This window comes from Oryctolagus cuniculus, chromosome 4 (assembly GCF_051225735.1).
Source record: "Oryctolagus cuniculus isolate XC-2025 breed Fujian yellow rabbit chromosome 4, ASM5122573v1, whole genome shotgun sequence".
NCBI classification, from domain to species: Eukaryota; Metazoa; Chordata; class Mammalia; order Lagomorpha; family Leporidae; genus Oryctolagus; species Oryctolagus cuniculus.
The window spans coordinates 38821641-39398356 of NC_142870.1; the positions used below are offsets into that span (position 1 = coordinate 38821641).

A 576716-nucleotide genomic window follows, 5' to 3' on the forward strand; every position below is an offset into this window, starting at 1 on the left:
CACACATTCATTTCAGGTATGCCCATATCTATAGCTCACGTACCAAAAAAATTATGAATATTAAAGTGAATTGGCTGACATACTGCCAAATAAGATTTTCTCTAGCAGCTACAAACACACAAATGGATTAATGCAAATTAATTGCTTTGAAAATGCTTTATTGCATTGATGAAAATTACATTTCACTTGAAGTGAAACAGAGGAGAAATGTAACTATTAAAGGCCACCAGCAAAGTAGAATAAAATATGTTTGAAATAATTGTAATGGAAAGAATTAAACATCTGTCCACATTCCTCAACTTTAGCTTATAAACTGGTATTTTCCATATTTTTTTTTCACTAGATTTTTTTTTTTTTTTTTTGAGAGGCAGAGTGGACAGTGAGAGAGACAGAGAGAAAGGTCTTCCTTTGCCGTTGGTTCACCCTCCAATGGCCGCTGCCGGATTGCTGCGGCTGGCGCATCGTGCTGATCTGAAACCAGGAGCTAGGTGCTTCTCCTGGCCTCCCATGCGGGCGCAGGGCCCAAGAACTTGGGCCATCCTCCACTGCACTCCCGGGCCACAGCAGAGAGCTGGCCTGGAAGAGGGGCAACCGGGACAGAATCCGGCTCCCCGATTGGGACTAGAACCCGGAATGCGGGCTCCGCAGGCAGAGGTTTAGCCTATTGAGCCGTGGTGCCAGCCTTCACTTGATTTTTTTAAATAATTTATTTTTTGGAAGGCAGAATTGCAAAGAGAGAGAGAGAGACAGAGACAGAGACAGAGAGAGAAAGAGAAATCTTCCATCTGCTAGTTCACTCTCCAAATGGCCCCAACAGCCAGAGTTGAGCCAATCCAGAGCCAGGAGCCAGGAGCTTCATCTAGGTCTCCCATGTGGGTGCAGGGGCCCAAGTACTTGGGCCATGTTCCACTGTTTTCCCAGGCCCATTATCAGTGAGCGGCATTGGAAATGGAGCAGCTGGGACTCAAACCGGCATCCATGCGGGATACTACAACTGCAGGTGGCAGCTTTACCTGCTAAGCCACAATAGAGGCCCCTTTTATTTGAATTTTTAAATTTTTTATCTTCTCAAGCTTCATTTATATTCTTCAACAAAGAATGAAGTACACATAAATGCCTGAATATCCTGATATAATTTATTTCAACAGTTGACTTAAATTTTTAAGTGATTACATTTTGGGTTCCTATCTGTTCATTAACTTTTTAAATATGATAATAATCAAATCTGCATTATCTATTTTTTCTTCTCATGAATTTTTATGAAGTTATAAGATTTCAAAATTTAATTCTAGTTATTTGTTTATCTATTTGCTTCTAAGGTGCTTGTCACCGGGATGATTAAACATGCAAACATTAATTCACAAAAATGTAGATAGCTAAATAGATAAATGTGTGAATGTCTATATGTATAATTCTGTTGTTTAAAAAACTTTATTTTAGTTGAAAGGCAAAACTTACAGAAAGAGAAGGCGAAACAGAAACAGAGACAAAGATATCCATTTGCTGATTCACTCCTCCAAATGGCAGCAAGAGCCCATTCCGGATCAGGCAGAAGCAGGAGCCAAGAACTCTATCCTGATCTTCCATGTGGGTGGCAAGGGCCCTAGTACTCACGGCATTTTCTGCTGCCTCCCAGGCACATGGCAAGAAGTTGGATCAGAAGCAAAGTAGCCAGGATTCAAACCAAGACTGTGATATGGGATGCTGACATTAATTTGCTGTGCTACAACACCAGCCTCTATAAAATGTCTTGTATAATACATATTATGTATAGTAATGACAATAATTATAATACATGCAAATATTACTTTATTTATATACCTACCTGTTTGGTGGAGTCTATAGATGTGAGAAATGAAACCCATACATTATTAAGTTTCTATATGTTTTTCTGATCATTCATGTGAAAATGTCACAGAGGTTTGAATATAATAAAATTAATATAAATAATCACCGGCGCCGCAGCTCACTAGGCTAATCTTCTACCTGTGGCACCGGCACCCCGGGCTCTAGTCCCAGTCAGGGAGCCAGATTCTGTCCTGGTTGTTTCTCTTCCAGTCCAGCTCTCTGCTGTGGCCCGGGAGTGCAGTAGAGGATGGCCCAAGAGCTTGGGCCCTGAACCCACATGGGAGACCAGGAGGAAGCACCTGGCTCCAGGCTTTGGATTGGCGAAGCACGCCGGCCGCAACACACCAGCCGTAGCAGCCACTTGTGGGGTGAACCAACGGCAAAAGGAAGACCTTTCTCTCTGTCTCTCTCTCTGACTAACTCTGCCTGTCAAAAAAATATATATATATATAATCAAATGGAGTTCAGGTTGAAAAATTTTAGAAAGCATCCTCTGATAAATACATTTCTAAATCACTTAGTTGTAAACAATTGTCTATAATATTAAATATATTATAATACATCACCATCTTAAATTCCCTTAAAGATTCAAGTTTTATTCCCCATTTGAAGTTTTAGACTTGTATCAGCTCCAATTTTATTTATTTTACACAAAAATCACTTTCCAACTGGTTATTTCTTTATCTTTTAAATATGTGTCATTAAATAAATAAATTTCAAAGAAAGGCAAGAAACGAACAGAGCAACTGAATTATAATGATTTAAGTATATAAAACGTATAAAAAATCACCAAGAGACATGTGTACACTTCTGAAGTCTTATATATTACATACACACTACCAAATAGTGGTGATGTCCTTCCTTCTCTGACATTTAGGTAAACACTTTACCATTATCAAGGAAGAAAATCAAGTTTACTTCATGATGCTTCTGACAAAATCAGAAATGTAAATATGGTAACCTACATCTGCGTCCCAGAAGAAAGCTTACATAATTAAATGGCTCCTTTCCTTCTATTGCCAGTGTCCTGTCCCTCATCCACTTGACTACCTCCAGATCTCTCATCATCACTACTCATAGTGTTCAGTGTAAAATCTATGAAAAACTATTTTTCATAAGAGAAGAGCCCTTGGAAATCAATTTCTGGCTGCTCTTATGTATTTCTACTTTATAGAATGATAAACAGGCAAGATTTAGAAAAGTTCAAGGCATTTTAGTTCTCAACCTTGCCCCAGGCTTTCAACATTCTGGAAGCAACATGACAGAATGCTTAAATCTATTTTTCAGCATATTCCAACTCCAGTTACATCACAGGAAAATAAATCGATTCTCTTAAAATTGGCATTAGTTACATGAAAATTATTTCAACTGCTGGCCTTTGTCAAAGCTTTTAAGATGCCACTTTGGGGTGGGGGGAGCAGGGAACAAAGCTGTGGCTTGGCTGGTAAAGCTACTGCCTGCAGTGCCGGCATCCCATATGGACACTGGTTCAAGTTCTGGCTGCTGATTCAGATCTCTGCTTTGGCCTGCAAAGCAGTGGAAGATGGCCAAGTGCTTGAGCCCCTGCACCTGCATGGGAGACCTGGATGAAGCTCTTGGCTCCTGGCTTCCGATAGGCGCAGCTCCTGCCATTGCAGCCAATTGGGGAATGAACCAGTGGGAAGATTCTCTCTCTCTCTCTCTCTCTCTCTCTCTCTCTCTCTCTGTCTCTCTCTCTGCCTCTGCTTCTCTCTCTCTGTAACTTTCAAATAAATAAATTAATCTTTTTTTTAAATGCCACTTGGGATGCTTTCATGCATGTCAGAGTGCCAGGGCTGGAGCTACAGCTTTGCTTTCAATTCCGCTTTCCTGACAATGCACTCTAGGAAGCATCAGGTGATGGTTCAAGTACTTGAGTCCCCTCTTTTCACATGGGAGAGCCAGATTGGTTTCCTAGGTCCTGGCTTCAACTCCATCTCCGGCTATGATACGCATTGGGAGTGTGAACCAGTGGTTTGGAGAACTCTTTCTCTCTCTTCGGCCTTTCATAAATGGATTTTAAAAATAGTTCAGGGAATGAAGTTGTGGCACAATGGGTTAAGCCACCACTTGCCATGCCAGCATCCCATATTGAAGTGATGATTCACATCCTGTTTCTGATCATGTTTTTTGCCGATGCACCTGGAAAAGCAGTGAAAGATGTGAAAGATGGGCCAAGTGCTTGGATCCCTACCACCTATATAGGAAGACCCAGATCGAGTTCCTGGCTCTTGATTCCAGGCTCTAAATATATCAATATAACTCTAAATATACAGGCCAGACATATAATATTCTAGATGCTACTAAGTACTACAAAGAGACAATAAAGCAGAGTGCATAAGAAATGGGAGAAACTGGAAGATGGGAGTGTCAGAGTTTAATTTAAATAGTCAAGGAATTACTCTCAATAAATTTGTCAGGTTGCAAAATTCTGAAGGAGATAAGAGAGAAGAAATCATCTATGGACAAAGAATTTCTGGTATCTTGCTTGTTCCAGGAGTAGTAAGCCAGTAAGCCTGGCTACAATCAAGCCATCCTAGAGATGAAAGAGAGATAAGAGTACGTAGAAGGTGGGGGAGGGGGGGAATGGAAGGAGGGGAGTTGTAGTACAGTATTCTGTAAACCTTATAAATTTCTAGTACCCAAAAGATCATTGTAGACAATTCTAAGGATTTTGGCTTTTAATCTGAGTGAAGTGGGAAGCCATTGAAATGTTTTTAGCACGTTTCATATGATCTGACACGTTTTAACTGGGTGAGAATGAGAAGACCAATTGGAATGTTTTGTCAGTTATCTGAGTAAGAGAAGAACGTTAACTTTTATTATTATTCCACCAAGACTATAGCAGCAGAGGTGGTGAAGAAGAATGGTTAGATTTTGAAGGTGCAGTCTATAGGCCTTATGGATAACTAGATTTGATGTGTGACAGAAAGAAAAGAACCAAGGATGACCCCAAGATTTTTTACCTGAGCCAAGGGAAGGATGGAGTTGACATTAGCTGAGAAAGTGAATCATGAAGGAACTGATTTTGGAGAAAGACAGAGTTCTGTATGGACATAAAAGTTTTAAGATGGCTTTCAGACATCTATGATATCTAAGGATATAAAATGAATATGGATATCTGGAACTCCAGGGAGACCTCCAACTTCGGTCAAGACCTACATTTGGACATCAGGATATTTTAAATCATGAGAATAGGTAAGTATGACAGTCACATTTAAGTACCCATTAGGGACTTGCTAATTAGAGTATCTCAGATACTTATACTGGATATAACAAAAAGTTAAGTCTTTAATAATTGTTGGCTATTATTATTTAGGATTTTTCTCTATATATAGCTTTTTATTCCCAAGAATGAAGTTAGTACTACAAGAAACCATAGTGTCACTACTAATAAAAATATATGAGGTCTTTAGAAATTTATGGACACCTCAGATTACAAAAAAAAAAAAACTATGCATGGGTTTTAAATTTTTTTACAGCAAAGTAAACTCATTTTTAGCTTCATTTTCCACAAATATTTTGAAGTGCTCATGTACAACTACCCATATAAATGAGATTTTATGTCACAGGTTATACAAGTTTCAAGAATGCAGACATAAATAAAAGTGACATTTCTGGGGCAACATGAAAAGGAAACACCATACAGATTCAGTGATTTCATGGACACTAGGCCATGGAGGATTTTCTTCTGATAAGAATAAGCAATGAGCAAATTGGTCAGCAGGTAAAGCTGCTGAAAAGTTAAACGTGAGCACATTCCAGAGGTGGGGATTGATGCAGCAGTTAAGACACCACTTGGGACACCCACACAGCTGACCAGAGTGCCTCTTTCGAGTCCTGGCTCCTCCATGTCAGATCCAGTTGTCTGCTAATGCTCATCCTGGGAGGCAGCAGATAATCGCTAAAGTACTTGGTTCCCCAACACCAACCTGGGAGATCAGAGTTCCAGGTTCCTGTCACGTTACAACCATTTGGGGAGTAATTAAGTAGATGGAAGAACTCTCTCTCTCTCTCTCTCTGCCAATCAAATCAAATTAAATAAATAAATTAAAATTAAGGAAAAAAAAACTTGACCACAATTTAAAAAGTAATGGAATATAAAGGCTAATAGATTATAAAGAAATTGTACTCAGGTTTTGCTCTCAGATACTCTGCTTGTGCTTCTCAGTTGTGGAATTCTTCCATTTTAATTGACTAAGATAAGACACCAAAATTTTTCAGTTGTTTCAAAAAATTGAATTTTAGATTCCTTTTAATCATAACCTTATTGATCTATAATTAAGAACAACAGATGATAATAAAGAGCAACGTGTGTCCCCACAAGCACATTATACTTATCTTAAAGAGTGGATTTTATGAATACTCTTAAAGAGATCACAAATTATTTAAGCTCCACCTCCAAGGAAACGCTGATATAATCTGTGGTAATATTTAATTGTCTTTTCACAGTTTTGCCTTTTTTTCCCCAAAATCTTTGGAAAACAGATTATTCTTATTCAAAAATGCATTTTAAATCAATATGAGTTGTGCTTTTTCTTATATTATTTGTCATTTGAATCACTGTTAAATTACAGAGCAAAAATGAAAATTGGTATTTTCTTGGTCTATCATGATGTTTCTATCCAAGTTCCATGACGTAAAATATAAACACTGAGCAATTATGAATAAACCCTCATAGGCCATAGCTTTGTCAGCACATTTTCACATAAAGTCCCATTAACAAGCACAGAGTAAGGATCAAATATTACAAAATATCTTATATAGACACCTGCAACTTAACAGTCATTGAAAAGCTGCATCTATTATGTCACCTAGTGGATAAAAAGAAAATAGCAAGACTACGCCCAATGTACTTGGGCACATTCATGTCAGATTTTGTTCCTTGAATTTATAGTACTTGGATAGAAAAGTTATAGAAACAATTGGACAGTGATTACAGGGACTTTTTGTTATCAGAAGAAGGAGGTCGTAATTCAAACATGAAGCTAACTCCAGAGGTAAGGTAGAGAGAAGTTGAGAATCAAGTGGCTAGACTTTAGCAGGCTTTTCGTTTCCATAAAAGCCAATCCAAGTCCTATCCAAAGAGCAATGCGTTAGAAATACTAAAAGAATGTATGCAATCGACTTCTAATTTTTATCTCTATCTGATTTCATGTAGTTTGTGAGTGCATCAGCATTACTTTTACATGTAATGTTTATCATTTCCTTTCAAAATGAGGAAGTAAAGCCAAATCTTAATATAATAAAGTTACACACAGACATGCCTCTTGAGGAGTATCATAACCACCTTGTAAGCCAATCCACAAGTTATTCAAAAATCTAATTTTTCCCAGAAATAAAGGCAACTGAACTTTTTACTGTAAGAAATATGAAGGTACTTAACATCAAACATAAATTTAACTGATGGTTATAATTTAAACCCCAAATCTTAACTTTTGGTTAAGGATTTCTGTTCATACTGAGCCCATTTTAATGACATGTGACTCTAGAAGCTCTGACTGAACGTTATGCTTTCCTAACATAAGTATGTGACCCAGATATGTAGCTTACAACTTGCATAGCATAAGCCTCAGAACTGACAGCTACATCATGCAGTTTTATTTTTCCTTTTAAACAAAAAAAGATTAGCAGTTGTTGCAAAGTTTAACTAACTGGAGAAACAACCATCAAATTAAAAAAAAAAGAAAAGAAAAGATACTGAATCAAAAGAAGAAAGAGGTGCATAATCTAGTCTATTTGCATGGCTTCTTTCTGCGCTCTACTGATGAGTAGTCATGCAGCTGAAGAGCAGGCATGGCTGTCAACAATTTTAACATGATTAGTTAAGGAGAACTGCTGCTAGTTCCTCTTAGTGCTGATCTGAAGCATTAATATAGTTAGCTTGGGCAAGCTTGTCAACTGGGTCATCTGCCTTAGGCATGAATCTAGCATACAGCATTTCTGATAATTCGTTACTAGATTCCAGCTGTCAAGGAACTCTAATGCTATTTTTCATAGGTGTCAGTGTAATTGCCTCTGACTGAGAAGTGACTTAGTTTCTTGGTGTTCCATAGATCTGTCGTTTCTTGCCCAAGGGATTTGTCCTAGGCTTCACACGTGTCGTGTACCATTAGCTATGGTGAACCAACAGCAGACATAAAGAATCTGAAAATTCTTTTCTAAAAATGGAAAAATGTTAGAAAATTGAATTTCCAATTACTCATATAGGTTTCTCAAGTGTCTAAGCGATGTGTTTAAGGGCCCTTGGGAAGGCACACACCTGTGAGCACTTCTTTCCCTCAATCTTCAGTGCTGAAAACAGGCAAAAGATTGTGATAAACACTTTAATGTTATTATGACCCCATGAGTCCCCAATGGGCCAGGAGTAATGTGCATTTTGATTTTTCAATATTTAATAAAACCTCAGAATATTACTATAAGTATGAATCAAAAATTAACATCAATAATAATCTCTGCAATATTACATTTACTAAATCATTATGAGTTTTTGGTAATAGTAAGAAATTGAAAAGAATTTTATTTAAAATAAGTGAAAGATCTAAACTCATTTTAACAGAAAAATTTTGTACTATAGTTGAAATACAATTACATAAAACACACATAATATGATTTTTTAGAGGAGGAAGAGTAAATAGTAATAAGTGGACATGTAAACAGAAAATTTCTTAAAAGTTGTACTCAAAAGTGTTAAGTGTAATAATTCCTTTATGAAAAGGATTTCTGGTAAAGTTTTATTTCTTCTTTATTACCTGTTGTATTGACAAATTATGGTATATCCATATAACAAAATACTACTCAGCAGTAAAAAGGGAATCTTTAATACAAATTCTTCTCAGATTAATTATCCTGACCATTTTGCTTGTCAACTTGATTTATCAATCAACAGATTGGTAGGCAAAGGTAACCAAAAGGTGAGTCACCTTAAAGTTTCAGTGAAAATGATAAATAATTTCATTTCTCACCTCAACAAACAAGCCATCTAAGTGCAAATTTTTTTCCATGAAAGTGGAATGTGTGTAAGTACTTCTGAGTGGAATTAGGAGAATCTGAAATAAGACTGCATTCGACAGTCAGAATTCATGGTACTATTATCTGAGGATTTCCTAGTTCTTTTCAAAATTTTATATGCTATGATTCAAGACTAAGCAATATACTGGCAAGAAAAAATAGTAGAATTTATGGAATTCTGTTTATTTTTCTCCTGTCAAAACAACAATTTATTCATTTCCTCTAAGATTGTATTTGGAAATTACTAATATGTGATGATCACTAATAATGTGATGATTTAATTATGATTCTTTCCATTGAACACAACATGCATGAAGTAAAAATATTATTATATAATTCATTTCTTGGTTTTGATACTTGTATTTTGGTATGAACTTGTTAAGGGAAAAATAAAGATTTTATTAATTTATTTGAGAAGCAGAGTTACAGACAGTGAGAGGAAGAGACACAGAGAACGGTCTTCCATCCATGGGTTCACTCACCAAATGGCCACAATGATGGGAGCTGAGCTGATCTGAAACCAAGAGCCAGGAGCTTCTTCCAGTCCTTCCATGCGGGTTCAGGGGCCCAAGCACTTGGGCCATCTGCCACTGCTTTCCCGGGCCATAGTAGAGAGCTGGAACCTAAGGGGAGCAACCAGGATTAGAACCGGGGCCCATATGTGACGCTGGCACTGCAGGTGGAGGATTAACCTACTGCGCCACAGCACTAGGCCCTCACAACGTTTTTCCAAGTCCCAAATTAATTCAGATAAAAGGTTTAAAACATTGTAATTATGTTGGATGAAAGAAGGCAGAAAAAAAACAGTCTCTACAGTATTTCATTTATTCGAAGCTTCTAGAAAACAAAAATCTATAACAACAGAAACTCAAGCTGGCTGAGACAGGGATTGGCAGCAAGGGGCAATAAAGGACTTCTTAGAGGTGATAAAATGCTTTAAAGCAGAATTCTGAGACCATTTTATGGCTATCTACGTTAATAAAATACGTTGGCCGGCGCCGCGGCTCACTAGGCTAATCCTCCGCCTTGAGCGCCGGCACACCGGGTTCTAGTCCCTGTCGGGGTGCCGGATTCTGTCCCGGTTGCCCCTCTTCCAGGTCAGCTCTCTGCTGTGGCCAGGGACTGCAGTGGAGGATGGCCCAAGTGCTTGGGCCCTGCACCCCATGGGAGACCAGGAGAAGTACCTGGCTCCTGCCATCGGATCAGCGCGGTGCGCCAGCCACGGCGGCCATTGGAGGGTGAACCAACAGCAAAGGAAGACCTTTCTCTCTGTCTCTCTCCTTCTCACTGTCCACTCTGCCTGTCAAAATAAATAAATAAAATAAAATACGTTAATAAACTCCATTAAACTACCCTTGGAATTGATGCATACTATGGAATGTATATTATATTCAATAAAGATTAAGAAATGTGTATAGATTATTCATATCTGTATGAAGTTGTATATAAAAGGAATCTCATTGTAGAATTGATCCTAAGGAAATAAAAACAAAGAAAAACCCTTGGAAATAACAAAATACCCAAAAGCAGCAATTCAATAAATTATATTTCAATTATACAATTGCACAGTGCACAGCTGTTACAAAACTAAAAAGATCACACACATGTGCTGATATAGACATGTTTCTAAGATACCCAAAGTAACAAAGCATAGTACAGTAATGTATGTAAAGTATACTCCTTAAAAAAGGAGGAAATACTATAACATATTTTTTCAAATATGAAATGTCTGAAAAGTACATAAAAATTTACAATGGGAATAAAGAATTAAAGAAGAAAATAAAACTTATGTCTTTATTTTAAACACTTCTCTTCAAATTTAAATCACACATATGTAGATAAATGATAAATAGATGGTTCTACATCAGATATCCATATATGCAGACACATATGAAGCTGATCATTATCCGCAGGTATTTATTTATTTATTTATTTATTTTATTTATTTATTTTCTCCCCCTATTCCTGCAATTCTGTCTAATCTAGTGAGGCTCATGGCAGCCCAGGTAAGTACTACTTTTCCCTACCTTTGTTGCAGGTACGTAAAGTGATGCAACTAAAGTTTTGTAATGAAACATGAGCAGAAAAGTGTATGCATTTGTATAAAAACTCAATTATTTAATTGTGTATAATTGTATGATAATACAATATAATAAAATCACTTGTCTCTTACTTTCAGGTCTTTTCCTTTCCAACAGGCTATAAGAGAGAAGTCAGCCAGCTTTTGCCATGAGGATGATGTCACCAATTAGGTGATAGTGCGTCTGCTTTTTATTTCCCTCTTCCCTTGGAAGCAGTCCCTGAGAGGGAGTTAAATACTTGCCTTTTATGGGCACATACACTTTAAGAAATTGTTATAAAACTTGACCTATGCCTAAACAAAGACAGCAGGTATACTCTATTTTAAACAGTGCTAGTTTTTAAAATTCAGAATCAACGAAACTAGTTAATTACAGTGTATTCCAATACTAATTCATCAAATGTATAATTTCAGTGATATTTCCAACTCTATTTTAGTATAGTTTGGTAACCACTACTATCTTTAACTCTTATACCTTCAAATTTTCTCAACATATTGTATGTATCTGAAAAAAAAAACTGACCCATTGCTATTTCCAAAGGAAAAGGCTAGCTCTTTTCATCTTGTTTGAGATTTTTTTTTATATTCACTCTTCTTCATTTTCCCAGACAACCCTCTCACAGGTCTATAATTCATTTTGACAGCTATGATATTGTCACCTGTTTACTTCTCATCAGATAATGGACTTTGGTATCTGATTAGCTTTACTTTATTCTTGAAAGAAAAATGTCATCCTCAGGCTAACGTATTTTACTGATAGCTGTCATAAAATAACCATTAGCATCTTGCCAAAACCACTCTAACAATTTCCACAAAACATTCTGCAAACAAGGTTAGCTGGATTTAAAAATTGACATTCATAATTTGAAAAAAGGATACCGATAATTACAGTCTACAAATATATAAAATTCATAACTTGTAAGAAACTTACAAGGCTTATCAATCACTTTCATGAACAGGTACTCATAGATATTGTCACTATCAAAATGATTGGTGTGATGTGATTTATTTTCATCTATTCTTTTTAAAAAAGGAAATATTTTCTTGAAACATTTATGTACAGTGACTTCAATATGAGCATTTAGAAACAAATGATTAACCATTTCTGATACTCAATTGTCTCTAACCATATACACCTTTTCTAATAAAGGGTTTCAGGAAATGCTGCCTCAAAATACTTTCTACATTTGAGTCCACAGAAGAAGCAGAAAGGTTAATCTCACCTTCTCCTGCCCTTCTCCCTCGAAGGAAGCTATAAAAGAAAGCTCTGATCGTGCTATGAGGACAATTTTTATTCCAGCAGTACCCTCCCTATACCTGGAGCAAAGGAAGATGCTTTTCCGTGAAGACGGAGATGCCCAGAAGAATCTCCGCAAACAGCCCTGACTAGCTCCCCACGCCCTTGTGTCACCATCAGCTCATAACTAGTTAGTCTAATCATTTCTCTACAATTTGTCCACTCTTCATCAAACCTAATCATGAAAACTCTTCATTTCTGAAGATCACAGTATCATATAAAATTTATAATTAAATAAATGTATGCTCTTCTTTTCTCAATATCTCTTTTGTTATAAGGGCTTTAGTTATGGATCTCAAAAGGAAAGCTGATTTTTTCCCCTTCGATTAATCTCATCTTTGTCATGTGCTTGTTTATGTAATATTCTATATCTAAAAGAAATTTTGTTCCTAAGACTATTATGTTATTTTCCACTTATTTTACCATCAGTTGTACCATAAAATTACATAATTGTGAAAACTTTTCTGTTTCTTTGTAAAAAATGAAACAAGGTGTTTTATCCTAAAGAATGATTGGTATTAGGAGTTGGGTCCCTGTATGCTTGAGTGAACCTGCCCTGTCTCCACACAATTCTGGTTTTGCAGTGTTGACCTTATTATTATATGAGTTTTACTGGTTTTGAGTTTGTCCTGGAACCCTCATAAATAATTTTTTTTAAAAATCTCTCAGTGAAAAGAAGCCCTCCAAACAAAGACAAGTCCTGATATGTTCTGTAATGAAGAAAAATAGAGGAAGCTCTCGCATAAGGTTAGGTTTAAGATGATATCCAGATTCAGTGTATGGGCAATGAAGACAGAAAGGATGGAGCAGATATGAGTTACGCTGGACATAGAAGCATACAAATGGAAACTTACTTGATATGGCTAATGAGAATAAAAGAGGTCCAAAAGGCTGTGAAGCCTGAAGTTTGGGAGACTTAGTGATGAGGAAAATGTGAAATAAATATCCGATGAATGAAAGTGTAAGTCATGTCTACCAGAGTTCAAGGTAAAATGGAAAAGCACAGGATCTTTGCAGTGATACAGTGACTATTGGAATATTTTCAATCATAGTAGATATTCAAGCTGTTATGTTGGTTTATTTAGAACACAGACTTATTCTTATAGAAGGCAACTCAGTTTCCTACTTTGAGGTACACCTCCTGTCTTTATTTGTATTAACTGCTGTATATAGGAGAAAGAGAAAAAATAGGGAATTTTATCTCATCTTAAAATTATAATTCAGCAAATATTCACTTGAAGATTTAGCGCTGACATTTGGGCTAGAGTTTCCCTCAAGGAGAAATTAAAGTTGTTCAAGAACTGTAAAACAATACGGATTAAGTAAATTCTTATAAGAAAATAAGAACCTGGAACCATGGCTTTCAAATAAAGTTATTTCACCTTTATTGAGAAATATACAGAAAAGGAGCCACCACTGTGGCATAACAAGTAAAGCTGCCACCTGTGATGCTGGCATGCCATATGGGTGCCGGATCAAGTCCTAGCTGCCCAACTTCTAATTCAGTTCCCTGCTCATGGTCTGGTAAAAGCAGTAGAAGATGGCCCAAGTGTTTAGGTCCATGCCACCCACATGAACAAACTGGAAGAAGATCCTGGCTCCTGGCTTCTGCCTGATTCAGCCCTGGCTGTGTGGGCATCTGGAAAATGAACAAGTGGGTGAAAGATACCTTTGTTTGTCTGTCTGTCTGTCTTTTTTTTCTCTCTCTCTCTCTCTTTCTCTTTCTTTCTCCCCATGCCCATAACGATTTCAAAGAAAAAAAAACTATCCCAAAAATATTGTTGGAGAAAATGACATTTGTGAGGAAAATTATGCTCTGCTGATTACCCACCTAAGTCCACTGCCTTGAGTCAGTTAAAATGTGTGTCCCAGCATGGGAAAACATAAGTACAAAGATTCCAAAGGCTTAGGAAATTTTATGGTGAAGTGAAAAATGTGCTTTGGATAGAATAATAATGTTAGGATTGCATATAAGTTGTTTAATAGATATTTCATACACATAGAAATTTATTACTTTATTTTTCACTGTTGTAATATGACCAAATAGGAACTTTAAAAAAAATCTGCTCCTTCATCACCAAGAGCTGTAGAAGCACTGTGTTACAGGATGACGAACAGTCTACATAAGCGTGGAGGGCATCCCAAGGGTCTTGCAAAGCACTGCACAGATCTGCATAGACCTGGAAGGGACTCAAAGGTTTTTGCAAATGTACAACTTTTCCTTAGCAAATGTACTGAAAACCAGTATGATCTCCTTGAAGTAAAATGTGTATTAAGTTTAAAAATAAAGAAGATTGTTTAGATTATTAGTGAAGCATCCCAGAGAATTTACCCTAACCTTTAGGTAAGAAAAGTTTATCACCGAAAATGAAACCATAGTGTGTTCTTCTGTAATTATGACAAATATACTAACATCAAATATTAACAGGGGAAATGGGGTGAGGAGAATACAGGAATTCCTTGTATTAGTGCCACACAGTTTTTGCTTTGTAAGTTTAAAACTATTCTGGAATTTTTTTAATTGAGAGCATAATATAGCTAATAGACTAGCTCTGTAAAATTCTGGTAGAGATAGAACACTAAATAGTGAGCCTCCCTTGTTCCTACTTTACTTTCTTATTGATTATCAATCTACAGCCAGAAGGGAAAACCAATGTCAAATAATATGTCATATTTCCTTTTATAACCAATGATTTGAAAAATCGATTGCAAAAATTAAAACACAAATAAGAAAGGAAGGAGGGGGGAGGGTGGGAGTAAAAGAAAAGGGGAGGGTAGGATGGGAAGTATCATTAAGTTTTAAAACTGTAGATATGAAATACATGAGGTGTGTTCCCTTTATGTAAATTTTAAAAAATTACAACAAAAAGTGATATCCAAGTTTTATCAAACATCTTAGAAAATAATGTTTTTGAATAGTTACCCATCAGATATTTGATTGTGAATAAAGCCATCCCATTTCTTTTTCATATCAGAGGAACATTCATTCACATTCCTCTTTTTTATTCTTGAATGTTATCACATTTGAAAAAAGCTGGTGGTGGGGAAGGGGAGAGATGGAGAGAAAGAGCTCATAATTTTATCCTAGGAGGATTTATTCTGGTTTATTATGGTATATTTGATTTCTAGGGGGAGGGGTGAACGCTGAGAATACTAACGAGAGTAAAGGACCAAGGTTAGGAAGCCTTCGGCAGAAATCTCATCCAAATGAATGCCTTGGTATGATATCGACTTCAAATATGTGATCTATGATGCATTAGTCGAACTCAGCCTTCTCTTGGCTCTTGGTCAAAAACATGTAAGCTGCAATGAAGCAGACATATTCAAAGTGTCAAGTCAATGATCTCCTAAATTCACTTGTCTTTCTTTTGTTCCAACTACGACAACACTCATTACAGTGAAGTTGATTCAAAAGATACAAATGGAAGAGTTGATTAGCAGCAATCAGGGAGTTTCCTGTCTAAGCCAATCCTTACATGCTGAAGAACTGAGGGGAAAGCAATCTGCTCCTCTATCTTTTCTACTCAATGGTTTTAATCTTCATCTCCAAAACCATGCTCTCAACCTAAAATGAATTTTAAAGAGATTCAGCACAGATACTACTTTAAGCCAGAATAAAAAAAGAACAAAAAAGAGCCCTGAACCTATGTCAACTAAAGAATATGCATTTTTAAGAGTTAATATCATAATGCCCTTTGAAATATAAAATGAGTATGTGTCAAATATTTAATTTAACTCACTAATTAATGAGGGCACCAATAAGATGTTGCCACTGGTTCAAAGGAGAATGCAAACTATTCACTTGGACATAGACAATCAAGAATGCTGAAATACATTTGCAAATAGAAGTAAACTCCATGAACATGCACATGACAATAGTTACATTATGCTGAACAAAATTAATTATCATTTTTATGGATGAATTATTCTCATTATTAAATAGCTCAAAGAAGATGAAAGGTACAGGACCAAATAGAATCTGATCACCAAGAAAGGTGTCCAACATGGGACAGTCCACAATCGTTTTGTTTTTCTCATTGCAATGCCCTTCACAATTTATTCCCATAATTCTATCAACTAGGATGTACTGGTTTTGTATATTGTCCTTCTTCTTATTATTCTTTTCCAAATTTCTCCCAAAGTAACAAGAGATAGACAGACAAATGAAGTGGGGTTTCAAAACAAACTGCTTTTCAAAGACTCCAAAGCAGAAGATTTCTGAAAAAGATGGATTAGGTCGCCAAGGTCTCTGTACCTAGCATCTTTGGAGACGCAAGTAGCTCTGTGTTCCATCTTTGTATTTGTTTCAATTCCCCATAGAGGTCATTTATTTGTTCTTCATCTGCCATCATTTATTGGTACATGAAAGATCTTTTTGTTTTAGGAAATCTGCTGCACGGGCTGTGGTGTAGACAAAAACTTCCTAAGCACATTGCTATCGCATGGCAGTACAGGGCAGAGTGAAAGCGCACTGCCTCTCGGGTGAGAAAACTGCAGTGTCAGCAAGCAGTGGGCTGTTTAACCAGCAAATGGCTTCTGTGGAGGAGGCCCGTATCTTACTGTGGCTACTCTACCTTACAGTGTCAATTTAAAGCTCTGTCTGAACACAGCTTAGGGTTGATTGGTGCCCTCTGAATAGGAGCTGGTCGCTTTCAGAAAGGCCCTATTAGGCAGGCATCAATGCTTCCTGGAAACTTGAAAGGGCTATCACAAGCCTTGGGGGGACTTTCTAGCTTACTCCTCTGAGCCTTGTTGGTTGATTAAGTTTGAGGTTCTTGTGTGAAGTGCTTTGGGGGAGTCCACACTGTGAGGCTAGCAACACAATACTTCTCTTTGTGATTAACTTCCCCGGGGCTCTCAACTCAAAACCTTGCACTTGCACTCACTTCACTTAAAATTTTACAAAAGCCAGAACCCCTGAGGTCTCATTGGCTTCCACTGAATTTTGTCTTTTCTACCAAAAATTTATTTCCTTTAACAGAGGCCTATATCCTACTACCCATCCTCCCTTTGGGAAATCGTCCAGCTGTGGATCAGACCTCATATGCTATCCTTCTGATATCCAAGATAAATCTGACTTTGTGCGTACAATCATTCTGATTCAAATAATTACATGCTTGGCTTAGTAGTGGGTGCCAGCCACAAATGTGATAATTTCTTCTTCCTGCAGCCTCACACAAAGAGGCAATTTGTTCCATGCCCCCAGCAACAGGTGAATGGCACAAAACATGAGCAATGTGTGCATGGAGAGAAAGCCTCATTTTATGGATAAAATGGGTGACGGAGAAATGATCCATGTGCACAATTACTAAATTTGCATTAATCATTTTGGGATGGATGCTCTCATTGTATGAGTCTTGGGAAATTTGGCAGAGGAAAGCTGTTGCCTAGAGAATAAAAATAGCTTTATTCTTGCCATCAGAAGCCTCAGCACTGGGGATTCAAATCCCTTGCCAGCTTTTTGAAACTCCAGCCCAAGGCACTGGAGTGTCACTTACAGCCCTCCACTTCTTAATCAAATTCCAAATCTTTCTCTTTCCAATACTTGTGCTTTATTTGCTCTCAAACAACAGTGTCAAATAAACTTGGTTTCCTATTTATTTTTATGTATTTCTCTTATACTGGTATCAGAAAAATCAAAAGTCATACCATAGATAAATATACAAAAGTAAAATATAGCTATTAGTGCTAAGATAAGGGGAAAAGCATTTAGACTTCTTGCAAGCTATGAATTCCAGTTCATAAATTATCAGGAAGAAATAGTTACTCAGTTGAATGCCAAAGAAACCAAAGCACAAGCCACAGGTAAGATGGAAGCAAATCTATGTTAGTGTGTTTGAATGAAGAAAGCTTGCATCTGCATTTACCCTAGGACTATAGGTAAATATTGAACTGCTAGTAGGAAAGCAAATTAAAGCATTTTGGATGGTGAATTAGGGAACCAATCAGTACTCATATATTCATATGAATGGAGGTTATGATAGTCATTAATTATATCTATATTCTAGATCTTCATTTACCAGGAAAATAATCCCTCTCATGCCCGCAAGCTCACATTGCCACTCTGGAACAGCTTCCTGCCTTGCACTCAAACAATTACTCAGGGTATCTTCATGTTCCTAGTCATGTCCCCTCTCCTCCCTACACACATACTTAAGATTTCTCTAGCCTCACTTCTTGTATTGACTTTCTCTATCTGCTTAAGATTAATCTTCTCTTTTGAATCCAGTTCTTCATCCATGGGCATGCTGCTGAAAAAAATAAATAAAGTAACTTTGTTATTTCTAAGGCTACTCTCACTTGTAAACGGACTTTGGTTTCTTGTAGTTCCACTGTAGATGTGCAAAACACTCACAGTGTCTATTACTCCTTTCAACTCCAGTGTGTTCCTTAATCCATATCATTCCCATACGTCAAAGGTTTGCTTTTTTTCTTTTTTATTCTTCCATGAAGCCTGGAAAGGCTTCTATCTTGGAAGGAGAAGAGATAGGGAAAACACCAATATTAAAGGAAACTTGGGACTTCTGCAGTGGTAGACAAAATAATGGTTTCAAATTAACCTGGTTGTCGGATCTGAGATTCACAGTTAAGGTGACCCAGCTGAAATCTGTGCAGCTATCTGTTCAAGCAGAGGATACAGGTGAGTGAGAGGGCCCAGTCGAAAAGAGAAGAACCACAGAACCACTCAGCTAATCTCACCCGAGTTGCCAAACTACAAATTATGAGGTAACGAAATGCTTGTTGTTGAACATTTTTATGCTGAGTATATAGATTCCAATTCACATTTTCTCACTTATACTACCACAGAAGAAGAAACTGAAGAATGGATTAGTAACAATAAAAATAAACAAGAAATAATAGAAAGGAGTGTTTGAATTACCAAGGAGCCCCCTTAACAACATCTAACTAAAATATACAGTATTCTCTGTTTCTAAGTAACAGAGACTTGGTAGCTTTGTTTCAGTAGTGGGGAAGTAAGGAGCTGCTGTATGCTTTATAAAATAAAGTTCATCCCCACATCTAAATTAAATGTTTGCTTTATTTTAAATGTTAGACAAACATGGGGCAGGCTTTTGTAGCATGGATTAAGGTGGCACATAGGGCAACCACCTCCCATACTAGAGCACATGAATTCTAGCCCCAGCTCTGCTTCCAATTCCAGCTTCCTGTTAATGTGCACCTGAGAAGCATCAGATGATGTTTCATGAAGCTAGGTCCCTGCCACCCACGTGGAAGACATGGATTGAGTTCTGGGCTCCTAATTTCTGCCTGGGTCAGTACCAGCTACTGTAGGCATTTGTAGAGTGAAATAGCAGATGGAAGATCTCTCTCTCTCTCTCTCTCTCTCTCTCTCTCCCCCTCTCCCTCTCCCTCTCTCTCACTCTGTCTTAATGTGTGTGTGTGTGCCTTTCAAATGTGTGTGTGTGTGTAAAGGTAAGGCAAACTGTGTATGTTATCAATTTATTCCTCACAGTTCCAAACCTACACTTCTTCACTCTTATTTTGTGACATTGTCCCAGCTGGCACAGTGTTGGACTGTGTCAAGAGAGGGTGCTAGAAGGATACTGAAAGACCAACCCAGAAAAACAAGGAGGGAGTTTCTATTGTTGGTTCCCAATTTTCGTGTGGTACAACTCGCAGTCATTCTCTGGGTGACTGCTAGCCCAACTGGAGCAGCTCACTCCACTGACACTCTAAACCACATTTCTCTGTTCCCAGCTGACTGCTTTGTGTGGACTCCAGCTTAGTGTTGGCATTAACTAGGGTCCATTATAAACAAGTGCAATATTGTCATTTTGATCCTGTTTGTCTAGCAATTTTGATATAAAAACATAATGATTTAAGAAAATATGAAAGTTAATAATTCATAAATATTTTCTAAAGCTTCAGAAATAAGATTTTCTAATACAAAATGGACAGCACACACTGTCAAATAATAAGCAAATTAAGAGAGCTGCTTTCAAGCTGACATTTCTGCAAGAGAATGTAAGTTCTTTGATTACAGTAAGAAGGAAGCGGAATTGTTCTTAGTTTGAATACTATCAGTCATGGTTTTAGGAAAGCACAGTCTATGATAAATGAATAGAATACAAAATTCCACTAAAGAAAACTAAGTCCACTCAAGAAACTTAACTGTGAACATGGGCTGGAAAAAGTGATTTGGCTTATATTTTGTCCCCATAAGTGGAAACTAGAACATGATTCTTTTGCTCATAATTAAGGAAGTACTCCCCCAAAAGATTACTGAGGAGGAAATACCTGCAAGATTAGAAGGAACACCTCACAGAGGAGAGGAAGCTAACACAGGAGTCAGCTACAGACAGGATGACAGATAGGCATTCTCAACCTGCTGCTGCAGGACTCTGGCATAGTATTTATGAGTTAGGTTGGGTTGCCATAATCGCATAAGATCAGTCATTGGCTAATGGTCATGCAGAAGGAAAGTCCCCTTCCAGACATTTCCAGCTCTCTGTCCATATGAACAGAGAAGCTCCAATAGACTGAGGGCAGTTCTCCACGGAAGAATGAAATGTAGACCAGAGCTGAGAGAATCTGAAGGCATTTGAGCAGAACAACAGTGTGTGCTGCTTAGCAAAACAAAACACTTCTGTCCTTTATGTTTTCGGATGATTGTCAGGCCATTCCAAACAACAAGCAACAAAGGAAAGATCCAGAATCCAGTAACTGCTCAAAACATCAGGCCTTGTGTAAAACAGTGATAACCAGGGATGGCTTTGGTAGTCCCATGGTATTAAGAGTTCTCTCTTGCAAAATAAGCACCTATGTTCTATGGAAATGGAGTGAATCATATGAAATTCAAAGATCATATTAAGTTCTGTGTATGTATAATAACCAGAGACTATAAAGGTAGAGAAATTCTTGAAAAGCTTCTAAGACCTTGCTTCTTCTTAACAAGGTCCCCTGATGTATTCCTTTAGGATGCCAGGCTGAATCCAAATATTTAGGTATGCTTTTCAATTTTGCATCAGAATATTGCCTTTTGGGTCAGTGCAACCTGAATTTCTTAGACTTGTTAACTTTGCTTCAGTAGTGGGAAAATAATTAAGATGCAATAGTATGCTTTACAAAATAGAGTTAATCCCCACACCTAAATTAAATGTTTGCTTTATTTTAAATGTTAGACAAACATGGGGCAGGCATTTGTTGCAGGGATTAAGACGCCACAAAGGACAACCACCTCCCATACTGGAGTGCCTGGATTGTAGTCCCAACTCTGCTTCCACATCCAGCTTGCTGCTGATGTGCACCTGGGAGGCAGCATTGAATGTGTCAACAATGGTGGTGAAACAGTGGAAGATGAACTGCTGAACTGCATAGTGAGAGAATACCAGCATACCCAGAAAGCAAGTGGAAATATGGAATTAAAAGGATGCGGTTCTTTTTGTTTGTTTGTTTGTTCTTAAAATACTGTTTTTAGAACACTTGAAAAATGTGTGTTGTAAAAATACTGCGTTTGCATTTCAAAAATAATTTTTACCAAAATAAATCCATTCTCTACATTTAATTTTGCTACAGACCTTTGGAAGTACTCTTATTAAAAGTGCAAGGAATCAGAGGCTTTATAAAGGCTGAAACTAAAAAGAAATTTGGCGACTGATAGAATTATAATATGAAAAATCTGAATTCTACTCTCTCATGAAAGAAATTTAAGGACAAACAGGATTGCTACAGCACAGCTTAATAGGAGGAAGAAGGGAGGGTTAAGGATTAGAGAGCACCAGGATCTGTATTTATGGCAGGTAATGAAACATCACTCAATCCAGAAAGTGCATTCACCTGAAAATAAATCTCAGTTAGTTTAAAATGACATTCTAAGAAGGCAGAATACACAGTGAATGCCAAGCATGATGTGTTATAGTGTCAAATTATTTTGTTTCTGGAAGATTTCACCTTACATAAGGTAAATAACATATATACAGAGTTCAATACTTGGCAAAGGATGAAAATATAAATCAGATTCACTCCTTTTCAAAAGAATTCAGGAAATAACAAGATTGATTGGAAAAATCTGAGTAATCAAGAAAATTCATTCTCAAGTTCACAAACATAAAACTAATGAAAACACAGTGTCCTAGGAAACAAGAGGAAGGTTAAAATAAGGAGAGATAAGAAGAGCAAATACAATCTTGGCCACTGAAAGTAAGTGTCTGTTTTTTTGTCTCCTCCTTTTTTTCTCTCCCTCTCTTTTTCCTAATAAAAGTGAACTAACAAACTGAAGTGTGCTAAGTGTACTCAGCTTCAAAACACAGCTCAGTGATTGCATTTTACACACACACGTGCACACATGCATGCACACATGCACATACATGCACCATATAGATCATTTCTAGCATTCAAACGCCCAAAATAATCCCCCAAAGTTGACAATTTTTCTAATCTTTATCACTTACGTATTTTTTTCTATTTTTTAACTACTTGCAAAAGGAAATATATGGTATGTATTTTGGAATAAGGCTTTTTTAAATTAAATTTTATGTATTTGAAATCATCCATTGCGATCTGTCTGTATCAGAAAGGTTACTGTGTATATGCTATTGTGTGACTATACTACCACCTAACTGCTCATTACTAATGAAGAAATTATAAATGGTTTCTCTTTGGGGAGTTATTATGAATACTGCTGGAATTATGCTTATTGGAACACTGCTTATTGTGTAAAAAAATCATATTAGTATGGTAAATGCCCAGGCATGGAATTACCATGTCAGAGTACATAATGTTTGATATTCCAACTTCCACAGATCATTCCATGTAGATGTTCCATAGATTGGGACTGTTCCAATCTATGTTCCCAACACTAAAGTATCAAGGTCCCAAAATGTTTCACATTCTTTCTAGCACTGGATTTCTCTTCATTTAATGTAACCATTCTAGTGGCCTTGAATGGTATAAGTTTTTGCTTATAGTTTTCAGTTCCATAATAACTAGCATTATATACCTGGTCATGTTTATTTCATATATATCTCCTCTATGAAATATCTATTTGTAAACTTTCCTCATTTTTAATTGAAAATATCTCTTTCTGTGACTGATTGGGATACTCAGACAGAAGCAGAAGTGTTATTTCTAGGTGTGTCTATAAGGATGTTTCCAGGGAGACTAACATTTGAAGTGGTGCCATGAATAAAGCATATGGTCTTCTCCCCTGGATACAGGCATCATCCAGTCAATAGAGGGTCCAACTAAAGGCCTGTGGAAGGGCGAATTCCCCATTTCTTCTTGAACTCAAACTTCTACCTCCTCATGCCCTTAGATATTGGAACTCCTGATCCTTGGGCTTTTGAATTCACATTGGGACTCACACCACTGTCCCCTGATTCTCAAGCCTTCATATGCTAAGTTATGACTAAGACAAGCTTTGCAGCTAGGAATACATGGGACTTCCTGGCTCTGTATCCATGCGAGCCAATTCTGGTTTTCTGGTTCACTATTCCAATAGTTTCTCTGGAAGAATATAAGCTCTTAAATTTAATAGAAGTTCCTAATTTTCATTTATTGATAGTAACATTATTTTAGAAAGATTTATTGTGACTTGAGAGGCAGAGTTACAGAGAAAAAGGGAGAGAAAGAGATCTTCCATCTGCTGATTCACTCCAAATGTCTGCAACAGTTGCATCTAGAACAGGTCAAAGCCAGGAGCCTGGAACTGCATCCGGGTCTCCCACATGGGTAGCAGGGTGCCAAGCACTTGAGCCATTATTCTACATTCTGAGGTGCATTCTCTTGGAACTGGATAAGAACTGGAGCAGCTGGGACTCAAACCAACGCTCATATAATATGCCTGTATAGCAGGTGGCAGCTTAACCCACTGGGCCACAACTCTGGCTCCAGTAGTAATAATATTGACCTGTTTAAGACAGCATTCTTTATTAAAGGGTCACTATACCTTTATTATTTCTAAAAGCTTTGTGGTTTCTTTTTTGTTAAAGAATTATTTTATTTATTTGAAAGACGGAGTTAGAGAGAGAGGTAGAACCAGAGAGAGAGAGGTCTTCCATTCCACTGGTTCACTCCCCAAATGACCGCAACGGCCAGAGCTGAGCTGATCCGAAGCCAGGAGCCAGGCTCTTCTTCCAGGTCTCCCACACCGGTGCAGGGGCCCAAGAAGTTGGGCCATCTTCTACCGCTTTCCCAGGGCATAGCAGAGAGCTGGATTGGAAGTGGAGCAGCCGGGACTCAAACTGGTGTCCATATGGGATGCTGGCACTGCAGGCTGGGACTTTAACCCACTGTTGCATAGCACCAGTCCTGCTTTGTGGTTTCTCTTTCACATTTAGATCTATAATCCATCTAGAATTATTTTTGTCTATTCTTCGTATTTTTCTTGATGTACATTTAATTGCTGAGGAACTACTTAACTGAAAAAGGATAGGATTCCACCGATTGTGTTAGCAAGTTTGTCATAACTCAAAAGATATTTACAAGCATATTGTGGAATCTAATCTGTTCTGTTCACATGTTCGTCTGTTCTTGCTCTAGTACCATACCACCTGAATTACTACAGTTTTGTCATAAAGATTTGATATTCTGGGGCTTAATTCCTTAGGTTTCTCCTTGAATAATGTATTATCTAGTCTAGATCCTTTGCATTTAAACATTCATTTCAAAATAAACTTGTCAAGTTTGACAAAATCATACTGGTATTTTCTTTACTTTAATATATAATGTATTAAATCTCAAGTTAAATTTATAGATAAATGTCTTCATAATGTCCACGCTTCTGAATCATGGACTTGGTATCATTTTCCATTTGTTTGGTTCTTGAATTTATTTTAGCAATGATTTTATTTAGATTGTATATATCCTTTATCAGATTCTCTCTTAGTTATTTTGAGTTTTGCTTTAAAAAATTGTATTTATTTATTTGAAAGGCATAGTTACAGAAAGAGGGAGAGACATAGAGAGAAAAAGAGGAGGGTCTTCCTTTTGCTGATTCACTCTCCCAGTGACTGTAGTGCCAGGGGCTGGGAAAGCAGAAGCCAGGAGCCAGAAGACCCCCAACCAGGTCTTCCACAAAGGTAGCAGGGACTCAGGTATTTGAGCCATCTTCTGCTGCTTTCCCAAGTGCATTATCAGGGAAATGGATTAGAGGTTGACTATCTGGGACTTGAACTACCTTCATATGGGAATGCAGTATTGCACAAGAGAGCAATGCCAAAACATTGGGCTCTGTTTTGTGCTTTTTGCTGCCACTAGAGATGGGATGTGTTTTTTTCTTATTATTATTTGTTTATATTATAACTTACGTGTTAATACAACTGATCCCTATTAAGTTCATATTTAGTAATATTGCTAAATTTACTCTAATTCAATTTTCCTCTTTTCCTCAATCTTCATTTCTCTTTTTTTTAATGTAGAGAACTTTTATTTTAAAGAAGAATGTATGTTGAAGTGTTGTTCAGTGACACCCAGATATTTATTATAGTACTTTCCCCACAGTTCTATGATTCTGACCAATAGTTGTATTAATGACTAAAATAAGATGTGTTATTTGGAATATTTTCACTTAAATGAGAAATTAATTCTTAAAAATAAGGGAGAGTAAAAAATATTCTAAAAATGTTGTCATACTATATACATAAGAGAGGTAATAATAAAATTTTATGGCAAGGTAGCAGAAACAAATTAGTATCCATACATATGCCAAGAAGCGGATTGAGATAAATCTGATGATTTATATAATGATGAAATTTCATTATTTTTCTTCTCCTTTGTATGTGGACCAAATATTCTATTGAAGACCACACATGCACATAAATATAGTAATTAATTTTATTATTTCATTGAAAAAAAGTATTTATTAGGTATCTACTAAGTACTGAATATATGGAATAGATCTTTGTTTCTGTCCAGTGAGAGACGTGGAACTAGTGAGGCAATTAAAATTTGGTGATTTGTCCTGCAATCAGAGGAAAAGGAGATTGTTTCTCATTCTTGGAAGTACACTTGAGAAAAAGCTTGAAGTAAGGTGGGAATGTTGTCTGAGACCTAAAAAAAAATGTAACTTTATCAAGGCAAAGAGAGGAAACTTGGTGCTTAGAAAAATGATGAATTTGAGCCGGCGCCGTGGCTCAGTAGGCTAATCCTCCACCTTGCGGCGCCGGCACACCGGGTTCTAGTCCCGGTCGGGGCGCCGGATTCTGTCCCGGTTGCCCCTCTTCCAGGCCAGCTCTCTGCTATGGCCAGGGAGTGCAGTGGAGGATGGCCCAGGTGCTTGGGCCCTGCACCCCATGGGAGACCAGGAAAAGCACCTGGATCCTGGCTCCTGCCATCGGATCAGCGCGGTGCGCCGGCTGCAGCGGCGGCCATTGGAGGGTGAACCAACGGCAAAAGGAAGACCTTTCTCTCTCTGTCTCTCTCTCTCACTGTCCACTCTGCCTGTCAAAAATAAAAAAAAAAAAAAAAAAAAAAATGATGAATTTGTGGAATTGATAAATAATTGCATAAAATATTAGGTTTCTATGAGGACTATCTCTTGATAGTCTTTTAAATGTGCTTGTTTGTTTTTTCTTTATGAGTTTACGGTGTCTTCCTCTATCACCCATATCTACTATAAAACATGTTAGAGGATTACTCTGTGATATTTCTCAGTTGAGGAGATGTGTGGCCTAAAGACCCTTAATATCATGGTATCAGGGATAAAAGTTCCATTGCCATTTTATCAGAAGAATAGTTATTTATGGTATAGAATGAACATGGGATTAAGGTACAAAATTGAATTTCTCTCCCCTTTCTTTGTTCTTGTTCTCTTTTAGCTTTTCACTTGACAGTGTACTGTGAAGGTGAAAACTTTCATTTTACATTCAATATATAGTAAGCTTTATGTAATAAGCTGTGTTTCTATGGTTCAGAAAATTCTTAAAGCACCTAAGAAACTTGTGCAGACATTTTAATATTTAAATTCCTAAGATTTAGTATTTCATGTTACTTTGACATAACCCTAATACCTAGTTTCGCTTTTGTTGCCTATTCATTTGGGATCTTACCCAAAATAGTCACGGTCTATGCTAATGTTTTAATATGTAATTCTACTGCTTTTTTCTACTCTTTTTTCTACTAGTTTAACAGTTTCAGATTGTGCATTTAGGTCTTTGAAACAGTTTGAGTTGATTGTCGTTTAGGATCAGAGGTGGAGGTCAAGTTTTAATCTTGCACATAAAAATAGTCAGTTTTCCCACAATGTTTTTTTGAAGAGACTGTACTTTCTCTGGTGCACAATTTCAACATTTTTTGGAGAACCACTAAGATGTTGATGCTTGTATTCGTTTCTGAGGTTTCTTTCCTGTTCCACTGATGTATGTACAGTGCTGTTTTGTTACCATATCTCTGTAGTATGTCTTGAAATCTGGTATTGGATTCCCTCCAGTTTTATTCTGTTTATACATTTCTCTGGGTATTTAGAAAGTTTTGTGCTTCCATACGAAATTTAGGGATTTTTTTCTGGTTCTGTGAGGAATGTCATTAGTATTCTGATGGGGATTTCATGTACAACAAAGGAAACAACCAACAGAATAAAGAGACATCTGACAGAGTTGGAAAAATATTTGCAAACTATACGTTTGGTAAAGGAATAATTTCAAGGATTTATAAGAAGCTCAAAAAAACTCAACAACAACAACAAAATCCAGTTCAAAAATAGGGATCTGAATAGATATTTCTCAAAAGAAGAAATACAAATGGCCAAAAAATACTGAAAAATGCTCAATGTCACTGGCCATCAGGGAAGTGCAAATCAAAATCACAATGAAATATCGTCTAACTCCAGTTGCAATGGCTATTATCAAAAAGACAAAAAGCAACATATGATGGTGAAAATATGGAGAAAGTGGACCATCATACTCTATTAGTGGGAATGCATATTAATATAGCCATTATGTAAAACAGTGTGAGGGGTCCTCAGGGAAACACTAATAGATCTACCATACAACCCAGGTATCTCAATTCTGTATTGATGTTGTTTGGATAATAGCTTGGGTGCCTTCCAAAGGCTCATGGGTTTAAAAATTTGTTCCCCAATGTTCTATGTTAATGGTTAATAGACCAATTATTTTTTAAAGGTTTATTTTATTTATTTGGAAGAGTTACAGAGATAGATAGCGACAGAGAGAGGTATTCCATCCACTGGTTCACTCTCCAAATGGTTGCAACGGCCAGAGCTAAGCCAATCTGAACCCAAGAGCCACGAGCTTATTCCAGGTCTCCCACATGGGTGCAGGGACCCAAGAACTTGGACTATCTTCCACTGCTTTCCCAGGCACATTAGCAGGGAGCTGGATCAGAAGTAAAGCAGCCAGGACTCGAATTGGTACCATATGGGATGCCAGCACTACAGGCTGGGATTTTAACCCTCTGTGCCACAGTGCCAGCCCCAATTGATTAATTATTATGATTTCTAGGTTAAGGGTAGACTTAACCTAGAATTGTGCCATCTAAGTGGTTAACCCAAAGGGAAGTCTTTAGACCACTGGGATATGCCCTTGAAACACAGTTCTTTTGAAAAGATTTGGTTATAAAGGCCAAGTTGGACATGCTAATTTCTTCTTTGTTTGCCAGTTGATCCTCCTTCCACACACATTCCACCATCTATTGCCCTCAATAAACACTAGACCGTTTGGACATTCTTCGACTGTGAACCTCCAAAACTGTGAATTTTTCTTCAGAAGTATGTTTCTCTCAGGTGTTCTAATCAAGTTAAAGAAAAGCCAACCAATAGAGAAAACTGCCTCAAGAGAAATGAGGTCATTACTATAATTTATACCTGCAGTGAAGAAGCCTTTGGGATTAGTACACCAGAAAACATGGGAAGAGTTTGGAAAAGTAGATAGAGAAAACCTAAAATATTGTGAAGAGAGCATTATGGGAAATTCAGGAGGAGTTTAGAAGACCAGAATGCTAATCGGCGTATGGGAAGTAAAGGCTATGTTGATGAGATTTCCGATGGAAATGACGATTCAGTTAGTATTCAGACTAAAGGCCATACTTGTTATGTCATGGCAAGACCCCGGCATAATTGTTTCCATACTCTAAAACTTTGTGTGTGGCTGAACCTAAAAAGGTTGGCAGAGGGCACTTCAATGTAGTCAAGCACTCAGGCTTCAGTGAGGATTTTATTGTGTGCTGTTAATAAGTTTTAGAGTGTAAATCAGGAGCAAAAACTTAAAACAAATCCGAAAGATCTGGAAAAATGTACAACCTGGCCAGGGAAGAAGGAAGAAAATTCTTGTTTGGGAGAGTACGTGGAGGTGGGGAAACTGCTTTCTAAAGAGATTAGTACAAGTAAAAAGAAGTCTTGTACTAAAAAAGTGAGGGAGAAAGAAAATGAGGGAGAAAGAACCCCAGGACATTTCAGAGATCTTACAGGCTACCACTTGCATCACAGTCCCATCAGAGGCCCAGAAGTACAAATTTATTTCAAAGATCTTCCAAGCCCTAATCCACTCAGGAATGAGACCTGAGAATCCGTTATCCCAGGACCAACTCCAGATTCTAGATTATCAGCAAGGAGCTCTGAGGTTGTTGCAGTCAGCATTCAAGCAGGTCCAGGTATGGCTTCTGCTGTCATTGTACAAAGCATGCTGTTTTTGCTGACATGTGGTGGGGATCATGGTGGCTTTCCCTGAGATTTCACAGAAAATCCTGGAAGGCCAGGAATGCTTGTTCCACAGGATTGGGATACCTCCATGGAGCCTCTGAAGAAGTGACTTGTAGTGAAGCAGTGAGAGTCAAACCACGTAAAGGCAGAGGCACTAGTCATGTGAGACACCTGCTGAGAAAAGCAGCAAATGCTTTGCCAAGTAAGCCTGTGAAAGTTGCAGATACCAGCATGTAGCCTCGGAGAGGAATCATTGGTGTAGACACCAATAGAGCATGGAGGCACCTTCACCTAGATTTCAGAGAATGTTTTGGACAAACTTGAAGCCTGGACAGACTGTTCATGGGAGCAGTCATTGCAGAAAACCGCCAAGGGGGTAATGTCAAGTGGAACGTATAGTCAGAATTGCCTCAGAGAGTCTTTTCTAGGACAGCCAATTAGAGCAGCAGAGATGAAACTCCAGCCTTGAAGAACTGATGTGTGAACCGTAACCAACAAAGCATAGGGGTGAGTCTTCCCAAGCTGTTTTTGGGACCTGATCCCTTGCAACAATGTGCCCCAGATCTTGGACACAGAGCTTCAGGATTGATGTTTCTCATGCTGGATTTTGGTCTTGCTTTGGCCAGGTTTTTCCTTTCTATTTCTCTGTCTCCCCTTTCTGAAATGGAATTTTATTCCCTGTGCTCTGTCCTATTATTGTGTCTTGGAAGAATATAACTTAGTTTTAATCTTACACGTTCACAGCATAGGGAGTTTGCCTTGGGCCGCCGATGAAATTTGAACTGTGGTCTTTTAGGCAAAGCTGGGATTTGGGGGTTTGAATGAATGCATTGTGCACTGTGAGTCAGGCATGAATTTTGGGGGGCAAGAAGCCGAATATTATGGTTTGAATAATAGTTTGAATTTCTCCAAAAGGCCCATGTTTTAACAACTTGGACCCCATAATCACATGTTAATGATTAATCAATTAATATTAATAGTTAATGGATTAAATGAGACAATTTAATTATGAGGTCTGAGGATGGGGTCTTTGAGAAATGATTAATTTGGATTAAATTTTGAGGGTGGGTCTGCATGATCAAATTGTTGGGAAGATAAAGTGAGACACCTGCATGCAGAGGATGAGCCTGCTACCTGTCTCATTTCTTCCTGGTTCACCATGTGATTCGCTCTCTGCATGCATTCTGCCATTACAGCCCTCCTCAGATGCCAGGCTAATTGGGCTGCCTAGTCTTGGTTTGTAAACCATCAAAACCGTGAGTGAAAAAGAAACCTTTTACTTTATAAGAAAGTTTCTCTCAGGTATTTTAGCTAATGAAATGGAAACCTTGGGCCAGCACTCTGGCACAGCAAGTTAACACCCTGGCTTGAAGCACCGGCATCCTATGTGGGTGCTGGTTTGAGACCCGGCTGCTCCACTTCTGATCCAGCTCTCTGCTATGGCCTGGGAAAGCAGTAGAAGACAGCCCAAGTCCTTCGGCCCCTACACCCACAAGGGAGACCCGGAAGAAGCTCCGGCCATTGTGGTTAATTTGGGAATGAACCATTGGATAGAAGACCTCTCTCTCTCTCCCTCTCCCCCCCTTCCTCCCTCCCTCCCCTCTTTCTATGTAACTCTGACTTTCAAATAAATAAATAAATCTTTTTAGAAAAAATGAAAACCTAATGCATGAGTATTTATGAAATAAATTAAATTAGTAGTCAGAAGAAATACCTGCACCCCCATGTTCATTGCAGCAGTATTCACAATAGCCCAGATCTGACATGACAGTGTCCACCAATAGATGAATCGATAAAGAAAATCTGGTTTAGATACATAATGGAATATTATTCAGCTATAGAAAGAGATTACCATTCTGACAATTGCTGAAAAACTGATGGAACTGCAGAGCAATATGTAAGCAAAGTAAGTCAGACAAAGAAAGAGAAATAGCACATGCTTTCACTTATACTTGGGAATTTTTTTAAGTAGATTTGAACTAGATTAGTGGTTGCAGGAAGCTAGGAAGGGTGGGGAGAAGAGGTTAGAAAGGAAATTGAGTAATGCGGATCAAAACAGTTATCTAGAAGTAGGTTCTAGTTGAAAGACAACAGTGGGCAACTGTAGATCACAATAATGTATTATACGCTGTATAAAGAACTGGAGGAGAAGAGCTAGTAGGCTCCAAACATGGAGGAAGTTTGGGGAGGTGGTGATGCCAATTACTTTATTTAATCAGATCTATGCATCTGTTGCAAGATTGTGTCAAGCCCCCTAAAGTTGTGCAAGTTGGGGTAGCATCTGTGGCCCAGCAGGTTAAACCACTGTTTGGGGTGCCCACATCCACTAACAGTGCGCCAGTTTCAGTACCAGTTCCTCTACTTCTGATCTAGCTTCCTGCTGATGCATCCTGACAGGCAGTAGATGATGCTTCAAGTGTTTGGGCACCTGCCTCCCACAGAGGAGATCCAGATGAAGTTCCAGGATCCGGACTTTGGCCTGGCCCTGCAAGAATTTGGGGAATGAACCTATACTTAGAATATCTCTGTCTGTACCTCTCTCTGCCTCTGTCATTATTTCATGTAGATATAAGCAAACATTTTAAAAGTTGTGCAAGCATTAATGTTCCTTAAAGTACTTAGAGTTATTGTTGAAACATAAAATTCTAATAATTAATGTATCTAAATTATGCATATTACCATCAAGAGGAACAATACCACTATTCTTTACTCTTATATTTGTTCTTTTGGGCATCTGAAAAACAAACCATTAAATACCCAAATACAATAGAAATTGTGGACCTCAGTCTAATAATTATAGAAACAACAGTAATATATTGAGATAAAAGGCTTATATAACCCAGTCAAATAGAATTCTAGAATATAATAATAAACAGTTACTAAAAATAATGGTTTTTAATAGTCATTAAAATAAGAAGTTTAAAAATCTAAAGTCTATTGAAAACTAAACACACACCAGTATTTCACATATTAATTCATTTATTTTTCTTAAAAACCTTATGGTTTATATCCAATTATTATGTCATTTTTGTGAAATGGAAAATTCAGTCACAAAGAAATAAGATGTAGAAAATCACATAACCAGCTAACTTAAAACATGTATATGAATAAGCAAGAATGTCTTTATGCCCATATTCTTAACTATCATGCTATATCATCACTAATTTTGTTGCCACCTTGTATCTATTATTTTTATCCAGTGAATACATAAATAATATGAGCAGAAAATAGCTCCTGTTTGATGGCTTCATAAAGGAAAGAAAATTTACAAAAAGATTATTTATGTATGAGTATGTGTATGTATGTGTTATAACAATAACCTGATCCTTATATACTGGGTTTATAAAATCAAACATTGAACTCGACTTAGAGATTTAGGAGACTATTCTTCATCTTTTTAAGCTTGGGGGGAAAAAAAACTTTATTTTCTCTTTCCTTTACAGAGGTGAGAGGTGGCCTTTTTACTAATCTCCAAGAGTGCTGATGAATTAATTCAAGCCTGGTAAAACCTTTCACTTGAAAGAACAGAGGGCGTTCTGTGATGGGACCTCTGTTAAAGAACCCAAGGCTTTGAAGGCAGTGCCCTGTCTTCACAAGTTATTTATTCTCAGGAAGAGAACATCAAAACTGCTCCAATTCTTTGCACGAAAAAAAAAATGCTTCTTTTATGTGTTTTATTTGGAAATCAATCTGCCAAAATTACTTTAATCTTTTGATTCACGCTTAAAAACTTTAAAGATTTAAATTCTTAAATATTCTCTTTGAAAAAAATGAGGATGGGGTGGTAATTTGGTGGGCTATCAAGGGAACCTCCTTAAGGGTAGTCAGGGAGACAAATGAGAAATATTGTACAATTAAAACTTCATTAACCAGTTAAAAAAAATTGGCATTTTTTTAACCTTTGCATAAATCTACTAACTCTAAATTTTAAAATGAGTATTACCAAAGAGTTCAAATGAGATTTTAAAAAATGCAGTCAGTTGACACTTCTACATAAAGAAAATTCCCAGACTTTAGGGTACCTACTTTTCAGTATGAATTATTTATTTTATTTGCTCTCTGAATGACACAAAAATCTCCACATGTCTAGCTTGAAACATGAATGCTTCTGCTTTATGCTAAATACAACAAAAAGATAACAACTTTTTTTTAATATTGGATTTTTTTTTTTGGTTATATCAAGAGTTTTCAGCAATGAATTTGTTCTCCTTCCAAAGCAGAAAAGTAGTAGTAGCATCTCCTGAGTATTCATGAAAAATGCATAAATGATTAGCATGTTAGTTGTAACAACTCTTAATACGTTCAATTCAAACTTAGTAATTCTTCCTCTGGGAGCTCTTATCCCAGTGAGCAAAGTAGGCAAGTTTTAAACCTGTGTTGAGACTTCTCCAACTTTTTCAATCAGCCCATAAAGTTAAGTGAAATGATTCCACAAGTTTCAACTAAACAAACACTTCCAAGCAAATCAGAGTTTAAAAGGATCATTTTTAATCCTAAGACATTTTCAGGTCATGTAAAAATTGTTTGTCAAATATAATTGTTCTCTGTCCCTTTTTAAACATCATGATGTTTGGCTTTGAAATGTATTTGACTATACTAAAATTGACAGTACACAGCAATTTATATGTAGATTTCAAAACGGTGAGTACAAAGAGCCAAAACCTCAAAGAGAGCCTGAAAAATATAATTATAAACTGGAATACAAAGTATCCTTGGTTCCTGCAATCCACCTGGAGATATTACAAGCGGGAATGTAATGCAAAATATTGTGAGTATTCCAATAACTACTCCTAGAAATTTTTCTATATTTCTGTTTCTTTTTCCCACTGGGAAAGAAGTCATTATTCTAAAAGCATATATTACTTATATAAACATAATACTTCCTTATGCTGTATGCTGTTTAAAATCTTACAAAGCACTTATATACGTATTTAAAAGTTAAATAGGTATGTATATATACATAATACATTATATACATATGTATGTAAAATTTAGAACTTGGAACAAAATATAATTTTCCTAGAAACATAATTAATACATGGTAGTCCTAGACCTACATACAAAGTTATCCTTTAGAGTTGAAGTTATACCAACTTTCTAGTATTCTAAAGAAGGAAAATAAACAATAATTATTATTTTAAATGACATATTGAGGCAAAGATGAAATTAATTGAGATTCCTATCATAGAGACTATATACAGAACACAAAAATGAAATTCTTAGGGTTTCCTACTGTTGAAATGTCGCTGTGAGTGCCATTCTTCTTCATATCCTTACCAATGCAGTACACAGTGATTACAAAGAAAAGAAAACGAGGTCAATCAATTCTTAAAACAAATCACCAGGTGAAACTGCTGAAGTGACTATTTTAAAAGGTTAATTATCTCTCCTGGGAAAACACTACAATCCTAAAGGAATGTGGACACCCTAATATATCATGGAGTAAGCTCATACCTTCTGAATTACACTGATTTTCTTCACCCAAAGATAAGCAAGAAGAATGCCAAAGGAAACAAAATAGAGTAGATTTACCAGGGGATTGTTTGTTTGTTTGTTTGTTTTAACGAAAGGACTTACTCTAGGAACTTTTTACTAAGTCATCCCCCAGTGAAGAATGGAAAGCTTCTAAGTGCTGCAGGGGGATCCTTGCAAAGAATTCCACGGCCTGGTTGCAAGACATACCATAAATTTCACATTATTTATCATCTTTGCTGTCAGAGTTGAGTTCGATTTGGTCATTAGTTTGGTCATCCTTCAGTTATTATTCACTTCAGACCTCACAAGTATCTTTTCCACCTGGCCAAAAAAAAAAAAAAAAAAGCTCTGAAAGATGTGGTGAAAAAAGAATGCAGGAGAGGGGGCCAACAACGTGGCTCACTTGGCTAATCCTCTGCCTGCAGCACCGGCATCCCATATGGGCGCCGGATTCTAGTCAAGGTTGCTCCTCTTCCAGTCTAGCTCTCTGCTGTGGCCTGGGAGTGCAGTGGAGGAATGGCCCAAGTGCTTGGGCCCCTGCACCTGCATGGGAAACCAGGAGGAAGCACCTGGTTCCTGGCTTCGTATCGGCACAGCGCCGGCCTTAGCGGCCATTTGGGGGGTGAACCAATAGAAGGAAGACCTTTCTCTCTGTCTCTCTCTCTCACTAACACTTTCTGTCAAATTAAATAAATAAATAATAAAAAAATGCAGGAGAAGCCATGTGTTTGAAAATGTATCAAAGTTATGTGAAAGGATTCTGGTCTTCGCCCAGATGAACTACATTCACTATTGTCTATAGTTTGTAAGGACAATAAGTAAACTCTGGACAGAATACAAAGATATATGAAAAAATAAATGCTAACAGATTTGGGGAGAAGAAAGTTGAAATCTGAAGAAAGTTCAGCATGATTATGAGTCAATAGAATTTTTTCTACCTTTATCTTTCACATTTGATCTGGGAATAAGCTGCGCCTCAGAACTGTGCACTGGGTGTGGACAGAAAAAATCTCCCAAAGAAATTACTACAGAGCAAGTGGACTGGGCTAAAGGAAACTCTCTAGTTAAAGAGTGCTGAAGAAAGATGGTGGGATTGTTGGTTGTTTCTCTCTCTCTCTCTCTCTCTCTCTCTCTCTCTAGTTGTTTTTGCTTTTAATTGGCGTTGTGTCTTTCCTGGATTTTCTTTTTGCTGGACAGCTCCAGTTGATCTGTTACAGCAGTGGAGACTCCTAAAATTTGAAATGGATCACTCAAACACTGTTGGCAGGAATGCACAATGCTGCAACCACTTTGGAAAGTAGTATAAAACATTTCTTACAAAACTAAAAATGCACTTACCATACAAGTCATCATTTTTACTCTTGGATAATTACACCAAAGAAAAGGGAAATTATGTGAGTAAAAACCAGACACTGTATGAATCTATTATATAACATTACTTGGATGATGAATCATAGAAAAGGAACAGAGATTAGTGATTGGTGGAAACTAGGAAGTAGGACAAGAAGTTTAAAGAATCTATATGGTAAAAGGGATAGATAGCTATGAATTTTCTTCTGAGCACACTGCATTTGCTACATCCTGTAAGTTTGGGTAGCCATATTTCCCTTTTTAATCACCTCTGAGCATTTTCTAATTTCCTTTGTGATTTTTTTTATTTTCACTGTTAGACATTTAAGAGCGTGATAATTTCGTCATGTTTGCAAATCTTCTGTTTTTCCTTCTATTATTGCTTTCCAGCTTCCTTCCATTGCAATTGGAAAAAATAATTTGAATGACTTCAATCATTTTAAATACATTGAGACTTGTTTTGTATCTTTATATTTAATCTACCTTTAACAGTTTACTTGAAATTGCTTTCTTGCAACAGCATATATTTTATGCAATATAAAATATTGGGTATATTTTGGAAATTTTACGTGTTTTACAAGCCAGTTCTTATTTTCATGTAGAATTTCAAGAGTGCTATATAGTTTACACATTCTGATTTCAAAACTTAATACAAAGCTACAACAATCAAAACAATGTTATACTACAACAAGCACAGAAAACCAATGGAAGAGAATTGATATTCTAGAAATACATTTATACATCTATGACTAGTTGATTTTGACAAAATTGTCAAGTTCATTTAACTAAAAAAGAAAATGTACTTTTTATTTCTAGAAGCTCATTTTAATTTTAAAATTTAATAATTTTTGATACTTTGCTATGAGCACTTCACATGTACCTATTATATGCATATACATATGCACTATTCTTTAATGGGTTGTGCTGAGACACTGAATTTTTACATGCAAAAGTATGGCACTTGGACCTCACATTAACTAAATTGACTAAAAATTTATCAATAACTTAAGCATGGAAATTAAAATTAAAGAATTCTTAGAAGAAAATGGGAATAAATTCTCATGGCCTTGGATATAGAAATGGATTCTTAGATACGTCACCAAGGGTACAAGGGAGAAAAGTAAAAAAAAAAGATAACTTGGACTTCATCAAAAGTAAGCTTTAAAGACAATGTATACACGCACATAATATGATAGCCTATAAATATGTCTAATTATTATTCTATTATTATTCTTTAATTTTTAAAAAATAAACTTGCATAAATCATATATCAAGAAATTAAAAAGGCTACCTAAAGATATCTGATAAGGATTTAATATTAAATTATGAAGATCAGAAAGCTCACAGAAAATGGAATTAGAAGGTAAGCTCATTTGGGTGGAAAAAAATTTTAAATGTATGTGTAGTCTTTGAACTTTTTGAGGATTCCTCACCAATAGGAACTATATAACTCAACGACAAAGAAACAAAAGAATCCAACTAAAATATGGGCAAATAACTCTAGTAACTATTTCTACAAAGAAGATATACAAACAGCTAATAAGCACATGGAAAGATTTTCAATATCATTAGTCATTAGGGAGATACAAATCAAGAAATATGAGTTACTACTGCATAAATACTAGGAAAGCTATAATGAAGAACAAACAGAAAATAGGAATTGATGAGAAGATAGAAAAATTGGAAACTTGTACATCATTACACTTACAATTTGTTAAGAATAGGTATTATGTTAATTGTTCCACCCACAATTAAAAACAATAAAACAAAGAATGTATAATGTGGCCTATTTGTAGAACAGTTTGCTAGTCCCTCAAAAACATTTCATTATAAGCAAAACGTACACAGTGTCCATTAATAGATGAAGCAAATAGGTACATCCCCAAAATGGAATATTATTCACCCATAAAAGAATGAAGTTTTGATGGATGCTGCAATATAAATGAACCTTGAGAACATAATGAGTTAAATAGTACACACAACTAAAAGGCAAATATTATATAATTTCACTTATGTGAATTATCAAGAATAGGCAAATTCCTAGAGAAAGAAAATAAAGTTTACTAAAGGATAAGGAGAAAGAGAAATAGGAAACTATTCTTTAGTAGCTATAGAGTTTCTCCTTGGGGTAATGAAAACCTTTTGCAAATATTAGTAATAGTTGCAAAATTGTGTAAATATAATTAATGTCACTAAATTGCACACTTGAATGTTGTTAAAGGGACGGCACTGTAGAGCAGACAAATCCTTCGCCTGGGGTGGGCATCCTATATGGGTGCTAGCTCTAGTCTGGGCTGCTCTTCTTCCAATTGAGCTCTCTGCTATGGCCTGGGAAAGACAGTGGAAGATAGCCGAAGTCCTTGGGCCACTGTACCAGCATGGGAAACCTGCAGAAAGCTCTTGGCTCCTGGCTTTGGACAGCCCAGCTCTGGCTGTTGTGGACATTTGGGGAGTGAACCAGCAGATGGAAGATCTTTCTGTCTCTCCCTCTCACTGCCTGTAACTCTACCTCTCAAGTAAATAAATAAAATCTTTAAAAAAATAAGTTGTTAAGTGTGCAATGGCAAATTTGAAGTTAACATACATTTGGTAGAGTTGAATAGTCCTGTAGTTATTTAGATTAGAATATGGGAGAAAGGTTTATTACAGAGTCACCATGAGAGGCTTCTCTGAGGTGAAGGAATTGTTGCATATTTTGACTTTGTTACTGCTTTACAACTCTGTGCATTTCTCCATGCTCACAGATGTACACATAAAATCATATTAATGCCATCGTGTGTAAATTTTAAAAGTTTAATTCATCACAAAAGGATAGAAATGATTTACTAATGGTTTATAAAAATATAATACTTTATATTTATAACCAATTTATAAGTTCCAGTAACTTCCAAAGAGGTCTCCAATTGTGTGTGATTCTCTGTTAATGTACTGTTTCTATTTCTTCATAATCTGAAAATATCTAAATGATATTTTAAAAGTATATTTCATTTGTGAGGAGCTTGGCCATCAACCAGGTTATGGCCTTAGCTTACATATAGCATTCATGAAAATTGAATATGAATGTTATTATTAAGTATATCATCAAGTCAAAGGAATTTCATGAATTTCTGATTAAATGAGTTGGCTCACTCTTTAACAATTGACAGACCAAATCATCATCATATTTAAACCTTTACTTTGCCTTGGGCTCAATTCTCTTACTGCTGAAGTGCAATGGTCATTGGCCCTCTGTGTCTTGTCATTAATCATTTCTGAAGTAATGCCACTAAATTTTTAGTAATTTTCATAAGATGGAAGGAATGCTTTATATTTTTCTCTAAGATAAAACTCTAGCTATCTTCTTTATTCAGTTTCTTCCTCAAGATTCATGAACCACATTATCTGTAACTATTTCTGATTTTTCCATATTAGGAGTAATCATTTTTCTCCCAATGTATTTTTAATAAGTCCAATAGTGAGGAGTGTAACAATTTTAGTCCTTTAAAAGTGGCTGAAGTGAGTAGCAGCTAGGCCTGTCATAATTGTCTCTAAGACTTTTGAGTTCTTTACCTGACTAGGAGTTCAACTACTAGAAACTTCCAAGATTCAAACCCTTTTAAGAGAATTTTTCCACATTTTATCTTCCAGTTTTAAAAACCACCCACTATACTACAACCTCACCCATATCCCAACTTGTTCTCTGAAGCAGAAATTTCACTACAAATGCAGAATTCCTGTAACTATCATCCCCTTGTACTTCATGGTTACAAACATACTAGAATGTGTGATGGTTCAGAATCATCACAATCCATTTTTTATTAATCACGATCCTTGGTCTCCCCAAAATCAAACTTCTATAACTAATAGAATTGCATTGAAGTTAAAATTGTTCCATTCAATGCCATATGGAAACATCAATTTCATTGTTGGTCACACAATAACCATACCAAACAAAATGAGTTTTATAGCTGTAGGTGTGAGTATGGGTGATTTGTACTGAGCATTTGTATGTCATTTTTATGGAAATCTTATTGAAAAGAAAATATCTGTGTATTCCTTTCCAGTATGTAAGATCATTTTTATTTGAAACATTGTTCAATGAGCTGAAACTCTGTGAACTGTGATTTATTGTACTTCATATATGGATTTTACAGTTAGAATCTAATGGCAATAGAAAAAAAGTTATCCACATGCACTAAAAGCCCTGAAATATTTTCCTGTGTTTTCTGAAGCATAAGCTTATTACAATATTTTTACATCTTACATTTGAAAACTTTTATGTTATTCACTGCATATTTATAAGTTTTAAATCACCCACATCTGCTTAAAATGATGTGGACAAATCTTATGGCTCCTCTTAAGTCCTTAATAGAGCTTCCTCCTCCCTACAATAAGGATAAACAAATGTCCATGTGGAGAAATTATGTCTTCCTCTTAAATTCTTTCCACATTTTTCATGAGTGTGCACTTACATACACCATGGAGCTACAGGTATAAATGTAAAATAAGCCTTATTAGAGAAGTTCACAAGGATAGCACAGCGGAAAACAGGATCCCCCCATTCCCTCAGCATAGAATGAGAGACATGCTTGGGCAGAGCCCAGCTGGAGAGCCCCTGAGCTGACTTCTGGTATCTGGCTATTTTACCATTGAGCTCATTCAAAACTGCTGTGCCAGCCACAGACTGAAAGGTGACAGGAGGAGAAGGAAGCTCAACCCATCCAAACCATGTTCTCCTCAGTGTACCAAGTGGTCATTGGCGGCTCATTAAATGAGTCTTTCTGTAGTTCTCATGGATTCTGGGTCAGAATGACTTCCACAACTGTTTGGAAGTTCTCCAGCAGCTGGGATGGATAGCAAGCCATGGCTTGAACAACTGTGAAAGATCATTTTGGCCTTTTCCTTCATTCCTGAAATGGGAGATCCATACCCACTGAACACTTTCAGGAGTCATTTTCCAACCCATAATTTTTCAGACTTACCTTTTTTATGAAATTTGTAGATTTGTGGTTCAGTGAGGATGCTTTGCAGGGTCACAACTCTTTATTTGTGTTGCTGTCTTGCTAAATATCAGCATGAAATTCTCAAGTCTAAGAGCCCAGGAGTCACTGAATACATACAGAAAACACACTTTTGCCTTGTTTTTTATTTGTTTTCCAAAGGCTTTAAATGAGTATAAGATTAGTCCCAGCAATCTGGAATTTGGAGTTTGAAGTATTTGGTAGTCCAAGCATGGGACTTATTGATCTGGAAAACTTTTCAAGATTGTGTCCCACTAGTTAAACTTGGTCACTGGTCAGTTGCCTTAGGACAGAAAATTTAGTAAAATTCCCAAATATAGAAGTGATTTCCTATGATATACAATGTGATCAAACAATTGTCAGCCTTCCTTATTCCCAAAGCAAGACAGAAAGACCAATAATTTTCACTTACTAGATTGTGAAATATCTATAGGACTGCAGTCCAGGCAGTTCCCAAGGTGAGTTGAGTGTTAGGGACTTAGAGTCTATTCTCATTTAAGGTCTCATTCATATCCAGTCACTTGTGCTTAGATGCCATGAGAAGAATGTAAAGAGGAGGACATTTTCAAACGGACCCACTAGCAGAATATCCTAGAACGTTTAAACCTCAACTATTAGTCCACATCAGGCTTGGGTTTGTTCAATTCCTGATGATACTTCCCAGGGATGATTGGGAGAGTAATTAACATACTGTGTTACTTGTCAAGTAAAGACAAACTGATTTGAAGGTTTTTATGGAAAAGAAGGTATTAGCAATGGCAGAAGAAAATATCACTAATGACAGCTGTTTGTTCAGTCTTTATAATGAAATGCTGTGTTACAAGAACAATAGTTTCTTCTGTTTATGTTTCAGTAGTCCACAGTGAGTCTCCAAATGCCAGTGACTTTTAATGACTTTTCACTAGTCAGCATGCGCGATTGTTTTTATAGCACCCCTGCCCTCAATGATGACTAGATGAGGAGGGTACTTTTTTTTTCCTTCTCAAAAGAGGCAATATTGTTTCAGTGTTAGGCCATGAGCAAGCTTTAAGTTTGCAAGCAGTTCTGAACAATGTTTCCATAACAATAGTTATGATGAATGTACCTGTGCATTCAAAACATTCATATTAATCAAAAGGCAGGATAGCTCAGAAGAGCAAGCAAAGTCCAAAACCCCGCCCTTCATGGGGTACCCTGCCAACAGAATGGTTAACAACCAGCTAAACTGCTATTTACTCAAGGAGGACATTATAGTATAGCAGGCTATGCCACAGCCGACAATGCCTGGATCCCATATCAGAGTGCTGGTTCCAGTCCTGGTGGCTCCGCTTCCTATCCAGCTTCCAGTTAATGATCCTGGGAAGAAGTGGAAGATGGCTCAAGTACTTGGACCCTTGATAAGTACCTGTGGGAGATTCAGATGGATTTCCTGGCTCCTGGCTTTGGCCTGGCCCAGCCCTGGCTGTTGCAGCAATTTCAGGAGTAAACAAGTGGATGCAAGGTCTCTTTGTCTCTCCTCCTATTTCTCTATTGTTCTGCTTTTCAAAATATAAATAAGTAAATAAGTATTTTAAAAATATTATTTACTCAGATTTTGCCTAAATCTAATATACCAATGCATTAGGTTGCCCATATTTTTCACTGAAGGGGTAACAAAATATGTTCCAGTAACTGTGTCAGTATGAATTCATTTTAACTGCCCTGGCCTTGTATTACTTTGAAAGCTCCTATTTTTGTCTAGCTTCTGTAATATTAAATCTCTATCAAGCTCTCATCCTCAGAGATAGCCCCTGCCTCAGCACAGCGCCTCTCTGTAATTGCCCTCTGGCCTTTAGTCCATTGACATTGTGGGCTTATGCCCACTTTCCAGCTTACACCACCTTCTCTCCACCATCACAGCTGTCCACAGGGCTGCCTTCCCACTAGTTACCAGCAGCCTCATTCCTTTCTTTCATTTCTTTCCCAATAAATCTGTCACTCTGATATTTCAGATCATGGATTTAGCTGCCACCTCAGCCACTGCAAAGACGAGCAAATACTATGGAGAAGCTATTACATTTGTAGCTTGGAGCACCAAAGTTAGCTCACCCAGTCGCTTTTTTTTAGATCTTATTTTTATTTATTTGAGAGGTAGAACTACAGACAGAGAGAAGGAGACAAGGAGAAAGGTCTTCCCTCCACTGCTTCATTCCCCAAATGGCCGCATAGTCCAGAGATGGACCAATCAGGAGTCAGGAGCTTCTCCCGGGTCTCCCAGGTGAGTAAAAGGGCCCAAGCACTTAAGCCATCTTCTACTGTTTTCCCAGGCCATAGCAGATATCTGGATCGGAAGAGGGGCAGCCAGATCTCAAACCTGCACCCATATGGGATGTTGGCTTCCCAGGCAGAAGCTTAGCCTACTATGCCACAATGCCCTGGTCCCTGACTCTGTTTCTTTAGGATTCTCAATCACCAACTCTTCACTTTCCTTTTTTTTCGGGGGGGGGGGGGGGCGCGGGGTGTATACAGGGAACTCATATTTCCAAATACAAGAAGCCCACAATTTAGTGGTGTGGATCCCTTTATGATTTCCTGTTACTATACAAAAGAGTCATCCACCCACCCCTCCAAATGTAAGATTAAAAGATATTTAAGGAAATATGAGAACCATAACATTGGTGGAATGGAGAAATTGCATACCCTCTAAATTTCAAGGTTTACTCGAAGGCAGGATAAATTTTTCTTGTGTCTTAGTAATAGCAGGTGGCTTCACAACTCAGAACAAGGTTTATTACCTAAGGTACGTGCCACTCTCCCAGAAAACTCAGAGCTCAGAGAGAAGCAGAAAGTTCTATGATGATTACATTTCAAAGACAAGTTGCCCAGCTTCTTTCAAAATAGATAGGTGGGTGATAAAATGGGAAAGAAACCTTTAAAAGATTTATGTTGCAAAGGGGCAGATGAAAAAATCAGAATCCTAAATTGCTAAGGTAAATGTCCTGAGAAATGGGTGTTGGAGTCTAGAATTAGAAGAAGCTTGTGTACATATCAAAACATCTCATGATAACACACAAATATTATAATTGTGTCTGTTAAAAATTTTCTTTTTATAAAACATGTTTAATCAAAGCTGAGTCAAACTGATATGAACAGTAAGAAATTCTTGGTTACCAGCTGTTTTCCTAGGAAATGGTTAACAACCAGTTACAATGTTATTTACTCAAATTTCCCTTAAATGCAATAATCAAGCTTTTCATATCCATTCAATGGGTTGTCTTTATCTTTCATGGATGGGATGATCAAATACATTCCAGGGTTTTGGAGCTATGAATGAAGAGAGAACAGCTCTGGCTCTGATCTATTGAAATAAACATCTATAATTCAGAAAAATACTATTGATGTGTTACCGGAGATGAGCCAGTGACACTAAGTCTAAAACATACGGTGAGTAAAGAGAAAAGCAGTTGGGGTGTAGGGAATCCAAAAATTTCTTTCTTGTAGTAGAAAATGGAATGTGAGTCAGGCACCAGGGCCTAATAACAATATGACCTCTCCTGATTGAAGCCACTACATTCTCCTGCCAGCAATTGAATACCACATCTATAGGGCTTTTTCAAAGACTCTTATATGAAAGCAGGCCTCTTCCCGGGGACGCAGAGACCCACCCACCCAACAGCTGCCTCCTCTTTGACTTGAATGTTCTTGACCAGAAAAGCCCTTTAAAACATTCTGAAACAGATTTGTCTGATTCATCCTGACCAATGTCTTCAACTTGCTAAGCCTCACACATTTTCTACAAACATACCAAGTCCTGGAGACTGATGCTTTCCTCCTAGGATGTCAGAGTCAAGCATGAGTCAGTAGGGCAGTTGGAAAGAACAGCCAGAGTTAGCGGGAAAGCAAAAGTAGCAATCGGGCACATGAGGTCAAACAGGAAGAAGGAAAAGATGCCAACCACCATCCTTCCTTCTAGCACATTCACCACTGACAATTAAATCTGTTGATGCATTTGTCATTTTTGGCTATAAATACACTTATATTAAAAACACTTATTGTGTTGGCAGTTAAGCTGATACAAGTTAAGCTGTCCCCTGTGACTCCTCCATCCCACATGTGGTACTAGTTCCAGTCCTGGTTACCTTGCTTCCTATCCAGCTCCCTGCTAATGTACGTGGGAAGCAGCAGATGCTGGTCCAAGCATTTGAGTCCCTGCCATCCACCTGGGATACCTAGATGGAGTTCCTGGCTTGGCCCATCCCCTTCTGTTGCAGTCATTTAGGAAGTGAACTAGCAAATGGAAGATTTTCTGTCTCTCTTTCTACTCTCCATCCCCATCCTTCTCCTTCTCCTTCTCCTTCTCCTTCTCCTCCTTCTCTGTCACTCTACTTTTCAAAGGAATACATAAGCCTTTATAAACAAACAAACAAAAAACCAACTTAGGAGCCAGCACTGTGATACAGCAGGTTAAGTGCCCTGAAATGTCAGCATCTCACATGAGAGCGCTGGTAAGAGACCCAGCTGCTTTGCTTCTGATCCTGCTTCCTTCTACCATACCAGGAAAGGCAGTACAAGATAGTCCAAGTCCTTGCCTGGATAGAGATTCTTTTTTCTTGTTAGAAAAAGAATGTCAAGGAGCCAGCATTGTGACACAGCCAGTTCAACCTCCTCCAGTGATGGTAGCATCCCACACGACCACCAGTTCAGGTCATAGCTGCTTCACTTCCAATCCAGCTCCCTGACGATGCACCTGGGAAAGCAGTGGAAAGTGATCCAAGTACTTAAGACCTTACCACCCACGTAGGAGACTCAGATAGAATTCCAGGTCCCTAGCTTCCACCTTGCCTACCTCCAGTTATTGCAGTCATTTGGGGAAGGAACCAGCAGATGGAAGATCTCTCTGTGTCTATCTGTCTCTCTCAGTCTCTGTAACTCTGCCTTTCAAAGAAGTCAAACAAATCTTCAAAAAAGAAAAACTTTTGGATGTGAGACCAACAGAGGTGGAAAGCAAGACAGCAAGGCTTTAGAACTGATATACACCTCTCTAGATGAACCAGAGAGAGAGTCCAATCTATATTCAGTAGTGGTAAGTAAGGTAGCAAAGTATAATAAAGAGAATACACATGACAGGCCAGGCAGGCATCTCCGCAAAGACCTGAGAGCCAAGTCTGCACTCAGACTGGGGCTTATAAAGCCATGAGGTCCAGTTATTCTTGCTTTTTCTCCTTCAGCCTATCTTTTTATGCTGGACAAAGGGCTTCCTGGATTTTAAACTGGTGAAAATCCTGCTATGTTTTATTACTCAGTGTTGTCAGACTGCATAGCCCATTTGGCACCAGACAGAGAAAGCTTTCCTGGGGTGCTCTTCACAGGGTTAAGGCTGGTACCTCCTATAAAGACGCCAGGGGGATGGACAGGACTTTCTGGTGGAAAATGCTGGACTGTTTCCAAGGGGTGCTTCCAAGACTGCTACATTCCTTCCCATTGGTGCTTTGTTTTCCTTCAGCGCCTCTTACACATAAAGGCTAACTCCTATCTTCATACCTTACATTTGGGTCCCTGCCACCCACATCAGAGACCAGGATGAGTTCTTGGCTGCTAACCACTGGCTTCTGCCTAGTCTAGACCTGGCTGTTGTGGCTATTTGAAGAATGAATGAGCAAATATAAGATATCTTCCTCTCTTTCTCTCCCTCTCTCTTGTTCTGCCTTCACATTAATAAATAAATCTGTTAGGCCGGCGCCGCGGCTCAATAGGCTAATCCTCCGCCTTGCGGCGCCAGCACACCGGGTTCTAGTCCCGGTCGGGACACCAGATTCTGTCCCAGTTGCACCCCTTCCAGGCCAGCTCTCTGCTGTGGCCAGGGAGTGCAGTGGAGGATGGCCCAAGTGCTTGGGCCCTACACCCCATGGGAGACCAGGAGAAGCACCTGGTTCCTGTCTTCAGATCAGCACAGCCATTGGAGGGTGAACCAATGGCAAAGGAAGACCTTTCTCTCTGTCTGTCTCTCTCACTGTCCACTCTGCCTGTCGAAAAAAAGAAGTAAATGAAAAATAAAAAATAAATAAATCTGTTGAAAAACCACATATTTTCATCTTCTCTAAAATGAAATATTTTAGAGGTTTCTCATTTTTAATTCACACTGAATGCTGTCATTTAGCTTTGCAAAACAGAAATACTTCCAACCGTAGAGTAATAAAGAGGTAGAGACAGAGAAAGAGAGGTCTTCCATCCTCTGGGTCACTCCCCAAATGGCTGCAATGACACAGGCTGGGTAAGACCAAAGCCAGGAGTCAGAGCTTCTTCCTGGTCTCCCACAAAGACACAGAGTTTTCACTGTGGGGTTAGCTCTCTCATCTCATCTCCCTTGTGAAAAGAATGTGATTGCTTTGGAGATGTGCTGAATACACCTTTCTTGGCCATACTGCCCATTTTCTAGAGCCTGGCTCAGGACGGATCCTCAGTAACAGGGTACTAAATGAATAAAATTCATTGTGAATGAATGAGTGGATAAACGACTGTGAAACTAACTATTAGGATTAACTTATAGAAGTGAAATAGGGAAGAAAAATAGAAATATGTGCTCCAGGCAAATAAAGTAATTGAGTTTATCTGCCCACACCAGACTGGACCAATGAGTTAATGAACCACAGGTTTACTGTTCCAGATACACAAAAACACTGACATCATCTACATATTTGCATGGAAAAAATGGTATAATGCCAATAATTTTTTATTTTATTCATCCATTTCTTTGCAAAGCAGAAAATGCAGTTTCCAGAAGTCATTTTCCCTGAAAACTTTTTGTTTCTGTTATTGATTGATCTTCATCAGTTTTAGCCTAGAAATGATAAAACGGGTAGAATATAAACAAAGAGCTGCTTGCACAATGTTTAGGTGGAGAACATTCATCAGCGTGAACAGCTCTAACTTAAAAGCAGTAGGGAAGAGTAGTCCCCCATACCAAAGTATAGTTCTCTGCTTTAATGAAAAAAAGAGACAATTAGAACAAAGGCACTAGCTCAAGTCACAATTCATCAAGCTGTCAAATACAATAAAATGCTACATACCTAATCTTTCCTGTTAACCATAATGTAGGCAATGCAATTACATTGTTGCAGCAAATTGGTAAGAATTAGAGGGGGAATTAATGTAAAAACCTTGTGAAATTTTCTGTTCCAGTAAATGGCATCATTCATATTTTAAAATCTGGTAAAAATATTAAGTGAATTAGCAATAAATGCTTCTTATTAGACTCATTTTCTCTCTCAGCAGTTTTAGAAATACATTTTAAGTGTATAATCAAGGGAAAAATCAATTAACACCACCAAAACCCACTATTAAAATTAAAACCTTGTGGCAAATTTATGAGAATGGAAAATAGTAACACATTTTATAATACATAGAAATGAAAAAGATAGGTAAATTTAAATCCAAAAATGATCATAATTCTTTGAGGACACTTCCTCTAGAAATAGTATGTCCGTATGCTCACAGAACAGGAAATTGTAACCAACTGTGCAATTCTATGATTAAATGCAAATACTATTTTCAGAATGACCCCTGTTTGCAAAACTCAGTGTCTAGTGCTATAAGAAATACAGGAGAATAAAAACAACAGGAATCCTCCACTACAGGGACAAACCTTAACTGAGGATTTATAAAAGCCATGCCTGATGATTAAAAAGAAGAGGTGAGTTCATGTATGACCTGGAGGATCCCCAAGACCTAGGAAGATGTATAAACAAATCATTGCTATTTACACTCTACTTTAATGTATGGGTTTAAAAATAATGGTGGTCACTTATTTTCATGTTTGATCTAATGTTCCCTGAAATCTCAGACCTGGTACCAAGATGTGATGAGATTGGTAATCCAAATTTCTTTGAGGTTCTCATATCAATATATATTCATTAATTATTAAGTTCATTCTAGGTTTAACTCCCACCACTTCTGTATTTCTTGCTCCCCCTTTTAGGCTTTAAGGACCTCCCAGACTTGGAAATTCTCCCTGACCTAGCTTCTGTTCTCTGGATCTTGGCTGCTCTTGCTATGGAGACAACAAATTTTTTTTTTTATTTTTTTGACAGGCAGAGTGGACAGTGAGAGAGAGAGACAGAGAGAAAGGTCTTCCTTTTGCCGTTGGTTCACCCTCCAATGGCCGCCGCGGCCGGCGCGCTGCGGCCGGCGCACCGCGCTGATCTGATGGCAGGAGCCAGGTGCTTCTCCTGGTCTCCCGTGCAGGTGCAGGGCCCAAGCACTTGGGCCATCCTCCACTGCACTCCCAGGCCACAGCAGAGAGCTGGCCTGGAAGAGGGGCAACCGGGACAGAACCCGGTGTGCTGGCGCCGCAAGGTGGAGGATTAGCCTAGTGAGCCGTGGCACTGGCTGGAAACAGCAAATTGATCACTACCTCAGTTCTTGCTGTCATATGAGTTCTTGTGTTCTTATAGTAGCCGTGGCCATAAATATATATTGCCCTATGAGATGAAGCCACTCCCTCATTCCTATCTGCTGCAAGCTCACCATCAAGCAGTAACAGCCACCTACACCTTTCCAAATCATGGAGGAAAGTCTCTATCTGCCTCTTCCACACACACACACACACACAGCAAAACCAACCTCAGTGCGCTCTCGCTCTCTCTCTCTCTCTCTCTCTCTCTCTCTCTGTTTGCTAACATAGTATATGCATTCATTGTTCCTCTCATTAAGCCATCCTATTCATTTTGAATTCTTTTCCTAATAGAAAAGACAAAAGCAATTTTGCTTTTCTCAACAAAATACTCTCTTAGCTCCCTCTCATCTACCCCATAATTACAATATTTCTCTACAGAAAAATAAAAGCGTTCTGACACTATTATCTGCTGGTAGATATATACCATATTATATTCTTCTTAGTTGTTTCCCTAGGAGGGCAAAGCTATCCTTTAACCCTAATTATGAATAGATTTCAAGGAGAGGAAATAATTCTTTCTGGTAAGCAAAAGATAAGCAGCAATTTCTCATAAGTATTATCTCTATTACACTATAATCTTATTACAAATATGGCATAAGAGGACTATGTTAATGATGTAAATGCATAAATAAGAAAAATTAGATTAATTTAGAAGATTGCAGAACGTTTAGAAAGGACATTTGACTAAAACGCTAGGCATGTACGATATTTTCAAAAGCTTAAATGACAAATATTAAAAATAAGTATCTACTTCTAGCTACAACAAATGTGTTTATCATAGAGTCCTGTAGATACAAATATGTGTTGCTCAGAGCCATGCCTTCAAGGACTAACTTGCTGCTAGGTTATGGCATATTCAGCAAGTTCTCAGATTCCTCAGTGCTTGCCTCTGTTTCAGATGGCACACTGAGTCCTGAATGTCTGAGTCCATATTCAGCGACTGAGCAGGGTGAAGGCATAAAGTCCCAGGAATTTTGGCCTGATGCAACGCAGCCTGATGGACATTATCCTGAGTTCCATTCCTGAGCTTTTGTGGAACTACATTAGAGTTTAACAAATACTTCTGTGATTAAATATTGCCCCTTCCCTTTCCTTCACTCAGCTTGATATTTAGTAATGACTTTGCGCCTCAAGCTCTGTCTCAGAATTTTGAGAACCAAGAAATGGGGTACAAGCAAGTAGATCATAAAATCGGACTTTGGAGCGGGATTATTCAGCAATCAGAGGGCAGCAAGAACACAATCATTGGTGGCAGATGAACATTTATCCAACAAGGTGGCAGTTGATCCTTTACCACTGGTGAATTGGGAGGGTGTGCTAGGGAAGGGTAGACTAAATTAGTAAATGCAAACTTCAAGCATCAGTGGGGTAGGCTTTTGGCCCAGCACTTAGATCGTCTTGGGACAACCACATCCTATATCGCTGCAGTAGACATCAAGATGTATCACCCAGCGCCCCCTTAAAGGAAGAACCTGCTGTGAGGAGTTTGCTCAGCATATAACTTGCAGCCCTCATCCTCTTCAGGGTTTGTCATACTATAAGGAGCAGCCTAGCCCAAGATCACACCCTGCCCTGAGCAACCCACCTCTGTTTAGTGAATGAAGAGGTAGAGAACTGTTTCAGTTCAACCTGATATAAATATGCAAATAAGGAAAATTGTTCCCAAACTCACTGCTGGATGGCTCGAAGTTGTGCCACTTCTGTTCCACTATTTCCTCTATCCACGCTGACTTCTTTTAACAAGTGTTCATCTCTAATTCATTTCTTGAATTGTCTGATTTAATAATGCTTTGGAGTTTTCTATCTTTGGATCAATTTTAACACATCAGCAATTTTAACAAATCAGCAAAATATATAGATACTTGTCTGTGCCTGACTTAAGAGAGATAAAATCCATGCTTATAATGTATATAATGTGGGGCCAACATTGTGGTTCGGTAGGTTTAAAAGATTCTGCTTCCAATCCATTTCCCTGCTAATGCACCAGGGAAAGCAGCAGAAGATGGCTCTTGTGCTTGGCCACCTGTCACACATGTGGGAGACCTGTATGGAGTCCAAGGCTTTGCCCTGGCCCAGCCATAGCTGATGCAACCATTGGAGGAGTGAACCTGCAGATGGAAGATCTCTTTCTCTGTCTCTTCCTCGCTTTCTGTCATTCTGTCTGTCATTCAAATCAACTTTCAAAATAAGTATATAATAAATATGAATTGTTTGAAATACGGATTTGCTGTATGAATAGTAACTGTGCTTATCACTTCAAGGTCATTTTTTCACTTTATGTATCTTATTCAGGGTTCAATAAAGAAAGTCATAAAGTCAGATAATATCACAAAGGGAATGAATGTAGAAAGGAAAAAGAAGAGGCGTATGGATTTCCAAAATTAAACATCAGAGAAACAAAGAGGGATGGAAAGTGAGCAGCCCATGAGGAAAGGGATCATCAAGGCAGAACATTTTTTATTAACCAAATAACAAAATGCTTTACATGAAAGGAATACTCAATCATGTAACAAATTCCGAGTTGTCAGCTAAAATAAGAATTGGAATTAGGGATTATTTTTTTCACAATATAAAGATCATCAGTGACCTCGGAAAGTATTTCATAGTGTGCTGGGATTGACCTATTGAATAGAGTAGGTCAAAGAAGTTCAGTTCATGGACAATCTGTAAGCAACTCTTTTTAGAATTTTTATGACAAAGAGAACCAAGTGATAGCAAACTTGTTTAGGAAAAAATAGGGGAAAACATTTTTTTTTAAAAAAGAAAGTGATGGCCGGTGCCGCGGCTCAATAGGCTAATCCTCCGCCTTGCGGCGCAGGCACACCGGGTTCTAGTCCTGGTAGGGGTGCCAGATTCTGTCCCAGTTGCCCCACTTCCAGGCCAGCTCTCTGCTGTGGCCAGGGAGTGCAGTGGTGGATGGCCCAAGTGCTTGGGCCCTGCACCCCATGGGAGACCAGGGTAAGCACCTGGCTCCTGCCATCGGATCAGTGTGGTGCGCCAGCCACAGTGCGCCAGCCGTGGCGGCCATTGGAGGGTGAACCAATGGCAAAGGAAGACCTTTCTCTCTGTCTCTCTCTCTCACTGTCCATTCTGCCTGAAAAAAAAGAAAGAAAGAAAGAAAGAAAGAAAGAAAGAAAGAAAGAAAGAAAGAAAGAAAGAAAGAAAGAAAGTGATGTGTTTTTGTCCCTGCCTGTTAACTGAATGCCAATCTGATGGTCAAGTTATTTTTTTTTTGCCTTCGAACTTGTACTTAAAAATCCCACTACCAACACAGCAGACTCATAGAATGGTAGATGTCCTAAATAGCACTCTTGCCTCAGAATCAGCCCTTAAGGCATTCGGATATGGCTGAAGAGCGCATGAGAGTATTTTAGGCATGGAAAGCCAAAACACTCTGAAAAAAAAAAAAAAAGACCTAAATGGAAGATCTCTGCGAGTGAGATCCTAGTGGAAAGAACAGGGCCATCAAAGAAGGAGGTACCTTTCTCTGAAGGGAGGAGAGAACTTCCACTTTGACTATGACCCTGTCAGAATAAGATCGAAGTCGGCGAACTCAAAAGGCTTCCATAGCCTTGGCAACTCATGACTAGAGCCTAGGGAGATTACTGACACCATAAACAAGAGTGTCAAATTGTTAAGTCAACAACAGGAGTCACTGTGTACTTACTTCTCATGTGGGATCTGTCCTTAATGCGTTGTCCAATGTGAAGTAATGCTGTAACTAGTACTGAAACAGTATTTTACACTTTGTGTTTCTGTGTGGGTGTAAACTGACGAAATCTTTACTTAATATATACTGAATTGATCTTCTGTATATAAAGATAATTGAAAATGAATCTTGATGTGAATGGGATGGGAGAGGGAGCGGGAGTTGGGAGGGTTGTGGGTGGGAGGGAAGTTATGGGGGGGAAGCCATTGTAATCCATAAACTGTACTTCGGAAATTTATATTTACTAAATTAAAAAAAGTAAAAAAAAAAGAAAAATATTAGAAATAAAACAAAAAAATTTTGTTCAACAAAAATGTAATTATTTTTGAATTATGGTTGTTAATATTCATTGAGCATCTACTGTGAACTAAGCAATCTCCTAAATGTTTAATACATACTGTCATTTATCATTCAAAACATACTTGATTATAAATAAATGTTAACTTTTAGTTAGGACAAGACATGAGTTTAGAATCATTTCCGGTATTTAGGTGAAATGTTACTGAGTGTATTTTTCTAATAGCATTTCAAATTTTCAGCTGACAACCAGCAGGTATATCTGCACTATCCAACACAATAGCCAATAGCCACACATGGCTACTGAGCATCAGTAATAGGGCCAGTCCAAATAGAGAGGTGCTATAAGCATAAAACACATGCTGGTTTTAAAAGACTTGAGACATAAGAAAGAATGTAAAATATCACATGTAATTTTGTGTATTGGTTATATGTTAAAATAATATTTTTTGATATATTGGTCTACATATACACATTATTAAAATTAGCACCATCTGTTTCTTTTTACTCTTTTAATGTGGCTACTAGAAAATTCTGGTTAACATATGTGGCTTGCATTGGGGCTCATGTTGTACATCCATTTCATTGCACTGCTGCAGAAACTCCTATGGTTTAGTTCCTAAGCGGATTCCCTGGGAAATATGGAGGTTTTTCTTACAGTCTAAACATTTTCCAGTTTTATGTTTTCTCTTTCATATGGATTCTCTTATGACCACGTAGTATAGATTCACAGATGAGTCTTTTGTGACAGATTTCACACATGTATGGTTTCACCTCTTACGTTGTTTTGAAGGATAAATTAAAATATATGTGAAGTATCAATTGTTTTTTCAATACATATACATACAACTGTACAATAAAGATTATAACTTTCTTCCCTCATTACAAAAAAAAATCCCACTACCACCAGCCCCTTTGGGTTTTTTCCCCTCTTAGAAGCCCCCTTCCATGCAGCCCTTGCTGGAGGCCTTTGACTCTAATAAATCTATGTAAATCTCTAAAAAAAAAAAAAAAAAAGGAAGGAAGAAAAGATGTAATAAATGGACTCTAGGTTACCTTCAACCTCAAACTCAGAATAGCAATGCAAATGAACTATTCTGTTCTTTTCTGATTGCTAGGTCAAGATTTTTTATAGCGAGAGCACTTTCACAAAATACTTTAATATATAAATGTCATTTTAAAAGATTTCTGTTTTTCAGTCAAGTACTTCAAATTATGATCCACACTCTTAAACACCTGCTCATTTATAATACTGTTCAAAACAGCTCATTGTTATACACCCAAGTTAACTTACAATCTCTTAACAGGTTAAACACTAGCTCTTAACTCCTTAAGTATATTAGCTACAAATTGAACATTAAGTAAAAAGCACTCAGGGCTATTTAAGGCTCTATTGCCTTCTTATAAAGGTATGGTATTTGCAATCAGATATGGTTTCCTGAGCTACTATGGGAATAATCCACAGAAAAATATTTCTGGTTGGTATTATAAGAAAATGTTTCTTTTTCATCAAGACCTTAATGTAAGCAGAGTTTTACGCTAACGTAATTAGCTCCCTTACTCTATGGGCCCATTTGTTTTGCCCTCGTTGTTTATTTGTAGTTGTTTTACTGGGAATGAATAAGGACCATGGAACATAATTTCTATTTATATTGGTCCTCTCCTTTAGGAAACATTTGTTTTGAGAGGGAGATGAGAATGTGACCATCAACTGTACCCACTGCCAGAGTGAGCAGACATCGAACTACTTCTTTGAATCCTAGCAGTAACTATGCTACCACTTAGCTTTCCAATCCCCCACCCTGCCGCTCAAAGATGGGTTTTAAATGCCCAGGGCTCAAGGTGAAGGGATTGAAGCTAAGGCAAAGAGTTATCCCAATTTCCAGTGAATTTGTATTGTTAACAATTTAACTTTTCAAAGGATTTTGAAGTAAAGCAATCAACCCTCTGCTGGAGCTGGGCAGGACACAAGGCTGAGATTGCTGAATCAATATGTGGGAACCTGACTGACATCTCGGGTAATTTGATGCAGGATTTGGGACAACAACTGGAGATAAATTACTTAACACAGTTGGGAACCAAAATTGTGTTCAGAAAGATAGATGTATTTTCCTGAGTGGAGTGAGAAGAATTGTACTGACAGGGAACTGATGGGCACGAACAAACTCTTAGACACATTATTCCATATGCAATCATCTAAGTTCTGATGAATAACTTTGAGTTGTCTTTGTATGGAGTAGGAAAGTATTGTAAAATACATGTAAATCAAAGATACGAATGTCTCCTTTTTAAAGCCTGTAACTATAGAATGGTTATGGCTAAAGTGTAGAGAACTACGTCGTAGAAAAATGTTATATACAAAAGTCCTGTTTTTGATTCTCAGAAATGAAACAATTCTTTTAGAATTAAATTCAACTTATGAATAACCTGTGTAATATATCTCATTAAAATGAATTTATATTTTTAGCAAGCTTGTATTTTTATTCTCCTTTTTTTTTTTTTATCTAGTTGACAGGTGGAGACAGAGACAAAGAGAAAGGTCTTCCTTCCATTGGTTCACTCCCCAAATGGCCGCCACGGCCAGCGCTGCTCCTATCCGAAGCCAGGAGCCAGGTGCTTCCTCCTGGTCTCCCATGCGGGTGCAGGGGCCCAAGCACTTGGGCCATCCTCCACTGCCTTCCTGGGCCACAGCAGAGAGCTGGACTGGAAGAGGAGCAACCGGGACTGGAACCCGGCACCCATACAGGATGCTGGTGCTGCAGGCAGAAGATTAACCAAGTGAGACACAGCGCTGGCCCTTATATTTTTGTTCTCAAAGAAGACTCTCTCCAATGCCGAAGGGAGCTTCCTCCCCCTTTCACCAACACTCAGTTGTGTTTCAATATACTCAGTAGTTGTAAAACCTTCAAAAACTGCATCAGACCCCCTGGTCAAATCTAGACTATGAGAGGTGAAGAGAAGGGGAAGAAGGATGCGCAGTGGGCGGGTTCAATTACTTATTCACTTTAATAGTCACTGCGAACTAAGAGAAGGTGATCCAATTTCCTCATGTGTGAGCAAAGAAGTGTTTCTACAGGTCACCACAGTTTTGTGTGGCTTTAAGAGAGATTGTTTAGTGAAATGCTTTCCAAGCCATGGCAGGGATTTGCTTCGGGTTTTCAGATTTCATTTCCCCTTTCTAATGGAATCCTGGTATCTTTTTGAGGAATGACCTTCTCCACTCCAGTATGGTCTATTGTTGGCATAACCAAGGGATGACAGATGATCTCAGGCCATTCAGATGCCTCCTCCTGAGCCGCAGGAAAAGGAACCAGAAATTACTAGAATATGTGCCATGCTTACAGCCATAACCCACACATATTGTTATTATTCCGAGACTCTGGTTGTGCTTCTTGATTTCTAACCCATGAGACTACATAAACTGTTTGTTTCCATGACTTAAGATCATATCCAGCATCACACAAATTCTAGAATCCTCTATTATTTCCAATAAATTCCATTTTTTAATTTGTCAGAGTTGATTTCTCTTGCTTGTAATCAATGTTCCCAAACCGATACACAAGATCATAGTTACCTGGTCCCTACGTTGACAGTTTCATCACAGCTCTCCATGCGCATATGTGTGTGTGTTCGTGTGTGTGTATGTATATATATATGTATAAGAAGTCTCAATATGAGATCTCCAACTACTGTGTGACATTTTGACCACTTATTTAATGGCTTCAAATTTGTGTATTTTGGTGGCATCCTTTCTTACTGAAAATTGGCAACAAAGAAGATAACCACACATACCAAATAACTAGGAATTATCCATAAATATCCCTCCACTTCACTGTCTTTATCTACTACTTCACCAAGTGTTAATTATTACAATTCCTAAATATCTCTTGGGTCTAAATGCAGGACTCCATCTCTGCCACCATTGCTCCAGATGACAAGCATTTCTCTTCTGAGCAAGTACAAGAGTTGCCTGGCCCAGGGGCCAGCACTGTGATGGGTAAAGTGGGTAAAGCTGCCACTTGCAGCACTGGCATCCCATGTGGGTGCAGGTTCATGTACTGATCCAGCTCTCTGCTGTGGTCTGGGAAAGCAGTAGAAGATGGTCCAAGTGCCTGGGCCCCTGCTCCAGTGTGGGAGTCCCAGAAGAAGTTCTTGGCTCCTGCCTTTGGCTGGGCCCAGCTTCAGGCTATTGAGGACATTTGGGGAGCGGATCAGAGGATGGAAGACCTCTCTCTTTGTATCTCCCTCTGTCTGTAACTCTACTTCTCAAATAAATTAATTAATAAATATTAAAAAAAAGAGTTGCTTATCTGGTCTGCTCATAATTACATGTGCCCAATCTACTCTTCACCTATGGCCAGCAGAAAAGTCTTACTGAAACAGTAATTTAAATACCTCACACCTTTCTTTAAATACTTCATTAGCTTCCAGGGCCCAAAGACAATGTCCAGAGCCTAAAGTGCCTTTCAAGACACATAGTCTGAAGCTCTCTCTCAGTTACTGATTTGCCATAACATTTGCATGTTTGTAATCCATTCATATTGCCTCTGACCTCCAGAAAGGAGCTAGCCTTCCATCACAGTAGGTATTCCAGTTGTGTTAACATCTTAGGATTTTGTGATTAATAATTATTCCTTCTTATCTCCTAACATTAGAGTCTAAGCTACATTAAGACAGGGACCAAATATCTATTTTCATCATTGTTTCCCTGGAACTAAATATAAGGTCTGAAACACTTTAATTTGTTGGTAATGAATAAACAAAGTCAGTCTTCCTTAAGAAAACAAGAATTCCTTGAGGACAGAAACTACAGTGTGTAACACAGATCTCGAAACACAGTTGTTGATACATTTTCCACTTGGATTCAGAAAGGTATTTTTCACCTTGGTCATTAATGAAGCTTTTAAACATTTTTTATCACTCAAAATCATGTACATATTTTTGACAGCAATTAAATGTTCCATATTTTTTGAAAAATTGGCTATTCAGACTCAAAAAAACAGACATGCTACTCAATCATTTATCATAAACAGTTTATCATATGATAATTTTTTGACAAAACATTTCAGGAAAAATGAAATAATCAACTTCAACAATTAACTTTTTCATTAATAGACTACTTTAAATGTATGTTCATGAATTCTTAAGACGTTTAAGAAAAATCTAAAATTAAATGTACATTCTGTCCTCACATAACAAGTTCACGTGTCCTTGATTTTCTGGTGGTGACCCAGAAGTAGATACTCAGACTAAAATCCCAGCACCTAGGTACATCAGCCTTCCAAACTCCTTATGTTTATGAAGCCTTGCTTTAGCTGCTTTCAATTTTCGAAATATGCTCTGGTCCTTTGAAGCCTACTAGTGCCGGCAGTTGATTCTGAATGAAGATGAGCCACTTTCCCACACAACTGGTACGGGCTTCACCTACTGAATGGGGAATCTCTTTCTCCTTCAAAAGTCCTGTTTTTTTATTCTCAGAAATGAAACAATTCTTTTAGAATTAAATTCGACTTATGAATAACCTGTGTAATATATCTTACTAAAATGAATTTATATTTTTAGCAAGCTTGTATTTTTATTCTCTTTTTTTTTTATCTAGTTGACAGGTAGAGACAGAGACAGAGAGAAATGCCTTAAGGGCTGATTCTTAGGCCAGAGTACTGTTTAGGACATCTGCTATTCTACGAGTCTGCTGTGTATCCCGCTTCCCATGTTGGATCATTCTCTCCATTTTAATTCTATCAGTTATTATTAGCAGACACTACTCTTGTTTATGCGATCCCTTTGACTCTTACTCCTATCATTATGCACAATTATGAACTGAAACTAATCACTTGGACTAGTGAGATGGCATTGGTACATGCCACCTTGATGGGATTGAATTGGAATCCCCTGGCATGTTTCTAGCTCTACCATTAGGGGTAATTCTGAGTGAAGCTCAGAAACTTTTGCAGATCAAAGTAAATGGTTGATAGAGTGAAGAGATATCCAACAGAATGGGAAAAATATTTGCGAAACACCTCTCTGAAAAAGGATTATATGTCAGCAACATAAAAAACTCAGGCCGGCGCTGCAGCTCAATAGGCTAATCCTCTGCCTGCAGCGCCGGCACACCGGGTTCTAGTCCCGGTCAGGGCGCTGGATTCTGTCGGGTAGCCCTTCTTCCAGGGCAGCTCTCTGCTATGGCCTGGGAGTGCCATACTATAAACTATAGTTTTATAATCTGTGATTACTTCAAAATTTACTGTATATGGCTGAAATGGTCATTTTTCCATTCAATTATTATTTATAGCTTTGTCTATATTCCCAATAAACTGGGGTCTTTTTGCTTTATACTTGTTAAATATCTTATTCAGTGAAGTATTAAGTCTTTTATTGTAATGTAAATTTGAAATGTTATCTGAAAAACTAAAAAAAAAAGGGACAAGAAAGCTAAGTAGAACATTGAGGGAGGAGGTTGGGTGGGAAGGAGAAAGTGAATATTATTATATGCTTAGAATTGTGTCTACAAATCACATATAAACTGGTAAAACTAATTTAAATAAAATATACAAAGTCTTAAAAAATTCTGTGCTATAATATATGGTTAGGTTAGCATCTGAAGAACTCAGTATTATGGGCAAATTCGCTTTTGCTCATTTGCTTATATAGCACTTCTTCTATAGCCCTCCTTGCCTCATAGATTGGATGAGCTATGAAGTTTTATTTAGAAGCTACAATAAGTCAATATTTTCTTGGTGGTTCTAACTCCAGCAATTATTTGTGATTAAAATACATATGCATCAATATATTGTACATTAGTAGCTTAACACTTTACAAATAGATTCCAAAGTAGATATTTCTCATAGAGGAAATTTAATTTCAAATACAGAAACCATCAATTCATAAATATCTGAAGTGGGAAAAAAGGAAATGGATATATATCATTCTCTCTTCTACAAGGCAGCTGTTTTTCATCACTTTTAAGAAGAGGAGTGAACTGAAAAAAAAATCATGCTTACACAAAGCTGCTATGAATAAAGCTGCCATGAGTATGTAAATGTGTTTGGAATTTTTCCAAAGATTTTAACCAAATATTCAAACCATAACAAGTATTCCCTGTGGCACCATTGAAGCATGCTACATTTTCACTTTATAAATGGAAGCCGAATCACACACTTATGTAAAATGACTGGTATAGCAGAAAAACAAGTTGTGTATTTAATAAGCAATCTCAAGCTTCCAATGTAGTGAAACCTATATGTAATTTATTTTCTAGTTGTCTTTTTCTCCCCATACACACACTGTTCATTTTTAAAGCTCATTACAAGGCTTTTATAAAAATCAACTTAGTCAATATACCATCACTCCAATTTCCTTTGCCCATTTCTTTGAAAAACTGCACTCCCACTTGAGAATATTTGTTGTATCGCAATGCATGAAGTGTGGTTGTATAGCATTCTGGAAAGAAGGATTTTATTTATGAAATATGTATGTTAAAGAAGCCCTAGATGTGTGTTTATATGCTATAGAGGCAGACTTTCTGCCTTCTGCAACCTGTAGGATAGTTTACAAACAAAAACCATTCACCCGTATTTTGTCTACCAAATGAAGGCTGTTGGAGTTTTCCATATGGACATTTAAAACACCCTGATACTGATTACCTAAATGAAGTGACATTATGGGCCTTTTTCCAATTTTTTTTTTTTTTTGACAGGCAGAGTTAGTGAGAGAGAGAGAGACAGAGAAAGAATGTTATAGACAGTGAGAGAGAGACAGAGAGAAAGGTCTTCCTTCGTTGGTTCACCCCACAATGGCCGCCACGGCTGGGGCTGCGCTGATCCAAAGCCAGGAGCCGGATGCTTCCTCCTGGTCTCCCACGTGGGTGCAGGGACCCAAGCACTTGGGCCATCCTCCACTGCCCTCCCAGGCCACAGCAGAGAGCTGGACTGGAAGAGGAGCAACCGGGACAGAATCCGACATCCCAACCAGGACTAGAACCTGGGGTGCTGGCACCGCAGGCAGAGGATTAGCCAAGTGAGCCACAGCACTGACCCCTTTTTCCCAATTAAACATAAAGCTATTATTAAAACTTTAAGTACTGAACCTGGCAACGAATGTCAAAGCAGCCTAACCTGGAATCCCACCAGCAAACTGAAGCTGTCCAATCCGTGATGAATTTACCCATTGTTGCCTTCAGTAGAGCCTTTCCAAGCTGGGTTTCCTCTCCACTAAATTATCTTAGGGATTCCTATGATACTTCACTTTTCTTTTAATAGGTAATTGTTTAATTTGATTTGAGCTATTTATAATTGTGTTTTCTTGCATACAACTGCTCAGAACGTGTTCTACTGTTTAACAGGCTTCCAAAATACACTGTTCCCTCTCAAACAGGGGGAAAATGTTATATTGATAATTAATTTCCCCATGGAATCATGATTTGAGAAATTTTTCTTTAATTAACTTCGAAAACAAGCCAGTATTTTGCCAGTGAGTACATATTGGCTTAGGTTTTCAGTGCCTTTTAGATTTATTTTTAACCTTGGCTTTCTGTTTGTGCCAAAAAAGATCTTCTTCCTGAGGATTTTTCTCCTCTTTTGCTGATTAGCTATAGAATAAGGAGAAGCACCTGACGAGGCCACATTAAGAAGGATGCTAAGCGGTTTACAAGTCTCAGTAATTAATGACTATTTTTATCACAAAGAATATAGACTGGCTTCTTCCATCTATCTGAAACTCAATGTAAGCCCCTATAAGCCTCAATGCAGTATAATTGGTGCAATAGAGCTGAAAATGAGATGGAGGATATAATGCAGCTTCAGTAATCCTGCCTTTAGCTAAAATGGAACAGTAGAAGTCCCTGGCAGCCTCCAATGTGCTTTCCACTAAAATTTAAAGCCAGACAGCTATCTGTGGTGTTCCTTGGGAAGCCCACATCACTGTCTGTATCCTTAAATAGGGTTCAAATGTTTTAAATAATTATGTTTATGAGAATGATTTACTGAAGTAAACAATTTTTTCTCAGCATTTTGGCTTTAATTGGGTGTTTTTTCCAATTAGGAACAATCACAGACTGTGTACTTGTATCAGTTTTTATTCTGACCACCCTGTGCTTATAATGTGCTCTCAAACCTCTTGGGATGAACAAATGGGTTTTGCCTTCTCAGTGTTGTTACTAAAAAACCCACTCTCCTGTAAATCATAATATGCTAATAATAGGTCTGGGACTCAATTGGCAAATGAAAAAAAGTGTCACATTCATGAAGACATGCTAAGTGAGACCACAATAAGTGCTGAGGAATGTGTTTGCTTTAGATTTCTGGCCATCTTTTCAACAGTCTGGAGAGCACCGCAATGTCTAAACCAGCCATAATCACAAATAAGCTCCTGCTAGGTTTGTACAATTTGGCTGAAAAGAACAGTCAGAAACAAATGGCACACAAAAGGAGGGGAGGACAATACCTTCCAGGGGATTCTGAGACATGTCAGGGTCATTTTCAGAACCTGCTTTAATAGCATGTAAATATTTCACTCAAAGTCTCCTCACAGTTCCAGGCCCACCCACTGTAGACACAGAAGACTGGTTTCTTTGAAAGAAGGCTATGTTTGACAAGGGCTGTTTAAGTCATTGCTTCTCAAAGTGTCAATTTCACCTCTATAGGTTTTTTATATATTATTTGTTGAACTCAACATAAAGTTAAACGTATGTGTATAAAATCAATTGAAAATAGATCTCAGTAAAAAATAAGAGTAGAAATAAGAGAGGGAGAAGGAAGAGGGATTGGGACTATGGATGAGATGGTGTGTATGGTAGGAAGAATCATCACGTTCCTAAAGTTGTAATTATGAAGTATATGAAGTTTGTAACCATAAAGCTATATAGTTCTGCATACATTCCTACAGACTTACTTCGAAGGGTACAGTTTAAAAACTTGCCATGGGGCCCCAAATCCCCTTATGCTGGATGATAAAAAACACCATCTTAATGTTAAAGTGATCATCTGACTAGGATTAAGTGTCTGGTAATAATAATAATAGGTAGAATTAAAAAGGAGTGAATGCTCCAACACAGGAAGCAGTCCATGCATTAGACTCACAGATTGACAATCACTGTAAAAGCACTCTGACCTCAGAATCAGCCCTTAAGGCATTCTGGTCTGGCTGAAAGGTTCAAGAGAACATTTCAGGCCTGGAAACCAAGACACCATGGCAAAAAAATGTCCTACATGAAGAACCTCGGTGGGTGAGATCCCAATGGAAAGAAGTGGTCATCAAAAAGGAGGTATTTTTCTCTGAAGGGAGAAGAGAACTTCCACTTTGCTTATGGTCTTCTCTAAATACTGACAGAGTTTGTGGATTCAAAAAGCTCCCATAGGAAACTCATGTCAAAAGACTCGGGTGGTCACTGACATCATACATAAGAGTGTTAATTGCTAAATTAACAACAGGAGTCACTATGCACTTACTTCCCATGTAGGACCTATGTACTCAAAACATTGTATTATAATTATGTCTAAGTGCTGGCAAAAGATGTATCATTCTTGGGTCATTCTTTAAAGTTAATTAAATTTCTTAAAAAATAAAAAGAATGAAATTAACTTCAAGATGCAATGACTTTGAACAGTTTTGCTTTGTTGTGTTTTGTTTCTTGTTTTTTTTTTTTTCCATGCAAATTGTTGAACTCTTTACTTAGTTAAGAGTTGGTCTTCTGTGTATAAAGTTAATTGAAAATGTATCTTAATGGAGAATGGGACTGGGAGTGGGAGAGGAGGAGGAGGAAGGATGGGAGAGTGGATGGGAGGAGAGGTATGGTGGGAAGAATCACTATATTCCTAAAGTTATACTTAAGAAATGCATGAAATCTGTATTCCTTAAATTAAAAATTTCTTTGAGGGAAAAATAATAAAAAATAAATTAAAAAAAAAGTGCTGTTTGGAGATCCACCAGTAATACCTCCCACAAGATTTATATACCAGCTGTCTGTCACCACTTTGTGGGTATCAAAATTTAGTCGGCTTTTCTAAACACATGATTTGAATTTGCCACATATTCAGAAATTAAAAGCTCCACTAGAGAAAACAAATGTAACCCACTTAAGCAGGGCTATGATTATTGTGTTTGAGGTGTGAGGGGCCATATTTTGAGCATCAGCAAATTTTAAGATAATACAGAAGAGTATTAATTTAAAAGGATATAAACAGCCCAAATATGGATGTTCTATAAGTATTTGGTAAAACTGACTTTGGTGACCAAATATAAGTGAATGTAGGGATGAGTAATTAGGAGAGGAATAGTCAACAAGGGGCAGGGATGAGGTACCATGGAGGAAGAACATAGAAAGGATTAGAAGAACATAGGAAAGTGGATAAATGCCCGCAGGACAATAGTGTCTGTCTGCCCAGGTGCTTGATTGGAGCCACTCTACATTAGATAAGGTACATACACTAAATAGATGTGAAAACTGCTTCAGAGGAACACCATATGGCTTATATTCGTTTTTAGTTCATTACTGCTTCACAATCCTTTCATTCAGGATCCTGAAAAACTGCTAATCCACCAGTCTTTTCCAAGCAGGGAATACAGTCCTGCAATTAGCTACTGTACTAGTCCACTGTAAACACACAGGGATTCTTTTCAAAAGATTTTCAATGTTATTTAAATATTATTTTAAGAAAGTATAAGTGTACATTATGGTTGCTTCATTATTGTTTAGCTTAATCCAATGCAGTATAAATATTTTCAAAAAGACCCTGTTTATTCTGCATAAGAATATCTGTAATATGGAATATTATGTCATATGTTTGATTTATTGGTCTTTCCAAGAAATCACTTATGTCAAACAATGTGTGTGCCAGAAATATCTCCATTATTGTTTTATGTTCTTCAATGTTATGAGTTGCTTTGAAAACACTAATGTTTTTTAAAGTTCAGTTCCACTGTATCTGATTTAAAATGATTTCCTCACTGGATAACCTTGGCTAGATCTGACTCAGAGCAATTCTCCACATTTTCTATAGGATTATCATAGTATTACATGGTTCTGTTGCCACAATGCTATTGCATTAAAACAATAATGCACTCAGATAGGATTCTAGATTATAAATTTTTAAGGCAAGACAATAAAATCATTTTCTATACCATTCTGGAATTGAACATTCTCATGAATTTGTTGCTATTTGTGTTTGGAAAAACCTAAGCACCCAGTTTTAGTTTTGTTTACTTCTTCAGTCTCCTATATTTTATAGAGAGTATTTTGACTTTTGTGAATTTTTCTTATTCTTACAGAATTTGAATCAATGGGTAGGTGTTTATAAAGGCTAGTATCTGATCAATAATCGACAATAAATAAAATGAATTAAATTGCATGCATCCGTGTAATGTCATACATATGTATTATAAGATCAGGAGTTCCCTGCTATTGGAAATGCTTAGTAGGAATAACAAAGTTATTGTGAATATTGTAGTAAGGATTCCTGATTCAGACAAAGGATCTTCTGAGATTCCATCATTACAAATTATCTCACTAAAGATCTGTTTCAAGATGTAAGCAGAAAATGTTTTAAGAAAAGAAATCATAATCTTTAGCATATTTTCTACTTGACATTGTGAAATGAAGTTATTGAATCATCATATGAAGATAATAGTCATAGACTCTGGAATTCAGTGGACTTGGCTTTGATGTCAGCTCTGTTTATGTGTCAGCTCTGATGTCTATGTCATGAAGTTTATAAATCCTATTACATAGGGTTAATGTAAGGATTGAGGAAAATAACATTTTTAATGTTGATAGAATTCTCATCACAAAGTGTGTGCCCTGAACCTAGCTGTTATTATCACACATATAAATCAATAGAAATAAAAGTTTTGAACAGCCATACTACTGAGAATGTTTATTAAAATTGTAAAATAAAATTGTCTTGCATATAAATTACTTAATTATAAAATTATTAAATCTTTTTTATCAAAATGTCCCTGTATTTCAATTATGACTTCTACATCTGTCAATATTTCTTTCTTTGTTTATACATCCAACTCATTCATCTTGACATTCTCTTAAATCATTTTAAATGAATCAAACGATGTGTTTTTCTTATTTGGCAGTTTTACCTTTTTCGAGCAGCTATAAATTCAGAAGGCATTAACTTTTTGTGGCAGAACTGAATAAAGTAGGAGGCCAGAGAAGAGACATTCTTGCCAGAAGAAATCTGTTTAGTATTGACTACAGAAAAAAATCTTAGCATACAAAAAATGAAGACACTGAAGACAAAATAGCAGTGGAAAAGTAGGAAATCTGAGAACTCAACAAAAATAATAAAAAGGCACTTATTAAATATTTGATTTAGGCTGAGAATTATATCCATTTGAACATTAACTGTGTGTCCAGGCTTCTTCATATTTTGGTCACAGAATTTTAGCATGGAAAGTAGCATAAAACGTTCTGTCAACCCCTCTCAATCCATCAGTGCCAAATCCTCTCTAGAACATGATAAACTCAGGCCTCTTAAACAGGGGACTACTCAAAGCATTTGCCTTGATACTAAAATCCTTCAGGAGTTATTTATTCAGAGAAAAGCTATTAATTCCAATTTTATAAATAACCCTCATATAAGACCTAGCTTTTGTTTACTAAAGGAGTGAGCAATGAAAACTCACTGTATTTCTAATTTTTCACTGATTTTATTCATTATTATTGAAAAAGGAGAAAGTTAATGCCTTCACACAGCAAATATATAAGTGTCATCAACTATAAGAAGTAACTAATCAAATGAACACAAACTTAGATTCATGAGATTTTAAAATATTCTCCAAACCAAATTCTTACAAAACAGAAATAATTCGTTCTCCTTGATACCACATTTTATCAAGTTGCACTAGTGGTCCATTGGCAATACTCATTGTTTAACTTCATCATTTTTGGTATCAGAATCTTGCCAAATAAAAATAACAAAATGATTCCTGTTTTTCCTTTTCCTCCTCCTATCAAAGTTATATCTGGTTCTGCCTGTTTCTTCATTTCCCCTAATGCCCAGAATTCTGCACATCCAGGCAATTCTTCACATTATTGTAATGCAAAATCACCAGAAAAGTGCAAGGAAGAAATTGCACCAGAGGATGGTAGATAGGAAAGAAAGATTTCAGGAAATTCGAATGTCAAGATTTGATAATGGGTTATTAGGCACAGAAGGTAGCATAAGTCTTTCAAAGAAATCTGTATCTATACAGATTTTGGGGGTGTTAGAAGCACCTAAAATGTACTCTCAGAAAATTTCCATCATGCAATACAGTATCGTCAAAGTCCTCATGTTGTGCTTTCAATTTCTACATTTATTCATTCTATGTAATTACAGATCTGTGCCATCTGATCTACGTTTCCCCATTATCACCCCCCCTAAACTTTTCACCTACCTACGTCATTTCTATGCATTTTGCTTTCAAAATATTTCTTTATTTATTTTATTTGAAAGGCAGAAAGAGAGCAAGAGAGCAAAAGAGAGAGACAGAGTTTGTATAAACTGGTTCATTTCAGAAATGCCTGCAACAGCCAGTGCTGCGTCATGCTAAAGCCAGGAACCAAAATCTCATTCGAGGTCTCCCATATAGGCGCCAGGACCAACTACTTGAGCTTCACCTGCTGCTTCCCAGGGTCTGCTTAAGCAATAAACTAGAATAGAAAGTGGAGCTGGGGCCCACATCCTGGCTCACTTGGCTAATCCTCTGCCTGCAGCACCGGCACCCTGGGTTCTAGTCCCAGTTGGGATGCCAGGATTCTGTCCCGGTTGCTCCTCTTCCAGTCTCTGCTGTGGCCCAGGAAGGCAGTGGAGGATAGCCAAGTGCTTTGGTCCCTGCACCTGCATGGGAGACCAAGAGGAAGTACCCGGCTCCTGGCTTCAGATGGGCGCAGCGCACCGGCCATAGCAGCCATTAGGGGAGTGAACCAACGGAAGGAAGACCTTTCTCTCTGTCTCTCTCTCTCACTATCTATAACTCTACCTGTCAAATTAAAAAAAAAAAAAGTGGAGCTGGGACTCAAATGCAGGCAGGTGCCCCAAACAACATTAAACACTATATTTTTAGATTACAAATAAAAGACATCATGTGGCATTTCTCCTCTGTGACTGTTATTTCATTTAACACAAAGTCCTTCAGTTTTACCCTTGTAGTCACAAACAGCATGATATCCTCTACCAAATGTTTTTCTTTGCCCGGGACAGGACTAAAAACTGATTGCTTGAATCATGCCTGTGTTATTTATGTTTTTCTGTAACACCCACTTTTTAAAACCACTTTATTGGACATCCAATACATTTGGGGGATGGGCAGGAGGGATTAGTGGGGAGATTCCATATAAATTGTTTATATTGGAGCAACAGCTAACAGGGAACCAAAGTTGCATACAAAAAATTTGAAAATTTAATATGTAAATTCATAAGAATATCCAGTTCAGCAGTGACAATGCAAAACTTTTAGGAAAAACAATATAAAGTAAAGAGAGAAACAGTAGGACTCCGCAGTTGTTTACATCTATACAATCACTAAAGAAAGAATATCATAAACAATGCAGAAGATGAAGCATGCTAAGTAACATTTTCAGGAAGTGTTTCCCACTGCAGATTCCACCTTCACTTACTATACCCGTGGTAGCCACCTGTATGGTGGCTTCAAAATTATAATACCACTTCAAAAATTCAGTATACAGTACAGGCTGAATTGCATGATGTCTATACCAAGCCACCTCAAAGGATCAGATTTTGAAACAGGTTTAGTAGAGATTTGTGTTGTAGACAAAACTGAAAGGTCATCAGGAAAAGAGTTTAAGTATAAGAAGGCGTAATTGTATCCATAGATTCAACTGAGTTCCAGAGTCTTGCATACCATTTTCTTTGTTCACTAACTGTGCTATTAGTACCCATAATAAATCTAGAGACTGCATATCCATGAACTTTTGTGTGATGTGCTAATCATCATCTCTGCTTAGAGGAAAACTCAGGAAGGGAGACATAAAGAGCTCTCTCTCTTTTGAGGTCTTTAAAAATATCCCAGGATGAGTGGAATGGTACCAGCTTACCCTTTCTCTCACCCCAAAGGGTAGTAGAACTGAAGCAAACAGTAAGCATTACTTATATCCCAAGCTCTTCACATATAACGTTTCCTTTAACTCCTGCAACAGCCAAATGCAATAATGCTCTATGATTTATCTTTATAAACAAAGAAGGTGTGCCTTGCAGAGTTATGTGCCCCCAATCACTAGCTGAGCAATTAGTATTTGGCATAAACCAGATCTAATAGAGTGCTTTCTTCTTTTTTTCAATTCTTGTTGCTCTTCATGCTTTCCTTTCTTTAATTGCTTTGCCATCTTTAAGAATATGCCTCCTCCCAAAGCCAACAGTGTGGCACATCAGGTTAAGTTGCCACTTACAATACCAACATCCCAAATTTGAGTGCCTGTTCAAGTCCTATCTACTCCACTTACAATCCAACTTCCTTCCCGTTCGCCTGGGCAGGCTCCAGAAATTGGTCAAAGTACTCGGGCACCTGCTACCATGTGGGAGATCAGGATGGAGTTCCTGGATTCTGGCTCATGAGTTCAACTTGGCCCAGGCCCAACTATTGGAGCCATTTGGGACATTAATCAGCAGATAGAAGATTGATCTCTCTCTCATATAAACAAATAAAATCTTTAAAAAGGAGTATGCCTTCTTAGACTGTGTATTGTGTTTGCTTTTCTATCAAAGCTATTATAAAAACAATCGTAGCAGTGTCATTATTTAAATAACACACCCAGGCTAATTCAGTAAAATAATATCTAAAACCTTAGTTAATATAAAATAAATACCCTAATGATTAGGCTTATATACTAAATCCAAACAGTAAAAAACTCAAACGCAACACTTATTTTTTCCCCAGTGTTACAATGCTGTACATAGACTCTAAATTAATGTTAGTTTTCTGTCTCTGAAGCCATTGAGAACATAATAAACTATATTTAATATATATCAATGGTATGTAAACTTTATTACAACACCTGAAACAATTTCCAGTTTATTTATGATGCATATTCTTGTTTTCAGCCAATTCCCTGACTGTGACTTTTAAACAAGAGTTTAATAGAATTGTCTTGGTTCAAAGCTGTAGGGTCACTGGGCTTCCCCGTTGCTCTCCTATACCAGCATGCTCATTTTTAAAGTCCTAGAAATCACGTGCAGTGAAAGGAGAAACATTTTTTCTACCAGGGTTGCAAAGTTTTCAAATACAAATTGTGGTAGAATTTGCATACCGATTTAAATGTTCTTTGGCCTATTATTATCCCAGTATTCATAGTATGAGAGTCATCTAGGGAAGAAATCAGATTAAATTTAAATTCTCTACCAGGATAATTACCAATTGCATTTAGTTTTTAGGGTAAGTTATTAAAGAAACAAGAGTTATCTTCCTGTAGATGACAGACATTAGCTAAAATCACAGTATGACCTTCCTGTCATAGCTTTAGATTAATATCTTTCCCTGGTGGGATATGCTTGCTTTCTTGCTGCCTTAGCTAACAAGTTTCCACACTATCTACTGAGATCTGATGTCTATCTGCACGCAGATTTTTCCTGTGAAAAGTTATGTGGTTATGATTCTAAAATAATCCTGATGGGTAAATGTGGGTATACCAGTATTCGCCGGTGATGTTTTAAAGAAATTCTGAATGGGTCTGAACTCACAGGCTCTTAAAGAACTGCGAAGCTGGATCTACTCCTGGATGCTGCCTGCCAGCTCCAATTTCGTTACTTTACAGGACTAATATTCTTTTAAGGAAGGGCATTAACTTACCTAAAAGGAAATGGTGTGCTTGTAATGATAAATGAACATGACTCTTCTACTTGATAGAAGGGCACTTGTTCTGTCTAAATTGTATATTCTTTTGTAAACAGACTCTCCAGACATCTAGCTAAAGGAATCAAGGCCCTGTACAGATGGTGCCAGACCTTTACTCAGAAATGCATGCACTTGATTTATATTAAAGTTTTGATATTTAACCTTCTGTCTGAACCTTAAATCCAGGCCCCAGGGCAAAGACAAATGCCTTCATTTTTTAAATTTAAAAATTTGTTTCAAACTATGGAAGAGAAATTAAAATCCCAGAATGACTTGAGTCTGTGAACATAAAAATAGCCCTCTAGCACAGGATGCATTTATAATGAGAGTCATAATCTAAGGCTCAGTCTCTCTAAATGAGAATGAGAATCAAAAAGAATTGGAGGAAAAAAAAAGTTGTGTCTGTAGAAAGACATATGTAAAGCCCTATGAAGATAAAAACCAAGCAAACCCAATTAAAATTCAAGCTTATTTAAATACATCTTTTTACCCAGTTCTTCAACACACATACAAATATACACATAAAAAACACAATACAACCTAAAATTATGCTATCTAGAATTTTTAAAAAGTAATTACAGGACTTAACTCATATAGCAGCCAGAGAAATTATCACAGGTTGTAGCAACTGCCACCGTAAGAATTGGTTTCAATTCAGCCTTTAATGAGATCAGCATTTTCCATTCATTTTCATGGGTACCTACTTCTGTAATGAAAGGGATTAATTTGAAGCTCCTAGAAATGCATCACCTAGCCCATGTTGGAGGGTAGCTAGTCTATGGACCATAAATATAAATTCTTCAAGTGCTAGGGAGACTATTTCATTAAAACTCATGATGTTTTAGTATTTCATATGCAGAGCCAGGCAAAGGTTGTATCAAGTGGAGTTTTAATATAGAACATATTTGAGGAGGAAAAACTGTCAGAGGAAGGTGATCTTTCCCTGTTTTGAGATGTACTATTAAGGGTGGGAAATGCTTCTCTGTCAAGAAAGTGCAAAATAGTTTCTAAATCCCAGAGATTAGATCTTATTGGTAAAATAAGTCCATAAAACATAGCCTCACATCTAGCATAGACAATGTAAGGCAAGAGAAGTCCTTTGTGCACTGGCTGCTCTTCAAAGCCAAAGATAACAACTTATTCTATTTTTCTTTATTTAAAAACTATAATGGTTGGGGGGCAGCATTAGAGATGTGAAAGAAGTCAATATGTACATTTTGGATCAGGCTACTACTCAGTTGCCTTTGGGGTGGCCTCTTACTGTAAGTGACGATTTCCCATTGGTCCACTCCAACCCCTTAACCAGTGTTATTCAGAGAGACAATGTTAGCAACGGCAGCCTCCCGCCACACCACATGTGAAGGATGCTGCAAAACTGGCAGCAGGGCCATAGTTCAATTCTCTGGAAATCCAGCCATGAATGACACTCTCTGTGTAATGTAAGCTATGCACATACAATGATCAGGAAATTAATTACTTTAGTCTCTATTTGATCAATTCACTAAAGAAAAAAAGACAGCCAATTTGGTTTCACATGGAAACAAGGGCAATTGGTTTCCTGGACGTTTCATATTTTAATTAGAAGTGTTACAGGCATAGATTTTCCAGATTATTATTTTCTAATAAAAGAAGGGTTGATTAGGATTTTGGGAGTTGATCATTAAAAATTTCTAAAAAATGAAGAATTACTTGTAGAATACTGATTCTCTGATTTTTTTAAAAAAGTGGAAATCATGCAGAAAATGATTAAATGTACATTTCTTTGAAAATCATTTGCAGAAACTATTCTGAATTTTCACACAGTACTCATCATCTTGTAAGTGAATAATAACATATAATGATTCTTGGCCTTGTGGCAGAAATCCCACGCTAGGACCAATATCCCCTTTGACACCTATAAACCAAGGACAAGACAAGATCACTAGTAATGGTGTCCAGGACAGCAATCAGCCAAAATGTACTGAGCTCATCTGCAGTTTTTGTCCACTCTCCTGCACCATACGGATAAAAAGGGAAAATTGTAAATGATGTATGAATCTACTGTTGTACCTAACAGAGGCAGAGTGTTTGTCTTCCTAAATACTTGTAAGACTCCTGTCACTTAGATATATAATACTCCAGAAAGCAAAAAGGAAGCTTTTAAAAAAAAATGGTATTTTTCACTGTGCTAAGAAGTGATGGGCTGGGGTGGGAGTAGGAGGATAACGGCCATGTTTCCATAGTTCCAGGCTTGTCAGTGAATGTATTACATACAATGAAAACCACAAACTGTTTGGATGAGAAGAAACCCAAACCACTAAGCCTTTTTCACTCTCAAGTTTTCACCTGGGTCTTTTGTTAGCGTCATGTTAACAAAAGCCACTACTGACAAGATATTATGTGGAAAGCTAAAACAGGCATCTTTTCTTAAATATACAAACAAGTATAGATCTTGACTTCTAAAAAAAAAAAAACATTTATTTTCCCTGTTGCTAAGCTAAGTCCTTTTGACCACTGACAATGAAGATTTAGAGTCTAGAGAACTTCGAGGACTTGCAAAATTCATCTAATTTAATTCTGTTATTTGAAAGACTAGATCTAGAGTGTAGACATATGTATTATATAAATATAATTTCTAAAATAAATCACAATTTTGTCCATGATACACAATACAAAAAGTAAATAGTTTTTTTCATTCTTTTCCTTAAGGTCTGATTGGTCCATTTTTACACATGCTAGCAATAGCTCATTCAGAATTCATGCTCCCTTAGAATTCCAGCTTTTTAAATGAGTCAGGGCAATATGTGCACAATAAGAGCTGGGTTTAATGTTAGATCTCGGTCCCAAATACAGTGTTCCTACTTCTTTGGACTATAAACTCAGGCGATTGCTTTATCACTCTGATCCTTAGTTTCCATTCATGTAATAAGATGAATAATTCATAGTGTGGCTAAAAAGATTAAGTGAAGTAATATATGTGAAGTGGCTAGCACATTGAAAGCACTCAATAAATGTAAAATGTCATTATATTTTTATTTCTAGAGGCACAAAATATTTCAGTGAATGAATCTGTAAAAATCAACTTTTCCTTAATTTCAACTATGGAGCAACTATTGGTCACAGTTTGAAAAACATGGAACTGAATATTAGGAGAAACTATAGATCCAGATATCTGCTATTTACTATAATTTAATTTCCATTTGTGATTAAACTTCTATTTCTTAATAACTGACAACACACTAGAATAATAGGTCATACCGTTTGTTGTGGAGATTTTCACATGTAAAAAGAATGATTGTTTCTGGCTGCAAGGCACTGGAATACATAAATAAGCACTTAACAATTAGAATCCCAATATCAGTTTTTGATTTATATGTGAATCAGAAAAAGCCCAATCATACTGAGGCCCAGTATATAAATTGCATTTTTTGCTTTCCTAAATAGCATATTTTCTCATGCAGTTAGTTGTTGATTTAGCAGCAAATATGTTTTGAACACCTACTGTGTGTTAAACTCTAGTGCTAGCTGGGAATAGTAAAGTTAATGAAACAAGATAAGGGAGGTAGACGTGGTGACACAGCTGTCTGGAACATCTTCGTTCCATGTCAAAGGGCTTGTGTGAATCCTGACTAATCCATTTATTATCTCCAGCTTCCTGCTAATGCATCCTGGGAGGCAGCAGATAATGGCTCCAGGGCTTGGGTCAGTCCTGGCTGCTAAGGGTATTTGGAGAGTAAATCAAATGGGTAGAAGATTCTCTCTCTCTCTCTTTCTCTCTATCTCTTTCTCTCTCTCTCTCTCTCTTTCTCTCTCTCTCTTTCTCTCTCTCTTTCTCTCTCTCTCTCTCTTTCTCTCTCTCTCTCTCTTTCTCTCTCTCTCTCTCCTCCTCTCTCTCTCCCCTTGCCTTTCAAGTAGACCAAATTAAACATTTAAAAAAGAAATATACAGCCCACATTTGACACACACATTCACACATAAACAGTTGTAATCAATCAATCAAAAAAAAAAAACAAAGACTGATCAAATGATCACCTACAGATTCTCAAATTCAGTGGGATTTTTTGACAAATAAATATAAAGGAGAAGGAAACTGCCAGAAGAAAGAGTAGCATGGTCAATGAAATAGACCATAGAGAATGAAAATAGATCTGATATGTTCTTTTTCTCTTGCATTTGTGAATCTCATCTTTCTTTAAGGCTTATGTTAGTGTGTTTCTGTGTAGTTATAATAAAAATTTGATTCTGGGTAATGTAAAAAGAAAAAAGGTTTACTTAGCTCACAGTTCTGGAGACTCAAGTACATGTGCTGGCATTTGCTTGGATCTGGTAAGGGATTCAAGGCAGATGGCGTCACAATGGTGGGGGCAGTGCAAAAGAGGGACTCAGGGGAATGCCAGGCTTGCTTGTGAAAACGCACCCTGTGCAACTCCCAGAGTGTAGCAGTACACGCCACAAGGAAAGAATTCATCCCTCTAAGGAGCTAGCTACCATTCATCAAGGCCTGTCTTCCCCATGTTCCAGCACCTCTCAACATTGTCACACTGGAGACCAAGTTCCCAGCACATGAATCTCTGAAAGACAACTCCTAATCAAAGCAAAGCAATACCTAATACAAATCGCAAATTGAGTATTCAGTTTCCCCCATCCTTAATTGTTCTCCTTCTGTAACATCTTGCATTTTGCATTAGTTAATTCAAGAGCTTCTCCGGATCACACAAAATGACTCAGCAAGGCTTAGTTCTCCAGGACTTCCTATGCTACCTTGCATACAATAGTCACCAAAAAAGGTTCATTCTAAAGTACAGGAAGTGACAGCAAATGAGAAGTCAAGGCAAACTCACAACTGAAGTGGTAATGACTGGCTAGGGAGAGCACAAAAACTTGAAATTATTGAATAAAGAGGTAGTTTCAGTTGCTTGGGAAGAAGGGAATTTGTGGGTGATTTCAGTTCTGATGACAGCCAGCATCCAAATGAAGAAGTTTTGGCCAATGTTGGTACTTATGAGATCAGAATGGAAAATAAGACTAGGGATTTAGAAAAAGATTTGAGTGTCATGGTAACTGTGTGCAAAAAAGATGAGGAGTGATCTAATAAAGGAAGCCTGAGGAGCAACTGTGAGGGGGAAAGAAAGAAAATACGAAAAGAGAAAATTGAGAAAAATCAGAAAGAGAACCTGGAGGATTTATTCCCATGAGATTCCCAAGGATAAAATGAAAGAAAGAAGAGCAATTAAGAATAAAGAAAGAGCTGTAGGGTGAGTGGCCCTCATGTGATATACTTGGGACCAGAAGAATTGTTTCAGATATCAGAGATAAAATTTTATTAGAGAGAGAGAGAGAGAGAGAGAGAGAGAGAGAGAAAGTCTCCCAGCCACTGATTCCTTCAACAAATGCCTGCAACAAGCAGAGATTGGCCAGGCTAAAATCAGGAGGCCATATCTCCATCTGGGTATCCTACATGGGTGGCAGGGACTCAACCACCCGAGCCATCATCTGTCGTCACCTAGGGTACCCATTAGCAGGAAGCTGAAATTGGAAGCAGAGTTAAGACTCAAACCAGGCACTCTGATATGGGATGCCAGCATCCCAAGTGGCATCTTAAACTGTTGTGTCAAATGCCTGCACCAGATTTAGATGCTAGTATTTTGAAATACTTGCATAGACTTAGCCAGTTGAGCACCACTAATCTGAAAATCCAAAATCCAAACTGCTCCAAAATGCTCCACTCACAGTTTAGGACTTCAGAACATTTTCGATTCACGTGTTCCGATTAAGGATGCTCAGTTTCTGTTAGGTTTGTATCTTCTATGATGGACATCATCAAATATTATTTCATGCAATAAGAAATCAGTTTATCAGAAACATTTTTCCATGCTGCATATACTCTTGAACATCCAATCACAGAACAGAGTCCATAAAAAGTAATTTGATAAACCAATTGATTATGAAGAGTGGAAAGCGAGTATTTATTAGAAGTGATTTCAGTGTGTTATTGTGATTTGCACAGAGTGACATCATCTTCATAGTGCATTAGATGATTTTGAACTTACTTGTGACATAATTTTTAAGTCTATCATTAGTAAGATTTCTAATACTTAGAAAAATTATATCAATTATAACAATTAAATATAATGGGAAGCCATTCTTTAAAAAAACAAAGTTTTACTTACTGAAAATCAGAATTACACACAGAGAGGAGAAGACAAAAAGAGAGATCTTCCATCCACTGATTCACTCCCAAATGAATGAAGCCGGCCCAGGCTAAAGCTGGGAGCCAAGAGCATCTTCATGGTTTCCCATGGTGTAGGGGCTCAAATGGACCATCCTTCACTGCTTTCCCGGCTGCATTGGCAGGGAGCTGCATTGGAAGTGGTGCAGCCAGGTCTCAAACCAGCACCCATATGGGATGCTAGCATTGCAGGCGGAAGCTTTCCCTGTGATGCCACAATGCCAGCTGCAGGAAGTCATCTTTGATGGAAGAGTAAGAAGCCCACATACAATTCTGTAAGCATAGGCGATTACTTTTGTGAGGAAACGTGGATGTATTAAACAGTACAGTAGGAGGAGATTCAGATTAACCAAAGGTAATTTTTTTAAAAAAGGAGAGTTCAGCCCTCTTGGCCTAAAGTGGAAAGATCTCATTGCTAGCTTTTGCATTCTTTTTTCTATTTATAATTAAAGATATCTACTTGAAAAAGAGAGAGAGAAAAGAAAAAAAAAAAAAAACATCTTCCATGTCATCCTTCAAATGCCCACCCTGGCCCAGACCAGGAATTAGAAATTCAATCCAAGTATCACAGATGGGTGGCAGGAACACAGTCACTTCTATCAACACCGCCTCTGGGGTCTGCACTATCAGGAAACTACAATAAGGAGTTAGAGACAGGTATCTAACAGGTAGGGGACAAGGGCAATTGACCAAAGAGCCACCCATCACCAGGGTTGCCTGAATGTTTTACATTTTGGAAATTATTCATAGGTTTGGAGGGTAGAACTAAAAAGTGAAGAAACAAATCTAGATGTTCAGCTACCTAGAGAATCTGCCCAACTCACTGCTCAAAGTGTGAAGCGTTTATCATTTTTTAAAAGGATTTATTTTATTTATTTGAAAGGCAGAGTTAAGAAAGACAGAGAAAGAGAGGGAGAAAGAGAGAGAGAGAGAGAGAGAGAGAGAGAGATCTTCCATCTGCTGGTTATTCCCCCCAAATGGCTTCAACAACCAGGGCTGGGCCATGCCAAAGCCAGAAGCTAGGAACTTTTTCCATGTCTCTTACATGGGTTCTGGGGCCCAAGCACTTGGACAATCTTCTGCTGCTTTCCCAGACCATTATCAGGGAAAATGGGTCAGAAATGGAGCAACTGGGGCTCGATGTGATGCTAGTGTCATTGGCGGCAGTTTTACCTGCTACACCACAATGCTGGCCCCTAGATTATCACTTTTAAGCTTGATATTATTTCAGTTTTATTGAGAGTGGAAGTCAAATTACACATTGTGAGACATTTAACTGAGCTAATGTAAGACAGACCGAATAGGCAGGCACCACAGCTCACTTAGGTAATCCTCCGCTTGCGGCACCGGTACCCCAGGTTCTAGTCCCGGTCAGGGCCCCGGATTCTGTCCCGGTTGCTCCTCTTCCAGTCCAGCTCTCTGCTGTGGCCCAGGAAGGCAGTGGAAGATGGCCCAAGTGCTGGGGCCCTGAACCTGCATGGGAGACCAGGAGGAAGCACCTGGCTCCTAGCTTCGGATCAGCGCAGTGCCGGCTTTAGCAGCCATTTGGGGGTGAACCAATGGTAGGAAGACCTTTCTCTCTGTCTCTCCCTCACTGTCTATAACTCTCCCTCTGTCGCTCCCCGTCTTCGTGGAGGAACGACACAGGACCCTGTGCTGTTCTTTCGTCTGCTCGGCCCTTCCCGGGTTTGCTGCTGGTTCTTCCCGGGTTGGCTACCGTCCCTTTCACCTCCGTGGAAGGGCGGTTCCCCCTGCCACATTCCCCACTTCCGCAGGGGAGCGGCACACCGCCGGCCGGCTCTCTTGGGGGCTGCTCAGATGTTCCCCTTAGATGTTCCCCTTAGATGTTCCTGGTGCATGTTGTCTCTCTCCTCCTTTATAGTCCTCTTCCGCCAATCCCAACTCTGCTACCCACACGCCAAGTACGCTGCTCTCCTCCAACCAGGAGCAGGTCCTACAGTTTATTGGTGGAACTGGAGGCAGCTGTGTAGAAGCTGTTTCTCCCTTCTCAGCGCCATATTGTGGGAGAGCAGATGCATAGAATAAGTCTTAATTCCAGTAACTTAGTCTAGTCCGAGTTGCTCCCAGTTGCTCCCCACATTCCTCTGTGTTTCTCTCTCTCTCTTACTAACTCTGCCTGGCAAAAAAAAAAAAAAAAAAAGACAGACCGAATAAGGTCACACCAAGGATGGGCTTGAGCAGTACATTATTCCATAATGTACAAAGAAAACATCTCCTGTTCTAATCCAGAAGTGAGTATGTTTTCATGGTAGAATTAATTTACTAATCTATATCTATATCATATGAAGTCATGTAAAAGTCACTATGGTGTCTTTTTCCCCTTTGGAGTACATAGTCATTCAACCACTAATTTTACACTCAGAAAACATAATTGAGGGAGAGGACATTTAACACAGTAGTTACAATATTGTTCGGGATGCCCGAGATTTGAATCCCAGTTCTGTAGCCAATTCCAGTTTCCTAGCCACCCACATGGGATATTGGGACTGAGTTCTTTATGTCCTGGGTTTGGCCTGACTTGGTCCCACTCCAGTTGTGCAGGCATTTGAGGAGTAAGCCAGTGGATAAAAATAAAGATCTGCATTTGTGTGTGTGTGTCTATGTGTGCGCCTCTTTTATAAAAATCGTATTTTTTAAAATGCAAAACAAAACTCCATAGACTAGCCCCTAACATTTAAAATACATTAAAAATTGAATCCTTATAATATGTGAGGCACTGTGGTAGGTATTGCTCATATAATAAGAGTTATTTCTTGCCACGAAGGGCTGAAAATCTAGTAGTATTCTCTAAATACTTAAAAAAAATCTTCAACAAAAAATAACAATGAATTAAAATATCCAATATACATACCATACAACCATCATTTAAATGTCTCATCAGATTAACATTCTCTATTTGCTCTATGATATATTCTATGAGAGATCTTCAAAAATTGCATAAAATATATATTATGAATAAAGCAAACATGGATTTCCAAGTTTTTACATCAAAATAATACTTATCCTTTAATTCCACTTTTTCAAAACTGTCAGATGTGCCCTTAAATCTAATGTCCATCTATTGTACCTGAGGTCCTAAACACTTGTGGTCTTATACCCAAAACAAAATCATTCATTAACATGTAGTTATGGGTTTTAGATCAACAGAAAACTTTAATGTATACATATAGAAGATCATTCTATGATACTTCAGAGTAACCAACTGTGCATCCAGGTTTTTGCAATTCCAGCCATTGACTACAATGGCAAAACTTCATGTATTGGGCATTAAGTATTGCATACTAGCTGCATATATAGATGAATATACTTTTGTTACTTCAAAACAGAGAAACATGCTTTTGATTATCAGTTTAAAATGGGCAATGGGAGGTGATCATTCAAATTACATAAAGAAAACCCAGGAGCACCAATACAAATATGTCAACTACCCTATAGAAAGTACATTTAACATTCCGTATAATGCCTCTCAACCTCTGGGACAAAAACAAATGTGTTAAACTGAATCTGTGCTTAGGGGAATACTTCATTTTAAAGAACAGTTTTTATTGAAAAAATAAAAGGTTAGAATTTCACATCCCTAAGGCCCTGTTCTATGCCTACTTCTTGGAGGCACAATACTTCTCTCCAGTTGATGGATAAAAAGTTTACAAAGGAGAGCCATGATTAGGGTAGCATGTCCCTGGAAGGGAATGAGATATGATAGTTTGAAAATTGAGTTTTCTATCAAAAGTATTGAGTTACTTAATTCTCAGTGATTCAGGGTACTGGCAAATGTTTTTTACCTGGAATGTACGTCTGAAAGCTATTTTGTAAAAATTGTCAAAAATGGGATAGTGAAAAAGCCATTTATCTCCCATTATATGCTAATAAAGCAAAGAAAAACAAATGTGTTTATATACTTCATGCTTTACTAAACCACCTGGAGTTCAATTTTTCCCATATGAATCTTTTCTTGTTTTACTGACTTATATAGGGCTGCTGACTGGCCCCATATAACCCCCAATCACTAACAGATGTACTAATTTATCTCATTACAACATAAAAGCTAAAACATCAACAATTCATCAAAACCAGAAAAAGAAAAGTCTAAGAAAGTTTCTTCTTATGAATCTCTGCAAAATTTAGAAACTTAGTGTAGTCATTCATTTGAGCTATAAAAGATATATAATTCAAATTAATGACTTCCTTTTCCACTTTTATTCTCGTTCTCGTTTTAGCCCTGTTGCCAACCTTAATAAAACTACCATGTTATTTAGTCATCTCCTCTCCTTTAGCTCTCAAAAGCAATTGTTCATCCAATTGTGTTGATCCTCTGTTTTTAATTTCCTTCATAATTCTGAAAGTCACCACTGAAGTCAAGGCCCGCTTGATCTAACAGTTGGAAAGTCTATCAAACATTCAGTTCAACTCATGTTCCCTCTGCTGTCCATAATTCTACATTTGAATAAAGCAACAGAGAATTTCACTCAACAAACACACACATGCACACACACGTGTGCATACATGATTACAAGCACAGTGGCACTGTCACAGTGGTAAGATGAGCATCTCTAGTCAAAAAGATCCTGAACTGCATTATGATGCTTATCAACTTACTAGCAAACGGGAACTCTTCTATGATAAGCTGCACGTTTTGGCCATAGAAGAGTTGCTTTAAGTTCATGTCATGTCTTGCCTTCTGGCAACATTTCCTACTAGCTTTCCTCCTCATAAGATCTTGGTACTGTTAACAGGAAATGTTCCTTGTCATTAGCAAGCTGTGAGTGGTGCATAATGAACAAACAGCCTCTGGTAGCCATGGTTCACCACAGTTCATGTAGCCCCAAACACTGATAAGCACAGATATTGAGATATCTTTTCAACCTTATTACTGTTTTTAAGTTGATGCAAGATATGAGATCTCTGCAACGGAGAGGAGGAAGCTCACTACTGCTGGTCTAACATTTCTCGGTAAATTGCCTTGGATATTTTATCAACACAATGCACTGTGTTTCACAGGAGCTACAGTATTTAAAAAGACAAATGCTATAATTGCATTGTAATATTTAGACACTCTTTTCCTGGAGGTCAATGTAAGGACATTCAGTAATTACACCATAACAGTAGATACTTAATTAGAGAGGTGCATATTATCTCTATTAGATAAAGTCATTTTTATTATAGCAATTTATCCATTCTATGAGCCACTTTTCCCTACATTGGAATTCTGAAACCAGAATGCATTTTAACACCTTGAAATGATAGGCAACTATGTGTATTTAATGATGTACATTTACTCTTCCTCAAATATTGATTTTAATTCTAAGATGTATCTTAAACAAGAGGGTGGCATAAAATGGAGAAGTGAAATGACCTAATATTGGTATGGCATGGAGGAAATTTTAAAAATAAAGAAATGTCCTTAAGCGTTTTCCACGGTCTTAAAATTTGCATTAGCTCAGATCACATGGAATGCCTACCAGTTCCTCCTAACGAAGTCAAGCAGCAGCATGGCAATAACCAAAACATCCTGCATAACCTGCTGCCAAGTCTATGGTCCTACACCAGAATGAGAATTAAAAGTTTCCAACCATCAGCTCAATTGGTTGGAAAGTTTTTACTAGAAATAGGTTCTACTGTGGCCCCATAGCCTATATATTAACGTTCATTATCTTCCTTAGTATCACCAATAAGCTGACAACTGTAACATAATCATGAAAATACAATTGGAGTCATGATAAATTCTTCTCTACAGTAATCTACTATAGCAATGATCCGTACCCTTTTAAGTAACGAGAAATCAGCAATTCATGTTTACATAAGCACACACACATATAATATATATTTGTAAGAATGTAGTACTGGGCCTTAGAACTTAGTTTTATATTGATGCCCTTTTTCCTTTTATTATCAGAGAATTTTGCTTTCCATACTCCTGCGGTTGTTTAACATGAACAACTTGTTTTGCATCCATCAAACAGCAGCCCTCCCCAGGAATGCAAATAACCCCAAGACAGTCAGACTTGACAGTCAGGAAAATATTAATCATTCCATGCACCACGGTACATTTGCAAACCTCTATTGCACTGTTTTCCTTTTTCTCATACAGTGTGAAGAAATTTATAAACCAGATTGCCTAAAACATTTCTTATACTGTGATAATGAAAATGATTAAGTTTTAAAAAATAGGGCAGTCTGCATTCATTTAAGGTTAAAAGTCCAAAATTTAAAATTTCATGTGTAAATTCAATAATAAATAAAATGTTCTCCTTCTACTTTAGTCTTCATTTTAATTAATACATTAAAATATAAATATCAAAATGGACTTCAGATTTTAGAAAATGCATCTGAAAGTACTTTCCAAAATATACCCTTATAAACCTCTAGATGGCGAGCTTTAGTAAATTTTTATAAGTGGCTTGAATTCAACTTCTTATCAACTATGTTTAATCCACCTATTGAAATGATTTTCACTATGAAAAATTACTCAGATGGCTTTGTGCTCTAATGGAATAATGCAACCAAAAAGTAAGTTGCATTTTCTTTGTGAGTATCTAATTGTAACAAAATGGTACCCCAGTGTATTCTAGTAGTGTCTAAACCACTATTCTAGTAGTGTGCTAAATGTTTTAGAAAAAAGTTTCACAAAATAAATGACTTCAGTTAGCTTCTAAATTAATCACTCATCATAATTATAAAGATTTGTTATAGATTTTCTTATAGGAATTTGAAGTACCTTAAAGGATAACAACAAGTTCTCCTAAATTAAATATATATATATATGTATTATTTGAAATGCATAAAGACAGAGAGGAGAGAGATAGAAAGAGATAATCCACACCCTGGCACTCATTCCAAATACCTACAACAGCTGGAGCTAGACCAGGTCAAAGCCAGGTGCCTGGAACTCAATCCAGGTATTCCTTGAGTCATCCATTGCGACCCTCCAGGGTGCATATTAGCAGGAAGCTGGAATTTGTATTGGAAACTCAGGCACTCTGTTATGGCATGTGAACACCCCACTGCACCAAATATGTACCCTCAACAAATTCTTTTCAGAAATATAAATTATTACCATATGTTTGAATCTGTTATTAAAAATATCTTTGCGTCAAGCTTTCCTTCACAAAACAAATATCTAATAAAACCAATTTTCAAAGCATGACCATTTTTGTCTATCATACATATACGTTTAGTTCCATGACCACTGCTGTTTCTTTAGTCAGGCTTAAAAGTAGATAGCTGCAGTGCTAACTATATTAAAAATGTCATAAGATGAAAAATTAAATTTGTAAGAAGTTTCAAAATTGGTATATATGCAAGTGGTATTGAAATGAGCAAGTCTATTTTGTGTATGACATCATTAGTAATGATGAAGTATAAAATCCTGTGATAGCTAAGATACATATATTTAATTTTCAATGAAGACTTGAAAAATATACCAAAGTTGGCATTGATTGTGAGAAGATACATCACTTAGTGCACTGAATATCGCAAAATCCTCTTTTCTGAAAGCCAGTCCCTTTGCCACACACATGGTCACTATGAGAACAACATTTCAGAGTGGCATAATATTGGCTGCTAATCACAACTGGGCATCTTGCCCAACTGGCACAAGCATCCGACAAAAGCTGGAACTAAATTCTTTTGGAATCCCTGCTTCTGGTCACTGGGATGCTCTCCTGACCCAAAATGAACCAGTAAGTCTTTCCCTAGAGATTATAAAACTATGAAAAGAGGGAACAAGCCCCTCTGCAGTAGCTGATACTCTAATGCACTTCTAAAAGGTGTGCACTTGGACCTATCACGTGTTCCTTCTTTGAGGATTCAAACGTGGATGCTGAATGGGGCTGGGGAGGGAGAATTGAAGCAGGTATTTAGAGTTCTTAGGGAATCTCACTCCTATTCCAGTTATTTCTAAGGATGAGCTTCCTTTTCCCAGTCTATGAGACAGTCTAGAAGCCATTCTATAAGTTACCAATTTGCTTAAGTCTGCTCAAATTCAACTTTAAACACTGAAATTGAATAGAACCTTAACTAAAACTTGCCCTTTTGCAAGTGTGCTTTGAAAGAAAATTATTTTAGAGCTAAATAAATTACTAGATTTAAAAATCTTATTTATTAACTTAAATTAATAAGTCTTTGAAAAGACAAAACCACTATACACCTTCCTTTAATATCCAAACAAATAAGTTGTTATTTATGGGTGATAAATAAAACAGTACTCAGAAGTCCTATTTTAATTTAGAAGATTTCAATAGAAAGAAAACAAACAAACAAAAAATGATTGCAGAAACGTAAAGAGAACTCCAATTAATAGATATTAAAAGATTTCATTTCATTTACAAGTATAAATGAGTTCTTTTAGCTGATATACATGCATGTACTACTCAAGAAACACATCAGGATTGAGGGATTTTATAGTTCTTATGAAATATGTTGATCAGTTCATGAAATTTACTCTGACATTAGGAATAAAGGTAAAGTCCTGGCTTGAAATCTGCTCTCCTATTCATAAACTGGATGCCTCTCAAAATATCCTTATAAAAATCCTTATTAACGCAGTGTCACATTCTCTTCAAGAAATGCATTTCTTCTTTTTCAACATAAAGCCCTGAGATTTGCTCTGTAAATACTATTGAGATGTTTATGGAATTTCTCCTGATTTCAAATGGTGAAAAATGCACATGATTTCCACTAGGGGTTCCTAAAGCCCTTCGACACAGATGACACCTGCCTGAGAACAGTCAATTCAGGAGAGAAGTGGAGCAGGTGAATGAAGAGAGAGATGGTGCCTGGAGGATCTACTGAACACATGAATCCACTGACACAAAAGTCAATCCTGTCCTGCCTTTTGACTTCACATGTATGTGAGTTAATAATTTCCTGTTTTCCCCGAAACTGCTTTGTAAATGTTTTCTCTAAGAAACAAAGCAGTCTTGTAAAATTCAGTCAAACCCTACCGTTTGACACAGTCCCAAAGGGAAAATTATTCTTCACTGTCCTAAAGGGAAAAATCACATGTGGAGGATTCTCTTTTAAAAATCACTTCATATGTACACAGGAAACCTTGATGACTAGATGGAATTACACACATAAAAAAAAACAACATAAATTTCACCAAATCATATATCCAGATATTTGTGTTCAGTATGTGTTATTGATGTACATGTGGTGATTTATAGAATAAGTTTTTCAGAAATTTTGAAAGCCTAAAAGAAAAAGTGGGTCAAAACTTAAAACATGGCCGGCGCCATGGCTCACTTGGCTAATCCTCTGCCTGCGGCACCGGCAACCTGCGTTCTAGTTCCGGTTGGGGTGCCGAGTTCTGTCCCGGTTGCTCCTCTTCCAGTCCATCTCTCTGCTGTTGCTCGGGAAGGCAGTGGAGGATGGCCCAAGTGCTTGGGCCCTGCACCTGCATGGGAGACCAGGAGAAGCACCTGGCTCCTGGCTTCAGATCAGCGCAGCGCCGGCTGTAGCGGCCATTTTGGGGGTGAACCAACGAAAGGAAGACCTTTCTCTCTCTCTCTCTCTCTCTACCTCTGCCTGTCCAAAAAAAAAAAAAAAAAAAAAAAAACTTAAAACGTGAAATATCAGAGAGATTTATCTTTTTATTATTAAGAAGATTCATCAGCCCCACCTAACACATCTTTGAGTGAAAAATATAGAGGGTTTTAGATTATAGCAGAGATTTCCAGAATAACTAATGTGACTTGACTGAAGTATAAAGAAGCATAGTTTGATGATTTTCCCGTGATTTTCATTGCTCAGTAATGTGTAAAGTTCTGGGTGAATCGAATACCTGTAGGAAATTGTAATTGAAAGATTACATAAGGTATTTATCTGTGAATAAGAGCAGTGCAGGTTAAGTTAGAAAAGAGAAATTTCTGAGATAACTCATAAAAAGACATTCTGTCAGCAGACCTGAAGTTCTTGACCTATCAATGGCAAGAGATAGTGTCTCAGATAAATGGCCTGATATCTCTGAGTCTCAGTTCCCTTGTTGATAAAACTGGATTGATATAATAAGTAGTTATGTGACTGTCTTCCCAGAAGCCTTTCTGAGAAACTGGAGTGACAAGGCTACCTCCAGCTACACTTGATTGTAGCAAGTGCAGGAAGGTGACCTTGATCATTCCATCAGGCCCTTCGTGGGGATTTGTGAGCCAGAAAGAAGTCAGAGGGTCTTCAAAAGGCAAAGATGGCAGATGGCAGTTAAGAAGTTACTATTTGTTATGGTTACTGTCCAAGAAAGGCAGCCCACAATAAGAAAGAAGCTGATAAACAGAGAGAGGCCGATTAAAAATAGTGAGTCATGTTATTTTCACTCCTGAGTCATTCCGAGTACAGCCATGTCCTTCAGTACCTACTTGCTGCTTGGTTGTTCAAACTTTTCTTGAAGTCCCTAGATAGCAAGTTCCTCCTTTATAACCTCATAATTGAAATTGCTTTCTATTACTTTCTGACAAAAAAAAAAATCCTAATTTGTTTAGTTCTCCAGTTTATTTATGTATATGGGTGTGTATGTATATATATATGTATGTATGAATGTAACTATTTTGAAAACTTCAAAGTACTAGGAAATATAAGATGATGGTACTATGATTATTACTTACAACTAACTTCAAATGCTTAAGGGACTAGCATTTCTTCTAATAAGAAGAGTTTACATGACAGCATCAAAGAAAATTATTTGGTAAAATTTAGATGTAGGAAGATTTCAGTTCAGTGTATGTAATAATAAAGATTTTAAAAACTTGAGTCTCAGGGCTGGTGCTGTGGCACAGTGGGTTAATGCTCTGACCTGAAGTACCACCATCCCATATGGATGCCAGTTCTAGTCCCGGTTTCTCCTCTTCCAATCTAGCTCTCTGTTATGGCCTGGGATAGCAGTAGAAGATGGCCCAAGTCCTTGGGCCCCTGCACCCATGTAGGAGACCCAGAAGAAGCTCCTGGCTCCTGGCTTCATATCAGCGCAGCTCCGGCAGTCGTGGCAAATTGGGGAGTGAACCAGTGATGGAAGACCTCTCTCTGTCTCTACTTCTCCTCTCTATGTAATTCTGACTTTCAAATAAATAAATAAATCTTTTAAAAAAAACTCAATTCTTCTAGTTCTCTAGTGTTCAGCACTAAGATTCTATGAATTAAGTCACCATGATTCTGTTTCAAAGACTGAACCTGTTCTACAATATTTTTGTAGCTCTATTCTTCTTTAAGATAAAATTATCTTTTCGCGCTGATCCGAAGCCAGGAGCCAGGTGCTTCTCCTGGTCTCCCATGCGGGTGCAGGGCCCAAGCACTTGGGCCATCCTCCACTGCACTCCCTGGCCACAGCAGAGAGCTGGCCTGGAAGAGGCGCAACCAGGACAGAATCCGGCGCCCCGACGGGGACTAGAACCCGGTGTGCTGATGCCGCAAGGCGGAGGATTAGCCTAGTGAGCCACGGCACCGGCCTTCATTCTCCTTTGTATAATATATATACATTGGTATAGTCAATAGTTGCGGTCTTATTTCCAGGAACTACTCTTTCTAGTGGCGAGAGTAAACAATTCTGACTTGAGAGATTCATATACTTCCAGTTTTGACCATGTTTATCTGGTGGAGCTGAACCTTGGGCTGGGGTTGTTTAAGGGTAAAGGACATGATTTCTATTAAGCTCATAAGTGTAGTGAAATTGCTTAAGGAACAGACTTATAACCCAAACTGGACCAATCAGTGTAAAAATCAGAAAGTTACTATGGACCAAATAAGGGGTCATCAGGACCTTTGCTGGAAATTATGGAACAGGTGCTCTTTCTCCTATTGTAAACATTTGTTTTTGCGAGCTGCTGGCAGCTTGTGTGTGAGCATGGGAGAAACTATGGTGTTAGGGGTTAATATCTCAGAAACAAAGTAGAGGAATAAACCAACTGGGTCCTCGATGAGCAGGTTAAGTCTTTAGATAAAACTTAAGGTTAAACCTATCATGCAGATATTTTCAGTATCTAAGACATTTTGAGTTTAATTTTCATTAATTGCAACAAAAAGCATCATAAATCAGGCAAATGAGAGTTAGGGGCAAGATTGCTCCCTCCATTTTTTTTAATTTTTTTAAACTTTTATTTAATGAATATAAATTTCCAAAGTACAGCTTATGGATTACAATGGCTTCCCCCCCCAATAACGTCCCTCCCACCCGCAACCCTCCCCTTTCCCACTCCCTCTCCCCTTCCATTCACATCAAGATTCATTTTCAGTTCTCTTTATATACAGAAGATCAGTTTAGCATACATTAAGTAAAGATTTCAACAGTTTGCTTCCACACAGAAACATAAAGTGAAAAATACTGTTTGAGTACTCGTTATAGCATTAAATCTCAATGTACAGCACACTAAGGACAGAGATCCTACATGAGGAGTAAGTGCACAGCGACTCCTGTTGTTGACTTAACAAATTGACACTCTTGTTTATGGCATCAGTAATCACCCTAGGCTATTGTCATGAGCTGCCAAGGCTATGGAAGCCCCCTGAGTTCACCAACTCTGATCATATTTAGACCAGGCCATGGTCAAAGTGGAAGTTCTCTCCTCCCTCAGAGAAAGGTACCTCCTTCTTTGATGACCCATTCTTTCCACTGGGATCTCACTCCCAGAGATCTTTCATTTATTTATTTTTTTCCCCAGAGTGTCTTGGCTTTCCATGCCTGAAATACTCTCATGGGCTTTTCAGCTGGATCTGCATGCCTTAAGGGCTGATTCTGAGGCCAGAGTGCTGTTTAGGACATCTGCCATTCTATGGGTCTGCTGTGTATCTCACTTCCCATGTTGGATCATTCTCTCCCTTTTTGATTCTATCAGCTAGTATTTGCAGACACTATTCTTGTTTATGTGATCCCTTTGGTTCTTAGTCCTATCATTATGATCAATTGTGAACAGAAATTGATCACTGGGACTAGTAAGATGGCATTGGTACATGCCACCTTGATGGGATTGAATTGGAATCCCCTGGTATGTTTCTAACTCTACCGTTTGAGGTAAGTCAGCTTGAGCATGTCCCAAATTGCACATCTCTTCCCTCTCTTATTCCCACTCTTATATTTAACAGTGATCACTTTTCAGTTAAGTTTCAGCACTTAAGAAGAATTGTGTATTGATTACAGTATTCAACCAAAAGTATTAAGTAGAATAAACAAAAAAAAAATACTAAGAGGGATAACATATCAAGTTGCTCATCAACAGTCAGGGTGAGGGCTGATCAAGTCACTGTTTCTCATAGTGTTCATTTCACTTTAACAGGTTTCCTTTTTGGTGCTCAGTTAGTTGTCACCTATCAAGGAGAACAAGTGGTATTTGTCCCTTTGGGATTGACTTATTTCACTCAGCATAATGTTTACCAAATTCCTAACAGGGATCACATTTCAGTTAAAATTTAAACACCTAAGAATAATTGTGTGTTAATTACAGAGTTCAACCAATGGTACTAGAACAAAAAAAAATACTAAAATTGATAAAGTATTACATTGTACATCAACCGTCAGGACAAGAGCTGATCAAGTCACTGTTTCTCATAGTGTCCATTTCATTTCAACAAGTTTCCCCTTTGGTGCTGTTATATTTTTACAAACTTCACACAACTGTACACTCTGACATTTGATCCTAATGACAACATCCACAAAACCCATCAAAATAAGGGTTGTGGCAGCAAAATTATACAAATAAATATAAAAATTTGGGGAAAAGTATTTGCTCCCATGAACATGAACCATGAAAAACTCTGTAAAGTCCAGCACTCTGGGTAAAATGATGTAATACATAAAATTTATCTCCACAACCATTGTTCACCTCTTCCTCTGCTGCCATGCTCTCTCCTCCAAAGAAACATGTAAGAGGGTCATCAAAACATTCATGGGAAATAAAATTAAAAGATAAGCTTATTTTAGTGAAAAAATCTTGAAATCTATGCATTTTTGTTATATATTTTCCATGAATTTTTGAAGTTCTTTTGGAAACAGAATATTGATCTTTATCCATCAATGGCCAACACATATCCTGAATACTTCCTGGATTCCATCAGCTGTTTTTACTTTTAATTTTTCATTGTTAATAATTTGTTTTCATGTATTTGAAAGTCAGAGACAGGGACCTTCCATCCACTGGTTCACTCCCTAAATGCCCACAACATCCAGAATTAAGCCAGGCCAAATCCAGGAGCCCAGAACTCAGTCTAGGTCTCCTAGGCAGTTGTCAGGGACTCCAGTACTTGAGCATCTCCTGCAGCCTCCAGGGTGTGCATGTAACATCAGGCTTCCCCAGAAGTGGAGGCAGGACTCGAACCCAAGGACTCTGAAATGGGATGCATGTGTCTTAAGTGGCTTCTTTAAAAATTGTGCCAAATGCCCACCCCCAGGGTCCTTTTTTCTCTGAAGATATACTTCTGGAAAGGTCTTAGAGTGGGGAAGGGCTTTTTATTTTCCAGTTCCCAGTGTTATCTGCATTCTAAGAGTAGATACCCTGTGTAAATGAATAGGAAATGAACTCCTATACCTATTTTTTTGCCTTGTGTTCTTTTTTAATTTTATTGTACTTAAGGAAAACAAATTTTGCGTATTTCATATATACTGATTTAGGAACATAGGAAAATATTAGCAGAAACTGGTGCTAAATATAAATCATAGTTCACCAACTCAGATCCTTTTTATTAAAAAAAAAGAACATTTCTTGTTCCATTACCTAATTTCTATTTCCAATCCTTTTTATAGCCAAAAAAAAGGAAAAAAAAAAACGTTGTTTTTGCTTACTCTATGTCTTCTGCTATCATCTCAATAACAGGCGTAGGGTTTAAGAGGTTGTGGATGCTAAAGCTAATTTGAAAACTGTTACCAAGTACAAGAAAAAAGGCATCAAATGTTTTCTACCCCACTGTTTTATTAGTAAAGTGCTAAAAGTTAATTGAGGATTCTGAATTAATTAATTGCTGTATCTACTGGATCTTTATATGAACCCAACCTTGTACTTAAAGCCTCACTTTTACCAAAATAATTTTAGTATTTAGATAGACTTGGAGAGGCAACTCTTATAGCAGAATGAGTGGGTCATGTTAACATAAATCTCCAACATCAGTACCTGGAAGACAGGAAGTTGACAGTTCACCCTATAGTAATGGAATAATTCGAAAGAGGGGAAGAAAGGCAGGAGTCATTCTGAAGAGAACATCTGAGAACCATAATTTGCACACAGTGTCCAGAAAACAGCTCTGAGAAGGCGAGAAAGAAGATAATGAGCTCAGACATTTCCTTCGCTCCTGTGAGTCTGGTCAGCCTCATCAAGATCCAACATAACCTGGCCTAGCCAGAAGTCAATTGGTAAAATAAATGATCAAAGATATAATTAAGTAAGCAGAGGGGCCTGGGCAAGCTTCTTGGGCTTTTTCATATCAAAGCTTTAACGCAGGAGTTTTGGGGGTCATTCCATCAAAGTCACTAGCAAAGCCTACTTCTGGCTTGACTCTGAGCAAAGATCACTTCACAGAATCAATTAGGGCAATTACAAACTAGCTGCACACACAAAGGCACATCTGTGGTTAATTGACTAAAACATAGTTAATCAACCTATCTGAGTAGTAAGTATGTGGAAAATCAAAATCCCAGGTGTCCATCAATGCTTGTCCTAAGTCCTGAAAATCTGGCTCTTAAGAATATGAAAAGGAAAATATTTCCAGTAGGAGAGTGAATGGCTCAAGACGGTTTTTAGGCATAAGGGGGCACTAAAGGAGATCCCCTTCTTATCACCAATAAATGCTTTCCTCATTTTAGAAGGCTATTTTCTTTAGTGCCTTCATGAAAGTGCAAACATGAAAATACCAGTCAATCAAAAAAGCTACTCTGGAAGTTACATTGGTCAATAAGCTAAATACAAATCTTGATACCAAACCCTAGCTCTTAAAATTGTGTGCAAGGAAGCTGAGTTATCACTGTTCTCCCAGTGATTTATTCGGCTACTAAGTTTAAAAATACTACCAAATATTAGCTTAGCCCAGTATGCTCCTCTGTTTTCAGGATATTCCAAGAGGCAAATGTCATAGGGTATCTACTAGAGCAAGACAGCAGAAACTCACGGTGAAACCCAGCATTTTCCACACACGACATTGCTGAGTCATTCTGCAATGCTTCGGATTTTCTTGAAGACAGTTGTGTTACATAATAGCCAAAAACCGTTTGTACTGGCCCTGAGGGCGAGGAAGCCAAGAGCTCATAATGAGAGAGTTAGAGTAAACCACTGAAGTCCATCGTTTTTAACCAAGCATCAAACCTGAAGTACTTGAGAAGTGGGTCCCACGTGTCCCAGGAAAGACTACCATCTAATTTGTTATATGAAGCATCGGGCAAATAAGCAAGAACTATTTTAAAGAATCCAAACAGCTCATATTCTCCTCCTGCTGGGTACACTTCTAACAAGTTGGCATTAGCACGCACCTTCCTCTGAATGGAAGAGAACAAAGAGAAAGAACAAACGAGATATAAAACAGAAAACAGAAATGCCCTAGGGTTGTTCTGAACTCCAGCAGCTCAGTCTAGGTGAATGGTGCTTCATCAGCGCGGTGGGAAGTTCCCAGGCACACAGGTCCCGTGCCCTAGAAAATGCCTCTGATGTGCATCTCTAATCAAGCTAAACAAAGAATTTTAAAGAGAGGATGAAAAAAACTGCAGCATGTTTGTGTGGGAAGAATATTACGTTGCCTTGCCCGCTCTGGAATCAGTTCCCTGGCACCACGTAACTGTCTGGAGCTTTTTCTCCCAGCAAAACAAGACTCAGATTATTTATGTTTTCATTGTATCGCACTACATGAGGCTACAATGCATAATAATCAACAAAAAGAAGCCTCAGGTGACACAGATGGTAGTACCAATTGTTTTAAAAAAGGACTTGATCACAAGCTCTGCATTAAAACTACTCTGACAAATGAAATCATCATAAGAAGAAAATAGAACTTTGATTGAATAATAATTCTGAGTAAATGTCAACTTCCCCTATATCCAGATTCATCTCCGGCATTGAAGATGGCTTCAGAATAAAATAAGAGGACAGTGTTTCTTGTTTCACATGAATAGAGATTAAGCTCTGTAAGATCTTTTAGGAAGCAACAATTCCCACAAGGTTTACATGGGCTCAGATGTTAGAAAATGAGGTTTACATGTGTGTGCTGCCTATAAACATGTCGCTGTGCCCTTAACACACGCACTGTCTACAAGCGTTCTATTTCTCAGAAACGTGGCAGTAGGGGCCAAGAGCCAGCAGAGAAGATACGAAGCTAATTTTATAGATATTTTTCTAGCTTTTGCATGGCCTATATGGAGGTGTCAACGTGTATAAAATAAGAGATACACAGAGCATTTAAATAACCTTATCAGAAATGTGTACGGTTGTGATCTCGCGTTGAAAGTGTCATTTGTATAGCCTTAATATTTATGATGTCCCTGCAGCTCCTTACTTTCCTGCCCTTTTTATTCAACAATGACACAGATGACAGTGAGAGCATCAAATACAGCTGTCAGGCTTGATAAATAACTCAGAGTCCTTCTAAACCCAGGGTTCAGATGGATATAACCCTGTGTGCACAGCTGCAGGCTTCTCGGGCAAGCCTTATCTCAGGGCCTGGCACGGCCCTTGCACACTCAGTGTGGCCTCTCTCTTCTTCTTTCTGTCTGTCTGCTTCTAGAGAACTAAACCAAAGATTTCCCTTTGTGAGGCATTTTCGGTTTTGCTGCCTGCCGTCCTCAGCCTGTCCCCTTTCTCATGCTATCTATAAGCTATTTTGGCATCTTGCTGTCTGCCTTCTCTTGTGCGTGACTTGCCTTGTGAGGCTCACTTACAGCTGCACACTTTCCATGCTGGTTGGCAGGCTGAGCTGTAGGATTTCATTTTGAGTGCCTGTTGTGGTACTCGATGTCCCTTCTGATGTAAATAGAGCTCTGAAGTTTCCAGAACAAAACCAGAGCATTTTCTGGACAGCCTTGTGAGTAATGGTCGAAGGCTTAAAGGAGATTAATGAAGTAGTCCTACCCTGGATTTCTTCCCCAAGTGTACCCAGAGTGAAAGCTGGCATCCATGACCTGTCCTATTGCCTCATTTTTCACCACACTGAAGGGTAGTGTGGGAAAAGGGATAATGCTTAATAACCCCCATGGATTTCTAAAATATTTCAGCACCCCTCAAGCACAGGCAGGGCCTCTTTTCTTGCCTATTGTTATTAATAATCATTTGTCAGCAAGCTTTCAAGTCAGAAGGATGCACTCTGTAAGGACAGCCTTCATCCCTGCATCTCCAAAGAATTTCTTCAACATTGTGAATGGTCTTTGTGGTGCAAGGAAGTCCTATTATTTTCATCTTCCAAATGAAAACATTCCTATATTTCTCACTGATGTGTATGGCTTGCTTCATATTTCCACTGAGTTGTCAAGTATGCAGAATGGTTTCTGAGTTGTAAAGATGTCTATAATTTTTTTAAGCTAGAACAGCTTCCCCAGAGGCCAAATTTATATTCTAATAACATAATCCTCATTTCTCATCTTCCTAAGCAGGCCCTCAGGAACAGATGATCCTGGAGCCAAATCTACAAGCTATTTATATCTCTATACTATTAGTAAAGGGAAATGGCTCTAACACAACCCCTCTATTGTCACCCACAAGGCCGCATCTTCATGCAATATCTTTGGGTCATAATTAATTCTATTCACATCCGTATCTATTTAGAAGCACCTCAATTCGGGCCTGCTAATAATTGAAAATATGTTGATGCAAAGCACTGATGATGCCAAGTTCTGAGAGATGTGTTTAGACTATTCTATTATTCCTTGAATTTCTCTCCTATCAAAAGAATACTGTTCTTACAGCAGGCAGAATCTGAAAAACACTTGTTTAGCACTGCTCGGTAACTGATTGAGGGAGCTCATTGAGGGATTGTGCCAGTGCTGGAGAGAGATGAGAAAGAAGTCTCAGCAACTGCTGCCGTCAGCATTTTGGCTCTTCTCTTTGCAGATGATGAGGATGGGCCTGCTGTCTCCTGAAGCACTGCGCCAGTGCTTTCTGGGAAGAATCCTCACAGATGTCTAAGTCCTTTGCTTAAAATTCCTTGGCAACTAGGAGGTTTCAGTTGGCAACTACAGGGACAACGAAGGGCTTTTCATATTTTTTCCTTCTGCCTGCCCTGTCAACTTCCGGCAAGGTTGAGCATTATCCTTGATAGCTTCTTGGGTTTTATATGCAGTAGTGAACCTTTTGCATAAGAGTAGAGAAATTTAGGGAGATTCAAGAGTCCCTCCACACAGGCTTCTTGGTTAAAGGGTAAAACTTTTGCCCTTTCTGTCACTTGATCAGTAAGTATTCCACAGTGTCAAATTATGGGAGCCAAAAAGGTCTGAGTGAAGTCAGATGAAAGTCAGAAATTACCAAAATGCAATGTCTTAAGGTAAATCTAAGATTCTATAAGAATTGAGGGTCTATTGGGGCTAATCCATCTGTGGAGAAATATTCTCTGGGTAACTGAAAGTATTTCAAAACTGGGCACAGAAGAATCTCAACCTGAAGATTTTGGAGACAGGGTATTAGCTCAGTCATGCATAGGCTTTCCCTATTCATTGCCTACCTTTCCATATTTGATTAGAATATCTAATGTAATTATCAGAAAATCTCTGTCTTTATCACTTTATTAGTTATCTAAGTACGGTTGATTATTCCTAGTTATGAGTTCAAGAGAGACATGCTATTAAGCCAAAATAATAAAACATCAATATTTTTATGATTTTTTATGGATACACAGAACCAAATGATAAAGCTTTAAGTGAACATAGTGAAATATTTACCAAGAGATAAAATAATAAGGAAGTTCTCTTTGAACATAAGAAGAATAGCAAACATTTCTTGAGTACTCATTCCATGCCAGGTAGAATTCTAAGTAGTCTATACACATTTACACTTTTAATGTTAATAGCAAAGTATTTAGACAACTATTTCCCATATTTTTATATAAGAAAACGGAGCCATCATGTAAATCAGTAATTTGATCAAGGTCAAGTTGTCATTATATTTAGATAAGTTAAAAGCCAAGCAATCTAGCTTTACAACAGGCTATGTCAACCATTATTCTGCATTTCCTATGATCAATGCTAATAATTATATTGCTTTTACCAGAAGTATTGCTAAATTAAGGTTACTAATGATCATAGGTGTATTAGTTACATATTGTGAGAATAATGCTAATAGATCACTCAAAGCTCAGTGGCATAAACATTGAGCATAAATAAATCATGCATTCATAGGATTTGGCTGATCTATGTGAGGTTTGGCTGAACTTAGCTGAGCTCATTCATATTTCTGCAGTGGTTCTGCTTCACATGTCTCTCTGCCACTCTCTGCTTGCATCTTGCTTACCAAAATTTCATTACCAAAATAGACCACTTGGTAATGCCCAAATGCAATACATAAAAGGTATAGGACAATAGGTATAGATATGGGGAGAGGTAAAGAATTGTGTCATTTCAATCGATTGAAGTTGGATGGAAACCAAATTCTATTTTGTTCTATTTATTCTTTTTTAAAGATTTATTTATTTTACTTGAAATTCACAGTTACACAGAGAGAGGAGAGGCAGAGAGTGAGAGAGAGAGAGAGGTCTTCCATCCTCTGGTTCATTCCCCAGATGGCTGCAACAGCTGGAGCTGCACCAATCCAAAGCCAGGAGCCAGGAGCTTCTTCCGGGTCTCCCACATGGGTGCAGGGGCCCATGGACTTGGGCCATCTTCTATTGCTTTCCCAGGCCACATCAGAGAGCTGGATTGAAGTGGAGCAGCCGGGTCTTGAACCAGCATCCATATGGGATGTCGACACCGCAGGCGGTGGCTTTACCCACAATGCCACAGCGCCGGCCCCTGTTCTATTTATTCTTTCACTCGCTCATTCATCCATTCAGTCAGCTTCCTCCAGTTTTATATATAAGCACTACCTTTCTCTCTTGGTGTACCAAGAAAAAAGTCAGTTTCTCTTTCAAAAAGGCTTGCAACCTTATAGGTAAGATAGATAAATCAATATTCACCATACACCATTGTATTACCAAGAATGTTATGGAAGTCAAAAGTAGAATGCCAAAGTAGCTGGGGAAAAGTAAAAGGGTATCGGTAACTCCCCTAAGACAATGTTTGGGCTGAAGTGCAGGTGGTTCAGATAAGAAAGTGAGAAAAGCAAGTGTGCAGAAGCTCTCAATATATGCAGCAGGATGACAACAGATGAAAATATGGAAGTCAGATCATGAAGGGATTTGCCTGCCACCCTTATTAGCCCAAACTTACCATCCTCTCTTTCACTCCCCAGATGGCTGCAATGGCCAGGGCAGGATCAGGTTGAAGCCTGGAGCCAGGCACTTCATTCAGGTCGCCCACATGAATGGCAGGGTCCCAAATACTTGAATCATTTTCTGCTGCTTTTCCCAGGCCTTACAAAGGAGCTGGATTGGAAGTGGAGCAGACCGGACTTGAACCGTTGCCCACATGGGTTGCTAGTGTTGCAGACAGCTGCTTTACCCATTATCTCACAATACCAGCCCCCCTGTGTCACCTTTCTATTTATTTAAGCGTGTTGATACTTCAACAAGAAACCATCTGATCTGTCATAAATATACTGATCTACAATCTGACATTGATTCTTATCAGTTATTTCCCAGAGAGTCAATTATTTCCATCAGGGTCAACCTTCCAAGTGGGCTCCTTATTGTGACTCCTTAATAGCTAAAATAAAGTCACTAGAATGTACAGTCAATTAATTCACAAACATGTATGCACTCAAACTATATGAACTGAAAATAGATCTTTGTAAAAATTAAGAGTGGGAATGTGAGAGAGAAGAGGAGGAAGGGATAGAACGTGGGCAGGAGGAAGGGTAGGGGGTAAGTGTCACTGTGTTCCTAAATCTGTATATATGAAATACATGAAACTTGCTTGTATGACCTAAATAAAAATTTTTTAAAAAGGGGTGTGTGTGTGTGTTTGTGTGTGTGTGTATTTTTGTTATTTGACGATGGCACGCCACTGGTGAGTTTTGACCTGCAACAAAAGCATAAGCGTTTTCTCTAAGTTATTTAGATCAATATATTCATGAAAACATACACTTTATACACTGGAAATTTTAACCTCAAGCGATGCATCTTTCTAATTGTATAGTCAAGTGCAACAGATACCTCCAGGTAATCTTTGAAATAGAAAAGGAAACAATTTGTTTGTTCTCTGATTTTCCATTTTTTTCATGTTCTCTTTATTACCATGAGCAAAATATGTGAATGAAATAGGATTTTTATTTATAGATGACTGTCTTCTGTTGATGTTCAGAAACCCTCTTGTCTTATAAATAATACTTGGATAATATTATGTATATTTTCATGACAACAAATAAAGTAAAAAGAAATAAAATAAGTATTCTTCAAATTGCATACTGATATTGGGTGTCTTTGTCTTCAAGAATGTTGAATGAAGATAAGCAATTAAAATACAGCATTGCAAGCACCTATGAAATATAAATCATGTGAAAGAAAAAGTTTATATTTGTATAGAAATATTGCTACTTAAGTTTCTTTGCATATGTTTCTATTTTTGATTTGTTTTGTTTTGCTTTCCACCCAAGTTAGGATTGTAGAATATAGTATATTTACCAGCATGCTTTTGTTTGCAAGTAGTGGAAAACATAACTAATAAGTATAGTTAATAAAGATAATTTTATTGCTGTGATTGAATAGTCCTTCTGATAGTCTATTAACCATAGCCCAAAAGGTATTACCAGAATTTTAAAAATCCTTTTTGCATCTTTCAACTCCTCTCCCTGGATATTTACTTTATTAATTGAAAGTCTTTCCTTCGTGGTCCAAGAAGGATGAGAGTGTCCCAAAGAAATCATATTTTCAAATTCCCATCCAACAAGAAGACCTTTTCTATCACAACCTCAAAATAAATGTCCCTATATTCACTCTCACTGGACCAGCTAAACCACAGACCCACCTGTAAAAAAGTCCCTGTGGCCAGGAAGACGTGTGGCACCTCTGTATACGCAATCATGTCAGGTTCTTGCAACACAAGGTTGTCATGGGCACAGGGAGAAAATATTCATTAAAATGAAAGTAGTGTACCAAGAGAAAGTGATATATTTAGGAGTCAAGTAAATGACTTTTACTCAGGTTTTAATATCAGTTATATACAATAAAAATCATTGATGCCTAGAAATAAACCCACACATTTATGGTCAATTGATTTTTGACAACGATGCCAAGAACATGTATTAAAGAAAGGACAGTTTTTTCAATAAATAGTGTTGGAAAAACTGGATATCCTCATGTAAAACAATGAAATTAGATATTTTACACTATATACAAAAATCAACTTAAAATGGATTAAAGACTTAAATGTATGACCTGAGTCTGTAATACTACCAAAGGGAAACATGAGAAAGTTAGATGACATTGCCCTAGGCAATGATATTTTGGGTATGACCCCAAAAGCATAAGAAACAAAAGAAAAAAGAATGAATGAGTGAATGAATAAATAAATAAGAAAGCAAATAAGATTATAGCAAGCTAAAGTTTCTATGTTTGGGCCAGTGTTGTGATGCAGCAGGTTAAGCCACTGCTTGTGACACCAGCATCTCATGCATCCCATATTGCATCATCAGTTTGTGTTTTTTTTTTTTTTTTTTGACAGGCAGAGTGGACAGTGAGAGAGAGAGACAGAGAGAAAGGTCTTCCTTTGCCGTTGGTTCACCCTCCAATGGCCGCCGCGGCCGGCACACCGCGCTGATCCGATAGCAGGAGCCAGGAGCCAGGTGCTTTTCCTGGTCTCCCATGGGGTGCAGGGCCCAAGCACCTGGGCCATCCTCCGCTGCACTCCCGGGCCACAGCAGAGAGCTGGCCTGGAAGAGGGGCAACCGGGACAGAATCCGGCGCCCCAACCGGGACTAGAACCCGGTGTGCCGGCGCCGCAAGGCGGAGGATTAGCCTAGTAAGCCGCGGCGCCGGCCGTAGTTGCTCTACTTCTAACCCAGCTGCCTGCCAATGAACCTCAGAGAGCAGTGGAAGATGGCCCAAGTATTTGGAACCCTTCCATCTGTGAAATTTAGAAGAAGGTCTTGGCTCCTTGCTTTGACCTAGTTCAGCTCTGGCCTTTGCAGACATGTGGGGAGTGAACCTCAGATGGAAAATCTCTCTGTGTATCTCTCCTTCTGTACCTCTTTCATATAAATTAATAAATCTGAAAGTCATAGTTACACAGAGAGAGGAGAGGCAGAGAGAGAGAGAAAGAGAGAAAAAGAGAGATCTTCCTTCCGATGGTTCACTCCCCAATTGGCCACAACAGCCGGAGCTGCAACGATCCGAAGCCAAGAGCCAGGAGTTTCCTCCGGGTCTCCCGTGTGAGTGCAGGGGCCCATGGACTTGGGCCATCCTCCACTGCCTTCCCAGGCCATAGCAGAGAGCTGAATTGGAAGTAGAGCAGCCGGGTCTCAAACTGGCGCCCATATGGGATGCCGGCACTAAAGGCCAGGGCATTAACCTCTGCACCACAGCACCAGCCCTAAATTAATAAATCTTAAAAAAAAGGTTAAACTATAATGAAATATAATCTCATACCTATTAAGATAGTTATTCTAAAATAAGGAAATATAACAAATGTTGATGAAAATGTGGAGAAAACAGAACACTTGTATATTATTTGTGGGAATATAAATGAGTAGATATGAAAACCGGTATCGTGATTCCTCAAAAAAATTAAAAAAAAAATAGAACTAATTTATGGTCCTGCAGTCCAACTATTGGGTATATATACCAAAGAAATAAAATTAGTCTGAAAGAAACACCTGCACTCCATATTTCTTTTTTTTTTTTTTTTTTTTTTTTTTTTTTTTTGACAGGCAGAGTGGTCAGTGAGAGAGAGATAGACAGAGAGGTCTTCCTTTGCCGTTGGTTCACCCTCCAATGGCTGCCGCAGCCGGCACACTGCGCTGCTTCGATGGCAAGAGCCAGGTACTTATCCTGGTCTCCCATGGGGTGCAGGGCCCAAGCACTTGGGCCATCCTCCACTGCACTCCCTGGCCACAGCAGAGAGCTGGCCTGGAAGAGGGACAACCGGGACAGAATCCGGCACCCCGACCAGGACTAGAACCCGGTGTGCTGGCGCCGCAAGGCGGAGGATTAGCCTAGTAAGCCGCGGCGCCGGCCCTGCACTCCATATTTATTGTAGTTATATTCACAATAGCTCAACATAGGGACCACATCCATTAACTAATGGATGAGTAAAGAAGATACGGTGTATACACGCAATGGAAAACTATTCAATCTTTTTTTCTGTTAAATTTTATTTATTATAGAAGCTTCATGTATTTCATATATACAGGTTTAGAAATATATTGATACTTCTCCCCCTACTCTCCCTCCGCCCATGCTCCCACCATTCTTCACCTCCCTCTCCTACTCCCACTCTTAATCTTTACAAATATTGATTTTTGATTTATTTTCTATTTTTTTATAAAATTTATTTATTTACTTGAAAGTCAGAGTTACAGAGAGAGAAGGAGAGGTAGAGAGAGAAGAGAGAGAAAGAGAGAGAGAGAGAGAGAGAGAGAGAGAGAGAGAAAGGTCTTGGATCCCCTTGTTCATTCTGCAATTGGCCACAGTGGCCGGAGCTGTGCCAATCTGAAACTAGGAACCAGGAGCTTCTTCCATGTCTCCCATGTGGGTGCAGAAGCCTAAGGACCTGGGACATCTTCTACTGCTTTCCCAGGCCATAGCAGAGAGCTGGATCAGAAGTGAAGCAGCTGGGTCTTGAACATGCGCCCATATGGGATGCCAGCACTGCAGGAGACCGCTTAACCCGCTACGACACAGCGCCGGCCCCCGATTTTTGGTTTACTTTATACTCATAAGATTAACCCTACATTAAGTAAAGAGTTAATCATATGAGTATAAAGTGACCTGAAAATTGCTCTTTATAAAAATTAAGAGTGGGACTAGGAGAGGGAAGAGGGAGAAGGGTGGGAGTATGGGAGGGAGGGAAGCTACAGTGGAAATTATCACTGTGTTTTTAAATCTGTATATATGAAATTTATATACCTTAAATAAATTTTTTTAAAAAAAGAAGTCATAAATCACTGGCTAATTTTGCTTAATATCTTCTGTCATCACCCGTTTCTATAACAATAAAATGGCGGATAATAAAGGACCAGGAGGATACTAACACTTCACCAAGTAGGAACAAATGGCTAATTCAACTTCCCCTGCTGAGTTTGAGATCCAGTTAGGAGACTGTGTCTTTTAAAAACTAAAAGGTAAATAGCACACACAAATGTAAACATATATTCATGCATCAGAAGGCTCTTCCTGGTTGGTGTTTGCTCCATATATTACCTTAGTTTAAATTAACTCTATTGAGAATTTTACACTTAATTTTTTCCTGAAAAGATACTAAAGTATCCTTGGGTAGTCACTATAGTTAATCAAAATTCAGAATCTACCACTCCTTGGGCATTTAAACCTAACACATTTTTATTGGTTTCTATTGCCTAGGAAGTGTTTCTTCTATTTGAGATAGTGCAGAAAACGTACTGACTTTTGCAAAAGTAGTTTATTTTGAATGCTAACTAAAAATAAGATGAAATGACTTAACAGGTCTCCTCTCAGCTTACCATTTTCTGGGTGCCACCAGCGCTGAATAATGAGAAAATTTCAAGGTAGGTAGCCTCCCTGCAACCCAGCATCTAGACCTCTGTGAACTGAACCATCAAACTATTTTGCTCATTAAATAAATGGAGCATTTGCAATGACCATTTCTCTAGTCAAGGTTAGTGCTATAAGAATTTAAGATACAGAAGTTTGGTAATAAAGAGTATATATAACCAGCAGCCTTGGAAAAGAATTGATTGACTGTGGGTTTAAAATTGTTTTTACACAATCTTATGAGTGCTTTAATGAATTACTAGGTATTTTACTCTAGCAAAAACTTGTATGCTAATCAGATACACAAAAATATATTTGCTTTAGATTAATATTTCTATTTAATGAAGTTTAATTTACTTTCAAGAACTTCTTTTAATTATTACCAACTTATACATAATAAAGGGAAGAAACATATTGTGAGTTATAGTTAACTGCTTGAACTAGTAAGATATTCTTGTTTAATCACAACATAAAACTTCTTATTCAGAAGTATTTGTTGTAATCATAGTTGAGTTCAGAAGAGTTGTTACTGTTAAGGAATACTTAATTTTATATATTAGGTGAATGCTTGAGATAAAGAAAAAGGCAATAAATGGAAAAGACTGTTTCACAGAATAATTCCATAATTAATATTCAAATTCCTTAATTTTCCATTTTGTCTTTCCTAGTAAACCTATTCTCAACATCCCTAATTCAAAATAGAAGACAGTGCCTCCCGTCTCATCTTTATGACTTTACCTATTGGGGATGCAGTGGTGATACCCCATTTCTACTCCATAGGAGTGAAGCACCCATCCCCCAGTAGCTGATTCAGTTAATGTTGGCAACTTGTAACAGGGTGACCCTTAAAATTTCCAAAAATTAGCATATCCTAAGTTCATTAGGAGAGTTTAAAACACGGAAGTCCATGCCCCCAGATTTCTGATTTAGTTGGTCTGGCTGAGGCACAATGTTTTGCCTTTGTAACAAGCACCAAAATTCCATTGATGCTCCAGTGTTGAGAACCATTGACCTTAAGCTGTACCACTGCTGCCCTAAAATGACACCTTCCTCTCTGGAAGCATCCCAGGTCCACTGGAGGAAGAAAAGCCAGCCCTCCTTTCCTCAAACTGTGAATTGTAAAGGGTCATCTCAGCTCCATCTTTCTTGGTGGCATTAGCTGAGTTGTTTGTTAGCGTTATATTGAATTTCAACCTTGCATGCTGTGGAATCATATCTCTCTATATCTCTAGAATGCCATCCAACATGTGTCTTTATTGTACATACTTTTCAACGCTAAATTTATTATATAACTCAGCTTCTATTGACTGGTGAAATTTGCTGGAAGAAAATGTGCACAAATTCATCATATTCTGCTCCCAGTAAGTCCTTGCCTTTACCTGATTAGTACTGGAATATTTATATAGGTAGCTTTCTCTCTCCTGCTCTCCACATTAATATCTTCATGTTTTTCCTACTCCTGGCCCATCATTTCCTGACATAATTGCAGACGATGGACATTCTATTACTGGCTCACTAGTTTCATGAATCAGAATTCCAAAGTCATCCTCCACTTCCTTTCCTTATTTTTCAAATTGGGTCCCAAATCAAATCTATAAAGTGTATCTCCAATTTTGCCACATTTCTTCTCAGTTTTCCACTCATGTCTTAATGTAGGCAACTATCTCTCTCAGATAACGTTAAAGCTTTCCTGTTAGACCTAGATTATAAAATTCTAAAATGCTCTTAGAGAAAAAGACGAATAATGAATGTCAGCTACCACAAGCTATTTAAGATGGTATGATGTGGTTAGGTAGAGAACAGTTCCTGAAATAGGGTCCTTTTTATTCTCCACAGCCTTGGAAAAGTGTGGAAGAAATCCAAAGTTTTCTTTTTTTTTTAAAGATTTATTTTTATTATTTATTTGAAAGACAGAGTTACAGAGAGAGGTAGAACAGAGACAGAGAGAAAGATCTTCCATCTGCTGGTTCACTCCCCAGATGGCCTCAAAGGCTGGAACTGTGCCAATCCGACGCCAGGAGCCAGGAGCTTCTTCCAGGTCTCCCACGTGGGTGCAGGGGCCCAAGTACCTGGGCCATCTTCTACTGCTCTCACAGGCCATAGCAGAGAGCTGGATCGGAAGAGGAGGAGCTGGGACTAGAACCAGCGCTCAAATGGGATGCCAGCGCTTCATGCCAAGGCTTTAACCCACTGCGCCACAACGCCAGCCCCCAAAGTTTTCATATGATACCTCTGTGGGTATATGGTAGGTAGCCCAAAGTCAAATTCCTTGATAACATAAGGTCAAGAATCCTAGCAGTAACTGAGGTGTGTGTCCTGGGAGAGTGTACAGATGGCCAAAACTTCTTCACAGAAGACAACAAGGGTGGAAGCCAAGGTCTAAAACAAGGCAAGATGCTCTACACCTTGGCAGGGAGGTTCCCAGAAGCCAACAGATAAGGGCCACATAACATTAGAGATGTTTTCAATGTGCCCAAATATCACCCTGAGACAGAAGAAAGAGGCATCATGGAGACAAAGCCTGGATAGGTATTGAGAAAGGCAGAAAAAAATTGTGGTTAAACTGGAAAAGATGTTGACATATTTAATTGCCAACTTTGTGACTTAAAATGTGACACTATTATACTTCACTTTTATTTTTATGCTCACTCTCCATTAAAATATTCTGACCTGTCATTATAACTTAAGAAGATTATAAGGTGATTTCTAAAAATACATTATGGGTTATCATCAGAAGCTTGGGTCAAAAACAATGTGATTTTGTGCTAATAATTTTGGAAGCAAGCATTTAACTCCTCATTTCCTTTCACTTCAAAGAGGATAATAGATTGATCTGTGCCATGACAATATCAAGTAGTCACACAACTATTCATCCAGTTCTCATTTATAAAAGAAGTTTTATTATTGTTTTCTGTAAAAAAATTGCTCTATTTTTGGAGTCATCCAAAATATGTAAAAAGAAAAATAACAAAGGCTTAATCTGAGATTAATACTGGCTATTTCTGCATACATGTATAACTTAAGAGTAGAATGAACTCCAATTGGCCATGGAACACCATGATTCTTTTTTTATAAAAGTTTTTACTTATTTATTTGAGAAGTAGAGTTACAGAGAGAGGGAGAGACAGAGAGAAATGTCTTCCATCCACTGGTTCACTACCCAAATGGCCACAATGGCTGGAACTGGGCCTATCCAAAGCCAGGAGCCAAAAGTTTCTTCAGGGTGTCCCATGTAGGTTTGCAGGCCCAAGCATTTGGGCCATCCTTCCACTGCTTTCCCAGGCAATAAGCAGTGGTTAGAAGAGGGGCCCGATTGGAAGAGGAGCAGCCAGGACACGAATTCATGCCCACATGGATGCTGGTGCTGCAAGTGGAGTCAGCCTATTCCACCACAGGGATGGCCCCAGAACATCATGATTCTATAGCTATTTGTGCTATACCTATCTTTTTCCAGGTGATCGTTGTCTTTCAATCTGACTACCATGTACTTTACACTGCGCTAAAAGATCACTAAGATACAAAGCTAGACAAGAAAGAAGTCGTGTCCTATCAAAGCTAACTGCCTAATAAGAAAAAGAAAGTAAACAGTTACAGATATTAAAAGTGAAATCTGTGTCATGTTTCAGGTGCCAAAGGAACAGAAAGGAGGCTCTTGTTTGTTTGTTTTGCAAGATATTGCATAAGGGAAATTGCAAGGAATATCGTCCAGAAGAGATAATGGTAGAACAGTTCCTGGGTGGCCTTGAATCCACACAATTCTTTTCATTTTCTCACTTGTTGATTTCAAGAACAACTATAAAATATGCTAGCAATAGAATATCTTGAAGTAGAGACAGACTGGCCAGAATGGCTTGGGTTCTATTCCCATCTTCTTCTAGAAATAGGATACCATTCAATGCTTTAGCCCAGTGATTAACGTGGCTCCAGGATATGCAACTCAGGGAGGGCTGTTTTCTGCAGTCCCTCAGCTGAGGTACAAGTAGAGTATGCATATGCAAGTCATCATCTGCCCTGCACTGCTTTCCTGAGCCTTGGGGACCAACTTCCAATGCATATTGGGCTTCTGTTAATCCTTGCTACCTATCTGTAATGAACCTACTCATGTAAATTGTTGCATGTGTGAGTGTTCTAATTGGACCAAGGTAAGCTGCATCCACTTTACGATGATAACTGTGCTAGATCTCATGTTTTGAATAGGAAGGCTGTGTGATTTTTCTTAATATTCTTTTTGTACACTGAAGAGATCTGACTGAATCTGCCAAAAATAATGGAATGGAGCAAATTGTTGCCATAAAACATTTGGAGATTTAACTTTGAGATTTTACTTGACAATTTCATGAATTAAATATGCCTATAAATAAGTCCTTTAAAATAACATCAAAATTTTACTGTAGTTACTTATTTTGAGGAGGCTAGAATGTGTATACTATAAATACAAGCAAATATTGATGTTCTAATATTGTCAGAATTACAATTTATGTCTTGGAAAAAGTATCCAACAATGACATCATACATCAGTTCAAATATTAGTGTACTTCAAAATGGTTAGACAGATATGAAGATGAGGTAACTTGGAAAACTTCTTGATGAATCAAATATTGACGCAAGTGATGTTAACCAAATGAGATTATAAATGCATAAAACCATGACTAAGATTAGGCCAGTCAGGTTCATTCTCTCAGAAATTTTAAATTGCAAGAGTCCAATTAGCCTGGGAGTTGGATTCTTCAGAACATGTAAAGTTAGTACCATAGCTACCTGCTACAGCTTTGTTATACAATCAGTGAAATTCCAACTGCAGAAGAACATGCAAACGGAGGCAGAGTTAAAAGACTACAGGGAACCAGGCCAGCGCCACGGCTCACTAGGCTAATCCTCCGCCTGTAGCGCCAGTGCACTGGGTTCTAGTCCCGGTCAGGGCACAGAATTCTGTCTCGGTTGCCCCTCTTCCAGGCCAGCTCTTTGCTCTGGCCCGGGAGTGTAGTGGAGGATGGCCCAAGTGCTTGGGCCCTGCATCCCATGGGAGACCAGGAGGAAGCACCTGGCTCCTGGCTTCGGATCAGTGTGGTGCACTGGCCACAGCGGCCGTTGGAGGGTGAACCAACGGGAAAGGAAGACCTTTCTCTTTGTCTCTCTCTCTCTCTCTCTCACTGTCCACTCTGCCTGTCAAAAAAAAAAAAAAAAAGACTACAGGGAACCAAAGAGGGAGGGAGATATGGAGATAATTTGGTTTCCTTGGGTTTCAAAAAATAACTTAAGGGTGGGTATTTGGCACAGTGGCTAAGTTATCCTTTGGGAGACCTACATCCTATATTGGGGTGCCTGATTCAAGTCCTAGCTACTGTGCCTCCGACCCAGCTTCCTGCAAATGCACATCTTTGGAGACAGCAGTTGATAAGGCAAGTACTTGTGTCCCGGTTATCCATATGGGAGATCTGGACTGAGCACTGGGCTCCTGACTTTAGCCTGGTCCAGCCTTTATTGTTGTATACATTTTGGGAGTGAACCAGTGAATGAGAGGTCTTGCTCTCTCTGTCTCCCTTTCAAGTAAATAAAATGAGTAAACAAAATTTAAATTAAGAATTTATTTTGATGTAAATTAAAAGAAATTGTGCAAAAATTTTGAAATCCATTTGCAGCTTTTTCATAATACACTTTTTTCATGAAATTTTTAAAGTTTCCTCATATATCAAGTAATATGTTCTCTTTATATTCCCTGGGATACAGAGTAGCATTAAATTTGTATGTATTTTAGCTGTTTTTTTATAATATTCTCATAATATTCACATTAGAAAAAGTTACACATTTTATCACTTCCAAATTTATTTCTTAATAAATTGAGTAAAGTAAAATTCTCAGGGTGATCTTTGAATTTCATTTGAGATTATGATTCTTTCCATCTGGAAATAAGGTAATAGTTGATTAGTCATTTATTTCTAAATACCCAAAATATACTGAGTCTGTTGAATTTTAACTATTATCCAGATGTTAAGCATATGTAGAATGAACTTTGGAAATAGAATAAGCAACTGCTACTTGATAATTGATAAGTTGGAGTGGCACTGGACAAGGGTGTGCAGAGGCAAATGCGTCCTCAATGGTATCAAGTACACTTTCTAGCAAGTTGCTCCCCATCCCGTTCTATCATGCACTAGCTTTATAGAGGTTCTCTTTGCCAGTGGTCCCCTCTAAATTCCCTTTCTTATTAACTTTCCAGAAATTCTTTCATGTAAGCCCTCCCAGGAGAGCTGTCATTTTAAGCCTTTAATTAAACAGAACAATCTTTTACTTTGGGAGTTTGCAAATTCTAGTGAATAGAAAAGGCCATGTTGGAGGAACTAAGTTTGCCTGATCCTCTCACAACATACAAGAGAGCTGACTCTTTACTCCATCTTTTGTCCTTAACAAATAAGGCCTTGGTTGGCAAGAAAAAAAAAATTAAAAATATATTAAGTAAAGATAAGTCTATACTAATTCTGCCTTATTGTAATTTTTGTCATTGCTATTATCATTCATGAACCATCTTTTGTTTTTTTTGAAATTTAGATATTTCCCCCAAAATGAAAAAAAAGATGGAGAATACAGTCAAAAAGAGATTTACTAGTTGATAGCAAAGAGATACAGCATAGCACAAGCGGAAACTCTTAGACATATATAAAAGAAAATATTATATGAATAATAGCATACTTAAAAAGCAAGAGGTAACTTGCTCAAATTGAATCCTTGCAAATTGGTCTCCTACAAAGTCCCACAAAAACTTGTAATATACAAATGTTTAAGGGGAATAGTGCTGGCAGCAGGCTCAAGTGGAAAATAGGCTGCCAGCCCAACACATCATATTAGTTGTGGCAGTAGAGATGAACCCCATTCCCCAATTAAGTCAGAGGAAGAGCTAGTACCACCCAAACTAAGGTAACAAAGGCAGCAAGGTATGCCATTAGCCAATATATCAAACAGCTACAATCACAAGGGATGGGCCCATGTTCATATCAGGGAGGGGATCATTGCTTCATATAATCAGATGTTTTAGAAACCATACAATTTAAGAGCTGAAGTCTTCTTTGCAAGTATGTTATCTGTCCTGACCAAAGTGCAATGGGAAACACAAACCCTCACAGCTGTTATTATTACTATTTTGCCAAGATTCTCTGATGTCTAATGTATGTGAGATCTGGCTATTTGACTTTGTTTTCATAAAAAATAGATTTAATATATGTACACTTAATTATCAAGTATTTCCTATTCACTAATCTTTAAACTTTTTTCTCATTTTTATTTATTTAAAAATCAGAGACACAGAGATAGAGAAATAATTTCCATCCATTGGTTCATTCCCGCAAATGCCTGCAAGAGCCAAGCCTGGGTCAGGCTGAAGGTACAAGCCTAGAGCTCAATCCAGGTCTCCCATGTGGATAGCAGGTAGTCAAGTCCTTGAGCCATTGTATTCTTCCTCCCAGGGCAAACATAACAGAAAGCTGGAGTTGGAAGCAGAACTAGGACTATAATCCAGGCATTCCAATATAAGACGCAGACATCCCAAGCAGCATCTTAACCACTGCTTTGAGCTCCTCTCTCTCACCAACTATTTTTTGAGGTTGAATCTGTGTCAGAAACTGTATTATAAACAATATACACACAGCAGTGGGATATAAGATAGGGAGAAATAATGAGCTTTGGAATTAGGATGACTGGTTAGAATTCCAGTTCTGCTAGTGACCGGTATTGTGATTCATGGAAGTGATATTCTCCAAGTCACAGTTTTTGTTCCATAAGATGGAAAGAAACCTATATTTGCAGAGTTGTCAAGGTTATTCATCAAAACATATGAATAGTACCTAATACTAATATTACAACTATTGTATTCCACTTTGGTCAATATATTATCACAATTTTATTTGAAAAGAATCCTTGTAACTAGGGCGCATAAATGGATTCTTAATTTTTAAAAATGATTACACAACAAATTACAAAAATATTAGGACCAGACTTCTCTTCCAACCACAAACTTTGTAAAACATGAGGTGATATCTTTTATTGAAATGGTTAATAGAGCATGGCTGCATAAAACTATTGTTAAGTAGCTCCTTCCAAAATCTAAGATGACAGTTATTAATTATTAGGCCATTTGTCAGTGGGAAAAACTTCAGTTCTTAATGACTAAGAAACCATACACACAAAAATTCTTCTCTAGGGACCAGCATTGTGGCATAGCATGTAACACTGTCACCTGCAACACTGGCATCCTATATGGGCACAAATTTGTGTCCCAGTTGCTCTACTTTCAATCCTGTCCTCTGCTACTGGCCTAGAAAAAGCAAGCAAAAGTGGCCTAAGTACTTGGGCTCCTGCCACCCATGCTCCTGACTCGTGTCTTCAGCCTGGCCCAGACACAATTATTGCAGCCATTACCTTACTCCAGATGCGGCTTCAAGATCCTTTAATTTAAGCAAACAAACTAAAAGTCCAGAGCTCTGAATACAAGGATTACTTCAAAGATATTAAATAATAAATATACTAAACTGAGTTATCCCTGAGGATTTTACTACCCAAAATAATCAATTTTCTATTCATTCCTGAAGAATTTTCTTCCCCAAAGTGTTATAGAATAAAATTATATTGAAATATATATATGGGAAAATAAAAGGAAATATGCATTTTTAAGAAAAAAAAAATGAGTTGCAAAAGACCCCACTCTAGATCATACAGATGGCATGCTAGCATTCATTAGGGCCTTTCCTTCAAAACAATCTTCATTGCAAAAGGTGAAGTTTGAAATTAAGGGACAATTGAGGGGATACATAAAACACACCAATGCAATCTAATCATTAGAAAAAAGCTACCAAAACATCGCTCCTATTACTGAGATATATTTAAAAAAAATGATCCAACAAGTAATTTCTAACTTGATTGGTTGAAAACAGAATGGCACTGAAATAGCTGAGCTCCCATATAAATGCATAGCAATTGAATTTGTAAAGGGAATAGGCATCATTTTTAAAAACCAGTTTCAACTGATGCACTGTCATTTATTTTGCTTCCCTCTTTAACTGATGATAGTTAAATAAGTTATTTACTTTTTCCTGAATTAAAATCAAGTTTATAAAAAGGATACATTTTAAAAGTTAAGTTCTATAATAAAGAATGGATTTTATAAAGCTTTGCCATCAGTGCTAGAGTATACAATTAAATTGGCTGAAGATGGAGAAAATACACTCTAGGGAGACATTCGGTATTGACTAAAGAAAAACACTACGTTTTAATGTTTTTGTTGTGGTTGTTTATTTCATCACTTGTATCTAAAAATGCTATGATCAAGCTCTTTGAAAGCCAGACTTCTCAAATTCGTTCATGGATTCTGTGGGACTGCAGAATAATTTAAGCTTTTCATCTGAGTTGGAATCTTTACTTCTGTAGTTCATCAACCTCATCCGTCACGTATATGTCACAGAAATGAGAAAATCCTTAGAAGGCAGGAAAAAAATTATAAACAAATTAATGTGGGAAGATGATATAAATCAAGTGGTGAAGCCAAGAGTGAATTATCAAAAGATCTTTCATCAGGAGTGAATACATTTTCCTTTCTCTCAAGAGGAACCCATTATGTGTTTTTGTTTGCTCTATTATACTTCAAGTGGCATATTAAAGAAACAGATTTATTAGGATTTAGAATGTGTTTTACTCTGATAGGAAAGAATGGTGGTCTTTCATGTTTAATTTGAAAAGACTTAATCCTTGAGAGTCTATATAGACCCTGGCTAGTAATGAATGCTAAGAAAAACAAATACTATTTTTAACTTAAAACACATGAGTGACTCTTTCCACATAAGAAAGCAGCACAACAATACCTTATTTACTCTATCTAAAATCCTCAGATTTTTATTCAGTCAAATATGGCAGTTTGACACCTTTAGGTCAAATGCATATTTTACTTACTGACGGGGGAAACAAATAATTAAAACAAGGATGGCTTGTGTTCTCTGAACTTGTTTTCCTCTGAATCAAACTGTCTGGCTTTACCAACGGATTCTGAAGGACACATCTAGGGAAAAAAAAAACACACAAACAAAAACAAAAAAACAGAGATATCAACAAAACGTTTGAGATTTGCAATGAATTTAAGGGAAGATCAAAAGTGGATAGGAATGTACATATAAAGAAAGATTTTCAGGGCCAGAACCCCAACGGTATTATGCGTAGAAGCTGCACATTTTATGGCACTATAATAATTTTAGGGGCTGGTATTGTGGCGTAGCAGGTAAAGCCACCACCTGCGACACCAGCATCCCATATAGACACCAAATCCTGCTCCACTTCAGATCCAAGCTCCCTGCTAATAACCTGGAAAAAGCAGCAGAAGCATTTGGGCCCCTGCTGCCCACATGGGAGACCTGGAGGAAGTTCCTGGGTCCTAGCTTTGAGCTAGCCCAGCCCTGGCCATTGTGGACATCTGGGGAGTAAACTGGTTGGTGGAAGATATCTCTGTGTGTGTATGTGTGTCCTTCTCTATAACTCTGATTTTCAAAATAAATGAATCTTAAAAAAAAATTTCTTTTAAATTACTTACAAATGCCCAATCAGCACATCTGTAGATCCTGTTGATAATGAAACATAGCCAAACTGGAGTCCTTCATGTGTGTGTGTGTGTGTGTGTGTGTGTGTAGGAAGTGTTGCAAAGGGAGGACTCACTGACTTGTTGGGAGAACTATTTAAGCATTTACTTTGGACTGAGATACAAGATGAAGAAAGAGACAATGGCAATAGAGAGAATGTTCTAACCATGAGATGGGCAAGTGTCTCAAATGTCACACAGAAAAGTTATTTTTCTTTCTTTTTTTTTAAAGACAGAGTTAGAGAGGTAGAGACAGAGAGGTCTTCCATCTGCTGGTTCACTCCCCAGATGGCCGCAATGGCCAGAGCTGCACCAATCCAAAGCAAGGAGTCAGCAGCTTCTTCTGGGTCTCCCACGCAGGTACAGGGGTCCAAGGACTTGGGCCATCTTCCACTGTTTTCCCAGGCCATAGCAGAGAGCTGGATCGGAAGAAGAGCAGCCGGGACTCGAACAGGTGCCCATATGGGATGCTGGCGCTTGAGGCCAGGGCTTTAACCTGCTGTGCCACAGCATGAACCCCAGGTGATTTTTTTTTTATATAAGGCAGACTGAACAAGGAGACAGATAAGCAGGCTTGGGAAAGTAAGATAAAAGCTGGCCTGGTCCTCAGAATCAGCCCTAAAGCCATTCGGATCTGGCTGAAAAGCCCATGAGAGTATTTCAGGCATGGAAAGCCAAGACACTCTGGCAAAAAGATCTCTGTGAGTGAGATCCCAGTGGAAAGAACAGGTCTTCAAAGAAGGAGGTACCTTTCTCTGAAGGGAGGAGAGAACCTCCACTTTGACTATGACCTTGTCTAAACAAGATAAGAGTCGGAAAACTCAGAGGGCTTCCATAGCCTTGGAAACTCATGACTGGAGCATAGGGAGACTACTGATGCCATAGACAGGAGTGTCAATTGGTAAAGTCAACAACAGGAGTCACTGTGCACTTACTCCTCATGTAGGATCTCTGTCCTTAATGTGCTGTACATTGAGATTTAATGCTATAACGAGTACTCAAATAGTATATTTCACTTTGTGTTTCTATGGGGGTGCAAACTGTTGAAATCTTTACTTAATGCATACTAAACTGATCTTCTGTAAAAAAAAAAAAAAGAAAAAGAAATTATCAATTCCCAACTTGACTCTCACTGGGATTAAACATGACAATAGGTCTGATCTGATTTCATCATCATTTAAAAAACCATCTATCATTTTTCACTTTATGTTTCTGTGTGGGAGCAAACTGTTGAAATCTTTACTTAATGTATACTAAGCTGATCTTCTGTATATTAAGATAATCGAAAATGAATCTTGATGTGAATGGAAGGGGAGAGGGAGTGGGAAAGGGGAGGGTTGCGGGTGGGAGGGACGGTATGGGGGGGAAGCCATTGTAATCCATAAGTCGTACTTTGGAAATTTATATTCATTAAATAAAAAGTTAAAAAAAAAAAGCTGGCCTGGTGAGACAGTAGGTCAGACAATGTTTTACCATAAGGCCTAACCACTTATTAAAAGATTTATTCATTCAGTCCTTTGAAAGGCAGAGTGACAGAGAGAAAGGGAGAAATGAGAGAGAGAAACAGAGATCTTCTATTCATTGATTCACTCCCCAAATAGTCACAACAATTAGATAAGGGCCAGGCTGAAGCCAGGAGCCCAGAACTCCAGCCAGGCCCCCATGTGTGGGAGGATCCCAAGCACTTGGATCTTCTTCTGCTGTCTTCCTAGGTGAATTGGCAGGAGATTGGATGAGAAGCAGAAAAGCCGGAGCTTGAACCAGCGCTCAGATACGGGATGCTGGCAACATCAAGGGCAGCTTTACCCCCTGCAGCACAACATAGGCCCCAGGCCCACCTGTTCTTGGCAGAGGCTCATAAAGAGGGGCTGTCTGCCGGCCCAGGTTGAGGGGATCAGAGTCCAAGAAACTGGGGGAAGTAAATCCTCTCGCCATGACTAGTTAAGGGGCATTTTGTGCTTATTAGTGAGAAGGGTCAAGCAGTTCATCTAATCGATTATGAGGCAAAGAACTGAAGTTTGATAAGTAACGGGCATCTGTATCAAAGTCAAATGTGGAAGGGACTGTCTGTGCAGTCCTCTGGGAGCAGAAAGGTGGAAGGATTTCCCTAACATTCCAGCGTGCTGGTTGCCAGGATCTCAGGGCATCAGTCAGACGCCGGCTCTGAGCATACCTTACCCTAAAACAGAAGAAACATTCTTCTTTCTCACTTCCTGCTACTAAGATCCAGGAAGAAACATCACTGTATGGAAATGCTCAGGGAAGAGTTGGAAGAATGACACTGGGAAGGCTTTACAGAAGCATTCTTTAGGACGCACAGCACAATAATATCTGAGCTGGAAGTGACATCCTAAAAGGATCACTGTACCTCTGATAAGAGGAAAACACCTTAAAGGGCTAGACCAGGTCTCAGAGTCCCCACACCTGATCAGACGGTTGCTGCTGGAGTGTGGGTTTGTTACCTAAGCCCTGAGCATAGGAGGCATTTGAGGCACCTGTTGAGTGGGCAGCAAAGGAGAAAGAAGCATACCACAAGTTTGGCATACACCTGAGGCCTCTTCCAGGCAGATGTTCACCAACTGGCTCAGGCCTGGAGAAGATAAATACAGAGGGTACAACTGACAGCGAGTACACACCAGTGATGTCCAGACGCTCAGGGTGGGGAGGCATGTGAGTTTAAGTGTGACTTTTTCTCTCCTGGGAAATGCTGCATACACTTGAGCTGCATGAAGTCCATAAGCGTTTGAATTCCTCATGTCTCATTTTCTAATACATATTTTTTTTAATTTATTTGAGAGGTGGAGGAACTGAGAGTGAGACAAAGAGAGAGGTCTCATCTGCTGGTTCACTCTTCAAATGTCTGCAGCTGCTGGGACTGGGCTGGGCCAAACCCAGGAGCCTGGAACTTAAACCAGGTCTCCCACTTGGGAAGCAGGGACTCAACTGCTTGAGCAATTACTGCTGTTGTCCAGGGTCTGTATTGGCAGAGATCTGAAGTTATGAGCAAGAGCCAACCATGAAATGCAGGCACTCTGTTATGGCATGCAGGCGCCTTAACTAGGAGGCTAAAAACCCACCCCAGAGTCTCATTTTTCTTCATCAAAACATGGTTTACTAATTTTGTGAGTTTATCCTGTGAATTAAAAGGCCAATAAGAGCTTGAAAAAAAGTCTTCAAAACAGAACCTTGAAGATTGTTATTATTATATACACTGCTACCATCAGAAGCAGTGAAAATACATCATAAATTATGTAATTAATTCCATAAGGATGAAAAGAAATTAATTCTGCTCGTAAGTAACACAATGCTGATAACTCTCATTCAATTTCACTGTTTAGGAGCAGTTAGACCTTTTATCACTATTGTGATAAATTAGGAGTGGATATGGAGTTCTGTGTTTTCTGTAATTTTGCAGTAATAATGTCATTTCTGACATACTTTGTCTCTGTCATCAAGTTAATGTGATTTGCTTCTTAATTACATTTCTGGGTGAAGGTAAAATAACAAAGACCTGTGCCGTGAATTCATCTCTTTCTAATGCATGTTACAGTGAGCCTTGGCTAACTGCTAAAGACGTGGAGAGGTAGAGGCTCAGCAACCCAGATTAGATTTCCTCTTTCTCTTACTTGTCCTAGTTTACAGGATGTTATTATTCTGCATCCCATAAATTAAACATAATTACATTTGAGTGTCATCTCCATTTCTCAAAATGTTGAAGAATTTATTATAGCTTACCAAGAAATCTTAAATGGAATGCATGGGAAGTTGGAATAAAAAAAAAAGTCACCAACCCTGATTTCTATATGCTGTTATCAAAGTTCCATTAACTGCTTTCTATGAGGATGAGCAGCCACACCTAAATTACATCGTCAACTAAGGGACACCACCCATGAAAGACTCCAAAAGTCTTACGCACAGTAATTCTTAGAGTTCTCCCAGTATTCTTTATTCATCAATATTCACAATGAGCATTTTTTGAATGATTCTGATCATTCAAAAATTAGTTTTTTAGCAAAGCATTAGTTTTCTCCCTACTAATCTGATGATCAGTCACCAAGGTCTAGTTAAGTTCTGTCACCTTCCAAGTCTCCTCTACAAATGGCCACATCTTTGTACTGCTTACAGCACATACTCAAGGAGCAAGAAACAGTTTGGATAACATACTCTTCCTCCTCCGCATTCCCAACTTGGAAGAGCCAGTTGAGAGCAATGTGGTCCAGTAGGCTGACCTCAGCTGACCTTCCAAAAATATTTGTTGTTCAATGTGCTAGATATGAATAGAAATAAAGATAAATAAAAATACTATCCAAGCCTGCCAGAAGCTGAGAACATATTAATCCACTTGGGAAGATTCTGATAAGCTTATTCACACTAAACTGTTAGTTGACAAGTGTTGGTTCCATAAGGTGTTATTACAACAGGTTCCTTAGCAACCCAGTTCCTCCTTCTGTAGTTCGTGTATAGCAAGGGGAGAGGCTGGGTTAGATCAGGTTTTGCTATGCAAGAACAGCTTCAGAGGAAATCTGTCAGAGAATTATAGAGTTGCCTTACAGAAGCTCCAGAGAATCACCTGCCATCTTATTTCATCTGGGCCTTTCACAGATGGGCTCCCAGAAATGTCCCTTCACAGAGTCTCTGCCAGCCAAGAGGGCAAATGTGCTTAGCTGACCTTGGAATCAGTTGCTTCAGGAGACTCATTTTCTCATTAAGGATTTTATTATCTTTTAAAGCACCATAATGTAGCTTGAAAAACTGCTTTCTTTTAAGAGCTTACTACACAGCCTCCTGTACTTTGTGGAGTGATGGTCACAGAAGTTAGGTTCATTGGCAGTGATCCTAAAGGGCATCATACCAAATATCGAGAACATTAAGAATCTGAGACTGGGAATCAAGTGGTCTCTGGAGTGAATTTCATATTTCAGTGAGTGTCTAGAGAGGTATATTTTGAAGAAAGGATATTGGAGAAGAATGTATTGACAGCCTTTATATAAGAAATATCTTAATCCATATATATCATGTATGTGTGTATATATATATGTGTATATGTATATATGAGGGCACTTGAAAAAATTCATGAAAGTGGAATTTAAAGATATGTTTATTTTGGTGCAAAAAATTGAAATTCATGCATTTGAGGTATATTTAAGAAGTTTATGAAATAATATCATGAAAAAACTATGCACAGATCTCAAATTACTTAATTTTATTTATTACTTAAATTTATCTTTTAATTACATCTTCTAAGAACTTTTTGAAGTATTGTCATATATATAAATAATATCTTAAATTCAACTTATAACTATTTAACAATAAAGAATTATAAAATAGGGAAAGCCTACAATACATAAAATATTATATTTCTTTTATTTTATCTGCATTCATCAGAAAGTAAAAATGAAAACTAGGGGTCAACTACTGACAGAAATTTTCCTGCAGAAAATTATGATGACCTCACCTATCATGTAAGCTTGATATTGAGTTTGATTTTAAAAATGAATTTGAAAAAAAAAAAATGAGATTTGGCTCTCAGGACAAGGACTGGACTGGCCATCCTGGAACAGAGCTCCTTTCATCTGTAAACACTCAGATTCAATGAACTGCCTTGCTGTGGATGTGATCTTACTCCATCTGCTCTAGTCTCAGGGGACAATTTATGTAAAATATGTAAAGAAGAAAACAGAGCCAGGAGTGTTCTATAGGTTGTGTTTCTCGTAACCTGTCATAGAAGTTTTGCATACTTGTTTTATGTAATATCCAGTGGAAGACATTACATGACCATCTCTCAGAGGCTGAAATAGGAAGCAAAATGGTCTAATTGAGTGTCTACCTTGCTCATCCTTTCATGCATGAAAGGGGAATGCGGGACACCTCAGAAACTTGAAGAAGTATGAACCCGTCTTCACTGAAGAGGGGTAGGACAGGGAAGAGGCACTGAGATGAGACTGGTAGCCATTTCCACCATTAGCACTTGGAGTTCTCAGCAACACAGGACTTGAAATTGATGTGGATATATGAAGAGAATATAAGGATATTTTGTTAGAAAAATTCTTCTTATTGACACCTGTCTCCTGAAGTTCTGAAAGTTTCACTATTAGTGCTAAAGAGAGGAAGCATTATTAATCCCAGAAATGAGGGCAGTGGATCTGAACCAAGAGGTCCCATAAAATAGTAAAATATGTCAAGATAAATAGTGTGTGGATGACATCCGCTAAATATTTCTTCTGAATAATATTAATAAAAATAGACATTGTTTGGGAGGAACTTAGGATATGTTAAATATGTGGGTAAATACCATACTTATGAGTTCCAACTCTCAAACCTAATGTTTTGCGTAACTCATTTGGCAGCAAAACCTAACTTGACCCAAACTCATTTGATACCAGAATTTGGCATAAACTTCTGTGCTGCTATTTCAGTCTTCAATTATTCAATTTAGTGGTATTACTGGTATATTTCCCTGCAGAATTGTTACTGTGTTTGCCTATGAGTTGCTGCTCAAACTCATTCATGGAGTGTTATGTAATATATTGTATATATTCCATATAACCTTTCCTTAAAAAAAAAAAAAAAACCTGTTCAAGTGAAATGAACACAATGAGAAACGATGATTGATCAGCCCTCACCCTGACTGTTGATGAGCAACTTAATATGTTATCCCTCTTAGTATTTTTTTTGTTTGTTCTACTTAATACTTTTGGTTGAATACTGTAATCAATACACAATTCTTCTTAAGTGCTGAAACTTAACTGAAAAGTGATCGCTGTTAAATATAAGAGTGGGAATAAGAGAGGGAAGAGATGTGCAATTCGGGACATGCTCAAGCTGACTTAACCTCAAACGGTAGAGTTAGACACATACCAGGGGATTCCAATTCAATCCCATCAAGGTGGCATGTACCAATGCCATCTCACTAGTCCCAGTGATCAATTTCTGTTCACAATTGATCATAATGATAGGACTAAGAACCAAAGGGATCACATAAACAAGAATAGTGTCTGCAAATACTAGCTGATAGAAGAAAAAAGGGAGAGAACGATCCAACATGAGAAGTGAGATACACAGCAGACCCATAGAATGGCAGATGTCCTAAACAGCACTCTTGCCTCAGAATCAGCCCTTAAGGCATGCGGATCTGGCTGAAAAGCCCATGAGAGTATTACAGGCATGGAAAGCCAAGACACTCTGGGGGAAAAAAGAAAAACCTAAATGAAAGATCTCCGCGAGTGAGATCCCAGTGGAAAGAACGGGTCATCAAAGAAGGAGGTACCTTTCTCTGAAGGGAGGAGAGAACTTCCACTTTGACCATGGCCTTGTCTAAATATGATCAGAGTCGGTGAACTCAGGGGGCTTCCATAGCCTTGACAGCTCATGACAAGAGCCTAGGGTGATTACTGAGGCCATAAACAAGAGTGTCAATTTGTGAAGTCAACAACAGGAGTCACTGTGCACTTACTCCTCATGTAGGATCTTTGTCTTTAGTGTGCTGTACATTGAGATTTAATGCTATAACTAGTACTCAAATAGTATTTTTCACTTTATGTTTCTGTGTGGGAGCAAACTGTTGAAATCTTTACTTAATGTATGCTAAACTGATCTTCTGTATATAAAGAGAAACGAAAATGAATCTTGATGTGTGTCGCTCCCCCTCTTCGTGGAGGAACGACACTAAGCCCTGCCTAGGCTTCATATCCGAATCACGGCACCATTATGTCGCTCCCCCTCTTCGTGGAGGAACCACACTGAACCCTGCGCTGTTCTTTCGTCTGCTCGGCCCTCCCCGGGTTTGCTGCTGGTTCTTCCCGGGTTGGCTACTATCCCTTCCACCTCCGTGGAAGGGCAGTTCCCCCTGGCCGCATTCCCCACTTCCGCAGGGGAGCGGCACACCGCCGGCCGGCTCTCTGGGGGCTGCACGGGTTCCCTTAGATGTTCCCCATAGATGTTCCTGGTGCATGCCGTCTCTCTCCTCCTTTATAGTCCTCGTCCGCCAATCCTAACTCGGCTGCCCACACGCTGAGTACGCTGCTCTCCAATCAGGAGCAAGTCCTACAGTTTATTGGTTGAACTGGAGGCAGCTGGGTAGAAGCTGTTTTCTCCTCTCCCAGCGCCATACTGTAGGAGAGCAGATGCATAGAATAAGTCTTAATTCCAGTAACAGTCTAGTCCGAGCTGCTCCCCACAGAGGAGAGCAGATGCATAGAATAAGTCTTAATTCCAGTAACTTAGTCTAGTCCGAGCTGCTCCCCACAGATCCCCCTTTCTTTTTATTTTTTTTTGGCGTTGATACGCGCCTGTCTTCGGTGTCCCGCAGCACACACTCTGCTCTACTTGCTAGAGTTGCCACAGGTTCTTACAAGTCCTATCAATCAGGAAAACCGAATCCGGGTCCTCTCTTCGCCATTGTGAGGAGGTTTTTAGGCGCTGATGCGTGCCTGTGTTCGGTGCCCTGCAGCGCATGCTCTGCTCTGCCCGCAGGGGCTTACAAAACCTATCAGGCAAACCGAATCCAAGCCTTCTCATTGCCTTATTGTGGGGGAGACTTATTAGTGTTGGTTCGTGCCTATCTTCGGTGACCTGCAGCTCATACTCTGGTCGAGCTTTGCTGGCGCTTACCGCCTTAAATCAGGCAGACCGAATCCAAGCCTCCTAATTGTTGCATTGTGGGGAAGCTTTACTGATGTTAATTCGTGCCTGTCTTCGGTGACCTGCGGCTAGCCGCCCAGGTGCTCATCGCCTCACTAATCGGGCAGACCGAATCCAAGCCTTCTAATTGGCATGTTGAGGGGAGGCCTTATTTTTCTCTATTTCTCTATCTCCGGGCATTCCTACCTCTCCCATTTCACTTCTATCTTCCAGCATTCCCATTTCTCTTTTACTTCACTTCCAAACTTCTGTTTCTCTTATCCCCGCAGCTTCCCGGCACCTCGCCGCTTCAGCCCTTGCGCCTCTCTCATCTGCGCAGCTTCCCGGCTTTGCGCGGCTCGGCTTCGCGCGCTCCGCGGTCTCCACGCTTAACCCTTTCGCGTCTGAACCACGGCCTACGCCAGCGTTCCCTATCTATTCACGCCCTGTGCTCTCTCTGCACGCGGCGGCTTCCGCAAGTAACACAGCGTAGCTTGCGTCTCCACCACTAGCATTCAATCCAAGTTCCCCGGGCTAGCCTGGCGAATTCAACCCAGCGTACGTCTCCGCCCCACGGTTTGGCTTCCCGTCCTTTGCTCCCCGGGCTAATCAGACGGATCCCAACCTGGCTTGCGTCTCAGCTTCTAGTTTCAACTTTTCGCCCCCTATTCCCGGGCTAACTTGAGAACCCCAAAGTGGCTTCCGTTTCCGCCTCGGCCTGCCCCCCGCGGCTTCAATTTCCCTAACATTTTTCTCTACCCGGTATGTTTCCCCAAGCTTTCTTCCAACAATACTCCTCCCTCATTTCTCCTGGCCTCTCCCCACAGTCCGTATCCAAGTCTAAGTTTCTTATAGGTTTCACTTTCACTTTCAACCTGCAGTCCGTATCTGAGTCTAAGTTTCTTCTTGCTTTCACTTTAAATCCTAACTTCTTTCCCACAGTCCGTATCCGAGTCCAAGCCTCCTCCAGGTTTCACTTTCGCTTTCAATCTCCTAGCTTCCCCGCCATAGTCCGCATCCGAGTCTATGAAAGCTTTCACTTTCGCTTTCAATCCTAACTTCTTTCCCACAGTCCATATCCGAGTCTATGCCTAGGCTTTCAATAGCTTCTTCCGGCACCTAGGCTCTTTGCTAGTCTCTCTCTCCGGTATTTTCCTGCTTCTTCCCGTTTCTTCCCTCCTAAGTTTCCTATCCGTCCTAGGTTTCCTATCCGTCCTAGGTTTCATATCCGAGTCACGGCACCATTATGTCGCTCCCCCTCTTCGTGGAGGAACGACACTAAGCCCTGCCTAGGCTTCATATCCGAGTCACGGCACCATTATGTCGCTCCCCCTCTTCATGGAGGAGCAACACTAAACCCTGCCTAGGCTTCATATCCGAGTCACGGCACCATTATGTCGCTCCCCGTCTTCGTGGGGGAACGACACAAGACCCTGCGCTGTTCTTTCGTCTGCTCGGCCCTCCCCGGGTTTGCTGCTGGTTCTTCCCGGGTTGGCTACCGTCCCTTCCACCTCCGTGGAAGGGCAGTTCCCCCTGGCCACATTCCCCACTTCCGCAGGGGAGCGGCACACCGCCGGCCGGCTCTTTCGGGGGCTGCACGGGTTCCCTTAGATGTTCCCCATAGATGTTCCTGGTGCATGCCGTCTCTCTCCTCCTTTATAGTCCTCGTCCGCCAATCCCAACTCGGCTGCCCACACGCCGAGTACGCTGCTCTCCAATCAGGAACAGGTCCTGCTGTTTATTGGTTGAACTGGAGGCAGCTGGGTAGAAGCTGTTTTCTCCTCTCCCAGCGCCATACTGTAGGAGAGCAGATGCATAGAATAAGTCTTAATTCCAGTAACAGTCTAGTCCGAGCTGCTCCCCACAGAGGAGAGCAGATGCATAGAATAAGTCTTAATTCCAGTAACTTAGTCTAGTCCGAGCTGCTCCCCACAATGTGAATGGAAGGGGAGAGGGAGTGGGAAAGGGGAAGGTTGCAGGTGGGAGGGACATTATGGGGGGGAAGCCATTTGTAATCCATAAGCTGTACTTTGGAAATTTATATTCATTAAATAAAAGTTAAAAAAATATGAAAAAAAAGTTTCTTACCATAGGATATATTTGGACTCAGAGGTTTCAGATATGAGTTGTAAACCCTAAATCCTTTCAATAAGCTTTAAGTACAATTATTATATTTATTTTGTTTTTGGGAAACTGAAACACAGAAAGATTAAGTTGCTTCTCTAAGTCACTCAGCTGAAAATACTTGTAGGTATTACTTAATTTCAGGCACTTATGATCTCACTACTCTATACTTTTTTCACAATGAAACTTAACTGAGAAATTATCAAGTTTACTAGTAAAATTATGGAAATGTCTATGTGTAAATAAATAATACATACAATATTATGACCAACAACATAATTTCTGTTAAGTATTTGACAACTAGTCTAATGTGTTGAACAAGAAGTAGAGTTACAAAAAATGTAATACTAGATGAGAAAGGAATGGAACAACAGCACCTTAGTAGTGGCAGGGCCTGAGAGACTCAGAACGTCAAAGAGAGACAACTTTGGAATCTTTTATGTCAAAACCATTAAGGTAGGGGTTGTAGCATAATATGTAGGAGCCCCATATCCTCTGGGGGTCCCAAGAGGCAGGTGAGACTCTGCTGGCCCTCTCTTCACTTTGAAGGTAGCCTGAACATCCGGGAGTCTAGGTTTCACAACAAGATTGCAACTAGAGTTCCTTTCTCTTAATTTCTTCTGACTGGTAAACAGCTTTTCGTTAAGAAGCATTTTCAATGTGAAATGTTTATTTCCTATGCATGAATGTCACACTCTATGAGGCTAATGCAAGGGTTACTAGGAGAAACAGAGGTCACATTATGTTAGACATTCACCTCAATTACATCTCATTGAAAACAATGTCTCCCACTCAATTGTAATCTTTAAAAGTATGCATAACTTTAAAAAAGTATGCATAAATTAACAATAAAGAAGATATGGAGAGCTTATAAAGAACTGTTTTCACAGGGCTCTTTACAATATAATGGATAACTATGAAAAGGGCCAGAGAAGCTACAAGCAGATCCTGAGGCCTAACCAGGAGGACTCAGAAAAGAAATGTGAAAGGCTATGAGAAAAATGAGTGTTCCAGAAAGTTCTGTCTCATCACAGAGCGCTCTGCAGCTAAAGGAGGCTAAGATAAAATATCCACAGGTAAAGAGAAGACAATTGAGTTAGCTAATCTCGGAGCTAAATGCTGCCCAAATAGACTGAATTGTTTAATGTACCCTGCAGCCCCCTTAAGAGGCATCCCATTTTTCTCCAAGTGTCAACCCTTAATGTGGAATTAGGTAGGTGAGTCCTGAAAACTCAACAAACTTGGTTATTGAATGCATTATTTCCAGAGTTTTTTCACTGAGCAATGGTATCAGGAGATATTCTTAGATTATTGTGGGGGTGATAATATCTATGGCAGCCACATTAGTCTGAAATTTTGTCATTAAAAGATGATGTTAAAACAAGCTTGCTTAACCTTGAGGCACAGCTTGAATTAATTTAGATGGAGACACTGGGTGATTTGGGATTAGACTCTAAAAAGTAATTTTAAAATGATGCAAAGTCTCTTTACCCTTTACCTGTAATATGGCCCTTCTCCAAAGAACTTTGATGAGTTTCAACAGGATATTCATACAAGCCTACAAATCAGCTTAATGGACTTCTTTAATCACTATAAAAATGAAGAATACTTGCAAAGATCAGGATGCCAATTATTAGATCTAAAATTTCTTTCAGTGAAATTACATTAAATACTATCAAAGTCCAGCCTAGAACTGATTATAGCACAGCAATGCATTCATGCCATTATCATCAGTGTCTGAAAAACATTACCGAAAACTCACAATATGGGCACTGTTTTATATCCTACTGCTTGTGTCAGGAGTTTTCATAAGACAGTGGTGACAGGGCTGCAATGTTTTTAGAAACCCTGAGGATTCAGGTATATCAGAAATTCCTTGAATTCTTTTGCAAGAAAAAAGATCTGTTGCTTTCTTACTTATTTTAAAAATCACTACCTCATTGTAGTAATCTAATTTAATTCCTCAAACTTAATGTAGTAATGATCTCAGTTTTGTCTGCTCAGCATGGATTTTTCCCTTTTTCTGGCAATTATAACTCTAGTGTTTATTGTAAAATAAGTCCAAGTAATATTGCCCCAATTCTTCTTGCTCTGAGGTATGGGAAGTAGACTAAATCCATCCAACCAAATTTGCTATAAGCAGTTCAAGCACAGGTATATGACCCTACCTGACTCAGGGGGTTAAGTCTAAGAATCTTTCAGGAATTATCAGAAAGAGAAACTAAATTGGTAAGTCCAAAGCTTCCAACAGCCTTTATGCAGTGAGAACCCAACAAAGAATGAAGCCAACAAAGAAAATTAAAGAGCTCAGAAACTGATAGAAAGGTTACAGCTCATAGTGGGGATTTTAGGAAACTTGGGAAATACTAATGATTCTCTGAATAAAGTGCTTCCTAAAGCTTAATTTTTGTGTTGGTTTAATGAATAATGAACTCTTTTATATTAAGTATTAGTGTTGTAAGCAGTTTTATAATTGGAATATAAAAGGTATTGGAGTAAATTGTATAATATAAAACACAAAAGTTTAAATTTACAGATATTGGTTTTTGTAGGTGGCCAAAAGGATACATTTTTTAATTTTGTCAAAGTGTAGTATAAAAAAGTTAGAATTTGACTCAAGGATATCATTTATATTACCTATTATACAAGAACAAAGAAGTTGGTTAAACTGTCCTTTTCATGAATTTCGTAAGTTTTTTTGTGATAAAAAAACTCAAGTTTTAATTCCATTCTCCAAAAACTTTATAAAGTATTCTTGTATTTTAGGACTCTGCTGATATACTCACTGGAGCTGACATTTTAGGTTATGAGGTATAAAAATTCCAATAAGCCAACTAAATATTTTATCATGCATTCTTAAAGAAAGATAAAAGTTTGGCCAAAACTGACACATCTGAAAGCAATAATGATGCAGAAAAATACTGCTCTGTTTTCAAAATTTAGTCATTTATTTGCTGTTGCTTTAAACAATGAAGGTAAAGTAATCAAGGTAGGAAGATATTGGAAGAATGACAGATTGATGGATTAGAGGAAGACAAAAGAGAGCCCAGAAGTGGACTCTGTTTTTTCTCAAAGTCATACCCTGACAATTCAATGAGGAATGGAAAGTCTTTTCAACAAATAATTTGGAAAACTGGAATACAATTTTTTAACTTCAACCACTTCCTTACAACAGTAAGAGGTTAATTTGAGATGATAGAACACCTAAACAATAACTGAAATAATACACTTTCTAGAAGAAAAAGCAGGCAAATATTTCTGTAAATTTGAGGTAGATAAAGACTTATGAGAAAATATCAAGAAAATCATTGACTATAAAGAAGAAAAATGATTGGACTTCATCTAAATTAAAACTTTTGTTCATCAATAGAAACCACAAGATAATGAAAGGGCTAGAACAATATTTATAATGTGTATATCTGAAAATGGATGTGAATCCCAAATATCTTAGTTTCTACAACTCAATAATAATGAAAAAAGAAACTAATAATGAATAAAACATTGAAGGACACTTGACAAAAAATTCAAGTAGCTAATAAGAACATTAACAGATATCCCATGTCATTAATCATTAGAGAACTGTAAGTTAAAACCACAATGAGGTCCCACATCATGCCAAATGGGAAACAATGGAAAAAGCTACTAATACTAAATGTTAGCATGCATGTGGAAAAACTGGAATACTTAAACATTATTCATGAAAATATAAAATAGTATAACCACTTTACAAAATAGTTTGGTATTCTTATGAAGCTGAAAATTTACTTACCTTCTGTTCCTAGAATTCTTTCCTAAGATATTTACCAGTAGAAATAAAACTATTTGTTTTTCTTTAAATTTTTTTAGAGATTTTTTACTTATTTATTTGAAAGGTAGAGTTACAGACGGAGAGAAGGAGAGACAGAGAGAAAGGTCTTCCTTCTGCTGGTTCACACCCAAATGGCCACAATGGCTAGAGTTGAACAGATCCAAAGCCAGGAGACAGGAGCTTCATCTGGGTCTCTAAGGTAGGTGCAGGGGCCCCAGTACTTGGACCATCTTCCACTGCATTCCCAGGCAATAAGCAGACAGCTGGATCAGAAGAAGAACAGCCAGGACACGAACAAGTGCCCGCATGGGATGCCTTGGGCAGAGTTTAGCCCACTATACCACAGCACTGGCCCCAATGAAACTATTTTAATACACAAAAAAATTGCACATAAAGTTCATAGTAACTTTATTTGGTAGCCCAATACCAGAAACTGCTCAAGCATCCCTCAGCAGGACTATGGAAAAATGTTTGTTGGATAATCATACACTGGGATATTCCTCAGTAATAATAACACAGGATTGATAGTACATGCTACAAAATGGATGAATATCAAAGATACATTGAGCCAAAAAATGGAAAAAAGATTATATATGTATATTTCTGTATCTATGAAATTCAGGAATAGGTTGTTTTATGAAAAAATTAACCCTCCCCCTCCTATCATTACTTCCATTTCAGACTCAATATCACTCAGAGACTTTCTTCAGTCTACCAAATTTAAAATCTCCCTCCTGTGTCAGTTCTGCCCATACTCCCACTTGTTGTACATAGGTAGGGGGAAGGAAAAAAACAAAACAAAGAACATTGGCTGATATGTCCTATGTGACTGGGAGTTGTTCCTAAGATTAGTGGCAATGGAAGGCCTTCACTCTGCCTTGAGTAGACATGTTTTATTCTGGGACACCATTAAACTCTTATACTTTGCTGTTTTTGACCTAATAAATCAGTGAAAGAGGAAAAGTATAAAACTACTGACCTATGGTGATAAAAAGAAGAGTGGTCACCTATGTAGGTAGAAGTTGATTTGAACAGAACTCAAGATATCTTTGTGGGGGTGATGGAAAGATTCTAGACGTTAACAAGAGTGTTGGATACATGGATGTACATATTTTGACAACTTAATAAATTTTTTACCTATGACCTTTGTAGTTTTTTGTATCTCATTTTTCCTCATTAAAAAATGAAAACTGATTCACTTGACATATTCTTTTAAATGGTGGGGGGGAAAGGACAAACAAAAGACAATAAGACCACAAGTTGCTTTTTGTGGCCAGTAATGTGTTAACGCCTGCAAATCAAGTAAAATCTTGGGCTTTATATAATTGGAAAAGCTGAATTCTCTGTGAAAACTATATTTAGTCCAAGTAGGGAGCAAAAGATAAGATTATAGCTAAAGAAATTAGAGATTCACTCTTCATGATCATTTTTCTTGTTACTTCCTGTTGGAGAAGATGGTGAAGTTGGAACTTCATGTTTCTGAAAGAAAATTTTAAGCTAAGCTTTATAGCCAGCAAACTAAAGTGAGCAGCTAGAACACAAACCTTTTCAGACATCAAAATCTCAGAAAAGCTTAACTGTGAAGAGGCCTATTTTAGGAAGTTCTTTTGAGTACATGCTTCAAGCCAATGGGGAAGTTGATGAAGATATAAGAAGACATTGATCTCACAGACAGACAGTTCCACACAGGATCAAGAAAAGGATACAAGGGAAGTATCAGAATGGCCACTGTGCCACTGTGCATCAGGCACAGAAGGTGCACAGGCCCTACTGAGAAGGATGGAGGGTATGGGAGAGGACGCTCCCAAAGCAAAATGCATGTGTGTAGGGAGAGGAGGGATCCACAAGATGCCACCAGAGAGTACATGTCTCACTTCGGGCAGTGTATACAGCTTGCTGTTCACCACAGACCCTCTACAGAAGGTTCTACTGTGATCCTCAAGACAGTCAAGTTGTGAATGCCTGAAGCACAAAGATTCAAAAGCAGCAATGACAGAAGACTGGCACACGAAAGCACCAATGACAGAGACTCAAATACAAAAGTGCCAATGTCAGAGGCTGGAATACAAAAACACCAGTAACAGAAGATTGGAATACAGAAGCACCTATGAAAGAAGTCTATGACCCTTTTTGCCCTAAACACCACCCACCTCAGGAATGAAGAATGGGGTAGGGGGGAGCTGGAGGAAGAGTGAAAGGGCAGATCCTACAGCCTTATCCCCATTTTAAGTGTCTGAGCCTGGTCCAGGGCAGGCTGAGTTTAGAAGACAGAGCTTGAGATGATTCAGGTCTAAATTGGAATGGTCTGGACACACTTCACAATTTTTCATTCAAATGGAAATACTGGAAATGGATAAGGTAGGGAATTTGATAGTTTTAAACACAATGAGGAAAGAACAAAATCACTTTTCCCCCAGTTTTACCCTGTTGTTCAGTCTGCTAAAACCTACTTACATTATCTGCCACCTGCCTGCTATGGTAAAGAGTAAGTTCCATCATTCAATCACCATCACACATGTTTTGATCTTAACCACCACGTGGAGCTATACCACAGAGCCCATTTCATTCACTACAGTTGCTGTTTACAGTATTGTGATCATGTAAACATTGTTTTATTGTGGATCTATATAGATTATTATAATTACATTTCTTAATGTTACAAAGCTTGCATTTTCCTGAAATAAATGATTGCATTTTTCTGAATTAAATCTTACTCTCACTCAAGATTCAATTGAGAAATCATCAGCTACATTTTAGCACAATAAATATTTTAATAATACTTTGAAATGCTTATAATACTTATATGTTGGCTAAAATAGGTATGTATGAATTTACTTGGGTTTATTTGTATTATGTGTCTGATTGTAACATTACAGATGCTGGGGATATTATGTTTGGTTAAAACTTGGGATTTTTATTCATTGCATAAACTTAATTTCTGGGTATTTGTGTTGGTTTTTTGAGTAAGATAGAATGACTTTTCTTATTTAGACTAGCTGGATTTAAACAGTTTGTTATCTATGTAAGCTGTGGGTACAAAACCAGATTGATGTTTGGAGGATAGAAAGATGGATAGATGGGTAGATTGATTTAAATGTAGCAATAAACACATACGTAATGTGATTCATGTAAAAATGAGATGTTACTTCATAGTGTTGTAGGCAGGCATATAGAATAAAATTGATCAGATTTGTGAGCTGGAAGACCACGCCTTCACCACGCCCCTGTGTGACCTCATGCTCCTACCTGGCCACACCTGTGCACCCACCAGCCAATCAGGTTAATTAACCACTCCCCTTTGGAAGTGGATTAAAAGCCTGGGACACAGTGTGCCTGTTTCTCTCCCCTTTCCTTGGCCTTCTGCCACCCTGCGCCTCCAGGGTACGTGGCCTTTGGGCCACCCACCCCACGCTTCCTGGCCTAGATGTTCCTCCACGTGGCTGGTTCCTGGTGCTTGGTATGAACCCAGATTTACCTCTCTCCTATAGATAGGGCCCTCACTCTCCTATGCATCTTTCTCACTGAATACAAGCTTAAAAATGTACCATGCTGCCTCGTTCATCCAGTATTCAGAATTTTTCTTTGAATATTAGGCAAGACCCACACAGGCTTATTAATATTGGGGATTTATTAATAAGCACAAGGTGATATCCTATGGCACCCCAGATGGGACTTTTGGGGAACTTTAAGGGGGCCATATTCCGATTTCGTATTTTAGGGGTCATTCTGATATCAATAGGACTATTGTCAAGATGTATTAAAATAATCTATATTAAAATAGTGCTTATCAAATAAATGGTCAATAAATATGGTTGGCTATGTTCAGAGTAATACATACAAAGTTATTCTCTTATAGTGCATTCCAAAATATAGATACACTCCAAGTATTTGACAATTAGAAAGCACAGTTTTAGAGTTTAGAAGACCTAAATGTTTAGTTCTACTCTCTGAAACGGGCTAACATTATGAGTCCTACCAAAGTGTTCCACCTCCATGGGTCCCAACTTACACATGTATATATATACACACACATATATGTACATATACATATATGTAGATGTATGTCTTCTTTCTCTTTAATGTCTACTTCAACCTTAAATTTCCATGATTTTATTATTTTAAGAGATTTTTAACCAGAGAAAATTAGTAAAACCAAAACAACTAAAAGGGAAATTTAGAGGTAAAGACTAAGCTAAAGAAATGTTCCCCCTGCCCCAGCCAGATCCATTTATGCAACAGAATTGGACAGGGCAAGTTAAATAACAGTTTGAGGTTCTTTAATTTCAGGAAGTATTTACTGAACACTTAACTATGAGAAGGTTCTTAATGAAAGACTAAGCTAGGACACAAAAGAATTTCTGCAAATTTGGGGGTACAAATCTCAATAGGTATAAAATAGAAATATATCTATAAAGATATAACAGTGCTTTCCATGTATAGCTATAGCACTTCGTGTAGCTCTAGTACTTTTGTCTTAGACTGCTAAAGCAACCAAGTACTGTTGTGTCTGAATCTCCCAATCAATGCACAAGGCCAAGTCATAGATGCAAAAGCAGAGGTTTAGTTGTTACCAGCCAGCTGGGACCTCCTACCTGCACACAGCCATTTAGCAGTGCACAGGCAAAAGGCCCTCTCATTTGCATAAGAGAGGTTTTTATAGCCTCACACTTACAAGGTGCAGGTCATCTCCTAAGTAGGTTACCTTCTTACTCTCTATATGGCAAGGTATTGGGACCTATGTTCATTGGTTCATTTAAACGTAAAGACTATATACGTTATGTGGTGGGAAGGCCACACAAAGGAGATGGCACGGGGAAGAACTGGCAGGAAGCATCGGGGGCCATAAATCCCAGGGGAACTGGTGCACAAATTCCAGGGGAGCACAGCAGGCAAGCAAGCAGCCCGAGTACAGAAGAGAGGCCGGCATAGGGACTCCAGTCCCTACAGTACTAAGTCTTAGATCTGATTTTTTCTCCCTTGAAATGTTTGGGTCTAAGTCCATCTGTCAATAGCCAACTCTGAAGCAGTTGAAAAACAGGTTTTGGAACACTGCCAACTGCTGCTACTGGGCTGATTTCTATCAGCTGTGAATTCTCCTCTTTATTTCAGCTATTGTTCTTTCCACTAACAAAGGGTGTCTCTCAGCCATTTAATGTGCCAGGTAGTCCAGGAGATGGTGTCACTTCTGGATTAGGATTGCCTTTTCTCCTTGACATACCAACACACAGGACCTCATTGCAGCTTGCTCACCCTGTTTCAAAGTCATTTGCAAAGGACTAGGAAGTTTGATAGAGTTAACACAATGACATCCCGTTCACAGAACCACCGGCCTGACATTAAAGCATTTGGATGGATGTCAGATTGAAATCAGAGAAGACCCCCTAAAATTTACCCTGAAATGTGGCCCATTAAAGTTCCCTAGAAATGCTACCCAGGGTGCCACATGCACTACCGGAATTTGGGGTGCCATACAATTTCACCACGGGCTTATTACTAAATCCCAGATATTAATAAGCCCGAGAGGGTTCTTGCCTAATATTTAAAGAAGAATTCTAAATATCGGCACAGATAAACGAGACAGCATGGTACATTTTAAGCTTTTATTTAGTGAGAAAGATGCATAGGAGAGCTTTATTTAGGGGAGAGAGGTGAATAGGGGTTCATATTTAGGGGACAGAGGTGAATAGGGGTTCATACCAAGCACCAGGAACCGACCACATGGATGAGCATCTAGGCCAGGAAGCCTAAAGCACATGGCCCAAAGGCCATGCGCCCTGGAGGCGCAGGGCTACAGCAAGCCCCCTCCTGACAAGAGGCCAGGGAAGAAGAGCCGGCAGGGCCACATCGTGGCCAGGCTCTTAACCCACTTCCAAAGGGGAGTGGTTAATTAACCTGATTGGCTGGTGGGCAGACAGGTGTGGCCAGGTAGGGGCATGAGGCCACACAGGGGCGTGGCAAAGGCATCAGGTAGGGGCATGAGGCCACACAGGGGCGTGGCAAAGGTGTGGTCTTCCAGTTCACAAATCTGATCAATTTTAACCTGTATGCCTGCCTACTTCAAGATGTCACCATCACACACTTACTGACCACACAAAAATTTTTTCTGGGATAAAGAAAAGTGTTCAAGTGAAGAGTCTGAAACACTCAGGAGTTAAACACATTTGCTCCCTTTGGAATTATATCACCTGCAATCAAGGTTCTGATTGGGACTGACTTCAGATTCCCATTTTTAGGAAGTTCTCATTACCGTCACCAAATGTAGACCCAAAGTTAAAACAACAACATGTTTATTTCATATGATACAATTTTATCTGATAATTACTGTGTTCTCCCACGGCTCTAAATAAGTACAAGCTAAATAAAAATGGAAATTATTTTTGCAAGCTTTCCTAAAACTTAAAAAAGAAAGAAAGATACCTTGGGACTTTTTTTTTTGGAGATACACATACTAGAAATTCTTTATTCTTTTATCAGCTCTGTTGCCCAAGGGAAAATCTGTACAACAGGCATCATATGTCTTTAATAATGAAGCAAACTATTGTAGCTCAAATTTTTCGAGCAGCTAAGAAGCCCAATTGTATGTATGAAATGCCAGAAGAGTTTGTTTTACTAGACCTATAAATTCAGCAACATTCAAGGGTTAGGCTCATTTCAATCAAGGCAGCAAAGTAAGCCTAATGAAAACGTTTTAAAACATAATCCATTCGGACTAAGTCTGAGAGAAATTTCCCATGAAACAAATAGCTTCTTTATCTGCTGCAGAATTCTAGAATTCTGCCCTTACTTGTTTCATGGGGAGATTCAAACTGCATAGGACTTCTAGAAACAAAGTTTCACCCTTCTTAAAAAAGAGACAGATATTGATTTTAAAGTGTTCTCATAAATTTTCTCCAAGCAAAACTTTTCCTAAAAATCCAATTCACAAATCCTCAATTCAGACTGCAAATTGCACAGTTAGCAAATTAGATATTAAAGATTTTGCTTCTAATGATCTATTTGTGACCCGAGATACACCAGATATGTCTTCGCTGGTGAAGAACAAGGACTAAAGACTGCTATTAAATGAAGTAGCCACAATAAAGGTAATTACAAAAGTAATCATATTTTAAACATAAACATTTTTAGGCATCATTTCCATATACCCTTCTAGAAGTTTCAAGTTGATGTTTTGTCAAGGACTCTTCTCTGAGACTTCAGATAATACCAGTTCAAAAATGCCCATTCAAGCTACCACAGATTAAAAGAATATTTAGTCATGGTTCACTTTTCTCTCAGAAACACTTTTTCAGCTGAAAAATGGGTAATTTTAGTGAAGGAAAAGAGGCAGTATGAAAATATAATTAGATGTTTTCAGATCAGAGACCTTGATGAAAGAGAAAACATTTTGATAAGTTCTGTACTTATGGTCACCCAGGGAAAACCATTGAAACTTCAGACTTGGGTGTCCTTGGTAAACTGAAGGATCACATGAAATCTCAGATAATGTGCTTTCTGGCTTTAAGGGTCATCATAAATCTGAAAGTTACATGTCACTTGATAATAAAAGCATTTCAGGGAAAAATTCTAATTAATACAATGTAAATATTGCTCCAAACAATCTCTTATTTTGAGATTTAACAGAAAAATTGATTTCAAATACAAGTGATCTTAAATTACCAAATAATAAGATATAAATGGTAATATTTTATAATTACCAAATGATAAAATTGGTAAGTAATCAGATTCTATTTGTCCTGAAGTACAAATATGTGGATGGCTCACATTATATACCTTGGTGTCCTTGTTTTAGAACTTTGTATATTGGACAAGTACTCTTACTAAAAACTCTTCAGTTTTTTAGATACAGTTCTAAAAAGCATGCACATTTGACTTTCAAATCCAGAACAATTTAGAAGCAGAAAATTAGAAGAGGGCATGACCATATTGGCAGGCCATCAAAGAGCAGCAAGAAATGACAACTGACAGCTTGGCAGAGAGGGGCAAGTCAGAAGAACCGTAAAATACACAAAATAATTGTAAAAAGTAAATACAACAACCTGACCCAAGAATTTAAAAGGCATAGCTGCTTGAGGCAAACATCTCTCCAAATAATTACTTTACCATACACTGTACAATTGATATGTACAACGATGAACCAGACTCATCAGAAACACATTAAATGATGCATCCTGCTCCAATAAACAGGACATGTTTAACACATCAGAGAACTAGTCCCATACAAATATTTAGCTTATTTTTTTAAAGATTTATTTATTTATTTGAAAGTCAGAGTTACACAGAGAGAGAAGGAGAGGCAGAGAGAGCTCTTCCATCCACTGGTTCACTCTCTAGTTGGCTACAAAGGCTGAAAGTGCGCCGATCCGAAGCCAGGAGCCAAGATCTTCTTCCAGGTCTTCCTATGGGGGTGCAGGGGCCCAAGGTCTTGGGCCATCTTCCATTGCTTTCCCACCATAATATAAGGTACTCCATATGGCTTCATATGGCACATTATTTATTTATTTGGAAGGCAGAGTTACAGAGAGGCAGAGGCAGAGAGAGAGAGAGAGAGAGAGAGAGATCTTCCACCCAGGGGCTCACTCCCCAAATTGTCGCAATGGCTGGAGCTGGGCTGATCCAAAGCCAGGAGCCTGGAGCTTCTTCTGGGTCTCCTATGCAGGTGCAGGGGCCCAAGGACTTGGCCCATCTTCCACTGTTTCCCAGGCCATAGCAGAGAGCTGGATTGGAAGGGGAGCTGCTGGGTCTTGAATTGGCGCCCATATGGGATGATGGCACTGCAGGTGGCAGCCTCATCCACTATACAACAGTGCTAGCTCCCATTTTTCTTTCATTTGCCATGAAGCATCCTCTCATTTCACTCTCTTGAATTATATTAATCCTGCTCCCTGAGCCCGTGACCCACAGAACTGATTGTCTTAGTTCTGTTAGTTACTATCTTAGTTCTGTTACTGATTGTCTTAGATTTGAGTCATTGCACTCATCTTTGAGCCAACTGGCAAGGGATCTCCCAGAGACAATCAAGGCACCAGCAGGTTGGAGTGTGGGAGGTTCCTGTGGAGGAGTCAGCACCTGTATGAAAATTGAGTTATATGAGGATGGAGGCAAAGAATGCTCTGTGACAACAAACATTGATTGTGGATGTTGTATACATAGAACTTTCTCTTTCCTTTGGATTTCTTCTTTAGTATAATTTGCCTTACTTAACAAACATCCTTTGATTTAGTCACTTAAGTATCTTTTGGTCACAACGACTGAAATCCATTTTTAAGTAAATGAAGCAGCATTCAAGGATGTCTGATACATTGTTTTCTTGTTTTTCCAGGACAATACCCTTCTCCCTTCCTGGGGAAGTGTTTCTAATGGGAGCAGTATTTGCTTTCTTTTGCACACTTACTTTCCTGATAACAAGCAGTGGTTGAAGGATTAAGCATCTGATCCAAGTTGAGCCAATCAAATTGCCTTATATCCTTGGCTAGACTGTGATTGATACAGGCGACAGATATATGACCTAAGCAAGATTTAGCTGCTTTCTTAAAAAAACATAAGTAGGAATTGCAGGACTCGTGGAATAGTGGTTGAAAACAAAATTTGTCTCATCTTGAAAAATTCTTCATGTCCACAACTTTTAGCAATCACGTACTCAGGTTGAGAAAACACATTTTACAGAAAAAAAGCCAGAGCGCACGTGTGCGTGCACACACATACACACACTCACACACACACACGAGAGAGGGGGAGAGAGAGAGAAAGAGAGAGTAGTGAAACAAAAGAATCCTGAAGATGTCCCAGCACCTGATTCTAGTTTTTTTCTCCCAGCATGATGACCTTTCCCAATGTATTTGGACAATTTCAGGAATTTTTCCCTTGTTTCTTCCACACATACCTGCCCACATATTGCCAATTTGGTGTGTCAAAATGTTGTGCTTACATTACTCACATATTTTATCAGAAATAGGCATTTAGTTACTTGTTATTTAAAAGGTTGACTAATGAAATCTCGTTTCCCAGAAAAGTTGAATTTGTGGAAGAAATCTTCCATAGTGGAAGATGCATAGCCTTTGGGGTCATGCAATACTGAGTTCAAAATATCTCTCCTTGCTAATGAGCCATATAATTTTGGGGTATAATTTTGGGGTAAGCATGAGCTTACATCATGCAAATTATAAAAATAGGCATATTAATGTCTAGTCACTGTTCAGTTAAAAACTCAGCATTTAATTAATACCTCTTCCCTTTTATCCTGGAGGGTAACAAGTGCTTTATTTCTAATTTAACCCCACATCTATCTAGGGAATTGACATTATCTACCTTCTCAACCTTCTGTTCATCATCTTAATTTTTATCTAATACATTTAAAATCTCTTTAAAATATTGTTTTAATAATGTTTCATATCTCTATATTTTTCTTCATGTAAAAGAAATGGCTTTTGCTTTTAAAATTAGCATTTACACAATAACTATATATTATTCAATTGCTCTTTGAAACATTCATGATTTTGAAACATCAATAATTTTATTGGCTTGTGTCATTAAGTATATGATGACAGAAATGCATAATGAATCTTGGTATTTACAAGAAGGCCACTGCAATCTTTATATTTCTTTGCTTTCCTGGCAACACTATTGATTGCAGTACATGTGTCTTTAGAGATTGAAGATTACACTTAGGAAAATGGAAGATACCTATGTAGTATCTCTGGCTTTGTAAGGTTCTCAATTTTATACTCAAAATGTCTTCTACCATGTAAGTTTCATGAACTTTTATAGTAAAATCATAAATCTATATGATTTGTCAGGAGTCCTATATTGATAACTATGCCTTTGTAGGTTTTGCAACTTAATTTACAAGTAATATAAGAAATATTCATTAGTATATATTCTTTCAGTCTGAATTATTTTTAAGGACTTAATCAGTTCAGCAAGTTCACTTTAATTCAAAGAGAATACATTATTGCTTAGCCTTAAATTTTAAATTTAAAAGTATGCTCACTTCAGGAAAGCATCTTAATTATTTAAGACTTTTCTTAACATATGCAGATATGAAACAATAGTTTTTTGAAGGTAGAAATATTTTTACATCGGTAAGACAAGGCGAAAAGGGTAACAGAAAACATTGTTTTTTTTTTTTTTTTTTCCATCTTCTTACATGCATTTATCAGCTAAAGGTTACTTTTCAGGTCAAGAAAACTTGTATGCTAATAATCCCTTCTCATGAGAGAATCAAGGAAACTTGTTGATACTCTGTTTTTCTTAAGTAAAAAAAAGTATTGCAATACTCAGAATGGTAGACAAATGTGTAAATGTGATGTTAACTTCAAATTCTTTTCTCATTTTTATATTTCTGGGGACTATAAACATGTATAACCCACAAACATATGTACAAATGCAACTTAACACTCATTCTGATTTTTCTTTTCATTTATACAAATTGTGTTAAACAGGATAAAAAAAGATGTGTAGGCATGGATATATTTGTCATTCTTCACTACAACACATAATCTAGAAAACCTCTACGCACTTGTATTCGGGGAGGAAAAGGATGAGATATTACATCAGGCTCGAGGTGCACTGGGGACGGAACTTCAGAAATGAAAGGATATTAGAAGAGGGCAGAGCGTGAGGGTTGCTTTCCAGTCAAATAAACAGTTTTATTTCTCTTTCATTTAACCCTTATTCTTCCCTGGAAAGAGACATACACACATGCATACATTGAGAAATACACACATCCACAGAGTAGAGAATCCTTAGCCAGTGGCAGTTAGTTTTTTAGAAACTAAAAGTAAAAAAAAAATTAAAAAGTATGTTTATTTTCTTCTCTAGATGTATTCTTAGCTTTGAAGAATACACTAAGATTGGCCACCGTGGATATTTTCACACTGTATCTCAAACAGGCAGAGGGTGGTAATAGATTGTGGTATACATTCAGGATTAGAGTCTGGTGTTGGTATCATAGGAATTTTGCAACGGAATTGAAGATTCAAGTAGTTTAGGTACTGTTTTTGCTGAAGGCAAAAACAGCTGACAGTCACTGATAAATTGTTGGTATCAGGAGGAACATAGATAGGAGAGGGATGAGATATTATGGCTTCACAATGGCACACTGGGTGTCAAGCTTTCAAACAGGAACCACTTCAGGACTCCTCTTGTCAGATCATGGAGTACAGAGGAAGCAGGGTCAAGGGTTTCAAATGTTTTACGGAAATGGGTAAGAGAATGATGCCTAAGAGAAGGGGTGAAACAGAGCCTGAAACTCAAAGAAAGGGGATTTTGTACATGGGGAAAGAACAAATGTTGGGGGGCCAGTGCTGTGGCATAGTGGGCTGTCTCCTCCTGCGGCACCAGTATCCCATATGGGCGTCAATACATGTCCTGGCTGCTCCTTTTCGATCTAGCTCTTTGCTTGTGGCCTGGGAAAGCAGTCGAAGATGGTCCAAGTGCTTGGGCCCCTGCACCCACATGGGAGACTCCTGGCTCCTGGCTTTGGATCGGTCCAGCTCTGGCCACTGCAGCCATTTGTGGAGTGAAACAGCAGATGGAAGATCTTTCTGCCTCTCCCGCTCTCTGTAAATCTACCTCTCAAAGAAATAAATAAAATCTTTTTTAAAAAAGAATACATTTTGGGAAACTACAATGCTCATATTATAACAAAAGTGATGCAATCCTTGTTTTCCAATCATGAAGGATATCCTGTAAAACATAATGGGTACGCCATCCTGTGTCTGAGAACAGTGTCAGGTGAGGCCACTTTTCTCTTATTTGCCAGCCTCTTACACACTGGCTTGACATTGATACATTACCTTTTAATGAATAAATTCATTGAACGGTTAAGGTGGCAGAGCTAAGTAAACACACAGAGCATTTTATTACTCATTGGAGATATCTGGTCATTTGTAAGGCTGGCATGTGCTGACTGCGTTTTCACTTTCATTTTCTTAAGCTAAGTCATAATGGCTAATTGTGTCTTCCTTCAAAATGTCTCTCATATTTATACATTCCTCTCCATTTCCCATTTCTCCATAGTAGTTCAGTTAGAAATCTGTAATTATTTTCTCTAAGTCTCACCTCTCTCCCTTTTCAATCATTTTAATGCATCAGTATGATTAATCTTTGCAGCAGAATGATGTCATTATCTAATTCCACTGCTCAGGAACATGCATAATATTGACTTGCCACCGGGTGCACTACTGAATTCTATTAAGTCCTTCATAAATCTATGTCTTCAGCCTTGTTCCCCACCACTCCCCACCAAGCATGGTCTATTCTACTTTGGTTGATGTTCCCTCTTCACATATGTTTATGTCTTTCTGGATGCTACTTCCTCTACTTGAATTGACCTTGCTTTTCACATCAGTACATCCAAATTCTACCCTCCCTTAGCCAAATTATAATCCTGTCTCAAAGCAATCATTTGAAATATCCTTACCTTCATGATTTCTCTCTTCTCTCAATTTTATTCATATAGTTGTTAGCTTGCTTTGTCTCTCCATATACATTTTAAATTATTTGAAGTAAAGTATTATCTTATATAATTCTCATCTACTGCCATTGTGCTCAGGTATACAACACTGGTGACATATGGGGAATCATACATGGGAGACACTGTATACTCGGTGTGGCATTAACCACAGCACACATATCTTGAAAGATTGTCTTGATATTTTTTGAGGAATGCCAGCAAATATTGATTACTTAGTATAGATTTTTTTGAGATTGCTCAATTCTTTCCAATTCCAGCTTTGCCAAAAGTATTCCCCTTTCTAATAAAGATATCTGCTAAAACCAGATCATAATAAAATCATCACTAAAAATTATCCTGGCCAAAGCACAAATGGACCTTGATTACAGGTAAATGTCAACTTTCAGGTGGCAAGTTTTCACTGTTCAATTTGTAAGTCCCCATTAAAATATACACCAGTGACTTTAGCCTTAAGCTTTAGGAAAGTCATTTCAATTTATAGTTTCACAACCTATGAAGGCCAGACACAAATCTACTCAGTTCTATGGCAGAAAATAACACTAAGAATCATCTGAAGGTCAATCATGAGGTAAAACTCCAGCTCAATGAAAGAAATAAAAAACGAATAATTTTAAAATGATGCATAACACACCATTTCATTGCAGCTAATTCTATTTTCCACCTCTTTACTGCAAGACAGTTCCAACACAAGAAATTCTAATTCTTTTCATACTCTGGAAAACATTTTTGTGAAGAATTAAGTGTGAAAATGACTTCGATTCAAAGTAATGAAATTATTCCTATGCTTCAAACTTGTATTGTAGAAAATCCAGACAAACCAAATTTCTACAGTCAGGGGAAGGAAAGGCAGGAAACAACACATTCTAGGGTAGAAGTCAACCCTGCTTAAAGTTTACGCTGCACTCTCTCTCTGTCTATTGCTATACTGTCTCTTCTGCAGTCTTCAGTAAGTTAAAGTCATCTGAGTAAACATTCTTGTTTCCTCACTTGCAAAATGAAACAGCTAAATCTGATCAGCACTCCTAGTTTGAGCTACTAGGTACCAAAAATTAGATTATCTTCTCAATGTGTTGGAGTCAGTAAATCTCATTTTATGAAACTGTTATAAAATGGGTCGACAACTTTTTTATCAACCAGGACAAAATTTACTGGGGGCTTATGCTGGAATAGAACATTCCACTGACTGGCCTACACACAAAGGATTATTGACCTGGGAAGATGTGAATACACCCTCTCAGTCTGGCTCCTCACACTCTGCACCTGGCACACAAAGCATGGGGCTCTCTTCTGCACAGGCTTGTTGGCTTCTATTTATTTATGTAGTTTTAGATTTCTAGTGGAATTTATTTAATTTTGGGTGCTAATGTAAATTGTTTTTTAATTTTAATTGTATTTAACAGTTTAAAAGTGACTTGTAGATACAACTCTAAGAACATAATGATATTCCCTTCCTGTCCCCCTTGCTCCCTCCCAACTTTCATCCTTATCTCTTTCCACAGTAGACAAAATACTAAGAAGTAAGAAACACGTTCAGCTAAAATTTATTCTACAGGAAAATTAATAGATGAAATACAAACTGATGGTACCAGGAGACCTCAAAAACATCAATGGAAACCAGAATTAACAGATTAGCTTATTTTGGTGCCAAAATTGCTTGAAATCCATGCATTTGAGAGATCTTCCAAAAGTCTATGAAAATAATATTTTATATATATATATATACATGTATGTATATATATAAAGCTGCATGGATTTTAAAATTGTTTTCACAGAAAAACTTACATGATTCCATTTCTGTTAATATTTTGGAGCACATTTATATAATGATGTTATACATTGGCTTGTGCATTGAAAATAAATGCAAGATACAGAATATAGAGATTGAGTTTTACAGCTTTATGATAATGGTGCAAGTAGTTGTGATCTTGCTACCCATGTGAGAGACCTGGGTTGAGTTTCAGGCTCCAGGCTTTGGCCATTGCTGCCCATTGCAGGGATTTGGGGAGCGAACCAACAAATGGGAGCACTCTCTCTTTCTCTTAAAAAAATTCAAAATGGAAATAATTATGTGGAAAAAGGATATGTTTAACTTGTTACAGCTCATTCACCAAAAAGCAGCAAGTTGTTGTGTTTTATTTCTTTAAAAAAAGAGAGAAGGAGGCAAATTCTCCCTTTTCTCATAGTAGTAAGTTGAATGTTTTTAAACTCTGGGAAAACATTTGATAAAAAAAAATACAACTGAAATTACATAAAATAATATCAGAAATAAGCCTATAAAAATGCTTCCCAAGGAAAAAAGACCAAATCTAGAAGTCTTACATAATTCTCTGAAAAAAAGAGATAAGCACAAGACTGAAGAGACACCCTAGGGTTGTATAAATATAATAATGCATTTGAACTTGGAGATAAAATATGCCATTGTGAACACTAGCTGAACACCTATTTATTTGAATAAAAAATTTATTTGAATAAAATTTATTTGAATAAAAAAATCACTTTCCACTCCTCAATAAATTTGGTATTTGCCATTATTCTAACACTCACTATATTCTCAAATCTCTTAAAATTGTTTGATCCCTTTCACTCAGACATACTTTGTAGCAGTGCATTTTCTAACACTAAAAGATCATTTTCTTGCTTGACCTCCAGTTATGTCACCATTTCTCCAGAAATATAATCATTCCTTTCCTTTATTCCAATTTTTTGGTAAGTAAGAACTAAAGTAGAAAAAAAAGTCATAAATACTAAGTTTACATGTTAGTCAAATTCATGCGATCCAACCTACCAGGTGGGGCAAAACATATACGAAACACTTCTTTTAGGTAGGTCTTACCAATTCCAATAGAGAATACTATACACCATTTCAGCCCCACAAATTCTCAACTTGGAACTCTCTTACTCTAGTGGAGTAACCTCCTCACTCTACTTCAAGATGAAGAGGTGCTAAAGTAGGCTCTGTGTTTTTTTTTTCCATTTAAAAAAAATCTTACTTGATACCTGTTCCCTCTTTTCAGTCTTAGCAAAAAATGCTCTTATTGTTACCCAGATCACATTCAATCTGTAGCTCAACTCCAACAATCTGCATCCCTTCTAAAATTGTATCTTCAATGTTTACTTTCTATCATCTCCCTCACTACTTTAAAATAGATACCACCCTTCCTTAAGAAAGGCTATACATACATGTTTTCTTTTTCAGCAGATGTACCATAAAGCTTTCCTTTATTTATCTCACATACATCCCATTCTTACTAATCATCAACTTCCTACTACCTACTCACTTCTCTAAGTTTTCTAAGCTCCTTCTCTTTCTACCTTCCATGAGTTTGAGGTTTTTCTCTTAAATTCTTACCACTGACATTCTCAGTGGGATATTTCATGGCTTTTGACTTTTATTTTGTTCTAAACTTTTATCCTCTATGCCATGACAGGACTCTAATGGTCATTAAGGCAAAATAACTTTTGCTTTGCAAGTTTCCAATATGCAAAGATCTCAGTTCCCACATTTCAGTTAAGAACACCGGTTCCAAGCAACCCATTTCAAATTTCAGTTGCCATAATAGATGAACTGGGTACTTACATAAAGAATGAACTCTGCTGCTAGCTCTTCTGTCTACACAGTGATAACAGATGTGCCCATGATCAGTGGCCTTTAACTTCACTTATTTCAAAGTGCATTGGTGACCACTCACTCTATGTCTGTTATTCAGTTTATGCACTGACAGTGGTACAAGTAGTTATGTTGACTTATCTGCTATGGTAAACATATCTGTATACCAATGCACAAAAATGATATAAGGAGGAGGAACTGTATAACAAAGATGAAAATGAAGCAATGATAATGCTGGAAGGGTTGTTAGAATCAAATAGAAATGATGTTCTAGGGGCCGGCACTGTGACGTAGCAGGTAAAGCCGCCGCCTGGAGTGCCAACATCCCACATGGGTACTGGTTCGAGACCTGGCTGCTCCACTTCTGATCCAGCTCTCTGCTATGGCCTGAGAAAGCAGTACAAGATGGCCCAAGTCCTTGGACCCCTGCACCCACATGGGAGACTCAGAAGAAGTCTTGGCTCCTGGCTTTGGATCGGTGCAGGCATCTGGGGAGTGAACCAGCAGATGGAAGACCTCTCTCTCCTTTCTTTGTAACTGTGACTTCCAAGTAAAATAAATGAATCTTTAAAAAAAATGATATTCTAGAAAAAGTAATCAAGCATAAGAATGTTGCTCCTGCAATACTGTCTAAAGATTATAGGTGCACAGCTGGATATTCACTGTGTACTTAAGGTGGGCTATCGACATAAACAAAGAATGTGTTTGTGATGAAAATGATGAGTGCATCCCATAGGAAGTGATGATCAATGAGACTTTTCAGAGAAATTTCAGGGTACTGAAAGTTTAAAATATTGGAAACTGATCCAAGCTTAGAAAGGAGTATGGCAATTCACCAAGACATAGCAAAAATATTCTCTTCATAAATTAAGTAATATAGGGGCCAGCGCTGTGGCACATCAGGTTAAAGCCCTGGCCTGAAGCACTGGCATCCCATATGGGCACCAGTTCTAGTCCCGGCTGCTCCACTTCCGATCCAGCTCTCTGCTGTGACCTGGGATAGCAGTAGAAGATGGCCCAAGTCCTTGGGCCCCTGCACCTATGTGGGAGACCCAGAAGAGGCTCCTGGCTCCTGGCTTCGGATCGGCAAAGCTCCGGCCGTTGCGGTCATCTGGGAAGTGATCAAGCAGATGGAAGACCTCTCTCTCTGTCTCTACCTCTCGCTGTAACTCTGTCTGTCAAGTAAATAAAAATAAATCTTTTAAAAAATTAAGTAATATAAAAAGTAAACAAGCACGGTTCAAGCTACTCTTGACACTTTATATAATGAAATAAAAGAGGTTATCAGTTTTAAACTATAGGTTATAGTTTTAAACTATAGTATACTAAATGAATGCTAGTTTTTGCTGCTTTTAATTTTCCTGTTGGATAATAATTGAAATGAGTTTTTGGTACTTTGGAAAAAAGCTATAAAGAATGTAAAGCATACAACTTTTCTTCTTGATTATGAAGATTCTTTTTCATGGTTCTAGCTTGCACAGGCAATTTTCTGGTTCCTCCTTTTTCTGCAAAATGAAGACCGGGTGCACTATCATTTCAGTTTCAGCAGTCTTTGGCACGTATCCTGTGCTATACTCATATGCTGTGTGTTCTTTTTCAGCAACTTCTTTATTCGTAAAGTGAAGGCACGAGCAGATGGCAGAAAGGGTGTTTTGCCAGTGGCTTTCAGGCATCCTCCTGAGAATTGCCCACTTCAGCGCCATAGGCAGCTGTGATAATCAGCGGCAGCTTTTAGCAGTATCTGGATATCCTCCTGAGAATCACTGACTTTGGTGTTGCAGAGAGCTAAATTCGCTTGCAGTGGATTTTCAGTAAGTCTGGCATTTCTGGAATTTCTGAAAACCAGAAGTAACTTCTTAACCTTTGTATTACCAGTTCACCCAGCATTTGTCTGTATGTTCCTACCATACATCTCTTTGTTCTTGTTGTAATACCTTCTGTGATGTCTGTTTTCCTAGTTGCCCCTAGCTGATGGGATATTGGGCACCAGAAGTACTTCCTAGACAAAGAGCCATGTAAAGATGAGACACTGGATTGGTCTTCTCAGCTAGAGAGATCTGAAAACAGTAGTAACATAGCAATGTTATCATGCAAACATGAGAAGTGGGGAATGAGCTGGGAGTTTTTAAGAAACAGTGGCAAACAGTTGCTTAAACTGTAGTTACCTGCATGTAGACACTCATGAAAACACATACGAAGAGAGGATTCTCAGATAAGAACGACAAGGAAGAGATGAGCACGAGCACTATAGGGGGTTGGAGGTAGGGGAGACGCCTGCCTTGCGATTAAAAATAAAAATACTCAGGATTTTAAATTATCAACTCAAGGCATGTTCTGAAAACAGGCCTATGGCCTGAATGAAATAATATTTTCATGAAGATTTTTTTTTTGAAAGGAAGAGTTACAGAGATAGATGGAAAGAGAGGGAAAGAGACAGAGTGAAGGGGAGAGAGAGAGAGGTATATCTTCCATCTGCAGGGCCAGGCCGAAGCTTGGAGATCATGCAGATCTCCTACACTGTGGCAGGAGCCCAAACACTTGAGCCAACTTCTTCTGCTTTTCCCAGACCATTAGCAGGGAGCTGGATCAGAAGCGGAGCAACTGGAACATGAATCAGTGCTCACGTGGTATACTGGAGTCACAAGGGGCTGCTTTACCACAACCCTGGCCCCTGATATCATATTTTACCTGATAACTTCAAGATTGATGTATCCAACAATCAGACCCAAGTTTGAGGCTACAGGTAGAAAAATTAATATGCAAATTAACAGTTCTGTTCAGTAAAAGGTAGGGCATTGACCATGATAGGTTAGGATGCAATCAGAAAAAGACAAAATGTTCTTTTTTTTTAACTTTTATTTAATGAATATAAATTTCCAAAGTACAGCTTATGGATTACAATGGCCCCCCCCCAGAACATCCCTCCCACCTGCAACCCTCCCCTTTCCCACTCCCTCTCCCCTTCCATTCACATCAAGATTCATTTTCGGTTCTCTTTATATACAGAAGATCAGTTTAGCATACATTAAGTAAAGATTTCAACAGTTTGCTCCCACACAGAAACATAAAGTGAAAAATACTGTTTGAGGACTAGTTATAGCATTAAATCTCAATGTTCAGCACACAAAGGACAGAGATCCTACATGAGGAGTAAGTGCACAGTGACTCCTGTTGTTGACTTCACAAATTGACACTCTTGTTTATGGCATCAGTAATCACCCTAGGCTCTTGTCATGAGCTGCCAAGGCTATGGAAGCCCCCTCAGTTCACCGACTCTGATCATATTTAGACAAGGCCATGGTCAAAGTGGAAGTTCTCTCCTCCTTTCAGAGAAAGGTACCTCCTTCTTTGATGACCCATTCTTTCCACTGGGATCTCACTCCCAGAGATCTTTCATTTAGTTTTTTTTTTTCCCCCAGAGTGTCTTGGCTTTCCATGCCTGAAATACTCTCATGGGCTTTTCAGCCAGATCTGCATGCCTTAAGGGCTGATTCTGAGGCCAGAGTGCTGTTTAGGACATCTGCCATTCTATGGGTCTGCTGTATATCTCACTTCCCATGTTGGATCGTTCTCTCCCTTTTTGATTCTATCAGCTAGTATTTGCAGACACTATTCTTGTTTATGTGATCCCTTTGGTTCTTAGTCCTATCATTATGATCAATTGTGAACAGAAATTGATCACTGGAACTAGTGAGATGGCATTGGTACATGCCACCTTGATGGGATTGAATTGGAATCCCCTGGTATGTTTCTAACTCTACCATTTGAGGTAAGTCAGCTTGAGCATGTCCCAAATTGCACATCTTTTCCCTCTCTTATTCCCACTCTTATATTTAACAGTGATCACTTTTCAGTTAAGTTTCAGCACTTAAGAAGAATTGTGTATTGATTACAGTATTCAACCAAAAGTATTAAGTAGAACAAACAAACAAAAAAATACTAAGAGGGATAACATATTAAGTTGTTCATCAACAGTCAGGGCGAGGGCTAATCAAGTCACCATTTCTCATAGTGTTCATTTCACTTTAACAGGTTTCCTTTTTGGTGCTCAGTTAGTTGTCACCGATCAGGGAGAACATGTGGTATTTGTCCCTTTGGGATTGGCTTATTTCACTCAGCATAATATTTAAGTACAAGGAATTAAAAGTAGAGATTTGGTCACACTGTTGAATGACTCACTTAGGGTGACTAATATCTGTCCCAACCTTTTTAGTTCTATGGAGTTTACTCTAGCTTCAGATCACTGCCATGTGTGGAGTAGCAATTGAACTAAGCTTTATATGTAGTCATGCAGCCTCTGACAATTATTTCTTCAAAGTATTTTTTACAAGATTATCTGGAAACACTGTTGTGATGTGCACCATAACATAATGGGGAAGATGTTCAAATGTTTCATATACTTGTGGTAAATTCCTAACTCATTGTAGAATAATGGGCAAAACAGTCCTGAGTCAACATTTTGCAATAAATACAAGTAAAAATTAAATTCTGAATGTTGTTAGTCTTGAAATATTCTGTTTTGAGAAGCGCTGTGTGGACTTGTGAGTTAAACTTACAGAGGGATCACTTGCAGTGATGGAGCCTTATCCAATCAGTAGCTTCAAACTCTCTGTTCTAGCCTCTTGCTGATGAAGGAGATCACACAAGGATTTTCATAGCTTACTTTGATAATCACTGCAATTGAGGGCTTTAAAGTCCAGTAAGCTATAAATTTTTTCTTTTTTTTTTGGATAGGCAGAGTTAGACAGTGATAGAGAGACAGAGAGAAAGGTCTTCCTTTTGCCGTTGGTTCACCCTCCAAGTTGCCGCTACGGCCTTTGCGCTGCGCTGATCCGAAGCCAGTAGCCAGGTGCTTCCTCCTGGTCTCCCAGGAGGGTGCAGGGCCCAAGCACTTGGGCCATCCTCCACTGCACTCCCTGGCCACAGCAGAGAGCTGGACTGGAAGAGGAGCAACCGGGACAGACTCCGGCACCCCAACAGGGACTAGAACCCGGGGTTCTGGTGCTGCTAGGCCGAGGATTAGCCCATTGAGCCACAGCGCTGGCCATAAGTATTCTTTTATCTCACTTTTAAATAATCTTAATGACTCCATAATCTGTTAGAAATGGAATCTATTCTTCTCTAGCTTAGACATTGAATGCTATTTATAAATTGGTTCTTATCATTGTCTATTATCTTTATCATTTTCTTCAAATATCCTATTTTCAGCCACTCTGAAATACTAGTGTGTCTTTAGAGAGCTTCTTTACAACTTCTTACTTTCATATACTAATATGCCTTCTTACTGTATATCCAGGGACCCACTCACTTCTAACTTTAATCTTATGAATCTAAGGCTTACTTTGGATTTATTCATCAATTGGGATCATTTAGTTTTATTAAGTGAATCATTTAGAAATGCATGTAACAAAAAATTCTAAATATATGTGTAAATATGATGCTATTTCAAAAAAATTCACAGAAAAACTGAACTAAGAGGTAAATTTATTTTGGTGAAAAAATAAAATTACAGAATAATGTTGTGATGCAACAGGTTAAGCAACCCCTTGTGATGCTGCATCCCACCTCAGAGTGCCAGTCGGAGTTCCAGCTGCTCCTCTCGCATTCCAGCTTCCTTCAAATGAGCCTGGGAAGGCATCACAAAATGGACTTTCTGCTTGGGCTCCTGCCACCCTTATAGGAGACCTGGATAGAGTTCCAGATCCTGGCTTAGATGTGGCTCTACCTTTCAAATAAATAAATAAATCTAAAAAAAATTCAAATTCATGCTAGTGTTTTTTACTTTTTCATGAACTTTTTGAAGTTTCTTCTATACATGGATTTCAAATGTTGAGAGAAATCAAAATAAACTTATCTTTGAGTTCCATTTTCCATAAATTTTTGAAGTACCCTTATCTAAAAGTTTCTTTTTGTTTTACAGAAAATAATTTAAAGGTAAAGACAGTTCATGCTTGTATGATTGGTCAAAAATTAGTTGAGCAGTATATCTGTGATGATAAAAGCAACAGAAAATATATAATAAAAATTAAAAGAAAATAAAGAAAGGAAGGAATGAGGATGGAAGGAGGGAAGTTTCATTATGTTCTTAGAATTTTATCTATGAAAAACATGTATTCTGTTCTCTTTAGATAATAAAAATAAATTTAACAAATTGTCAAAAGTCTAGCATCCTTTTTGTGTTTCCAATCTGCTGTCTACCATGTAGAGTTGTCTCACAGCTAACAGATAGATTTTCAGCCATTTCCCCAGCTGAAGGGGAAGACAGAGATTGTTATCAGTAAAGATGTTGTTTGCTTTTTCCCCACTGAAGCATCAGCCTAGAATTTTCACTTATCTTATTTTTTGACTAGAATTTAGTCACCGGGCTGGATTGATATCTTTTGGTACCTTGCATAATGTGTCTATTGTTGTGGAGGACAGCAGAATGGATGCTCGATAGCAGAGCCTGCCACATAGCATAGCTCCTTAGTGGCTACACTTTGCTAAGCAAGCTGTGAAGTTCTGTCACTGCTTTATCTTCACATTCCTAGAAGCAGATATAGTATCTGGATATGTGAATGAATGCTAATGAAAGGATAACGTTATCTGTTTTGAACTGGCATTTGACCTGCCATTGAGAATGTCAAGAAGGGGCCCACATTGTACTGGTTCTAGTTTCAGTCCCATCATCATCATCAGCAGCAGTAGTAGCAGCACCAGAGACCCACCAAAGAGAAAAGGATGACTTGTATTTGGGAAGGCTCCTTCAACAGAATGAAACTAACACTAAATATTATTAATTTCCATGACTGCTTGACAACAAATATCTTTCCATCAACTTTATCTTCTAGTTTTATCCAGTACTGGGAGTTTGTATAAACTTTATATCTTACCTTTAGATTTCTGATACATAATACATTTTTAATGACACAGATGTATAAAGGAATGAAAGCTGGATAAAGCACATGTAAGCATGCATTGTTCTTGCCACACAGACAATTCATTATTTTTTCATATGTATCTTACAATATTTTACATATTGTAGTAGGGTGTAACATCCTACTTTTACAATGTTGGGCAAAAAATTTCATGAATCTAGAAAATCCAGGTTTTAGATTAATGAAATAGCAAGGGAACTGCCTGCATTGCTCATTAGCTTTAAGTGGTTCCTCAGCAACCAGTCACAAAGTATAGAAACATCCTGTGGCAGACTCACCATCACAACTAACAAAGCCATTTTTTAAAAATGAATTCATCTGGGTTGTGGTGCAGTATATGAGGCTGCTTGTGACACTGGCATTCCATATTAGAGGACTAGTTCAAGTCCTGACTGCTTTGCTTCTTTCTGATCCAGCTTCCTGCTAATGCACCTGGGAAGATAGCAGATGATGGGCCAAGTTCTTGGACCCTTGACACCAACATGGGAGATCTGAATGGAGTTCCATGCTCCTGGCTTCATTCTGGCCCAGTCTTGGCTGTTGTGGCCATCTGGGGAGTGAACTCCAGATGGAAGATCTGTGTGTGTGTGTGTGTGTGTGTGTGTGTTACCCTGTCACTCTTTCAAATAAAGAAATAAAGCTTAAAAAAAGCATTCACCTGCCAATCATCTAATCTATGTATACATAATCAACTTGATGCCTTAATCCAAAATGGTTACAAATCATAGATGATTTACAAATACATAGACATTATAATAAGTGACATAAAAACGGACTTTACTTTTTCTTATAATTTTTTTAAAAATATTTATTTATTTATTTGACAGGTAGAGTTACAGATTTAGAGAGGAAGAGATGGAGAGAAAGGTCTTCGATCTGCTGTTTCACTCCACAAATGGCAGCAATGTCAGGAACTAAGCAGATTTGAAGCCAGGAGCCAGGAGTTTTATCTGGTTCTCCCACTTGGGTACAGGAGCCCAAGCACTTGGGCCATCTTCTATCGCTTTCCCAGGCCATAAGTAGAGTGCTGGATCAGAAGTGGAGCAGCAGGGACACTAATTCATGCCTATTTGGGATGCCTGTGCCACAGGCAGAGGCTCAGCCTAATATGCTACCAGCCCAGTCCATAAAAATTAACTTTAAGTGTATTGGTAACATTAATAAAACAAGGGAAAATTATGCTTAAAAATGAACACCAGATCAATGCAGCAAACATGTAAATGAAATGCATACTATAATATCCTATGTCTTTCTAGAAGTTGGCCATTAATCTGATTCTAAGATTTCTCACTATCTAGTGAAATTCATTCCAGAGAACTTTAAAGTCAGTACTCAAACATCCAGTTGAACAGCTAACAGGGGAATTCTGAGTTTTGGGCAATAAGATTGTCCATTAATGGTTAAATAGAAATATGGACTCTTGAATCAGATGACCTTAAAAAGAAGTAGATTGAACATACACACACAGATAAGCTTGGAAGCGGACTTAGTAGTCATGGAAGCTTAGGGGTAAAGAGAGAAATGTATCTTCATGTTAATTTCTCTGAACTGTATTTAAGCAAATAGAGTGTTTTTATCTTATTTTTTTAAAGATGTCAACTGAAGCTATTTGTGGATGGGGACTGAGTAAAACCATGTGAGTTAAACAATGTTAGCTCACTTTCCTTAACATAGGAGTTTTCAGGGTCTTTAATATTGCATTTGTAGGGGCGTGGCTCTCTTGGTTAATCCTCAACCTGCTGTGTCAGCATCCCACATGGGCGCCGGGTTCTAGTCCTGGTAGCTCCTCTTCCAGTCCAGCTCTCTGCTGTGGCCCGGGAGGGCAGTGGAGGTGCTTGGGCCCTGCACCCGCATGGGAGACCAGGAGGAAGCACCTGGCTCCTGGCTTTGGATAGGTGCAGCGCTGGCAGTAGCGGCCATTTGGGGAGTGAACCAACGGAAGGAAGACCTTTCTCTCTCTCTGACTGTACTTGCCAAAAAAAAAAAAAAAAAAATTGCATTTGCATCCTGAGCTTGTAACAGTGTAGTTAGATTTCCCAAACCAGGTTGAGAACTGTGGCTCGTGCTCTGCTGATTCCACTGCACTGTTTGCCCTTCCTGTATGCAGAAAGATCCAGGTTCCCTTGCATTTAGGTCAGGACAACGTGGTTGTGTTCTGGATAAAAGGATGGCATAGAAAGGACAGCGGGAAGTACAGAGGCCACTTACAAGCATGCACTTTTCTCCTAAGTTTTTTCAGTTTTCTTTTCTGCCACTGTGACTTTGGAGGTCATATATTCCAGACAGCACAGCTACAAGTTGGAAGAGGACTGCCGTTCTGTGTGCAAATGTGATGTGAATGAAAACGATACTTTTGTGCAGTCACTAACATCTTAGGCTTTACCTGCAGTTTCAGTGTGGCTCTGCTGAGTATTGTCGTCACGCCTCCCAATTTTTGGAGAACATCTACAAACATCTAGTTTCTTGACAAGAAATGTTGTTCCAGGAAATGATTGAAAATGTCCAATATGAGAATCGATTACTTTGCCTATAGGTTTCCTGAGAAGTGTGAAAACAGCTTTACCAAAAATCCCAACTTTTATTCCAGAATATTTTATTTTTTCACCCGGAGGAGGCTAGTACTAAATAAGCAACATAATATCTTACAGAAAGTAATCCAAGTAGACTAACAAGAGATCCAAGTTTTCACATTTACTTTCATGAAGACAGATTTTTTCATGGGATGGCTGGGTCCACGTTCTTGTCTCCAACACAAGAAAGAGTTCAAGGATGAGAGCATCCTTGAACAGCATTTATTGGTGGTTAAGTGGAAGTACACACTGAGTGTAGCCATGCTCTAGAGTGGGTTCATCCAGAGTTTCATGATTATCCCTTTATGATCTGAAGGCACAGGAGGTGTTATGTAGGTAATGTTTAACTAAATATTCATAAGAGGTATGACTTAGAGGCAGAGTTTGAGTACAGTTCACTTCTTTGCTTTTTTTGCGGGGGAAGGGGTATTGGAAGTGTGATGGTATCAGTTGCATGAAGGGAGTAAGAGGTATTGGCCATGGTAATTTTAATGGCATTAAAATTAGCTTTAGGTCATTGTGGGGGTTCAGTCAGCAGCAGCAGCTATGTTGGTTATATTTAGCCAGCGCTAGTTCTGGCCACAGTTTCACAGAAACTTGTTTTCTACCGTACAAAGTGGGGTTGGAGTTGGTTGGATGCAGTGGGTAACCTCAGCTCCCACTTGCTAGCTGCCTTCTTGCGTAAATCAGTTGCAGATTTTTGCTTTAAAATCTGTAGGTCAGGTAAGAAGATGGCAAAAGGTTAATTGTTCATTGTTATTTCTGCTACACCAGGAAACTGCTGATAGGTCCTGCGGCTCCCAAGTCCAGGGCCAGTCCTGGTTTCTCTCCCTGGGACATGGGGTGCAATTTGTTTTACCACTGTAGTTCCCTTGTAACAAGTAACTATCTTTTCAGGTATCTGCTTTTCTTTTTCATATTTTTTAAAGAGCTATTAACTAAGCTCTCCATCTTATTCAGTGTCCACTCTTTCTCCTTGATGTCCATTTTCTATTTTATAATCCCATCTGGGATCCCACCTTACCTATATTCATCATACCTCTTTAAGCCTCCTCCTCGGGGCTGTCTAGGACAGTTTCATAGATTTTCCTTGTCTGATCAAGTCCTGTTTGAATATTTCAGTCAACTTTGCTATAGTACCCAGTTATTTAACCACTTTCCAAAATTGGAATCATTGTGCAGGTATTTGGTAACTGCATTCGTTAACAGCTACTTTGAGTTAACTTTAAGAGGTTGCCCTTGATAATGAGGGTGGGGCCTCAACTAATTCAAATTAAATAACTTAAGACCAAAAGCTGAGTTTTCTCTGGAGATGTTATGACTCAAGAATACAGTATCTGGGACAGCACTGTGGTGCAACAGGTTTGCTGCTCCTTGCGAATCCAGCTTCCCATATGGCAGTGCCAGTTCAAGTCCTGGCTGTTCTGCTTCTCCCTCCTGCTAATATGCCTGGGAAGGCAGAAGATGATGGTTCACTTAGTTGGGCCTCCGCCTCCCATATGGGAGACCAAAATGGAGCTCCTGACTACTGGCTTCAGTCTGACCCTGCTCTGGCTATTGTAGCCATTTGAGTAATGAACCAACAGATGGAAGATATCTGCCCCCTGCCCAGCCCTTGCTATGCCTTTCAGAGCTTTCAAATAAACAAGTAAAAGCAATATTTTATTTTTTATTTAAGATTTATTTTATTTATTTGAAAGATAGAGAGAGGTGGAGACAAAGAGAGAGGTCTTCTATCCACTGGTTCACTCCCCAGATGGCTGCGATGGCTGGAGCTCCGCCGATCCAAAGCCAGGAGCCAGGTGCCTCTTCCCAGTCTCCCACGTGGGTTCAGGGGCCCAAGGATTTGGGCCATCTTCCACTGCTTTCCTGGGCCACAGCAGAGAGTTGGATCAGAAGAGGAACAGCTGGGACTAGAACCAGTGTCCATATGGGATGCTGGTGCTTCAGGCCAGGGCTTTAGCCTGCTATGCCACAGTGCTGGCACCCAAAAGCAGTATTTTAAAAAGGAATGCACATCAATTCTTACCCGAGTTTCCAATCTGCTGATCTTTCCTACATATTTTTGGGTTTGCCAGCATCTATTCCTTACTACTACTACTACTACTACTACTACTATTACTACTACTGCTAATATAACACACACACACACATACTTTAAAAAGTTCATAGAAAATATAATTAAAAGGAAAAATGTTTTGGTCTAAAAATTGAAACTGCTGCATAGTTTTTTAAAAAATATGTATTTCCATGAATTTTCCATTTTGTCATGTGAATTCTAGCTTCACTAGACATAGGTCCAAGAGTAGGGGCTGTTTATGTCTTTCATTGAGAGGTTCCCTGCCTACCTTGCAAGATGAACATATTTAAAGTGAAATAAAAAGGTAAAAAACTCAAGAAAGATAGAAAAAAATGTGATGCTTACACATGAGTGCTTAATAATAAACAATTGGGGAAAGAAATGTATTTTTCTTTTTATTTCCCCAGATTTGTTAGGATATTATAGGCAAATAAGTAAAAATGGTATAGACATTTATACATTTATGGTGCACAATGTGATATTTTGGTATAGTTGTAATGCATTTATTGTGAAACAATTAAACCAAGCAAATAATCATATCCATCACCTCACATATCTATTCTTTCATCATGGTGAGAACACTGAAGATCTACTCTCTGAGCAATTTTAAAGTATAGAATTTGTTCGTATTAACTGTAGTTGCCATGCTGTACAATGCATGGTGTTTAAAAAGTTCATGGGAAATTTGTATTATGAAAAAATGCATGGATTTCAAAATCTTTTTAAAGATTTATTTATTTATCTGAGAGGTAAAGTTAGAGAAAGTGAGAGGGAGAGGCAGAGGGAAACTATCTGCTGGTTCACTCTCCAAATGATCGCAATGGCCGGAGCTGAGCTGAGAGCCAAAGCCAGGAGCCAGGAGCTTCTTTCAGGTCCCCCTGTGGATACAGAAGCCCAAGTGCTTGGACCATCTTCTACTGCTTTCCCAGGCCACAGCAGAGAGCTGGATCGGAAGAGGAGCAGCTGGGACTAGAACTGGCAACCATATGGGATGCCAGCACTGCAGGTGAAGGATTAACCTATTGCACCACAGCACTGGTCCCCAGAATTTTGAGGCAAAATAAAGTTATCTTTAAAACATTTTAAGGCAGAATTACAGAGAGAGAGAAGAAGAGAGGGAGAAAAGGTGAGAGAGAGCAAGCAAGCAAGATGTCTTCCATCCACTGGTTCACTCCCAAAATTGCCACAATGGCTGGGGCTGGGCCAGGCCAAGCCAGGAGCCAGGAGCCTCCTCCAAGTCTTCCACATGGGTGGCAGGAGCCCAACCACTTGGTCCATCCTCTGCTGCTTTCCCAGGTGCATTAGCAGGGAGCTGGATCAGAAGTTGAGCAGCTGGGACTCCAACCAGTGCCCATATGGGATGCCAGCATCGCAGGCAGTGTATTAACCCACTATGCCACAACACCAACCCCAATAAACTTATCTGTTAATTCCATTTTCCACAAAACTTTTGGAGTATTTGTAGAACTCATTTATCTTGAAATTTTGTACCCTCTGACCTACATCTCCACATACCTGAAAACCACTATTCTACTCTCTGCCTCTCTGAGTTTGATCTAATTTTTATTTATTTATTTATTTGAGAGGCAGAGAGAGTGAGAACAATGGCAAGTGAGCAGGAGAGATCTTCCATGTGCTGCTTCACTACCCAAATGCCTACAGCAGCCAGGGTAGGGCCAGGCTGAAGCCTAGAGCGCAGAACTCAATATGGTTTTCAACACACTTGAGCCATCGCCTGCTAACTCCCATGGTACATATTAGCAGGAAGCTGGAATTGGAGTGGATCCAATACTTGAACCCAGGCACTCTGATACAGGATGGAGATACCCCAAGTGGTGTTTTCACCACCAAGCCAAATGCCCATCCCTGTCCTTCTTAGTCTCTACCATTCCAATAAAAATGAAAATGAATAAATACTTAAGATTTCCCATAGAAATGAGATCATGAAACAGTTGTCATTCTAAGACTGGTTTATAAATAATAATTTTCTCTCTTTCTACATGTGTAGAGGATTTTAAATAAAGAAATGATGACAAGATTGGATTACCTTGCTGAGAAAAAACTTTTTTCAAATTATGAGGACAAAGTAGAAATATAAACAAGAATTTAAACTTTCTTCCTGGTAGATAAGAGAAGAAATGATGGTGATGTGCTGAGGAGTCATACAAAGGAGTATGGTCACAACAAGGCAAGATACCCAGCAAGGAAGGGAGAGAGAGGGAGAGCAAAAGCAGAACATGTCAAGGAAAGACAGACAGTGTGGCCCATGGTGCAAGCTCAGTCAAGTTCCAAGGGGGTGACTATGGGCCATTCTCCAAACTCATCCTTCACCATCCCATAGCGTAGTGCGGGATTTTGTACCCATCTCCTAGTTCGGCTTCAGATGACCCCTTCAGTACCAGACATTGAGATCCAATTAAATACACCAGTACAAAGGAGAGGGCCAATTTTTGACCTCTGATCTTGAGATCTGAAAAGATCCATTGTGGAAATTGCACGGAGGACAGCACAGTACAGCTAGGATGAGCACAGGCCTAGATTAAAAGGGGGATAGTAACAATTTGTTAGAGTTTAAGACAGAAAATGTGTATAAAGTGGCCAGCATGCAACATAACAACAGGAAAGCATTCCTTCATAGTAGCCAGGGGACACTGGCTTCCCACATCAGAGTATCTGGGTTTGATTTTTGGCTCTGGCTTCTGATTCTAGCTTCCCCAGAGCACAAAAGCCAGAAGGTAGTGGTAATGGCTTAAATAACTGGGTACCTGGCACTGACTTCGGAGACCTGGATTGTGATCTTGGCTCTGGCACTGGTTCAGCCTTGGGCTTTCTGGACATTTGGGAAATACACTATGGGGTGAAAGTTCTCCATTTGTCTGTCTCTCAGGTAAATGAAAAATAAAATATAATTAAAAGTACATGGTAGCCAATACAGTATATATTTCAAAATACGTATCTGTTCAGTAGAAGATTATATTTTATGAAAAGATCCACTGAATCATGACTATGCACCATAAGAAAGAAAAATAGAGGGGAAAGAGGGTGACTGTGTGTATGGGTGGTGCTCTATACCATATCACATAACTGACAATGTGACTAGGGGTATTTGTATAATGGAATTACACTTGTTGCTTTTCATCATTTATGTTACTGTAGTGAGTGGAAAGTGACACCACAGACTCAGTTAAGAAGAATCAATAATGGACATAAAGAGGTAATAAAGCTATTTCATGTCCTTCTCCTCCCTTTATACAGGAAAAATAGATTGAGATGAGAAATTCTCTGAAGGGTTTGAAACATAAGGAGTTCATACTTCATTTCATTGCAGATTTAATGCTTGCCATGTAGACACAGATCAACTGATTCATCAGTTCAAGATAAACATTGGAACCGATGCATTTTGTGTGTATTTAGCTGAGTTACAAAATAATATTTGGGTCAACATGATTCATGTATCCATACATCCATACATGTGCTTTAGATACATACATGTTGGATGAATCCATACATTCACAGCTTTTTATTTTCTGTATTACCTTAGTCAAGGATGCACAAATTTCAAACACTTACCTCATTTAATTTATATGCTTCTATGACAAAATAATCTGCTGTCTTGGTTTCTTTTTTTTTTAATTATTGATTTTCAGCTTTGTCTTACTGTAAGTACCAGAATATCGAAGTTCCAGACCAAGGATGGATATGTCTCACCCATTTTTAATAAATTAATATTTAGCTGATCAAGCTAAATATTGATCAGCATAGCCCTGTTAATGAACAACTAAATACATTATCCCTCTTAGTAGTTTTTTTTATCTGTTCTACTTAATATGACTGGTTTAGATCTGTAATTGATGCACAGTTATTCTTAAGTGTTGAAAATTAACTGAAATGTGATCCCTGTTGAACATGGTGATGGGAATGGGAGAGGGAAGAGATGTATAATTTGGGACATGCTCAGGCTGACTTGCCCCAAGTGGTGGAGTTGGAAGCATACCAGGGGATTCCAATTCAATCCCATCGAGGTGGCATGTACCAATGCCATCTCACTGTTCCAGGTGATCAGTTTCAGTTCACAGTTGGTCATGGTGAAGGGACTGGGAGTCAAAGGGAGCACATAGACAAGTCTAGTACCTGCTAACGCTAACTGATGGAGTAAATAAAGGGGAGAGTGATCCAACATGGGAAGTGAGAATCTCAGCAGACTCATAGAATGGCAGATGTCCTAAATAGCACTCTGGCCTCAGAATCAGCCCTAAAGGCATTCGGAGCTGGCTGAAAAGCTCATGAGAGTATTTCAGGCATGGAAAGCCAAGACACTCTGGCAAAAGATCTCTGCGAGTGAGATCCCAGTGGAAAGAACAGGCCATCAAAGAAGGAGGTACCTTTCTCTGAAGGGAGGAGAGAACCTCCACTTTGACTATGAGCTTGTCTAAACAAGATAAGAATCAGAGAACTCAGAGGGCTTCCATAGCCTTGGAAACTCATGACTGGAGCATAGGGAGATTACTGATGCCATAGACAGGAGTGTCAATTGGTAAAGTCAACAACAGGAGTCACTGTGCACTTACTCCTCATGTAGGATCTCTATCCTTAATGTGCTGTACATTGAGATTTAATGCTATAACGAGTACTCAAACAATATATTTCACTTTGTGTTTCTATGGGGGTGCAAACTGTTGAAATCCTTACTTAATGCATACTAAACTGATCCTCTGTAAAAAAAAAAAAAAAAAAAAAAAGAAATTATCAATTCCCAACTTGACTCTCACTGGGATTAAACATGACAATAGGTCTGCTCTGATTTCATCATCATTTTAAAAAATCATCTATTATTTTTCACTTTATGTTTCTGTGTGGGAGCAAACTGTTGAAATCCATACTTAATGTATACTAAGCTGATCTTCTGTATATTAAGATAATCGAAAATGAATCTTGATGTGAATGGAAGGGGAGAGGGAGTGGGAAAGGGGAGGGTTGTGGGTGGGAGGGACGGTACGGGGGGAAAGCCACTGTAATCCATAAGTCGTACTTTGGAAATTTATATGCATTAAATAAAAGTTTAAAAAAAATAAATTAATTAATTAATATTTAGTTGAGCAAGCCTGTATACAATAAAGATATGTGTTTCCTATGAGAGTTCAGACTTTCAAATCCAAAACTGATAAAGCAAACTGTCTCTATGTACAGGCTCTTTCAATTTCCTCTCCCATAAATTCCTCTTGCTGGTAGCCTGTGAGGAGAGGGGAGAGGACAAGGAACAGAGACTCACAACATCTGGTTCTATGTCTCAGTGAAGAGCATCTGCAGCTATTTCACTTCTTAGAGAGTTCACAATGCTCCGTTGGTTGCTACAAAGGGGTGGTTAACTTTCATTCACAAGGCTGGGTTATATATATATGCAAAGTCTGAAAGTAGTGGAAACACTGACGGGTACTCACTCACCTTGCCTGGGATGGAAACAAATTCCCACTGGGAGCTACTTGTGCACCTGGAGGGAAAGCAAACATAGGCAGATAGAAACAGCAGTGGAGGAGCCAGGGTTGTTGGGGGCTTCCTCTGCCTTTGATGCTGGCATCCTAAATGAGCTATGGTTCTAGTAGCAGCTGCTTCACTTCCATCCAACTGCCTGCTAATGTGCCTGGGAAAACAGCAGAAGATGGCACAAGTCCTGGGCCCCTGCACCCACATGGGAGACATCATGGGGACACTGGCTTTGGCCTTGCCTGTCCCCAGCGGTTGTGGCCAAATGGGGCATGAACCAACAGATGGAAGATCTCATTCATTCTCTGTCACTCTGCCTTTCAGATAAATAAAATAAATATTTTTAAAAAGTGAGCCTCCCGTGGGTCTCCCATGTGGGTGATAGGAACCCAACCACTCAGGCCATCCTGTGCTGCTTTCCTAGGTGTCTTAACAGAGAGCTAATCTTTTTTAAAGATTTATTTTATTTATTTGAAATGCAGAGTAAGAGAGAGAGGTATCTTCTATCTGCTGGTTCACTTCCCCAATGGACTCAAAGGCCAGGGCTGGGCCAGGCAGAAGCCAGCAGCCAGGAGTCAGGAGCCCGGAGCCAGGAGCCAGGAGTCAGGAACCAGGAGCTTCTTCCGGGTCTCCCATATGGGTTCAAGAACTTGGGCCATCTTCTACTGCTTTTCCAGGCATGTTAGCAGAGAGCTGGATTGGAAGTGGAGCAGCTGGTACACAACCCATATGGGATGCTGGCATCTAAGGCAGCAGATTTATCTGCTACACCACAACGATGGCTTGTAAATAAATAGATCTTTAACAAAATAAAATAAAATCAGCAATGGAGGATTGGTGTTTGTTGTCACCTACAGTGGCTGAGGCAATGCAAAACCCTTTCTTGGTAAAGCAGCCTACATCCCCCTGCCAGGGAGCACAGGTCAGTTAGTGCAGAAGCTCTGGGGGACAGGCAAGTGGTGGTGCTTCCTTGATAACTGAGCCACCATCCATGTAGCTACTGATCAAACCATGGCATTTATAAAGCCAATGACCGTCCTCCCATTGAGCTCCACCTTCCACCCTCACCCTAGCCCCTTAACCCTGGAGAAGAACTGAGAGTCGATAAGAGCTTTGTAAAATGAGGCCCTGGGAGTAAAGAGCTGTACTTTGAACCTAGGTCTTTTGACCACCCTATCACACTATTTGAAAATACAGCATAGACATCTAGGAAAACAGCCTACACAGCACATCCGAGGCCAAGAGCCTCTCTCTCTGGCCAAGAGAAATGACAAAGCAAATTAGAAACTTCTGAATGACATGCCCTTTAGTATATGCATATCTATCAAAATATACATTTTCATGAACATAAATGTTGCTTCCTCTGCACAATTTCTGCCAAGAGTATAAAATCAGATGTAATATTTTAAATTGCACAAACACTTATAGCTGTTGTATCTTAATTCCTCACCCCACCAATTAAGAAATTCTGCCCTAAAGTATGAATATTTCTCTGCAATTCTCTACAAATCACCATTAATAAGATAATAGAGCAGAAAAATTAGAAGGGAGTTCATTTGATTTTTTTCCCCCTAAAGGCTGGCTTTAGTGAGAAAATTTATCTACATTTCATTTCTAACACATCGTGAATGATAAATGAACTCTACTGCATAAAGGACATGACATTGCTATGCCTTAGATTTCTAAGTTCTTTCATCAGAATATTCTACCTAGCAAAGTTCATAGCTCAGTGCTTGTCCTCTTATAAGGAACAGTGAGATAAGTGAAAGCCACCACTCCAAAGAACCCAAGTTCAGGCTGTGACTCAAAATAAGTAAAGAGAAATAGTCTGAGGCACAAGGCCAGCCAGGAAGCTGCTTCATCATTTTGCTTTCTAACAGGTATGTCTGCTCCAGTTTATTCTAAACGGAAAGAACAATAGGAAAGCTTTTTTACCGTGCTTTCATCACTAGCTTCAGTGGTTGCAGGACCGGAGACAGTGAACAGATATTTGCCCTGAATGAAAACCAGCGGAAAACACATTGCTCTCCATTGCTTCCCCCAAGACCTTTCTGCGCTCTCTTCTGTATTATTTGAAGAATAGGCTCCTTATTCAGACAACCTCCTGCACGATCCTGCACAGTCAGGGCTGTAACCCTGATGGGTGATAAATGCTGAATGGATATGGCTAAGGGGAGTGCTTGAGTCAGAGGGGAAAAAAATGCATGCATTCTTTTACAGTTGCCACAGGAAAAGTCAATTTATTGTCACTGGTTACTTTTTGAACTCGAGGAACAGAGTGACTAAATCCTTCATTTTATGTGAGACGAATACATCTGCTAGGAACAAGACAAAGTGAAAAACATCAAATTTATAGAAAAGAAAATAAAAGAGGGAGTGACCCTCAGAGTGCAAGTGGTATAAAGTGGGGGATGCTCTAGGAAAAATGTCTAGAATTTGGTTTTGGTTATAACAAACAACAGTATTTTCTGAATAAGGTAATACTACACTTAAACGTTATGCATCACAGGCAGTAGGGCTAATTTAGGAGTCTGCTTTTTATCATTATAAGTAAATACCTGAGGCTATGTAAGTTCATAAACAAGAGAGGTTTATTTAAGTACAACTTGAAGTGCAGAATGCTAACATTAGTATGACTCTGGTGAGGAGCTCGTGATGGATGCTATCACCAGAGGGAGCTTGTGAGAGAGAAAGAGAGAGAGAGAGAGAGAGAGAGGGAGAGAGGGAGAGAGAGAGGGAGAGAGAGAGGGGTGGGGGGGGAGAGAGGGAGAGAGAGAGACAGACAGACAGACATATCACGTGGCAAGATGAGAGGTCAAAGAGGGTAGGGGTGGCTTGGCTTGTTCTTTCCTAACCATAATGCTCCAAGAACTAACTCAGGGTTCCTTTGAGAACTACTTTAATTCCTTCCAAATTCGTGCTCCCAATGACCCCAGGATCTGCTACTAGGCCCCATCTCTCAAAAGACCCACTGCTTCAACAGCAGCAAACCCAGGGGTCAAACCTCCACCATGAAGATGCCTGGGTGAGAAACTACATCCAAACTACAGCAGGGAGCAAAGCCTTTGCATAGGAAAGCAGTCGCTATTACAAACTTGCTCGTATTAGAAAAGGATGCAGAGAAATCTGCAGTCATTGATATCTTCTAGAACATGAAACATTAAAGCAGCAAAAAGATGTACTCTAAAAATCAGCAAAATGGGTCACTCTCATTTCTGATGTTGGTAATGAACATATCAGAAAAAAACGTATTACAAGGCACAGAGAGTAAAATTTTTCACTGCTGTGGTGATTATTTAGCCAACAAGAATAAAGAACCTTCTACAAACTTGGCTAATGATAAGAACATTGCTGAAAGAAAATCACGGAGGCCCACAGTAATATATGCTAATATACTAGAATGTTCCATTAAGGTTGGACTGTTCCATTAGAATGTTCCATTATGCTGTGATAGGAAGAAAACAACACCTGATTTCTATTTTTAATTCAATCTTTTATTTGTTTGTGTGTACTTGTATGATTCCTACTTAGCAACAAACATGTATTGTTTTTTGGTGTTTGTCGAGGCACATGACAAAAGAAATTAACTGATCTTAACATTGTAAAATTCTAACTTTAGACAGTGAACTCTAAACAATGTACCAGCAAAATCAGTCAATACAATGAAAATATAGCACACAGTTATTCTGGTCTTTTAAACCTTCCAAGAGAGAATATAATAAAAAGAAAATAGGTATTAATCAATTTCATATCATTAAAAATAAAGTACCTGACAGAGAAAGGTACCAACAGAAAGATAAGAGACTATAAACTAGAACATAAAAACATCATGATTACACATTGTGTGTTATTAAGAGGTACAGCACACAGATCATGGCAGTTCTAAGATTCATCCTGCAATGGTTAAAGCCACACAGATGGATTTCAGTAACATTTCCTAGAATGTAGAAACATCAGTTGGTTTTACTGATTCTTTCAGGAAATTAAACTACTATTCTATTTGGAAGTTAAATAACAGTTCTCATACCTAAATATTCAAGGCTTTACGCAAAAAACTTTAAGGACGATGGTTAATACATAGGCTTAGCAATAAAAATAAGTCTCTGTTCTTATCTCTTCCATTACTGAGTCAATTTTTAGTGAAAGACTTCCCAGTACTTCTTGTTAATCATGGATAATCAGTGTGAAAACAAAACATAAACAGTCATCATTAATGTAGGTCTTTAACAAAAGCGAAAAACACTTTAAGTTTTGTAAGTGCACCATAATTTCTAAGTTAAGAATGAATTGCATATCAATGATTTAGACCCATGGCCTACTACTTAAAGAAAGGAGGGGTGATTTTGTGAAGGAGCATCCCACTGAGTTGAGATAGTTAACACAGGTTTGAAAAGTGCCCAGGTTTATAGCTGGAGAGATGCTTAGATATCTGAATCAGTTTGCATAATTTAAAATTAAAAATGTCACAAAAAGACAGAAAAACTAGTAATCTCCATTCGTCTTAGTTCATCATGCAATATGTGAATATTTGTAGGGAATTTAATCAGACAGAAATCAATGATAATATTCAATCTAAATCAATCCTGTAATAATATAGCAAAGTAAACACTAGAAAATTCTGCAAATTTATTTTTTATAGATTGAAAATAAAAGGCCTTTTTAAAACTGTTACAGTGACCATTTCAGGCCTCCAGAAAGTCTGAAATATCAGCATCTACCAATGTACTCAGTGAACAAGAGATAATAAAGTAAAACTTAAGCAAAATGAGGCACAGGTAAGTTCTTATATAAAGGTTTTTATACTGTCTTTGATGCAATTCTTAATTTTATAGTTTCACTACATATTTATCACAGTATTTCTAAACATGATAAACATAATCTCAAAAAACAAAAACAATCTTAGTACTTCATAATTCAGAATCTGAGATATTAAACAAATAAGGTCATAAAAATATCCTTCCTAAAAGTATACTGTATACATCAACACAAATGATCATCTATGACAAAGAGAGTCATCTAGAACTTAAAGGAATCAATAATTAGCCAGGAAAGTAAAATATTTTAAGACACTTTACATTACACTTCATTTGAAAAGCCTTCCTATTGGGACAACTTGAAATGTGATATAGGGTTCCTAATATTTTACACACACACACTCTCCCTACATTTAAAGAAAAGTTTGATACATTTGTATAAACTAATCTCAATTTCCAACTATAACACTGTAGCTAGACAACTGTATTTTGAAAATCATACACATTATAACCTCTATTACCACAAAGAGCAGCAAATCAAACACATCTGCAACCGGTGGAGCTGAAAGCAGGTCTCTTCAGTTTGGCAGATCCACATTCTGAAGAACGAGGGCCACTCGGTTTGGAATGTACACCTAAGTCAATACAATAATGTCAGTGCAGCTGAAAGAAATACGAATGTTCTGTCATTACGTCAAAAGGACACAGGCATGCTGCAGATTCACAGTTGCCTAAAATGACAGTGATCTTTATAATCCTCTCTGCTCTGAGAAGCTCAGTTCCCTTGGTTCTAAGAATTTTGGCAGCAATGTTAAGATAATTTTAAATCGAGAACCACTAGAGGGCTCCATATGATTTACAAAAATCAGTGTCTATCGGACATTGGTGACATAAATGGTACTCTTACTGCTGTGCTTAGGCACTCCAGGGAGGTAAGGGAAGGCCATCTTGTTGTTCACAATGTTACACTCTACTTAGATAAATAAAACCAGTATACAAAGCAATGCCTTGCTTCGAGACACTTTTAGTTTATAACCCTGTATATTCTCTCTTCCTGTCATTTTAAATGGAAACAAAACAAAACAAAACAAAAAACCTGGGCCGGCGCTGTTGCTCACTTGGCTAATCCTCCACCTGTGGCGCCGGCACCCCAGGTTCTAGTCCCTGTTGGGGCGCCGGGTACTAGTCCTGGTTACTCCTTTTCCAGTCTAGCTCCCTGCTGTGACCCAGGAGGGCAGAGGAAGATGGCCCAAGTGCTTGGTCCCCTGCACCTGCATGGGAGACCAGGAGGAAGCACCTGGCTCCTGGCTTTGGATCAGCGCAGTGCGCCAGCTGTAGCAGCCATTAGGGGAGCGAACCAACGGAAGGAAGACCTTTCTCTCTGTCTCTCTCTCTCTCACTGTCTAACTCTGCCTGGCAAAAAGTAAAAAAAGAAAAAAAAAAACACCCTGAAATGTAATATAAAGGATCCTAAGTGTATTTCAGGCTCTGCTCCAACTTAAACCAATCAAAAGGTTTGCCGTGCATCAGAATAAATACATTCAAATACATTCTTCTTATGCCCATCCTAGAGCTGACTCAGTTCCTCTGTGGCTCCATCTGTTACCTCGGCTCTCCATCCACAAGGCTCCAGCCAGAAGAGCCTGTCAATTCCTTCTTATGGGTCTTTGCCAATGATGGATGGACCTTGCTGGTTCCTTAATCTCCTTGGTGTAGAAAAGTCCCAGCTGCATGGAGAAACTTTCTCAATGACCCCCAAAATAACAGGTTCTCTACTCCCTTTTTAATCCTAGCACCCCTTTGTTTATTTCTTTTCTTTTCTTTTTTTTTTTTTTTAATTTTTGACGGCAGAATGGACAGTGAGAGAGAGACAGAGAGAAAGGTCTTCCTTTGTCGTTGGTTCACCCTCCAATGGCCGCCACAGCCGGCGCATCGCGCTGATCCGATGGCAGGAGCCAGGTACTTCTCCTGGTCTCCCATGGGGTGCAGGGCCCAAGCACTTGGGCCATCCTCCACTGCACTCCCTGGCCACAGCAGAGAGCTGGCCTGGAAGAGGGGCAACCGGGACAGAATCCGGCGCCCCGACCGGGACTAGAACCCAGTGTGCCGGCGCCGCAAGGCAGAGGATTAGCCTAGTGAGCCACGGCGCCGGCCTTGTTTATTTCTAAACACACCAAAATTTGTCATTTTTTTCAAGTTTATCATGTATCCATCTCACTATACTATGAGCTTTACAAGCTCATACAAATGTACACGTTTTACATATGTCCTTTTGCTTCTAACTCTTTGTAGGTGCCATTAGACAAGACAGGGGCCAATGGTGATTGAATAAATAACAAAAATTGAACAAAAGATCACTACTGAATCTATATGTGTGTATTTCAAATGATATTCTCTATTGTACTGTTTTATGCTTTTTTCTTTGCTATTTTATATACAACATATTTACCTATTAATAAACCAAACTCTAAAAATAATATTATAGATTATTGTCAACATTATAAAACTCACTGCACTTATGACTCTGTTAATATTTAACTATTTTCCGTTACTTTACCTCTTAGTGAAAGCTTGGGTTATGGATAAAAATGAAGAAAAAAGCTTTCATGGTTTAGAATAAGGATGAAAAGTGCAAAGCAAACATGGCTTTAAGGAAAGGAAAAAAAACAGGAATACAACAGTTGATATTCATTAAATGAGACTCTGAATGTCCAATGCATCTCAACTCTGCAAATGAACTCAGTGTTTTTCCTTAAGATCTCTAATAAACTTACAAAAATGAAAAGAAACCGACAGACCAACATAATTGGTTTTGAACATCAAATATTAAAGCAGTTTTAAAATGGCAGCATTTTGAGAAAATTACATTATGAATGTTATGGCTAGAGAACAGTTCTTCTGATCTTCAATTAAAAGTATTAGTGATTTAGAAAATGATATTTATTTGAGAAAAATTTCACAAATGCTAATAGTTGCTATGCAGCTCCATGTCTCAGAATCTGATTTGCAATCTGGTATTTCCAAAAAGGACATCACATTTCTGTAGTCGTTGAGTATGGAGAAACTACATATTCCAATGCTAAAACATGCGTCCTTATAATTTTTAGGTTGTATTTAATGGCTTACAACTTTTCAACCATGTAAGAATTTAGTTGTGAATTAAATCCCTTTTATTTGAAGGTTTTGACTTTGACTGTTAGGTGAGATATTATGAGATTGGTACACAGAAAGAAGGTAGAGGAGGGATCCGTGAAAGCAGAACTAATACCAAGGATCCAGACAGATCCAGTCCAAAGGATGACATATTTCCCTAATCAAACCATAGAAAAAATCAAGATCACCAAAGGTAAAGGAGGAGAAATAAAAGAAACCAACAATCTGACTTAAGGCATGAATCAAGATAGTGACTGGCCCCTTGAAAGGTTTCCAATGAGTGTCTATGTATTTTAGGTTTGAAGATCACAGCTACTGAATTTAAATAATCAGTGGGACAGTGGGTTACAATCAGAGTAATGCTGAGTGGTTCTGCCATGAGCAAGCTAAAAGTGAAGACCAGTATAAATTTCTCCCAGCACCAATAACTAAACAAAAGAATTTCAGTTCCCTCTGCATTAAAATCATTTCTCTGATATGATACTGTCTTATCATGTAGGTCAGAGGACTCAGATTAAGTCTGAAACTCCCAAGAAAGTGGCCATGAAATACATTAGTCAGGCCTAGGGCAAATAACAATAGGTTGCTCTGAAAGTGTGATAGAGTGAGATACCAGAACAAGTCAAGTTAGTCTTCTGTTTATTTCTACTCAATTGTGCTATCTACTCTGATTTACAACCTCAAAATGACTTAGTAATTAAACATAAATAATAACTATAATAAATATACAGTGATCATTTAGAAAGTCTTGTTCTCTTTGATCTTTTAACATTTTAGCTATTCCAGATGTAAAGGTTAAAATAAGGATGTTATAAGAAATTAATGATTTTTGCACATTAGCATGAAGTTGCCTATTCTGGCACTTTATGGTTAAAGAAAAAAGCTCCAATGATATTGATCATTTTATGGAAAGAGCTTGATAATTCAATTCCAGTCACACTATACACACAATACTATCTGCTAAAAAGTCTTCAGTTGATAATTGTATAATACCATTGACAGGAATACTGTGGAATTATATATATATATATATTTAAATATTTTTTTATTTATTTGAGAGGTAGAATTACAGACAGTGAGAGAGAGAGAGAGAGAGAGAGAGAGAGAGAGAAAGAGAGAGAGAGAGAGAAAGCTCTTCCATCCACTGGTTCACTCCTCAAATGGGCACAATGGCCAGAGCTGGTCCTATCCAAAGCCAGGAGCCAGGAGCTTCTTCTGGACCTCCCACGTGTGTGCAGGGGACCAAGTACCTGGGCCGTCTTCTATTGCTTTCCCAGGCCATAGCAGAGAGCTGGATCAGAAGAGGAGCCACTGGGACTCGAACCAGTCCCTATATGGGATGCCGGCACTGCAGGCAGAGGCTTAACCTACTGTGCCACAGTGCTGGCCCTGGAATTATATTTTGAAGATTTGTTTATTTGTAAGGCAGAAGTATGGAGAAAAAGAGGAGAGAAGAGAGGAGAGAGAGAGAGCAAAGACAAGGCTGGACCAGGAGCCAGGAACTCCATCTGTCAGACCTTAGAATTATATTTTTTAAATACAGTGTTAATTAGCATAGTGTGTAGCATGAGCATTGTGGCACAGCAGGTTTAGCCCTCACTTGGTAAGTCTTCAATCCATATCAGAACGCTGGTTCAAGTCTGGGCTGCTTGTTTCCAATCCACCTCCCTACTAATGCACCTGAGAAGGTAGAAGATGATGGCCTAAGAACTTAAGTCCTTGCCACCCACTTGGGGGATACAGATGGAATTGTGGCCTGCTAGCTTTGGCCTGGCCCACACCTGGCTGTTTCAGGCACATGGGGAATGAGCCAATGGATGAAAGATCTCTTTCTCTCTAACTTCCTTTGTCATTCTGCCTTTTCAACAAAATAAATAAATAAACATTTTTTGAAAAATTACCACAACGTGTTTATATTGGTTTATGTCCATTGCGGTATAAGCAATATGAAATAATTTCCAGAAGCAAGTTATTTTTCTCTACTATGAGTAGTTACTTAGTTGTGAGTTTTCTTCTGTATTAGGATTCTGAATATCTAAATTAATTTCCTAGTGGTTAGCAAATGACTACCAATTATACTAAAGGATAAGATAATCAGAGCTAATTCTTATGAGGAGATAACTATAGACACAAACAAATCAGGACCTCTAAAATTTAGTGCTAAGTATTGGCCAAATAATTCTCATTTTATAATTTTAATTTTGGGGATGGGCTTTTGGTAAAGCAGTTAAGACATAATTTGGATGCTGACATCACATATCACATATGTGCCTAGATCAAAGTCCTGACACTGCTTCCGATTCAAGTTTCCTGCTTATCTGCACCTCGGGAGGTAGCAGGTGATGGCTCAAGTGCTTAGGTCCCTGCAACCCATGTAGGAGATTGGCTTTGGCCTGGCCTAGCCCTGGTTATCATTGGCATTTGGGAAATGAACCTACAGAGAGGAAATATTAGGGCCTGAAGTAGGACTTTTCTCCCCAACACTTATGCAGCTCTTTAAACTCTGATGCCTTAATCTTAATGGTTGATGGGTTAAGACCTAACTATGGAGTCTGACATGTAGGTCTGTTGGGAGGTCTTTAGATCACTGGGGTGTTCCTTTGGAGGGTGGTTCTCCCCAGGGGTTGATTATTTTAGTTTATGTTCCATCTGGTTCTTCTCTTCATGTTTTGTAACTTAACATGTGATCATCCCTGTGCATCTGCCATGAACTGCATCTATCAAATGCTAAGGCAAAGGACCATCCAATCTTAATTGTAACTTTCAAACTGTAAGCCGAAATTTACGTTATCCTTCTCAAGAAGCTCCTCTTTGGTATTTTAGTTAAATAACAAAAAGCTCACTAATACAGGAGATGTCCTGCCTTTCTAGTAAATACATAAATAATTAAAAAAGAACAATTTTGACTCACACAAGAGAAAGGAAACATGAACATAACATAATGTATTTAAGTATTTTATATGTAAATGCTTAAATAAATTTAAGTATAAATAATTTATTATTTTAGTACACATAAACACTTGTAGAAGCCATTTAGTATGCATTTCGCAGATACTACATGCTGGTAAACATGCCTATTACATCCATTTATTAGCTTTTAAGTCCTAGACATTTTGTAGCTAGGATCACATTAAGATAATATAAAATCAGATGATGATGGCCATGAGTTTGATGGCCATGAGTTTAGTCTCTAGCCATATTCACAGTCAATTCTTCACAAGGAATCAGAATATCAAAGTACAATGCAATTCATTTACTAAGAGAGGCAGTAGCATGATAATCTACCCAGTGATTTTGACTACTTTCATGACAAATACCACATTAATCATTAGTTTGTCTTAAAAAAAGTAACTGGGGACTGTTATTTTTAGTGGGCTAAGCTGTGACTGATGCTGGCATCCCATATGAGCACCATTTCATGTCTTGGCTGCTCTACTTCCAAACCAGCTCCCTGTGAATGCTCCTGGGAAGGCAGCCAAAGATGGCCCAAGTGCTTAGGCCCCTGCCATCCATGTAGGAGACCTGGATGGCATTCAAGGCCTGTCTCAGCATTGCTGTTGCAGTCACTTGGGGAGTGGACAAGGGATGGATGGAAGATCTCTTTCTCCTTTTCCCTCCCTCCCTCCTTCTCTCTAATGCTGCCTTTCAAATAAATACATAAATCTTGAGTAAAATAATAACTGACCACACAATGATCTGTTTTATTATGTCATTCAGGTAAAGTATTATTTTCCTGTAGAATCATTACTCAAAAAATTAATAGCAAAATTTTGAAAGCTAGGTGTCAGATATTTGAGGTCAAATTTTAAAATTAAAAAAAGTTTAATAATTTGAAAGCTAATACTAAAATTTCCTCATAAATTGTTAAGTTTAACAATAGCACATTTGGATATAATCTTAGTAGGATGAAAGTATCATTCAATAAAAAAATCAAACCCTGTAACATCCTATAACCCCTTCCTCATAAAAAAGTTATAAATTATTTTGAAAAATAAAAATGACATTAAAATAACATTAGTCTTCATATGTATGCTTTTTCTTTCAGAATATTTCCTAACAATGAAGAGATTTTACTCTAACTCCCATTTTTATGTGTTAGCGTTAGGAGAAAAGTGATGTTAATATGCATTTTTATACAGAAATATATATTACCTCATCTAATTTAGAAACATTAAAAAATAAACTTTAAGAACCAAAAGTCTACTTATGGACTTCCTAATTCAGAATAGGGATAAATACATTTACTTCTTATTGGTAAGGAGGCTAAATGGCAGAGTAATTAATGCTAAAAATATTGCTTTATTTACATATTTATCATTGAGACTGCTTTAGTTACTATAAATAAATCGAATTCATTCCAGTCTCAATAATCTTGGCTGTCCCTTTTGTGCCATAGGCTTTAAATTTATGAATTAGAGAAGAAAAAGGAAGCCTGCCTCCCACCTGACAATTTCCAGTACACTAATTAACACACAAGTTAACATATCAGTTCTTACACTAGGAACGCAAATGTAGAGAAATGATTATGTGAAAATGGGTGTTCTAATAACTGCGAGTAAAGCAGAAAGGAAAAGTTCTGTGCCATCACTTTCCAGCATTTGTGGGATATTCTGACCTTAGCAAATTTGTTGCAATGGTGGTACACATGCAGTTATCCCCTGGCTTCCCAGTTTCAACTCACAGAGCACAAAGACAACGCTAGGGCGGTACCTGCTGATACTGCAGCATGTATGGCTATTTAAAGATTCCTTCCAGTTCTGTTTGTTGCTATCTTTGAAAACAGATTTGACACTTATTCAGCAGATCCTCTGGATTATTGAGCTTGCAAATGAGGCTTTAGCAAATGCTATGTTCTAGTTATGACGGGCAGAAATTTCATGGAGGACAGAAAAGTTCTATTTTGCCCTCTCTTTCTCCTTTATTCCAGGAATGTTGGAGGCAGAAGTGATCTTACTGGCAATGGCAGGAGTCCTACAGCACTATAGTCATGGTCTAGCACTTGATTGGATTCCAGTGTATACAATTCAGCTTAATAAGGAGTTCCATTAACATGAGACATTTTTATCATAGGTACCTTTATTAATGTGATTTTCTTTTTCTCTGACTCTTTACAAAAATAACTCTGGCAAAGAAGAAACCTGTTTTCTTGGATATTCTATATCATACTGATCTGTTGGGACTCCCTTTTTCCGACTTTAAGATTAGTGGTCATTTCATCTGGAGCTGGAAAACTTATTTACATGAGCAATTCCTGAAGCACCTGTAGTCATCCAAAACAAGATGTTGCTGCTGGGAAGACAGGGCTAACCCTTATCTAACTGATGGAGTTGGATCGGAATTCTATTACAGGCAGTAGTTAAGCTATTTTCTATTTCTCATGTGCTTGTGGTGCCATATTCCTCTACCTATTACTGGGACTTATGAGATTTTCTCCATTCTACCATCTAATTTAGAGCTGCACATGCCATATTTGGGAGATCAATTCAATTAGTGCTTGAAAAGTAATCTGACTGCTGCTGTCACTTGTTTTAATTATGACAGACTATCTCTGCTCCAACAAAATCAAAAGGGTGCCAGGGACGTCAGCATATTTTTTAGCCATCCTCAAATATTCTGAGTCCTCAACCTAGACTATAATTTTCCCCAAGTAGTGAGAAGATATTCGTAATCATGTGCCCTCAAAGCACGCCGTGTCTTGACATGTTTAAAATACCTAAGTAATTACTGAATAGCCATGACAACACACGTGCAATAGCATTTTGCAATTTCCAAGAGGCTGGCCACGTCAATAATTTATGCTTCCTTAGAATTTATTGCTGTAGGGAGGATACTACCATTAATCCTCATTTTATAGATGAGAAAAACTGAGGTACAAATATGTTAAAATTACTCAGATTCCCTTGAGTAGTAATTTACAGACTGGGTAGGTGCCTCCTTCCAGGTCTTCTGCCATGACATTTTGTGATTTTTTTTTTCATTATTCACCAGCCCTCTGTCCATACAGAACCCTGTTGGGATTTACGGACATTTAGGAGTGTTGTCTACATAAGAATTTTGCTGTCTAAATCTTTCAAACTCCTTTCAGGCTAGCTCAATTGCCTAAAATTCAGTTTTATTGCAATCAGTTACTGCTTTTCCATGACTTGTTCTGTGAGCTGAATCATCTTTCTTAACCCCTCAAAGATCTCTAAATCTTTTGGTTATTTCTGGGCTTTAAGGTAATTTTCTTATTCACTGCTGAAACTATTTTTATCCATCTTATTTTACATGTCAAAATTGAATGTTCTGACAAACTATAGTAATAATTCTTCGAAGAAAGAATCTGATAACACCTTTGAGCCCTTTCTCTTAAAATCACATACATCTCTCTACATTTCTGTCGAAAGCTGTATCAATATCAGCAACACACCAATAAGCACACACGCACACTTAGGGCACACCGAAGTCTTTCATGGCCATTGTGTTTTCCTCACAGCCTATAATACAATAATTCAATCTTTGTAATCTCTGTGATATTTTTGTTATTTTACAGCACATCAGTTCTGTATATAAGACAGCAGCTGAAAAAATGAAGTTCTGGCATCATTTTAACAGGTGGAAAAACAGAAGAAAACCAGGTGATTCAGAGGGGATGGAGTTTTCATACAGATTCTCATGCTTGATTTATACCAAAATTTTTGAAATATGAGAGAATTTGTAGAAACCACAGCTTTATGAACTATAATATATCCATACATGGGGCTGGCACTGTGATTTAGTGGCTAAAGCTACCGCCTGTAGTGCCAGCATCCCATATGGCCGCTGGTTCAAGTCCCGGCTGCTCCACTTCCGATCCAGCTCTCTGCTATGGCCTGAGAAAATAGTAGAAGATGGCCCAAGTCCTTGGGACCCTGCACCCGTGTGGGAGACCTGGAAGAAGCTCCTGGCTTCTGGCTTCGGATTGGTGCAGCTCCAGCTGTTGAAGCTATCTGGGGAGTGAACCAGTGGATGGAAGACCTCTCTCCCTCTCTCTCCCTCCCTCTCTCTCTCTCTGCCTCTCTTTCTCTCTCTGTGTAACTCTTTCAAGTAAATAAATAAATCTTAAAATATATATATCCGTACATTTGTTAGATGCCTTTTGGAACCATGAATGTGAAACACATATTAATCCAATAACTTCCACAATGGAAAAAAAAGTAGAAATGCAGGTCCAAGACAGAGAGAGGGAGGCCGGCGCTGTGGCTCAATAGGCTAATCCTCCACCTGCGGCACTGGCACACCAGGTTCTAGTCCCGGTCGGGGTGCTGGATTCTGTCCTGGTCACTCCTCTTCCTGTACAACTCTCTGCTGTGGCCCAGAGTGCAGTGGAGGATGGCCCAAGTGCTTGGGCCCTGCACCCGCATGGGAGACCAGGAGAAGCACCTGGCTCCTGGCTTCGGATCAGCGCGGTGCACCGGCTGCAGCGGCCATTGTGGGGTGAACCAATTGAAAAAAGGAAGACCTTTTTCTCTGTCTCTCTCTCTCGCTGCCTACTCTGCCTGTCAAAAAAAAAAAAAAAAAAAAGGAGAGAGAGAGAGAGAAAAGAAATAGACAAGCCTAAGATCAGCCAGGACAAAGGGGGTAGTGGTGGTGGAGATAGTACAATGTAGATATGACCCCAAGACTACTACATGGTGATAAATTAAATGAAGAACTGCTCCACATCTATAATGTTATTCTATATCTTTAAAAGAAGTTAAATCTAATAATTTAAAGCAATATTCAATCATTTGTGTTGACAATATAAAAATTGTTTGTAAAATATAATGCTTTTCTCATTAATATGAGGAAACCAGAAAGTTTTATATCTAGAATGAATTCAGTCTTCAATTTATTAAACAAAAAAAGATAATTTGTATGGATTCATTTAATGTTTTATTTTTTAAAGATGTTTGGTTATATTAATCTTTCATTTACTTGGAAGGAAGATATAGAAAGAGAGAAGGAATCTTCCACTCACTGGGTCTCTCCCCAGATATTGCAATAGTTAGAGTTGGGGCAAGTTCACTGGTATAATGAATGTGTACAACGTTGCAATGTATTTGCTCTTGGAACGCATTAACAGGAAACCAGATGGTAACTGCAAAGTAGCCAGAACTTGAACCAGGCACTCTGGTATGGCATAGAATTTAAAGCCAAGGAGTGGATTAAAACATTGTACCACAACAACCCATCCCTGGGGTGTTTTAAATTAAACTTCATTAGACAGTCAGTAATGTAGAAATATGCTTAATGTGAAATATTACGGAGGAATCAAGAACAGAAGGGAAGTATATTGCTGCATAAAGAATAAAAGTGCTCAAAGTCAAAAGAAAAATTTAAAAACTGCCTTCCTCTCTCAAATTTCCCCTGTCATCACCCAAATATCCCTTATTATTTGTTTCTTCAAAACCCAGTGGAATCCAGCAGCAAACGTAACATCTGGTTTTCAAGGATAGTCCTCTTCCTCTACATCTCCCACACTTTGTTTTTCATGTTACTGATTTGAAGAGTTGTTTCTTTGAACAAAAAAAACTTCACTATAAAAATGAAACCTTCAAAATAAAAGAAAACACCTATGGGCTTTACTTACCAAAAGAGAATTGGGACGGCCATTATGTCCAAAAGGCTCCGAAAAGAAATCAGTATTGTGGTCCAGTCTGTGGTGTCCTCCATATTCTGCTGCATCTGAATCCAGCACAATTTTGAATGTACAGCTCTTAAGGAATTCACAACAGTTCAGGTGCTGATCGAAATCTTATAAAATACGTTCTGAGAGAGCAAGTACAGAGTGAGTGTTCTGAAATCTAAATCACGATTTGTGCTGCACGCTCTTGTGTAACACTGCAGAGTCTCCTGTTTGAAGGAGGTGTTATAAAGGTTACCTATCGCTTGTTACCCCCTCTGAGATCCTTGTTATCCCCTCATTACACTTCACCAAGTGAGCACGCAGCCTGGGACTACACCTGTCTATAACCGAAAATCTATTTTACTTCTAGAAGTGACCCATTTCATTTGTTAGAAATTCTTCTCCATGTCACTGTGCACTTACTCCTCATGTAGGATCTTTGTCCTTAGTGTGCTGTACATTGAGATTTAATGCTATAACTAGTACTCAAACAGTATTTTTCACTTTATGTTTCTGTGTGGGAGCAAACTGTTGAAATCTTTACTTAATGTATGCTAAACTGATCTTCTGTATATAAAGAGAATCGAAAATGAATCTTGATGTGAATGGAAGGGGAGAGGGAGTGCGAAAGGGGAAGGTTGCGGGTGGGAGGGACGTTATGGGGGGGGGAGGGAAGCCATTGTAATCCATAAGCTGTACTTTGGAAATTTATATTCATTAAATAAAAGTTAAAAAAAAAAGAAATTCTTCTCCATATTCTCCATACTGAAATTTAACTCTTTAGTTAAAGAGTTAAGTTCAACATATAGCAACTTTTCAACCATTTTGCTGTCTCCATGGGTTCTCTTCCTCTCTTCCTCCATCACTAAATACTAAGCAAACATAAATATATAACAAAATATAACTAAATAAATATAATCATAGTGCCTTTGATAGGGTTTTGATCTTGATTTTTAAAATAAGGAACAGAGAGGTGAAAGCTGTCATGATAAAGTAACCATACTGTCCTCCATGCCATGGATGAATTCAGGTGCCAATCACATAATCTGCTATAATTTAACATCTGATTTTTCATAGTGAGTTATTAAACATATTAGTATTACCATATTCATAGTAAAATAAATCAAAGCTATCATAATTATGTTCACAATTATTATGCTCAGAATGTCTAGAAGAGCTAATTGGTATAAAAACCCATAAGTAAGTATACTTTGGTTCATAGAAATCTTGTTTCTTTTAGCCTAAGGAGGGATATGAAAGTGTTAAATGCTTTTTGTTTTCCTTTCCTGGTATACAAATCTCCAACATCAGAAATGTTAGTATATTTTCATCACAGCCACAATTATCGCAATAATAGTACATATGAGTAATGGACAATGATTCATCCTTTCTATTTCTTGAACACCTCTCTCTGGGTCATACATGAAGATAGACATAACACAGGGATTCACCAAAAATGGCATTTTTTTATATATAAGAGGAAAAATAATAAATTATCTTCACTAAGTCCATACAAGGCACTAAGACATAAATCATAACTGAGTTATAGTCTTAGTTTATATGAAATTTATAGTCTGTAAGGGGAGATTAGGCAAGCATGTAAGCGTTGATAAGTAGAACAAGAAATATGCAATGGGAGGAAGAATCAACAAAGAAACGTAGGATTGATTTCTGTATATAATTTTTTGAAGACTGGGTTAGGCTGTTAAGATTTTGTTATTAAGTCTGATAATGCTGAGAAGTCTTTCATTTTAAAGATTTATTTTATTTATTTGGCAGGCAAAGGGACAGAGAGAAAGGGAAAGAAAGAGAGAAAAACAATCTTCTACCCACTGGTTCACTCCCCAAATGGCTGCAAGTGCCAGACTTGCACCAAAACAAAGCCAGCAGCCTGAACTCCATCTGGTTCTCCCACATGAATGGTAGGGGCCCAAGCACTTGGACAATCTTCTGCTGTTTTCACAGGAACATTAGCAGGGAGCTGGATCATAAGAAAATCAGCCGGGATTCAAACTAGTGCTCTGATATGGGATGATGGCGTTTAAGGTGGTGGCTTAATCCATGGTGTCACAATGCTGAATCTAAAGTTGAAAATTCTTGAAAAAATCCATGATGATAAAAAAAAATAAATTAACCTAGTAGTTGGGGGTAGAAGTGGAAGGAAAGGGAAAAGACTAAGGCACAGATACTAATCAGGAGATGAACAGTCCAAGGATGGCAAGTGGCTAACCTCTGATAGCAGGGATGGAGAGAATTATATGTACTGACTGATATTTTTGATGTGTCATACTTGAAAGTAAGGAAACTGATGTTGAATTTGGGGAAAGAAAATTGCATGGGGAGGATAGGTGTGACCAAATATAAACAACCTGTTAAGTGGTAGGGCTGAGATATACACCCAAGTTAGAAGTATATCTAATTACCATAAAATCTACAAGTGGGCATCTTTCTTATGCCAAGAATGAGTCAAAGTGTTTTCCTATTCAGTTTCTTATTTGTAAAGTTGAGACTCCAAGCATAAGATTCGAAAAATGAATATGAAAAGAATAAAAATAGGAAAATTAGATAAAGTGGTATCCATCTAAATTATTAATACATTTAAATTTAAAGATTAGTGCTCTTTGCATGCCTTTGGAGTCTGAATACCTAAGGTTTACTGTACTTGTTCTAGATCCACTTCCTGCCCGTTTGATCACATACGGGTAACAAGAAACTACTCACACAAAAAATTTACACTGCTCAATTTGGGAAACCACAGCAGGGAGAGAATGATAGAAATGTTTTTGAAGAGATTTTTTTTTTTTTAAGCAGATCAAATAGGTCCCTATCAATTTGGATAGCATTTTAAAATATTATGATTTCTCATTTTAAATTCGAGAGCTTTGTAAGTATTTGATATATCTATCAATAGGCTGAAGCAGATAGGAAGTTTAAGCATTATTTTATAATCTATGTCCTTAAATTTGAACCGAGGGAGAGCCATGTTCTGGAGGAGGCCTGTACTAATAAGATTAAAGAACTGTGAAGGCATGAAGACTCTTAAATTCAATGGCTCTTCAAATACTTCAAAAGCTGCTGTGTTTGCTCAGACACTTGATAAAGTGTCTGTTCAAAGTAGAAGGATTTTGATGGAAAAAGTACTATCATTTATATCATTCTGCACTTAACTCACTTTATATGCGCTGATGAAGCTAAGGAAATTCATTGCGAGGTGCAACTCCTTGGGGGGGGGGGGCAGAAAGAGGGATACTCCCTCCAGTGACCAGAAAGTCACAAAATAGAAAAGCTAGTAAGTTTCCATATAACTGCAAATCCAAGACAGCATCAGTTTTAAGATGTTATTTTAAATATCTTTAGTAAAGAGGAAAGAAAAGAACATTATGTCAATCACTGTAAGACACATCAAAAAGTATGTAAAAAGTATATTGTTATCTCTACACCTAATTCTTTATTCAATGCATTCACATCATCATGATTAGAATAATTTCTGGGGGTTGGTGCTGTGGTACAGTGGGTTAATGCCCTGGCCTGAAGCACCAGGATCCCATATGGGCACCGGTTCGAGACCTGACTGCTCCATTTCCATTCTAGCTCTGCTATGGCCTGGGAAAGCGGTAGAAGATGGTCCAAATCCTTGGGCTCCTGCACCCATATGAAAGACTCCTGGCTCCTGGATTCGGATCAGCCCAGCTCTGGCCATTGCAGCCAATTGGGGAGTGAACCATGGGATGGAATACTTCTCTTGACCCCTCTCTCTCTCTGCCTCTCCTCTCTCTGTGTAACTCTTTCAAATAAATAAATAAATCTTAAAAAATTAATTTATGAAAGCTGAGTGACTTCAGTAAAGAGAATCTATACCAAAGGTAGAAAATACTAGATACACCTATAAACCATCAACTGATAGGGTAAGAATAGGACTGGAAAGTAAAGAAAGTTCTATGATTTTAATAGTCTAAATATACTTATTCAGCACAGGGCTGGCCACAATGTTCTAATATATTCTGCTTTTTTATATTTCATGAATTTAAATTTATTCATTGCTAACTACAAGTCACAAAACTCAAGGTTATAGGTGCATAGGATCTAAAATAGATATATTTATTTTATAAATATAGCTAAATTATGCCTAGTTTACTGTGGTATCACAAAAAGGACATAATTAATAACTTTTAGTTGCTCTGTCTCTTGACAATAGCGGGAATAGCAAAGTCTTGTGCAGTGCTGTTATATTAGTTCATGAATGTGTACGTCTCCTAATGTGTTCTAAAGGTATGTTTGTATGCCTGTGTGTATATATATCTAAATTTTGCATTTCTGTCTTTGATCCAGAATACACACTGAACTTCAGAATTCATGAGATTTCTAATATTTTCCAGAATTATTTAAGGCAATATGACATTTATGATTACATTACTTTCAATGGAAAATATCCATTTTTCTTTCCTTTAGTTTTAAAAAAAGCCCCCAATATCATAATATTCCAAAAATAAAATTTAAAAAGTCAGTAATGTGAAGTTGAATTTAAAAAACTTATTATCAACTATAGTACAATATATTTTAAATATAATAAATGCCAAATCCAATTTCTCTTTAAAGAAAACAGTATATATTTTTCTCCATTCTTATTAGTTCACATTAAAATTTTGTGTCCTTGAAAAAAGCAACATTTTTATGCATGAGCTACATATGCATTCAAGTTTGCAAACACCGTCTTCATTAAAAGTTTAAATGACAATCACACGTTTTAATTAACTGCAAAAACTGAAGCATATTTCTATTACAGTCTAAGATGTGCTTGTTTAATCAACAAAAGGTTTGATTTTAGACTACAAAATAAACTCCAATCACTGCAAGTTGGCTTTCTTAGTGACAAATTTTTTATAGACTTTCCAGTGCAGAATAGCAATGAAGAACAAGCTCAAAGGAAGAGGGGCTCAAATGTCATTATCCACCATGTTAATTAATGGATTGCTATGCTTTTTGAAATGCATTTTCATGCAAATTATTAGTTTATTCTTAGGCATGCTTAATGACACACATCAGTAAATAGCAAATCAAATGAAAATACAAAACACTGAATACTACATTTTTCTCTATGCAAATAGGAAAATAATTCTAAATACTTTACAGTATACTCCTATCCTAGTTAGGAACTTTCTTTATCCTAGCAGGTTATAGTATTGCAGCTAAAAAAAAAAAAATGGTGTGTGCATACTCCTATTCTAACCTTCCCTTAAATATTTTGCTCTGTGTTGTGTCACGAAGGATTATCCAAACAATTTATAAATTCAATTATCTAATCAAATAATAGCTATTATTTAGAACTTAAAAAGCAAAAGATAACCGGTTTCATTCACCTTTGGACTGTGCTTTGTTAACAAAAAGTTTACAGCAGACAGGCTCAACATTTTCTAAAAACACAATTTGCTTCTGAGTCCAAAATAATTTTATCTTAAGCTATAAATGCTTTCCCTCAAATTTATTCTAAGACAGTCTTAAATGGAGTCAAGTGTAATATATCTAATGGGAAAAGATAACTGGCAACTTGAAAGTCTTTCAATAATAAAGTTGATTATAAGCAGTAGGAAAGTATCATATGAGCCATTGCTTGCAGACAGGGATAGGAGAAAGCATCCAACACACAAAATATGTTGGTGTACCCATGGGCTTCATGGTCCAACAACTGCATTGTAATCCCAGTTCGGCCAATTACCAACTGGATGTCTCCAAGCAATTACTTAACATCCTTGAGGCCCAATTTCTCATTTGTAAAGAGAAGTACTATGTAAGAGGGTTGTGGTAGGGATTAGCCTAAGCAATCTACAATGAGTACTTAACACTGGAAGAAAATGCTCAAATTATTTGCTGTTATTTTAAACACTGGACCAGTTAATTGCTGGCTTAAGAGATGAAAAGTTTCAAAGTGCATGTATTTATTTCTTATGTTACTTTGTATACTGATGTTGGCCTTTTCTTCCTTTATGACATTTAGTTCTATTTCCTTCTCCCCATGTCTTTGTTCTCATGAGAATCTAACATTTTTCTTGTTTTTCTCAAATATTTGCCTTAAAGTTTAATCAGACAGTACAACAAACAGTTTGGGGATCACATACTTTTTCATAGTTTTAAGGTACTTTTTTAAAAAAAAAAGTTGCTGCTCAAACTTTGAGAAATATGGCGTTGGTCTGGCAAAGCCTACACTGAGGCTGGTGCCACGGCTCACTTGGCTAATCCTCTGCCTGTGGTACCGGCACCCCAGGTTCTAGTCCTGGTTGGGTGCTGGATTCTGTCCCGGTTGCTCCTCTTCCAGTCCAGGTCTCTGCTGTGGCCCGGGAGTGCAGTGGAGGATGGCCTAAGTGCTTGGGCCCTGCACCCCATGGGAGACCAGGAGAAGCACCTGGCTTCTGGCTTCAGATCGGTGCAGCATGCTAGCCGTGGAGGCCATTTGGAGGGTGAACCAACAGAAAAAAGTAAGACCTTTCTCTTTGTCTCTCTCTCTCACTGTCTAACTCTGCCTGTCCCCCCCCCCAAAAAAAAAAAAAAAAAAAAAAAAAAAAGCGTACACTGAGCATCCTAACTGCAAATTCATTGTCTCCTTGCATTCTTTCATACTTTGACTTTTAATTGTAATCAATGACTAATATACTTAAATTTATTATATTTGTCTTCATTAAGAAACACTTTCCATACCCACCTAGGACCTAAGTTAGTAACTGATATATGTATGAGGGTATCTTCTTTTCGTTATGGTCCTATTTTAGTCTTCCCGTTGGGTTTTGACTTTTAACCTGTGCATCTTTGTGCTAAACCTGAAGAAATAATTTAATACTGCTTGGTTATAAAAGGCTAACCTTGATTTTCTTCCCTTCATTATGGGGTTTCTGGATTTGACTTGTACAAATTACACAATCCCATTTCATCATCTAGAAAGTTAAACTTAGATGTTTTTCAAGGAGTTTATAGTCTTTATAAAAAGATATAAAATAGAACATTTACAGTAGAAAACATTATCCTTTTTTGGAGAACTCAATATACTAAACAAATGCTTGTCAACATGAAACAATTAATTCTCAATTTAATAACTGAGTTGTAAGAGACATAGATATTTATATAACTCTTAGTTGATATAGATAAATGATTACAAGTTTACTGATGACAGAACCTACTCAAAGCCTTCATTATCAACTTGATTGGTCAGCTATCTCTATACAAATGATTTAAATTAATCACAGCAAAGGAGCTTGTCTAAATCATATAACTAATAATTTGGCAGGTCTTGCATGTGGGACTTAGGTATAATATTACATAATAATTACTTTTACTCTACCTCTATTTTCCAGTTAACAATTGCAAAATGTAAAAATTTTCATATACTTACATATTTAAAAGCTGATTATTTCAGTTGTGATAGCAGAAACATCCTTTTTCTTTATTTGAAGCCATAACTTACAGGCAATAATGCAGAGTTAATGCATATTCCTCCTTCTCTTTTAACTTGTAAGAGCACATAGAAAATCATAGTAGTAGTGGTATCATTCAATGCTTTAGAAAACTGAATGAGCAGGGGCTGAGCTATTTTCCTTTGAAAGACTGGAAAGCAAAGCTTGCAGAGTGCATTGTGTGCACGCACATACACACATGTGTCATCATTCCAGTCATTCTGGGCACACAGCCTACAACTAAATCATATTGATTATCGTGACAAAAAAGATTCAAATAAACATCTCCCCATATGCATTTAAAAAATGAAGGAGAAAGCTTTCAACACATACACTTGTATCCATACAAACCCTTGTGTTTGCTGATATATTTTCTAGGAGCACAACAAATCTAATGCAGAAGTTAGCAATCATCTTTAAAACAATCATACTGGTTTAATATTACTGGGTAGAAGTGCTGAATAATAATACAAGGAAGGAGTAAGGCTGATAAACTACTTCTGCCAATTGCTGGTTTGTACCATTCAAAACAAAATCAACAAATGTATTGGTTATCATTAAACAGAAGTGACTTACATAATTCAAAGAAGTACAAATTATGGCACAATTTGAATCAAATTATATGTATAATATTTATTAATTTGTTATCATAGCCACTTCATAGACATGAGTCTTTTTTTTAATCTGATTATCATTAACATTTAAAGAGGTGAGACCATACTGGTCATGATAGATTTAATCAAAACCAGGAGGGTGATTCTATCTATTCACTAGATAAGTCATCAGAGGCAGCCAACAGACAAAACTATCACCAGGAGCAAGTTGCCTACATTAAGCATTATTAAGGAGAGAAAAGAAAATATATACAATGAAATGCTGTTAACATAAACTTACAAGGAAGGGAATATCAGTGTGGTGCAGTGGGTTAACTTGCCTCTTGGGACACTGGCATCCCAAATTAGAGCAATGGTTTCAGTCCTGGATGTTCTGCTTCTAATAATGTGCCTGGGAAAGCAATGGAACATGGCCCAAAAACTAGGACTCCTGCCACCCATGTGGGAGACCCAGATAGAGTCCTGGGTCCAGACATCAACCTGGCCCAGCCTGGGCTGTGGTGGCCATTTGGAAGTCAAATAAAGGATGGAAGATCCCTTGCTGACTGTCTCTGCTTTTCAAATAAATAAAATAAATCTTTAAAAAAATTTTTTTAAGGAAGCTCATTGTCCTTTATCTAACTATGGATGTAGTTACTGTGTATGGCTTAAACACATTCGAAGCCCCATGTTGTAATCCTACACCAGTAACACTGAAACAGTGTGCATATTATAATATCTAATATCCAATAAATAGCATAAACAATAATTTATATAAAAAAACAATGAAACCAGCACTCTTATCCTTGACTCTTTGGTAAAGCCCAAAAACTTTTATCCTCTGGTATCCTAAAGTGCCTATTCTGACAATTTTCTAAGGAGCACCAGAAGCTGGCATATACTTAAGTCCAATAAAAATTTTGTTTTTTGTTTTGTTTTTCTAAAAAAAGGTGATTATGCCCTTTTGAAGCATTTTTGTTCTACTTATTCCAAAATATTCTTTTTGATGCATTTGTAAATGGAATTATTTTCTTCATCTCTTTTTCAAAGTTGTTACTGTGTAGAAATGCAGCTGGTTTTTTATCCTGCAACTTTTTGTCTTTTTAAGATTTATTTTATTTATTTGAAAGGCAGATTTACAGAGACAGAGAGAAAGACCTTCCAACTGCTAGAAGGCCAGGGCTGGATCAGGCCGAAGACAGGAGCTTGGAACTCCATCCAGGCCTCATGTGTGGCTGGGGTGGCAGAGACCCAGGTACTTGGGCCATGTTCCACTGATTTCCAGGTGCATTAGCAGGGAGGGAGCTAGATACAAAGTGGATCTATGCCCATATGGGATGCTGGCATTGTAGTCAGTGGCTTAACTCATGTCATCTGCAACTCTGCCCCCTATCCTGCAACTTTAAGAAATTAATTCATTAGTTCTAATCATGCTGGGTGCATGTGATGATTAGTATTTTCTATATATAAAATAATGCCATCTGCAAATATGACATGAAACACAATTTTACTTCTTTCTTTCTAGGTTGGAAGCCTTTTATTTGTTTTTCTACACTAATTGTCACGGCTAAGATAGTACTGTTGTTGAAATTTTAAATTGGTGTGACCATTATGAAAAACAATATGGCGGTTCTTCAAAAAATCAAAAATGTGCATACTTATGATTCAGCAATGCTACTTCTGGTTATACACCCAAAGGAAATGAAATCAAGATCTTGAAGAGAATTTGGTCTCCTATGTTCACTGCAGCATTATTCATAACAGCCAAGAAAAGTAAACAATGTAGATTTACATCAATGGTTGAATATATTTAAAAATTGTGTTTATATATAAAAGGACATAATCCAATCTTTTAAATATGAGGAAATTTTGCCATCTGCAATAAGGATGAACCTAGAGGACATTGTGCTAATTGAAATAAGCCAGGCACATATATACTGATGATCCCGTAAGTGTGAACTCTGAACAAACTCAATCATTAGAAATGGAAAGCAGGATAGAGGCTGTCATGGGTTGGGGAGGATTTAGTTCTAGAGATCTAATACATGTACAGCACTGTAGCTGTAGTTCATGCATTATATACTAAAAACGTGATAAAAAGTTGGTCTTAAAGGATCCCATCACACACACAAAAAGTAATCATATGAGGATGACTATACAAAAGTAACTAGGTGAAGGATATATTAATTACCTTGGTTGTTGTAACCATTTCATGTGTACATTACAATATCACATCATACATATCAAATATAAACAATTCATATTTGTCAGGCATACCTCAATAAAGATAGAATGAAATTTCCCCATTTATATTGATTTGTGCTTTTGAGTGTCAGAAACTAGGACATTAAACATTGCAGGAAAAAAATAGATATAGGCATCATAACTTTTAAAAATAGAAATAGAGAAAAAATAAAATTATAATGAGTGAGACACACTTTACGTACTGTAATGGCATTCTACAGGACAAAAAATGAGACAGATTATCTAAGTGTCCAAGTGTAAAACTGTACTGAATTCACAGAACCTAGATTTAAATCACATTTCTCCACTTTGTAGGAATACGACTTTGTGAAGGTTATATACTTCTTTTTGATCCAAATTTGTAGATGGAAGGTAAGAACACTTGCCTGACAGGCATCAGTGAGACGATGTGTGGATTGGACAGGTCAATGTAAATAAAAGCACTCATATACAATAAAGTACTATTCAAACATAACTGTGGCACTAATTTTGAAACTATCTCCTAAAATAAGCTTATAGATCTTCTAACTCAGGTAATTCTATTTATTTTCAGTGGGTTGAACTAGGTTATGTAAGTTCTTTCAAGTCTCAAAAAAAATCTACGATTCCATGTGCCAAGCATTTCCTAAGAGTCATTAAGTATCACACAGTGTGCTCTTCCTGATGCCTAGGGCCCAGATCAAGGTGGGCGGGGGTGACTTCTCTACTGAGCCTAGAGCTGAGGCTTTCAGGACCTGTAAGTTCTTTAAGGGAAAAATACAAGAAGATACAATAAATGTTCAGGTTTAGATTTCCAGTGAAAATACCAACGACATCTGGATTTGAAGGAAGAGAACACAAAGAAGGGGGACAAAATCAAGTGGTGCTGTGGCATATAAAGGAGAATCAACAGTGTGGTGGGCAGGGTTTTGGCCTAGAGATTAAGCTGCTGATGGGAAACTGGAGTCCCACAGCAGGGTGCCTGAGTTCACCCTGGCTCTAGCTTCGGATTCCAGTTTCCTGCTAATACAGACACTGGAGGCAGTGGTGATGGGTCAAGTAGCAGGGTCAGGCCATCCACTTGGGAGGCCTAAGTTGAGTTCCAGGTTCCTGGCTTCAGCCCTCCAGCTCTATGGCCATGGGAGAGTGAACCAGTAAATGGGCTAGTGCTCTTTCTTTCTCTCTCTCCACCCTCCCCTGCCGCTCTGTTCCACAAATAAATCAAAACAAATAAAAAATTTCTCAAAAAAGAGAGGTTCGGCCTGGTATTGTGGCACTGCCACTTTTGATGCCCAGTAGCCTACATTAGAACACTGGTTTGAGTCCTTGGCTGTCCTGCTTTGATCCAGCTCCCTGCTGATGTGCCTGGAAAGGCAACAGAGGACAGTCTGGGTGTCTGGGCCCCTACCATTTGCCTGGGAGGCTTAGATTAGGTTCTAGGCTTCTGGACTGAACGTGGGCCACTCCCTGCCACTGTGGCTTTTTGGGAAGTGAAACAGTTAATGTAGGACCAATCTCTCTCTCTCTCATATATATTTACATATATATATACACAAATAAATATATCACATATATATGACTCAAATATATATGTGTATATATGCTGTTCTTTCAAATGAATAAATCATTAAATACAAAGTAGGCTGATAGTATAGGAGTGAGGATAAGATTTGGCAGGCAGCAGAATACTGAAAGAACTTAAAGGAACCATTTTGTGGCAGTGAATTGAGGAACAGGAAATGAAAACAACAATTAAGATGAGATTCTAGACAATAAGGGGGATTAGTATATATTTCTCTGATCCTTTACTTTCCTTCCTTTTGCTATCAAATTACAGTGCATTTTTAGAATGATGATGATGACAGTAACCATGGCCATAGCAGCTAAGAATTGCTGAGCTCATACTATGAGGATGACACACTTGCTAAGTCTTTCATTCATGCACATGAGCTCATCTAGTTCCGGCAACAATTCATTAAAAAGGTGTTTCAGAGATGAAGAGATTGAGAAGCAGAAAGTTTATTTTCAAAACACAAATACGTGGTAGAAAAGGAACCTGACCCCACAAGTGGTCATATTCTAAAACTGATATTTCTAACCACTATCTTAGCAACGAGAGAAAAACTCTACATTTGCCAACATAAAAACAGGACATATCTATGATTCTGGAAGTCATAGAGTTTACATGAATCTCTGGAAGAAAAAAACATTAAGAAAACAGGTCTGCATTGTGGCACAGTGGGTTAGGCTGCGGCTTGCAACACCAGCATCCCAAATCCAAGTATAGGTTTGAGTCCTGGCTGCCCTGCTTCCAATCCAGCTGATGGCTAATGTGCCTGGGAAAGCAGTGGAAGAAAGACCAAGTGCTTGGGCACTACTATCCACATGGGAGCCCTGAACAGAGCTCCAGGCTCCTTACAGCCACTTAGGGAATGAAGCAGCAGATGGAAGATCTTTTTTTATTTTTCAAAGATTTATTTTATTTGAGAGATCTTCCATGTACTGGTTCATTCCCCAGATGGCCACAATGGTCAGTGCTGGACTAGGCTGAAAACAGGAGCCAGGATGCTCTTCCAGGTCTCCCACATGGGTAGCAGGCACAAGGGTAACAGGGGCCCAAATACTTGGGCCATCTTCAACTGTTTTTCCTAGACCATTAGCAAGAAGCTGGATCAGATGTGGAGCATCTGGGACTTGAACTGGCACCCATGTGGGATGCCAGTGTTGCAGGCGGTGGCTTTACCCAGTGCACCAAATGCCAGTCCCAGACATCTCTCTCTCTCTTTCAATCATTCTGCCTTTCAACTAAACCATAAAAAATAAAACAAATGAAAAAAAAAATAAAGAAAAAACTGAAGAAACTAATGTTCATGATCAGAAAAGAAAATTACTGCAGAGAAAATTAGTTTTTCATTTGTTTTCTTTAGTTGAAACAAAGAATCCAAAAAAGAAGGATGTTTAGTAGGGAAGACTGTAAAGTAACAACTGATTATGTCCCTAAATCATAAAGATCTCATAGGAGAAAATCATATGATATTTATAATTCTAGAAACAAGTAAAATAATTTTGTTTTCATTATTATTCCTGAAACAAAACACTTATTTTAGTTCTGTCAATAAGAGATAATATAATTGCACTCCACTAAGTTATACAGTCATTAAATAATTTTACCCCATAAATGACTAAACAGCACTTTCCTTACTGAATAGTTAGTACCACATAATCAGAAAAATAATTTCATAAATAAATTCTTATTCATAGACATGAATAGGGCATATCCCAATCACTGGGTCATGAGAACGGACATTCACTGTTACAGGTGATTCATATAGACGGTGACAATGAAAACCACTCTTGCCAAGATCACATTGTTCCTGGCTCTTATTTATTTTTCTACTGTTCTCTGGAGAAACAGAAACTCCTCTCTTGGGGTAGTATCTATATATGCGTAAGAGGCCATAAGAGTGAATGGGTGATTACATAACCCCATCATTTAAATAAAAAAACAATGCTCCTCAGTCACCCAGGTAATATTTTCACATCTAAATGTAACACTGACCACTGAGTTTGCTTCTGTGAGGATCTGAGTTATCACAGCTTAAAAAAATGTTGTAAATGCAAATGATATCTCATTTATATAAGATCTAAATGGCTTTATGGCAGGCAGGAGATAACATTAAAAAATAATGCTCAAATAATAATGAGACTGCTAAGGAAAATGTAACTTACAATCTGTATTAGAAATCTTTTTTAGATACAGAGTGCTCTATGTTCAAAACACTGGCATCATATGCAAAGGTGAGAGATATAATTCATTTTTGAAAAGCGAAAAGAACAGGAGCTGGTGTTGTGGCACAGTGGATAAAGCAGTTGCTTGTGATGCCAGCATCCCATATGGGCGCTGGTTCATGTCCCAGCTGCTCCACTTCCAATCCAGCTCCTCACAAAGTGGCCTGAGAAAAGCAGAATATGGCCTGAGTGCTTGGTCCTCTGCTATCCTTTTGGGACACCTGAAAGAAGTTCCTGTCTCCGGGCTTTGGGCTATCCTCAGTGCTGGTCATTGCAGCCATCTGGAGAGTGAACCAGTGGATCGAAGATTTCTGTCTCTCCCTCTTTCTCTGTAACTCTTTCAAATAAATAAATCTTTAAAAAAAAAGAGAAAAGAACAATCTATTTTAAATGGATTAAATAAAGGACTATTTTTATTATTTGAGTAGCAAAGACAGATGATATAGATAGATAGATGACTGACAGATCAATTGATAGATAGAGCTCTCTGTCCACTGGTTCATTCTAAATGAGAGCTCCTATCCACTGGTTCATCCCCAAAATGCCTGCAATGGCCAAAACAAGGAGCTTAATCCAGTTCTCTCATGTAGGTAGTAAGAACCCAAATACTTAAGCTGTTGCAGCAGCTTCCCAGGGTCAACAAAGCAGCAGGTTGGGGTTAGGGACCTAGGCAGGGTATTTAACCCCGTATTCCAATGTGAGATGTGGGGATCTTAACAGCTAGGTTTAATGCCTGCCCCTAAAGGACTACTTTAAGAGGAAAGGCAAGGTGTGAAATCTTTCAGGATAGTGTTTTCACCATGGACTGCCTTCTTGTGTGTTGCGATGATGTTTCCTAGGAAAAGAAGATGTTGGTTAAATTACGTAATCTATATAAAACCCTTGTAGAGTGCAAGACACAGAAGTATGTAACAGACAGTCAATCTATTATGAAAACCTATTCAGTAAGTATTCTAATTGAAAGCCCATTCTAGCGCATTGATTTCAGATTCTACAAAATCATGGTGGGTTTAAATACTGATAAAACTTGTCAATATTCCTTTTCAATCAATAAGTGATTGCTTTAAGAAGGAAACAATTCATCATTTAATTTTAAACAACTTCAGAGGTTCTTTCACCATTAAGTAGCTATATCCTCAGTTTATTCATCCATGCATCCATTAGTATACCAATTCTTCATTTACCAATCCATCCATCTATCAAAAATTTAGCTTTATGTTGCAAGTATATAATGTATTCTAAGTAAAGATATAATTGCTGGTATCTGCATAATATTCTTAGTCTTATTTATTTCAGAGTAAACTAATGCATAATAGCACCCTTTGAATGTTTTTTTAAAAGTTATTGGCAATAATTTACATATCTATAGGCTACAGTGTGGTGTTTCAATATATGTATACAATTTGTTCAAATAAAACAGGGTAATCAACATTTTGCCCTCTGTGACATTACTTTATGATTGGAGGCTAATACCACCTCTTTTTTACAAATGGACAAAAATGATCACCTTGGGCAAATATGTTTTTTCTCCTCATTAGTGATACCATTATGAGGTGAGAGTGTACTGTTTTCAAACTTTACAATAAGATTTCTGATTTCTTTTTCTACCAGAAGAACAAGAAAAAGAACAGAAATCTTAACTGAGCTTTTGTTGGATGAATGTGTGAAGCCAGGAGACCATCACTGCACAACTGAGCCATGAAGCAAAACAGCAGAAATGCTGTTGAATATTCCACAGCGCTGATGGCCATTGAAAACAACTCCCACCCCCACTACCCACAAACACAGCTAAAAACATCTGTGTGCAGTAATGGTTTGTTCATTATTCACTCCTGTCTATAATCTTATGAATATATATTAAGCCAATCCAAAAGTGTTACAGTAGTTGCAAAATGTTAATCATGCAAAGTATTTTCCTTACTTTGTGATTCATCTTAAGTCCCTAGATAGAAAAATGGAACCAAATCATAGACTCTTTATAACCAAGGGAGGGGAGGGGACTTGTGCATCATTATCATTAAATCACAGGGATTGTTAGAAAGTGTTTAACAATGAAAAGTAATCAAAAAGACCTCTAAGTAATGTTTAAAAGCATTACTGTCATCTGGAAACTAAACATGGCCAGACGAGGCAATGAATATACATATATTTTGAAGTCAAACAAGGGGAGGATCCATTTTAAATACAACCTGTGAGTACGATTTATCTGGCTCTGCTCACATAAAGATCATCATTAAATTGCAGCATCATGTAAAAGCACATATGTGTGTTCATGCACACACACACACACACACACACAGACACATCGGAGCATGCATGCATCTGTGCAGACCTATGTGATGTGATAACCTTGTGTTTCTTTTTTACAGAAACATTTATGACCTAGAAAACTATCAAGTTAAGTTCAGATGCTCTATTTCTTCAGTCTAGAAATTAACCTTTTCATAATCATGGTAGAAAATGTGGCATTTAGCTAATCCTAAATTAAGTCCTTTGTTTTTATTTGTTGCATAAAGCATAGAGTCTCATATACAGTTACATAACCACACTTCAAAGGCTTCTATTAACTAAGCAACTCACAGCAACATCCCTGCCTTCAGCAATCACACTCCAGTGAATCAGCCAAGTGACCTTATTTGCTCATTAGAAACTATGTGTACAGGTTGCAAATGTCAGAGCCTGAATTTACATTTTAAAAAGCACATCTTGTAGCACTTTAATGAAAATATTTCCAAGATCTTGGGTTAAATTCAGCTATTTACCCATCTGCTGCCTGAAGCTTTAAATATTTTTGGTCTGGATTCACATACTTCGTGATCACTCCTCCTAACATCTCAATATCGCAACAGTTTGAAACGGCCCTTGGAAATGGGGCTGCTACGACTATCACCCCTACCAAGACAGCATGCCAACAATAATTCAAAAATGTTTGATTCTCGTGTGGTTTTGCTCACAGAATGATATTAATCTGTATATACCAAGTCACACCTTATAAACACACTGTGAGGCTTTAAGTTTGTACTGAACGCCCTGCAATAAACTTAAACGGATGTGATACATCAGAGGAGTTTCACTTTGAACACAGAATTGTGACACATTTATGTTCCCTAGTAAGCACACAGATAAATTCCAATAATTTACCTAAATATGCAGTTTTACTTTAAAAAAAGCATTACTTTAATTCTTGTGGAAGACGGTAAACATAGAATATAAGGAAGAATTTCTTGGGGACCAATGTGTGGGGGTTGCTGGCAGGATATTCAGAGAGAAGAGGTGACTAGGACAGAAGGTTACCTGTGCCAGGAATTTGTATAATTTTCTTATGCTACTGATTTTCCCAGAACTGTATCAAAATCATTTTGAACACTACAGAAATAAATCATCACCAGTAACGCCACTCTTGCTACAATACCCAATCACATGTACATACTCACGAAAAGACAGAGAGGCAGCATGGCACAGTAGAAAGTGTATCTGCTTTCTAATGCATTACTGCACCTTCCCCAGCATGTGTTACAGCAAAGTCTTCAGTTACTTACAGGTCTCACTCTCCAATCTGTTATGTAAGGGCTATGCAACCTACCTTGTAGTGTAGCTCAAGACCCTAAACTAAATACTTAATAAAAATGGTCAGTTGTAAAATGCACATCTGCCCCCTCATCTCTTAACATGTAGCCTCATTATTTGTATTATTTAAAATAAGCTAGAAAGGGCAGTTTTTCCTTAGTGACTTAGTTTTTATTGTGTTTCAATGCTGATTTGATAATGTTGTAGGTAAAGAAATGGAGCTAAAGAAATACAATACTGATTTTGATAATCTAAAGGGCATTTCTTTTTTTTTTTTTTTTACAGCTAAACAATGTGAAGTCATAAGCAAATATAACACATCGGAAAAAAATGTGCTTTATCTTTCTAAGCATGAAATGTGAAACCTCCTTATTGACCAAGTACATTTAAGCCTCGGGTCTGCATTACTCATCAGGCTATCTAGTACAACACAGAATGTTGGCGATTGTTACATTGAAGACGAGCAGCTAAAAAGACAACTGTGAGACAGTAGGTAGGCAAATGGCTTTTGCTGTTATTTTGTTTTTTTTTTTGTGCTTTCCTAGACTATAATTGCAGAATCTTGTTGCAGCAACTATATCATGTCCTTTAGCAGTCCCCGTGAAGACCAAGTTCAAAATCTTACTGAAACAAATCAGAGATGCCTCTGAGTTTTCCCAGTGGATCATCTTATTTTGAAGAATTTTTAAAAGCAGCCTTAAAGTGCCTCTTCTACCTTGTCTTGCATTGCCCCCAAAATAGCTCCCCTTACATAAACAGCTTCTTGGGAAGACAGTCACCATCTATTCCCCACAGATCTGAGCAAAAGTTGATGTCATGCCATTTGATATCCAGGTTCAAAAAGTGGAACTGTTGAAGAATTCAGACATGTTACCTATAACAGGCTTACATTTCATTGTGACAGAGGAAATTCAAATGACTTGTTAGAAACTTTAAATTTTCTGCCACTAAATTCTCCTTTGCAGGGAATTAAAAATTTGATGAATTTCTTAACTTGATTTAATACATCCATCTTGTCACTGTGGACTTTTCCTACTGAAAATCTATATTCGATTCATTTTCTCATCTTAAGAAACACCAACAAAATAGAATCACTTGGTAAAGGCAGAAAATATAGCATCAAAATCTCAATTTTTAAATAACTTCTATATCTGAGATAATTCTATATCAAGATAACATATAGTTTAAAGGTAAAATACCAAGGACAGGAAGATGAAAGATGAAAAAATCAAAAAGATTTGAGCCTTGCAAAATGCTAATTATGGTTAAAAGAACTTTTACAGCTCAGGTTAGAACAACAAGAAGTTAAAAAGAGAACTGCTTGCTGCCTATGGAAGATAATATAATACTACCAGATCAATGACAGGGAACTAGTCACTGTAGTTTTTTTTTTTTTTTCCCTATTTTTCCCTATTAACAGGTTAGAAGCAAAGAGTTAATATTGATTTTTTTCCTTTTTAATATTCAGTGGATGTTAAATTTGGAAATTTAAGTTAAACATAAAATGAGCAGAAAATGTGAAAGCTGCCAGTAAAGCTAATGTTACTTTATTAATAAGACAGCTACATGAAGACAAAGGTCGGTAACAGAGTACCTTGTGTCATACCTGCCAGACCATGCTGGAATACCTTGCTATTAGCCCAGGAAAATCAATACAGAAGGAACATGAACAGTTCTGGATGCATTTTTGATAAGAGGGATGTAATGGAAAGAAGACTAAAAAGTATCCTGATAATCTATAAAAGAAACTAGAGGTATTCAGTGTGGAAAAGGGAAGTATAGGAAGAGTTCGTACTATGAGGGTATGTTATGTGGCTTTCTGATTTCCAGAGTTAAAATACAGACCAGGTGTTAGCCTCACAATACAGAACAAATGCAGCAACATTTATGTCAGTTTTTTAAATGAGTAAACAGATATAATGGTTACTTTGTGAATAGGTGAGATCTTCTAGGATGGGAAAGTATTATAATAATGGCTGGCTGATTATCTGTGAGAGAATTTCTACAGGGGTTTTAGGGTTGTGAAATAGTAGGTAAAGTTGCTGCGTGTAATACCGACATCCAAAATAGGCACAGGTTTGTGTCCTGGCTGTTCCACTTCCCATCCAGCTCCCTGCTAATGCAGCTGGGAATAGCACAGAAAGATGGCCAAGTGTTTGTGCTCCTGCCATCCACGTGGGAGACCCAGATGAAGCTCCTGGATCCTGGCTTCAGTATGTTCCAGTGCTGGCCATTGTAGCCATCTGGGGAATGAACCAGTGGATGGAAGATCTCTCTTTCTGCCTTTCCATCTTTTTCTGTAACTCTGACTTTTAAAATAAATAAATATATAAATAAGTATGTAAAAAAGTAATGTTTACACAGGAATTTTGCACTCAACTGAGAGGGTACAGTATAGGACCTCTCCCAAATTCCCTAAGATTTTACGACTTAAGTCTTGGAGTTGAGGCTGACATTATTAACATGTAGCTAATAGAAAGAATAGTATAAAGTATGTTGGAAATGCTCTCCTATTTCTCTCCTGTCCAAACAAACACATCATAATAAAATTCTTCCACTATGAGACTAGATCATTATGTCTCAGATAACATTTGAATATTCAAATTGACTTAGTAAAATGCAAATGGCCTTAGAGGACTTAACAACAAATGTGGATCAGTTACTGCTCATTGATAGAAAGATATGAATGAGACAGTAAGAATAATAAGATCACATGGGTACAAACTTAGGATAAAAATATAGGAAACTGGCAAATAATATTTATTTAAGGTTCACTTGGAGACCTAATAGATTAGATAGCTTAGGCTTCAACTGTCACTTCTGTGAAGAGATTGCTCAATTAACCAAGGTGTCTGTACCATTACAACTTAGGGTTAGTACTGCTTCTAGACAAGTCACTAAGGTTAAGTCATTCAGTTTTTAACAATATATAAAATTTTGTGTGACAGCTGCCTATAGCTATATAAATAGATCACTAAACTTCGAAAGACTCAATTTGATAAACTCAAAGTTTATCAAACCAAAGTAGGCTCTTTTATTTCTGTGATTCTATACAAGTGAATATAAGTTAACTATTGGGTAGGTTCTATTCGATAAAATTACAGTGCTATTCAGTATTTTATAATATTTGTTTTATTTATTTATTTTTTTTTTAATTTTTATTTTTTTACAGGCAGAGTGGACAGTGAGAGAGAGAGAAAGGTCTTCCTTTGCCCTTGGTTCACCCTCCAATGGCCGCCGTGGCAGGTGCACTGTGGCTGGCGCACCGTGCTGATCCGATGGCAGGAGCCAGGTGCTTCTCCTGGTCTCCCATGGGGTGCAGGGCCCAAGCACTTGGGCCATCCTCCACTGCACTCCCTGGCCACAGCAGAGAGCTGGCCTGGAGGAGGGGCAACCGGGACAGAATCTGGCTCCCCAACCGGGACTATAACCCGGTGTGCCGGTGCCGCTAGGCGGAGGATTAGCCTAGTGAGCCGTGGTGCCGGCCCCTTATATTTGTTAATTGGTGTTAAGATATTTTTGACAGATCACTCTAGGTTGGGTCAAGACTATTCTCTTGAAATATCAACACTGAAAATTCCATTTATTTCTACTTGTCAGTAAACCTAAATTAAACTCATACTTTCCAATCCTTCAACCGTTCACTTTTCTATGCTGAGATATCCCAAGGCATAGTATCACTACCATTCTTCCCATTACTCAAAGTGAAACCTATTTTCACTTCTACTCACCATATCCAAACAGTTGCTCGGTTCTTTCACCAGAACAAAGGGCTTAGTATGCCTTTTCTTTCCTAGTGCTACTACTTTAGTTCATGCCTTCATTATCTTTTAAATGTACAGCATAATTAGTATCTGCACTTCCAATCTCTCTCATTATGAAAGCTCTCTTACACACTGGTACATGAGGAATTTTCCTAAAGCAAATGTTCAATATAAAGTATCTCCCCAGTTCAGAAACGTTCAGCAACTCACTATAAAAAATACAAAAAATGTCCTAAACTTCTTAACATGGCATTAAAATCTACTATGTGATTTCAATCTATATTTTCAGCTTTGTATCTTGGTACTTCTTTTTATAGTCATGATTTTACAATTAATACTTTGTACTGTCCTTTATCTAAGGATATTCTCTCCTTTCCAATAGCCAGAATGGTCTTTCTTAATTAGTTTCTACGATACTGGCAGTCATTTCTCAAAATCTAGAGTTAAAAGTGTTTTCCTTAATCTTTCTTTGCCCCCAAACCCTCTCCTTTTCTCTTCCTTTCCCTTAGTTCTCTCATGGAACATTCTTTCACTCATACTATATGCTGCATTATTTCTTGTATCATAGTTTGGCTTTATACATCTCTTCTCCCACACTTAAAGTTAACAGCAGTGCTGCAAAGATATCAATAAACACTGCAGGATGCTAAGTGTTCTATATATATATATGTGTGTGTGTATATATATATATATATTATTAGATACAGAAATAATTACACTAGGGGCAACAGTTCAGCACTTTAGAGGAGAGAAGGGCCTCACTATACATTTTGCCACATTCTACAACTTGTTTGTATTTTTTCCTGGAGATGCTGAGAACATTTGTTGCTCAGAACAGCATACCTCTTTAGTGTAGATAACCTCATCACACTGATTTCTTTGTATATAGAGTCAGATACCATACAGTGTTCTTTATGTTAACTTGGGACACATCTGTGCTATCAGGCACAGTTATAGCTTCCTCTCCTAAACTGTAGTCTAACGTCATGTGGAACAGTGCTCTTGGCTACATGGAGAGAAGGTATGAAGTTCCCTGGTTCATTCTTTCTGCCTTTCAGCATTCAGGATGTCGGCAATGTCTAAAAAGTGACCCACCAATACTTGTCTTTTTCACTAGTTTAAAAGCTCCACATGGACAGTGATTGTATCTGACAGGAATATTCCTATATTTCCAGGATCTAACACAGGGCTGGCACACAGGTGTTCTATAAATGAGCGTGCAGTATCTGTGATTGGAACAAAATAATGAGTAAGTGAATATATACAGAACATCAAGAAAATCTCATTGCTATTTCCATCGCTCACAGTTCCCCTGCTCAGCCCTTACTAATTCAGGACTAAAAAAGCGAGCTACATCTTGCATTTTAGGACAGAGAATAGAGAAGGAAGGTATCTTTCCAGCTAAGACCTACTTTCAGAGACAACATACAATACAAAAATCACAACCAATTGTCTTCCACTTTGTTTACTGGAACAAAATATGTTCAGAATCACACTTTTTAGAGCCAGGACAAGGCTTGGGAATAATTCAGTGTAATGGAGCTCAGAAAAGATTTATCCATCAACTATCTCAAGTTTTTCATTTTCAGATGAGGAAACTGAAAGGCACCAGCACCAAGATCAGCATTAGTCTTTCTTATACTCTATATCAAAATATTGAATGTAGATAATCAAATACATTGGCAGCAAAAAGGATATTTCCCTGGCAAGGCTGTTCCGACTCTGTAATCAGTATAACTCTTGCTTGGATGGAAGTTGAAAATAAAAAGAAGACCTGCTCTCTCAAAAGCAATGATCTTATTGCCTTCATGCTTTTCACTCACGTGGGCCTGCAAAAATTAACACAAATGTTACACCTAAATCATATCTAGTTGCTGCTACAAGTATAATTATTTGCAAAAAAAGTTTCTATCTTTCTTATTACTTATTAAATTAAAAATGGAAATTCTATAACTTTATAATTTTTGTACATGTTGCAATATTGTCATACCAAAAGTCAATAAACACTGTCAAAAACTGTTTAAAGGATATAAAAGAAAGCTCACCGGTCACTTGCCATTTTCAAGCAATGCACAAATAGAGGATGACTGTTGTGGCCTGGGTGTTAAGTAAGAAGATGGAATATGTACTTATATAATGTGGTTGTGGGTATGCATTAGATCTTCTTCAAAGTAATCTTTAAGACTTCTGTTTTAGTTTCCAGATTAATGAGGTGAGGTACAGGCAATTAATTTTCAAAATTTCATATAATGCTGTTGTTATATCTGGTTTCTGAACTTGTCAGGTTACCTTTAAAATGTGACATTTTTATGGTGTTGACATGTCACATTTCAATGGTAGTCTAAAGCCCATTATAGTATGCTGGGCTTTTTTTTTTTTTTTTCCCTAAATTAATAGAGAAGGTCTGCAAAGAGATTACATCTGTAAATGCTCCTATTTAAATACATCAGGTATTTAAGGTTAACTGTGAGAAGCTTTTGCTTTTTCAACGCAGACCTTGCCCCACCTCACTGTTAGAAGGACTGATTGCCTTGTGTATCAGCAGCAGCACTGTTGGTAATTTTGAAATGTGAACTAAGACTCCAGAGTATACAGCATGCCTTTTGGTATTTATCATTGTTCCTATTGAAAAGGAGCATCATTTTGTTCTCTCTTCTGGAAAGAGCCTTACTAATAGACATGATTAGGGCATTCTTGTCATGCAGCCAGTCTTACTGAATATATAAGTACCTTCCTTTGTTCAGCCATTAAACACACACACACATACACACACACACCTCACAGATGCCAAAGTAGAAATGCATCAACAGTAATTTCAAATAACATCAGTATAAAGTAAATGGATTATAACTAACACATACTATATGCTAATTTTTGCAAGAAAAAAATCCTGTATAAAATTTGCACCTGTTAATTACATTTTCTAAAACTTATTGAAAACTGAGACTTTAATTCCAGAGGAGAGTCAGGCTCATGAAAAATACAAAACAGCATGCAGGTAAAATGGCATCCATTGAAATGACAAGTTAGAGACCAGCAAAGTGGGGGGATGGAAGGGGAAGGAATAAAGAAATCTACATGTTGTCAAAGTAATTTCCTTATGACAGCATAATTATTTATATAAAGAAAAACAGTCAAAACAATTAAGATGTTTTTACAGCAATTTCCAAAATGGGTTCCATGCCGAGCTTTTGTCACTTATTTTTACCAATTGAAATGAAAATTACTAAATTTAAACAACAAAACAACGAAATAACCAGAAATGTAAGCAGGGCATTATGTTTAAGATTTTCACTATCTATTGCAGGACTTCAGTGACATGTTGTGACAACCTGAAGTATGTTACAGGGTAGCACACCCTGAATAATAAAGTGCTGTTCAAAAGATCTGCATATAGATTTAAATCGATTGCCATTCTAAGCATGTACAGCATGGGTGACTAAAACATCACATTTAGAGTAAAGAGCTTACCTGTGGAGCTGAAAGCCAGCCACATCTTTCTTCCAATCTATTCATATCCCTGTCAAAGTTATTTAGGAACTTATAGCGGAGAAGGTCATCATCAGTTAAATGAAACTGCCTTCGGGCATAATGGTAACTCTCATCGTTTCCTTTGCGTGGGAAATCTAACCATTCAGGATGCCCAAATTCATTACCTGCATTAAACATCAAAAGTAAACATCACTTTTGCACATTAGGATTTCTTAGTAAGACACTAAGAAATGACGTGTTTCTAGTGTTCAAAACTGGGGTAGGCAATATGTTACGATAGCTGTGCCCTGTGAATGACGCACAGACCTGGTTCAGAGACAGCATGTTCCATGCTACAGAGGACCACATTTGGACTCGGGAGCCTGGGGTCCAGTTTTGGCTCAGCCACTCACTCCCTGCATCATTGCCTGGCTTCCTCAGGCACCAAATAAGCACAGTCATTTCTGTCATATGTATTCCGTCCTTGATGCGATCTCTGAAATCTCTGAGTAATTTCTGAAATCTCTGAAACCTATACAATGCTTTATAATTTCCAAAGGCTTTGTATGCACGTTAGTTTTTGATCCTCAAAGGAACTCTCTATTATATTCATTTCACAGATGAGAAACCCAAGGCTCTGGGCAGTTAAGGGATTTGTTCAACCTCACAGAGATAATACGAAGTGAAAAAAGCAACCACTAAAATTTAGTTCTTATGATTAAAATCCAACCTTTTTCTACTGCATCAATTTGGAGAAGTATACTGTAAACTTACAGTGTTATAGAAACTCAGGTCATCACTTTTATTATCAATTTTCCCTGTTCAGTTTTTCAGTTCTATTTGTTATCATCAGATGTATATGTTTAATTTCAAGTATGCCTACATGTCTGTGTGTGTATGTGAGTGTTTATATAGTTGGGGTCCTGATTTCTACTTTAAGGCTTCTTTTTCTCTTTAAAAATGAAAGTTTTTTATAATTTACTTCATTTACCATTTTAATGTTGCAATTTTCTAAGCTACAAATTCCTCTGATGAATGAGAAAGTAGCAAAGCTAATACAAGTATGTCCTACTTCAATCAAAGTAGCATTTAATATTTCAATAAAAACCAATATGCTAGGATATAATTAAAATGATTTACTATTGAGTTGCTTTAAACTGAAAACTCTGCTAAGAAATCTTATAATTCATATTTTAGCTTTCAAGACTATAGTCATCAAAAATAACATCCAAATATATCTGAGTAATTTCATGAAAATTAAAATATCTGTAAGCATTTTGCTAACTTCTAACATTTCACAGTTTAAATGATAATATCTCTTAGGATGTTGCTCTCCGTGTGACAGAGGAGGGAACGTGATTTCTGACTCTGAGCCTATATTGATTGTAAGATGCTTTCAGTTAACACAAGAAACTCTGTTCTGCTACACGTAAGTGCCCTGCCTATATCTGGGGCCTGATTCACATCAGTCCAAGGAACACCTATAGCTTGTTCCATCAAATAATGAACTGGCAAAAAAAGCATACTTACAGAAGAATAACTGGAACACACCCATCCTTTACTGATAATGAAGCTACTGCTGGTCTGGGAACAAGTGTATGTCCAAGTGCCTGGGAGATTTCAACTAGTAAAATACTTAGGAGAGACTAGAAATGCTATGATTTGCCTAAGGCATAGTAACCTACAAGCTGGATCCAGGCCTTCTGTAGGCAACCTATTTTGATTTTTCTGTAGCCTTGGATCTCTGGGCTGATTTAGATATTAATAATTCCTTTGGCTCTCTTCCAGCGAAAGTGTTACATCATGGCAATCACCACAGAGGCAGCAGCAAATGCTTAATATCTGCTGCTGTGTTCCAGGCACTATCATAAGCATTGCATATAAATTACGGTCGCTCCCCGTTTTCGTGGAGGAGCGACACTGAACCCTGCGCTGTTCTTTCGTCTGCTCGGCCCTCCCCGGGTTTGCTGCTGGTTCTTCCCGGGTTGGCTACTATCCCTTCCACCTCCGTGGAAGGGCAGTTCCCCCTGGCCACATTCCCCACTTCCGCAGGGGAGCGGCACACCGCCGGCCGGCTCTCTCGGGGGCTGCACAGGTGTTCCCTCAGCTAGATGTTCCCCTTAGATGTTCCTGGTGCATGCCGTCTCTCTCCTCCTTTATAGTCCTCCTCTGCCAATCCCAACTCGGCTGCCCACACGCCGAGTACGCTGCTCTCCTCCAATCAGGAGCAAGTCCTACAGTTTATTGGCTGAACTGGAGGCAGCTGTGTAAAAGCTGTTTTCTCCTCTCCCAGCGCCATATTGTGGGAGAGCAGATGCATAGAACAAGTCTTAATTCCAGTAACAGTCTAGTCCGGGTTGCTCCCCACAATTACTTCTTTCCATCTTCAAAAATCTTATGAGGTAGGTACTCTCAATATTGGAGATAAGGAAACCGAGGCACAGAGAGGTCACACGGTAATTGAAAAGTTTAGACTGCTATCCCAGTCTAGTTCCATCACCCTCATTCTTGACTACACCATATTGCTCAGAAGTAAATGCTATGAAAATGCAGAGCTGAGAATGACTGTCCTCTCCCACAAGTACATAGATGTCAGGCTAATAGCATCACATGTATGAATGCAATGTTGTGAGAATGGGAGCTGTAGTGATGAGTTTGGATTAGCTACCACATATGATGCATGGATTTCAAATACAGTCTATATGCATGTATTTCAAAACTTTTTTTTACTAAAATTAATTTATAATTTAATTGCATTTGCCAAGAATTTTTGAAGGACTCTCATAGGGTTTGTGGTGAGAGGAAGAGATAAGAAAAACAGGGTGAGGTTAGCTTAGACTGGACCTCAATCTCTGCCATTATATTACAAGCAACAGGGCAACCAAACACTAATTTAAGTAGGGGAATTAGAAGTTCAAATTATATTTATTATCAAAATATCTCTGGTGCACTATGGGCAAGAGACTGGATATTGGAGAAACCTGAATGGTAGGAAAACTAGTATGGAGTCCAAAAGATAAGATTAGAGAAGTGAGAGTGGAGAATAGAATGATCAATTCAAATGGCATTTCTGAGATGGAACTAACAAGATTTGATGACTGACTGGCGGAATGGAGGTAGTGAGGAAAAGGGAAGTCTGAATGCTATTTTGAAATTTTGAGTTCAGGAGACTGAGTAATGACAGCATTAACTGCACTGGGGAAAATGGTGACAGAGAAAGTTTGGAGTGAGAAGATAATGAGTCCAATTTTAGGCAAGCTAAATTTAAGACCTGAAGGGTATACAGGCATCCATGGAATCAGAATAAGAGTGACAAAAATAAGGGGCTGGAATTCAGGACAGAATTGCAGGTGGGGAGGGAGCAGGAGTAATTTGTAAGTCTTCAAGATGCGAAGACAATTATAGACACTGGAGAAAAGGGGGGGGGGGCATTCCAAGGAACTGCAGGGAGAAAGAAGATCTATTAGGGAAGACTGTGCAGCAAGGGTTAGTAGGGGAAGAGGGACATTAGACAAAATAGAGGTAAGAAGCATTACAAGGAGGGTGGTCAGAGGTATCAACTGCTACAAAAGAAAATAAGGACTTGCTACATTACAAGCCTATGGTGTAGGGGTAAGATGGAATGTAGGGATAAGATGGTATTTAGGGCTGTGATTTTCAATCTGATAAAAACAGTTATTTCCTAGTTATAGTGATTTATTACCTCTAGAGTAAGTACTAGGTAGGAATCTATATTTTAATCATCTTCCCTGTAATATTCTTAAAGTAGATGAGCCAAAGACTGTTCCCTGAAAAATAGGGCTGGTACCGCGGCTCACTAGGCTAATCCTCCGCCTTGCGGCGCCGGCACACCGGGTTCTGTCCCCGTTGCCCCTCTTCCAGGCCAGCTCTCTGCTGTGGCCAGGGAGTGCAGTGGAGGATGGCCCAAGTCCTTGGGCCCTGCACCCCATGGGAGACCAGGAGAAGCACCTGGCTCCTGCCATCGGATCAGCGCGGTGCGCCGGCCGCAGCGCCCCAGCCGCGCCGGCCATTGGAGGGTGAACCAACGGCAAAGGAAGACCTTTCTCTCTGTCTCTCTCTCACTGTCCACTCTGCCTGTCAAAAAAAAAAAAAAAAAAAAAAAGAAAAATAGTAATGCAGAGATTTGAAAGTTCTTTATATTTAAGTGAGGATGATTATATAACATATTGCCCATGGACACTGATTTCCAAGTCAGCAGGGCTTGCATTTAAATTGTAGCTGGGTCACTTAGGAGTGATGTGAGTTCAGGAAAGCTAGTGTTGCCAGTGCTCTGTATCTTCATCTGTAAAACAGGACAGGAAGTTTCAGAAAGCTCTTTTGGGGGCGGCACCGTGGCATACTAGGTTAATCCTCTGCCTGTGGCGCCAGCATCCCATATGGGCACATGTTCTAGTCCCAGTTGCTCCTCTTCCAGTACAGCTCTCTGCTGTGGCCTGGGAAAACAGTGAAGGATGGCCCAAGTGCTTGGGCCCCTGCACCTGTGTGGGAGACCAGGAAGAAGCACCTGGCTCCTCGCTTCGGATTGGCGCAGCTCCAGGAGATGCGGCCATTTCGGAGTGAACCAATGGAAGGAAGACCTTTCTCTGTCTCTCTCTCACTGTCTATAACTCTACCTGTCAAATAAATAAAATCTTAAGGAAAAAAAGAAAGCTCTTTTAAGAGGTGATGTAAGCAGGATGCTTGGCATAGGATCTAGCAGTCACATGATCTTATTTTCTATTTATTTTTATTTTTTATTGTGATATTTAATATAGAGAACAGGCTTAATATCTTTCATAGAGAATTCAAAGAATATAATGATACTTTATTTCCTACTGCCTCTTCTTTCTTGCTTTCTTTCTGATGTAACATATATATTTTTAATTAACATAATAGTCAAAGGCTTAATGCTCCACTAAATAAAAAATTTAACAAGTAAAAAATGAAAAGACCATAGTTCAGCAGGAATATAGACAAGGGCAACAAAAAATAATCAAATAAAAAGATGCCAATTTCATTCACATTCAGTAAATTTTTTTAAAAATCACATATCATTCAAACTATAGTAGTATGTCATTCTCCTATAAACAGAAAGAGAAATACTACATGTTCTCCCTTATATATGGTAGCTAAAATTTAAAGAGAAAGAAAAAAATTTAAAAATCAGAAAAGAAAAGCAAGTTATAAATGCTATGTACATCAGTATTGCTGAGAATACAGCTTTTGTTAAACTCTGTTTTATACTTTTGTCAAACAAATGATCAACAGCTACGTGCTTTTAAACCACAGCAAGCCGTTAGGTTAAACACTATCCCTTATCATCCACTGCTATTCAGGAAACAAAGACCTAGAAGGTGTTACATGAGAGTTATTCTGTTAAAGCTCAGACTTCTGGCTCCCACCACTCAGGAGAGAACTGGTCTCCCCTACTCTGCAGCGGACATCTGAGGAGATTTTAAAGTCTACTTTGGGGTAAAAAGCTTCTGAAATCCATGTATGTTTTTGTTATAATACACATTTTCCATGAACTTTCTGAAGACTCCAGGCACGAGTAACTGATAACCAGCAGGTGTTTCTTTCTTCACTTAGATTTTCAGGGTAAGACTTGCTCCTTTATTTAAAGTGCTGAAACTTGACAATGATGCATTTACTCATATTTTTAATAACACAATTGAACTTTTCAGAGTTAGCTATTAATGCACTTTGAGTCACCTACCATTTTAGATTTTGAAAGACAAAACTGAATATAAAAATAAGTTTGCTATGAGACACCCAGAATGCAAGGGTAAATCAGGTTGCTATGTAAGGGTTCCTTCCTCCAACCTCTTAGACACTTCATCATTCCTACCTGTTCAACCTGCAAAGCCTCGAAGAACAAGCTCTTAAAGTTTATTTAGGGTATAGCTCGCAGTCATTATATTGCACTTAAAATTAACAGTTTTAGGCCTTCTAAAATAGACTTCTACTCTGGCTGGAACACTCCTGGCATCTGATGAAACCCTCTTCTCCTAATTTCTTCCCAGCCTTCTTGAAAACCTGACCCTAGGTCACAGCTCCTGTTGCTTGCCTCTTTTTCCATTGCTTCAGGTAGACTAATGAGGTGAAAACATAACAAATTCTTCTTTACTGGGTAGCTCAGCTTGCTCTTAGTATCCTGCCTTGACAGCACAGTTTTCAGAAGCACAGAACTGAATGGTGAGTTTGACTGAATTTTTCAGCAGGGATATTAGCCCATCCTATAATCTAATTAAAAGTTAAGAACTGTTTTTCATAAACACACACACACACACCACACACGAATAAACTGGACACAGCCTCAGAAGATTAGACTCCATTACAAAAATTCTGATGTAAAAATTGCATTATGACATTTTATTTCTAATATGAAAATTCATGATTATAATTTGCAACTTAAAGTCAGTGTGATCATCTGCAGGTCTGTGTCCTCCCAAAATTTATATACTGAAATCCTATCTCTTAATAAGATGGTATCAGTGGGTGGGGCCTTTGGAAGGTGATCATGAGGGTGGAACCCTCATGCATAGGATTAGTGTTCTTCTAAAAAATATCTCAGGGAGCATCCTTGTTCCCACTGCCATGGAGGACACAGCTACATCACCATCTTTGAAACAGGAAGCAGGTCCTTACCAAACACTGAATGCTGGTGCCTAGATCTTGGATATTCTAGCTTCAAGACTGTGGGAGGGGCTGGCATTGTGGCGCAGCAGGTTAAAGCCGCGGCCTGCAGTGCCGGCATCCCATATTGGTGCTGATTCGAGACCCGGCTGCTCCACTTCTGATCCAGCTCTCTGCTGTGGCTTGAGAAAGCAGTAGAGGATCGTCCAAGTTCTTGTTTCCTGCACCCCAGCTCAGCTCAGACCACTGCTGTCATTTGGGGGGGTGAACCAGCGGATGGAAGACCTCTCTCTCTCTCTCTCTCTCTTTCTCTCTGGATCTACCTCTCTCTGTAACTCTGTCTTCAAATAAATAAAATAAATCTTTTTTTTTTAAAAGACTGTGGGAAATATTTGTTTGTTGTTTAAGCTGCCCAGTCTATGGTTGCTTATTATAGCAGTGTAAACAGACTAAGACATTAAGGATAGGAAAGTAGTACAATTGGGGTTGACATTGTGGCAGAGCGACTTAAGCTACCAGTTGGAACTCCTGCATCCCATATCAGAGTGCAGGTTCATCCCATACTGGAATGTTGGTTTGAGTCCTATGTCCCAAGCCAGCTCCCTGATAATGCTTCTGGGAAGGTAGCAGAAAATGGCTCAAGTACTTTAGATCCTGCCACCCATATGGAGAACTGCTCTCCTTTGGTGACTCTTTACTCATTGTCATTTACATCTAATCTATAGCCCTATAACTACATGTACAGCCAGACTGAAACCTATCCAAATCCACCTTTCTATCTACCTACCACCTACATACCTGAAAATTGCTTTTGAATGAAGGATCATACTATAAACTATTTTAAATTTTAATATAAAAATTTTCCATGTCAATAAGTATACATCTTCATAAAGGTATTGCATTATGTGCATAACATACAATTTCATTTACCAATTCTCTTAAGTTAGCCATTTTGACTTTTGCTAGTATCAGTCCAATATGTGTATTTTTGTATACTGATATTTCCCTACTGTAACCTGAATACATAGAGGACCTGCTCAAATGGTTAATGACAGATATTAATGAAACAGGAAACATTTCTAAAGTTTGGAATATTACAGATTATTTGAAGTCACAGGCACAAGTTAACAAATTACTCTTAAAAATAATGTTCAACACACAAACTACAGTTTTTTAAAGATTTATTTTTGTATTTGAAAGGCAGAGTTACAGAGAGGGATAGACAGAGAGAGACAGACAGACAGACAGATTTTTCATTTGCTGTTTCTCTCCCTAAATCCATAGCTGGAGCCAGGCCAGGCTGAAGCCAGGAGCCTGGGACCCTATCTGGGTCTGCCTATGGATGACAGGGGTCCAGGCAACACTTGGGCCATCTCCTGCTGTTCTTCCAGGCACATAAGCAGAGAACTGGATAGAAAATGGAGAAGCTGGGACTCCAACTACTGCTAAGACAGTATGCCGGCATTACAGGCTGCAGCTTAACCCAGTGCTCCACAATGCCAGATTGCAAATAATATTCCTTAATGTATATCTTTAGGGTTCTACTTTAAAAGTATTTTTCATCATTTTGGAAAAATTTTAAAAAAATGAAAATAGGGAAACAAGTTGGGATCATAATACAACTAAGGGTTTTGTATGTATTTTATTTTATTTTTTCAAAGATTTTATTTATTTATTTGAGAGGTAGAGTTACAGACAGTGAGAGGGAGAGATAAAGAGAAAGGTCTTCCTTCCGCTGGTTCACTCCCCAAATGGCGTCAACGGCTGAAGCCAGGAGCTTCTTCCTGGTCTCCCACGTGGGTGCAGGGGCCCAAGGACATGGGCCATCTTTCACTGCTCTCCCAGGCCATAGCAGAGAGCTAAATTGGAAGAGGAGCACTTGGGACTGGAACTGGTGCCCATATGGGATGCCAGTGCCTCAGGCCAGAGCTTTAACCTGCTGTGCCACAGCACCCGCCCCTTTTGTATGTATTTTAACTTTCACTGCATTTATTTTCAAGTATAACTAAACTACTTTAAAGAACTGCCAAGCAAACATATAATATATAATATGAAAATAAATTTCTAAGTTAAAAATATAAATTATATTTTCAAGATATGATGATTATTCTGTTACAGAATCACTTATTAATCTCTATTAGACTCATTTAGATCTTCTAAAAACTTCTTCCAAGAGGCCTATTTTTAAATTGAAAAATACAGAAAGCTGCATACAACAACAACAAAAAGATAAAGAAATTATATCAGCTACTGCAGACCAAACATTTTGCAGGGTGGCTTTTGAATGTTATCTCTGTTGTAAATGAGCTGACAAGGGGCAAATTAAGTTTAATGCAGACAAATGCAACATTAAATTTCATATTTGGTTCAAAACCATAAACACAAGCATAAAATAAATGGAAGCAAGTCACAGAAAGACTCTCAAAGTGACCTTGGGATAATGGTGAGCCATTCTCAGGCTGAACAGAGAAAACTGGAAAATGTCTGTACATACGTTGCACTAGCTTGCAGCTCAAAGATCTAACGAAGAAAAATACTATCATTAAAACAAGTTAAGAATGTTCTTCTCAGCTTTGGTCTACAAATTACTTAGGATATGTGGCAGCACTTGAGACAGTACAGTGAAATATGGACACCCAGGTGGGCTTATAACTAAGTGTTGCTGTATATATAGATGGATCAGAAAGCTAAATTTATTCAGGTGATGGCAAAGAAAGTATTTGATTTTGTTTACTACAGATAATTTGATGGAATGAGAAGAGGATGTTGTGAATCAGCATTTAAGTTTAACCAAGGGAGAAAATAAATGTTTCTAAATTGTACATGCATATTATATACCTGTGTTTACAATACATGCAAAAATATGTAAATGTTCTTCAAGGAAAGCAGCAGAGCATTCATACTTGGAGCCCATGCATTCCTAGTGACTCATTGCTATTCTATTAAATCTCATATGTATGTTCTTATGTAGCCTTTTTCTGAGGACAGAAATGTTTCCTTTAGATTTTCCAGGTTGCTGAGGCCTACACATGTTTGTCAAAGAAACACTCACTGTATTAGAGTGTGAGAAAGTTGAATAGGTCACAAGAATTCTAGGGCAATACAAAAAGGAAACAAAAAAAGTAGAAATCTAAATTGATGGAAGGGTTTTTAAAACCCTCTGCTAGTCTGTTCAAGAGATAAGAGGCTTAGCAAAGTCACACTTAAACTAAGAGCAGCCACATAGGCAGTGACTGTGACACTTGAGAATAATACTTTTGAGTCCAGAATATGCCTTACATGTGACCTGAAATTAACCATCAAAGTATGATCCTTCTGTTCATTGAAGTATGATTAGGATCAGTAACATAAACATACAAAATGTTACTCAATACAAAATGAAGAGAGGACAGTAACTTTTTGAGCTGTCCCTTGGGATATTTTGAAAGAAAATTTGCAGTGCACGCTATGATTCACTGCACTAAATAACAGTAACAGAACTATGTGCTTCTAGAAATGAGTGGGCTGAAAGCTTGCTGAAATAACTTTAAAACAAAATCAGGTGACTAACATTGTTAGAGTTAATTAGCGATTCTAGAAAATTCTACGAAGTTTCTTTCTCCCTTTTCATTTCTTCTGTACACAGTCCCATTCATGTCTGGTTAATTGTGAAAAACCTCTCAGTGCAAAATTCCTATTGGGACTCCTTTGCCTGTAATTAATTTCTTGCTGTTTGATGTAAAGGTCTAAACTATACATTGACAAGAAGCCAGCTGGTACAATGATGAAATTCGAGACAATGTAACTAATGAAAAAGCCTCGGCTCTGTGAGCTGAACATTTTGATTAGCAGGTTTGTATGTTTTGTTTCTACAAACCGTAATGCATACTAATTTTATTTAGGAATTAATTAAAGTCTATCACAGCCTCCATGCTGTGGGTGTTATATGAATCTTGTTTTTCCCAAGTTTATGTATACATGAAAATAAGGTCTAATCTCAATGACAATATAAAACTTTAACTTTGACACTGTACTTAAAATCAACTTTTAAAAGGAAGTATCTATTTTAAAATCAAATGCAGGGTTTTTTTCCAGGTATTTCAGTGAGTACATCACTCAACAAAGGGCAAGGCACAGCATAAAAAGCCTCCTAAATCAGGGTTTGTGATTTTGCTTTTTAGAAAAATAAATTTGCAATCAGCTGCTACCCCTTTTTATACTGATCAGTATCTTTAGGAGCAGGGGGCACATCCAATGTTTCTTCAATTTTCACAACAAACTCCAACACAATGTACCTGCAAGAGTGACTCCTTAAATCCTTTTTACCATGGATGTTAAACATTTGTTAAAGGTCTGGCACACTTTCTTTTGAGATACAGAAGCAAAACACAATGATCAGATCCAGAAGACAAGAAATAAAGGGTGGCATTAGAAATGAGGCAAGATTAGAACTCAGAACTCACAGCCTCCCTATGGTCTCCATACCATGGATTTTTCCATCATTCATTGTTACATCAAGTGTGTGATGTCAAGTGTTATGCTTTTAAAATGCAAAGATGCTCACACACTAATGAGGATATTGAAAACAGTCAGCATTGTGGCGCAGCAGGTTAAGCTGCTACCCGCGACACTGGCATCCCTGATGGATGCTGGTTCAAATCCTAGTTACTTTACTTCTGATCCAGCTCCCCACCAATGACCTGGGAAAAGCAGCAAAAGATGGCCCAAGCGATAGGGACCCGGTTACCCATGTGGGAGACCTAAATGAAGCTTCTGACTCCTGCTTCCATCTGGCCCAGACCTGGCCATTGCGGCCATTTGGGGAGTGAGCTAGTGAATGGAAGCTCACTCTTTTTCTGTCTCTCCCTCTCTCTCTGTAGCTCTTTCAAATAAACAAATAAATCTTTAAAAAAGGTACTAGTCAAAGAATAAGCCCCAAAATTTATTATATCAGTCATATGCTTAAATATAACATGATAATAATTTAAAAATTTGGGATGTCAGTTTGGTGCAGTGGTTAATAAGATCCCTACATCTCATTTCAGAGTGCCTTGGTTCAAATCCCTCTTCCACTTCAATCCAGCTTCCTCCTAATGTGTACTCAGGGAGGCAGAATTTGATGGCAAGGTACTTGGTCCCTTCCAACACATAGGCAACCCAGATGGACTTCCAGACTCCTGGCTTTGGTCTGGCTCAGCCCCAGACCAGTCTGAAAATCTGGGGTATTGAACCACTGGCTGGAAAATCTCTGTCTTGCTATGCCTCCCTTATTTATCTGTCTTTCTACCTTTCAAAGAAAATAAACAAAAATTACTTACAATCTATTTAAGTATATTATGTATCAAATAATCTAACAGGCTTAACATGCATCAGCTTGCTAACTGTTCTTACGGAACTAACAATATAATTAGGGGAGACAAAAATAATCAAACAACTATATATATGTGTATATATATTTATTTATTTCCTTATGTGATGATAAGACTCAAAATTTAAACTTCAGAAAGATAAAAATGACAAAAAAGTAATAAAGGAGAAAGGGGCAGAATGTCGCTCCCTCTCTCTAAATACAAAAAAGAACGAATGCAAGGCTCTGAGATTGCGGCATAGTAAGTGAATGGAGCACGTTTCTGAGATTCTGTCCATATAAAGAATATACAGATTCTGTCACTACACAGCAGGAGTGTCTTCTAATTGTTATTGTACAACATTCTTTTGGTATTATAAAAGCGACATCTTTGTGCACATGGTACATGCATGGTTTTGAGAAGCAGACAGGGTAACGGCCCTGTAACTTCCCAGGTCACTACAGGAGTGGATGAATTTCTGCAGACTACAGACTACAGAGGTAGGAGTTTCAGAAAAGAGGGTTTAAGGAGAAGCCTGAGAAACACTGACATTTCTTTTTTTTTTTTTTTTTTTTGACAGGCAGAGTGGACAGTGGACAGTGAGAGAGAGAGACAGAGAGAAAGGTCTTCCTTTGCCGTTGGTTCACCCTCCAATGGCCGCCGCGGCTGGCACGCTGCGGCCGGCGCACCGCGCTGATCCGATGGCAGGAGCCAGGTACTTCTCCTGGTCTCCCATGGGGTGCTTGGCCCAAGGACTTGGGCCATCCTCCACTGCACTCCCGGGCCACAGCAGAGAGCTGGCCTGGAAGAGGGGCAAATGGGACATAATCCGGTGCCCCGACCGGGACTAGAACCCAGTGTGCCGGCGCCGCAAGGCGGAAGATTAGCCTAGTGAGCCGCAGCGCCGGCCCACACTGACATTTCAATGAGGGAAAGGTCCTCCCCTTCTACCTCCTCTTGCGCTTGAAAACAATTGTATTTTTTCTTTATTTAAGCAATTATATGAATAATGCAATGCTCTGTATTTTATTTGGGTGTTTGTCTCTATTAGACAGGAGCTGTATATCCCATATCTTCATTTATTGCCTCTATTAATGTAATAGCTAGTACATGCTACACACTCAAAATTGATTAAGTAATTGTTGAAAAAACTGAAGTCAATTGTATCTGCTGTACTTAGTGGAGTATATACTCCTCAAGGGCCATTTCTATCTTACTTTTTGAAGCACAGGGACTCAGATAAAGGAAGTGTCTAACAACTATTTCTTTATTGGTTGTAATATTGGCTTTTATCAGGGCTAGGGCTATTATAGGAAAAAAAGGATAAAAAAATGCAATGGATGGAAAGTGGGTAGATAAAGATGCAAGTATTTACATCAAAGAGAGGAAGATGTAAATCAGCGGAGATCAGATAAGACACTCCAGTTGTTTACTTCTATGAGCCCAGGCTTCCTATTCTGAAAGGCATGCCAATAGGAAACAATTTCAAATAATATGGCTGTGTATTTTTTTAACCTACATGCCATTCCTGGCACACTATTCATTTAAAATAAATAATGAAATATTATAAAAGAAAGAAAATGAACAAAATATATAATCTTGAACTGAGAATGAGCACTATTTGTATACAGTGAATGTTTCCAGCACTAGACATTATTTTTGTAATAAGCAGCTGGGCAGCAACAGTAATAGACTTTTGCCATTCATCTGAGGCCACTGTGATGCTGTAGGAAACAGGATGCAAAGTACACGTTTGAGACAAAGTAAATCACACAAAGGGAAGGATGGCAGGAGAAAATTAGGCTATTTTATAAAATCTTAAATTAAAAATGTCTTAGAATGTAATTTGCTAATGAGCCTGTAAAAATGTACAAATGCTTTGCACGTGAATCAGGTACCAACAGAAAGGCTCCTTAATAACTTTTTGGATGGAAGAAAACAAATAAGAACAAGAACATGAAAACAAAGAATTAAACCGGAGGATTATAAAGCTGATTATACACATGTGGTTTTGTGGCTACTGTAATTTTAGGTTTAGACTCCCAAGTTTGTATGGAGACAGACTATGTTACTTTCAACTTAATATTTGCTAAGTCAGGGTCAGTTCCTTGTGGACACATTAAACATTCATAGTAATAAAGATGAACAAATTTCCCTAGTTAATTATTCTTTGAGAACTAAGCAGAAACATTTAAAAGGAAAGCAGATAACCACAGAGGGAACAAAAGATGGAAATAAAATGTTCACTCAAATACCTGTACTCAATGACTGATATCAGTTTAATTGAATCACGGCATCACTCCTGGCTAGATGGGTCTTTTTCAAAGAATCTAAGGCACTTTCAGGGCACGGATGGCTACAGCTTTTCTAGATTTCCATCTCTATAGCTTTTTTAAGTAATTTATTTATTTGAAAGTCAGAGTTCCACAGAGAGAGAAGGAGAGGCAGAGAGAGAGAGAAAGAGAGGTCTTCCATCCGCTGGTTCACTCCCCAATTGGCCACAAGGTGCTGCGCCGATCTGAAGCCAGGAGCTAGGAGCCTTCTCGGGGTCTTCCCACACGGGTTCAGGAGCCCAAGGACTTGGGCCATCTTCTACTGCTTTCCCAGGCCATAGCAGAGAGCAGGATTGGAAGTGGAGCAGCCAGGACTTGAACCAGTGCCCATATGGGATGCTGGCACTGCAGGTGGCGGCTTTACCTGCTACACTACAGCAATGGTCTCTCCTATAACTTTTCTTTTGTCATCGTTAATTCTAGCTCCCCAAGCAGAGACTTAACAACTCATTTATGACTTAAAAAAGCTGTTTCTGACATCCTTTGATGGTGTTTCCATCACTCTACATTCCTGCTAAGACCTAATTAGCCTTGCTGGCTTCCCTGCTATCTGCTCTTGCTTTTCTCAGGCCAGTGGTGCCAAAGAAGTAAGAAAAAATCTCCATAGCAACATGACAGCTTGTGGGAGACAACGTGAACTTCTATCTCACCAAAAGAAGAAAGGGTCTTAGTTTCCTACTCGCTTGCTTCAGAGCCCTCCAGTTGCCTGGGTAATACTGATTCTGATTTTTTTTTTTTTAATGTGACCATGAAGTCATGAATCAGCCTATCAACTGGCAATGATGGCAATTAAAAGGGAGAGTTCAAAAATCACAGGAGCAATCTTAGTACCTTTAAGATAATAGCATTCCTGGGTTGTATTGTGGTGTAGCGGGTAAAGCTGCCACCAATGAGGCCAGCATCATTATGGGCACTGGATCAACTCTTAGTTGCTCCACTTCCATTCCAGCTCTCTGCTATTGGCCTCAGAAAACAGCAGCAGATGGCCCAAGTGTTTGGACCCTTTCCACTCACACGGGAAACCCAGTTGAAGCTCCTGGCTCCTAATTTCATTCTGGCCCAGTCCTGGCCAATGTGGCCATCTAGTGAATGAACCAGTGGATAGAAGATTCTCTCTCTCTCTCTCTCTCTCTCTCTGTTTCTCTTTCTCTCTCTCTCTCTCTCTGTAACTCTTACTTTCACATAAATAAATAAATCTTAAAAAAAAAAAAAAAAGATAATGGCATTTAAAGTGCAATGCGCCATCTCCCCCAGAGGTCTGACAGATAAACAGCAACACATACTACCAGTCTACATCTACATAAGCCGCAAAAATCCTCCATGAGGCTAAAACATTCTCTGTATAGCCATACATGAAGTGATACAATTTGTAATCTAATGGTATTGTGTTTAACTTTGGTCATATCTAACCATCTCACTCCTAACACTTCACTGTTTAGACACACTCATCTTGATTTTTCATATCTTCAGGTCACTAATGTTTCTTAGCTCTCCTCCAAGCTTTATCTCCCAATATAAAGATTTTGCTCCAATAAAACCCAATGATGGGTAGGAATCAGATCCTGCCAAAGTTTCCTGCTTCTTTTGTACATCTTCTTTCCAGTTAGTTCTGTGACTTGAGATGCCTGATTCTGCCTCCAGAAATTCTAATATCTAATAACCAGGCTTAATATCATCTCCTATCACTGAGACATATTTTCCCTTTAGTCAGACACAATTCATTTAAGTGGATCAACTACAGTCTAGAACAGAGGAATTTCCTAACTTCCCTTTATGTCTCATATCTAAGCTTTGCTGAATAATATACAAGCACATTTGTTATGTGCTGATTCTTCACAAGGAGCTGACCTCAGTGGTAAGTATTCTTTCTCCTTCTCTTCCTTCCTTATGTAGGAAGGATATCATGAATTTTCACCTGGACTATGTAAGAAGGGCACCCCCGCAGTTTTGTGTGTAGCATTTTGGACAATGATGTATTATGCGCATGAAGACACATAATTAAATGAATTCAATGTAAACTACATCAAAAATATAATGCCAAGATAAATACCTAAGTAAACGTCATTGTTTCTATCATAAAGTATATGTATAGTTCACAAGACATTTAAAATGAAGCGCTATTATCAGAGATCAAATACCTTATATATTTACTTAATGTTTATTTAATGAGGGGGCTGCTGCTGTGGCATAGTGGGTAAAAGCTGCTGCCTGCAGTGCCGGCATCCCATATGGGTGTTAGTTCAAGCCCCAGCTACTCCATTTCCAATCTAGCTCTCTGCTATGGCCTGGGAAAGCAGCAGAAGATGGCCCAAGTCTTTGAACCCCCGCACCCATATGGGAAACCAGGAAGAAGCTCCAGGCTCCTGGCTTCAGATCAGCCCAGCTTTGGCCCCATTCATTTAAGTAGTGAACCAGGGGATGGAAGTCCTCTCTCTCTCTGCCTCTTTCTCTCTGTAACTCTGCCTTTCAAATAAGTAAATAAATCTTTAAAAAATTTTTAAAAATGTTTACTTAATGTGAAATGCACCTAATTTTAAATTTTACACATTAAGAATGCTCTTTAGAAATAAAGGCAATAGCTTGGCTAAAGAACAAAGAAATATCTGAAAGGCCCTAAATAAACAAAAAGAAGACAAAATAGGCTTATAAAATATGGCACAATAATTATTCACATTCCTCAAAAACTGGTATATGAATATATAAAAAAAACTTTATCAAAGTTTTACCCAAACTTCTTGAAACTTTACAAAGGATCATTAAATGTGTCAGGTATTTGGGAGAGAAAAAGAAACTTTTAACATTTCAAGTGACAGATGTCAAGGCTTATGAATATATAAATATTCATAATTTGGCAGACATTCTAGACTACTATCCTAGAATATATGTACTTACTTTAATGAGATTCCTGAAAGCCATTAAAAAAAAAAAAAAAAACCTTATAGGAATGGTGGGAAACACGAAGAAGGCAAACATTACTATGACTTATTTAACTATGAAATCTATTGCACAGATTTTTATTTTAAAACAATATTCTGACTATGAACTAGTCCAGCCTCCCATTAAGTAATGAACAATTTCTTCTATACAAATTAGGAGCAAAATTATAGGTCACCGATTGGGGCGAGTGTAGGATATGGATACAAAAGACATGAATTTTAGGATTCAGCTTCTCATTTACAGTATGCAGCTAAGTTTTCACTTATCATATAATTAAAAGCTAAATTGATCAGACATTTATTACAAATAATTAGTTTAAATAATTAAAATCACTTAAGATCTTAATTCTTATAAGTGTCCAGTAGGACAGTTACCATTATAACACTCCTTTTACAGATGGTTAAGTTGAGGCTCAGAACAATGAAGTAACATGCCAACAATGATAGGAAGTTAGGCAGCCAAGATGACTATGGAGACTGACTGGCTCCATGCCTCACGGTTCAATCTCTATCTTAGACTAGCTTAAAATGAGAATTACGAAAAGGATCCTGGCCTCCTAGTTTGGTTGTAAAAAGCGAAATTATACATAAACTTTAAAAGTCTAAACAAGTATAGGATATATGCACATTATGTGGGGAGTCTATATGAGGGACAAGCAACTACTGGAAAAGGAAGGAACAATTGAAACAGCTCTTGGGTTTCAATGACTCAGAATGGTAATGACCACACTAACGATGTTAAAAGGGTATTAAGATTTGCAGCTGATGATCAATTTTGGATTCAGTGCCTTTAAGAAGCTAGCAAGATTTCCCAGTAGAAATCTTAGGCAGGCAGTTTCAAAATTTGTTTGTAGTTTAGAACAAAAGGTTGGACTTGGAGAAACTGATTTGGGAATTATCTGCAATAAAGAAATGGCCTAAGTGTGAAATCAGATGAGTTTTCTGAGAAAAAGGAATCAAGATAACACTGGAGGAAATACAGGAGAAACAAAAGGACAAGGAATCTGTGAAGGAGAGGAGGGAATCAGGATTAACAGAACAAAGAAGGAGAAAGAGAACATCAGAAGAGTCAAAGCCACCAGGTGGTCAAGGGTGTACAGAGAGCAAGTATAGAGATCTGTAGGTCAGTGATGACCTTAGAAACCAGGTTTTTCAATAGTAGAGAGGCCAGCAAGAGGAGTATCAGGGCTGCAGAGGTGAACAGAGTATAAGAAAGCAGGGTCAGCACACATAATTACATAACAGAGTTGGACAAATAAGAGGGAAAACAGAAAAAGCAATAATTAGCTTTACTAGTTAGGAAACTATTGCTCAATTTGTACGGTGTTTGTTTCAAAGCAGTGTTTTAAACATTTTTGACAGTTTCTCTGATAACTTTCCTTTTTAAATGGCTATCAAAATCATGGTGGCAAGAACCACCTACTGTTGATGCTGCATATTTCAGCTACATTGCAAAGGGAGAAATTTGCTGTTCTTATTTATTTATTAAAGATTTATTTTATTGATCTGAAAGGCAGAGTGACAGAAAGGGATCATCCATTCAAATGGCCATTATGGTCAGAAGTCAGGGGCCAAGAACTCCATCTGGGTCTCCCATATTGGTGGAAGGGGCCCAAGTACAAGGGTCATCTTCCACTCCCAACCTAGTTGCATTAACAGGGAGCTGGATGGAAGCAGAGCAGTCAGGCCTCAAACCAGCACTCAGATATGGGATGCCTGCATTGCAGGCAGTGGCTAAGTCATTGAGCTGCAACACCAGTCCCTGTTGTTTCTCTTTAACTACAATTAAGAGAAAAACAAAACAAAACAAAACCAAACCCTTAGGTAACACTAGCATATACCATAAAGTTGCAATGAAAATATTGCTTGATCTAACATATTTTGTGCTTAAGGTTAGAAAAGAGTAAAACTTTCACTGGTTGGTACAATTGTAAAACAAAGGTTTTCTATCTGTAAATCATAATAAAACCTTCTTCTATCAATTAATCTTTGCAAGGCAAAAAATGTTATCACTCATGAATATTCTTGACTCACATGAAAGCAAATTTTGTGTGTACCCAAGGTTACATAGATAGAAACTGATTTTAACAAAAAAAATCATGCTTATACAAATGGATTTCAATATATTAAAAGTTACGTGAATGATGAGTCCATTATTTTCTTCACCAGGAAGATAATTTTCATAATACACACAGAAAGAGTGACATAAAGATATTACATTTTCCCCCAGTTTAAACATGTGACCTTAAAGTCAACTGATTAAAGATGAATGAATTTCCTTGTCTTTCAACTCAAACAATGATGGGTGTCAATCAGAAGAAAAATTAGAAGCTCTTTAGCTTTAGCTGTCTTGTCTTTGATGTTATATTTGCTCAGGCAATTCTTGCCCAGCATATACAGGCAAGGGAAGGAGAGAAAAAAGCAAATAAGAATAAAGGAATTAAGTTGGAAGTAGGTTGGCAGTCACTGATAATTTTTCCTGATTTTCTAAATAGTAAAATTTAAATATTTTAACATTTAGCTACTTGAGAAATATTTCTAGGAACTCCTATCAATACTATTATGGTCTGAAAGTCATCATTAAATTTCATGTGTTGGAAATTGATCACTGATGCAGTTCTGTTGAGAGGTGGGACCTTTAACAGATGCATAAGCTATGAAGGGATGAAGCCCTAACAAGAAAATGAGTTCAGCCTTCTACCCGCCCCCCCCCCCCCCCACACACACACCCTGTCCCTTCCTCTCTTAGATATCTCTTTTTCTCTCCTGCTTTTCTACCTTCCTTCACGGGATGGATGCAGATGGTTTCTACGAGGTGAATGTGTAGTAGCCTAATGGTTGGGATACCACTTGGGGATACCTGCTTCCCAGTCAAGGTGCTTGGGTTTGAGTCCTGACTCTGTTACAAGGTCCAATTTCCTGCTAATTGATACCTTTGAGAGGCAGCAGGTGACGGTTCAACTACTTGGGTCCCTGACATGCATAGAGGAGAACTGAATTGGGTTCCTGGCTTCCAATCCTGCTGACATTTGGGGAATGAATCAGTGGAGGGAAGCTCTGTCTTTCACTATCTCTCAAATAATTAAAATTAAAAAAAAAACTCCACATTTAAAAAAACAAAGAAGGTCCTTGCCAAATATGATCTACTTCATCCTGAACTTCCCAGGCTCTAGAACCATAAGAAATAAGTCATTGTTCCTTACATATTATCCAGCCACAGGTATTACGTTACAGTAGTACAAAATGGACTAAGACAAATTCCAATGTAAGAAAAGACATGAGGACACGGTCTTTGTTTTATTTTATACAATAAAACTTCTAGCTACAAGAGGATGGCTGCAGCAGGATGAAAATCTTACCCCTTATCCTAAATGTGGAACCTGCACACCAAACCTGAAAACTGAAACAATTACCCTTTCAGGCACTATTTTGAGATAAATAGAATCTAGTGGGCGACCCTTGAGCAACAGGACTGAAAAGACAATATGAATAATGCAGTATTTCTCAACATTTTATTCATTATGCACCAACCTTACACATTACCTAACCCACCCTTCAACAGCATTTTCAGACATTTTTACTTAATTGCTCCCACACCATGAAATTTTAACGCCACAGATATATTGTGTATCTGTTTATATGCTGTGGTACTTTAGAGAGCTACAAACTATTGTGATATCTAAGAAATTTTTATCCTTCCACCCTATTGAGTGGTTCTAAAATGCTAGGTAATTAAGTAATAAAGAAGGTTTAATGAAATTTCCAAATATAATATCAATCCATTAATTCCAAGTTCTCAATTTTGCAAATATTTTACCAAAATTGACATATGTACAAATAGCATAAGTGTTTTATATATATATGTTTATATATATAAATTTTAATAATTGACCTATATATAGGATGCTGATACATAATGTGTTAAAATATATAGGAAGTACCTCCAGTCTGAAAACTCAATCATCTATAAGCTAACAAGGGAAGTAGAGAAGTTTATATACTATAAGTCTCCTAAACTCCTAATCAAGGGCTATGTAGATACTAAATCCATTTAGAGGCATACATAATATTATTTATCATATATAATATGCATTTATAGTATATATATATATATATATATGCCTATTTTACTTTCCTGAGTGGATGGAATATAGATGTTAAGTTTAGAAGGAATTGTGAATTTTGCACTGAAACTTATTTTAAGTCCCAGGCTTACTTTAATCTTTTCTTATTTTAGGAAATCTGCAGGCCAATGTCCAAGTTGAAATTTCCACATTTGATAATCTCATCCTGAGGAAATGGAGGTGGTGAGCAAGAGCAAGGGATATTCTTTTGCTGGGGAATTTATATTTTAAATGGTAATAAGATGACCCTTTTCCAGAAGAGACAGAAATAATCTACACAGGTTTTGGTTTAACATCCATAACATATGAGGAATAATATTATACTGGTCACTTTATATTGCATAGAAAAACAATTTTATTTCCCCAACAAGTCTTTCTAATGGAGATAAACTATTGGGTCAATAGAACTAATACCTCTCCATTCTTCTAATTGGGTGTTTTCCAGAAATGAACCGAGGACAAAGAGATTCTTGACCTAAAAGGCTTGGAGGCAGGGCTGACTTGTGGTACAGCAGACTTAGTCACCACCTGCAATGCTGGCATCCATATGAGCACCAGATTCAGTCTCAACTACTTCAATTCCAATACAGCTCCCTGCTAATGTGCCTGGGAAAATAGCAGAAGATAGCCCAAACGTTTGGCCCCTGTCACCCACATGCGAGACCTGATTGGGTTCTAGATTCCAGGCTCCTGGCTTCGGTCTGGCTCAATGCTGGCAGTTGCAAATGTTTAGGGAATGGACCAAGGAATGGAAGATATCTCTCTTTGTGTATCTCTCTTTGTAACTCTGCCTTTCAAACAAATAAATGCATCTTTGGGGAAAAAAAAAAAAAAGACTTAGAGGCATGGGACCAGAGAAAAGCAGACCGTGCTTGGATAGGTAAAAGACAAGGGTGGTCTCCTAAGTATCTGAGCGCTGGGCTGGGGAGACCTAGAAAGGCAAAGTTACTCCACAGACTCCTTCTTCCGGGACTCAGTAGGAGGGCGGCCCAGCTAAATAGTCCAGGGAAAGTCAATAACATGTCTATGGACAACCACATATATCCAAAAGAAGAAATGCAGGGGGTATTTCTAGAATCTTTTACCCTGGCATCAAAGATGTACAAATTAGGGACAGTTAGGTTCAGTTGCTTCTTCTTTCCTTTCAACATCCATGTTATTTATTTATTTTTTTGACAGGCAGAGTGGACAGTGAGAGAGAGAGACAGAGAGAAAGGTCTTCCTTTGCCGTTGGTTCACCCTCCAATGGCCGCCATGGCTGGTGCGCAGCGGCCAGCGCACCACGCTGATCCGAAGGCAGGAGCCAGGTGCTTCTCCTGGTCTCCCATGGGGTGCAGGGCCCAAGCACCTGGGCCATCCTCCACTGCACTCCCGGGCCACAGCAGAGAGCTGGCCTGGAAGAGGGGCAACCGGGACAGAATCCGGCGCCCTGAGCGGGACTAGAACCCGGTGTACCGGCGCCGCAAGGTGGAGGATTAGCCTAGTGAGCCGCAGCACCGGCCCAACATCCATGTTATTAATACAACCTTTCTATGTTTGTAATGAGTTTGAAGTATTCAATGCAGTCTCTGCGAGTGAGGTAGAGAAAATGTGAATAAGTTACATAAGAAATATTCTTGAATAAGTTAGGATGGAGTTTCTCTAACGTAAGGCCTCTTGAAGGTGACAGTCTTCAGCAAGAATCTGGAGGTAAAATTTTGTTTGTGGAAGCTAACCTGAGGCCAGCGCCGCAGCTCACTAGGCTAATCCTCCGCCTTGCGGCGCCGGCACACCAGGTTCTAGTCCTGGTCGGGGCGCCGGATTCTGTCCCGGTTGCCCCTCTTCCAGGCCAGCTCTCTGCTGTGGCCAGGGAGTGCAGTGGAGGATGGTCCAAGTACTTGGGTCCTGCACCTGCATGGGAGACCAGGAGAAGCACCTGGCTCCTGGCTTCGGATCAGTGCAGTGCGCCGGCCGCAGCACGCCGGCCACTGCAGCCATTGGAGGGTGAACCAATGGCAAAGGAAGACCTTTCTCTCTGTCTCTCTCTCTCGCTGTCCACTCTGTCAAAAATAAAAATAAAAATAAAACAAAATAAAATAAAATAAATAAAATAAAAAAAAGGAAAGCTAACCTGGCAGAAAGGGCCTTTCCAGTACAGGGTAGTGAAACCACCCAGGGAGGAAGAGGAGAAAGACTTCTTAAGCCAGACTCCAGCGATTACAGGCACAGACTGACTATGTTTCTGGCTCAATTTTCATGTTTCGCTCTCCCTCCCATGAATGGATGTTCATGTCATATCTTTACAAATTAAAATCACTGGTGTGATTTTTGTAAACAACTTATGCCAGGATCCAACACTCAGCCATCAGGGCTCAAATGGTTTGGATATCAGTTGGGCTTCAGTATTTTAAAGCTCTCCAGATCCAGCAGTTCTGTAGCTCTGGGCACAATGTCACCACCATGGTAAGTTCTCAATAAATGGCAGCTAAAATTGATTATCAATGTTCTGTGAATCAAATCACTCCCATTAAATTTAAGTCTCTGCCATTCAGAGTATACGAGGTAAGCTATTTATGTTTCAGAATTTTAACAGAGCTTCATGCCATTTACAACTGCTCATATTGAGAATTTTGCAGTTTTTCACAGCTCAGTGTTACAGACTTCTGTGAGTCATGCTACGTTCAGTAAACTTGCCTCAACAAGCTAAGAGAAAATGCCAAAAATTAGCACTCCTACTGTTCAGGAGAGTGTATTTTGTCTTCCTCTAACTGCTTCAATTCCAGCACTTAGCAGGAAGACATTTAAATTTTTATTGTATTCCCATCTATCAGGAAAAAAGAAGAATTTACAAGTTTGACACTAAACAATCACAGATGGAAGAGTTGAAGTAAGATCACACATTTTACACTCGATTCTAATGTAGCTATCAATAAATGCAGATTGACACTTAGGATAAAATCCATCCAACTTTCCCTGTGGCTTTGAGGAGAATGAAACATATTCATTAAAGAATGTCCCATAGAATTTTCAAATGTCAAAATACAATATAATCATATTGAGAAAATCCTTCAAAGTTAGTAATGGGAATTTCATAATACTGCTGAGAGAGAAAATTGCCTGTTTGTAATTGTGCCTCTTTCTCCACAGGTACAACTCATTACAGAAACTAGAATAACATCATGATAATGAGATTCCTAAAGAAGAAAGCAGGAAAAAAAACATGTGTACACATATGAGATGACCCACATTATAAATAGTGTGCTCTCTATTTCCATGATTTCAGTTTGCACATCAATCTATTTATATATTTTGTATATATTTTTATAATTGGTTCTATACAAATAACAAAACAGAGAAGGCTTCTGATTTAAACTTTTTGTAATAAAAAAAGCATATTATTACAAGTTATATTTTAGAAATTTCTTAACACCAAGGAACAGCCTTATCCAGGTTTGCCTTGTTTGTTATGGAAAATCCAGTCCAGGCTCCTGGCTTTCATTGGTAGTTAAATTCACTAACAGAACTGGTCCACACTTCCCTCCCTTCTTAACACATCTTCCTGCTGTGCTCTCCACTGTTTCTGCTCCACATCAAGTTAATTCTCCTGTATAGTTTTCATCCTCTTGTAATTTTCACTTAACTACTTACCCTTAAGAATAACCTGGGAATCAAAATTCTTTCTTCAATGCCGAAGACATGACCAATACCTATTTTTTAAAACTTACTTACTTTCAGTTTATTTATTTTTTATTTTAAAGACAGGGAGGCATTGAGATGGAGATAGAGAAAGTGAGAGATCTGCCATCCGTTTTGTTCACTCCTCAAATGACTGCAACAGCTAGGGCAGGGCTAGACCAAAACCAGCAGCCTGAAACTATAGCTGGGGTCTCCAAATTGGTGCCAGGGACTCAACTACTTGATCCATCTTCACCTGCTCCTCCCAGGGTGCACACTAGCAGGAAGTTGGATGGTAAACGCAGAAGCCAGGACTCAAACCAGCCACTCTGATATGGGATGTGTGTATTTCAAGCAGCATCTTAACCACTATACTAAATGCCAACTGCAGCCAAGACCAATTAAATCACCATTTTCAGGAGATACAAACATCAATATTGTTGAAAATCCCAAGGTGATTCCAATGTGAAATTTGAGAACCAGTGATTTAATTGGTTCTCTATTATGTCATTTACAATGTTTTTAAATGTTTAAGATTTACTTATTTTTTCATTTATTTACTTAAAATGCAAAGTTTCACAGAGAGAAAGAGACAGACACATAGAGATCAATCTTCTAGTTTGTTCATTCCCCAAATGCCTGCAACAGCCAAGGTGGGGACAGAGCAAAGGCAGGAGCAAGAAACTCCATCCTCATGTCTCAGGTGAGTGGCAGGGACCCAAGTACTTGGGCCACCATTGACTGCCTTCCCAGGCAGATTAGCAGGAAGCTGGGTTGGAAACAGAGTAGTCAGGACTCAAACCAGCACCCCGATTTGGGATGCAGGTGTACCAAGCGGGGCTTGACCTGTGGTACCACATGCCAGCCAATCCAAAACCTTCCTTCTTTCTTAAAAGCAACTGACCAAATTCCAATCTCTAATCAACCCTGGCCTTCTTGGAAATAGTTATACAACCAAGAGAGAATTTGTAGTATTGATCACAAATACCAAAGAAAGCACACAATATTGCCTAATACAGAAGTGTTGCTGACTTTCACTCCTAAATTATGGTTTCTTGAGCATTTTCACTCCTGGAGATATCTATTATATACTCTCTACTCTTCTCCCAAACATCTCCTATTCCTTCCATTCATTCACAGGCCTGTCAAATGATGACCTCAATCAGACAGTATTACTGATCATGGAGGGGAGGGTGGGAGCCAGAGTGAGTCTTGTGGGTTCTTTTACTCAGCTTAGTAATGAAATAAAAAGCCAGGAAACAATTTACAAAGAGGCAGAAACTTTTATTTGATTGGCAAGCGACAGAGAAAGCGACTGGTCTGAGAGGAGACCAGGTAGAGTACCCGAGCAGGACACTGACTTTGAGGAACTGTCCTGGGTTTTTAAGGCATTAGCATCTATTCACTGGGTTATCCTATTGGGGGTACCCATTGGAGAGTGGCTTAGGGCTCACAAGATAGTATGGGGGTCTCCCAGAGACTATCCATCTCCTTAGGGGCTCAGCTCCCCCTCCTCTGCTAGCTCTGGGTGAAAGATTGCACCCACCCTGAAGGTGTGATTTTTTTTTTAAGATTTATTTCATTTATTTGAAAGACAGAGTTACAGAGAGAGAGGTCTTCCACCTGTTGGTTCACTCCCCAGTTGGCTGCAACGGCCTGAGCTGTGCAGATCCGAAGCCAGGAACCAGGAGCTTCTTCTAGATCTCCCACATGGGTGCAGGGGCCCAAAGACTTGGGCCATCTTCTGCTTTCCCAGGCCATAGCAGAGAGCTGGATCAGAAGAGGAGCAACCAGGACTAGAACTGGCGCCCATATGGGATGCTGGCACTGCAGGCGGAGGATTAACCTACTGCGCCACAGCGCCAGCCCCTGAAGGTGTGATTTGAAAGCCACAAGGTCACACATACATCACAAGAGGTTATTAGTTGGGGAGATGCCAGTTGGTCTGGAAACAGGCTTTCCAGCCACAGGTGACAGCTTGCTTATGCAGGGCATTCTACCTATGTCTGAAGGGGCCCACAGATTTCCAGTTCCACTGGCCGGCCTCAGATACCAAACATGAATACCTTTGCCGCAGTGAAACTCAACATCAACCTGTGCCTGTATCCATTTTATTTCTCTGAGGAGAGGGGGTATCTCTTTGTATAAATATTAACATTTCCTCTTGTACTCTGGACCTACAGCAGCTCTAGCAGGCTATTAGGAATCTTCTTCCTTTCCATATGGGTCTTGGAAAAGGCCCTATCTGAGCATTCTCATTCTCACATTTCACAGGAAAACAAACCTTCCTTGAGTCTCCTCTCACTTTAAGCACCACCTTATCAGTTCTTAATCTTAAACAAATGGCTCAAAAGAGCTGTTTACTGAAGTGTTGCTGACTTTCACTCCTAAACACATTCAATTACAGCTTCCTTATGCATCATCCCCATAATGATGTCTGATTCACTACTGGCGACATATTTGTTCTCATTTTATTCAACTGATTAGCATCATTCAAAATGGTGCCTTTCCTCATTGTTTGATATACAATTTGATTTTCATGATGGTATACTCTCATGATTTTTTTTTTCTTTCTTCTTTATCATTCCTTCTCAATTTCCTTGCTGGCTTCTCTTTGTTCAGACACCAGCTTTCCTCTGGGCTCTACCTTTGGTCCTGCTCTCTTCCTAATCATTATTCTCAATTCCAGGAGCTGACTTGATGAGTATGTATCATACTCCAATATCATTCAGATGGTAAGATCACTCAAATATTATTTCTGTAATGTCAGTATCTTCTCTGAGTTTCAAATGCGTCCACTTCACTTAAGTATTTTAAAGAAAGCTTACTAGGTCTAAAATTTGATTTTTCACTATCACTCTTACCTTGAATCCCTAACCTTATATTTTTCATATTATTCAGTGACATTGGCATCTGCTGGTTGCTTAAGCCAAAAAATCTGAAGTTGTTTTTTGATCCCTCTCTTGGCATCATACCTAAACTATTACTAAGACTTGTTGATGAAGTCTATCTCTAAAATCATATCGACAATTTTTGCCTCTTTCTAAACATCCTTTGCCAGCACCATTGCTTTGGTATTTCTGAATTCACTTTTGTCCCACTCAATCCTTAAAGAGCACAGCAAGTTATCTTGATCAACACAGATTTGATCTTCAAATGACTTTTTAAAATTAATCTGAACTTGCAAGGCAATGTCTATCATTTTATCAAGGCCTATAAGAACCTTTATAATTTAACTCCTGCCGATCTTTCTAACCAAATATCTCCACTGCCTATTTCTTGAGTACTAAATTAAAATTATAATAATCTCCTTTCATTCCCTTCAATGCTCTAAGGATTTCAGCACCTCAGGCCTTTAAATATCCTGTGGATTCTCTTCGGAGAGTTCTGCATTCTTCCAAAATGAATTAGCTTACAATCATCTTTGTAGTCTCTGTTTAGACAATGTTTTTGTTTCCTCTGTGCTGTTATCATCTGTAGTTATTTATTTTTAGCAATTTGCCATTTAGGTTTGCGGCCTGTAACAGAAACCAGACTCACTGAGTGTAGAGGCTACATCCATCCTTTCCACTATTTCATCACATGCATTTAGCACAGCCCCTGAGACCATTCAGTCACTGAAGATGTATCTAGAAACTGTCTGAATTAAAGAATGAGGAAATGAAAGCTAGGATTCTGAAAGTTCTCAAAACTATTCTTAAAATTTGCTTGAGGTGAAAAAGACTTTAAGGTCATTGTGTGTGTCTTTGTGTAAGTATATGAATGTGTACATGTGTGTGAGTATTTGCATATATGTATATATGAAGAGAAATGTATGCATCCAAATATACAGACATTTATAAATGGAGAGAGATAAAATTCATACACAGGTTGTGAGCTATCTGGGAGGAACTGTAACATACTTAAATGTCGAAAACATTACACCTATTCTACCCCCTCTCAAAATGTATGCACATATTTAAGTACATAATAAAGATCTTACAATGAATACCAAAGTAACTACATAATTGATACTAGAAAAGAGCTATATCTAATACACATTCTTAGCTCATTTTGCTAGTTATATAATGGTTTATGGAACATAATAATTATATTAGTAAAAAAATTTAAATTTTTCCCAAATTTTCAAATATAATTTGGAAACTAATTTTTGTTATAAACAGTTATTACTGACATTAGCATGCAAAAAGAATGATGAAATCATTTTATAATTTAAATAAAGATAACAGGAGATTAAATTTTATGTTGGCTTCAAAACTAGGAGAAACAGATTATGGGATATGTAAGTTGGGACTTCCCATTGAAACATATCTAAATCATAGTAAGTAGCAATGTTCAAAGGCCACTAATAACTTTCCCAGCTTGCGGTCATGCCTTGCCTTGTCATATGGTATTCTAGCCAGCAGGCAAGACGAAATGAGGGAAGGGGCAAAGATGATCAGGGCCCTGTCATTTCACAGCATGATGCACAAGTTGCATATAAACCACTATCAGTAACATCCCACTGGCCAAAATAATCACATAGCCTTACCAGGCATCATGAGGCAGTGGATAATACACTCTTTGTTCTGACCATCTTTGTGCCCAGTTAGAATATGGACAAGTGTAAATGAAGAAAACTAGAAGGTATGGTCACAGTTATGAGAGCAAGAGGAATTCTGTCATTCAAATATACAAACTTAACAAAAGCTTAACTGAAAATCTGCTTCAAAATGCCATTTTTTATAAAGAAAATAATATTTTTTCTTTGCTTCCTAATGTTTTGTGAAGTCACAAACAATATTAGTTTTTGGGCTAATATATCTGTGCTACTTGGTGATTCTCTTTTAGTAATAAATTCTAATTAACCTGGGCAACAAAGTGTTAAATTAGGAAGACAAATTTAAAATACATAATTGACTCTCTTTTTACAGATATCTGTCACATGGAGAATTTATTTAGTTTGTTCAAAGTATCTTGAACTTATTGCTGACTCCCAGGCCAAGACTGCCTACAATCATAGGTCTATTGCCACAATAAATTAATTTCCAAGCATATAATGTATTCTCAAATATGAAAAGTGAAAAGATGACAAAACCACGATAGGCTACATACATAACAAAGTTGCATAAATTGTCAGATGTATTACCAAAAAGTGTCCTAATCATGTCTACACAAGATGTCATTATGTTTTTTAAGCACTTAATTTTATTTGTATAAAGGGAACACATTTTATATTTTTCATATATAGTTTTACTAACATAATACTTTCTACTCTACCCTCCCTCTTCTTCCTTTTCTTATTTTTCTTTAAATTTTACAATGACATGCTTTCAGTTCACTTCATGATCACAAGTTTAACCCTCTACTAAATAAAGAATTCAACAAAGAGTAGGTAGAAAAAGCACTGTTTCTCAGGAGTATAGACAGGGGCTATATAAACCATAATCAAATCTCAAAATGACATTATGTTTAAACTTTTAACTGGAACAGAACTAGTTCTTAATTCTTTGAATTCAATTAAAATAAAAGAATTCTAAAGAGCCTGTAAAAACCATAAAAATAACTCAATTTGTAAACTTGTCAATACATGCTGGAAAATGAAAATGCAACTCCATTTTGACCTTCTTCTGTGCTCTCGTAGATAAAGATAACACAATTACCTTTTATAGTAGGGTTGAGAATTTTAAAGACAAGGCAGTACACATCTTGGAACTAAAGTAATCTTAAACCAGAGAAGCAATAAATTACTCTTAAATGAACATAAATGGAGGGAAAAAAAGACATAAATTCAAGGTGAGTGGATAGGAGTAAAATCACAGACTCTTGCATCACTTCTCAGGTTATTCCTTGTAAGCTTTTTATTTCCTGTATTTCTTTTTTACTTTTTTTTTCACTGAAGAGAGACTAGATTGGACATAGAAATAATGAGTTTAATTTGAAGCAATGAAATAGTTCAGCTGTTTCTGTATCTCTTCTGATATTTCAATTGTGTATTAGCATCTGATATGATAGGGAATGCATGTTTTATGATGACAACCTGAGTTTTCAGTTTTCTGGATTACTGTGCTTACCATATTATAGAAGTGAAATGTTGCTATTTTTGTTGAATTAATTCTGCTAGTTCAGTATATTTTAAAATAAGAATTTTGAATCATTTATGTTTTGAGATGTACCTTGAGAGTTATATAAGGCATTAAAATTTCAAATCAATTGAAAGTGGACTCATTTAAAAAGTGCTCTTTGTAATACTATAATCCCCAAAAGGAGGAAGAAAATGACAACTGAGAAGCAATGCCTAATGTTATAAGTATAAATTTAGTTCAAACGTTTTCTGAATAAGTGAAATATCAACGTGACAATACTGAAAGTAACTCAGGTAACACTGTCTTTGAATTTCTACCTATGCATGATGAAACTAAAGAAGATAGAGTAAAACAAACAATTTCAACTGAAACAAAACTGTTAGCAAGTTGATGATAAAAAGATTACAATGCCTATAAACATCAAGCAAATTTTTAAAAGCTTAATGTTATTAGGTAGGAGAGTTGATTTCTTGAAAAGAAAGAAAATATTTGGAGTTAACGACCAATTATAATTTTCTTATTATTGGTCAATCTAATATAGAATTACAAAACTTTCTTAAAAATTAGAAAATGTCTTCCAGGCCGGCACCGCGGCTCAATAGGCTAATTCTCTGCCTTGCGGCGCTGGCACACGGGGTTCTAGTCCCGCTTGGGACACTGGATTCTGTCCCGGTTGTCCCTCTTCCAGGCCAACTCTCTGCTGTGGCCCAGGAGTGCAGTGGAGGAGTGGAGGATGGCCCAACTGCTTGGGCCCTGCACCCCATGGGAGACCAGGAGAGGCACCTGGCTCCTGGCTTCTGATCAGTGTGGGGCGCCAGCCGCAGAGCGCCCGCAGTGGCGGCCATTGGAGGGTGAACCAAAGGCAAAAGGAAGACCTTTCTCTCTGTCTCTCTCTCTCACTGTCCACTCTGTCAAAAAAAAAAAAAAAAAAAAAAGTCTTCCAAAAGCCCATTGGGATTGAATGTTGACAGTTTTATGTAATTTTTCATTGAAATTCCTGTGAAAATCACTTCATTTTCAAAATTGTGATTACATTTTCTTTATTTTGTTTAAATTATCCTTAAAAATACAATTCTATTTTATGTCAATATGTTAAGTCAGTCATGATATGTGCTTAATATATTTATTTTATGGTTGATTTATATTTTGAAATGTTTGCATATATATTTTTTCTTCAAATTTTAAAATTTATTCTCATTTTATTTGAATGTAAGAACACATATGACTGGGAGAAGATAAACGGAGCGAAATCTTCATCTACTGCTTCACTGCCAAATTCCATCAACAGTTAGGGCTCTGCAAGACTAAAATTAAGAGTGTAGAACCCATTCCAGGTTCCCAATATGAGTGGCAGGGCAAAAACATATGAGCCATCATCTGATGCTTCCCAAGATGCATATTAACAGGGAGTTGGGTCAGAAGCATGGTACCCAGACATTACGGTATGGGATGCAAGTATGCCAATGGACTATTAACTGCTGTACCAAATATGTCCAACCCTAAAAGCTATATTTAAAAATGAATGAAATAATTTCAGCTCTTTTTAAAGAATTCTTTTGAATTTAAAGCATCCATTTAATTAAAATAAGTGTAGTTAATGCATACTACAGGCAGTTATAATCAAAACAACCTAGTGCTAGAACAAAAACAGACATACAGACCAATGGAACAGACTAGAGATCCCAGAAAATAATCCAAGCATCTACAAACAACTAACTTTTGACAAACAAACTAAAATCAATTCCTGGAGAAAGGACAGTCTCTTCAACAAATGGTGCTGGGAAAATTGGATCTCTATGTGCAGAAGTATGAAACAAGATCCTTACTTTACTCCTTAAACAAAATCAACTCTAAATGGATCAAGAATCTAAATCTATGACCTGATTGTTAGTAAAATAGTGCAGTCTGATCCATGGCGTGATCTACACCCTGACACCATCCTAGGCTCTAGCCCCCACCGCCATTGCTGGAAGCCAGGTGGCCACATGGTCCAACCACTAGTGTCAGCCCCACCCCCATCCTAATGGGATTTGCTGCTCCTACTTCCCTGCCTGTTTTAAAAGGACATGCTCAATCAGACTTACCCCTAATGGTAGAGCTAGACACATGCCAGGGGATTCCAAATCAATCTCATCAAGGTGGCATGCTCCAAGGCCATCTCACTAGTCAAAGTGATCAGTTTTAGTTCATAATTGATCATAATGATCGGATTAAGTGTCAAAGGGATCACATAAACAAGACTAGTGTCTGCTAATAAGAACTGATAGAATTAAGAAGGAGAGAATGATCCAACATGGGAAGCAGGATACACAGCAGTCTCATAGAATGGCAGATGTCCTAAACAGCACTCAGAATCAGTCCTTAAGGCATTGGGACCTGGCTAAAAAGCCCATGAGAGTTTCTCGGGCATGGAAAGCCAAGATACTGGCAAAAAAAAAAAAAAAAAAAAAAACACGACAACACCTAAATGAAAGATCTCTGTGAGTGAGATTCCAGTGGAAAGCACAGGCCATCAAAGAAGGAGGTACCTTTCTCTGAAGGGAGGAGAGAATTTCCATTTTGATTATGGCCTTGACTAAATAAGGTCAGAGTTTCTGAAATCAAGAGGCTTCCATACCCTTGGCAGCTCATGACAAGAGCCTTGGGTGATTACTGACATCATTAATAAGAGTGTCAATTGTTAAATCAACAATAGGAGTCACTGTGCACTTGCTCCTCATGTAGGATCTCTGTTCTTAATGTATTGTACTATGCAAATTAATGATAAAACTACTACTCAAACAGTGCTTTATATTTTGTGTACCTCTGTGAGTGCAAACTGTTGAAATCTTATATATACCAAGTCGATCTTCTGTATACAAAGATAATTGAAAATGAATCTTGATAAAGAATGAGATGGGAGAAGGAGTGGGAGATGAGTGGGGTTGTGGGTGGGAGGGAGGTTGGGGGGGGGGAAGAGCCTCTATAATCCAAAAGTTGTACTTTCAAAATTCATATTTATTAAATAAAAGGGTTTTTTTTTTTTTTAAAGGACCTGTTCCTGAACATGTGGCGCTCTCTCTTGTCTCCTGATCTCTCTATCTTTCTCTGTCTCCTGATCTCTCTTATGCTCTCCTCTTTCTCTTTGTCCTTCTTCATCCTTTTCCTCTGAACTGTTGGGTTTCCTCCAGTAAACCCTTTCCCTTACTCTGGTGTTTGGTGTGTTTTGTGGTGGCCTTACACTGATACCATCTAATTACTAGAGAACATTAGGGAAACTCTGTTAAGACATTGGAATAGGCTAGAACTTCTTGGAAAAGAACCCAAAAGCATAGACAATTAAAGTAAAAATAGACAAATGGGATTGCATTATGTTAACAAGCTTCTGTACTGCAAATGAAACACTCAACAAAATTAAGAGGCAATTCACAGAATGGGTGGAAATATTTACAAACTGTGCAACTTATAAAAGATTACTATCCAGAACTGATAAAAAACTCAAGAAACTCAACAACCACAAAACAAACAACCCAATTAAGAAATGAGCAAAAGACTTGAACAGATATTTTTCAAAAGAAGAAGTTCAAATGGTGAATAGACACATGAAAAAATGCTCAGGATCACAAACCATTAGTAATATGGAAATCAAAACCAAAATGAGGTTAACATCACTATGGTTAGAATGGCTCTCATATATAAAACAACAAATAACAAACGCTGGTGAGGATGTGGGGAAAAATGTACACTAATCCACTGTTGGTGGGAATATAAACTGGTATAGCCACTGTGAAAAACAGAAATTTGAAAACAGATCTACCATATATGATCCAACAATCCCACTCCTCTAAGAATTTACCCAAAGGAAATGAAATCAGCACATGAAATAGTTATTTGTATCTCCATGTTCATCACAGCTCAATTCATAATAGCTAAGATATAGAATCGACCTATATGCCCATTAATCAATGACTGGATAAAGAAAATGTGGTAAATGTACACTATAGAATACTATTCAGTGGTAAAAAAAAAATTCTGTGTTTTGCATCAAAATGTATGTAACTGGAAACCATTACACTTATTGAAATAAGTGAATCCCAAAAAGTTGAACACCGTATGTTTTCCTTGATATGTGGTAACTAATAGAGTACAAAAAAATGTAATGGATATTAGCAAAATTTACATTTTGAGATTTGATTATTTTTTTAAAGCCCTTGGCTCTACTGTTGAAGAACAGCGTTTTTTTCCTTCTTACTAGTTGTTGAATTCTTTACTTAGTGGAGGGTTAATCTTATGATTATAAAATTCATTGAAAGTATGTCATTGTAAAAATTAAAAGAAATAATAAAGAAGGAAGGAGAAAGCAGGGTAGGATTGAGAGTGGGCCGGAGGGTAGAGTGGTAAATATCATTACATTCCTAAATTTATATACAAAACACATGAAATCTGATCACTTTATATAAATAAAAAAATAAAATAAAAAACTATAAAAAGAATTGCTACATTTACAGATGGCTTATCACAGAATAAATTACGTATTTTAAATAAATTTTGATATCAAACAACATTCTGGCAGACAAGATTTTAAAGAAAAACTTTGATGGAATTAGAACAACAATATTCAGGACCTATATGTTTAATGGAAAAAGTGGTAATACTAAAAACTGTATAGTTAATTTCTTTTTAAAAATATTTATTTTATTTATTTGAAAGACAGAGTTACAGACAGAAAGGGAGAACAAAGAGATCACCCAACTCCTGATTCACTCCCCAAATCACTGCCATGCCAGGGTTAGGCCAGTCTGAAGTCAGGAGCCAGTAGCTTCATATGGGTCTCCCATGTGGGTACAGGGTCCAGGAACTGTACAGGGTCATCATCTGATGTTTTCCTAGGCACAATACTAGGGAGCTGCACTGGAAGTGGAGCAACTCAAACCAGTGTCCATAATGGATGCTGGCATTGTAGGCAGCAACTTAACCAATTACACTACAATGCTCGCTCCATAATAGTAAATATCAGTGAAAATTAACTATGAGCTACATGCCTGGAACTATTCTGTGTTTTATTTATGTAGTTAATCATGTTCCCCTCAAAATGAACCCATGAGGCAGGCACAACTCTACTTTACCACTAAACAAACATAAATGAATGTCTGATGCACAAATTCATGTAAATGTTTTAATAAAATACTATAAACATGTTATTTTCTTATTTCTTAACTTTTTTCTTTCAAACTCATTCTCTATCAGAGGGATATAAAAAATTCTGTAAAGATAATAAGTTTAAAATGCCTAAAACATGAATAAACAACCAGGCTGGCCTCAGTCTTAAAGAATTTTTTAAATTACTCTTTTTAAATATTAATTTCTTAAATGCCATTTGAAAAATTTACTTTGCTTTTAACTGCAATTGATTGCAGCTAATGAACATTAAAAATATAACAAAGTGATTATCTCTATATATGTAAAATATATATTTGATATCCTTTTATATATCTTGATATATTTAATATCTTTCTATACATATGTTTACATTTTTAACATTCATTTAAGAAAATTACGGGAACTCTGTGATGTATAATCAGGGGTGGGGAACATTCATCACATGGGTCGTATAATGCCTGCAAAATCATTTCATTTGACCCTGCCAAGACTAATGCAGGCGGGACTTGAAATTCAATAAATCTATAGGAGGTTAATTTTTAATTAGATAATTTTGTATGGTTCGCAAATGATGTTACAGTTATGACCCTTGGCAAAAAAATGGTTCCCAACCCCTGCAATTAGATACAGTGCTAATTAGTGAAGTTGGCTAAAAGTGAAAAAAAATACATATGTCTGGGTGTGGTTTTAGCTTAATGTTTAGGATACTGCCTGGAGTGCTTGCATCCCTTACTGCAGTGTCTGGGTTCCAGTCCTAGCTCTGTTTCCAATCCCTGCTTCCTGCTATTACAGACCCTGGGAGGCAGCATGTGATGGCTTAAGAGTTGGTTGCTGCTCTTGTTATGGCCTGGGAAAGCAGTGAAAGATGGCCCATCTGTGTAGCAGACCGGGAAGAACCCCCTGGCTCCTGGCTTTGGATTGGCGCAATTGGGGAGTGAACCAATAGATGGAAGACCTTTCTCACTCTCTGCCTCTCCTTCTCTCTGTAACTCTTTCAAGTAAATACATAAATCTTTAAAAAAAAAAAAAAAAGTTGGTTGCTGCCACCCACCATGGGAGATCTGGATGGCATTCCAGGTCTTGGCTTTGATCTTTCCTAGCCTCAGTTGTTGTGGGCATTTGGAGAATGAGGGAATAGTTGAAAGATCTCTTTCTGTCTGTCTTGCATTTTTTTTTTTTTTTTTGACAGGCAGAGTTAGTGAGAGAGAGAAAGACAGGGAGAAAGGTCTTTCTTCCATTGGTTCACCCACTAAATGCCTGCTACGTCCGGTGCGCTGCGCCGATCCGAAGCCAGGAGCCAGGTGCTTCCTCCTGGTCTCCATGGGGTGCAGGGCCCAAGCACTTGGGCCATCCTCCACTGCACCCCCCGGGCCACAGCAGAGAGCTGGACTGGAAGAGGAGCAACAGGGACAGAACCCAGTGCCCCAACCGGGACTAGAACATGGAGTGCCGGCACCACAAGCAGAGGATTAGCCTAGTGAGCCATGGTGCTGGCCTTCTCTGCCTTTCAGATAATGATAAATTTAAAAAAAATTAAAAGATATAGATGAGCACTATTTTTACTAAATATTAATCAAGGGCATTGCATGTGTTTTATAGTTTTTTAAAATGTAATCTTGTTAAATTCTATAAAAGGAAAGGAAAGGGTGTTACATAAATGCACGAGATGAACTAGCATCATCTGAGGCTTTAAGAAAGGAGACTTGAAGGATCTGGTCAGGTAGGGGGCAGGGTGGGGTAGTGGGAGTATTTGAGTGGGATGATTCCAGGCAGGCAATGGTCAAAGGTGCAAAGTGCAGAGAGGAAGGAGGCTGGTGCACTCAGTGAACTGAAAGGAGCTCACTTGACTGGAGCAGAGAGATCAAGAGGGGGACCCACAGGAGACCCTTCCTGAGAGGCTGACAGGTCAGCTGGAGGCCAAGGCAGGTACTGAACGCTTTCAAGCAGGACAGAGACAAGATAAGACACTGGGGGAAAAGATGTTTAAAGTCAAGACAGCTTATGCAGAAATATAAAATTTCATAAAGCAATACCACCAATCAGAAATTATAGAAACATTAGGAGATTACTGATTCCAAGGTTATAAAAATGATGAATTTAGGTAAGATGCTGAGAGAGAGAAGTAATAAAAGAAAATGGGTGTTACATTAGAATTAGTTAGAATACATTTGTCTCAAGGAAAAAGGTTTAAAATTGAAAAAGATCTCTCAGCCCTATCACAAGTGACGTCAAACTTCTATTTGTCAATATAAATATGGTCAACTTACAGACCTTATACAAAGCTATAGGTGCTTAGCTTGCTTGTTAAACATTAACACAAATATTTCAGAAAGCTGATGAAGTTACTGGAGATTTTTCAGTGCCCCAGCTCACTAGTAAGTGCTCTACCCCCGAGAAAACACTGAGTAGGACTCAGAAAATAATTCAGATTATGAACTCTTATGTGAAAGTGATCTATTTTAAATTAGTGTTGGCCAAGTGCTTTTTACTCTGATGCTATCCAGGGACTGCACAATGTGCCACATGCCAGACTTTATAAAGTCTTCCATGCAGAGTCTAACGACGGGGATTCTGTAAGATACCTCCAATGACTGACACTCTAGCCTCTTGGGAGTGGCTTCTGAGCCTACACTTCTTATGCAACTCCCAAACTAAAGCTACAGACTGAAACAAGGTTTCTAGATTTTCAGAAGCAGTTGATTTAGCTAACCACACAGGGCTGACTGCATGAACTCAGATGTCTATTTTAGTCTGGTTCATTGAAAAAAAAAGTTTCAGTTTCCAGAACTGTTAAGAATTCTTTTCTATAGAAAAAAACAACTTAATAAACTGTTTTCTGAAAATGAAATAAAACATTTTAAGTCTCCCACTAACTACCCAGTTCTCCTTACTCTACAGGATGACACAGTTATTAACATAGGTTCACAGACTCCACTTTTTCATCAGGATATAGTTGAACAAATTCGCTGCAACCAAGACCTTATAGGTTGGGCTGTCGTGGAGAACGATGCTTATTGAATCATGGAGAACCAGTTGCTTTTAAGAAATTAAGGAAGCTCTGCTTTTGGACCTAATGACTTCGAAGTCCACCCAGGAAACCTGGCCTGGTACCTGCCTGGCTGACCAGTGCATGTAGCCTCACAGGACAGGGGATCACTTTCTGGCAAACTAAGAATGTTAACAAATTTTGGTGACTAAGAGAAGAAAAGAATATACCAAAGGTTTAGGTAATATAGGTAAAAATCTGTGTATTCTTCCTTGGACTTGTCTTCTTAACCTCGAGTTAGCAAATACAGAGTTTTAAAATTCCAGTCTGAAACTTTATAAACACTTGTGGAAAGAAATGAATTAGAGGCAGGTTTTAACAGTGCACAAGGTTAAGCCACTGCTTGGGACTTCTGTATTGTATATCGAAGTTCCTGGTTTAGGTTCTAGTTACCCTGCTTCTGATCCAGCTGTTTGCTACTATAACCGGAAGGTAGAAGATGATGGTCCAACTACGTGGGTTCCTGCCATCCATGTGGGAGACACAGATGGAATTATGGGCTCCTGGCTTCAGCCTAGGTTAGCTTTTTCTGTTGGGGAATTTCAGGGTGAACCAATGGAAGGAAGATCTCTTTCTTTCTGTCTCTTCCTAGGTTTGTGTCACACTGCCTTTCAAATAAATGAATAAATCCTTTAAAAATAGAAACAAATGAACCTAAAGCTCTGAAGTCATTATTGTAGAAAAATAAGTCAGTTTCCTGTAGTCATTTTCCTGTCATTTTTTTTCTCTCTAGCTTAAAAGCTTGTAACATCTAAGATTCAAATGCTCAAATGTTTATGTGGCCAAATGGAACAGAAAAATTATATTAGTTTCTACATTTTATCATTTAATATTCTGAAAACAATGATCTTCAAGGTTTCATAAGTTTTTGGTTTTTAAAAATATTTTCTTTTTTGCTGAGCACAGCATCCCTGAGCTTTGGTTTTCACATTTATGATTAAAAAGTACACGAGTACACAACTGCCTTAGTAAAAATCAATAATATTATCTGAATATGTTGTTACATGACAATGTAACATGACAATGTTTAGTAGGCAAATGCTAAAATAATGAAAGAAATTCAGACAACATAAAGGATATTAATAATTCATGGTTTTAAAAATAGCTCAGCCCATATGTTAACAGCAATATACAATAATATACTGTACTTTTCAAATTCTTAACATAACAATGTTAAAATAGTTTTTGTTTGTGCAATTCACACATAATGCTACATTAAAAAAATAAAGTCATGATCTGTATTTTAAACCAGAAAATTCAAGCCAAAACATGCTAAGTGATCTAAGTCATATACACTCTAGTTAAAACACAGATTGGATAATGTTTAATTCACACTTACCCATGAAATTGAGATAGCCCTCTCCACCAAGCGTATGAGTAATGAGCCGAATCATTTTATGAAGCTGTATTCCACGATCAATAACTGGAGTAAAAGGAGCCAGAACACTCATGTTTGTGTACATTTCAGCATCCATCAGCCAAAATGCTAGTGACTTGTCACCAACCAGTGCCTAAAGAAATAAAAATCACTGAGATAAATGAAAACAATGGGTACTAAACAGTTGTGATTTACACTTGAATAGCAAATGCTTATACTGGATGCTAAGCAATGTAGGAGAAATACATTGGTTAGTTTTATTTTTATATATTTTCCAATGGCTATTTTCTATGCTGAAGGTAAGTTTATAAAATAGATTTGAGACAACACTTTGTTTTCATGACTAATTTTTATTTTTGAAGAGTTTGATGAAAAATTTTTGATAAAGTGCCTAAATATTTGCTATATTTGAGCTGATGATTCAAATTTTCTTAAATAAACATTTATTCTGATGTTGAGAATACTAAAGAGGTTTTTAAAACAGTTTGTATTCCATGATTCAGTTGTTTTGAAAGAACAGGGGAGTTTCTAAACAATCCATGAGAAATGTACATTTATGAGGTAATATCAGAAGCACATAAGTATGCTACAGTTAGTTCATCCTCACCCTCAGCAGAGGAAACAGGTCGAGTATTTTTTAAATGTATATTTGTTTTGTGATTGCATTTGTCATTTAATCTGAATTCAGTTTCTTTTAAGTTTGCTTATCTAAGAAGATAATAATCAGTAATTAGGGCAAGTATCTCAGAAATGTTCAGAGTAGCAGAAGAGAGGCCTCCTAACTATCTGAATTATTCATGGTTAAACACAGCTATTAGGAATTAGTAATCATTAACAGAACAATAGCATACAGTGAAATGTACAGTAGAAATTAACCCACAGACCCATTATCCTCTAACAACTATATCAGTTTTAAATGTATTCTATTTACTTGAGAAGCAGAGAGACACAGAGCAAGAGACAGATAGATGGAGACTTCTCATCACTGCCTCCCTCCCCAAATGCCAGCACCAGCAGCCCAAACCCAGGAGCTGGTGATTCCCTCCAGGCTCCCACCCCCTGCTTCCCTGGATGTGCTCTGATGGGAAGCTGGAACCAGGAGCAGAGTTGAGACTCAAACTTGGGCACTGGGCACTCTGACATGGGATATAAGCCTCCAAAGCAGCAACTTAACACCACCAAATGCCAGATGGTTTTCTAAAATACTGTTACAAGAAGATCTATAGTATTAATTCTTTTTTTTTTTTTTAAGATTTGTTTATTTACTTTGAAAGTCAGAATTACAGAGAGACAGAGAGAGATCTTCCATCTGCTGGTTCACTCCCCAGATGGCCACAACAGCAAAGGCTGGGTCAGGCAGAAGTCAGGAGCCAGGAGCTTCATCTAGGTCTCCCCTGTGGATGGCAGGGGTCCAAGAACTTGGGCCATTTTCCACTGATCTCCGAAGGCCATTAGCAAGGAGCTGGATTGGAATTAGAGCAGCCAGACTTGAACTGGCGCTGATATGGGATGCTGGTGTCACAGGCAATAGCTTTACCCACTATGCCACAACACCAGCTCCATATATAGTACTAATTCTTAAACAATTTGTCTTTGGGCTGGCATTGTGGCATAACAGGTAAACTCATTGCCTGCAGTGCTGGCATCCCATAAAGGTGTCGGTTCAAGTCCAGGCTGCTCCACTTCCAATCCAGTTCTCTGCTATGGCCTGGGAAAGCAGTGGGAGATGGTCCAACTCCTTGGGCCCCTGCACTCACGTGGGAGACCCAGAAGTTCCTGGCTCCAGCCATTGCACCCATTTGGGGAGTAAACCAGTGAATGGAAGACCTCTCTCTCTCTCTCTCTCTTTCTTTCTCCCGCTCCTTCTCTCTCTATGTAACTCTGATTTTCAAATAAAAACAAATCTTTAAAAAAAAATTCTTTTCTAGTTGCTTTCAATTGTTTAATTATGTTTTATGTATGTATGTTTATTTCTAGAATTCTCAATTTTATCATAAAATTATTTTGATAACTTTTGCTTGCGTTCCAAGGTGAATTTATTTGTGTCTCAAGTTACTCTCTAAAAAAATTTTAAATTAGACAATTTCACAAATTTAATTGTTAATGTCAAGACTTTATCTAAAAATTTAAAAATAACTTCTACAAATATTTTTACTATGATATATACTTCTGTTTAGTATTCATTTCATAAATCTATTTAAATATATCTTTATTTTCTTATCAGGCTAAGGATCAAAGTACATTTCTTTCAGAAATAATCAGGAAACATAATATTTTCTATATTTCTGACAATTTTTAACAAAAGGTAAAAATTACTTTAATCTTTAGTGCATAATTCTTGGTAAATTTTGCTTTTCTGCAGACCGGGTAGAAACTTATAAAAGAAAACTATCATTTCATTTTCAATTTATTTATTCCACTAGTTATTTACTTTTATTTATTCATTCAAATAGAAATATTCTAGGAATTTGCAATGGGCTATAATTTTCTTAGAGCTTGTAACAGAAAGGCACAATTTATTTTAATTTTCACATTGTTGTGAATTTGGTGAGAAATTTCCAAGTCCTTGAAACTAGTACTACTATTTTCTAGTTTGGTTCCTGGTTTATTAATAACTATTTATTCAATCTAGCCAAATGTAGTACAGTCAATTACATTATTAATTTAGCCGGAAAGAAAGAACTGCTGTTATATGAAAGATGCAAACTTTAGCATGTCTCAGAAGAGGTCAGCAAATTTTTGTAAAGTTACAATGAAATATTTTAGGTACTGAGGGCCACTTTCTCTGTCTTAAGTACTCAAATCTGCCATTATGGCACCAAAGACAATAAATAACTGAATGAACACAGCTTTTGTTCCAATTAACTTCTTCTCCATTTCACATAGGTTGATAGAAAGAGGCAGGATAATCAATTAGTACATGATTTCAGTGACTTAGGAGAAAAATGATGGAACTTATCAAAGGTATAAAAGAAGACCTCTAGAATGAAATCTAAAATGGAAACTTAAAATACCTTCAATGAGCACCAATATTCTTCATTGTGACAAAAGAAAACATGCAAGACTGGCATTGTGGCGTAGCAGGTAAAGCCACCACCTGGAATGCCAGCATTAATAGGGGCGCCAATTCAAGTCTCAGCTGTTCCACTTCCAAATCAGCTCTCTGCTAATGACCAGGAAAAAGCCCTGGAAGATGGCCCCAGTGCTTGGTACCCTGCCACCCACATAGAGACTAGGATGAACTTCCTGGCTCCTGGCTTTGGCCTGGCCCAGCCCTCGCTGTTGCCACCACTTAGGGACTGAACCAGTGGATAAAAGACCTATCTCTTTTTGTCTCTCCCTTTCTCTCTGTCTTTCCCTCTCTCTTTGTTGCTCTGACTTGCAAAATAAATAAGTCAATATTAAAAAAAAACAAGGAAACATGCAAGATAACACACACAAATAAACTACAGTGTACAATCTATTAAGTACATGTTGGCAGGATAAATGTAGTGCTACAGATTAAAGCTAGAATATCTAGGTCTAAAAAATAATTTAAAAATGCATTTCAAGTGTGTGTAGTTCTGAATTGTATATACATGTGTGTGTGTGTAAATAACACTTAAGGATTTGCTATATTAACTGTATTAAACTGTAGAAGTTTGCATTTAGGTCTGTTTTATTTAGATGCATTAGTAACAACACAGAGATAAGGAACAAAACTGAGAAAGAACGAGAAAAAATTATTTCCACACATACTAATTTACCTGATCATGGCTCTCTGCATAAGCAATGCACTTTTCAAGATAGCGTCTGTTTGTGAGGGTATATACTATATTGCCCATGTTCCAATCTTCATCTTTATACTCTTTAAGCAGCTAGATGCAAAAGATAAAAAATAAAATTCTGAGTAAACCACCAACTTTGTTACTTTAAATTTCATTCTGAAAAGTATAAAGATATACTGATATATATCTCTCAAAATTATTTCCCCATGCAGACATAACCCATCACATAAGCAAAGATATCACTGTTTAAATGTTAGAGAAATTGCAGTTTTACAGGGAATGTCCAAATGACAATAATGTAAAGTGTGCTTCCCGCATGCTGTGCTTTGCATAGATATATTAATAATACACTCTATGACTTTTGCAACCTTCTCCCACCCCCATAATACCATCTTTTGATTTGTGCCTACAGAAGTGTCATTATACAAGATGACTTTATTTTCTCTGGATAAACATATACCTGTCACATTTTTATGTTTGAATGAAGAACACTGATCAAAGGAGTGATTTGTTCCATTGATAAAAATGACAATGAAAACAACAATTATTTCAAAGTTGAAAGCTAATCATCATAAAATAATTGTCATCTTAACAGACCACTGATTTCCACTTCATTTTTTCCCTTTCTAACACACTATTAGGCAACTGACCTTGCCAAGATCTCACATGGTCATCTCTTGGGCCAGTAATTAGTCTTTCATGGGTAAATACATACTGTACTTTTTGAGAAAGCTGGCCCTCTACTTCTTGTGAGTTGCTCACCATTGTAGTAAACCACTGTGAAACTCCGTTTCATTTTCCCCAATACTTGGACATCCTGTAAATTCTTTCTCTGCTTATCCTATAAAGTTGATGTACAACCTTTCTCTTTGATTCAACGTATTCATTATACACGAGCTCACAACTCTATGTGAAGTGTCAAATGCCTTCTGTGAGAGGCAGCGTTCTAAGATGGGCCCCGTGATTCCTGTTCTATCACATACACATCTTTGTGTAATCACTTCACCTTGAGTGTGAGTGGAAACAGAATATGCTGTCCTCTGAAGATAATAATTGGGTAACATTTTAATTGGCTAAATTTATGGTTCTTTGTTACATGCCAATGGATAACAAATGCCAATTTTAGTACCAGAAATGGAATTTCAAACTGCTTGCAACTTCCTTTGCTAGCTGATTGATTGCATAGAGGAATTCAGTCCCTGAGTTGCAGACTGAATATTTGGGCAACAGAGGGCAGACTATGGCAGGCAGAATAACAGTCACACATATCCACATCCTAATCCCTACCATCCGTATGTTACCTTACCATTGCAAAAGGACTTCAGAGGTGTGTTGAAGTTAAGGACATTGAAATGGGAAGGTTTTCCAGGATTATCAAGATGGTCTCAATCTAATTATAAGGATCTTTCAGAAAAGGAAGGATGAATGTCACCATAAGCGAGAAACTTGAAGATGTTACCTTACAGGCTTTGAAATTGGAAAAAGGGCCATGAGCCACGAGATGGAAGCAGAAGGTAGAAAGGCAAGGAGATAAGATCTCCTTTAGAGTTTTCAGAATGAATGTAGCCCTGGCAACAATTTTATTATAGCCTAGTAAGACCTACTTCTAAATTTGTGACTTACAGAATTATAGTTTCATAAATTTGTACCACTTTAAGTCTGTAAGTTTTCAATTATCAGATATACAAATAATAAGAAATTATGGTATTGACCTACACAAATGTTACAAATTATTATTTTTTATTGTTATTTTTTTGAGAGGCAGAGTGACAGAGAGCTCCCATCTACTGACTCACTCTTCAAAAAGGTCTATAATGACTGGAGCCAGGCCAGGCTGAAGCTTCAAAATACAAACTTTAATCCAGGTCCCTTAGATGAATGGCAGAAACATAACTACTTGAGCCATTATCACTGCCTTCCAGGGTCAACATTAACAAGAAATTGGAACTGTAAGTGGCACTGGGATGTGAACCCAGGTATCCCAGTATGGGATCTGGGCATCCTAACTGGTTTAGCCACTAGGCTGTGCCAGAATAATTTTTAACAAAGGTCCAAAATCAATTCATTGGAGAAACAAACTTTTCAACAAATGACGCTATAAGAACTGGACATTCATAGGCACCAGAGAGGTGGAGTGGGGGACAGAAACTTCAAGCTAAATCTTATATCACACATAAAAGCTAGCTGTAATAGGATCATAGATTTAAACATAAAACGCAAAACTATGGAAACTAGAGTAGAAAACATAGAGGGAGAGTCAAGGAGTTACAAAACATGAAACCCAAAGAGAGAGCAATAAAAGAAAAAATAACTGGCCTTCATCAAAAAATTTTTAAAAGAACCTAAAAAATTTTTAGCTCTGTGAAAGTTCACATGAAGGGATGAAAAGACAAGCTACAGACTGAGGTAAAGTATTTGTGAACCACAGTCCAACAAAGAAGTTAAATCTAGAATATACAAGACTCTCAAAACTCCACAATAAGTAACCTAACAATTCCATTATGGTCACAACACATAAACACACATCTCACTCATCTCACCAAAGATTACACCCAGAAGGCAAACAAGACAGGAGACGATCTTCACTGTCAGATGCCACTAAGAAAATACAAGCTAAAACCACAGTGAAAAATCACTGGCTATTAGAATCTCAAAAATCAAGAATAGTGACCACATGAAATACTAGTGAGGCTGTGGAAAGTCAAGGTCTCTCAAATGTTGCTGGTGGGGATGTAATTTACAAAGCAGTCTGGCAGTTTCTTAAAAAATGAGCCATGGAAGTTCTTTATGACTCAATAATTATACTCTTGGGCATTTATTCAATAGTAATGAAAACAAGGCCATATAAAAATCTTTACAAAAGCTTTATTCCTAATAGCCACATGTGGAAACAGCTCAGATTTTCTCAGTGGGTGAGTGGTTAAACAGATTGTGGTATGTCCATACCAGGGGATACTATTCAGAATTAATAAGAATGTACTATTGATACATGTAACAATCTGGATGAATCTTCAGAGATTTTGACTAGGAGAAAATACAATCCAGAAAGGTTACTCACTACATGATGCCATTTATATAATAAATTGAATATTAAATTGAATGGTAAATGATGAAAAATTGAATGATAAAAAATGAAAAAATAAAATTATTGAAATGGAGATAACTTCTATGTCCCTATCTCAAACCCTGACATTCCATTCAAATAAATAGAAAAATCATTAAAAAGAAAGGAAAAAAGAAAGAGAAAGAAGGAAAGGAAGGAAGGAAGGAAGGAAGGAAGGAAGGAAGGAAGGAAGGAAGGAAGGAAGGGAAGGGAGGGAAGGGAGGGAAGGGAGGGAAGGGAGGGAAGGGAGGAAAGGGAGGGAGGGAGGGAGGGAGGGAGGGAGGGAGGGAGGAAGGAAGGAAGGAAGGAAGGAAGGAAGGAAATGGAGATCATCTTGTTGGTGGCCAATGATTAAGGAATACATTGGAGGCAAGAAGGAAGTAGTTGTGACTAAAATAGCAACAAGAAAGGATCATGTTGTGATAGAAGTATTCGGTACCTTGACTATATCAATATCACTATCCTGGTTGTGATATTTACTACACTGTGTGAGATGTTATTACTGGAGAAAATTGATGAAAGTGTACACCAGATTTCACTGTATTATTTCTTATAACTGTATGAGAATCTGTACTTATCTCAATATTAAAGTTTAATTGAGGCAGGTGCTGTGGCGTAGCAGGTAAAGCTGCCATCTACAGTGCTAGCATCCCTAATGGGCACCATTTCAAGTCCTGGCTGCTACACATCCCATCCAGCTCCCTGTTAATATGCCTGGGAAAGCAGAGGAAGATGTTCCAAGTCCTTGGGACCCTGCATCCATGTGGGAGACCCAGAAGAAGCTCTTGGCTCTTGGCTTTGGATCAGGCCAGCTCTGGCCGTTGTAGCCATTTGGAGAGTGAATCAGCAGATGGAAAGATCCCCCTCTCTCTCTCTTTCTCTCTCTGCTTCTGTCTCACTGTAGCTCTGCCTTTCAAATAACTAAATAAATCTTTTTAAAAAAGAGAAAACATTTTAATTAAAATTACTTCTATATAATAAAAACACATACAATCTTCTCAATCAATATTTGGTGGAATTATCAGGTAAGTCAATGAGTACAATTAAATACTTAACATTACCTTTATATGAACACTTCAGTTATTTTAAGGATTAAATAAAGAGATATTACAAAGTTGACATTTTAGATAGGAAAATATTTGCTCAGTAAATGATTAATATGATTTTGTAATCTACTGATTTTGAAATAATGCAAGTGGAAAATGATATATAATTTGCTCTGAAGAACAAAATATGAATGAAATCTAGCATGCTAATCTATGCCACAGGGTAGATAATAGCATATGCCAAATACATTCTGGGACAGTAGTCATTTGGTTTAATTTTAATACTCTAGTGTTTTATCCACATTGGGGAAGAAACGCTAGTTCTTCATTCTATTATTTTTTAAAAATCTACAACTTATAAAAAAATAGAGAAAACTGACAATCTGAGGTTATATTTTTAAAGATTACTTATTTGAAAGGGAGAGTGATAGAAATGGAGAGATGGGGGGAGCTGGGGGGGAGAGAGAGAGGGAGAGAGAGAGGGAGGGGGAGAGGAAGAGGGAGGGAGAGAGACAGAGATTAATTTTCCATCAACTGATTTGCTCCTCAAACTCTAGCAACAAGCAAGGCTGGGTCCAGCTGAAGCCAGGAGCCTAGAACCCCATCCAGATCTCCCACAGAGTTACAGGGGCTCAAGCAGTTGGGCCACCATCCATTGCCTTCTTAGACACATTAGCAGGAACTGAATGAGAAACGGAGCAGCATGGGGAAGCTTGAACTCAACCTGGCATTCTGATATGAGATGCAAGCATCAGCACAAGTGGTGGCTTACCTGGCTCAGCCACACGACCAGCCCCCTCAGTTTTTCTTTAAAATATTATTTTAAACTCTCTTATTTTATTAACTAAGGTTCCCACTTCAGTAATGTAGAGACATTTTAAAATAACTACATAAGGTATAGATGGGATGTGACTTTAGGGCAATAAAAATATAAGAAGATATGATGATCATATTATAAACAAAGGACAATATCATTTTTCATTTCTATGATGCACTGCCTAGTACAGTACCTTAAATACACAAAGTACTAAGTTACTCATTCGGTTAAATTTAAGGATTAAAAAAAAAAAACTGCCACCATTACTCAGAAAAGAAAATATCCCACTGTGAGTTATGACTGACTGGAAAATAAGTCTAGGTTACAATTTAAAATATTTTTGAATCTGTACAAAAAATGGTGACATCTTTTCAGCAAGAGATGAAAAACCCTAAAATTTGGCATTTGTGAGGTTGAGAAAAAGTCTCAATGAAATATTAGGAACAGTAAGAGATGGGGTCTGATAACCTTTTACCAAGGTGAGAAACTTGAAGACTGCAGCATTTAAACAAACAAAACCAAGACTACCTTTCCATGTATTAGATAGAACACTTTTTGCCTGTGTGCTTGATTGCTAAATCTAATAGTAGTTGCAAAATGCTAGGTTTGGACATGATAATGTTTAAGGAATCCTTATGAATGGGAGAGCAGAGGTCATGTTGGTCACAGCTGTGCACAGCACTAATTGCACGAAGACACAGGAAAGATGGTTTAGAAATGATTACGATAATCGGTTCTTTCAGAGTAGGTGCTATGGCTTAAGTTCTCCTTCCACTGTGATCTGATGGGACTAGTTCATGTCTACACTAACTGGCTCATCAGCAGGCTGTCATTATCTATCTGACTCCTTACACATATTGAGCCCATGATTACAGATATGACCACTAAAAGATATTCCATATTAAAGTGAAGTCTTTATAATAGGTTTAGTCCTTTAGGCAAACATTAAATGTAAAAATATATAATCTAAACTATTTGAACTTCTGTTAAATTTAATAAAAATGTATTGAGAAATGATGAGCAAAGTAGCATGTACAATTACTCATTCCTAAGGCCTGGCTAAGGACTTTTTAAGTGCTGAAGGAATGAGTTGAGGAATGCAAATTTGTTGAGAAAGGCCCATACTATGAAGTAAGTACTCAGAATTACAGAGTGACTTCTACATTAATTGATGATTTGCTGGCAGAAATGGATACTCTGATGAAGTTTAATGTATTTTAAACATACGGCACTGAAGTTGCATTTTAATGCAAAATTCCATTTATTTGGATAACATTCTATTAATCATATTTTCCTTTTGCCTAATATAAATGTGAATATTTTTAAATTAGAACTTTTACATTTTGAGAAGCACCTTACAAAAAAGCAAAGAATTGACATACTCATGGAAGATTATAATTTCTGTAACTAATGATTCTAACTAGAAATTAAACTACAGAATAAATAGAACAGTGTAATATCCACAGTGTGTGTTGGGGGAGTCAATTTTCACACAGAATCTTACCTGGATCCATTTATCTGGAATTGCCATAGCTAATCGATAGTCAAAACCACCTCCTCCTTGCAAAATTGGAGAACACAGAGCTGGCATTCCTGATACATCCTAAAACAAAATACACCACCGTTGAAAGTTCATATTGGCCAAACCTTTAGTATTCTTTCTTCTGACAGGAAAGGCCAAACCCATAAATTCAAATAAACAGGGATGTATATCTCTAGCGTATTTTGATGATATAACTACAAAAGTGGATTAAATTGTGATAGCAAATCACATTTCACAGTAAAATGTTTGCTTAACGTTTTCACTCCAGGCCAACTTTGATCTTATAAGGCTATTTATTTCTCTTCTCGAGAAAATAGCAAAACTATTATTGTTAAAACATACTTTTAACTTAGCCTTTAACTACTGCAAAATTTATTATTAGTATTGTTTTACCGGCCACAAAAATGCATGTGAACCATTATCTGCTATTGTTCTTTCCAGATATACTCTGGGAAGGTATTCCTGAGCACTCACTTCTGAGGAAGTGGAAAGTAAAGACAGTACCTTAACAATAGATAACAAATTAAATAAACAGCAGCTATAGTAAAGAAAAAGACAGGAACAAAGTACTATCACTTTTAACTTTGCAATATCTTTCAAATGAATGTCTTCATTACTATGCGCCTCATCTGTTACCAAATGGGAATGCCATCCCTACTTTCTCTTCATACTAACTGCTGCTAAGGTACCACATCATGAGACGCTCTACTCCATCACTGTCCTTCAATAACTTTCTGGGGTCAATAATCAAAAATTCAAATTCCTCAGCTAAATATTCGATTCAATCAGTTGCACATTAAGCATTTACTATGTAATTTACTATTCTATTATCTGCTTTCCCACTCCCTACTAGAACGTAAGATTCATGAAAGAAGGCACTTGTGGTGTTGTTGCTGTTATTTACTGACACATCCCAAGAATCTAGAAGAGCACAGTAGTACTGTCCACTCTGCCTGTCAAAAAATTAAAAAAATAAAAAAATTAAAAAAGAAAAAAAAAAGAAAATGCCTACATGTGTTTTAAATGAAAATAAAATAGTTCTAGTTTGTTAATAGGTAATGAGTACTCAGGACAGACTTCCAAGGGGAGAAATTGCAATTAAAAATGCTTTTAATTAACATAGCAAATCTAATTATATAGAATGGTGTACATATTCTAGAAAAATGTTTTAAATTTGTAATTTTCATTAAAATATATTTATATTGCTACTATAGGACTTTACATAAAATATTACTTATTCATCATACCACATGCCACTTCTTAAAAAGAAAAAAATGTTCATGAGGATCAATTCCCCATTTTGAAGGTGCTCCCACTAGACAGAAAAGTGATGTATTGAAATTGAAGTAGTTTTCAATTTTAGTAGAATAAATTGGAGACACATCGTGTTTTAAAAAAAAAAAAACCCTAAAACCAAGTAATATAAAGTAGGCTAAGTTCTCCAAGTTTCATTGGTAAAAACATCAAAAATCAGACAGGAGTTCCCTAGATGATGAAACTATTTTACTTGAAATGAATGCCAAGATCAATGTAAGAGTTTTACGTTTCATGTATTAAATAATTGCTTCTTTTTCTTTAGTACCCATTTTTGATTTGTGTTTTCATTAATTGTTTATTGTAATTTGCCACATGTAACATTTCTGCTTCAGACTGCCAAAAATATAGCTGACAAAATAATTACTTTTTATGTTTGACAGATAAAATTAAAATATATAAAAGACAAAATGAAAGTCTAACATTTTTGACTAATGTTGAAATAGACTCAGCACACAAAGTACTACTAGTCCAGTTATTAGCAAGAATTGTGTGCTATGATCACATGTTGGTTTAGTAGAGAGTGCAAAATAATAGTAAGTACTTATCTTGCATTATGGTCTTTTATTTGTATTTTAATTCTACATAAGGACTTATTGCAGGTATTTAAGATCACTGCTCTGCTCCCCGAAGACACTTAGAAGATAAAACACCAGAAGACAGTACAACTGCTCTTCTGTATACAAAGGTAACCAGTGAAATCATACCACTTACTTGGAGGAACTTCGTTTTTAGAAATGATGTTTGTAAAAGTAGCAATACAAATAATATCACAGGAAGTATTCTAACCACTGCATTTCATTTCAATAAACTAAATGCCAACAATCTGAAAATATACTTAAATTTTAAATTTTTGACAACAGCCTGCCTACTTTCATTTGCCAACCACTATACTTTGGATAGAATAGTTTTAATGTCCTTAATTCAATTTAATAATATTTCCTAGTTAGAGGATTCAGAAACCAAGAGGATGCAAGTACTAAATCTAAATTAGCATAAGCATTTAACAAACTTCTTAATTTATCACATTTATCACCAAGAGGGGAATTGTCAATTATGCATGTACCAAATTATATCATTACCGTGTAGCTTTGGGACAGTTAATCATGAACCTTCAGTAATCATAAATAAGTAGCGAACATTTGGCAATCCGCGAGCAATAACGTAAACAAGAAAGGTAATCGCATCATAACAAGACAGGCTTCAAAGGAGCTCGCAGGCATCATCCCATGCCATCCCAAATGATTAAGTCAGAAGGAAAAATTAATAAATAGATAGCCACTTATTAATATTCAATTCTGATCTCTGCTGAAGGTCTCTGGCAGAAGAACCTGTCCACTGATTAGGATATTTTACTTTGCAACCACTGGCATTTTCCTTTTAACAATAGAATGGTGACAAGTAATTAGTATACATTATCTCCTAATAGGAAAACAGTGAATTCTAAATAATGTGCCACCCAAACAAGATACCTGCACTACAGTCAGGGTGCAACTTCATTGATGCAATTATTAACAACATGAGATTAATTATTCAAATATTATATGCTGAGAGAATGTTCCAAATTAATGGAAGTCAGAGGGTAAGTGATCATTATGGTTTTACCTCAGCTATCGTTATGGAATCTGGATACAGTGTATGAACCAAGTGATTGGCCAACATGAGATAAACCAAGGCATCTTCATCCACATGTAGTCCAAAATATTCACTGTAATCACCTGAAAAGCTCTTACCTAAAGAACAGAAAATACAGACATATTTTGTTAACTTAAAAGTTCTTAATTCTGCCCAAACATACCCACCCATCAATTAGTTTTGCTTCTATGAATTTTGTTATGGCAGCAAAGTATGTGTGATGATAATGTTATTATCAGCAAAAATATTATTTAACTTCTAAGAGTAATCCTTGTCACTATTCAGGGTTCAGACAGCCTTGCAAATCCATTGTTAACAAAGAAATATTAAAGATTAAATTCTAACTAAAATTTTCAGTAGAAAAGCAAACTGGTACTGAAAGCAATTCATTCTGATTTTAAAATTTTCAATATATTTTCGGTTATATCAAGAAGATGCTAATGTTAGATTCTTTTGATCCCTTTGAGTTAAAGAATAAATGAAAAATACCACAAAAAGTCCTGATATAATGTTTATATTATCTTACATATGTGCTTCAATTTATAAAAAACAGGGAGATTTTAATCAAATCCCTTCCACCTCTTCTCCTACCTCCTTATTTTGGCTGTTTATATTTATGTTTCATTTATTGGTGTTATACTTCCAATTTGCTTATTATTCATTCAGTAGTCTACTCTTATTTTTGTGATGAAGTCAACTGGTACACATCAATAGTCTTTTGGCCCCTTCTTCCCTCAACCTAAGTCCTTTTGTATTTAATTCTTTTTTTTTTCCCCGTTTGCTGGGTTTAATCAGTGAGCTATAGTTCCAAATATGATTATGGGAGTCTCAGTCCTCAAGTTCTTTCATGTTTACATCTCAATAGAAATTCAATTATTGGATTTCTTTATCTTGTTTTTGATATCATGATTCATTTTTTAAAAATATGATAAAAACTGTATCTATGCAAGTTATACAAGGTGATGACTTGATACATTTATACACTGTATATTGATTACTTGTCAAATTAGGTTAACGTACCCATCACCACCATACCATTTTGTGTGTATGTGTGTTGGGGCAGGGTGGGTAGGACGCAGACTTTTTAATCTGCTCTCATTAAATATCATTAGTGATACTTCCTTGTTTAGTGAATGTAAGATTTCCAGAATTTATTATCTTATAACTGAAAGCTTATGTATTTTGAACAAAATTTTTCTGTTTCCTGCCCCTCCACCCTCAATTCACCCTGTCCAACCCCTGGAAACTACTATTTAATGATTATTTTTTTTAAATATTTATTTTATTTATTTGAAAGGCAGAGTGAAACAGAGAGAGAGAGAAAGAGATCTTCTTTCAGCTAGTTCACTCTCCAAATGACTGCAATGACCAGAGCTGGGCCAGGCCAAAGACAGATTCAGGAGTTCCATCAGAGTGGATGGACTCAAGTATTTGAGCCATCTTCTGATGCTTTCTTAGGAATTTCAGCAGGAAGCTGGATCAGAAGGAAAGCAGTTAGAACTTGAATCAGCACTCTGATATGGGATTCCAATGTTGTGATAGGTGGCTTAACCCACTGGTCCACAATGCAGACCCATGATCAAATTCTTGAGTTAAATTTTGTTTCCCTAAGAATTTTGTAGACATTGTTTCTGGCAATGGAATATGAATACAGCCAAAAATTTTAGTCGCACAGCTAAAAACAAAACAAAACAAAATCTCTTTTCCTTTCTAGAAATTCCATGTTGAATTTATCTTCATTGCTGAGTTAACAAATTAAACACTCTGTATCTTGATGTTAACTATTTTATCTTAATTTTTCAGGTAGACTACATGCTCTTTTGCTGTATTGCTTTGGATATTTTTCTCCTTCATTCTAAGAGTGAAAAGCATGCTGAGTAATTCTTTTTATTTTCAACCAGTTCTTAGTCTTTTTTATCTATGAAAAGACAATCTTATATCCAAAAACTTAGTTCATCTCACCAGCACCTCAGCACTCAGAAATATACCCCCGCCTCAGCAGAGAGAATTTCTTCAGGGCACACTGGTATTGCAATCCAGGAGTGGAGCTTTCTTGACATTTGCCACACTTACTTTCCTATAGTCTATGTCAGCTCCTCCCCAAACTGGATGGTACAACCTGGTAGGCTGTACAGATTAACTTCTGTCCTACAAACATTTCAGGGAGGCAGCATCATGGTGAAGGGTAAGTAGGGGTGGTGGAAGTTTGGCACCATGGGTAAGACAGTGCTGGGACACACACATTCCATAATGGAATACCTGCGTGCAAGGTCCAGCTCTACTCCCAATTCCAGCTTTGTGCTGACATGTACCCAGGGAGCGGGGGGAGCCAGTAAATGATGCCTTAAGCAGATGGGTCCCTGCCACCCACATGGGAGACATAGGTTAAAAAATATGCTCGTGACAACTTCAGTAGGCACAGTCCCAGCTGTTGCAGGCATCTGGATAGTGAACCAGCAGGTGCGAAATATTCTTTGAAAGGCAGATGGGGTAGGGGGGACCCTAGGGGTCCCCATCTACCTTTCAAATATAATAAAATACATTTAGAATGAAAAGTAAAAGAGTAAGTGGCAGTACAGTTTTAATCTTTAGCTTCTTTCCATGTGCCAATTTTCAAAATTTATAATCTAAAGTCCCCCCTCCTTTTAAAATTTTTTGGTTTTTTGCTGATGAATCTTGGGGCATTAAAAATAATGGCAAAGAATAAATAATGGCAATTGATCTCATTTTATCTACTGAGGAATTAGGAGTCTATGATCCCACATCTTTGTCCAACTCATAAACTGAAAATCTGACCAATGTAGTTCAGTTACGTATTAATTTGCAACTTAATTTTAACTGAGAAAAAATATAAAAACTCTTTAAAATTAAATACTTTCTTCAATATGTAATATGCAAGTAGCCTATGCAAACGTTTTTGTTTATTACCTTTTATATTTATTTTTTATTGTAAATGAATACTGCCATGTTCATATCCCAAGGGTATTGCAATAAACGGCTTTTTAAAAAACTTAAAAGAGAGCTACATATTAAGGACAGCATGTTGTTAAGAAGTTACACTTTGAGGCCATCACTGTGGTATAGCAAATTTAGCCTCTGCCTGAGCTGCCAGCATCCCCTATGGGTACCAGTTCAAGTCCTGGCTGCTCCACTTCCCATCCAGCTCCCTACTAATGGTCTGGGAAATCAGTGGAAGATGGCCCAAGCACTTGGGCCCCTGCATTCACAAGAGAGATCTGGGAAGAGGCTCCTGGCTCCTGGCTTCAGATCAGCCCAGCTCCGGTCACTGCTGCCATGTGGGGAATGAACCAGTGGCTGAAAGACCTCTCTCAGTGTGTAACTCTGTCCCACAAGTAAATAAATACATCTTTTAAAAAATAAAAAAAAAAGATGTTATACTTTAGGGACTAACATTGTAGCATAGCAAGTAAGGCCACTGTATGTGACACTGGCATCACATATAGGCAATGCTTCCTGTCCTGGCTGCTCCACTTTTGATCCAGCTCCCTGATAACAGCCCAGGGAAAGCAGCGGAAGATGGTTCAAGTGTTTGGATCCCTGCCACTGACATGGGAAACTTGGATGGAGCACCTGACTTTTGGCTTCAGCTTGGCCCAGTCCTGGTCATTACAGCCATCTGGAGAATGAACCAACATATGGAAGATATATCTCTCTCTCTCCCTAATGCTGAATTTCAATTAAGTAAATACTGTTTTTAAATTCGCTTCAAAGGAAATCATATTGTATTTACTTACAAAATGTACTTATATTCTACCTCTTGACAAAAAAGGATCAAAAGTGACCACAGAGAAGATCTGTACAATAAACTAATAAAAATCAAACTACCAATAATGGTCATTGTACCCTCTGTAACTGAACCTAAAATCTGGTCTTAATCCTTTGGTTAAAAAAATATATTTAATGCAATCCAGACTTCAGTATCGTTGTAATATATCAGGCTACTTACCCACACCGTGGTCATGATACAGCATGGATGTAACACCATCAAAACGAAATCCATCAAAGCAATATTCTTCCAACCACCATCTTATATTTGACAGAAGAAATCTTAAAACTTCCCAGCTAAATGATTAAAGAAATATGAATGCAAATATGCAATGCAAAAGTTTTCATTGTTATACATCCTTCTTGTGTGTTAATTAAATTCTGCATCGCTACGTTAAGAATCCAAATGTTCAACAAATATAACAAAACTGGAAAATTACTAACAAATATGGCATTTGTTTGATGAATCTCTCTCTAAAACAAAGTTATTAACCACAAAACCACTTAATATTTAATAAAACTGAGAGAAAAATGTCTAAGACCCCAGGAACATGGACTCTGTTTTGTACAATGCTGTGTTCCCAACAACTAAAACAGTGACTATTACATAACAGTACTCCAAAAGGCTGTGTTGGGGGAGGTCCATCCCCAATTCCACTTTCCTGATATTGTGTGTCCTGGGAGGCGATAGTGGAACCTCAAGTACCACCCATGTGAGTTCCTGGATCCTGGATCCAGTCTGGTCCGGCCCAAGCTGTTGCAGGCATTTGGGGAGCTAAGCAGTAAATGAGAGCATGTTCTCTCTGTTTCTCTCTTTCTACCTTTCAAATAAAAAAATACTTTGAATTTTTCTCCATTTCTTAAAACATATTTTCATAATCAGGAGAAAGAATACTTCAGATTGTTTGCTTAAAATATCTCCTTGGGCCACCATTTCAAACAGACAAAATTTAGAATAAAAAGTAAATAAGGCCGGCGCCGCGGCTCACTAGGCTAATCCTCCGCCTAGCGGCGCCGGCACACCGGGTTCTAGTCCCGGTTGGGGCGCCGGATTCTGTCCCGGTTGCCCCTCTTCCAGGCCAGCCCTCTGCTGTGGCCAGGGAGTGCAGTGGAGGATGGCCCAGGTGCTTGGGCCCTGCACCCCATGGGAGACCAGGAAAAGCACCTGGCTCCTGGCTCCTGCCATCGGATCAGCGCGGTGCGCCGGCCGCAGCGCGCCGGCCGCGGCGGCCATTGGAGGGTGAACCAACGGCAAAGGAAGACCTTTCTCTCTGTCTCTCTCTCTCACTGCTCACTGTCCACTCTGCCTGTCAAAAAAAAAAATAAATAAATAAATAAATAAATAAATAAAAAAGTAAATGATGAAAACAATTTTTCAAAGTCAACCACATGGTAAGCAATATTACATTTACTAGATTGTTGTTTTATAGCTGTAAAAAAACCCAAGACTTGATTACTAAAAACCATATTTAATAAGGAAGAAAGTCAGACAAATTTTACATCCATAAAAATAGATGGAAAACAAAGAACTACATAACTCAATTAAAAACACCACACGAAGCAACTCTATTTTGGACAGCTGAAAAGAGGGCATCATCAATTAGTATTTTCTTTAGTCATATAGCTATGGTTGAGTTCTCTATCTTATTATAACTTTGGTTTTAAGACTTTAATACCTCATTTAGTTTAATGACAAAGCTGTAATAGTGTACACAAATCTTCAACTCAGCTGAAATTTATGTACTTTTTCATCCTTCCATATATTACAGAGCAATCTGACATAAGTGGAGATTAAGTTATCACAATCAATTCCAGAATTGTAAATCTAAACTTTGGGGAATAAGTGTTGTTGTAATTAACTGCTTTAAATAAGTTAAAATAAGCTACTTTTGAGTTTTGGAAACTCATTGAAAACTAAAGTAAGACAAAAAAAAAATCCTGAAATCTAACCAATCTAGTAGATATGTAAGGGAGCCGAGCAATTCTGGATGTTTAGCTAAGCTAGGATGAAGGCAGAATGTCCTTGTATTTTCACTAATGCTTGTTCATTTACAGTTTAAAGGGAAAAATACTGTTTAATGAAAAGAAATGAAAACAAAAGGCATTATATAACAATATAAGACCAAAATTATTTTATTTTATATAGGAACTTTTAATTATTTTTTCTTTAAAGTCTTTTTAAAAGATTTATTTATTTGAAAGAGTTACACAGAGAGAGAAGGAGAGGCAGAGAGAGAGAGAGAGAGAGAGAGAGAGTGAGTGAGTGAGTTCCATCCACTGGTTCACTCCGCAACTGGCTACAACAGCCAGAGCTAGGGTGATCCAAAGCCAGGAGCCAGGAACCTCCACCAAGTCTCCCACATGGGTGCAGGGGTCCAAGGACTTAGGCCATCTTCTATAGCTTTCCAGGGGACAGCAGAGAGCCAGATTGGAAGTAGAGCAGCCGGGACTCTAACTGGTATCCATATGGGATGCTGGCACTGCAGGCAGGGGCTTTATTTGCTATGCCACTAATTTTTTTTTTAATTAATAAACTGGTTTTTTAAACAGGAGGTTTGAGTTCAAAACAAAATTGAAAGGAAAGTACAAAATCCCTATACAACCCCATCAATAAGCATATCTATATTTTTGACAAGATTGCTATATGAGAATTTCAGAAGGACAACAATAAAGTTGCACATCATTTGTTTTTTGAAAATGATGTTTTCGGGGCCAGTGTTGTGGCGCCATGGGTTAATGCCCCGGCCTGAAGCGCCAGCATCCCATATGAGCACGGGTTCCAGTCCCAGCTGTTCCTCTTCTGATCCAGCTCTCTGCTATGGCCTGGGAAAGCAGTAGAAGACGGCCAAAGTCCTTGGGTACCTACTCTCATGTGGAAGACCCGGAAGAAGCTCCTGACTCCTGGCTTCGGATTGGCACAGATCTGGTCATTGTGGTCACCTGGGGAGTGAACCATCAGATGGAAGACCTCTCTCTCTCTCTGCCTCTCCTTCTTGCTATGTAAAGTCTGAATTTCAAATAAGTAAATAAATCTTTAAAAAAATGTTTTTAAAAGGGCATGCATGCTTTTTTAATTAGCTATTCCACTGCTAATATTTATTTTAGTTGTAAAATGTAAAATGAGGGGCGGGCGCTATGGCCCAGTGGGTTAATGCCCTGGCCTAAAGGGCTGGCATCCCATATGGGCCCTGGTTCTAGTCCGGCTGCTCCTCCTCTGATCTAGCTCTCTGCTATGGCTGGGATGGTGGTAGAAGATGACCCAAGTCCTTGGGCCTCTGCACCCATGGAAGAAGCTCCTGGCTCCTGGCTTTGGATGGGTGCAGCTCTGGCCATTGTGGCCATCTAGGGAGTGAACTGGTGGATGGAAGACCTCTCTCTCCGTCTCCACCTCTCTCTGTTACTCTGTCTTTCAAATAAATAAAATAAATCTTAAAAAAATAGAAATGTAAAATGAAAGATTATTTTAGCAGAAAATATTAAATGTCTTGAGTAGATAATTAAAGGCATGAATATGTAAACTAGAAATCACAAGCTATCCCTAGGCCTTATCTGACATACACTGCTATTTTGTTGGGCTTGTTAAGTATCTTGAAGTTTTCAATCTGAAATCTTCTAGATAATGTATTTTTTAGCTGTTCCCAGTCTCTGAAACTTCACATTTTCTTATATTGATCTTAATTTACATCGCCAGATTGGCCCTGTGGACATTAATTTTCATTCTCTATCACAGATATCAAGGGCTAAATATATTTTAGATAGACATATTTTTGTGTGTGGGGTGATAATAGGTGATGAGCTAATGATACTACAATTGAATGAAAAACAGAAGGGAAATAAAATGAATTTGATCACTTAAAAGTAAATATCGCTCAATATCACATATCTGATTAAATGCAGAATTAATAAAAATGCTACTTATTTGATTACTACAATCTGTTCTCTTCTTGACCAAAGAGGTAATAAAACTGTTTAACATATAAAACCAACAGATGGAAAAATTTCTGTTTCCCTGCCTTTCAAATAAATAAATAAATCTTAAAAAAACTGATATGCATAATTTAAATCACTAATACTTTCAAAACTATTTATTTTATTATACTTTATGATTCACTAATAAAACAAGATACGTTTTCCATAGAAAAACAGAAAAAAATAAAGATATAATTTTACAGGAGAGCAAATTATCTGCAATAAAATTAGTAAAGAACAAAAAATTAAGAAATTTTTTTTAATCTAAGGAAGTTTCAAAGTTAGTAGCAGCAAACAGAAAGCAAAATGGAAACATTTGTTATCTGGTTAAATACATTTTCTAAAATTACATGATAAGGAACAGTTAGGTAAGGATACTTAGCCTTATGCCAGTAACATTTTATATATAAGTAGACTTCGTATATAAGAAAAAACGAATGAGCAGTGCAAGAAATAGGGGAAAGACAGATTCATGAAGTGTGTTCCAATATTTCTGGGTTTAAAAGTTTGTGTTTCTTATCACTTTACCATGATGAATCTAGACAAACTGATTCACTCTTCATAAAATATATTCATATCAGTAAATCAGGGCCTTAGAGACTTTCTAAGGAAGAGAACCAGGAAAAGCGATGTTTGAGTCTATAAAATAACCCATTCCTCATGCATGGCCACAAACTGCAAAATACTCAGGTGCAGTGTTACCATGTTATTAGAATTAAGAGATGACTCTCTTTTTTCATTTTCTTTCCATGTGTGAACACTCAAGTTGATGTAGACAATGCACTTAACTACTATATAAATATACTGATCTCAGATTAAATTACTAGAGGAAAGCTGTCCCAGGCAACCCCAAGGCGACTTCCAGGTTAGGTGATTCTCTTTAGTAGAGGACTCACCATGTACTTGTACTCATGGCTAAGATTTCCTGTAGTAAAATGCTATAAAGCAAATTGAGCAAAGGGGAAAAAAAAAAAAAAACATAACATAGGGCAAAGATAGGAGGAACCTACGTGCACACTTCTGAAACTCCCCTTGTGTTCCTGTGTCCTAACTCCCATGTGACACGCCAAACTCCTCCAGAAACATGAGTCTTCCCCACAAGGAATGTTCATCAGAGTCTCGGTTCTCAGGGCTTTATTGGAGGCCAATGACAAGGCACCTTCTGCCTTAGTACAAAATGAAGATGCCCAGAGCGAAAGCATATGTTTCACATAACCCCATGCTTTGTAAGAAGAATTTAGGTGCAGCCTTTATCAGTTCCAGGAATAGTGAGAATCTTCAGAAAATCTAAGTTTGCAGCCACTAGCCAAGTGTGCCAATCCTGAAGGCAGGCATTTCTATAGACAGCTGTGCTATCTTAGGCCATGTTAATTCGTTTCTGCACTAAGGTAGGACCTGATTTTTATTACATAATTATAAAATACTTATTATTGGTTACTAGAGAAAAAAAATTCCTCCCAAGTCAATTTTACCTCAGAGGCACCCAGACCTCAAAGCCAAGTGGAAGAATCTTATATACACATTAAAAGTATAAATATGTAAAAACATCCAGGTGAGGTGCTCTCTTCTGAGCACTATCCCCAGCAGTCACATGGACAATGAACACGTTAATCTCATACACGAAGGACTCTAAGATTTGCCTTTGAAAAAGGACACCAGAAATAGCTTAAGGAATATGTCACCAGTGAAATAGGTTTCTGAAAGAGGTTCAATAGTACTTTTCCTCATATAATTTTCAAATTCATCACTCATAAGTTCCATTTTTCATTCTTTAGGGAGTTGAGAAGAAGGGGAGTTATGATGTATTCTAAACTATGAGTGAATTAGAAATATTACTCAGTGTGCTCCCTGGTAATAAATGAACTGAATCATCTCAACTGAATGGCTTGCCCTGAGTCAAAGCATGAAAATGTCTGGCAAAGGGTACAATAAAATAGGCAATTTACTTTTTCTACCTCAAAATGTCATCAGACAGCACATAACACAGTTGATCTATCCAGTTGATTAGAGTCCCATAAAAATATAAAGCGGAATTTAAGAGCATGGTTTTATTTCGGGTGCATTTCAACAGACAAGGCGAGATTTAGATTTTTAGGTTACTCTGTTGACACAAGATTTTTAAAGCCTGACCTTACAGAGTATTGGGCAGATTAGTTTATGAACAATTGGAGGAGCTAGATACTAACTTTTAGAAGGAAATGCCAGAAAATGCATACTTCAGTGGTCACTGTGTATGTACGAAACACAGCGATTAGCTTTATATCTTAAAATTAATCAGCAGCTAAATTAGGAACTGAAACTATCATCAACACTGCCTGAAGTCTATTGATCAGCTCATTCCCATTTTATTTTTGTGAAACAGAAACCAAATTCCTGAAATCCAGAAAATCATAATGAAATGCAGCTGTCTTTCCAGTGAATCATAAGCCAGTAAAATGTTTAAATCACAGGTGTCTAATATAGAAACTGGATCTATGGATGGATAACATACACGTTTAAGTATTTCTGGCAATCAAAATAGTCAGGATTCTAAGTAGTTCAGATGTTTGAAATATTCAACTTGTAATCAAGTAATGAGAATTAGGGAAATTTTGTCACACTGATAATTGCAATATGAAGGTTTTAGGAAATATCCTTAAAGTCAAAAACTGTTGATTGTTTCACATTCTGCCAATGAACTTTATAATAAAATGAAACACAGCCAAATTTTCTTGGCAAGCAAGTATAATCAGATATTATGACATTTATTTAATGAAGTTACATTTTATATTCTAAGCCTATTTGTCTAATGTTCAATTTATTTGCAGTACAAAATAACCTCTGAGATTTTCAAAATACGGATGTTACTGATTCTACTAATATTACAGTAATAAATCGGAGTGATTTTTAAACAGTGATTAAATAGTAATCTTATAAAGAAAAAATATGTTCCTCTTAGCTATTCCACAGTCTCTGTGGTTGAAGAGCTATTAAAGATTACATCATAAAACCAGTAAGCAAAAACTGGACGTTTTGATCTGTATATTTCAACTGAAGCAATAGACTGACCTTGAGGAAAGAAGGTACTTTAATATTGTATCTTTTATGAGAAATGTATAGATGGTTGAGAAAAAATTATAGTCTTAAATTCAATAAAATGATATTTTTAAAAGCTATTGTAAATTGTCACCATTGACAAACAGGTAACACATAACTGCCTATATTGTTTTCAAAACTTAAGAGAATATATTAGTCAACTTAATTAAAACTAAATTGATTGATATATCAATTTAAAGTGTCATATTTTTGCTTTTATTTTATCTTGTAAAGTCAGCCAACTGCAACTGTTTCAAAGTTTGAAATGACTGAAAAGAGATAATTTATATGTAATGACAGATAACAATATCATTTCTGGATAAAATGTATCTAGGGCTTTAGGAATGGAGTTTAATATGGAGGCTACTGTACATATTAATTTGAAATAAAATTAAGTAAAGAACAGCATAAAACTCTCCTAGGAAAACTGTAATTCAACTACAAAAATGATTAATAACAGAAAATTCAAAATATTAATAGTTATTATAAACTATGATTTTATGGTTTTTAATATCATCTAATTTTCTGGATTTCAGGTTGTATAAATGTATTTTGTATAAATTAACATAGTGTTTAAAATCAGATTGTATCCACTGAACCCCAGTTATCTATATTGATTAGCAAAATTTTTTTTACCCTTAAGTTCAAATTTTTTTTAAAGATTTATTTATTTATTTGAAAATCAGAGTTACACAGGGAGAGGAGAGGCAGAGAGAGAGAGGTCTTCCATCCGCTGCTTCACTCTCCAATTGGCTGCAACAGTCGGAGCTAGCACAATCCGAAGCCAGGAGCCAGAAGCTTCTTCCGGGTCTCCCACATGGGTTTAGGGGCCTAAAGAATTGGGCTATCCTCTACTGCTTTCCCAGCCATAGCAGAGAGCTAGATTGGAAGTGGAGCAGCTGGGACTCAAACCAGCGCCCAAATGAGATACTGGCACTGTAGGCAGCAACTTTACCCACTAAGCCAAAGTGCCAGCCCTTAGGTACAAATTTTACTTGGATTAATAAATATTACATTAAAATTATCTCCAATTGTACTATCGATGAGTCTAATCAAGTATTGCCTACAAAATAAGTAGAGAACGATAGCATAGTATGCCTTCATATGCTAAATGCTTTCAATTAAACTTTTACTAAAAGACCAAGTCTTGTTTTTCTCCAATTTAATGTATACTATTATCTTTGTTTATCTGCTCAAGTAAAATTAGGAAAAGCTAACTTACAGGAATGTGTCTAGGTCTCTGGGTACAAATGTCTGTGTGTGTTTGTATAGGGGATGACAATGGACCAGCAGTGAGTCACTCACAAAATCCTTTACTGATCCTTATGAATGCATGAATGTTTATTAGAAGTATTTTCACCCATAGGACTCATGCAAACATATACCCCTTTAACAAAAAAGGCAATGTGTCCAGCTTCTAGTGAGAGTAAGCCCAGACTGGCCTGTACATATAGCCTACATTGGAATAAGAAGGCTTATGATTAAATATTGAAAATTTCCCCAAATGTTACAGAAATCTCTGGTGAGGACAACAAAAGGAGGAAACCATAAAAATATCAGTATCCTTAAGGAATCATCAGCTTTTTTTTTTGCTTGCTTCAGTTATGAATTTTGTATTTTCACATTGCTGCCTAGATTTTCAAAAGGCTCTGCAATGATTAATTTAACCATTCACCCACATTGCAGTAATAAAACCAAGAACTTCTACACACACATAATACATAATATTTACATTAAAGATTCATTAGTGGTCAGAACAGAACTTCCAACATTCAGTAATGTCATCAATGCAAAAATGGGCAGCTGTCATTAAAATATGATTATTGTAAATAATATACCTCTCAAGTGTGGGTACATTAATGCCTAGGATATATGGAAATGCACATAAACAATAGTGTGCTTTAATAATAGTCAATTTAACTTGATTATTTGTAAGTAAAAAATAAATTTTAAATTTTCTAATAATTCTAAATATATAGTAAATGCTTATCAAGTATCAGATCCTGTACTAAATGCTTTCTGTGAATTGGTTTATGTAATTCCCATAAAAACTCTCACTGGTACACATTATAATAGGGATAGGCAAAGTTTTTGTTTAGTACAGGGCTGAAAATTAATATTTTAGGCTTCATCGGTCATGTGTGGTCTCAGTCTATGTCACTGTGTGTCACAATGACTCAACTCCAATGTTATAGAGTGAAAGAGGTCTTAGACAATATGTAAAGGAATGCACTTGGCTATATGTCAATTAAACTTTCTTAATAGTGAGCAGTCATACCTGTCCATAGATACATATAATTGTCTATATAATTTACTGACCCCTGCAATTAAAATTCGCCTTTAACTAGTGGTAGTTAGTAACTTTCACTTGGACAAAAAACCGGCCAGTGATGTAGTCAGAATGTGAACTCAGGTTTCTTATTGTAGAATCAAAGCTGCTGACCACTCTACATAGTTGCCTGTTGACAACAACTGAAAGATCTATACAATAGCAAATGAAGTCTGACACAGTTGTAAAAGATAAAGCAATGCAGTAAATTAAAATGTACATTTACAAGGCTAGAGATGCAGACCCTTGGAAAGCAAAATGTATGCTCACTAGGATATCAGGACATAGGCACGAGGGGAAAGTTAGCCAATGCTTTAAAAACAAACTTTTCTTACAATGCCACTTTTTTTTTTTTTAAAGTTCTATGGAATGTTTAAGGATTCTTCTATACATAATGACAAAAGATGAATTGCCAAAGCCACCCATCAGGTGCTACACATTGTCATCAGTGCCTAATACAGTGTGTGGCCAGGTTGAGAATAATGATCTACACTGAGGTTGAAATCCTACCCAGGTGGAACAATCTGCCTTTTTACACAAAGTCCCATCTCTTTTAGTTACAAGGTCCACCATGCCCCTGGTCCTAGTCTAATATTTTCTGACTTTCTGTTCCTGAAGCAGAGAAAAGCTTATCTCAGCCAAAGGTAGTTCACTCCAGCTGTCACCTCTGCTTAGAATGCTCAGTAGTGAGTGGGACCCCAGCTTACATGTCAATCAGATTTTACTCAAATATGACCTGAGTGCCCTTCTCCAGAAACTCAGTCCCTCCAAGAACCATATTATCCTCATTTATATTTCACCTGTTCCTTGTGTGATTCTATAATTTTTTTTAGATTTTTTGCTTGTATTTTCTATGTAGCACTTATTGCACCATTATGTAGCAGATATTTTTATTGATCTATTATCAATCTTCTTCAAAATAAAGCTACGTCACAAATGTATGGGTACTTCAAAAAGCTGATGGAAAATGAGAAAAAAAGGATACATTTATTTGGGGGCAAAATTTTTTTGAAATCTATAAATAATTTTTTGATAATAGCCATATTACATGAAATTTTTGAAGGTCTCTTACATGCATGGATTTTAAAAGAAAAAGTTTTGCACCAAAATAAACTCATCTTTTCATTCCATTTTCCATAACTGTTAAAGGTACACTCACACAGGTGTCATGTTGGTTTCGTTGCTGCTACTTCTGTCCCAGCACCTAGTTGAGTGCTGGCACTTAGTGACTACACAGTAAGTACTTTGAAAATGATGAAATGAGGCCGGCGCCACGGCTCAATAGGCTAATCCTCCGCCTGCGGTGCCTGCACACTGGGTTCTAGTCCCGGTCGGGGCGCCAGAGGTTACCCCTCTTCCAGGCCAACTCTCTGCCGTGGCCCTGGGAGTGGAGGATGGCCCAGGTCCTTGGGCCCTGCACCCACATGGGAGACCAGGAGAGGCACCTGGCTCCTGGCTTTGGATCAGCGTGGTGCGCTGGCCGCAGCGCACCTGCTGCAGCAGCCATTGGAGGGTGAACCAACAGCAAAGGAAGACCTTTCTCTCTGTCTCTCTCTCTCACTGTCCACTCTGCCTGTCAAAAAAAAAAAAAAAAAAAAAAAAAAAAGAAAGAAAGAAAGAAAGAAAGAAAGAAAATGATGAAATGAATGAGCCATAAGGAGAAGTGAAGATTCCAATCGCTCAGTCCATTGTCCTACCCAAGTGCTACACACTATCCTTCCTGATTTTAATCACTTTATTTTGGAGGATCAAGTGCAGAAAGGATGAAATAAATGTCTAGGCTTCATAGGCATCTAAATTATTTCACTGAAAAGAGAAGAAACTTTTTTTTTAAAGTCCTGATGGAGACCAATTGTTGTCTAAAAATTCAAGTCTGACACCGTAGGGTAGTGGGCTAAGCCTCTGCCTACAGTGCTGGCACCCCATATAGCACTGGTTCATGTCCTGGCTTCCCCTCTTTTTTTATTTTATTTTTTATTTGAGATAGAGTTAGACAATGAGAGAGACAAAGGTCTTCCATCCATTGGTAAACCCCCCAAATGGTCTCCACAGCCGGCGTTACGCTGATCCGAAGTCAGGAGCCAGGTGCTTCCTCCTGGTATCCCACGTGGGTGCAGGCGCCCAAGCACTTGGGCCATCCTCCACTGCCCTCCCAGGCCACAGCAGAGAGCTGGACTGAAAGAGGAGTAGCCGGGACCAGAACCCAGTGCCCAAATGGGATGCCGGCCCCACAGGCGGAGGATTACTGGCTTCCCCTCTTCTGATCCAGCTCCCTGCATATGGCCTGGAAAAGCAGTAGAAGGTGGCCCAAGTGCTTGGACACCTGCACCTGCATGTGAGACCCTGAGGAAGCTACTGGCTCCTGGCTTCATATCAGCCCAGCTCCAGCCTTTGTGGCCATTTAGGGGACCCAATCAAGAAGCCAACCCTAAATGCGCATATGCTGGGTTGAACACGGAATGGGGAATTTGTAAAAGTAACATCTTCTACTGCTTTCCCAGGCCATAACAGAGAGCTGGATTGAAAGAGGCGCAGCTGTGACTAGAAGCGATGCCCATATAGGACGCCGCCGCCACAGGCAGAGGCTTTAGCCCATTACACCACAGTGCTGGCCCCAAGGAGGTTAATTTTTATGATAATACACCCTACTGTTTTATTAATTTTGTGTTAATTATAATTATTATTTAAAATATATTTGCTTTATCTTTATTTTGCATAATTTTACTTTGTTTATATAATCCTACACATCAAAATGCTTGCTCATTTTAGAAACCATGGTATTTATCCCTTATTGCTCCCAGTCAACTTTACAACATCATTTATTAGCATTAGGCAATTTAATACTTAATTGTTAACTTTTTGTAACAACATACTTCAAAACTGAAATTTTATTTTGTTTTGTTAGAATTTTTATCATTCCTACTACTTATTTATGCCTGTTACCATTTTTAAAAGTTTACTGTAGTGCAACATAAAAAGTACAGATAAATAGGGATCATACATAAGAGTCTCTGTCTTAAGCTAGAAATGCTACAATCCTGATCATCAGTGATTATTTTTGTATTAATCCTCAACACCCAACAGAACCAAATCTGCTAATTTTACCAAAATTAATTCTTGTAGCTAAAAACAATCACAAAATCAGATAGTAGTTATAGAAGATAAGCAAATTACAATAATAACCTTGAAGTGTTTCCTAGATCAGTGCCCAACTTTCCTGTGTTACACCACTGATTTCCACATAGAGGGAATCTGCAACCAACACACCATGTCTCCTCCTGTATAACTACTGGTTATATACATGAAAGGAAAGTACTGGAGACGCTATCCAGTCCCAACCCACTATGCTCCTTCCACTGAAAAGCCTTCTTGGGAGAATTATATTTAAGAAATGTAAGTTCTGAATGCTATTATATGATTAAATCAGATATTTGCGAGAGTTGCTTATTTGGGCAACTCTATCTTTCTCCCTTTTAGGAAAATCGTCCCACATTACATTCTCAAAACTTCTTTCAACCTTCAGTGGAGGTTAGTGAATAGTTTTGATAACTTGCCATTTCATTGACATGTAGAACTGTCATTGTACATACTGCCAACTACATTCCTCACTGACTCCCAAACAGTGTGCAACATGAGGTATCTTCCTGAATCCCAATACAGCTGTTAACTCCTTCAGATGATTTCCTTTCCCTCTTTTAGCTGTTGGCAGTGTGCACACCAGGATAAAGAACAGAAATCTGCCTCTTACTGAGAATTCCTAATGTGTCAAACACTTTATCTACATAATCGTGCTGAATTATTTTTTATTGCACTTATGGTAGGATATAGAGGAGACAAAATCTTTACTTCTGCTTTCTTAAAAGTCTCCAGCTGGATCTGAGAATTAAATTGATATAATACAGATTAACAGGAAAAAAAAAGCATACACACTTACACAATGTAAGTTTTATGTGAAATGAGAGCCTTCATAAGGAAAGAAGACACAAATAGAAGCCAACCCTAAATGTGCATATGCTGGGTTGAACACAGAATGGGGAATTTGTAAAAGTAACAGAAATAAAAGCCAAAGCAAGGTAAGAGTTAACTTCTAACAAGGCTTATATGTACAGGCTTCTCTCATCCCATTCCTGCTGATAGAGAATTGGATAGCACTCACATGGAAGTTTCATATTCTGCTTTTAGGAAGAAAAAGGGGAATCGGTCTTCCCTTTCGGCACCTACTGTTTTTCAAGTGCCTTTTTTTTTTTTTTAACTCAAACCAAAAACATGCCAAGGTGGCATATTTTGGAGTGGTATGTCTTGAATCCTTGAAGGGGTTATCACCCTCTAGTTACAGACAAGGAAATAGAAACAAGTGATCACTTAAATAATTTTCCAAAATCATTTGGGTAGATAAGTGAACAGGACACCTTTCGAGGTATATCTGACACCTTTCTATCCTAAATATTGCTCAAAGTAAAACAACTTTCAAGTCAGATTTTATCCTCAGATGTAGCAAATACATCTATGAATACAGCCTACATGTTTGTCTACCTTCCAAACCTTCTTTTCCTTTTTTTTTTTTTTTTAAGATTTTATTTATTCATTTGAGAGGTAGAGTTACAGGCAATGAGAGGGACAAACAGAAAGGTCTTCCTTCCGTTGGTTCACTCCCCAAATGGCTGCAAGTGCCAGAGCTGTGCTGATCCAAAGCCAGGAGCCAGGAGCTTCTTCCCAGTCTCCCATGCAGGTGGAGGGGCCCAAGCACTTGGGACATCTTCTACTGCCTTCCCAGGCCATAGCGGAGAGCTGGATTGGAAGAGGAGCAGCAAGGACTAGAACCAGTGCCCATATGGGATGCCGGCGCTGCAGGCAGAGGATTAACCTACCGCACCACAGCGCTGGCCCCCCAAACCATATTTTCTAATTCTTGTTCCTAGACCACTGCATTTTGTTTGTTTTGCTTTGGTTTTCTCTTGTTATTTTGTGTATTGATTCGTCTAAGAGTAATAAAGCCTTAGTTGTATCTCAGGAAGCTCATGGACCTTGAGTAGATCCCCTAAAGCTTCCCCAGTCTAAAAATCTCTTGCTCATAAATGCTTCTTTTAACTTATTAATTACCTTCACAATTAACTTCACTGCTGAGGTTGGTTGCTAATGGTCAAAACCCCTTTGGATATAATTAAAACACTGGGATGTTTGAATGCAGATGTTAAAGACCATAAGCTTTTAAACTTTTCAGAATAGAGTCTCAAATAGTTCACATTTGACACCAGACTTGTCAATAACAGAAAAATGTAATTCATATTCATTCATAGCCAGTTACATAAGGGATAAATGAGCAAAAAGAGTATAAAATTAATAAGGATATAAATGTTAACTAGGAATGAAATAGACACATAAGTGGAAATGTCAAGAAATAATGTATATTAGTATTAGTGGAATAATAATTGATGATGGCAAACAATAATAGTTAATGGATACTAAATTACTATTGCTTTTGTGAATCAACTCTTCTTATAATTACCAGACTTTTCCCAACTATCTAGATGTCCCATGTTATATGTCTGCTACACTGGTTCAAATTTTGCCTTTTTCCAGAAAGCAACAGTAATAGAAGCAAGCCAGCAAAAGCAATTGTGTAGTTGATATTTCCACAACTCCCATTACCATCCCAAAATACAATTCCTTAACCTATGATATAGCAAGTTAACCAATGAGTCATTTCAAAAATCCTTTGTTTTACAGCTGCTTAGTCAGTCTTTGGCCATAGTTTTAAACTAAAAAGTGTGTCTCTTTTAAAGATGAAAGAGAAATATCTAGTTGAGGACAAATGCATTCTTATAAATAGAATTTTGTCATGCTTATAGATAAAAGGCCTGCATTTGTTTCTCATAATTCATAAACATGTCATAAAGAAAGACCTCTTTGAAGGTTTATGATCTTATTAATACAAGAAAGAAAAGATGATTTTGATAAATTGGGGGTGGCATATATTTCTAATGTGGCTTTTGAGAGACAAAAGTTCGCATGTGGCCCAGCAACCTTAGAAGTGCTGTAATCACAATGACTGGCGGAAACCAGACAGAATAGCTCTCTGAAGCACCAAAGCCAGTTGATAACACCTGTGATTGCAGGTGGCTCTATTGGAGGAGCACCCCACCACTTTCTCTTCAGTGGCAGCCACTGTGTTCCACAGTGGGTCAGAGGTGACCAGGGTGCTTTCAAGCTCAGTTTTATAATTTTGAAGAGCCAGATTGTGAGCACTGACAAATTCTCAATTTAGCTTGTTAAAAGCATAAAAGTGCTCTGCTTTCCCTCCTTTAACACAAACCTTCATTCACTAACTACAGCAGGGGATTTAATCTAGTGACCTTCTTTTGGAATCCAATTTAAATTAAATGATTTTTTAAGATTTTGACCAGACATATACTGAGACTTTAAAAAAAAAAAACCTTTAAAATTTCACTATTGGTTGACTTCTTTTATAAATGTCTATTTTTATTATTTGAAAGAGTGACAGAAATAGAGAGACACAGAGACACACAGAGAGAGACCTTCCTTTCCCTAGTTTACTCCCTAAATACCTACAACCACCAAACTAGACCTTGACAAAGCCAAGAACTCCCATCTGTATCTCACACTTTGCATAATCAATGGATGGTAGACCTTTCTCTCTCTCTGTGTCTCTCCTCATAATTCTTCCTTTCAAATAAATTACTAACAAAAAGAAATACAGAGATATCTTGGAGAGATCCTATTTATACTATATCCAAAATAAAAATATTTAGAAAACTGTGGTTACCATGTCACAGCCAGAACACTGGCCACGATATAATCAAGACACATGCACTGCTATCACAGTAAGGATCTCCACTCTTACTCTTTTATAGGTATACCCAATTTTCCCACCACCACTATCCTAAATGTCTGTCTCCACTTCTTTATTTTGTCACTATAGAATAATACATGAACAGTGGCACTGTGGCATAGCGGCTAAAGCCAACATCTGCAGTGCCAGCATCCCATATGGGTGCCTGTTCAAGTCCTGGCTGCTCCACTTCCGATCCAGCTTTCTGCTATGACCTGGGAAAGAAATATTAGATGGCCCAAGTCCTTGGGCCCCTGCACCCACATGGGAGACCTGGAGGAAGCTCCTGGCTCCTGGCTTCGGATTGGCACAGCTTTGGCTGTTGTGGCCAACTGGAGAGTGAACCAGTGGATGAAAGATCTCTCTCTTTCAAAAAAAAAAAAAAAAAAAAAAAAAGAATAATACATGAACAGACTGAACTCACATTGTGGCACTCCATATGAGCACCAGTTCAAATACTGGCTTCTCCATTTTTGATCCAGCTTCCTACTAATATGCTCAGGGAAAACAGCAGTATTTGGCCCTAAACTGGCAGTGATGTAGTTGGGACTCCTGCACTCACATGGGAGACTTGGATGAAGTTCCAGTTTATACGCCCACCAGAAATGATCAGTCTTCCCAAATACTCAGCAGCATTCAGCACAGTCACTATTTTTTTTTTTTAATTAAGACACTTGAGTAGGTATATGGTGATATCTTATTATAGTTTTGGTTTATTTACATTCCCTTAATAAAGTTAATATATTTTCTTGTATAAAAAGATTTATTTATTTGAAAGATAAAATGACAGTGAGAGAGGGTTAGACAGAGGGAGAGAAAGAGATCTTCCATCCACTGATTCACTCCTGAAATGGCTGCAACAACATAAGCTTCACCCTACGGGTCCACAATGCTGGCCCCAGTTGAATATATTTTCACCTGCGTATTACCAATCTATATATCTTCTCACTGTTTACTAACTGTTTTCTTTTTTCTACTGTGGAGCTTTGCACTTCTTAATTTTTTTTTTTTTTTTTTTTTTTTTTTTTTAGATTTGAGACTTCATTGGCTATGTGTTTTACATTCATTTTTTCTCAGCTTGTAGCTTGTCTTGTCATTTTAACAAGGTCTTTATATCAGAAATTTAATTAATTCTAATATATCAAGTTTTCCTGGTACTGACTGTATTTTGGTGCCAACTGTAAGAGCACTTTGCCTATTATTCCAGACTGAAGATTTTCTCTCTCTTTTTTTAAAGGTCTTCAGTTTCACGTTTGGTATGTTAATCCATGATCTATTTTGAATTAACTTATGTCATTTGGGGCCTATCCATGTTCCAATATTTTGCCTATCCATGTTCAAATGTTCCAGTATGATTTTCTGAAGTGTTAATTCTTCCTTCATTGAGCTTTTATACTTTTGTCAAAACTTAGTCAGGCATATACGTGGGTTTACTTCTAGGTTCTCTATTATGTTCCATAAGTTTTAGTGTCTATTACACAATTGATAACCACATAGCCTTGACTTATACAATAAATATTAAAATCATGGAAATTGATTTATCTCACTCTATTACTATTTTACAAGACAGTTTTAGCCCTTCTAGTTGGTTGTCTTTCCATATAATTTTAGAATAATCTTCTGTATATCTATATAAAATCTTCCTGAGATTTTCATAGCAATTTTCTTCAACTGCTTTTTAATTGAAAACAAATGAAATCTTTACTATATTGAGGCATCCAACCTATGAGCAGAGTATGCATCTTCGTTTATGTAGATCATCAATGTTTTACAGTTTTGGTATTCAGTTCCATTCATTTTTAGTAGATTTATACCTAAACATTCCCTTGAAGGGAGAAGAAAATGCTGGAGGAATAGTAACATATTATATTATATATATATTATATATATTATATATATAGAAAACATATTATATTTGTCTATGTGGAACTGGCTTATTCACTAAGTGTAATGGTTTTAACACAATTTCTTTATCCAGTCATCAACTGATGCAATCTGGATTGATTTCGATTGAGCTGAGTTGTTATAAACATGAGGGTACAGATAACTCATATGCTGTTTTCATTTACTTGGGTGAATTCTCAGGACTAGAATTGTTGGGTCATATGGTACATCTGTTTTCAGATTTCTTTTTTTTTTTTTTTTTGTCAGGCAGAGTGGACAGTGAGAGAGAGAGACAGAGAGAAAGGTCCTCCTTTGCCGTTGGCTCACCCTCCAATGGCCGCTGCGGCCGGCGCACCGTGCTGATCTGATGGCAGGAGCCAGGTACTTATCCTGGTCTCCCATGGGGTGCAGGGCCTAAGGACTTGGGCCATCCTCCACTGCATTCCCCGGCCACAGCAGAGAGCTGGCCTGGAAGAGAGGCAACCGGGACAGAATCTGGTGCCCTGACTGGGACTAGAACCCGGTGTGCCGGCGTCACAAGGCGGAGGATTAGCCTGTGAGCCGCAGCGCCGGCTGTTTTCAGATTTCTGAGGTATCTCCGTACAGTCTTCCATAATGGTTGTACTAGTTTACATTTACATCAACCATGAATTAGGATACCTTTTCCCCCACATCTTCACCAGCATTTGTTATTCTATGATTTTTGGATGATAGCTACTCAAACTGGGTGAAGTGAAACCTCATTGTGTTTTTTATTTGCATTTCCCACATGGCTAGTGATCCTGAGCATCTTTTCAAATATCTGTTGGGGACATCTGTATTTCATACTTTGAAAAATTCCTGTTCACATTTTTAGCAGCACATTTCATAACTGGATTGCTTGTTTTGTTATTGCATTTCTTCTGCTCCTCATATATCCCAGATATTAACTCTTTATCAGATGTATAATTTTCAAATATTTTCTCCCATTCTGTGGGTTACCTCTACTTTGCTGAGGTTTCCTTTGAGATGTTACAACAGATACCATAGAAATAAAAAGAGGCTGGCGCCGCAGCTCACTAGGCTAATCCTCTGCCTAGCAGCGCCTGCACACCGGGTTCTAGTCCCGGTCGGGGCACCGGATTCTGTCCCAGTTGCCCCTCGTCCAGGCCAGCTCTCTGCTGTGGCCAGGGAGTGCAGTGGAGGATGGCCCAAGTGCTTGGGCCCTGCACCCCATGGGAGACCAGGATAAGTACCTGGCTCCTGCCATCGGATCAGCACGATGCGCCAGCCGCGGCGCGCCAGCCGCAGTGGCCATTGGAGGGTGAACCAATGGCAAAGGAAGACCTTTCTCTCTGTCTTTCTCTCACTGTCCACTCTGCCTGTCAAAAAAAAAAAAAAAAAAGAAAAGAAAAGGAAAAGAAATAAAAAGAATCATCGACTTATTACAAACTGCTATATGTCAATGAACTGGATAACATAGAAGAAATGCCTAGCTTTCTGGACACAAAGATTCTATCAAGATTGAGTTATTAAGGTCTAGAAAACCTAAATAGACCAATAACCAAGATGAAGATTGAATTAGGAGTAAAGACCCTCCCAACAAAGAAAAGCCCAGGACTTCATGGCTTCATTGCTGAAAGCTACCAAACTTTTAAAGAAGAACTAATTCAAATTCCTCTCAAACTATTCAAAACAATTGAAAGGGAGGGAAACTTCCAAACTCCTTTGATGAGGCATCACCTTAATTTCATGCCAGAGAAAGATAAAAAAAAAAAAAAAAGACTACAGACCAGTATCATTGATGAATACAGATGCAAAAGTCTTCAACAAAATACTAGCTAATTGAATATAACAGTACATCAGAAAGATTATTCACCCAGACCATGTGGGATTTATTCCTGGTATGCAGGGCTGGTCCAACATATGCAAATTAATAAATGTGATATATCACATTAACAAACTGATGAATAAAAACTGTATGATTATCTCAATAGATGCAGAAAAAGCATCTGATAAAATACAACATCCTTTCACGATAATAACTTTAAGCAAAGTGGGTATGGAAGGAAGATAATTAAACACAACCAAGGAAATATATAACAAACCCACAGCCAGCATCCTATTGAATGGGGAAAAGCGATATTACCCCTAAGATCCAGAACAAGACAAGGATAACCATTCTCACCATTAATATTCAATATAGTTCTGGAATTTTTAGCCAGAGCCATTAGACAAGAAAAAGTAATCAAAGGCATACAAGTTGGAAAGGAGGAAGTCAAATTATCCCTGTATGCAGATGATATGACCCTATCCATAGGGCAAAAAAAAAAAAGACTTCACTAAGAGATTACTAGACCTCATAAGAGAGTTTGATTTAGTTTTAAACATTTTTATTTTATTTGAAAAGCAGAGCAAGAATGTGAGACAGCAAGAAAGAGAGAAAGATATCTTCCACCCACTGTTTCATTCTGCATTGCCCACAACAGTCTAGGCTGGGGTCCAGCTGGAGCCCACATAGGTGGCAGAAACACAAGCATATAAGCCACCACTTGCTGCCTCCCAGGATGCGTCACTAAGAAGCTGGATTGGAAGTGGAAGTGGGATTGGTACCCAGGCACTCCGATATGGCAAGCAGATACTACAAGCAGTGACTTAACTAGCTGTGCCACAACACCCACCTCTGAGCCACTTAGTTATAAATGGATATTGAATTTTCAAAGCACCTTTTCTGCATCAACTAATATGATGATTACCTTGAGTGATTTTAAATATTAAAGAAGTCTTCTATCTCTGGAATAAAGCCTAGTTGGTCAAGATATGCGATTTTTTATTTATGTATTGCTGAATTCTACTTGCTGATATCTTGTTAAGAAATTTGTGCTCCAGGGGACCGGCATTGTGGCACAGCAGGTTAAAGCTCTGGCCTGAAGCACCGGCATCCCATACGAGCGCTAGTTTGAGTCCCAGCTGCTCCACTTCCAATCCAGCTCTCTGCTATGGCCTGGGAAAGCAGTGGGAGACGGCCCAAGTCCTTGGGCCCCTGCACCCATGTGGGAGACCCAGAAGAAGCTCTTGGCTCCTGGCTTTGGATGGTCGCAGCTCCGGCTATTGCAGCCATCCGGGGAGTGAACCAGCAGATGGAAGATTTCTCTCTCTGTCTCTATTTCTCTCTGTAACTCTGTCTTTCAAATAAGTAAGAAAAAAATCTTAAAAAGAAAAAAAAGAAATTTGTGTTCCAGGTAGATATGAGTCTTTGACACAGCAGTTAAGAAGTGGCTTGGAATACAAGCCTCCAGCATCACAGTGCCTGGTTTGAGTGCCAGCTCCTTCATTTCTAATTCAGCTTCCTGCTCAGGTGTACCCTGGAAAGCAGCAGAAGATGGCTGAAATACTTGGGTCTCCCCATGCTCCCGCCACGTGGGAGACCCTGATTCAGCTGCTGGCTTCTGGCTTTGGCCTGGTTCAGCCCCGGCTGTTGTGGTATTTGGGGAGTGAACCAGTGAGCGTAAAATGTCTCTGCCTCTCTACCATTCAAATAAGCAATTTGAAGTCAAATTTTTTTCCCCAAAAAAGAATTTTATATCTGTATTCATAAAGAGTACTGATCTGTAGTTTCCTTTTATTTCTCTCCTAACTGGTTCTATTATCAAGTCAGTACTGATCTCATGATGAATTGGGAAGTATTTCCTTTTTTTCTATTTTCTGGAAAATATTGTACAAAATTAGCATAAATTATTCTTTAAAATTTTCATAAAATTTTCCAGGGAGACATGTGTATCTATAGATTTCTTATTTGGTGGTCCCTTTGAATTAAAATTAAATTTCATTAATAATTATAGGATATTCAAGTTATCTTTTCATATTGAGTTGCGGTAGTGGTTTTGAGGCAACAATTCTTTTCGCCTAAAATATCAAATTTATACTCACAGAATTGTTCCTAGTTTTCCCTTATTACTATATGATGTCCACAAGGTAATATAACATAAAAAATGAAGATAAAAACATTTTATTGTATTTATCCATACTTCTATACTCTTTCCTTCTTTTTTTAAGTTTTTAATTGTTAAAGTTTTTTTTTTTTAATTTGAAAAATAGAGTGACGAGAGAGAAGAGACAGAAAGAGAAAGATCTTCCATCTACTCCCCAAATATAAGCAAACACCAGGGTTGGGCCAAGCTGAAGCCAGGAGCCAGGAAATCAGTCACTGCCTCCCTCGTTGATGGCAGAAACTCTATGTTTTATTTATTTATTTTTTGACAGGTAGAGTTATAGACAGTGAGAGAGAGAGACAAAGAGAAAGCTCTCCCTTCCGTTGGTTCACTCCCCAAATGGTCCCCACAGTCAGCACTGCGCCGATCCGAAGTCAGGAGCCAGGTGCTTGCTCCTGGTCTCCCCTGAGGTTGCAGGGCCCAAGCACTTGGGCCATCCTCCACTGCCCTCCTGGGCCACAGCAGCGAGCTGGACTGGAGGAGGAGCAGCCAGGACTAGAACCTGGTGCCCATATGGGATGCCTGCGCCGCAGGTGGAGGATTAATTAACCAAGTGAGCCACGGCGCTGGCCCCAATGGCAGAAACTCTAGTACATGGGCCATTGTCTTAAGCTTCCCTGGCACATCAGCAAGAAGCTGCATCTAGAATGGAAGGGGGACTCCATCTTACGCACTCCAAAATGGGTTGTGGTTGTTCCAGGGAAAGTTTTAACCTGCTGTGTGACAGTACCCACCCCTCTCTCTTCTAACTTAATATTGTAAAATTTCTTTTATCATCATTTTTCTGTTCAGAGAATTCCCCTTCCACATTCCTCCATGATAGATCTGCTGGGGAACAAATTCTCTTACTTTTCCTTTATCTGAAAATTTCTTAATTTACCCATCATTCAGAAAGGGTATTTTCATTGGTTTCTAACTAGTAAAATTTTAACAAATGTCTTTAACACATATCTATATATTTTTAAAATACATGGTAGGCTTAAAGTCTTAGAATAAATTATCTTATATTTAATATTTCCATCAATTTTTAACATAAGAACAGATGATTGGCTGGCATTGCGGCTCAATAGGTCAATCCTCTGCCTGCGGCACCGGCACACGGGGTTCTAGTCCCTGTCAGGGCGCTGGATTCTGATTCAGTCACTCCTCTTCCAGTCCAGCTCTCTGCTGTGGCCCGGGAGTGCAGTGGAGGATGGCCCAGGTCCTTGGGCTCTGCACCCACATGGGAGACCAGGAGAAGCACCTGGCTCCTGGCTTTGGATCAGCGCGGTGCACCTGCTGTAGCGCGCCGGCCACAGTGGCCATTGCGGGGTGAACCAACGGCAAAGGAAGACCTTTCTCTCTCTCTCTCTCTCTCACTGTCCACTCTGCTTGTCAAAAACAAAACAAAACAAAACAAAAACAAACAAACAAAAAAAAAAAAACAGGTGAACTGTTTTCCAAAAGTCTTCCCGAACATTATAGGTATTGAAAAATCATGCAGAGAAGGGATTGTTACGTATGGAAGATCAGAGGATGGGCTAGTTTTCCAACTCCACATTCTATGATTTCACATGATACTGCTGAGAAAAGTAATTTATCATGTTGATTTGTAAAGAGGACAAAGTAGCAAAAACTTTGAAAACAGTGAGATGTATCCTTTGCTTTTGACATTCTGAATCAATACCTGTTTACTTCTACTCCAGTTCACCTTGGTGAGTTCCCTTTATCAGTTCCCTCCCACAGCTGAGAAATTTCATTGATGAAGTTTTCCTATATATAAAGAGATAAATGTATGCCAACTTTTATTTTACACATGGAGAGTAAGTCCTTGAGAAATGAGAATCAGTTACTCCCATACTTGGCTGAAAAATTAGGACTAGAGTTAGAGGCACTGGTATTCTGCTATTGATTTTTCTACTTTGAAAATTTACTTATTAGTAAATTTTTTTCTATGCCCAGAAAACTGCTACACAGTAAGAAAGAAATACTTTACCTAATATAATCTTGGAATTATCTGGATTTATATGTGAGACACTTTTTAAAAGACCTTGTAAATTATATCAAAATAATGCAACATGAAGAAAATTATTATATTTACCATTTTGTTATCTTTTGCAAGAATCATGTAATTTCTGTTGTTCTGTATTTCAAAAGAGATTTTCATTGGTGAAATCATTAATAATGTTGATATTTTAAGCATTTATCTCTGCATTCTAAAAAGAGTAACAAATGACCTATTATTCAGACTCAGTACCACAGTTTAACTATACCTACAATGTTCACTCTGCAGAAAAAAAAATGTATTCTTTACATTGTCTAAGAGTTGTAAGCTCTACTCAAATTTGTCTTGAAAATATATCTACATATACATCTATAATAAAAGAATTTACAACTTTGCATTTAAATTTTAATAACACAGCAGATTTATGGTCTTTTGCTATATATGACCATGTAAAATCAGACTAAGAAAAACTTGTATGTCACATATATTGATGGTACAACTGTAGACAACTATGCTAATTAAATAAATGAGGCAATTATATTACTAATTTCTGCATTTAACTGCACATTTTATTTGCATATTTATATAAATTGTTTATAAATAAAAGTAATCATAATGGTTAATTATATTGATCAGTACAAAACAGGATGGTATACTGGAATTCACAAATTATTTCACAATTAAATATTTTCATTGGGAGTGGGTAAGATAAGTACTCAATAAAATTATGACTTTATGTGGGATGGAAGAGAATTACAAAGCAAATAATTATATACATAATAGTTTTAACATCATCCTCTAGGTTGGAAACATTCACATTTAAAATTCTTTAGGGACTTAATTAAATAGGAAGAGTTATCATTTCTCAAAATTATGATCAAGAGATTTAATTTTGGCTTTGCTTGTTTATTTTGACATTTCTAATGCATTTTAATGTGAGGAAACAAAACACAATTTTATATTTAAAATAAAGTTTTTTTTTTTTTTTTACTTTCTTTTAATGGGTCTCTTAGAGTAAATCCTTTTCATCATAAGTGAAACAGCATAGTATTAAAATGTCATCTCCATTAAGAAATGTATAAATTTATAAACTAAAATATCTTTATAGTGAAGAAGGACTAGGCTTTATAAATTGGTTGGTATATTTAAAAATAAACCATGATGTACTATTTAAAACAAATATTGCTTTCATATATCACTCAGAATACAAATAAAACTAAAACTGAATGATAAAAAATGTAGCAATATAAAAGGCCATATAAATGTGGAAACAGGGACAATGGTGAAAACATTTTTGAAACAATTTTTATTTTCCAAGGGCAAAGGAACTGGCATATCACATGATGTCTATAAAGTACTCTCTCAGCATATATGCTTTCATTTTAGATATGATTCTGATAGTTAACTAGCATTTATTGGAAAGTAGCAAATGCTATAGAAATAAAGTCAGAAGACAGATCACTGAAGTGACATACATATCAGCCAGTATAAAGATCATTGTGGAAGTTTTAAAAAATACTTACAATGTTAGAACAATACATGTAGTATTTAAATAAGAAGGCAAAGTCCAGATTAAGTCTGTTGGAATGAGATAGGGGGAGTGGGGAGGAAAGCAGGCCAAGTGGGCAGGGAGAAGGACATTGGTAGGAGGGATTTTATGGTAGTTTCCTGCAAGTGGAGACAGATATTTGATCTTGACGTAGAAGACAACTCCATAAAGCAAAGTAAGGAAGTCATGAATTCCAGAGGAGAAGGAATATGCATGTAAAGACATGGAGACTTGCTATCTGAGAAAAGTTCTACACCGTAGAATTTACAGCAGTCAAAGGAAACAACATAAGGGCTCCTTGTTTGCCAAGAACTTCAAATTCATTCTCCAAGTCAATTACTTTCAAAATATAATTTCTGTACTTCTAAGGTGTGAAGGAAGAAATCTCAGTGGCAATAGCCAGAACTCAGGGGGTGTCTCCAGGAGATAGCTGGAGAAACACCCCACCTTGATGCCCACAACACACACAGGACTCACCCATTGTGCCTATGTAGTGTCCGCTATTTTTTTTTTTTTTAATAGGCAGAGTGGACAGTGAGAGAGAGAGACAGAGAGAAAGGTCTTCCTTTGCCGTTGGTTCACCCTCCAATGGCCGCCATGGCCGGCGCGCTGTGGCCGGCGCACCACGCTGATCCGATGGCAGGAGCCAGGAGCCAGGTGCTTTTCCTGGTCTCCCATGGGGTGCAGGGCCCAAGGACTTGGGCCATCCTCCACTGCACTCCCGGGCCACAGCAGAGAGCTGGCCTGGAAGAGGGGCAACCGGGACAGAATCCGGCGCCCCGACCGGGACTAGAACCCGGTGTGCCGGCGCCGCTAGGCGGAGGATTAGCCTAGTGAGCCGCGGCGCCGGCCAATGTCCGCTATTCTTAAGGTGTGTATGCTTCCGAAGAGACTGGCTACGGATACACAATAAGGAAGAAGCCCTAGAAGGATCCTTTAAACATGATTTAATATTTATGTTAAAGGTATTAGAGTGTGTATTTTTACTTAAAATTTGGAATCGGCTTCTTTTCTGTAGTGAAATCGGACAAAAAGTAATAATTCAATGTACCCATGAATTCTGTTCTCTCAGAAAAACAAAAGAAATTATGACACAACTGTCATAGACCCAGTCACCATCCCAAATGCAAGCATAAGAAGATATTCCTCTGTTTGTACTTTTGCAAAATTCACACATATACATAATCCCTAGTTAGTTTTTCCTGAGATACTGCCTGGGAAATACCCTTTGTTGCTTACTGCTCATTTCAATTCTAATTACCTAGGAAATAATGTCCATACAGACAACTGAAGATTCTCATCCCCAGTCAATGGACTAGAAACACTAAGGAAGGATAAGATTTTAGAATTACGCCTTTTAAATTTACCCAGCAATTCTATATGCTAAACATGCCTCTTCTTTCTAGCTTCTCATAAAGTAAACAGAATGATCTTTTCAGTAATTTCACACTATTCCTCTGATGCAGGCCTTAAAGAAACTGTTAAAACCCACCATCCTATCATATAGAGGATAAACTGACTAAAACAGAAGAAAATCCAAGTTCCTTGTGAGGGCCCACAAGGCACTACATGATCCAACAACTGTCAATGTCTCTGGAGTCCTGAATTTCTACATCTCCACAGCCTTCCTTTGAACACATCAAGCCCATTCCCTCCACAGAGACTTCAAATCACCTTTCTTCCCACTGTCTGCTCATTCTCCAGGACTTGATATTGGGCTTCAAAGAGATCTGAGATCTCAGCTCAAATATCATCTCTTCAGCAAAGCTTATTTTGATTGTACTATTTGATAGCCACTGTATACCCTAACACTGTGTACTTGGAGCTGGCAGTAGTGGTTTTTTTTTTTTTTTTTTTTTTTTTTTTTTTTTGTGGCATTTTCTCTACCTAGAAATTTACTTTGCATCTCCTATTGAGCCCACCATACCACAGGGCTCTGAAGACTGGTGTCTTATCTGTTCTTTTCACTCCTTCATTTACAGGGTACAGGAATGCTAGGCACTCAGTAAGTCCTTGAACTTTTGTTAGAATTAATTAGCTCTCAGCATATATCATGTGTCAAACATACTTTCAGTGTATGATTCTAACAGTTTACTGAAACACGCCTGACCCTAACATTTAACATTCATTTTGAAATGCAGAGAACCTGAAGTTTTATACACACACACACACACACACACACATCGCACGCTCATACTCACCCAGGCATACACATCTTCCAAAGGCAATTTACAAATATTTCTAAGGCGGAAACAGTATTTCATAGCCATATTTTTAAAGTAAAACTTCAGATATGGATGGTCTTTAAAATATATTACTTTCCTATTATATGCAAATTTTAGATGTATTGAAATTATTAACCATGCTTAACATCTGCAAGGAACCAAAATATGAAGCAGTCTATGATTAATCTGTAGTTTTGAGATTCTAAATATAATACACACATAAATATACAAATCCATGCATAAATGATGAGAACACAAGAAAACCTCCTAGTGTATATCCATATGAACCAGTCTGTATCCACAAGGAAACATAATTTAAAACTACGAGAATCAGATTTTCATTTTCCACAGGATGTTAATGCATCCTGCGTAGAGTGGGTAAAGGGCCACGTCCACCAGATTTGTTGCCAGTGTCTCTGAATTGCCCAGGTTTATGCTCCAGTAGCCTCAAAGGTTCACATTTCTTAAGGCAGTCTTAGAGCTGCAGCCAAGTTTTCTGACATGCCAAAATAATCAGCACAGCAGTGGGAAAAGCCAACTACAGGGAGACAGAGAGAACTCCGAGAAAGCCACAGCTACACTTTTCCTGACATAGACCCAGGTGCTCCCCTGCCTTGGAGTCTTACTTTCCTTGTGTTATTTAAATAAAATAAATAAATTAAAAAAAAAAAAAAAAAGCTTGGGGGAGAGCAAGACAAAAGAAGGAAGGAAGGGAAACAGAACAGATAGAATGCTTCACTCTTGCCTTGATGGAAACTATCCTCAGGCCTTTACCAATTCGGAGAACTCTATTGTGACACTAAGGATTACTTCTTAAAGTATATGGTTCTGATTGAGATGCTTATTTTTATTTAATTAATTTGTTTTTAGTTATTTGAAACACACACACACAAACAGAGAGAGAGAGAGAGAGAGAGAGAGAGAGAGAGAGAGAATTTTCCATCTGCTGATTTATACCCCAAATTCTTGTAAAAGCCATGGCTGGGCCAGGTGGAAGCCAGGTTTCCCACATGGGTGGCAGATACACAATTACTTGAGCCATCACGTTTTGCTTCCCAGGGTGTATGTTAGCAGAAAGTTAGAGTTTTGAGCATACTCTTCATTCAAACCAAGGATGTCCAATATAGGATGTGAGTATATCAAGTGGCTTCTAAACCTCTCCATTAAACACCTTCGTGTAAGTGAGATTCTTATTTTTCCATTGTCTGATCTTTTACTACTGTACAACTAGGCTGTTGGCAGCAAATGAAGTCTATATATTAAGAGTTTTAAAAACTACATAGGGTAAGTGGGTATTTAGCTTAGCAGCTGGTTCAAGGATCAGCTCCTCCACTTCTGATCCAGTATAATACACCTGGGAAGGCAACTGATGTTTGCCCAAGTCCTTGGGTCCCTGCTGCCCACGTGGGACACCAGGATGGGTGGTCAGGGCTCCAGGCATTGGCCTGGTGCAGCCTCAGTTGTTGAAGGTATTTTGGGAGTGACCAACAGATGGAAGATCCCTCTCTCTTTCTCCCTCCCTCTCTCCCTCCCTTCCTCTCTCCTTCCCACTTTCTCTCCCTCTCCCTCTCTCTCTGTCACTGGACTTCTGAAAAAAAAAAAAATTCAAAAAGTCTCAAAGGTGGGGAGGGGCATGAGCCATGAACAAGCATTTCAGTGGAACAGATTTTAGACTGGCAAAGTTAAGGAGAAAGGAATTTTTACCAAGGATAGAAAGATGCCATCAGGTGACAGTTAGACAATGGATACACCAGGCAGAGGGACAGGCACACACAGAGGCACCAGAGAAGAAAAAACACCTAAGTATCTGGAGCTCAGTGAGCAGGAGGAAGAGCAGGTCAAGAGGAGGCCAGAGGCAAACTGTTTAACACCCCTAGGATGGACTCAGATTCTCTTTAAAACCTCTCCTGAGCTCACTGAAGTGCTTCAAGGTTAAAGAATTTGAGAAATGAAGTAGTATTGTATAGCACTTACTAGGATATTCAAAATGCATATTTGCTAATTAAGGATTCAAAGAGTTTCAATGATAAAGAAAAGCATTGGGCTTGATTTAATTCAAGATTTTCCAAAGTTGAGCACTGAACACTCTTTGTGGGACACACTTATTGATATCCTGCTGAACTTTCTTCCTTGGGGGATCACTGAACAAAGAGCTAAGATAAACCTGGGTGCCATTGTTACTTCATGAGTGAACTGAAACATCATTTTCTATATCTGGGAATAAAAGGCTCTGAAATGTTAAAAGAAAAAAAAGTATGTCTTCGTAGAGATAATAGGTTTCATTTTTATTCCGTTGAACAAACATATGACTGTCTACTCTCTGGCACACTCTGGGTTACTTGCTAGGCAACAGAGTTATAAGATATAAATGCCTATATTCTAATTTGGGAGAGTCAGAAGGCACCAATGTATTTATTTATGTGTCTCACAAATCTTTGCTTCAACAAATCCAGCATTGTCCTGAGTGATAAAGGAGGAAACAAGAAAAACATGGTCTTTGCCCTGCTGAAACTTACCTTTTCGCTCATTAAAAAAATAAAAAGTACACTAAATACTAACAATGCAAATCAATAAGTCAAATAGTAAAATGCATATTAATAATTAAGAGAATGAAGGCGGAGAATAATACCACTGAACACAGGGAGAAGAGTAGCAAAGGAAACCTGGAACGTAGAAATAATTTGGAATATTTAACATTTGAATTGAGATGTACCATAGTACAAAATATAGGATGGAGTTCAAGGTCTTAGTAACCAAAAAAGTTAAATATCTAATTTTTAATTTACTTTTACATTTTTCTATTCATTATATATGAAAATAATACTTGATATAGATAATTCTATAAAATATATTAATATATTTCAGCTATTTTATATTTAATGTGACTATGAAAATATTTAAAATTTCATATATGGCTTACATTTGTCTAGGACTATGTTGGTCAATATTTTCCTCAGCAGGACCACTGGACCTGATCTCTATTTCACAAACTTACTTCAGGTACACCTCACTTATAATTTCTCATTTTTTTCATTGACCCACACCAACCAATAGTGGGCCAGCAGAAAACTGTTCTGTTAGTCCTTGTTCCAAGTGGCCAGCAAGGACTGCAGTCCTGGAAGCATCTCTTACCACTCTATGACTTGGATGTATTTGCTATGCTCATCGCTGGTTTCCAGGTGTACTTCATTTCATCACTATGCTCCCTGTACTCTCTTCAAATGAGGTTACTGCTGGGAAGGCCAGGAAAACATACAAAGAGATGAGCTATTTCTGATTGCCATTTAGATGTTACCACAGTTACTAGTAGAAAAACTTGTGGCAGAAGCCAGTAAGACAAATTTGAGTTTTACCACCTCCATGTCAGTGAATAAGGCAACCGTTAATAAAAACGTCTTGTCAGTAAAGAAAACCATCAGGGGCAAATGCTATACCAGGCTGGACATCAGCAAAACAAGCATATATAGGAGTTCCTTACTCATAACCATCACCTTAACCAAAGGAGGGGAGACTGGGAGAGCTAAGCAGGCCTTTCTTACCTGAGTTAAACTGGATGACATTATAGAAAACTGCTGAGTCATTCAAAAAATTTGTCACCTCATTCTGTTATTGGGAAAACTGAAATATTTGATTTATAGCAAATTATCTGCGAATAAAAATCTCTCTTCTCAACAGATCAGCACAAAACTGGGTCCTGATTTAAAATGTAAAATAAGCAGGACAGTGAAATCCATAGCTCAATAATAAATTGACTTTCACAACTAGAAACTTGAAAAATAATAGTATTAGGTACAGGGATGTTTCATTTATTCTATCTTGGAGAAGAACAAAGGAGTCCACAGAAATATTATCTTCTTAATAATCTCTCATTAAAAAACAATTGACAGATAACTTTAACTTAATCCTTACAGTAATATTTACAAATGTTAAATTTTTAATGGGAACACTTTGAAATTGCATTTTAGTTTTTCCTGGCAACTTAAAAATAAATCTTTGAACAGAACTTCAAGTTTTTTTTTTTTTTTAATGACTTAGGTTCATTATGACCACTTACTATCTACATCGCAATTTAATGATGCCCATTGGGACAATTACAGTGTGCAGAGCTGTTTGCTGCTGTACCTAAGTGGCCTCACAATGCTGCGTTTTCAGTTCTGATTTTTGACCTTGATAGGAGGTCTCTCATTGCACTCAGCTGTGACTTTTCAATACTGTTGGATGTCGTCCATGATAAGTCATCTCTATAACTGTTCCTGATGCTGTACTTCTATCACAAATAACTTGAGGTACTTTTAAAAACTCCTGGAGTCGGGCCCGGGCCAGGGCCGTGGCTCACTTGGTTAATCCTCCCCCTGCAGCGCCGGCATCCCATATGGGCACCAGGTTCTAGTCCCACTGCTCCTCTTCCAGTTCAGCTCTCTGCTGTGGCCTGGGAAGGCAGTGGAGGATGGCCCAAGTTCTTGGGCCCCGGCACCCGCATGAGACCAGGAGGAGGCTCCTAGCTGCAGATCGGCATAGCTCAGGCTGTAGCAGCCATTTGCAGGGTGAACCAGCAGAGAGAAGACCTTTCTCTCTGTCTCTCTCACTGTGTAACTCTATCTGTCAAATAAATTAAAACAAAACAAAACAAAACGAAACCAAAAAAAAAAAAACACCTCCTGGAGCCACAATGAGCAAAGACTCCCAGCATGTTTTGACTCAGAGAAAAAAATGTTATTCGTTGTTTTCATGCCTCCATGTTTCAGAGGACTAGGCAAGTTAGCATGTTTGCCAAAAAAGATGGTTATACCCATGATACTAACAATGACAATTAGCACTACTACTAAGTTAGAAGCACTGAGATAAGTGTGCCAGTGAATCCTCTTAGTCAGATGATGAAGGTAAATTATAATCTTATTTTACATAGGAGAAAGTTAAACTTAGAAAGATTAATTAACCTGGCTGTGTTTACATGCTAGTAAGTGGTACGTTGCAGTTGAGCCCTTCCTGAAAATGCTCACACGAACAAGCTCATGCCCACTCCTTATACTACGGGTAAGGTCAATATCTCTACATACGTAGCTAGAACGTACTAAAACAAATAAGCATTACTAAATTTTAACTATCTAAATTTCTTCAATAAACTTACATTTTGCCTAATTTAATCTTTTTTTTTTAAGATTTTATTTGTTCATTTGAAAGGCAGTGAAACAAGAGACAGGGACAAAGAGATCTTCTTCCAACCACTGGTTCATTTCCCAGATGGCTGCAAAAGGCAGATCTGGGCCAGGCTGAGGCAGGAGCCAGGAACTCCATCTGGGTCTTCCACAGAGTGTGGTAGGGGCCAAAGCATTTGACACATGTTTCACTGCTTCCCATCAGCAGAAAGCAGGATCAGAAGCAGAGCAGTCAGGACTCAAATTGGTTCTCCAATATGGGATGCCAGCATTACAAGCCTCAGCTTAACTTGCTGCACCACAACATGTGCCCGGAGCCTAATCCTAAGATACCTGGTGCTTTGTTTATTCAACTCTTAATTGAATCAAGTGATATTACACAATTCTTCCAAATTTGGGCTTATAAAATTAAGTTTATAAAATTCCCATTGCTAGTTGAGTAATAATATTGTATTTAAGCTATTAAGTGTTTACCACATTTCACTATTAGTTTTAAAATGAGGAGATTTCATGTAAAATGTGGACTTTTGACTTCTTTTAAGTAAACAGAAAGATATGGCAAGGTGTGTCCACTTTCTCACATTGAGAACAACTGGCAGGGGGTTGTGAGTCCTTGCTCACTTGCTTGTTCTGGGTAGTCTACAGGCGCCCTCTGGCCTGCTTTCTTTGATTACATACTGGTTTGTGAGTCCTTCCTGTATCCTTTGGGAAAAAAAAAAAAAATCCCTCAAAGTACTACTCAACCTTTCTAAGATTTTCTGCATCTTAGTTTGTCATACATTTTTAACTATTTTATGCAGTTTGATCCACTGTCTTGTGGTTCACACTGTATAAATACTATTTTCATAATGACTTTCTTATACATGAAACCAAGATTCAAATGTAGGCTGCTTGGTTAAAGAGAAGTAAAGGTTCAAAACCAACTGTTTTATGTTATATCTTTAATAACATTTATTATTATCATTATCATCACTATTAATTTTGGCTGGCAGTATCTTGCTAGCTTTCTTCACTGATTTCAGTTGTAAGCAACAGGTAACCTTATGAAATCCTTCTGCAGTGTTGCACTATGGCAAGCATGATGGTTGAAAGTTTGTAAGAGTGGAAGAGAAAGAACGGTGGGGTTGGATGAACATTACATTAAATAAGATGAATGCAATAAACTTTACCTTCACATTTAATGAACAAACAGTATAAATATATCGCTGAATTTAAAAACAAAACAAGTAGAATGCACATTGTGATAAGTTCGAAAATTAAGATGGGATAGTGATTGGTATAATTTTTATTTTTAAATTTTACTTGTTTTTCGTTTTATTTAAAAGGCAGAGAGAGAGTGAGAGAACACAGACACACACACATACACCTTCAATCTGCTAGTTTGCTCCTCAAATGTCCCCAACCACTGGAGCTGGGCCATGGCCAGGCCAAAGTCAAGAGCTCAAAACTGCATCTGGGTCTGCCATGTGGGCAGCAGGGACTCAAGTACTTGAGCCATCATCTGCTGCCTCCCACCGTGTACATTATGAGGAAGCTGGATCAGAAGTGGAGCCAGAAAGTAAACCAGGCACTCTGATATGGTATACAGTTGCTCCACGCAGAGTCTTAACTTCTGAGCCAAACACCCAACCCTGGCAAGTGGGTTTGGAGGAAATACTTTATGAGGTGGTCAGGGAAGTATGTAAAACAACTGGGGCCTCGAAACTGAAAGATATGTTATAAAGGACATTGCTGAAATCATCTTGATCATCATCACTTCACAAAGACCAGTTAAACCCAGCTGGCCAGTTTGTTGGCCTTTATTGTTCTCCTTAACACAGTATTCAGTCTCGGAAAAACTGGCTTATGTTGTTTGGTTTCCTAAAGCACTTTGAAAAAAATGTTGGCTGCCAACTACCTCCAAGCTTTACTGATGCTTCCACTACACAGAAATCTGAAAAGCTACACAGGCACAGGCCTAATTTTGAGGAACCAATTTAAGCCAGGAGACAATGAAAGAAATTCTTAGGCTGGCAGCTTTTATTATACATGGATAAAAGAAAAAAAAGTAAAAGGACTAAATACTCAAGGAAGAACTCAAGAGAGAAAACCTGGACATTATAAAATGTGGATTGGAAATTCAGAAGTCAGAGAAAAACATATCTGATCACTGACCTAAATTGGGGAGAGGAAGCAATAAAAATGTATATTTTTATATACATATCAGTATGTGCCTATTAAAAATTACGAGATTCCTGAATTTTCTGAAACTAAGTGGCTCAGTATAACATGGTTTATTTATGTGCAGCCTAACAGTAAGGAAATCATCCAGCTAGAAATCCATGAAATATACCTTCATAACTTCAAAGCTGTTAGCCGAAACTCTAAAAAACACACGTTTCAACAAGCTGTTTTGTTACACAGAGATAAAAACAGAAAAACTGATTTTTTTCACTTTTTACCTGCTTGTTTAAAAAGGTCATAAGCAATGTCAGCAATCTTATTGCTATAGACTCCACATAGCTCCCAGACTTAGGTGGATAACTCATTTGATTCAGGACCTTAAGACCATTTTCACAAGAATGTGCCACTGTCTTAAGCTGAAGAAGCTGCTTTGGGTTACAATGTGCAGCATTTTTCAAATTTAAGGTAACCTGTCCTACTTTAGAGTGTGTTTGCATTAGGGAAGGTGAGTGTTATAAGGGAATCAGACCTAAATACTCAAGATACTTTCACAATATCCCCATGCACCTAAATTTTTGACTTGTGGGGGATAACAGAGGACTATAATACCAGGAACAAAGTTTATACAAAGACAGTAAATCCGTACCCTTGTGCTATATTCTGTATCAATAGGAATCTTTCTACTAGGCTCAATAATCTCATAAAACCTGTGAAAGAAGTTATATTTCTGCTATTCAAACTCAAATCCAGACAGATTAGATTGATACAGCGATTTCTTAATATCTTTTACAAAAGAGAATTAGTCTGTCTGAATTTTGAAGCTAACTCTACTTTCTTTGAAATAGTAGATTTAACTTTTTCCTTAATCACACTGAAAGAGTTCTTGTTTAAATAAAACTTGTACTAAAAGTAAAAGAAAAAAATATTGTAAGAGAAAACAGTAAGATTTTTCGGGGGCCACCCAATATTTTCAGAAGTAGTTAAAAATCTTACTGTGATCTTGATGTTCTTAAAGAAGAACAGGCATAAGTTACCATTTGTTGTTGTTGTTTTTTTTATTTTCTAACTCCCTTTGGAATAGTGAGCTGTATGCTGAAGACAATGTTTAGAATTATCTCATCATCATTCATCATTTGCTTTTTATAAAGCAAAAAGGACAGTCATTTGTACATCTAAAATGATGGTGTTATTCAATTTTAAAAATATATACACATATATAGGTATACACACACATACATATATATATTCTAGGTAGACTTTTGGCCTAATGGTTAAGGAACTGGTCAGGATGCCTGCATTCCATATCAGAGAACTTGGTTTTTTATTTATTTATTTATTTATTTTTTTGCAGAGTGGACAGTGAGAGAGAGAGACAGAGAGAAAGGTCTTCCTTTGCCATTGGTTCACCCTCCAATGGCCGCCATGGCCGGCGCACTGTGGCCGGCGCACCGCGCTGATCCGATGGCAGGAGCCAGGTGCTTCTCCTGGTCTCCCATGGGGTTCAGGGCCCAAGCACTTGGGCCATCCTCCACTGCACTCCCTGGCTACAGCAGAGAGCTGGCCTGGAAGAGGGGCAACCGGGACAGAATCCGGCGCCCCGACCGGGACTAGAACCCGGTGTGCCGGTGCCGCTAGGTGGAGGATTAGCCTAGTGAGCCGCGGCGCTGGACTCAGGTTCCTTCTTGGGAGGCTGTAGTGATGGCTCAATTAATTGCGTTCCTGCCATCCACAGGGCAGACCTGAATTAAGTTATGAGCTCACAGGGGTTGGCATGGTGCGGCAAGTAATGCTGCTGCTTGTGATGCTGACATCTCATAAGGGTATCTGTTCATGTCTTGGCTGCTTATTTCCAATCCAGCTCCCTGCAATTGGGCTCCGAGAGCAGCAGAAGATGGCCCGAGTGCTTGGGTACCTGCCACACCTGTGGGAGACCTGGATGGAGTTCCAGCATTCTGGCTTCTGTCAGGGCCAGTCCCTGTCACTGTGACCACTTCGGGAATGAATCGGTGGACAAAGATTCTGATTCTCTCCCTCCCTCTACCCCAACCTCTGTCTCTTCTTCTCTCTTTGTAACTCTGTCTTTCAAATAAATAAATCCTATACCAAAAAAAAAAAAAAAAAGTTCCCGCTCACAGCTCAAGCATAGCCCCACCCTGGGCCTACACATGGATTTGGAAAGTGAACCAACCAATCATCAGGGCTCTGTCTCTTTCTGTTTTTGTCTGCCTCTCAAATAAGAGATATTTTTTTAAAAAAAATTTAAATTTTTTTTTTAAAAATTTAAACGGGAGAGGGAGTGGGAGATGGGAGGGTTGAGGGTGGGAGGAAAGTTATGGGAGGGGAAGCCACTGTAATCCAAAAGCTGTACTTTAGAAATTTATATTTATTAAATAAAAGTTAAAAAAATTTAAATGTTCTGACATATACCAATAATATAAAAATATTTTATTTTAGGATCTTTTTTCTGTATATAAAATACTGAAAACATGATCTCCCTGAAGACAATATATTTGCTAAATAAGCATTTCAGATTTATGAATGAATTGATCAGACTTATTTTTGATGAAAAATAACCAAGAAGTTAACTTTAATTAACCTCAACAATGATTTTTTTTTTTTTTGGTTATGGGCTGTATCAATAAAATCTCACCATATTCTGCCATATATATGTATTTAATTGTTGATTGTATCTCTCTAGTAACATATTAAGCACAATGTAAACACACACAGTAACTTAAAATAAATATAAAACAATCAAGGTATATCTAAATTTAGGATGACTTTGTGATTTTAATGATTATACTGTCTGTAAGAGACACCTCAGTGAATTACACAGATCTAAAGGAGAAGATCAATGGCTGTAATTAGCCACATAAAATTATTTGTTTTAACTGCATCCATCATCTGTCATCTTTCCTTAAATTTATTTTCCATTTTCTCTGACATGTATTTCCATTTTACCTGACATTAGTCAGCTGATTTTGTCACCTAAACAAAAGATGATTCATTAATATTTATTAAACAAATGAGGTTCAGACATAATCGTATTGGAACATTCTCAACACTGGGCAAAAAATGTCTTCAAGATTTGTGTGTGCAAATAAAACCTGTACTTAAATCCTTTGGGATTCTAAAACTACAACAGTGGGGATTGGTACAGGGGTTCAGCAAGCTAAGAAGCTGCTTGTGCTGCTGGTATCCCATATCAGTGTGCAGGTTCCAGTCTCGCCCACTTGGCCTCAGATCCATCTCCCTGCTAACGTGTCTGGAAACGCAGTGGAAAACGGCTCAAGAGCTTAGGCCTTGCCATCCCCTTGGGAAACCCAGATGGAGTTTGGGCTCCTGGCTTCATCTTGGCCCTCATCTGGCTGTTGTAGATATTGAGGGGAATGAAAGAGAATATGGGAGATATCTCTTTCTCTCTCTCTTGCTTGGCTTTTCTAATAAATAAATTGTTAAAAAAATTTAAAACCCAGAATAAGTGTGTGTGTGTGTGTGTGTGTGTGTATTCCTTCAAACTCTTTACTCACAGCAGAACTTTGTTTAAGTGTAGTTACTTCAAATTAATGATTTTTAATACCTCGTCTCCTGAAAGGAGTGATTTTTTAAATGTATTTTTTTCCTAAAACGTCTGAGAAACATATGCTAAGGAGGCCTTCAAATGTAGTTATTTAGTAATACGTCCTAGTATACATGCAACTCTTTGCCAGAGAACAGCGGTTTTCAAAAGTAGCTATACACATTTACCCATTTTATGTTTTTTCTTTGCTATTTTGGCCATTTTCACTACAAGTTGAGCAACCCTATTTGAAAATACAAAATCCAAAATGCTCCAAAATTTCAAACTTTGTCATCGCCAACATGGCACCACAGTGCAAAACTCCATACCTGAGTTTGTATGGCAGGTTATGGTCAAAATGCAGGCACACTAAAAACAGTGCATAAAGTTACCTTCAGACTATATATTTAAATGTATATGAAACATAAAAGAATTTCATTTCAACCTGGGTCTTATCCCTAAGATATCTCATTATCTGTATACAAATATATAGATTTGAGTATCCCTTATCTGAAATGCTTTGGCACTAGAAGTGTTTCAGACTCTAGAGTTTTCCAGATTTCAGCATGCTTGTATAGCCTTTACAAGTTGCACTTCCCTGATATTACAGTTTGAAATTCAAAATCTGAAACATTTTTTAAGCATATGTCAGTACTCAATATCCAAAATATTTCTGGCCCCAAGCATTTCAGATACTAAGGGTACTCAGACTATACAGGAAAGAGAAGTCATTCTACCCAATGGCAAAAACACAAAGTAATATTAACATTAAAATAAACAATAGATCCCTCTTAGAAATAATGTTAGCGCTTTCATTCACATTCTGAATGAGTAGTTTTAAATATCTTACAAATCATGATGGTGTCATATATATTCATTAGCTTGTTTCTCAACATATACTGATTAAGTTCCTATGTATCATTAAGAGCTGATTTGGATGGGGCTGGCATTGTGGGACAGTGAGTTGAGCTGCTACCTGCAATGCTGGCATCCAACATGGGCACTAGTTCAAGACCTGGATACTCCACTTCCAATCCAGCTATCTGCTAATGTGCCTGGGAAAGCAGCAAAAGAAGGCCCATGTGCTTGAACCCCTACCACCCACGGGGAAGACCTGATTGGAGTTAAAGGCTCCTGACTTCAGACTGGCCCAACCCCAGAAGAGAAGTGGCCCAGCTATTTCGGCCATTTGAGGAGTGAACTAGTAGATTGAAGCTTTCTGTCTCTCTCTGTCTCTCTTCTGTCTCTGTAACTCTAATTTCAAATAAATGAATAATAAAAGAGAACTGATTTGGTCATGATATATTTTAAATATGCTAAAATTTCATTTAAAACACTTGCATCTATATTTATAGAACTGTAGTATGAATGCAAGATTGATTGAACATTCAAAATCAATGTAAATTGCCATAATAACAAACTAAATATAATTTATATTAATATACCGTATACTACTTAAGATCCAAAATCAACCCAGAAAAGGAAAGACTCCCATGAACTTCTTTCCATATTATAACTTGTGGGAAAGGCATTGATGATTATACTGTCTCTACCAAGGAGCATTTTATTCCAAGTAGTTACAACCCTGAAAAAGCAAACTGGGTTTACTTTTGTTTTCTGGAAGGAATTTGAGTAACTCATTTAAGAGTAGAATATATTGTAGCCTAATAGATGTCTCATTATGAACCCATGCTAATGGCATATGGTTATACACATTTTGTCCCAAACGTGTATTTGAGGAGGAAAATGAGCATTAGCTCTTCTATAACTCTTTCGAGATTCAATATCGTACCTTTGAAAGAAATATTCAACAAAGAAAAGGTACTAATTTGAAGTAGCATAATAGTTACTTAAACTCAACAAATCTACACTTATCTTTTTGTCTTATCAGGCTTATCTATACAGCACCAGTGGTACATGCAAATGGAATTTACAGCTGAGACCAAATTATATCCAATACATCTCCCTCTGGAAACTCCTAAAACTTTAGGGTGACAGATTTGTCAGAAAGTTCTCTTTACCAACTCAAGGAAGGACAACCCAATCTCTGTTATGAACTGTCATTAGTAATTTAGCAGAGTTAGAAGGCAGTTCAGCTGAGTAGACAGAAAATTAAAACATGGGCAGCTCCTGATTGGAAATTTATTCATAGCAGGTAATGAAATAGCAGAGTCAGGATCTGTAGCACTACTCAGAGTGAGAGATTTAATTCTGATAACTTTGATGATGGCACTTGAATCAGCGATTATAAATGGTGACAAGTTGTGACATATAGATATGATGAATATGAGCAACATATCTCTACAGAAGTGATTCTATAAAAGATCATTTTTTCAAACAGTAAATATAAAAATTGCAAAATGTATTGCAAAACTTTTTAAAAGAAGAGGTTTAGGCCCTAAGCAAACCATATACCACTGTGATGTCTATTTATCAATGGATTATAATACTAACACTAATGAGTCTTCAAAGGTAAGGGGAAAGAAAGAATTTATACTTAAAATATGTGCTATAAATTATAGTTTCTGATTTTATCTTCTTAAGGAAGAAATTCTAAGTTATAGGTAGAATGGGTATTTTAAGAAGGTGAAAATGAAGGACTGGGCTTCAGTATACTTTCAAATATGCATTTATATGAAAGGCAAAGACAGAAAAAAATAGAAAGAGAAATGCCATCCAGAAATTCATTCTGCAAATGCTCACAACAGCCAGGGTTAGGCCAGGCCAAAAAAGGAGCCAAGGACTCAATCAAGGTCTCCCACATGGTTGGAAGAAACCTAACTACTAAGTCATCACCTGCTGCCTCCCAGGGTGTTCATTAACAGGAAGTAGGATTCGGGAACACAACTCCAACTCCAACCTTGTCACTCTTCTGGGATGTGGGAACTGCAAGTGGCAGCTTAACTGCTATGCCAAAGACCCACCATAGTTTTTATTTATTTGTGTAATAATGCATATAAATGATACTCATTGAGAGGAGATGTAGAGTTCGGCACATGTTTACTCAGACTTACCCCTAATGGTAGAGGTAGAAAAGTGCCAGGAAATTCCAATTCAATCCCATCAAGGGGCATGCACCAATGCCATTTTACTAGTAAAAGTGATCAGTTTCAATTCATAATTGATTAGAATGATAGAATTAAGTGTCAAAAGGGATCACATAAACAAGACTAGCATCTGCTAATAATAACTGATAGAATTAAAAAGGAAAGATCCAACATGGGAAGCGGGATACACAGCAGACTCAGAATGGCAGATGTCCTAAACAGAACTCTGGCCTCAGAGTCAGCCCTTAAGGCATTTGGATCTGGCTAAATAGCCCGTGAGAATTTCTCAGGCATGGAAAGCCAAGACACTGCGGCAAAAAAAAAAAAAAAAAAAAAAAAAAAAAAAAAACCTGAATGAAAGATCTCTGTGAGTTAGATCTCAGTGGAAAGAATGGGCCATCAAAGAAGGAGGCACCTTTCTCTGAAGGGAGGAGAGAACTTCTACTTTAACTATGGCCTTGTCTAAATAAGATCGCAGTTGGTGAACTCAAGAGGCTTCCATAGCCTTGGCAGCTCATGACAAGAGCCTCGGGTGGTTACTGACGTCATAAATAAGAGTGTCAATTGTTAAATCAACATCGGGACTCACTGTGCACCTACTCCCCATGTAGGATCACTGTCTTTAATGTGTTGTACCATGCAAATTAACATTAAAACTACTACTCAAACAGTACTCTACACTTAGTGTGTCTGTGTGGGTGTATTCTGTTGAAATCTTTACCTAGTATATATACTAAGTTGATCCCCTGTATATAAAGATAATTGAAAATGAATCTTGATGAAGAATGAGATGGGAGAGGGAGTAGGAGATGGGATGGTTGAGGGTGGGAGGGAGGTTATTGGGGGAAAAGCTGCTAGAATCTAAAAGTTGTACTTTGGAAATTTATATTTATTAAATAAAAGTTGAAAAAATGATACTAATTAAATGCACTCACATATAAAGTATGTCAATTACATTTATAAAAAAATTTATTTTGGATTCTGTATAATTTTTTATATTTTCTAATTATCTACAGTGATTTTTTTTATAATTAAAAGTATATTGTGATGAACTGCCTTTTGAGATGTATCATGAAAACTGCCATGAAAAAGTTTTCCAGATAAAGTAACATGTAAAGTATCATGTTCATTGGGTATGGTCTAAATGTGTTAGATTTGAGAATTTTAAAACATAGCCTTAAATTCTTCAAAGCTTTTCCAACTAAATGATGGGGTCCATATCCCCTTTCCCTTGACTCTGTGAGTTTTGACTATAGTGTACACTGGAAATGATGCTGCACCAGCTTTCAGATCTAGACTCCAGGAAACGGGAATGCACACATCTTGACTATTTGTAATCACACACTTGTGATAAGGAACAAGTCTGTGGTTCCCCTGGCCCGCAGCCACCAGCCACCAGCCATCACTGAATGCCTATCTGAAAATCAGCAAAAATTGTGAAATCAATCATCCAGAAAGTAGATACGTTGCCTCCTAACTGAGTTACTTCAGCTGATACAATATGAAGAAGAGATTAGCTGTCTCTCCTGAGGTATGCCCAAATTTTAAATGTGGGAAGAAAGTACATGACTGCTGTTGTTGTAAGTTACTGAATTTTGGCCTAACTAGTCCAGTGCAACCGATAACCAAAAGTGCATAGTAGGACTTTAATCATGCATGCTTAAGACTATAAATAGGTTTACTGTCACAATAAAGCAATGTTAAGTTACATGCGCCATAAGTTATAAAAATAGTCAACGTAAAATTTATTTCATCAGGCTAAATCAAATTTTATCAATAAATTTTGTAATAAATTAAACATAGGTACTGAGACAATAATTCAAGAGGTTGTAGGCATTTTAGTTTTATTTAAAAAAACTCTATAAATGAATTAATTTTATTACATATACTGGCTTTTTAGAATTTTATCTCTATCATTTGATGATTTCATAATTAATCATATTAACCTACGCAGAAAATACTAATTCAATAAAATTGTAAATATTTAGAACAACATGTAGAATAAAAGAAATACATTTTAATGGAATTGTATATTTCTTTGTTAAAAGGTTATTTGCTGTAGTTAAATAGCTACAGAGGATCAAGACTATATAACATACAAAATTTTCTTTTGACAGGTAGAGTTAGACAGGGTGAGAGAGAGACAGAGAGAATAGTTTTCCTTCCGTTGGTTCACCCCCCAAATTGTCACTACGGCCAGTGTGCTACGCGGATCCGAAGCCAGGAGCCAGGTGCTTCTCCTGGTCTCCCATGGGGTGCAGGGCCCAAGCACTTAGGCCATCCTCCACTGCCTTCCTGGGCCACAGAAGAGAGCTGGACTGGAAGAGGAGCAACTCGGACAGAATCTGGCGTCCCGACTGGGACTAGAACCCGGTGTGCTGGCACCGCAGGCGGAGGATTAGCCTAGTGAGCCGTGGCACCAGCCAGAAAATATTTTTGAAATGATCACAAAAACAATAAGCTAAAAATCATACTACGCATGGTTTACCAAAAGTGCATGCCTGAGAAATATTTATGATTGATTCAATAAAAAAAGAAACCCACTCTTAAATGACATTATTAGATTTGTCTCAATTACTGCAATAGAAATGTTTTTGAAAGCAGTTATGCATAATCTCATTGTTTAGAAAATTAGATAAGTTCAAATGTACTTTAAGATTTCATGGAACCAAAATACCATATATTAAATATTCTAACAAAACAAAGAATCGTTTTCTAACATAAAAATGCATCTACTTACTAAGTTTCTGCAATTCTAAAGAAGAATTATTTTGAAACATAAAATATAACAGTTCAATATATTTATTTTATAAGGCAAACATACAAATTTAATATGAAATATATCTCTGTCATAAGTCATAGTTCTATAGTATAGTTAACCTTAATTCATTCAAATATGAACCAAAGAATTTGATTGTATAACTTGTGCAAATTCAACTTTTGTAAGATTTACTCAATAATTTAACTACAGAGTTTATATCACAGAATTAGCCCATAGCTCAAGCAAACCTGGTCCCAGAACCCTTCCACCCTCTTCTGTTTTTTCTCATATATTACGTTGCTTCATCTGCCCTGAGTGATTCCTATATGACTATTAAAATATAAAATAAAATATGACAGTAAGATAAAAGTGAATCAAAATATTATTTTTCACATAAAAGTCATCTAATTTATTTTGGAAAATGAGAAGTCTTCATTTTATAAAAATATTGGCTAGAGCATTTTCTTATACTGCAAATTTTCCAAGTATGCATATGTTTATATATCATGCAAATGCAACAGAGAATTCCTTAAGCATTTTCAAATTTGCTTATTATAAAAAAATTAGTTATATAGGTCGAGTATCCCTTATACAAAATGCTTAGGACCAAAAGTAATCTGCATTTCAGGTGTTTTCAGATTTTGGAATATTTGCATAAACAAAATGAGATAAGTTCAGGATGGGACCCAAATCTAAACATGAAATTGACCTATGTTTTATGTATATACCTTATACAAATATATTGAAGGAAATTTCATGCAGTATTATTAGTGTGCCAGTGCTTTCAATGTGACCTATCACATGATATCAGTTGTAGAATTTTCCACTTGTGGCATCCTGTCAATGGTCAAAATGTGTATATTTCTTTGTTAAAAGGTTATTTGCTGCAGTTAAATCAATCTGATTAAGTAATCTTAGATACTGAAAGAAATGATTCACAGTAAAACTTTTAAATGGTAATATATCAACCGATTATAATAGACATATTTATAAAACTGAAAATTCATGCAACATACTACGAATACATATGCTAGAAAAAAAACAAGATAAAATAATTTCAAAATAATCAAATTAAGAATGCCAAGTATCAAGGAGAAAGCACACACAATGAATTTGGTGAAATTCATTGAAATTCATTTTCAACAAAGAAACACTTCCTTCAGCAACCAGGCAGTCAACCAAATGCTGCTACAGGGATGTACTCGGCTCCCCACACAGGAGACAGCGGCTTGAGACATCGCCCCATGGTCCCTCTACCCCTCTTGGACTTTTTGGACTAATGTAATCCCATACAAACCTTGCTTTATAAAAAACAAAAGGGGGGAATGTTAGGAAACTGGCGCAGTTGACCACAGGGCCCAGCTACCTGAGCCAGGCTCCACCCCCATCCTAATGGGATTGGCTGCTCCTGCTTCCCTGCCCGCCCTCAGGCAAAGTTTTAAAAGGGCCTGTTCCTGAACACACGCTCTCTGGGTCCTTCTCTCCTGCACTCTCTTGGTTCCTCTCTCCAGCCTCCCTCTCTGGTCTCTTGGCTCTTGGTTCTTCTCTCTTGGCCCTTCTCTCCTGCTCTCTTTCGGTTCCTCTCTCTAGCCTCCTCCTCTGGTCTCTTGGCTCTTGGTTCTTCCCTTCTGCTCTCTGCTCTATCTTCTCTCCTTGCTAGCTACTCTCCTCTCTGTCTCTCTCTCTTACAGTCTCTCTCCCTTTTTTTCCTTCGCCGCCCCTTCACTCCGGTCTGTAGGTTGTTCCCCAATAAACCCTTTCCCTTAAAAAAAAAAAAAAGAAAGAAAGAAACACTTCCATATTATATGTACCTACTTGGAATAGGCAAACAATTTACTGTCCCAAACGTTGTGAGTCCCTCTAGGTCCAGAATGAAAGAAACAGGAATCAGTTCCATCAAACATATTCAGTCCATCTTCTGAGTTCTTTGAAGCATGGCTGTGTACCACATCTAAGAGGACTATGATACCCATTGAATGGGCAGTATCAACAAGTTCTTTTAGATCTTCAGGTGTTCCGTAACGGCTATAAGAAAAGAAAACAGAAAACAAAGGAACACACCATATGTAAAGTAAATGGCTAATTGTGCATTGATTGTTTTATGAGCATAGTATTAAATATGAGGGGACTTCATAATACTTATGGAAAAATGGAATTAAAAATAAGTTTATATTGATAAAAACAATTTTAAATCTATACACAGATTTTTTTCATGATATTCATTACCCATGAACTTTCCTGAGTCCTCTAGCACTTCATGATATGATACTCATTTGCTTAATATTTTGTTATGAAGCAACTTCTAAAAATGTGAAGTAAAAATAATGATTTAAGTGAGGCTATTAAATGTAGACTTATATGCCCACCAAAATGTCCATCTTGAATCTTGAGGAAGTAAATAGTAATGTTCTGCTTCTCTATCTTCAGATTTTTTATTTACATGTTCAAGTCATGGACATTCCTGCTCGCAGTTCTCCCACAGTTGGGGGTAAGGAGTATTTTTTTGTATGTTCTTGGTGTCTTGATGGAGACCACCCCTTTTGGGCTTATTCTCAAACTGGAATACCCTCAGGTATCAGAACTAGCAGGCCAACAGAAAATGGTACGTCTGTAACCACCCAAGCATAAAAGACACATAGCTCACATGTATATATGTGTTTGTGTTAAAAGTATTCTCCTACTATGTGTGAAATAGGAAAAAAAATCACCCCTAAAGGGAGGCCATCTTAACCTATGCAAGATCTCAACATTATAGTCTTCCACAGTATCAATTCTGGGCTTTAAATAAATATGAATGACTCTCATTCATGGTTTATCATCTGTCTTCCTCTCTAGATCATGCATTCCTTGCATGCAGCAGTTCTGATCATCTGGTTTCCCATGGTACAGCACAGTGTTTAATATATAGTGAGTCTTCTGATAGCCAACTCCACTGAGTATTAAGTGAGATATTTTTAAAATGCAAATATATTACATCATCCTCCACTTAATATCATACCCATGCTCCCACTATCCTCAAAAAACTACTGTATCATAGCCTTCTGCACTGAGCACCTTCTCATAATGTTAGATTTCCTCCAAACATTCTTCCTCTTCCTCTATTTAACCCAGTCAGCCAGCTTTTTTCCACTCACTGAACTGCATGTTCAACAAATGAATACTCTTAAACTGTCATTCCTTCCTTCATTCACTCCTTTCTTTGTTGGCTAAATACTCAGTAACTGATCACTATTGCTATAAAATGTACTACACCCTGAGTTACAGCTGAGAACATAATAAACATCACTATTCTTTTTTTATTTTTTTAATTTTTTTTAATTTTTGACAGGCAGAGTGGACAGTGAGAGAGAGAGACAGAGAGAAAGGTCTTCCTTTACCGTTGGTTCACCCTCCAATGGCCACTGTGGCCGGCATGCTACGGCCGGCGCACTGTGCTGATCTGTAGCCAGGAGCCAGGTACTTCTCCTGGTCTCCCATGGGGTGCAGGGCCGAAGGACTTGGGCCATCCTCCATTGCACTCCCGGGCCACAGCAGAGAGCTGGACTGGAAGAGGGGCAATACGGACAGAATCTGGTGCCCCAACTGGGACTAGAACCTGGTGTGCCGGCACCGCAAGGCAGAGGATCAGTCTATTGAGCCGCGGCACCAGCCAATATCACTATTCTTATGGGTTTACAATCTAGTTACGAGACAACGAAGAAAAATATGTGGATAGCAATGAATGTTCTAGTGAAAAATGAAGAAAAGCAACTGGTGGAAAAGACAACTTTGCTATTTTAAATAAGGTAGTAAGTGTAAGTCTAGTGGAGAAGGCGATAAATGGACAAGAATACAGGGGTAAGGTATGAGGATATCTAAGTGTAAGTGTATTCAGAGAAAAAGCAATAGAAGTTAAAAAGTACAGGACAGAAATTAGCTAGAAGCATTTAAAGAAAAGCAAATAGGCTAGTACAGCTGATGTGGAATGACAAAATATAAAGAGATGAGCCCAGAGGGTCAGCCACCACGAAGATCAAATGGGTCCTATGAGCCAATGTAAAGCTTGTGGCTTTTATTCTGAAGGAGAGTGAGAATCATTAGAGGGTTCTGAGCAAATAGGTGAGATGATCTGACTGACATTTTAAAATGATGGCTCTGGTCACCGTATAGAAAGTTAGATCATGTTAACTGAGAAAGAGAAAGGTAGAAAAAGAGATGAAGGCTAAAAGAAAACAGAGAGACTATTGAAATAAACCATGTTAAAAAAAAAAAAAAAAAACAGTAACTTGATTGAGAGTGGTAACAGTAAAGGTAACTGAAGCAGTCAATGACAGTACCTACAAAACCCAGGGTATAAGGAAGGATGCAAAGGGAGGAGGAAGTATAATGACATGAATTTGGGCTTAAACAACTATAGGATCATAAACTATAATGCCATCTATTGAATCAGAGAAAATGTCAGAAAAATAAGGTTGACAGGTAGCGTTGGGAATTTAATGTTGTACACATTAAGTATGAGATACATATTATATGTCTCAGTGTCACGCAGACTCTGTTCAAAATGCCTAACAGAGGTTAGGAACATAGACTTAAATATGGGAGGTGGCACAGAGTGCTTATTAAAGTCAAAAGAATAAATGAAACTTGAAGAGGTTATCAAAGTTCTTCATATAGATACAGAATATTGAGGCACTGGGAATTGAAATATATATGTAGCGTCAGAAAATACAGAAGCAGCAACAGTGAGGTGGGAAAAGAACCACAGGGGGATGGATCTAATATCATGGAAGCCAAGACAAGAAATCATTCTAAGAACAAGCAACTGTGCCAAATAGCACTGACAATTCAAGTAAGCAAAGAATATGACCATTGTGGTTAACAATGAGAATGCCATCAGTACCTCTAACAAAAGCACTTTCAGTTAAGAGATAGCCTGCTTTGGAATGAGCTCAAGAAAGAACAGGAGCAGATTTAAGACAGTAAATGCAGATAACTTGTTTAAGGAGAACAAAGAAAAACTGGTAAGTGAATTTGCATCATTTTTGCTAATTCTGTAATGTAATCTACCTTTGCTTACTTAGCCCTTTCTCCCAGTTAACTTTATTTTTTAGAAGATTTTATTTATTTATTTGAGAGGTAGAGTTACAGACAGTGAGAGGGAGAGACAGAGAGAAAGGTCTTCTGTCTGCTGGTTCACTCCCCAAATGGCCATAATGGTCAGAGCTGTGCCAATCCAAAGCCAGGAGCAGGTGATTCTTCCTGGTCTCCCATGTGGGTGCAGGGGCCAAGGACTTGAGCCATTTCCTACTGCTTTCCCAGGTCATAGCAGAGAGCTGGATTGGAAGAGGAGTAGCCGAGACTAGAACTGGCGCTCATATGGGATGCAGGTGCCGCAGGCAGAGAACTAACCTACTACGCCACAGCGCAACTCCCCCCAGTTAACTCTTAATTATGCTTTAGATCCCAATTCCAATATGAATTCAAACTTATCTAAATTGGTCATACCCCCAATTGCTATTATTGCACCTGGTCATTTTCTTTGTAACTTTTCTTAAAAGTAGAAATCATAAATGTATAAGATCATTGGACTAATGATTGCAACCACAATATACATTCCATGGGGCATAGATAATGCGGGACATGTTCAATTAATGGTCATTTATGGACTTCAGATACATAAGACCTCTTGGCATCTTCCATCCAATCACATTACTTAGAAAGTAGCCTCAGAGAAAGGCAGTTCTCCCAGGATACTACAGGTTTTATGGAGAGTCCCCCAGTGACATCTCTACATCAATCAATCCCAGAAAAGGATGTAAGTCTGCACAGTTATGGCATCCAGAGCACATGATTCTCTCTCTAGACCTTCAGCCTCCAAACATATGGTAATTTAATCAGTTTGCAGGATATTCTTTCTCAGAGATCATTCCAGAGAAATCAAGATTTAATCAGGGCCAACCTCTAAGGTGGATATGAAGACCTTAGTGAAAAAGAATCTTCAGCTTCTATTAAATATGCTCACCCTAAAATAGGTTATAATGCAACATCATAGAAAGCAAAAATTCACATTATTCTACTTTGTGCTCAAAATAAAAATGAATATAAAGGATCTTTCATTTTACCTTGAAGCTGCAAAGAAGCTAGTGACTTGGTAACCAAAACTGGCATAGTAAGCATGTTCCATGATCGCCATCATTTGAATACAGTTGTATCCTAGATAAGCAAAGGTCAAACTGAGATTCAAAGCCACATTAAAAAAAAAAAAGTAACAAACAAAAGCATCCTTATTCTAAAGACATTAAATTTTGCATACAATCTAGAAGCTTTGATCATCTTCAAAAGTTCTATTGCCTTAACATCCTTTTCTTGTCTGACCTTGTAAAACAAAATTGGACAGTTTCTTAGAATTATGCTCTGACTAGCTATTTGAAATGTCTTCATTTTAACAAGCAATACATGATATGCAAATTTACTCTTAATTTGGTTTTAGAATATTAAAGATGGCAATCTGCATATGCTAAAGTTCAGTTTCATTTGTAATATTCATATTGAAATTTATGAAAGCTAAATAAATGTAACTGATTACATGACATATTTTAGTGTTTTCTTTATATTTTAATTACATCTACCATATATCATAAGAAATTTCACCAAATTCAATTGTTATACAAGGTATTTATGTAGTCTATTTTGTACCTATGAAATTCCTGAAAATTGCATATATGCAGACACATGCATACACACACATACACACATACACACATATCACCTTCTTTTCTCAATCCAAATATGCTTTGCTCTATTGCTAAATGAAGTGACTCAAAAAATAGGTACTGTAATTTTCTAAGGGAAAAAAAACTATGAAAATCAGATTTGCATCCTTAAAGTTTGAAATGTGACTTATTATATTAAAAGTTCCATACATAGAATGTTCTCTGTTATACAAAGTTCTGTGATTCTGTTCTCAAAGTCCAGGTCACATAGATCTACAGTTTTTTGAAGGTTTCTGTAAGTTCATATTAAGTGCAATTTTATTTAAATACATAGCTATACATGTAAATAATCAAAAGTATTAATCCAGTTACATTTTTGGGGGTGATAACTGGTGGCTTCTCATACACAACATTCAGTACACAATTAATACTAGAAAAACTAAAAATTCACATTCAAAAGCTGGTGTTGTGGGTTAGTAGATGAAGCTGCTGCCTGTGAAACCATCATTCCATATGGATGCCAGTACTAGTCCCAGCTGCTCTACTTCCAAAGCAGTTCCCTGCTAATGTGCCTGGGAAAGGAGCGGAGGATGGTGTAAGTACTTGGGCCCCTACACTCACGTAGGAGATCCAGAAGAAGTCCTGGCTTCAGATCAGCCCAGTTCTAGCCACTACAGCCATTTGGGGAGTGAACCAATGAATAGAAGATAATTCTCTCTCACTTCTCCATCTCGCTCTTTCTGTCTCTTTCTCACTGTAACTCTGCCTTTCAAATAAATAAATCTTTTTAAAAATTTCACATTCATAGCTAGGGATTGATAAGTTTAAAGAACAGCATAAACTTTCAGATGACTGTGTAATCTTTTGAAGTAACTATAATTGCTTTTTTAATGGTAAAAATATAAATTAATAACTCTATCATGCCCAACACAAATATGTATATAAACTCCTACTCAAATAATGTAGGTCTATTATATTTTACAAAAAGAGATATGGTTCACTTCACCAGTTTGTAACAGTTTGTAACAAATACTGTTCTCATAATCAAGCACTAATTTATACTTGTAGTTTAGCATTTACTGCAATGGTCTTTCCTAGATTCAGACACAAACATAAATAAATTAATAACATGAATACAAGGATCCTTGCAGTGCTAAATTTTCTGCAAGCACTGGGTCATAAACAATGTATCACTCCATGATGTAAAAGAATATGATATCTATTAAATATAATTAATATTCAATTATGCATAGATTTAATTTTGTTTTCCAAAACCTGACTTCACATCAAAATTAAGATCCATAGATAACTGAAAACTTTAACCCTGAGTTGCAAATTTTTTTTCTTTTTTCTTAATCTATTTGACAGGTAGAGTTATAGACAGTGAGAGAGAGAAACAGAGAGAAAGGTCTTCCTTCCGCAGGTTCACTCCCCAAATGGCTTCCATGGCTGGCGCTGCGCCAATCCAAAGCCAGGATTCAGGTGCTTCTCCTGGTCTCCCATGCAGGTGCAGGGCCCAAGCACTTGGGCCATCCTCCACTGCTCTCCTGGGCCACAGCAGAGAGCTGGACTGGAAGAGGAGCAACCAGGACAAGAACTTGGCGCCTATATGGGATGCTGGCACTGGAGGACTAACCAAGTGAGCCACGGCGCCGGCCCCCATAAATCTTTCTTCTACCAAAATATCCCTAGGAAAAGCAGTATAATTAAATGTATTATATCCTCCTATCCAGCCACAGAAGTACGCAGTGAATATTCCCTGAAACTATATAAAAGCATTAGCCATTAGCCATAAAATGAAAAATAAATGAATAAAACAGATATAAGGCATATTTAATCAATAATTCAGCTATACATTGCTCATTCTCCTGGTTGTCCCCACAAAGACAAGGTTTGAATCATGACTGTCCAATATAGGTATATCTAGCACAATGTATTTGCAACAGAAGATGTTCTGCAAATGTTTATTACCTAAGCCATCCAGAGGAGGGCTATGTACAATGACTCTGACACAAAACGAGTTCCAGGCACCTTACAAATATAAAATGTTTTCCCTTAACAGATTAAAATGAACAGGTTATAATCAATGACCACTTAAATTGATAAAAGGTTCTCTCCAGCAGAAAAGTAATTATGCTTGCGTATATTTATCTATAATTTTAGAAGCTACCAGTTCACATTACTTAAAATTGAAATTGGAATAATATCTTGAATTCTGTTGCTCTATCTTATTTCATTTCTCTTTTCTATGCTATCACTATTACAGGGTAATTTGAGAAGCCTAAAATAAAATGCATTTCTATTACATACTTAATCTTTTAACACAAAAAAAGAGACACTTGTAATTAGCTTTTCTAATAAGAGAACAGATTCATTAAAATTTTATCTGAATAAAAATCACAGTTATTACTTACCAAGGCCTTTGATTCTTGGTAGTACATTGCATGTAAAATGTTTATAAGAAGCTATTTTTCCTTCATGGGAAGAAATTCCCACATGAGATTCATAAATCCTTAGACTTCTCGGTTTCTTTGGTCTGGAATGCTTAAACTATGGAATATAAAATTACATACATAACTAAATTCAGATATAATACTAACTGCTCAAGCATGTTAATAGAAATGGTGAATAATCTTAAACTCTGGGAGCAGCTTTCATATATGAAAGTCATTGTCTACATTCACTTTTTTTAAAAGAAAAAAAATCACATAATGGCTAATACCTCATCATTGACTTAAGATATTTTTAAATCTAAACCTTACAGAAAATAAAAGTGCTCTGAAAAGCACACATAATTGCCAAATGTAAACATTTATCAACAAGGCCCAACAATTTAAGGAACAGAAAAACTGAATTCAAAGATACAATAATACAGACCAAAGGGGCCAGTGTTATTGCACAGTGGGTTAAGCTACTGCTAGCACAGCTGGCCCTCGACATCAGAGTTCCAGCTTGAGTTGATGGTGGCCCAAGTATTCAGACCCCTGCTACCTATGCAGGAGACCAGGATGGAGATCCTGGCTCCTGGCTTCACTCTGGCCCATACCTGGCTGTTGTGGCCATTGGGGAGGGAAATAGTGGGCAGAATATCCCTCTCTCTCTGTTTCTTCATATCTTTGTCACTCAGCCTTTCAAATATATACAGTTTAAAAATAATACATACTAAAATTTATCCTAATAAACACAATTAGAAGACACTCATCCCATTTTACTTTTTTTTAAGATTTTATTTATTTATTTGATAGGTAGAGTTACAGACAGTGAGAGAGAGAGAAACAGAGAGTAAGGATCTTCCTTCCGTTGGTTCATTCCCCAAATGGCCGACATGGCAGGCGCTGCACCAATCCGAAGCCAGCAGCCATGAGACTTCTCCTGGTCTCTCATGCGGGTGCAGAGGCCCAAGCACTTGGGCCATCCTCCACTGCTTTCCCAGGCCATAAAAGAAAGCTGGACTGGAAGAGGAGCAACCGAGACTATATCCAGCACCCATATGGGATGCCGGCGCCCCAGGCAGAGGATCAACATAGTGCGCTTTGGCACCGGCCCCAATTTCTTTTTCTTAAAGACACTCATCCTGCTACAAGCTCATTGTAGTGGGAAACAATGTATCACTGAAGAATAAGAAACTAGTAATTGCATTTTTTAAAAAAATAGTAGTTCTTACAGATTAATGTATAAAGATTTGGTATTTTTCTTCCCCATAAAAAATAGAATCAAAGAAAATCTCACTTTTATATTTTATTACCTACAAATGATGGATATATGCATAATAATAAGAGGTATACTATGATTTTAAATTTAAAAAAATGTAAAGAATGTCATGGAACGTTAACATAAAAGTTATAAAAGTAAAAAATTGATTTTCCTAGAGATTTAGGAGCATGCATTTATAGATTTGTTGTTCTCAGGCAAGCACAGTGGCACTGTAGGCTAAGCCTCCACCGGAGGCACCAGCAACCCATAGGTTTGCCAATTTGAGCCCCAGTTTCTCCTCTTCCAATCGATTCAGCTCTCTGTTTATGGTCTGAGAAAGCAGTGGAAGATGGCCCTAGTTCTGAGCCCCTGCACCCACGTGGGAGACCTGGAAGAAGCTCCTGGCTCCTGGCTTCAGATCAGCCCTGCTCCAGTCATTGCAGCAATTTGGGGAATTAACCAGCAGATGGAAGACCTTTCTCTCTGTCGCTCCCTCTCTCCGTCTATAACTCTTACCACTCAAATAAATAAATAAAATACTTTTAAAAATATATGTTCTCACCTTATATGGGTGTTCTGGATCCCAGTGTATCCAATCATAATTCACATTACCAACTTCACGAGTCACATACTTCGCCCATGGTGAAATACGATACAAGATCTCTCCACTTTTACTAGTAATGACTACCTAAAATGCAAATCAGATGACATGCCTTTAAAATATTTTCAAAACTTTAAAATAATACATAATAGTTTATAAACACTGTTATAAATGTGAAATGAGAATTATCTTAAGCATGTAGACCAATGTACCGAAGGCATGACTTTGAAGAACAAATCATGTAGATATCGATTTCCTCAACTACTATTACTATATGATCTTCAATGTCACTTCCAGCTAGGATATTTTATGATTCCAGCATCATGGCAAGCCAGTCATTAGAATGGTTAATTAAAGCCGGCGCCGTGGCTCAATAGGCTAATCCTCCACCATGCGGCGCCGGCACACCGGGTTCTAGTCCCGGTTGGGGCGCCGGATTCTGTCCCGGTTGCCCCTCTTCCAGGCCAGCTCTCTGCTATGGCCAGGGAGTGCAGTGGAGGATGGCCCAGGTGCTTGGGCCCTGCACCCCATGGGAGACCAGGAAAAGCACCTGGATCCTGGCTCCTGCCATCGGATCAGCGCGGTGCGCCGGCTGCAGCGGCGGCCATTGGAGGGTGATCCAACGGCAAAGGAAGACCTTTCTCTCTCTCTCTCTCTCACTGTCCACTCTGCCTGTCAAAAAAAAAAAAAAAAAAAAAAAGAATGGTTAATTAAGCATATTATAGATATGTAAAAGAAAAGAATTTGATTTGGAAGCTGCTGTCAATAAACAAATCAATCGACAAAATTAAAGGAAGGTAATCCTACTTCTCTCAAAAAACATCACTGAGGAGCCAGTGCTGTGGCATAGTGGGTGAATCTGCTGCCTGCAGTGCCGACATCCTATATGGGTGCTGGTTCAAGTTGTGGCTGCCCCACTTTGGACCCAGCTCTCAGCTGTGGTCTGGGAAAGCAGAAGATGGCCAAAGTCCTTGGGACCCTGCACCCGCGTGGGAAGACCTAGAGGAAGCTCCTGGCTCATGGCTTCAGATCAGCTCAGCTTTGGCCACTGAGGCCAGTTTGGGGAATGAACCAGTGGATGGAAGACCTCTCTCTGTCTCTGCCTCTCCTTCTCTCTCTGTGTTAACTCTTTCAAATACATAAATAAATCTTTAAAAAAAGATAACTAAATTATATCACTCTCTCCCTTTTCATTTTCATAATCATTAATGATAACATTTTCAGGAATCTAAAGAAAAAATGATTTGGTTAACAGTGTATGTAAATACACAAACATATACACAAATATTTTTCATTCCTTCTCAACCTCTTTTACAACTTACTCCAAGTGTTCTTAACCACTAATGCCAAGCATTTCCCTATTTTGGCATCCATTAATATATTTACCAATATCATCACTATCATTGTTAATAACAAAATATATCAATAAAAATATAAATGCATTTTATTGAATGTACCATTTTAGACTTAGTACTGCACAAAAGATGTTGAGTTTATCCAATCAGGTAAATGGAGCTTCCAAGTGATGGAAACTGTAGTTTTTTTAAAAAATAAAAGTCATCTATTTCATTAGATTTTCTAAAAGCAGGTAGGGTGTGATAGGATGTTCAGATTAGGAGCTATATTATGTTCCCAGCATCGAGAAAGAACATTTTCTTCAGTCTCCTTTAATAGAGAAAAGATCAAGTACTCATGATTCTTGATAATTAAATATTTGTATAATGCTTTACAGTTTAGAAAGGACTTTCATATTCATATCTCACTTGATTCCAGAAAATCTTTATGCCTCAAATATTAAGTAAGATTAAGTGAGTTGCCACAAGTCCTAAAACGACTGACTGGCAGAGCCAAAAAACACAGAGCTTCTGACACTTATTTTTTACTTGGAACAGGCTTCCACAGCATTCTCTTCAGGTGCCAAAGGAAAATAAATCATGAATTTTGATGGAGGGGGCAGGTGAATGGTGGGAAGAAATGTCTCACAAGAATGCCATTTATTCTCCTTCGTCATTATGCCTCCCACTTATTAAAACCGCTCATGGCCAAACGTTGCTACTATTCATTATCACAGAAACATTAATCGATAGGACAAACTCACTTCAGGAGTATTTTATCCCAAAATATATGTCTCTTAAAGCTAAGTGACTTTCTAGCCTAATATAAATAGTGAAATGTTTGAAGAAAAGCCCTTGTGCTTACTCATTAGCCCACACTGTGCTATGAGGAAAAAAATACTGTAAATTGTGGATATTTTCTGCCTCATCTACCTATCTATAGTTTCTCTGTTTTGCATATGACTCTACAATCCCTGCAAAGGCGGATCATAAGCCAAGAATCATTTCTGAAGATGCCTGTCAGCAGAGAGAATATATGAAACATTAAATAAAGAACATGAGGAACTACTTCAACCTGAATTAATTTGCACATCCACTGAAACATCAATTCATTTATCTTGTTGTACATACAAGATGCCTTCAGGGACTACTGAATGATGGTGGTGTCGGAAGGAATAGTCTATCCATGGGTTTCTGCCACTTCTACATCTTTTGCTGGTTCCTGACTATGGTTAAAGAGGGCCATTTTTGAGGGTTGTGTTTATGATGAGCAACCCTGAAGGATAAAATAATGTCTCCCTCGAAGACTCATAGCATGCTCACTTACTGGGAGCTATCAAAGAATGAATTCTCCAAGCTTCAGCAATGAGGCAAACCCATTTTGTGAGTAGCAACCATCTGGGCCAATAGTATCACCAGTGTGGCTTGGGAGACAAGCAGATCAATGCAAATATGCTTTCTGAAATGTGAGTAATAAAATAATTTATTTCTGACCTGAGTCTTGCATGTTCTGCTGGAATCTATGAAATGCTAACAGTTAAGCTTGTAGGTAGGGTAAAATCAAATCACAGACCTGACAAAGGATTACTTGTTCATTTAATGAATGGTTTCAATATTTGTGTACCCCAAAGTTCTGTCTCTTCTTTCTATAACAGTCATTTATACTAAGGTGCTTATTGCGGGTGGAGTTTTTAATTTGCCACTTCTCCCTTTTTCTTAGTAACAGAATGACAGCCAAATGGTAAGCTGAACAATGTAATCCACCAAATCTGGAACACTCACCTATGATTATTATGTAATAAATTTCTCTATTACTTAAGTCCCTCAATTTTGGAAGTTTCATTGTTATAACAGTTTAGGCTTTACTAATAGAAACAAGGATCTTCAGAGAGTTCATGGAAAATTTGTATTATGAAAAAAGTATGCATAGATTTTAAGTTCTTGCACCAAAAAACTCATACTTTAACAAATTTTCAATGATCTTCTTGAAGTAGCCTCATAGGCCCCTTTCCTTCCACTTGATTTTCTGTTCCTAGGTTATTATTACCTTAGTAACCATGTAAGATCACTATGATAAATCCACATAAATGTAATGTGAAAACATTCCCTTGAGTAAAGAATATACCTTCCTGGAATTTTGTGTGGGTGGAGCAGAGGAGTAGTTCCTGGATGTTTGCCATGTTCCACTGAATTCAGATTCCAAATGGAAAACTTTTTTAACAACAGGATATTCTATCTTTTTTTTTTTTTTAAAGATTCATTCTATTTACTTGAATGGCAAAGTTACAGATTATCAGAGAGAGATCTTTCACCTACTAGTTCACTTCCCAAACAGCCACATGAGCCAGGCTGAAGCCAGGAGCCAGGAACATTATCAGGGCTTCCATGTGGGCACAGGAGTCCAAGCACCTGGGCCATCCCCTGCTGCCTTCCCAAGTGCACCAGAAGGGAGCTTGATTGGAAGCTGAGCAGTCAGGACCAGAACTGGTGCAGATAGGATACACCTGTCATAAGAGACAGTCCGACACACCAAGCCACAATGCCAGCTCTGACTTCACGTCTTTTAATTCAGTCTCAAAATATCAGCATGCTACACAGCAAGCTGAAAAGAGCCAGCTTCATTGATCTTTCAATGATAATGAGTCCAGCAGTTATGAAGAAGTCACTAGTACTATCAAATGGAAAGTCTCACACATAGCTAATGTGAGTCAAATATAGCAACAGATTTCTGAAAAGCAATTGGGCTACAGGCATCAACAGTTCATAAAAAATATTCCCATGGCTCAGCAATTCTAATTATAGAAATTTGTCTCATAAACATAATTACAGATATACCTAAGGAACTATTCAAAAAACCTGAATAACTGATCAGTGTATATTTGTTAAAATATCCTATCAAATCAGAATGAAGGTGGAAAAAAAATTTTATATATATTTTATATATTTATTTATTTATATGGTATCTACCTAATACAAATTCACAAAAATCTATAAAGTTAAAAATCCAGTCAAAATAGTGACACAGTTAACTATGTGTGTATGTGTTGGGAGGATTGTCAATAACCTTTGTTTTCTAGTAATATGTTTCTGTATTTTCACTACTCTTTATTTGCAGAGTTTTGAGAATCGGAAAAGTATTGTAAGGATTACAAATGTATGAATTATATAATCTCACAGACATCAGTGAAGCTGTGCTATACAAGTGGTAAGGATATTGACACAGTGTTAAAAAGTAAACCTTTAAAAATGTATCAACTAGCTTGACTCCATCTCCATTATAAAGTTTTTGTCTAGAGAAAACTAATATTTTATGAAATTGTAACATGTTACCAAGTTTTAATTTTTAATCATTTAACACATCCTTTTAAATCACTCAGATTATCTGTTTCATTTATGGAAAGCTGCCATCAAAATACATTATCAGAATAATCAACAAGGTGAATTAAAAAAAAATTCCCCCATACAAAAGGAGAATTGACTTAGTGAACTTTGACATAATATTTTATTAGAAAATATATTTTAGAATGCTAATATAAAAGTAAAAAGTTTAAAAATGGTGAAGATCTGAACATTGTGTGTGTTTGTGTGTGTGTGTGTGTTCATTCATGCTAGGAATATTTTTTGAAATGATTCTTGCAAAAGAATATCATTCTATGCACCGGAAAATTACTGAGATAGGATGCTCCTCAGGTGGTCAGCAATTTTGTATAAAAACAATGGATGTGCTCAGCTGGTTAGAAGTAAGTAGTAGCATACTCAGGGAGATAGTATTGAATGGAACTCTGGGTTTCATGGTTGAATATGTAGCAGATTAACAGAAAAAAGTAATGGATATTAATATAATTCAAACTGCCCAAATTATGCTACCAAAGTCTCCTCACACCATGAAGAGAACCTTTTCTTTCAAAAAATATATATATAAAAAAGAAAAAACAAAAACAAAAGCATGTTGCTTAAAGGACAATAAAAAATACTGATCAAAACAACCATTTCGTGAGTCTTAAAAATTATGTATACCCTATTAAACAATGATACCTTCTTCCTCTTTTGTATTTTATTGGACTTTATTAAGGCATAATTAACAAAAAGCATATATAGTCAAGGCATACAACATTTTGATATGTGTTCACATAAACACAAGGTGTTTTACAAACAAGTATAGCATACCAGTCAGATGACACAATGTCCACAGAATATGATGAGGGCATACTACGAAGGCATGAGCAGTGGCTATTTACCATCAAGTATAAAAAACATTTTGAGGCGGGCGCCGCGGCTCACTAGGCTAATCCTCCGCCTTGTGATGCCGGCACACCGGGTTCTAGTCCCAGTGAGGTCGCCGGATTCTGCCCCAGTTGTCCATCTTCCAAGCCACTCTCTGCTGTGGCCAGGGAGTGCAGTGGAGGATGGCCCAAGTGCTTGGGCCCTGCACCCCATGGGAGACCAGGAGAAGTACCTGGCTCTTGCCATCGGATCAGCGTGGTGCGCCGGCCACAGCGCGCCAGCAGTGGCGGCCATTGGAGGGTGAGCCAACGGCAAAAGAAGACCTTTCTCTCTGTCTCTCTCTCTCACTGTCCACTCTGCCTGTCAAAAAAAACAACAACAACAACAAATTTTGACTCTACCAATAAGTTCACCCATAGCAATGCACAGTGCTGAATATCACTATTTTGTGTGCATACGACAGTTAATTGCATTTGCAATATGACTGAAATATATGGAGTCATGCCTTGGTACCCATGAAGGACTGGTTCCAGGACCTACCCTCTTATGATACTAAAATCTGGGTACACTGAAGACCCCTATTTAAAATTATAATGAGGGGCCGGCACTGTGGTATAGCTGGTAAAGCTGCCACCTGCAGTGCCGGTATCCCATGTGGGCGCCAGTTCGAGTCCTGGCTGCTCCACTTCCTATCCAGCTCTCTGCTATGGCCTGGGAAAGCAGTAGAAGATGGCGCAAGTCCTTGGGCCCCTGCACCCTCATGGGAGACCCAGAAAAAGCTCCTGGCTCATGGCTTCAGATGAGCTCAGCTCCGACTATTATGCCCATTTGGGGAGTGAACCAGCAGATGGAAGGCTCACTCTCACTCTGCCTCTGCCTCTCTGCAGATCTGCTTTTCAAATAAAGAAATTAATCTTTATAAAAAATTATAAGGAGCCAAAAAGTTAACAGGTCCTTGTCTGGTGTGTATGCTATTAGAAATACACAGACAACATTTTTTGAGTTGTAAGCAGAAATGCATATATTTCTTAGGCAGCCAGTAGCAAGAATAAAAACCATGCTGCCTGAGCAGCTATGACCTGCAGACTTTATAGAGCTTGCTTCTAAGGATGTTAATAGATAATCACTTGTGGGTAAATTCTGGGAATAGCCATGCAGACTCAAAGGGGGACAGGCACACATACTATCACTTGTGTTACATTCACCCCAGAGTTCATTTAGGCTGAAGGATTTATAATTGAGGGTGAGTTTTGTACTTGGGAAACATGATGGTGAGGGGGCAACTGCCACTTGTTCACAGGCCTCTGAAACCAGCCACAGAAGATCAGTATTGCAGCTTCATAAAGAAAAGGGGTCACTACCAAGCTATGCCTCTGATTATTCTACAGGAATACCTGTTTACTCTCAACTTGGGTTAGGTCAAGGTTATTATTTTTTTGTCCAAGGGCAGGGACAGACACAATTATTTTTTCAAGTTGTTTTCAATTGGCACTTGGCTAAATCCACAAATGCAGAAACCATCGATATGAGGGACCGCCTATAAATTTACACACACACACACACACACATATACATATACATATATAAATGAAAGAGAGACATTCACGTACACAAACACCATAATTTATTCTTAAATTTTAGGAGTGGAATAAAAATAAAGAAAATCGTTATAAAATGTAATCAAAACTTTATAATTATGTAGGATTTTAAATGATATTCCAGAGAATTATTCCAATGACCTGGATCCTGAAAAAATGAATATATGTTGAATATTTATAATTTAGTATAAACATTATTTTAAAATGCATGAAATTTGTGATTACTAAAACTTTAAATAGTTTAATATAATTTAAAATGTAGCTCTTAAATCTCACTTTAATTCAAATAAAATTTTAATATTTATACAAGCTTCTGATAAAGAAGCCTATTTATATAAGTTTTATTCATAGTTTAGCTTGTTATTCCTGCAGGACCAATTTAACATTTATTAAGATTATGTAAGAAAAAATTCCAATGCCCTGTGGGAGGTTGAACCTGGCCTCCTGGAAGAAATTCACATCCTACTCAGCTCAAATGTGTGATTTGAGAGCAAAAAGGATGCACTGACAGATGTGACTGGAGTAAGGATGTGAAGATGATGGGGTTATCTGGATGACCTAGGAAGGCAATCATGGATGTCCTTATAAGGAGGAGGCAGAAAAGGAGATCTACATGTAGAAGAGGAGAAAGCAGTGTGACCAAGGAGAGAGAAACTGGAGTGATGTGAACACTGCCAGGGAGACCCCACAGCCACCAGAAGCTGCAAATGTTGAACAACAGATTCTCTAGAGCTTCCAAGATGACTGTGGTTTTAATTCACCTGGATTTTGGCCCACTGATTCTGATTGGTAACTTCTGGCCTCCAAAAATGTGAGAGAACAAATTTCTGTTATTTAAAGCCACCAAATTTATGCAGCAGACATCAAGTATAGCCATAAAAATTAATGAAAGATGGAAGCATTATTTCTAAGAATAACATGGAATGTACTTAAATGTAATTAAATCATTAGCATGAGAAAGAGTTAAAGGATAGTTACCAAAGGAGTCTAAATAATAATACCTTTTAACTCATACAAATTTCTTATTTCCAAAAAGAAGCCAAATATGTACCAATGCATTTCAGTGCCCAGAACAAGGCACATCTCCTTGAGACTTTCTTGGAAAAGCAAATCTCGTTAGAATAACCACTGCTGAGTTCTAGAACTGATAGACAAGCCTCCAGACAAGTGAATTTATAATAAATTGTTCTATTCGTAGCCTTCTCCCCACATAATTATTTTCAAAGAGCAAACAAACATGACTCCTTCATGATGGAAATAAAGACTCTGAATTTACCATTTGGCAAAGTTAAGGGGTTACTTTTTCTACACAATACTTGATGTATTTTCTTCATTAAACAGAGATGAGAAAAGAATTGCACTCTGAGTTTTCTAATTAGAAAGGAGAAAATCAGAAACAGTCTCTGATATTAAAAGATTTTTCATTGCAAACTTTGAGATTATAATTGTATTAATGAAGGAAGAAAACAAAAGTATCACTAAAATTATTGAGATATTTTCTAATAACAGGGTCTGATATACAAAGGACTACTTTCTAGATAAACTTTTATAGAACATCCTATAGTCCACTGGCAAAATTACCTAAATTAGCCTAACATTCAGACTTAAGGGATATTATTACTGCTAATATACTGAGCCTACAGTAAGTACCAAATGAACATAATTCTATTATCTTGAAATTACCTAATTTTTGTGTTACTTTTATATGACTACTAAAGCCATATATTTTACAGATATTCACTTTTATTCATAATTTCATAATTTTTAATTAATAAAATAGCCTTTCAGAAGCCATGTACTTACAAAATCAACTTTGTGATACTCTTTACAATGTTCAAGAATTGTGAGAGGTAGAAAAGAGATTATCAGATTAAACCCCCTTGGGCCCTTAATATGCTATGCAACACTGGAAAATATATGAAAGAATATAATATATCTTTCCTAGTAGATTAACTAAAAAATATGAATCAGCTGAACTTCAAAAGTAATAATCTATTGATGAATTTGCTCTAGCTCTCAATATTTTAGCTTTAAATGAGATTTCTTATTTTAAAAATATTATTGCAATTTAGTTTTTTCTTTAATAAAAAGCAAGAAAGGTTCCCAAAGTTGAATACATAACAACTGCTTGAGTGAGAATAGGTAAAGGGTTCCTATGAGCAAAACAAAGCTATTAATTAAAAAAATCCTTAAAAGACTAAATATAACTATGAAACATAAATCTGTAATGTGATATGAATGAGGATCAGATCAGTCTACATCAAACTTTGGCCAAAAGGGCATCAAAATACAGAACAAAAAAAGACAGCTTTTGAGATACAATGCCCTTAGCTACGTTGTCCCAGATTTAACATCGATTTCAGAATGACAGAGGTACACATACTCATTTCTGTAATACTTGCACATGGGAAAGAAGAAACTGTAGAATATTGTCAAAAGGAAATAAATGAAGATCAGTAATTACTTCTCCTAAAAGCAAGTCCTTGTTTAGAATGATTTAGAGAGACAGATGCTTCTGTTCCTATAAAAAGGACTATTATCCCCCAAGGTTTACACCCTACTTCCCCAATCTTCTAGCCTAGTTAAGAAGTATTACAACTGTAATATTTTTTCCACTTCTGCCTTTTCACTGAAGCAAATCTTTAAAGAAATAAAGAAACAGCTAAGTAAAACAGATAAAGTGTTTGCTTCACTTCAAGTACATTACTGGAACAAAAACTTTATAAAGCGAGGTCACCACAAAAAGACAAAATCCAAAGGGATTATGTGAGATTTGGGAAGCAGGCATTGAAAATGACATCCCTGAGCATGTGAGAATAACTACCCCTAACTGAAAAGAATAGGAACAATGCTGAGGTGGTGTAATTGGGTAAAGATTGATTAGGTGTCTTAGACTAGAAAACAAATGAATTACCCATGATATAAAAATATAGGATTTAAACGCCCAAGATATTGAAAGATCAATATAGTAATAACAGAAAAAGGCTATGAAAAGGGGAAAAAATCAGTGAGTTTTCATTATTGAAAAAGTGTGCTTCAAAGAGACTCATCCATGTGCAGTGAAGGCTAGAATTCTATTAAGTAAACAGAGTTATAATCTGGTATAATGCCAATAAAAAAATTTAAGAAGCATCTTCAAAACTGATAGTAAAGGGGAGGTACTATCATAAGATGACTTGAAGCTCTTATTAACATATTTTATTATTATATATATATTACTCATAAAAAGCCTATCTGGTGCTAAGTTGAATCATTTGTACAAAAGAGTATGATTCCTAAATAGTCATTCTTAGTACTAATGCAATGAAATAAAATATAAAGTATGAGGGGGAAAAATAACCCCTAGAGAAATCCAGACAAATTTCAAAGAATTGGTATGTAGTTTTAAAAATTATACGATCTTTTAAAAAACATACAATTATATATTTAATACACATTGAAACTACTTTTTTTTTTTTTTTGACAGGCAGAGTGGACAGTGAGAGACACAGAGAAAGGTCTTCCTTTGCCCTTGGTTCACCCTCCAATGGCCGCCGCGCTGCAGCCGGTGCACCGCGCTGATCCGATGGCAGGAGCCAGGAGCCAGGTGCTTTTCCTGGTCTCCCATGGGGTGCAGGGCCCAAGCACCTGGGCCATCCTCCACTGCACTCCCTGGCCACAGCAGAGAGCTGGCCTGGAAGAGGGGCAACCGGGACAGAATCCGGCGCCCCAACCGGGACTAGAACCCGGTGTGCCGGCGCCGCTAGGCGGAGGATTAGCCTAGTGAGCCGCGGCGCCGGCCCGAAACTACTTTCTAAGAATATAGTTAATGACTATCAAATAAACAATGATGAGAAGAATGCTTCCTGAATATATAAATTTTCCTACAAATAAAGTTCCATAATACAGTTGGAAATCTATTACTCTCCTCTTTTTCTTCCACAAGATGTGTATTTTGACAGGTAGAGGTGGTATGAGGGGAAACAAAACTGTTTACTAATAGGGAAATATCAAATATTACATCCCATTGAATGAGAAGGTGATGAAATAGACTTTACAATGAAAAATGGGCAAGGACTACCTGTGATGTAACTACATATTCATTTGAATGATACTAGTCAACTTTTTTTTTTACAGTTTATTTATTTATTTATTTATTTTGACAGGCAGAGTGGACAGTGAGAGAGAGAGAGAGAGAGAGAGAGAAAGGTCTTCCTTTGCCCTTGGTTCACCCTCCAATGGCCACCGCGGCTGGCGCGCGACGGCCGGCACTCCGCACTGATCCCATGGCAGGAGCCAGGTATTTATCCTGGTCTCCCATGGGGTGCAGGGCCCAAGGACTTGGGCCATCCTCCACTGCACTCCCTGGCCACAGCAGAGAGCTGGCCTGGAAGAGGGGCAACCGGGACAGAATCCGGTGCCCCGACCGGGACTAGAACCCGGTGTGCCAGTGCTGCAAGGCGGAGGATTATCCTAGTGAGCCGCGGCGCCGGCCAACAGTTTTCAATTAGGTTAAAAATGATGGTCAGAAATTGAAGTAACCCTTCAACAATGGACTGAGGTGCTGGAAGTGTAAGCATTTATGATGCAAAGAAGCTGTGGTAAGTAACAAGTCTTCACAACACATCTATGTACTTTAAACCTGCCTAGTTCAGGTGTACTGAAATCACTGAATACAAATACCTCCACTGCAAGTAAAGAGAAAGCAAAGGCACAGGGCAGCTACCTTGAGCTGGGCCCTTCAAGTGTGACTTCCCCTCTACAGCAGTGGGAAAGCTAATGACTAATAAGGAGCCAGTGAATTCACCACAGGGAATCACCCACCACACCCCGTGTGATGCACAAGGAATGCTTATGTGACAAGGCTTAGTGACCTATAGCTGACAGTTTAAATAAATAAACAAACAAAAAATCACTCTACAAGACATTTTTCAGTGAAAGCACCAGGAGTTACATCAGGATATTGCATGATATTGGCATATTAGGATGGGTAAAAGTGAACATACTGCAGATTACAGGGAAAAAAAAAAACAATTCTCAACTCAAGTGTTAAATGTTAATTTTGACATTGAATATACAAATACCTACGGTGTTCATTAAAATAACTTATCTTAAATGTAAATGTTTAAATCATAAAAAACATTGTATAGTATGTACTTTACCGTGAGAAGGAAAGTTTATTTCCAGGAGGTATATCTCTAGTCATGATTATTTTAGGACACACTTGACCAAAGTGCAAATACTTTCATTAAACACAGCCAGAAATAATACTAACCTCAACAATCACAGAATGTAATTTTCTTTCCTTTTCTGGCACAGCAGTAAAAGATCAAATACTAAATACAAACTCATGTGGAAAAAAATAGATGCCTATATAATTTAGAAGAAAAAAGCATGAAGCACTTATTTTAAAAATACATATCTCTAAAGAAAGAGGAAAGTGTTCAATTCTCCAGACTTTCTAATCGTGTTTCAAATCTATTTTGACTATCCTGAAGGATAGAAAAATAAAAGATATAAACTAAGTATGAAATATTTCACAGCACAGGGATATTTTTATAAAAGGAACGTGTTCATACATTTACAAGATTCCTAGAATTAATGTGATGTTAAGGGAGCAATCAGGGAAGTTTTTTGTTGTTGTTGTTTACATACTTGTAATTTAATTCTATAACCACTAGAACAATTAGGGTAAGAATATTTTTGTATACTTATTTTTCTAAAATATCCTACCCATTAACTTGTGGACTTCACAAAGGTATGAGGCACCTGTTAAGGTTAACTGGTAAACGTAGACACATTTGGAATATGAACACATTTTTGCTGGAATCAATAGAATATTAAACTCTTATATTTGTCTCTGGCACACTCAACCCCGTATACACAATGAGAATCACCTGAAGAATAAAATGAAGGTGCTTGGGGCAGACATTGGGCACAGAGATTAAGAAGCTTCTTGAGACACCCACAGATTATTCCAGCTTCCTGCTAATGTGTATCTTGGGAGGCACAAGGTGATGATCCAAGTATTTGGGTCCTTGTCACCCACATGGGAGACCCAACGGAGTTCCAGGATCCTGGCCTAGCCCCAGCTGTTGTGTGTTGTGGACATCTGTAGAGTCTCTCTCTCTCTCTCTCATACATACACATACACATCTGCTTCTTAAGATTTATTTATTTTATTTTAAAGGCAGTGTTACACAAAGAGAGAGGGAGGCTCAAAAAAATTTTTTTTTTCCATCCATTGGCTCACTATGCAGTTGGATGCAATGGCCACCACTGGGCCAGTCCAAAGCCAGGAGCCTGGAACTCCATCCAGGTCTTCCACGTGGCTGGCAGGAGCTCAACTACTTATTAGCAGGGAGCTGGATGGGAAGCAGAAAAATTGTTGGACTAGAACTGGAATGCATATGGGATGCCAATGGTGCAGGTGGTGGCTTAACCCACTGCACCACAGTGCTACCCACTCTTAGCCCTATTCCTAATCACTTCCACCACCTTACCTTTTGTCCTTGATTAGACTGTCATTTGCAGTCTAGTTTCTTAATGATAAAAATGAAATGTAAAATGTAAAGAAGACAAAAAACAAACATTAAGTTCATAAAGTCCTATTAAAATAAAACTAAAAAAACATGGTAAGATATCAGGAAAAAAAAAAAACTGACACCAGGAATATATTTTATAAAACCTTGATAATAAATACTTCTGCAAATGATAAAAATTGTTTTGCAACAAATTTATTTCAATTATTACTCAGAATTTTTATATAATATTTCAGCAATATTTTGTGATTCTTTTTAATTTCATACTCTAGTCTTCGTAACAATATATTATTGTCAAGCAGTAAATGTTTAAATCATCCTGTAAACTTGTTAAACTCAATTAAGTCACAGAAGGCATCTGTGCTGGCTCTGAAAATTATTTATTTGTTGGGGAAGGCGCAGTGACGTAGCAAGTAAAGCTGTTGCCTGCAGTGCTGGCATTCCATATGGGCGCAAGTTCAAGTCCCAGCTGCTCCACTTCCAATCCAGCTCTCTGTTATGGCCTGGGAAAGCAGTAGAAGATAGCCCAAGTCTTTGGGCCCATGCACTTGTGTGGGAGACCTGGAAGCAGCCCCTGGCTTCTGGCTTCAGATCAGCATAGCTCTGGCCATTGTGGCCATCTGGGTAGTGAACCAGTGGATAGGAGATTCTCATTCTCTCTCTCTCTCTCTCTCTCTCTCTCTCTCTCTCTGCCTCTGCCACTCTGTAACTCTGTCTTTCAAATAAATAAATAAATGTTTTTAAAAAATTATTCATTTGTAGCCCTGAGCATACGCAAGAATTTCCTTAGACACATACAATTCACTTAGCAACAAATTTTCACTACCCTTGGAAAGATACTAATAGTATATGGTGGATTGATACAAATTTCTGATCTTACCCTGAATTTCTGTTTGATCAGTTTTAGAATGTTCACAATTTCTATAGTATGTATCCATAAATCATTTTGCAAAAACTTTGTCAGTTACTTCAGATACTATTATTAAAAATGTATGATTTTCTTTTTAATACTCTATTATTAGAAATTAAACATAATATTTATTTTAGTTTGTGGTACACGTTGGCTCCTTCATCTATCAAACCATATTCTTTTTCTCATTCCCTTGCAGCTATATTGCTGCATAGTAGATGTGCCTGAGTACAATCTGGAAGAAAGAATCAAATAAATAAGGTAAAACACTTGGAGAATTTGGGGAGTAGGAGGCCTAAGAATTCTGACTGATGCTTAATATAATAAAATGTCATTGTCCTCATAAGTACAATGAGTGGAAAATTTAAAGATAACAACTGGGGCCGGTGCCATGGGGCAGTAGGTTTATCCTCCACCTGAAGCAACGGCATCCCATATGGGCGCCGGTTCTAGTCCCAGCTGCGCCTCTTCCAATCCAGCTCTCTGCTCTGGTCTGGGAAAGCAGCAAAGGATGGCCCAAGTGCTTGGCCCCCTGCACCCGCATGGGAGACTGAGAAGAAGCACCTGGCTCCTGGCTTCGGATCTGCTCAGCTCCAGCAGTTGCAGCCATTTGGGGAGCCAACGGAAGGAAGACCTCTCTCTCCCTCTCTCCCTCTCACACAACTGCATACACATTCAGAATTAACATTTCATGAGAAATAGCCATAAAAGGTGTTTTGCATGGGGAAATGCCTCTTTTCCTTTCATTGGAATTCAAAGTGTAAATTTTAAGATGTACAGTTTATAAACAGAGTATAGATGATTATCATGCAAAAAGAAGCAAATGTTGAAAATACACAGGAATTCTCAGGGGGACAGAAAGAAGCTGGAGGAAGATAGAACTTACTTTCACAAAAAACATAAGAGCAATATGGTTTGACCTAGCAACCCAGGACAGGGTCTTTGAAAAACACCTGATCCAGAAGATGAGAAAATTCAGAGTCAAAGTAAGTTTGAGAGAAACAAAAGACAGAGGAGAGGAGAGGAGAGGAGAGGAGGGGAGGGGAGGGGAGGGGAGGGGAGGCGAGGGGAGGGGAGGCGAGGCGAGGGGAGGGGAGGCGAGGCGAGGGGAGGCGAGGCTAGGGGAGCGGAGGGGAGGGGAGGCGAGGGGAGGGGAGGCGAGGGGAGGGGAGGGGAGGGGGAAGGGAGAGGGAAGAGGTTCACAGAAGGAAAACCTGGAGATAAATGTGAATTCAACACCTGAAGAATTAGAAAGGAAGAAAGCATCTTTCAAAAGCAGATGGGCAGGAGCCAGCAATGTAGCGCAATGGGTTAACACCCTGGCCTGAAGCACTGGCATCCCATTTGGGCGGAGGTTTGAGACCAGGCCGCTCTACTTCCAATCCAGCTCTCTGCTAGGGCCTGGGAAAGCAGGATAAGATGGCCCAAGTCCTTGGGTCCCTGGACCCATGTGGGAGATCCAGAAGAAGCTCCTGGCTCCTGGCTTCAGATCAGTGTAGCTCTGACAGTTGTGGCCATCTGGGGAGTGAGCCAGCAGATAGAAGATCTCTCTGTCTCTACCTCTCTCTGTAAATCTCTCTTTCAAATAAATAAAATAAATCTTTAAAAAAAAAAAAAAAAACAGATGGGCAAAACGAGAAAACTTTTGGTGATTAAAAAAAAGTGCCAGCACTAGGAACACATCTATATAGGCCTATATCTGAGAATAGATAGGTCTAAAAAGGCACACAAACCTTTGAAAAGAAAAATAAAGTATCTACAGAATTAATTTCTTCTGATGTTAAGGTGGCATGTGATATAATAATGAATTTCACAGTGACTCTGTATCTCAGTAACAAATGTAAAGAGTTTAGAAACAATCTATGCATTGATGAGACAGCGTACTGTTGTTGCTCTAAGAGAAAAGACCAATTTATAAGACAGCTTACAATTGTGTGAATCATCATCCAAATATTTATTAAAATTGCTCACAATATTATTACCTGTTTGCCAGAAATAAAATTTCAAGATATACTGGAGAGTGTAGTTTCATGTCTAATACACAGGTTTATTCAAGAGATTGGTAGAAGTATTTATATGAGCAGAGATTTGCAAAAATCACACCACTGTAATTACCTATGCAAATTATTAGATTATTATTTCATTATTATTATCTCTTCAAGCCTCTCAACATGACTATAAATGTGACTTCTTAAATCAGTGGCATAGAATTAATTGGCCATCACAAACTAACCATATTTAGCATAATGACAGAATAAATCCAGTTTAACATAAATATATAAATGTCAATGATATCATTATTTACAAAGGCAATAAACAAAAGCTGTTACATGTATGTTCCTTCATTTATACTATTTCATCACATGTTTATATTTGAAATATTCATTTAATTCAAAGATAGTTCACAAACATGCTTCATAATAGTAATACATAACACATGTTTATTCACATACACACACACACACACACATCTACATTAGTGTATTACCATATCCACTTAGTTTCTGTAGGCTGATGCAGTGTTTTCAATCCCTAAGGAATGCTGATTGAATAATTAAGTTCTAAAAGTAATTTATGAAAATTTAACCAATGAACAACAATGAACAACTTGTTATAGTAAAATAATCCACTGTTGACTCCGGCAAACATTTTTCTTTTACATTACATTTAAGTGGTCTTCTTGAGAAATGTTAATGGTTAATTTTAAATCTTTATACCCAGAGAACTTCTCCTTCATATTCTGTAGGCAAACTCGGAGGTATCCATTGAAAACTCAAATGACCATATGTAGCAAGACACAGCATTTCTGAACCTTTTACAGGGTTGATTCACAGCATTCTAAGCAGCAAGGAAGGTAGAAAAAGACAATGTTCTTCTAAGCAATAGTGGTGAAAGTAGAATCGTCATTTTAATTCCTCAAAAATGCATACAATTATTACAAAATTATTTCAGCTATTTGTCTAATTTTAAATTTATTTATTTCCATTTTATTTGAAAGGCAGAGATACAGAGAGATGGACAAAAGAGAGACCTTTCAAGGAGGCACTGTGGCATGGTAGGTTAGGCTTCCGCCTGCAGCACTGGCATCCCATACAGGTGCAGGTTCATGTTCCAGCTGCTTCTCTTCTGATACAGCTCTCTGCTATGGCCTGGGAAACCAGTAGAAGATGGCCCAAGTACTTGGGACCCTGCACCCACATGGGAGACCTGGAAGAAGCTCCTGGCTCCTGGCTTTGGATGGGTCCAGCTCTGGCCATTGCAGCCATCTGGGGAGTGAACCACTGGATGGATCACCTCTCTCTGTCTTTTCCTCTCCCTATCTGTAACTCCGCCTCTCAAATAAATAAATACATCTTGAGAGAGAAAGAGAGAAAACGTCCATCTGCTGGTTCTCTTTTCAAATGCCCACAACAGCCAGAGCTGAGCCACCCCAGGAGCCTGGAACTTCATCTGGGTCTCCAGTCTGAGTGGCAGGGACCCAATTACTTGAGGAACCATCAAGTGCTGCTTCCCTGGATTTCTCAGCGGAGGGGCTAGGACTCTAACCTGACACACTAATATGGAAGGCAGGTGTCCCAAGCAGCAATTTAATGGTTGAGCCACATCCCCATCCCTATTTTAGCTATTAAAAGAAACAGATTTGTTTGATATACATTAAACATTTTATATATATATATATGTGTGTGTGTGTGTGTGTGTGTGTATTTGTAATGATTGTCATGCCAAATGTTGTAGCCTTGTAGCCTTGTTTTAACATGGCTGCATTCTTGATACAAGTAAGTAATGTACTTTAGAAGACTACATGATATATTGGGAGGACAAGGAAACAAAGTGGAAACTAACAGACATAGCATAGTCACATGTTTTATGATAATAAAAAGCATATAAATACAGAGAGGCGAACAGACAAGGAAAAGGTTTAAAAATGCCTAGAAACACAAAGGAAAAATACTCACAAAATCTATCAACAGGGGATGGTAGAGGGAAGAGCTAGGCCATAGATGACTATGAATAGATCTCCTTTCCTGTTTTCCCCTACATTAATTATTTTAAATTCTTTGTCTTTTTAAACAGACATTGTGAATCATATTTAATAACCACAGAAAATATAAAATCTGATTCTCCATTAAAAAAAAGAAGGCATTTCAAATGCCAAAGTAAAATATTTCCCTAGATTAAAACATACCCAGTGGCCTGCCGTCCTCCACATATTTAAAGAATATACATTGGTATATATAGATGGGAAAGCAACTTTTCTATCAATGTTACAAATGTCCAAAGAAAAACAATTCTAGAGGAAATGTAATTTCCACATCTGCATGCTCAGGAAATTCTGTAACTCAAAATCTGCAAAGAACAATTCAATCTCAATCCATATGCCATGCCTTGGCTTTCCAAAAGAGGGAGACGTAACTCCACTGCCACAAAGGTATCAATCTGATACATAAACGATTTATTCAAACACACAACTTATTGCGTTACTGAACAAAAATAATTTTAAGAAAAAAATCTAAATTATGTGTTTAGTCTTATGATTTTAATTGCTTGAAAAGTATAGTTAAATCTATGAAAAATATGATCCACAAATATAACATGGAAGCTGCTCCAACTCTTTTACAGTTCTTGATTGTAAAAATTATAATATAAAAATGTGGCAGTATATATCAGTGCTTAGAGTTAGAAAAATCCACAGGTTTCAAGATTACAAAGGTTACAAAAATTCAAAATTTCGGATTATTACTTGAAAATCAGCATTTAGCATCATTCGGAAGAACTCGAAACAGAATGTGACCCATTTCTTGCAGTGATCATTAAAAACTTGAAAACTAAATGATTTATATGTGTGTGTATATATATATATATTTCCTACTGAAAATAATGTTCACTAAGCTTTTATAAATTAACTGTGTGCTGCATCTACACAATGTACTTTATCTTTTGAAAGATAAAACCTAGTTTCTATATTAACTAAAAGAAAATCAAACAAAGCTGAAAGCAAAGGAATTATTTGAGCTAGAGAAAATTTGCAGACTAACTACAAAAGCAGGAATACGGACATCAAATCCTAGACATTAAGTCACCTTTATAAAAGCAATGAAAACATTCTCTGGAAGCACATCCTTAAAAAAATGTGACATTGTTATAGTTTAAGCACACTTGCACACTTACACACTGAGATACAAAATGCAAGTAAGCAAGAATGGTTGAAAATGCAATTTTATCGTTTAGATGCATTTTGAGTTAAAAACAGAAGGCTTGTTTCTTTTAACCAGCATATGGGCAAAAATCATCAAATTTCTACATATTTAAAATAGGGCTTCAGGTAGGTGATTACTAGATTCAACATTAAATCAGTATATGATGGAGGATGGAAAGTAACAGCTTCCTTTGACTATTATTTCAGCCACTTATGACACTGGACGAAATACTTAATCTAGTTAGTATCCAGCATCTTTACCTAAAAATAGAAATAATTTCAGTGTAAACAAACCTCATAGGAATGTTAAGCAAAGGATAAAACAGCACAAGCTACTAAGAAAAAAGAAAACAAAAACTTGAAATACTGCAATACATACATTACTGAAAATAAAATAATTTAAAATTCCAATCTAAACTGCTCTAACATTTTAAACACATAAAAGGAGAACAGTGTCCAACTAAAACTATTGATTCTGAAAACATACTACAAATTCAAACATCTCAACTAGTAATATTTTCTTATTTATACACAAAAGCAAATACTGATAGCATATTTTGCAGTGAGCTGTGGTGTTCGTATGCTGTACTCTAAAGAAGAAATGAATGATCTTGGGCAAGTTATACTTCCCTGGAGTTTTAGTTACTTAACTCTAAGCAAGACTATTGACCAAAGAAGATCGCTAAGATTTCCTCTTGTGTTTAAACTCTAGGTTGTTCAATTTTGAAGAGGAAAAAAAAAATATATATATATATATATTGTATATGTATATACATACTTTTTAGCCATTTTGAAAAGAGGCAGAAATTGATATAGAAGGGCAGAAAAGCAAAAAAGCTTTCCTTTAAATTAAGATAGCATAAAATAGATATTCAGAGATGGAAATAAATAAATCAACTAAAAATAGAAAAACCTGGTTCTGGAGGATTACATGGAAGGCAATTTACACTTAAGAAACTGGCGAGATGAATAGAAGAATCTTTAAAAAACAATAGCAACAACAATTAATGAAGAATGGAAATGACAGACTGAGGAGCTTAGGATTTAGGTAACAGTACCAGTGGATAGGTCCTTGAGCAACCCTATAAGATAAAAGATAACAATTGTTTATACCAGTAGTTCATTTTCAGCATTTACAGGTATCCTAACAAAATCACTGAGCAGGACACACGATAGATGAACATGTTGAGGGAATAAGATGTGAAAACCAAAGAGCTCCAGATCTCTTACCCATTGCTATCTCTATAAGCCATTAGTTCCAAAACCAGTCATGCATCATAATCATCAAGAGGAGTTTAACACAGAGATGTCTCCCTCTGAGTTGGTGGCGCAAAGCTATGTTTGAAAACCACTGTCTTATTAGAACAGGCAGGCTTCTCACAAGGAGAACAATGTTCAAAACTGGCATCTATCACCATGATCTTCTACAGCAAGAAGAGGGAGCCACTGAAGTTACTCAGACAAGAGGCAATCAAGGCCCAGGCTACAAATGAAAAGAACAATATTCAAGAAATTCTAGAGACATAGAGTCAGCTAAATTTCTTGGCTGATTGAATGTGATAGTAAAAGACAGACAAAAGGTAAAAGAACTAGAAGTTCACAGTTTTGGGAAAACAAGAGGATAGCAGACATCTTGAGAGCAGTGATTTGGAAAGTTATATGGGTTTTCAAGTAAAAGAATGAGTTTGTTTCTTTTATTAAATGTCAGTTGCTAGCTTGAATCTCATCAGACTGACCTCATTTAGATAGTTTTGATACACATATAACTGAAAGACATTCACTGTTTTTACAATATATTTCTGATAAGTAGTTTAAAATCTATGTATAGCATAGGAATATATACACATGAACATATTTTAGTTTATATATAGGTTTACCTTTTCCTTTTCCCCCATATCCACAAAATTCATGCATTGGTAAAACCTATAGCTAACAAGTTAAGCTATATTGATTTCTTTATTTACACTTACAGAGAAAAAAATAATACCCTTTTAAACTAATTAGGCCAGAAAAAACAGAATGATCTAATAAAGCTAACCTATAATCTTATTTTCAAATATTTGCTACTTTCAACATTTCAGCTAATTTAAATTATATCCTCACATAAATTTAATAGAAGTCTGTTCTTTTTATAAGTGTGTTCCTTTATTTATTTGAAAGGTAAAGCATCAGAAGGAGACAGAGGGAGAGGGAGATGGGGAGAAAGATTGCCCATCCACTGGTTCATTCCCCACATAGTCCCAACAGTAAGGGCTGGGCCAGGCAGAAGCCACGAGCCAACAACTCCATCTCAGTATCCCACATGGGTGCCAAGGGACGAAGTACTTGTCAATGACCCTTCCCAGGCTCATTGGTGGGATCAGAAGCAGTGCAGCCAGACTAGAACCAGCACTTCATGGGATGCTGGTGTCACAAGTAGCATCTTCACTCCTTGTACCACAATACAAGCCCCAAGTCCTCTCTTTTTCAACAAGGTTGATTTATCAACAAGATAGGACATCAAATCTAAGTAAAAAAATCTTTGCTGGCTAGTATATAATTTATGTGTGAATTCTCCTGAAACATTAAATGTACAGATCACTTCATAAAGTGGTCTTTCTTTCAGAATACATTCTCATTACCAGTTAGCCTAAGAAAAATGTTTTGTATGTTTCTTAAGTATCAGAAATTAAGATAAAGCATACTTGTAACACTTTTATTTTAAGACAAATTTCAGTGCAGTATTGTTTCAACTGTTACATAAAACACAAAATAACTATACTGGATAGTAAGAAAACATAGTTGACAATTTCAAGAGTTATAAGCAGAGACAAACTAATTGCTCCTGGAACTCGTCAGAGGTCACTGAAAACTGCCTTCACTGAAATACCAAATGTTCAATTGACTGTATGATAGACAGAAGGAAGTACACAGTATGAGAACATTATCCCCATTCATTCTAGTGCTCAGAGTTGTAATATGCTTCCTATATGCTTTCTCATTTTAATTAGATCTCATTGATTACTCATTCACATCTACCCCTTGTGTTTGATTACTCTCAAAACAGCAGCTTTTCTCATGTCTGGCAGTTTTTAAACTTGAAAACATAACACTATTACTATATGCAAGAAAAAGTGGAGACACTGGGAGCTGTGGCGCAGCAGGTTAACGCCCTGGCCTGAAGCGCAAGCGTCCCATATGGGCAACGGTTCAAGACCCAGCTGCTCCACTTCCTGTCCAGCTCTCTGCTGTGGCCTGGGAAAGCAGTGGAAGATGGCCCAAGTCCTTGGCCCCAGCAGCTGCATGGGAGACCCGGAGGAGGCTCCTGGCTCCTGGCTTCAGATCGGTGCAGCTCCGGCCATTGTGGCCAAATGGGGAGTGAACCATCAGACAGAAGACTTCTCTCCCTCTCTGCCTGTCCTTTCTCCGTGTAACTCTTTCAAGTAAAATAAATTAATTAAAAAAACAATATTTTAAGTAATGACAAATATACTTTGAGAGACTAAAACCAATCACTATAGTTCTCATTTATTTTATATATGAAATCAGGAAACTGAAATCTATTCTACTATTATTTCTTGAAAAATGTTCTAAGTCAGTTATGATTTTTTAAATGCAAAGTCAAAAAAGCCAAAAGACTCACATGTGTTAACTTGCTCAAAGCCATAAAACTTAAAAAATGGCAAATAGTAAAACCACATAGTCCAAAGTCATTTTATCTGATTCAATATTAAAAAACAAAAAAAAAATGGTATATGGACTGTAAGATTACTGTCTGAAGTGGGGAAGTAAAATGGTATACTTGAGTGATTAGAAAAGGAAAAAGAAAGCATTCAATAGAGACTTTGCCTGACCTGAGTTCAAAAAGTATAAAATTTTGTTCAAACACTCATTTATTACACTTGGCCACATTCTCTCTTATTACAATTAAAACAGTAGTAAACAACTAATCAAAATAAAAATCAGGTTCATTCTATATATTCTCCTTCTCAGAGTTTTCCAGTGGTGGAAGCCCAAATTCACTTTCATTTGTCCCAGCATGTCTCTAAATGTTCATGTTTTTGGATAAAGATGCTTTGTAAGCCAGACAGAGTACCTAAGCTACCAATGTGAGTTACTTTTTGGCTATATTTTTGGAATGGACCTTGTGATCTACAGATATTTTTAAAAGACAGGAAAGAAAGAAGAAAAATATTTAAGGAAACAATTCTGTTTCAAAGTAGTGGCATTCAATGACACTAAAGAATGGAGTCCTTTGAGCAATTCTCAAAGCGTGGTCACTGCCCCAGCAGTGTCAGTATCACCTGGTCAGTTGTTTCAATGCAAATTCTCAACCCACCTGACCTACTGAACCAGAAAGCCTGCACAGGGGCTCATCAAGCCTAGCAGGTGATTCTGATGAAGGTTCACGTTTGAGAACCAATGCTTGAAGTTATCATTGCACAGGTTTTTGATGAGTATCTTCTAAATAGTCAGACTTGGCAACATATACCTTTTACATGAAAAATTTTGAGAGCTAAAGGCAATCAAGCAGCAGCAAATGCAGGAAAAGCTCTATCCTTTCCCTTTTCAGGCAAGAAATACATTGCCATTGATGAAGTTGACTCTGATCTCATCAACCAAGACATGAAGCTGTAGGAATCAGCAAACAAATCTTATTTTATCAGGTTCATTCTATATATTCTCCTTCTCACAGTTTTCCAGTCGTGGAAGCCCAAATTCACTTTCATTTGTCCCAGCATGTCTCTAAATGTTCATGTTTTTGGATAAAGATGCTTTGTAAGCCAGACAGAGTACCTAAGCTACCAATGTGAGTTACTTTTTGGCTTAGGTTTCTCCCACATGATGTGCACAGCACACATAAATAAACTGACTCCTTTCTGCATCGGTCTTTTTGTTAAAGAGCCCCAGCAGAAAAGCTAAGAGAGGTACAGAAGTAACAGTGTAGACAACAGGGATGTGGGCAAGGGAGAGGGTTTCTCAGGAAGGTGGTGTTAACAGTATGGTTTTAGAGTGGTTAGCTTAGCTGGGAGTAAGACAAGACCACTAGAGCAGAAGATTTTAAGGAACTAAGACACCAGGATGGTGGAGGGTCTCCCGAAGGAAAACTGAAATTATTAAGATTTTTAAAAAATATTATTTCAAGAATAAAACTGAAACATTTTAAATCCCTTTTGTCCTCCCCATGTTTTACAGTTTTACCCCAAAATATATTTTAGAAGAGACAAAGTTTCAGCATACAATTATCATTTGAATAAGACTTAGTTTACTGATGTTTGCTTAGTGTTTAACCAACCTACCGGTTTCTAAAAGCAGTACTGTAAACCCTTCTTCTATTGCATAAAATGTTTTAAAACTTTTCCTCAATTGTTATATTTTACAGATAAATGATAGTTCAAATCTCTTCTTTCTTCTGATATTCCTACACAGAATCTTTTCCTTATGAAAAAAGATTGAAATATTAGATATGCTTTTAATAAATGCTCAGCTTCAATACAAAAGAAAAAGACCCAATGCCTTCGTAGCTTTACTAAGAAAGCAATGGAAATCATTCCTCTAGAATCCTAATTTAAATTTTGGGCATCTCAAAAGTACATATCCAGCTGTCCTATGGCTTTTCTAACTTCTCTGTAGTTGATTTACATACTCAATCTTGATATTCAACAAAATCAAGTTGGAAACCTGGTTGTTGTCAGTTAGCAGTCTCTGTCAGTATGTCTTTATATCCTACACTGTTATATTTCAGGCAATGTTTTCATTAAAATTCTACTCTTATTTCATGCAGAAATTGTTGTCAAACCAAAAATGGCATTAAAAGTGAGATTGACATTTCATGATAATTTGGACATCTTTCAAAATGTAGCAAAATTTTAACCCTCACTTTATAACATCTAATGAATTCCAGACTGGTTAGGATTTTACATTAATTTCATTTATTTAATGTTGGAATTTACAACTATCTAAAGTACAACATTGTAATTGCACATTTTGAATAATATTATTTATATCCTTGAGTGTTATATCCTTGAGGTTACTTTTTACAACAACCGATCTAGCGTTCCATTTTTTGCTGATTGCTAACAGGAATACCATACTGTTTTCCAAGTAATAATGAATTAAATCATAAGAATTTTTAAAGAATATGTTTCTGTATCATAGAAGCAAATAAGATGGCAGCTATTATTTACTGGTGACTTGTGAAATATAAAAAAGTTTCTAGCAAAAGTTTATTTTTATTCTTTAAAGTTCCTTTTGAATGTTTATAACAGTATGTACTAATTGCATTTCAAAATCAGTCATCCATTTTTCTTTACATACTTAACATTAGTTGAACACTGGTGGCTAAGCTAAAACCACATTTTCCAGTGTTTCATGCAGCTAAGGTAGCTAATGTGACTAAAATCTGGCCAAAAGGTTGTGTAAAGGATATGTTCTGGGCCAGCACTGTGGCATAGCAGGTAAAGCCACCGGAAGCAACGTCAACATCCCATCTGAGTGCCAGTTTGAGTCCCAGCTGCTCCACTTTTGATCCAACTCCCTGCTAATGCACCTGGGAAAGCAGTGGATGATGGTCCAATTCTTTGGGCCCTTGTACTGATGTGGGAGACATGGAGGAAGTTCCTGGCTCCTGGCTTCAGTCTGGCCCAGCCTGGTCACTGCAACCATTCAATGAGTAAACCAGCAGATAGAAGATGTTTCTCTCTCTCTCTCTCCCTTCCTCTCTCTCTCTCTCTCCCCTCTCTCTGTAACTCTGCCTTTCAAATGAATAAATAAATCTTTAAAAAAAGAAATTATATGTTCACATCCCTAAAAGAGAATATCTTGATCTCATTTTCCTCTTTCTGCAGGAAACATACAGAGAAGAAGAAAACTTTGCTCAACACATAAATCACATAGATATCACTCTAGGAGACAGACAACCAATACAACCTGGTCTAAACACACACATGTAGAAAACCCAGCCTATCTTCAGAATGCCTATAGAAATGAAATTCTACTTCAGACAGAAGAAAACCATTTGTTTTCCTAAAGACATTGTTAGTTTCATCCTTGAATAAGCAACATAAACATACCTGGTAAAATGAGAAAGGTGCTGACCACCAACTGAGACTTTCCTTAATAAGGAATAATAAGCTTATTAAGTCAACCACACATGTTTCTAGGCCAGCAAAATATATTGTACTCCAATTACATGGAGTACACATCATGGTCAAGCACTGGCATTCACCTATCCTGGTCATTTCATTTTCTTAACCATCCTTACTACCGACTTCCTCCATCCTCAATCTAGACACATGAACTTTATAAACAATTGGGTTTCTTTTAGCCCCTGTGTTCATCTCCACTTTGTGGATACTTGAGTATCTTCTTTGCTTCTAGAATGCCATGGATGTCCTTCCAAACACCATGTTTTGTGACATCAAGCCACTAGGACTTCCCTTTTTGAATCTCTGCCCTTTTAGCAGTAATTATGCTGACAGGTAAGTGCATCAAGTTCTACTACACAGACAAAACATGGATATTTTTTCACATAGGCTTATGGACTAACCTCAATTTAAAAAGAAAACTCCTCTTACTTTGTAGTGTTCCAGCTTACACAGTTACAAACAGTTATAAAACTAGCTACATATATGTATGTGTGCATGTGAGTCTGTGTATAGTGATTGGCAATATCAACAGATCAAGTCATGTCAATTTGGGAGTGAACAAATGAAAAGATATGCCGTGTAAAACAGGTCAAATTCATACACTGTGTATTTCAAGCTGAAATCACCTGAAGAACTGTTACTGCAGATAATCTGGCCTTTCTTTTCCTATACACAACAATCTAAAAAGATCCTTTTTGGAGGGATGTCCTTCATGTTCCGAGTCCAGAAAAAAAAAAATCCTTCATAACCAGAAACTGGTAATTGTGGCTGCAATGAATCTAGATAACAAACTCTTTCAAGAAACCCTTCTCATTCACTAGTTTCTGCATACATATCCCTTTGGATATCTTAGTAACAGCCTAGAATTGACTACTCTGCTCCACATATACATTTGTCCTGTCATTCACCCACAAACTTCTTGTTCCTTTCTTAAATGTATAAAAGCATTCTGCTTTCATCATTTCTTCAGACTTCATTTTCTTGTGAAGATCCCCATGTACATGTAAATATAATAAATCTTTCATTTTTCCTTTTAACAATCAGCTCTTATATTGACTGGGTTCCCAGTCAGCAAAGGAGTCCATATGATCTAAGTATTAGGGAGGGGGTCTCAATCTATCCACTGCATGAACATAGTCTGCTTGGAGTGTCTTTAGGATAAGCTACTGTTATGTTGAATACTCCCAACAACAGATAATGTCCCTGTATGCTTGTCATAGTTTGCCCCTGTCATCACCTCTTGCCCACAGGAAAACATGCATTCTAAAAACATGTTATGAATTATAAAAGCTTATTCTTTTAGCCAATGGCTATGCTTGCTAGGGTTTTAAATAATAGTTATCAATTGGACACATCAATTATAGATAAGCTAGTAAATTATAGCAACAAAGCATAATGTCTAGAATAAAACATCTACAAATTTAAATCACAGCTCTAATAACTATCAAGTACCTGTGTCGTATTAAACAAGTCAGGTAATCACTCTGTACCTCAGTTTCTCCATTTGATAATCATAGGATCTTTTTGAAACAGCTGTTTTTAGAATTAAAATAGTTGACATACATAAAGTTTTAAAAATAGTGAAGTAGTACCTGGGACACAATAAGTGCTTTACAGATAAAACAAAAAAGGAAGAAAGAAAGAAAAAGAGGGAGTGAATAAGAAGGCAAGACAGTGAGAGAAAAATGAATATTACAAGGGACAATGGTAATATTATTTATAGACTAGTGTAGGCGATAATTTTGGTTAGCCAATCAGGGCACATTCGCAATTATAAACTAAATATTTTACAAACTGCAGGTTTAGCAAAAACAAAACGCATTGGAGAAAAGGAAATAATCAACAGGTCTCTGGATTATTTTTTCCCTGTGCTTGTCTGAAGGTGACCTTTTTAGAAAACGTATGTTATTTGTTCCCTGAGCTGTGTATGATTAGCTTCTTCATCATACACAGACAAATTAGGAAGGCTGCCGTGGTGCCCAGAAATCATCCGTTAAACAAAGTCGAAATTAATGATAAAATTGAGTTCCCTTTGTGTTTGATTTTCATCTATCTGCACTCAATTATAAACGAGCTATCAAAGAAAGCTACCCATTAGCTGTTAATTCATAATGACTTCAGAAAGCAATCCCTATACTACCATTGATATCTCTCTGACAACCTCCTACTCTCTGCAGGGCTTTAGTGGAAAATGAAAAGGGAAAACAGAGCTGCAGAGTACAAGCTGCTCCTCCTTCTGAGGCTTGCTATGAAAAAACACCAATGCATAAAATCCAGGTTTAATATGCTCAAGCCATAATAAGATTTGATCTATACATTAAGACAATTGAGCTATTTTTAACTTTCACCATGATTTACTTTATCTTATAAGATGAATTTATTTATTTAAAAGGCATAGTTACAGAGAGAGAGGAGGAGGAGAGAGAAAGAGATCTTCCATTTACTGATTTACTCCCCAATTTGCTGCAATGGCCCCTGTTGGGCCAGGCTGAAGCCAGGAGTCAGGAACTGTATCTGGGTCTCCCAAGCATTTGGGCCATCTTCCACTGTTTTTACCTGGTGTGTTAGCAGCGAGATGGATTGGAATTACGGCAGCTGGAACATGAATCAGTGCTCATATGGGATGTCAGCGTCATAAGCGGGCAGCTTAACCCACTGTACCACAACACTGGCCTTGATTTATTGTATCTTAAGTAAATACAGACATTCACAATATAACAGTACATTCCAGAATTCCATTTCAATGTGTGAAAATGAATATTCTTCAGTTTGAGAGCTTTCAACTAGAAAAATGTCTGAAACAGACATTTGTGTGCTTCATCCAGACAGAAATAACATCTAATTATTAATTTGAGATGAAAAGAGACATCAAGGAGCAGACATTTGGCACAGGAATGAAGCCACCTCTTGGGATGCCAGCACCCCATATTATTCTACCATATTTGAATTCCCAGCTCCCCCCTCCATTCCACCTTCCTTCACATGCACACACTGGGAGGCAATAAATGATGGTCCAAGTCCTTGTACCTACCACCCCTGTGAGAGAACCAGATGGAGTTTCTGGATCCTGGCTTTGCTTCAGCCTGGTCTAGCCTAGACTACTGAGGAGTGAGCCAGCAGTTAGGAGTCAGTCAGTGTCTCTTTCTTTCTCTCTCCCTCTCTTTCTCTTTCAAATAAATTATTAAAAATTTTAAAATGTGACATCATATCCTAAATGGATCTCTCTTTCCACATAGAACTAATCTAAATGACCAAACATTCTGCTTTCTGACACCTTCACAGTAATTCTATTTCCTCGTATCTTAACTGCTTCTGAGTTGTAAGCAAAAAGAATTAGGCACTGTCCATTTACACATAGATTGAAAGAAATATTGAAAAAACTTGGGAGGCCAGCATTGTGGCACAATGGGTAAAGGCATCACCTACAATGCCAGCAATCCCAAAGGGGTAATGATTCATGTCATGGCTACTCCATTTCCAATTTAGCTCCCTGGTAATACCCTGGGAAACCAGGGAAACATAGCCCAAGATCCGGAGTCCCACCACCCATGTGGGAGACACAGAAGAAGCTCCTTGCTCCTGACTTTGGCCTGGCCTAATCTTGACCCTTGAAACCATTTGGCAAGGACTAAGCCAGTGGAAGATCAATCCTTTCCCCCAATCACTGTGACTCTATCAAATAAATTAAAAAAAAAAAAATTTTTAAGAAAATGGGTCATGTTTCAAAGAATCCCAAACCTTTATTTACAGATTTGTATGCATTTAATTTTATATGCTCCTTCACTTATCATTATGTTACATTCCAAAAAACCCACCATAAGTAGAAAATATTAAGTTGAAGATGCATTTAATATATCTAACCTAACGATCACTGTAGCTCAGCAATACAGCACACTGTAGAGAACTGGCTCTTTTCCCTCAAGATCACAAGGCTGACTGGAAGCTGCAGGTCATTGACACTGCCCAGAATCAAGAGAGTATCACAGCATCCTACCATGCACATCACTAGCTTAGCAAAAGGCAAAATTCAAAGAATGGTTTCTACTGAATGTGTATCATTTTCCTTATTAGTCAGCTTTTTCTTTTCACACCTAAAATACCTAAGAGGAACATCTTATGAAGTTTTATTTTGGCACAAAATTCTGGAGGTTCACAGTTGAAAATCAGGCACCTCTATAAGTCTGACTCCTTGATGACAGTAGAATGTCTGTAGAGGGAGGATCAAAACAAGAAGCCAAGAAACAGAGGAACACAGGAAGCACACTCTTTCTCCATATCCAAGTATCTCTCTTAAAAGCCAACAAGATTTGACCATAAGGCTCCACCCTAGCAACTCAATCCAATACAATCAATTTCTGAAAGCCTCAACTTTACACACAATAATTGGATCAAGTCTCTACCATAATCCATCAGTCATTAATCCATTAACAGTGAACATGAGACTCTGAGGTTTAAACATCTGGGCAATTTGGGGAGCCAAATTCTCTACAAACAAGTTTCTCACCATTGTAAAGTTGAAAAATCATTAGGTTCAACAGTCTATGTTAGGAACCACCTGTGTATTATTACTTTAGAAAACTGGTTTATGATCAAAATGAAGTACTGCAATATTTAAAAATAGACAGGTATTGTGTTGCAGTGTGTTAAGGCACTGCTTGGAAAACCCATATCCCATATCAGTGTGCCAGTTCAAATCCCAGCTTCTCTGCTTCTGATCCAGCTTTCTGCTAATGCACCTTGAGAGGCGGCAGATTGTGGGGAGCAACTCGGACTAGACTAAGTTACTGGAATTAAGACTTATTCTATGCATCTGCTTTCCCACAATATGGCGCTGAGAAGGGAAACAGCTTCTACACAGCTGCCTCCAGTTCAACCAATAAACTGTGGGACCTGCTCCTGATTGGAGGAGAGCAGCGTACTCGGCGTGTGGGTAGCAGAGTTGGGATTGGCGGAAGAGGACTATAAAGGAGGAGAGAGACAACATGCACCAGGAACATCTAAGGGGAACACCTGTGCAGCCCCCGAGAGAGCCGGCCGGCGGTGTGCTGCTCCCCCGCGGAAGTGGGGAATGTGGCAGGGGGAACCGCCCTGCCACAGAGGTGGAAGGGATGGTAGCCAACCCGGGAAGAACCAGCAGCAAACCCGGGGAGGGCCGAGCAGACAAAAGAACAACGCAGGGTCCTGTGTCGTTCCTCCACAAAGACGGGGAGCGACATAATGGTGCCGTGACTCGGATATGAAGCCTAGGCAGGGTTTGGTGTCGTTCCTCCATGAAGAGGGGGAGCGACAGCAGATCATGGCCCAAATATCTGGGCTGCAAATACACATATGGTAGTCACAGTCTTAGGCCTGACACAGCCTTGGTTGTTGCAGGCATTTGAGGAGTGAGCCAGTATACGAAACCACACTCATGCACGTGCACATACACACACACACACACCCCCCATATTGTTTCTCTCTCTCTCATACACCCCCCCCACACACACACATACTTTCAAGTTCTGATTTTCAAGTAGATTAAAATAAATAAATAAACATTAAAACATAAAGTGAGAAAGCAGGGCATAGAGACAAGATAATATATAGGACTCTGAGTTGGATGATTATTATGATTGCATAATTTTATTTAATTATTTATTCATTTTAATTATTTCAGTTTTCCAACAGACAAGAGAGGGAAATGATGAACAACAACAAAAAAGCATTTCAAATCTTCAAAAGAAAGACATTTTTTTCTTTTTTCTTTTGAATTTTTTCTTTATTTTGAAAGACAGAGCTACAATCTGACATTTCACTCCGAAATTACAACAGGAAGGGGCAGGCTAGGCCAAAGCTCAAGCCAGAATTCAATCCAGGTGTCTCACATGGTGGCAAGACACAGCTACTTGAGTCATCGCTACTACCTCCAAGTATGTATGTATGTGCATTAGCTGGAAGAGGAAATTGAGAGCAGATAGGACTTGTAACCAGGTACTCCAATAAGGCATCTTAAGCAGTGTCCATATATATGTGTGTGTGTGTGTGTGTGCACTTGTATGTATTTAAATTTTATTCAAGGTATACAAGTTTCATGTATTTCTTATATGCAGATTCAGGGACAGAGTGATACTTTCCACCCACCCATGTTCCCACACTTCTTCCTCCTCCCTCTTCTATTCCCATTCTTATTTTTACAAAGATCTATTCTCAGCTAATTTTATATTCATAAGGTTAACCCTACACAAAGTTGAACAAATAGTAGAAGAGTTGAACAAATAGTATGAAGAAAAAGAAAAACAATGTTCCTCAACAGCTGAGACTAGGGCTATCAAATATCACTGAAACTCAAGAAATTCATACATGATATGAATGAAAATTTTTCCCATGAAATTGAGATTTTAATGAGAAATCAAATTTAATATTAGAAATGAAGATTTCAATAGGCCAAACAGTGTCCTAAAACACTAGGCCAAACATTATTTTAACGTCAAGTTCTCAAAGAATGATTCACATGATTCTCAATGTAAAACGTAACAGGCCAGGGTTGTAGTATGATGGATTGGACCACTGCCTGCAGTGCCAACATCTCATATGCTCCACTTCCAATCTAGCTCCCTGCTGATTCACCTGGTAAAGCAGCAGAGAACACCCCAAGTGCTTATGCCCCTGCATCCATGTTGGAGACCCAGAGGAAGTTCTGGGCATCTGGCCCAGCCCTGGCCATTGCAGCAATTTGGTGAGTGAACCAGTGATGGAAGATTCTCCCTCTCTCTCTCTCTCTTTCTGTCTCTTCCTCTCTCTCTCTCAGACTAAAATAAAATAAAATAAAAATAAAATAAAAAGAATAAAAAATAAAATAAATAAAAGAGAGAATGCTAAAGACTCAATAAAATAAGCTATCATTTCCAAACCAATATTTGTTTGAAGCTTTTTCTTTTCCTGACATAAACAGGATTCCTCCGGTAATGAGCAATTCTATAGGTCAAAGACACCGAAATTCAAACAATATACTAAAAAAGTACCAATGTACAACTTGATAAATTTATATTACTTTCTGTTTAATGTGAATATGCAAAAATATTCCCAACAGTGATGTGCACTTATCCAATAGCACCTAACATTTCGATTTACACATGCAGGAAACATTTACTGAATAGCTCCTGTGACTCAGACATTACTAGGCTCCAGGGCAATCAGAGATGACTAAAAGACACTGCTCTGCCACTCAAAAAGTTCACCATCTAAAAAGTGAAACTGCCTGATCAATCATAAGCAGTCTTATAGATTGTTCTATAATTAAAGCACATATAGATCCCAATGAGGAAAAAATGCTTTAAGGAGGTCAGAGGAGGTGGGAGAGTTGGTAAGGTAATGTGGAATTGAGGATGACGTGAAACTTAATAAAAAATAAATGGTATGTGAGTTTCCTATCAACTATACGGAGTTTATCAGGGAAAAGCCATTGCGAATAAAAGAAATGTTGCCTTTTCTTTGGCTAAGACATGACCAGAATTGTGTCTGTGAAAACTGTAATTCAGCATGGACAGCATAGAGGAAAAGGACATGAGGGCCTCATAAGGCAAGCAAAGAGGTATGGAGCTGAACCTATGGGCAAGTGTCGTTCAAATTGCTTGTAGCAGTTCTTTCTCATCCGAGGAATTGCCTGTGTCAACAAAGGCTGTTGATTTTTGTGCATTGATTTTATATCCTGCTACTTTGCCAAACTCTTCTATGAGTTCCAATAGTCTCTTAGTAGAGTTCTTTGGATCCCCTAAATAAAGAATCATATCATCTGCAAAGAGGGATAGTTTGACTTCTTCTTTCCCAATTTGTATCCATTTACTTTCTTCTTCTTGCCTGATGGCTCTGGCTCTCTCTCTCTCTAACTCTAATTTTCAAATAAATAAATCTGTAAAATTAAATAAATAAATATCTAAACAGCTGCTTGGAAATACCAGAGAGCAAAGGGAGTAGGGGGATTTTTGTCACGAATGATTTGATGCAGGAAAATTACACATACGTACTTGAAATCTTAGAATGGTGGCTGTAAATATATGTATATTAATACACACACACACATATATATATATATGAAAATGATCTGGGATGGGGGTGGAGTGTGAATAAGAACAAAGAAGAGTTACAAAAATATGGCCATTTCAGAAAAAGAGTAAGAAAGGAAAACCTGTATTAGGTTAGATGGTGGTAAAATTCTAGAACATAAAGGATAAAGATGGAATCCAAGTGACTACCAGGAAAAAAGGCCACTTACATGAAAAATAGTACAGATCAAGTCAACATGAGGATTTTTGTCAGAAACACTGGAAAGAAAACAAAACTACAGTATTATCTTCAAGATGCTAAGAGCAAACAACTTTGAATCTAAACTACTGTAACAAACTTTAATCCTAGAGTAAATGTGAAATAAATAAGATTTCAAACCATCCATAAAGGACTTTACACAGAATAAAAAATATTAACATTAACTGCAAAAAATAATGACTTATGACAACTTTAAGTTGGTTGATAGTATTTATCAAAAGGTTATTTTTATTTTTTTCTGTGGCATAACTAGAAATGATAACTCAGGATTTACAGACAATTGAAATGCCACCATAGGCCGTGACACAGTGGAACACTTTTATGAATTTATATGAAATACTGATGTGAACATGTTTCTCTCAATGATTCATAATGAGATTTGTATTGCTCTACTCATAGGTCTTGAATTTAAATTACTTTCATCTAGTTATCTGCATTATTGTATTTTATTTTTTATTATTAAACTAGAGTAGAGGAGGATAGAAATCAACAAACAGGATGTGAGAATATAAAAAAAAAAGTATGTGAAAATTATGTTTTATTTATCAGAATATTCACCATAGAAGATGAGAGGAAACTACTGGCTAATTTTTCTCAATTGAAAAGGGAGCAATTCAGCACTTTATACATTCTAGAAAGGAAAGTACAAATATTGAGAAAAAAATGAAGTCATTAAGAGCCAAGGTACTGAATTAAAATGCCACAAACTATAGAATAAATTCAACATTCTTTAAAAAAAAAAAAAAGGCATTTTTATGTAAGTGTTGTCTTGCACATTCTCAAAGTAAAATTTCCTGAAATAGATTCACTAAGTAATTTAGTCTTCTTATGCTTGCATTGTCATCATGAGTCAACACTAGTCATAATGACTGCACTCTCCCACATATAATTGGTTAATACCTATACATTCGTGCTTGGCTTTATAATCCGTTACTCGCCACTGGATCCTTAACAATTTTTTGTTAAGCAATATCCATCAACTCCTCCAAGACCAACCTAAAAATGCATGCCTTCTCATAAACCTTGTGTAGCTAATCAAAAAACCACTAAATTTCATTTTCTTTCTTTCCATTTTGCCAAGAATCTCTCTCTTATCTCTACCCTCCTTCCTGTGTCATCCCCTGTCTTGGGTTCTTTCTGGACCCCATCAATATTTAGTTAAAAATAAAGAGAATTATATCATTAACAAATAAAAATGAAGAAAAACACATATTACATTTATTCAACCCTTCTTTTATGTCACAAGCTTCTAAAAAAATATAAGCTTCTATCCCTATTCCCTTACCATCCATAGAATGCCATAGAATGCTTAAGCAACTCATATTACTGAGAATTTTCTCAATATGGACGATAAATTTTGTTTTAACTTTCTTTACACACTTCCAGGACAGCCAATGCAAAGCTTCAAGTGCAGAAAACATAAAATTAAATACTTGCTGAGATGTTAAAACAGAAAAGAGGAAAATTAGATTAAAAAAAAGAATTAATGTGGAGTGATCTCAACATAGAAACATTCTCACTTTCTATCGCATCCATCCTTCTAGGCAAACAGACTTACTCTACAAACTGGAAAATACACTGCATTGGACATTTACACATTTATTTTGTGTTTCCTATCAATGTTCTAGGGAACTTCAGGAAGAAAAAAAAAGGACAAAAAAGAAAAATGAATCAATTAACAAGCCTTTATCCTCATCTTCAGAGGAGGGCCATTCTCTTGTATGCTATTTAGGTTCATTAACATTCACATTGTATTTTGCAAACACAAAGAATTATAATCTTTGTGATAAGGGAGAGTGCATCTAATTCTAACTAAGCATTTTCTCACAAATTAGATGTTTCAGGGTCTTAGAGGTTGATTAAGTTGAACCAGGTAACAAACGAAGTGAGTAAAGGATTTTTCTGTAGGTCATGGGGAAGAAAATCTTTATCAAATATAATGATTATGTAAAGATATCACAAGCAAGAAATAACCAATTTGACTAAAACCTTACAATCACTGTATATGATAAGAATGCAATGACACAATTGAAATCCCAGAATCTTAAAATATTCTTCTACCCAACAACTGTACTTTTTTCTTCTTCCAGTTACAGAAGCATGTTCTGAAGTTTGAATTAAAAGTGACAAATTCCACTATGGTTTCTTTTCTCACCATACCAAACCACTGCTGAAATAAATAATGGTAAATAATGCAAAGGGTTATTAACAGAGAAGGACAGAAAAAAAAAAAAGGTGAGAGGCTATACATTCCCACAAATTTCTGGAAGAAGGCAAGCATATGTAGGGGTATGGAACTAAGCAGAAAGCAAAAGCTACAACCTGATAATCCAAAGGAAGAACCTGAAGAGAGCTAGTCAATTATTTCCATAAAACTCCTAAAAGACTCAGAGTTTGGAGGCTCTTGGTGCTACAGAAGAAGGTAAGTGCTAAAACAAGGGGACTGTAGGCTCCAGAGCACAGCTTTTCCCCCAGCACTTATAGACAAACACATATATGCTAACTGACATCCCTCAAACCTGAGATCAGGGATTCATTCTCTCAAATAATGAATGAGAAGTCTCCAGTTCCAGCCCCAGAGACAATTAACAAAGATGACAGAAGAATCACACGGTTAAAAACAGGCCTTAAGTGTTTTACTGACAGGTAGGACTCTCATCCAGTATCCCTGACTTATCCAAAGATCTCAGCAGGTAAGTCTCTTCCATGAACCCCTTATGGGAGATTGCAAGAATTATCTCTGCAAAAATAAATAATCCCAGAAAACAGACTTCATCTTCTTTTTCTCAAATTGACAGCAATATAAAAACTGGCATCAACCTTCTGACTACCCAACAATGAACTTCACAAAAAACGTGACTTGTCAGAGAGTTTTCAATTGCCTTTTCCTACTTCACTCTAAAATACAACGCTTCAATCATGGATCACCAGGCATTAAGAAGAGTTTATAGCCTGAAAGCTTAGAGACTAAAATGATCCAAGAAGACACTTGAGTGGAGTTCTGGACCCTGGCTTTGGTCTATGCTAGTCCTGGTGACTGTGGATATTTGGGGAGTGAACCAGCAGATAAACGATCTTTCTTTTTCTTTCTCTCTCTCTCTCTCCTACCCAGATTTCCTCAGCCAACCCCATTCAAATAAATAATTATTCATTTTAATTTATGAGATAAAATATTAAAAAAATCCTTGAGATAGGGAGGAAAGAATGTAGAGATGGAAATCAGCCAAAAAATACAAGAAAATATTTAGGTAATGGAAAATAAGTTGTTTATCAGATTAATCTTATTATGAAAACATTTAGATACTAATTTATTTTTAAAGACTTATTTATTTATTTGAGAGGCAGAATTATAGACAATGAGAAGGAGAGACAGAGAGAAAGGTCCTCCATCCGCTGGCTCACTCCCCAAATGGCCACAACAGGCAGAGCTGAGCTGATCCACAGCCAGGAAATGGGATCTTCCTCTGGGTCTCCCACGTGGGTGCAGGAGCCTAAGCAGTTGAGCCATCTTTCACTGCCTTTCCAGGCTATCAGCAAGGAGCTGGATCAGAAGTGGAGAAGCCAGGACTTGAACTGGCACCCAAATGGGATGCCAGTGCTGCAGGTGGATGCTTAACCTACTACATCACAGCATAGGCCTGGATGATAATTTCTTACCGTATCATATCCTTCCCAAAACCTTTCAATTAAATCTCCCTGCCTAGTAATCTCATTCCAGTTCTGAACTAGTGGTACTTTAACAAATATGATCTTAATTTTTTTATTACCAAACTTCTCACAAATATTATATTTCCTTTTCTATTTCCAAGGAAGGTCTATTCAATATTCTGCTTCTCAGAAAACTGAAAAATGGTAATGACAGGCTAGGGTATATCCTATAAAAGACATGTAAATCTGGAGCGTGGTTCAAGTTCTACTTCCTGTATGTCACTTTCTTTTCCTTTCCTCTCTCTGTGGACCCATATGAGGACTGGCAGTGTGGCACAATAGTCAAGAATAAGAACTGTGCTGAGAGACAGTCCTGAATTCAAGCCCAACTACTTAATTTCCTCAGATGTTATTGTGCTCATAATTAAAGTGAAAATATAATAATACCTTTCTTACAGATGTACCATGAGGATTAAATTAAATGTGAATGTAATTTCTAATTTGTTCATATGTCTTACTTAATAAAATTGTAGATGCAGGCATTAGGTTTCATGCCACTTTTCTACCTATTAACTGTGTAATATCTAAATATAATTAGAAAAGCAAAATGGTCTGCAATGGAATGAATTGTATCCCTTCAAATGCATATGTTGAAGTCTTAACTCAGTCATGATGGTATTTGGAAACAGGGTCTTTTGAAGATAATCAGGTTTAGATGAGATCATGAGAGAGGGCCCTCATGATGGGATTAGCCTTTATAACATAAGAGACACCAGAGAGTTCTCTCTCTGTCTGCCATGTGAGGAAAGAAAAGACTGCTGTCTATCAGCCCTAAGACATCCCTTATTAGAAAGACTTTCTGGTTCCGCAACTGTGAGAAAATAAATTTGTGTTATTTAAGTCGCTTGGTCTACAATTTGTTATGGTAGCATGGGATAACAGGTGATGATTTGGAAATGTTAAAGGTCTGCTCTCAAGACACCTGTGGGCCGGTACCCCGGCTCACTTGGCTAATCCTCCGCCTGCGGCACCAACACCCCGGGTTCTAGTTCCAGTTGGGGCGCCGGAGTCTGTTCCAGTTGCTCCTCTTCCAGTCCAGCTCTCTGCTATGGCCTGGGAAGGCAGTGGAGGATGGCCCAAGTGCTTGGGCCCTGCACCCCATGGGAGACCAGGAGAAGCACCTGGCTCCTGGCTTTGGATCAGCGCAGTGCGCTGGCTGCAGCATGCTGGCCGTAGCGGCCATTTGGGGGGTGAACCAATAGAAAAGGAAGACCTTTCTGTCTCTCTCTCTCTCTAACTCTGCTTGTCAAAAAAAAAAAAAAAAGACACCTGTGTTCTAGTCCATTTTTCTTACTGATTGGCTAGGAAAAACTGAAGTTCACAAATATTCTAAAATTGAAAAAAGAATACAATTCTAAATGCCACTGATTCTCATTTGGGCATTAATCACAATAACAAAGAAAAGTAAGTGAGAATTAAAAGGAAGGGAACTCTAAATGGTTTACCAGAGACCCATCTTTAAGATGTGGGTCCTAGGGCCAGCATTGTAGCATAGCAAGTTAAGCCTATATGGGCACTGGTTCTAGTCCTGGCTGTTTCACTTCCAACCCAGCTCTTTGCTAATGTGCCTTGGAAAGCAGTGGAAGATGACCCAAATGCTTAGGCCCCTGCACCATATGGCAGACTAGAAGAAGCTCCAGGCTCCTGACTTCAGCCTGGCCCAGCCCTGAGTGTTGTGGCCATTTGGAGAGTGAACCAGCAGATGGAAGATTATCTTTCTCCCTCTCTCTCCTTCTCTCTCTATAATTCACTTTCAAATAAACAAAAACTAAATCTTAAAAAAAAAGCGGGTCCTGATTTTTAGAAAACAAACTACATTCTGCCAGTTAAGAGAGAGCCACTCTTCAGACATATTTCTGCCCTGGGTGTTGACCTATTTGGACCATATGTCTTGGAAACTTGGCTTTTCCTGAGTTTGGCCAATGTAGATCCCCAGCATGGAGTCAAGAGAGAGCATATTCCTTTGGTTCCTTTGCTGCAAGGTTACCATGAGTGAACTGAATCCCTCAACCACAGTGTAGGGTTCTCTTCAAGATGCCCAATTCTTTCTCACTGTGGATTTTAGTAATCCATCCCTCCTTTCTTATGGTGTAGTCAGGGTTACAATTTGGAAGATTTGTATCCCCAATGCTACCCTCATTTTAACTTGGCTTGAAGTTCCCTTGCATATTCAACTTAGAAAATTACCCTTTTGAAAATAAAACCTATCAAACTTTGCTATTCTGAGCATGTAACTTGCTTCTTGTTGGAACTGCAATTGCTGCACACACTTTCACTCATGTAGCACTTAGACGTTAAAATGTCCTTCTACTCTCTCTAGCTCTCTGGTCAACTTCTAAACATGTTTCCATGCATCCCTGAATACCACTGCTGCTCTTTAATTTCCCACTACCAGCACAGAATGAATAAACGATTGATTCATTTATTTTTGGTCCAGCAGCACTTTATGTTTAAAACAACTAACCCCCGCCCCCTCTGAAACACATACACCCACAGATGTAGTACAAGCCTCAGAGATCAAGAACAGCACCCGATACAGAGCAGACATTCAATAACTGTTGCATTGTTGTGAAACAACCTGGGAAAAGGTTTGTTTAATATTAAATTGCCATTAAAGGTACATATTTTGGGGCAGGTGTTATGGCACTTTAGGTTAAGCCACCGCCCGCAATGTCAGCGTCCCATATGGAGTGCCAGTTCCAGCCTGATTGTTCTACTTCTGATGCAGCTCCCTGCTAATGCAACTGGGAAAGCAGCACAAGATGATTTAAGTATTTGGGTCCCTGCCAGCCATGCAGGAGACCTGGATGGAGTTCCTGATGACTGGCTTTGGCGTAGCCCAATCTCAGCTGTTGCAGTCATCTGGGGAGTCAACTAGTAGATGGAAGATCTCTCTCTCTCTCTCTCTCTCTCTCTCTGCCTCCCCCATCACTCTGCCTCTCAACTAAATAAAAAATTTAAAAACTTTTTTAAAAAGGTATGTGTTTTCAAAATAGTGAAGAAGAGCAACAAAAATCCTTAAACAAATAAGTTTGGCTATATATGAAATATGTATTAAAACAGGAATAATAATTAACCTTTAAGAAAGCAGACTTTGGGTCTAGCACTGTAGCGTAGTGGGCTAAGCTTCTGCATGCAAACCAGTGCCCATATTGGTTCTAGTCCCAACTGCTCCTCTTCTGATCCAGCTCTTAGCTTACAGCCAGGGAAAGCAGCAGAAATAGGCCCAAGCAATTGAGCTCCTGTACCTGTGTGGGAGACCCAGCAGAAGTTCCTGGCCCCTGGCTTCAGATCAGCCCAACTCCAGCCATTGTGGCCCTATGGGGAGTGAACCAGCAGATGGAAGACCTTTCTCTCTGTCTCTCCCTCTCTCTGTAATCTACCTCTCAAATAAATAAATAGATAAAAGTTAAAAAAAAATAGACTTCTTTCCTTGTTATCCGTATAGCCTTGAATGTTTAATGTATCTTAAATTATTAAGAAAAAAAAATTCTGGGGTTGGTGCTGTGGCACAGTGGGTAAAGCTGCCACTTGCAGTGGTTTGAATCGCAGCTGCTCCACTTTTGATCCAGCTCCCCGTTAATCCACCTGTGAAAGCAGCAGAAGATGATCCAAGTGTTTGGGCCCCTGCACCCACATGGGAGACCCAGAAGGAGCTCCTGGCTTCAGATCAGCCAAGATGCAGCCATTGCGGCCACTTGACAGTGAACCAGCAGATGGAAGATCTATCTCTTACCTCTACCTCTCTCTCTCTCTCTCCTGGCTTTGGATTGGCCCAGCTCCAGCCATTGTGATCATCTGGCGAGTGAACGAGTAAATGGAAGATCTCTCTCTCTCTCTCTCTCTGTCTGTCTCTGTCTCTCTCTGTCTCTCTCTGTCTGCCTCTGCCTCTCTGTAACATTTCCTTTCAAATAAATAAATAAATCATTTTAAAAAACAATTTTCATCTTGATAAACTCATTGGATACCTTTAAAAGATGGGGCATTTCAGGACAGCAATGAAGCCACTGCTTGTGATGCCTGCATTCCCTGTCAACAACTCCTGTACTTGAGTCCAAGCTCCCCTTCAGTACAGCTTCCTAATGTGCACCCTGAAAGAATGCTTCAAATACTTGTGTCCCTACCACTCACATGGAAACCTGCATTGAGTTTCTGGCTACTGGGTTCAGCCTGACCCAACCCCAACTCCTGTGGGTATTTAGGGAGTGAACCAGCAGATGGAAGCTGTTAAACTCTCTGTCACTTTGCCTTTTTAATTAAAAAAAAAAAAAGAAAAAATACTTGAGACATTTACAAACCACTTAAGAAGTGATGTATTTTTAAAAAAGTATTCCACTGAAAATATCAGGCATTTTGCACAGGAAACCCAGTTATTATTTCCATGGTAGAGAGCAATATTTTTTAATGGTTACCAAATAATTCATAGGAAAGACATCCTCAAGTGAGTTATAAAGGTCAGTCCCTTATGGACTGAAATATATTTTCAACTTCAATTTAAAACAAGATGTCTAATTACCAAGAAATATTACCTAGGGACAACTTCAGATGGGAGGGCCAAAATCCGCAAGTTAATTGATATTTATAGAGAAGTTAATATCGCCACTAAAGAAAATCTGATGCATCATATCCCATAAATGAATAATTAATTATATCACTATACTAATATTATTAATATTATGAGAGCATTTAAATGTTTCCTCAATGTTTGAAATATCTAAAGACTGTGAATCACATTTGGAGCCTAAATTTCCAGTTAATTAACCTCACTAAAATTTTTAGAAAATAATAATGAAAGGAAGATTACAGAACACGTTATCTGATACTTGTTAAATATTTATTTCCTGTTAAACATAGACTTAAAAGCCAGGTAACAATGTAAAAACCATTTTTAATGATCATATTGTTCAAGCTCATTAAAGGAAAATAGTTTTTTTCAAACATAGTGAAATATAATGCACAGCATGGTATAGAGTATATAATAGATTTGGAGTCAGAGAGGCAAATTCCCACCAAAATCCCCAGTATGTATCAAAAACCATTCATTTCTAGAATTCAATGATTTTTTTTCCCCATGTAAGGAAACAACATATTGAGATTAATTCATTCAACCAATTATTTAAAACTCAGGGTTTCAGAGCACACAAAATTTTCTAACTAAAAAAGGCAGAAATATTCTGAAATACTTTAAAAAAGAAGTTTAGTTCTTGAAAAAGTAAAAACAATGAAAAAAAATGGCCATAAGACATAAAAGCCACAGAGAAACCAGTAAGACAATAGTGGCCTTGCCTCACAGTTTCCATAAAATTATGCCCCACAAACTACAGAAGAATCAGGCTATTCAATTTATTCCTTCAAAGACTGTATGTAAAAGATGACTTTAGCATTCCATCAATATTTCTTGAGTGCCTACTCTGCCAGGCACCGTTCTAAAAATTGAAAATATACAATAGTAGCAACAGAACAGCAAAGACCCTGCTCTCGTGGAGCTTATACTGACATGGAAAAGGGATTATTTATATTAAATTTAAATCCTTCTTATTGTATACTGTAGCTACCTTTTCTCTTTCTTGCTACAAATTAAAAAGAACCTTGGCTGCCATCCCACATTTAAAAATCCCCTTATTCTATACAATATATTTTTTCTCATTATTGTATTATATGTGGCAAAATTTCTGTATTTTTCATGTATCCTTAGATTTCATTATTCATAAAAAAGAATTAAAGCAACAAAACAAACACATCATGCATTTTGATTTTAAATCTATTTTAAGTAACCCTGACTTAATGCTGGAAATAGCAAATGGCAACAAGATAATGCGATCACAGAACTGATCAAAGTAAAATGTCTAAGGGAAAGAGATTTAAGACACAGGAGTATCACATATTATACAAGTATTGTTTAAAATCAAGTAATTGTGAAAGGATTTAAATAGCTACCTATATAATCAAATGCCTTGGATCTGTATTCTAGACTTGTGACCCATCTGTCAAGCATTCCCGGTAGAGGCAGGCAAGGCCAGCTATGTCTGCTCTCTCTGCAAACCCAGAATGTGGAAACACGTGGTGAGCGCATATCGAGGGAGAGTGGAGGATGCTAAATCTGTCTATACTGCACGGGCTTCTGGGCTAACTCAGGGGGATTTAAAAGCAAGATTCCCCCACAACCATCACCACCCGTATCAGTGGCCTGAAATGGCAAGAACCAGAAAAACCATGTGCCCAAAATGTACCAGTCTCTAAGACAGCTTCTCCTCCCACATTCATGTGACTCATCACAACATCAGTTCTGTCAAAACTCTCTTTACAGGTATCCTCTACGTTGCTGATGTGAAGACAGGTTTCATTTTTCCATTAAACTTTGTTCACCAAGCTAAAATTTTGCAACTATTCAAAAATCACATCTCAACCATAACTTCTTATATAAAGTTTCTAAATTCCTGATAATAAAACTAATTCTGATGCTTTACCAACTAAACAGTTCTTATCAAAATGCATCCAAATTTGTCAATGCTTTCTCTTTAATTTTTTTGTTTGGACATTTAGACTGCTTTTCTCGTCATTATCATTATTGGTTATACAACCTAATATTTTAAATAAAATGCTGCAAACAGGGTAAAAGAAAATGATAAGTTCAAGTAAGAACAAAATTGAGATAAATACCTTTACTTTGGATCCATGAGGCACCAGTACAGACTTATCCAGCTTTGGTGGGATATACAGCTCCCATTTTCCGTAATCCAGTTTTTTATATGGGTATGAAAATGGATTCCAGCCATCTAAAAATAAAAAGATCAGTTAATGAGCTTCAAGCACAACAACAGTATACTGCTTACTCATACAAATTAAATCACTCATTTTCTAAGATGCTAATCAAAATGCTCTACTATTCATTTAGAAAAGGCAGGTTATTTTTAATTTATTTATTACAAATGCATTTGAATGTTTGTCTTGCATCTTAAAATTAAATAAAACACAGTATTTTCAATTGTATATTCAATTTTAATGTATCAATAAACAGAATGCAAAAAGAAAAAGATCTTTTTTTAGGAAATACTATGAACAAAAAGAGATAATATGATGAACATAAATGCATTCAATGTTAATTAGATAAGATACAAGTCATGGTAAAGAACCATGATGAAAAATAAGTAAAATCATATAATTACTCAAATTTACAGAAGTGTGGCAGAGCTAAGTTAAGTCTAAAGAAATGCATTAAGCAAGAAAGGTGGAAAGTTATATAAGCTACACAGAATATAAAGGAAAAGTAAAGTATAGACCCTGAGAGAAAGTCAAAATCAACAGTGGCAGACTTGTGCACAAACAAAAACTTAGCTTGTAACAGGGCTGGCATTGAAAATCAGTGAGTACAGGCAGGTGTTCAACCTAGTAGTTACCCATCTCCCTGATCAGAGAGCCCGGGTTTGATTTCAGGTTCCAGCTCCCAATCCCAGCTTTCCATCAGTGAATTTGCTGGAAAGCAACAGGTGATGGCTCAAATAGTTGAAACCCTACCACCCCCAAGGGAGAACTAGATTGAGTTCCCAGATCCTGGCTTTGACCTGGCCATTATAAACATATCTCTCTCTCTCTCCCATCCCCAATACATTAAAAAAAAGGGGGGGGGGCAGTCAGTAAAGGACATACTATGTAATAAGTGGTGCTGGAATAATTGATTATCCTCATGAATAAAAAAAGAAGAAATGGATTTCTACATAATAATACAACCAAAATCATTTAAACATAAGTTGATATTTAAATATGATAGGCAAAACTGTAAAATGTTTAGAACAAAATACAGAGAAATATATTTACAATGTTGAGATTTTTAAAAACTTTTTAAAATGAGAAGCAAAAACATAAAACTTTGAGGAGAAGGCGAATTGATAAATCTGAAAACTAAAATTGTAAATAGATATGCGGACAAACAGCAAGTCAGGCATTTGAATAACAAGACAACCAGAAAACACTTGTAACAAGTCTATTAAGAAAAGAGGACATCTATATATATAAAACATAATAGTACAGGGCCGGCACTGTGGCAATGGCATCCCATATGGGCGCCGGTTCTAGTTCCTGCTGCTCCTTCTCCAATCCAGCTCTCTGCTATGGCTTTTGATAGCAGTAGAAGATGGTCCAAGTGCTTGGGCCCCTGTACACACACATGGGAGACCCGGAAGAAGCTCTGGGCTCAGGCTTCAGATCAATGCAGCTCCAGCCATTGCAGCCATTTGGGGAGTGAACCAGCAGATGGAAGACCTCTCTCTCTCTCTGTCTCTACCTCTCTCTGTAACTCTGCCTGCCAAATAAATAATTTTTTTTAAAAAAAGAATAGTTAATAAGAAAAAAAAATCAATGGAAAAAATAGGCAAAATATATGTTTTCAGAGGACACTTGAATGTCCAATAAAAATACAAGTATGTAATCCATCTCACTGGTAAACAGAAAATCTTGGATTAAAGTAACAATTAGATGTTATTTCTCACTCATTATACTGGCTAAGATTCAAATTATTAAGTAGTAAACAAGAAGATAAAACAACACAGTTGCTAAGGTATATATTGGTAAAATCAACTTTGTTTAATAGAAAAGTTAAATATGTGTTAACCTTACAAGCTAAAAATCCCACTTCTAGATGGGATTGAACTGGAATCCCCTGGCACATTTCCAATTCAATCCCATCAAGGTGGCATGTACCAATGTCATCTCACTAGTCCAAGTGATCAATTTCAGTTCACAATTGATCACACTGATAGGTCTAAGAGTCAAAGGGATCACATAAACAAGACTAGTGTCTGCTAATACTGACTGATAGAATCAAAAAGGGAGAGAACAATCCAACATGGGAAGCAGGATACATAGCAGAATCATAGAATGCCAGATGTCCTAAACAGCACTCTGGCCTCAGAATCAGCCCTTAAGGCATTCGGATCTGGCTGAAGAGCCCATGAGAGTATTTTAGGCATGGAAAGCCAAGACACTCTGGCCAAAAAAAAAAAAAAAAAAAAAAAAAAAAAAAAAAACCTAAATGAAAGATCACTGCAAGTGAGATCCCAGTGGAAGAATGGGACATCAAAGAATCAAAGAAGGAAGTACCTTTCGCTGAAGTGAGAAAACTTTCACTTTGACTATGACCTTGTTTAAATAAGATCAGAGTCAGCTAACTCAAAAGACTTCCATAGTCTTGGCAACTCATGACAAGAGCCTAGGGAGATTACTGAGGCCATGAACAAGAGTGTCAATTCTTAAGTCAACAACAGGAGTCACTGTGCACCTATTCCTCATGTAGGATCTCTGTCCTTAATGTGTTGTTCAATGTGAGTTACTGCTATAACTAGTACTCAAACATTATTTTATACTTTATGTTCTGTGTGGGTGCAAACTGTTGAAATCTTTACTTAATATATACTAAATTGATCTTCTGTATATAAAGATAATTGAAAATGAATCTCTTTTTTCTTTTTAACTTTTATTTAATGAATATAAATTTCCAAAGTACGACTTATGGATTACAATGGCTTCCCCCCCATACCGTCCCTCCCATCCACAACCCTCCCCTTTCCCACTCCCTCTCCCCTTCCATTCACATCAAGATTCATTTTCGAGAGAAAGGTCTTCCTTTTGCCGTTGGTTCACCCTCCAATGGCCGCCGCGGCTGGCGCACGGCGGCCGGCACTCCACACTGATCCCATGGCAGGAGCCAGGTATTTATTAGCATCGCGCTGATCTGAAGCCAGGAGTCAGGTGCTTTTCCTGGTCTCCCATGCGGGTGCAGGGCCCAAGGACTTGGGCCATACTCCACTGCACTCCCAGGCCATAGCAGAGAGCTGGCCTGGAAGAGGGGCAACCGGGACAGAATCCAGCGCCCCGACTGGGACTAGAACCCGGTGTGCTGGCGCCGCAAGGCGGAGCATTAGCCTATTGAGCCGCGGCGCCAGCTGAAAATGAATCTTGAATCTTGATGTGAATGGAATGGGAGAGGGAGCGGGAGTTGGGAGGGTTGCGGGTGGGAATGAAGTTATGGGGGGGAAGCCATTGTAATTCATAAGCTGTACTTTGGAAATTTATATTTATTAAATAAAAGTTAAAAAAATTCCACTTCTAGGAAACAGCCTAGATAATCCTCATAATTGTGCAAAAAAAAGTTCAAAACATTCACTGAAGAATTACTTACAATAGCAAAAAACTGTAAGCATTGAAAATTTAAATCAGCTACAAAATGCGTAAATACCTTATGGTATAATTAAACAAAGTGATGCTATGCAATGCAATAAAACGCGTGGATGATAGTGAATTTATTTTTCCTCTCTTTCACTAAATACGAAATTATTCTTTCCTCTGACAACATGATAACCAACCAAAATACTTGTAGCTACTTCTACTACTGGCATATCAAAGATTATTTTTCCAATAAAACAAGTTCCTTACTAATATGTATTTTTCATATTAGTAAATGAAGGTAAACTTTTCTCCATAGGATACACATATATCAAGGTCCAGAATAATCAGAAAATCACTAGATTTAGACACTGCTTGGGACACCCAGATCCCCTAAGAGTACCGGTTTTGAGTCCTGGCTCAACTTCCTGTTACAGCTTCCTGCTAATAGCCACCACTGGAGACAGCAGGTGATAGCTCAAGTACTTGGGTCTCTGTCTCCCACAAAGAGACCTAGACTGAGTTCCTAGCTCCTAGCTTTGGTTTAGTGCAGCTCTAGCTATTGCAGGCATTTGGAGAATGAGCCAGCACATGAAAAATATCTCCCTCCCTCCTTCACTGCCTGCCTCTCAGTCTCCCCACCCCTTCTCAAACTCTCTGCTTTTCAAATAATAAATAAATAAACTTTTTTTAAAGATGAAAGAAGAAGGGCCAGCACTGTTGTGCAGCAGGTTAAGCTGCCACTTGCAGCACCGGCATGCTATATGAGACTGCTGGCTTGAATACTGACTGTTCCTCTTTCAATCAAGCCTCTTGATACTGTACCTGTGAGGGCAGTTCCCAGTATCTGGGCCCCTACCACCCAAGTGGGAGATCAAAATGGAATTCCTGGCTCTTGATTTTGGTGGGACCCAGACCAAGCTATTGCATCCATTTAGGGAGTGAGCCAACAGATAGAAGATCTATGCCTTTCCCTCTCTCTTTTTGTAACTCTACCTTTCAAGTAAAGAAATAAATAAACCTGAAAAAAAAAAAACTATCACAGTTATATCTACATATGATCATAGGAACCAACTGTGAAAGTACACAGTTAAAAATTACATAACATTAAACATAAAATGAATGACAAAAAAAATAAAATAAAACTGATTTTTTTACAGATTTATTTACTTGAAAGGTAGAGTTACAGAGAGGCAGAGGCAGGGGTGTAAAATAGAAACCATCCACTGGTTCACTCTCCAAATGGTTGCAACAGTCAAGGCTGAGCCAGGCTGAAACCAGGTCTCCCATATGGATGCAAGGGCCCAAGTATTTAGGCCTTCTGCCACTGCTTTCCTAGTCACATTAGCTGGGAGCTGGATTGGAAGTAGAGCAGCAGGGACTTGAGCTAGCACCCTATTTGGATGTCAGCACTTCAGGTGGAGGCTTTATGCACTATGCTACAGAACTGGCCCCAATTTTGTTATTTTTGAAAGTTTGATATAGAAAAAGTGCAAAAGGCAAAATAATAAAACTTAACAGACACATTGTAAGGGAGTATCTTGTGAAATAAATCTTATTCTTGAATGGAACTGAAAATAAAATTAATAAACAGTTCTGGAGCCAGTGTTGTGATGCAGCAAGTTAAGCTGCCACCTGCAACACTGGTATTCCATATGGGTGCTAGCTGGAGTCCCAGCTGCTCTAATTCTAATCCAGTTCCCTGCTAATGCACTTTGGAAAGCAGCATGAAAGGGCCCGAGTTGTTGGGCATCTGCCAACCATGTGGGGGGCCTGTATGGAGTTCCAGGCTCCTGGCTTTGACTTGACTCAGCCCCAGCCATTGCAACCATTTGGGGAATCAACCAGAAGTTGGAAGATCTCTCTATCTCTCCTTTCTCTCCCTCTCTCTCTCTTTGCCTCTTGCTGTCTCTGCTTCTCTCTCTGAAACTCTGCCTTTCAAGCAAATCTTTATAAATAAAATAAAAAATAATAAAAGATCTCTAGCTATATATACATATATATCTATATCAAAGCATATTTATTCTTTTTAAGCAGGCATGATACCTGGAGTATGCAACATTGAATTAATTTAATTAAGTTTTTAATGCAAAGAGTTTATATGGTATGTAGGCCTGAGGGACAGAAGCAAGCATACTAATCACCACACATGACAATTATTTACTTTTCTGCCAAGCAAAGAATTAGACATTGAGTTCCCTGCTACAACAATTTCCCAGCTTTAGCTCACATCAGAATCACCTGAACTGCTTAGAACACACACTGCTCTCCCTTTGTCCCAGATTTTTGATGCAGCAAATGCCAGGCTGGACCTAGTAATTTGGATTTCTAAAATTTCTGAGTGATGTTGATGACATTGGCCTCTGAACCACACTTTAAAAACAACTTCCCTGGTTAAATTGGTATGTTCCAATGTTCTTTTCCTACAGTTCTGAGTGATTTTCTGGATAAAATTAAAATATCATAATATCCTAAGTCAACAGGTTAAGGAAATTCTAAAATAGAATTTATCAATAATTATCATCAAAGGAAAATATTACATAATGTTTAGGATTTAGGATTGACCAGGGTTATAAAGTCTTAGAGGACTATCAGTGAATATCAGATTATAGAACATGTCTGAGAGATTAAGGAATTTAAATATATTATTGTAAGGGAAAAAAAGTTGACATTTTAAAGATGAAAATACATACTGAGGGGTCAGTGCTGTGGCATAGAGGGTTAAGTCCCCTGCCTGCAGTGCCGGCATCCCATATGGACATCGGTTCAAGTCCCAGCTGCTCCACTTCCTATCCAGCTCCCTGCTAATGCACCTGGGGAAGCAGTGGAAGGTGGCCCAATGTGGCAGATCCTGCACCTATGTGGCAGATCCAGAAAAGGCTGCTGGCTTTGGCCTGGCCCAGCCTGGCCATTGCAGTCATTTGGGGAGTGAATCAGTGGATGGAAGAATTCTCTCACTCCCTCTCACCCCTCTGTATCTCTGCCTTTCAAATACATAAATAAATCTTTAAACACACACACACACACACACACACACACATACTGAGATCATTACTCAGTACACTGCTATAAGCATCTACAGATAATATTTCCTATAATATTCTCTCTCTCTGCCTCTGTCTCTATGTCTTTCTCTCTCCTTTATTTCTCTCCTCTTCAAATAAAATGAAAAAATTAAAATTAAAACAGAAGAACATGCTTCCCGCTTGCATAAATTATTTTCTTACTATAACATTTTCTAAGACATGGATGTTAATCAAGTTAGGATAATCTGATGTTTTTTTTTTTTTTTTTTTGACAGGCAGAGTTAGACAGTGAGAGAAAGAGAGAGATGGAGAGAAAGGTCTTCCTTTTTCTGTTGGTTCACCCCCCAAAGTGGCCACTACGGCTGGTGTGTTGAGGCCGGCGCGCTGCGCCGATCCGAGGCCAGGAGCCAGGTGCTTCCTCCTGGTCTCCCATGTGAGTGCAGGACCCAGGGACATGAGCCATCCTCCACTGCCTTCCCAGACCACAGCATAGAGCTGGATTGGAAAAGGAACAACCGGGACAGAATCCGGCACCCCAACCGGGACTAGAACCTGGGGTGCCGGCGCTGCAGGCGGAGGATTAGCCTAGTGAGTCGCAGGGCCGGCCCCTGATGTATTTCTAAAGCAAGCATTTTAATTGGTATTTTATTATTAGCATGCTTTAATTTATCACTTGTATTTGATAATCCAAAAGATTCTATTTGTTCACAGACTCAAAACCAGCAGAAAAAATTAAATCAAGATATGGAAAAGAAACAATATAAGGTGCACAGTTTAATATGAACTAAAAACACACATTCGGCACAGGCAATCAAATATTACCTAAGGTCACTGCATCAGGTATGTAAACTCTATGCTTATCTCATACCAACAACCTTTCTTCTTCTAATATAACAATCCACACAAAAAATCTTTAAATGTTAGCCTCCATCAAGTAGACCCAACTCCTTCATTCACATTAGAGGACTTTGCTTCATCAGCTCCTAGCCACCTGATTTTTGTGGAGCTTTTAATTTAATATAAATTTTTTTTTCATTATGCACAGTTGAAATGATTCCAATTTACTAGGAAAAAGCTTCCACTTGAAGACGCCAATGTTCTGAAAAACAGTCCGTGCCTGGGCCAGCTCCTGCCACTCCCAAGCTTCACCAAGCAGGGAGGCAAGATGCCTGGCAAATACAGCAGGCAGAGCTTATGGCAGATGTCAGTTCCATCCTGTCCAAGTGGACGTCTCTCAAGTCATTAAAGACATTTGGAAAATCACCACCTTGAAGCTTGTAAGCATCCTTCCTCACTATATAACGACATGCATGTCAAGCTTCGTTTTTATGCAAAAGTTATGAAGTGGAATGCGAATTCTGCTTTTATAGATAGAAGTTTAGAGATTTACTCATGTGAATGAAGAATGTAGTCATGAAGTTCAGGATTAGAATATTCTATGGCATTGCGCTTACCAAGGATTATGGGAGGACCATACAGTGTTTGGAGAGTGAAAGATACGAGGGTTTTTGAGGTCCTTTCCTTTTTCCCTCCAGGTAATTTTTCCCCTCCATTGCATAAAAAGGCCTCCTTCAGCAACTTCTGCTGACAGCTGGCACCCTGGGGGATGACCTCATCAAAAATCCCAGCCTTAGGGCAGGCATTGTGGCACAGTGGGTTGAGCTACCACGCGGAATATCTACACCCCATATTGGAGAGCCTGAGTCCAAGTTCCACATCCAAATTCAGCTTCCTGTTAAGGTACATACTGGTAGGCAGCAGGTGAGAAGGATCAAGTACTTGGGTTTCTGTCACACATCGGGGAGACTCAGATCAAATTCCTGGCTTGAGGCTTTGGCCTGACTCATCCCAGTTTACAGGCATTGAAGGAGTGGAAATAAGCAGATGGAAGATCTCAACTCCGCCCATGTGATCTGCCTGTCTCTCTTGCTCCCTTTGCCTTTCAATTAAATAACTAAAAAAATAATTTTTAAGAAAAACTCTGTTTTTGAAAAGCTTTATTTGTTTTATTTGAAAGGTAGCGTTACAGGGAAAGAGACAGGGACAGGGCTGGGCCAGGCAGAAGCAGGAGCCTGAAACTCCATTTGTGCTTTTTTTTTTTTCTTTTCTGTTTTTCTGTTTTTGAAAAGCTTTATTTGTTTTATTTGAAAAGTAGAGTTACAGGGAAAGAGACAATGGCCAGGGCTGGGCCAGGCAGAAGCAGGAGCCTGAAACTCCATTTGTGCTTCCAATGCGGGTGGCAGGGGCCCAAGCACTTGGGCCACCTTAACAGGAAGCTAGATTGGAAGTGGAGCAGCCTGGACTTGAACCAGTGCCCATATGGAATGCAGCATTGAAGGCAGCAGCTTAATCAGTTATGCCACAAGCTGGTCCCTAGCATTATTTTTTAGAGGAAACTATTCTTAACACATATTAGTTCAGCTGAGGTGTATTTTTCATACCAATCTCAAGAGAAAATCAGAATTCCATCAAATTCAGAACTAATATTGCTTTATTTTAAAGAACGATTGCTTAGTCGGGTGATATGCAGCTTTCTGGAAATTAGGAAATAAATTATCTATAGCTTAATTAACTTAACTATTATTTAAGGCACATATGGAAGAAAGGGGTTCTATAGTCAAAAACCAATGATACTTTAAATGAAATTAAATGTTTCTTACAGAATCAGTGCTTATGATACCTTTTATGCAGTGAAGGGGGTGTAAGGGAATATATCCAGTTGCTTTTGATTTCAAAAAGCATAAACACATAAACCAAAAAAATAATGAACAGAATTGATTACATATATGGGGAGTAAAAACACAAATTCCTAGGACTGTATCTTGCTATATTTTGACTATAGAACCAGGTAAGAATTCACAAAATTAGAATATTTAATAATTCAAAAAGGAGAAAAAGGGTAGGCATTGTGGCACAGTGGTTTAAACCACTGTTTGGGAAGCCCACATCCCAAATCATAGCGCATGCTGGAGCTCCAGTTTTTCCATGCTTCTGATCCAGCTAACTTGTCTGTGAAGCAGTAGTTGATGGGTCAAGTACTTAGATCCCTGTTACTATTGTGGCAGACCATAATGGAGTTTCTAGCTTCTAATTTCCTCCTCTACCAGTCCTAGATGTTGTAGGCTTTTGGGAAGTGAACCAGAGGATGGAAGATACCTCTCCCTCTCTTCTCCATCTCTCTCTTCCTCCCCATCTCTCCCTCTCTGTTTCACTGCCTGTCAAACAAAATAGAAAATCTTTTTAAAAGGAAAGAGGGAAAGAAGGAAAAAAAAAACCCTTAAAATGAAAAATGAACCAAATAAATTACCTTAATTGTTTATCAACAGTTATATATCAAGGAAATCACAGACTAGACTGAAGACAAAGAATGTCATATTACTTTTAAATATAACAGTAGTTATTACATTACCAAAATATCAACTATTAGGAAATGCATAAAAGTATTAATGATGAAATGATGTTTTGTCTGAAATTTACTTTAGGAAAAAAATATGTGTACATGGGATGGGGGACAGATGAAAAGTTACTTATAAATAAATATAAATATTGGCAAAGTGTTTCTGATTTTTGAAGCTGCTTCGTACGAATATAGAATGCTGTTCATTAGGAAATTTCCTAAAAGCAAGTATGAACTACTGTTATGTGGTCTCTGTGCATAAATATTTGTCCAAATCTCCTTCCTTGCCATCAATTATAAAAGGTGATGTTATCTGGGCTAGCACTGTGGTATAGCTGGTATGGCTACTACCCGTGATGCCATCCCCTGGAGGTGCTGGTTCGTCTCCTGGCTGCTCCACTTCCAATCCAGCTACCTGAAAATGGCCCGAGAAAAGAAGTGGAAGATGGCCCAAATTTTTAGGCCCCTTCAACCTATGTGGGAAACCGGGTTGAAGCTCCTGGCTTCAGCTTAGCTCAGCCCTGGTCCTTGCAGCTACTTGGGGAGTGTACCTGTGAATGGAAGATCTGTCCCTCTCTCTCTCTCTCTCTCTGACTCTCCCATTCTCTCTGTAATTCTTTCAAATAAATAAATAAATCTTTTTTTTTTTAAAGTGACGTTATCAGGCAAAGGACATAAGGTTTTAATGTATTTATGGTTCTAAATACAGATAAACTAACAACTTTCTAAATAGGCATTTTCAACTCATACTCCCAGAAGCAGCATACAAAAATGCTCAACTGCCCATATCTTCATCAACACCAAGGATTATCATTTTAATAACAAGGCTTGTCTGTCTTGCTCAACCAGAGTTCATTAAGAGAATTGAGCCCTAATGCCCAAAGGATCCATTGCATGCAATAAATTAACTTCTCTTCAAAGCATCTGAAATAGTATTCGTTGTATACAGACCTTGGGAGAATTTAGAAAATAGGCATTCAAAACATTTTCTGTGGATCAAATGGGAAACTAGCAAGAAGTTTCCTCTCATTATTGTTTAGATGTAACCGATACCTTTGGAATACAGTATTTTCATTTCTTTTCAAAACAAGCTATAATTGTAATTTTGATTATTCTCCTTAACCCTATTGTTATTTGGGAGAAATTGGGAGGTCAGTATTATGTTTCCTTTTAATTTTTTTCATTACTTTCTGATTTTATTGAAATGAAGTTAATAACATGGTTTATTTTGTGGCTCAACAGAGTAGCAATCAAACCATTTATTTTTTATTTACCAACCTGTTTACTGTAGCAGTAGAAACCACTGAATTATCTCAAAATACCTTCTATGGAGAAATCCAACAGAGCAACTATATAAAAAATGTAAGAGCAGAACAGTTCTGCATGAAGTGCCACTACCTGCCATGGCTTCCACCTTCCTTCTTCCTCACCCTCAGAGCCTTCTATATGGAATTCAATTCTGCTAACTGTTCCAGTATATGATTTACTTTTGGAGATGTTTTACTGATCCTTTAAAACATACAATTTCATGTTATTCAAATTCTCCATTTATTTCTAGTTTATTTGATCCATTAAAAGCTAGAAGTATAGTAAATTGTATGTATTAGGGTATGCAAATTTATCCAACTCCAAACCATTATTACCACCTATATTTGACCAAAACTCAAACATTATTTGGGACCTAACAATGATAATATGTATATTTACTTCGATTCTCATTATTCATCTCCATGCTAGTGATGAACTGAATACTTGTGTCCCCATAAAATTCATCTTTTTAATTCATATGTTAGTCTACTCCTCAGTTTTATGGAACTAGAAACAGGGCCTCTAGAAAGTAAAACAATCACAAGGGTGATAAGCCCTGTGCAGAGCAGGTTAGGCAGCCATCTACAGCACACACATCCCATATGGGCACTGGGTTTAAGCTCCACTTCCAATCCACCTCCCTGCTAATGTACCTGGGAAGGTAGCAGGAGATGGCTCAGCTGCTTGGGCCCCCGCACCTATGTGGGAGGACTGGATGAGGTTCTGGCTCTTGATTTTAGCCTGGCCCAGCCCTGGCCATTGCAGCTCTATTAGGAGTAAATCAGCAGATGGAAGATCTTTCTGTGTCTCTCCTGCTCTCTGTGTGATTATGACATTCAAATAAATAAACAAAGAAATAAATACTGGGGCTGGTGCTGTGGCATAGTTGGCTAAGCCTCTGCCTGTAACACCAGAATTCCATATGAGCACCAGTTCATTTCCTGGCTGCTTCTCCTCTGACCCTGCTCTCAGCTTGGGAAAGCAGTGAAAGATTACCCATAGATTCTTGGGCTCCTGCACCTACATGGGAAACAGGGAAGAAGTTCCTGGTTCCTGGCTTTGGATTGGCCCAACTTCAGCCATTGAGGCCATTTGGGAAGTGAACCAGAAGATGGAGGACCTTTCTCTCTGTCTCTCCCTCTCTCTGTAACTCTTTGTCTCAGATACATAAATAAACAAATATAATAATATATAAATCGTTAAAAAACATACATAAAAATACATAAATCTTTAAAAAACCAAAAAAAATTTACAAGGATAGAGCTTCCATAAGTGGAACTGATGCCCTTATAAAAGGGACTGAAGAGAGCTCTGTAACTCTTTTTCCCTTATCCAAAGGAAAGTTAGCAGTCTGCAACCCAGAAGAGAGCTCCCCACAAGAACTCAATCATGCTGCCACCTGACCTCAGGCTTCCAGCATCCAGAACTGTGAAGAATAAATTCTCATTGTTTATAGGAAATTCAGTTTTACAGTAGTCCAAAGTGACTAAGAAACATTGTGCAGTCAGAATTTGACCATTCTTTTATTTCAGTGACAATAAGGCCTAGGAAAAAAAAATTAAAGCTGGAAGAAATGTTATTTGTTTAGGAGGAAGATAGACGTTTAAGAAGCAAAGGGAAAGAGGCTAATAGAAAATGGTCAGTAACCAGTGGCAGCAACAGGCACTCTATGGGCCAAGAATGGCTCTCAAGTATGTTTTCAATGGGCAATACAACAAAGCTGTATGTCTTCATGTCAACAAACATTTGGAGCCCAGTAGGAGAGCTTCAGTTCATTATCATATGCTGTATGAGTTTCAACTGCAGCTTAAACCATTTATGACCTCTTTGGCTTCAGCAGGGATTTAAGTTTAGGAACTCTCCTTTACACCAGAAAGTATAATCTTCCATCTGAAGAAATTCCATCTGAACCAGTTCAGATGGGGCATGAGAGGACCGCATAGTAATCAAGAAGGCAATCAATGTGTTATTCTGTTTGGAGTTTATTGAGCTTTTTGAAAATGAATGTTTATATATTTTCATTAGATTTTAAAATTATTTTGGCTGATACCTCTTTTATTTTCAATAGCTTTATTGAATTATAATTAACATTCAATAAACTACATGCATTTAAATGCAAAAGCAAAGAAAGCAATCACATATCTCTCTCTCTTAAACCTATATTCATTTATAAAAATACATCAATGAAGCTAAAACTGACTGTAAACACAACTAGCAATGTAACAGAAGTAGATTACATGTCTATGGTTAGTTGATTTTCAGTAAGCATGACTAAGACAACTCAATGGGGGAAATTTTTTTTTTTCAAGTGATAATATTGAGACAACTGATCTCTACAGAAAAAAGAATACACAAGAATACACTTGAACCCTTATCTCAAAACTAACTCAAAATTAACTCCAGATGGGCCAAAAAAGCTCAATATAAGAATTAAAACTACACAACTCTTACAATAAAACATAAATTCTTGGGGCCAGCCTTGTGGCAGAGTGGGTAAAGCTGTCACCTTGAAGCCAGCATCTCAAATGGGCATTGGCTTGAGTCCCAGCTGCTCCACTTTGATCCAGCTCCCTGCTAATGCACCTGGGAAAATCACAAGAATGTGGCCCAAATTCTTGGGCCCCTGAACCCATCTGGGAAACCCAGAATAAGCTCCTTGCTCCTGGCTTCAGCCTGACCCAGCCCTGGCCAGTGTGACCATTTAGAGAGTGAACCAACGGATGGAAGACCTCTCTCTTTGTCTCTCCTTCTCTCTCTTTCTACAACTCTGCCTTTCAAATCAATAAAATAAATGAAACAAAAAAAAAACCATAAAGTCTTCCAGATCTCAATCTTTTAATATGAAAGTATCAGTCAACAATACAAGTAACAAAAGAGAAAACTGGTAAATTGGACTTGGTCAAAATCAAGATGTATGTCCAGGAACATTATTAAGAAAATGCAGACACCCCACAAAATAAAATATTTCAGATCATACATCTGATCATGGATTCAAATTTAGAGTATATAAAGAACATTTTCAATTCAGTAATAAAAAGGTAAACCAAGTTTTAAAATAAGCAAAGGAAAAAACTAAAAAAGTTCTACAGTAAAAAGGTATAATTTGATGACAGGCACACTAAGGATGCTCAACATCATCAGTCATGAAGAAAACGCATATCCAAACTACAGTGAGGGACCACTTCAGGCACAGTAGGATGCAGTAAAACAGATGAATAGTGTTGGTGAAGCTGCGGAGAAACAGACCTCATACACTGATACTGAGAATGTAATACAGTGCAGTCAGTCTGGAAAACAGTCTGGAAGCACTTCAAAAGCTAAAGACAGAGTTACCATTAGAGTCTGTCATTCCATACCTACTCACAAAACCAAGTGAAATTAAAATCTATGTTCACACAAAAACTTATGTATGGGGGCCGGCGCTATGGTGCAACGGGTTAACGCCCTGGCCTAAAGCGCCAGCATCTCATATGGGTGCCAGTTCGAGACCCAGCTGCTCCACTTCCGATCCAGCTCTCTGCTATGGCCTGGGAAAGCAGTTGAAGATGGCCTAAGTCCTTGGGATCCTGCACCTGCGAGGGATACCTGAAAGAAACTCCTGGCTCCTGGCTTCAGAATGGTGCAGCTCCAGCTACTGCAGCCAATTGGGGAGTGAACCATCAGATGGAAGACCTCTCTCTCTCTCTCTCTTTATCTCTCTCTCTCTCTCTCTCTGTGTAACTCTTTCAAATAAATAAATAAATATTTTTTAAAAAAAACTTATGTCAGCCCTTAAGGCATGCGGATCCAGCTGAAAAGCCCATGAGAGTATTTCAGGCATGGAAAGCCAAGACTCTCTGGCAAAAAAAAAAAAAAAAAAAAAAAACCAACCAACCTAAATGAAAGATCTCCGTGAGTGAGATCCCAGTGGAAAGAACGGTCATCAAAGAAGGAGGTACCTTTCTCTGAAGGGAGGAAAGAACTTCCACTTTGACCATGGCCTTGTCTAAATATGATCAGAGTCGGTGAACTCAGGGGGCTTCCATAGCCTTGGCAGCTCATGACAAGAGCCTAGGGTGATTACTGAGGCCATAAACAAGAGTGTCAATTTGTTAAGTCAACAACAGGAGTCACTGTGCACTTACTCCTCATGTAGGATCTCTGTCCTTAGTGTGCTGTACATTGTGATTTAATGCTATAACTAGTACTCAAACAGTATTTTTCACTTTATGTTTCTGTGTGGGAGCAAACTGTTGAAATCTTTACTTAATGTATGCTAAACTGATCTTCTGTATATAAAGAGAATCGAAAATGAATCTTGATGTGAATGGAAGGGGAGGGAGAGTGGGAAAGGGGAGTGTTGCGGGTGGGAGGGACGTTATGGGGGTGAAGCCATTGTAATCCATAAGCTGTACTTTGGAAATTTATATTCATTAAATAAAAGTTAAAAAAATAAATAAATAAAAATAAAAAAAAACTTATGTATGACTGCTCTCAGCAACACTGATCATAATAATCAAAAGGTAAAAAAAATACAAATGCACATCAAATAATAAACAGATAAAGTGAATGTTGCATGTATATCAATACCATGAAATATTTGGCCATAAAAAGAAATGAAGAATAAATAAACTCTGCAACACAGAATCACAGAAATGCTATACTAAGTGAAATAAGGTGTGGCAAAAGGCCTCATATCACATAATAGCATTTATACGAAATATTGAAAGTACAAGAATTTACATAGATAGAACATAGATTAGTGGTTGCATAGGGTTGGGAAAATTGTGAGATGGGAGCCAAAGGATATAAAATTCCTTTTGGGGTAGTGGATATGTTCTAATATTGGTTGTTGTGATGGTAAAATAACTCTGCTCCTATAATATTAAAACCATGGAATTATATAACTTTAAATGGGAGAGTTTTTATGCTACATGAACTACATCTCAAAAAAGTTGTCAAAAATACATTTAAAAGTCCTGTAACCTTATTTGTTCACTTCTATTGAGCTTTCACCATAGACTAAAATCAGTTAGAGATATTGTAAATGAAAGACCACATGGGGAGACATATAAAAATTTAATGGTAAAGAGATAGTTGGTCAATAAATAGAACAAAGACTCAAGTTAGATAGGTGAAGTTAGATAGGTGAAGACAACTTTGAAGAGAAAATGAATAAACTTCAAGGATTTGCAAAGGTGAAAAAAGTTGACCACGTTAGAAGTTGAAAACAAAAAAGCTTTTAATGAAAGGAAATTACGTATCTTCTTCTGAAGTACAGATAATCACTAGCTTTATAGATGCCTACCTACATAAGCACACCAAGCTAATGACGAGGATATAAGAGCTTATCTTGGACTCTGAAAGAGGCCTATAATAAACGTATATCTTAAAAACTACCAAAGAATACAGTCTAAAAAGTTAGGCAAAGGCTAAATCAAAACTAGTAATAGGCCAGCGCCATGGCTCACTTGGCTAATCCTCTGCCTGTGGCGCCGGCACCCCGGCTTCTAGTCCCAGTTGGGGCGCCGGGTACTAGTCCTGGTTGCTCCTCTTCCAGGCCAGCTCTCTGCTGTGACCTGGGAGGGCAGTGAAGGATGGCCCAAGTGCTTGGGCCCTGCACCTGCATGAGAGACCAGGAGGCTTCGGATTGGCGCAGTGCTAGCCGTAGCGGCCATTAGGGGAGTGAACCAACGGAAGGAAGACCTTTCTCTCTGTCTCTCTCTCACTGTCTAACTCTGCCTGTCAAAAAATAAAAAAATTAAAAAAAAAAAACTAATAATAAAGGAGTAGAGTCTTATTGTGATAGAAAAAATAATAAAATCATTTCATGAACAAAAAATAGGATGACTTGTGCCAGTGACTGCAGCAGCAGTAGTTATGAATTGTCCTTACAGCTTGACACTGGATATCTAATTTAAGTTTCTCAAAAGTCCTAAACAGTCTCGAAGATGAAAAGTAACCCAGCCAAAGTCTCAGCACATCTAAGTGGAAAGCCAGCACTGAAATTACGTCATTCTGACTCCTACTTCAATGTGTGTGTATATTTATCCTCTATGACATATATGAAACAATCTAGATCTAGCCTAGTATTGATCTACATTAGAAATGCAAATAAATGTATTTCAGTCAGCTCAGGCTATTCTAACAAATGCCAGAGCCTTGTCACTTCAACCATAAACATTTGTTTCTCACAGTTCTTGAGCCTGGAAATTTGAGATCAGGGTACCCGCATGATAGAGCTCATGGAGAGGGGTCTCTTCCTGGCTTGCATAAGGCTGTCTTCATGTTGTATCTTCACATGCTTGCTCTGGCAAGAGTTCTAATTCCATTCCTGAAGGTGCTCAACTATTATAATAATAATCTCTCAAAGCCCTTGATATACTATGATGTTAGGTATTAGGGCTTCAACACATGAATTTTGGGGAGATACACTCAGTTCACATAGGCTCTTTATTAGATTTTATGTTTTAAAACTATCTGTTACAGCTATTCTTTCAAAATTTTATTATTGAATAAACAATTTTGCAATTGCATTTGATTTCATTCATAGAAAAGCTTAACAATTCATGTTTATTATCCTTGAAAATGTTGGGCAGGTCCATAGCAGATACACTGGAGAAAGAATTATTACATAAGTATGATAAAACCAAACGCCACTTGGACTGCACTGAGACAAGTAATCATTTCCAGCCAAGTAATGCAGGCTGCATCCTGAATATGCAACCTACAGCGTGAACATGCGTTTTGTTAGTGCTTAGTATGAGACACAGAGAAAAAGAGAAAGACACTCATACGGAGAATGAGGGAGAAAGGAAGGGGTGGGGGGGAGAGAGAGAAGAATCTCAAAAGACATACATTCATTTGCTCCCTTTGCAGCAGAAGCGTGTTTCCTATTTCACAGAAAACTGGAGCTCTTGGAAAGTAATTCTCTCTACTTTCTGTTTTCAAAGCTACAAACCGATTCATGCAGCCACTGTTGCCTCCTCTCCTTTAGTCTTGAGGAAGGGGAGTTTTTCTCTGTCCTAGGCTAATTCCTTGATTCTGTTCTATGCTTTCCTCTTTTATTCAATTGTTTCCTGATGTTTCCAAAAATTTTTGTCTCCAGGTTTTTTCTTATCAGCATGAAAATATGATGTATTTGCTGAAATGAAATCATGAAAAATGAACAAAACCTCTCCTTTGATCCAAATTGCCCTTTTTATCCAGCAATTGGGAACACAATTTCTTGACCATTATCTCCATTTCCTTAAAATTGCATATATTCAGCCTCTAAAATGTGTCTGAAATACTGTGGCAAAAGTCACCAGTAACCTCCAAATTCCCAATCCATACTTGCTCTTTTTAAACTTACTTTAATGAATTTTCAGTGAAGCTACTGGTCACTCTTCCTTGGACTTCACTGACACCCATCTCCGTTGGTTCTCTTAAATCACAACAGTGAAGATGGAGATGAAAAAGAGGGAATGTGTTAAAGCTATTTCAGAGTTAAAATTGATATGAAGCCATGTTTGGTTATTAGGGGTGGCAGAAAGAGGTAATTTTTCACTTGGGTAATTCCTTAAATAGAATGGAGAAAATTGAAAGAATGTGGAGGAGCTCATGATCAGCTATTGCTGCAGAAACAGCAAGTAAAGGAAGGAACTTATATCGAGGGAAAATTCACTGAGGAATGCAGGCACACAAGACTTTTATTTCCTACCACCATTTTGTTTCTTAATGCAAAGGAAGCTTATGCATATTCTGTGTAGAACAAAACAGAAATATACAGAAAAATGTTCAAAATATTCTGAAGCACTCAAGTGCAATCCCCTTTACATTATTAATATCTTAGTATAAAATCATCTTCTGCCTATTTAAATGAGTATCAATGTGTGTGGAAAAAAGGAAACAGCAGAGGGAGAGGCTGACAGGAGGAGGAGGTAAACAGAGGAATTTATAATATTATGGAAGCAAAAGAAGAAAAGAGATTCAATGGATTCCTGGGGTCTATGTTGTGGTGTAGCAGGTTGAGCTGCCGCCTGCATTGCTGGCATCCCATATGGGCACCAGTTTGAGTCCTGGGTGTTCCACTTCCAATCCAGCTCAGTGCTATGGCCTGGGAAAGCAGTATAGGGTAGCCCAAGTCCTTGGGCCCATGTACTCATGTGGGAGACCCAAAAAAAGCTCGTTGCTTCTGGCTTAGGATCAGCCCAGCCTTAGCCGTTGTGGCTATTTGGGGAATGGAGCAGCGGATGGAGGATTCTCTCTCTCTCTCTCTCTGTCTCTACTTCTCTGCAATTCTGTCTTTCAAATAAATAAATAAATCTTTAAAAAATGGATTCCTGATATGACTTTCCTCTAAGATCTTTGGAAAGCACATGGATAAAATAAATATAGAGATCTTTTGATGAAGTGGTTTGGAAGTTGAAATTTTTGCTTTCTGCTAGCTTCTATTTCCTCTGAGAAATCAGGGTAACAATTTAATATGCTAAAGGAGGAAAAGGTAATGAAATAAAGGATTCTTAGGAGAGTGGTGAGGTTGAGATAGCTACTATAAAGAATGTAAGAAAGAGCAGACCCGAGGATACGCCACAAATCTGCAGAAGCAGCAGTTCACCTTGTTCTCTGATCTTCCTCAGAACACCAAAAAGCTTTGCAAGAACAGAGAAATTAGACAATTTGATGTATTCAACTTTGCAGATTTGCAGGGTCAAGGTAGTTAGAAGGTCAAGGTTCAAAAGAGATGAAATGTTAAAAAAAAAGAGAGCAATGGGTCTAGAGTAACAGCAGAGGGAAACAGTCATGTCACAGAATGAGATCCAGAGGTCTCACTCAGTCTGGAGTAACTGGCACAGCGGAGTTGAGAAGAAAACGCTACCCCAGCAATCTTTATACCTTTCACATAATAAAGTTGGATAATGCGGTCCAATAATTCTCCCCTATCACTGACCTCCTACCAAAAACTCTCAGTTGCTACACTATCACCTTCCCTAAGCATACAAAGACACCCTAAAAAGCAGAGCCACTCTAAAAGTTCCATAGATGACTGAGAAACAACTGCTTATTAAATGTATACACTGAGCTTGGAGACAGTATGTACACAGCATTTCTGTGCCTATGGGTGACGTGTGCACAAAGTCAGAGTCGTTAATATCTTTCTGAACTTGTTACAAATTGACAAAATCTGTATGTAATGCAGTACTATGAATTCCCCCACAAAAAGATGAAATTTACCTACCAGAGTGCACATTACATTTGTCTGTACTGATCTGCTTGCTTTTCCTTTCTTTACCTATAAGCTATATGAAGATAAGAATCGGGTTTTATCCATCTTTATGCCTAAAAATGTAGTTTAGAACCTTTTATAAAATAAGCATTCAACAAACATTTACTGAAAAAAATAAATGTACAAATGTTTGAGTATTCAAGATCATATTAATATATCAACTAGAAATTTAACAGAATTAACCAAAAAAATTTTTAGCCTTATAAGTAAACTTAAATAGTACTCTTTTACAAAGAGCAAATTAAACATTAAGATTATAAAAAGTATCTCCATATTCAGCAAGTAATTTACATCATTTTAAAAAATACAAGTATCTAGGTAGTTCCTTCTAATTAATATTTCCACAGAACATGGATCACTAACCTAATGATGGAGAAAAAGATTAAAAAACAAACACAATAATTTCAACAAAAGCAGAGTAGGCATTATGACGCAGCAGGTTAAGCTGCTGCTTGGGATAATTGTATCCTACATCACAGTGCCAATTTGATTCCTGGCTACTCTGCTTCCAATCGTGCTTCCTGCTAATGCAGCAGGAGAGACAATGGAAGATGGCCCAAGGACTGGGGCCCCTGCTACCCGTAAGGGAGATCTGAATGGAGCTCAGTGCCTGGTTTCAGTATGGCCCAGCCCTGGCTGTTGCTGGCATTTGGAGAGTGAATCAGTTGATGTAAGATCCTTCCCTCTCTGCCTTCCAATAAATAAATAAATAAATAAATCTTTAAAAGAAAAAAATTAATAACATTGAAACTATGAATAACAAAGGATCTTCCTTCTCTTTTTTAAGAGTTTAAGCTTCCTGGAGCTACTTAACATAGTAACAGTCCATAATAGTCATTTGTTTACCTGTTGCATAGTAACTTGCAAACCAAGTCTAGTTATTTTGCTAAAAGAAAATTGTCTTTCCACAGTCTCCAATAAAAATGGGCAGAACTGGCAGCAGCAATATTGCAACTAGAACCTTCACAGACTGAACTTAGACTGACCCAGGAGTGGCTATACAGTTACTCCAGTATGTTAAATGACACACCTCAGATGATGTTCCAGCAGCCATCCTTAACATATGATACACATAAAGACATTATTTTCCAAGGTGTTTTGCGGGGGGGGGGGGGGTCCAATAAAAAAGGAAACAATGTTGCTAAGCCTTCACAAGGCCGCTAAGCCTTTGCTCGAGTTTGCCGCACTTCCGCATCCCAGTGACTCAGCGTTTCCAACAATCCAAGATGGCTCCCAGGGGAGGTACTTAGCCTGACAGGAGACTTCTGTATTCGTGAACAGTATGTGTCCTCAGGTGTGATAGGCCCTTGAGGGCGTGCCCGGCTTGAGAGTCCTGCCTTACCTTTCAGTTGGTTGGCTCGGTTCCCTTGTGCCCTGGACAGCCCCCTTTCTGTGTCTATAAAAGCTCTTCCCCTCCCAATAAAGTCGAGAACCCAGCTGCACCCTGGGCACTGACTGATCTCCTGGCTCTGGTGTGGTTCCTTTGCCGCCGACACTCATCATCCCGCTCGGCCCCTGAGCTCCCAGGCTGACCCTGAGGAGCTCTATTGGAACTGCTGCCCCGTAGTGAGCAGCAGTGTTTGAAAAAAGAATTTTCTCCTATCTTCTGTAGTTATCATGTTCTGTCTCTTTCTTTTGCCCAGTTCTGCCCTTTCTACCCTAACTCCATAAATTCTCTTTCTGAACAGAGAGATTGATTTGGGCCCTTACATGACCTTTCTCTTTCTCTTACAGGTCTGTGATTATATTAGGAATTATAATAAATGTTCTCTTTCTCAGGGAAATTTGGTGCTTCTATGATAGTAATAATGTACATATGAGTGGGAGAACCTACTATCTGATAATATATTATGATATATTATGATGTTCTAATAAAATTAATATAATGGTTAGTATTTTAAGACATATCTTAATTTTCTACTTAATATCCTGAACTCCAAAAATATTACATATAGTATATACAAATATATACAAAATCATTTTATGCATAAACTGTATGTACCCCAATGTTATCACCACTGAAAAATGAATCTTCAAAATGTTCAACAGGCTGTTAACCTAAAGATTCACAAATTCCTAATTATCTGTATCTATCTAAAGCCACGCTGAAACTAAAACAGACCTTTTATGTGTTTTCTACATTTAGAACACATATGGGTCATAATTCATTAGGCTACATTCCTTCTTTTCTGAAATATAAAATCCAAGAAAATTGAATCATTTCTAAATGAACCAATGTGTTTATTAGATCTGTGGGGTGTAAGAAAACTTCAATTGCTACTCTATGTCATGCTGATATAGGCATAAACTCTCAGGTTAAACTTCTCTCTTTGTAGTACAAGTTTCAATTTGGATTTTAAAGAGCTCGAGGCCATCAATTTTCACATCTTTCCCCACTCCCATTTCAGAAATCAGAGAACACATTTCAGGAAAATATTGGCAAGTGATGAGAAGCCTTAACATGTTCACGAATAAATCTATCATTGAGGTAATTCTTCAAAATAAAGGGCATTTAAATCACCTACTAGTAACATGTTTTCTGGCTTCTAATTTAATAGCCATTTATTTAACATAAAGCAAAGAGGATAGTTACGCTTCTTTTTTTATCAGCAAAGATTTTAATGAAGTCTTATCAACATTCTGAAAAGTGCAGAGATTTTCAGTGTGTATATACAGCTTGATGCATTTTCTTTAACTTTTATTTAATAAATATAAATTTCAAAAGTACCAGTGGAAAGAAGGAGCCATCAAAGAAGGAGTTATGTTCTCTTAATTATTCCACTGGTCAGATTCAAAAACTCTTAAATTTAAATCAAAAGCACTGAAATGTGTCACTTTTAACCTCCTCCTAACACAGCTTGCAAAGCCCTACCTTCTTGACTCATTCACCATTCCCCATCCCTGACCTGTAGCCCACTCTACCACTTTTTGGACAAACTAAGCTTCCCTCAGCATCTCTTGACCATTGGCTATCTGTCCACCTCATAAACTTAATTTAATACTTCAGACACAGAGGGATATCTGCTTTTTCTGTGCCCATTCCTGGCCTCTACTTAGAACAATGAGATCTGTACACTTTTAGGGATGCTGTCCTACCCATGTGGATTCAGGCTCTCTGACACTAGGTAGATACTCAAAACTAACCGAGTTGATAACCTACATCCCTTCAGTCCTACCCTTGTTTGTACATATTTCTCTTTCAAATCCCTCTTAAGACTCCCAAAGAAAAGAATAAACTATATCTCAGATGTACCATTATCAATCAAATGAGACAGCAACATCTAAATACAGAAACAGCAACCCAAAAGTAATAAGATATATATCCTTCCAGCTCAGGTACTGGATCAAGCAAACAGCAGAAAATCAATAGATTTGCACTAAATAAATGTGCACTAAATAAAATGTTCACTAAATAAAAAATTATAAGAATTACTCTGCCCTTTGTAGTTGCATGTGATATGCATGTTTAAAACTATAATAGTGTTTCCAACATTAAATATGGACTAAATGTTTTATACCCAACATATCTTGCATCTTTAATTCTTATCCTAACCAAATGATTATTCCAACCCATCCCATAGCAGTAGCATAACCTTGAAACACAATAGTAAATGATGGCAATTTTGGTTTTTTTAAAAAAGGTAAATCATTCATCACTTTCTTTATTCTCTTGCCTTTCTATGCTAGATATTACAACCATTAACTGCAAGCATGATTAAGTCCTTCCAGCACAACCTAATAGACCACCTGCCCAAAACCTGTTCTTGTCCCCTGAGATAGTGTCGCTCCCCCTCTTCATGGAGGAACGACACAGGACCCTGGCTAGGTTTCCTATCCGAGTCACGGCACCATTATGTCGCTCCCCCTCTTCACGGAGGAACGACACAGGACCCTGCGCTGTTCTTTTGTCTGCTCGGCCCTTCCCGGGTTTGCTGCTGGTTCTTCCCGGGTTGGCTACCGACCCTTCCACCTCCGTGGAAGGACGGTTCCCCCTGCCACTTTCCCCACTTCCGCGGGGGAGCGGCACACCGCCGGCCGGCTCTCTCGGGGGCTGCACAGGTGTTCCTTCAGATAGATGTTCCTGGTGCATGTTGTCTCTCTCCTCCTTTATAGTCCTCCTCCGCCAATCCCAACTCTGCTACCCACACGCCAAGTACGCTGCTCTCCTCCAATCAGGAGCAGGTCCTGCAGGTTATTGGTTGAACTGGAGGCAGCTGTGTAGAAGCTGCTTCCTCCTCTCCGAGCGCCATATTGTGGGAGAGCAGATGCATAGAATAAGTCTTAATTCCAGTAACAGTCTAGTCCGAGTTGCTCCCCACAAGATAGCACACTCAAAAATCAACTAGTTTCCCTTTAATACCAACCTCTGTGTATGCAGGCACAAGCAGGCACACACACACACACGCATAAACACGCATACATGTATTTGTTTTTGTTTGTAGCAATCCAAAACTTTAGGTGTTGCACATGCTTATCTGTTTGAAAATAAATAAGTACATACTAAACATTATATCCTGCAATTTCATTGCTACCATTCCCTCACCTACCATTCATCACCAGGTCACTCAATATAGAAATAAAAATTCCTAAGTATACTTCAATATTAAACTACAAAACTATCTTGAAAGTGAACTTCACACATTAAGAACAATCCAGTAAAACTGTGTGTGATAGGTATGGGCAAAATGTGCATATAAAAAATATTATCCAAGATTAAAAACAAATATTATCTTAGTGAGAGAAATCCCCATTCTTCCAATACTATGAAACTAAAAGTGAAAGGAAATTCAGAATATATGCAAATTATTTTTCAAATCAGACTACTTTTTTGAATTTCCCTGTTTCACAACTCAAAATTAAAGAACATAACACATTATAGAATGTATATAACCAATGCATTATACATATATCATATAATACACATATTGGCACACACACAAAATCAACACTGATGTAGAATATAAAATTAGCAAGAAAGATAAATCAGCTTCTTCAGTGAGGAATGGTAGCTGGATCCACATAAATCAGATTTATTACACAAGTTTCATATAAGTCAAGGGCACAAAACTGGGATGTTATTGATAAGCAGTGTCTTAATAGAATGAATGGGTGTAGAACACTTGTAGCTAAAATTCTCAATTACTATTTACTATATATTTGGCCTTTTGAATTTGGGTTTCCTTGTTAGCAAAATATAGAAAGCAATTTTTTATTAAGGAATACTTCCGCTGTGAATGAGGACTTTGGGATTACAGAGAATGGGCATATGGACCTCACTCTCTTTAAAGGTCATGGTCCTCAGAACAGAGTGAAAATGTGTTCTATACAGTCCCCATTCGACCAAAGGTTAGCAGGTTAGAAAGTGTGAGTTCCTTAACAGAAGCCTCAATTTGCTCTTCCAGAAAAAGAGGAAAATAATATGATATACCTCACTGGACTACTGGGAAGATTTAGTGAAGCAATCTGTATCAAGCACTTACTGCATAGTTAGGTGATCACTTCCATTCATTTATTTATTTATTTGACAGGCAGAGTTAGACAGTGAGAGAGAGAGAGACAGAGAGAAAGGTCTTCCTTCCAATGGTTCACACCCCAAATGGCCGCTACGAGTGGCACAGCGGAGCTGGGTACTTCCTCCTGGTCTCCCATGCAGGTACAGGGCCCAAGCACTCGGGCCACCCTCTACTGCCCTCCTGGGCCACAGCAGAGAGCTGGACTGGAAGAGGAGCAACCGGGACAGAATCCGGTGCCCCAACCAGGACAGAATCCGGTGCCCCAACCTAGAACCCGGGGTGCCGGCATCTCAGGAGGAGGATTAGCCAAGTGAGCCGCGGCACCGGCCAATCACTTCCTTTTATATAGCTATAAAATAATAGTGTTATATCAACTCTTCCTCAGAAATTCTCTCCTCTTTCTGTGCCATGAAAGGACACCATTCTTATCTTCCTAATGCTGCTTCTACTTCCTTTACTTCATTACCACTTCTTAATCCTACATCCCTAAATGGAAGTTGTTCCTTCTATCTTAAACACTCCATTGATACTCTTCTAGTGACTTTTCAGCAAAATACAGAGACATTTCTTGAAAGGATTGGAACAAACTATCTTGAAGCCACTTAGGAGAGGACTTTGCCACTTTTATTTTTTTGTCCATTTATTCCCCATAAACTTTGGCACGCCTTCAGATTGGGACATTAGCACTAATGAGCCTAGCAAGAGGAACAGCAACTTCAAAAGATGATCCAGCGGTTTTTGGTTGGGTGGTCAAGATGCCAATTAGGATGCTCACACACCACATCAGAGAGCCTAGGTTTGTGTCCCTGGCTCTAGACCCAAATTCCACCTTCCTGTTGATGCAGAACTCAGAAAGAAACAGTGACTGCTCAGGTAGCTGTATTCCTGCCACTCACACTGAAGATCTGGATTGAGTTCTCAGCTCCTATCTTTATCCTCTGAACATTCAGGGCATCAGGGGAGAGAATAAAGCAGATGAGGGGGTTGGGGGAGGGACACTCGCATGCATTCTCTCTCTCTCTCGCTCTCTCTCTATTCCCCACTCTGCCGTGTGTGTGTGTGTGTGTGTGTGTGTGTGAAAAAAAAGTTGACACTTAAGAGAATGGTTTAACAAACCCAATAATAATGTTGATTTAAATATTGGAAAATACCAAACAAAGGCAAAAAATGATTTAGTGGAAAAAAACATTCACTGGAAATACACCAGATATTAGCCTCACCCTAAAAGCTCTGCAATATAAAATTTCATTTGATCTTTCTTGCTATACAGCACCGTGCTCTTACAGCTCTTACAGGCTGATGACGAAGGTGTGAAACAAAATAAAGTTCAGATGAGGATAACCCATCTGCTTGCAACAACAATGAATTCCAATTTTCTGTATGCCTAACATGACCATGCTCGCTTACTAAGCCTCTGAGAGTGAATGAGTCTCAGTCTTTATTAAGAAAAGATTAACAACTCCATAACGCTGCAATTACCTTCTGGGTAATGACGGTATATTTACCAGAGATTTTAGTTTGATTCCTCGCACTGTCGAGAAGAGAAAAAGGCAAACAAATACAGACATTTTCTAAAGAAGCTTTTCCTTTCAGAATGAAAGGAAAGGTACAGTGAATAGACTCAGATTATGATAGAATTTATTTTGATTTAATATGCATAATAAATCTGAGATACTTTTGTGCTAGTCAACATGAAGTAGCCATTAAAAAAATAAGATAGTATTAATTCCTGAGTTGGATAAAGCACCTAAGGCAATAATACCACTCATATGAGTATTTCTCAGAAAGTAAACCAGTAACAGATACATACTCTCCTCTGATTCAATAACCCTTAGAGAAAAGAATCCATGATGAATTCATTGACATGAGCCACAAGCCCAAACAGAGATTGGAGCTGCAGCAATGGGTACCAATCATACCACCCATCTCTAGTCCTCTGGTTTTTCTCAGTTGAGAGAACTGGCATGATCTCTGGAGCCCACACATCAGCTTCTATTCAGAACAAAGGAGTCCAAAGGAGAGATACAGACCCAGAGGTAAGGGCAGGATGGTCAGAAATGGTAAATGGCTACACTTTTTTCTGTACTCACCATACTTCTTTTTAGTACCTCAAGTCAAGAGTATGCAATTAGATAAGACCTCAGAGTCAGTTAAGAGCACTCTACTTTCCTCCAAGTAACTTAAAACTGATTCTGTAAGATGAGTTGGCAATGTGGCCAATGCATGTGCACAATATATAGTTTGTGTTTGCTTTTCTGATTTAATAAACTTCATTCAGATATGTATTATAAACAAGAAACCAAACCATCAAGTGACAACATTAAAATACTAGAAAATATAAGTTGAGTTAATGAGGTGTTAGGGGAGTTGAGGAGGCAGGGCCTCTTTTTTGTTCTGTTTTTAGTTTGGTTTGATAGGTTCAATTACTTCCTCTACCAGGAAAAAAGTAAGCCATGTTTTGATTCACTATTCTGAGTTATGAAACTCTTTCAGAAACTTTCTTTATATGTTAACTGTAATAGTTCAATTAAAATGTACCTTTTAGGGCCTAAACTTTATAAAGAATTCCTATTAAAGCTGAACCTTGAATACAAGTTAAATACAAACTAACTATAAATTTAATTTAAGATTTTAAACCCGTTTCTAACTTAAAGAATGGTTAAAGCAATCTACTTTTAATTAAATATATCTATGGCGACTTGATTCCAAATCTTAAGGTTTTGCAACCCAATTTTTTATGATAAGAATATTGCTAAAACTCATTTGCATTGAATGACAATCTTCCATTCCTCTCGGCTCTCTGAATCCATTATCTCTCTCATGGGAATGAATGCTTTGCCATGACTGATGATGAATAAGATATATAGGACAAATGATGCACTTTTTCATTTAAAAGACTAAAAAGGAAATTCACTTTAGTCTCCTTTCTGCCTAGTTTCATTAAAATCTAAATACAGCTACTCTAAAAGATTTTTTCTAGCTCAGTTCAGTTTGACAAAAAATGTCTCATGTATCATTTAAATCAATTACAGATTCTCTGGAAATATACCTCAAAAGTTTCAATGCAACATTTATGGCTTAAAAACACATAAAATATCATCAAAATTAATAAGCAATACAAAAATTCTCTCAAAAAACAATCCTGAAAGAGTATATTATTTATAATTATTATCAAATATGATTCTGAGTTGCTTTGACTTTAGAATTTACTTAGAAAAATATCTTCTTATAATTTATCTTCTAACATATCTTAATAAAATAGTCTCTTTCATAATGTAGTTTTTATCTCAAAGACTATATAACAATGACCACTTATACTTAAACATCAAAATTCCATTGCATTATTAGATAAGCTTAGGCAATGACTCTTAGAAAAACATCATCAATTCTCCTTGTTAGTTGAGAATATTATTTTCATTGCTCAATTTCTAAGACTTAACACAATATCTGGCACATATTAGATATTCAATAAATATTGCTACCTAAGGGAAACAGAGCAGGGAGTAATGAAAGAGAAGCTATTGAACTTAAATTCTATATCTTTAAAATGTTCTCCTAACTTCAAAAACCTTAACATATTTTTAAACAAACCTAATTTAAATACAGATGGATACACACACACACACACCACCACCACCACCACTACCAACAACACCAACACCAACACCACATACCTGTAAAACTATATTTAGTGAATTAGACTCTAATTAAAACACTTTTGGGGAGAAACTACAACTTTAACAGAGTACAGATTGTATTTAAGATGGTATTCTGTAACTCCAGGAAGAAAAAATTTTGATATATGGAGTTCTGATGTTCTAGTAATCATATCTAATATATATATATACATATATATATAAATTGCTTTATAGTATTTTAGAAGCCTCTGATAGACTGCCACAAAATAAATTGCTTGACTGATGTTGATTAAAAAATAAAGTAACACCATCTTTTCCCTAAGAATCTTAAATCTGAAAATTCTTTCTGTAAATCAAACTCTTTCAGTTCTTAATGTTAGTTACTGTGCTTGCTGAGGATTAAGAAGATCAAAGAAATATCTAAAAGGAAGGAAAGGAGGGAGGGGGGCAGGGAAGGAAGGAAGTCAAGGAAGAATCAATGCACCAAACATCTACTCTCCATCTTTAAATAGAAATGTATAAAATACATAGATGGGACTATTTAAAGATAGGAAAGATCACTTGGAAAAAAATAAAGTCTGAAATGAATCATGTTAAGGGAAACCTGGGTATTATACTGGCTATTCCTCATTTCTCCACACAATCAAACACCTTAAGATCCTGCAGAGTTTCTTAGACTATCTTGGGACCCCAAAAGTTGTCACAAATTCATTTAATATGGTTGCTGCCCCAGCTTCCATGTTTAGACTTGACATAAGTTATCTGAAACCTAGTCAAATCCTCTCATATTTGGCCTAAATAAAACTTCCTCTCCTCTTGTGTCCATCTTCCAAAAAGCCCACCTTCTCACAGAAGGGAGATTATTACAAACTCTAAGACCCAGCCTTGCTCTAGACTGGAAGGGTGAGTGAGGGAACAGGACTTTCACTGGTGCCTCCCACTGAATCAACTCAACAGAAGCAGAGGCTTGAGAAATGTGGTGAGGAACAGAACAAAGAAAGGTAGGTAAAAGGCTCTTACAGAAAATAAGCAAATGACCAGCACAGCGAAAATACTTGCATTTGGCAAGAACATCAATAACCAAGGCCATCCAAGAAAACTGAAATCATAGGTTTACAAAAAAACATTTATGTGAATTTTCATAGCAGCATTAATTACAACAGACAAAAATTAGAAACAATCCAAATATCTATCCATTAAAATGTGGTATATAGTATGTGCAAGGTCGAATATTATTCAGCTACTTAAAAAAAGTATCATCACACGCTATAAAATGGATAAGCTGAGGCCAGCACTGCAGTGTAGCAAGTAAAGCTAAAGCCTGCGACACCTGAACCAGCACCTGGGTGCTCCTTTACCAGATGCTCCGCTTCCTATCCAGCTTCCTCTTAATGGCCTTGGAAAGCAGGAGAAGATGGCCAACTCAGCTGAAGCTTCTGATTCCTGGCTTAAAAGCCTGGCCCAGCTTTGGCTGTTCCAGCCATCTGCAGAGTGAACCAGAGGATGGAAGATCTCCCTATCTTTCTGTAACCCTTAAAAATAAATAAATAAGTAAATCTAAAAGAAAAAAAAAAAAAAGATGAACCTTGAAAATAAGAAGCTAAGGGAAAAAATCCAAACACCAAGTGATGCATGTTGTATTCTGTCTACATGAAATCCTTAATAGCCTAATCTACAGCCATGGAAAATAGGTTATTGACTGCCAGATGAGGAAGGGAGAAGGAATTAGTAATAACTGATGGTATTTAGGTTTTTTGGGGGGAAGGGGAGATGGTAATAGAAACATTTTGAAACTTATGAGTAGTGGGAAGGTAGTTAAGTATATAAAAATGATTGGAGGGGCCAGAGCTGTGGTGTAGCAGATAAAGCTGCTGCCTGAAGTACCGGCCAGTTCGAGACCCAGATGCTCTACTTCTGATTCAGCTCTCTGCTGTGTCCTGGGAAAGCAGTAGAAGTTGGCCCAAGTCCTTAGGCCCCTGTACCCACGTGGGAGACCCAGAGGAAGCTCCTGGCTCCTGGCTTTGGATCGGTGCAACCCCAGCCATTGTGGCTAATTGGGAAGTGAATCAGCAGATGGAAGACCTCTCTCTCTCTCTCTCTCTCTCTCTCTCTCTCTTAAAAAAATGGAATATGATCATTAAAGTGAAGGGATTTGTGTAATGTAAAAATATCTCAACTTTTAAAATGATAAAATAAATAATAAACAAGCATATAATAGGTCCTCAAGATTTGAGTTGAAACTTGTGTCTTCAAAGTTGTTGGCTGGTGATTTTTTGCAAAAAAGTATCAACATTGAAGTTCATTCATTCTTTGTGGGAAAACGTGATATTATTTTCAGGGTCCTAATTGCTAAACAACACATTGGAGATATTTGTCACTGATTTACAAACAACTAAGATGGCTGAGTAGTATTTTCAGAAATCAATCAAAGCAGGTGGGGCTCCAGAAGTCAAAACTAAAATTAATGCTTTCATGGTTTCACAGAAGGAACTGCCAAGCTACAAAGCAGTAAAAGTGTCTTTCTTTCCCCAGACTGATAAGGTTCAAAAGTAACTCCAAATTTTTATAATAATAGTTGGACATGAATTTAAAATGTAATGAATACAAAGCTAGTAAAAGGGAAATGAGAAAAAGGATTTGAGATGAGAAGAGAGCTACAGATCCAATGCTTGATTATAACACACAACAAGGCTTCAAGATTTATCAGTAAACCTCAATTGACCTGCCTGAGACAACTGCCTGGATGGGCAAAACAATGTTGTATACCTTTGACAGATTTGCCACATTTCTGAAAACCTCTTCACAATGAAAAATGATGATCAGATATGCTATCTGTGGAATAAGAAATAAAATATCAACAAATTAAATTGGAGTTGCTTTAAACGTCTATCATAAGTGACAGCTTCTTAGAATAATGCAATTTGAACTTAAAATGAAGAGTTTCATGTGATCAAGACATGGAAAATGTTGATATATGTTGTAATGTGCTACACTTGAGGCTAAATGTAACTTATAAAATACAGCATCACTTCTCTAATAAGATATCTAACTTGGTAAGAGAATAGTACAAATAGCATACCTTTGTATAAACAAGTACTAAGCTTAATAAAGTCATCTCAATGGATAAAATTATTAAAATTTCAAAAGATAACTGTTAAATGATAAACAAATTAATTTTATAGAAATTAACTACAACTAAAATCAGCAAGACTGAAACCAAATAAGCCTTGTTTTTACTATACCACATAAAATTTTAACAGGATATTTATGAAGGGGCAATCTGAGGTTAGAAAATTACTATTTATATCACACAGTTCAAAAATCTACCTTCTAGCATTATAGCCTCCAATAAAAATCTCCTAAAATCCAGAAGGTAAAAAAACTTCCCCTTAAAAATAATCCCATTAAGCATCAAAACTAATTTTTCTGATCCAGTAAACTGAAGCCCAAAGTTGGTATACATTTGAAAATATTGGTTATATGGAGAAAGTTAAAATACAAAAACACACACATACACAGAGTAAGTCCTTTGTTTTAACTTAAAACACAAATATAAATGCATATATTTGATTTGTCTTCTGATGTAAAACCAAAACTTTGTCTTTGAATTGGGGTCTTCTTTAAGATTTACTTATGTATCTTGAATGTCAGAGTTACACAGAGAGAGAAAGATACAATGAGAGAGGTCTTCTCTCTGCTGGTTTACTCCCCAGATGGCTACAATGGCCAGCACTGGGTCAGGCTAAAGCCAAGAGACAAGAGTTTCATGCAGTTGTCCCATGTGGGTGTGGGGGCCCACACATTTGGGCCCTCTTCCGCTGCTTTTCCCAGGCCATTAAGAAGGGATCTGATCAGAAGTGGAGTAGCTAGGACTAGACTTGGAGCCTATATGGGATGCCAGTATCACAGGTGATGGGGTTAACTGCAAGGCCGCAGTGCCAGCATCCTGTAAGAATTTTTAATCATCATTCCTACATGAATCTGCACATACAATGCAACATTTATAACTTCCAAATACCTTTGAATTAAAATGCTGAAAAAGATAAAAGCTTCAAGGGAAATGATAGTTATGTAAAATTAAGTGATGTTTATATCTTTTTACTCTGTTCACAAGCATAGTTAATTCAAAATATTTTTTCAAGCTTTTCTTTGTTAAGATTGTCCCAATACTCGGCTACTTCCTTTCCTGTCACACTCATAGTTCACCACTTTATATAATATCGAAAATGTTACAGAATCATAATGAAAAGAATTAACCTGCATGAGCTTAGAGGAAAATAACTGGCTCACAGGTTGGATATTGTGCCACAGTGGTTAGACCACCACTTGGGACACCCACATTCCAGATCAGAGCGCCAGTTCCAGTCCTGGCTACTCTGCTTCCATTCCAACTTCCTGGTAATACCTCTTGGGAGGCAACAGATGATAGCTCAAGTGAACCAACAGATGCGAGTCATCTCCCTATCTACTTCTGCCTTTCAAGTAGATGAAAAATAAACATTAAACAAAAAGCTGGCTGACAACAAGCACATAGCGTAACTGGTAGAAGCAGAACTGTGTACGTGTATAGATGGTAGTCTACTCCTGGTGCTCAGCACTCTGTGGGAATCAGTCACTATGATTTACGGATGAAATCTTTCACACAGAAGTAAATTCAGTAAATCTACTAAACAGAGATCAGTTAAGTAAATCTTCATTGTACACCTACTCAAACGAAAGCAAACAACCCATCAATTAAAACACACAAAAAGAATGAAGGAATCAACTGCAGGTTAGAAGCCACCTATTTCCTAATGATTAACTTAGAGCCACAGAAACCATTTCTCAGCATGGGGACTGGTTTGGTTAACAGCCTTAACATGCCTTCTGCCTCAGTCCCTTTGTTTGCCATGCCTTTGCCACAACAGACAATATCAACAGTTCCAAAACCACCTCCAGAAACTTGATTTCTGGACACATCACAATCTCCAATAAGCCAAAGGGAAGGAAAGTCACATAACAGAAAAGCAGAGGATCCACAGCGAGTTGAAAATGTAACCTTCATAAGTCAGGCATTTGAAGTTCCATTTGAATCCAGAGGTCAGTAGAAATGCTAAGAAACTTCAACAATTTAAATCAGGAGCACTATCATATCTAATCAACCTCTTCCCTACCTCTTACTTTCGAAAAAGCCCATAAGTTATCCAGAATATTTAAAAAATCTAGAAAGTTTACACTTTATAATATAAAGGTATGCTATTTATACTTGTGTTCCTATATATATTATTCACATTTTTTCATGAGCCTCTATAAAAGAAGATTCTACTTCCATGCCTCACTGACATAAGGCTTGGCCATATTACTTGGTTAACAAAACAGAATTGCAAATCAGGTTTGCCACTTCTAATCTGAAGCATTCAGAATCATCACAGGTTTGCTCACTGCTTTTTGCATGCCCCACATAGGGGATGCTCAGTAATCCTGGATTGGGGAAAGGATTTGACACATGGGGCTGGGCCACAGCCGAGAACTGCATTTGACATAAGGCAGAAAGACTTTGTTGTAAGCCATAAAAATGTGGGAGCTGTTTGTAACCTGCCATTCCATAGTGAAAGCTGATGGGTACAGCCTCCATAGATGAGCTGAAGGTCGGGAATAGAAAGGATGGGAGTTAATCACAGAACCGTGTCTTCCAACCACAAAGGACTTCCAAACCAATAAGGATCACTAATTTTCAGATGAGTGCTTCTCAGACTACCCAGTCCATCATGATAGACCAGTTACCTTTTGACAAAACTTCAAATCATAGAACAATATTCAACATCAGCCTTAAAAATTATTCAAAAATCTAAAGAAAAAACTTCCAACATTCACAAACTTTATATCATCTTTATTAAATTCAAAAAAAATAAAATTACTTTGTCAAATCATTAACATTTCTAAATGTTTACTCGCAATTTCTGACAATTTCCTTGCAAATGAATTAGTTCACAAAATGGGATCCGCAGAACACACTTCCAGTATCACTGTTTCAAAGCACATAGGATTAAGATAATAGGGCTTTCGTGACCTGAAAATTTCTTGGCAATAACATAACTGGAAAAAAATTATAGATAACTTTGGCTCAGAAAACTGGTAAAATTCACCATCATATCTTTTCCACATTAGAAAAAAAGTATGTTGTTACCTTTTTCTATATTCATAAAAGTTAAGGTTTTCTTCTTTTTTTCAGTATACCAATGGTAGACATTTATGTTATTTGAAAGCTGCCTGCTTCCAGATTTAGTGATTTTATTTTTTTTTTTAAGATCATTTATTTAATTGAAAGGCAGAGAGGCAGAGAGGCAGAGGCAGAGAGAGAGAGAGAGAGAGAGAGAGAGAGATCTTCCGTTAGCTGGTTCATTCCCCAAATGGCTGCAATGGCCAGAACTAGGCTGATCTGAAGCTAGGAGCCAGGAGCTCCCTCGGGGTCTCCCAAGCAGCTACAGGGGCCCAAGGACTTGGGTCATCTTCCACTACTTTCCCAGGCCATAGTAGAGAGCTGGATTGGAAGTGGAGCAGCCTGGTCTCGAATCAGGGCCCAGGCCCATATGGGAGGCCGGCACTGCAGGTGGCAGCTTTACCTGCTACGCCACAGCACTGGCCCTGAGATTTAGTAATTTTAAATAAAATCTTTCAGTTACAGCAAATAGGAGTCCAATAATTTTATACTGACATATGCAGTTTACTTCATTTCTTATTATCTCGAAAGCAGCTATCTCTCTTCAGTTATTTAGCAACCTGCCATAAACAGGATTTAGTACCAAAAGTCCAAGTATATATTTCAAATCACTTTTAATATTTTAAAGAATGAATCTTTGCTAGATTGCCAGTGATTCACAGTTTTAGAAATTCATCTCAGATCTTTAAAGGAGTTTATGGTTTGCCCAGAAATACTTTCCAGGCAGTGCTATCCCAACCCAGATGAATGTCATTACATATACTCACTCCTCTGGATAACCGCAGCAGCTGCTGGCTGTTTAAAAACCTAGTTGTTTATAAATGACTGAAAGAAAAAGAAATGATTGTTTTGTTTTCTCTCAAATAAAGAAAAATATATGTGCTAGATTTAAAGTGAAGTAGTTTTCTAAGAAGTTTTTAAAAATAGAGATGACAATAGCAAACTCTGCCTCAGTTTGAGTAAAACAAACTAAATTATTTTCCTTTTGTAATGCTTACTTGCCTCTAAAAATTAATAACATTTTTAAGATTTTTTTTTATTTATTTAAAAGGTGGAGTTACAGAGGAAGAGGAAGAGACAAATAGAGAAAGGTCTTCCATCCACTGGTTCACTCCCCAAATGGCCATAACAGCCGCGTCAGGCCAAAGCCAGGAGCCAGGAACTTCTTCCAAGTCTCCCACTTGGGTGCAGGTGACCAAATATTTGGGCCACCTTCCACTATTTCCCAGGCACATTAGCAGGAAACTGGATTGAAAGTGTAGTAGCTAGGACTCAAACTGTTGCCCATATCTGATGCTGGCACCACAGATGGTGGCTTAACCCATTACACCACAACACAGGATCCAATAATTTTAATAAGAGAAAAAGATTTTGCAAATCAGAGTATGTTTTTGTCAATTTTGCCAATTAACATTTCTGTAGCACAAAATTAGGCATAAAATTGTTCATGTTCACAATCTGGTTAGTGCTCAGAGAAACCCAGTTAGAAGTTAAGATCAATATTCTATCTAACCTTTATCTAAACAAAGCCAGATGAAGAACTGTGTTTTAAAAATTCAATGCTTGGGGATAGGCGCTGTGGCACAGTGGGTTAAAGCCCTAGCCTGCAGTGCTAGCATCCCATATGGGTGCTGGTTGGAGTACTGGCTGCTCCACTTCCAATCCAGCTCCCTGCTAATGTGCCTAATAAAGCAGCGGAAGATGGCCCAGGGCCTTGAGGCCCTGCACACATGTGGGAGACCTAGAAGCTCCTGGCTCCTAGCTTCAGATCAGCTCAGCTCCAGCCATTGTGGCCACTTGGGGAGTGAGCCAATGGATGGAAAACCTCTCTCTCTCTCCAACTCTGCCTTTCAAATAAATAAAATATATCATTAAAAAACAAAAACAAATTCAACTCTCTTGGCTAACTCTAATTCCCATCTTTTTTTTTTTATTTTACGCACCAATTTCATGGCAATTTCTTTATTAAAGTCATTTATATTTGATTACTCAAAGCAAAACTGAGATGAGTTGGCAAAAAAATTAAAAATACACTACAACAAAATTTTACCAGCAGTATTATGAGGAAGCCCTGAGAAAAACAAATATGAGTGCAGTCAATTTCTAAACTGATTAGAAAAGGAAAAAGAAATCACAATAAGAGGCTAATGTATTTTGATTACTGGTATAATTTTCTGTAATACAAAATTTAGCTACTGAATTTTAATTTCTTCTGAAAGTTTATCCCAAATAAATGGCTAATCACTTACTTAAGATATAATGAAAAAAATTTTCTGTTTCATGTAAAAAGAAGTAATAGGCATTCTGTCCATTAGAAGAAATAAGACTTTTGAGGCTAGATGTTTATGGTTTGTTTTATTTTATCTTCAGGGGTTAGAGTGAAAATGTGGGTACAACAGCAAAATTGTTAAACTACAAACATATTTCCATGATCAAAATAAAAATCAATATTATCTGACCTTTAAAATCTCCATAAATAGGTAAAAAATCAATAGTTTCTTTGGGTGATAATTCAAGCATAGGTGGGGGCCTGCACTGTGGCATAGCAGGTAAAGCCACCGCCTGCAGTGCCAGCACCCCATATGGGTGCCAGTTCAAGACCCAGCTTCTCCACTTCTTCTCCGGTCCGGCTCTCTGCTGAGGCTTGGGAAAGCAGATGAAGATGGCCCAAGTCCTTGGGCTGATGCAACCACATGGGAGACCCGGAGGAAGCTCCTGGCTCCTGGCTTCTGATGGGGGCAGCTCTGGCCATTGTGGCCATTTGGGGGGTGGGCCAGCGGATGGAAGACCTCTTTTTCTCTGCCTCTCCTTCTCTCTCAGTGTAACTCTGACTTTCAAATAAATAAATAAATCTTTAAAAAATATTCAAGAAGGTTAAGCTTATTGTCATATTAGATGACAAAGCAACAAGTATAATTCCTAAAAATAATCAGTGTTGGGCTAAAGATTTACTCTAATAGTCAAGATTCAAAGTTAGGATGAATGAATACAACTTTGAAGGGCCTGGGTTCAATTCCTGGTGGCAGCTCCAAACTCCAGCTTCCTGCCAGTGCAAACCCTGGATGGAAGTGATGGTGGCCCAAGTAGCTGGGTTCCTGCCACCCATGCAGGAAATCTGGATTAACACTGCTCCCAGCCTCAGCCTGGCCAAGCCCTAGACATTTTGGGCATTTGGGGAGTGATCCAGTGGATGGGTGCTCCCTGTCTGCTTTTCAAACAAATAATAATTTTTTAAAAATCTGTCTTATAGAGTTCAATTGAATCATAAAGTTGATTGCTATTTCAACTCATCAACTGGCAGATATGAGGTAAAATGAACATTCACTTTTAAAAACAGTTTAATATCACTAGCAAAATCACCTAGAAAAATATTTTAATTAATCTTTATTTGAATCTTCAAATCAAAAATCCATTGCATTTTACTTAATGAACATGCTTTTTCTTTCCCTTTTAGTTTAGTACAAATTAAGATAATAGAAGATTTACAATAAAATTCTCTAACCCATTTTGATGCTAAGAAAAACCTTAATAAATAAAAATAACATTTTCTTGCTCAATTATTCTTAGAAAAAATGCATTTCATGTAAATAAGAGACAAATAAAATATAGAAATCTTTAGTTTTTTAAACAAACAGAAAAAATATGATTAGTTCAGTTATTTAGGGCTAGATTTTCAGGTAGTTTGTCATCATCACCAAATTTCCATGTTCTCTACAGCCATACTTATTTAATAACCAAGTGTAACTTTTATTTATTTATTAAAGACTGGCTGGGGGTAGGGAGAGACATCAGAGAGATCTTCCATCCACTAGTTCACTATTCAAATGGCCCAACACTCAGGGTTGAGACAGGTTGAAGGCAGGTCCCAGGAACCCCACCCGAGTCTCCCTCATGAGGGGCAGAGGCCCAGGTACTTAGGACATCCTCTGTTGCCTTCCCAGACGCATTAGCAGGAAGCTGGATTGGAAGCAAAACAGCTGGGATCCAAACTGGCCCTCCAATAAGGGATGCCGACATCACAAGCAGCAGCTTAACCCGCAGCATTGCAACATCAATTCCTGTGCTATTTTAAAAAGTAAATCTTTGAAGTGCATCATTGACCCAAAATTGTTGCTCCAAATTCTCACTTTTAAAGTTTATTTTTCTAAGTCAAATGTATTCAGCGGAAAAAAAAAAAAAAAAAAAAGTTGAGATCCTGTCAAAGAAAAATAAAATCCTGAGACTCTTAAAGCTTTCAGGAGAAAGAAGATATCATTTCATCTAGATAAGAAAATAGATTCGACATTTAAATTTTTCCAACATATTGTCTGTTCTTAAGGATTTTCTATCATGATCCCATTTATCTTAATCTTCTGTCTCTCTCAAGTAAAAATAAAGGCTAAAGTTGATGCTCTTTATGCCCTAAGGCACTAAATAAATATCTGACTGAAAATCATTCATGGGATGCTATTTCAAAGATACGGAGAAACTTAAAATTAAACAATTTCACAAAGGATGAGATTTCAAAAATCAACTTATATTTCAAAAAACAGCTAACAGAAGGCATTTTTACATTAAAATAAGGAAGGGGTAATTTTAATTTTCTACTTAGAAAATATTTTAACTGCTCTATTTTTAATATGTAAGCATTGAAAGCAAGTACAGTACTTAAAATTTTCAAATGTAATTCTCCTAACACGCATGTGGTGCAACTTTAAATAAATCAGTAGTAGTCAACTTGATAGTTAAAAAACCTAGTTTCCAGATATATCATATCTTCCATTTTTATATTTACAAAAGCTATTACATACATATGGGGAAGATGGGATCAAAGTATCAAATTTTAATTGAAGTTATTATCATAGTATTATACCTTTATATAAAATTGTAATTTGAATACTTTCAATGACTATCCTCAACCCTAAGAATAAAAACAGAAAGATTCAATTAAACAGAATGTCAAAATGCACCTTTATTATAGACTGAGATCTAAATGGTCTAGTAACAAAAAAAAAAAAAAAAAACTAGTAGTTAATGTAGCCATTAAGAGAAGATGGGGAAATAACTATGTCTGTATATAAGAAGACATTATTAACAGCAATAATTTAAGGGAGACATCTCCTATTCTCAAACTGTATTTCATAATTCTAACCAGGCCGAGCTAATCTGCATCTTCAGATCTCATGGTCTTTCCCATAACTGCCCGTGATGTTTTCTAATAAGTGTCCAGAAGTGCAAGCAACTGTCATAATCACTTTAAGTTCTCTGACCTGCAATTTACAATGCTGGATTCAGTAGCTACATATAACTATGAAGCACTCGAAATGAGGTTAGTACAAAAGAAAAAACAAATTTTGTATTTGATTAAATTTTTTAAATTTAATTTTTTAGAATATTATTTGATTTACTGACTAGAAAACTTTTAATTATATTTGGAAAAACCTGAGTATTTTAACCTATTTAAAAATAAAAACTTTATTAAATTTAAATATAGTTCAAGTATTTCCAACGAAAAATTACCATCTGAACTGAGACTTCCTATAACCAGATTTCAAAGACTTAGAACAAAACAATGAATCTACATCACTTAATTTTATATTGATTATATGCTAATATAGTATATATTGGGATAAATAAAATATATTATTAACATTAATTCAACCAATATTTCATTTTAATATTACTACTAAAATTTTGAATTACATCAGTGACTTGTATTTTATTTCTATTGAACAATGAACTATTGTAAGGTCAGGCTCCTTGAAGCATAATTTACATGCAATAAAATTCTCACTTTTTATGGGTACACTTTTATAAATGTTGTGAACATATACTCAGGAATGAACACAATCAGGATGTAAAATATTTTCACCATCCCAGAATATTTCCTCTTGCCTCTTTGTAATCAGCCTTCAATTACTGCCCCAAACCCTGATAGCAATGATTAATTTTCTGTCCTGGTAGTTTTGCTGTACCCAGTGTCATACATGTAGACTTCTGAGACTGGTAAAATTAAATTTTAAACATTATACTCTTCCACTGTTTTAAAGGATTTTAATCATTATTTTGATTTTCTTTTCCTTTGTAATGAAGAACATTTTACCAAGGCCTTCCACTTATTCCACATTCAAAACAGCTTTCTTCCTAGTCACTGTTAATAGTAATTTACCCTTCTAGGACAAAATTTGGCAGATTGTATTATATTCATTTACATACAGCTCTTTCCTCCCACTATACTATAAGCTAAGGCCTAACTCCTTGAACTGTCATGATTTCCATTGTGATAACTCCATATGGTAGAGTTAACAGGTCAGATGATAAAACTGAAAAGGTATTTCCCACTGTCTTTTACAAAAAAGGAAATTAATAAAAAAACTGAGCGATAAAGGTTATTCTCTAGATAAAATATCTAATTTTAATGAAGACTCAAGAAAAGCGTATGAAAATTCAAGGATTAGGACACCAGTCAGCCAGGGGCAAGTGCTAGTGGAGCTTTAACTATACTAATATTTTTACCCACATTACTACTGATTTTGTCAGAACATGGTAGCAAAGTTGAATACATTTGGAGTAGCCTTCCTATTTTTCTCATAAACTCTATTGTTTTTGGTTTAAGATTTTTCAGAATATAAAGTTTTTCAGGAACACATATCATATTGTAGCACAAAACAGCTCTTTTATATGAAGGTCAGGACTTAACAAAATCTAGGAAACAATCTCAAAGGTCTGATATTTCTTAGTAATCATCAATCTTCAGGTAGTTAAATACATGAACTATAACTATAACTATAACAAGTGTATGTATCATTCATGTATATATACGCATATATATGCATATATATATATACACACACAAACATACGCACACACACAGATATATATATATATATATATTGCCGTTGATGCCACAGTGCTTTCAAAATACTTACTAAAGTCTCCAGTAAGGAAAACACCTTCTGCTCCAGGTGCCCATTCTTTGCAGTATAAACCACCATCAGCACATCTGTGGATGCCAAATGTCTCATAGCCTCTGGAAAACTTATCAATTCCACCTTCGTTCTCACCAATGTTGCGCAATATCTCACTGAATTTCTTATACCTTTAAAAAAAGGGTAAAAGAAAATAAGTTAGAAAAGCAAATAATTATCAAAAGATATAATTGCTTTAGTCTCACTCAGAAAAAAAAATTTTAAAAAATCATTAAAGAGAAATGAAAAATTTCATTTACTGATTGAAGTAACATATCAAGATATAATCATTCTTATGTAAGAAAAAATTAACCCAACTAATAATTTTGAAATTTCAAACATTTTGTTATAAGAGAGAAAATGTTTATGTTGCTCCATGAATTTTTTAAAAAAGTATCAATAAAAATGTACATGTCAAGATAATATAATCAAGAGAATTTCTGCATCTCTTTCTGTAGCTCCTGGAAAAAAAAAAAAAAAAGGAAAGGAAAGGAAAATAGTTAAACTCCAGCAAGACACATATTATCTACAGTGGGGACTGGCTAGCCATTGTTGAAAAGGAGCAGTGTTTTAGGTTTGCCAGCTTTAGAGTTTCCATCACACCTACTCAACTGTGTCTGAAGCATGAGAGAGGCCACAGGCAACATGTTAATGACTTAGGGGTGACTGTGTTCCAATAATACTTGTAGGTGGCCAGATTTGGCCTGGAGACTGTACTGGTGGGTCAGATATGCCTGGAGCTGTGGCCGAGGGTGAGGTTTAGACTGTGAGCTATGGTGATGGGCCAGATTTTGCCTAAAAGCTGTAAATTCTCCCAGTCCTACCCTAAAGCAAGTAAGCATCCCAAGAGCATACAGCATGTCAAACTAGAAAAGCTGGTGACCATAAAAAGAAATTGTAGACTCTCCAGCAGGGCCAAAACCAGCTCCTTATCCTCTACTGGAATTCAGTACTATGCACCAAAAAAATACTATGTATTTTCATTAACACCCCTTCAATGTGTAGAGAAGCAAACTAAGAAGAAATGTAGAAAACCGGAGAAATAAACTATATGGCAGGAGCTCTCTGTCAGAAGTGAAATTTCCAGAATTACACAACGAATTAAGCAGTGTCATTAAACCTCTGCACTTCTCCATACCCAGAAGGCTAGCAACAAAATTCCCAGGAAGAGGACATGATTCCAGGTAGAGGATGTAGAGGGAATACACAAAATTTGAGATGTTGACTAAAGAAGAACACTCCAAATTGACTGAACCAAACAAGAACCACTCTACAAATGCTTCACACCATATAGAAACTTAATGTAAAATGAATTCAATAAAATAAGAGCAGAGAGATTATATGGGAAAACAACAGAATGTGAAGTAAACTAGGACTATAGACCTAGGGAAACAAATAAAGGGGGAAAATATATCACTAGAAAATAATGAATAAATTAGAATCAGCAAAAAACAAAACCATATATATATGCCAAGTACTAAATAATTGCAAATTGAAATAACTATAGAAAATAAATCATTAAAAAGCTAAAAAAAATCTAAAAAACTAAAAAAAAAAAGCTAAAAGAAATTAAAAACAGAAAAAAAAATACTAACATAGAAAACTGGTGACTCCAAAAAATAAAACTAAATAAGATATAGACCTGGGGGCCAGCAGGTAAAGCTGCTGCCTGCAATACCAGCATCCCATATGGGCACTGGCTCAAGACCCAGCTGCTCTACTTCTGATCAAGCTCCCTGCTACTGTGCCTGAGAGGAAGAAGGCCCAAGTGCTTGGGCCCCTACATCCATGTGGGAGACCTGGAAGAAGATTCTAGCTTCTGCTTGGCACAGCCCTGACTGTTGCAGCCATTTGGGGAGTGAACCAGTAGATGGAAGAGCTCGCTCGCTCGCTCGCTCTCTCTGCCTTTCAAATAAATAAATAATAGGAAGGAAGGAAGGAAGGAAGGAAGGAAGGAAGGAAGGAAGGAAGGAAGGAAGGAAGGAAGGAAGGAAGGAAGGAAGGAAGGAACCCTTTTGATATGTAATATAAGGAATCAAAGACACCTATGTAGATAATAATAATATGGTGTTACTTGTAATATCATGCCATGGAAATATACTGACTACCTATTCAACAATGGGAAACTGGTTGAATAAACTTTGGAAAATCCAAAAAATAAGTTGCACAAGATCCATTAGGAAAAATGATATTAAATCAAAATGTGCTCATATGTAATCATGTGTAAGCTGTTCAAACTGAATATCCTCTTTTACAATCACTCTGAAGTTCTTCATTTTACTTTCTTTGAACACCATTTATTTAAAAGGGAACCCTATAGACTCAAGATAAGTAGACTAATATTTGAACAGTGTATTGAGTTAAGGTTTGCAGGACTGCCAGAGTTTATCATCTACCATCTGGAACGTATCAGTCCTTAGCCGCTGTCCAGGCTACTTGTTACTTCCTGCTTATCATGTTCAAAAAAAAAAAAAAATAGCATTTTAAGCATACAGACTCAGGATAATGTCTCCTGATACCCAGAGGATTATGGTACCTATAGATCATATTATTTTTTTAACTTTTATTTAATGAATATAAATTTCCAAAGTACAGCTTATGGATTACAATGGCTTCACCCCCATAACTTCCCTCCCACCCGCAACCCTCCCCTTTCCCACTCCCTCTCCCCTTCCAATCACATCAAGATTCATTTTCGATTCTCTTTATATACAGAAGATCACTTTAGCATACATTAAGTAAAGATTTCAACAGTTTGCTCCCACACAGAAACATAAAGTGAAAAATAATAGATGATTTTTTAAATGATGATGAAATCAGATCAGACCTATTGTCATGTTTAATCCCAGTGAGAGTCAAGTTGGGAATTGATAATTTCTTCTTCTTTTTTTTTTTTTTTTTTTTTTACAGAAGATCAGTTTAGTATACATTAAGTAAAGATTTCAACAGTTTGCACCCCCATAGAAACACAAAGTGAAATATAATGTTTGAGTACTCGTTATAGCATTAAGTCTCAATGTACAGCACATTAAGGACAGAGATCCTATATGAGGAGTAAGTGCACAGTGACTCCTGTTGTTCACTTTACAAATTGACACTCCTGTTTATGGCATCAGTAATCTCCCTATGCTCCAGTCATGAGTTTCCAAGGCTATGGAAGCCCCTTGAGTTCTCCGACTCTTATCTTGTTTAGACAAGGTCATAGTCAAAGTGGAGGTTCTCTCCTCCCTTCAGAGAAAGGTACCTCCTTCTTTGAAGACCTGTTCTTTCCTATGGACCATATTATGACAGAGATCAAGAAATTCTTCCCTGCCCTGCCCTGCTACTTAAAAGTCCCTAATTATTAATCGTTGAAAATGGGGGAAAAACATTAATTTCTATGTACCAAATGCAAAGGACTACAATGATAACATGCTTTGGAAAGCAAAGCACTTGGACTCAGTCTCCATTAGGTTTCCCTAGTTGGTCTCTAGGACTCAGGCCAAAATAATCCCAGTCACACACATACTCCTTATTCCAAGAGACAAAAATTAACTACTCCTAGGAAACAATCAGATACAATAACTGTGAGAATCTGACCCCATTTCATGAGCTAACCTGATCATAAAATAGTGACCAATGAGACTGAATTTAGAATATAGAAAATAATGCACAAAAATAGAAACTGTTGATATGGAGAGTACAGGCCCCAACTAAAAGCAATAGCCTCTGTTTAATAGTTCAGCTCATTATAACCAAGGGTGTTTTTTACAATCAGATAATTATTCAAGAACAGAAAAAAATCCCAGATTTATCTATGAATTCCAATTTAAACACTGGCAAAGTTCTTAAAATACTTTAAAATACTCAAATGGACAAACTAGATCAACAAGTCTTATGAGATACCACACGCAAACTCTACTGCTTGGTATATGGAAACTCTAATGCACATTACCTGGCTTAACAACATGCAAAAAAAATCAAAAATATGATATAATCAACCAAAAAATACTTGGATTAAAGGCAAAAAATACATACACAGCATAATACAATGATTGATTTTTAATGTTGTAAACTCTGGAAGCTCAAAAATGTGGAAGTTCATACAGAATACAAAAAAATGCACGGGAATGAAATAGACATCTTGTGATTTAACTGCTGTTTTTAGGTTTTGTTTATACTCTGGTGGAACTGTGATCTTTCTACTTTTTATTTGTTGAATGTTATAGTTAGTGGTACACTCAACCTGTGATTACTGAGTGGATTAAAATTATACTTTTGCAAAAATTAAAGAAAAAAATCAGGAAGGAAGGAATGGCATTGAAGTAGGGAGAAGGAAAGGGAAGGAAATAAGGTTATCTTAGAATTGTACCTATGAGGGCCGGCATTGTGGCATAGCAGGTAAAAACACTACTGGCTTCCCATATAGTCACAGGTTCCAGTTCCAGCTGCTCCACTTTCCAATCCAACTCTGTTAATGGCCTGGAAAAAGCAGCAGAATATAGCCCCTGTCACCCCCATGGGAGACCAGATGCAAAATTTTTGGCTCCTAGCTTCACCCTGGCTCAGTAGTGGCAGGTGCTGCCATCTGGGGAGTGAACCAGTGGAAGGAAGATATCTCCCTCTCTCTCCATCTCTCCCACGAAAATGTGGAAATAGTTTTATTGTTAATGTGGTTATAAAAATTTTAAATTATATTTTTATATTTAAATTTTTAAAAAATAATCATTCTTAAAGAGTTTCCTAAGATATGTTCAAACGCCCCATTTGGTAAATTTCAACAGAAACAGGATTATAGCATTATATTGCTTTAACTAAATATCTTGACTTCCCTCAAGGTCAGCCCTATAGCTTCTGATACAGAAATGCACATTCCACTTTGAAATCACTGTGGCTCAAAAAAGAAAATGCCTGAGGATATAGCAAGCTCATCATGCCTGTGCCTTTTCCAACTACAGTTGTCTCTCCTAATATTTTTGCTATGAATTTATAAAATATTTTAAAAGTAGGTCAAATTTTTAGTATCCAAGAACATAAAATAAAGTTAGCATAGGAAGAAGCATTTTACATACATACAAAGAACTGTTGCAAATATCAGATTTAATCTCTACATTGATTTTTTTAATCACCTTTCTACAAAGGAAGAGATAGAAGTCGTGTGTGAGTGTGTATGTGTGTGTATGCAATTCAAGGTCAAGAAGGTATATTTAATAGGCAATGCAGACATGTCATCATTAATCACTAAAAGGCATATGTTTCATAAAAATCTCAAATTAAAAGTGATATTTTCCTTTCAAAGAAAATCCTTTATGTTTAACTCTTATTTGTCTTGTAAATAATAACTTAGATTCTAGAAGCAAAGTCAAAGTTCAAATCCTAACTCTGTAACACACTGATGTGACCCTGATTGAGTCGCTTAACCTCCTTTTTCTTTACTGCCTTTCTCTGTTAAGTGGGAGGGAATCTCCTAGGTTTTAAGCAATCAATGAAATCACAGTGGGTGCTCTCCCCACAGTAGCCAGCGGATGCTCGATAAATGTCGATGGTAGCTTTTCTCTACCTGGAAGTGGCAATATTCTAGTATAATTTTTAACTTAACACTTTTATTTTATTTAAAACATTTGTTAAGATTTAATGTAGCTATTAAGTATAAGCAAACATCAAACTCTTTTCTCTTCACATTCCAAAAGTATTTGAGAATCCTTTACATTATTTTCTGCTATAAAAATTGCAGATATAGTAATACTAACACAGAACACATAGTACTCCACATTGACTTGAATACATTGGTTATGGAATGTTTGGGAGAAAATCAAGTAGACTGGAATGACCAAGAAAAAGAATATATACTATAAGGAAGCAGCAGGAGATAGAAGTAGGGAAAATTGGAACTCACTAAAATCTTTGTTCTCCCAGAAGATGGTTCATCATAGATCAATACTGAAGCTCTAATGTCAGACAGGGTTGTAAACACAGGAGATATGTCAGAGAAGATGGATCTTGCCTACTCTGGAAATGTTCTCAAGTGCTTCTGAGTATCCTAAAATCAAAGGAATCCATGGGGGAAATTCCTCCCTTGCCAGCTTAATTTTTCAGACTTGATTTTGTTGTCTGCTTCCTATGGGAGAGTCAGATTATAGGCAAGAGAAAGAACAGAAGTAAAAGCTCAAGAGGAATTTCTGATAGCTAAAAAATGGGAGACATAAGATGAAGGAAGAAAAAGAAGTGGAGTTTTTTTCATTCTGCTTTGTTTGGTTGAAAGAAAAAATTATCTTTTAAATAAATCTTTAAGAAGACCTCAAATATCTGAGGGAAACTTTCTTCATTAAGCAAAAATATACAAAATATACAAAATTATCTATATGTAATTATGTAATTATATTGTCAAGCTGGCAAATGAAAATTAGGAATTTCAGCTTCTAAAATGAATATGTTATATTGTTAACAGGAGCAAATACTTAAGAAAAAACTCAACATATAATTGCAGGATAGATTTTTATTGTGAACTAATAATTGTTACATAAAACAAGATCCTTCCCTTAAGATGTTCATCAGTCCAGTGAAAAACACTGTTCATTCAATTCAGGATAGGACACTGCCAGGGAAAGCAAGTGTTACAGCAGAATAAGCTGGACAGGAGGGAAGAACTAGTGGTTCTGACGGGGAAAAGAGATTACAGAAGGTTTTATGCGAGTAGCTGGCACTTGCGCTATATCTCCAAGGATGAGTGCTATATTTTGACAGCTGAAGAAAAGACAGCATAGTATTACACCAGTAAAAATTAGGTGGTTCTTGTCCATATGACAACTAACTGTGTGCAGTCAGAACAAGGAAATGTGGAGCAATGCAGTGGCCAGTAGGGTGGGAAAGATGGTTCCCAGCCAGAAAACTGAACAGAAAATAAAAGCCCTTAAAGACTTTACACAGGAGATAACTGATGTGATCAGAGAGTGAATACAAAGCAAGAAGTTTGAATCATGAATTTGGTAACAGAGTCCATTGATTAATGATGTCATTACTACATAGACTGTTGAAGCACCAGGATTAGTGGATTCTTCTGTCACAAAAGCTTGAGCTATGATATTGGGAGCCTGCATACTGGCATAGCAGATAAGCTGCCAACTACTCCCAGCTAAAGAACCTGGGAAAGCAGTGGAAAAACAGCCCAAGTGCTTGGGCCCATATCCTCAAATGGAAGATCTGGATGAGACTCTTGGCTTCTGGCTTCATTCTGGCCTAGCCCTGCCTATTCTAGTCATTTAAGTAGTGAACCAGCAGATGGAAGATTTCTCATGTCTTGCTATCTCTCTCCCTCTCTCTGTAATTCTGCCTTTCAAATAAATAAATCTTTAAAAAAAATGACATCATGCAGAATGTGGCTTTTTATTTTTAACTGTTTAAATGTCACTAATTACCAAAATAAATTTTCAAAACTTCCCCTAGAATGAAATTTCCAATCTATATCCAACCTAGCATATACTCTTGATTTCATCTATCAGGAAACAGGAGAAATTGAAAAATTTAAATACAGATGCTGACACTAGTCTTGTTTGTGTGATCCCTTTGACTCTTAGACCTATCAGTGTGATCAATTATGAACTGAAATTGATCACTTGGACTAGTGAGATGGCATTGGTACATGCAACCTTGATGGGATTGTATTGGAATCCCCTGGCACATTTCTAACTCCACTATTTGGGGCAAGTCTAACTGAACATGTGCCAAATTGTATATCTCCTCCCTCTCTTATTCCCACTCTTATATTTAACAGGGATCACTTTTCAGTTAAACACCTAAGAATAATTGTGTGTTAATTACAGAGTTCAACCAATAATACTAGAACAAAAAAAAATACTAAAAGAGATAAAGTATTACATTGTACATCAACAGTCAAGACAAGGGCTGATCAAATCACTGTTTCTCATAGTGTCCATTTCACTTCAACAGGTTTCCCCTTTAGTGCTCAGTTAGTTGTCGACGATCAGGGAGAACATATGATATTTGTCCCTTTGGGACTGGCTTAATTCATTCAGCATAATGTTTTCCAGATTCCTCCATTGTGTTGCAAATGACCGGATTTCATTGTTTTGACTGCTGTATAGTATTCTATAGAGTACATGTCCCATAATTTCTTTATCCAGTCTACTGTTGATGGGCATTTGGGTTGGTTCCAGGTCTTAGCTATTGTGAATTGAGCTGCAATAAACATTAACGTGCAGACAGCTTGTTTGTTTGCCAATTTCATTTCCTTTGGGTAAATTCCAAGGAGTAGTATGGCTGGGTTGTATGGTTGGGTTATATTCAGGTTTCTGAGGAATCTCCAGACTGAATTCCATAGTGGCTTAACCAGTTTGCATTCCCACCAACAGTGGGTTAGTGTCCCTTTTTCCCCACATCCTCTTCGGCATCTATTGTTGGTAGATTTCTGAATGTGAGCCATTCTAACCAGGGTGAGGTGAAACCTCGGGAAACAGGATACATAGCAGACTCACAGAATGGCAGATGTCCTAAATAGCACTCTGGCCTCAGAATCAGCCCTTAAGGCATTCGGATCTGGCTGAAGAGCCCATGAGAGTATTTTAGGCATGGAAAGCCAAGACACTCTGGCGAAAAAAAAAAAAAAAAAAAAACCTAAATGAAAGATCTCTGCGAGTGAGATCCCAGTGGAAAGAACGGGGCCATCAAAGAAGGAGGTACCTTTCTCTGAAGGGAGGAGAGAACTTCCACTTTGGCTATGACCCTGTCTGAATTAGATCAAAGTCGGTGAACTCAAAAGGCTTCCAGAGCCTAGGGAGATTAGGAGATTACTGATGCCATAAACAAGAGTGTCAAATTGTTAAGTCAACAACAGGAGTCACTGTGTACTTACTCCTCATGTGGGATCTTTCCTTTATGTGTTGTCCAATGTGAAGTAATGCTATAACTAGTACTCAAACATTATTTTACACTTTATGTTCTGTGTGGGTGCAAACTGATGAAATCTTTACTTAATATATACTAAATTGATCTTCTGTATATAAAGAGAATTGAAAATGAATCTTGATGTGAATGGAATGGGAGAGGGAGCGGGAGATGGGAGGGGTGCGGGTGGGAGGGAAGTTATGGGGGGGGAAGAAGCCATTGTAATCCATAAACTGTACTTTGGAAATTTATATTTATTAAATGTTAAAAAATAAATATATAAATTTAAAAAATACAGATGCTAAGCAAGGAGTAGCAAAACCCATGTTTCTATTATATAAATGTTACTGAGTGTCTGCTACATATCCTCTACTACATTAGTCACTGCCAACATAGAGAAGAAAGAATGCAAGAAGTTCATGACCTCAGGACACTTTATGTATGGAACAATGCAGAACAACAAAAAGTGAGTGGAATGAAGTAAACAGGTTCTGCATCCCTTATCTGAAATGGTTGGGGCTAGAAATGATTCAGATTTTTTTAGTTTTTTGAATTTGGAACATTTGCTTATACAGTGAGATATTTTAGGGATGGGACCCAAGTCTACACACAAAGTTTATTTGTTTTCATATACACCTTATACCCATAGCCTAGAGATAATTATATACAATATTTTAGTGCAACTGTACTTTAACCATAACATTTGATTGTATCATAATTTTTGGTATATAAATTATGGTTATACAGAAATCATTAACTCTCTTATGGGAGGAGATCACTTCAAAATTATTACCTTTTAAAAATGAGATTTTCCAATATTTATAACAATCCTCTCGCCGGCGCCATGGCTCACTAGGCTAATCCTCCACCTTGCGGCGCCGGCACACTGGGTTCTAGCCCCGGTTGGGGCGCCGGATTCTGTCCCGGTTGCCCCTCTTCCAGGCCAGCTCTCTGCTGTGGCCCGGGAGTGCAGTGGAGGATGGCCCAAGTGCTTGGGTCCTGCACCCCATGGGAGACCAGGAGAAGTACCTGGCTCCTGCCATCGGATCAGCGCGGTGCACCGGCCATTGGAGGGTGAACCAGTGGCAAAAAGGAAGACCTTTCTCTCTGTCTCTCTCTCTCTCACTGTCCACTCTGCCTGTCAAAAAATAAAAAATAAATAAAAAATAAATAAATAAATAAATTATAACAATCCTCTGAAAATAAATAATGGCTGTTATTTATTCAATGTTCTTTCCTTATTCTAATATCAGAACCTAGGAGTCATGGGAGGTTATTGCTGAGATCCTTCTAGGTCTAAATCCTACAAAATAAAACTAAACAAGAAAGAGTTATTTTTATTAAATTAATAAAAATTTTGACATAGCCCACTTTTGGTACTCTTAGAAAGCCTTATACATTTTCCTATTTATTTTAATAATAAAGTACTTATTTCTAGAATTCTATATCAGAATAATGGAAATATTATGATGTTTATTGACACAACTTAAAGAACCTACCATATAGCCATGAATGTAAACATATTTTGACTTCTTAACAGAATAATTAATTTGAATAAATTAACAAAATGTAGCTAGAAATTAATTTTAATCACTGTACCTTGTCTTGTGGATGCAAATAAATTAATAATATATTGCCCTTGCAGTTTACCAAGGTATGATTAATGGTCAATATTAAAATTTCTGGAGTCTTCTGGCAAAGTGAAAACCCGACTGCCTAAGTAGAAAAAAAAATCATCTGAATGCAATAAATCAGAATTACTGAAGGTAAGCCCTGTGAGATAGCCCATCTGGTCAGCCCTGGAAGTGTCAAGCATTGTCCCAGGCACTTTTAGCTGCCAGCCTCTTTATCAGCCTCTCTCTTTCCAGTCACGCTCCTGTTCACGTTTCTGCTACATGCTCGGCTGATTACCTTGGAAAAGGGCAATGCTGTAACTGTTCAACTGACCTTTCAGTTTATTTTCTCTTGTGTAATATGAAACATGAGCTAACACAGTCTTAGTCTACTGATTTCTAGGAAGAATTTTGACTTCATGTTTCAACAGCTCTTGGCTCAAATAATACTCTGATCTTCTGTGTTCAGGTTTCTGTTTTTGGAAAAATTACATGGCAGAGACATGAAGTATGGGCTAGAGACACAGAAGCTTTAGGTCCCCTGCTGGATAGAGCACAACCTGCACAAGTGGGCTCCTGTGAATGTATGGTCAACTAACTTATTGAGAAGCAATTCACATCTTTCAAATCACCAGTAGAATCTTATTCTTTTTTGATTTTCATTTTACTAATGAATAGATTAGAAGCAATGATGTTTATATCTTTTCAGTCTTTTTTTAAGATTTATTTATTTGAAAGAGTTACAGAAAGAAAGACACACACACACACACACACAGAGGGGAGAAGGGAGGGAGAGGGAAACAGAGACAGAGACATGGAGACACAGAGACAGAGAGAGACAGAGGGATCTTCCATCCACTGGTTCACTCCCCAAATGGCTCCAATGGCCTATACCAGTTAGCAGCTGAACTCCATCTGGGTCTCCATGTGGGTTATCAGGGGCCCAAGCACTTGTCCCATCATCTGCTGTTTTCCCAGGCACATTAGCAAGGAACTGGATTGGAAGTACAGCAGCCAGGACTTCAACCCGTGCTCATATAAGATGCCTGAATCGCAGGCAGCAGCTTAACCCAATGCACTACAATGCCAGCCCACTTTTCATTCATGAGGAGAATGTCACTGTTAACTCAAGTACCATCAAAATTTCTATACTTACCATGAAAGAAAGAGTGGTGAAGAGGTCAGATTCATATTCTATACCCTATACTATAAGATACTAATTATATGACCTTTGAGACTGTAAACACCCAAATCTTCAGGTTTCTCACCTACAATAATGAAGTGGAAGTGAAATTCGAAGAACCCATAATCTATACTCTATAATCCTTTGATTCTTAATTGGGTACTAAATTGTCCAAACTCAGAAACAGCTTCACTCTAACAAAAAGGTTATTGTGGACATATCCCACATATCCAAAAAGTCTACATTTAACATGAACAGTTAACATAATTTTACATCTATCTTTTTTATTTTTTTTATTTTTTTAAACTTTTATTTAATAAATATAAATTTCCAAAGTACAGTTTATGGATTAAAATAGCTTCTTCCCCCCCCATAACTTCCCTCCCACCCGCACCCCTCCCATCTCCCGCTCCCTCTCCCATTCCATTCACATCAAGATTCATTTTCAATTCTCTTTATATACAGAAGATCAATTTAGTATATATTAAGTAAAGATTTCATCAGTTTGCACCCACACAGAACATAAAGTGTAAAATAATGTTTGAGTACTAGTTATAGCATTACTTCACATTGGACAACACATAAAGGAAAGATCCCACATGAGGAGTAAGTACACAGTGACTCCTGTTGTTGACTTAACAATTTGACACTCTTGTTTATGGCGTCAGAAATCTCCCTAGGCTCTACTCATGAGTTTCCAAGGCTATGGAAGCCTCTTGATTTCACTGACTTCAATCTTATTTAGACAGGGTCATAGCCAAAGTGGAAGTTCTCTCCTCCCTTCAGAGAAAGGTACCTCCTTCTTTGATGGCCCTGTTCTTTCCACTGTGATCTCACTCACAAAGATCTTTCATTTAGGTTTTTTGTTTTGTTTTTTGTTTTTTGTTTTTTGCTTTTTTTTCGCCAGAGTGTCTTGGCTTTCCATGCCTAAAATACTCTCATGGGCTCTTCAGCCAGATCCGAATGCCTTAAGGGCTGATTCTGAGGCCAGAGTGCTATTTAGGACATCTTTTTTTCTTAATACAATTTCATAGAAGAGCCAGTATTATTGTGCAGCAAGTTAAGCCTCTGCCTGCAATGCAAGCATCCCATATGGATGCTGGTTCATGTCTCAACTACTCCACTTCTGATCCTGTTTGCTGCTAATGGCCTGGGAAAAGCAGTGGAAGATGGTCCAATTACTTGTACTCCTGCCCTCCACATAGGAGACCTGTAAGTTTCTGGCTCCTGGCTCCAACTTGGTCCTGCCTTGGCTGTTGCGGCCAAATGGGAAGTGAACCAGCGAATGGAAGACCATTCTCTCTCTTTGTCTCTCCCTCTTTCTCGTTAACTCTTTCAAATAAATAAATAAACTTTTTTAAAAAAAATTAGCATATAAGCCAACAATGAAAAGTAAAAAGCACAAAAAATTCAACAACAGGAACAGTCCATTGACAGAAAATAATAATAATTTGTAAATATCAGAAGTAGACTTACTATGCCCTAAACATTCTTCTAAGGGGCTGACAAACATCAACTTACTTAAGCCTTCATAACGGCCTAACATGGTGAGGAGGGGATGCACTGTTTTTATTCCCCAAGTACTGATGGGAGAAACTGAAGAAGTTAAACAATTCTATGCAAGGTTATACAGCTAGTAAGTTGATGCAGTAGAACATAAATCAAGATTTTGCTTCTTCTGTATTAATATTCATCCTTAACTGTTCTTTGAATATCATTTGATAAGTTTTACAGTATTAGGTTTTCCACCTGACTTGCAATTACATACTAAATTTAAATTATTTGTTACTGAGTATTTCTGAAAAGAATTGTATAGGCTGAACCTCCAAAAGGAGAAAAAAAGTTGTTATATAGGGGCCAGCGCTGTGGCATAGCAGGTAAAGCTGCTTCCTGCAGTGCCAGCATCCCATATGGGCACCAGTTCGAGTGCAGGCTGATCCACTTCCAATCCAGCTCCCTGCAATGGCCTGGGAGAGCAGTGAAAGATGGCTCAAGTGCTTGGGCCCCGGAACCTGCATGGGAGACCTGGCAGAGGCTGCTGGCTCCTGGCTCCTGGCTCCTGGCTCTTGGCTTCAGATCGGCGGCACAGGGCCAATTGGGGAGTGAACCAGCGGATGGAAGACCTCTCTCTCTCTCTCTCTCTCCCTCTCCCTCTCTCTCTCTGTGTAACTCTTACAAATAAAATAAATCTTTTAAAAAAAATTTGTTATAGGAAAAAGAGATAAAAATACTCAAAAACAAAATCACCAAAACTCACTTCAAAAGCTTTAAAATCTACATTTACTAAACAAATCCACAAAGCATTTTAAGATTAAACAAATAAATATTTTAAAAAACTTTTTAAAAAAGCCACTTTTTCTGACAAACAGCAGAACCACATTGATAATGGGTCCAATTGCCACAAAATTTTCATTTGGGGGGGGTGGGGAGGAAAGCAAATGCCTGTCATAATGAACTTGAATTGACTGGATTGAACAAGAATAAGAAAATAAGAGTGCTGGTGATATATGGTTTGAAATATAGCTTAGGGAACTATTTTTCACAAATAGTTTGTAATTTTATATCAGAAAGAGGTTCTCATCTCTACAGATACATCTCTGACATAAAGATTCAAACAAAACGATTATAATATCAATTGTAAAATAAAAACTAATATGCACTAAGTTTTTTCACTTAAAAATCATCAAATGTTAGAAAGCTATTTATATGCCGTGTCACTTAGCAAAACAACAAACCCAATCACATGTAAATTTATTAGAGAAAGATAGCCATGCACTTTAGCCTTGGGAATGCTTTTATATTAGAAACAGGATAAATGAATCAATTTTCACTTTGACAATGGCATAAGACAAACCATATTAATATATATCAAAGAATCCAAGGAAATATATCACCAACAAACCCTTCATACACACACACCTCTTGGACTAAATAGCGGTGAAATATCAAAGGCCTATCAAACATTCTGACAGTTCTTTGCTTTTACTGAGGGAGACAAAGGTTTCAAAATTCTCTCAGCTGCAAGACTACAAAGATCAAACAGCTTTCCTAGTGGCTCCTAACATACAGGCAAGATGTCTTTAAAGTTATAAAATGTAACTTTCATAGCTGTATCTCTCTATCTAACTGTGTCTATAAAAATCGCATTATATTATAAAATCACATTATATTATAAAATCACATTATATTATATACAGTCATATATGCAGATAGATTTATAGGTATATCTTCTATATATATATATATATATATATACACACACACACACACACACACATACATACATTTCTTTTCACAACCAATAACCCAATGCTGACCAAACAGAATAGATCTGAAAACACAGGAAAAAAAGTCACTAAGTATAGTGGTTTTCCACATTGTTCTCATGTCTCAGTTTATTATTTTCAAAATTACATATTTTAATCTTTGAAATAGTTACCCAAATTGGGATTAAGGTAAGGTATTTAAATGTTACTGAGAAACATTATTCTGCAGGTTTTTTTAATGATGTATGGATACAAACCACATTTATAAACTTCACTGAAATTATCAAGAGTCCTTGCACCAAATTAAACTACCAAGACCATAAGCTATAAGCAAATTTGAAGGAAAACCTAAAATTAAATTTCATTTAAGTACAATTTCAATCTACTTGTAAATAATCCCATACTGACGCTTAATTTAGTAGCCTATTCAACATCAGTAAAACAGAAACTTCAATTTACCAAGGCATCATGTTGGTCATGGGAGACAGTTTTCCAATTCTGGGTGGTCAAAGTGCTCTGGTCAAATGACATGCCGGCAATGACAATTAATACTACAGCTTATTCATGATCAAAACAAGTGAAACTATAAACCCATATAGGCTCCTCAATGTTTATGCTCAACCTGTCTCAAGGCTGAGTTCTTAAAGAGCTTGGGCCAAAGAGCCCAAACAGTATAATCAACCAGTGCTATAAATTTCTCTGCAGCCATATTTTCCCTAACAGATTCTAGGTGCCATAAAGAACAGTGTTTTGTTTCCTCAACAGCTTATACAGCATCCATTAAGAAAAAGGAACCAAACCAAAAGCTCAAACCATAAAGTTTCTGAAAGAAGAGAAAATCCTGTAGCAATCTGTAAGGAATTTCAATGACTGCCACCTACTATTGTATATTTACTGTCTACCCAGCACTGAACTAAGTGCTCTACATACAGTACCTCATTTAATTCTCTCAATTCTGTGTTAACAGTTCTGCATTCATTGTACAAATGAGAAAAACAAAGTTCAGAAAAAAAACAATTTTAAAAGACCTTAACTCTAGTCTTAGGTATCCTAAAAATAGCCATCATCATCCTCATAAGGACATAACAATAACAGTGGCTAATTCAACTCCATTCAAATCCTTTTTAAGGATTCTCAAAGTTGTTAAGGAAAACTCAGCTACTAAGATTAATACTCATGCATATTATCTCATAACTAATGAACACTGTTCATGCATACCACAGATATGATTTACAGAATCTTTATGTGACATTCATAACTGACACATTAGGAAGCATTGGATCTATATTTAGTTATATAAAAAGATGTCTCTAAGACACTGCTAAGTGACTAAAGAATCAAGCTTAAATGACTTTTTTGTTGCCCATTTAATTACAGAGGTATATACACTGATATCAGATAACTAATCTCAAATAACATAAATCACAATGTTACCACGGTCTCTTTGCAATGGAGTTTATTATTCTTTTCATTTTTATCTTTACTTTTCCATATTTCCTACTATAAATATTCAGAAAACAGACTATTAAGTTAATTATGAATGATTCTATAATATTATTTTCAAATGTATTTTTTAAAATAATTTAAAAGCAATAATTTAAAAATAAAAGAATATATTTAAGACAATTGTCTACCTCAAAAAAATTTGAAAGCATTTTCATTGAAAAACAAATGAGAAAGTGATGTGGAGGACAACCCAATAATAAAACCCTACATCTCATTAGCAATTCTACTGCTTTATTTATTGTAACAAGTTATGACTGTCCTAAATCAATAACCGACCAGCTAAAACTGATCACTATGCAAAATGTACTGTATGAGGTCCTTTGATTCACAAAACTGTTTGATTCTGCCTATATTCACATCCCTCAATATCCTTAAATCATTTACTAATTCATCCAAAAACAAACAAAAAATGTTTATGCTTGGGAGCCTGTGCCTGCGCACATATGTGTGTCTGTGTGTGTGTGTATGATCTCATACAGATATATATATATATATAGACTCTTTCACTTAAATCTTCAATGCCTAACAATTCAAAACTCTTGAACAAAACATCTCTTTAAATAAAAACAAATGAATAAAACGTAGTATCTGTCTTCAAGAAATTATAGTTAGGTAGGTCTCTCTAGTGTTATTTGCTTACAGTATAATTTCCACACAAATATAACATATGATAAATTCCCTGATATCTCCTTATTCATTCTCAAAATAGCAATCCCACCCACACCAGAAATTGACACACATCCTCGGTTTTAAAAAAAGTAATTTTTTAAAAGAAGAGTGCAATATCGAAGGTGTCATATTTAAATAAAAACCACCACCATCAGGAAAATGGAATAAACTATTCTTTTTTTTTACCTTATTTTTTCTTTAAAAGAACAGTGCAATACATCTTAAATTACTTCACTGCCTGTTCACAGAGAGTTTCAATGATAGATCTATTTTATTATTGTTTGCTTCAATACCTATTTCCCTCTTTCTTCTGACTTCCAGGAACATTCTCAAAACCACGCTTACAAACAATAAATACTAAAAGCAGTGGCACTGAAGCATGACATACTCATTCTCTTCTAAGACTGGTAACCTCCAGAGCACAAAAGTCCAGCTCTGTATCCACAAGAGCAACATCATTCCTATTTAAAGACTCCCAGAGAAGACAGAGGCAGCCATGTAATTATGCATCCACAGCCACTGTATCTGCTGTGCCTACAGCCATTCCCTTTCACAAATCAACTCCAACATCAAGGCTTGAGCTTTGGTTGTACGTTTGCTTATTCTGCTTTCTTTGTTTTTATTTCTAATCCTGGTTAAACACTAGGTTTCAAAATTCCTCTCATTAACTTAATAGTAGAATCAACACCTAAACAATAACCATACCCCATCAAGAATCGGGCAGCCCAACAATTACTAAGAAAAGTATGTTTGACATTTTGCTCCCTGAGACTTCATTCTCCGTTCCTATAACTGCTTCAGTGAACATGGCTATAATTGAGAGAAGCCCGAAGAAAGATTCATCCAACAGGAAACATATATGGATGTCTTTAAAATATTATACAACTCACTTTAAGTTGAAATAGGTTTCTTTCCAAATTCACATTAAAAATAGTATTTACCAGCAATTTCTTATTAACAGCTAAATTTAAAAGATGAAAGAGACTTCCAAGTATGATAATGAGTATATTAAGATACTGTTCACTGATTCTTTCCTACAGTTCTGCGGCATCAAGATGTATATTAAAATTAAGATCTTTAGCCAAAGTCACCCATTCTCCAAGATCTTTCTAGTCAGTAAAAAGAACCGCAGCTTTTTCAAGACAGAAAAATATTTTCTCCAGAAAGAAAAAAAGGTAAAAACCCCAATGAATTACAAAATAAACATTCCAAAACTTCTACATCCAGCTTTTAGAGCTTCACAACACAGCTCCATGATACTTTTGTAGTCATAACTCCTGAGGTTAACAAATCTTTTTAATGATTTCATCTGTATACATGAAAATAGGTTATCATCCACTGAAAGATAGTAAATCTCATTCATCAAATTAATTTGCTCATAATAAAAAATGCAAATCTAAAAATATTATAAAGAGTGAAAATGCCTTCATATTCAAATACTCTAAAACCAAATTCTAATTTTAGATACGTGAGTCACACAAATTCTCTAAAGCCAATGACTGCTTTAAGCTACACACCATTCCCAGAAAGCATATTTTAGGAAGTGTTGTTCCTGTGCATCTGACTCAACAGGGAGGCTAATCAAAGGCAAGATTTCTAAGATGCTAGTCAAAATGCTTGTGATCAGACCAATTTCTTCAGATAAGTCCACAAATAGGTATACAAGCAAGAGCTTTTCATATCACTATTATATACATACACTAAACTATTTCAAACGTCTACTGGTGGATCTTAAAAAATATCACTTGAATTGGGAGTCAAGAGTTTTGTTTTCTGGGTTTTTTTTTTAAAGGAATAAAATAAATCTCATTCAGAATTAAATTACAGTTAATGTTCCAATTTTGGTAAGATTCAAATATATTTATTTCATTATATCACATGTTTCCTTTCTGTATTATTGTCTCTAGCAACACTCTCCACTTCAGGATAAGTATGTGCAAAAAACGACTTCCTGATTCTCTGAAGACACATCAGTATTGAAATTACATATGACAAATGCCCCTTCTGTACTCTATGTCTTTGTGTTTTTGTTTCTTCGGTTTTGTTTTTAATTCTAATTTAAACAAAAAAAAAATGATGTTCATTTAAGGACATCAAGAAGCAGAGACTACTCAAAGAATTATATTTAGATAAGTTGTATATAGAAGATGATAAGCAACAATGAGGCATTATAGAAGCTATGTTTCAAGTCTATGATTCCAAAAATTCCAGCAATCATTTTTAGGACTGAAGATGATCACTTGACTCTAGGCACCAAAGTGGTACTGCCCAGTTAGGCTCAGTGGCTGTACCTAGGTGACTTATTAAAAGGTTGGCAGCAAGGGGTGGAGGGAATTGGGGAAGTACTGAGGTCGCGGAGAATCCTGGTTTATTTTATTCTCCTCCCTAAGACAGACATGATGGTATGCTGACATCCAATTAAACAAATGACCAAAGTGAGACAGTTCAATATTCAGGACACTTGCTATTCTTTAATAAAAATACGAAAATGCAAGCATGCTTATTAACTACTGGGCAAAGTTTCCTTCAAAGAGAAACTGTGCAAATGTCACACATTTTCTTACCTTGCTGTAATATGTACAAAATCTTCCCGAAAGAGAACCACAGAACTTAACACTATTTGAAATCAAATAAAAATAGTCAAATAAATTAATAATCTACCACGAGAAAGGAGAAAAGAACATTAATAAGATAGTGAGTATGAGTGAACAACGCATTCCCTGAATGATAAACAATTTTAAGAAGCTTATCAATCCAGAGTTATTAAATGTATATATTTGAATGTTTACAGTAATTTTAGATTCATTGTCATTTAGCAATAATTGCAAAATACATGAAGTCAATTTTTTCAATGCAATTTTTTTCAAATTATGAGAAGCTTTAACAAACTTCAAGCTAAAGTACAAAAGAGAATATGAATGTCAATATAAAATGAGATTTCCAGCAAAAATAGGAAGAAAGTAGGCAGTATATTTTTAAGCTTCTTTTGGAGGATAAATTCATGCTGAATAAATTGAAGTGACATTTGGTTTCTCATAATTCCAGCCTGTGCTGATGGCCTCCTAAGTTACAGGTTCTTAATGCAGCCTTTTTTTTTTATTTTTCACTAAAACTGACACCCAGCCAGAATCGTCAAGGCAAAGGAGTATTTTTAAAGATGCTCCTATAATGATTATTTAGAATCTCATCAAATATCTTTATAATATTATCAGTTAACCTTCCACATTAGCACAGAGCTACCATTAAAAATGAGATTTTTGGCAATATCTATCTTATTGATACATAGATTAGGCATTAAATCATAAACACTATAAAACATTGCAAATGAAGCAAAAGATATAATAATGTTGAGGAGGAAAAAAGGATGATGTCAACCTTTCTGAATTTAAAATATCTTTAAGCAAGAATCTGCCTCATATACATATTACAGAAACAAAAACGCCTGTCATCCTTAAAGATAAGTAAATGGATTGAAAGTAATTTAAACTTTGTGAAAAAAAAACATAGAAAAGTGTAGTTATTTCTGAAATATGAATGCTAGATGGGAAGGAGGAGGAACTATAATAATAAAAGAGAAAATGATTTATTCCAATTATATTCATATGCTTTCCAATTACTCTGGCCGTAGATCTAGCCTAACAGTGATGGATAGTGAAAAGAATAAGAAATCACATCATCCAACATTTTCCTCTTGGAGATGGACAGGTATTACTGGACACTAAAGATAGCTACCAAAGAATAACTATTATATTCTGGAGCCAGATTCTAATCTTGAGTTTAATAATATATTGCAATGGAATATACAATAGAAATATGTTCTACTCACTACTTGGACATCAGAAAGAAAGAAGAGGGGGAGAGTAGGATGGGGCCAGGGAGAATGGCAGAGAGACAAAGAGGAGGAAAAGGCAAGAAAAAAGCAACATTATGACAAAGAAAAAGGCACAATGAGAAAACCCACGACTATGAAACTCTAAATTCTAATCCCAAATCAGACCATTACTGCTATGATTTCGATCCAGTTGGAGTTTGTTCCTCAAATGTTCATGTGTCAAGAGACTTGTGGAGATGCTGTGAGATGATGGGATGTTTAAAAGCTGAGGCTTAGTAGCATGTTCATAGGTCACAGAGGGTGCTGCCTTCTCAAGAACAAGTTGGTGGCCAGAGCTGTAGCGCAGCAGGTAAAAACGCTGCCTGCAGTGACGGCATCCCACATGGGCACCAGTTCTAGTCCCAGCTGCTCCACTTCCAATCCAGCTCTCTGCTGTGGCCTGGGAAAACAGTAGAAGATGGCCCAAGCCCTTGGGCCCCTGCACCCATGTGGGAGACCCAGAAGAAACTCCTGGCTCCTGGCTTCAGATTGGCACAGCTCAGGTGGTTGTGGCCAACTGGGGAGTGAACCAGCAGAACAAAAGAGAACATGTTGTTATGAGAAAGCCCCTGCATCAATCTCTGGCTTCCTGTTTAGAGGTATGATCTCTTCCTCCCATGCCACTATGATGTCATCCACTTTTAGGATCTCAATAGAAGCCAAACCAGTGTCCAACCTGGGCTTTGAACTTCCAGAACTGTGAGCTAGATGAATGACTATTCTTTTTTTTTTTTTTTTAAGATTTATTTAGTTTACTTAAAATTCACAGTTACACAGAGAAAAGAGGCACAGAGAGAGAGAGAGAGAGAGAGAGAAGGGTCTTCTATCCACTGGTTTACTCCCAACTGGCTGCAACAGCCGGAGCTGCGTTGATCCGAAGCTAGGAGCCAGTAGCTTCCTCATCTTCTACTGCTTTCCCAGGCCATAGCAGAGAGCTGGATCAGAAGTGGAGCAGGCAGGACTCAAACCAGCAACCATATGGGATGCCGGTATTGCAGGCCTCAGCTTTACCCACTACGCCACAGTGCCGGCCCCTGTGAACCACTATTCTTTAGAAAGGACTTCACTAAAGTAATGAAAACAAACAGATATAATTACCATTGCCTTAATTCACAAAACGATGTATAGAATCAAGTGTTTTATCAGTAAATTCTTTTTTTATCTTTTTTTTTTTTATTTATTTATTTATTTATTTTTTTTTGACAGGCAGCGTGGATAGTGAGAGAGAGACAGAGAGAATGGTCTTCCTTTTCCATTGGTTCACCCCACAATGGTCGCACCAGTGGCACACTGCGGCTGGTGCACCGTGCCAATCTGAAGCCAGGAGCCAGGTGCTTCTCCTGGTCTCCCATGTGGGTGCAGGGCCCAAGGACTTGGGCCATCCTCCACTGCACTCCTTGGCCATAGCAGAGAGCTGGACTGGAAGAGGAGCAACCAGGAGAATCCGGCACCCCAACAGGGACTAGAACCCAGGGTGCTGGCGCTGCAGGCGGAGGATTAGCCTAGTAAGCCGTGGCGCCGGCCATTATCAGTAAATTCTTTAAAGTGTCCAAAATGCTGAATATATTCCATTTGCCCTTCCAAGATCACCATCCAACCTTCCCCACCCTGCTCTTCCACTCAAGAATCCAGTATGTGTCAATTATACTAAGGGCACCCATGTCCTTCTCTGCAAACAACTACTGACCCTTTGAAAAGCAGTTCCATCTTACCAGTAGATTCTACAGAGATTAACAAGCCTATTAAACCATGTGACTATCTGAACTATCCATGCTGAACTGGGAATCATCTGCTACATCAAACCTTCAAAATGGATATGCAGAAAGAAATTCCATTCTAAAATAGAAGTCATTGGTTGACATCGTGTGGCAGCAAGCAAAGCCACTACCTGCAACACCAGCATTACATACAGATACCAGTTCAAGTCCCAGGTGTTCCACTTCCCATCCAGCTCCTTGCTAATGGCTTGAGTAAAGCAGCAGAGGATGGGCCAAGTGCTAGGACCCCTGCTACCCACATGGCAGATCCAGAGGAAGCTCCTAGCTCCTGGCTTCCCCCTGGCCCAGCCCCAGCCATGGTGGCCACTGTGGAGTGAAACAGCGAATGGAAGATTTCTGTCTTTCCCTCTTTCTCTGTAACTCATTCAAATAAAATATTTTTATTAAAAAAAAAATGGAAGTGGTTTATACAATGTCAAACCCAAAGCAGGTCCAGAAAGCACAGGTAAGCCAAATTAAACAAACAAGTGACTCAGTCTCCCAAGGCGTTTCTTTTTACTGTGCTGCTGCTTGTCCCTTAACCTACATATTTGGTATCATGGGGAGGTCCACAAAACAAACGAGGAAAAAGTAGGATCCAGGAGAATGGTTGCATTGCCCACACACGTTGAGGATCAACTACAAATCCACTCAGTAGCAGCCTTCTCACTGAGTACCACTGGGATGGAATAACAAGTAATGAGAAATGCATTTCTATGACTAATGGACTAGTAAATACATATTCCAGTTAATGAGGGATACCCTTGGAAATTCAGAAATGTAAAAATCTGACAAGGATTGCTGATTAACTTCTTGGGAAAGGGCAGAGTATGATGATGTTCACGTGTCATATTAATGTCCTTCACAGAACATGTTCAAAGAGTAGTCTCTTAAACATCAGCTGAATGAGATGACCGATTCAGTGGATGTCTGTCAGCCATTTTCTCTTGCTCATGTACAAAGCTGCTGGGTTTGGATGTTATATATGAGTTCATGGTCTTTCCTTCACCAATACTAATCTGGTTTCCATTTATGCTAAGCATTCAGCCAGCATAGATCACGCTATCCCAAAAAAACCTTCAGGATGTTTGCATTTTGTCAACAGACCAATCAATTACCTAGCCACAGGTTGATCACACTGTCCCCTTGCACCAAGAAGTAGCACTTTTCTCTTCACATGGATAAAATCATTCTGGGTAAAGGCTGTCTTTAGCATCTATAATATTTCAATTTTTAAAATTTTAAAATTTTAAATTTTTAAAAGATTTTTTTATTTATTTGGAAGGTAGAGTTACAAAGTGTGTGGGGGAAGAGGGAGATAGAGAGAGAGAGACAAATATCTTCCATCAATGGTTCATTCCCCAAATGAACTAATGCCTAAACGGTACTCTGACCTCAGAAGGCTCAGACTCAAAAGGCTTCCATGGCCTTGGCAGCTCATGACAAGAACCTCAGGTGGACCAGCGCCGCGGCTCAATAGGCTAATGCGCTGGCACACTGGATTCTGTCCGGGTCACTCCTCTTCCAGGCCAGCTCTCTGCTGTGGCCCGGGAGTGCAGTGGAGGATGGCCCAAGTCCTTGGGCCCTGCACCTGCATGGGAGACCAAGAGAAGCACCGGGCTCCTGGCTTCGGATCAGCGCGGTGCGCCAGCCTCAGCGCGCCAGCTGCAGCGGCCATTGTGGGGTGAACCAACGGAAAAAGGAAGACCTTCCTCTCTGTCTCTCTCTCTCACTGTCCACTCTGCCTGTCAAAAAAAAAAAAAAAAAAAAAAAGCAAACAAATAAAAAATAAAAAAAAAGAGCCTCAGGTGATCACTGATGTCATAAATAAGAGTGTCAACTGTGAAATCAACAACAGGAGTCACTGTGTACTTACTCCCCATGTAGGACCTCTGTCCTTAAGGAGTTGCACCATGAGAATTAATGGTAAAAGTTGTCTTCAAACAGTACTTTATACTTTGTGTGTCTGTGTGGGTGCTAACTGTTGAAATCTTTACTTAGTATAGTGTTAGTCTTCTGTATGTAAAGATAATTGAAAATGAATCCTAATGAAGAATGGAATGGGAGAGAGAGTAGGAGGTGTGTCAGGAGTTGGGGTGGGAGGGCAGGTCTGCGGAAAAGAATCACTACATTCCTAAAGCTGTACCTATGAAATCTATATTTATTAAATAAAAGATTTCTAAAAAACTAAAATAAAAATAAAGTAACTAAAATCCCAGTTTCAACTACATAAAAAAAATCCAAATAAATGTGGTCTTTCTTCCTCTGATCTCTGAGATTTTAGTATTTAAATCTGTAAGTAGTCTTCTACCCATATCCTTGCCTTCCACAATTTATTTTCAACATAGATACTCAAGGACCAGTGCTGCAGCTATGGAGCCAACATCTCATATGTGCACCAATTCGAGTCCCAGCAGTTCCACTTCCAATCCAGCTCCCAGCTAATGGCCTGGGAGGGCAGTGGAGGATGGCACAAGTGCTTGGGCCCCTGCACCAGAGTGGGAGACCCAGAGAAGCTCTTGGCTCTTGGCCAAGCTTCAGCCACTGCAGTCATTGTGGAAGTGAAACACCAGATGGAAGACCTCTCTGTTTCTCCCTCTCTCTGTCTGTAAACTCAGCATCTCAAATAAGAGTATTAGACTAATATTTGGACATTGTGTTAAGTTCTGCAGGATCTCCACAGTTTATCATCCACCATTTAGAATGTTATCAGTCCTTCTTAACCGTCTAGGCTACTTGTTACTTTCTGCTCATCAGGTTCAAAACAATGATGTTTTAAGTGTATGGACTCAGGATGATGTCTCCCGATACCCAGAAGATTGCGGTACCTATGGACCATATTATTATGGAGATCAAGAAAATCTTCATTGGCCTGCCCTAAAACAGTAAAGATGTTCACTCTCCCTGCTACTTACATGCAATCAGCCTCTGATTATTAATTGTTATGAAGGAAAAAAAAACACTATCAATTTCTATGTACCAGAAGCAAAGAACTATATTGATAGTATACTTAGGAAATCAAAGCACTCAGAGACACTCCCCATTAGGTTTTCATAGTTGGTCTCCAAGAGCAAATCAGCAAACCAAAGAGGGTTTTTCAGGAATCTCCATTGCTATATCTTTCAGCTCTCTGAAGGTGGCCCTACTTTGCATTGTTTCAGGGGTATAGCACTGCTTAGGGTTTGGTCTTTTGTTAGCAATAGGCAGTTTCAGGGCTTCTACTAAGCTTTCCCAAACAGTCATCACTCCACTAGGAATCAATGTGAAAATTCAACTAATTCCATGCCTGTTGCGACTGTGTGCATGCAGGAACTGGGAAAGTACCACAGCAACAGTCTTCCAAGCCATTGAACCCATAGTGATGCAGATGTAGACAATCCTGTTTACCAAGTGACTTCCATAAACCTCAGTTCTGAATGATTTGTCACAGTGGCATTTAGGTCCCCCAGAATGCTAATAAGAAAACCTTTTCGCTAATTCTTAAAAGTCTGGACTTTTTCCTGATAGACTGCATTCCTGTAGGAACGCCTTGGAAGAGCTAACGAATATATGCTGTGTAGTAGTTCATGTCCTTTCTCAAGGGAAATCAGCATTTTCTTTAATCAGTGGGTTCCTATATGAGCAACACAAGTAAAGTTTCTGCTCAACATACTTAAATTTCCCCACTTATAAAGATCAAGTAAAACTTGATAAATTGCCAATCTATTCTATTCCTAAGAACATTATAATCAATTAGTTGCCAATATAGAAGGCTGCCTTTCAAAACACTAATTGCCTCCTCACCCTTGAGGCCTATTAGGGAAATCACAGCTACCTTATCCACCAAGCCCAAACACGTCCAGAGCCCTATGCCAAGGCACAAGTAAGTTTGCTACCTCATATGTCAGTCATCCCTGGAAAAGGCTGGGATCTGATTCAGGTATAAACTTAAAGGAAAGTGAGAGGTGTACAGTTAGATAATAAAGAGAATAATATCTCTCTGTCTACAGAACTTCCAGAATGGGCACCAGCCTCTGGTTTACTCCCTACTGATCTCACTCAATACCTAGCAATCTCTTGAAACTTTTTTTTTCATTTTTACAAGTACAAGCATCACCCCAATATAAACCACCATAATCACCCAGCTGAAGTATTGCAATTGCCTCTTAATCTTTTGAAAACATAACCTTTAACTACTCATCCAGCCAAGGAAATTGTAATTAAAACATAAGCCAACAAAAGGTTATAAACAGATTTCACTTTTTTAGAAAACTCATTCTTACAGTTAACTGAAGAATTCAAGGATGAGGGAAGGACAGTAGAAGTAGGAAGGCCAGGACTAGATTGGATCAGAAGTGATGGTGGGTTTGTAATAAAGCATAAGCACTGAAGATAAAAAACATTGGTAATATTCAATAGGACATAAAAAGATGAGCTGTTTGGGTAGGTGGGGAGAAGAAAGCAAGAACATGACAAATTTCTACTGAGTAGATATGGTGCCATTTACTAAGAAGAGACAGATAGTCATCTCTCAGTGTAATTCTAAAGCTAAAAGATAGAAACAAGTTTGGATATAAATGAAAATATACATGATAGTTACAGCAAAATTGCTCAAAATGTATAATGTGGACCAGTACTGAGCTGCCAACTCTTTTGCTCCCTAAGTACTGAAGTTGAAAGTAAGTATTTAGAAACTTTATAGCAGTTATATGAAGTATTTTTGAATCTTTTGAATGTAATTTTCAAACTGGTGCTTCCATTTTGTATATCTTTTTTATTTTTTTTAATTTTATTTAAGTTATAAAATGTCAGGGGATAGCACTGTGGTGCAGCGAGTTAAAGCTCCAGCCTGCAGAGTTGGAGGCCCATACGGGCTCTAGTTCAAATTCTGGCTGCTCCAGTTTCCAATCCAGCTCCCTTCTAATGCACCTAGGAAAGCAGCAGAAGATGGCCCAAGTCCTTGGACCGCTGCATCCATGTGAGAAGACCCAGAAGAAGCTCCTGGCTCCTGGCTTCTGATTGGCTCAACTCCTGCCATTGTGGCCATTTGGGGAGAGAACCAGCAGACAGAAGACCAATCTCTCTGTGTGTGTGTGTCTCTCTCTCTGTATACTCTTTCAAATAAAAAAAAAAATCTTTTAAAAAAGTTATGTATGTATGTATTTCACATACACAGATTTAGGAACATAGTAACACTTCCCCCAACACTCTCCCTTGTGCCCAAGATCCAACCCATTTGTTTTAAATTTATTTATTTTTACTTCAGAGTTAGAGTTACACAGAAAGAGGAGAGGCAGAGAGAGGTCTTCCATCTGATGGTTCACTCCGAATTGGCCGCAATGGCCGGAATTGCACCGATCCGAAGCCAGGAGCCAGAAGCTTCTTCTGGGTCTCCCACCCGGGTGCAGAGGCCCAAGGACTTGGGCAATCTTCCACTGCTTTCCCAGGCCACAGCAGAGCACCGGATCGGAAGTGGAGCAGCCGGGACTAGAACCAGTGCCCATATGGGATGACAATGCTTCAGGCCAGGGCATTAACCCACTGCACCACAGCGCCGGCCCCTAAGATCCAACCCTTACTCCTCCTTCCCCTCACATTCCCACTCTCGATTTTTACAAAGATCTATTTTCAGTTTACTTAATGTATATACAGTTAACTCTACACTAAGTAAAATAGTTCAAAAAAAATAGTATGGAGCAAAAAAAAAAAAAAAAACACTTCCTAATGGAAGTATATACATATACCATAATTTATTTATCCAGTCAACAGCTGATGGACATTAGGGTTGAGTCCATGTCTTAGCTAAGTGAACTGTGCTGCAATGGACATGGGCATATAGATAAATCTTTCATATACTGATGTCTTTTGGATTAGGTAAATTCCCAGGATTGAGATGGCTGGATCATATGGTATGTCTATATTCAGATTTCTGAGATAACTCCATACTGTCTTCCACAGTGGCTGGAAAAGTTTATGTCCCCAACAACAATGGTCCAAGGTACCTTTCTCCCCACGTTCTTGCCAGTATTTGTTGTTTATTATTGTATGAGAGCCATTCTAACTGGAGTAAGGTGAACTTCATTGGGGTTTTCATTTACATTTCCCTCGTGGCTAGAGATCCTGAGCATTTTCTCAAGTATCTGTTGACCATTTAAATTTCTTCTCTTGAAAAAAATGCCTGTTCAAGTCCTATGTCCATTTCTTAACTGGATTGTTTGTTTTGTTGTTACTGAATTTCTTGAGCTATTTATAGATTCTGGATGTTAACACTTTATCAGTTGTGTAGTTTACAAATATTTTCTCCCATTCTGTCAGTTGCCTCTTCACTATACTAAGTGCTTACTTTGCAGTGCAGACGCTTCTCAGGTTGATGTAACCCCATTGGTCAATTTTGGCTTTGATGACCTGTTCTTCTGGGGTCCTTTGCAAGAAGTCTTTGCCTATGCCAATGTCTTACAGTTTTCCCAATTTCCTCTATGATTTGATGGTATTGAGTCATATAGATTTAGGTCTTCATCTATTTTCAGTGGATTTTTGTGTAAGATGTAAGGTATGAATCTGATTTCATGTGAAGATCCAGTTTCCTCAGCAACATTTGTTAAACAGACTGTCCTTGCGCCAGGACTGGAGCTTAACTCCTTTGTCAAAGATAAGTTGGATGCAGATGCATGGACTGATTTCTGGGGTTTCCATTATATTCCATTGGTCTTCAAATCTCTTTTTATGTGAGTACCAAGCTGTTTTGATTATAACTACCCTGTAGTATGTCTTGACATCAATTACTGTGATAATTTGGCTTAGTTTTTGCTGTATAAGATTACTTTAGCTACTTGGGGTCTCTTGTGTTTCAACCTGAATTTTAGCATCATGTTTTCTAGATCTGCAAAAAATGTCAATGGTATTTTGATTGGGATCACACTGAATCTGTAAATTGCTCTTAGTAGTATGGACATTCTGATAATGGCGATTCTTCCAATCCATGAACATGGATTTGTCATGAATTTCCTTGACTATATGGAGGAATGTTCCTTTTATACCCAATGTGCTTAAGGTTTTCATCATGAACAGATGTTGTACTTTATCAAATGCTTTCTATGCATCCACGGAGATAACTGTATTTTTTTTCTACAGTTTGATAATGTGATGTATCACATTGATTGATTTGCTAATATTAAACCTCCCTGCATACCAGGGATAAATCCTACTTAGTCCGGGTGAATGATCTCTGAAGTGTTGTATGATTCAATTAGCTAACATTTTGTTCAAGGGTTTTACATCTATGTTCAACAGGAATATTTCTCTAGAGTTCTCTTTGTTGCATCATTTTCTGGCTTAGGAATAAGGGGATACAGGTTATTTAAGAAGGAGATTGGGAGAGTTCATTCCTTTTCAATTGTTTTGAATAGCTTGAGAAGAACTGGAATTAGTACTTCTTTACATGTCTGATAGAATTTAGCAGTGAAATACTCAGTCCTGGGCTTATCTTTTTTTGAGGATCTTGATTACTGATTCAATTTCCATCTAAGTTACTGGTCTGTTTAGGTTTTCTGTGAATTCATGACTCAATTTTGGTAGATTGTATGTGTCTAGGAATCTATTTCTTCTAGGTTTCTCAATTTGTTGGCATACAGCTCTTTGTACTAATTCCTGATGATTCTATTTCTTTCTGTAGCATCTGTTACATTTCCTTCTTCATGTCTGATTTATTTGATTTGGGTCTTCTCCCTCTTTCTCTTTTTTTTTTTTTTTTTTTTTTTTTGGTTAGTTGGACCAGTGGTGTATCAATTTAGCTTATTTATTCAAAAAAAGCTCTTAATTTCACTTATCTTTTGTTTGAATTTTATTTATCTAATTTTAATTATATCTTTCCTACTACTACTTTGGGGTTTGGTTTGTTGTTGTTTTTCTAGGTCCTTGAGTAGCACTGATAGCTCATTTATATATTGCCTTTCCAAATTCTTCATGTAGGCACTGACTGCTATAAACTTTCCTCTTAACATTGCTTTTTCTATATCCCATAAGTTTTGGTATGAAGTACTGTCAACTTCATTTGCTTCCAAAATTTTTTTTTTATTTCTCTTTTCTTTCTTCTATGATGCAATGTTCATTCAGGACTATGTTTTTCAGTCTCCATGTATTTGCATATGATATAGAGATTCCTGAGTTATTGATTTACAGCTTCATTCCATTGTGCTCAGAGAAGATTCATGGTATGATTTCAATTTTTTATAATTTGCTAAAACTTGCTTTATGGCCTAGTATATGGTCTATCCTAGAAAAAGTTCTATGTACTGATGAGAACAATGTGTAGTCTGCTACTGTGGGATGAAAAGTTCTGTAAATATCCATTAGGTCCATTTGGTCTATTAACTGTCAATTAATTCTGCTGTTTCCTTGCTGATTTTCTGTCTGGTTGATCTGTCCATCGCAGAAAGTAGGGTATTGAAGTCCCCCATTACTATTGTATTGGAGTCTTTGTCTCCCTTTAGGCCCATTAGCATTTCTTTTAAATAGCCAGGAGCCCTGTAATTGGGTGCATATGCATTTATTATAGTCACAACTTCCTGATGAATTGATCACTTAATCATTACATAATGCTCTTCTTCATGTCTTTTAACAGTTTTTTTGTGTAAAGTCCATTTTGTCTGATATTAAGATGGCAAAATAGCTCTTTTTTGGTTTCTGTTAGCATGGAATATCTTTTTCCATCCTTTCACTTTCAGTCTGCATATATCTTTGTTGGTGAGATGTGTTTCTTGTAGGCAGCAAATAGATGGGTCTTATTTTTTAATCCAATCAGCCTGTCTGTATCTTTTAACTAGAGAATTGAGGCCATTTACATTCAGAGTGACTCTTGCTAAGTAATGCCTTGCCCTGCAGTATTCCCATAAATGTTTGTATTATTTACTTTTGATTTATTTTGCACTTCAACTGCGGGATTTTCATCCTCTCATTCTATCATAATGATGGCTATCTTTCTGTGTTTCTACATGTAGCACATCCTTAAGCATCTTTGGTAATGCTGGACAAGTGGTGACAAATTCTTTCAATTTCTGCTTGTTATGGAAGGTTTTATTTCACCATCATTCATAAATTAGAGTTTTGCAGAGCATAGGATTCTGGGTTAACAGATTTTTTCTTTTAAGACCTGGAGTATCAGCTCACCATTCCCTTCTAGTCTATGGGGTTTCTGATGAGAAGTCAGCTGTGAGGCTAATTGGAGATCCTCTGAGAGTAATCTGGCATTTCTCTAATGCACATTTTAGAATCTTTATGTTTTACTGTGGAAAGCTTGACTACAATGTGTTGTGGTGGTGCTCTTTCTAGTCATGTCTGTTAGAAGTTTTATGTGCTTCCTCTCCTTGGACGTCCCATTCTTTCTCCAAATTGGGGACATTTTCTTTAATTATTTCACTAAATAGGACTTCTATCACATAATCTCTTTCCACACCTTCAGGAATTCCTAAGAAATGTATATGGTTTGTTAGTACACCATAAATCTCCAACACTGTTTTTAAGTTTTCTAATTTCTTCTTGTTTGGTCTGACTATAAGATTTTCAAAGATTTGTCTTCTAGTTCAGATATTCTTTCATCTGTCCCTCCAAGTCTGGTGTTACAGTTTCCCATGCATTTTTATTTGATCTATTGAATTCTTCAGTTCTAATATTTCATTTTGATTTCTCTTTAAAAATCTCAATTTCATGGGAAAATTTTCATTAATGTCATGTATGGCTTTCTTTTGTTCATGGATTTGCTTCTAATTGCTTTTGAGTAATGCTATGATTGATCTTTTAAATTCTGTTTCTGACATTTCTTCCATCTCCATCTTCACAGTCCAATATTGAAATGTTGTTGTGTTCCTTTGTGGGGGGTCACAGTGTATTCCTTTTGTTTATTGAATTTCCTCACTTTTTTTTTAGGTATTTGTGGAGTTGATTTGTTTTTTTCCTCTGATGTCTTTTATCTCTAGGTTATTCCTCTGTGGCTTAGTGGAATGTCTGCATTTTCAGTGAATACCATGAGGTGTATGGTGATGTAGCCAGGGAGCTCTGGTCAGTGTTCTAGGGTGGGATGATTATCCAGGGTAACACCCAATTTGGCCATGGTAGATCTCAATGCCTCGGTATTAGTTCCCAGTACGTTCTGTGCCACCATATGAAGCACACAATGATCTGCACAATCCTCGCTGTGAGCATTTCCACTGTAATGACCTGTTCTAGGCAACGAAGGAGCTCTGACCACTGGAGCAGCACATAGTGACAGTCTCGAGTCCCAGCTACACTCTGCATCTTCTCATGTAACCACCGAGTCCCCATGGTCTCAGCACACAAGACTCCCACAGTCGCTGTGTGCAGAGGTTTTTCTCGCCCTGCTAGCTTGTCCAGTCAACAGAAACAGATGTTCCCTAAATCAGCTCCTCCTAGGCATCTTGATCATGGGAAGCTGCGGGTGCTTCACCATCCTTTGTGGTTACCCAGACACCTCCCCACCAGCATCAATGTCGGTGGGGACTGCAGATTGTTCCCTCCACTATAATCTCTGGATCACATGCATACACGAGAGCCACTGGGCAAACGCTGCTCTCTCCCTGACACTGCCGAGAAGATGGCATCCTGTTTCAGTCAACTGCTATGCGTGAGCACAAAGTCTTTGGCAGCTCCCACCCAAACCCAAAATGGTGCCCACCGTTTCTCAGCCAGGCAGCAGGCTCTGTTGTGGGAAAGTTGGGGCGAGATAAACATGCCCCCTCTACTTCCACTGGGTCTGAGGGTAACCGCTAGCAATTGCTAGCCCCCAGGGCTCAAGTATGGACTCACACCACCCTCTCCCTCTGGCTATATCACCACAGGTTGCTGCAGTCCTGTCTCACCTCCGTCTCTAAGCTACCACCTGCTCTGGCTCTCAGGTGCTGCAATTGTGCTTATGATCATGTTTGCGCTGTGCATCTGCACCCTACACACAGGTCCATGGCATTCTTCTTCCTCTTGTAGGATTTCCAATGCAGTTTTCTCTCCAATTCTCCCCCGAGAGTGTTTACTGTTTATCCCTAGCCTAGGGCAGTATGTTATACCCTAATCTGCCATGTTGGAATCTCCCTTTTTTTATTTTTTAAATTTAACCTGTACACTAACTCTTTTTGTTGAATTTTATAAAAGTATCTGTCTCTGGTAGATTAGAAATTAAAAAAAAAAAAAAGGCTGACTGTTAGCCATAGGTACTGATTTATGTTAACCATGTTATGTTAACCATAAAGTATTGATTTAAAGTTATGGTATACTGCTGCGTTTGAGTCCTGATTCTCCTTCCAATTCCAGCTTCTTGCTAATGCACACCTTGGGAGGCATCATGTAATGGTTCAAGTACTTGGGTCCTTGCCATGCATGTCAAAACCAAGCCTAGTCCAGCACAGACTATTGAAGACATTCAGGGAATGAACCAGCAGATGGGAGATCTCTTTCTGCATCTGTTTCTATCTGCCTCTCTTCAAATAAATAAAAACAAAAAATAAATTATAAGTTATGATAATTGAGACAGCTACTTGAGATAAATATAAAGAAAAATTCTAATTATTAGAGATTAGATGCTTTATATGTTTTTTCACAGTTATTCTCAGCAGCTTAGAGAATCATAAAACTTGCATCCCTTGGAATGTAATTCTGTGAATCATTTTATTGTCCATATCTCTTTAATACCATTGATAAAAATTATAGAATATTTACTTCTTGTCAGGTTGTCTCTACATGCTCTATATGGATTATCTCATTTAATCCTCACAAAAGTCTCAATAAAGCTGATATTATTATCCTCATATTATAGACTATAAAATTGATGGTTTAGGAAGATAAATAATTTATCCATCTCGCAAAGAGTCTTAGTCTAATTGGTCTGCTATAAAATAGCTTAGACTGATATTTATAAACAACAGGAATTTTTTGCTCACAGTTCTGAAGGCTGGGAGATCCAAAATCAAGGCACCAGGAGATTCCACAGTAGGGGAAGACGCCCTGCTTCAAAGTTGGCACCTTGTGGTTGTATCCTCACATGTTAAAAGGGTTAAAGAGACCCTTCAGGGATTTTTCTTTTTTCACCTAGAAACCTTTTACTTAAGTTATACAAACTTCATGTATTTCATATATACAAATTTAGGAACAATGATTCTTCCCACCTTACCTCCCTGCTGCTCACACCTCCCCCTCCCTCTTCTTCTTCCTCCAGGGCTCTTTTATGAAGGGATTAATGCCATTTAGGAGGGCAGAACCCTAGGATCTAATCACCTTTAAAGGCCCCATGTCTCAACACCATCAGCTTGGAGGTTAAGATTTCAACATTTATGGAGTGAGCATTTGGCATAGCAGTAAATACACCACTTGGGACACCAAAATCCCATATTGGAGTTCCTGGGTTCAAGTTCCCTCCATACTTACAAGTCCAGCTTCCTACTAAGGTGCATGCTGGAAAGCAGCAGTTGATGGCTCAAGTACTTGGGTCTCTGCCACCCACACATAAGATGGAAGCTCCTGGCTTCAGCCTGACCCAGCCCCAGTTGTAGGCATTTGGGAAGTGAATCTGAAGATGGAAGTTCTGTCTGTCTCTCTGTCTCTCTACCTTGCAAACAAAATGAAAATCAATTTAATTAAATTTTAAGAAAACTTCGGTATATGAATTTGCAGGGTATACAAACATTCCTAACATAGTATACAGCTAATAAGCTTGGTAACTAGGATTTAAACATAGGCCAAATGACCCAAGCCTCAGCTTTTAACCACTGCTGCATAAACTATTAGCCTACTAGTCACTCAGTTAATATATTTTAAGCAAAATATTTCATTTGAAGCCATTGAAACTTCTGGGTATGTCTTCCAGATCAATTATTTTAACATCTTACTGATCAAGTAGGCATGATGTAGTAGCATTAAGCATTGGATTCTTCTTATTACCTCCCACTAGCCAGTAAACTGCTTATGAAAGAAAAAAAGAATGAACACTGAACACATTTTTTCTAGAACATAACATATTGCCTGATAAATACTGAATGAGTTAATACTTATCTCAGGAGAATTCAGATCTAAAAATCAAACTTTCCATAGTACAGAAATAATATAGCTACCCTTCCCATCAACATAAGTAACACAGTAGTGTGGTCACACTGATTCTCCAGCTGATTTGATTTTTTTGAGAATTCTTGTTATTGGCTTATTGAGTCTTTCCCATGAGGCTTCCAAAACTTTTTTAGCCTCCTTTTCCTTGGCTTATCATTCTTCTTTGACTGGCATATATTGTGCTCCATTAGAAAACATTCCTACTAATTTTTTTGACCATACACCCATGTTCAAACACCATGCAAATCAGGCATAGCTTTTGCTTATATTTCTATGATTAAATTCTATAACCCATAGTAAATCACTAAAAATAAAAGTTAAGAGTACAAAATCACTAATTTTTAAACATAATACATGTTTCCTCACTGTTATAGTAAAAAATAATTCACACAAGTTTCATTTTGTTGTAGATTCTATTTTGTTGTTTGCCATTTCCCAATATACTCACTATGAGATGCTATTTGAAAATTTTCTTTGAGGAGTTAAGTTCGCAATGTCTCAATAGTAAACAATAAGAATTATGTAAAAAAAAACAAATTTAAAATTAACCATTTCATTTAATGTTCATTTTTCTATTTTGGTCTAACTCACACCTGAATTTTGTCTTAAACATGATATTAATAACATTAACATTAACTACTCGGGCTGGTGTTGTGGTGCAGCGGATTAAGCCACCAGCTTTAATGCCCACACTGGTTGTAAGCACCTTTTTGAGACACAGCTGCTTTTCTCCAGATCCAGCTCCCTACACATGAGAAAGCAGCAGAAGATGGCCCAAGTGCCTGGATTCCTGCCAGACACATGGGAGACCCGGATGGAGTTCCAGGTTGCTGACTTTAGCATGGCCCACCCCAGCAACTGTGGCCATTTGGGGAGTGAACCAGCAGATGCAAGATTTCTCTCTCTCTCCATCTCTCTCTCTCTTCCTTTCAAATAAATTAAATCATTTTAGGATAATAAAATAATTGCTTATTTCAGTGTTGCCAGGCAACATGCTGAATGTGAATGTGTTAAATATTTTCTCACTAAAATTAATCCTCAAAACAAACCCAGCATATAAGTACATTTTGCCTCATTATCACAATGAAGAAACTGTGGCTCAGTATACTAAGAAAGTCCCAAGGCAGATCCAAAATTCAAACCTAATCTCACCCAAAAGTCCAGATTTTTAATCATTTTGTGCACTTTCTTCATTTTGTAAAGTGTGCAAATTCTATTTGTAGTGTGCAGTTCTACAGAGCACTTTACCAACATTTGCTGGCAGTAATTTTATCCAGCTGATTATAATAGAAACATTTCTTCTCTGGATTCTTGGGTATTTAAGTACCACATACTGGATAATGTTGTATTATATGAAAGGTCAGCTGGTGAAATGAACATGTGATAGTTTGAATAGAATTTGGCTCCCCAAATTCATGCAGACTCCCAAAGTCTTATGTTAATAGTTAATGGATTAGTGTTAGTGGATTAAGGGTAGAGACATGATCTAATTATGTGATTGGTGAGGGAGGCCTAAAGGGAGTTCTTTAGGTCATCAGTGACTTTCCCTTCAAAGAGAGTTCACCTGGGAGAGCTGGTTATGTAAGCAGAGCCGCCTCCTTCTCTCACTGTGTAACATCCTTCCTCCTTCCTCACCATGATGAAGCTAGCTAGCAAGCAGTAGCTGAAGACTGCCAACACCTGCACTGCAGCCTTACATGCATTGCCTAAACTCCACCCCTTCTGTGCACATCACAGCTGCTGGGGTTATGTCACTTAAAAAAAAATACCCAATACAGCTGTCAGTTATACCTACACAGTGACCTTTAGTTCATTATAATGTCATTATAATAAAATTACAATGGCCAACACTGCTATTCCTATAATGTACCTAACACCATGATGCATCTCAGATTTCCAAAAAAGAGAAGGAAATGGGTAGCAGTCAAGCCCCACCAAAAATTCTGGCCCCTTTTAATATTCAATGAAGGCTTGCCCCAGACAGCACTCCAATATGCCCCCAGATCAAATAAAAGAACAACCACAAACCGTGTTAAGCAAGGTTCTCTTTTTCTTTCTCTGCACTCATTCCTTGAAAGTGTACTTTTGTTCTAAATAATCTTGCTTTGCTTCTCACCTTTATGTCTGACTCATTCTTAAATTCCTTCTTATGACAAAGACAAGAACCTGGAACAAGTGTAGCCAGGGGTCACAACATAACACCTGATGTCAAAACCAATGGGGCCACTCCATCTTGATTGTGAACCTCCAAAACTGTAAGCCGAAACAAATCCTCTTCCTTCCTAAGAAGTTCCTCTCAGGTGTTTTTAAATAATGCAAAAGCTAATACAGAATGGTTTTCTAAACTGAAAATTTAAATCATGACTGAGTTATAGTGAAATTCTGACTTGCGAATTCTATCCCCACAGTCAAGAAATCTCTTCAGAAATAAGGAATGTGTTTTGAACAACACAACGAAATTTCTACTGGAAATATCACATGATCATTAGAAAATTCTTTGCTTTAACATGGATTATTTTAGCACAATATGAAGATTACTAGATTTATTAAGTTCTCACAGAGATAAGTTTTACCACCTTGGAAAAGTCACTCAAACAGTAACAAGACAAGCCCCTTAATTGTAAAATTGAGATAAATGTACAAAATATTCTTTAACTGAAATATCTGTGAGAGTTTGCTTGGCACTGATGCAATTTTACATAGTATAAGAACAACAGAAGAAAAAAGTTAGAATACTTATAATACATTTCTAAAATAATGTTTCAGTGAAAACAAACATAAATATAGCTGCTAAGGTCCACCACTCCCTTTCCCTACCCTCCCAAAAAAAAGAAAAGAAAGTGATCATCTGTTTGGGAGAAGAAAGCCAGCAATATCAACAACTACACATTCTTGTCTCTTACTACCACTATGAGGTCCACAGGTATCACTGAGGTTATGCAAATTCCCAGGCCCCAACCTAGACCTACAAAAATTTACATTTTAACAAGACCAACAGGTACACTATCCTTAGCAATTTGTATTGTTACAAAGAGAAAGCAAAAATCTTATAATGGCTATAACTATCTATACTCTCCATTTTTAATTGTGACTCATTGTGTGGCTTTTGGCTAGTTATGACAGCAATTTCCCTCATCTACAGTTCTTTTCTTTTTCCTTTTTCTTCTCTTTTGAAACTATTTTTACTTTTATTAATATAAAGAGAACAGATTTCTAAGGTACAGTTCTAAGAAGTTAACCATACTTCACATCTTCCCTACCTCCCTTCCTAAACCGCTTCCTTCTGTCCTTTCTTTTTTTTTTCTTTAATTTTTGCAAAGACATGCTTTCAATCAACTCTACAATCTCAGGCTTAATTCACCACTAATCATAATAGTCAACAAGTAAAAAGTAGGAAGACCACAGTTCCATAGGAGTATAAACAAGGGCTAAATAACAATCATGTCTGTTTCATTTCTACACATTTTTTTCTATTCTATATTAACTGCCACATGTCAAAGAAAACATATGATATTTACCTTTTGGGGACTGGCTTATTTAAGCATAATGTTTTCCACTTGCATCCATTTTGTTGCAAAAGACAAGATTTAATTCTCTTTTTATGGCTGAGTGCAGTTCATGAGAAAAATAATAGAAGTTAAGGTGACCTCCAAGATCTCCAACACATGACAATGTAGTTTATAAGTAATTCTGGGTCTTGTTTCGTTTCTTGGTTGGTTTGTTTAGGGATTTATTAATTTATTTGAAAGGCAGTGTTACAGAGAAAGAGGGAGAGACAGAGATTTCCGATCCACAAGTTCATCCCCAAATGGTCCAAAAGCCAGGGCTCGGCCAGGCCAAAGCAAGAAGGAAGCTTGGTACTCCATCAGGATCTCCTATGTGGGTGGCAGGGGCCCAAGCTCTCAGGTCATCTTCAGCTGTTATCGAAGGCACATTAGCAGGAAGCTAGATTGGAAATGGAGCAGCCAGGACTGGAACGGGTGCTCCTATGAGATGCTAGCATTGCAGGTAGAGGCTTAACCTGCTGCACCACGCATTAAAACAAACAAACAAACAAACAAATAAATAAGTCTCCCATGCACAGCTAAACTCTACTAAATTCTCAAATGGATGATCTTCCGTTAAATACATAATATATAGGAGCATAACACTAAGTTATTATCAGCTAATATCATTTTATCTCTAATTGGCTAAAGAGCCAGGAAATCAACTAAAGGTCATAGAAAACAGAAGTAGGACCAAGGAAAAGCAAACAGAAAGGAAGGTTATAATAAACATAAACATGCTAGTTACCACAGATTGCTACTATATAAGAATATATATTTGACTCAGAAACTACCAGTTAGCTTTTATTAAGATTATACAGAGGGGGCTGGTGCTGTGGCGCAGCGGGTTAAAGCCCTGGCCTGAAGCACCAGCATCCCAAATGGGTGCCAGTTCTAGTCCCAGCTGCTCCTCTTCCAGTCCAGTTCTCTGCTCTGGCCTGGGAAAGCAATAGAAGATGGCCCAGGTCCTTGGGCCCCTGCACCCACGTGGGAGACCCGGAAGGAAGATTATATAGAAATTAGATTTAGGGTCCCTGCCCTGCACCCACTCATTCACTCAAAAGAAAATATTTCTTTATCTAATACATTCACAAACCTATCTAAACCAATCCCACCTCATCTTGCTGCCCAGACCTATCACAACACAAAGACATCTAGTATAAATTAGTGTGTCCTTTCACTCTTTATAAGTTAAGTTTTTCTGCAGATTTCTGACAACCAGATACACAGGAGAATGAAAACAAATGACTTAGAGCCTTGTCAAAAACATCATTAAAATGAATCCTTAATTGTTGGTATGACAACCACCTAAATCTGTTCGATCTAGAGTTAGCATTGTATTTACTGTCATTTTTATATAAGAAAATCTACAATGCAGTGTGTTCTTAAAATATCTTTTCCTTTTCAGAGCTTACATAAACTCCACACACTAAGTTCTTACTTTTCTCCAAAAGAATTTCATTATAATTATTTCAAATTAAGGAAATAAATAGCTTCATTATTCCCTCCCATGCTTCCAACTGAATGAATTATATCTGCCTATAACTAAGTCTGTGTCTTGATTCCCAGAAATACTGAAATATTTAATGTTCATCTTCCTAATCTGAAGGTAACACATTTTCAGAGATTTACACTATGTGTGTTTTAGGCTTTCACAGTTCTTACATTTAGTGGCCCTCAAAAACCATCATTCCCTAATTTCAAACATGTAGCCACCATTATTACTCCATCAAGTGATCACTAGTTTCATGATTGCATTAGGAAATTACAACAAATTTCTACTGTAGGGACATTACCTAAGAGTGTTGAAAAACACATACACATAGTTTGCTTAATATAAAAAACCTATATTCTCTTAAAAACACATCACAAACACTAAAATATGTATAGATAAAATAGATTAAAAAATGTCTTAGGGAATCAACCAGATGAACCTGATGGCAACCAGTCTAAGGTATATGATTAAGCCCAAGATCAATTTTTTTTATTTATTTTTTAAGGAATACAAATTTCATAAGTACAGCCTTAGGAATAGAGTTAATCTTCCCACCATACCAGCTCTCCCACCCCTCCCTTTCCTCTCTCTCCCTTTGCGAGTCCCATTCTCCATTAAGATTCATTTTCAATTAACTTTGTACACAGAAGACCAACTCTACACTAAGTAAAGATTTCAACAATATGCACACACACACATACACACAAATTGTTTGAGAACTAATTTTACTGTTAATTCTCAATACAACTCATTGAGGATAGAGGTCCTTCACAGGGAGTGAGTGCACAGTGACTCCTGCTGTTAATTTAACAATTAACACTCTTATGTATGATGTCAGTGACTACCTGAGGCTCTTGACATGAGCTGTCTAGGCTATGGAAGTCTTTTGAGTCCACAAACTCCATCAGTTTTTGGACAAGGCCATAAGCAAAGTGGAAGTTCTCTCCTCCCTTCAGAGAGAAGTACATCCTTCTTTGGTGGCCACTTCTTTCCACTGGGGTCTCACTCACAGATATCCTTCATGTAGAACACTTTTTGCCACAGTGTCTTGGCTTTCCATGCCTGAAATGCTTTCACAGGCTTTTCAGCCAGACAAGAAGCCTTAAGGGTTTATTCTGAGGACCAAGATCACTCTCAAACACTCACACACACATATACCCACAGAAAAAGAGAGAAAGAGAGAGAGACTAGCATTGTGGCACAGCAGGTTAAGCTGCTGCTTGCAATGTTGGTATCCCTTACAGAGCACCAGTAAGTACTGGCTGTTCTGCTTCTGATCCAGCTCCCTACTAACATACCTAGGAAAGGCATCAGAAGATGGCCCAAGTATTTGACCCCTGTAACCCATGTGGGAGATTTAGATGGAGTTCTGGGTTCCTGGCTTTAGCCTGGACCAGCCCCAGACACTGCACCATCTGGGAGTGAACTAGCACATGGAAGATTCTCTCTGTTTCTCCTTCTCTCTGTGTGTCACTCTGCTACTCCAAATAAATAGAGATACTGAGAGAAAATGCTAACTAGGAATTAAAATACTTTTTAAAAAATTTAGAACACAGAGCCAATATAAGTTATACAGCACCAAATCTGGCTATTTGTGTGTGACTTATTCAAATTTGTAATATTTCCTAGGTTATAACTGAACTCTAAAAATTGAAATAATTGAAAAACACAATGTCACTGACATATAGCAGTTAACATCTGTATGAAAAATATCTTTGATGCCATAAAATATTAAGTGCCTAAAACTTTTAATATTTATTTTATTTTGAGCAAAAAGTTACCATCAATGTAAAAATGGCTGTCAATAATACATAATAATCAGTAGCATTATAAGCTTGAGAAATGTTTATTAGTTCAACAAAATCCTTGACTTTTTTTTTACACCAAAGAAAAACTGCTCAGACCTGGAGTGAATCATGAGGTGATAGAACCTTGGTAGTATTTAAAAGCATAAATTCTGTTTTAAGCTTTTCTACTCCACTTGAGAAAGAGCAATGATAAAATTCCCAAACGTCAACACAGATGGAAGTTGAGAGGAACAGCAATGAAATTTAAAATGCAAAAACTATAATCCAAAAAAAGAAATAGATTTTCTTTCTCCTTCCTAACACTATGATGACTATTCCCAAAATGATGAAAATTCCTATTTATCCTCTTTGTTTGTATACAAAATCAGCACAATGAATGGAAAAATATTTTTTCTTACACAAGATATGATAAAAAGCCACTACATACATACAAACACATATTAATATGTGTGTGATATATGCAAATGTATAATGCATATTTATAATATAACTAGAATCCTAATTTTAGTTTAGCTTTATGTCTATATATTTATTTATTATATATTTATTTTTATTTATTATTTATTTATATAAAACCCAGAATCTTTTTTTTTAACTTTTATTTAATGAATATAAATTTCCAAAGTACAGTTTATGGATTACAATGGCTTCCCCCCCATAACTTCCCTCCCACCTGCAACCCTCCCCTTATCCACTCCCTCTCCACTTCCATTCACATCAAGATTCATTTTCAATTCTCTTTATATACAGAAGATCAGTTTAGCATACATTAAGTAAAGATTTCAACAGTTTGCTCCCACACAGAAACATAAAGTGAAAAATACTGTTTGAGTACTAGTTATAGCATTAAATCACAATGTACAGCACACTAAGGACAGAGATCCTACATGAGGAGTAAGTGCACAGTGACTCCTGTTGTTGACTTAACAAATTGACACTCTTGTTTATGGCATCAGTAATCACCCTAGGCTCTTGTCATGAGTTGTCAAGGCTATGGAAGCCTTTTGAGTTCACCGAATCTGATCATATTTAGATAAGGTCATAGTCAAAGTGGAAGTTCTCTCCTCCCTTCAGAGAAAGATACCTCCTTCTTTGATGACCTGTTCTTTCCACAAAACCCAGAATCTCTTGAAAACCTTGATATTATAATAGAGATGTTTCAAAATCTTCTTCAGTGTAAGCCAGAAATGCCTGATGAGAGAAATTTGTCTTTGTTTACTAAACTTTCCTCATTAGAAACCCAAATCGTTCTAGAGTTTGTTATTATTATTAAATTCAAAACCTAGGTGCTATTTCGAAAGCTTAACCTAGAGTGGTATCTCTTTGCAAGTCAAAATCTCACCTAATTCAGGATCCTGTGAGATGGTACTCCAGCTAACCTGATTCATTCACTTTTAAGATACCTCCCTGGGGCCGGCGCCATGGCTCACTTGGCTAATCCTCCACCTGCAGTGCGGGCATGCCATATGGGCTCCGGGCTCTAGTTCTGGTTGCTCCTCTTCCAGTTCAGCTCTCTGCTGTGGCTCGGGAGGGCAGTGGAGGATGGCCCAAGTGCTTGGGCCCTGCACCTGCCTGGGAGACCAGGAGGAAGCACCTGGCTCCTGGCTTTGGATTGGTGCAACGCCGGCCGTAGTGGCCATTGGGGGGTGAACCAACGGAAGACCTTTCTCTCTCTCTCTCTCTCTCTCTCCCTAACTCTGTCAAAAAAGAAAAAAAAAAGAAAAAAAAAAAGATACCTCCTTAAAAGGGCAATTTCCTACCTATAAATGAACTTGAAGACTTTAACTCAGTAAATCAGTCTCTTCTCATGTGAATGCAGTTGTTCAGGAAAATGCTATGTATGACTTCAAAGTTCAGTTGGAAAGTTACAATTTGTATTCTTTGAAAAAATGAAGCATGGTTTATAACCAAGAAAACTGACACATTTTAAATAAAAACAAAAACTTGCATGTCTTCTACTTAGTGATAAAAATGAAATAATTTTTTGTGAGACATTAACAGAACAAATAAAAGCCACAGATACCCCAGTGTTCACTATGCCACAAACACTGAAAGAAGACATTTCTAAGAAATCCGCATAGAATTTTTACAGTGAAGGTGAATGAAGCCAGTAAGGATATAAATTACTATTGACCTGCTTGGAAAAGCATGTTGGGCCTGAGGCAAAAGAAATTTTTTAAATAGGAGAATGTTCTAATAGAAAGCATGTTAAACAGAATTGCCCGAGGACTGTTAGGAAATGAAAAATTACACTAACTGCATTGGGAACAGCAACCTGATAAAAGCACAATGCACAAATTACAATCTTCTTCATGAGCAGTATTAGACACGAGAAAGGTTAAGCTGTATGTGAGAGAGGTTTTGCCCACCACAGGCCACTACATGATAGAAGAATTACTCTCAATCGTTTCCAGGGACCCACTAACAACTACAGTAATAAATATTTCTAGATTTCTAATATTGCAGAACAACCTGGACTAGACCCCCTAGCCAATATATTTGCAAAACATCCCTTAAGTGCAAACCACCACTCAAAGTTCTATAGAAAACAACAAAAGACAATTAAGTGTTCCCTAACTATAGGCTTCTCTTCTTAAATGAAAAGCACTCATCGAGCATCCAAGACATGCTCAGTGAGTCAGCAGATATTGGGCAGCAATAGTGCACAAAACACAACACTAAACAGGGCAGGGAAATAGCAACTCACAAGAAGAGTCTGTTTGATAACTCATGAGGGCAAATACTTCTTTAAACAACAGTGTTTTTACTGTGTGATTACCAGGTAAACTATTAAAGACTCAGAGTTCATGCAAAATAAATATGAAGTGTAAACACTGAAGAAACTGACATCTATTAGAAAAAAGAAAAACAAGTCATTAAGAAATGAACATGAAGCACAAGGCACACACACATTTACACATGCACACGCACATGCCCACGACACTGTCACTAGTTTTAAATGTGATAAGAGAAGCAATCCCTTCAACCCCCCTCTCTTGCAAGCAGAGATCAACTCAGGAATAATGCAAGTCATAATGAGTCACCACACATAAGCAAGAGCCTTAGGACAACAGAGTTAGGAACAGCTGTGATTTGGGCTGGGTCCAAGTGAAGTTGGAACATCCAGAGAGGTCCAGGGCTATTAGAGAAGAGAGCAGTCACCTGATATGTCAATTTATTAAGGACCAGATTTATTTTAGCTGGCCCAAGTCTTGGTTTTGTGTAGTGCTTTTGCTTCAGGAGATGGATGTAATGCATTTAGCATAAGTAAATATGACATAAATAAGAACTACCTAAATGAAAACAGCAATGTGGACTAGCTGTGACAAATAATTTGAGGAAAACATGTCCACCTACTCAGCCTCAGTTAATTAAGAATGTAGCATGTCTCCATGTTCACATTTAAAATACCATCCATTTATTTCTCAAGTGTTTTTTAAAAAAAAAAAAAAAAAAAAAAAAAAAAAAAAAAAAAACTACCAGCCAATAATTTCTGAGTTTCTTTCTTAGTCAAAGTCAGATTCTCTATGGGTCTGCTGCACCTCTGTGAGGAACAGGGAGCTGACTGAATCTTTCTACTTCAATTTTCCCCTTCAACCTCTCTGTGGAGTCATACCAACTCTTTCTGTAAAAGCCCCTCTTTCAAACACATAATCTCAATATGTGCTATCTAATAGGGTAGCTACCAGCCACATACTGTTATTAAACACTTTAAGTATGGCTACTCCCAACAGAGATGTGCTTTAAGTGCAAAATACACATCTGATCCCAAAGATCTAATATGAAAAAAGAAATTTATTTTATGGGGTTTTTAATCTATTTTAATGCTACTAGAAAATTTTAAATTATGTATGTGGCACATATTACTTTTCTATAATACTGATCTAGGAAAGATACTTAGGCAAAGGTAGTCAACATTCATTTGCTTGCCTGGCGTTCTTCCAACCATGTGACACTCACTATAATGTCCCCTGACTCATTCAGGAATGGGGCCCCCTAGCTAAATAAGGAAATACCTCACTGCTGCTAAAAATGTTCACTAGTCCTTCCAAAATGGGATTATCTGTTATAAAGAAACATCCAAAACATTATTATAAACTATGTCAGAGGCTTCAGTTCTAACCTAACATGGCAATTCTTACACAAGTATATTTTGTAATTTACCATTTTTGCAAGTAAACTTTCATGTTAAGTAATAAAAGTTACGCATAAGGTTGCGTAGTATCCCTGTTTTAGTGAAGATTAATATTTTAGCTATATTATTTGACTCATTCTGAAAAAGTTTCATAGATTTTGAAGACTCATTCCTAAATTTTTAGAAAAATAACTAACAATTTAAGGTAAAGGTCATTTGAAACATACCCTCTCCTTCCTTAACAGAACAAGTTAATCTTTCATCTGTATTCCAGTGAACTTTGTGGAAAACTACCTACTATAACTGTGTTTACATATCTAATTGAGCTCCTGTCAGATAAGAAAGCTATCTTACTCATATTTGTTCTGCTATCACAATGAAAAATACCTGCAACAAACAGAATGTTATAAAGGATATCTTCAATAAAAAAAACTGTGACAGACATCTATGCCTAGTCACTCTGTATGTTTTATGCTAAAGACCAACATGCAAGGTGGCATTTGGCTCAATGATTAAAATACTCCTTGGGGGGCCGGCACTGTGGCTCAGTGAGTTAAAGCCCTGGCCTGAAGCACGGGCATCCCATATGGGCACCGGTTCTAATCCCGGCTGCTCCTCTTCTGATCCAGCTCTCTGCTATGGCCTGGGATAGCAGTAGAAGATGGTCCAAGTCCTTGGGCCCCTGCACCCACGTGGGAGACCCGGAAGAAGCTCCTGGCTCCTGGCTCCTGGCTCCAGATCAGCGCAGCTTCGGCCGTTGCGGCCATCTGGGGAGTGAACCAGCGGATGGAAGACCTCTCTCTCTCTCTCTCTGCCTCTCTCTGTAGCTCTGTCTTTGAAATAAATAAAATAAATCTTAAAAAAAAATACTCCTTGGGACACCTGCAACCCATATCCAAGATTCTAGGTTCTAATCCCAGCTCTGCTGATTCCAGCTTCCTGCTAATGTGCACTGTGGGAGGCAGCAGATGAGGGCTCATTTACTTGAGTCTCTGCTACCCATATGGGAGACTCACATGGAGTTCCTGCCTCTCACCTTTAACCTGGCCCAGTCCTGATGGTTGCAGGCATTTGGGGAATGAACAAACTGATGGAAAAGTTTTGTTTCTATCTCCCTTTATCTCTCTGTCTTTCAAATAAAATAAAAATACATTTTATTTTTAAATTTAAATACCCATAAGCAACTGTGAAATACAGAGTAGATTTAGGAAAAGGCAATTTTGATCATACTAACACTAAAATTTTTTCACCTAAAATAAAAATTAGAAATATCACTGTGACCAACAAAAATTAAATAAATTGGCTAACAACATTGGTATATGTATTACTTCCAAAAATTTGGACTACACAGCTACACCTTAAATATTTACAAAATGTAAGTTAGCCCTTTGCTAACTCTGGTTGGAAGAGATGCATGGGCCCACACAGACCCCTTGATACTCACAGTATCCTATGGAAAGAGTAGCATCAGCATTACCTGGAGCTTCATAGAAACACAGTCTCTGACTTCAATAGACATAAAGCAGTGACTTGCAAATTGTAGCAACAATTCCTATTATTGTGAAGATGATGATAATTTATAATCGATACAGTTGAGAGAAGTCATTATTAGATGTTTAGTTCCTCAGATTCCTCACAGTAACTTATAATTAGAGAATAAGCATTCCGGAGTCCATGTTGTAGCACAGCAGGTTAAGCTGCAGCCTGTGATGCCAGTATCCAGATGGGCTCACGTTTCCATTTCAGCTCCCTACTAATGATTCAGCAGAGGATGGATCAAAGTGCTTGGGCCCTGTCATGCAGATGGGAGACCTGGATGGAGTTCTAGGCTCCTAGCTTCAGACTTTCCCAGCCCTGGCCATTGCAACCACTTGAGAAGTAAACCAGTTGATGGAAGATCTTTCTCCCTCTTTCTCTCTCTCTTTCTGTCTTCCCCTCTTTCTCTGTAACTCAACCTTTCAAAAATATAAATATGTCTTTAAAAAATAGGATGAGCATATTCTCAAAAACTCCATTTTTTCTGCTTAAAGTTGGATATATTGTCAGCTATGTTATCCATAAAATTTTCCAAATTTTAACAAATAAGTGGACCAACAATTTGCAGTTTTCAATATCTAAAAAACTGTTTGGAAACTGTCATGTTCTCCTTTCTAATATATTTATAGCTCAATAAACATTGATACATATCAAAATATGTATTTAACATTGAAATAAAACAGAGGCTAATTAAACTAGATTAAAAAAAAAGAAAAAGTATTGCAAGATGGCTGACTAGGGAAAATACATGCTGATTTTGGCCAGCGCCATGGCTCAATAGGCTAATCCTCTGCCTGCAGCGCCAGCACCCTGGGTTCTAGTCCCGGTCCGGGCTCTGGATTCTGTCCCGGTTGCCCCTCTTCCAGGCCAGCTCTCTGCTGTGGCCCGGGAGTGCAGTGGAGGATGGCCCAAGTGCTTGGGCCCTGCACCTGCATGGGAGACCAGGAGGAAGCCCTTGGCTCCTGGCTTTGGATCAGCACGGTGCGCCGGCCTCAGCACGCCGGCTGCAGCAGCCATTAGGGGATGAACCAACGGAAAAAGTAAGACCTTTCTCTCTCTCTCTCTCTCTCACTGCCTACTCTGACAAAAAAAAAAAAAAATACATGCTGATTTTGACCAGGGGAAGATAGCAGAAGAAAAATAGGGGGAGTGTATTCCTAGAGGAGAGTTGGAGAGAAGTTTGCTCATACTTTAACAGTAGAAATTCTACAGAAAGAAGATGGACGCCATGGCACAGTATGGAAAGTATGCACACACAGCAGCAATGGGGAAACCACCCACAACTCCTACAGCTAGGGTTGGAGGAGATGGCAGGTTCTGAGAGACAACCAAGAGCAGACTGTGGTAGTCCTTGTCACTAGTGATACTTAATGGGAGGTAACCTTGTGGACCATGCTTTGAGTCCAGCCTGGAGCCCTAGTCTGGGGGCAAGGTACCTACCTAACGCAGTAGAGGAAAAGCACATTGCTTTCTCCCCGTCTCCCTACAAGGGTTCCTGGTGAACAGTGAGGAGAAGGCACCATCTCGAAACCTGTAAAGGTTGCAGCAGCTTGTGCATGTGCAACAAGGGGATTTTACCAGAGGGAAAAATCCATGTTCCACATTGACTTTGGGTCTGGCTGGATGGGTTGACAGGGGTCTGGGTACCCACTTAGGTAGGACTGTGAGGTATTCCCATCCCCTCAAGCTATCAGTCTCTGGGGCTCAAACTGCCAATGCAGAGTATCCACAGAGAGCTGGCTCTGGGAACGTCTCTGCTCTCCCTGTGCATAGGGCAGACACACAGGAATGAGAGTGGATTCTCTGTACCCCATGAATGCGGGAGCATTGTACACTGACTGTGGGAATTCTGTGACTCCATGATAGGCTGTGCAGTGTTACTGAGTCTCTTGACAATCACTGTATTTGACTCCAGAGGCTCAGAGCTCCCTGACTCCCTAGGGTGGGTCACTGCAGAGGGTTATGTGCTCACACTGAAGACTGCACAGATCCTTTACTCATGGGCCTGTGCGGGTGGAGGGTGTACACATTGTGGGCTAACATGGACACTGATCACCTTGGAAAAAAGGTGAGATTTATGGGATATTATCAAATGACCAAACATACTTGTCCTTTTTTTTTTTTTTTTTTTACAGGCAGAGTGGACAGTGAGAGAGAGAGACAGAGAAAGGTCTTCCTTTTGCCGTTGGTTCACCTTCCAATGGCCGCCGTGGCCGGCGCAATGTGGCTGGTGCATCGCGCTGATCCGAAGCCAGGAGCCAGGTACTTATCCTGGTCTCCCATGGGGTGCAGGGCCCAAGCACTTGGGCCATCCTCCACTGCACTCCTGGGCCACAGCAGAGAGCTGGCCTGGAAAAGGGGCAACCGGGACAGAATCCAGCGCCCCGACCGGGACTAGAACCCGGTGTGCTGGTGCCGCAAGGCAGAGGATTAGCCTATTGAGCCGCGGCGCCGGCCACATACTTGTCTTAGGAATTCCTGAAGGCATAGAAAGACAGAATGGATTAGAAGGCTTATTCAATGAGATAGTAACAGAAAACTTCCCTAATTTGGAGAAAGAAAGGGATATCCAAACACAGGAAGCACAGAGAACTCCTCTAATGAGCACGATCAAAAAAGATCCTCACTACGATATATTATAATCAAACTTTCAACAGTAAAACATAAAGAAAAATTCTAAAAGGTACATGAAAGAAATATAATACTCAGTAATTTAAAAAGGAACAAATTATTTAACATTTGCAACTTGTAGAGACGTCTAGAGTATTTTGTTGAGGGGTGGGAGGAGAAGGCAATCTTAAAAGCTTATATGTTTTAGATGATTTAATTTCTGTAATTCTCAAAATTAAAAAATTATAGATATGAATCATACGACTGGTTTTTAAAGGTTACGGATGGGAAATAGTGGTTGTGTGACTCTAAAAGGATTTCCTTTGTGATGATGGAACAGCTCTGTATCAGCATTGTGGTGGCAGTAACATAATACATACATGCATTCATCTCAATGGTGAAGAAGGATAGAGACACACAAATAAACACATGCAAAAACTACAGAAATCTGAATAACATTTGTAAACTGTACCAATGTCAATTTCCTATTTTTGACAAGACACAAGACATTACCTCCGAGGCAAGTTTGGTGAAGGCTACAGAACTTTTCTCTCTATTCTCTTTTTACAAGTTCCTGTGAGGTTATAATTTTAAAGAAATTTTTAAAAATCCAGACCAATACAATTTGCAATTCTCTAAACATCCTTTGCCATATTTTTAAATTTCTTGTAACTATAAAGGTACTTTGAACTTGCTACAAACAAGCCTCAGTTTTGATACTACTCTTATATCTCTGTGCCTCCTGCTGATGTGTTATATTTGTAAATGTTGCATTGATAGCATACAGTTTTCAATAAAAGGCACCTTGAGGAACTAAAGCAAAAAGAAAACCTATTAGTTTCACTACATACCTATCACTAGTAAGTACAATTCAAACAACCAAAACAGCACTGCCAACTGAAACTGTCAAGAGGACAGAGGATTCCCAGGTGTAATGAACAAACAACCTGATAAAACTGTCAGAGGGACTGGGCATTTGACTCTGCATTAAAGACAGTACTTTGGATGCCCACATCCAGATTGGAGTGCTTGATTCAAGTCCCCATTAGTCTTCCAATCCAGCTTACCATTCAAACATACCTTGGGAAGGCAGCAGGTATAGCTCAAGAACTTGGGTCTCTGCCACCCATGTGGGAGACTTGGTTTGAGTTCCTGGCTTTTAGCTTCTGGCTTCTGCTTGACCCAGATCTGGTTGTTGTGGGCATTTTGGGGAGAAAACCAGCGGATAAATGGTTTCTCCCCCGCCCTTCTTCTTGTGTGTGTGTGTGTGTGTGTGTGTATCTGCCTTTCAAATAAAATGAAAATAAGTAAATGAAAATATATTTCAGTATCAGAGTTTCAAGTAGAAAGAGTTGCAAGGAAGAAAAAACCACAGAAATGACAATTATGAACTCTGTGAACCTACAGTATTCTGGAACAACAGCCAATCCTCCTGAGAGAGGAACAGTAAAACAACCAAAAAGCAACAGTAACTCAGACATTTGTCACTTATGATCTCCACTTAGTAAAAATAGAATGATCATGAATAATAACAAGCTCATAACCTCTTAGGAAAGAAAACCAGTACGACCTGGATACATCATTAATTTTCTATTCTGACATCAAAGAAGAACCAGATTATTCCACAATCTGCCCTTTAATCCTGTTGTCAAAGACAAAACACTAGATTAGCCTCTAATGGAAATCCCATATTTATATGAAATGTCTGCCATAGGTATGTACAGAAGAATTATAGTTACATATTTTAAGCTTTAAAAAGAAAAGCACAGAAAGGTGTCAGAACTTCATAATGTTACATATGTTTGGACAACAAAAACAAGTAATAGATACAATTAATTTAGTTCTCCCTTCCTTTAAATCCAACAAATATTCTATTATCCAAATAATGTAGATAAAGCCGATGGGGCCACCACTGTGGCACAGCAGGTAAAGCCATTGCCTGGGAGGCTGGCAACCCATATAGGCACCAGTTTGCTTCCAATTCAGCTCTCTGTTAATGGCCTGGGAAAAACAGCAGAAGATGGTCCAAGTGTTTGTTCTCCCATGTGGAAGATGGGGAAGAAGTTCCTGGCTCCTGGATTTAGTCTGGCCCAGCTCTGGTTATTCTTGCCATCTGGGGAGTGAATAATCAGCAAATGAAAGATCTCAATCTCTCTCTCTACCTCTCCCTCTCTCTCTGTAACTCTGATTTTAAAATAAATAAATAAAGTTTCTTTTAAAAAAAAGACAAAGTTGATCACTTTTTCATGAACTCAAGACAATGTGGACAAATTATTAGAAATTAACAAATGCAGCCAGTGCCGCAGCTCAATAGGCTAATCCTCCGCCTGTGGCGCCAGCACACCGGGTTCTAGTCCCAGTCGGGGAGCCAGATTCTGTCCCAGTTGCCCCTCTTCCAGGCCAGCTCTCTGCTGTGTCCCGGGAGTGCAGTGGAGGATGGCCCAAGTGCTTGGGCCCTACACCCGCATGGGAGACCAGGAGGAGCACCTGGCTCCTGGCTTTGGATCAGTGCGGTGCGCCGGCCTTAGCACGCCAGCCGCAGCAGCCATTGGAGGGTGAACCAAGGGTAAAGTAAGACCTTTCTCTCTGTCTCTCTCTCTCTCTAACTGTCCACTCTGCCTGTCAAAAAAAAAAAAAAAAAAAAAGAAATTAACAAATGTATTTCTTCTCAAGATACTTTCATATTTTTAAAGAGAACACTCTACGAAATTACAGAAAGAAGATAATGGAGCTCCCCAAGTGGCTAAAGAGATCAGGTCATTGTGTTACACAGCAGTCAAAAGTTTCTGTATTTCACCAAGAAACAAATCCAGAAAAATACAGATCATCAGATCTAGCAAAGTGAAGGCCATGAACCAGGGTTGTGTTATTGAGGGCTGTAGCTTTGGACTTTCTCAAGAGTAGAAATACCTGGACTCTGCCCAGAAAAATTTACACAAAGATGTGATGTCACATGACTATAAGGTGGTCTTGCTGGGGCTTTTCATCATTTGCCAGATGTAGTCTCCTCTTTGGCACAAGGGAAAGAGCCCTAGGAAGCTGTGATGGATAAGATAAAATGACATTTCTCAAGAAAATGTTTGTACCACTTAAATTTTGATGATCCAAGCACACCTCCAGCTAAGGATGGCCATGGGATGGTTCTGATCAGTACACAGAAAAAACTAGATCGAGGTTAAGAGAAAGCTAATACATATTTTCCCAAAACAGACATGGTAGGCTGGCACATTTCTATTGGGACCATAATAGATGTAATGTTGAGATATGCCCACTGATTGTCTAAGAAAAATAGAGACCATATGCTAAGGATAATAGAGTAGAAAAATAAAGATGGAAGGACCCATACTAAGGTCCAAATCACTCACCTCCACATTCTTTGTGAGAGATACAAACCTCTATTTCTGTAACTCACAGTTTGGAGCCTTTTCTGTTAATTGAGAGTGTGTTCAGTTTTCCGTTACATGGACCTCAATGTATAACTGATTTTATGACATTTCTATAACAGTATACATATCAATATTGTGAAGTTAATCATAATTAAATATAACCTATGGTCAGGTATTGATTTTTCATAAAAGCATAAATAGATTGAGGATTTTAACTATGATATGAATTGTAAAACAAATCATTAAATTCTTACTTGATGTCTATTCAGAAAACTTCAAGTTTACCTATATAAGATGTATAGTGTTAGACATAGATTCTGAGTACTACATTTTGAATCATAACACACACACACATATATATGTATATACATACACATATACATATTTATTCTTGTAATTTTATCCCATTATAGTTAAATGAATCTATTGAAATGCAGACAAATATTACACTCTTTTGCTGTTTTAAAAAAGATTTATTTATTTATTTCTAAGTCAGAGATTTATAGTGAGGGAGAGACAGAGAAAGAGATATTCCATCTGCTGGTTTACTCAATAAGTAGCCACAACAGCCAGGTCTGGGCCAGGCTAAAGCCAAGAACCAGGAACTTCATCCAGGTCTCCCACGTGAGTGACAAACGCTTCGGCCATCTTCCACTGCTTTTCCCAGGCCACTAGCCAGGAGTTAGATCAGAAGAGGAACAGCTAGGACATGAACCAGTGTCCACAAAGGATTCTAGCATCACAGGCAGTGGTCTATCTGCTATGTCACAATGCCAGCTCCCCATTCTTTTGCTTTATACATCTTTTGGCAAACCCAAAACTATTCAAATTAACTGAAATCATCAAATTTCAACAAAAGAGAAAAAAGAGGAAAAGGCAAGACATTGGATGTAAAAATATTTTCATTCTGTATAAATATTTTTCACATATAAATCATGTTCAGACTCCACTGCAATAATTATATCATTTTTCAAACTTTTCGGTTGCTATTATATATTTTTTCTTCTATATTAGTCTTATTTTCAAAGTTACTTCTGAAATTAGTAAACTCAGTATGCCCATTCTTCTAACCATCCACAGTTCAGGAGGAAGAAAATCCCTGCAGCTATTTTTTTTTTTTTTAACAGGCAGAGTGGACAGTGAGAGAGAGAGAGAGAGAGAGAGAGAGAGAGAGAAAGGTCTTCCTTTTGCTGTTGGTTCACCCTCCAATGGCCGCCGCAACCAGTGCGCTGTGGCCGGCGCACTGCGCCTATCCGAAGGAAGGAGCCAGGAGCCAGGTGCTTCTCCTGGTCTCCCATGGGGTACAGGGCCCAAGCACTTGAGCCATCCTCCACTACACTCCCAGACCACAGCAGAGAGCTGGCCTAGAAGAGGGGCAACCGGGACAGAATCCGGTGCCCCGACCGGGACTATAACCCAGTGTGCCGGCACCGCTAGGCAGAGGATTAGCCTAGTGAGCCACAGCACCGGCCCCCTGCAGCTATTTCATGCCCAAGAATATGAACACTTAGCAAACAGATGAAAGGAGAGAAAAGACAGAAAAGGAAGATCAAGAGAACAGTGATTGTGAATTTCTGCAGGCCAACATTTACCTCTCTCAATATAGGGAGCATTGTGCTCATTACATCCCAGAACTCATCTTGCCTTCAGCTTACAGTAAACTGGCAATTGCTTTATCATTTCTTGCCAAATTAAGGATCAAAGTTTAAACATATTCTTCTCCATCTCTATTATATTCTGATTAAAATTACCACCTGCCTCATCTCATTTAACAATTGCTTCTACTAGGAAAAAGAAGGAATCTCTAAAAGTGAAGACATGGTTACAGCAAAGCAAAGAGTTGTAGGGAATTACCAGTTGTGGCATTTAGCTGATATCAGATTGCAGAATACGGCATTAAAAACCTAAACAACCTCCTGGAAATAATATTCTTGAGAGGTAGTTTTCTAATAATATTATCATCATCAAGTTCTTGTTTGCTTATGAGCATCTTTTCATCTTTACATACATTCTGGTCCTCCAGACACCCAATGAAGTAGGTTCTATCCACTTTTATGGCAGAAGAACCTGACGTTCACAGACTTTGATCAATTTATCCTGGATCTCAAAAAGTTAAAAAATGATTATGTGAGCTACAATTCAAGTCTTGTTTTGCTACTGTACTTTGCAATATGGTCACTCAGCAATATTTTATATGTTTTCTTTCCATTTCACATGTAATGAAACTAAATTTAGAATCTAAATTATTTTGGTCACTTAAACATCAAAAACAGTCAAGTTCTACAAGTTAGTCATCATGACTTAAATAATGTCAAACAAGCTATAACCAAATTATATAATAAATCAATGAATGTAAGTTATACAACAAGTTTAATGTGAATTTTTACCTTTTGTCAAGGAACTGGGTTCCTGTTGCCCTAAACACAAATCTGAATGGAGCTTCTTTTTGATATTAAACACAAAGGAACCCTGGATTCAAAACAGTGGTGAACATGTACTGATGAGCAGACTGATCACCACAAGAAGAAAATCTATTCTTTATTTAACCAAAATAAAAAATAAAAAAAAAGCTCACTTTAGAATGAAAGGTACCAGGTAGCAGTAATTTTCTCCAAAGAACACACTTTCATGTTTTCCTTTAGCCCCTGTAAATGTATAATCGAAGTTCAATGCATGCTTTCAAATAGCAGCAGCATGATAGACCTCTCAGTCTAAAACTGCAGCACCTTTCACAGGGACTATATTATCATCTCAGTGACTAACTAGGACCCAGCTTGGTGGGAGCTGAAAGGAACCTGCTAAGAAATTACTGCATGAAGTCATTTCTCAGGAGGTGGTACAGCAAGTACCAGGGCCTAAGCTAAACCAAAATGTTCCATCAGGTCATGATAAGTGACTTTGAAGATGAGCAGGGGTCAGAGACTCTTGACCATCGCTCTAAAGAATTCAGGGGGGACTCTGGCATTGGTACAGATCTCAGCTGCAAAGGGCAAACGAACCTACCAGTACAGAGGATCAGGTCATGCACATCTTGTAATCTTCAGACTCTTCCTGCTTTCTAAAAATTACTGACATTTTGATTTTCTTCAGAGCCCACAACTTGGCCAGGTGCTGAGAAGAAAGTGCACCACTCAGCTCTGATTTAATACTTCTGTGCTGTGAGAATCACTTTTTGGTGTGGCTGCTGACATGCCAAATTCAAATAACTTTTCAATTCTGATTACATACCAATATAAAAAGTATTTTTATTTCTAACTAAGTAGAGATCTTCGCTCCAATAGAATCCAGAGCTTATAAAATCTCTTCTTTCACATTTGGGCATACATATTAATATCAGATTTTTCCAAACTGACTTTTCCTTCAGAAAGTAAACCTTTAGTCTGTGTGAAACACAGAAGTATCTAATGAAGAACTACCTTCTTGATTGAACTATTTTCTTCAGCTCTTAAGTATATATCCCCTTCTTTAGAACATGATATAAAACTCCTAGCAGCTGCTCCCATTCATGGTACATCCTTCTTTGTAACATTCCAGACATCTTTAGCTTAAAGTGAGTTGATATTAGGTTCATAGTTATGACAGAAGGAAAAACAGAATCAGAAGATCATTGACCAAATGATCATTTGCTCATTCAAACACACTGAGCATACACTACCAGCCAGGTCTAATCCTACAGACCGATACCTACAACAGTGAATTATCAATATAGGCATAGTGCTCACTCACAGGAGCAATCCGGTAGAGGAAACCAAGAATAAAAAGAGAATGATATTGCAGTGAATTAGCACCTGCAGGATAGGGAATTTCAAAGTGGTAGACAAGAAGGGGAGACCTTCATTCATCCTAGAGAAAAAAGGCAGGGAAGGCACACAACATATCTCTAAGCCACCTCTTGAAGCATGTAAGGTAATTTACAAGATAGAAGCAAAAAATGTATCAAGCAGAAGGCATGACCTGTTTAAAAACATAACTAAACCCAGAACCATTCCAAAATATGTGGCTCCAAGACAGGATAATATGTCTGTAAACTTTCAAGCTGATACTCCTTAAACATTTGGTAAGGAACATTTGCTATGACACAGATAAGTTATTTTATATTAATAAAAGAAATATAAGAAAATTTTCACTTATTAGTTCACTCCTACAAAGCCGAAACAGTCGCTCTACGGACAAAAGCCTGCACACATTTCTGCCTGAATCTATTCTGTCTTTTATTTAGTGATTTTTCTGGAACACTCAACCTCTTTTGTGTATATACAAAATAAGAAATGAAAAAATTCAATATTCAAGAAAAAAGTATACAAAATAAACAGATATTATGGTTCTAACTTATTTTGCTGGTATTTTCTGATCCTGAATTGCCCCCCTGTATGTCCCAGCTGTTCCTCTGTCTGCAGGCCTTGATAGGTTAGACAGTATAGAGGAAGAGGATGGGTGCTAAGACAATGCTAAAAAAGTCACCAGGGACCATATAAGGCAGAGAACCATGTGGGTCATGAGAACATCTACTGTACCTTTAAAAAACAAGCCATTATTGAAAAGGCTTAAGCAGAGAAGTATTCTAATTAGGAATGCCTACTTAACAGTTCTTTCTATTTGTGTTGTTCACTGAATAGGAGTAGAGGAGACAAAGTGAAGATTTGAAAGGAGGAACATTACCAGGCTGTGTTTGTAAGGCTAGAGACGCTAATAGCTTGAAACAGGACAGCAATGGGAATGCAGACTGCTACCTACTTGACAGAGTTAAGAGTTACGATTGACTAGACTTGGAGACATGAAGAAAGGAAGAGACAGGGATAATTAAAAATAAATCTTGGCTGAGGCCGGCACTGTGGTGCCCTGGCCTGAAGCGCAGGCATCCAATATGGGCGCTGGTTCAAGACCCGGCTGCTCCGCTTCCGATCCAGCTCTCTGCTATGGCCAAGGAAAGCAGTAGAAGATGGCCTAAGTCCTTGGGCCCCTGTACCCACGTGGGAGACCCAGAAGAAGCTCCTGGCTCTTGGCTTTAGATCGGCGCAGCTCCAGCCGTTGCAGCCAACTGCGGAGTGAACCGTCTGATGGAAGACCTCTCTCTCTCTCTCTCTCTCTGACTCTCCTCTCTCTGTGTAACTCTTTCAAATAAAATAAATAAACATTAAAAAAAAAATAAATCTTGGCTGGGGCCAGCGTTGTGGTGTACCAGGTAAAGCCATGGCCTATAACACCAGCAACCCATATAGTCACCAGTTCAAGTCCTGGCTGTTCCATTTCTGATCCAGCACCCTGCTAATATATGTGGAAAAGCAGCAGAGGATGGTCCAAGTCCTTGGGCCCCTGCATCCATGTAGGAGACACAGAAAAGGCTCCTGGCTTTGACCTGGCCCAGCTCCGGCCATTGCAGCCATCTGGGGAGTAAATGGATGGATGGACGTCCTCTCTGTGTGTGTCTCTCCTCTCTCTGTAACTCTGCCTTTTAAATAAATAAATAAATCTTAAAAACAAACAAACAAAAAAGAATAAGTCTTGGGCAGGGCTGAAGGAACAGCATTGTGGTTCAGCAGCTAAAGCCACCACCTGCAATGTTGGTATCCCGAATGGGCACCAGTTCCTGCCCCTACTATTCCGCTTCCAATCCAGCTCCCTGCTAATGGCCAGGAAAAAGCAGCAAAAGATTGCCCAAGTACTTGGGTCTCTACCATCCATGTGGAAGACACAGATGGGGTTCCAGGATCGTGGCATCAGCCAGGGTCATTACAGCCATTTGGAGAGTGAATCAGTGGATAGAAGATCTTTCTAACTCTCTGTCTCTCCCACTCTCTCTGTCACTCTTTCAAATAAATAAATAAATCTTTTAAAAGTTGTAAGTTTTATGCTTGAGTCTTTGGTAGATACAGATATAATACACCGAGAATATAAAGAGATCAGTTTGTGTCCCGGCTGTTCCATTTCTGACCCAGCTCTCTGCTGTGGCCTGGGAAAGCAGTAGAAGATGGTCCAAGTGCTTGAGGCTTTGCACCCACATGGGAGACCAGGAAGAAGCGCCTGGCTCCTGGCTTCATTATCACCTTAGCTCCTGACATTGTGGCCATTTCAGAAGTGAAGAGGAAGATTCTCATTCTCTCTCCTTTTCTTTGTATATGGTCTTTCAAATAAATACAATAAATCAAATCTCTCTCTCTCTCTCTCTGCCTCGAACTCTTCCTTTCAAATAAATAAATAAATCTTTAAAAAAGTAAACTGAAAATTGATCTTTATAACAATTAATAGGAATAGGAGAGGAAGGAAGAAGAAGGGTGGGAGCATAAGCAGGAAGGAGGGTGGGGTGGTAAGTACCACTATGTTCTTAAATCTATATATATGAAATAGATGAATTTTGTGTACCTTAAATAAAATCTTAAAAAGGGGGAAAAAATGGACATCACTAAATTATCATTTTGTCTATGAACTTACTGAAAACAATTTCAGTAGAATAAGATTAATTCCACCTCCAGCACATACCAGTTATGTGAACTTGACCAAATCTCTGTTTTTTCATCTGTAAAACAAGGAAAACATCTGCCCTGCATACTTCGTGGTTTTTCTTTTTTTTTTATGAGTTAAATATCATAACCTATCTGTACCATAATCAGATAAACTTTAAACAGAGGGTCTGGAACCATTATTGCAATTGTGCTGCTCAGCTCAGACTTCACAAATGTCAGTTCTCTGTTCCATCCATATGGCAAGCTGACATGCACTGGCCAATACATTGTGCCAGCAGAAGAGAATGACTGTTGGGCAAAAACTTTAAGAATGAATGTCATAATTCAACATCTTCTGTATCCCGTGCTACTGCCTTCAAAGAAACATGTGTCAAAACAGATTCTTTCTAAACTAGAGTGACTGCTAAGAGGAGAGTATCATGGCTGACTCACGCTGGCCTGTAATATAGGGAATATTAATATTTTAATAGCACTAAGATTTTGGAATTATGATCACAACAGCTAACTGCAAAGTAAACGATGAAAAGAAAAAGGGAGGCAATCAATGAAACATCATAGAAGCAGTCTTATACACCAAGGTACTGATTATTTTATGGCCCCAAATAATCCATAATCCCTCAAACTTGATTCAAAAGTCTAAGGAGAAGATAAAATGAATATCAAACATACAAAATCAAGTAAAGTGACAATGTTTGGGGGAGGTTGAGACAGTTAATGAAAAGAACTTGCCTCTCTATCACTCTTCCTATATTTTATTGCTTGTACCCCAAATTGCCCTCACTCCTTAGGATGCATACTCAGCACCTAAATGTTTGACCATAGACATGCTGCTCAGGTGAGATACTAGATATCAAGGGGAAATGAGAGTGTCTGAGTGTGTTTGTGCTGCTAAAACAAAACTGAGACTGAGTGATTTACAAAGATCAGAAGTTTTTCTCACAATCCTGAAGGCTGGGAAGCCCAAACTCCAGATGCTAGCAGTCAATATCTGGTGGGGGCTGCTCTGTTTTCCAGATGGTGCCTGTAATGCTGCCTCTTACAGAGAAGGGCAACCCTGTGTCTTCACAGGGTAAAGGGACAAAGCTGCATGAAGCCTCTTTTATAAGGACTGTAATCTTGTTCACCACAGAGGAGATTTCATGGCCTAATTTATCTCTTAAGAACCATCACATTGGCCACACCTGAAATTTGGAGGGGACACAGTCAAACCATAGCAAATACACAACCGGGACCAGATTCGATGAAGAATAAATATTTTATTCCTCAAGTGTTAACAATAAATGTTGCTGCTGCCAAATGCCAAATTACCATTCGATATGCCTAAATGGAACATGTGTCCTGGAAAATGGCAATTACTCAGAACCTAGGCCAGAAGCAGAATCCAGGTCAGAGCAAGTGAGCCCTAAGGACCCACTGGACCAGACTCTTCACCAAGAACACTCAATTTCTTCAGACTTCCTTCTTCTGGCCTTTGTCCTCCTCATTAGTTCTGACAACCATGAAAGAAAATTAGAACTGTTTCAATCACAACGGACTTGAAGCCGAGTACATGGAAGAAATACAGAACAAAAAACATTTGTGTAACCATTTCTAAAAGATGGTCAGAGAAACACAAACAATGTCCACATCTCTTCTTCTGAAAACGTCTTGCCATTTTGCAAAGCATGCAAGTAAATCACTGTCACTGTTACGATCATACCAATAAAGTCTGACTACCATCCTGAGTGCCTTTTTTGCTCTAAAATGTTTTCACTAGTTCTAAATAAAATCCAAGATTTAACTACGAAGATTATGTGCCGCAAATTCTGAAAACAATTTCAGAGGACACCAATGGTTTGTATAAGAACATAATCACCTGATTAAGTGGGCAACAGTAGAAAGTGGCTACTTGAAGGAGAGTCAGTTCATTCGGATATACGAGCACTGAAATGGGAAGTAAACAACTTCATGTCCCTTTCCAATCCTTAAAGAAGTCCTTTGCTCCTAAGAATTCCTTAATATGGGGCTGGTGCTGCGGTGCAGCAGGTTAATGCCCTGGCCTGAAGTGCCGGCATCCCATATGGGCGCCAGTTCAAAACTCGGCTGTTCCACTTCCAATTCAGCTCTCTGCTATGGCCTGGGAACACAGCAGAAGATGACCGAAGTCCTTGGGCCCCTACACCCACGTGGGAGACCAGGAAGAAGCTCCTGGCTTCAGATCGGCACATCTCTGACTGTTGCAGCCAATTGGGGAGTGAACCATCAGATGGAAGACCTCTCTCTCTCTCTCTCTGCCTCTCCTCTCTCTGTGTAACTCTGACTTTCAAATAAATAAATAAATCTTTAAAAATAAAAACAGTTCCTTAATACAAGTTTTGCTGGAGTCAATACAAGTAATACTATCAAACCATGACTTGAACTAAGTTGGTTTTGTATTTTCAAACTCCAAATCAATCCATTTTCATTACCCCCAATGCTTCTTCATGCCAGTAACTAGCTACTAGTTGTTGGTTTTGTTCACTTTTTTTAATTAAAAAGTTGTGGACTCCAATTAAAACACCGAGACTGGGTCACCGCTGTGGTGCAGCAAGTTAAAGCCCTGGCTTGAAGCGCCAGCACCCCATATGGGTGCCAGTTCTAGTCCCAGCTGTTCCTCTTCCAATCCAGCTCTCTGCTAGGGTCTGGGAAAGCAGTAGAAGATGGCCCAAGTCCTTGTGCCCCTGCACCCATGTGGGAGACCCAGAAGAAGCTCCTGGCTCCTGCCCTCAGATCAGTGCAGCTCCTGCCATTGCAGCCTTCTTGGGAGTGAACCAGCTGATGGAAGACCTCTTGCTCTCTGTCTCTACCTCTCTAACTCTTTCAAACAAATAAACCTTAAAAAAAAAAAAAAAAAAAAAAAAAAAAAAAAAAAAAAAAAAAAAACCAGCCGAGACTGTTAAAAAATCTCAAAGCCTTCACAAATGTATCTAATTAATATAACTAGTCCAAAGCTATCCTAGTTTTTCAAGCTATACCCTTTTGTTGTTATTGCTGTTGAATTCATCAGTATTCTAACACCAGTAACTAAAGTGTAGCAACCCAAGATGCTACAGCCTGATGGGAGGCAAGCTAAAGTAGTATCCTGCATTGGCTGCCTACAAGTTTGCCTTCTCCCTCCTGCCTTCCTCCTTGGAAAGGCTGTAGGAAACACGAGGCAAGTCGCTGCAGCCATTCACCAAGGTTGGTCCAAGAAGTTTCCTAACGTTCCCTGACAGTAGGAATAGGACATGGGAAGAACAAAAGCGAAACGGCCTGGAGAATCAAAGAATCCCGACAAATCACACTGCTGGTCATGAATCAAACCGGAAAGTTTTCAGCGGGCAGTCACAAAAGCCGCGAGTGACGCCCCCTGCCAATCCCGCAGGACCCGGGGGACAGCGGCGGTGCGCGCCAACGTCGGGGACTCTGCAGCGGCCTTGCCTCCCTCCCCCGCACACGCCGAGGACCCGAGTGTGGCGGCCAAGCACGTAGCCCACGCGACAGGGCCGCTGTGCGAAGGGAGGGAGAGGCGAAGAGGAAAGTTTCTGTCACAGCTTCCGCGCCCACTCCTGCGGCTGTCAACACAGTAACTTCCCAAGCGCACGCGTGGGGAGTCAACCCGACGCCCCGCCCCCCGAGGTTGCTCTCCTGAAGGGTTTGAGGGCCACCGCGCGGGAAGGCCGAGGGGCGGAGCCGGCGCGCGGCAGGGGCGGGGCCGGCGCGCGGGAAGGCCAAGCAGCGGCCCGAGCGGTAAGCCCGCTCCCGGAAGGCAGGTGGCCTATCACGGAGTGGGGATTAGGTCGGTACCTGCGCTGAAACTCCACAGCGAAGGGCTTCAGGTACGGGTCCATCTCCAGGAGCCGGGCGAGTTCGGGCACATCTGCCAGGGCGGCAGCGAGAGCCGCCTCAGAGATCTTGGCCTGCGGTGCCCGAGCCGGCGGAGCCGCCGGAGCCGCCGGAGCCGCTGGAGCCACTGCAGCCGCCATCTTCCGCCGCAGCCCGCGTAGCCGAGGCCCGAGAGGGTCGAGTGCGGCCTGAAGGGGAACCGGAGCGCGATTCCGGACGAAGGCGGCGAGGGCGGAGCTGGAGGGCGCTGAGGCGCGTGGAGGCGAGCCTAGAAGAGCCTAGGCGAGCTGCAGCTGCCCAGGGCCCTTTATAGCCGCTGAGAACTCCGCCTGCCCCCTTCTCCCCCCGCCAGCGGGGAGGAGCGGGACCCCGGGTGATCCCCGGGCGCACGTCCCGAGCGCGCAGGAGGCGCCCTGGCCTCTCCGGCCACTCACGCGGCTCGCACCTGGAGACCGCGCGGCCCTGCCCTTTCCTCTCCCCAGCCTCTTCGCTTTGCTGCCCCGGGCCACCCGAGTAGGCGGATCCCGAGGTGACCTCGCTCAGCCTAGCCAGCCCTCTTCCTGACTCACTCCTGCCTCTGGCCAGACCCTAGGCTTTGCTTACTTTAACAATTTCCTGATGGCATCCACTTCTGATAGATGTAGTTACCTTCCCTTCCTTCTCTAAGTTTGGAGAATTTCTTGTTAGTGCAGTGTTTGAAACAAGTATTGAAAATGAAGTTCCCTCTCCAAGGTTCGGCTTTAAGTTTGCCATGCCCCGTGATTTTAACCCAGAGACATGATTCTTGCAAGCCATTGATGTTCTTTCTGTTGCTATCTCAATTTTTGAGGGCTGAAAAGTGAAAGGAGGAAGATATTTAAATTCCTCCTACAGTCAAAAAAAAATCATTTGTATTTATTTATAGTTGTAACAAGCTTTTCAAGGGTTGAACTGTCTTTGATAACACAAATGATATGGATAGGATCCTTAAATTGGAAGCAAGCACTGCCACTTAAGTAACAGTGATAAGGCAAAAAAGTGTTTTTCCTCTTGGCTTAGCTCCCAAGTGGGAATTTCCTTCTGTTCTTACTCTCATCTAGTTCAGTGATTCTGTTTTAAGAACATAGAATTGGGGGGTGGCGCCGGCCATGGCTCACTTGGTTAATCCTCCGCCTGCGGCGCCTGCATCCCATGTGGGCACCGGTTCTAGTCCCGGGTGCTCCTCTTCCAGTCCAGCTCTCTGCTGTGGCCCAGGAAGGCAGTGGAGGATGGTCCAAGTGCTTGGGCCCCTGCACCCACATGGGAGACCAGGAGAAGCACCTGGCTCCTGGCTTCCGATCGGCGCAGTTCCGGCCGTGGGGGCCATTTGGGGAGTGAACCAACAGAAGGAAGACCTTTCTCTCTCTGTCTCTCTCACTGTCTATAACTCTACCTGTCAAATAAATAAAAAAAATAGTGTGCCAAAAATTAAAAAGTTTTTTAAAAAAGAATAGAATTGGACAATAAGACAAAAAGTAGTGGACCCACAAACCCAGGAAGTTCTATGCCTCCTTGTACCTGGACACTGGGTTGGTTTGAGGATATCTGTCATTTAAAACCTGGGAAGGAGATTCCTAAAGGCCATGGAGGAAGAAAGTATTGAACAACCTTGAACCAGCGAGTTTTAAGAATCCAGGTGAAAGTTTTTGTAGCGTTTAATAAAGACTCCAAGTAGCATAGTGACAGACTCTCAATCCAAAGTGGAGGACTTGGCCCACCTTAAGGCATGCCTTATTTTCTGTAAAGGTGACAAAGAAAATGTCAACATCTGTAAAATACAAAACACACATGCACACAAATCCTTGAAACCCAGAAGCAAGACACCCAATAGACCAACAGAACTTACGTCTTCAATCTTCAGCTTCTTCAGAAATCCAAGCTCATATCATTGCCTACATATTGAGAGACACATTTAGCAACAAAGAGATCTAAGCCAAATCTGATATAAACCTAAAATCATTTTTTGTCTTTCAGTTAGACCACTCTCTCGGACCATAGCATATCTAAGACAGGACTGGGGAACCTTTGTTTCTGCCACGAGTCAATTGGGTATTTATAACATCTTTCAGGGGCCATATTAAATTATCAACTTAAAGGTTAGCCTGCTGTAGATTTAAATTTTGAGTCCTGTTTGTGGTTACCTTGGCAGGGCCAGACCAAATGATTTCATAGAACATACAGGACCCTTGAGTGGATGTTGCCAACCCCTGCCAGGGTGTCTTTTCTGTTGTTCCATACTTGTAATCCATTTTGTGTAACAATATTTCTCAAACTTCAATTTGCATATGAATCACCTCCAGATTTTGGTAAAAGTACACATTCTTACTTGATTCTGGGGTGATGACTCAGATTGCCTTATTTTTAAAACAATATTTGTTAGAAAAGTAGCATGATAGGGATAAAGAGTGCTTCTTCCCTAGTTATCCAAGGTACTATAGATATATGACAACTTGTCCTGGTTGTCATAAAGCTCTCATTCTGGTGGGGGGAGGGCACCACAGTTTTCAGCAAATATGTCTGTTTTAGTTACAATGCTCCAGGAAGGTAATTCAGAACTGACATTTAAGATAAAGTAATGACAAAAAGAAAGAAGCCTTGTCTATCAAAAAAGTGGAGACGAGAACAAATACACCTGGTATATGTTGGGCAAGGGGAGGAAACCAGGAAATAAGGTTCAGCATTGCATGCCTCATTATATAGATGTATGTAATTGTATAAGGGTATATTGATTGTATAGGCCCTGTAAATTTGAATGTCCTGTAAACTTAAGTGCTCAATGGTATTGGAGGATTCGAGCAGAAAACTGATATGATCTAATTGACATTTTAAAAATGCTCTCTGTGTGGTAAGAGAGTTGTAAGAATATATGTTAGTCTGCTTTTAGTTACTTTAAAATACCCAAGAGGAGCTCCTTGGTAGAGAAAAGGTTTATTTCTGCTTACAGTTTGGAGGCTACAGTTGGAAAAGCAGTAGAAGATGGCCCAAGTAGTTGGACCCCTGCTACCCGTGTTGGAGACCCAGAAGAAGCTCCTGGTTCCTGACTTCAGCCTGGTCTAGCCCTGGTTTTTGCACCCACTTGGGGAGTGAACCAGTGGATGAAAGTTCTCTGTCTCTCCCTCTCTGTAACTCTCACTTTCAAATAAATAAATGAATCATATTTAAAAACAATTTCCAATATTGGAAGCCTTGTAGTCTGGTATGTCTGGTGGAGGCTGGTCATGTCATGACAGGTACACAGAGGAATGTGTGGGGAGCAGCCCGGACTGGACTGAGTTACTGGAATTAAGACTTATTCTATGCATCTGCTCTCCCACAATATGGCGCTGGGAGAGAAGTAAACAGCTTCCGCACAGCTGCCTCCAGTTCAACCAATAAACTGTAGGACTTGCTCCTGATTGGAGGAGAGCAGCGTACTTGGCGTGTGGGCGGCCGAGTTAGGATTGGCAGAGGAGGACTATAAAGGAGGAGAGAGATGGCATGCACCGGAAACATCTAAGGGGAACACCTGTGCAGCCCCCGAGAGCCGGCCGGCAGTGTGCCGCTCCCCTGCGGAAGTGGGGAATGTGGCCAGGGGGAACTGCCCTTCCACGGAGGTGGAAGAGATAGTAGCCAACCCGGGAAGAACCAGCAGCAAACCCGGGGAGGGCCGAGCAGACAAAAGAACAGCGCAGGGTCCTGTGTCGTTCCTCCACGAAGAGGGGGAGCGACAGAATGCATTATGAGCTGGGAAGCAGACATAGACCTATGTAGAAATTAAACTCAAGTAATCAACTCTCAGGAAGAACCACCCTCTGAGGGTACACCCCTAGTGGCCCCCTCAAAGATGCCATAAGTAGATCAAGTATCAACCCTTAGTCCATCAACCATTATCTTGAAATCAGAGTTTTTAAACATCTGTATGAGTTTGGAATTGAAAAGTCTTGTTGAACCCACCCATGACAGGATAAGAGAATGGGAGTAGCAAGTCTATTAGGAGGCTATCATAGCACTTAGGTAAAAAGTGGTATGGCTCAGTCTAAGATAGTAAAGGAAGAAAGAATATAAAGATTTGTGATGTATGGTATATGAATGCCAAAAGTTTGTATGAAGTATGGAGTAATTTAATGTTTGTTTTGGTTTCCTAGGGCTGCAGCAATGAAATACCACAAACTTGGTGGCTTAGAACAATGGTTTATTGCCTCGCCTGGAAGCTGAAAGTCTGAAGTCAAGGTCTCAACAAGCTTGATTCCTTCTAGGGCCTCTAAAAGAATGTTGTCTCATGCTTCTTTCTTAGCTTTTGTTGATGGCCAGAAATCTTTGGCATTCCCTAGCTGGCAGATGATTCATGCTAATCTCTGCCTCCATCTCCATAGCATTCTCTCTGTGTCCATGTTTCTTATTTTATAAACACTAATGGTATTGGATTAGGAACCCACCCTATTGCCATGGGACCTCATTTTTAACTAATTATTTCTGCAACGATACTATTTCTAAATATGTTCAGATTCTGAGGCTGAAACTTTAATATATGTTTCCGTGGATGCAATTCAACCCATAACACTATTGCAATGCTGAAACAGGAAAAATTTTGATAAATAGAATTCCTGAAGATGAGATACCTGATTGGCTATGAAAATGAAAGGAAGAGTTAAAGAAGATTGTCTTTGAGCCTTGATGAATTTTGTGCTAACAAAAAATAAGTAGGTCCTTGTATGAAAGAGAATTGAGTGTCAAGTGCCAGCTCCTGGAGACTAAGTGGAGATATATAGTTGGATATGCATATAGACCATTTAGGAAGGAAGATAGCAATTTGAGGGTCATATTGTATGTTCAGTAGGGAAGAGGGACAATTACTGGGTGCTCAGTAAATATTTTAAAATTTCTGCTTTTTGATACATCTCTTCTCATGGTTCTTAGAAGTTCTGTTATGCCTTCCTGTAGTGTATCTTTTATGGATTCTCATCAGCCATAATGATTTTATTTTGTCAAGGTCTGCTTTTCAATAGTTTGCATTTTAAACCAAAAGATATATATGCTACAACACAGGTGAACCTTGATAACATTCCAAGTGAAAGAATCCACTCCCAAAAGACCATATCTTACATGATTCCACTGATTTGAAATGTCCACAATATGTAAATCTGAAGGAACAGAAGTAGAATATTCTTCTAGGGCTGAGAAAAAATGGAGAATAACTGCTAATACATACTTGGTTTCTTCTTAAATAATAAAAATGCTCTAAAATTAACAGTGACCATGGTTGCACAGTTCTGTGGATTTTTTTTTTCTGTGAAGTTATTGAATTTTATACTTTAAGTGGATGAATTATATGATATGTAAGTTACATCTCAACAAAGCCTTTTTTTAAAAGGTTTATTTATTTGAAAGGCAGAGTTACAGAGAGGCAGACAGAGAGAGAGAGAAAGAGGGAGAGAGGACTTCTATCCTCTGGTTTACTCCCCAAATGGCTGTAACCACCAAAGCTGGACCTTTTTGAAGCCAGGAGCTTCTTCCAGGTCTCCAGTGCAGGTTCAGGGGCTCAATCACTTGGGCTATCTTGTACTACTTTCCCAGGCTATAAACAGAGCGCTGGAGCAGAAGAGGAGCAACTGGGCACAAACCAGCACCCATATGGGATGCTTAGCCCACTACACCACAGTGCTGGCCCCAATAAAACCATTTTTAAAGCATCAAACATTTTTAAAACAGTACTTAATATACTTTTTAACATTACAAATCTCCTTGGTTGAAGAGCATTAGGGAAAAGAACTGAAAGCTACATCTGGGGAGACAAGTAGAAAAGAAGTAACTTTTATGGGCCAAGGACCTAAATAGACATTTTTCAAAAGAGGAAATCCAAAGGGCCAACAGACACATGAAAAAATGTTCAGGATCACTAGCCATCAGGGAAATACAAATCCAAACCACAATGAGGTTTCACCTCACCATGGTTAGAATGGCTCACATACAGAAATCAACTAACAACAGATGCTGGCGAGGATATGGGGAAAAGGGGACACTAATCCCTGTTGGTGGGAATGTAAACTAGTAAAGCCACTATGGAAGTCAGTTTGGAGATTCCTCAGAAACCTGAATATAACCCTACCATAAACCCAACCACCCCACTCCTTGGAATTTACCCAAAAAAAATTAAATTGGCAAATAAAAGAGCTGTCTGAACTTCAATGTTTATTGCAGCTCAATTCACAATAGGTAAGACCTGGAACCAACCCAAATGCCCACCAACAGTAGACTGGATAAAGAAATTTAGAGATATGTACTCTATTGAATACTATACAGGAGTAAAAAACAATGAAACCCGGCCATTTGCAACAAAATGGGGGAGTCTGGAAAACATCATGCTGAGTGAAATAAGCCAGTCTCAAAGGGACAAATATCGTATGTTCTCCCTGATTGTCGACAACTAACTGAGCACCAAAAACGAAACCTGTTCAAGTAAAGTGGACACCATGAGAAACAATGACTTGATCGGCCCTTGTCCTGACTATTAAGGAATAACTATTTTATTCCTTTTAGTATTTTTTGTTCTGCTTAATACCATTGGTTGAACTCTTTAATGAACACACTATTATTCTTTGGTGTTTAAATTTAACTGAAAAGTGATCCCTGTTAATTATAAGAGTGGGAATAAGAAAGGGAAGAGATGTACAGTTCAGCACATGCTCATTCAGACTTAGCCCTAATGGTAGAGCTAGAAACATGCCAGGGGATTCTAATTCAATCCCATCAAGGTGGCATGTACCAATGCCATCTTACTTGTTAAAGTGATCAGTTTAAGTTCATAATTGATCAAAAAGATAGGATTAAGTTTCAAAGGGATTACATAAATAAGACTAGTGTCTGCAAATAATAATTGATAGAATTAAAAAGGAGAGAATGATCCTTCATGGGAAGCAGGATACACAGCAGACTCCTAGAATGGCAAATGTCCTAAACAGCACTCTGGCCTCAGAATTAGCCCTTAAGGCATTCAGATCTGGCTGAAGAGCCCATGAGAGTATTTTAGGCATGGAAAGCCAAGACACTCTGGGGAAAAAAAAAAAAAAAGGCCTGAATGAAAGATCTCTGTGAGTGAGATCCCAGTAGAAAGAACGGTACATCAAAGAAGGACTTACCTTTCTCTGAAGGGAGGAGAGAACTTCCACTTTGATTATGGCCTTGTCTAAACAAGATTGAAGTTTGTGAACTCAAGAGGCTTCTATAGCATTGGCAGCTCATGACAAGAGCCTCGGGTGATTACTGACATCATAAATAAGCGTGTCAATTGTTAAATCAAAAACTGGATTCACTGTGCACCTACTCCCCCCATAAGACCTCTGTCCTTAATGTGTTTTCCAATGTGAATTAATGCTATAACTAGTATTCAAACAGTACTTTACACTTTGTGTTTCTGTGTGGGTGCAAACTGTTGAAATCTTTACTTAGTATATACTAAAATGATCTTCTGTATATAAATAAAATTGAAAATGAATTGTGATGAAAAAAGGGATGGGAAAGGGAGTGGGAGATGGGATGGTTGAGGGTGGGAGGGAGGTTATGGGGGGAAAAGCCGCTATAATTCAAAAGTTGTATTTGGAAATTTATATTTATTAAATAAAAGTTTAAAAAAAAACAAGAAAAGAAGTAACTTTTAATAAGGAATGTGATAGAAGAGAAAATGCAAATGAGAAATGTTGAAAATAACAGAATTATCAATAATAACCTTGTTATCTTTAATATCATTGAGGCCCCACGTTACATGATTCTTTCCTTTCCTCATTGTGTAAGCTTTTCACCTTGAGTTTGTCATCTCATGATCACAAAATGCCATAGCACTAGACACTAGGAATCACTCCTTCATTAGGGCCACATAAAAGGAAATGCATGTTTCTCTTGTGTGATTTAGCAAAGAGAAAAACTTTTCCCAAAGGAAGCCATCGAACTATCCTTACATCTCTTTGGCCAGAACTCAGTCATATGATTAACCTGAAACCAGTGACATAGAGGAATGTGATTAACAGGATTGGCCTAAACTAATTGTGATTTTTTTTTTTTTTTTGACAGGCAGAGTGGACAGTGAGAGAGAAAGAGACAGAGAGAAAGGTCTTCCTTTTTGCCGTTGGTTCACCCTCCAATGGCCGCCGCGGCCGGCATGCTGCGGCCGGCGCACCACGCTGATCTGATGGCAGGAGCCAGGTACCTCTTCTGGTCTCCCATGGGGTGCAGGGCCCAAGCACTTGGGCCATCCTCCACTGCACTCCCTGGCCACAGCAGAGAGCTGGCCTGGAAGAGGGGCAACCAGGAAAGAATCCGGCGCCCCGACCGGGACTAGAACCCTGTGTGCCACAAGGTGGAGGATTAGCCTAGTGAGCCGCGGCGCCAGCCCTAATTGTGATTTACTGCTTAAATTGGGTACACCTTCCTCTAGTGAGTTACTGCCCAACACTTGAATAAAATGGTGATTCTATTATATGGAAGAAAAAGGGTGGATAACCTACATGTCTGGCACATGTTTTTTGTTTTTTGTTTTTTGTTTTTTTTGTTTTGTTTTGTTTTGTTTTTTGCTATCCATCCTAGAAACTACTTCCTCAGACACATTCCTATGCTAGTAACTCACTTGTCTCCTTAAGATTTTATTATGCTTCCATAGCAAAACTCAAATATGGGATCAATTTACTTTTTTCATTTCTGCATCCAGAGGACAAGGAATGGCAAACACACACACACACGCAAAAAATGTATGGAATGGTTTTACCAAAAATTTCTCCTACCTTTAAGAGTCCCTCCTTTATCCAAGACCACTGCAACTTTACAACCAACACACTTTGGTAAATGTACCCAGCAAAGATGGCAATAGAGGACATTTACTATGAGGTCCTCCCCCCTCCCCCCTCCCCCCTCTCCCCTCTCCCTTCTCCCTTCTCCCTCTCCCTCCTCTCTCTGTGTAACTCTGAATTTCAGATAAATTCAGCATTGTGGTGCTGCAGGTTAAGCTGCTCCTGCAATGTCAGCATCCCAAATGAGTGAAAGTTCTAGTCCCAGCTGTTCCACTTCAAATCCAGTTCCCTGATAATATGTCTGGGAAATTAGTGGAAGATGGCCTGAAAAATTGGGTCCTAACTACTCATATTGGAGACCTAGGTGGAGTTCCATGGTCCTGGATTTGGCTTGGCCCAGACCCAGTTGTTGCAGCAGATGGAAGAGGGACAAACAGAGAAGAGGAGGCACCAATGCAACCATGAAATCAGAAATTGGCTTGATGCAGTCACAAGAGGGGTCAACAGGAAGCAGAAAAAGGAAGAGGCAAAGAAAAGATTCTCCCTTAGAGCCTCTAGAAGAAGTATAGCACTGAAAAGACTTGGATTTCAAGCTTTTGGCCACCAGAACTGTAAGAGAATACATTTCTGTTGCAAAACGCCACCTGAGTTTGGTAATTTATTTTGGCAGCCTCAGAAAGCTAACACATCTATTCACATCAGCCTTTTTAAAATGAATTCTCAGTGATTGCAAGACCATCACTACAAGTGTGCCAGCCAAAGGCAACCTAATAAATTTAGGAGGGGGGCCGCAGAGTTGCCCTATTATGACTGCATCTCATAAAAAGCCCAGCAGGTAACCTTCCCTGACTCACTTCACCCCAACATCAGGACTGGATGCAGCTGTCTAATTGCCCCCACTCAAAGCATAAATGGCTCAAATCATATTGAGGCAAGTTATAATATGATAGATTAAAAGTGCTCTAGAATTCAGCTTCTGTGAAAAATGAATCTCAATCATCTTCAAAATGAACCCTTGCAGCATTACATTTCTAAATGCCATATAGCCTATAGTTGTGTGTTTTGCTCAAGAGAATTATCTTTAAAATTACATGATTAGATAGAGAAAAAAGGTGACTTCGGTTCACTTTGGAAAACAGTGTTTTGACAGGATAAAATCTAGCTAAAATCAAAAACAACATAAAGGGCTCAGGGTGTGGCATTGTGGGTTAAGTTGCCACCTGTAATGCCGGCATCCCATATGCATGTCAGTTCATGTCCCGGCTGCTGCACTTCTGACTCAGCTCTCTGCTAATGGCCTGGGAAAAACAGCAGAGGGTGACTCAAGTGCGTGGGTCCTTGCCACCCAAGTGGGAAATGCAAAAGAAACTCCTGGCTCCAGGCTTCAGCCTGATCTAGCCCCAGCCATTGCAGCCATCTGGGGAAGATAACCAGCAGATGAAAGTATGGAATATTCTCTCTCTCTCTCTCTCTCTCTCTCTCTCCCTCTCTCTGTATCTCTTTCAAATAAATCAGTAAGTAAATAAATCTTTACAAAAAAAAAAAACACTGAAACACTGTATTCTAGTTATCTAATTTATTTTTCACAAAGATTTGGGCAAGGAATTTTGAAGTCTCTCTGCATGTATACTATGGTTTAACAAATAAGTGCATGAGTTATAAATGGTGGGATTCAGAAGCAGAAGTTACAAATTAGCAATTGGAGAAATAATTAGTGTGATGTTGAATTAGGATCCAAAATGACCTTATAAATTCATATAAACAAGTAAAGAAATACAGAAATGTGTGTATGTGTGTGTCCACAAAGGTTTGTAAAATACATAGATTTGTTTTAGCTCTTTGCTGAGGTAGTATGGCATCAGTGATGCCCAAACACACAGATCTTGCTCTCTAAACACACCATTCATTAATTTGATCAAATGACTGTTTCTAATACTTGGTAGGGGATATACAAGAGAAGACTGAAGTTTATAGTGCCCCAGAAAATAAGAAGTATTAAAAGGGTGAGGAGTGTCAAAAAGACACAGAAGCCAAACTCAAAAGAGTCCCCAGTCATGAAAGCAGGAATAATTTGAGTACTAGAGTAGCAGTAGTACTGGATTATAAGTCAAAGAGTAAAATAAATATCCACAAGTGTATCCTAGTTTGAATAACTGATTGCATAAATAAATGGGGGAGAGACAGAGAAATCCAAATACTCTGTGTACTGGCCCCCTGTTCAAAAGATAGACTTTAATTTTCTTCTGCTTGAATGTGGACTAGACTTAGTCACAGCTTCTCAATAATAAAATAGAGAAATAGGCACACAGTAACTTTACAGTAAAGTAACCTCTTATCCTCTACCTGTAACCAAGTGATCAAGGTTAACACCATCAGGGAAGATACATGTTTATTTCATCTACATTGTTATACAATATGATGAGAGAGTACTTTGCCTCTGAGATCTTATTCCCCAAAGTCCATTGAGAATTCCCAATTGTTTGAAAATATCAGGCAAGGCCAAATTGAGGGAGCGTCTACAAAATACCTGATAAGGAATTTTAAAATTTGTCAAGGTCATGTATAGGAAACAAGGAAATATTTGCATGATTACTAAATGTAAGGTGATGTCTTCAGATGGATCCTGGAGGAAAAGAATGTCATTGGTGAAATATGAATAAAGTCCATAGTTTAGTTAATAGTATTTGACTAATGTTAATTTCCTATCTTGATAACTTTTCTGTAAATCTAAAATTATTTCAAAATGTATTTTAAATCTATGATTTGATAAAATCTTAATATTTGTTAATTTTAGAGGGAAAATACATGCAGATTTTTAAAAATATTATTCTATCAAGGTTTCTGTAATTTTCATTTTTCTAAAAGAAAAATATTGTAATATTTATTTTTCTCTTTTTTCTAATATGCAGTCCTTACACAAACATTTATATTTAAATAAAATATATGTAAACATTTTAATAGTTTCTGTGTTTCTGTCATAGTTAATGAAAGCCTTCTGTCTCTTCCAGTGAAATCAAGTGTAATAGATTTTGTGGGCTTTTATTAACTCTCTGAATTTACAAGGCTGCCACTTAGTTATCTGGTGGCCTAGCGTTCTGAGAAATTTAAAGGCACTGCTACAAGTACCTAATTAATCCTTACAAAGTTGAGATAATCTGATTCATTAAAAGAACAATGTGTGCCTGGTACTGAACTAGAAATTTTTAATTACCATTTTGTACTTTGCCAATGACTTGATCTTCAGTGAAAAAAAAAGTGACTCTCTCTAGATGCTGTATTTTAAAAGCACAGAACAGCAGAAAATATAAGAAATCATAGATAAGTGATTTTATTTTTCTCATTTTGAGATCGTATTTCTGAGACTATTTCATTCTTAAAACAATTTTAATAGGAACTCCTCATTCGTCCTCTCTTTCTAATCAGTTATTTCATTGTAGTAGCTAATGTAAAATTTTCATCATATTGAAGCACTTAAGCCAATGAGAGTTTGAAATGTTTTTCCAATCTGAATTATTTTATTACACTATTTGCCTCCACCTGTTTTCATGTTTTCTAGAAATGGTTCCTATTTTTCAAAGTTTTTATTTTTATTTTTATTAGCTGTTGAAATAATGACTTAAACATGAACAAATTCATAATATTCAAAGCAAACGTTGTGAAACATATATTGAACTTGATGTTGACTATTAAAGGATTTTTTCAGATATGCTGTTCTTAACATAAAATTGACAATCTAGATGTAAAAGTACCAGTATTAGAATGTTTTGGAGAACTTTTTCAGTTAACTAACTTTGCAGATATTTCTGCATACCCTCTATTTATAATCACCTACTAAATTAATTCTCAAACATACTAAATTATTTCATGAGAGGTTTTTTTTTTTAACTTTTATTTAGTAAATATAAATTTCCAAAGTACAGTTTATGGATTACAATGGCTTCCCCCCCCCCATAGCGTCCCTCCAACTTGCACTCCTCCCATCTCCCACTCCCTCTCCCATTCCATTCACATCAAGATTCATTTTCAATTATCTTTATATATAGAAGGTCGATTCAGTATATATTAAGTAAAGATTTCATCAGTTTGCACCCACACAGAAACACAAAGTGTAAAATACTGTTTCAGTGCTAGTTATAGCATTACTTCACATTGGACAACACATTAAGGACAGATCCCACATGAGAAGTAAGTACACAGTGACTCCTGTTGTTGACTTAACAATTTGACACTCTTGTTTATGGCGTCAGTAATCTCCCTAGGCTCTAGTCATGAGTTTCCAAGGCTATGGAATCCTTTTGAGTTCACCGACTTCGATCTTATTCTGACAGGGTCATAGCCAAAGTGCAAGTTCTCCCCTTCCTTCAGAGAAAGGTACCTCCTCCTTTGATGGCCCTGTTCTTTCCACTGTGATCTCACTTGCAGAGATCTTCCATTTAGGTGTTTTGTGTGTGTTTTTTTTTTTTTTTTTTTTTTTTTTTTTTTGCCAGAGTGTCTTGGCTTTCCATGGCTAAAATACTCTCATGGGCTCTTCAGCCAGATCCAAATGCCTTAAGGGCTGATTCTGAGGCCAGAGTGTTATTTAGGACATCTGCCATTCTATGAGTCTGCTGTGTATCCCACTTCCCATGATGGATCATTCTCTCCCTTTTTGATTCTATCAGTTAGTATTAGCAGACACTAGTCTTGTTTGTGTGATCCCTTTGACTCTTAGACCTATCAGTGTGATCAATTGTGAACAGAAATTGATCACTTGGACTAGTGAGATGGCATTGGTACATGCCACCTCGATGGGATTGAATTAGAATCCCCTGACATGCTTCTAACTGCACCATTTGGGGCAAGTCAGCTTGAGCATGTCCCAAATTGTACATCTCCTCCCTCTCTTATTCCCACTCTTATATTTAACAGGGATCACTTTTCAGTTAAATTTAAACACCTAAGAATAATTGTGTGTTGATTACAGAGTTCACCTTTGTATAAGGTGTAAGATAGGGACCCGGCTTCATACTTCTGCGTGTGGAAATCATCTTCCCAGCAACATTTATTGAAGAGACTGTCCTTGTTACAGGGATTGTTTTTAGCTCCTTGGTCAAGTATAAGTTGTTTGCAGATGCTTTCATTGATTACTGGTATTTCTATTCTGTTCCATTGGTCTATCTCTGTTTTTGTACCAGTTCCAGGCTGTTTTTATTATAACTGCCTTGTAGTATGTCTTGAAATATGATATTGTGATGCCTCCAGATTTGTTTTTTTTTTTTTTGTATAAGATTGCTTTAGCTATTCAAGTTATCCTGTGCCTCCATATGAATATCAGCATAATTTTTTCTGTATCTCAGAAGAATGTCTTTGGTATTTTGATTGGTATCACATTGAATCTGTAAATTGCTTTTGGTAGTTTGGACAATTTGATGATTTTGATTCTTCCAATCCATGAACATGGAAGATTTTTCCATTTCTTTATCTTCTATTTTTTTCTTTAATGTTTTGTAATTCTCATTGTAGTGATTTTTGATATCCTTGGTTGAATTAATCTAAGGTATTTAATTTTTTTTAGTACCTATTGTGAATGGTATTGATCTTAGATGTTCATTTTCAGCCATGATATTCCCTTTGTATACAAAGGCTGTTGATTTTTGTGTATTGATTTTATATACTGCTACTTTACCAAACTCTTCTATGAGTTCCAATAGTCTTTAGGTGGAGTCTTTTGGGTCCCCTATAAATATAATCATGTCATCTGCAAGTAGAGATAGTTTGACTTCCTCATTCCCAATTTGAGTCCGTTTGATTTCTTTATCTTGCCTAATGGTGCTTGCTAAAATTTCCAGGAGTATATTGAATAGCAATGGTGAGAGCAGGCATCCTTGTCTGGTTCTGGATCTCAGTGGCAGTGCTTCCAACTTTTCCCCATTCAGTAGGACACTGGCTGTGGGTTTGTCATAAATTGCTTTGACTGTGTTGAGGATTGTTCCTTCTATCCCCAATTTGCTTAGAGTTTTCATTATAAAATGGTGTTGTATTTTATCAAATGCTTTCTCTGCATCTATTGAGATAATCATATGATTTTTGTTTTCAGTTTGTTAATGTGATGTATTACTTTGATTTATTTGTGAATGTTTAACCATCCTTGCATACGAAAGATAAATCCCACTTGGTCCAGGCGATCTTTCTGATGTGTTGTTGGATTCAATTGGCCAGAATTTTGTAGAGGATTTTTGTATCTATATTAATCAGGCAAATTGGTCTATAGTTCTCTTTCTCTGTTGTGTCCTTTCCTGCTTTAGTAATTAAGGTGATGCTGGCCTCATAGGAAGAATTTGAAAATATTCCCTCCCTTTCCATTGTTTAGAATAACTTGAAAAGAAGTGGAGTTAGTTCTTACTTAAATGTCTGGTAGAATTCAACAGTGAAACCATTTGGTCTGGGCTTTTCTTTGTTGGGAGGGCCTTTATTACTGATTCAATTTATGTCTTGGTTATGGATCTGTTTAGGTTTTCTATGTCTTCATGGTTCAATTTAGGTAGTTTGTATGTGTCCAGGAATCTACCCATTTGTTCTAGGTTTCCCAGTTTGTTGGCATACAGCTCTTCGTAGTAATTTCTCGTGATTCTTTCTATTTCTGTGGTGTTTATTGTTACATTTCCTTTTTCATTTCTAATTTTATTGATTTGGTCTTCTCACTCCTTTTTTTGATTAGTTGGGCCAATGGTGTGTCAATTTTGTTTGTTTGTTAAAGAAACCTACTCTTTGTTTTGCTGATCTTTTGTATTTTTTGGATTCAATCCTGTTGATTTCTTCGCTAATTTTAATTACTTCTTTTCTCCTACTAGTTTGGGATTTGGTCTGCTGATGTTTTTCTAGATACTTGAGATGCATTGATAGCTCATTCATTTGGTGTTTTCCAGTTTCTTGATATAGGCACCAATTGCTCTAAACTTTCCTCTTAACAATGCTTTTGCTGTATCCAATAAGTTTTGATATGTTGTATTGTCATCTTCATTTCTTTCCTGAAATTTTTTGTTTTCTCTTTTGATTTCCCTAGCAGTGTCCCTCACCAGGTAGCCAGGGAGCCCTGATCATGTGGAGCCTCCAATAGAGACTGCCCAGTATCCCACCCACACCCTGAGCTCTCCATGCAGCCTCAGTGTTTTCATAGTCCCAACACACAAGCCAGCTACAGTCACAAGCTCCCAGCCCCTGTCCTCTCCATCAAACTCAGGAGTCTCCATTTGGCTGGTTGCTAAGCAGCTGTTACATATGTTCAAAATGTTGTCTGCTGTCTGTCAGCTCATTACAGGGCGCCATTGCAGGGTGATCAGGGAAAGAGAAAATATACCCCTCTCCCCCACGCACGCTTTGTTTTTTCTCCTCTAGTTTGGCCACAAGGCTCCAAGTTGGATTCCCTCTAGGCTCTTCCTGCAGCTTTTTAGCAAGCGGCTTGGGCTGCTGCAATCTGGTTTTGCCTCACTCTCCAATGCTGATGCAGAGGCTCTAGGCTGCTGGGGTCCTAAATTGTGCACGTCCTTGCTCTCCTTGTAGGTCCACTGTGTTCTTCCAATTTGTGTAGAGTTTCCTTGGCTGTTTTTCCACTCTGACTCTTTAATTTGATTTCAAAGCAAGCTTAATGGACATAAACTATCTTCTGTCTGGCTTCTTTCAATATGCATGTCGACATCTTCCCTTTTACTGTCAAACTTAAGTGTTCATATTCCATTACTTTTCTTCCCAGTCATCTCCAGTGGTTTCTACCTGTACTACCAAAACCAGAGTTTCCAGAGTCTCTGGTGCATTCAATGCCAATAAATCCAATAGAAAAAATCCAGTTTTTGTCCAGTTTGATTTTTTTAGCAACATTTGGCAATGTTGATCCTCACTTTGGAAACTTCCCCTAGTTTCTTTAATAAAATATTTTCTAGGAGCTGCTGCTGTGGCATAGTAGGCTAAGCCTCTGCTTGCAGTACCAGCATCCCATATGGGCGCTGGTTCATGTCTGAGCTGCTGCACTTATGATGCAGCTCTCTGCTATGGCCTGGGAAAACAGCGGAAGATGGTCCAAGTGCTTGGGCCCCTGCACCCATGTGGGAGAACTGGAAGAAGCTCCTGGTTCCTGCTTTCAAATTGGCTCAGCTCCAGCTGTTGCTGACATTTAGCGAGTGAACCAGCGGATGGTAAACCTCTCTCTCTGCCTCTCCCTCTCTCTTTCTGTAAGTATGCCGCTCAAATAATTAAATAAATCTTAACAAAAATTTTTTCTCTTGATTCCCCTCCTAATGATATGACTGTACCTTTTTGATCACCTATTCATCACCTATTTCTTTCATGATATATACTGAAATGTCAGAATTCTTCTGGAACTTCTTTACAATTTCTTTCTCTTTTTTTAATTTCTCTTTTCTTCATTTGGTCAAAAACTGTATATCACCTGCCCAGCTACATAAGAGAAGAATGGAACCCATTTACCATCATGGATTACCTGCACAAATTTTAATGATTCTACCTTCAAATTGCTTTTAGGTTTACCCACATATCCACAGATTGACTGGTAGCTACCCTAGCCTGGTTCTCAGCATTATCTTTACAGCTGGACTACTGCAGTGGCCCTCTAGGTAGTGGTCTTTTGTAACCAATCTAGCTCTTCTCTAATCCATTGTATACTCTCTAGCTAGACTGTTAAAAAAAAAAAAGTGAATGCTAGAAGAGTGTTAATTCTTACCTAACACTATTTAATACCTTTGCATTTCTTTAAAAATAAATTCCACATCTTTTAAATGGCTTAACAAACAAACAAGATTCCCACAATGAGAACAGTCCCCACCTATATCTTCCACCTCATCACTTACACACTGCTTTCTCTATGCTTTATTTGTTTCCTTTTGCTTTTAGTAAGATATCATTAGCTCTCTATCAGGCCTTTTTTGATCTTAGAAGCCATACATCATTCCCTACCTTTCCAAAAATAACATGCATCCACTTTTCAGGTTTCACATTGGGACTTTGTCTTCCAGATCCTTGCCAAACATGAGGTAAGCTCTCAGAACACTCCGCATAGCTCTTTTTTTTAAATACCTATTTCACATATAATTACAAAGTCAATGTCTATTTTCTAGGCTGTATTATAAACTCTAAAATGGCAGAAGTCAAATTAGTGGCAGTTAACAATATCCCTAAAACATGGTCCAGGGCAGTTAGAAAACAAATGTTAAAAAATATTGAATGAATGAAGTAATGAGTGATTTTTTAAAGATTTATTTTATTTATTTGGAAGAGTTACACAGAGAGAGAAGGAGAGGCAGAGAGAGGAGAGATCTTCCATCCGCTGGTTCACTCCCCAATTGGCTACAACAGCTGGAGCTGCACCAGGAGTTTCTTCCGGGTCTCCCACACAGGTGCAGTGGCCCAAGGACTTGGACCATCTTCTACTGCTTTCTCAGGCCATAGCAGAGAGCTGGATTGGAAGAGGAGCAGCTGTGACTAGAATCAGCACCCATATGGGATGTTGGTGCTTTAGGCCAGGGCGTTAACCCGCTGCGCCACAGCGCCGGCCCCAGTGAGTGACTTTTTTCCAGCATCTACTCTGTGATTGTTATAAATGTTTCCTTAAGATTGAGCAAATGCTTTCCCTAAATCTCTACTTGTTCTTGGCATTAATGGATTGAAGTTCTAACTATATGATGTGAATATATAGAAGATTAATCTTGCCCCAAACTAACACTGTGGTAACCTGTCAAACTTTTGCCCTAAAATGTCCCTTCCTCCATTTGCACTCACTTGCAGTTCTTCATTAAAGGATTAAAATTACTAATTGTTTCAAAAATGCAAATGTTACAATTATATCATTTATTTCTGGAGTCAGAGTCCCAATTCTCTCTCTTTGGCCAGCTGGAAGGATTATATTATCTGGTTGTTAATTGCTAAACTGCTATCCCTGAGGAGATGAGAGATAGAGCATGTAACTCTTTGTAGAGGCCATGAGCTTATTCAGAATAAGAGGGCACCCTCTAGCCCCTACGATTTGGAATACTAAATAAGAAAATTGATCATCTCGAAGAAAGATGGCACTAACTTCTCCTCCTCTACAATTTTGTAGAGCTAGTCCAAATGCCTTTAAAATTGATATACACTTTTGGACTAATCCTTTTAACCTGGGATAAGGGAGTGGTCGGTACTGGACTCATGTAGCAAATCTCTCTGATATCTATGGTTCTATGTCACTGGCCAGCTGAAGGCAGAATAAATGAAATGAACTCCGCAGAGTATGTGCTGCCAAATTTCCTGACATGGATTGGAGGGAACCCAAATATTGGCTTCAAACTGCATCTTAAAATCAGGGTAGACTCAGCAAAATTGCTGACATATAAATTTGACTTGTAAAAATATAAGAATGACAGAAAGCACTTGAGTAATATGTGCTTGACAGTTATGCCAGAAGTAGTACAAGAGAAAAAGCACAAAAATGGACATCAGTTAACCATGGTTTATCAACTGTGTGGTGGCCCTCGCTGCCCATTTTTCTTATATGAAGTGCTGATGCATCATACAGTAAGTGGTATGTCAAATTTAATTGGAAATATGTTTTCTTTCTTAGTGGCACATATAATGGTGTGCCTTATAACCAGTGACATCTTAGATTGATAAAATATAGTGTTTGCTTCTAAATATATACTGATAGCATGTGTTCTTTGCCACATTTTAAATTCATGTTACAATTGATCACTTGATTTTTATGTTTGGCAGAATTTCTGCATAAGTTATATACTGAGAAAGCTGTGAGATACTTATGTGATAGATATATTTTATAGAAAGTTGTAACATGCCAAAACTTGCATGGACAGCAACCCAGAAAAGGACAGTAAAGTCTGCAGCAATCATTACCTTTGCATTGAATAGCAAATCCTCTGTATTGGAGAGCAACAGGTCATTAAATAAAAGAAGATGGATAGATGGAGAGTGGGATATAGAGATGAAGGGGGGGCACAAGATATGTAGATATGTAAAAGCACAAATATAATTTTCTTCTATTTAAATGACAGGAATATCCATGAAGTTAAGCAGAAGAACTTCAAGGATTTTTTTTCTTTTAACTGAGTACTTTCTTTTTTAAAGTTTACATTGAGTGATAACATAATTAGTTGAGTCGGAAAATGCCAAATGAAAATGGAAAACCTAACACATGCTGCATATGAATGTCTTCTCAGGAAACTCGTGTGGATTCTTTTTGCTTGTCAAGCAGTGTATGTCAGTGAAGTGTACCTAAAGAAAGAAGACTATCATACTGGTAGCACCAGAAATAATTAAAGATGCTCAGTGGTGCTTGAGAACCACAGAGGAAGGAAAAAGAACTTTAGAAAACTTTTCTTTAAATAAAGAAACAAGCTAATCCTTTAATGGGCAAAACCAATCACTAATTACAAATATTTTTCCATTGCCTTCTTACCAATATTTTATAGTATAACACATTATTTGTAAGGTATTATTAATCAAAAGTCATTTTCTTTAAGGTGTAACTGGAAAATAGCTTGCAGCAGACTCTTATGTGTATTGTGTTTTACCTAAGTAATAGCAAGATTCTGAAAATATTTGTTCTTGTATATTGCAGACAGCCCAAGAATAAGCCAGAGAAATTGAGAGCAGGGAAACTACTTGTTCTTCTGCCCAACCAGACCAGATTAAACACTGACCATAAGCCTTACAAAGGGACTCTGTTAGGATTTGCAGGACACTTCGAAGAGAGTGGTTAACTCCCACATCCATTTCCCTAACCTTCCTCCCTACCTGCCAATGCATTGTATGCTCTGCCTCACAGTGAATATGGCTAGCAATTGTTTTGCTGGTCATGCCTCCTCTTATACTATGGATCTGTTGCTGACCTATATACGGTTCATTTACTTCTTTCAAAGCATAGGATTCTCCTGTACAGATATTACTCCATGACCAAGATATCAGGATATATATTTTATATGTCCTTATTTATTTAATTTATTTGAAAGGCAGAGAGAAATAAAGAACTACCATCCACTGATTCACTCCTCAAATGCTCACAATAGCAGGAGCTTGATTAGGGTGAAACTAGGATCTGGGAACTCATTCTGGTTCTCACATGTTGGTGAAAGGGACCCAAACACTCAAGCTAACACATGCTCTACTCTAGGGTACACATTAACAGGAAGCCAGAATCAGGTTTGGTGTTGGAACCCAGACCCAGGCATTCTGATATGGGATGCTGGAATCCAAAGAGATATCTTAAACACTATGCCAAATACCCATTCCTCCATTTTTATGAATAGTTTTAACCTGTATTTTTCTCACTGGAAGAGTAGATATCTCCTCAGGATCCAACTCCCAGAAGTTTCTTCATGAGAAATGAAGAAAAGGGGAGAATTAATTCTTATTGGCTTGTATATTCCTAAGTAGCAGTCCTGGAGGACTTAAAGGCTTTAACTTTATTTGTTGCCTCAATTGATTTATCTTGCCCAGTGAAACAAAGTTGAGCAATACTAGAAAATAAAACTTTCTTTGTGGTCAGCATTTGCCAACCAATACAAGATTGTACCTTTGCATTTTTAAAGCAAAATACTTGTAATACGTAATAACTTGATATACGTATTTTTACTTCCTTGTCTCTATTAATGAAATAACAGCAAATAAGTTTTAAAATTCCTATACAAATACAAATTTTAAATTTCAAATCCAGCATCAATAAAGGGAAGAAATATCATCATTAGATTTATAGTTGGATTTTTTTATTCCAATAAAAATTTAATAAACAGTATTGGAACCAGCACTGTGACATCATTGGTAGAGCCGCTGGCTGCAGTGCTGGCATCCCATGTAAGTGCTGGTTTGAGACCTGGCTGCCCCATTTCTGGTTTATATCTCTGCTATGGCCTGAGAAAGCAGTAGAAGATGGCCCAAGTCCTTGGGCCCCTGTACCCGCGTGGGAGACCCGGAAGAAGCTTCTGGCTCCTGGCTTTGGATCGGCGCAGCTCTGGCCATTGCAGCCAACTGGGGAGTGAACCAGTGGATGGAAGACCTCTCTCTCTCTCTCTCTCTGTGTGTGTGTGTGTGTGTGTGTGTCTGCCTCTCTGTAACTCTGCCTTTCAAGTAAATAAATAAATTTTTAAAAATTTTAGTGCAAATATTAAACCAAAAATGATTTTCATGTGGCTGATTTCTAATTAGAAGTAAGGAAAATCATATACCTATCTTCAGCTTTTTTTAATGGAAATTATTGGCTCCCAGACTTAGTTACTTCAAGATGGGATTCTTGGGACATCAGTTTTCAACTTGATAGGCTAACAGAACAGGGCCGAGTTCCTCTCAGCTGACTTTGGGAAATTTTTATCCACAGATCTGGAGTCTCCTTTTGAGTACATCACCTCTTCCTTAGTCTCCTGGATCTTCACAGCCAATGTGTCCCAAGGCCTATTCCTTGGGCTATGACTTTAGGAGTAACATTCTTAGCCAGTACTATATGATATTAAGTAATTATTAGACTCTGCATCCTGTAACTGCTATATCTGTAACAAAGCACTTAATTAAAAAATTCTGCTTTTGACAATTGAAAACCTAACAGATAGGATAATGATACAAAAAATAAAGTAAATTGATTTGATCTTGCAATATTGATGTATCATTTAGTTTGCAGATAAGTATTCTAATCAGACAGTATAAGAGGTAACTTTGGTTCTCCAAAAACTCCCTCTTGGAGCACTGAATCTCAAATGCACTTTAGTACTATTTTCAATGTAATAGTCATTGATGAGACTTAGATTTAAGGGGTACTAACATTCAGTTGTAATTTTCCAAGTAATTTAAAACAGCTTTGTGATTTTTGCTTCAGAAAGGAGGAAAGAAATATATCAGAGCTAGCACAAATCTCCCATACCTGGTCTCCTGCCCCACTCCAATCCATAGATCTTTTATTAAATTCCACTATGGATGAAATGTGAACAGTCATTGAAATGGTTTCCCTGCCAGGATTTGAAAGCTGATACACTGAAAAATGTTCCTAGTGTATATTAAATGAACACCACACTCCCTGGCCATGAGAGGACTAATATGAGACTATGACACAGTTAAATTTAGAAACAGGATTAAAAACAGTGCCTGGAGTTTCATTTCAAGGTCATTCACAGACACATCCTCAAAGTCCTGTGGGATTTCATCCCAGTTGAATTCCATTGTGGGGTATAGTCTTTAATCTATTCAATCTATTAATATTTTGAAGATATATATATAAAAGGAAACTAGTGTTTATTAACCATCTACTGTGTTTCTGATTGTGCTAGATGCTTTCTTTGTCATCTAATGATAATAATAACACTAATAAGAATGATGGGATTACCTGATGTTTTGGAGACAGTTTCCAAAGAAAGTCAATATGCCGAGGTTTTCCATTCCCAGTTAAATTTTCCTCACCCAAAGTGTGCGACTTTTGAAAATGAAGAAATTGGCCGGTGCCGCGGCTCACTAGGCTAATCCTCCGCCTTGCAGAGCCGGCACACCGGGTTCTAGTCGTGGTCGGGGCGCCGGATTCTGTCCCGATTGCCCCTCTTCCAGGCCAGCTCTCTGCTGTGGCCAGGGAGAGCAGTGGAGGATGGCCCAGGTGCTTGGGCCCTGCACCCCGTGGGAGACCAGGAGAAGTACCTGGCTCCTGCCATTGGATCAGCGCGGTGCGCCGGCCGCAGCGGCCATTGGAGGGTGAACCAATGGCAAAGGAAGACCTTTTTCTCTGTCTCTTCTCTCACTGTCTACTCTGCCTATCAAAAAATTTAAAAAAAAAAAAAAGAAAATGAAGAAATTGATACTTCCAGAGGTTCAGTAACTTGTTGATAGTGGCTGCCACTTTTACCAAACCACAGAATGACATTAGAATCTCAGGAGGGTTTTTTGTCTTCAAGGTCCAAATTCCCTCAGAGAATGTTAGTACAGAGGTTTTGGAAAGACTATGTCTTAATAGCTTCATTATGAAATGCTGATAGTGATAATATTTACACCAAAAGATTGTTGTAAAATTAGTGAAGGTGTATGAAGCCTTTTTAATGGTAGTTCTTGGCAAATAATAAAAATCTGAGAAACATTTTAATGATAAAAATAATTAACTTCCTGCATTACAAAAGATATCAGTAGTATTTCTTTATGTCTTAAGTTGTATTTTACAAAACACTAAAAAAATCATCAATTTACCATAAAAAATTTTCCTTTCATTCCAACTTCCAAATAAGTTAAAATTTTTGTCATTGTTGTTATAACAATGTTTATTGTTTGCCAAAACCAGTGGACCTTTTATCAAGTGCTGCTTGATAACAAAATCTTATCATAGTTTTAGTAAAAAATGAAAAAAAAGAAGATAACTATTTGTCTCGTTGTTAGTTAGACTTTCTGCAAGGTCACTTAATGCAGACTTGTTCAGAGTGTTAATCTGGTTCTCAGGTGTTCCACACACTCCCTGTTGCTGTTGCTCTCATTTTCGTATCTTCTCTATCACTCTCAAACCGCCTGATTTCGAATACTTACAATTCCAAATAGGGAGCTAGAATCTTCTATTGATTATCCAGCTTGTTGGCAAATATCTCTATTTGTTGCACTGTTACAGATTTAACCCCTTGAACTTCAGGACTTTCATTTTCCTTCAGTAAGGCATCATTATCTTCCTCATCTTCACCTGTTTTCATTTCTTCAGAAGATGATAATTCCTTGGCTAGCTTTATTACTATGCTTTCAAGATATCCTGGCAAGCTTATTTGTTTATTTATTTATTTTTGTAATGACATTCCCTTCCTTCTCCCCTCTACCTCTCTCTTTCTTACCTTTCTTTCTTTCTAAAAGAAAATTTTAAAATATTTACGCAAAATATCATATAAATTAGTATTTGGAGGATCTATGACCTTTTCCGTAAAGTCAGAATGTTGCAAATAAGAACATACTAAAGCAACATCTAGCAAAAGCTCTACCATTTGATCCTCCAAACACTGTTTCACTTTCAAATACTTCAACATCCTAGAGAAAATGAGAAGTCAAAAATAAGTTATCATGTAAAACTGTGCTGTTAGTTCTCTCTGTGCAGATAATATTAGGAGGGTCAGGCATTACTATGTTTTTAACCATCCCCAAAATCCTTTTTCATCATATCATTAATGGGTTGGGAAAATTGTTCCAGTATTTGAGACTTCAGTCCATTTCTTAATTTATTAGCCATACAATATTTAGTAGCATCCAGACAAAAGGCATTTTGGCAGGACACATGCCTCTAAAATGGCTGTGTTTTCAGTAACACCTCAGTGAAACATCTTTGAAGGCTGAGCTCATGCTCAGTTTAAGACAGTGATAACAAGATGTACTTGTAGTCATTCCTCCAGACCTTTGCTTCGCAGCGGGACAGACTGCTTGCCAATAGCTGACCACTCCTGCTGAAGTGTTTTTGTAACTTACATCATTCAACCTTTCAAAATACCAATTTTAATCCATCCAAGCTTACAATTAGTAGACTTTTGAAGTATACAGAAACATTACCAAGCCTTTCCAGCCAGGAAGTAGCTCTTAAGAATGCTTCTTTTAGCTTGCCATCCCAGGGAAAATGGCCTGTTAATGGTTCTTTTTAGTGATGGCTGTATTTCAAAGAGGTCAACACTACGTGAGTTGTTCAATCAGTAACAGTTGCCTTTAACATAGTAAAGTTGCTGCCACAAGCACAGTATGGAAGTCTTCAGTGTTGTTTGCCAGACAGTTCTAATCTCTGCCCACATATTGCAAATTTCTTTCTTTATTTGCTTTTTTATTAGTTTAGTTAGGTAAGCCCATGTGACCAGCTTTGGCTCATGAAGTCAAGAGAAGTAATAACATGACTCACTTCTGGGCCAGAGCACTTAATTGCCAAAGTAAGACTTGCTTTATGTGTCTTTCCTGCTGCCACAGTGGTTGGTAGCATTCCAGACCCTGGGCCGCACCATCCATCAGCCTGGTTTCTGAAAAAAAAAAAAAATGAAGAATAAAACCCTCAATTGATCTGTGCTGGACATGGAGAGTGAGAAAAACAATGAATGTTTGTGTCAGCCACTAAGATTCGTAGGGTTGTTGGTAACCACAGCAAACCAGCCCTGTCCTGATGAAAGCCCACAAGAATTACAAATGAAAATATATGCTCCCCACCCAGGAGACAGCAGCTTGAGACATCGCCCCATGCCAGCAGAGAGTATGTCATTGCCCCATGTCAGCAGGAAGTAGCTCTAAAGACAGATCATCGTCTCTCCACTCCTCCTGGACTTTTGGGGCTGATACAATCCCATGTAACTCTTGCTTTATAAAAAAACAAAAGGAGGGAATGTTAGTAAAAATGGTGCATTCTTATCTGTGGCATGATCTATGCCCCAACACCATCTTAGGCTCTAGCCCCCCTGCTGGCATTGCTGGAAGGCAGGTGACCACATGATCCAACCTCCAGTGTCAGCTCCACCCCCATCCTAATGGAATTCACTGCTCTTACTTCCTTGTCCGCCTCCAGCAAAGGTTTAATAGGAGCTGTTCCTGAACATTTACTCTCTCTTGATCTCTCTCTTTTACGCTCTCCTCCTCTTTCACCCCCTCACAACCTCCCCCCAGCCCTTTGGGCTTCCTCCACACAACAATAAAACTTCCTCTAAAAGAAAATAAAGAAAATAAATGACCATTCAAATAGCAATCTGGAAAGAGGAAGCTGGTATTTTAAAAAAATTATATTTGTAATCTTTCATGAGATATTTACTCTCATTGACCACAGGCTGTCATTTTGGTTCATAGAACTTTATATCCTGGGTTACCACTGGGACAACTTCATCCCATATCTGAGGGCTAATTCAATTCTTGGCTTCTCATCTTCTAATCTACTCTCTTGCTAATGCATCCTGGGAGGCAGCAGATGATAGTTAAGGTGCTTGGGCCCTGCCACCCCTGCGAGAGTCACTTACAGAATTCTGGGTTCCTAGCTTTGACCTCTTCTACCCCTCACTGTTATGGGCATTTGGAAAACAAACCAGTGGATATAAAATCTCTCACTCTCTGTGTCTTTCTTTCTCTTCTTCTGCCTTTTAAGTAGATTAAAATTAAAAACAATTCTTTTTTATTTTTACTATATGCATTTTTTGTTGTTTGAGATAGATATTGAGAGAGAGAGGGAGAGAGAGAGAGAGAGCCCATTCGCTGATCTACTCTTCAAATGCCTGCAATAGCTGAGCTAGAAGCTGGGAACCCAATCTGAGTCTTCAATGGAGTTGGACAGGAAACCAACTACTTGAGCCATGATTACTCCCTCCCAGGATATACATTGGCAGGAATCTGGAATCAGGATTGAAACACCTTAACTGGCATCTAAATTGCAAGACCAAATGCCCACCCCTATACACTACCTTGTAAGGATGATTAGTCACCTATGTTTGAAACTCAGGAGAAGCACTGCTTAGAAAGTACCTCTTCATTTCATTTTCTGATCATCTTCTAACATCTATAACTCATGGGGAGGTCCCATTTGGGACTATTAATACTTCCTATATCTTTTCTTTTTCAAGCTTATTTCCTCTTTATTTTAGAGTTTACAAGCTTAAAGCCATAAATATTTCTAGCCGTTTAATTACAATGTCTTGGCAATGTGGGCTACTAGACAATAGACCAGTTGACTGAAACAACCAATTTTTATTTCTCAGAGCTCTGGAAGCTGAAAGGTCTAAGACCAAAAGATGGGGACTGATTTGGGTCTTGGTGAGGGCCATTTTCCTTGTTTGCAGACTGATGATTTCTTGCTTTATCTTCACAGGAGAGAGAGAGAGAGAGAGAGAGAGAGAACAATAACATGTCTCTTCTTATACAAGTGCTAACCCCATCGTGAGGGTCTCATCCTCATGACCTGAATACTCCCCAAAGCCCCAAATACTGTCATTACAAAGGGGATAAGAGCTTCCACATAGGAATCCCAAGGGCACACAAACATTCAGTCCATACATCATTTTAATTATCCATCTCAGGTCCTTCTCTCCAAATCTTGGGTCCCTGAACTGACATGGGAGACACAGAAGAAGCTCCTGGCTGATGGCTTCAGATTGGCCCAGCTCCAGCTGTTGCTACCATTTCAGGAGTGAACCAGTGGATAGAAAACCTCTCTCTCTATCTCTCCCTCCCTCTCTCTCTCTGCAACTCTGCCTCTCAAATATATAAATCTTTTATTTAAAAAAAAAAAGAATCCCGGAGTTGAAAGGTGATTTTAACTGTTTATACTGCTTTCCAAAGCTGTCCTGGGAAATTTACAATCTGTCTTCACATTGTCATATAGCAAGTACTAATATTTAGGCACTCACTAGATCCTATAAAATCACAAAAGCTGGGAACAACATTATAGAATTAACAATTGAAGGATCTGGTACCAAAACCTTCATCAAAGTCTGCAGCTGGGAGGCTCTGCCAAAATCTTCCTTGTTGATGTTAGTGTTCTTTCCTTTGTGCTTCTAGACGCCCTATGAAAAGTCTGAAAGGCAAAGGAACTCAGAAAAGAACTAAACCGCTTCCTCAGCAATGTGTGTTTAGAGCAGAAATATAATGGGCCAATCACATTCTTCTCTCCTGGCAATAAGTGATGTTTATGTGCTTATTGTATGGTATTGTTTATTTAAGCATTCCTTGAAAGAACCAGTTTATTATTACCTGAATTCTTGTCTGTTGTCAGAAGCTGAGACCTTGCTTTAAACATTGTAGAAGAAATTAAAGGCTGAGTAATTTAGAACATTTAGCATAAATCAATGGAGAAATTCAGAGGCATTGAGTTAGGATAATTATTTCCTATTTAAGTTTTTGTACTAAAAAGGACTTACTATTCCAATCACCTTTTTCCTTCAAGGCTGGGAAAACCTCTAGATGACACCAAGGATGAGAAAAAAAGAAAGTCTTCTTTCTCATCTGTATATTCCTTTCACTAATGAAAACATCATACCAATATGTTGGTCTGATTGGCAAAAGCCATTCATATATCACCACCTAAGTCAGCAAGTTACCCTTTGAATTAAGTTACTTCATAACTGTATTTACATTTTTCTTAAATGTCTTGTGTGTATGCAGCTGTTAAGTGGTGATACTTTCCTAATTTTTACGTAATTTTTAAGTTGCTTAAGTGGAGCATGTCTATTCCTGGCCATTTGAGAATGAAAACTTTGGGACATATTTTGTGGTGGGAATTCTAATCCCCATTATTTTATGGAAATTTATAGATGTTTGAGAACAAGAACATGCAATAATAGGAGGATTTGCTACATTTTACATAAAATGTCCCTGATTTAAAACAGAAATAGAAAGAGCTACAAATACAGCCTTCTGTATTTTATTGGGATAGAACTGGTGAATCTTAAAGGGCAAGATTGGACCCTTAAGGAGAATTATTAGCTGAAGTAAAGTACTAGTTAGGTGCAAGGGAAAGGGCATAAAAACACAAGAACAAGCATAGATAGGGCAGGAAGTGCACACATTAGAAATAATCTAGGGGCTAAAAATAGGTACTTTCCTGAAGCAAATACTGAATTAATCAATAGAGTGACATCTAATTACAGGAAAGTCCTGGGCTAACAAATATAGAGGCCTGAGAAAAATAAGAAAATTAACATTTAATCTGAAAGGGTTAAACCTGGCCATGATTACTTTAGAAATTGAAATGGAAATGTTCCTTCTTGGCCATAATGAATCAGACCTAAAATCTGAAGCTGCTAAGGACCAAGGACAAAGGCAATTCAATAAAGGCAAAGATTTTCTCATCGCACTTGTCCAAGAGCCATATATAATTACACAGGTGGAAATGATTTTAGAAATAATCCAGTCCAACTCCTTTATTTTTGCAGACAAGAAAAACTGAGGTACAGGGGTATTAATAACTTTTCTGGTTACCTTGCTAATGAGTTAACATTCAGCTTAGAATTTACAGCTATTGATACCTGGTATAGTAGTATTTGAACATACAAATACAAAGAATCGGATACACAGAGGGTCTGGGGGTGCTTTTCATATTAAAAGGTAATTCACATTTGATATTTCTGCATATATTTCTAGGGGTGAGTGTATGTGTTGAGATTAATAGTCTGATGGCAAAAACAAGACTTTTCTAAGTAGTACACTCCAATCACAATTGACCAGATTGTTTCAGACAGGCCACAGGTACCCTTTCTAATTCTGGTCTGTATATTTGGAAATGGCCAGAAGAAAGCTGTCAAATCCAAAAATATCTTCTCATGCCATTCTTGCATTTATCTTGCAATATCCAACCAAGTATGCTGATATTTCAAAATATATTCAATAGTTATTGTTTTAATCTTTGAGTCCTGCTGTGTTCTCATGTGATATCAAGCACTCCTCTTTTACTTTAATGTTTTTGTGTTGTTTTAATTTCAAAATGCAAATAGTTTGCTAGATTTATTTATTTTTTCTTCATTTTACTCTAAGATTTAGTCAAGAAGAATTAGTATATATAAAAATTAAACTATTGATTCCATGATGGGATGGAATCAGATTTGGGAGCAATGTGCTACACTGGACTAAGGATAAACAGTGAAGAAAAAAATGTAGGAAGTACACTCTCAAGGGAGAATTGAAGAGAAAACCCACACTGGAAGTCCTAAGGGAGGAAGAGGAAGACCATGGACCTGTGCGGAGGGTGCAGCTGCCCAGCACAAGCATGAGCTCAGCTTCAATGTCTGAGAGCCGGAATAGGCAGCAGTTTGGAGATGGAGGTGATGCCAGACTGTAGCAACGATGGGGCAACAGCCAGAGGGAGAGCATGGCGTGGGTACAGACTTGAGTCTGGTGGCTGATGGTTGCTGGTGGTTGTGTGTGGACACAGTGGAAGTGGAGGGGACACATTTTCTTGCTCCAACTTTCCCACAATAGCGCATGCTGCCTAGCTGAGAGATGGTGGGCACAATTTTGGGTTAGGGTGGCAGTACAGAAACCTTTGTGTGCACACTGCAGTTGTCTGTGATCAGACCCTAATAGGCAGTGCTGGGGGCCATGTTGGGCAGGCAGCAACGTTCAGCTAGTGGCTATAATGTGCACATGTGATCTAGAGATTCTAGCAGTGGGAATAGTCCACAGTCTTCACTGACTTTGAGCCTGGCTGGGAGGTGGCTGGGCAGCCGTATGGGATAACCAGGCACCCATAGCCTACCAGGATCAACACACCTAGGTGTAGATGTCTCAGGGAACATCTGCCTCTCTGTTGACCGGAAAGGCTGGCAAGGCAAAGAGAAACCTCTGGAACCACTGTGACTGTGGGGACTCGGTGCTTACATGAAAAGTGTAAAATGTAACTGGGTGTTGAGATCTACAACATCCAACTTGGGAATCACCCTGGTGGTGCCCCACTGACCAGGGCTCCCTGGTCATGCCCACCACACACACTTCTTGGTGTTCAGTGAAAATGCAGACATTCCACTAAGCCACAGAGGTAGAGCTCAAAGATAAAAGCCATCAGAGGAAAACAAAAACCAACTCCACAAATGCCTAAAAACAAATGCAGAAATTCAAGAAACAAGAGCACCTCAAAGGAAAATATAACATTTCAATATTAGAATGTGAAGATGAAGAGATTGAGGAAATGTTGAACCATAATAAATGTATACATGCCCAATTACAGGGTTCCTGGCTATTTAAAAGAAATGTTAATTGGTTTAAAGGAACACATAGACCCCAATACAATAGTAATGGGGGGGATGTGGTGCTGTGGCGTAGCGGGTGAAGCCGCTGCCTGCAGTGCCTGCAACCTATATGGGCACCGGTTCAGGACCCAGCTGCTCCACTTCCAATCCAGCTCTCTGCTATGGCCTGGGAAAGAAGTGGAAGATGGCCCAAATTTTTGGACCCCTGCACCCATGTGGGAGACCCAGAGGAAGTGCCTGGCTCCTAGTTTTGGATTGGCACAGCTCCAGCCATTGTGGCCAACTGGGGAGTGAATCAGCGGATGGACGAACTCTCTTTTTCTCTCTCCCTCTCCTCTCTCTGTTACTCTTTAAAGTAAAATAAATTAATCTTTAAAAAATAGTAATGGGGGACTTCAATGCCCCACTTTCAGCAATCGACAAATTTACCATACAGAAAATCAGCAAGGAAACAACAGAGTTAATCGACACTATAGACCAAATGGACCTAATGGATATCTATAAAACTTTTCATCCCACAGGACAGAATACACATTCTTCTCATTGGTGCATGGAACATTCTCTACGATCGACCATGTGCTACGCCAGAAAGTAAATTTCAAGAAAGTCATAAAAATCTGAATCATACCATGTATCTTCTCTGACCTGAGTGGAATAAAGCTGTAAATCAAGAACTCAAGAATCTCTATATCATATGCAATCACATGGAGGGGTGAACAACACGATTCTGAATGAACAGTAGTTCATAGAAGAAATCAGGGAGAGCGGCAAGATGGTGGAATAGGAAGGGAGCACACTGATAGTCCGGGAAGAGACAGTTTAATAAAAGTGGAGATACCTGCGTGGAGAGCGTGGGAGCCCACAGTTCAGGACACCAGCGGCAAACTCAACACACCAGCACTGGAATGCGAGGTGAGCCAAACCTCAATAGCCTGAAACACCGGTGGGCAAGCGGAAAGAGGAGACTAGAGGGAACGAGGCTTGAAACCCCATGGGGAAAAGTTCACCAGGCTAACTAGAAGAGAGAGGGAAAAAAAGAGAAGTGACTGATATGGACACGAGTTTCTCTCTCTCTGCTCACCTCTCAAAGGAGAGCAAGACAAAGAGCAGGTGCCATCTTGGACATATGTCATTAGCAGAGCGACCTCAGGTCTGCACCGGCCCTCAGCCTAGCAGAAAAACCTGACTCTGGGCCCGGGGAGGGGGGGAATAACAGGAGATTAGGACCTAGTGAATGTGTGGTGCTAATGAACTGAGACTGAAAAAAGAGACGCTGGGGGAGAGAACTCACAGAATTCACGTGAGTACTCTCCAGAGATGCTACAATTTGGTAACCTTGGCAACCCAGTGGGAGACTACAGGAGAATTTGAGCCCACACTGAGGGCAGGACAGATTCCCTGTGTGGTCCTTGGGAAAGAGCTTCAGATCTCTGGCTCCTATGGGTATATCACTTGCCTGCTAACTACCTCCAATTCTGCTCAGCTGTGTGGAATTACTTCCATTTTGAATCAAAAAAAGAAAGAAAGAAAAAGAGAGAGATTTACCATGTCTAACCTGGGAGTGTCACCTTTGGCACACCGTTAACCCTGAATAACCAAACAGAGCTCCCAGGCCACACCTACTTCAAGCCTCTAAGGCTCCATGAAAAGCAGACAGTCCACTTAATACAGTCATAGTATAACAAGAAAAAACACCACAGCAAGGGAAGAAGAATCCAAAGATATCTCCACAATGCCAAGCAAAAAACACAAAAACCAAGGAAACAAGAACAAGGAAGACATTATGACACCCCCAAATGAACAAGACACCCTAAGCAAAGATTATGAAAATGATGAGATGGAAGAAATGCAAGATACGGATTTCAAAAAAAGTTATGATAAGAACAATCAGAAGTTTTCAAAAACAAATGCTTGAGGTACGGAATTCCTTACTGGACAGCATAGAAAATCTCCTTCGAGAAAATGAAATCATAAGGAGGAATCAAAATGAAACGCAGAAACTAGTAGAACAGGAAAGTGTGATAGTGAAGAGAAATAAAAATGAAATGAAGAACTCAATAGAACAAATGACAAACACATTAGAGAGCCTTAAAAACAGAGTCAGTGAAACAGAAGAGAGAATATCGGACTTAGAAGACAGAGCACAGGAAAGTATATAGTCAAACCAAAGAAAGGAAGAGGAAATTAGAAATCTAAAAAAACATTGTTGGGAATCTACAGGATACTATTAAAAAACCCAACATTCGGGTTCTAGGAGTTCCTGAAGGCATGGAGAAAGAGAAAGGACTAGAAGGCCTTTTTAGTGAGATACTTGCAAATAACTTCCCGGCTTTGGAGAAGGACAGAGATATCCTAGTACAGGAAGCTCATAGATTCCCTAGTAAACATGACCAAAAGAGATCCTCACCAGGACACGTTGTAATCAAACTCACCACAGTGAAACAGAAAGAAAAGATTCTAAAATGTGCAAGAGAGAAACATCAGATTACTCTCAGAGGATCTCCAATCAGACTCACAGCTGACTTCTTATCAGAAACCCTACAAGCTAGAAGGGAATGGCGAGATATAGCCCAGGTACTAAGAGAGAAAAACTGCCAGCCCAGAATATTATATCCTGCAAAGCTATCATTTGTGAATGAAGGTGAAATAAAGACTTTTCATAGCAAACAGAAATTGAAAGAATTTGTTGCCACTCATCCAGCCCTGCAAAAGATTCTTAAAGATATGCTTACACACAGAAACACAGAAACACGGCCATCAATATGAAAGAAGGTAAAGGAAGGAAACCTCACAGCAAAAGATCACAGGAAGTTCAAAACATATATTAGAAAATATCTTTGGTAAATGGCAGGGCAAAGTTACTACTTATCAATAGTCACATTGAACATGAATGTCCTGAACTGTCCAGTTAAAAGACACAGATTGGCTGATTGTGTTAAGGAACAAAACCCATCTATTTGCTGCTTACAAGAAACACATCTTTCCAACAAAGATGCATACAGACTGAAAGTGAAAGGCTGGAAAAAGATATACCATGCCAACAGAAATGAAAAAAGGGGGCATAGCCATCTTAATAACAGACAACATAAACTTTAACACAAAAACTGTTAAGAGAGACAAAGAGGGGCACTATATAATGATTAAGGGATCAATTCAACAGGAAGATATAATGATTATCAATGTATATGCACCTAACTACAGGGCACCAGTTTGTTTAAAAGATTTGTTAATGGACTTAAAGAGAGACTTAGACTCCAATACAATAGTACTGGGGGACTTCAATACCCCACTCTCAGAAATAGACAGAAGATCAACGAGGAGACAGTAGATTTAAATGACACTATAGCCCAAATGGATCTAACAGATATATACAGAACTTTTCATCCTACATATAAAGCATTTACATTCTTCTCAGCAGTACATGGAACTTTCTCTAGGATTGACCACATACTAGGCCATAAAGCAAGTCTCAGCAAATTCAAAAGAATTAGAATCATACCATGCAGCTTCTCAGACCATAAGGGAATGAAGTTGGAAATTAGCAACTCAGGAATCCCTAGAGCATATGCAAACACATGGAGATTGAACAACATGCTCCTGAATGAACAATGGGTCATAGAAGAAATCAAAAATTTTCTGGAAGTAAATGAGGATAACAGCACAACATACCAAAACTTATGGGAAACAGCAACAGCAGTGTTAAGAGGAAAGTTTATATCAATAGGTGCCTACATCAAGAAATTGGAAAGGCACCAAATAGATGAGCTTTCAATGCATCTCAAGGATCTAGAAAATCTGCAGCAAACCAGACCCAAATCTAGTAGGAGAAGAGAAATAATTAAAATCAGAGAAGAAATCAACAGGATTGAATCAAGAAAAACATTACAAAAAATCAGCCAAACGAGGAGCTGGTTTTTTGAAAAAATAAACAAAATTGACACCCCATTGGCCCAACTAACTAAAAAAAGAAGAGAAAAGACCCAAATCAATAAAATCAGAGATGAAAAAGGAAACGTAACAACAGACACCACAGAAATAAAAAGAATCATCAGAAATTACTACAAGGACTTGTATGCCAGGAAACAGGGAAATCTATCAGAAATGGATAGATTCCTGGACACATGCAACCTACCTAAATTGAACCAGGAAGACATCGAAAACCTAAACAGACCCATAACTGAGACAGAAATTGAAACAGTAATAAAGGCCCTCCCAACAAAGAAAAGCCCAGGACCAGATGGATCCACTGCTGAATTCTACCAGACATTTAAAGAAGAACTAACTCCAATTCTTCTCAAACTATTCAGAACAATCGAAGAAGAGGGAATCCTCCCAAATTCTTTCTATGAAGCCAGCATCCCCTTAATCCCTAAGCCAGAAAAAGGTGCAGCACTGAAAGAGAATTACAGACCAATATCCCTGATGAACATAGACACAAAAATCCTCAATAAAATTCTAGCCAATAGAATGCAACAACACATCAGAAAGATCATCCACCCAGACCAAGTGGGATTTATCCTTTGTATGCAGGTATGGTTCAATGTTCACAAAACAATCAACGTGATACACCACATTAACAGACTGCAGAAGAAAAACCATATGATTATCTCAATAGATGCAGAGAAAGCATTTGATAAAATACAACACCCGTTCATGATGAAAACTCTAAGCAAACTGGGTATTGAAGGAACATTCCTCAATACAATCAAAGCAATCTATGAAAAACCCACGGCCAACATCCTATTGAATGGGGAAAAGTTGGAAGCATTTCCACTGAGATCTGGTACAGACAGGGATGCCCACTCTCACCACTGCTATTCAATATAGTTCTGGAAGTTTTAGCCAGAGCTATTAGTCAAGAAAAAGAAATTAAAGGGATACAAATTGGGAAGGAAGAGCTCAAACTATCCCTCTTTGCAGATGACATGATTCTTTATTTAGGGGACCCAAAGAACTCTACTAAGAGACTATTGGAACTCATAGAAGAGTTTGGCAAAGTAGCAGGATATAAAATCAATGCACAAAAATCAACAGCCTTTGTATACACAAGCAATGCCACAGCTGATGAAGAACTCCTAAGATCAATCCCATTCACAATAGCTACAAAAACAATCAAATACCTTGGAATAAACTTAACCAAGGACGTTAAAGATCTCTACGATGAAAATTATAAAACCTCAAAGAAAGAAATGGATGAGGATACCAAAAAATGGAAAAATCTTCCATGCTCATGGATTGGAAGAATCAATATCATCAAAATGTCTATTCTCCCAAAAGCAATTTATAGATTCAATGCAATAGAAATGAAAATACTGAAGACATTCTTCTCAGATCTAGAAAAAAAAATGATACTGAAATTCATATGGAGACACAGGAGACCTCAAATAGCTAAGGAATCTTGTACAACAAAAACAAAGCTGGAGGCATCACAATACCATTTTCAGGACATACTACAGGGAAGTTGTTATCAAAACAGCATGGTACTGGTACAGAAACAGATGGATAGACCAATGGAACAGAATGGAAACACCAGAAATCAATCCAAACATCTACAGCCAACTTATATTTGATCAAGGATCCAAAACCAATCCCTGGAGTAAGGACAGTCTATTCAATAAATGGTGCTGGGAAAAAGATCCCTACCTTTCACCTTACACAAAAATCAACTCAACATGGATTAAAGACTTAAATCTATGACCTGACACCATCAAATTATTAGAGATCATTGGAGAAACCCTGCAAGATATAGGTACCGGCAAAGACTTCCTAGAAAAGACCCTGGAGGCGCAGGCAGTCAAATTAAAATTAACATTTGGGATTGCATCAAATTGAGAAGTTTCTGTACTCAAAAGAAACAGTCAGGAAAGTGAAGAGGCAACCAACAGAATGGGGAAAAATATTTGCAAACTATGCAACAGATAAAGGGTTGATAACCAGAATCTACAAAGAAATCAAGAAACTCCACAACATCAAAACAAACAACCCACTTAAGAGATGGGCCAAGGACCTCAATAGACATTTTTCAAAAGAGGAAATCCAAATGGCCAACAGACACATGAAAAAATATTCAAGATCACTAGCAATCAGGGAAATGCAAATCAAAACCACAATGAGGTTTCACCTCACCCCGGTTAGAATGGCTCACATTCAGAAATCTATCTAGAATAGATGCTGGAGAGGATGTGGGGAAAAAGGGACACTAAGCCACTGTTGGTGGGAATGCAAACTGGTTAAGCCTCTATGGAAGTCAGTCTGGAGATTCCTCAGAAACCTGAATATAACCCTACCGTTTGACCCAGCCATCCCACTCCTTGGAATTTACCCAAAGGAATTTAAATTGGCAAACAAACAAGCTGTCTGCACAATAATGTTTATTGCAGCTCAATTCGCAATAGCTAAGACCTGGAACCAACCCGAATGCCCATCAACAGTAGACTGGATAAAGAAATTATGGGACATGTACTCTGTAGAATACTATACAGCAGTCAAAAACAATGAAATCCGGTCATTTGCAACAAGATGGAGGACTCTGGAACACATCATGCTGAGTGAACTAAGCCAGTCCCAAAGGGACAAATATCATATGTTCTCCCTGATCAGTGACAACTAACTGAGCACCAAAGGGGAAACCTGTTGAAGTGAAATGGACACTGTGAGAAACAGTGACTTGATCAGCTCTTGTCCTGACTGTTCATGTACAATGTAATACTTTATCCATTTTAGTACTTTTTTTGTTTTGTTCTAGTACTATTGGTTGAACTCTGTAATTAACACACAATTATTCTTAGGTGTTTAAATTTAACTGAAAAGTGATCCCTGTTAAATATAAGAGTGGGAATAAGAGAGGGAGGAGATGTATAATTTGGGACATGCTCAAGCTGACTTGCCCCAAATGGTGCAGTTAGAAACGTGCCAGGGGATTTCAATACAATCCCATCAAGGTGGCATGTACCAATGCCATCTCACTAGTCCAAGTGATCAATTTCAGTTCACAATTGATCACACTGATAGGTCTAAGAGTCAAAGGATCACACAAACAAGACTAGTGTCTGCTAATACTAACTGATAGAATCAAAAAGGGAGAGAACAATCCAACATGGGAAGCGGGATACACAGCAGACTCATAGAATGGCAGATATCCTAAATAGCACTCTGGACTCAGAATAGCTCTTAAGGGATTCGGATATGGCTGAAGAGCCATGAGAGTATTTTAGGCATGGAAATCCAAGACACTCTGGCAAAAAAAAATAGAGAGAAGACCTAAACCAAAGATTTCTGGAAGTGAGATTCCAGTGGAAAGCACGGGACCATAAAAGAAGGAGGTACCTTTCTCTGAAGGGAGGAGAAAACTTCCACTTTGGCTATGACCCTGTAGGTATAGTATCGAAGTTGGCGAACTCAAAAGGCTTCCATAGCCTTGGCAACTCATGACTAGAGCCTAGGGAGATTACTGACACCATAAACAAGAGTTTCAAATTGTTAAGTCAACAACAGGAGTCACTGTGTGCTTACTTCTCATGTGGGATCTGTCCTTAATGTGTTGTCCAATGTGAAGTAATGCTATAACTAGTACTTAAACAGTATTTTACACTTTGTGTTTCTGTGTGGGTGCAAACTGATGAAATCTTTACTTAATATATACTGAATCGACCTTCTGTATATAAAGATAATTGAAAATGAATCTTGATGTGAATGGAATGGGAGAGGGAGTGGAGATGGGAGGGGTGCGAGTGGGAGGGAAATTATGGGGGGGGAGCCATTCTAATCCATAAACTGTACTTTAGAAATTTATATTTACTAAATAAAAAAAAATCAAAACAAAATGGTCCAAAAACCTAAAAAAAAGAAGACATCAAATAGTAATAAAAAAATTTCTGAAAACAAAATGAAGATGAAAATACATCAAATCAAAAGTTATGGGATACAGTAAAAGCAGTGTTAAGAGGGAAGTTTATAATAATCAGTGCCTACCTGTAGAAATTGAAAAGATACCAATAAAGGAGCTATCAATGCGCCTCAAGGTCCTAGAAAAGCAATAAGCCAAAACCAAAATTAGTAGCAGGAAAGAAATAATTTAAAGAATAGGCAAAATTGAAACCAGAAAAACATAGAAAATCAGTGAAATGAAGAGCTACTTTTTTGAAAAATAAACAAATTGATATACTATTGGCCCAAGTAACCAAAAAGAAAGACCAAAACAAAACAAAACAAAAAACCAAAAAAACCCAAATCAGTAAATCAGTAAAATCAGAGAGAAAAATGAAATGTAACAACATATACTACGGAAATAAAAACAATCATCAGGAATTATTATAAAGAGCTGTATATCAACAAATTGTTAAACCTACAAGAAATGGATCAATTTCTAGGCATACGTACAATCTACCTAAATTGAGTTATGAAGACATAGAAAACTTAAACAGACCAATAGCCTAGGCAGAAACTGAATCAGTCATAAAGAACCTCCCAACAAAAAAAGCCCAGGACCGGCTGGCTTCACTGCTGAATTCTATCAGACATTTAAGGAGGAACTAATTCCAATTCTTTTCATACTCCTCAAAACAATTGAAAAGGAGAGAATTCTCCCAAACTCCTCCTATGAAGCCTGGATCACATTAATTACTAAGCCAGAAAGGATACAACAGAGTAAGAGAACTATAGATCAATTTCCCTGATGAATGTAGATGCAGAAATTCTCAACACAATATTAGTTAAGTAAATCCAGCAACACATCTGTAAGACCATTCATGCAGACCAAGTGGGATATGTCCCTGTTATGCAGGGGATGATTCTGTATTTACAAATCAATATATCACATTACCAAACTGAAGAACGAAAACCAATGGTTATCGTAACAGATACAGAGAAAGCATTTGATAAAGCGTAACATCCATTCATGATGAAAATCTTAAGGAAATTCGGTATAGAAGGAACATTCCTCGCACAGTCAAGGCAATCTATGACAAATGCACAGCCAGCATTCTATTGAATGGGGGAAAGCTGGAAGCATTCCCCCTAAGATCCAGAACCAGACAAGGATGCCCAGTTTCACCATTGCTATTTAATATAATCCTGGAAGTTTTAGCCGGAGCCATTAGGCAAGAAAATGAAATCAAAGAGATACAAATTCTAAAGGTAGAAATCAAACTATAGGACACGGAAAAGACCCAACTGAGAGATTATTGAAACTCATCAGAGAGTTTGATAAAGTGGCAGATATAAAATCAATGCAGAAAAGTAAAAAAATCAATAGCCTTTGTATATACAGACAATGTCGTGGCTAAGAAAAATTTTCAAGATCAGTATCATTCACAGTGTCTCCAAAAAGCATCAAATACCTTGGAATAAGTTGAACCAAGAATGTCAAAGATCTCTACAATGAAAATTACAAAACACTAAAGAAAGAATTAGAAGAAGACATTAAAAAATGGAAAAAACTTCCATGTTCATGGATTGGAACAATCAATATCATCAAAATGTCCATACCACCAAAAGCAATTTACAGATTAAATGTGATCCCAATCTAAATACCAATGATGTTCTTTGCAGATCTAGAAAAAATGATGCTAAAATTCATATGGAAACACAAGAGAACCCAAATAGCTAAAGCAATCTCATACAACAAAAACAAAGCCATTACAATACCTGATTTCAAAACCTACTACAGGGCAGTTATAATCAAAACAGCCTGGTGGTGGCACAAAAACAGAGTTGGGGAGCAATAAAACAGAATAGAAACTCCAGGAATCAAACCACACATTTATAACCAACTTATCTTTGACAAAGGAGCTAAAAATCAATTCCTAGAGCTGGCTAAACTCCGAAACCTTACACCTTACACAAAAATCCACTCAAAATTGAACAAGGACCTAAATCTACATCCTGCTGACTTCAAAATATTAGAGAACATTAGGGAAACTCTGCAAGACCTTGGCATTGGCAAAGAGTTCTTGGAAAAAAAAATCCAGAAACACAATCAAAGTCAAAATTAACAAATGGGATTACATCAAACTGAGAAGCTTCTGCACTGCAGGAGAAACCCTCATCAAAGTGAAGAGGCAACCGATAGAATGGGAGAAAATATTTGGAAACTATGCAACTGATTAAGGGTTAACATCCAGAATCTATAAAGAGCTCAAGAAATTCAACATGAAAACCAACAATCTAGTTAAGAAATGGGCAAGACTTGAATAGGCATTTTTTTAACTTTTTTATTTTATTTTATTTTTTTGACAGGCAGAGTGGACAGTGAGAGAGAGAAACAGAGAGAAAGGTCTTCCTTTTGCCATTGGTTCACCCTCCAATGGCGCACCGACCGCGCTGATCTGATGGCAGGAGCCAGGTACTTATCCTGGTCTCCCATGGGGTGCAGGGCCCAAGGACTTGGGCCATCCTCCACTGCACTTCCCTGGCCACGGCAGAGAGCTGGCCTGGAAGAGGGGCAACCGGGACAGAACCTGGCGCCCCGACCGGGACTAGAACCCCGTGTGCCGGCGCCGCAAGGCGGAGGATTAGCCGAATAGGCATTTTTTAAGAGAGGAAGTCCAAATGGCCAACAGACATTTGAGAAAATGCTCAGGATCACTAGCCATCAGGGAAATGCAAATCAAAATCACAATGGGGTATCATTTGACTACAGTTAGAATGGCTTTCTTATAGAAATCAACAAAAAACAAATGCTGGTGAGGATGTGGGGGAAAAGGATACCCTGGTCTACTGTTGGTGGGAGTGTAATCTGGTGCAACCACCATGGAAGACAGTATGGAGGTACCTCAGAAATCTGAATATAGAAGTTTCATATGATCATCCCACTCCTGGGAATTTGCCCAAACCAAAAAAAAAAATTAGTATATGAATGAGTTATATGTATCTCCTTGTTCATTACAGCACAATTCACATAGCTAAGATATGGAATCAACCCCAATGTCCATCAGTTGTTGACTGGATAAAGAAATTATGGTATATATACACTATGGAGTACTACTTTGCTATATATATATTCCTGTCTTTTGCAACAAGATGGAAACTGTTATACTTAATGAAATAAGCCAGTCCCCAAAAGACAGATATCATGTGTTTTCCCTGATCCAAGGTAAATAATAGAGTACCTGAGTTGTATTGTATTGGAGTTAAATAGACATTTTGAGAATCAATGATTATTGATAGCCCTTGTCTCTTCCCTTGACAAAAAGTGCTTTTTAGTTTTTTTCTTCAGACTATTTGTTGAACTCTTTTACTTAAAGTATGGTTAACTATACAATCAATAAGTAAAATGAGTGCAAATCTTATAGGGAGGGGAAGAATGGTTGGAGCTTGGGCTGGAGGGAGGGTAGGGGGTGAAGTGCCATTATACTCCTGTATCTGTAAATATGAAATATATGAAATTTGTATAACTTAAATAAAATTTTAAAAAATTAAACTATTACTATTTATATGAGAAACAATCAAACAGGGGAATATTACTGTATTACTATTAGAGACTATTTTGCCTACTTTTAAGCAATGGATATAAAGAGGAACTAAGTAAACTTTAAGTTTAAATAATAATATAAGATCCAGAGGCTTACTATTATGCCTAATATAGTCACTGTAATAGTAAACCAATTTGGAAGTGGAAAGTAACATTTTTTTATTTTTATTAAATTTTGGCCTGCATTCAGAGTATTACAACTATGTGATATAGTAAAAAGATTATGAACTGCAGAGTCTTTAAATCAACAATGACCTAACTCACTCCACACATGTTGGGAAAATTTATGAGCCTCTGTCAGTTTCAGTTTCTTTCTTTTTTAACTTTTATTTAATAAATATAAATTTCCAAAGAACAGTTTATGGATTACAATGGCTTTCCCCCCATAACTTCCCTCCCACCCCAACCCTACCAACTCCCACTCCTCTCCCATTCCATTCACATCAAGATTCATTTTCAATTATCTTTATATATTAAGTATATATTAAGTAAATATATTAAGTATATATAAGTAAATTTCAACAGTTTGCAACCACACAGAAACATAAACTGTAAAATATTGTTTGAGTTCTAGTTATAGCATTAATTCACATTGAACAACACATTAAGGACAGAGATCCTACATGAAGAGTAAGTGCACAGTGACTCCTGTTTTTGACTTAACAAAATGACACTCTTGTTTATGGTGTCAGTAATCACCGGAGGCTCTTGTCATGAGTTGCCAAGGCTATGGAAGCCTTTTGATTTCACCGACTCTGATCTTATTTAGACAAGGTCATAGTCAAAGTGAAAGTTCTCCCTTCAGAGAAAGGTACCTCCTTCTCTGATGGCCCCATTCTTTCCACTGGGATCTCACTCGCAGGGATCTTCCATTTAGGTTTTTTTTTTTTTTTTTGCGAGAGTGTTGGCTTTCCATGCCTAAAATACTCTCATGGGCTCTTTAGCCAGATCTGAATGCCTTAAGGGCTGATTTTAAGGCCAGGGTGCTGTTTAGGACATCTGTTATTCTAGGAGTCCGCTGTGTATCCCACTTCCCATGCTGGATCGTTCTCTCCCTTTTTGATTCTATCAGTTAGTATTAGCAGACACTAGTCTTGTTTATGTGATCCCTATGACTCACTCTTAGGCCTATCAGTATGATCAATTGTTAACTGAAATTGATGGATTTGACTAGTGAGATGGCATTGGTACATGCCACCTTGATGGGATTGTATTGAAATCCCCTGGCACGTTTCTAACTGCACCATTTGGGGCAAGTCAGCTTGAGCATGTCCCAAATTGTACATCTCCTCCCTCTCTTATTCCCACTCTTATATTTAACAGGGATCACTTTTCAGTTAAATTTAAACACCTAAGAATAATTGTGTGTTAATTACAGAGTTCAACCAATAGTACTAGAACAAAAAAATACTAAAAGGGATAAAGTATTAAGTTGTACATCAACAGTCAGGACAAAGGCCAATCAAGTCACTGTTTCTCACAGTGTCCATTTCACTTCAACAGGTTTCCTTTTGGGTGCTCGGTTAGTTGTCACCTATCATGGAGAACATATGATATTTGTCCCTCAATAAGGTCTTTGGCTTTGATCTCACTTGCTTCAGGGTGAGAGATCAGTAAAGATGGAAGATACCAAGGTCCCTCTCACCAATCTGCTCAGTTTCACTGTTGTGTTGAGAAACATCAGGAGCCAGTCATTGGTTTTCCCCGAAAAGACTTCTAGAAATCTTAGGGAGTTTTAAATATATCTTGAACTTATTCTTGGTAAAAAACAACAACAACAACAAAAATTTTTGTCTATTTCTTAATGCTCTTTAAATTTAAAAAAAAAATATTATTATTCAACTCCTACTTATCATTCTTATTTGCTGTGGATTTTGTTCGGAATAGAGTTAATTATTAAAATGCCCCTGGCTATTTTATATTTTATATTTCATTAGTTTTACACTGGATACCATTCCTGTCTTGTTCTAAACTGTTCCTATTTGACAAGTTATCATGATTATTATGTAATTTACAGCAAGTGAACACCATGTGGAAATCATACCCAATTCATACACTTCTGATAGGTTATAATAATGGCGAATAAACATTCAAAATTTAACACCAACATTTCCCTAAAGGAAAAGAGTCTAGGAGATTATGCAGTGTTTCTTTTTTTGTTTTGTCTAAATTTTAGCAAAACCATTTTATCATTTGTAATTAGGTTGATCTCATACTCTTGAGAATATATTCTTGACCATTGGGTTTGATTATGTAAAAAAATGGGATTTGAATTCAACTTCATTTTTAAATTTAAAATGTTATATATTTTGTATTTTATAATTTGCTTGGAGAGAATTTATGTATGCAAGTACAATGGGACTGTGCTTCTGAATCTCGGATAAAATTTACTTTATTTTGAGTGCATACATTTTCATTTATTCATTCCACTATATTCTGTAATGTAATAGCATGTATGTTTGGTTTCCTTATTAATTTTTTTAAAGATTTATTTGTTTGAAAGGCAAAGTTACAGACAGGCAGAGGCAGAGGGAGAGAGAGAGGTCTTCCATCCACTGGTTCACTCCCAAAATGGAGATGACAGCTAGAGCTGGGCTGATCCGAAGCCAGGAGCCTCTTCTGTGTCTCCCGCGTGGGTGCAGGGGCACAAGAAATTGTGCCATCTTCCACTGCTTTCCCAAGCCATAGCAAAGAGCTGGATCTTAAGTGAAGCAGCCGGGACTAGCACTGGTGCCCATATGGGATGCTGGCACTGCAAGGCAGTAGCTTTTACCTGCTACGCCACAGTGCTGGCCCCTCTCTATTAAATTTTTTTTTTGACAGGCAGAGTGGACAGTGAGAGAGAGAGACAGAGAGAAAGGTCTTCCTTTACCGTTGGTTCACCCTCCAATGGCCGCCGCGGCCAGCGCGCTGTGGCCGGCACACCGCGCTGATCTGAAGCCCAAGTGCTTCTCCTGGTCTCCCATGGGGTGCAGAGCCCAAGTACTTGGCCTATCCTCCACTGCACTCCTGGGCCACAGCAGAGAGCTGACCTGGAAGAGGGGCAACCGGGACAGAATCCGGCGCCCCGAGTGGGACTAGAACCCGGTGTGCTGGCGCCACAAGGCGGAGGATTAGCCTATTGAGCCGCGCCGCCAGCCCCCTCTCTATTAATTTTTAACATTATTTATTTGAGAGAGAGAGAGAGATAGGTGAAAGGGGAAGGGGAGAGATTCCCAACCCCATCCACATTTGTCTGGGCTGAGTTGGGGCATAAGCCAGGATCTGGAAAGTCAATTCAAGTCTCCCGCATGAGTTTCATGAACCTAATTACTGGAACCATTAGCTCTGCCTCCCAGGTTCAGCATTTGTTGGAAAGAGAGTCTAGGAATCTAATGCAGATATTCCAACATGGGAAGCAGGTATATTAACTGATGTACAAACCACTAGGCCAAATGTTCTCTGAAAGGACATATATTTTGACAAAGAAATTGTTTTCTTCTTGAATTTAGTTTTTGTCTTTACATTTAGAAAAACACAGTTTTCCAGCACAGATACCATCATACATAGGCTTATACATTTAATATACATTAATATTTTATAATTTAACATACAGTAAATCTCAGCAAAATCATGAAAAAAATCACAGAACGAGTCTGAAAAAAAGCAAAAATGATTTACTAAAAACTCTGTATGGGATAACAAAGAAGAAGGAAATTTACAGTATTTAAATTGGTTTCTGTGTTCCTTTGTCACATATCAGTTGTTAGCATGAAATACTTTTGGGCGAAAACTTTTGTGATTTCTTTTGCATGCATATTGCACACTTTTATAACTGCTGAAGTCTCAGTTCTCTTCTTGAAATTCACACTTGTAATTATTGAAAACACTTTTTTCCTTAAGTTTAGGGAAAATCTGCTTCTCTGAATCTGTCTTCATAGATAAAAGTTTTTTTTTTTTTATTTTTGTAAAGTAAGTCTGAAGTCAGTGCAACAATGCAACTGGGGCAGGTTTTTATCATATCTGGCAATGTAGCTAAGCCACCTGATAGTTTTAAGTCTTAGTTTCATTATCTATAAAATTGAACAGTAGCAATTGTATTGTGCCTGGCTGGGGAATACAATAAGAGTTTTCTACATGTCAGTCCTTTTCCCCATATTCCATTTTATCCTTGCCTCAAAAATTATTTGGGGCCATTGAAGAGACATGATGAAAATAACTGAAAATATTAATGAACAATATCTTGGTATGTAATTAAGCATTAAATTGCTACTGTGTCTACATATACATGTTGATTAGTGATACATGTATTAGTATGCTTTTGAATTTATTTTAGTATATTTCAAAAACATTGTAATAATTTTACCTGCAGTACTTACAGATCATCCTTTTTTCTCTTTCTTTGTAGTTAATTTTGTTTACTTTCAATCTCCCTTCCTCATATCTATCAGGTACAAATTCCCTTTCAATCTATTGAAGTGTTGTTGCACATTTGACCCTGTAATTTCTTTTCTAGTTTCTACAATGCTTAACTTTTGCCTTGTATTGTCTTTTTTTTCTTTCTAGATTTTTTTTTTTTTTTTGACAGGCAGAGTGGAGAGTGAGAGAGAGAGACAGAGAGAAAGGTCTTCCTTTGCCGTTGGTTCACCCTCCAATGGCCGCCGCGGCCGGCACACTGTGGCTGGCGCATCGCGCTGATCGAAGCCAGGAGCCAGGTGTTTCTCCTGGTCTCCCATGGAGTGCAGGGCCCAAGGACTTGGGCCATCCTCCACTGCACTCCCTGGCCACAGCAGAGAGCTGGCCTGGAAGAGGGGCAACCGGGACAGAATCCGGCACCCCGACCAGGACTAGAACCTGGTGTGCCGGCGCCTAGTGAGCTGCGGCGCCGGCTTCTTTCTAGAATTTTTAACATCTTTAAACACAAGCCTCACCTGCCACCTATACATTAAGCCTTCTTTGAAGTCCTTAACTAAATTTGATGTCATTTTTTTCTGTGTGTTTCTGCAGCCTACAGTGTTACCAACCCCAAGTTTTTTGGCTCACTTACAAGCAGAAACTTCCAAGAAGCCAACCTGCAATCCAGATATGGCTTATTGGGGGCTTATGCTCCAACACATGGAGACAGCATAGCAAAAGCAGGTTCCAGGTATTAGTTTTCCAATAGCCACTGAACAGGTGCTTTTATGGGACTGGGGAGGGATGGTGGTTTTCCCTTTTGTACCCAGTCTTCTATATGAACCAGGACTGATGCTCTGGCTCATCCTACTCTGCACTGCACACAACACTTTCATTTGTACCCAGCTGATGTTCTGCATTATCTTTTTTCACACAGCATGCTCAAAACCGTGGTGTTGCTCACTACTGCCACCCCCAGGAACTTCACAAATTGGTTGCATTGGGTTATCCTGGGCATGGATGCAGGCTGGAGAAGTCCCTCACAGGGCAGGAAGGGGTATTTTGTGGTTAGGGTCTGGACACTTCTTGCTCCGGATTGGATTGGTGCTGGAGATGCATTTATAGTCAGGCCAGGGGATGAATACATTTCAGTTTGGAGGGACCTGGTTTAGTGAGTCCTGTACTGTCATATGTCAGTTATGGCCATCTTACAACCCTCATAATCTTCTATCCTGTTTGCATGAGCATGTGTAATATCCCCAATTACTCTAGAGCCATTGTTGTATAAGGTACCTTGGGTCCCAGAAATTTATGTGTATAAACAAGAAGCACTTTCTTTTTAAAAAAATGTATTTTTATTTATTTGAAAGTCAGAGTTACAGAGAGAGGTAGAGACAGAGAGAGAGAGGTCTTCCATCTGTTGGTTCACTCCCCAGATGGCCACGATGGCTGGAGCTGCACCGAACCGAAGCCAGGAGCCAGGAGCTTTTTCCAGGTCTCCCATGCAGGTGCAGGGGCCCAAGGACTTGGGCCATCTTCTACTACTATCCCAGGTCACAGCAGAGAGCTGGATCGGAGGAGGAGCAGCCGGGACTAGAACCGGCGCCCATATGGGATGCCGACGCTTCAGACTAGGGTGTTAACCGCTGTGCCACAGCGCTGGCCCCAAGTAGTACTTTTGAAAGCCCAACATATCCTTGTGGATTGGCAAAATAAAATATATTTTATAAAAAAGTCTTTGATTTTTGAGCAGAAGAGATTTTAAGAAAAGACTTTTCATGACAAAAATATTTATTATGGTAGGTAACCAACCACCTTGAATGAAGATTTGTGTTGGGAGTACAGGAGGGAAATCAGTTCAAGTATTATAAAGAAGTTGCATTGTAGAAACCTTTGAAAATAAGAGTTCAAAAATTAATATGATGGTAAAGTAGAAACAGTGTTATGTCTGCAGTTAAGAGACCTGGGTTGTATGGGAAGCAGGATACACAGCAGACTCATAGAATGGCAGATATCCTAAACAGCACTCTGGCTGGCTTCAGAATCAGCCCTTAAGGCATTCAGATCTGGTTGAAGAGCCCATAAGAGTTTCGCAGGCATGGAAAGCCAATACACTGTAGCAAAAAAAGAAAAAATGACCTAAATGAAAGATCTTTGTGTGTGAGATCCCAGTGGGAAGAATGGCCCATCAAAGAAGGATGTACCTTTCTCTGAAGGGAGGAGAGAACTTCCACTTTGACTATGGCCTTGTCAAAATAAGATCAGAGTTGGTGAACTTAAGAGGCTTCCATAGCCTTGGCAGCTCATGACAAGAGCCTCTGGTGATTACTGACGTCATAAATAAGAGTGTCAATTGTTAAGTCAACCATAGGAGTCACTGTGCACTTACTCCCCTTGTAGGATCTGTGTCCTTACTGTGTTTTACTATGTGAATTAACGGTGTAACTAGTACCCAAACAGTACTTTATATTCTGTGTTTCTGTGTGGGTGCAAACTGTTGAAATCTTTACTTAGTATATACTAAATTGATCTTCTGTATATAAAGATAATTGAAAATGAATCTTGATGAAGAATGGGATGGGAGAGGGAGTGGGAGATGGGATGGTTGTGAATGGGAGGGTGGTTATGGGGGAAAAAGCCTTTATAATTCAAACGTACTTTAGAAATTTATATTTATTAAATAAAAGTTAAAATTTATAAAATAAAATGACAGACCTGGGTTGTAATCACAGGTTAGCTTCTGATAGGGTACAAAATTTTAATAAAATTTTAGGGGTTTTAGATGCTATTGAGTAAAATTAGCAGAGAAGATTAAGTTCAGCTTTGTTGCCTTTAAAGCTATAATGTTTTTGAGCAATTATTGGCATATAAAAGCAATACTAAAGCAAAGTAGGAAAAATATCAAAGAAGATAAAAAACATTAAACATACAAAACCTTACCAACTTTTTTATTTTATGTAAGTAAACAATTCATTCAGAAACCTATAAATATATAAATTGTTCAGGTTAGTGTATCTACAGTCTCATTTTTCATCAGTTTATCATTTACTGTTAGAGTTACAAAATCCTTAAAATATAACCATAGTAGTCTTGTAAGGTAACAATTATTATCCCACACTCAAACCATTCCATAAAAATGAAATTCTATCTTTGGTTTATAAAACCTCAAGATATTGCAAAGTCTTTTCCTGACTCAAATAAATTCAGTTTCCCCTAATGACCTTGTTATAGTTTACTGAGTATCTCTGATCCAAGTGCAGTTGCATAATTCTAAAGTAAAATTTTATACCATTTTGTGGAAACATATGGACAAAATGAATAAGAATTATTGAGAACGTCACCCAAATTATTTTGTTTTTCTTTAGATATCTATCAAGCACCTACTGTGTAGTATAGAATATGCTAGATCCTTAACAGAAAAGAAACAATGAATAATGGAGGCTTGGATTTCTAGGAGCTTGCACTTGGCTAAAATATAATATACATGCAAAAGAGAGCTTGCGAATTTTAGAAGCAAGCCCCTGACACATGGCATACCCTCAACAAGAGAGAGTTGACAAATCAAATAACACAAAGTTAGATTAAGATACATACTATCAGAGAAGGAGGGGAAAAAGCAGTCGGAACTCAATGTATTAGGTTTACCAAAAGAAGTTTGTGAGAAAAGTTGCATTTGGACATTGAAGTTAAGTTCTTGCTAGGATCAAATGCTGGAAGGTCAAAAGAATGATGAATAACAGGAGACCAAATTCCTTGCAAAGGGAATAACCAGAAGAATATTTTTGAAAAGTGGGAAAACCTAGGGAAAATTTTTGTAAATAAAATAAATGAATTGGATGTCCTAATTTGGATGATAAAGAAAAATACAGGATGAATTTAGAAAGTTGGATAGCTAAACCAGGCTTTAGTCAGTAGGCAACTTGGGAATCACTGAAGATTTTTTAAAAAATTATTAATTTGGGGCCAGTCCTGTGGTAAAGCTGCTGCCTGTGGGGCTGGCATCCTATATGGGCGCTGGTTCAAGTCCTGTCTGCTCCTCTTACAATCTAGCTCTCTGCTATGATATGGGAAAGTAAGATGGCCCAAGAGTTTGGGCTCCTGCACCCACGTGGGAGACCAGGAAGAAGTTCCTGACTTCAAATCTGCTCAGTTCTGGCTTTTGTGGCTCTTTGAGCAGTGAACCAGACAACGTAGACCTTTCTCTGTCTCTGTCTCTTTTTCTGTCTGTCTCTTTCTAACTCTACTTCTCAAATAAATAAATAAACCTATAAAATATTAATTTTTATTTGAGTGATGAAAGGGAAAAAGTGAGAGAGAAACAGAGTGGGCCGGCGCCGTGGCTCAGTAGGCTAATCCTCCGCCTTATGGCGCCGGCACACCGGGTTCTAGTCCAGGTTGGGGCGCCGGATTCTGTCCCGGTTGCCCCTCTTCCAGGTCAGCTCTCTGCTGTGTCCAGGGAGTGCAGTGGAGGATGGCCCAAGTGCTTGGGCCCTGCACCCGCATGGGAGACCAGGAGAAGCACCTGGCTCCTGCCATCGGATCAGCGCAGTGCACCGGCCGCAGCGGCCATTGGAGGGTGAACCAACAGCAAAGGAAGACCTTTCTCTCTGTCTCTCTCTCTCACTGTCCACTCTGCCTGTCAAAAAAAAAAAAATTAAAAAAAAAAAATCAGTTTAAAAAAAAAAAAAAAAAAAACTAAGCGAAAGAGAGAGCAGCCTGGGCAGGGTCAGGCCAAAAACAGGAGCCCAGAACTCAAACCAGGTCTCCTATTTGGGTTGCAAGGATCTAAACACTTGGGCTATCATCTGCTGCCTTCTAGGGCATACACTAGCAGGAAGCTGGGTCAGAAGTAGAGAAAGGACTCAAACCCAGGCATTCCAATATGAGATGTGGTTATCCTAAGTGGTATCTTAACTGCTGTACCAAATGCCTGTCCTAAAGATTTTTAAGTAAAGAAGTGCTATAAAGATTTTGCCTTCCTATGAGCCATTACACTTTAATATAACTTTTGTTGGTTCTTAACACTTACAACATTTAGAAACCCATATACTAAAACACACACCAAAAACAAAAACAAAAAATCATGTGTCAGACTTCATTTCCCATCACTCTGGAGAACAAGACTCCATTGGATTATTTATTGAAGCTCACATTTGGCCCTGGAAGGGAGTACTGAGGAAAGTAACTGCACACGCTGATGGTGTTGAAATGGTCTTATAGACTTCACTTTCCAGTGTATTTGAGTTTCTATTGACATTAAATTTGGTCCCAGTGCTGTGTCCTAGTGGATACAGATGCCACCTGCAGTGCCAGCATCCCGTATGGGCATGGGTTCAAGTCCCAGCTGCTCCTCTTCCAATCCAGCTCTCTATGATGGCCTAGGAAAGCAGTAGAAAATGTCCCAAATGCTTAGGCCCCTGCACCCACGTTGGAGACCAGGAAGAAGCTCTTGGCTCCTGGCTTTGGATCGGCACAGCTTTGGCCCTTGCAGCCATTTGAGGAGTGAAACAGCAGATGTAGACCTTTCTCTTTCTCTGCCTCCACCTCTCTGTAACTCTGCCTTGCAAATAAATAAAATATTATTTCCAACTATCAAGATAGGAAGGTACACTTTTCTACTATAGTTTTAATGATCTGTGATAACTCTAATATTTACTGTAAATGGGTGAAATAATCATCTTTTCATTTGATTAACATTTATAATCCTTGCCTATTTGGTGGAGAATTAAGTTCTTGACTGTAAGGTAAATTAAATCAGGGGAACTTGTTTAAAATTTTCAAACAATACATATGTTAAAAGGAAATTAAAATTAAAAATACTTTTAATGAAATATTTCAGTGAATAAAAACTAATGGTGTATTTTTGGTGAAGAAAAAGAAAATATACATTTCAAACAGTGTCATAATTGAGAAAACTCATTTTTTATACAATGCTATCATATTAATTTGGTTTGAGTGGGAGATAAATCTAAATGTTAAACTCATATGTTAACAATCCAATACGTGTTAAATGCTAAATTCTTAATATTAACTGATATTCACTTATGGCTACATTTTCAACTTTAAATTATTACAATGGATTATTTGACCTTACTGTCAAAAGATTATTTCTCAAGGTATGCAAGTATATTTATGAAATTTAAAGCAATGAAGGTTGATTATAAATTGCTATGGAAATGTAATGGTGTTATTGTTCACACTCTTCATTTATTTCATGTTATAGAATTGTACATCAAGTCCTTTGGCAGGTAACTTTGTATTATCTCCTACCTGCTAGGGTAGGTGCAACAGAATTTGCCCACTTGCAAGGATATTGGCCTTAGCCACATTGACCTGCTCTAGCCTATGAAATGTGAGCAGCCAGGACATGAACATGTGTTAAACGTGTCAGTGTTATTAGGTTTAAGCTCTTGATTGTTTGCTGTCCACCATGACAAGAAATGCCCTGAGTAGCCTCTGATCCCACAGTGATGGAGGTAGATGGAGAGGTTTGAGTTCAAGCCCAAGCGTGGAGTCTACTCAAGCCTCCATAAGCCCTGATGAACTCAGCTGAGATTAGAAGCACTGTAGCTGACCCACAGGTTGGTGAGACAGAAAAAAAGTTGTTTGCTTTTGCATGTCATTGAAATTTGGGGAATTGCTTTTATCCATAATAATTATAGCTGTCCTTGTCTAATCATATTATTTTATAATATGCTGATAGTTACAATTTTATCAAATAATGGTAAGTAAAGAATGGATATGGGATTTATTGTAATAAATTAAATGTTACAAAATAAATGTCTCAGGAATAATGATTAGATTTTGGTGTCTAAAAATATTCTCTGGAAGCAATTTTTAGTCTTATGAGGCCTACAGGAAAGTTCAAATAGGAAAGGTGATTAGGCTACACACTTTTTATATTTTAAGCCATATGAAATTTTCTATCCCTAAAACAATCATTATATAAACTCTCTATTATCTTAAAGCACAGAACTTAAAATTTCTTATCTGTTTAGGTCATTAGTTATCTGTACATCTGAAATGTCTTTAGAACTTAGTTATTAAATTCCATAATGCAGATCATAAATTACCTTTGTTCAACTGTAGGCTTGTTCAGAATAAGTAGCCAAGAGATGTAAATATATACAAAAGTTTTATACTTTTTAGAATATATACAAATGCCAGACAGGAAAAAGTTCCAATGTCATATGAGGATATGCTTAGGAATTACAGATTCAACTGAATAAAATTCCTCAATTTTAATGATGGCCTACTCAATTCAAATAAGCTCATCTGAAATTTTTTATCATGAATATATATATACATTTAAAAAGATATGTAATTATACAGTGAAATATTTCCATTTCAAATGTCAGAGACTTCTTGTCAAAAGCCAAGCACTATGAGTAAGTGGATGAAAATACTTTGCTTCATAAACAACTTGGCCTATTTTATTTGGCCTACTTTTTTAGAAAAGCAATTTCTTTTTATAGGTAAAGTACAATTGTTGAACAATTAGTCTCATAAAATATTATTTTACAATAAGTTGCAAAGAAATAAAGGATACTAATACAATTTCCTTTCAATGAAATGAAAACTATTTTCTACACATTCGTCTACCTATTTCATAATAGACTCATTAAATCAGTGTTTTATTGTTATGTATCTCCACAGTTTTAGGAAGAAAATCTTTTAAAAATGTTTTAATAGGTTGTCCATGGAAGATTTTTGTTTTGGTAAGATTTCTACTTTAAAGTTTAGATATCCTGTGGAATTAACTTAATAAAGGCTATATTTAGTTACTGGATAATTCTTGGATGGAAACTGAAATAATTATAACTAGACATTTCTCTTTTAAACATGTAATGCTTTTTAGATTTTGAACATCATAGTTACTGTGTTTTTTCTTTTTTCAGTATTATAATAAGCTACTTCTATCCATTCTCCAACTCAGCACAGATATTTATTTAACTTTGTAATTAATTATACTCATATATGTTTTTTAAAAGCACATAAAATAGCATGATTAGGGATGAAGAAGTCAAACCCAACTAATGAACATAGGATTGAAAAATAGAATTCTGAAAAATTACACAAATTCTTGGTTTGCATGTCAGTGAAGATCTTTTGTTATTTTCTGGCAAGGATGTGGATAGACAGAAGCTTTCCTGTGTATTGACAGAACTGTGGAAAGCCCAATTAGTTCTCCAGCTTTACTAACGTCTGTTCTTTCCTGAGATGTAATTCTAAATAATTCTAAAGCAATCAGAAAGTTATTCACATTATAAAAAGTGAAGGAATACTTTAGCTTAGTTTTATTTTGGGCTTTGTAAAGTCAGACAGAGAATGTTGCAAACACCAGCATTAGACAAAATCTACAGTACATTAGTCCTGTTGTTTTATCCACATTAAAAAAGATCAATTGCCAGGGTAATGGGGAGGAACTACACATACAAAAGTCAAAAGGGGAAAACAGATGAGAAATAAAATATTAAAAATGTATGACTGTGTGTGCCTTGTAGATTATATGTGAATTTAAGATTAATTTATATGCTACCTGCACTGTGCTCTACTGTTTCAAATGTAATAGTCATTTCCTCAATATGGAGAAAACTCCTTGAAACAGGATTTGAGTTGTATATTCTCTCTCTTCCTTAACACAGATCCAAGCTTGGTGCTGAACACTCAACAAATTATTGACTACTTGATGAAGATTATAATTCAAATTTCTTTGAATAATGCAATGTTAGGATATTCTGCTCAGATAATACACTTTTTGGGGTTCAAAATGACCTGATTTGGAAAGGTTTAAGTCACTCCCACATTGTTTTTGATTTTAAGGTTACTCTACCTGGTACTGATGAAAATTTGTATGACAACTCTAACTGCAGTTTAAGAAACACTTCTACTTCATCTGTTGGTAGATTTCTGTATGTGAGCCATTCTAACTGGGGTGAGGTGAAACCTCATTATGGTTTTGATTTGCATTTCCCTGATTGTTAGTGATCCCGAACATTTTTTCATGTGTTCGTTGTCCATTTGGATTTCCTCTTTTGAAAAATGTCTAGTGAGGTCCATGGCCCATCTCTTAAGTCAGTTGCTTGTTTTACTGTTATAGAGTTTCTTGGTCTCTTTGTAGGTTCTGATTATTAATTGCTTATCTGTTGCATGGTTTGCAAATATTTTTTCCCATTCTGTTGGTTGCCTCTTCACTTTCCTGACTGTTTCTTTTGCAGTACAGAAACTTCTCAACTTGATATAATCCCAATTGTCAATTTTGGCTTTGACTGCCTGTGATTCCGGGGTCTTTTCCAAGAAGTCTCTGCCTGTGCCTATATCTTGCAGGTTTTCTCCAATGTTCTCTAATAACTTGATGGTGTCGGGTCATAGATTTAGATCTTTAATCCATGCTGAGTGGATTTTTGTGTAAGGTGATAGGTAGGGGTCTTGCTTCATGCTTCTGCATGTGCAAATCCTGTTTTCACAGCACCATTTGTTGAATAGACTGTCCTTGCTCCAGGAATTGGTTTTGGATCCTTGATCAAATATAAGTTGGCTGTAGATGTTTGGATTGATTTCTGGTGTTTCCATTCTGTTCCATTGGTCTATCCATCTGTTTCTGTACCAGTACCATGCTGTTTTGATAACAACTGCCCTGTAGTATGTCCTGAAATCTGGTATTGTGATGCCTCTGGCTTTGTTTTTGTTGTACAAGATTCTTTAGCTATTTGAAGTCTCCTGTGTCTCCATATGAATTTCAGTATCATTTTTTTCAGATCTAAGAAGAATGTCTTTGGTATTTTGATTGGTATCGCATTGAATGTATAAATTGCTTTTGAGAGAATGGACATTTTGATGATATTGATTCTTCCAATCCATGAGCATGGAAGATTTTTCCATTTCTTGGTATCCTCTTCCATTTCTTTCTTTAAGGTTTTGTAATTTTCATCGTAGAGATCTTTGACGTCCTTGACGTTCTATTTCAATATAATCTCTGTACTTTATTGCCTTCAATTGGTTTTATGAAAAAAGAAAAATGATACATTGTATGCTCTATAAGAATTTCTTTCTTCACTTTCAGACTCGTTTCATTCTCAAGAAGTGAGAAGACTCCATCCTTTTGATCATCTTTTTATCTTCACTATTCATAACACAATTTGGAGGATTCCATACTTCAGGCACCTAAAATTATATAAAAAAGAGAAATAAGTTTAAAAAAAGTCATAATGGTACACAGTTAGTGTGGCTCCATGACATTCAAAGTTAGGAAAAAGTGATACAGAGCAGATGACCTCTCTTAGACCCAGATTTTTATCATCAAGTTCCAAGGATATGTTTGTGGAAGAACCATGTTCTCTTCTATGGGCCATGTTATGTATTCCTAAAAAAGTTCCTGGTATGCTGTTGTTGGCATTGCATTTCATTATTTTTAAATTCCACAGTTTTCTTTTAGACATAGTTGCCCAGACTATGTCGGTACTGAGTTGATGTTGGACAGAGTTCTCCTTTTGTAGGTTTGTATGGTTGGAGCTGGAACATCCTGTGAGGCAAAGAAGGTGACTTAAGCTATTCCTTTTAAGATGTGTTTTATTTTTAGCCAACCTTGTGATAAAGGGTATGATCTTTACGAAAAGAGCAATGATCTTTTCTAATAGAACATCTGGGAGTATTATTGGAAAAGAGTATTTCTGTAATTGTGTTATTGGTTGTCTTTGGCTTTAATGCAAAGTATATTGCTTTGAGAAAATTATTGTTAAATATTCCCTGGACAAAGATTTTCTGTGTCACTAGTCATTGAAAAGCTGCCACAATTTCAATGTTTAGTAAGTGGCATATTAACTAACACTCTTTTTTTATATGTGCATTCCACATGACTTGTGGCTCATTGGACATAGGTCAATGAAAAGTGAGTATTGTTAGCACTAGGGAGTTTTCTATGCTTTATGTCTTTAAGCTCAATGAATCATTCTAACGTCCAAATTGGCATTGCACTATTTATTCTGTCTAATCAGGAATATAATTTCGCAACATCACGTTTGTAGCATAACCATAGCATTGTAATTTAGCATGCATTTTGTTAATGTTTTTTGTATCCCATTAAAGTCTCATCTTTGCAGCCCAGTGCCATATGTTACCAGTTTATAGTAAACTTTTTAAGCAAAGGGAAATAACAAGGGGTAAATTGTGCTGTGACATATTTTCTTGGTTCCCTATCAATCATGAGTCCTCTCTTCTTTCCTAATCACATTCTAATTTTATTCAAGTTTAGGGGGACATGTGCTCAGCACATTTTCATGCCCAGAGCATGACACATGAAGGGTATAGTTTATAATCTCATTCTGCTTCCACCAGGGATTCATTTGGAGTTGACATTGGACTGTGTTCTGGCCATTAGGACTCAAGAGAATCTCTGTTTCAGGACTTCTGAAAAAGGTTTCTTCCTGACTTTAAAAAAAAAAAAAAAGATCATAAGGAGAAAATACCTCCATCTCCATGCATTTCCTACCTTTGGATGTTGTTATGAGGATTTGATGCACAGAGTTCCTTCTACCTAGGGGTTAGGGATGAAAAATATTGATGTTATGCAGAGCATAGCAAAGCTGAAGGTTAGAAAGAGCTTACGTACTTTAAGGCATTGTTAGGCTGCTGGGCCTGTTCTTAGATCTGCTTCTCTCTGGACTTCTTTCTGAGCGTCATAGTAAATGTCCTTATTGTTTAAATCACATTTAGCAGGATCTTCTGTTACTTAGAGACAAAAGCATTCCAACTGATAAAAGAAGGTAGTTAAAAGAATGCAGTTCATACCAGTGTGGTTGCTTCTCTCACAGGCAAAGGAGATGCAAAGAAAAGAAAGGGCATTACTGGTTTACTAATGAGCTTTCTGTAGATCTGGTAGTTTAGAACTTGAATTGCATTTTCCCCATAGAAATGTAATAGATGGTGTCTGGTTTCCCAAGGTAAGCCCATAAAGCCTATTTCATCCAATAATGCCACAAAATCTGTACAGTCTACTAGAATTGAATCACCTTGAAAAGCAATGTTTCTTTGGGACATAAATGCATTCAGAAAAAAGATCAGATATCCAGGTTGGCAAAACAGAAAATCATCCACCCCAGTAGCAATAAAATTGAGACTTTCCTCTATCAAGAGTTGGGTAGTGGAAATAGTTATTAATCCACATCTCAAGAAGCAATAGTTATACCTGTGGCTTAGAAGTTAGCCTCAGAGGTCAGAGGCTGGAAAGTGATAGGGGAGCAGGGTAGAAGCTTGGTGAAGGGCAACGTAACTGTTTTCTTCCTCTTCTACTCCATAGCTCCAGGAATTTACTAACATGTTTCTCTTTCTTTAGCACTAGCTACTATTTCTAATAAAAAAACCCTCTCTTTTCTCTGAGACATTCATAATTTATGGCACATTTAGGCAGAACTAACAGTATTATCTTAGTGTTGCTACCTACCTGGCTTTGTCACCCAAAATACCAGATTGCTGATGCTAATGGTGATGTATTTGCCACCACTTCAGGTATCTATAAATTAAAATAGCTGGGGAGGGTAATTTAACTTCTGATAAAATGGCAAAATACACTGCTTATGTTAAATTAATTTGTGCTATGTTCTTACCATATGAACTTGGAGGATGGGTCACAAACTTTTCCCTATGGCTCAAGAAGGTTGCAAGGATTTGTGTTCTCAGTTCTAAACTCCTGCCTTGTAAGGGCCTTGATTAGACAGGGACAAATGCTAAAGTGGTTGAGACTCAGAACAACAGCTCTCACTCTTTTATTGGTTTGTTTTGTCTGTAAAGTCTAAGTTTGTGGTATAAACAGACAAATTCGGGAGGAGGGAGGCTTCTGAGCTCTTTTCCAGAAGCTTAGGAAGGAGATGAAGACATGAATGACAGACAGCTGAGGCCAGTTTCCATCCTGAGCCCCTGATGTGTGTCAAGATGTCTACAGATTGAGAATAAAATGTTGGAGGAAAAGTGAAATTCTTGTGACAGTCAATAAAAATGATTAAAATAATTATTATACAATTGGTCACATGCAAATAATATATAAAGGTATATATCTGATGTATCTCTGAACACTTCTCTGATATTTCCAATTAATCAACACTGGTCTGTGTTTAACACCCTTCAATTTCTGGCATACCACACTTAAGGTCCTCTTCCTATACACCCTGGTATAATGTGGGATGTTTTTAATCTACTACTTTTGAGAACTCCTAGAAATTTTTAATTTGAAAATAGCTACAAGAAATAAAAATTGAGATTAGTTAAGTGACTCCTCCTTTGCTATTTCAACATTCTTTTTCTTAATTTAGACCTTCACTTCCACTCTTTGTAATTCTAGGATCTTTGTGTTTCCTGACACGAGAGGAAGGGACATGAATGAGGTCCTTGGGGTTTTGACAAATGATGAAAAAGAGCACTGAGACACATTATTTCTCACAGAGTCACATCTCATGCAATAAGCTTAAGAACTAGAAAGCAAAACGTCTGAGAAAATACTTGGCTTGGGGAAGCTCTCAGCTTCCTCAGAAGCACATTTCTGGGTCCCACCAAGATTCATCTGTGCAACAGGGACTTGCCAGGCCAGGGGAATACTCAATGGGACCTCATCAATTACATTAGTGCAATAGTTTTTCTGCATAACAAATTGCTTCAAACTTAGTGACTTTAAGCATCATATATTTCCTATATTACAGTTTCTAGGATTCAAGACAGTTTAACTGGATCTTCTGCTCAGAATTTATAAGGTTGCTATCAAAGTGTCTTCTGGGTCGTGTTCTCACTTAGAGGCTGATGGGGAACAGCCTGCTTGGAAGCCTATTCAGCTTGTTGGCAGAATTCATCTCCTTGCAGCTGTGTGTCTGATGCTGGCTTTTCTGCCTGTTATTGAGATTTGAGAGGACTCTTCGTAGTTCCTAGAGGCTACCTGCAGTTCCTTGTTATCTGGACTTTCTCAACCATGGCTGCTTACTGTATTAAGACAGGAGAACATTTTTATTCTGCCTTAGCTGAGTAACATGTACAATATTATAATCATGAGAGTTACATTGTACCACCTTTTCCATAGAAGCAAGTCACATGTTCCACTTACCCTAAATAAGGAGAAGTTACATAAAGGCATAGATGCAGAGACACAGGAGCTATGAATCATGTCCATCACAGCCAGTTTCTTAAACCCTAGCTGTATCCTAAAGCTCTGAAATACTTACAGTATATGATTATAAAAAATTTCTTTAGCATATGTCCTAGATATAGGTGCTTGCTTATAATTCTTAAACTTGTCATTAGCATCAACTTATACCATTACATTCCAACAATGCAGTCCTAAGCAGTTTCTACACAAGTACAAGCTAAGTCAGAAAGACATTGAACATTTGAGCCCTAAGGTCATAGCTTTTTGTCACTGTTTCTGCAGTCATAAATTAAGACAATTATAGCCTTCTCAGAGAATCATACCGAGCCCATGTCAACCATACATTCTCTTCTCCCCACTCTCTAATTGAATTTTTCTTAGGGCTCTTGAATGTCGGCAGAATTTAATCAGTGCGCTCTCTCTCTCTATCAAATGGTTTTTGTTAATTTCCAATCGCAAGGAAAAATGGTAGAGATTTTGCGTCCTTCATTCACCAAGAATTCCTTATGTCAATTGGTACACCCACTTCTAGGATTCTTATCCTCAAGTTACTTGCAGTCTGCTCAATGTAACTGAAGATTTGTTCGGTTAGGAGTAACTTTATGCCTTCCATTTGCATAGCTGTGAAACCACACAGAGTACAGAAGATCAGCTCTGAGATGGCTTTTTTTAACCTCTGCCTTAACAGAGAAGCAGCTGGTACTCTGCTCAGTAAAACAAATTAAAGCCATGCCTCACCATGCATTCCAGGCATCCCATTACACTGGCATTTTATGATATGTAGCTTCAAAGCCGTCTTTAAGTACTGAGTTTATCAGTTGAATTCTTTGGGAGGTTTTACTATTCTCAATTATGCTCTGCCAAATGTTGGCTGGAGCTGTGTGATGCTACAGTTTTCTGTCATTCCATCCTTGGAAATCTTTGTCTGCTTTCTTTATGCGTGTTGTGGCAATAGGACCAATGTTTTAAGGTCTCTTTGGTGGTAAAAAAAAAAAGAAAAGAAAAAAAAAAAACCTCAATCTGAAAACAGCTATCTTACTGGGCAGAAACAAGAAGGCCATGGCCTTTCCTATGTAGCAAATTAAACAGGCATTCTACGAAGCAGTGTATCATGTGTTTCTGTTTAGCTTTTTCACATAGTCCACCATAACATGGGATACACAAGCATATGGGCCTTTTGAAATATATTTAGGATCTTTAGTGACTAACAAGTACAAGGAGATTGGAAGTATATACTGGGTAAATGTTGTCTTACTTTGCTATTTACGCTTTACTTTCTATTTGCTCCTCTCCCTGCGTATACATCAACACATACATTTTAGATTTATTTTTCTGTCTTTAGATTTAACTATGAACCTACAAGTACTTATGATGGCTTCTGAATGCTGAAGTTAGATGAATTTATATTTAGGAACAAAACATGATTGAGATGTTCATTACTTACTTATTGCAGTGTAGGGAAAGATCTTAGTACCTTAAGGTAAAGATGAAAATAGAAAAAGTGAGGGGGGGGGGTGGAAGTGTCTGAATTGGGGATTTCTCCCCTTTCCTGATAAGAACTTCAGATTGAAACTGGAACTAAATCACGTGGAATGGACAAAGTCTTGGACTTCTTTTATGCTAACTCTGCGATTATTGGGTAAATTTGGGAAGCAAAGCAGAGAGAAGATAGCCACAGTGAGTATTAATTGAGTGGACCAGAAAAGGAAATGAAGTGAAAAATCTCAAAACCACAACAGAGGAGAAAGCAGGATATGAGAGTTCCTGTAGACACTGCTCTGCACAGACAGGGTAGCACTGCCATATAACAATTTACATAGGGAGTGCACACACACACACACACACACACACAAGCTGATCTGAGACTGCCTTGGAATTATTTTAGCTAGTCAGGCTAATGCAACTCCTAATGGTCAGAATTTTCAGTTACAGACAACAGAATCCACTCTAGCTAATGAAAGCAGAAAGTAGTTTATTAGGAGGTAATGTAGTTCATAAATCATTGGGAAAGCTAAAAAATGGACTTAAGGCTGACTGCTGTAACAACTCTCCAAACCATACAATAGAAATGAGGTACCCAAGGAGCTGTTGTTGCCTCTGCTATGATTTGAAATTTGATGAATCTGAAACTTTCTCTTTTAACTACTTGCTCCAAAATAGCCAATTCTGCTAGTAACCATATCAGTAGTATGGCAAACAATGAGAATCTTATTTTTTTTCTATTTTATATATTATATTTCTATATTTTTTCTATTTTCTATTTTATTTTTCTATATGACTAAAATCTAGGCCGGCACCGCGGCTCACTAGGCTAATCCTCCGCTTGTGGCGCCAGCACCCCGGGTTCTAGTCCCGGTCAGGGACCGGATTCTGTCCCCGTTGCTCCTCTTCCTGTCCAGCTATCTGCTATGGCCCAGGAAGGCAGTGGAGGATGGCGCAAGTGCTTGGGCCCTGCACCCGCATGGGAGACCAGGAGGAGGCACCTGGCTCTTGGCTTCAGATCAGTGTAGTCGCCGACCATAGCGGCCATCTTGAGGGGTGAACCAACAGAAGGAAGACCTTTTTCTCTGTCTCTCTCTCTCACTGTTTAACTCTGTCTGTCAAAAAAAAAAAAAAAATCTAAATTAGGAATTTGTGCCAGTATGTTTGGATTGGGAAACCAATATTAGCTACAAGAAAATCTGGGGAGCATTTTTTTTTCTTATTCTTCCAGTAAGACCCCCCTTGCCAGGAACTGGAGTAAATGCTGATCAAGATACACTGCAGTATTCTGCCATTTGACCAAATTTAAGAGACTACTAAAGAATGCTTACTGAAGGTAGAGAATAGGATAACAACATTTAAATACAAGACAACTGACAAAACAAAGCCCCAGACGTGAGAAACTTGAATATCTAGTCCAGGCTTGAAATCCTGACTCATCATGGAGACTTGCCTACCAACACTGAATACCAATTTTGGGCTTTGTATGGGAAAGAATGAAACTTCTATTGTGATGAACCACTGAGCTCTGGAATTACCTGCTATAGCACCTAAAATTACCCTAACTAAAACTTCTTATTGGTGTTCCTCCTGCCAGGCCTACTATTTACTAGTCTGCTCTCTTAGCCAGAGCACAGTTTCTGGTACTCATTTAGAATCTTCTCCCAGTCAACCTCTCCTGTCTTAGTCTTTTTTTTTTTCTTTATTGAAATATTTATTTAAATTTGTAAACATTTTATTTATTTATTTGAAAGGTAGAGTTACAGAGAGAGAGAGGGAGAGACAGAGAGAAAGGACTTCCATCTGCTGGTTCACTCCCCAAATGGCCATAACAGCCAGAGCTGAGCCTATCCAAAGCTAGGAACTTCTTCTGGGTCTCCCTTGCAGGTGCAGGGACCCAAGCACTTGGGCCATCTTCCGCTGCTTTTCTCAGACCATTAGAATGGTGTTAGATAGGAAGTAGAGTGATTGGGACACAAATCACTGCCTATATGGGATGGCAGCATTGCAGATGGCAGCTTTACCTGCTATTCCACAGCACTGGCTCCTCCAGGCTCAGTTCTTAACAAGTCTCTCTGCACATGCCCCATGCTACAAAGGAAATAATTACTGTACTGTCCTTATTGGTATTTCTTCTGTACCTTTGTGAATGCCATATGCTTTCCCAGGGGTCTTCCTGATCTGTGCATCTTTCCTTTGATGACATTTCTTCTCTTTCTTCTATAACAGAGCTTTTTCATGGCAGTTAATATGTTGTAATTTTATTGTTTTTTTTTCCTTATGTTTCTCTATTAAGCTATAATTTATTTAAGATAGCTCTGTTTGAATCAATGTTTTATCTCAATAATTTATTAAATAAGCTTGGATTGCATTCTATGTGAGAAGGCAGACAATAAATGTGTAGGCAAATAAAAAACAAATTTTATAGGTTATAAATGTGATGGAAATTAAAAATATCACTAGATGTGATCTCGACACCAGGATTGAGGTTGTTGCTTATGGTGGCCAACCTCTGATGTGGCCAGTGTTCACAACCTTCTGTTCACCTCTGCCACGTTTATTCCTATTCAGTAGAATGTGGAGAATGATTTCTGAGGCTATGTTATAAAATGGAATCACAGTCTAGCATCTGGACAGTGTTCCCTAGAGCAGACCAGCCTCTGTGCGGTAGACACACAAACAGTTCTTGGCAACATCCATCTCGAAAGACTCCGACATGCTCATCTCCACCTGCTTGCTGTGTGGGGCCGTTTAGGAAGGGGATTGCCAGCTGCTTTCAGACTCTGATGACTGCAGTCCCGGCTGACATCTGACTGTAACGCCTTCAGAGATTTTGAGCAATAATAACCAATCAAAGCTTTTCTGAATTCCTGACAGAAAAGGTGAACGAAAACACAAGATTATTGGTATTTTTTTTTTGACAGGCAGAGTGGACAGTGAGAGAGAGAGACAGACAGAAAGGTCTTCCTTTGCCGTTGGTTCACCCTCCAATGGCCGCCGCGGCCTGCGCGCTGCGGCCGGCGCACCGCACTGATCTGATGGCAGGAGCCAGGAGCCAGGTCCTTTTCCTGGTCTCCCATGGGGTGCAGGGCCCAAGCACTTGGGCCATCCTCCACTGCACTCCCTGGCCACAGCAGAGAGCTGGCCTGGAAGAGGGGCAACTGGGACAGAATCCGGTGCCCCAACCGGGACTAGAACCCAGTGTGCCGGCGCCGCTAGGCGGAGGATTAGCCTAGTGAGCCGTGGCGCCGGCCAGGATTATTGGTATTTAAACCATGACATTTCAGGGCAACTTGTTATATAACTATAGATAACTAATGCAGGTCTCTTACATAAGGAGGTCAGGAAAGTTTCTCCCATGATGATAATTGAAATGAACAAATTATTTTACTGGTTTGATACCAGTGATGATATTTGATATGAACCAAAGGTTTCTCTTGTGTGAGGAAATCCTAGATATTTGATGTTTTTGGAGTAAAGTATTCTTGGCATGGGATGGCCTCTAGGATGGAGAAAAGAATGCCTTTTCAGGAGGTAGAAGGATGATGAGTGAGAAGAGCATGAGTCAGGTAGGAGGGACAATGAAATGGGAGAGGGACTGGCTGTTTAAAAATATTGCAGGAAAAGTGAAGCAAAACAAATTGTTTTCTGAGTACCAATTATTATTTTTTTCTCTTAGGAAAATTTTTTTAACTTTTATTTAGTAAATATAAACTTCCAAAGTACAGTTTCTGGATTACAATGGCTTTCCCCCCCATAACTTCCCTCCCACTCGCACCCCTCCCATTTCCCGCTCCCTCTCTCATTCCATTCACATCAAGATTCATTTTTTTTTTTTTGACAGGCAGAGTGGACAGTGAGAGAGAGAGACAGAGAGAAAGGTCTTCCTTTGCCATTGGTTCACCCTCCAATGGCCGCCGTGGCCAGCGCACCGCACTGATCCAATGGCAGGAGCCAGGTACTTATCCTGGTCTCCCATGGGGTGCAGGGCCCAAGCACCTGGCCATCCTCCACTGCACTCCCTGGACACAGCAGAGAGCTGGCCTGGAAGAGGGGCAACCGGGACAGAATCCGGTGCCCCAACCGGGACTAGAACCAGGTGTGCCAGCACCGCAAGGCGGAAGATTAGCCTAGTGAGCCACGGCGCCGACCCAAGATTCATTTTCAATTATCTTTATATACAGAAGATCAATTTAGTATATATTAAGTAAAGATTTCATCAGTTTGTACCCATACAGAAACAGAAAGTGTAAAATACTGTTTCAGTACTAGTTATAGCATTACTTCACATTGGAAAACACATTAAGGACAGATCCCACATGAGGAGTAAATACACAGTGACTTCTGTTGTGGACATAACAATTTGACACTCTTGTTTATGGCATTGGTAATCTCCCTAGGCTCTAGTCATGAGTTGCCAAGGCTATGGAAACCTTTTGGGTTCGCCGACTTTGATCTTATTCCGACAGGGTCATAGCCAAAGTGCAAGTTCTCTCCTCCCTTCAGAGAAAGGTACCTCCTCCTTTGATGGCCCTGTTCTTTCCACTGGGATCTCACTCGCAGAGATCTTTCATTTAGGTTTGTGTTTTTTTTTTTTTTTTTTTTTTTCCAGAGTGTCTTGGCTTTCCATGCCTAAAATACTCTCATGGGCTCTTCAGCCAGATCTGAATGTCTTAAGCTGATTTTGAGGCCAGAGTGCTGTTTAGGACATCTGCCATTCTATGAGTCTGCTGTGTATTTTGCTTCCCATGTTGGATCATTCTCTCCCTTTTTCATTCTATCAGTTTGTATTAGCAAACACTAGTCTTGTTTGTGTGATCCCTTTGACTCTTAGACCTATCAGTGTGATCAATTGTGAACAGAAATTGATCACTTGGACTAGTGAGATGGCATTGGTACATGCCACCTTGATGGGATTGAATTGGAATCCCCTGGCAGGCTTCTAACTGCACCATTGGGGGCAAGTCAGCTTGAGCATGTCCCAAATTGTACATCTGCTCCCTCTCTTATTCCCACTCTTATATTTAACAGGGATCACTTTTCAGTTAAATTTAAACACCTAAGAATAATTGTGTGTTAATTACAGAGTTCAACCAATAGTACTAGAACAAAAAAATACTAAAAGGGGTAAAGTATTAAATTGTACATTAATTTAAAATCAATGCACAAAAATCAGCAGCCTTTGTATACACAGGCAATGCCACGGCTGAGAAAGAACTTCTAAGATCAATCCCATTCACAATAGCTACAAAAACAATCAAATACCTTGGAATAAACTTAACCAAGGACGTTAAAGATCTCTACAATGAAAATTACAAAACCTTAAAGAAAGAAATGGAAGAAGATACCAAGAAATGGAAAAATCTTCCATGCTCATGGATTGGAAGAATCAATATCATCAAAATGTCCATTCTCTCAAAAGCAATTTACAGATTCAATGCGATACCAATCAAGATACCAAAGACATTCTTCTCAGATCTAGAAAAAATAATACTGAAATTCACATGGAGACACAGGAGACCTCAAATAGCTAAAGCAGTCTTGTACAACAAAAACAAAGCCAGAGGCATCACAATACCAAATTTCAGGACATTCTACAGGACAGTTTTTATCAAAACAGCATGGAACTTGTACAGAAACAGATGGATAGACCAATAGAACAGAATAGAAACACCAGAAATCAATCCAAACATTTACAGCCAACTTATATTTGATCAAGGATCCAAAACCAATCCCTGGAGCAAGGACAGTCTATTCAACAAATGGTGCTGGGAAAATTGGATTTGCACATGCAGAACCATGAAGCAAGACCCCTACTGTTCACCTTACACAAAAATCCACCCAACTTGGATTAAAGATCTAAATGTACAATGTGACACCATCAAATTATTAGAGAACATTGGAGAAACCCTGCAAGATATAGGTACCGGCAAAGTCTTCTTGGAAAAGACCCCAGAAGCACAGGCAGTCAAAGCCAAAATTAACATTTGGGATTTCATCAAATTGAGAAGTTTCTGTACTGCAAAAGAAAGAGTCAGGAAAGTGAAGAGGCAACCGACAGAATGGGAAAAAATATTTGCAAACTATGCAACAGATAAAGGGTTGATAACCAGAATCTACAAAGAAATCAAGAAACTCCACAACATCAAAACAAACAACCCACTTAAGAGATGGGCCAAGGACCTCACTAGACATTTTTCAAAAGAGGAAATCCAAATGGCCAACGGACACATGAAAAAATGTTCAAGATCACTAGCAATCAGGGAAATGCAAATCAAAACCACAATGAGGTTTCACCTCACCCTGGTTAGAATGGCTCACATTCAGAAATCTACCAACAATAGATGCTGGAGAGGATGTGGGGAAAAAGGGACACTAACCCACTGTTGGTGGGAATGCAAACTGGTTAAGCCACTATGGAAGTCAGTCTGGAGATTCCGCAGACCCCTGAATATAACCCTACCATTCAACCCAGCCATACCACTCCTTGGAATTTACCCAAAGGAAATGAAATTGGCAAACAAACAAGCTGTCTGCACATTAATGTTTATTGCAGCTCAATTCACAATAGCTAAGACCTGGAACCAACCCAAATGCCCATCAACAGCAGACTGGATAAAGAAATTCTGAGTACAAATTATTAAGAGGTTTTATCCCTGCTAGTGATGTGAAGTAAGAATAGGGAGTGATGGAGTTGATATTCTTTATACTTTCAGTTATGTTTTGCCATAGGATAAAGTGAATGTTTGTAAAATGGGTATGATTAATGCGTGTTTTTATGCTGATGGAATCATCTTAGAGTGTGTTAGAAATTAATGGTGACAATGACGTAGATAGGCAGATAGGATAATATTAATTAGATTTGTAAGCTAGAGACCATACCCGCTATGTGATCTCATGCCCCTACCTGACTTCACTTGTACACCCACCTGTCAATCAGACTACTTAACCACTCCACTTTGGGAGTGAATAAAAGGCCTGGAACAAGGTGGTCCCCTCCCTTTTTTGTTTGGGCACCCTTTTTGCCTTTGTTGTGCAGTTGTTGCACAGTGCCTAAGGGCGTGAGACCTTATGTCTTCCGCCCTACCTCTGCTTTCTTGCCTGCATGCTTGCTCCATGTGGCTCACCCCTGGCCTGCTCTCTGCCTGGTATGGACCCAACTTAGCTTCTAGACATCTTTGCCCCCTAATTAAAGCCCTCACTTTCCTGTGCATTTCTCTCACTAATAAAAAGCATAAAAACTTACCATGTTGTCTTGTCTATTTGAGCCGGTATTCAGAATTCTTCTCTGAATAAATGGCAAGAACACACAGGATTAATATTGAAAATTATTAACAAGCATGATGATATCAGCAGGACAACTGTCTTTCAAATAGGCAAGAGAGATGAATTCTCATCCTAGTCAGAGAAAAGACAGAGGAGCCCAGATACCTGGGGACAAGACAGACTGACTGATGAATCTGTCAAAATGAGGAGATTTTGTCAGATTTCCTAGATTTTCTCAATGAACTATTTGGCTTCAATATGAACTAAAGATGGGGGCATAGGAGGTGTGATGAAAGATGAAATAGTTTTTTGTTACATGTCTAAATAAATGGAGCACTTAGTTGTACTTTCTATTGCTTTCTACTCTGGGGAATAAAACAACAAGCACAAAGAGAAAAACAAGTTCATACAAGATATTTAGTCCACAAAAGCATAGCTGATGTCCAGGGAGTATCAAAGTGAATTGAGAGAGATGGTGATCTCATTCCCTTTAGAGTTCTAGAATTTTAGAGTTAGATCAAAATATTTAGACACAGGCTTGTTGCTGTGGATTCATTTTGAGAGGAGGAGTGCAGTGAGGGCAAGAGGTGTGGAGTCACCACACAAATACTGGGAGTTGGGTGAAAGTGGGCCAGAGGCGAGCAGCCAGCAGACTCATTTATTTCAGTTGGTACAGCAGCTTATATAGCTGAGGCAGCCAATCCAGTCAAGGGGTGGTTTATGCCCTAACAATCACAGTCCATTGCCAGGCAGGCTCCATTGCCAGGTGGTTTCCGAGATTTCCCAGGGGGTTTCTGAAGCCATTCCTGAGTAACTGACACTTGTTTGCCAGCAGCTATCTTGGCATGGCCTTCTCATTCCACCACACAGGCATATCCTTTACATTTTCCATTGTCCTTTCTGCTATTTTTTGTTGATTTTACCAGGAATTTACATATGTTAAGTGAAGTAACAATTTCTGTTTTTAATCACTAGTGGAGCCAATAGAGTTATAACTAAAAACTTGATACTTTAACCCCACCAAGAGCCACCAATGATTATCTGGTAGGCGTGATACAACTCCCCAAAATTGACTAAATGCTTAGCTGTTCATTGAGGTGTTCAATATCTTGGTGATAGGAAACTACAGTGAGTGAATAAAACAGATCCCAGCCCACTTAGTGCTTGCTCTGACCTTCACCTCTCTTGTAATAATCAGGTAAATTTTCAGTGTTTCAGCTACATCAAATACTTCTGCTACAAAACATGCTTCTCCAGCACACACAGAGACAATACTGTGTTCAAATTGTGGTCATCCCAACAGTGCCTGAGTCCTCTAAACTTTCCATGACTTAGTTTTCTCATCTATAAATTGGAGATGATGATAGAGCATATCTCATTCAGTTCTTGAAATAATTAAATGATTCTTTTAAAAAATATAGCTTAACACATAATGTTATAGAAGTGACTGATATTAATAAATATCAATATATCTTCATACAAATTCAGGAATGCATCTTCACATACATTGAAAAGAGGCTTTTCAAATGAATTTTAATTTTATCTTAAATCAGACAATATAGAGATTAAATGATCTGAAAAAATCCCTTCCCACCTCAAGTAATTGTGCAAGGATATCCAAGGAAGGTATATATATATGTGTGTGTGTGCATGCACACATACCTTGGCTTCCATGGAAATGAGATAGGTTCAAGAGAAACCAGACACTGGTTATAATATTACTTACATTCAGATAAAAGATTTTCATATTACAAGTTTTGAACTGTATTTGACAACCTAATACTAAACTTTGAGTTATTGACAGAACTAAAACTGTCAAATGGAAACAAAACAACCTCCACAGTCAACATTGAGTAATATAATGTATATAACTTGTTCTACAAAAGCAAATCCTATGAATATCAAGAAACCTCCCCCATTAACATCACCCTTACAAATATAATAAGTAGTTCAATCATATTAATGCATTGGCCATCTTCCCTCCCCCAACTACAGGATGAACAGGTATAGTTGTTTCCATTTTAAACCTATACAGATCAATTATTTAGCTGTTTGCAGGCTTTTTTAAAACACAATTACCTTGAGGAAGAAAGATGAGTTTATGAAAGCTTCTGAGGAATTTATGCAAAAAAGGAAAAAAAATGGTGCCCAAGTTGCTTTTCATTTTCAGAGGGCTTTTTTCTGCATATTTAAAGACTACATTATGCAGTCATTCATTCTGTAAATTAAACGTTTTGATTCCTAGTAGCATTATGCAAAGCTAGCTTATTGTACCTATTTGCAAATACACTATATTAGTGAATGCTTTCTTTTTCTTTGCCCAAATTGCCAAAATGTGTCACAACATACAAAGGACATCTTAAATGTGACCAAAATAGAAAGTTTTTGTGTCAGCTATGGGAAGCACAATGTCTGACAGTCACTCCAGGTGCCCAGAGATATGTGGAACTATGAAATGAAAAAAAAAATGAAAGCACTCTATAAAAGATAAAGGCACACTATACTAATATCACAAGAGAGGCACCTAGTGACATCTAATCACTGGAGCACAACTGTTGAACACGATGTGTGTTCTGAGGAACATGAGGTTTTGGGGAATTTTTCCCAATCCCAACCTTTTCTTGCTCCAATGATAACTGTTGCCACTTCACATACTCTGGAGCCATCTAAGTTGGGCAAGATATTTTATGAAGAAATGGATCAAAGCTACAATTGCTAGACATTCCAGACTATTTTGCCACTTTATTTTCGATAACAAGTATGTATCAACTGTTCTTCCATTGTCCGTAATTACATGAGGACAGCACAAAGTCCCAGTGATAAGACAGAACTTTAGGCCGGCGCCGCGGCTCAATAGGCTAATCCTCCACCTGCGGTGCCGGCACACCGGGTTCTAGTCCCGGTTGGGGCACCGGATTCTGTCCCGGTTGCTCCTCTTCCAGTCCAGCTCTCTGCTGTGGCCAGGGAGTGCAGTGGAGGATGGCCCACCTCCCTGGGCCCTACACCTGCATGGGAGACCAGGAGGAAGCACCTGGCTCCTGACTTCGCATCAGCGCGGTGTGCCAGCCACAGCGCGCTGGCCGCAGCGGCCATTGGGGAGTGAACCAACAGAAAAAGGAAGACCTTTCTGTCTGTCTCTCTCTCCCCACTGTCCACTCTGCCTGTCAAAAAAAAAAAAAAAAAAAAAAAGGCAGAACTTTGGAAGGCATGACTTAAACCTTGCTAAGATGTTGTTATATTTCTTTATCTAGTATTTAGCCAGTGTATTTAGTAAGTAAAGAAGAAAAACAAGAAAGAAGGATTTGAAAAATCTTTTTAAAAAAACTTATTTGTACATAGGGAGTAAAGTTTTGCAAGGGGCCAAGCAATCAGGGAGGAAAAGAAAAAGGGAGCAGAGTGTGGAGAAGCAAAGGATGTCCATTTCCCTAAAAATCCAAGCACTGGGCTTGACTGTGGTTATCCATTTGAAAGTGTTATCTAACTGAAGATGCTTCAGCGGGGTCAACATCCTTTCTACTAAACACACACACCTGCTATACATACATTAGTAAATAATTATGGGGAAACACTCCGGAAGTGCAAGTAGACAACTACTGTTAAGATAAAAATGCATATCTGGATACATATTTATTATTTTTATGTGCAAGTGGTGTAACTTAACTCTTAGGGGAAAAAAGTCAAGAGAAACTAGCCTTATATATCCACGAAAGCAAAGAGCCTCAGGAATAATCTAATGTTTGATATTGTTTGTACTGTGTATGGGTATACAGAAAGTTTAACTTCCCTGGTGGTTTGATCATTTGCTCTGCAGTTCTTACATCCCTGTGCTCTCTTGGAGTTCTCACAACAGCTCTCCTCTCATTACCTCACCTTTCACTTTCAGATACCCAGGAGTTCCTCTTTTGAGAGCAGTGGGCGAGGAAAACATTTAAGCTCAGGAGATGACACTTGTGTTGCACTTGGGGACAGCAAGATAGTAAAACATAAATTCATAAACAAATGACTAACATTGGATTTAGGATCTTTCCAATGTTTTTTAACAGACTGATTTTCTGCATGTTCTTGTCTGTGTGAGATAAAAACTTGAGAGCAGTGTAACCATGGTATTATAAATGTTCAAATCTAATTTGGCCTTCAAAGCTATTCCTGTCCTCAGAGAAACAAAAAGCATTTTTGTTTGAAAACAAATGTTAGTTATATGTGTTAATATGGGTTCCACAGGGGCAAGTTCCACTATATTAACACACATGTTCAATGTTAACTGAAGGGAAGTGCTTATATATTGTTATATTTATCTATACAAAAAAAAAAAAAAAACACAACCCTGCTTTTAATGAGGTCTGTACAACTGACACATGGCAGATGGATTTGGAGAAGGACAAATGAAAGAGGAAGAATTTCAGTCTCTTGAGGCAGAATTTGCAGAAATGAGGATCTCCACAGGCCTGGGCCTGCTTTACAAACACTCCACGTCCACTAGTCCTGCCCAGTCTTTGCTCTTGATCAGTAACTGTTTACCTCAGAGTATGGTACAGACATTTACCACCTTAAGATAGGAGAACATTGTCTTAGAAACCCCTGACTTCTCAAAGTTGCTTTATTTTTAAGTAGCCTTTTGTACTTTCCTTTGTCTATCTACCTCTTTCTCTCTCATCTTTATGTCTTTCTCTCAACTCCAACTCCTCTATCTCTCCTCGTCTCTACAGCTATCTCTGTTTATGTCTAGTCTACCAGTATTTCATGAGCACATACAAGATGCCATGGAAAGTACAAAATAACCAAAAGGTGATTTTGATGATTGTTGAGCAAACAAGCTAAATACAAAGTAAAAACATAATTTTGGACAAGTAATAACTGGAAACTTTTTCTAATTTATACAGTATTTATCTATGTTATGAAGTGGATCTTTTGGTTTTATTTCCAAAACGTATCCTGTTTTTTTCTTGAGATATAATCTAGGTCAGTTGAATGTCCTTGCTTCTCTAAATGTGAAATTTGCTCTTTGTTTATGTCTATAAAACCAGAGTATACCAACTGGATTACATTACCATTAATAAGATTAATTTAAGAGATCCTCATCTTGGTATTTCTAAGGGAAGAGCCAAAATATCCTGGTTTTTCTGTTTGTGACAATTCAAAAGCAATGAAGCAGGCTATTTCCCTTGAATGCTGTTATCCATGACAAAGGAGCTAAGTGCTTAATTCCAGGGGTCTGTTATTATTTGTAAACTGGTTCTTAAATAAGGATACTTACAGATGCCTTTTGCTCCAGATGGTACCATTTAACTGCCTGTGTTACTCATGAGTGGTTTTCTACTTTGGCTTTAAACAAATACTTAACACAGCAATTCTGTTATCAAGAATTCTCTTTCAAAATTGGAACAAAATCTTGAAGTGCTGCATGAAGTGGCAGTGCAAGCAATTTCCTCCAGCAAAGGACACGTGGGTTAAAAATAAACAGAGCATGACAGTGCTGTTGGGAATAAAAAGAGCCATATACAGTGGAAAGAGGAAAGATCTCTGGACTCTGTCTGAAGACCTGAGTGCAAATCTTTGCTCTGCTGTTTATTAGCCGTGTGATCTTGGTAGGTCACAAAGTGTGTGCGTGTGTATGTGTAGCAGAGAAGGGGAGGTTTGTCCTTTACATAGGCTTTGTTGGAGGGCTAAATGAGATAATATTTCTCAACACTATTGCTGGCGGATGTTAGTAACAGCTACCAGAAAATAAGAAAGTTTCCACGGTTCTTTTCATTTGAGAAATGTTAAGTATACCCAGAAATAAATTTCTTTAGTGAAAATTCTCAGTCTTTTGTGACTTTCCAGGAAAACAGGGTATAACTATGTTTTCTAAACTTTTTTTAGCTCTCAGCAGCTCTTCATGGAAACATATCCCAGGGAAAACACTTTGGGAAATACTGCTCTGATTTCTCAAGTGTTGTTCAAATATAAACTAATAAAAATTTAGATGTAACAGTGAACAGTTGAATGGGGCCTACCTTTTGCTTATATATATTCTGAAATATCTGGGGCTTTTTTGGTAATAAACAATGCATCTTTTTTTTTTCTTGGCCTGAGATAGGCGAGTTAAGTTCCTCATTCTTCTACATATGAAATTTGTTGTTTGTATTTAAGAAATAGGAGTGTGGGCAGATATTGGGGCACAGTGGGTTAAACTGCTGGGTGGAACTCCTGCATTCCATATGAGAGTGACTAGAATCAATTCCTGTCTCTGCTACCAATCCAGCTGCCTGCTAATGCGCCTAGGAGACAACAAATAATGGCACAAGTACTTGGGTTCCTGCCACCCATCTAAGAGACTCATGAAGTTTCTGGCTCCTGGCTTTGTTCTGGCCTAACCCCTGCTGTTGAGGGCATTTAGGAAGTAAACCAGAGAATGGAATATTCTCTCTCTCTTCACTCTACCTTCCAAAAAAATAATTTTAAAAATCAATTCATTATATATATTTACAAGTAGTCAGCAATTACTATATTTAGCACATCAAATACTTAAAAATAAACACACAAAAAGCAAAACAGAATAAAAGTCTTTCTGTTTACAGGTTTGGAGAGTGCTAGTCTTACTTATAATATACGTATATATTATTTTGCTTCATTCATGGACTCTCTAGAAATTTATTAGCATATCTTAAGCTGAAGGTCTGTGAAAATTTAAATGCTATTTTTGCTATCCTTTTAGTAGCACCTACAAAATATTAGGGATTAGAGAAACAGCTTAAGTACTGGATTAATCTTACATTCTCATTCTAAAGGCCATAGTGGTCCACAATATCCTCAATGTACTTGGCCTCAGTTTTCTCAAGTATAAAATGAGTATAGGAATACCTTCCTTTCAGAATATTTGTGAAGCACAAAGAGGGAAACCATTGGTTGAAATATTAACATGTCTGTTACTTTTGAAAGACAATAGCTTTGCCTACTTGTTTGAAAATGGTATAATGTTGAGAGTTTGTATATGGCCAAAGATTTTCAGTTTTAAAAACTTAGGAGCAAGTTAGTTTTATTAAAACACCTCTAGTCTGGGCCAGTGCTGTGGCACAGCGGGTTAAAGCCGTGGCCTGCAGCGCTGGCAACCCATATGGGCGCAGGCATCCCATATGGGCACCAGTGTGCCGGTTCTAGTCCCGGCTGTTCCTCTTTTGATCCAGCTCTCTGCTGTGGCCTGGGAAAGCAGTAGAAGATGGCCCAAGTCCTTGGGTCCCTGCCTCCACATGGGAGACCTGGAAGAAGCTCCTGGTTCCTAGCTCCTGGCTTCAGATCGGCACAGCTCCAGCCATTGCAGCCATCTGGAGAGTGAACCAGCAGATGAAAGACCTCTCTGTCTCTACCTCTCTCTGTAACTCTGTCTTTCAAATAAATAAAATAAATCTTTTTAAAAAAACACCTCCATTCTAAATGAGAATGAAGTCAATTTTAATTTATATTGCAAAGAATAAAACAAAGCCATTAATCTGTGCTGCATAGCTATGTTTACAAGAATCTTTCCTTCAACTTTTCTTTCATATTTCTTTTCCCTTTCATTATTCATTATTTTTTTACTTTTATTCTGGGATTTGAATTTGGTAGTCATTGTTTAGATCTTCAAGATAATCTTATTATGTCTTTTAAATTTATGTTTATCATGGTCTCAGGAATAATATTACATCACTTATTCACATTTTCAAATTATTGCCTGCATCTTGAATTAACACTTTTTTTCCAGTTTCAGTCTGTTTCATCAGTCTGGTGATCATTGGCACATATGAAAATCATTGTAGTCATTGGTTCAGAGATAGAACCCTTTATTGATCTAAAGGGGGGATGATTTATAGCCAAGTGCTGTGTTTTAAAATGTGAAAGGTGGTTGTGCTTCAAGTTCAATAGCTTATCTGTTAGCAACCTGCCTCCTAGAGTAAGTCATTAGTGCCCCCTCTGGTATCTTCAGGAGCAGCAACAGAAGATTTGAGAGCAAGGAATAGTTACATCTGTTTTGTAGCCCCTTCCCTAAGATACTCCAGTAGTTTCCCCCATGTTTCAGCCTCTAAAAAAGAGAATTCTAATGGGAATAATCTCGTCATAGCAAGTCTTTTTTATTTTATGTTGTACTACAGGTTACTCAGGTAATCAATTTCACAATTTGTTTCTAACTGTTTAATATAATCAGAAATGTCTTAGCTTTCTGGTATCACTATGATTTACATAAATTTCTGCTTCTTGTTCTCCAATGGATTTTTTGGACGCAAGAGAGAGAGATAAAGTTGTATGTTGATCATCTGACTTTAACTAAAATGCATAAAATTATTATTTTCTCTGATCACCTTTTACTTCCTTTAAAATACGTGCATGGTTACAATAAGAACTTTCTCTCCTTCCTCTCCTTTTCAGCATATTTGTTGACAGTCACCAGTGAATTTTTTGTTTGTTTTGTTTTGAGCTTTTGGCTTGGTTTAATTCCGCAAAAAAAAAAAAGGGAAAGAAACTACTTTTTAATATATTTATTTATTTGAAAGTCAGAGTTACACAGGGAGAGGAGGAGAGGCAGAGAGAGAGAGAGGTCTTCCATCGGCTGGTTCACTCCCCAGTTGGCCACAATGGCCTGAGCTGCACCAATCCGAAGCCAGGAACCAGGTGCCTCCTCTGGGTCTCCTACATGGGTGCAGGAGCCTAAGAACTTGGGCCATCTTCTACTGCTTTCCCAGGCCATAGCAGAGAGCTGGATCGGAAGTGGAGCAGCCAGGACCCGAACCAGTGCCCATATAGGATGCTGGCACCACAGGTGGTAGCTTTACCTGCTATGCCACAGTGCCAGCCCCCTACTTTTCTGAGATGAATGTGCATCATTCTTTCATCTATCCATCAAGTATTTGTTGAGTCCTTCCTAGATAACAGATAAAGAAATACGGACTCCACATTGCTAGCACAGAATGACACAATCTTCTCTGGAAACACCAAGCACAGTTTTCTTTATTGTTTCCCAAGAGAAGAATAGATCTGCCTTTATCTTGCTGCTAATTTAACTTATTAGCATAGCATATGTTTATTTTTTTAAAAAAATTTGCTTCATGTTTGTAATATCATAATCTTCATTCTAACTTGGCAACCAAAAAGATTAGTGTTTAAGGAAAAATCTCAAGCTTCAAATATAACAGGAAATCTGACATTTTAATTTCACTGTCAATACCATGTATGTTCTAGAGACATTCTAATAAAATTGTTGCCATTATGAATGAAACACTAGTGGCCTTCAGTGAAAGCAGCTGTTTTTAAAATTAAATTATCTGAATTCATTTTTTACAGGTTCCCCAAGACATCTAGAGTTAAAGTGCACTTTGTACTGAAGAAAGAACTTCTTGATATTAAAATAGGATGAGTGTCCAAGGTAATTTATGGAATTCCTCCTCTGCACAATTTATGGAACAATCTGTGTTCTTATACTCACATATCTATGGTAATTTAAATGTGTTATCCTTGAGGACCCAAAATTAGATAGAGTAGCCACCAAATATCCCTTTCATCTTAGGACCTGTGTGTAGCCTATATAAACATTTCCAGTAAGTGAAGTGTTTGTGAAAGTATCAAAATACACATGAAACTCTACATTGCCTTATGCAAATGAGCATATAGGTGAAGACATGGTTAATCGTCTCAGAGACCTGTGCTTCTCAGCCTAGCACATACATAACCCCAAGGAGACAGAATGTTAGGCCAGGAATATTTGAAATTGTAGGATACAGGTGGTCCATCTTCTACTATGCCAACAATCCTAAAAAAAATGGAGAAAAAATTTGCAATTCTATTTTCTTTTTACTATAAAATATGAATGTACTAAAGGGCAAAAGCCACACATTTTTGCATTCATAAAAAATAAGACATGACACTTGAAAATAATTTTGGATTACTTTGGATTGTCATCCAGTGATTCTCAGGTGCATTCATTATCTCTGTTCTGTGTACTCCGGTGGCAACTGTTACAAGGATCTTCTGTAGTGGAAAAGGCATGGTTTATAATACTGGTTCCGCAGCTTGAGTAACAATAGCTTTTAGCCAGTAGTTAATTTATCTGGATATTAATAGAAAATTTGCTTTTAGACCACATTAAAACTTGATTTTTAAAAAAATTTGATAGAAGGGAGAAATAAACTATCCCCATGACTATACATTTATCAGGTATTTGTTTTGACAGATTAGTCATTAACATCTGATTGGAAGTTAATTGTCAAAGTACATTAAGCTTGCAAAGTTGTCCTTAGCACTTTTATTAGATTATGAGGTTGGTTAACAGCGTTACATCATGACTCCTTTTCTCTACTTTGATTGCAATCAGATTCTTTTTTTTTGTAAATCTCTAAGTTATCATCCCAAGCCTTTCAAAGCTGAATCTTTGCATGCACTAAAATACTCTGGAACTCATGAAGAAGTTGAAGATAAAGTCATGCATATTCAAATGACTCAAATGACAGTTATATTTTTAGCTAATTTTCATTTATGGATGTCTCTCAATTTTCTATCTAAATGTAGATAGACAGAGCCACGAATTCAGATGATTTTTTTTCCATTTCTATCTATTTTAGACATCTCTGCAAATACATAAATCTGTAATATGGCTCCCCCTTCTTCACACCATTTTTTTTGTTTGTTTGTTTTGTTTTGTATTGTTTTGTTTTTCCCAGCAAGTATATCTTATGTTGAAGTTCAGAACCAGGGTCAGAGCCAGACTCTGAGAAGAGTTGGCACATTTTTCTTGCTTTTCCTGTTTTTTTTTTTTTTTTTTTCTTTCAAATTTCCTTTGAAGATCACCGGGGAAAATATTTATTTGCCTATTGACTTTCCTTTGATTCTGTGGGGGACAATAGGCTGACAGCATTTATTCCAGACCTGATGTTTCTAAGCATTTCCAAGCAGTAAAAACACTGAGATTAATACTCTTCATCCAAGTTCATATTTAGGCAGCTTTGCATCCATGAAGCCCAGTAAAAATAATTTCATGAACAAATTTTAGAACATCTGATTTGAAATCACGAACCAAAAGCCTACAAGAGCAAACACGTCCATAATCAAAACAATAATCAGACCTTAAGGTTGGGAAGCAATGCATGGATTCAAGTTTCTCAGCAGTTCTGAATGACTTCAACAAAAATTCTAAGGTTAATCAGCCTCTTTTTACATGGTTTCCATAAAAAATGGAAGTTTGCAGAGAAAATTCATCATGCCAAATAGCTAACTACAATGACAAATTTCACTGTTTAGAAAAATTGGTTTCAAAATTGGCACAAATGGAGCCAGCCTGGTAGCATAGCATGTAAAGCTGCTGCCTGTAATGCTGGCATCCCATATGGGTACCTGTTCAATTCCCAGCTACTCCACTTCCTATCCAGCTCCCTGCTAATGGCCTGAGAAAAGCAACAGAGGATAGTCCAAGTGGTTGGGACCCTGCCACCCATATGGGAGACCTGGAAGAAACTACTGGCTCTTGGTTTCCACCTGGCCCAGCCCTAGCCTTTATGGCCATCTGGGGAGTGAACCAATACATGGAAGATATCTCTCTCTTTCCCACTCTCTCTCTTTCACTCTCCCTCTCTCTCCCCCTCTCTCCCCCTCTCTCAGACTTTGACTTTCAAATAAATAAATAAATGATATTTAAAAATATTGGCATAACATCTTCCCCTTTGTACTGATTTCTGCTAGTCCTTATGAATAAAATACTTAAGACCTATGCTTCCCCAAATGTATCTTCAAATATTTGAAGTACTCTTATCTCCAATTAATCTAGTGGTTTACTGAAGTTGACTTGTTCCAGGTTACAAGAACCAATTTACAAATTTTTAGGAAATTTTGGGGCCAGCATTGGGATCTAGTGGGTTAAGCCTCTGCCTGTGACACCAGCATCCTGTATGGGCAGCTGTTCGAATCCTACTGCTCCACTTCAAATCCGAAACCAGGTCCCTGTTAAAGCACCTAGTATATCAGTGGAAGATGACTCAAGTGTTTGGACTCCTGCACCCATGTGGCTTACCTAGAAGAAGCTATGGATTCCTGGCTTTGGCCAGGAGATAGAAGATATCTCTCTGTCTCTCCTATTTCTCTATAAATCTGCCTTTCAAATAAATACAAAGAAATCCTTAAAAATTATGAAAAAAAATTGCAGGAAATTTGCATCCTGATTGTTAAACTGTCATAAGAATTTTAATACAAACTATATTAAACTATATTAAAAATAATGATAATAAATATAGCTCATCACTTCCTAATTATTTTGCTATTATCTATGATTATAGTTATTTACATCTGTATTTGTATAAAGGAAACATTATATATTGTTATGTGCTATTGACTGAATGTATACACCTCCCAAATTCATTGGCTGCAAAACTCAGTTCCTAATGTTTTGGTATTTGGATATGAGACTTTTGGGAAGTGATTAATTCATGGGGTTGGAGCCCTCATAAATGTAATTAGTGCCCTTTTAAAAGAGAGTCCACAGAGCTCAATATGCCCCTTCCATCATGTGAAGACATAGAATAAAAATGGCCATCTATGAACCAGGAAAGAGGCCCATACCAGACATCAAATTTGCTGGTACTTTTGTCTTGGACTTCTTAGACCCTGAATGGTGAGAAGCAAATTTCTGTTATTTATTCACTCCCAAGTCTAAGGCACTTTCTTAGAGAAGCCTAAATGGATGAAAACATTATGGCATTATGCTTCTGTATATTTCTTCTTTTTTTTCCCCTTTTTTTGACAGGCCGAGTTAGACAGTGAGAGAGAGAGAGAGACAGAGACAGAGAGAAAGGTCTTCCTTCTGTTGGTTCACCCCCAAGATGGCCGCTATGGCCAGAGCTACGCCAATCCAAAGCCAAGAGCCAGGTGCTTCCTCCTGGACTCCCATGCGGGTGCAGGGCCCAAGCACTTGGGCCATCCTCCACTGCCCTCCTGGGCCACAGCAGAGAGCTGGACGGGAAGAGGAGCAATCAGGACAGAATCCGGAGCCCCGACCAGGACTAGAACCCGGGGTGCTGGCGCTGCAGGCGTAGGATTAGCCAAGTGAGCCATGGTGCTGGCTTCTGTATATTTCTTCTAAACCTGCATTCAGTGATGTCACATTGGTAGCTGGAAATTGATTATGGTGGTAGTATTTACAACATGGAAATTGACAAGTGCTATTCATTAGGACTTTATTATTCTTTTTTCTGAAAAGCTGATTATTGAACATTTACTTACACATTACTGCATATTCTCTTATCCAGCCTGAAAATTTCATGCAGTTCCTTTTATCATCTTACAGTATTTCCAAATGCATTTTTCTGTGACTTAATGGACAATTCATTTCTTGTGCAACCTCCTCTTGATGCCCATTAGATTCTGTTAATATCTGCAACTTCATACAAAATTCTAAATGCCCAATAGAAGAATTCTTACCAGTATGTAGGACATTATTCTTTTTATATGGCCTAAGAAAACAATTGTTTTTGTTATAAACCTGTATTTAGATGTTGTGCATGAAAAATCGTCAAAAATTCAAATTCCTACACATTCTGAGCCTCCAATGACATGAATTATAAAGCACCATAACAAGAATGTTACAGAAATATAGATGACCATTAAAATTTATGAATACCAATAATGTCCAGGTCACAGCAAGTAGTTTCACTATGTGTTTCCTTACCTGAACAAATGTCAAATGTTTTTCTCATTTGTGATGCCTCCTTTGGAGAAATTTGAGGCAAGTATATCTAAGGGTAGCTGGAATTCCAAGAGTCTGGTTTTGATTTTGTAGTTCTGTTCCTGGATTGGCTTTCTAACTAAGTTTTGATTAGACACAAATAATAAAGCTTGTTTATATTCTCAGGTGATTCACTAAAATTATTTTAAATTATTACATAATTAGATAACAGACATGAATATATTAACATATTATAAATGGTTTTTATAGTAAAGATATTTCTATGAGTTTTTCAAGATAAAATAAATGAAACATTCTTAAAATTAATTTTCACTATTATATTTCAAATATAATCCTCCAAATTTATGTGGAAAAAAGAAAACTCCAATCTTTTACAAATCTGAAACAGATAATTCTTATTTTTTATAATTTATAATAATACAGAACATATCTCATGTATTTCATAAGTACAATTCTAAAAATACTTCTCTCCCCACCTCAATCCTTCCTTCATTTTTTTCTATAATTTTTGCAAAAATATAATTTCAATCCACTCTATAATCATAGGCTTTATGCACCACTACCCATAGTATTCAACAATTCAAAAGTAGAAAGCCCACAGTTCCACAGGAGTATAACCAAGAGCTAAAAAGCAATCAAATCACAAGATATCCATGGCATTGCCATTCATTTTTTGGTGTTCTATATTAACTACCACATATCAGAGGAAACGTATGATATTTTTCTTATTGTGGCTCACTTATTTCACTAAGCATAATGGTTACCAGTTGCATCCATTTTGTTGCAAAAGACAGGATTTCATTCTTTTTTATAGCTGAGTAGTTTTCCATAGTGTATATAAACCACGTTTTCTTTCTCCCATCATCAGTTGATGGACATTTGGGTGTATTCCATATTTTCACTAGTGTGAATTGAGCAGCAATAAACATGATGATATAGACAACTTTTTCTTATACTGATTTCACTTCCTTTGGGTAAATTCCTAGGAGTTGGATAGCTGGGTCATATAGTAGATCTATTTTCAGATTTTGGAGGAATCTCCAAACTGTCTTCCATAATTGTTATACTAGTTTGTATTCCCACCGACTATGTATACCTTTCCCCCACATCCTTACCAGCATTTATTATTTTTGAATGAAACCATTCTAACAGCGATGAGGTGAAACCTCATTGTAGTTTTGATTTGCATTTCCTTGATGGCTAGTGATCTTGAGCATTTTCTCATCTGTCTGTTAGACATTTATCTTCCACCCTTTGAAAAATGCCTGTTCATGTCCTTTGCCTATTTCTGAAGTGGATTGTTTGTTTTGTTGAATTTCTTGAGTTCTTTACAGATCCTGGATATTATTCCTTTATCAGTTGCATAGTTTGCAAATATTTTCTCCCATTTTGTTGACTGCCTCTTCCCTTCATTGAGTTTTTCCTTTGCAATGCAGTAGTTTCTTTGCTTGATGTAATCCCATTTGTCTATTTTTGTTTTGATTGCCTGTGTTTCTGGGTCTTTTCCAAGAATTCTTTTCCCATGCCAATGTCTTGCAGAGTTTCCCCAATGTTCTCCTCTAGTAGTTTGATTGTATCTTGTTGTATATTTAGATCCTTGATCCATTGTGAGTTGATTTTTGTGTAGGGTGTGACGCAGAGGTCTTGTTAACCCGCTTCTGCATGTGTAGATCCAATTTTCCCAGGAGACAATACATTCTCCAAGGATTTGTTTTAGTTCTTTTTTCATAAATTAGTTGGTTGTAGCTGCGTGGATTAATTTCTGAGGTTTCTACTCTGTTCCATTCATGCACATATCTATTTTTGTTTCGGTACTAGGCCGTTTTAATTTAACTGCCCTGTAGTATGGTGTTGAAAGCTGTTACTGTGATACACTTGGCTTTGTTGTTGTTGTTTAAGATTTCATTAGCTATGTAGGGTATTTTGTGTTTCCATATGGATTTTAACATTGTTTTTTCTAGATGTGAGAAGAATGTCTTTGGTATTTTGATTGGAATGACATTGAATGTGTAAATTGCTTTGGATATTTTGATTATATCAATTCTTCCAGTGCATGAATGTGTGGGAGATTTTTAAATTTTTGGTGTCTTATTCCATTTATTCTTTTATTTTTTTTGTATTTTTCATTGTAGAGATCTTTCACATTCTTGGTTAAATTTATCCCAGGGCATTTAAATTTTTTGTAGCTATTGTGAATGTGACAGATTTTACACATTCTTCCTCATCCATGGCATTGACTGTGTATTCAGAGACTACTGATTTTTATGTGTTGATTTAGTATTCTGCAACTTTACCAAACCTTCTTATGAGTTCCAATAATCTCTTAATGATGTCATTTAGTACCCTAGATATAGGATTATGTCATCTACAAAGAAGAATAATTTGACTTCCTTCTTTCCCATTTGTATTCATTTTATTTCCTTTTCTTCCCTAATGGCTCAGGATAAAACTTTCAGGATTATATTTAATAGCAGTGGTGAAAGTGGGCATCCTTGTGTGATTCCAAACCTTAGTAGAAATGTTTCTAACTTTTCCTCCATTCAATATGACACTAGTGTTTTTGTCTTGATTGTGATAAAGAATTTTCCTTCTATACCCAATTTGCTTAAGGTTTTTATCATGAAAGAATATTGTAACTTATCAAATGCTTTGCCTGTATCACTTGAAATAGTCATATGGTTTTTATTCTCCCATATCTTAATTTGATTATCACATTTATTGATATGTATATATTTGATCATCCATGCATACCAGGGATAAATCCCATTTGGTAGGGGGTGAATGATCTTTCTGATGTGTTGTTGAGTTTGATTAGCTGGTCTTTTGTTAAGGATTTTTGCATCTATGTTCATCAGATATATTGGCCTATACTTCTCTTTCCTTTTTCTATCATTTTCTGGTTATGGATTTAAAGTGATGCTGGCTTTGTAGAAAGAGTTTGGGATGATTTCTTCTCTTTCAATTATTTGGAAAACTTTAAGACGAATTGGGATTAGTTCTTTAAATGTTTGGTAGAATTTAACAGTGAAGCCATGAATTCCTTGGCTTTTCTTTGTTGGGAGAATCTTTATTAATGATTCAACCTCTGCCTTGGCAGTTGGTCTATTGAAGTTTTCTATGTCTTCATGACTCAATTTGGTAGACTGTATATGTCCAAATATCTACCCATTTCTTCTAGATTTTCCAATTTTTTTTGTCAGGATATTAAATATCAAAACCTATATTTTTAAGTGCTATCATTTAAGTAATATAAGCAGAAATGATTATAATAAAACATTATCAATAGAAGAAATTATAATATACAACTGGCCTATGTTAATATATTATTGAAAGGCACAGACATGAAGTTAGTGGCAGAAATGAAATGAAGATGCCAGAGCAAAACGATTTAAGAATTAGGAGATGAGGCCACAAAGGCAGATTGAGTTAAAACTAGTGAGATGTATCTATTATTAAAAAATAGAGAACATAATTTGTAAGCAACAGGAGCCCTTTAGATGTTTTTGGCAACTAAGTGAACAAACAATTGTTTTACAAGGTAAAATTGGCAGTAATGTGAGCCATTTTGGAGAAAAAAAGATTGAAGTCAGGCTGTCCAGTGACGAACTCATTGCAGCTCAATAGCCAGACCAAATTTCTGGAAGTTTTGAGGAGTGCCAGTCAAAGGTAAAAAAAAAAAAAGGTGAGATTTAGTAATCAACATAAAAAGGGTAGCTAAAATTACAAAATTATAAATAAGTGTATAAACAAATTCACCAAAGCGGTGACTATAGAGAAAATAAGAAGTACTATGTGGGGCTGGCACTGTGGCACAGTAGGTTAATCTTCCACCCAAGGTGCCAGCATCCCATATAGGCACCGATTCGAGTCCCGACTACTGCACTTTCAATCCAGCTCTTTGCTATGCCTGGGAAAGCAATGGAAGATGTCCCAGGTGCTTGGGCCCCTGCACCCACATGGGAGACCCAGAGGAGTCTCTTGATTTTTGGCTTTGGTAGGCCCATCTTTGGCCATTGCAGCCATTTGGGGAATGAACCAGTAGATGGAAGACCTTTATCTCTGTCTCTCCCTCTCACTGTCGGTAACTCTACCTGTCAAATAAATAAATAAAATCCTAAAAAAAGAAAAGAAGTACCATGTTTAAAATTTAGGAAGAAGAAAAAAAATTAGATTTACAACATAACATAATACTGAGCATCCAAAAAGCATTTGCATTTTATTTGAGTGGTATTATAATAAACTTCTTCATAAGTATCATTACATATTCATTAACACTTCAGATTTTTTAGATATACTTAAGCTATGTACTACTATTGTAAATCTAAAAATCATAAATAGAAAGCAGCCATAAAATAAACAATAATTACTAAGAGAAAATTAGAAATAAGAGAATATTATGTTGATTTTAAAAAATATTTATTTATTTATTTGAAATTCAAAGTTACACAGAGAGAGAAGGAGAGGCAGAGAGAGAGAGAGAAAGAGAGAGAGAGAGAGAGAGAGAGGTCTTCCATCTGCTGGTTCACCCCCCAGATGGCTGCAATGGCCAGAGCTGTGCCAATCTGAAGCCAGGAGCCAGGAGCTTCTTCTGGGTCTCCCATGTCGGGGCAGGGGTCCAAGGCCTTGGGCCATCTTTTATTGCTTTCCCAGGCCATTAGCAGAGAGCTGGATTGGAAGTGGAGCAGCAGGGACTTAAAATGCACCATATGGTATGCTGTCATTGCAGACAGTGGCTTTACCTGCTACACCACAGGTTGGGCCCCTACATTGACATTTATACAATCAGTGGTTTGTGCAATATACTTGGGAAGTGTAAGACTAGGGGAAGATGCTTTTGATATATAGTAAAGACTTAAAGAAGTTGAGTTTTAGGGAATAAAATCAGATAGTGTGTAAGCAGTCTGTTTAATCTTATTCTTTTTTTAAAAAAGAATTTATTTACTATTTGTTTGAAAGGCAGAGTTAGAGAGAGGCAGAGGCAGAGAGAGGGGGAGAGAAAGAGAGAGGAAGAGAGGTCTTCCATACACTGGTTCATTCACTCCCCAAATGGGCACAATCGCTGGAGCTGGGCCCAATTGAAGCCAGGAGTCAGGAGCTTCCTCCGGGTCTCCCATATGGCTTAAGGGGCCCAAGGACTTGGGACATCTTCTGCTGCTCTCCCAGGCTATAGCAGAGAGCTGGAATGAAAGTGGAGCAGCCAGGACAAGTATCGTGCCCATATGGGATGCTGGCACTGCAGGCAGTGGCTTTACCTGCTATGCCACAGCACTGTCTCCAACCTGAATTATTCTTAATATTCTTGGAGAATGGGGTCAAATCTTTGATAAACAAGAACCGAGTGCTTCCTAATACATGGAGTTTGACATTACATCAGAGCATCTGAGATACTTGACAAGCACATTATTGATATTTTGCATTCCATCTAGTTGTATTTTATTTTTAAGATGTATTTATTTGAAAGGAAGAGTTACAGAGATGCAGAGGCAGAGAAATAAAGAGTTTTTCTATCTGCTGGTTCACTCCCCAATTGGCTGCAGTGGCCGGAGCTGCACCCATCCGAAGCCAGAAGCAGGAGCTTCTTTCAGGTCTCCTATGCGAGTGCCCAGGCCCAAGAACATGGCCCATCCTCTACTGCCTTCCCAGGCCATAGCAGAGAGCTGGATCGGAAGTGCAGCAGATGGAACTCAAACCAGTGCCCATATGGGATGCTGGCACTGCAGGCAGCGGCCTTACCCACTACGCCACTATGCCAGCCACTAGTTGTATTTCTAATAATATAATTTTCTATCACTAGTGGAAGATTTGTATTTTTTAAAAAGCATCTTTCTCTAAACAAGAAATAAAAGTGTCTTCCAATAGTAGATTAAGCATATAAATCTAAACTATGAAGTTATAGTTCTAGATTTGACATAATTGCTTTGAAAGAAATTGGTTGTCTTTATGTAGGGTTGAATAATAAAATTAGAGGAAAATAAACTTTTTTTAAATCACCTTTTCTCTCTTTTTGAATTCAAGTTGTTTTCCATAGGAAAATAACCTCTCTTTTCATGACTGTAAAGTTGAAGAAACAAGGATCTTTCATGGCAAGATGATATGCTATAATGTGCATTTCCTCCTAAATGTTAAAAACTTATCTAGATTTGCAATGAAATTGTCTTTGTACAATGAAAACCTCTCAGGAAGTCCAACTGCTTATTTGTTTGTTCTTTCAAGCACAACAAATAATCATTAAAAAAGTTCAGCTTCAAATTAAGACCTTATAGAAGCTTAGAGGGACTTGCTCACAAAAGTTCAAATCCCTTAGAAAATGGCTCATTGCTATCTCAGAGAAAGAGAAAAATAGCTACTGATGAGATTCAAATCATTCTCTATCTTCTCTTTCATTAATTTAAAACATAATTCATAGGCCATTATGCTCTGGAAATCAAAAGAATTATTCCTTATTGTAGCCCACCATTTTTCATCATTATACACATACAATGTCCAATTTCATCCCTCTCATTCAATATGGTGCATAAAGCAGGGAGAAAAGATTAACTCCAATAGTTACATTTGGATTTAATTCATAGATTTAAGAGCTTTTACTAGTCTAAATATGTATTTACACAATAGAATATGATGAGTCATTTCTAAAATGTAAACATGCTAGTTTTAAAAATTGTTTAAATATGTATTCCTGCCTGAGATTTTTCTTAGGCTATTCCTATGAGATTCACAGCAGTAACTAATATTTGAATGACATCACTTCTCAACACATTACAAATAATAAAACAAGAGTAATCAAATGGTGCAGATGCCTTTCAAAGTAGTCAAAATATTTAAATCCTTCATCTTTCTTGGTTGGACAGCCATAGAGGCATTGCCCCCTCATTTCAAATGGAATCGCTTTCAGCTTGTCTGAGTGTGCTTTTAATGGTGTTAGAAGGTTTCTGTTTAAAGCCCTTAATAATCAAACACTGGGAAGATGTTTCAGAGAATAATAACATTCTCTCTTTAGAGAGAGAAATACAACTCAGCTCAGTGGCTTTTTTTCTTGGCTGGAATTCATATCACAGCAGCATTAGTCTTTTCTTGTTTAGGTTGTTTTGTTTACTTTTAAAAACCATTTATTTGAAAGGAAGAGTAACGGGGAAGGAGAGACAGAAAAAGAGGGATCTTCATTTGCTGGCCAACTCCCCAAATAGCCACAACAGCGAGGTCTGGGCAAAACCAAAATCGTGAACCAGTAGGTTCATCCTGATAGACCCCAAGCATGGCAGAGGCCAGTTGTACTCGGAACTTCTTCCACTGCCTTTCCAGCCACATTAATTGCCTTAGAAGCAGAGTAGTCAGGACTCAAACCAGTACTACAACACGTGATGCCAGATTCACAAGTGGGGGCTTAGTCTGTTGCGCCACAGAGCTGTATTATTAATTATTAATAATACAGGTCCCTCTATTATTATTATTTTTTTAATTTGAGAGAGAGACAAACAAAGAGATAGAGATATAGAGGTCTCCCATATACTGATTCATACCACGCATGCATCCAATAGTCAAGTCTGAGCTAGAGTCAAAGTTAGGAGCCATATGTCTTCTACATGTGTGTGTCAGGAACCAAATTACTGGAGTTATCACTGCTGCCTTGAGTGATGATTCCTCTCATTAGCAGGAAACTACAGTAGAAGCTGAAGCCTGGAATTGAACCCAGGTATTCTGATGTGGGACACAGTGCTTATTTCTTTACTTGTAAATAGTCTGCTGTATGTAAGAAAGACATCTTATTTTCTATCAAATCGAGCTCACTGAAAAATAGTTTTGGAGCCAGTATCAATTTCATCATATGTCTGTCTTAACATGCTACTACCAGTCCTGAATGCTGTCCAACATGAAGCAGAAGTAAAGCAGATTTGCACTGACCATAGACATGGACATTCAAAGAAAGGAAGAAGATTAATAGAACATATCTGCTCTTTGATCTCTGTTTTTTTTAAACTTTTATTTAATGAATATAAATTTTCAAAGTACAGAATATGGATTACAATGGCTTCCCCCCCCATAATGTCCCTCCCACCCGCAACCCTCCCCTTTCCCACCCCCTCTCCCCTTCCATTCACATCAAGATTCATTTTCGATTATCTTTATATACAGAAGATCAGTTTAGCATACATTAAGTAAAGATTTCAACAGTTTGCTCCCACACAGAAACATAGAGTGAAAAATATTGTTTGAGTACTAGTTATAGCATTAAATCTCAATGTACAGCACACTAAGGACAAAGATCCTCCATGAGGAGTAAGTGCACAGTGACTCCTGTTGTTGACTTAACAAATTGACACTCTTGTTTATGGCATCAGTAATCACCCTAGGCTCTTGTCATGAGCTGCCAAGGCTATGAAAGCCCACTGAGTTCACTGACTATGATCATTTTTAGACAAGGCCATGGTCAAAGTGGAAGTTCTTTCCTCCCTTCAGAGAAAGGTACAGGGAGCAAGATTAGGCAGAGGAGAAGTGTAATGAGAAACAGTCACAACAAAGGCCTCGAGGGCTCCCTTGGATATTCTGGAGCTTGGAATCTTTTCACACCTGTCTTGTACTGAGGGACGGGCAAGTCAGCTCATGCTTTGGTTAGGAGTCTGAAGAGTCAGTGTGTAGGATTCTGCAACCATCAGAAGAGAACATGGTATCAGTCATCAAATTTGGGCATGGATTAGATCAGAAAATACTTTTTTGTAAGAATTTATGCTGATGCTTCAACGACCTTACACTTCCACTTTATCAGAAGGATAGTAGGATTTAAAAAATTTAAAAAGCTTATTGCTAAAAGCTTAAGAGACAGATATACTATATAAATTCACCGTGATTAATCTCAAAGCCAGGTATTATGTTTTGCACATTTATAGAGGGGGAAATTGATCCTAATTCCTACCAAGTAAATTGTGTTAAGGTTCAAACAGTCAGCAGGTTTGTATGCAAACTGTTTGCCTGCCCAATTGATGCACTATATTCTTTATAGGCCTTGGGGAGAGGATTTAGAATGGAGGCAGGTGCAAAGTCTAGAACTAATCTGATTACGAAACAAAAGTCAACAATCAAGGCTAAGGGTTACATGGCAAAATCTGTTCACATTTTGGAAAATTCCACTCTTTAATTCCTGTAGATAATTTACTAATTGATGCTAAAAACTTAAAAAACTAAGTGATTTAAAGGGATTAAAACATTTTATGACATCAACAATAATAAATTGAACTAATTAGAATCAAGTACCTAATATGTTCCAGTCCTGTGTTAATTATTTTAGATAAATTATTTTATACTATGACTACCATTATTATTATTTCCATATTCTAGGTGGAAAATTTAGAGATGGTAAATAACTCTCCAAAGACCACATTTCTAGCAAAAGACAAGTTTAAAATTGAAATCTACACTATCCTAAACTAAAATTTGAGCTCTGAGTCATTATTCGATATTGTTTCTGAAATATAGAAATGGGAAATGCAAAATTTCTCACATATTGGTTTATCATGGAAACCTCAATTACCTCCGAGAATTACTAACTTTTGGTAACAATGCTTGCTCTTCTTGCCTGTGTTGAATGGTTCTTTTGTTAATTTGATTAAATTAGTAACATCATTGCTTAGTATCCTTTCCTTGAACCAAGATAGAGCTAAGCAAAAGAGAAACTTGTGTGAAATACGGAAGTTGGAAATCAAGTGGCTGGTATATTTCTGTACAGGTTGTCCAGTTAGTTGTAGTGCCAGAGGGTCAGAGAGATGTGGGTAGTTTCAAGTTGTCCTTTCTCTCCTCCACATTGACTAACTCTTCTTTCTGTTGACTCTTCTGACCAGAAGGAACCCCAGTGCCTTACCTGTTGCTTGGGTTAATGATCGTAGAACTAACAGCTGTCCATACACTTCCCTGTTAGCAACTTTGCTCTGGTTTCATTTCAGCAGCTGGCTATGTACGTCCTCTTAGCTTGACTAGGGGGTGATTCATTTAATTTTATAACTTTCCTCTTTGATTCTTTTTATTTATTTATTTTTTTGACAGGCAGAGTGGACAGTGAGAGAGAGAGACAGAGAGAAAGGTCTTCCTTTCCCGTTGGTTCACCCTCCAGTGGCCGCCACGGCCGGCGTGCTGTGGCCGGTGCACCGCGCTGATCCGATGGCAGGAGCCAGGAGCCAGGTGCTTCTCCTGGTCTCCCATGGGGTGCAGGGCCCAAGCACCTGGGCCATCCTCCACTGCACTCCCTGGCCACAGCAGAGGGCTGGCCTGGAAGAGGGGCAACCGGGACAGAATCTGGCACCCCGACCGGGACTAGAACCCGGTGTGCCGGCGCTGCAAGGCGGAGGATTAGCCTAGTGAGCCGCGGCGCTGGCTCTCTTTGATTCTTAATTGCCATAATTTTCCCCACATTTACGTGAAGTCAAATTTCTTTTTAAAAAAATTTCATTTACAGATAATAGATTTCATTTATTTCAAACGTACAAGTTTAATATAACCATACTCCACTCCCTACTTTCCCTCCTTCAATCCTCCTCCTTTCTTCCTTTTTCCCTTTTATTTCCACAAAGACATAATTTCAATCCACTCTATAATCACAATATTAATTCACCACTAACCATAATATTCAACAAATAAAATGTAGGAAGATCACACTTCCACAGGAGTATAAACAAGGTCTAAAAACAATCAAATCATTAGATGTACATTTTGTTCCTATTCATTGTTTTGTATTCTATATTACTACCATATATCAGGGAAAACATATGATATCTGTCTTTTTGGCATTGGTGATTTCAAAGTTCTATAATAAATCCTTTATTCTAACTCTAAAATCATTTGACTTTCTTTATTATGTTTGAATGATATAGAAATTGGTATATGAAAGTGGATGCTACATTAACAGAAACCTAAACCATGAGACTGAATCTCAATAATATTTATTAAAAACATTACAAAGTTTTTGAGAAAATATACTCTGAAATTGGACCTCAAAGGATAGAGATAGCTGAAACAGAAAAGGCTTTTGGTCCTAAACTTTCTTTGGGCAGGAATATGACAGGGACAGCTACTCAGATGAAAACATGGACCTTTTTTTAAGAAAAGGGAAAGTTATCTCATGGAGAGTTGCCAAGACTCCAGATATTCAACAGAACTGAGAATAATGGGTTACAGAACTACTCTAGAGCAGAAATGGGGCCTAATCAAGAAATATTTTTTTTTCTGGTGAAGTTGGAGAACTTTAAAACATATTTCTGGTTGCATTTTATTTTCTCTTATTCCTTTATTTTCTCAATACTCCCTCATCTTGTTCCCAACTAGCACCTTTTATGAAGCTTTATAATTTTGGTTGCCCATCGACATATTCCCATGGAAGGTTCTGTATCTTTATGTGTGTTTAGATGAAAGTGAAGGAGAAAAAAGGTGTTGTTAGCTTGACAACAAGAAGTTTAGTTCAGAACAGTTTTCTTTTTTATTCTACACCTTTATAGAGCAGTGTTGCATGTGTTGTTGCAGTGTTGTTGAATTTTTTGAACCCTTCATTTCTTCCAAAATATTGGAGTTATTTTAAAAAATGTGAAAGAGAAACCTAAAGCAACATGGAAGAAACATGGAAAAGAAAAGATCAATACTGTGGGAGAAAAGGATAAGTAAGAAAACAGCAAAAGCAAATTCCAAGATTCTAATACACTAAAATTATCCAAATTTAATTGATGAATTCACATCAGAAAAAAGTGTATAAACTAAAAACAGAAACATAGAGACGAAAGTGATGAGGAAAGTTTACTCCCAAATAGAAGGTAAGCTATAATTTAGCTGGATATTTTGCATTTAAAACTGGCTGCTTAGTGTCTTAGTTCTTTAGTGACTATGGAGTTTGTAAATGATAGACATAAGGATATAGTGAAGAAAGAAAAAGATAGGCTTTATAGATACTACTAAAAAAGCAATAATGAGGAATGATTTAACAAAATTCAAAGGTTTCAGATCATTTGAGATCCTGAAACAGCAGATGGCAAATATAGTTCAATTCAGACAAACATTAAAAAAGAAGCATAGCAATAGAGAACTACAAGAAAGGGTGGTGGAAACACATTTCAGTGGACTAATCACCCAGCATACCAACCAGAAAATATATGAAAACTTTTAACTAGCAGCTTAATGCAAAAGAACAGTTTTCTAAGTTGAAGACTAGAGTAAAAAGTGTTTCAAGTTTTCAGTCTTAACTGTTGAGGGGTAGGGAGAAAGTGGGAATTAGAATTTAAAGAAAAAAATTTTGAATTGGAAAAAGATGAAGTTAGTTTATGAAGCATGAGAATTCTTAGTCACAAACTCCAGGTTTAATTTTCTCCATGGAAATAAAAAAGCATTTTAGTAGGTATGTTAACTTATTTAATAGGATCCACTTTAACACTTTATTTAAGATGGTGTTAAAAAAATAGCCAGGAGAACGTTACCAAGCGGAAACAGATTATGTAGTCTATAAACTGCCAGTTGTTTACATCGACAGTGTCTGACTGAGGGACAGAAAAGATAGCCTATATGTTCACATGGTTGAATTGGCTGGAACATTTCCCTCTTAGTACAGCATCATGCACATGTGATTTTTTTAAAAAAATATTTATTTATTTATTTAAAAGGCAGAATTACAAAGAGGTGGAGATGGGGAAGAAAGAAAGAGTGTGTTCCACCTGCTGGTTTACTCCCCAGATGACTGCAATAGCTGGAGCAGGGCTGATCCACAGCCAGGAGCCAAGAGCCTTTTCTGGGTCTCCCATGCGGATACAGGGGCCCAAGCCATAGCAGAGACCTGGATCAGAAGTGGAGTAGCTGGGATTTGAACTGGCGCCCGTATGGGATGTCAGCACTGCAGACTGGGGCTTTAACCTGCTGTGCCACAGCATCAGCCAATACATGTAGTTTTTATATTTTGATAGGTATTTATAAAGAAATATCAAGTGGAACTGTAAAACCTTCATTCCTACCCAGTTCATAATAAAATTCTCATTAGTTTGTTCTTCCAGATTCCACAGTTTACTCAGGGAAAACAAAGTTGGTCCCTCTGTAACACTTTCAGTATATTATGAGATTGACAGTCACATTACTTTGTTTATAAAGATTTATTTATTTATTTATTTTGATCTTCAACATTTACTTGGTATATATGCACACATATGAACTTGTATATGTAATACATATTTTTAAACTTGTATTTAATAAATATAAATTTCAAAATACAGTACAACTTTTGGATTATAGTGGCTTTTCCCCCCATAACCTCCCTCCAACCCTCAACCATCCCATCTCCCACACCCTCTCCCATCCCATTCACATCAAGATTCATTTTCATTTATCTTTATATACAGAAGATCAACTTGGTATATAATAAGCAAAGATTTCAACAGACTGCACCCCCACAGATACACAAAGTATAAAGTACTGTTTGAGTAGTAGTTTTACCATTAATTCACATAGTAAAACACATTAAGGACAGAGATCCTACATGGGGAGTAAGTGCACAGTGACTCCTGTTGTTGATTTAACAATTGACACTCTTATTTATGACGTCAGTAATCACCGGAGGCTCTTGTCATGAGCTGCCAAGGCTATGGAAGCCTTTTGAGTTTACAAACTCTGACTTTATTTAGACAAGGCCATAATCAAAGTAGAAGTTCTCTCCTCCCTTCAGAGAAAGGTACCTCCTTCTTTGATGGCCCGTTCTTTCCACTGAGATCTCACTCACAGAGATCTTTCATTTAGGTCATTTTTCTTGCCACAGTGTCTTGGCTTTCAAAGCCTGAGAAACTCTCATGGGATTTTTAGCCATATCTGAAGGCCTTAAGGTATGATTCTGAGGCCAGAGTGCTATTTAGGGCATCTGACATTCTGAGTCTGCTTTGTATCCCATTTCCCATGTTGGATCATTCTCTCCTTTTTAATTGTATCAGTTATTATTAGCAGACAATAGTCTTGTTTATGTGATCCCTTGACACTTAATCCTATCGTTATGATTAATTATGAACTGAAACTGATCATGTACCAGTAAGATGGTACTGGTACATGCCACCTTGATGGGATTGAATTGGAATCTCCTGGCACGTTTTAACTCTACCATTAGGGGTAAGTACGAGTGAGCATGTGCCAAACTGTACATCTCCTCCCTCTCTTATTTCCACTCATATTTAACAGGGATCACTTTTCAGTTGAATTTAAACACCTAAGAATAATTGTTTGTTAAAGAGTTCAACCAATGGTATTAAGTAGAACAAAAAAATACTAAAAGGAATAAATAGTAAGTTGTTCATTGACAGGATGAGGGCTGATCAAGTCATTGTTTCTCAAAGTGTCCATTTCATTTCTACAGGTTTCCTTTTAGGTGCTCAGTTGGCACAGATCAGGGGGGACATATGATATTTGTCCCTTTGGGGCTGGCTTATTTCACTCAGCATGATGTTTTCCAGATTCCTCCATTTTGTTGCAAATGACCAGATTTCATTTTTTTTCACTGCTGTATAGTATTCTATAGAGTACATAACCCATAATTTCTTTATCCAATCTACCGTTGATGGGCATTTAGGTTGATTCCATGTCTTAGCTATTGTGAAGCGAGCTGCAATAAACATTAATGTGCAGACAGCTCTTTTATTAGCCAATTTAATTTCCTTTGGGTAAATTCCAAGGAGTGGGATGGCTGGGTCACGTGGTAGGGCTATATTCAGGTTTCTGAGGATTCTCCAAACTGTCTTCCATAGTGGCTTTACAAGTTTGCATTTATTTATTTATTTAAAAGTCAGATTCTGAGACAGGGAGTGAAAGAATCTTCCATCTGCTGGTTCCCTTCCCAGATAGCTGCAACAGCTAGGGTTGGGCCAGGCCAAAGCTAGGGTCCAGGAGCTTCTTCCCTGTCTTCCACATTATTGGAAGAGGTCTAAACCCTCTACTGCTTTTCCCAGGCCCTTAGCAGGGAGCTGGATCAGAAGTGGAGGGCTGGGACTTGAACTGGGCACCCATATTGGATGTTGGCATTGAAGGCAACGGCTTAACCTGCCACGCCACAACACTGGCTCCAACAGTCATGTTACTTTTAAAAAACTTTTTACCATTTACAAATAACTTACATTAAAATAGAGCACATATAAGCTGTTTTTTTTTTTCAGAGTTTTGATACTAGCAGATGTTTTTGCTATAGGTTCCTGAGTTGCCCTATGATGTCACAGAGCACTTGTTATGTGAGAACTTAGGCTAAGTTTAAACTGCCCTGACAGAAACATCTAGAATGAAGACATTGAGGATGGAAGATAGGAACAGGTATGCTTATAGACATATTGAAGATTTTAAGCCAGGAAAACCTTAAATGGGTGTTCATTGAAGTAATCAACAAATACTTACAAGTGTAGTAGTCACCAAATATGTTTTAAAAGTTTAAAATGAATTTCTGCCTAAAGACCAGAGGTTAAAAATGGTGGTCTCTACAGAACTCAAAGTTGATTTTTCTTTAGTTTTTAAATTCCTTTTGATAAAAGTTTAATTGCCACTAGAGTTATTTTTAAGTTAAGAAGATAAGAGGATTGACTTTTTAAACTTCGATGTGAATTTCCCTGCTATGACTGACTATATTTCCCTATATGGAGAATTGTAAGTTTTCACAATGAAATCATAAACTTTTAGTGTGCTTTGATTCTCTGCTTTATGCCTTATCCATCTGCCACAAAGGAGGATTCTGGTTAGTATACACATGATGGCTTGTATGCTCAGTGTGGGTAGTTATAAAGTTATTACTTATACCATAGAATCTGAATCAATATAAGTAGGTGTTAACATAGAGACATATACATTTTTCTTGTCCAATAAAAATAATAATGATTGATAACAAGAAATGTAATTTGGGATTACTAGAGATTATTTACTTAAAATTAAGTTCCCTTAAATTTTCTTTTATTTCTTGCAAACTACTTTTTCCTTTGGTTAATATATAGGTACATTTGAATCTTGCTTTTTCTATCAAAAACAAACTCCAGGATTTTGACTTTACTAAAAGTAGGGTTCCTGTCATCCATGTCCTTATCCTCCTTTGTACCCTTTACAGTGCTTGCAGGTTCAGGCTTGCAAATATTTGTTGAAGAAAAACATGATCCATAATTTAGCACTTCCCAGTGGTTTCAAATAACGTGATCAAATTAAAAACACATAACCAAATTAAATGCAGTAAAGTTTTTACTTCATTTAAAAATCTTATTTATATTCCCACAGAGTCACAAAAAAATCAGAAGATGCTAGGCAGCTACATTTTTGAAAAGATCAAGGGTCACTTAACTGTTAGAGTAACACAGAGTTATATTTAGAAGTAGACTTAAAATGTGACAGTTCATGACATGGTATTTATTAAGGAACACACTTCACATCCAGGAGTTGACTTTTTGCTCTACTATGCCTGCATTGTACCTCTTTCATAAAGAACAAACATAAATGCTTTGTATGTGACTTTGTGGGAGGGATTCTCTTTGATGTAGTTATAAAAAGTCTTTTCTAGTGCATAAATACTACTTCAATAACAATAATAGCAAAATAAATATAAAATTGACATCAACGGTGTACGGTTACTGAAAATTTATCCTTGACTTTTTTTCTTCTTTGTTAATACCTCTAGTGTCTATCTAATATGTTCTTCATGTACCACTATTTAGTCTGTTCAAGCTGCTATGATAAAGTGCTGTAGACTGGATGGCTTATAAATGACAGAAATTTATCTCCTACAGTTCTAGATGTGGACACCTGAGATCAGGGTTCCAGCATGGTAGGATTCTGGTGAGACCCTCTTCTTGATGGCACACAGATGGCTCTTCACTCTATCCTCACATGAAAGAAAAAGAAAGACCAACCTGGGGTCTCTTTTCATAGGAGGCCAATCCCAAGCATGAAGCCTCTGCTTTCATGATGCAATTACCATCAAAATGCCCTATCTCCAAATACCATTCCCTTAGTATTAACATTTCAACCCATGAGTTTCAGCGGCACATAAACATTCAGTCCGTTGTTAGCTCCATCTCCACTCTCTACTTGCCTGAGCTAGTTGTACAATGCAATTATTTTCTCTTATTCTTCCATAGTTGGTTTCTCACTGGGCATATACTTGCCCACCAAGAGACTGTGTTTCTTAGATTGTTTACCAGTTACATGTGGTTCTTTGGCTCTACTTACACAATAGAATGAGACTAGAAGTGAAAATTAAACTTCCCAATGAAGTAGGCAAGAAGGTAGCTAGCAACGAGGTCCTGAGGTTACCAATCCCTTCCTGTAGCTCCCCTGTTCTGTCTAACTATTTCCAATTTTCATGCAGTGGAAAACCACATTTCCATTAAACAAACATGTATAACCAGCACTGGGCAAAAATACCCAAACTGGCTGTTATTTGTTTCCCTGTGATGATTTTTAGCTAATTATAATATCACTATAGTAATATTACCATTGTCCATGACTGATATTCCTACTCTCATCATGCATATGATGTCATCACACTTCTAAGATTTCCAAAAAAAAAAAAAAAAAAAAAAAAACCCCAAAAAAACAAAACAAAACAAAGAAATAGGCCATGTTCAATCCCTGTCCCAAACCCTGCCTCAGGAATATTTAATTAAAGCCCATCCTACATACTATCCTCATGCCTCCAGATGGTATAAAGGATTGGCCCTGAAAGTCACTGAGTGCTGCTTATCTTTCAGTGTGCTTATACTTCCTCTCAAGTGTAAATATTATTCCTCTGCTAACATTTACCTACATGTAATCCTTAAATTATTTTTTGCATTGGAGAAAATGACCTGGACCCAGTCATCCAATGATATCTTGATCCAGCAACACCATGACATCTGGTTGAGCCAGTCACATGGAGGAGAAAACCCATGCGGATATTTGTTGATGAGCCTTTCTCCTAACTCTTTCCCCTTGTGATTGAGAATCTTGGTTTCATTCTGCCTTTCTTTTCTTCACTCCATTCCCACTCAATCTACTCCTTCCAGTGATTACTAGGGGCAGAAAGGCCAAAATCCAGCACTGCATAGATTGGTCACCATTTCTTCTTTTGCAGAAGGTATGTGCAAATGGTTGGGACTTGTTCTCAAGCCAAGAAGTGAATGAAGGGCTCCCTTGTTTCTTCTACCATCCGACCAGCTGACATTCTACATTCCTGCCCTCTCTTTGCCTATGCTTTCTAAACCTCCAGCCTTTTTGCTCCTTTAGGATAATTCTCCTACTAGATATTTCACCACCCTTATCAATGAGATATTTAATCTCTATACATTAAGCCTTTCCCTATATATAGTAATAAAAACTGTTATCTTCTGATCCCCAAGAACCTTTGCTATCTCTTAAAAACTCTTTGGCATATGGTTACTCTCACCCTGACTCTATGCCTATAAAATACTGGTACTCTTCTATTTATTTTAGGATTCTCTTTTCATCATAACTTGTTTCAGTGTTGTCATATCCCATAACCATGGCAACACTCAGACTGAGGGGTCTGGATGTGGTCCTGGGACATCACTGACAGGATACCGTATTCAAAAGTTTCTTCATATTCATTGAAAGAAGACCTCTTTACTTTCCCTTCAATGGTAACTTTTAATATTATTTCATCAGTCTTACAGAACAGCTACAGACTGGATCTTAAGAACCAAGTAAGCTAACACCTAGCTAAAATGTTAAAAATGAGGCCCAAGATCACTTGTTACCAACACCAAAAACCCTTGACAGAAAGCCCCAAGGGTCATGAATGCCTGGGAAAAATGAAGGGGTTTGAGATAATTTGAGATTTGAGGGTGCTTGGGCACTAAGGATCATACTCACAAAGAAACCCCAAGGGATGTCTTGTGAACCGAAAAACAAAGTTGAAATCCTGGGAAACCAGAGTTGACCTAGTCCATGGATAGGGCTCTCATAGAGCCACTCTTTCCTCTATATACTCTTCCTCTCCCTAGGTCATGAGGAAGCTCTCTGAAGCCTGAATGACTCTATGTCCATCTTCATATCTCACCTCTGGTTGCCTCCTTAAAACTTGGGTAATCTTTAGACGTTCTAAACAAGAAAATGTTTATTTCTTTTTTGCATAACTGTCTGGCTATAAAATATGCTAGAGAATGGGGAAACCCATTCCTCAATACTTTAATACAGAACCCTCAATTTTAATACTAACTTCCAACTTCTGTGAGACACAACAAAAATGGTCAGAAATTCCTTACATCCAGGCCTCATGGCACTGTCAACCTTCCCACACTCTGCTTAAGAGGAGTCATTATGTCCACACCCTCATACACAAACGATATTCAGAAAAGCAACAAGTTTATATTTTGGATCACTGACTATTGAGTGGTCCTCTACCCTCCAAGGTTCAACCATCTCATACTCAGGTTGGCCTACCACCAGAACCATACCCAGGGGCCTATGAGTCTTCCCTTCCTCCCTCAAGGCCCAGTTCAACTGTTTAGGAAAGTAGGTTACTGAATTATAATTGGCTGTGCCCTCACTTGAGTCATGTGCACTCACAGTTTAGGCAAACTCCAATCAGGAACAGCAGGGCAGCGTTGTAAAACTACACAGGATCTTCTTGCTGGTGCTGCCATACTAGGATTCCTGGTTCTGTCACTGAGAGAGGCCCCAGGTGGCTCAGCCATTGCTGCTCTGTGAACATCCCATATCATGATATGGTCATGATAACTGTTATGTTAACTGCTGAACCAAATATCCATGTCAGTTCATGTTCTTAAACTTTTTCTGTTTTTCTCTCTTCTTTTTAGGTTTTATTTATTTTATTTAAAAGGCAGAGTTACAGGGAGAGGGGGAAAGAAGGAGAGGGAGAGAAATATCTTTCATCTGCTGGTTCACTCCCCAAATGGCCACAATGGCCAGTGATAGGCCAGACCAAATCAGGAGCCAGAAGCTTCTTTCAGGTCTCCGACATGAGTGGAAGATCCTCAAGCATTTGGGCCATCCTCTGCTGCTTTCCAAAACAGAATAGCAGGGAGCTGATTGAAAATGGAACAGCCAGGATATGAACCAGTACTCACGTGGTGCTGGCTTAATCTGCTACACACAAAAAAATGCCAGCCCTTATTTTTAAAAATGTTTAATCATTTATTTTACTTAATAAAGGCAGGGAGGCAGCCAGATTGATTTGTCATCTCCTGGTTTACTCCTCAAATTCCTGCAAGAGTGGAACTAGGCGTGGCCTTAAATAGGAACCAAGAATTCAATCTGTGTCCAAGATTGAGTTGGAAGGGACTCATGTGCTGTGTAATCTTCTGCTTCTTTCTAGGGTGCATGTTATCAGGAAAGTGGAATTGGGAGTAGAACTAGAACACAAATAAGGGCATGCCAATGTAGAGCAAGGGTCTCCTAAGCGGTCTTTTAACCATTATACCAACACCCATGCCTCTGTTAAATATAAGAGTGGGAATAAGAGAGGGAAGATATGTGCAATTCGGGACATGCTCAAGCTGACTTACCTCAAACAGTAGAGTTAGAAACATACCAGGGGATTCCAATTCAATCCCATCGAGGTGGCATGTAACAATGCCATCTCACTAGTCCCAGTGATCAATTTCTGTTCACAATTGATCATAATGATAGGAGTAAGAACCAAAGGGATCACATAAACAAGACTAGTGTCTGCAAATACTAGCTGATAGAATCAAAAAGGGAGAGAACGATCCAACATGGGAAGTGAGATACACAGCAGATCCATAGAATGGCAAATGTCGTAATAGCACTCTGGCCTCATAATCAGCCCTTAAGGCATGCGGATCCAGCTGAAATGCCCATGAGAGTATTTCAGGCATGGAAAGCCAAGACACTCTGGGGGAAAAGAAAACCTAAATGAAAGATCTCCATGAGTGAGATCCCAGTGGAAGGAATGGGTCATCAAAGAAGGAGGTACCTTTCTCTGAAGGGAGGAGAGAACTTTCACTTTGACCATGGCCTTGTCTAAATATGATCAGAGTCAGTGAACTCAGGGGGCTTCCATAGCCTTGGCAACTCATGACAAGAGCCTAGGGTGATTACTGATGCCATAAACAAGAGTGTCAATTTGTTAAGTCAACAACAGGAGTCACTGTGCACTTACTCCTCATGGAGGATCTTTGTCCTTAGTGTGCTGTACATTGAGATCTAATGCTATAACTAGTACTCAAACAGTATTTTTCACTGTATGTTTCTGTGTGGGAGCA

The 576716-nt window shown here is 38.0% G+C and overlaps 1 protein-coding gene and 1 long non-coding RNA gene across 2 annotated transcripts; both read right to left on the reverse strand.

Moving 5' to 3' along the window:
- Positions 1-158258: 158258 nt before the first annotated feature.
- LOC138849260 (uncharacterized) lies at positions 158259-164212 on the reverse strand. Its single transcript, XR_011387794.2, has 2 exons — positions 164121-164212; positions 158259-158467 (listed from the first exon to the last, which is right to left on the reverse strand). It is a non-coding gene; the product is annotated as an uncharacterized LOC138849260 (long non-coding RNA).
- A 3419-nt stretch (positions 164213-167631) lies between these two features.
- On the reverse strand, positions 167632-472445 carry GBE1 (1,4-alpha-glucan branching enzyme 1). The gene is given in 18 exon segments (XM_089331383.1): positions 167632-169548; positions 180657-180772; positions 203764-203896; positions 205539-205723; positions 246138-246309; positions 249923-250033; positions 256414-256512; positions 259372-259499; positions 263369-263484; positions 309525-309734; positions 313811-313901; positions 316816-316951; positions 318657-318782; positions 364276-364391; positions 407010-407179; positions 471654-471901; positions 471903-472280; positions 472341-472445. Coding segments are annotated over 18 exon segments (2697 nt in total). The 3' UTR covers positions 167632-169491.
- Positions 472446-576716: the final 104271 nt, after the last annotated feature.